General features: G+C 50.2%; 9 protein-coding genes and 2 long non-coding RNA genes across 29 annotated transcripts; 5 read left to right on the top strand and 6 right to left on the bottom strand.

The window, feature by feature from the left end:
- Positions 1–4,102: 4,102 nt before the first annotated feature.
- DLG3 (discs large MAGUK scaffold protein 3) lies at positions 4,103–71,920 on the bottom strand. 7 transcript variants are annotated; one of them, XM_061353253.1, is made up of 24 exons: positions 71,869–71,920; positions 69,845–69,976; positions 64,842–65,011; positions 63,651–63,794; positions 35,200–35,253; positions 27,730–27,780; positions 24,845–24,969; positions 24,269–24,438; positions 23,805–23,941; positions 23,439–23,583; positions 23,136–23,295; positions 20,807–20,963; positions 20,454–20,556; positions 15,748–15,862; positions 12,191–12,367; positions 11,474–11,549; positions 10,806–10,905; positions 8,381–8,422; positions 7,823–7,873; positions 7,130–7,231; positions 6,833–7,005; positions 6,523–6,632; positions 5,790–5,881; positions 4,103–4,494 (listed from the first exon to the last, which is right to left on the bottom strand). In XM_061353253.1, exons 1-24 carry the CDS (start codon positions 71,882–71,884, stop codon positions 4,388–4,390), a joined length of 2,709 nt encoding a protein of 902 aa, XP_061209237.1. In that variant the 5' UTR covers positions 71,885–71,920; the 3' UTR covers positions 4,103–4,387. The 7 variants fall into 7 exon arrangements, with proteins under 7 accessions (XP_061209237.1, XP_061209231.1, XP_061209232.1 ...); XM_061353247.1 differs by lacking the exons at positions 63,651–63,794; positions 64,842–65,011; positions 69,845–69,976; positions 71,869–71,920 and adding an exon at positions 49,368–50,029; XM_061353248.1 differs by lacking the exons at positions 10,806–10,905; positions 63,651–63,794; positions 64,842–65,011; positions 69,845–69,976; positions 71,869–71,920 and adding exons at positions 9,301–9,346; positions 49,368–50,028.
- A 646-nt stretch (positions 71,921–72,566) lies between these two features.
- On the bottom strand, positions 72,567–80,812 carry GDPD2 (glycerophosphodiester phosphodiesterase domain containing 2). The gene is made up of 15 exons (XM_061353245.1): positions 80,676–80,812; positions 79,568–79,671; positions 79,401–79,494; positions 79,120–79,179; positions 78,752–78,850; positions 78,311–78,404; positions 77,730–77,875; positions 77,224–77,306; positions 76,551–76,701; positions 75,841–76,056; positions 74,912–75,063; positions 74,442–74,589; positions 74,162–74,244; positions 73,681–73,709; positions 72,567–73,404 (listed from the first exon to the last, which is right to left on the bottom strand). The coding sequence occupies exons 1-15, from the start codon at positions 80,784–80,786 to the stop codon at positions 73,352–73,354; spliced, it is 1,623 nt and encodes a 540-aa protein (XP_061209229.1). The 5' UTR covers positions 80,787–80,812; the 3' UTR covers positions 72,567–73,351.
- A 37,374-nt stretch (positions 80,813–118,186) lies between these two features.
- Positions 118,187–334,138, top strand: HTR2C (5-hydroxytryptamine receptor 2C). 8 transcript variants are annotated; one of them, XM_061353282.1, is made up of 6 exons: positions 150,675–151,154; positions 266,295–266,663; positions 281,156–281,342; positions 297,933–298,573; positions 323,220–323,420; positions 332,870–334,138. In XM_061353282.1, exons 4-6 carry the CDS (start codon positions 298,189–298,191, stop codon positions 333,700–333,702), a joined length of 1,419 nt encoding a protein of 472 aa, XP_061209266.1. In that variant the 5' UTR covers positions 150,675–151,154; positions 266,295–266,663; positions 281,156–281,342; positions 297,933–298,188; the 3' UTR covers positions 333,703–334,138. The 8 variants fall into 8 exon arrangements, with proteins under 8 accessions (XP_061209270.1, XP_061209266.1, XP_061209269.1 ...); XM_061353285.1 differs by lacking the exon at positions 281,156–281,342 and adding an exon at positions 265,658–265,725; XM_061353286.1 differs by lacking the exons at positions 150,675–151,154; positions 281,156–281,342 and adding an exon at positions 118,187–118,204.
- Positions 334,139–336,721: 2,583 nt separating this feature from the next.
- On the top strand, positions 336,722–339,376 carry LOC133212184 (uncharacterized). Its single transcript, XR_009725417.1, has 4 exons — positions 336,722–336,991; positions 338,028–338,277; positions 338,397–338,540; positions 339,214–339,376. It is a non-coding gene; the product is annotated as an uncharacterized LOC133212184 (long non-coding RNA).
- A 5,856-nt stretch (positions 339,377–345,232) lies between these two features.
- On the bottom strand, positions 345,233–358,342 carry IL13RA2 (interleukin 13 receptor subunit alpha 2). Its single transcript, XM_061353289.1, has 10 exons — positions 358,204–358,342; positions 356,365–356,522; positions 353,604–353,755; positions 352,230–352,383; positions 351,718–351,838; positions 349,801–349,985; positions 348,824–348,981; positions 347,238–347,382; positions 346,457–346,559; positions 345,233–345,556 (listed from the first exon to the last, which is right to left on the bottom strand). Exons 1-10 carry the CDS (start codon positions 358,287–358,289, stop codon positions 345,514–345,516), a joined length of 1,305 nt encoding a protein of 434 aa, XP_061209273.1. The 5' UTR covers positions 358,290–358,342; the 3' UTR covers positions 345,233–345,513.
- A 5,336-nt stretch (positions 358,343–363,678) lies between these two features.
- LOC133212183 (uncharacterized) lies at positions 363,679–424,611 on the bottom strand. Its single transcript, XR_009725416.1, has 2 exons — positions 424,555–424,611; positions 363,679–365,024 (listed from the first exon to the last, which is right to left on the bottom strand). It is a non-coding gene; the product is annotated as an uncharacterized LOC133212183 (long non-coding RNA).
- LRCH2 (leucine rich repeats and calponin homology domain containing 2) lies at positions 367,718–403,963 on the bottom strand. Of its 4 annotated transcripts, XM_061353265.1 has the most exons (22): positions 403,593–403,963; positions 392,003–392,147; positions 389,301–389,427; positions 387,389–387,494; positions 387,163–387,299; positions 386,817–386,950; positions 385,586–385,673; positions 385,060–385,171; positions 384,655–384,752; positions 384,502–384,569; positions 383,579–383,683; positions 382,252–382,329; positions 380,953–381,021; positions 378,637–378,685; positions 377,934–378,050; positions 376,399–376,443; positions 375,914–375,964; positions 374,823–374,880; positions 373,239–373,351; positions 372,029–372,166; positions 371,706–371,783; positions 367,718–370,592 (listed from the first exon to the last, which is right to left on the bottom strand). In XM_061353265.1, exons 1-22 carry the CDS (start codon positions 403,870–403,872, stop codon positions 370,473–370,475), a joined length of 2,316 nt encoding a protein of 771 aa, XP_061209249.1. In that variant the 5' UTR covers positions 403,873–403,963; the 3' UTR covers positions 367,718–370,472. The 4 variants fall into 4 exon arrangements, with proteins under 4 accessions (XP_061209249.1, XP_061209250.1, XP_061209251.1 ...); XM_061353266.1 differs by lacking the exon at positions 375,914–375,964; XM_061353267.1 differs by lacking the exon at positions 382,252–382,329 and having other exon boundaries at positions 403,593–403,961.
- LOC133212182 (UAP56-interacting factor-like) lies at positions 410,532–421,811 on the top strand. 2 transcript variants are annotated; one of them, XM_061353292.1, is made up of 9 exons: positions 410,532–410,675; positions 411,699–411,842; positions 415,091–415,233; positions 417,670–417,806; positions 418,317–418,398; positions 418,821–418,861; positions 418,947–419,021; positions 419,778–419,889; positions 420,647–421,811. In XM_061353292.1, the coding sequence occupies exons 1-9, from the start codon at positions 410,594–410,596 to the stop codon at positions 420,740–420,742; spliced, it is 912 nt and encodes a 303-aa protein (XP_061209276.1). In that variant the 5' UTR covers positions 410,532–410,593; the 3' UTR covers positions 420,743–421,811. The 2 variants fall into 2 exon arrangements, with proteins under 2 accessions (XP_061209276.1, XP_061209275.1); XM_061353291.1 differs by having other exon boundaries at positions 418,818–418,861.
- Positions 424,612–466,337: 41,726 nt separating the features above from the next.
- Positions 466,338–496,771, top strand: PLS3 (plastin 3). Of its 2 annotated transcripts, XM_061353279.1 has the most exons (17): positions 466,338–466,470; positions 477,067–477,153; positions 483,366–483,529; positions 485,505–485,634; positions 486,078–486,210; positions 487,878–487,959; positions 488,568–488,733; positions 489,460–489,602; positions 490,457–490,483; positions 490,596–490,691; positions 491,540–491,735; positions 492,305–492,383; positions 492,984–493,098; positions 493,211–493,344; positions 493,888–494,011; positions 494,556–494,680; positions 495,466–496,771. In XM_061353279.1, exons 2-17 carry the CDS (start codon positions 477,087–477,089, stop codon positions 495,596–495,598), a joined length of 1,914 nt encoding a protein of 637 aa, XP_061209263.1. In that variant the 5' UTR covers positions 466,338–466,470; positions 477,067–477,086; the 3' UTR covers positions 495,599–496,771. The 2 variants fall into 2 exon arrangements, with proteins under 2 accessions (XP_061209263.1, XP_061209264.1); XM_061353280.1 differs by lacking the exon at positions 490,457–490,483 and having other exon boundaries at positions 466,339–466,470.
- A 342-nt stretch (positions 496,772–497,113) lies between these two features.
- LOC133212126 (nyctalopin-like) lies at positions 497,114–498,474 on the bottom strand. The gene has a single exon (XM_061353181.1). It carries the CDS (start codon positions 498,448–498,450, stop codon positions 497,173–497,175), a length of 1,278 nt encoding a protein of 425 aa, XP_061209165.1. The 5' UTR covers positions 498,451–498,474; the 3' UTR covers positions 497,114–497,172.
- A 5,452-nt stretch (positions 498,475–503,926) lies between these two features.
- Positions 503,927–507,100, top strand: AGTR2 (angiotensin II receptor type 2). The gene is made up of 2 exons (XM_061353180.1): positions 503,927–503,982; positions 505,535–507,100. Exon 2 carries the CDS (start codon positions 505,599–505,601, stop codon positions 506,715–506,717), a length of 1,119 nt encoding a protein of 372 aa, XP_061209164.1. The 5' UTR covers positions 503,927–503,982; positions 505,535–505,598; the 3' UTR covers positions 506,718–507,100.
- The last annotated feature ends 7,812 nt before the right edge of the window (positions 507,101–514,912 follow it).

The following is a 514,912-nucleotide window of genomic DNA, read 5'->3' as shown; positions in this document are numbered from 1 at the left end:
GAGAGATCCCTTACCTGACACCAGGCATCCATGGCTTGGTGAGTGGCATTTTTTGCACGCAGAGCACATTTAAGATACATTTTGTAAGCTAAACTGATAAATAGTAAACAGTATTGACCACCAGTTAATCTGTACTTATTAAATATTTTACATTCCCAGATTTACTGATGAGAACTCAATGAACTAACTACTAGCAGTCACAGTTAGGATTTTCCATAGCTTTTAAGTAGGACAAGAATTCTCTTAGTTGGATCCCTAGCTGGATTTCCAGTGACCATTCCCAACAGGCACCTTGCCTGCAATCGCTCTGCTTTGCAGCTGCCTGTGCACTGCTTTTGCCAGAGTCAGGGCAGGCTAGTCCAGGGCTTATTTCATTTCACTAGGGTGAACGTTGCCTACCTCAGATGCCTGGGATATAAATCGGTTGCTGGCTTAAAAAGGCTGCGACTGGGTGCTCCTCCCGTGGTGCTCACGGGGTGCTCCAGAGGGTGGCATCGCAGCAGCAGTTTCTGATGGACACATCGGTGTGGAAGGAAGCTGCGGCTGTGCTGCCACTTGCTCTGCAGCTGTAGAATTCCTCATTGCTTGGGACACCACAGCTGGACCCTCGGGGGCAGGAGCTCACACACATCCTCCCTTTCCCTGGCTCTATTTTATGTCCCATCTTTTTTCCGTCATCTGATGATTTCTGAACTGTTGGGGGAGCAGCAGCAGCCTTAGCGGAGGCACAAAGGAAATGCAAAGTGACCTGGGGAATGGGACCAAGGAGAGGGTATTCTTACCACGGAGCCACAAGGAATGTGGCTGCACTGAGCATTCTGGAGGGGCAGGAAGAGGGGCTGGTCTGGCCACTAGTTCTCAGTTGCGCAAGCACATTCACAGGTGAAGGTGTCACAGTGTACCAGAGGAGAAAGTCATGCTTGCCCAGTGAGTGCAGCAGTAATGACGCAGTCATCAAAGGCAGCCAGCACTGAGCGTGGCTGTTTGAAGTGAAATGAGGGTAATTAGAAAAGGGCTGAAGCTTTTTCAGGTTGTGCACTGGAACTGAGGTGGCTCTCGGGTTAATGAGCTTCATAAACTGGGACCTGGCTGCAGTCACCGTGCCCATGCTTGGTACAATACCACTGCTCCCCTAAAACCTCCCTCCTCCTCTGTGCAATGTGAAAGGAAACCATAACATCCAATTCAAGAGTTAAACCCCAAACTCCTCTGCCTTCGAAGCAGCTCAGTGATAAAGCACCATATGAACCGCAGTCTTCTTCCAGTGAACACTCAGTCTGCATTCAGAGGTATGAGGAAAAGGTACTTGTCATTGCAACTTTCCTTCTGCTCCCTGTGTCTAACCACCATGTTAAACCCTACAAAGCTGCTCTGTCTGAGCTAGAATACAGAGAACAGAACCCCAGCCTGGTTTGTGTTGGAAGGGACCTTAAAGCTCCTCCAGCTCCAACCCCTGCCACGGGCAGGGACCCCTTCCACTGGAGCAGCTTGCTCCAAGCCCCTGTGTCCAACCTGGCCTTAAGCACTGCCAGGGATGGGGCAGCCACAGCTTCTCTGGGCACCCTGTGCCAGCGCCTCAGCACCCTCACAGGGAAGAGCTTCTGCCTAAGAGCTCAGCTCAGCCTCCCCTGTCTCATTTTGTACCCATCACCTCTTGTCCTATTGCTACAGTACCTGATGAAGAGTCCCCTTGTAAAGACAAACCTTGGCCCAAAATACAACTATGGTCTGAGATCAGAGCCAGTGTGTGTTACAAGCACTCACCCAGAAGAGCTTTTCAGTGGCCTGGTTATGGCTGTAAATAAGCAGACAAGCCCACTCCTTCCTTTGTGGTTTTCCCATCTCATCTCCTTTCAGACAGGTTCTCAGGGACCACCTTACACTACAAAAGAAAGCATTTTATTATTGTTTTAAGCCACTGTTACCGCTTTGCATGGACAGAGCGGCTTGGAGAGTCGCCAGGACCAGCACCAGAGACCAGCTCCAGCACCCAGTGAAGGACTCAACGAGGTCTCAGAGTTCTTTGTAACTCTCTGTTTATTAAAAATATACGTCTCCTTGGAAGAAGCCCTGGTAACCAAGCAGCGTTGTCCTGATCGGCTCGAACCCCTCAGCAGTGCCATGGAGCACATCCTCTCCTCCTTGTGACTTCATGGGAGGGAGACAGGAAGAACAAGAAAAGGAAAACGAAGGCAGGAGCAGTGTCCCTGGCAGTTCAAGGGCTCCTGCTTCCCCCTCTCCGCTTCTCCAGGGGCTGACACCGGAAGCTGAGGCAGGACCAGTGGGGCAGGAATCTGTTGCCAAGTTTCCTCATGTAGGGTCAGTCCCACAGCAGCAGCATCCTCCTAGCCTGCGGCATCACTTTCTGTCCCGGGAAGCAGCTCGGTCCCCATATGGCTCCATGTGGTACAGGAGGAGTAACAACAGCTTCTCCCGGAGCTGTACAGAGTCCTACAGCAGCTCCTGTGGCCTGTGCATGCCTGCACTGACTGACACCCTGATAACCACCACCACCAGGCACAGGGACCAGCACTCCTCATTTATCCCTGTAAAACAGGGGAGGGAGAATGGACCAAGACTTACCTGCTTTGCTCACAGGGTGACCTCTTCTGTTCTGGTGCTTGGCACTGTGACTAAGAACCAGCATTCACCGGTCCTCTGGAGGTGGGAGCTCTTCTCCCTGTGCTACGAGTACCCACCAACACTGCTCTTCTTCCAAGGCTGCGCAGCTTCCCCCAGGGCTCTTCCCATGATGTGGAAGCCGCTGTCCTCAGAGCCAGACACTCCTCAGCTCAGGGCCAGCAACGTCACCTCCCTTGGAAACCCCCACGTGCAGCAGTGGGTGCAGCTCTGCAGCCCCTGCCCTCCCGGGCACCCGGCTTGGTCTCCTAAGGGGACCCTGAGAGGGGGAGCAGACCCAGTGGCAGGAGGAGGATTTATGCACAGGCGGCAGAGGCAGAGCCCCAGCTCTGGAAGCAGCCGGAGCCATCCCTGCTGGGTGGGAAGGACGGACCTTCCCCTGGGAGGGCTGCAGAGCTGGGACTGTGGCACAGAGCAGGGAAGCAGCTCTTCAGTGCTGTTCCTGAAGTGGGAAGTGCGAGTGTCCATCCAAGGCACAGCTGCGGCTCTTCCTGCCCGTGGCTGATGCAGAGGGAATGCCAGCACACTGCCCCCAGCTGGAAGGGGTCACCTCACCTGCACCCACAGGCACAGGGCCAGCCCAGCATCCTGCGTTTCCCACAGCCAGTACATTTGTTCCACGTGGCCAGTACAGTAATTCCTAACTAACCACTGTCGCTCTGGATTCTATTTACAAGAGAGCCAGTTTAAAAAAGTAAGTTAAAAAAATTGATTTTATACCCATTCAGTTCATGATTAACAAGAAAAAATGAAATAGTGGGAAAAAAAACCCAAAAAAAACCAAAAAGCAGCCAACACAGCAACACAACATGGTTTTGGTTTAAAATCAGCTTAAAAAAATAGAACCAAAAGGAAACCTCTCATGCAAACACGTACGTGGTGTGGAAAACAATGTGCAATTTAATATGTAGCATCATCCATTCCCTTGCTGGGGCCGGCTCCAGAGCAGCTGCTCCTCGTGCTGCTGCTCTGCATCCCCGGCCCCGTGAGATGAGGGCGAGGGATGGACCCGGACCCGGACCTGGACCTGGACCCGGACCCAGACTCAGCCCTGGGCCCGGAGCCGCCCCCGAGGCGCCCGGGACTGGCTGAGCTCCTCCTGCCCACGGGGACTCCCCTTGCCCAGGGCTGGGGCACAGGAGCCAAGAGCTCCTTGCGACAACGCGGTGCCTTTCACGAGAGGTCCCTCCGGTTTCCCAGTCCACGTCCATATATATATATAATATATATATAATATCTCTCTCTATATTATATATAAATTACATATACAGATAAATAAAATGCCTTCTGCTGCCTTTCTGTCGCACTGTTCAGAGCTGCCCGACAGTCACGCTTGGGAAAATGCCCCTGGGGCTCTGATACTAGCTCATGTGCTCAGAGTCCATCGCTTCACTTGTTCCTTACGTTCCTTACGTTAGTCCTCAGCCACCTCCTCCCATGTCGATTCTTGAATTAATAATAATAATAATAATAATAATAATAATAGTAATAAAAAACGACCTTGAATGGGTTCTCATCTGTCTCTAATGGAGCAGTGGGAAGGTCCATGCAGGAACAGCGGGAACAGTCACGTGAGGAATGAGATGAGTTCATCCCAACAAAAGAAACAGGACTAGAAAACTCAATTTTGCGACGATCTAAAAAAGGGGCAGGAATAGTTTTCATATCCCCCCCTCGGGGCAGAGGGCTCGGGTGAGGTGGGACTGAAGAGATCTTCTGCTCGCAGGGAAGCAGGAGGGGAACATCTTCAGAGTTTCTCTGGGGACGGGACCCAGATGTAGTGCCCGGATTGGTCCTCAATGATCTGTTTGATTTTGCTGTAGATCTCTTCCAGAGAGTCTCCTTGTACAATGGCTGGAGAGGAGAACAAGCAAGATCTTGAGCATCTGGCAGCGCCTTCCCCACCACCAGCCAAAGGAAGGGCTCCTGCAGGGGGTACCCGGTGAGCCCCGCACTGAAGGGGCCGGTGCTGGCGTGGCCAGCGAGTGAATGAAGAGCCTGCCCCAGAGGAGCCGCTGCCGGGGTTAACCCAGCATGTCCAAGGGGATTAGCGAGAGCTGATCCCGCTGCAGAGCGCTCCCGGGACGGGCTCTCCACAGCGGGCACTTAATCAGCTTGGCAAAGGGTGCCCGGGCACCCCAGGCCGCGGCTGCGCCGCTGCAGGGACCAGAGCCCTCGCTTGGATTAGCCCCAAACGGGGCTGTTCATCCCCTGCAGCCCCTGCTGAGGGCTCCTCCTGTTTGCTGCTGCTTCTGCAGCCAGGTAGGAATTGCAGTGCTCTCTGGCTGGAAAGGGCAGTGTGCGGCTGGGAACTGCACAAAGACCAGCAGCAGCCCTGCTGCTTAGTACGGGCTCAGTACAGAGCACTGCACTGTGCTGCCTACAAGGGAGGAGGATGCACATAGAATCAGAGAATGGTTTGGGTAGGAGGGGACCAGAGCTCCCCTGGGCACCCTGTGCCAGAGCCTCACCACCCTCACAGGGAAGAACTTCTGCCTTTCATCTAACTTAAATCTCCCGTTTCAGTTTGAACCCATCACCGCTTGTCCTGTCCTTTCCAAACCAAACCAGCTGAGATCCTATGGAACAGTTCCTGCGCTGGGGGAAAGGTGACAGAGCAGTGTCTGCCTCTCTCCCTGCCCTGTTCACATCTAATCATGCTGCAGACGTTAGTTTCTTAATGCCCAGGGATGTCTGTGCCATGAGCCACTCGCCTCTGCAGGCACAAAGTGCCAGGCAGCCCCTCTGCTTCAGCAGCCAGCTGAACGGGCTCTGCTCCTGGGAGAGGCTCTGCAGTCACTCGGGGCAGTCTCCACCACGGACACTTTTCTCTTCTGAAAACACCTTTCCCCTTGCAGGGAGCTGTTTCCTGCAGCCCTCGGCCTGTGCTGCGCTCCCCTGCCTGGGGAGGGGGCTTGGGGATGCTGTTAGAGCTGGCACTAAGCGCTCACCAGCTCTGCCTGCCCTGTCCCCTCCTCCAGAGCTGGTTCAACCCCTGTCCCTGCCCCTGGCACTGCCCTCGGCACAGCCCTCCTGGCAAAGCGCCCTTTCTGTGCTGCTTCGCTGACCCTGTGGCTGGGACAGTGCGGGAGGGAGGCCACAGCAGCTGGACCACGAGGTCGATCGGCAGGAGCCGGCTCAGCACTCACCTGTGAAGTACTCGCCGAACTCCTGCTCCAGCTTCATGGCTTTGTCGAAGACCTTGTTGGCCTGTTCATACGTCTGCCTCCGGTTCATCTCCCTGCCGCATGCGAGACACCAGCTCAGCTCTCCCCAGCGGGGAACAGCCACAAACCCACCCCCGAGCTGGGCGCCTGGGGAGGCCCGGACACCAGGAGCTGCGCAGGACCCAGTGCCCCAGGCAGGACCCGGTGCCCCCGGGCAGGACCCGGCGCCCCCGGGCAGGACCCTTCCCCGCACGCCCGTTGCTGCCCTGGCTCCCACCTGCCCTGCTCATCACCACCCTCCCTTCCAGCACAGCACAGGAGTGGACTCAAACCCAGTCTCCTCTGATCCCACAGCACATCTCTAGCTACTGAGCCTGCCCCCAGAGAACACTCCTCTCCCGGCTGCACGCAGGTGACACCGGGCACATTTGGGAACATCTTTAGATTTCCCATGGGTAGTACTCTCTGGGACAAATGAAGCGCTTTAAGCCAGAGCAATTCCTGGAGCCTGGGTGCACCGTGGCATTAGATGGGGAGGGACAGCACAGAGACAGCAGTGGCCCAGCTCCCCTTAGCAAGGGACGAGTTCAGCACCAGCAGCAACTTCTGCTGCTTTCTCAAGAGCAGAGGCAGCAGCAATGCCAAGCCCTGATGCTCCAGAGCTGCTCACCCTGGAGAAGCACAGAACAGAAGCAGAGAACATGGCACTACTTACATGAGAGCTTCGATGGATTTTGGTTTGATGAAAATGGCAATGGGATAAAGTTGTGCTTGTTGCAACCTCTTGATAGCATTGCCAGACACATCCAGGATGCAGTGCTTCCCCTGGAAAGGAGACAGTCGGGATCAGTTTCTCACACAGTCGACTCAGTGCACAGAGCACCTTGCTCCGATGTGCTTACAGAAGAGAGGACCAGAGAGGAAACACCAGCCCTGAGACACGAGCCAGCTCCCGGCGGCCTTAGGTTCTGCTCACTTAGGGGAGAGAACTGCCAGGCACATCTGGGTTTGGACCGGACACTCACCCGCTCCGCCACTGCCCGCACTGACTGGATGCTGGTCCCGTAGAGGTTGTCGTTGAACTGCCCAGCCTCTATGAACTTGTTGTCCTGGATGTCCTTCTCCATCTGCTCCCGGGACACGACGAAGTGGTAATCCTGCCCGTCCACCTCGTTGTCACGCCGGGGCCTGGTGGTGTCTGCAGGAGGGCACCAGGGGTGAGCCTGAGCGATGCGTGCCCCGTGCTCCCGGCCCCCCCCCACCCCGGCTCCCCTCCTGCGGCGCGGGCACGGGCACAGGCACGGGCACGGGCAGGGACTTACGGGGCACGCAGGAGCCAAACTTGTGTGGGAATTCAGAGATGAGGTCGTCGTTGACCCGGTCCTTGGTGGGACCCAGGATGATCACCGGCCTCGCGTAGTGAACTGCCAACAGAGCCACAGCCTGAGCCGCGCCGTCACCACCAGCACCCCCCGCCCCTCCAACCCCAGCCACCCGTGGGGCCCTGGGGAAGGCGCGGGGTCCCCAGGACATGGACCAGCAAAGCTGCTCCGGGCAGGAGCCACACAACTGGGTGAGGGTGCCATGGAGCTGGGGAGCAACGGGAGCCCAAGGCTCTGGTTCAGCTTCTGGCAAGGAGAGGCCACTGAGGCTGGGACCATTGAGCCTGCAGGGATGGGGAATGGAGCAGTGACAATTGCTGGGAGCTCTGGGTGGGGGAGCTGCTCTGCAGCAGGGACCTGGCCCGAGGCAGGACAGGATAACCCTGTCCTCAGCTGGGGACTAAAGCCCGGCTCAGGTCCAGCTCTGGATCCCTCCCTTGGTGCCGGGGGCAGCTCACAAGCACTGCCTGCTGCTGACAAAGTGAAAGCCCCATGGGGCGGTGCCGTGCCCGGCCCCTGCTGCACCACCACAACAGAACCTCCCCGGCGTGGGGCTGCTGTGGCGGGGCCGGAGGAGGTGGCACTGGAGGCCTGTGCTGGAGCAGGCACACGCAGCTCAGCGCTGGGACTCACTTTCTTGCCGCGTCACCGGCTCGTACGACAGGATGGTGTCCTCTTGTCCTTCTGCAAGAGAGCCGGGGACAGGCAGGTGAGCACTGCCCAGCCCCACTGCCCCCACCCCACCGCTGCTGCAGGCTCAGGGCCCATTGGGATGCTCCATCTGCCCTGGTGGATGAGCTGAGGGTACGCAGAGGAGCTGCCAGGGACAGGGCGAGCATTCCCTGCAGCTGGACCCCCATGCTCTTGTGCAGGCTTAGATGCTACATGACCTGTGCTCCAGACCCGACCTCTGGCCATTGCTTCCCCCAGCAGGCACCATGGGGACCACCATGGATGGGAACCTACCCCTGAGTCTTGGAGCAGAGACCTGAAGCCAGGAGAGCAACGGGCAAGATCCCTCCTGCCCCAAGCCCCTGCTCCTCCTGGCTGCAGCATCTGGGTGTCACCAGCAGGAAGGACCAGCTCTGGGCAGAACCACCACCAGGACAGGACATGATGGAAGTGCCGACACACCACACACACACACACACACACATGCACGGGGCCAGGAGAGCAGTGGGATGCACTTACTGGAGCTGCTCTCGCTGTCACTGGTGTTGGACGTCACACCCTCTGCAAAGAACCAGAGACACCCCTTCAGGAGGGGCCCAGGCAGCAGGACCCGGCTGTCACCCAGCACACTGACCCCAAACACCCACCCCAGCACCCGCATGGGCATGGGCAGCATCTCCCACCCTGTGCTAGGAAACCAGGGATGTGCCAGGGGACAGTCGGCTGCTCCAGGGTGCCGGGAGAGGGCAACCTGGCACATGTGGGCAGCACATCCTGGTGCTGGGCTTCCCAGGCCGAGGGAGGGGAAGGCGCAGGGAGGTGCTGCAGGGGGAGCGGTTGCAGCATGCACACGGGAAGAGGGAAGGCACAGCTCCATGCCAGCACAGAGGTGGGGAAGAGGGAGCCTGTCCCTGGGGCTGGGACTCACAAAGACAGGACAGTGACAAGAGGGGACAGCCTGGGGCTTTGCTTGCTCAGGCTGATCCAGTGCTGCAACTGCCCCACAGGCCTGCTGGCCACTGCCTGCCCTGGACCCGCAGCCAGCCAGGAGGGCCAAGGGGCTCCTGCCAACACCGTTCTGCAGCCCTGGGTACGAGGTGCCCCAGGGGATGGCAGCAGCACTTCCAAACACCATCACCCCCCTGCTCGGAGCGCGCCTGTCGTGGTCACAGCCACCTCCCACCCACACTGGCAGCGGCTCCCCGGCTCCGAGCGCTACAACCAGCAGCCAGCCCAGCCAGGAGCAGAGGAGGATGAGGAGCAGCGCAGCCCTCGCTGGGCACACTCAGGGCACAGCAGCATCCCAAGCAAATGGCCCCGTCCCTTCCCCCGTGCAGCAGCGGCTCCTCCAGCCCCGCAGCATCCCGGGGCAGCGCAGTGCCCAGGCACCACCAGGCATGCCAGCGACGGAGAGCGATGCGCATCCAAATTCCACTTACTCAGGTTCTTTGCTCCATAATAATCGTCACTTAACCCAGGGAAGTCCTGATTTCACAGACAGCGAGAAAGGGGAGAGGGGGAAGAGAAGAGAAGAGAGTGCAGGAGAGGGGAGTCAGAGGGACAGGGGAGACAGAGCCAGACCAGCATTAGTGACAGGAGTGCAGAACGGCCCAGAGCTGCAACTGCAAGTGAGGTTAAGTGTAGTCAGAGCTGACACCATCAGCCTGCTGCCAACGTCTCGCCTCGCACAGCCGGACCCCCCTCCCCACTGAGCCTACCCCTCTGCCAACGACCCCCAGAGGCCACCCTGGGTCTGGGGTGGGCAGAGGCCACGGCGGCACTGCTGGCACTGGGGAGCAGGACCAGCAGCGGGCGCAGTGGCTCTGTGCCCCCTGGCACAGCCTGCCCTGCAGTGCATGGCGGGGATCGGTGTGAGCCGGTGCTCCACGGGCTGTGGGACCATGGGACAAGGAGCCCCTGCTGCAAGCTGGGGTGGGCAGCGGCACAACACAAGGGGGGAGCTCACTGTGACATGGGCTGGCAAAGTGATGCCTGCCCCATCCCTGTGCCGTAAGTCACTGTCCTGCACTGGCTGAAAGCAGGGCCCCAGCGGCCCCCAGCTCCAGCACGGAGCTGGCTGGAGCCCAGGCACTACAAGATACCCAGACACAGAGACTTAACCTCTACCACAGGCCAGGAGCTCTTGCTGGCTCCTACGCTCACTGCAAGCCAGCGCCAGCCTGGCACAGGCAGCAGAGAGGATTGGGCAGCCCCTGGAGCAGCACAGCATCAACTTCCTGCTTCTGCATCACACCCAGAGAGGCACTGGTGTGCAGGGGATGTGCTCAGTGCCCGGCACGGGGCAGAGCCCGGCTCCTCTGCCCTGAGGAGCGAGGGGCACAGCTCTCCGGGTGCGTGCACAGGGAGCGGATGCAGTTTAGCACCAGGAAGGAGCAGGCGCTGGGTTGGGTGAGCAGCCCCAGTGCCTTCAGGCTGGGGGGAACCTGCCCTCACTGTGAGCCCTGGGGTGCTGCCAGGGGCTGCAGCCACCGGAGATGTGCCCCAGCTGCGGGGGGGCTCCGCTCCCCCGTGCCTGCGGGGTTCATCCGGAGGGAAGGGCTCTGGGAAGCGGTGCGGGGGCAGCCGGGACCCCTGCGGCTCCTGGGGCCTGGCAGGGGCAGGAGCAGCTCTGCAGGAGGCGGCGGCTGAGGACAGGAGAGGAGAGGAGAGCCCCTGGCGGGCAGAGGGGGGGAGCAGAGCCCGCAGCGGAGGGGAGGCGCAGCGGGGTCAGGCGGGGGTGAAGCTGGATGGAAGGATGAAGACACTGAACATGAGAGAGAGAGAGAGAGAGAGAGAGAGAGCGAGCGCCAGCCTGCAGCTGCAGCGTCCGTTCCAGCTCCGCTCCGTCCCTGCTGCGGGCGGCCAGGACCCCTGGCTAAGGACACCTCTCCCCCAGGCAGGGGACCTGAGGCTGCGGTGCCCTCTCTGGCCAGCTGCTACTTACGTTCCTGTCTGCTGCTCTCCTGGGCCAGGTTCTCTTTGCTCTTGTAAAATGGAAACTTTCGAGAGAGGCGGAAACTCTTTTTACGTTTCGTTTTGATCGACTGAAGAACATGGAGATGGAGGACAGAGAAAACAGCGGTGTTTAACATGGGGGAAATTAAAATGAGGAGACGATGAGGAGCTGGGTCAGGGCGGGCACCCCCAATGGAATAATGGAGATTACATGAAAACTGTAATGCAGGAAAATAATTAAGCATGGAGACAACATGTGGTAGGGATGGTGGGAAGCCGAGAGGCAATGAGCAGCGCTGCAGGGGTAGCCAGGCCGTTCTCCCTTCCTTGTCCACTCGGGAAGCGCTCTGTGTGAGGGTGAGGGCAGCTGCCTTCACCTGCATGAGCTGCCTGCAGCCAGCCCCTAGCCATGGGCCACAGGGGGACGGGCTCTGCTCCAGCACCACTCCAACAAGGGCTCCTTCCGCAGCGCTCACACACGTCCTGGGCTCCTCTGCTCGCCCCCTGCAGCCAGAGGGTTCATGACAAGCACACGCAGCTCTGGGGCAGGCTCAGTGCTGTCCTTTGGGATTGCTCCAGCTGCCCCACTGGGAGCTCCGGCTGCCCCCGCTACCCCCCAGCTCTGGGTGCCCCACTGAGCCCCCGCTTGGCACTTACCCTGTTAGACTCAATCATGCCAGTCCTGGCGTGGAACTTCACCGTTTTCAACCGCGCTCTCTCTTTCTTTTCCACCCTGATCAAAGTTAAAGGGCAAAAAGAGCTGCTAGTCCCATGTGGGCACCCTCTGTTGCCCACTTGGCTCCCCAGGGGGCTCTGTGCACCCTTGGGTGGTGGCCCTATTGGCAAAGGGCAGCTCCTACCCCGAGGGGGATGGATGTGGAGCTGCTCCCTGGAGTCTGGCCAAGACCAGTGCCTGTGGGAGCAGAAATGAGGACAAGCCAGGCTTCCTATGAGGGACTGGAGGGAGGCCAGAGGTGGGTCTGGCACTGCAGACCCGAAGGCAATGGCAGCCAGCTCCTCTGCTCCCTGTGACTTCCCATCCCATGGGACCTGGCTTGCAGAGCCAGGCAGGTTGTCAGAGGTCGCAAGGAGCAGCCTGAGTCTGTGACTTTGCCCTCACTTGGAGCCCCAGCCTGGCCAACACCGGCTCTCCATCCCCACAGGGACCACAGTGGGGGCTGAGCACTCCTCTCCTCCCCTGGCATCTCCCCCAGCTTTAGAGGACCCCTGCACATCCCAGCCCGCAGCCAGGGTGCCCTCAGGCTGCACAGCCACAGAGGGCTGGGAGCACAGCAAGAGCCCACCCTGAGCAGAGCCCCGAGGGCTGCAGGGCTGGGAGGCACCGGTGCGGCCGCTCCTGCTGACAGAACTCACCTCTTCTTGCTGGGGATGACCCCGATCTGCTCGCTCTCGCCGTGCGGAGTCACCAGCCTGGCCTGCCACCACTCGTCGTCGGAGGCGTTGATGACGTGCAGGATGTCCCCATAGGAGAAGCTGAGCCCCTGGCTGGGCAAGCAACTGTCCCGGGTCCGGTCATAGTCAAACAGGGCTCTGCAGAGGAGCACATCACAGAATCAGGGGAAGGTTTGTGTTGAAGGGACCTCAAAGCTCCTCCAGCTCCAACCCTGCCACGGGCAGGGACCCCTTCCACTGGAGCAGCTTGCTCCAAGCCCCTGTGTCCAACCTGGCCTTGAGCACTGCCAGGGATGGGGCAGCCACAGCTTCTCTGGGCACCCTGTGCCAGCGCCTCAGCACCCTCACAGGGAAGAGCTTCTGCCTAAGAGCTCAGCTCAGTCTCCCCTCGGGCAGGTTCAAGCCATTCCCCTTGCCCTGTCCCTACATCCCTTGTCCCAAGCCCCTCTCCAGGGATATGTCCAGAGATACCTTAGTGCAGAGCCCAGGAGCACAGCTGAGGGTACATACATACCTGCTTCCGCAATTGATCCTTTTCAGACTCCCAAGTACTTCCCCCAAGAACGGTTTATTTAGTTTAACATTATCTTCCATATTACCCCAACCAGCCCCAGAAAAGGTTCATTTCTGGTTTTTCACTCCAGGAGCACCAACAGCCTCCCTGCACAGGCTCCATCGCACGCCCCACGGCAGCTCACATGCACCAGCACAACCCAGGGGTTTCACATGCAGCTCATTCCACTAATGCCAGATCTCAGTGTCTGCCTTGCGATAGCAGCTTTGCAGCCAGGCAACCCAAGGGAACCATCACTCCAAGCACCACTGTGGGCAGCGCAACCCCTCTGCTTCCTTCGGGGACACCGGCCCCGCTTGCCTCCAGCCCAGCAGGAGCCCCGGCTCCACAGGCACTGGCTGCTGGCTGAAGGCTGGCACTAAGGAGCCTTGCTCAGCCAGAGGGATGCTCACTGCTGTGCTCACTGGATCCTGACGGGGCCTGAAAGCGCACGGTGCGAAGGGGAGGACGAGGGACCATGCGTCATATGCTGTGCTGTGGAGGGCCCTTCTTCAGGCCCAAGCCCTGTTCCACCGCTGGGCAATGGAACCTTTTAGGCCTCTAGGGACTGCTCAATGTTCAGTGCAGCCAGCCTTAAATGGGGAGGAGAAGAGGGGCTGCTCCTTGGCTTGAGGAAGGTTCTTTGGACAAGACCTGATGCAGCCCCATGTCCGCACACATGCAGCCACCAGCTCACTCCCTCTCTCCCAGCTCGCTCAGGGCTGGCGCAGCTCTCGCCCTCAGACCCTGGGTACCCAAGCGCCTGCAGGTAAGCAACCCTCACAGGCAGCTCCTGCCCGAAAGATAAGGCTGTGCATGGCCGGGAGGCCCCTGCGAGGCCAGAGCCAGGAAGCAAAGCAGGAGCCAAGGCCCCGGGAACTGGTCAGGCCGGTTCTGAGCCCGCTGGCTGCAGGGCGCCTGCCCACACCCTGGCCTGCAGAGCAGCGCTGGCCCCACAGCTCCAGCAGCCACCGGCATCCCAGGGCAGCACAGCAAGGCCTGCGCAGGGGTCATGCCCTGCAAGGCTGATGCACAAAGCATTCACTTCCCCAAGGCACGGTGCTCCTGGAGACGAGCCCCAGACCGTGTCAGCAGGAGGATGCGCTGTGGCTGGATGCTCCTTGCGGCACACAGGGTGCAAGGCAGCAGCACGGTTGCTCTGCTCGGCTCGCAGCACACACAAGCAGCCAGGAGAGCAGACGCTTTGGCTGGAGGGCAGCGGAGCAGCGCCAGGGACTCCCACAGCACCCTCCTGGTGCCCAGGCACAGTGCCCACCTCACCCCATCCCCACGCAGCACGGCCCCGGTGCCAGCAGCCTCTGCCCTGCTGCGGCACAGGCAGGCAGCACTGAACCTGCCTCATCCCTGCCCGTGCTGCACTGCTGCAGCTGCAGAGCACACCGCTAGCACCGGCACCTGCAGCCGGCTCCGGCAGCACCGGGGCGCCCAGCTCCGGCATGCAGGGTGCCACAGAGCGGCGTGGGGCTGACTCAAGCAGTTCTGTCCTGTAATTGGTGTCCTGGCCACAGCGCAGCAGCAGAGCTGGTTTCGGGTAAACTCTGCTCGAAACCACCCCGCCCAGCCCAGGCACTACGGGGAGCACCAGCACCCTGCAGGGTGCGCAGCCACAGAGACCAGAGCCATGCTGGGGTACAGCTCTGCCCTGGGCTCACCCCCTCAGCAAGGCACTGCCCAGCCTCTGTCTGAAGCCGTGCATGAGGGGACGCACTGCTGGGGAGGCCACCAAACCCACGTGGAGGGACGCACCAAGAGACGCAAGGTGCTAGGAGCAGCCCGGAGGCAGCGGGAGCTCTCTGGCTCGCAGGCATGCCCCGATCCACGCAGCACACACGCAGGCAGGGAACAGAAGCCTCACAGGATCCACTCAAGCTGGACCCAGCCTAAACCCTGCTCCACCCACACAGCTGCTCATGAGACAGCAGGGGAGCAAGGGCAGGACTAGCGAGATGATGTTTATTCAGCATGGTACCCGGCTCATTGCGCACCCCAAGCACAGAGCCCTCAGATGCTAAATGAAGCAAAACGCCTGCAAAGCCCCATAGGAAGTGGTGAATTGCTGCAATCCAGAGCTGCAGCTCTCCCCTCCTGCCAGAACAGGCTTGCACTAGGTCCAGCAACAGCCTGAAGCCCCTCTGCATGGAGCATCCAGCCATGCAGTGGGAGATGCAGGCTGAGGCTGATGCTGCCCCACCCCTTGTCACCCTTCTCACAGGGAAGAAGAGGCATCCCCTGTGTCTGCCAGCCCCCACCCACAACAGGCTGGGCAGAGGAGGATTTACAGGATTACTTTAATTACCCAGTTAGAATTACTCATTAGCTGCCACCCCACTTGTGCTGGTGGCAGGAGGCAGGCAGCGAGCAGGGTGCAGGATGCAGCAGTCAGAGCTGCTCGACCGCTGCCTGCCCTGCGTCTGGCTCTGCACCAAGCGCGCATTGAGGGCTCAGAGCAACAATCCTCCTAAGAGCTCATCTCCCCTCCTGCCAGATCCTGCTGCAGGAACGATGGGAGATGGGGAGAAGCCTGTCACAGGGACTGATTCGAGGAGAGCGCCCCAGATGCTGCCCCAAGCTGCATGGGGCAGAAGCAGCATTGGATGCCCAGAGTTTTCCCATTTCCCAGTGGTCCCCAGTCGGTCAGCCTGGCCAGCAGCTGCCCAGGGCTCTGTAGAAACACCAGCGCTTCCCAAAGTAGAGCAGCCCCCAGAAGAGGCTCTCCAGTGCAGAGTACCCAGTCCCAGCAAACCAGTGCAGAAGCACTGCTCTCCCTGCTTCACCCTCTGGGCCCCCCGATGCCTCTATCACACTTGCTTCCTTGGCCTCTGAGACACTTGCCCAGAGGCTGAACCATCCCACCCTGCATCCTGCATGCTGGGGATGGATGCACCATCTCACCTGCCTTTGCCTGTCTGGAGCAAGGGGGGAGGCAGGAGCGGCTGAGCCTTACCGGACATAGAGAGATCTCTTCTCGCTGGTGCGGAGCGAGCCGGAGCCGGAGCTCATGCTGCTGTTCATCATCTGCTCCCTCAGGTCGTGGATCTTCGACTCGAAGCGGCTGTACTCTGCAGGGAGAGAGGAGGGGTCAGGGCAGGCAGGAGCTGCCCCCGTATCAGTGAGTGCTGACAGAGGCCATTTGAGCCTGGTCATGGGCATCTCGCCATGAGCTTGTGCCCGCCCCTGCACGATGCCAAAGAGGCCGCAGCACCCCAGGAGAGTCCAGGCACTGCATCAGGCCCCAAACCCTGGGAGGGGCAGCTCAGGCCAGGGGTGCTGAGCCCTCCACCACCGCAGCAAGGGAGCACAGGGCAGGGCTCCGCAAGCCACTGACCCACAGAGCAGTTCAAAACCTGCAGACAAAGGAGACGCTTCCCCCCTGCCCCAGGACCCAGTCACCCTCTGCCTGCAGCAGCACAGCACAACCGCAGCACTCAGAACCACCTCTGCCCAGCAGCCACGGGCAGGGGGGACGCAGAGCCCATGGGAGGGGAGCAGGGAGAAGGAATTCACCTCTTCCTCCTACATCCCCGTGGCAGAGACCCAGACGGAGCCAGGACCCTCCGGAAGCTGTTGCTGGGAGCCTGGATGGGAGCAGCCTCCACGCCGGCGCCTGCCGCCGCGCCAGCCCGACCTTCAGCCTGTGTAAAGGTCGGGCCGAGGGTGGAGGCACCAGCTCTGCTTACCCAGGGCCGGCCAGGGAACGTTTGCTGAGCATGGAGCAGCTCAGGGACGCTGCCGGCATCGGCACAGCTCACCCGGCGCCGCGACCCTTGAGGATGCTGCCTGAGCATCCCATGGCTCCAGCGCTGGGACCGGCCTCATCCCTGCTGTGAGACGTGTCCACAGCCCAAGGGCTCAGCTGCGGTCTGGCAGGCAGCAGCCCAGCGGCTCAGGAGCAGAGGCAAGTGCGCGGAGCCCCAGCAGAGGGGCTGGGCTCGCTGCTGCCCGGCCTGCAGAAGCTGCAGCACGCAGGGAACAGCGCTGCTCAGGAATGCGCTGGGGGCTGTGCTTGAGAGCCAGCCCCTGCTTCCGGCCTCTCCAGCCCTTACCCCTGCAGCCAGACCTGCCTGAGCGCCCGCCTCCTGCACCCAACCCCCGAGACCCGTTTCTGCTTCAGGACTGGAAAACCCGAGCTGGGTGACAGGCACAGGACCCGCCGAGCGCAGACAGGCTCCGTGGGAAGCCCATTCCCTGCCATGGGACGTCAGGGGTCCACTGAGCACGGTCACCAGACCCCAGCCACCCCATGGGCACCCACTGCCCGGCTGGCCTCCCTGCATGCAGAGGCCAGGCACGGGCAAGGCTTCTTCTACAGACAAAGGGAAGTGCGACACCAAAGCAGCAGCAGGGTTTGATGGAGCTCCTGACAGGGGAGGCGAGATTCACTTCACACCCCTCACCTCACACAGGGCTGACCAGAGCATCTGCAGCAGAGCTCATCCTGTCCCAGGATGTCCCACATCCCAGAGGAGCATGCTCCAGAAGCAGGTACAGCTGGACACAGGGGCTGCTCTGGCTTTATCCTCCAGAGAACAAAGGGTCTCTGAGGAGCTCCCAACCTCTGCTTGCTCTGACTGCAGAGGGCACAGGACAGAGCAGCCAGCCCTGAAAGCAAGCCCCAGCATGGGGAAGGCAAAGCTACCCCAGCAGCAAGCGCAGGATGCTCCCTGTTGCCACCACCCCTCATTCGCACACTGGAGCAGCCTCCAAGCAGTCACCAGCAGATAAACCCCAGCAAGCAGTGCTCCTGCCTCTGCTCCCTGGCTCACAGGCTCTTTGCCTCCACGGCCTGGAAGGAGACGTCCTGCAGAGGTGACGCAGGGCTGATCCCCACCTCCTCGGCATTCCCACGGGACCCAGGAGCCGGATGTGCTCAGGACACACTTACCAAGACTGACAAATACGCAGCAGGTGACCGGGCACCTCCTGCAGCGGTGCCACGGCGGCTCCGTGCCACGTGCCAGGAGGGATGGGACTCGTGCTGCGCCCATGGGCAGCTCCATAGGAACCCTGCTCCGCCCTCAGCCACTCTGCACTGCCCAGGTTGCAGATGGACTGATGCAGCACAGGGCTTGGAGCAAGCTGCTCCAGTGGAAGGGGTCCCTGCCCGTGGCAGGGGTTGGAGCTGGAGGGGATTTAAGGTCCCTTCCAACCCAACCCATTCTGCGATGAAGCCTCATTCCCATGCCCAGCTCTCTCAGGTGTGCAACACCCTGCCCACAGCCAGGCCATCAGCATTGCCCAGGGATGCCTGGCCACAGGCTCCACCTGCATACACTACCCCAGCTCCATCTTTCCCCCCAGCAAAGCATGTCCCCCCCCCGAACCCACACACCTTCCTGCTGTGGGGTTAAAGTACAGACATGGCACGCGTGTGCAGGCACAGGCTCATGGATAGGTAGGGTCTGAGAGTGCAGCATGGCCATGGGGAAAGCTTGGAGGCTCTCAGAAGTCACTGCATGGTCCTGGCACTTCCCTTTGAGAGGCTGCTCAGAGAAATGCTGTCCTGCAAGTTTTTCTCTTCTCAGGTGAGGAATACCAAGGCTCTGTGGGGCACGAGGAGAGGGGATTGCCAAACGCAAGGACTTGTGATAGTGGCAGACAAAGGTCAGAGAGAGAAGTGCTCAGCGAGAGGAGTGCTCACAACTGCTCAGAGACGCTATCACAGGGAGCAGCCTGCTCCTCCTTGATGGCCTGCAGCTGCAGCTCTGCAACAGGCAGGATGCAGCTCCTCTTTCTGTCCTTCCCTGGCTTTGTCTTTGCTTGTTTCCCCTCCTAGTGCCTGCCACAGGGAGGTCTCATTCCCCAAAAGCTGTGCAAGCAACCTCTCTGCTCCCTCAGCACCTGACAGGTAGATGCAGAGCACTTGTGCACTCACAGTCAACCAGGTTGGAAAAGCCCTTTAAGCTCATCCAGTCCAACCGTTCCCAGCACTGTCAAGGCCACCCCTTACCCATGGCACCGAGCCCCTGTCTCCACGGTGTGTGAACACTTGCAGGGACGGTGAATGCAGCCCTGCCCTAGACAGCCTGTTCCAATGCCCAACCACCACCCCACACACAAGCCCTGTCTGTGCTCATGTGTAAAGAGACAAGGTGCCATCCTCTGAGAAGTTCTTCCCTGCTAGCAAAGGCAAAGCCCCTTTCCACCAGCATCTCCTCCTTCTGAGCACTCTATGATCCAGCTCTCCTGCTCTTTTCCACAGACATGATGCACATAGAAAGGCAAACACTTGGGAGCTCACATCCCCTCAAGGGGACCCAGCCTCACCTGCTCAGGGGGCTCACACCAGGGAAACCCTTCCCTTGGCTCCCAGGCCTCTAAGCCTCCGGAGTGCTGAGGTCAATTCCCAAGACACAACATTCTAAGTGTCACAGCAGCACCACTGCCTCCCGGGAGGGCTGCCCCCAGGGTGCTGCTGCCCACAGGTACCAGGAACCATCGCGGACCTGGAAAGCCACCGACTACAAAGCACTGACATTTCAGCCCTGGTCTACAGGGGTTTCAAACCACTTTGTCCTGTTTGACATTTAGGAAGCACTCTTGGTTGGCGTCTTTGCCAAGGCTCGAGTGGCAAAAGGAGCCAGAGACACATAAGCAAGAAGTGCTTCCTGGAAAAAAAGAAAGAGAAAAAAACCCACGCCAAACCAAACAAACCCCACACCCTCAGCACACCCCAAGCAGCACCACGGGCTCCGTGCCCCAGTGGCCTCTGCCATGGGATGGAGAAGGACCAGCAGAGACAGGCACACACCGGCCACTGCCTGGGCACAGGAGGGGCAGCAGAATGGCCTGGCAGGAGAGGGCAAGAGCTGCCGGGGAGCAAACCAGTGCGGCCCGGGAGCGACTCGGGTTGCTGCACCCAGCACGGCGCCGCTCGGACACGGCAGCGGCGCGGCCGCAGCTCCGGGCCCATCGCCTGTAGGGGCCGTGCCCCGTGACCCCTCAGCCCCGCCGGCTCGGGGGGTCCGCAGGCAGCTGCCAGCTCGCTCGCGCGGCCACGGGCTGCCCCTAGGGGCACCACCGGCCCCCGGCATCTTTGCGGAGGGAGCTGCAGGCCGGAGGTGGTGACCGGTAGCTCCGGGGCCGCACAGCAGGAGGGATGCTCGGAGCAGGGCACGAGCCCGCTCCCAGCACCGAGGCACCGGTCGCAGCGCCGCCGACCCCGCGGTCACAGCGGGGAGTCCCCAGAGCCCACCGCGCTCCCAGGACGAGGGACGGCCGCCGCACCCACGGAACCCTCGGGAGCCCTCGCCCCGGGCCCCCAGGGAGGCCCCCGAGACCCCACGGAGCGGAGCCTCGCGGTGCCCCGGGCCCGCCAGACCCCCCCGGAGTCCCTCCCGCCGCCGCAGCCCCGGGACGGGAGGGACCGAGCCCGGAGCCGCCGGGACCACGCTCACCTGAGCCCCGGAGCCGCCCGGCCGCGCACAAAGCCGCGCACGCACCGCCGGCGGGACGCCACCGCCCCGCCCCGCCCCGCCGCGCCGGCCAATCAGCGACAGCCACGCCCCCCAGGCACCGCCCCTCGTCAATTTGCGTCTCTCTCCAGCCTCCCGGCCCGCGCGCCAGCGGGCTCCACGCCCCCTTGTCTGCATGCCCCGCCCCCGCCTCGAGCCCGCCCCCGCCTCAAGCCCCGCCCCCTGCCGCGGTCCGTACCCTCGGGCCGGTACTGAGCCACGATCGTCACCGTTTGCCCCGCGCGCTTCAGCGCCGCCGCCGCCTGCTCGTGGGTCGCGTTGCGGAGGTTGACGCCGTTCACCTGCCGGGACAAAGCGGCTCCGCTGCACCGCAGGGCTCGCACGGCCCGCACCGCCCCCTGCACCCGCACCGCGGTTCCTCATCACCCGGCTGAGCCCCGGGACCAGCCCGGCCGGGCAGTGCCCGCTGCGCCGAGGGACAGCTCCCGAGCCGGCCCGTTCCAGCCGTGGCTCTCAGGGGTCAAACCCACCCTGGCCCTGCCGCGCCGTGTCCCGGTGTCCCCGGGGCTGGGGCAGGCCGGAGGCACTCACCGAGAGGATGCGGTCTCCCCTCCGCAGCTCCCCACTGAGGTCGGCCGGGCCTCCGGCCAGGATGAAGGACACGAAGATGCCCTCGCCATCCTCCCCTCCGACGATGTTGAAGCCCAGGCCGGTGGAGCCTTTATGCAGGATGATTTTCCGGGGCTCCCTGGAAGGACAGATGTGGGACAGGGAGACATCAGGGCAAGGAGCACTGAAGCTGGTGACAGGGTCAGCTGTGCCCAGGCTTTCCGGCACACCAGCAGGGATGGAGTCATCCCAAGTGCAACCCGGCGTGATGCAGCCCTTGGCACTGAGGAGGTGATGATAAACCAGGAGAGGTGTGGGCAACGGCACGAGTGACAGGAGGCTGAGCATGGGTGGAGACAGAGCATCCATGTTCAATCATGTACAGGACCATGGGGTTGAGAGGTGGCACCAGATGCTGCAAGCCTGGGCACTGGGAGTGGCGTGGCTGTGCCAGGACAGGGGGATCGAGCCCCTCTGCACCCCTGCAGCACAGCGAGTGTGCCTGCACCCCACACTCCCCCCACCACAGGCCCTGTGCGGCTCAACACAAGTCCTGCATTTTTCGACGATGCCTTAATCCTCTCACAGCTCAAACAACAGGCAGGCGAAGGCAGGAAGGCTGCCTGGAATCACAAAAATCCTGGGAAAAAAAGAAAGCAACTCTGATGGGAACAATGGAAGCTCCCAGCTCAAGCATGGCATTAAAATAAGAAAGACTCAATGATGCCAGTGCAGGCTGGTGATGACTGCAGCCAACATGACACTGGGGACCATCAGCACACCCACTGTGGTGGACTGGCGACACACAGAGAAGGAATGGGGCTCAGGCACACAAGCAGATCAGGAATCTTGGGGAATAAGATTTGGCCGAGCAGGCAGCACAAAGTCCTGAAGCTTGGCAGCGTGCTCCCCGGTCACTGGAGCAAGAGAACATCCCTTGCAACACACCAGGCCAGGCTGGGTGTCACTGCTGTCACCTGCACAGATGGAAGAAGGCTTTGATGCTTTCATGGATGCATTTACTGCAGGAAACTGGATCCAGGCCTGGAAGTCTGCTTCTCCTTCAGGAATGGCTGTCAGGAGCCTCCTGGGAGACAGCTCCTTTCCCAGGGGTGTCACTGGTCTTCCCCACACCAGTACAATGCATTTGGACCTCACTGGTCTCATTGCACAGTCTTGGTGATGCATTACTAAACAAAGCCGCTGTGATGAAGCTGTCCTGCGGGGCTCGGTGGGGCACAGAAGGTGTTCAGTGCTGGGATGGGATGGGTGAGGGAAGTGCTGTGCCTACCGCAGGCTGTGAACCTGCCCCTCTCCGATGGCAGGGGGCTGTGGTGGGGGCAGTGGCCAAGCAGTGACTAAAGGGGCCTCGGCACGGCAGCACCATCCTCTAGTGGCTGCCAGCACGTCCTGCACCGGGGCCACCACAGCGCCATTGCCGTAGATCCACAGTCATAGAACCAACCGGGATGGAAAAGACCTTTAAACTAATCCGGTCCAACCCTCACTCCAGCCCTGCCAAGGCCACCCCTAACCCATGGCACTGAGGCCTCCTCTCCACACTGTGTGAACCCTTGCAGGGCCGGTGCCTGCAGCCCTGCCCTGGGCAGCCTGTTCCAATGCCTGAGCACCCTCTGGGGCAGGAATTGTTCCTCAGCTCCATCTAAACCTGCCCTGGTGCAGCTTGAGGCCGGTTCCTCTTGTCCCATCCCTTGTTCCTTGGGAGCAGAGACCAACCCCACCTCACTACAACCTCCTTTTGTAGAGAGGGAAAGCTGTGGGTCAGGCAAGCACAGCACCAGAGGTCTCGCTTTCCTGTCCTCAGCACGAAGCTTTGGAGAAGTTTTACTCTGCATTCAGGCTCAGAACAATGTGCTCCTCTCGATTCCCTGGGTTCAGGAAACAAACCTGCTCATGCAGCGTAAATGGTGCCAGTAAGGAAAAGAGGGCCATGCTTCTGGCAGTCAGTGCAAGGAGGTTTGGGATGCCCTCAGTGAGGGCTCATATCTGGAGCTGTGCTCCCCGGAGCCCTTTGTCCCCACACAGCTCAGCTGGGACACGGGTCCAGCTATTGTAAAACAAGAGAAGGGAGCTGAAATGCCTTGCACAGGGCTCAGGGGGGAGCAGGAGGAATGGCTGAGGGACACAGGGCTGGAGCTCACTGCGGGGCTCCAAGCTCTGCTCTGCGCAGCCACAGACAGGCTTTCAGCTGCGGCTGTACCAGCAGCGGGGATGAGGTCAAGCAGCCAGAGAGGGAAAGAGAGGGAAGGAGAAGGAGCAGAGATTAGGGATGCTCATGCCTGGTATTTACCTGGTGAAGTCATCATCCCCCATCATGTGCCGAGGGATAGGCGAGTACCGAGATGGAGTCACCTGCTGGGGGACAGGGTAGGCAGGCTTGCTCTCCATGCTTCCCAGGTAGCCCATACTGGAGTTATGGCTTATGTGGTTGTCAGCCAGTGCTGAGAAGGCTGCGGGAGAGGAGAAGGGCATCAAGAGCAGAAATCCATCTGCAAACATGGAAGCGGAGACCAGCCCAGCATCACCCCAGCACGCTCCATCCCCCCGGCCCCGCGGTGCCCGGTGCCGCAGCAGTGGCCGGTGCCGTACGTACTGCTGGCGTAGTCGGGGGGCGCGTACATGTCGTTGAGGTGGATGTTGCCGGGCTTGGCCACCTTCAGGTACACCATGTCAGAGGTGTTCTTCAGGGCAGCCACTGCCTCCTCGTGCCGCACGTCCTGCAGGTTCGTGTTGTTCACCTGCAGAGGGAAGGGGCTGCATGAGTTGCAGGCAGGGGGCAGGCAGCAGGGGGTAGAAGCAATTTTCTGCAGTAGCTCTGGAGGCACGGTCCCATCTCCATGGTTTGTCCCCAGCTCACACGTTCCCTGGACCCCGGGCAGGGGCATGAGGCTGCCGGCACAAGGAACGCCAGGTCAGGACCTGCACCGCGGCATGGCGCAGGCTGCGGCACAGGGCTTACCGCTAGCAGCCGGTCCCCGATCTGCAGGCGCCCGTCCTTCTGGGCAGCACCTCCCTCGATGATCTTGGTGATGTAGATGCTGTTGTCCCCGGGGATGTGCTGGTTCCCGATGCCCCCGGCAATGCTGAAACCCAGGCCTTGAGGGAAGTGAGCGGGCAGGTGAGAGACAGGGAGATCGACAGAGCTCTGGGCTGGCACCGCAGCCCCTCTTCCTCACTGCGCTTCCCACCCTGCCCCTAACCCAGCAATGGGCCAGCCCAGCCATCATGCACTGCACTGTGGGGCTGCCCCATACCCTGTGCCCCACAGCATCCACCCTACGGCACCCTGCACCATGGCAGTGCCACCCTGCATCCCATATTCCCTGTGATGCCTCTTCGCACCCCACGGCATCCCACACCAAGGGGTCACCCCACACCGTCCCGTGGGGGACCCTGGTCCTGAGAGCGAAGTGAGGGGTTCACCTTTGGGGCCCTTCATCAGGTTGACCTCCATGATGGTCTCTGGTGGGGGCTGCCGGCGGCGCACCACGAGCCGCACCACAGGGCCCGCTTCCTTCAGGGCCTCCACTGCTTTGCTGTGCACCACCTCGGACACGTCCACGTCGTTCACCCGCAGCACGCAGTCGTTCACCCTGTGGGCACAGGGTGGCCCTTGGCTTCCCTGGGGAGCCACCAGCCCGAGCCCCCTCCTCCTGACACCTCTGCCACCCTCCTCCATCCACGCACACCCCTGAGACGCTCCAGCTGGCCAGATCCCGACTCCCAGGGTGGAACGGGGAAAGTGGGGCTGGTCCACCCTGATGGCGATGAAAGGTGAAGGCAAAGGCTGGGGCTGAGGCTACAGAGAAAAGGATGGGAGCAGGAGCCTGGCGCAGGAAGAGGAGGAGGGATGACTGCAGACAGGAGGCAGGTGACAGTGGACCATTCCCTGTGGGGAATGAACCATGGGAGGGGAGTGGGGCAGGAGCTGCCTAGAGGGTCCCTAGGGAGATCCGGGGTGATGCCCAGCTGGGGCTGCTCCCCTGGCCTGGTACTTACCCCAGACGGCCGTCCATGGCTGCGGCTCCCCCAGGGATGATTTTGGTGATGAAGATGCCGGGGTCATCTGGAATGTGGGGGTTGTCGATGCCTCCCGCTATGCTGAAGCCGAGGCCGGAGTTCCCCTGTGGGCAGTCACACACCCGTCGTTCCCCGTGGGCACCCCCTGCTCCGGTCCTCCCGCCGCAGCTCCCACCGGCAGCGGCAGCCCAGGCCGTGGAGCCCCTGCAGCACCCGGCGCGCCCGGGGCACACGGAGCGGCGGCCGAGGCGCTTGGTGCGGCAGCGCGGAGCAGATGGAGCCGGAGAGTGGGAGCCGCCAGGACCTCCCTCGCCACCACATCTGCCGAGAGAGGCTGAGGCAGGCGGGGAGCTGGGAGGGGGTGGTCCTTGGCAAGGGAGAACCTCCCAGCAGAGCCACAGCGCTGCAGCGCGGAGCAGCGGGGCTGGTTCCAGCTCCCAGCAGCCCACCCCTGCCCCTGGGATGCAGCCCCGGCACGGAGCCAGACTGTGAAGGGTTGGGTGGAGGGGGCTGCGGGATGGGGCAGGGTCTCCAGTTCTGCCTCCTCTTCCTCCTGGCCATGCCTGGAGGATCACTGCATCTCCAGCTCCATTCCAGATGCAATGAGGTGCTCATCCTGGGATGAGCAGCCTGACCCTGTGCCGCCTCTCCTGCTTGTAGAGCTCCCATCAGTGACACGCTCACAACTGCTGCTTCCAGCTCTGTGCTTGATGCAAGTGGACAATTCCTGCTTTTTTTGCTCTGCCTTGAAAATCAGATGGCTCCTCGCCTTGTTTGCTCATGCGGAAGAGCTGACACTTAGTCACATCCTATTGTGCCTGCCTCTCATACACAGGCAGGCTTGAGCCAAGCACCCTTCTGGCTGCCCACAGCCCCAGCGCAGCATTAGGTGTTGGGCAACTGCTCCTCCTGGGGACCTGTGACCAGGAGGGACACACGGAGCTTCCCAGGATCATTGAGCACCAGCAGTGTGCTGGGGTTTGTGCTTCTCCCCCTGGTGATTCAGGGCTCTTCAGACTGGCTTTGACTTCCACTGCCTTGTGCGTTTGAGCCCAGAACCCCCTCGTGTGCTGGGTGCACCCCCAGAGCGTGAGCAGCAGCTCAGGGAGGGGATCCTGCCCCTCTGCTGCACTCTGGGGAGCCCCCCCTGCAGCCCTGATCCAGCTCAAGAGGGACCTGGAGCTGTTGGAGCGAGTGCAGAGGAGGCCATGGAGATGCTGCGAGGGCTGGAGCAGCTCTGCTCTGGAGCCAGGCTGAGAGAGCTGGGTTGGGCAGCCTGGAGAAGAGAAGGCTCCTGAAGGGGAGACCTGAGAGCAGCTCCAGTGTCTGAAGGGGGCTACAACGATGCTGGAGAGGGGCTTTTCATCAGGGACTGCAGTGATAGGACAAGGGGTGAAGGGTTCAAACTGAAACAGGGGAGATTTAGGTTGGGTATGAGGCAGAAGCTCTCCCCTGTAAGGGTGCTGAGGCACTGGCACAGGGTGCCCAGAGAAGCTGTGGCTGCCCCATCCCTGGCAGTGCTCAAGGCCAGGTTGGACACAGGGGCTTGGAGCAAGCTGCTCCAGTGGAAGGGGTCCCTGCCCGTGGCAGGGGTTGGAGCTGGAGGAGATTTACAGCAATGGCAAGGATTAATAACAGTGTTGGACCAGCAATTCTGGTGTACACTGAGGTCATCTCTGGGAGCCAAACACCCCAGTGAGGGGACAGCTTCATCTGCAGGCACCAGATGCTTCTGCAATGAGATAGAGCTGTTGGATCCCACTGGGGACCAGGTGAAGGACCTGGGTATGTTCCATGCTGGCCCGGCTGTTAAGCACTGAAATTCCCTCATGGTTTCTAACTGCTGGAAAGGGATTCGCCGCCTGAGGCTCTGAAATGGGGGCAGCAATGAGTGCTGCCTCCCTGCGCAGCCCTGCTGGCTCCTGCCTTGCGCCTGCTGTGGATAAAGGATGCTCTGGAGGATCCCTGAAAACAAGGCTTTTGCCTCTGAATAGGGCCTGGAGCGAGCAGCGCTGGGCCCGAGCGGCAGGATCCCCTGGGCTGGCTCCGTCAGGCGCGCGGGGAAGGGGTGGGTGAGGCGGCAGCCCCAGATAACCTTCCGTCCACCCACCGCCGTGATGCAGAGCAAGGGGAGGAGGGGGATGACTAAAGACAGAGAGGAACAGAATGAGTGATGTGTCTTCCCCTGCGACACTGCCCCGCCGAGCCACCGCTGAGGCAGCGAGGAGAATGAGGGGTGCCATGGGCAGCCCCCTGCCACTCCCCCTTGAGCCAGCTCTTCCTGCTCCCTCTCCATCTCTGCTGCTCCCTGGGCACCAGGGGAAAGCCTCTTTACTCTGCGTGGTGCTGGCTCAGCCCTGGGTAAGGCCCATCCACGGGGAGAGGTGATTTTAGGCGTGGCTGATGTGATGTGCGCCATCAGCTCTGTGGCACCAACAGACGAGATGAGGCTCGAGCAGAAACTGCCCCCGGTTCATCAGGAAACCCCTCCTTGGTGCTGGGCATCAGAGGCTGTGTGCCCCGGTGCTGGGCACGCTGGCAGCGGGGAGGCAGCGGTGCCTGGGAACGAGCAGAGCTCCCAGCACCGCCGCTGGCAATGAGCCACGAGCCCCCCCCTTTGTGTGGGTGAAGGGTGCGAGCGAGGGGGGCAAGGGAGACGCCTGTGCCCCCCCCCTCCCTCCTGGAGGGGCTGTGGGTGCACAGCATCCAGCCCCCTCTCCCCGTGCCAGGGGCAGGCAGAGCCCGACACCCCCAGAGGGACCCGGGACCAGGCCCCCCCTGTCAGGGTGCGGAGATGGGGATGCCGGGGGGTGCAGTGGGAAGAGGCAGCAGAAGCTGCGTGTGAGTGAGTAAAGAGCACTTACCCTCTCCAGGACGATCTCCTCGTACTTGAACATCCCATCGCTGCCGTTCACCTGGGGAGAGGGGAACAGTGCATTACGGCTCTGTGCTGCTCCGGCCCGGAATTGCTTTTCCCCTCTGGCAGCTGAATATCAAGAATCCAACCTAAAAGCTGTGCCTTCAAGCTTAAACGCAACCGCTTGAGCCTGCCCTGGAATGAAACCGTGCGCTGCTTTCCTTTCTGGGCATGAGCCAAAGCCCACTGACTTTAATGCACTTCAGTGCAAAGCCTTTATTCTCCTGGCTCATTTCTCCAGCCATGAAAAGGAACGCAACCGGAGGCACAAGAAGAAATAACGCCTTTGTTACGCAGTGTGTAATTAACCTCGGGAATTCAGCGCTGCAGGAAGGAAAGAAAGGGGTCGGTCCATGTACAGTGAAAAAAATAATCAACACCCTTAGCAGCCTGTATCTTTGAAATGCTTCGGGAGCATGACTCTGAACAGGCAGCACAGAATGATTTATTCGACCGAATGAGCTGGGTGCAAAGGAAACGAGGTGCAAGTGTGGGGCACAGCGAGAGGGGAAAACACTGTGATGCCTTCAGATTAAAACATGGTGTAGCCTTCTCCGTGCTGTAGAGCGCCGACACCCAGGCTTCAGCATCTCCCCTACCCAGCATGCAAAGCAGGGCTCGGGGAAACAGAATGGCTTGAAACAAAAGGGATGCAACTGTGGGCTCTAAAATAAGAAACGGTGAATGTACAGTTCAAACCCTTCCATTTTCCCCATACGCAACAGAGCACAGGAAAAGAAGGCAGCAGTTTTACGCCAGGTCATCACGATCGGGTCATAAACAGCTGCCGAGGTCTAAAATTTGGCAAGATTTGCAAAGCAATTGGCTGCTACAACACTCTCCCAATGCCTACAGTGGGGGTAAAGGGAAATTTCTTCCCTGTGCGGGTGCTGAGGCGCTGGCACAGGGTGCCCAGAGAAGCTGTGGGTGCCCCATCCCTGGCAGTGCTCAAGGCCAGGTTGGACACAGGGGCTTGGAGCAAGCTGCTCCAGTGGAAGGGGTCGGAGCTGGAGGAGCTTTAAGGTCCCTTCAACACAAACCATTCCATGATTCTACAAGTGTATGGGAGGGGACCGGGCTCAACCTCCACATCTCACTCTGGGAAAAAAGGGCTGAGACTCAGAGACAGAGGGGCCTGTGGCACAGCAGACAAACAGCTCTCCCCTCATGCAGCCCTGCCTCTGCCTGAGGTGCCCGGGTGATGTGCAGCGTTCTCATGTGGATTTTACACCCACCATTAACCGATAGCTTGTAGGACATATGCAGCCACCTTCTGACATGCTCCGAGTCAAAATCCAGAGCTGTGGTGGCTTGCTTTGGATACAAGTCCCTTTATCCAGCAGCAGCACGAGTTCTGTCCTGCTGGCCCAGCTCCCTCCTCTCCAGCCCTGTGGAGGCACAGCCCGGCTACCCTGCAAACCCCTGTGCCCTTAGATGGAAGGGACAGCAAACATCATTTATGCTAAATCTGACACCGTGGCAGGAAACTCAGCCAGGTGGCTTTGAGGCCCTATGTACAGGTAGGGAGAGGAAACAGGAGCTTTTCTACATGGGAATAATTGGGTGCCCAGGCGGAAGAGCGGTTCTGCATGCCAGGATCAGGGATGGGGCCGTGCGCCCTCATTCCCTGCCTAGTTCAGCCCTGGTGAGGCCAAAGCAATCCCACACCCTGTTGCAGATACTGAGCTTCAAGAAGGACGAGGTTGGGAAGAGTCCAGACTGGACAGATGGGATGGGGGCTCTAGGGAACACGGGCTGAGAGGGCTGTCCTGTGGATATGCTCCATGCCTGGTGCCTCTCAGCCATGAGAAAATTTCAGGGCACGGTTCAGGGTCAGCACATCCAGATGCTCCAAAATGAGGATGCTCTGATCCTCCCAGCAGACAGCAAAAAGCTTTGGTCAGCTCTCGAACAGGACCCCACTAGGGAAAAGCACTGGAGGCAGTGGGATGAACCCAAAGCAGGATCCCCAACAGCATCAGAGGGATGAGGACGTGTGCTTGGTGCCACCTCCTGCCACACCGCTGCCCTGGCCCGTGTTCCTGTGGGCAGGGGCCATCGCTTCCCTTGCTGCAGGCTCCCTCTCTGCCGAGGGTTGCCTTTCCCTCCTTGCATCCCGCTGTCCTGACTAATGCTGGGGGCCGCGGCTGGCGCTGCCCTCACAGCCTCCCTCCTCACAGCCCCCAGGCTCATCCCATCTCCACAGTTGGGAGCGTGGGGCTCGGCGTCGCCTCTCCCCGGCTTTCCAGCAACGCGGATTCCTGGCACCCTTCACTACTACACACATTGTCCTCTCTGCTTTGGCATTGAGCACAGTTGCCACACAGCCAGCCATATGCACACCCACGGCCGCAGAGGAACAGCACATACATACCTACAGGATGGGGATGTGCAGAAACGCTGACAATCTGTGAGCCGCGGAGCGTGCCAGCAGCGCCAGCCCCGCCGAGCGAGCGAGGACAGGGACACCCTGGCAGGGCACCCGCTGCCAGGCAGGGCAGCCCGGGGCACCCCTGCGCCCTGCATCCCGGGGCTGGGCCCCGCTTTGCATCACTCCCCAACACAAGCGATGCTGGCGCTTGCCCAGTGGGGCACGTGCTGAGGGCAGCCTGCTCCGGGCGGGCGTGCTGGGGGCAGCCAGGCCTGACCACGGAGCCTTAGCTCTGATTGCACTTCCAAAATCCATGCAACAAGAACGCTGGCTAATTGCATAAGGAAGCCAAATGGAGAACTTAATATATACCATGTAACCAAGGGAACGAGCCAACAAAGCAAACGTTCCAGCGTTGGAAAATTGAATACCAGTCACTCACTGACGGCAAAGCCTCCCATGGCTCCCACCGGAGCTGCCGGGACCTGGCTCTGCCGCAGACTGCTCCCCCACTTCCTTGCTGGTGCCCCCAGCACCTCCCAGCTCCTGCCTGAGGCTGTCACAGTGGGGAGATGCTGGCTCCAACCCCCAACAGGGTGAGCGCATCCCACCCTGCTCCCACCTCCCCATGTAACGCCCGCAGAGCTGACAGGGGTGTTGGGGTCTAATTAGCTGTTCCTGGTGTATCCCAATCCTGAGCACCACGTCATTTCTCATGGAAAAGAGTAAGGCTACATTTTCCCAAACCCTTCCCACACAGCAAACCCACCTGGGGGCTCGGGAAGAGGCCCCCTTTGCTGGCCTTCACTTCCCTCTCATGTTTTGAGCAGCAGGGAAATGGTGATGACATTTAAATCATCAACAGAAGGCTGCAGAGTTAACACTCCCTTGATAAACAGAAGAGCACACACCTTCCAGAGCTACTGCAAGCTGTCTGCAGGCTCCGTGGCCAGCACCGCACCAGTGCACGTGGATCGCGCTGTGCAGTCTGATGGAGGCAGGATTTGCTTTGGGGTTTGGTTGGGTTGTTTGCTTTTAAACGAAAGAAGGAGGCCACATTCAGAAGGGCGAGATGAGGCTTCTCAAACCCAACCCGAGCACCCACCAGGCTGCAAGCGCAACTCACCTGCAGGAAGGATAACGCTGCCCGCAGCTGCTTGTGGAGCAGGATCTACCCATACCTTGCAGTTAGGACAATGGGAACAGGCTCTGGGATGTGGGGATGGAGCAGCCATACACCAGCATGAAGGGTCAGTGCCCAGCAGTGCCAATCGGCCCAGGGGTGGAGGGGGACTGGTGATGCCCCAGGCATCTCTCCTATTGCAGCGGCCCAGAGCAAACAGGTTGAGAGCTCCCTCCCTTCACATCCCAGTGTTCTGCTGCAGTGCCAAGACCTGCTAATGCGCTTCCAGCTGAGTGCTGGCCTCCCCCTGCTGTGTGCGTGGCCACGGTGCCAGGGGGTGCCCAGTCACCAAACGCTGCTTTCCTGGTCAGCCTGGTGCCAGAGGGCCACAGGGCTGAGCCTGCTGAGCTAGGGCATGGGGAGCATCCCTGGCAGTGCTCAAGGCCAGGTTGGACACAGGGGCTTGGAGCAAGCTGCTCCAGTGGAAGGGGTCCCTGCCCGTGTCAGGGGTTGGGACTGGATGAGCTTTAAGGTCCCTTCCAACCCAAAGCAGTCTGGGATTGTATGAGGGGGTCTGAAGCCTGACAGCAGAGTCAGTGCTGCACAAGGAGGTGGCCTCTCTGCTCACTGGTGGCAGAGCCTGGGGCTCCGGTGGCACTCGCTGGCTGGGGTCAGGCCTGAGAAGCACTTGGCTTCCTGGGACCTGGCTTAGAGATGAAGAAGGAGGCAGCTGGGCAGTGAGGCACCAGAGAGCGCCCAGGAGGGAGGCTGGGGATCGTCAGCTTCCCAAGGGCTTTGGGGTGACTTTCTGTGCTCAGCCTGGGGCTGCCCGGCAGCAGCTGCCATGCACCCTGGCAGCAGGAAGTGGGTTCAGCCCCAGAGAGGCAGCTCGGAAGGGCAGAGACCCCGTCCACCATGGGAACTGTGCTCCATCCTCCTCCGAGGGACCTGCTGGGCAGAACGCACCAAGGGTGAAACTGAGCAACGACATGGAGCTGGCGTGGGGGATCCCCCCAGCACCCATCCTTATCCTTCAAGGGATGCTTCTAATACACCAGGGATTTCATAAGGACTCACAAGGTTCCTACCCCCTGAGGTGCTGGGGTCTGCACAAGCTGCAGCAGCAGAGCTGAGCCCTGGCCTTGGTGCAGCAGCTCGTACCTTAGGGTGCTGCTGGTGCCACACGCTCTCGGGGATGGAGGTGGGTGGACAGAGACTGAAATGAGGAGCAGACTTCTTAATAAACAGCCAAGGCCAAATTCAGCCCAGGAGGGAGTCCAATGAAATCAATGGAGCTAGAACAGGAAGGAACTAGACTACATCCATCTGTTTATCGTTAAGGAAAGCATTGAATAGTTAAGTAATTAGCCTGGAAGATGTCACTTTAACCCTTCCAAATACACACTGCACCAACAGGCTTCGCCTTTCACGTTTGTACAAAAATCATGCTTCCAGATCTGTCACTTTGGGTGCTCTCCTGCAGCACACCCCTAGTGTGGCTCCTTTGCTGACCTAGGGAACCACTGAATGGGGGGTTCTGGGGTGTGTTTTCCCTGGAGCCTGGCACCCCAAGGAAGGAAAGGATGGAGCAGGACTCATTTCTGTGCTGGTATGACATGAAATAGAAGAGGGTTTCCAGGCTGGAGGTTGACAGGAATCAAACTCAGGTGTTTCCCCTGCCCTGAATCCATGCTCCTGTGGGCTGCTGGTCCCCAGTCCACCCAAGCAGACAAGAGCCACAACCTGCCCCTGCCTTTTGACCACCACAGGGCAGTTCCACCCAGCACATGCTGCTGAGGTTGGATGGATGGGGTAGGTGACTGCCATCCCCAGGGTGATGCTGGTGCCTGCCTCAAAACACAGCCAAGCCCACCCCAGGGACGGCAGGAAGGGAGCTCTCACCCAGCACAGCCAGAAGCAGCTGTGGCCAAGGCACAGAGAAGGGCTGGATGGGGATATGGAGCTAATGAGGTGGAGAGAGAGGGGGTGGGAGGGATGTGGAGTTAATGAGACAGAGCAGGGGGAAGGCGAGCGCACTGCGCAGGGAGGAGGCAGCCGCTGGCCCCACGGACGGGCTCCCTGCTGCTGGTGGGGGCCTGCCGGGGGACAGAGCCTGCCCTGGGCCTCAGGCTCACGGGCAGGGAGGAGGGACTGGTGCTGCCGGAGCCTGGCAGAGGATGCGGTGCTGGTGGCTGCAGTGGTGAGCAGGCGATGTCCCTCCTGGGGAGGGTAGAGATGTGACAGCAGACATCCCATCCAGGGACAGCCACAGCACAGCTTTCACCTGCCCCAGTTCCACCCTACAGAAGGTGAGTGCAGGGCACGGTGCTGCTCTGCAGCTGGGGTCCCCAGCAAGAAGCCTCTAACACCACCAACACCCTGCCCCGCCATGCATTTTTGGAAGGAAACCTTTGGGGACAGCGCCTCTCTTGTGCCACGTTCATACAAGGCTGCTGGATCCGGGACCACCATGCTGAGAGAGGCACCATCACCTTCCTCCCTAGTGCTGGGTGGTTTCTGTTCAGCACCCAAGGCATAATTAAATCACACAGCGTTGCAGAGGTCTCATCTGGGCTCCTCTTCCCTTTCACAGCCCTGCCCAAGCAGCCCAGCTCAGCAGCTGCACACTGACCCCACCACAGGCTGAGATCTGCAGCTCTTTACAAGGAAGGTTCAACCACCAGAAGTCACCCTCAGCCCTCCAGCATGGCTCCAAAGACAAACCAGCCCCAGCTCGCAGTCCCAGTGCTGCTCCATTAATGAGGGAGGCAGCTGAAATCTGCTGCATCAGAAGAAAACCAGTGCAAGGCACCCAGTCCAGGCATGCTGTCAACTGCATTCCTTTGGGGAGCCCCCCACGAGCGTGGCGCTAGGGCTGCAGGGACCCGTGCTGCCCACCCTGCTCCCTCCACTGCTCCAGCGCTCTGGGGAGGGAAGCGGCAGCACACAAGCCCTCTGCAACAAAGGGAGCAGGATTATCCCTACACTGCGCCAAGGGTGCCAAGTGCACCGTGCCTGCAAACAGCCACCAAGCACTGCTCGGCTGCTGGCAGCCTGTGCTGGGAGAGGAGAGCAGCACCCGCTGGGTCCTGCGGCCCTGAGGACCAGTGGATGTGATGCTAGCGAGTGCCAGAGAGCCCGGCCTCCCTCCTGAGGGGCTGCTGCAGGGGCTGAGGTAGTGTAGGAAGCCAAGGGGTGCCCCAGCAGCCACCCTGCATGGGAGGCTGAGTAAGTGGCTGTGTGGGAGCCCTGAATCATAGAGACACAGAATCAACCACGTTGCAAAAGCCCTTTAAGCTCGTACAGTCCAACTGTTCCCAGCACTGCCAAGGCCACCCCTAACCCATGGCACTGAGGCCTCGTCTCCATGGGGTGTGAACACTCACAGGGACGGTGCCTGCAGCCCTGCCCTGGGCAGCCTGTTCCAATGCCTGAGCACCCTCTGGGGCAGGAATTGTTCCTCAGCTCCATCTAAACCTGCCCTGGTGCAGCTTGAGGCCAGTTCCTCTTGTCCCATCCCTTGTTCCTTGGGAGCAGAGCCCAGCCCCACCTCACTACAACCTTCCTTCAGGCAGTTGTAGAGGGTGGTAAGATCCTTCCAAAATGGGATTGCCACCAGCCCAGCTTCTCCTGCTCCTCTGATGCCTGCTTATCCCACAGTGTGCCCCCCCAAGTGCCTCCTGCCTTGTGCCCTCCCTGCACTGGAGTCCCCAGCACCACTTGCTGCTTGCCTTGGCTCTGTTCAGTGTCACTCAACCCCAATGAGGTTTGGGGGTGGGATGTGCTGTGGGGATGCAGTGCAGGTATTGGGCTCCTCTGCCACCTCACCAGGGCTTTCCTGTGCTGAAGGAGCCTTTCCTGCACCACTGAGCAGGGAAAACACCGCTTGTTCAAAGGAAGCAAAACAAAACCAGGAGACTTACAGAGAGCCCTTGTTCCAGCGACTCTGGGTTCACGATAATGGGAGCGGGGTTGGCCTGTGAGGAGACAAAAGTGGGATGTCACCAAGCTGAGCAGTGAACCCAGCCCTTCGCAGTGCACTGCCTCTCCCCTGCCATGCCACCACGGACCCGCTGGCCAGGCAGGAGGGAGCAGTGCAGGAAGGGCTCCGCTCTCATCTCTCCTCCAGGTGCCCAACAGCCCTGGGCAGGAGCAGGGCCACACACATCACCTGGGCATAAATCTCCTCTTTAGGCCTGGTGTGTCCTAAACACCCCATGGCCTCGGCTGCTGGGAAGGAGAAGGGAGGACTGGGAACTCCCAGCTTTGGGCCAGCATCTCCCCAGCACCAAACCTTATTTGAAATCCACATGAGGGATTAGGAAACAAGAGCAGTAGGGAAGGAAGTCCTGAGGGAGGGAGGGAGGGATATATTGCCAGCAGACAAGCCTTGAGGCCTTCACATACCTTCCAGCAGCTGCTGCTGCCCTTCCGAAGCATGGGGCCAGCATGCTCTCAGAGAGGTGGCAGCGTTTGGTTCCTCATCCTTGTTATCCCTGGAGTAAACCCTCTGCTCAGCAGCCTCGGGTCATTCCCCACACCACCACACACTGACTTTAAACCTCTTAGGAGGGGAGGTTTGTGGGAAGCCCTGAGGAGGGGCAGCCAAGGGAGGGTCTTCCTCCTGCTGGGCTTCCCTCTGCTCATTAGCTCCTTGCATATCCTGTGACAGACACAGGTGCAGACGGCAAGCACAGGCAGGAGAGGGCAGGAGGAGGCAGGAGGAGGCAGGAGCAGGCAGGAGCAGGAGGCAGGAGCAGGCAGGAGGAGGCAGGAGCAGGCAGGAGCAGACAGGAGAAGGCAGGAGGAGGCAGGAGGAGGCAGGAGCAGACAGGAGAAGGCAGGAGGAGGCAGGAGGAGGCAGCAGGAAGCAGGAGCAGGCAGGAGGAGACAGGAGCAGGAGGCAGGAGGAGGCAGGAGGAGGCAGGGCGAGGCCCGAAGGGGCTGCGGGGGCCGGGGAGGTGCCGCCGCGCCGGAGCTGTCCAGCAGCGCAAGCTCCTGAAGGCGCGGAGCCGGGGGAACCCGTCGGGCAGCCCCTGCCCGGGCAAGGGGAAGCGCTGGTGTAAGCGGGAGCGGGGGGAGAGGCGGCAGGAAGCGAGAAACTGGAGATTAATGACAAAGGCGACATTGCTGCTGGCACACAACAGCAAGTGGTGCAAAAACCTGGAAGGTCAGGAGTGAGGCGGGACTTGCATTGTCAGTCCAAGGCTTGTGTGGAGGACAGCCAGAGCAGGATGGGGAAATGCTAACAGATATGAGCTACAAGGGGAGGTGAGCCCTCTGCTTTAGGGCATCAGAATAGTTCAAGGCCAGGTTGGACACAGGGGCTTGGAGCAAGCTGCTCCAGTGGAAGGGGTCCCTGCCTGTGGCAGGGGGTTGGAGCTGGATGAGCTTTAGAGTCCTTTCCAACCCAAACCAGTCTGTGATTCTGTGAAACAACAGTCAGAAGCAAGCAAGTCAAGGTGCGGGGTAGTGCAGCAATTAACAGCAACCGCTGTCCAGTAACGCGGGTGGTTTGGTTGCGGAGTCCAATGGCCTCTGTGAGCCTGTGGTATTTTCGCAGGAGCAGGCTACCTCCTCATTGCCCTTCTCTGGGTTTACATGGACTGAGCTTCCTCACATTACCCAGCATGGCAGTCCCCACCATCCCTTGTTTAGCTGATTGCATTTCTGGACTTGTCACTCTCCTCCCTTCATAGGTGGGAGAGTTTGGGGTCAACTGGATCGTAGTTTAAATCTTGCCCTGAAATGTCCTGCTCTCATCGATGGAGGGAGTTAATCTGGTTTATGCAGATGCTTTCTGATATTTCCTTCAGCTGTAACTATTGGTTACAAACCCATAGTTTTTATGGCAGTCAATTCTCTAGCTCAGGCAGACATGACCACTTCCAAGCATTGCCAAACCCATCCCACACACATAAGAGAATTGCAGTTTTCAGGTCCAGTGTCTTGGGATCTCCATGGCCCAGAAGCAATGTTGAGCTGGGAATATCCCCTCTCTGGCAGTACACAGTCCTTGTATTTAATCTAGATAATTTGTGAGATAGCATATATTAAACCTGGCACTGGCTTTTATTGGTCCCCAGTGCAATTCTAGGAAGGGATTCCACATTTCAAGGCAAAAAAAGCAGCACTTCTACTGCCAGCAATTAACAAGCGATGGATGTTTGAAGCTTGATGTGCCAGAGGTCAGCTCTTACCAGATGAGTTTCCAGGAAGGATGCAAGAGAAACAGTCTAAGTGAATGTAGCCCATCACGTGCCCTGTGATTTATGATATGACTTCAACTCCACAAATGATGCCTTGGATCCCTCCCAGGGAGAAATGTTCTGTATGATAATGTCAGAGGCTTTTGCAGGTCCAGCCTGAGTCCTCCACTGAGCCCTACTGCAGTCTCTTTGTTGAATTGCTAATAGCCCACAAATCACACATCACATTGCCTCACTCACACAGTGGTGAACCCTAAGGAAATACTTTATCTAGCCTGCTCACTGTGCACTGAGCATCCTCTGCAGCCATTCCACACTAGTGATTCTTGTAGCTCAGAATACTGCTAGGAGCACAGTTCCCCACTCGGGCTCCAGATGGGACCCAGGAGATGCTGCATGTGAGTGGCTGCTTGAAATCGAGTCACACATGGTCAGGAGGAATTCAGAGCAGGAAATCCCTGCCTGCCTCCCATGGCCAGCTATTCCAGCTACTACAAGAAAGGTGTTTGGGCACTGACCTCCACTTGCAAATATCCCAACATGTACACCCTGCCTACTCTACCACAGGGTCGTGCAAGACCTCAGACCCAGAAATAATCAGAGGGCCTGAAAATTAAAACCCTCTGCCTCCCTCTATCTGGCAGGCACATGTACTGAGCCTTTTGCTAGCCAGGGGAGGGGAGAGAACGTCATCACTTTTTGCTGGGCAGCGGGACCATGCTGATGAGTTAACCATGCCCTCAATTCTATAGGGAACGGTAAGTAATTGATGCCCTAAGGAGCAGGAGGCTGCTGCATGCAGGGAGGAAACAGGACTGTGCATTCAGGCCACATTCAATGGGGGCTGTCAGATCTCTTCCATCTAAATGGCTTCATCGCATTATTATTATTTAGTAAGCCCTGTTTGTGCTTGGGGGGTTACAAATGGAAAGAGAAGAGGTCCAATCCCTACAGCGCAAACCACACGTCAGCAAGGCCCCAAAGCCCAGCAGAGCTGGAGGTGCCCTGAACTCCCTCCATCAGGAAGAGGCACAAGGGGCTGTACAGGGCTACAGAAGGAGGCTGAGGGGAAGGTGGACCTTGGGGAGCTAGTGGGGTCACTGCACAAAGGCAGCGAGATTGATCCAGGCGCAAAGCCAGCAAGGCAGAGGACAGCTGCTGGGAAAATCTGGGCAGTAACAGGAGTCAAAGGGAATAGCAGTGAAGGGGAATGAGGTTTGAAGGTCAGGATTCAAGAGCTCTCTGGTCTCATGGGGGCTGATAGAGGCAGAGCCTTGCATTCACATGTGTCAAGCGACCAAGTGCTCGAGCACTACACAATGGCCCTAGTGGAAGCCACAGCCCAGGAGCTAACAGAGGAAGGCTCCTGCAGAGGCACCAGGAGAGCCTGGAGCACTTCTGGGGCAGCTGCCTCCTTGGCTAAAGCTGCCAAGGTCTGCATGCAGGGCAGACGGAAGCCTCCTCCCCACAGCCCCCAGCTCCAGGGGCTGGAGCACTTCCACTGCAGCATGTGCAGGGAGCAGCAGGACAGAGAGCAGCACTGTGTGACACGGGCTGGCACAGCTCGGGAGCAGGATGCAGCCTTCTGCAAACACCTTCACATATCACCTCTGGGCAGTCATCCGGAAGGGACCGCTGCCCTTGGGCTGTATTCCTGATGAGGGACGGCACTAAACACAGTCCTCTGGGGGCAGGCAAGCCCCAGGCTTCTATAGGCCCCACCCTTCACCTGCTTCTATTGCTGTCATCTGCTGGGAAAAAGGTAGGAATTGCAGAATATGATGACTTTGCCAAAATTTCAACCAAAGGAAAAGCTGGAATTAAATGCAAACATAGGAGGTGCATTTGCTTGCTTCCAAGGGCTGAGCTTTGTCCTGTGGCATCGCATAGAATCCCAGACTGGTTTGGGGTGGAAGGGACCTTAAAGCTCCTCCAGCTCCAATCCCTGCCATGCGCAGGGACCCCTTCCACTGGAGCGGCTTGCTCCAAGCCCCTGTGTCCAACCTGGCCTTGAGCACTGCCAGGGATGGGGCAGCCACAGCTTCATTTCCCCAAGGGCTGCTCTCAGGTCTGACACATGGGAACCAAGTGGGGAGACTGAAGAGAAAATTCAAGATATTCTCTCCAGAGCTGAAATGCTGAAGCTTTGCAGCAGCTCCACCTCCTCCACAGCCAGCACAGGCCAGCCCACAGAGGTCAAGGGCTATGTACCTCCTCCAGACAACAAACCTGCACTGCGGACATCCCTAGCCAAAGGCAACTGGATTGTGCCCACGTATAAAATCACTTCCAACTTCACCAGCAACAGGACTCAAACAGGAGCCTCCAGAGATCACAGAATAGCAGAATCATTAGGTTGGAAGGTACCTCTAGAGATCATTTAGTCCAACCCCCTGCTAAGGCAGGGCCACCTAGAACAGGTTACACAGGAACATGTCCATGTGGATTTGGGATGTCTCCAGAGGGGGAGAATCCAGAACCCCCCCGGGCAGCTGGTGCCAGTGCTCTGCCACCCGCATTGGAAAGAAAATCTTCCTCATGTTGAGGTGAAACTTGTACTTTAGTTTATGGCCATTGCTCCTCATCCTGTCACGGAGCACTGAAAAGAGTATGGCACCATCCTCCTGGCACCCACCTTGCAGATACTGATCTGCATTGATGGGGTCCCCTCTCAGTGTACTCTTCTGTAGACTCAGCAGGCCCAGCTCCTGCAGTCTCTCCCCATGACAGAGATGCTCCAGACCCCTGAGCATCCTTATGGGCTGCCCTGGACCCTCTCCAGTAGCTCCTTGAGGAGCCCAGCACTGGACACAGGACTCCAGATGTGGCCTCACCGGGGTCGGTAGAGGGGGAGCATCGGCTCCCTCGACTGCTGCCACACTCCTCCCGATGCACCCCAGGACACTCCTGTCCCTCCTGGCTCAAGGGCACTGCAGCTCGTGGGGGACTTGGCATCCACCAACACTGCCAGGTCCTTCTCAGCTGAGCTGCTCTCCAGTGGGTCAGCCCCAGCCTGTGCTGGTCCTTGGGGCTCTTCCTCCCCAGGGGCAGGACCCTGCACTTGCCCTTGTTGAACCTCATCAGGTTTCTCTCTGTCCCATTCTGCAGCCTATGGAGGCAGCACAGCTTGAGGTGCATCAGCCACTGCCCCAGCTTCCCATCAGCAGCAAACCTGCTGCCAGTGCCCTCCAGCCCTCCATCCAGGTCACTGATGAACAAGTTAGATAAGACCAGACCCAGCACTGATGCTTGGGGCACACCACTGACTACAGGCCTCCAAATTGATTCCACTTCACTGATCGCAACCCTCTGAACTCTGCCATTCAGCCAGTTCTCGATCCACCTCACTGTCCATCCATCTAACCCACGTTTCCTAAGCTTACATACAAGGATGTTATGGGAGACAGTGTCGAAAGCCTTGCTGAAGTCAAGGTAGGTAACATCCACTGCTCTGCCCTTGTTGACCCACCTTGCCATGTCGTCATAAAAAGCTATTAGATTGGTCAAGCGAGAAGACAAATGTCAGGCCTAATGCGCAGAGCTGGTCTGCACAGGAGGCTGGTGTGCCCCATGTGTCACACACTGAGGGATGCACAGGACAGGGTGACTATTTGTGACATTGTACCAGTGCATCAGAATCCAAGTACTAACTTAACTCCTTTATTTCTGCAACTTCTCCGGATTGGATCAGAGTGGCAAGTCAATCTGCTTTTTAATACCCTTTGTTTCACACCATCTGAGTAGAATAGTAACACCCAACAGGGAATGGCTCTGCAGATAAGGGAAATTCAGTCTTTACATCCTTTTAAAAGCTCTCAGGGGCAGAGGCCAAGCAGGGAGATGCCCAACAGAAGCATCTAAACAAGGTGGACACAGAGCGCTGCTTGTAGCCTGGCTCCATCTGCTTTTGTTCCTCTTTTACTGGGTGTGAAGGCATGGGGAAAGCTGTGCATTCACAGCTATGGGAGCAGCTGCTCTCTGGCAGCACCCCACAGTGCTGGGCCCTGGCTGTGCACGCGCAGGTACCGGCTCTGGGGCACGGAGGAGCAGTGTGATGCTGACACAGCAGCGGGCTGCACCGAGCTAATGATGAATCCCTGCCATGGGAGCGAGCCTGGATCCTGCCAGCACAGCACACATGGAGAGCCCCTGCCCACCTCCACTCACCCTGAGCAGCTCCCACAGGCTCATCTGCTCCACACCACACTCCCTGCCCGCTGCACAGAGGCTGCTGTCCCCAGCACTGGGGCTGGCTCCTGCACCAACACAGAGCCCAAGAAGTCATTGCCAGAAACATCACCTCCCAGAGCATGCAAGACACAGCTCCTCTATAGCAGCCTGGGGTTGAGGACAGACAGAAACCCATTCCTGAAGCTCGAGGTGAGGGAAGGGATGAGCCCTGGGTCTGCCATTGCTGCAGGGCAGGGACATGGAGCAGAGAGGTTCTGGCACCACCCCTCCAGTGTGCTTTGAGCTCCCCCCAGATGCTGCATGCCTGTGGACCCCATCATCTTTCACCTGGCCATGCCCAGGGAAGCCACCTCACACACCTCGCATTAAGGAACACAGCACATACCTTCCTGTACCAAAGCCTGGCTCCCCACTGGCTCAGGAGATGCAAGGGTTTTCCTACATCTCAGTACCAAATCCATGCTTTTACCTTCCTACCCCTTCCCTTCTCAAGGACAGAGGCACCACTGCTGTCAGGGGCTGGTCCCCCTCTCACAGCTGCTTGTGCTCACCTCTTTCTGCCTTCATGGGCTCTTTACATGGTGGCCAGAGCCAAGGGTGCTTGGGAGCATCAGAGGGCTACAGAGCCCTGAGGAAGAGCTACATCCCTCAGGGCTTCCACAGGCTGAGACGGGGAAAGGGAGCAAAAGAAAACAGAGGCTGGGAACTTGCGGAGGCTGAAGAGTTTCATGGCCTCCCTTGCGCGCTGTTGGGGGACACCGTTTGGGCGGGGGGGGCACCTGCCCCCCAACAGCGTGCCCGCACGGAGGGGAGGCCAGGCTGAGCCCGAGCCCACATCCTCCTCCTGCACCGCTCCAGATGTGGCATGAACAGCCCAGGGGATGGGGATGGGGATGGGGATGGGGCTGGCTCCGGAGCTCTGGGTCTCTGTCAGTCCTGGCTGCCCTGGCACGGGATGGGGGTGGGTCTGAGGCCACCTCGGCACCAGCTCAAAGCCCTGTGGCCGCCCGGAAACAGGGAACTTGAGAGGTCCCCGGTCACAAGGATCTTTGGCAAAGCCACCGAAGTGCCCGCAGCGTAACACGGGCACAGGCGGCTGCTGCGGGGTCGGACCCAGCCTCGGGTTCGGTGCCGTTTCTTCATCTTTTGTCTCTTTAGAGCGAACGGGGCCTGGGAAAGCCTTCACTCAGCGGGAAGGGGGAAGCGTTCCCGGGGAGCAGCCCCGTGGAGCCCAAGTTTCCATTCAGAAACCACTGAGGCCGCTGTGCTCACACTTGAAAGACAGACATCCTGTTCCCGCTCAGCCCGCTAAAATAAGTGACCCAGTTTGCATGGCTGCTGGGCTCCAGAGCTTCCCTCTGACCCCCAGCACCAGATGCAATGGACTCGATTCCCTTTCTTCACAGGAAGCGTTATTATCATCTGAAAGACTCATGTGCTTCCTCCCCCCTCAGACAAATATACATGTACGGGGAGGGAAAAAAGGAGTGAATAAGAGACATCACTAAAATAAGGATTTCTTTGGTCCTGGGACGAAAATATCCCATTTCCTTTCCTTCAGTAATTCCTAGCTACAAACTGTTAAGAAAAATGTTCATGTGGGACAAAACCAAACTAAAATCCATCCACAGAGCCCTCAACCAAACACCACTTAATACAAAGGTGACAAAAGGGTATTCTGGGGCCCGGTTCGAGGTGCTCTGAAGCACCATGTAAACCCTAAATAATCACAGCCCTGAGCAGTCCTTCAGCAGGCCCCATCCAAGTGAGCTTCTGCAGACTGAACCAGGAGCTTCATTTCGGACTGAGCTATTCTGAATTTGTCAAACACTGTATTAGACGTTTCCACCTCCAAGCCCCTCATATATGTTCACATCACACGGCCGCATCTGCACTGAGGGCCTTTGAGGGATCCCTGTGTCGTCCCCTTTTGCATGTGCTAAAACCAGCTGTGAGCATTAGCACAGCCCATAGCATTATGCCTGTTCCCACATTCCAGCTGTGATGTAGAGCTGGGAATACACTATTCCTCCCAGCAGCACATAGGGTTTGGGGCAGCAGACAGAGCCCCTCATGCCCCAACCACACCAAATTCCTCATGTCCCAGTGCAGACCAGTGCTGGTCCTGCTCCCTCGCTGGACCCAGAGACCACAGTCCCCAGGGAGAGCATCCTGCATCCCCATGCGCTGCAGGCACCCAGCACCCAGCCACGGCCCTGCCTGATTACGGCCTGATTAGTCTTAATGATTTCCTCTCTCTCTAAATGAGCACTCGCAGCTAAAGCAGGAGCGGAAGCTCCTCTCCTCCCATCCCAGCACATGCCCTGCCGAGGGGCTCACCAGAACAAGGCAGCTCTCCAGGGGTGGCGGCAGCTTCTGCTCCACTTCCACCTCCCACCCCTGCTGCACCCAGGGGTCGTGGAGGGACCTCTGGTACGGCCACCCCTGCGGTTCCCTCTCATTCACCCCTCCCCTGGCACCTTCTGCCCTTGGCACATGCTGAGCATGGCTGGCACATCCCTGCACCGGTCAGGATGGGGCTCAGGCAGGTCCCAGCCATGGAACACCCAAAACCATCAGGGAAAGCACAGCCACAGAGAGCAGGGAGAATCCCCCAGCAGCAGCGAGGGCCGGTGGGGGCTGAAGGTCTTCTTCCTGCCACCCCAGCTCTCTACAACAAGCCACCTGTGCTTTGGCTACATCCCTCCTGAAACGGCTGCTAATCCCGCAACAGCGGGGCTAAGATCAAGTCCTTCAACTCCCCTTTCTTAATTCCAATGTTATCCCTTACCATATTAATGGGATGCATCAGAAGGGTCAGCAAGCACAAGCACACAGCTCCTTGTATGAGGCATTCACGTCCACAAGGGAAGGGGGAAAAGTCTTACGGGTGAATAAAGAAACCAAGGAAACAAATCAAAGAATGGTTTGGGTTGGAAAGAACCTTAAAATCATCCAGTTCCAAACCCCCTGCCACCACTGTTCACTCCTAAATGAAGTCAGTGTGTTTTGGGAAGGAGCACTTGAGAACATCTGAGCCTCCTCAGCCCGGCCCAGGGGATGGGTGACAGCAGGACATGGGATGCTTTGGGGTGGGCGAAGGGAACCAGCCCAGCCAGGATCTGGATGTTAAGGCACAAGTTTCCCCAAGGGAATGCACATGGAGGGGGAATGACCTTATAAAGCATGAACTGGGCTTTGGCTCCAGCTGCATGGCAGGAAGGGAAGGTCGAGGCCATCAGAGGTCTCATCTGCCCCCAGAACTGTGGGGCCAGGAGTGGGTGCGAGGCTGGGGTTGGGTGCAGGGCAGCAGCTGAGAACCTGGTTATAGCAACTCAACTGGGTGATGACGGCAGGATCACCAGACGGAGATGCCCAAGAAACAAGCTGAGAGGTGAAATCAGATGGAGGGAGATATATTAGGAACAGACACGCAGATTTACACATCGTGAGTGAGGAGGTGACAAACAGGTCTGTGGGATGGGAATCAAACTCACAACGAGGGAGTGGAGCGCAAGGAGGGGTGGTGGAGAGGGAAGACCCTTTCGGAACTCCAGCTGGTGGGAGGACACGCTGGAAGAGATGCTGGAGGTGGAGGGAGAGCAGGGACCGAGCTGGTGGCCGGGGTGAGGAGCAGAGGAGCGCCGTGCTCAGCGGCACAGCCAGCCGCAAGGGGCAAGTTTCACTACAGTTGTATCTACATTTAGGTTGCCAAAAATACCTTCCACAGATTGCCTGCCTTTAATTAACAGGATGTCTCCTGTGCTCCTGGCGTGATGCAGAGCTTGTCCTGCTGCGCGGGGCGCGGTGTGGGCGCTCTGCAGGGAGCCAGAGCTGGATGCTGGATGCTGGATGCTGGATGCTGGGCAGGGCAGGGCAGGCAGCGGCGCTTCCCCCGATACCCCTCCACGTGCAGGCACAGAGCAAAGGAGGAAAACTTCACCTCCTTCCTGTTTTGGCTTCTCTCCTTCCCTCCGAACGTGGAGAACGCCTTCCTCCTCCCTCCTCCTCCACCTTCCAGTGCAAAGATTTAGCTAATTTCTTCTATGAATAGCACAGGAGTAGCCATAGCAACATCACCCTGCCAACCTCACCACCTCCACTGCCTCCGTGTCCCGGCACCCTGTTCCTCTCACCCTCCCTCGCACCTCCCCAGGGAACATCTGGCCTTCAGCCATTTCCCACGGAGCAGCCGTGTCCGCCTGCCCTCGGCGCCCTCCCTCCTCTCCTCCAGCAGTGCCTGCTCCTCACACCAACACCCAGCCCGGCGGCCTCCACAAGGCTCCGGCCTCCCCTCGCCATCCGTTGCAGCAAGAGCCAGGAGCCCCAGGTCCAGCAGCACGTGGAGACTCCACACTCCAACAGGGTGAGCTGCCCTGTGCCCACCTCCTCCCGGTAATTCCCAGGGCACAGGAGGAACTCCACCAAGCAATGTGTGTGCGTGGAAGGAAACTGCCTTTGGTGGAACACTCATTGCTGGAAATGGGCAGGAAGGACTTGTCCCCCTCCTCCACCTGCCTGGCCATGACCTCTTCCGGGGCAGCCACACAAGCCTCCATGCTCTGGGCACCTGTAGCTGGCCAGGGGCTCAGTTTGATGCTGCTCTAACCCCACTCTGCATCCTCTTGATCCCTCCAAGAGGGAGAAGGGAGCTGTGGGAAGTGGGGTCAGCAGGACACTGCATTTACTGGCCAAGCAGGGCCAGCGGACCTGGGGCACTTCCCAAACACATGCTTGGGACCTGCCCTGCCTTTGTTCCCTTCCACAGCCATCAGAGGAAGCACCTGTGCCTCAGCTACCCACGGACATAAAGATGCTGGTGAAACCCTTGGCGCCAGCCACTGTGCCCAGCACCAGGGACCTCAGGGTGGACTAAACCATAGGGGTGGATCTCCTCTGTGGAGGATGTGGGAAGGAAATGTGTTGGCTGCTGCCGGTCCCTCAGTGCTCCAAGTGCTCTGGTCCTCTAGTGCTGCACATCAGGGCTGCTTCCCTGGGTGACACTGCCATTGCTCCCCTAAAGCCTGGAGTTCTCCTCTAACCCCTCTCTGGCATCAGCGAGCAATGGGGGACAAGGAGGGTGCAGGGCCAGCCAGAGGGATGGCCACGGGAACAATGGAGCACAGCAACGATAGCAAGGGCAGGGAGCAGGGACTAATGAACAGGGAACGCGGATAGATAAGGGAGAAGTAATTAAAGAGATCTCAGGAGGGAGAGGAAAGGCAAAGCAAAGAGAAATGAGAAACCCAGAGCTCAGAGATTTCCTCCTTCCCTGCAGTCAGGATTAGGTGTTCAGTTACTGGCATTGCCTGAGCAAGCTCATCTGTGTCCTGGAGCAGGGGTGAGGCAGGAGGAGAGGGCACTGGCGCTGGCAGAAAGCAGGTGGATGCAGGGACTGTGCCATGTGTTGGGCAGCACATGTGGGCACGTCCCACCTGCTGCACACGGGCTCTGTGAGCACACATGATGTCAGAGAACATCCACCACCACCATATGCAACCGTGAGCACGCTTCCCATGTCAGTGTGCACGCAGGCGGCCAGCCCCGCGCACGCAGCCTGCGCACGCTCCCCTGCTTACGTGGAGCAGCAAGGCGAGAAGAAAGGCTTAAATGAGAGGTGGTGGAGCTGCCCAGGAGCGAGCCCATCGCTGCTGTCCTGGGGAGGCTTCTGGCCCCACCACCTCTTCCCACCACTGCTGCTGGGAGCGCTTCCAGGGACAGGGAGCTCAGTTAAAGGGGCAGCCCTGAAAAACGGCCGCCCTGCCGCTAGCCAAGGCTCCCAAGGACACGAAAGCTGGAGCTGCCTCCTCAAACCAGCTTTGCATGCACAGCGTCCGGCCAAACCTCCCCGGGAGCCAGCAGCTCCCAGCCTCCCAGAGCCAAACCTGTCTGCCTGGGAACACACTATGCCCAGCCATTGCCATTTTACCACCTCTTGTCCCTCTGCCCACCACAGGACTGGGAAGAACATGGATTCCTGACGGCTCAGGCACTTGGCACCCTTGGATCAGAAGGGGAGCGTTGCTGAGGTATTTGCTGCAAAGCTTTACTCATTGCATACATTTGCTACACACCAGGGAGCAAGGCTGCCTGCTCCGATACAGGCAGCACACATAGCACACACGTCACACTCTACATGCAGCTCCTGCCGTGTAGCCTCACACACTGGCATCCTCTGTCACTTGCAATGCGTGAGGAGCTTCTGATATTATTATTGTTATTATTATTATTGCTATTTTCATCTTCAGAAGGGCTGAGGCCAAGTAGAGATTCCCAACATGCACCCTCAGAGCAGCCCAAGCCCCGTGGCAGCACCACAAAGAGACAATGATTTCTCTTGCACCACTGCAAACCCATGAAGAGCTCCCTGCCCAGCCTGCCACAGCAGCACTGCAGCTGGCAGCGCTTCCTTCCCTTGCAACAGGAGCCCTGGGCCGGGCCTGCCATGCAAGCAGGAGTGGAAAGGAGGGAGCAGACATGCTTCAATTCCCTGCTCCTCCCCAGCTCCCTGAGCTTGCTGCTGGGTAGAGGGAAGGAATAGATAGCAAAGGAAAGATGGAAGAAAGCTTGCCAGGAATCAGCCAACGAGAGAGAGCTGAGGCTGATTTTGATGCAAAGAGTGGCAGAGAAAGAGACAGAAAGCAGGACCAGGCTGATAAGAAGGTGGGTTTTGGGTGGCTTTCTGTAAACATCATCTGAGCGTATCAGCTTTGAATCTAATTATTTCAACCAGAGCTACAGACTGAGAATGTAATGAAGAAAAAACCAGGGGAAGGGAAGGAGAGGGTTGTGTTTTCTGAGGGGAGAGGAGGAGAGAATTCCCATTGATTCCCGTGTGTCTGCCTGCTACAGCATCTTGAAATAATAATTAGAAGGATCAATAAGAAATCATGTGAGGTTTGAAGATAATGAATGAAAGAGGCAGAAGCAGCAAATTGAGATGCCTTTCTCTAAAGCAGGGTAAATTGTTTTTCAGGCAGGGTCTAGCCTCCATTTTAACGCTTTGCAAACAGATCCAACCATTTTCTAAGCTGGGGGTTCAGATCAAGACTGGTCTCTCCATTTAGGGGAGAAAGAGAGACACAGCCTCAGAATGGGTCCTGGAGGACAACACCAATAAAATGACTGTGTGTGGGAAGAAATGGAGGCAGTGAATCGGGGCAGAACGCACACAGCTTGCCAGCGACCAGAGCCGCGTTACATAATGATGTGGGGAGCAGGGAGGCAGCACCGGATCCATAGGGAGCGGGTGCCGGGTCGGGAGGCAGCCCGCGGGGCTGCCCAGCGGGAGCGCACCCCGCGCTGAACGCGCACGGCGGGACGCGTCCGCACCGCCGGGGCTTCGGGCAACGGCACCGGGAGCGGCCAGCACCCGGGTGGGGAGTCCAGCACCACCGCGCCCGACGCCCACCTTGTGCCAGGCGAGACCTCGCTCGCCCCCGGTGCGGAGCTCCCGTGAGAGCCGGCCCCGGAGCGAGGGCGCTGCCACCCTGGGCGATGCCGGCGGCCGAGCCCGAGCGACAACGACGGCAACGGCAAGAACGCGCCGGCACCGTCAGCATCCGCCCGCGGAGCCGCCGGGGTGACGCTGCCACGGCCCCGCCACGCGCCCCGGGGTACCCCGGGTCCCCGCCCGCGCCGTCCCGCACCCGCCCCGCACCGGGGAGCCGCTGCCCGGGGCTGGCCCGTACCTGCTCGTACCAGTCGCGGGTCGAACACGTGCACTCGGGCCACCAGCCCGGGCCGCTCCCGTTCACCTTGGGCGCGCTCTTCCCCGGCGGTGGCGGCGGCGGCTTCAGCGCGGCGGGGTCCCGGGGGGGGCCCCCTCCCAGCTTGGCCTTGCCGCGGGCGGCGGGCGCGTTGCCCCCGGGCGCGGGCAGGGTCTGCGAACCGTACCCGCCGTACCCGTACTGCTCGTGCTGCCACTCGCCGTAGGAGGGGGGCTCCATGCGCCGCAGGGCCGCCATCCGCGTCACCTCGTAGCACTCGGGGCACTTGCAGCAGTGGTGGTGCTTGTGCATCGCTGCCCTCACACCATAGAGCCGGCAGGGAGGGAGGGAGGCGGCGCGGAGGGAGGGATGGAGGGAGGGATGGATGGAGGGATGGATGGATGGATGCTCGGAGGGCGGCGGCGGCCCCCGCCCCGCGCCGCGCCTGCCGCCGCCTCCTCGCCCCCTCGGCGCCCCCGGACTCGCGGGCGGGAGGTGGAGGAGGAAGGCGGGGTGCGGGTTACAGCGCGGTGCTCGCCGCCGGCATCGCTCCGCTTCCCGGGGCAGCTCAGCCCGGCCCGGCCCGGCCCGGCGCGGTTCGGGAGCGCGGCACCTGCGGCGGCGCGGAGCATCCCCCGCCCGGCCCCCCCTGCTCTTCCCGGTGCCCAATCCGCTCCCGCGGAGCCTCCGCGCCCGCCCCGCCCGGTGGGGAGCTCCGGTCCTTTCACCGCCCCGGCCGGGCCGCTCCCTGGAGCGGGTTCCGGGGGTGCCCGCAGCACGCGGAGGGAACGGGACTCGGCAGCTCACGCCCCGTCCCCACCCGCACCAGGCGGCTCCAGGCCCCGCGGTGATGGGCAGCTCTGCCGGCTTCGGGGGTGGCACCAAGAGGGGTTCTCTTTGCTATGGTCCACACTGGAGCATGGCAGCTAGCCCAGCGGCAGCATCTCTGTGGCACTCCCACGTCAGCTCTCACTCTGCTTTGCTGGAAATAAGGTTTCCCTGGAGATGGTTCTGAAGACCTCAGAGCACCTCCCAGTGCCTAAAGGGGCTGCAGGAAACCTGGAGAGGGGCTTGGGACAAGGGCCTGTAGGGACAGGGCAAGGGGAATGGCTTGAACCTGCCCGAGGGGAGACTGAGCTGAGCTCTTAGGCAGAAGCTCTTCCCTGTGAGGGTGCTGAGGCGCTGGCACAGGGTGCCCAGAGAAGCTGTGGCTGCCCCATCCCTGGCAGTGGTCAAGGCTAGGTTGGACACAGGGGCTTGGAGCAAGCTGCTCCAGTGGAAGGGGTCCCTGCCCGTGGCAGGGGCTGGAACTGTAGAAGCTTTAAGGTCCTTTCCATCCCAAACCAGGCTGGGGTTCTGTAGTTCTATGAGATGCTGCCATGTGCACAGCACCCTGGGAATGCTGCAATTGCCCAGTGAGCCACAGATGTGCTGGGGGTGTAGAAACCCTTTGCTGGGCCTTCCCCCTGCTGCCATCTCCCAGCTCTGCTCAGGCAGCCCCTCACTTCTCTCATGTTAGTGCTGGACTGGAAGAAGTTCAGAAAAGAGTCACACAAATTGAAGGGCAGAAAGAAAAGAACATTACAAAACCCCATGTCTGACCAGTTAGAACCTGGATCCAGCCTCCTAATGCTTATTGGTTGTAATAAACATTAGGGTAGATGGAGAATTAGTTAAAGGAATGGTACACAACTATGTAGAAGAGCAACGGAAGATGCACAATGGGGTCCTGCAGGTTACAATGAAGGAACAAGGCAGAAACAGGAGGGGGCTGCAAGGTGAGCTGCAGGATATGCTGGTCCAACAGCTCAGCTCAGGCTGTAGGAGCTGCAGGCTCCTGCTGGCCCCATGCAGCTGGTCCAGCATGGCCCTGCACACAAGCACACCCTGCACACAAGGAGAGGGAAGACAGATGCACCAGCCTGTTACTTGTTTCTTTAGCTCCCCAGACTGCAATGGCAAATCCCTGCTGCACTTGCCCAAGCACAGACAGAGCTGCTCCTGCTGTGTTTGGTCCCAACCAGCCAAGTGAAATGGTGAGCTTTGGACAGACGGGAGGGAGCAGAAGACACCCTGTCATCCCTTGTCCCCAGGCCCCATGGTCTCCACTGCACGGTGCTGAGCCCATCCCCTGCAGCACAGCCTCTGGGCTGCTCAGGGTACCTCCACCATGCTCCTTGCTCTATGCCATGGAGCAGCTCAGCTGCATCACACTGAGATTCCCCCAGCTGCAAGATGGGCCAGTCACAATGTGCCCTGATGAGCAAGCCTAGAGAACCCTGTCCCCACCATGCTGGCCTCCAGCAGCCAGCACAGCACTGCAGCTGATCCCTCAGGAATAGCTCCATTGGTGAGCCTCATCCTGTGCTCCCAGGGCCTCCTGCTGATAAACAGTCATTTATGGGACCTGGGTACACTGTGGCAGTGACCCAAAGGCCCAGAGATGCAGCAAGATGAAGCCAAAAGCTGTGTGTAAGAAGTGCTTCTTCCCTAAAGAGCTCAGTGCCACAGGATGCTCACTAAGCACACAGCAGGAGCTCACTAAGGCAGGGGAGGATTGGATGCCTGCATGCAAAGAGAGCTTCTTCAGAGTTATTTTAATCAATGAAAAACCGTGTTTGTGTGCATGGCAGGAAAACATGCAGTGCTGGCATTAACAGAGAGCTTTACACTTCAGGCTTTAAGAAATGAGGATCATCTCCACATCTGAGGAGGGGATTGCTGCACCAAAGCAGAGCCCTGTAGGAACATGCAGGGGGGCGGTGTCTCCTGCATGAGAGTAAAAGTCCACCATGGCTGCCCCCTGCCTCTCACCTTGTGACACCTCAGAGCTGCTTCATCAGTGAGGTGTGCCCAGAACCAGGAACACAAGCACAACAAACTGCTGCTCCAGCCCGGCTGCAAACCTCCTGCCCATCGCAATCCCCACCCTGGGATGGGAGGAGACCTGTGCCTGGAAGAGGCTGACTCAGGTGGGAGAGAGCTCGGGAAGGGGCACACACGGAGCTGATAACCCCAAGTGCTGGCACCTGCCCTGCTCCAGACACATCTCCTCCTTCCACTCAGCCTGGAGGGGGGCCACAGGGACACAGTCATTCACTTAGTGGGGAAGTGCAAAAGCAAAGGACAAGACCTGTTAAGGGAAAATGCTTTAATAAGGAGCTGAGTGAACAATTAAGAGAAGCATCTGATCCCCCTCCCCTGCCATGGGAGACTGGAGAGCGTCCTCCACAAGGAAGGTCTGTGGTCCTCTCTCTGCTCATCTCCACCATCCCTGCCGATGGGGTGGCTGCACATGCAACGGGCATCCCCACACGGGAACCATCCTCGGTGCCAGCCCTGGAGCACCAGCATCACACCGCTGCCTCCACCCCACCCTGCCTGCCAGCTCCCAGCCTCGGATGGCTCCATCACCTCAAACCTGCTGCTGCTTCACCCAGTTCCCTGCCAGTGCTCATCACCACCAGCCCATGAAGGGGCCTTGAGCCTCAGCAGCTGCAGCTCTAACAGAGCCCTTCCCTCTCCACTTGCAGCTCCCCTCCTGCAAACCCCCATGGCCCATTGTAGCTGCCACCAGAGTCGTTGGATTCCCACTGCTGCACCAAAGCAGAGCAATAAGCCCTGTAGAAACATGCAGGTGGCCAGCATCTCCTGCATGAGACTAAGAGCCCACCTTGGCTACTGCTCTGTAGTGAACTGTACATGCCCAAACTAAAAGGAAGAAGTAAAATCCCTGTTTGCTGCCGCCTGCTTACAACGCTCCCTAATGCTGTGTGGGACTCGGACATGTTACTGAGCTCAAGAGGAGGCCAGGGCCATCTGGACCCTGCACTTCCCCAGTTTCCTTCAGTGGGTACTGGTGCTTTGGCTACTGGGAGTGGCGGTGCCAGAGTCCAGACAGTTTTGGCACTTGCACCGGCAGGGCAGGCACAGTGAACAGTGCTGCTGCAGGCATCTCACCCCAGTGATGTGGGCATTGAACAGGGCAAAAGGAGTCGGGAGCTGATTTCCAGGCAGGTGCCTTCATGGAGGGAAGCAATTCAAGGAAACCAAGAGCTCTCTCATTTCCTCCCCTCTTCCTACCAGAAGCCTGCCCGTCTGATTTAAATGCAGCTTTGGCAGCTGCTCTTTTTGCAGGTGCTAATTTCAGCAAAGTGTCAAGAAATCCCCAGCGATGATGCTATTTGCATGGCACGAAGGCAGCACGGAGCTAGGCTCTATCTGGTGTTGCTGGCATTTCAGCCCCTGTTGTTGCTTCCTTCCTCTCACATGATGTCCTGCGGGAAGAGGAAGGTAAGTGTGAAGGACCGGAGCTGAGGGGCTGCTGCACCTACAGCCTTTCCCTAGGAGCAGCAGATGGGACAGGCTGAAGGCAGCCAGCTCCTTGCGAGATGACAGTCACACGAGCGCTGTCATGGAACTACAGAATCCCAGACTGGTTTAGATTGGAAGGGACCTTAAAGCTCACCCAGCTCCAGCCCCTGCCATGGGCAGGCGATGGTTTTCACGGGGGAGGTACCTTTCTTGATCGCAACCACCTGCAAAAAGCTGCCCGATGTCCAAAGTGTGGGGTTGGCAGGAGAGCCTGCAGCCACCCGCTGGGGACTGGGAGCACTGGGAGGTACATGAGTGAGGAGAGCAAGCCATAGGGAGTTGAGAAGCAAAGAGAGGAGCCAGCTGAACTCAGCGCAGTTCATCAGCTCCTTAGCACTACCACAGATCTCCATCGAGCAGGAAGCTGCAACTTCCAATCTGCTTGTCAAAGGGAACTTGACGAAACTGAAGAGATTACTCCCTAGGGAAGCGCTGGATTCCCCAAGGTTGGCCACTTTCAAGGTTCAGCTGGACAGGGTGCAGGGCCATCTCGTCTAGACCGTGCTTTTGCCAAGAAAGGTTGGAGCAGATGATTCTTGAGATCGCTTCCAGCTTAGTCCTCTATGACTGACTGAACAGCACTCTGCAGAGCTGGCTGCACGCTGGTGGCAAAAGGGGCCAGCAGCTCCTGTGAGCGATGGAGGGTTGGTACAGCCATGGGGAATGGGATGAAGCATGACCACAAACACCTCACCCTGCGACTGCTCCTCTCTGCCGCTGGCAGCAGCTCATGCTGGGAAACGTGCAGCTGGGATGCCAATAACCAGGCACCAAGGGACCGAGGCTCTCCGTGCTCTCAGGGCAGTTGCCAAACAAACTATTCTCCTCCAAGGCAAACCATTTTAATTCCATTAATGACCCCTCATCCTTCGCCTGGTGCCGCTGTGCAGTTCCTTGTGGCAGCAGCAGCACGAGGGCTTCAACAAACACCTCCAGCTGCTTTCTGCAGTTTAAACTGCAGCCAACTAAACATGTTCCATGGCTGTGCCGGGGGAGAGGAGCGATGGAGACCTGCACCAGGTCCCTCCAGTAGAGCCCAAGCTCTCACCCTGTAAAGCAGAGCCTGGGGGCTCTGTTGTGCAGCAATCAGCTGCAGCAGGCCTCATGGATTTCCTGACAGCCTCCAGCACCCACAGCCGCTCCTCCCATCACCGAGCAGAGGCTCCTGCACTGGGTCCTGGGCTGGCTGTGGGTGCAGGGGGAGCCTGGCTGCTGCACGGACACAGCAGTCTCAGCACTGCGGTGTCTCCTGGTCCGTGGGTGCCCAGCCCTTGGCTGAGCCCCATTTCCCTTGGAACAAAGCACATTTCCAGGCTGGTGGAGCAGAAGGAACACTTGAAATAGCGTCCAGGGCACAACCTCAGCACCCCGAGGCACAGTGAGGTGCTCCGAAGTCTCACATCTTCAACAGAATTGGTTGGGTTTATGCTTCTGGACCCAGACCTTGGTCACCAACTGGTTGTGCTGAGTGTGACCCCACCAGATCTGTTTCCCTGTGTCTTTCACTAGTCCTGAGCTCTCCGTGGGTGGCAGCCAAACGCTTGTCTTGAAGCCCCACAAGTCAGCGCCTGTGGGCTCCCAACAGGGAAGTTCCCGCAGGAACGAGTCCCATTCTCTGAGTGGGTCAACACATGGCTCTGAAATTGCCAAGAGGGTTCAGTACCACTCTGCCCAGCTCCGGAGCTGTCCTGGGCAGCACAGACCAGCCCACAGGGACCTTTCCACACACCCAGGTATGCCTTTTCCTCCATTATTCCTACTGTGCATGGGGGACAAGAAGGGGAGCTCTGCGGGTCCACACTTCCCCTCTTCCACCCTGCTCCAATCCGCCCCTTCCAGATGCAGCAGAACCCATCCAGCAATTCCCACTGCCCACAGAACCCAGAGATACCGGTGCCTCGTCGGGGCTGGGCTGCGCCAGGACGCTCTTCGCGGGCCGGGACCCTGCAGAGCCCGGGGCAGAACGGAGGCCGGGTCCCGGCGGTGGGGACCAGAGCCCCGGCGCTGCCCCTTTAAGGGAGAAAGCGGGGCTCCGAAATTTGTGAATGGCTGACCCGGCTCCCGACCCGCCCACTGGCGGTTCAGCCAATCAGCGTGCAGGGCCGCAGCCGCCTCAGGGGCCTTTCTTAAAGGCGCACAGTCCCCACTCGCGCCCCCCCCATCGCTTCGGCAGCCCCGAGGTGACCTTCAAACGGGTTCCAGCCGTGGGGTGAGGAGTGCCCGGGGTACATTCGTACACATAAACACGTGTAACACCCATAAACAGCTCAGGGAGGGGATCCTGCCCCTCTGCTGCGCTCTGAGGACACCCCCCTGCAGCCCTGATCCAGCTCTGGGGCAGCAGCACAAGAGGGACCTGGAGCTGTTGGAGCGAGGCCAGAGGAGGCCATGGAGATGCTGTGAGGGCTGGAGCAGCTCTGCTCTGGAGCCAGGCTGAGAGAGCTGGGCTGGGGCAGCCTGGAGAAGAGAAGGCTCCTGAAGGGGAGACCTTAGAGCAGCTCCAGTGCCTAAAGGGGCTGCAGGAAACATGGAGAGGGGCTGGGGACAAGGGATGTAGGGACAGGGCAAGGGGAATGGCTTGAACCTGCCCGAGGGGAGACTGAGCTGAGCTCTTAGGCAGAAGCTCTTCCCTGTGAGGGTGCTGAGGCGCTGGCACAGGGTGCCCAGAGAAGCTGTGGCTGCCCCATCCCTGGCAGTGCTCAAGGCCAGGTTGGACACAGGGGCTTGGAGCAAGCTGCTCCAGTGGAAGGGGTCCCTGCCCGTGGCTGGAGAAGCTTTAAGGTCCTTTCCAAGCCAAACCCGTCTGGGATTCTGTGATTCTATGGCATGGGCTCCTCAGGAGTGACACACCAGCAACACAAGCCCTGGGTGATAGATGATGTGCCATTTCCCTCGGTCTTGGCTTCAGGGCTTGGTTTGGACATAGGATGGTTGGTTTCCAGCAACTGGTTATCCACAGGGGCCAGAGCACACAGCTGGGTTGAGTTCCACCCCAAAGGAAGCCAGGCCATGAGCTTTGCCACTGAGCCTCAGTGCAGGGAGAGCAGGCAGCAGGGAGAGGGGGCTCATCACCTCACTCCTGTTGTGAACCACAGCAGTGAAGAGGGAGCACTCCCACAGCAGCAGAGCCTCAGATCTTACAAAATCCCCCTGCAAAAACACCCTGTAAGGTTCAGCGATGCAAAATGTGTCCCCAGCGAGAGAGGACCCGGCTGTGGGTACGTGCCAAGGGACTGGGAGCAAACAGAGCAGGAACAGGACTGCGGTGTGCTCATGAAGCCACAGGCAGAGCTTGCCCCTGCTTCCAGCAGTGACTCCAGCCCAGGAGCAGCCTGGCTCTCCCCTTGCACTGCAGTGCAGTGCCCCTCGCTTGCTCCACCACCGCTCCTGCAGCCTGCTCTATCCCAGGCTGGGAGATGCTCTGCTCTAAAAATACACCTCACAGGAGGGGAACGGAACAGCCTGGCCGGACATTGCCGCATTGTCTGGGCACGTGCAGGTGGGGAGCTGGTCGTGATGCTGGGGAGCAAAGTGAGCCGGGCATGATGCTCTCCATGCCAGTGCTCCGGGCACAGGCACCGTTGTGCCTGAGCAGTGCCAGCCCCAGAGCTTATCTAGGCCACCGACCACAGGAGGCCTCTGCGTGAGCCTCAGTACTTGGAATAAGCTTCAGGTGCAATGCCAGCAAGACTCCTGCAAGGTGCTTTGTGCCTGCAGGCTGCAGGGCTCTGGCAGGCACTGCCCTGGAGCAAGCCCTGGCAGCAGGGCACACACGGCTTGAGGTGCTTTGCACTGCGGCAGCCGTGCGTGCTGTAACCCCCAGGCAGGCAGCACGGAGCGGAGCAAGGGCAGGCAGCGCACACCAGAGAGCACCTTTCAAAGGGCACTCGGATTTGCAGGGGCAGATGAGGGGCGATTCCCAACTCTGCATTCATCTGCTGCCCTCCCGCCCCTGCAGTTCCCCCAGCTCCTACCAGTGCTGGGGATAATGGATCTCTCAGCGTAGATGCTTGAGACTGATCCTCCAAATCCTAAAGACCAAAACCCTTCATGAGCAGTTATCGTGCTGCTCTATTTATAACAGTGCTGGTATCGCCTCTGCCATCGGAATCCTGATTTCTGTCCAGGCCGATGCCATTAAGATGCAGTGACGCTCTCCCAGTTCCAGTGCTCCAGATAGCAGCTGGCCTGTCAGGCTCTGCCTTCGAGCTTGGTTTGTTCCTTCAAAACAGGGTGAGGAGAGGCCGCTTGTTTTGCAGCAGTGCCCCCAGGAGATGTGTCCTCAGCCTCCCCAGATGCTGGGGTGGCTGTGAGGGCAGTGAAGGACGGCACACACCTTGCTGTGGGCACAGATGCTCTGCACTCTGTGAGCCCTTGCTTGGTTTGTACTATAGCAGATGGGCTCCAGCACTTTGCTTTGGTCACAGCGGGAATGTGGTCAGTCACCCCTCAAGGCAAAGCAGGAAATGAGGGACCTGGGTGCTGCTGTGGGGACCCTGCACAGAGGACGCACTGCCTCATTTTGGAAGCTTCCTGAGCAAGGCAGGCAGAGAGCCAGCAGGGACAGTGCGGTGGCTCATGGAGCTCCTGGGCAAAGCACTGATGGGGCTGGCCCCTGTTCAGTCGGAATCCTACTGAGCTGCCCGTGACCTGTTCTCAGTTCTTGTCTTCAGAGCTACGCATGAAACCCGTCCATGTGAATACGTGTGTGTTGCCCCAGCACTGCACTCCCCTGGGAATGGGCATGAGATGGAGGGAATCAAAGCTGCAGCCTGAACCTGGAGGGAGGGTGCATGGATGGATGGATGGATGGATGGATGGATGGATGGATGGATGGATGGACGGACTCCAGGCTCATCTGGATGACACATGAGGCTCCAGAGCCTTCCCCTCACTGTCCCCTTCCCACTGGGAGTGCTGCATGCACTCGCACCATCATGCATCACTTCAGAACAATGACAATGACTTGGATGAATGGATGGACCAACAGCCCTGTGTCTGTCAAGGCTTCCATAGGCTCTACAGCCAGTAGAGCCTCAGATCTGCCAAGGATCTTCCTTTTGCCACTCGTTTTAGACAGAAGGTCCCCGGTAGAGTAGGAACAGTTGGCCATGCACAAGCCTCTGGTTTGACATCCTGGTGGCTCTTCTGACTTCATCCTTTGCTGAAGCTCTGTACTGAGCTGGGAGAGCTGAGGTCTAAGCACCTCCTTGTTCATCTCTGCAGCAGGAATAGCAAGAGCCTCCAGTAAAGTTGAGGCCATTCGACCCCAAAACGTCCACTGAAGTGACACTCTTACTGACATAGCCCGTGCTGACCCTGCTGTGAGCAGCAGCATCCCTGGGCACAGGCAGCAGCTGCCCAGCCAGGTGCCCGTGCTGTGCAGGGCTGACATAGGGTTCAGTCTGAACATGTTACTGCAGACAGACACCCTTCTGGCTTCAGCCCTTTGGCTTTACAGCCCGTGTCTGCAATGTTGAAACATGAAACTGCTGGGGAGCATCTGAATGCAGAGCCCCGAAGCGACTTGTGGGCGCAGAGCTGTTCAGATGACACTGGGGCAGCAGCCGGCTCCTCTGGGCCATGGATACAATGTGGAGGGGGGGTCCCTCCAGGAGCTGGTTACTTCTCTGCTCCCCTTGTTTGAGCACTGTCCACTTCCCAGGGTCCTCGGGTTGCAGGGCTGATGCTGCTGAGCTGGAGCCGACATAAAGCAGTGGCCAGCCCAGTCTGCAGCGATGGCTGCGGCTGCTGCCAGCCCCAGAGAGACACTGGCTGCGGGGACAGCAGGGCACTTGCAACCTCGTGGTGGGTGTCTGCATTCACTGGCAGCCATTCCCCTGCATCAGGGACCTGCTTCATTGCCCTGATGCTCCTTGCAATAGTGAGTGGCCTCCTGGTGCTACCCTTCTCCCCGCAGAGAAGGTGCAGAGCGATGGGGCTAAAGCAGGGGGAGCAGGGAGCCAGGTCCACAGCCACAGCATCCATCACAGGCCGGCCTCATCCTGTCCAGATGCAGAGCACAGGAAAGCCCTTCTCTTCAGCCGAAGGCAAATCGGGAACCAGGAAGAAACACTTGAGAGAAGGATGGAGCGGCAGACAGCCGGTCGCCGTGCACAGCCTGCCTTTCACTGCCATATCCCCCAGGAGCTCCTCCAACCGTGCTGGCGCTTGAGCCATGGGTTATAGGGCAGACGGATGCATCTTCTTCAGTGGCAGGAGCAGGAGGGGGGCTCCTAAGCCCAGCCACGGCATTTCTGCAGGGCTGGGCTGTGTACTCCTGGGATGCAGGGAGGGAAGGGGACGTTTGTGGCACACTGCAATCAGGCTCAGTGGCACCCCACGCACCCCCAGCCCTAGGAGTGAAGCTCCCCGTGCACTGGGTGATTTCCAAGGGATGCCTGTCCCTGCAGCAGTCTTTCTCCTCCTCTCCATCGCGTTAAGAGCCGCTGTTACTCAGTGTTGACTGCTGGGCTGAGCAAGGACAGAGCCGGGCAGCGAAGCAATGAAGCCCTTGGTGGGGAGGGATGCTCGGACAGGCTGGATGAAGCCGAAGCGGCTGCAGCTCCGCGCTGCGCGGCAGGCGAGGGTGGAGAGGAAGAGCCGCCCCTCCCCGCAGCAAGCACCACTTCTGCTCATCAGCACCATTGTTCCTCTTCCTTTATATCCACAGCTGCGCTCCCTGCTCCCTGCGCGGCCCTTCCCGAGAGCAGCAGCCTCCTGCCAGCCTGCGAGCGGCAGCGGCCGCAGAGCATCCCCCGGCTCTTCCCGCTGCAGCCCCGGGGCCTGTGGAGAGGTCGGAACGGAGGATTTGGCAAATGAAACACCCCAAACCCCATTGCTCGGGCACGACTGTGCCTCTGAGTGCCTCAAAGCGGCACCTCAGCCAGCGGAGGCCTCTGCTCTTGCCCCGCTGAGGGCTGAACATCCACTTTCCCATGGACGGGTGGTTTCATCCCAAAGCCTCACCATCAGGAAGCACATGCTGCTGCTGCTGCATTTACTGGGACCGATTCCTTCACAGCAGCCATTTGCACACTGCAGTGTGTACACACACATCCTCACCAGCAGACAGGAGACTTTCTGTTCCTGGAAGCATTTGTGTGGAGAGGCAATTTATTTCTCATGTCTCTTCCTGGCCACAGCAGGCTGTGGTGGCTTTTTGCTCTATCACTGCTGGGGAGAGCTGCAGGCGGGGATGAGGACAAAGCCAGGACAACAGAAAACTTATTTACATTGATGGATGCAATAACAGAATTGCACTTACTTCAGGCAGGACAAACCAGTTCATCATCCTGCCTTTTATCAGTGGCAGCATGCCTGCCAGAGCTCTTGTTCCTGGGCTGATAGCACCAGGGGCAGCTGCTCTGCCCTGCAGCTGATGCCCTCCTGCCCTAGCATTAAATATCATCCATTATAAAAGCTTCTCCAGTTCTTCCAAGTGCCCTTTGCCATTTCAAGTGTTCTCCTGAAGCCCACTTTGGAACTGCCCATGGCAAACAGCAGGCACCAAAGGCTGGGGAGCAGGAAGTCGCTGTGGAGGTGGGCAGGAGCTGGGTGTGTAGATGTTATCCAGCCCCAGTGCTGTCCTGCATGCCAGGGCTGCTGAGAACCAACACAGGAGGAGGTGCTGGGCAGGAGATGAGGTGTCCTTAGTGCCTTCATGCAGGAGTGAGTGATCCGAAGCAAGGTCCATCGGCACAGCCTGCCCCCAGGCACGGCTGATCCCAGGTCATGGTCCCGGTTGCTGGCATAGAGGACTGCTGGAAATGCTCTCGCTCTGCTGGGACAAGGGCTGTGTTGAGCCATGCAGATGACGTCCCATGGAACAGGCTCACTGCTGTGTCAAAGGCCCCTGTATCCCAGCACAGGGGCTGCCGCAGAGGAGCAGTACTGACTCTGCAGCAATCCAGCACTGCTTGCTCTCAGTTCCCAGGGAAGCTGCTGGTCTCAATGGAAAGCTGACTTTCCACCAGGAATAGGGCATGGCTAAGCCCAGCACTCAACACCACCATCCCAGTGTTGTTTCCTCTCCAGGTCCCTGCTTTGCCTGTGGCCACCCTCTGGGATGGGAAAGCTCTGCCAAGCACAGCCCCCTGCAAGGCCTGTCCTGCCTGTTCCCCCCATCTCCTCCCTGCTCTGGGCTGGCACCTGCAGCCCCCATAGATGGGAGACCCCAGAAGTGCCAGCGCTGAGCCCTGGCTCCTGCCCTGCGCCGGCACAGGCGGGGAAAGGAGGCTGAAAATAAAAAGAGCTTCGGAAAAGAATGCATGGATTATTTCAAGCCTGGAACAACCTGCTCGCACTGAGGGAGGGAAGAAGCCAATCTGTTTAGTTTATCTAAGGGAAAGTTAGGAGGGAACTTAGATGCATCTATAAATACCTACATGTTGGGAACATTTCTGATTGCCACAGTTCTTTATCCTAGCAAACAAAGGCAGCAACATTTCCTGAGGCTGGGAGCTAAAGCAAGAGAAATCCAGCAGCAAAGGGCAGGTTTTGATGGGAAGGGTAAATACGCATTAGGCCAGCCAGGCTGGGGACACAGCGCAGCCCCCATCGCATGAAACCTGAACAACAAAGCAAGGTGGCTTCTGCTGAAGGAGACACTGCAGATCAGCCACACGTTTGGGGCTGGGGGCAAGAGGCGCTGTGCTCCACAGCCTGGGACACTTAGGAAGAAATTCCCGTACAATCCAACTGTTCCCAACCCCTCAGGCTTGCAGCCCTCGAGGCTTTTGCCCTGTGACCCCCCCCATCCACAGTCGTGGTTCCCTCCCACTGGTGAATGGAGACTCATCCTCCTGTCGTGCTCAGAAAGCCACCACCCCCCCACCCTTCCAAACCAGTAAAGATTTGGGGAATGTCTGAAAACAGAGAGAGAAGCAAGAAGAAAAGGAGAAATTAAAGAGGAAGGGAAAACAAATGGGGCATCACCCATTTTATTGCAGTCCAGAGTAAGAAGGAGACATTTAAAAAGGAGAGAAAAGCAGCAGTGCAATTTTTGTCTCTAAAATACTTTGGAAGAAGACTTTGATTTAGCAAACAGCATCATTTCAAACTATTCCAAGGCAAACATCAGTTTCAGATCATCTTAAATCTGCAGTGAGGCCCATCCATCCATCCTGGCCACTTCACCCCTTCCCAAAAGGGCATTTTGCCCTTGCTCATCCCTAAAAGCCCCCTTAAATGCATATCCCAAACGATGCACTTGCACTAGGAGGAAGCTGAGATTTACGATACACATCCAAAGAAACAGCATTTCCAAGTCAATCAGACGGCACAGAAAAGCTCCTGGTAAGCTGAGGAATGGACCTGCCATTTCAGAGCTCAGAGAAAACAACTATGGAAATCTGCAGTGTGGGAGTGTGCCAGCGCTGGGGGCGAGAGGGATGGGGCTGGGAGGATTTCCAGCTCCACACAGCCTCTTTACTCCTGTGCCACAGCCCTGAGGGCTGCCACTGGGCCACGGTAACTGCTAATGCAAGGGGATAATTAGAGGTATAGACTGGGGCTGAGGAACAATTCCTGCCCCAGAGGGTGCTCAGGCATTGGAACAGGCTGCCCAGGGCAGGGCTGGAGTCTCCATCCCTGTGAGAGTTCACACAGCGTGGAGACGAGGCCTCAGTGCCATGGGTTAGGGGTGGCCTTGGCAGTGCTGGGGTGAGGGTTGGACTGGAGGAGCTGAAAGGGCTTTCCCAACCCATTTGATTGGTTTCAGTGCTCCCCACCCCTGGTACCGGACTTCCCAGCCCGAGCATCACCGGGGCAGCCCTGAGGCAGCACTGCCCGGCCAGGGGAGCAGCCGCCTCCCGGCAGGGTCCCGCGGTGCCCTCAGCTGCCCCCCAGGCTGGCGGGGTGCGGCGCGGCGAGGGCCGCTCGGGGGCTCACCTGGGGCAGGGCGCTGCGGGAGCCGAGCACCAGGCTGCACACACTGCCCGGCGCCGCCGTCCTCCGCGCCGTCACCTTCACCAGCCGCGGCGGCGTCCCCGGCGCGCTGCCCCCGGCCCCCGCGGGCAGCCTCCGCTCGCCGGCCTGGAACGACAGAGGCGGTGCGTGCAGACAGAGCGGAGCGGAGCGGAGCGGGGCAGGGCGGGGCAGGGCAGGGCAGGGCAGCCGCCCCCGGCCCCCCACCGCCACCGCCGCCACCGCTGGAAGGGCCGAAAGGAGCTGCCCCCCACGCGAAGGGATCGCGCCGCCGTCAGAGAGCATCCTGCCAGCCGGTGAGCCTGCCCCAGCACCGGCCCCGGGCTCACTGCAGCCCGGGTCTGGCCAGGGAGGGCCTGAACCTCCCGCACTGACTGTGGGCAGCTTTGTCTTCCCCGCTCTATCGTCAAACTGCCTTGGAGTCTCCCTAGGAGCAGAGTTCAGCTCCATTGTCCCTGAGTGCCACTCAGATCTGCCGTCCCCACAGGCATATGGTGGGAAGCCAGTTCAGTCCCTGAGGCAGAAAGCTGGTGTTTGTCTGGTAGGTTTATTTCACTTAACCTTTCCCTTTCTGCACCAATGTTCCTGCATCCCCAGCTGAGGGGGATCCCACAGCATCCCTTGGCAGGGCATGCAGCAGCAAGACAGGGATGGGAAAAGGGTCTGCAAAGACACAAGGCAATTTCATTTACCTTGGTGCCTTTGAGATAAAGGAGACCTCACTTCTCCCCTCCTGCCTACCCACCTGGTGCTGTACCTTTTAAAAGGCTGTTGAAAATTAAAGAGAAGGTGGAGGACAGGGACAGGAGTTATCTGAGAGCTGGGGAAAATCCTGAAAAGGGAAACTTAAAAGACTCAACCTGCTTTATTTATCAAAAGCAGCCTGCGAGGCAGCTGGATCAGAGAGCCCCGATGCCTCTGCAGGAGACAGCATCAGATGGGAGCATCTAATCCAGCTGCAGCAGCAGGACAGGATCCAGCTCTGGAGCTGTGTGCATCAGGAGTAATTCAATTAACACTTGTGAGCCAGAGAACGTGCCTCCTTAATGAGACAAGCTGCGGCACAGGAGGTGCGGGAGCAGCTGGGTGCAAGCTGCGGTGGCTGCAGCCTCTGTGTCCCTGTCTCCTGCTGGGCAGGAGGGAGCAGGGTCTGGCCCTGCAGCATCGCACTGGAGCAGTTCTTACCTCGGGTGAGTGCTGGGGCTCTGCGGGCGGGACGGTGGAGCCGGCCCCATGCTGCTGCTGGGACGTGCCCTGGTGTGTGTCCGGGCTGGGGGGCTGCCGGGGCGCGGAGCGCAGCGTGAAGTCATAGAACTCGTGGATATCTGCAAAAGAGCACGGGAACATCCCCAGGGCTGGTCCTGAGCACCCATTGCACCACTGGCACCCGCTCTGCCGCTGGAGCATCCTGAGTCTGAGCTCCCTGTGATGAGGGGATGGCGCCTGGGTGATGGGGTGGGACAAGGCTCTGCTGGCTCCTCACCCACTATATCCCCTCTGTGAGGCAAGGGATGCAGGGGGGTGCCTCTCTCAGCCGCGGTGCCCCATAGCTCTAGAAGGCACAGGCAGTGACCACACAGCCCACAGCGACTAAAACCAAACCCTGCTCAGCAGCAGAGCCACAGACTGCTTTGTGCTGGAAGCGACCTTAAAGCTCATCCAGTTCCAACCCCTGCCACGGGGGCAAACACCCAGCACCTGGCCAGGGGACAGTGTCAAGGCAGAAGGGAGGAAAGCCGGGTTGGCTGCAGGGGAAGGCAGGGTGGTGAAGACAAGGAGGCATTCACCTGCGTCCGAATGAAAACGAGGAAGGGTGGTAACTGCTGCCAGGTTAAAGGTAAAGCTCCAAGAGGTCGGCCAGGAGAGGCTGTAAATGCCTTGCAGAAGGTACAACAGAGTAATAAACCCCTTCAAGCACCCGCGAAACAGGAAGCCTGGCAAAAGCAGCAGAGCCCCAAAGTCACGGCAGCAGGGACCAGAGCCCATTTGCTGTACCTGGAGGGACCCTCTCCTGAAGCCACCTCAAGGGCCAGTGGGGGTCTCAGCACGGTGGGACCGTGGCCATTGCCCTGGTGCTCCCTAGGACCACAGCAGCCCCTGGGTGTGCAACTGCTCACCCGCAGGACAGGAGGTGCCGCAGGGGGTTAAATGCCCGCTTTATAGGGGTTCCAGAGGAAACTCGGGGAGCGCTGGGCAGCGTGAGCAGGGACACACTGAGCGCTGCCAGGGGCTGGTTCCCAGGGAAGCTTCTACAGAGCAGGATTGACCCCTCCAGATGCAAGACCCCATTCTCCCCCCGTGCTGAACAACGTGCCCATGCACGGCAGCAGCACATCCCTGCGCTGACGGGATGGGAGCGGCATCGGCCCCCATCGCACGGCTCCTGGGCACATCCCGGCTGCAGGGACAACGCTGCTGTGCATGGCCAGGGAGCGCCACTGCCAGGCTCTGTCCTGCGTGCCGGGGGACCCGGGGCTGCTGGTGGTGACTGGGGCCCCCAGATCTGCCCCCCCATCAGACACGAGGTCACGGCCAGCAGCCATGGCGCAGCCACACAAACGGGGCTTTGTTTTTGTGCAAACCCCTCTGGTTATGAAAATAGCCATTGCGTAAGGGGCTAGCGGGAGCTCCCGGCTGCGCGGATTACCCTTGGAACGCAGGGAACGTCGCAGGAATGAAAACAGGATTTGAACAACCCCGTCGTGGGGGTGCACGGCTGCCAGCGTCCCTGTTTGCCACCCATCTGCGGCAGGAACACAGCCTCGGGCAGCCAAGCTGGCAAGGAGCCTACGGAGCAGGAAGCTTGTGCTCCAGAGCAGCCACTTCCCACCTCCGACACCCTCAGCCCATTTTAGGTGCTTGCCAGGAGGGGGAACTGGGAGGAGCTTCAGGACTGGGGGTGAGGCTCAGGGTACGGCTGTGACAGGAGGGCGTTTTAGGACACGTGCAAGCAGCATTAACGAGAAATAGAGTTTCCTTCACTGCTGATGGGCATCACAAGCTGCAGCCACGTCTGCCCCACCTGTGCGCTCTGAGAGCAGCACCACCTGAAGGAAGAGAACGCTGGCAGCAAAAGCTGAAGCTGTGCTGTCCTACCCCCAGGTTCTGTTCCATGTCTGCCAGGCTGCTCTGGAGCAAACAAGGAAGAGTAACCAAGATCCAGACAGATCAGAATCTGTGCAACAGCTTCCTCCTGGGGTCAAACAAATGTCATTACATATTCCAGTGGCACCAGCACCTGAGGGCTGCTGCAGCACCCTTACACTAGCAGCACCCTCGAGCCAGCAGCACCCTCGAGCCAGCAGCACCCTCGAGCCAGCAGCACCCTCGAGCCAGCAGCACATGCACCCACCTTCAGAAAATGATGTTTCTTGCCCAGTGTTGTGCTGTCACCAGCTCTGTCACCACATCCACCCCAAGCACAGCCTCCAGCCTCGCACCAGCCCCATGCTGCCAGGGGAGGACTGAAAGCCACAGCAGAGCTTTTGGGCAAGCTCCTGGTTTCCATCCTTGGCTATTGGTTAATTTGCGGGAGGAGCCATCCTCAGGCTCAGAATCCTCCAGGTGACTCCAGTTTCCCACCCCGACTCCTGCAGCAGCCGCTGAAGCCGTGAGCGGGGATCCCAGCGGCACCGGGGCTGGCAGCAGCCGCTGAAGCTGTGAGCAGGGATCCCAGCGGCACTGGGGCTGGCAGCAGCCGCCTCTCCCCCAGCCTCTGCAGCAGCAGGGCTCTGCGTGAGGAACCCTTCCGGGGGTCACAGGAGCCACAGGGAGGGGGGAGCCCCAGCATCCGACAGGACCTCGGGAGGGTCTGCGCCAGCCCCTGCTCAGGCATGGGATGGGAGCACAGCCCCAGAGCGCTCCCAGGGGAGCGCTGCCCTTTGGGCTGCTGGCAGCACACAGGCCCTGCCCAGCTGCACAGGGCACAACGGCCTCTTTCAGCCCTGGCTCTGGGAAGGAAAGGTCAGGGGTCTGGGTGCGAGCCCCACCAGCAGCACTGGAGGAGGTCGAGCATCTCCCTGTGGGGCAGAGGGGAAGCAGGACCCAGCTGCAGCGTCCCCAGCCCCGGCTCCTCGAGTCCTTGCAGGGCCGTTCCCTGCAAGTCACGCGCTTGGCTCCATGGCCTGGGACGCAGGAGAGGAGCCAGGAGGGGGGAGCAGCACAGCCCATTTCCCTCTGTGCAGCCAAGGAATTTCTTTTGTGCGGAGCTGGGGCTGGAGCATTCCAGTGCGGAGCAGCTCCTGCACCGCAGCCATCGCTGCTGCTGCTGCGCCGAGCTGCCCGGGCAGGAGCACTGCACCCCGGCACAGGGGCAGCTCCGGGGACTGGGTGCTGGTGGTCACCAGGGTTCAAGGGGCTGGGCTGTGCTCGGAGGAGCCTGGCAGGAAACGGTGCATGTGCAGAGCAACAGCGGACACATCCACAGTGATGGACACATCCAGCCCTGGGCACCACACAGGCTTTATCTGAACATCCCAGCAGATCCTTCCCTGGAGGTGGGCAAACTGGGGCTTCTACAGACCACAATTCAGCTTGTTCTTAACAAAAAAACCTTATAGAAAACCATCTCTATCCCTGGAATTTTCCACATAAGCTAACTTGGAAAACTCTATGATGTTTGGCACTTCTGGTGGCTCTACTATGGCATAATGCACTTTAGGGTTCAAACACAAGCCAGCCAACACGTCTCAGGAGAGCATTACCTGCAGGAGCATATGATCTGGGGACAGGGTTGTACCACGCTCATGCATTCGTGTATCCCAGGGGTGGAGAAAAGGCAGCCCTGTGTTTATAGTGTCATAGAATCCCAGCCTGGTTTGGGTTGGAAGGGACCTTTAAGCCCATCTAGTTCCAACCCCTGCCACGGGCAGGGACACCTTCCACTAGAGCAGGCTGTGGGCTGAGCCCTCTCCAGAGCCAGAAGCATCCAGCACAGTGCGGGGCAGCAAGAGGGAGCTCCTGCAGTGGGACATGGACCCGCGGCTCTGCTGTAAATCCCCCCACAAACAAACTCCAAACCAGCGCCATGGCCCCGGGCACAGACCACAGCCACAGCAGCTCCCTGCCAACAGCGGGGAAAGCAAATCAGACAGAAACGCTCCACATCCTCCCAGAGCCGTCACTGCGGGGCTGCACCATGGACACCAAGAGACCCCGATGTGTGCGGGCACAGGGACCATGTGCAGCCAGCACAGCATCACCTGTGTCCATGCAGGGACAGAGGAATTCACAGACCCACACTCCAGGGGCCAGGAGCAATTAATGCAAACTCCTCGTTAGGTAAACACAGGCAAAGGAAGGGAGCTCACATCCTGTTCACCCAGTCGAGAAGGGCACCAGGAACCCAGCAGCACTGCCCCGCACAGCACCGCTGCGACACCAGGGCACACGGCTGGAGAGGGGAAACCTGCACAGCAGCCGTGCGCTGCTTGGCCTGTGTGAGGATGTGCTCTCTGCAGACACACTCTCCACAACACATTGCACTAATAGGCACAGCCACACTCAAAATGGCATTTTCTGGTGCCCAGCCCCAGGTGAGCCTTGCTGTCAAGGGTTCCTTGTGTGGAATGGCACCACTTGCACTGTGTCACTCCCAAACGCCTGTGGGTCTAAGTGCAGGAAGGACCAGGATACCCCAGGAGGAGCTGGGTGCGTGTGGGTTCTCTCTCAAAGACACACAGATCTAGTTTCCCTCCAGGCTGGCAGGTTGTGATGTGTTGAGGGGTGCAGAGAGGAGCAAGGCCCCGTGGTGGGGTGTCCTTGGTACGGCAGCAGAGCTGGAAGCCCTCAGTGGCTGTGGATACACCACGCCTGCGATGCACAGAGGGTGCTCACAGCATTGCAGCACCCTTTAGGGAGTGCTGGGTGGATCAGGCACTGCCCAGCAGCATCCCCCAGTGGGTGGTGGATAGATGAGGCATGGCCTCAAGGAGGCTTTACTCTGTCCAGTCACCTGACTGAGGACTCCTGCTCACATCACAAACACCCACTGACTGCAGCCCTGACCCGGGTATCTCCTGCCCATGCTCTGGAGGGGAAGGACAGCCCAGCTCCCCAGCACTACAGGCACCCCTGTGTTAGCACCCAGCCTGCTCAGAGACAGGCCCCTGTGCAGGATCTGACCACAAAGCCCCAGGGAGTGCAAGGTAGGGCCTTACCCAGCAGAGCCTGGAAGAGGTCACTTTGGAAGATGTGTGAGACTTTTCCAATGGAGGCTTTTAGCTCCTGCTCCTCCGGGGACCGCAGCGTGCTTTGGTATCTGGTCAGGATTTCCACTGCCCGCTCAGTGTCTGCAGACAAACACAAGGGTTACAAGGCTTTAATGCTGGAGGATGGATGGACAGACATCAGCAGGGAAGGGTCGAGTGCAGCCCTGGCGCAGCGCAAAGGGGCTCACCTGGACAATGCCTCAAGTTGTCTTCTAGCTCTGGTCTTTTAAGAGCCAGACAACCCCAAACCCACCTCCTTACACGTCCCTACAGGAGCACATCCTGCTGTGAGGTGCAAGGGCTGTGGCAGGGACAGAAGGGGGGTGGTTCTGCCTGCTGGCCTCTCTCAACCCTGACAATCAGGGGCTAAACCCATCTTGATTCATATCCAAACCCTGTGGCTCTGGGCAGCCGCCGTTCCTCAGCCACCTCCCAGGCAGAGATGCTGATCAGGAGCTGGACATGTCCCAGTTACACAGGGCTGTGAACACTACCAGTTGCAGTCTGCAGGGCCAGATGGCTGCACCAAAGCTGAGCACAGCCCCCTGATGTAGCACAAGATCTTGCAAACAGCTCAGCTATAGGAGTGGCAAAACTTGGGTTCCTAGAGGGTGTAAGGTAAGAATTACTCTGTGCAGCAAGCAGCCTTGGGGCAGCAGGAGACACAGGGGAAGGAACAGGATGCCTTGATGTCAGGGAAGGAGGGATGCTGGCTAGGAGGGGAGCTGGGGGCTGCCATGAAGCCGTGCTTTCATTAAAGCCTAGGCTCACCACAGCGATGAGACAACCTTGGACCCAACCGAGGGGAGCTGTGACCAGTCTGTGGCAGGACACCTGGATGCTCCTCTGGGCAGATGCCTGGAGCTGCCAGCCCAGCTCCAGATGTGACCATGTCCCGGGCGGGTGGGAGCTCCCGTGGACCTTGAGCCCGTTCCAGCCCTATCAGTGCCTATTTCCCTTTGTCACCCAGGCAGCCTGCAGACAAAGAGCATCTGTGTGAGGAGGCGCAGGAGCCGTCCTGCCATTGCTGGGGACTCATCTTTTAACCCAGGAACTCATGCAGAAAGGGTGACCCTGCTCATCCCCATGCTCCCAGCAGGGAATTCAGGTCACCAAACAAGGGGCCTGTGTCTGCTGGGGTGTGTGTGACCTGCTGTCCCAGCTCCCACGGTCAGCTTTACACCCAGCTCCTCCTTGGCCTGTAGGGGAAGCAGGTCCTGTCTGGAACACTGGCCCACATGGACTCATCATGGGAGCAGGACAGAGAAAGGAGCCTGGGGAAGCGGGAATAGCTCCATGCTGGCTCCAGGAAAAGCAGGGACTTCCCCTGGCTCCAGGTTTATTGGGTTTTACAGATATCTGAGCCCTGTGCTGCTCCTAAGGGCTTCCTTCCCTGCAAGATCAGGCAACATCTTCAGCTGCTGCCCAGCATCCCCTGGGCAGGGTTGAGTCATCTTCGCCGGGTCACTCCGGTCCTTACCAGCAGAAGCTAAAGGAGCAGGTGGAGTTCCAGGGCCACCCCGGCAGCACAGGACGGGCACACTGCAAACCGGGTGTGAGCATCCCAGCCCGAGCTGCACACAACGAGCAGCCTGGCCACCAGCCCCGGGGACAGGCGCCTGGAGCAGTGAGCACCGGCCCTGGACCACCGAGCCCAGGGCCTCGCCTCCAGGACGGGGGAGAGCCCAGAGGACCCCTCCTCAGCACCCGAGCAGCCTCTGGCGTCCAGGGCGCCCCTCGCCAGGCCTCAGGGTGCGAACCCCACTTTGAGGAGATGCTTCCTGGGGGCCCACCCCCCCCCTGCCCTCCCCGCAGCGCCCCACGGGCCGCCCCCCCCGGGGAGCGCATGGAGCTGGGGCTCCGGGTCCTCGGCTCCCAGCGCCCGGGCGCAGCGCTGAGGGCGGGCGGGGGGCGCGGGGCCCGGCCCGGGCAGGGCAGCACTTGTTGAGCGCGGCGGGCAGGGCGCTCCTTACCTTCCCTGCGGATCATCGCTCCCCGTGCCCAGCGGCCGCTCCGCTCCGCGCCAGCCCCGAGGAGCCACCGCCCCCCGCCCCGCCCCGCCCCGGGGGGACCGCCCGAGGAGCCGCCCCCCGCCGGCACCGCCCCGGGAGCGCCGGCACCGAGCGCGCCCCCGCAGCCGGACTCAGCCGCGCTTCCCCGCACGGCGCCGCACCCGCACCCGTACCCGCACACGTACCCGCACCCGCGCCCGCACCCGCGCCCGCACCCGCACCCGTACTGTACCCGCACCCGCGCCCGCACCCGTACCCGCACCCGCGCCCGCACCCGTACCCGTACCCGCACCCGCACCCGCACCCGCACCCGCACCCGCACCGCTCCTTGCCCCGCGGCTCCGCCCGGCGGTCTCCGTTCGCAGTCTCCGCTCGGCCTCCCTGCCTCGGCAGCCGGCAGGGCCCGGCCCGGTTCCCCCGGCTGTCACTAGGTGGCACGGACGTGCCGCGGATCGCCGCCTGCAGTTACCGGAGGAGTCACCCCGCGGGCGCTGCCTGGCACTTGCCCGGTTTATTGACATAAATACAACTAAAACTGACCCGACCCCTTCCCAAGCTCCAGGCCCTGCTGCATCCTGAGCGCCACCACTCCCCTCCCTGCCCATCCCCGCAGCCTTGGGGCAGCAGGACTGTGACTGTGGTCTTGCCACCCCAGCCGCCACCAGCCCCAGCCTCTGCTCCCTGCCCCACACAGCAACAGGCACCAAGGGCTGCATGGGCTGCCAGCACCCTGCTGTGCAAGCATGAAGCCAGCAGCAGCAGGGGCAGAACCTGTGTGCAGCACAAGGGTGTGCAGGGCTCAGCTCCCCCGCAGCCAGTAAAAGAACACCCCCAAGCCCCCTGTCCCATTCCTCAAGCTAAGGGGCAGGGCAGCCCCAGGAGCTGCACTTCAAACAAGGCTTCCCACCACTGGCTGCGGAGTTAGCATCATGGAACGGTTTGTGTTGGAAGGACCCTCAAAGCTCGTTTAGTCCAACCCCCTGCGATGAGCGGGGACACGTTCAACCAGATCCCATTGCCCAGAACCACATCCAGCCTGGCCTGGAATGCCTCCAGGACTGGGGCATCCACCATCTCTGCAGCGTTGCTGATGACAGGCAGAGGCTGCCCTTCCCCTGCACCCAACAGTGACCCAAACCCCCACCAGCCTCCAAAAGCCAAGGCAGAGGTCTCAGCCCCAGCACCGCTGAATGAGTGCTCAGCCCCCAGGCGCAAGCCAGCCCCAGGAAACCCCTGCAGAGACTCCAGTTCCTCCCTGCCCGTGGGAACTGGGAGCCCATTTCCAGGCCTTTTCAGCTGAGGGCAGTTGTGCACCATGAAAGGAGCCAGGAAGGCTACAGGGGATGGGAGCCTCAGGAAGGAGCCTCGAAGCTGGCCTGAAGGATGCTCCCCATTGCAGTGGTGCAGGGCTCTGGCTGCCCTCCACCGCAGCAGCCCTGCGGGATCACTCCTGCATCAAGCTGTTGATCTTTGTGAGCAGCACGTCTGTCTCGGACTCTGGGGAGAGGAAGAGAAAACAAACTGTCATCCTGGGCACCATCGCGCAGCCCCAGACAAAGCAGCCTGAAAAGCAGGTTTGAGGAGTCCCAGGGAATGTGGGATTCCCACTGCTGGCCCAGAGGGCTGTTTGCTAAGGGCTGGGATTCCCTTCCCTCCCCTGGCCATCCCAAACCGCTCTGTCACGTTCATGTGGAGAGAGCTGCCTGCCCGGGAGGCACAGCCGGGCTGGGAGGCAGGGAGGGAGGGAGGGAGCTCACATTCCTGCACACTCACCCGCCGGCCGCCTTCTCTGTGAGCATTTCCTAGGAGATGGAATGGGATCGATGTTAGCATGTCAGGCTGATCTCCCCGCCCATCCTCCAAGCTCCCAGATGGAGGCTGTGGGGCCCCCCAGGACAAAAGAGCTCCACTAGAATCAGCTCTCTGTGTCTGCAGCACTGCTGAAGGAGCAGGGCCAAGGTCTCCCAGCCTCTTCCCACCAAGCCCTGGGGTGCAGAGCGTTCACCAAACATGAACTAAGGCATCCAGTGGCTTGAGGAAGGGTAGGGCCAGAGTTTTACCTGCAGCCTGCTGGTAAAAGCTGCCTCCAAACTGCTCTCTCACTTATCCAGACAGGAGAAGCCCCCCTGGATCTCAGTTCAGAGAGGGGTGGCAGCAGCTACAACCACGTTTGAGTGTGTACCACCCACCCGGGCACCCTACAGCCTCCCCCAGCAAGGCTGCCCGTGCAAGGGGGGAAAGGGATCCAACATACTTGAGCAAGAAAAAGGCCCAGAGGATGGTGAGCAAGGAAGTGCAGTCCACAACAACCCAGATCATGAGGTACGTGCTGCTGGGCTGCAAGGAAACGAGATAAGCCATGAGCCCCGGCCAGGGGTGGTGTGCCAGCATCCCTTCTGCTCCGTGCCAGCACAGGACTGAGCAAACGCCATCCTCTAGGCAGCTGGCTGCCCAGAGCTGGGGCAGAAAAGGGACCCAGATGTGCCTGAGGCACAGGGCTGTGGGGCAGGGTGAAGGATCCAGGGGTCACTTACCAGCAGCCAGATGGGGCGTTTCATCTCCTTCAGCACCTGGCAGGCGTTGGTGGTGACAGAGCTCACCCCAGAGCACCACAGCACTGAGAAGAGCCAGGGCTGGTTCACCACATACAGGTTGACAGAGATGTTGTCCCGATGGTACTGCCTGCATAGGGATAGCCGTGGTCAGAGCAGCAGACAGCAAGGTGCCAGCACACTCAGTGTGCAGCCAGAGAGGACTGTGTATCTGGGATGTGATCCAGCATTCGCAGCCACATGGAACAACTGTCTGGAGAGCCAGACCCAGGGTGGATTTGCTGGCAAGGCAGAGGACTGCAGCCAGCTCCAGCCCCTGCATCAGCATGCTTGTCATAAGGCTGCAGCACATCTTCCCAGCACCTGGCCTGAGCTGCCCCCCCTCTACCAGCCCCTAGGACAGAGCTGGGAGAGCGTTCAGACCCTGCAGCTCCTGGGCACAGAGCTCTCACCTGATCTCCTCAGAGCTCATGTCCTGGTAGGGCAGATTCACATGCAGCAGCGGCTCCTTCTCATCCTGGAGCCTCTTCCGTCCATAAACCTGCTGAATGGCTGGGGCTTGCTGTCTGACCTGTTCCCGGAAGCCATCCGGCAGCCAGAGGACCTAGGCAAGAGCCAGAGAGCACATGCAGAGGAGAGGTGCTCCAGAGAGCTGGCTCAGGCACACCTGGTCTGCTCAGGCCGCTGCTCCCTGCCTCGGTCTCTGTGCTCAGCTCCTCCATGAGGATCTCAGCCAGGACAGCCTCCTAAGAGCTTGTCTCAGCCAAGACCCCACTGAGGGGAGGAAGCAGCTGCAGCCTAAGAAAGCTGCAGCAGTTACGTCCTTTCTGGGTCCTTGAATAGAACAAGCAGCACATCCTTTCTTCCCCAACTCTGCAGCAAGGGTGCATCTGGATCAACACTACATCACAGCCTTTGCTGCGTCCCCTCCAGCTCTCCATTCCCAAAAAGCCAAGAAGGGAAAGCACCATTTGGGTGCTAATTCACCCCCTCAGGGCAGCATATCTCCTGTGCTGCAGAGGTTAGATGGAGTGCAAAGGCAACACAGGAGGTTGCTGCAGGAGTCCAAGAGCTGCAGGGAGAGGTGTGGCCCAGCATGGTGAGTGGAAGCCTGAGCATTGTTTTCCTGCCCCTGCTGGCACTCTCGCTCCCCTCCCTGGACTGAGTCACTGTTTGCACGCCGGGGTGGCCAGTGCTGGGGAACCAGAGTATTTCAGGTATCTGAAGCTGTGGGCATTAACCCTCTGATTGTTGGCAACTTCTCTCAGCCAGAAAACGCCATGGCCGGCCAGCACTCATCACATAGGAGATGTGGGTATGGCGTGGCAGGGATGTTCAGCGCCAGCAGGGCCTGGCAGCGCTGGGGCTGTGGCCAGCTCACCTGCTGCAGGGGGATGCCCGACTGTAAGATCACTTCCAGGGTGGCATTGACGAAGCTCTGGTAGTCACTGTGGTTCTCGGGCCGGAGGTCGAACATGATGGAGAGGTTGCTCTGCTTGGTTGCCTGCAGAACCTCCTTCAGGGACGGGATCCTCTGTTTAGCCGCCCAGTAGCGATCGCCAGCAGAGAGACTCCGCACAGTGGGAAACGGCCTCCTCTGCGAGGGTGAGAATCAGTCACGGGCAGCCCCACCATCAGCTTTCACTGCCCCGACTGGTGCGCGTCCCAGGCTCTCAGTTCCCCACTCTGGCCTGTCCACATGCAGACAGGCACAGGGCTGCTTCCCCTGCACATCCATGGGGCACCTCTACCCTTTCCCCCACTAAGAGCACAGCTCAAGCAGCTCAGCAGTTGGTTAGTCACCTTCTGGGAAGAGCTCTGCCCCAGCTGCCTCCAAGCCCAGGCAGGCTGTGCAGCACGGAGCGAACACGAGACATCCCCCCTCAAACCAGCCTCCTCCGTGACTCAGCTGAGGAGTCAGAGCAAAGCCCAGCTTGGGGCAGAACCGCACCCAGAGGGTTCCTGCAGCATGGAAGTGCTCCTGCACCGTGTCCAGGTGTCTGCCAGGACCAGTGCTCCTGCGGGAACCTTCCCCAGGGCAGGGCTCATGCTTCAGCCACCCCTGAGCAGCCACCCCAGGAGCATCCTGACCTCCAGGAACCAGCTGCCCGCATCCAGCTGCTGCAGGTCTGTCCAGTTGAAGGCAGTGCTGTTGAGGGCAGCCCTCTCAGGGAACACATCCTGCACGTTGGTGGTCCTGGTGAGCTCCTCGTCATGCATGAGGAATGGGACCCCATCAGCACTGGCAAAGGAGCAAAGAGGGAAGCTCTGTGCTGGAAGCTCTTTTCTCCTGTCCCTGCCCTGGCATTTCTACCCTCTCCCAAGCTACCCTGCTATGGTAACCCCCACCCTTATCCCTACTTGTGCTCCTCTACACAAAAAGGTGAGTGTCTGGAAGGTACAGAGCACCAAGCCAGGAACCAAGTAACTCCTTGCTCACTGCAACAGCTCTCCCTGTAACAGGATTACATAAGATGAACTAGAGTCACGGTTTGTTTTCCAAGCTGTACCTCCCTACTAATGCCCTGGAAGACAACCTGCATGGGAAGGACAGAAACCCAGGACCTCTCCCAGATCATTGGGACATCAAGTTGGAGCCAGTCCCATACTGGCAAGGTGGGAATGGCAGAGCCCTTTGAACAGGGCTGCTCCAGATACAGACTGTACCAGTCCTCCAGGCGTATTCTGGAACACCCCACATGAGAGGTGACATCCCAGCATACACAGGCCCCTTCCTCCCTTTGAGCCCCTGCTGCCTCCTTACCTCACCATGACGTCTGTCTCAAAGACTTGCACATTGCAGTCCACCGCCTTCTGCAGTGACATGAGGGTGTTTTCGGGGGCCAGCTCGAAAAGGAATGGTAGAAATAGTGTTAGTGCAGAGGCCAGGGGCAGGAAGGGGAAGGATGCAGGCACTTGCTCCGTCTGGCTGCATCCAGCAGCTTGCCTGGGCTCTAGAGCAGCCACAATGAGACATGGAGGATGGAAAAGGCTGGGTGCAGACAGCCGGAGCCTGCCTAGTTCCTGCTTCCCAGCCCATGGCACACAGCCAGGCTTTCTGCTGAGGGTCACCAGCTCTGCCCTCCTCACCCCATGTTCATCCATCTCCAACCCTGTGCTGCCCTGGCTGGTGTGGGGACCCCAGCACTCATCCAGGCCTGCAGCAGCAAGGGTCTGATGCTGGTGTCCCTCAGCCAGGCACAGCCTGCCTTTCACTGGCCCCATCCACCCTGACCATGTGCCAGGATGCTGCCAGTGCTGGTCACTCACCATGGGTGCTCCTCGGTGGCCAACCAGGGCTGGCTTGGGGGGCAGCTGGTTCTCCTCCATGATGCAAGGGGAGGTGATCCCCAGGGGAGCCAGATACAGCACAATCATCACCATGCAATACAGAATCAGCAGAAACACCTTGAGACCTGCAGGCAGGGACAGAGAAGACAGAGGGGTGAGGTGCAGAGGAAGTGTTTTGTGGGCTGTCAGGAATAGGCCAAGGTGGCTTCACCTGGCATTAACTTATGGTGCCCCTAGGTCAGGCATTGCATCCCCAGCCTCAGGAACACTGCAGATTTATTCCTGGCCCACTGCATGTCCTTGCACTCCAGCCCAGCACTTCTGCAGGACTCAGTGTGCCATCCATAGCCCTCCTTCAGCAGGGCTGAAACCACCCCCAACACTGAGCAGGAGAAGCAGCAGCCACAAGTAGGTGTTACTCCCAGACTGAGAGCTGGGCACCTCTGCCCACTGCTCCTGTGCTCTCTGTGCACCACTGTGCCACCAGTGCCACTCAGCTGGGTGACAGGAAGCAGGGCATCAGCGGAGGTGGGAGCTGGAGACCTTGGCAGGGACCTTACCTGTCTTGTGGGTACGGTAGATGAAGCTGGCCAGGGGCCAGGCGAGGAGTGTCATTCCCCCCACGATTCCAATGTGCAGGAAGGGACCTGTTGCCTGGAGAGGCAAAGGAGGGCATCAGCCAGCAGCAGCACAGCCCAGCCCCTGTCCCCAAACCCCACATGCTCTAATGCCAGGGCTCTGCCACCGCTGGAAGAGCCATAGTGCCAGGGAGGGAATGGGCTCCTGGGGGGGATGTGAACAGAGTCCCCACTGATGCAGCACCATTCCTCCCTGCTGCAAGAGCAGGAGCAGCACCTTGCCTTGCCAGGCAGCAGAACCAAGGGCAGGGAGTTAACCCCCATGGCACAGAGCCACGCTGGGGGCTCCAGTCACCACCCTTCAGCTCATCCCCACAGGCCGGGTACCGCGGGGGAGTCCCAGGTATCGGGGAGTGCTCTCACCTGCAGGGAGGTCCGGGCACTTCTCCACTCCTCCGCCCACTTTATTCCCAGCCCTGTGAAGGCTGCAGCCACCACCAGGGCAGTGAGGATCAGCAGCGTCTGTGGGGCACGGCACAGGGCAGTGAGAGGAGCACACAGCATCCTGCAGGCCAGCTCCCAGCTGAGCCCCTGCAAGTCCCGAGACCCCACTTCCCCCAGCTGGGGAGCTCTGCACCCCATGCGCTGAGCAAGGGGAATATTCTCATCTGAAATAGATGGCCGGGTCACTAAGCCCAGGCGAGGGGGGACACACAGCCCCCTTTAGTGACACAGCAGCCGTCTGCAGCCCCATAGGCTGGTCACAGCTCCCTGCACCCCCAGGCTCTCACCTTGTGCAGCCAGTGTAGCTTCAAGGGCTGGCCACAGAGCTGCAAGCACAGAGCAAGGACCTGTGAGAAGAGCAAGGAGATGTCAGGGCTGGGCTGTACCCCACATCCCTGCCCTCGAAGGGCACAGGACTCGGTCACAGGAGCTCTGGCCCCCTGACACAGGCCAAGGTCAGGCTGAGCCAGCTCCAGCTCTGGATGCTGGGGGCTCCCCCATGGCAGCCAGCCCGTGCTCAGCCCAGCTCCATACCCCCACCAGTCGCAGTGCCACCAGTGGGGCTCACCAGAAGCACAGCAGAGTAGGTGATCAGCACAGCCGTGGCTATGAGCAAGACCAGGGACCAGTCCAGCCACAACTTCCTCTGCTTGAAGATGAACCTGTCAGCAAAGGGGACAGTCAGAGGGGCAGGGGTGGCATGGGGAGCAAGGCTGGACATGGGATCCTACTCACTCATTGAAGTTGTGGAAATCATTGAGGATGATGATGGCGAAGTACAGCCACACCAGTGTGAAGAGGAAGACGCAGAAGAGGAAGAGGAACCAGCTGCAGTCACACTGAAAGCCAGAGATGACACCTATGCACACACCTCCAAGGTATCTAGCCACTGGCTAGGTTCTGAGAGCCCTGGGGAGCACCCACAGGGTGGCACAGCAGGCACTGGCTCACTGAGCTGCCCCATGGAGAGGGGACAGAGCTCCCCAGGAGCTGGACCCATGCTACAGGAAGGTGGACCAGCATCTCCTACAGTAAGCAAAACAGCTGCCAATGCCAGGCTGGGGAGGACAGGCCCTGTGGCAGGACTGCCTCCTGCGCCATGCAGCAGCTCCTGGGAGCAGGCGGGGACTTTGGACATGGGAAGGGGCAGGTTCTGCCCCCTTGCAGCTGGGTGACCTGTGGGCTGCAAGAGGAGGGTGCTGTGCCTCAGCGCTGTCACTGCAGCGGGGTGTGCCCAGCCGGAGCAAGGTGCAGCTCCAGGGTCTCTATCCCCCAGCCCTGTGCTCTCGGGGAGCTGAGGGGCGCTAGGGGTGCTGAGTGGGGCACCCAGCAGCGCAGCCCAGCTCACACATTCCAGGCAAGACAGAACAAGCAGCGGCACAGCCGCTCCCATGGGAGTTGGAGACCTTGGAGGATCCCAGGCCTCACCCCTCCCCAGTTACAAATTGGCAGGGACACCCCCTGCCTGCTCCCTGCTCCCCGCACCCAGCCCTGCAGCCCTGCAGCCCTGCAGCCTCCCACGTGCCTCGGCGGGCTCTCGGCACCCCGGCACCTGCCCGCAGGCAGCACCGAGCTCCAGGCACGTGTGAGCCCTGCAGCAGCGCAGGCACGGCCACTGCTCAGCATCACCGCTGTGCCCCTGCTGTCACCCAGCACGGCGCCTACCCCTCACTGCTCCCGCACACCCAGGGTGCCAGGAGCACCCCAGCTCTGCTGGGGCTCACCCCTGGAGCCAGAGCAGCGGCAGTGGCTGAGCCCCCCCCAGCCAGAGCCAGCACTCTGATCCTCCCGCAGAGGGGCTGGCAAGGCCCAGCCCAGCATCACCACCAGCACATGGTATCACCTTGGTGGTTCGCAGGCCCTTCCTCTTCTCCTTCTTGGCAGTGATCCACTGGCAGCTGTAGAGGCAGAGCAGGCAGGTGGCGCAGGGCCGGCCGCAGCTGGGGGCTGCCATGGCGCTGGGCTGTGCCAGGCAGAGGTGTCCTGTGGGATGCACACAGTGCGTTGGCACTGAGCTCCCAGCACACCACCCCTGCCCTGGGCATGGGGCACCGTAGCCCCCCGAGGCCAAGCACCCTGGGAGTGTGCCCCAGAGCCCTGTGGCATCGCGGGGCCGCTGGCTGTGTCCCCAGGCAGGGCACATTGCCAGGGACAGCGGGAGCACGGGTGCAGGCCCAGCCTGTTCAGCAGGCTCCCTGGGACCCTTTGCTCTGCGAGCCTGAACAAGCCCAGTGCTGGCAGGAGCACAGCTGATCCCCAGCTGGGGTTCAGGGCTCCACTGGGAGCCAGGAGCACTGGGCAGGCTCCAGCGGCTGCGGCCTTGCTGTCCAGCCCGACATAACCTTACCCCCAGGAGCTGCAAGGACCACACAGCCATGCCACAGCCTGGGGCTCCTGCCCCCAGGGGGACGTGTGACAGCCCGGGAAGTCATAGTATCATGGAATGGTTTGGGTTGGAAGGGCCCTTACAGATCAGGGAGCCCTACATAAGGTCTCTCTTTATCCACCCTAAGAAACCCCATGTTTAATACTGCTTGCCCTACTTTGGAGCTGATTCCCTTCCTCATCCCAACCTCCCCAACAAGCCAGGCACCCACGCAGCACTAGCATCCCACAGATTAAGCCGGACTCTCATTTCACTGTGACCACTGAGGCAGGCATGGGAGCCAGCTGACCACATCCTCCCAGTGCTGGGGACAAGGGTGTGCCCATCCCAGCCAGGGACCTGGAGAAGGGGAGCAGAGCTAGCCCAGGCCCTCCCAGCCCCTGCCAGCTACACCGCAGTGGCTCTGTCATGCCCTGTCTACGGCTAAGGTCAGCCTGCACCCTGCACCCAGGGCAGCACCTGGCTCTCAAGCACCACTAGTACGATGTCCAGGGCTGGGGTGCAGAGATTCCTCCCTGAACCCACACGGAGCAGCAGCCACTGGGGCACGCACAGCCAGGTAGAATCCCAAGAGCTGGACCCCCCACCCCAGTCAGCTCCTGCAGGCGGGGGGAGGTCTGGGGCTGCCAGCATAAGGTCCAGGCAGCCAAGGTGAGGGGATGGGGAGCAGCACAGCGGTGCCCACATCTGCTGTCCCCTCTGTCATCTAGGCACCAGATCAGCAGCTGTGACCTGCTCAGTGATCCCACCGAAGAAGCCAGCCTTAATGCAAGCACTGGAAGCCCTGGGACTGGCAGTTTCCCTCCTTGATGCCCAGGGGCTCTGGCTGCAGGTTAATATCCCTGCTGTCACCAGCAGCAGAGGACACCGCGTCCACCTGGGCTCAGCCAGCATCCCTTGGGATTTGCCTTGTTCCCCTCTCCGTGCTCACACAGGCAGAGCAGGGAAACCCTGCCTGGCTTGGCTCCCACAGGGTACAAAGTACAGCAGGAGTGGCTGTGTGGACCAGCAGAACTTCAGCACTCAGCTGCTTCAAGAGGCTGCTGCTGCCAGGACGGGAGCTTGACAGAGGGGTGGCATTGGGCTGGCCACAGACTACACCGTGCTGCTGTCTGGAGGGTTCGGAGGAGAATGCCAACTTGTCCCCAGTTCCGAGCGGGACTGCAGCAGCAGGACCCGCAGTTACTGTGCACCACCCCCGTACAGGGTGCAGGTCTCAACCAGAGCTAGGCTAAGCCCGCAGCTGACCCTGCTCTGGCCTCTGGCTCCAAGGGGCGCTGGGACTCTGTCAGGAGCTCCCCCCAGACCACCCCCGGCCCTCGGGTGGGGGGCACAGCGGGCTTGCAGGGGTGACAAACCCGTTGCCGCGGTCACCGGCCCGGCAGCGCGCACTCGCAGCCCGCAGCGGTGCTGGCACAGCACAACCGGAGCCCAAGGGCAGGACCCGTCTGCCCTGCGGAGCCGAGCCCGCCCCGGCCGGCACCGGGCAGCGGCTGATGCCGAGCCCCGGCGTGCCCCGGCCCCAGGGGCAGAGCAGTGCCCTCGAGCCCCGCTCCCCCGGCCCAGACCCCCCGGGACCAGAGTACCTGCGGCTGCTCCGCTCCCTGCTGCGCTCCCGCGGCCGCGCTGCTCGCACCCGCCCGGGTGTGCTCGGGGCCCGCGCGGGGCCGGTCCCGCCCGCAGCGCCGCGAAGGGGCGGGCCCCGCGCCCGGGACAGAGGGGAAGGGGCCCGGGGGCAGCCGGAGCGCAGGGAAGGGGCGGGGGGGGGGGGGATGCCACGGGGAGGCTCTCCCGTCCGTGCAGGGGAGGCGGGGGCAGGCGCGTCCCGCACCGCGGCGGCGCCCCCAGAGCACGGAGGGGAAAGCGGGTTCGTGCTGAGCTTCAGAGGCACCGGCACCGCGCTCCGCTACAGCAGCTGATGACAGGCTCCAGGCAGGGGCCTGAAGGCACCTCTGCGGGTGGACGGGACCGATGCCTTCCATCTCCATGGGGCTCAGCACTGCTGTGTCCTAGCAGGTCTCAACACAGCCCCTGGTGAGCCAGGGTGCAGGATGGGTGCTTGGACGTGCCCATCTCAGTGACATGCTCCATCATTTTTACAGTGAGGGTGGTAAAATCCTGGCACAGGGTGCCCAGAGAGGTGGCGGATGCCCCATCCCTGGAGACATTGCAGGCCAGGCTGGATGCGGCTCTGAGCAACCTGGTCTGGTTGAAGATGTCGCTGTTCATTGCAGGGGTTGGACTGGATGAGCTTTGAAGGTCCCTTCCCACCCAACCCATTCTGTGGTTCTGTCATTGCCTGGGATCTTGGGGTCCTCTGGGATCTGTCACTTACAAAGGAGCCAGGGAAGCTGATTGACAGGGAGGTGACAGCACCTGCAGTGACAGCACTGCCAGGCTAGGCAGAAGCTTCAGCCCCGGCAGCTGATCCTATTCCACACCGGTAACAACAGCTTTGGCACAAACCATGGAACAAGCTCCATGACCTGCGAGGACTTGTCAGCGCAGGGTCCCGAGCACTGCAGGGTGGGGTGTGTAGTAACACCCATTACTCCACATGCAAGGAGTAGCTGAAAGCACTGCATGGGCCAGGAACGTTCCCAGGCCAAGCAAGCAGCCCCGCAGCCCAAATTGCACCAGCAGTGAGCAGCTCACCTCCTGCATCCGTCTCTGTGCTCTGCCAGCTCCGACTTGGACCAACCGCTGTGCCCCAGGACACAGCAGATTGGTGGGCAGGGGTCTTCCCAATGGGCCTGTGCCCCAGGAGAGCCCCCGGGATGCAGGGATCCCATTTTACCAGATTAAAGGTGTTTAATGTTGGGGATAGGGCTGCAGGTGATAGGGAGATGAAGTAGTGAGCAGTGAGGGGACCGAAGGACCACTCTGAGGCAAGGAGCTTAGGTGGTGGGGAGGGGAGAAGTGGGCAATGAGACCAAGTCTGATCTGGGCAGGCTGGACCCATGGGCTGTGGGCAATGGGATGAAGTTCAACAAGGCAGTGCCAGGTCCTGCACGTGGGCCACAACAACCCCCTGCAATGCTCCAGGCGTGGGGAAGAGCGGCTGGAAACTGCTCATGGGAAAGGAGCTGGGGGTGCGATTGATGCAGCTGAACACGAGCAGCTTGTGCCCAGGCAGCCAGGAAGCCCCCAGCATCCTGGCCTGTATCAGCACCAGTGGGGCAGCAGGGCCAGGGCAGGGATTGTGCCCCTGCGCTGGGCACTGGTGAGGCCGCACCTCAAATCCTGCGCTCAGCTCTGGGCCCCTCACTACAAGAGAGACATTGAGGGGCTGGAGCGGGGCCAGAGAAGGGAATGGAGCTGGAGCAGGGCCTGGAGCACAGGGGTGATGGGGAAGGGCTGAGGGACCTGGGGTTCAGTCTGGAGAAGAGGAGGCTCAGGGGGGACCTGGTGGCTGCCTGCAACTGCCTGAGAGGAGGATGGAGCCAGGAGGGGCTGGGCTCTGCTCCCAAGGAACAAGGGATGGGACAAGAGGAACCGGCCTCAAGCTGCACCAGGGCAGGGTTAGATGGAGCTGAGGAACAATTCCTGCCCCAGAGGGTGCTCAGGCATTGGAACAGGCTGCCCAGGGCAGGGCTGCAGGCACCGGCCCTGCGAGGGTTCACACCCTGTGGAGGCAAAGCCTCAGTGCCATGGGTTAGGGGCGGCCTTGGCAGTGATGGGGTAAGGGTTGGACTGGAGGAGCTTAAAGGGCTTTTCCGGCATGGTTGACTCTATGCTGAGGGGGCTGCAGCAGAGCGGGTGAGCCCCCGGCTCCGGCCCCGGCCCCGTGGGAACCGCAGCGCTTTATGCTCCCTACTCCGCGCTAAGGCGGAGGGCGGCCATGTTGGGCGAGGGCAGCAGCCCCGCGCGGGCGCTGAGGATGCCGGAGCCATGCTGGGTCCTGGCACGTGCGGCGGGAGAGCCGCCAGGGGGCGCGCTGTGCCTGCGGCTGCGCCACCTCGGCAGGGCCCCGCTCCGGTACCGCCGCCCCTCGACGGGGCCCGGAAGAGGGAGCTGCCGGAGGGATCCCGGTCCCATAGCGCAGCCCTCGGCGGGAGCTGCCGGAGGGATCCCGGTCCCATAGCGCAGCCCTCGGCGGGAGCTGCCGGAGGGATCCCGGTCCCATAGCGCAGCCCTCGGCGGGAGCTGCCGGAGGGATCCCGGTCCCACAGCGCAGCCCTCGGCGGGAGCTGCCGGGGAGATCCCGGTCCCACAGCGCAGCCCTCGGCGGGAGCTGCCGGGGAGATCCCGGTCCCACAGCGCAGCCCTCGGCGGGAGCTGCCGGAGGGATCCCGGTTCCCCAGCGCAGCCCTCGGCGGGAGCTGCCGGAGGGATCCCGGTCCCACAACGCAGCCCTCGGCGGGAGCTGCCGGAGGGATCCCGGTCCCACAACGCAGCCCTCGGCGGGAGCTGCCGGGGGGATCCCGGTCCCACAGCGCAGCCCTCGGCGGGAGCTGCCGGCGCCTCGGGTCGCTCGGGCAGAGCTGGTGCCGCGAGGGGCCGGTGGCGGGGCCCCTCGGTGACGTGCAGCCGGTGTTCAGGCAGGGGAGCCAGCAGCATTAACGGAGCTGAGCTGCAGGTGCCCCGGGACGAGGCGGACCCGGCTCCTGCCGCCTCCGTTCCAAGCGAGGAGCCGGTCCTGCCTGCCCCGGGCTGCTGCAGGGCAGGGTTCCACCCAGGGGAGCCAAACCGAGGGATGCTCCGTGGCCGAGTCCATTAGACTGCCATAGAACATGGGAGGGTTTGTGTTGGAAGGGACCTTAAAGCTCACCCAGGTCCAACCCCTGCCACGATGTAAGCCCCTGTTCAGTTACTCCTGTTTTCACTAGACTGCATGTAATCTACCAGAGATACAGCTTTTAAGCTGACTGTTTCAGGGAATGTTTTCCCTTCATGTAATCTCCCATAGGACTCAAGGCCTGGGATGAAAGGGCAAGGTTTCTGAAACCATTATTTCACACTCTCTCAGCTTGCAATGGACAACAGCAATGCAGTGTATCACTCCTCTGCTGTCAGCACTTCACATCCCGCACACAGGCTGTGCTTCCATCCCAGCTAGTAGCTGACCTGCATACACTGACAGGTCAAGGCAAAGATTTGTCCATCAGGAGTCTCAAACTCTCCCCTTGCTGACATGCTGCAGGAACACAGAACTTGCTCCCTTTTGGAGCTATCTTGTATAGGCACATTAAGAAATTAAGTTGTTGGAAAGAGCTACTGTGAAGGTGAACCACCAGCTTAAGGGAGGGCGTATGGTCATGGCACCAGTCTCAGCGGTTAGCTTCACTTTTTCCCAAAGGCCAGGAGGAATTAAAATAAGGAACTAAAGGCTGCGGTGAACAAACTTTGGATCAGAGATTTCCCCCTAGAAGCCGGCTAGATAAGGAGATCAGGAATGCAGTCAGGAATGCAGGCTGTGGGAATGTCATTCAGCAGGAGAAAAGCCTCCGTGGAGAACTGTTTCAGGTCTCACCACCGAGCCTGTAAGATATGAGGCAAATCACTTGACCCAAACTTTTCACGGGCGGTCCTTACAGTTTTCCCTTCCTGAGCACTTGAAACCAGCACGGGGCTGATTTTCAGGAGTGCTGATGGTTCCTTGTTGTCATTGAGATGAATGGCAGGAGCTCTGCGGATCAGATGCTGATGTCGGTTAAGAGTTCAGGCTGCAGGGTAAGAGCAGATCCCAGGCTGGACACTGCACCAGCATAGCTCTGAGCCCCGCTGTTTCCAGAGGGATCTAGCACCCTTCGGTGCTTTATGCAGACACATTTATTAATGTGTGGAGAACACAGACCCTTACAAGAGGCCAGGAGAAAAGCAGAAGTCAGTCTGTTCAGTGAGCAGTATACATACAGTTAGGGAACTAATTCTTAAGCCTAGTGCCATGTCTGATCTAAAACTGATCATAAGGCAAAGATGACTTTTGTGGGGCTCCCTGAAAAAACAGAGAATTCCAATCTGCAGCTCTTGCTTCTGTTTGAAAAGCTTTAGTTGCCAGACTGTGATGCTTTTCTCAGAGGCCATCCTGTGAGGTTTGCATGCGAGACTTCATTGACCATTTCAAGCACCAAAATAGCTATTCTAGCTCAGATGAAGCTTTTGCTTTCTGGAACTTGAACGAGTTTAGACTTTGAAGATGTTTAACATTTGCCATTTCCTAATTGCCCTATTGCATACTTAACTGAAGGCACACAACAACAAGCTGAAGACCAATCTTAAACATTACATTTAAGATGCTCTCGAAGGGATACTCACATGGTACACTCATGCAACTCCACATCCTAAACTACATATTTTTGGTTTCTGTATAATCTGCAAAGGAAGCTCAGTAATCTAATTGCAGCAAAACTGTTTTTCTAGTTAGTCCATTTTCTTTATAGGGATAGTAACCTCTACTGCAAGTCAAATTGTAGGCATAGCTTAATGAACGGGGTAACACTGATACTCTGCACATCTGGTTCCACTTGCTCTGTACTGGAAAACATACTTGAGCAGTATCAGTGGTTCATTCTGTTTTCTGACCACTGCTTGTGATTTTCCAGGAAAAGAACCACTACTTCTCTTGTCAATAAGCATAAAATATCTCATGTGCCACTTCCTGCTGCTCTTCTACTACAGAAACTTTCCTATTTAGCTTTTTTTTGTTAACACACTTTTAAGAGATACCATTATTTGTGCACCGGGATAAGCCTTTGCTATGCGGTGGTTGCTTCTGACAGGTCTTTAATTTCTGTTCTGGGTTATAGTTACTGTAGAGCAGCATTTCCGCCCCTTTTTGAGGATATAAAAGCAGCTGCAAGATCACTGTGTTAAGGCACACTGTGAATCACAAACTCGGTTTGTTGCTTGAGCTGGCTTTCTTCTCTGCTTGTTTCGGAAGCCTTCCATGAAGTCATTACTGCTCACTGACATTACTGTTAAGCCACATACTTACAGCAGTAGTAAGAAGCTAACAGCAGTCTAGAGAGGATAAGACTATGAAGCAGCATTTGTGTCAAAACCAGGCTTAAATACTTGACAAAGAAAAACTCAGCTGTCAAACTACCACAAGCACCTATTAAGGTACAGGCCAAGCTCCTAACTTGTTCAGTGCTTGCTTCATATTCAGGTATCAACAGAGAGAGAGTTTCAAGCCAGTCCTTGCTCACAGAGTGCCACTTCTAACCCCCTGCTAGCCTTACCACTCATGGGGTTCTACCCTTTCTGCTCTATAAATGTAGGCAGAGAGAACAAAACCCTTTTGCATGTCTGTTTTACTATCACTTCCTTATAATCAGGTATGTCGTTTAAGGATAAAGAACACTTTAGAGTCATGATGTGCTGCAGCCAGTAGCATTCCCATTGTAGTTGCAGTATTACTACACTTTCCTCCTAATACCTACAAACTGTTATTATCAGATAGTTTCACACTATTGGAGCCATTCCTGATGTCTTAAGGGAGACAATTCACTTCTATTAGAGACTTCTATAAAACAAACTTTCCCACACCTGTATTTTACTACTACAAGCTATCCATTTGCATACAAAAACCCATATCAGACTGAAAAAAGTACCCAAGAAAAGGCCCTAAACTAGCACTTACCAGACTGAGGGAGCTTCTTGTTTCAGGCCCTAGTGTACATAAGCAGCAGCAGCTCTTTGCCATTGCAGAATTTATAGGCTCAGCCTCCAGAGAGCTGTGCTGAGGGTAGGCTCATATAAAGGCCCTTGCAAGGGAGTGGTGAGGAATCTGGAGGGGAGGGGAGTGTCTGTGTGTGGCTGGGGCTATAGCTGGGTTGTACTGAAGCCAGTATATAGCATTTTTAACAGAGAAGGAGTTTTTACTTACAAAGGGAGCACTTTGGGTCTAGACTAGCTGAAATTTTGTTCTTGCCTCTCAGTATACTTTTCTGGCCATGTTAATTTATGGCTTATTTTCTTGCACCTATTTGAAGTTTTTTCAGTTATGAATATATTTAGGTAAATGTTCTGCTGTTTAATATAACTGCAGTGCTATGGTACTTAAATAAAGTAAAGTTTAGTACTGTGTGCTGTTTGTTTTCTTCCATAACTGTTATAGATACCTACTACGTAACTTCTATGTGATGTTCTTATGAGCCTTTAAGTACACAAAGGGCTGTGTGTGGGGGGGGTTCTCTAGCCAGTGGTCTGCATTTTTATGTGTTTTCTCAGAGCTACTGTGCAATCTGTATCTCTGGGGCTCGTACAGCTGCCTGCGGTTTCTCATGTTTACTGTTTATGGTCAAAGTGTTTATGCTTGGTGCCTCAGATTGCAGAAGGTGCTTGTGCAATTCCAAAGATGCTATTTGCCTGACATCAACCAACGTGTTGGTTGGGTTTTTTGCTTTTCTTGTACTGAACTTAAAGTGCAAGTATAACTTTGTCTTGCCTCCTGTGAGAGCTTCTCACTCACTAAGAAGGTCCAGGCATCCCTGTGCAGTGCTCACTAGAGAAAATGCTTATACAGATCTAACATCTTCTCACAGGGTTTACCTTTCTGTTAAGAAGGTGCTTGGGTGGGTAACAGTCAGCAGGATTTACTAGACCAGGCAGCCTCTCAGCAGCATCCTTGACTCAAGCCCCTGGTAGGCAACACGCCTCCCTCAAGACTGGGTCAGGCCAACAGACAGGGGCCTCTGTGCCCTTCAGAGTAGAGTCACCCACTGCTGTGACCCACTGCTTCCTCCTGAAAGCTCCAGTAGTGATCCTCCTTACTGGTGCATCAGCAGGAGGATGTTCATTTGGGGCTGTGGTGCTTCCTCGTCAGCCCCCTGCAGAGCTGTGGGGCTGTTCTGGGTGGGAAGGCTGGGTATGTGAGGAAACCCTTTAGTGTTGATGGTCCTGCTCCTCCTTTTTCTGCTGATCTGTTACTAGTCCCCAGCTTCCTGGATTTACACCCTCTTCCTTTTCTGTGTGTGCTGTGGTAGCCGCCTGTGGCCCTGGCACAGTTTGAGCCTGGAGCAAGGAGCCCAGCTCCCTCTCGGCTCCCGACATCTTTTGCCCTAGTTAGCATCTCCCGGAGCCCAGCCCTGCTGCAGGACGCCCACCGAGCGCAGCCCTGCCCATTGTGCACCCTCGCTTCAGGAGAGCAGTGCAGGCGCTTCCTGCACCCCGAGCTCCGCGCTGCCGCCTCCGCTCTCATCGGCTCCGTCCCGGGCAGCCCGAGCATTGCTCCCAGACAGCGCCATGCACACCTCAGACGAGCGCCCCCTGGAGCCCGTTTCCACCGCCCAGGACGGTGCCGCCCCTCCTGGCACCGCCCCCTGTGAGTCACGTGACGGGCGGCCCGCTCTTAACGCGAGTCCCGTCGCGCCCTCGAGGCGTTCGCGGCGCTGGCGCCGTTCAGAGCGAGGGCATCGGGATGCGGCGTTTCCGCTCTGCCAGGTGCTGAGGGCTCCCCTCCGGAGCCGCTCTCCGCGGGAAAGGACCGGTAGGAGCCCCGATGACCGGTTTAAATCCGCCGCCGCCCCTCCTGGAGCTGCCCCTCGGAGTCACCGCCTCGTGTTAAAGGCACTGCCGGCTCCTGCGCAAGTCCTGCCGAGCTCTCAAGGCTTCGTCGGTGGCGCTCGCTGCTCGGAATGGAGGCTCCCGGACTCTCCCTTCTCGTTCTGGTGTTGAAGGTGTCCTCCCCGGCCAGGTTCCCTCTGTCAGCACAAGGAGGTAAGTTCCTGTCCCATGGCTGGGGGATGTGGGCCTCCGGTAGCTTAAGTACAGCAGGAGCATCAGTGTCGGCAGTCAGGCTGTGGGTACGACTGGGATTTATTCTCTCCTTTTCTTCCTTTGTGCTCACGCTTAATCTGAAGTTCAAATTACCTAGTGTTGGCATAATTGGTGATGAAAGGGCTGCCGTGGAAGTAGGACTTCAGTGTTAAGGGTGACATTGGGATAGTGGAAAGAGAAAAATATTCCATACATGAAATCTTATCTTAAAGAAAACTGAAATGAAGAGCTGTGAGTAACCATCTGTGCACTGTGTCACTAATTCAAGTGACTGAGGTAGTTGTTTGAAGGCAGAATTGAGATTCATGTTCAAGTGTGTGTTGATTGGTCTCTTCCAAATGTAGATATTTGGAAAAAAACACAGAAAACCCCAAACCCAATTCCCTGTGTGTTCATTTTGCCTTTTGAGGTAATTTGGTAAATCTTTGCTTGAAATATCTCAGCTAAAGCCAGTGTGTTAATGGTGTGCATGAAAATCAGCTCTTGACATGGCTGGAGAAAGTATGATGTTCTTGGGTGCTTGGAGTACATACACTTTGGGATTCCTTTGTGTTTCCAATGTCCCTGGAATAAAAGTAACACTCAGCATGAATCTGTTCAGCTGAGCAGTTACGGGGTTTCAAGTACATGTGAAAGTGAGTATTTAGTGATTGCTGTAGTCAGTAAATGACCCTAATTGAAGGGAGGTGTATGAAGTGAACAGAAAGAGGATGTTTCTGCCTTGACTCTTTTAAGGGTTGGAGACCTCATGTAGGAGGTAAACATATGGAAAGTTGTCAGGGCCCCTAAATTCTGGAGACCAGAGATTAGAGAGCGTACTTGATCTTTGAGTCAGGCTGTGGAGCTTTGTTCGTCCATAATGTCTGTAGATAGGCATGTTCTAGGAGTTGAGGATCATGACTCTTTAGGTCTGTGACTTGCAGGTGTTGCTGTTTGTTTTGAGTTTGTGCTTGTCCTGGTATGGTTTAGATAAAGCGCTTTCAAAACTCACTCAAAAATTATCCAACTTAGAAATGAAGAGTTTGGATTTCAACTGAGGCAAACTGTTGGTTATGGCCAGCCAAGTATACTTAGAAGATAGGCTGGGACAGTTTTGAATACAGTTGCCCCCAGCTGAGGGCGTAAATCTGTTCTTGTCTCTGCCTACTCTAGAATACCTCTGAGAATGAAAGGATGGAATAACACAAACCCCTCTTCTTCCCTGTTTGTTGTGCTTTTTGCATTCCTTCACCCTGCTCGACTGCAATGGAAGAGCTAATTGTAAAGATGCAGTGGAGTCTGCTGGATCCAGCAAGAAGTTGCTTGCCAAGGAATGCTTTAACTTCTCAGATCAAGACTCTTGGCTAATATACATATCTTTAGCTGTTTAGGAGGATTTACTGAAGTAATAATGTGTGGTTAGGGACTTTGTGTGCATTATGTAGGTGTTATGTGTTATGGTAACTAATGAGTGAGCTTCCTGGGGTGTTAGTCACTTACTTAACACAGGTGGTTAAAGTTAACCTTTAATTCTGAGACACATTCTAAGCACTTGTTTCTGAGGGTGGTTTCCTTTGTGTGAGGCCCAGAGGATTGTGTTGCACTTTGTTTCTGTACATTTCAAGAACAGCATTGGTTCAGTCACAGAGGGGTGAAATGTTAGGAGCAGCTTCCTAAATGGTAGGGCCTGGTAATGCAGCTGGTTCTTTTTGGCTCCTTGCTAATTTCCTACTCCTGTGTTTGTTGTTAATGGAGTACCAGGGCTGTCCTTTCCCCTTCCCTTTAGAGAAGGACCTGGCTATCCCATTTACAGTGCATGAGAGAAGCCTCATGGGGAGTGCTAATGGGATTGTTGAGAACAGGGGTGCTTTTTTGTACTAGTGAAGGCCATTCCTCGTGGTGTTGAAAGTCCAGGGAGTGTTTTTGCCAGCCTGTGTTGGCAGTGACTGCATTCATCTTCCCTCAGTACCACAAGTGTGTGGTATGGACCCTGCCTGTGTGCCAGCCACCTCAGATCTGCAGGCTGTTGGCTTCCACCTCTGTGTGGGCTTGAAGGCAGGACCCTACAAAGCAGTGACATCTGCATCCACAATCTCATTCTGTTTGAGTATGTAGGAAGAAACTTGCCTGAGATTAAATGCAATGTGAAATGTTTAGCTGGGAAATGGATGGATTTACTGCTGGAGAGCAGAATGAAAGCAGTTACTGATAATAAAATAAACTATCACACTGAGGAAACCTAAGCAGATACTTAGTGATGCTTCTGTATACAATGTGATACATGCAAATGAGGTTGCCAGATGGCATGAGACGAACTTGCATAGATCCTACCAAAATAAATGACACTTCTTGCAGTGAAAGTCAACAACAAGCGGAAATACTTACAATGCATTCCTTTACAGTAATAGAATATTCATAAAGAAACCCTAGATCCCGGGCTCATCCATCAGTGCCACGGGGACACGCCAACAGCTCGAGTCTTGACAAAACTTTTGTCCTTGGTTATTTAATTGCTGGAGTTGTAACTGGGCTGCTTGAACAGAAACCCTCTATGCAAACGTGGATGGAAAATTGCAGACACATAACTAGAAAGAAGTAATTCTGGGGAGTTGCCAGGACTTTAAAGAAATTAAACAATTAAAAGTGTGATACTTATTCCCTAGGTGTCTGTGCTGCACCAAAAGGCAGGTGATATTGATTCTTCTGACTTTGAGAAAACATTTGCTCTTAATGATGAAATGAGTTTGTTTTATTCCAAGGTTCTGCACTTCAAGGTGCATCATGCATTACTGCTTGCATTATCACTTACCTTATCACTTGATTGCCCTTGCCTGGAAATTAACAGGAGGAAACCATTTAAAATGATGCATACTAAGGAGGACACTTGCTCAGCTCAGTTATTAATCTGAAGGAATAGAATATTCTATATCAAAAATAATCCTGGTTCAAATTATTTGCTCCCCACAGCGTGTGTGACAGGCTGCTGGATCCAGCTGCCTATTATTAGGGTGACTTTTTGAAAGCAAGAAGTACATGTAAGTGCAGGGCTATTTGGTAGTCTCCTCGCACAAGTTAACATCTTCCCACACCTCCTCGCCCCATCCCTGCATAAACCATTGGAGTCGGAAGGTCAGGCTTGGACACGAGTCTGTTTGCTTCCCAGCTCCTGCTGCTGGAGAAGCTGATGTTTGTGGAGCAGCGTGAGACTCACCCAAAGTCTGCAGTGGCCTCCTGCAGGGAAGAGCAAGCTCCTGGGGGAAAGTGTAAGTGTGAGATAGGTGGTGGGAGCAGGAGCTCTGAGCCGGACTGAGATCGGAGGAGGGCGCTTGTTGTAAACTCAGATGGATTCTTCAGTCAGCCTCCATCTGGTCCTGATAATCCTGTGTGCTTTGAGCAGTTTTTCCTTGCAGCTTTGTGAGATGTGACCTCTTCCAACTCATGGCACATCATCGTCACATCTGGGATCTACCTTTCATACTTCCTGCAAGTATTCATGGCAGCACATGCACCTTATGACCCTTAAATGTGAATAAATGTAATGGAAGGACCTCTAAACTGGAATAAGTTTTTGTGGTAGGGAGCTGCTGTGTTGGAGACCTCATCAGGCAGTTTTTCCATTGCAGAGTCTGAATACCAATTCTGTATGTGGTCTTCACTGAAAGCAGAAAGCTACCTTTTGCCTGTGATAAACAAGTATCTGTGATAAGGACTTTGGGTAAGATAAGCCTCAGCAATGTGTAATTCCAGTGTGCAGGCAATCTAGAGGGTCCTGGACTGGAGACCTGCTTGGAAATATGAGCTACTGCTGGTAGTATGTCCATATGGGAACTACAGTGCCAGGGGGTGGCTTTTGGGAAGGGCACTACCAGCAAGACACAGCCAAGTGTCCTGCTGCAGTGGGCAGATGGTGGTGATTCACTTCACAGCTCACAGTAACCCTTGGGGGTGCAGGTATTATGTGGGGTTTATGTGCCAGGAAATGGCCAAGCATGTGATCTTTAAATCTGGTTAAATACCTTAAAGATCAAATCTCTTTAATAGGATTCTAGAAAAGCACTTGAGAGTGAATTTCTTAGTCACTGAAACCAATGAGACCAACACCTTTTGGTATGCTTTTAGCACAGTGCTGTGCTCCTTTGTTATGATCACTCACTGAAACAAAGTGGTGCTGCTTGATACAGTTCTCCTGAGGGGCTGTAATTCCATTTCTACCACCAGAATGGTGCAAGTGTGGAAACCCAGAGTGCACCAGGATGATGGGACCAGCTGAATGTTGCACTGGTGCCAGTCTAGCTTAGCCAGCATGACAGCATCCCTGTGAGTGCCAGTGCACCTCAGCTGTGTGCACTCAGCTGTGACAGCTGAAGTCATAGAGTGGTCGTGCTTGGCCTGCCTCTTGCACCAGAACTCTTCTGCATGCATTGGTCCCTTCCATGCCAAAGCATCCTGTGATTCTGTGAATACCCATCATCTCTTTAAGCTCCCAGTGTATCCCTATTCCTCGAGTGTTCACAGCAGACGAACCACACAAGTTCTCCTGCAACATGGGCCCCATTCCTTGAGCATGTGTTCTGCCTGATTTTAGAATGACATAAGTAGCTTATTAAAGACATAAACTGCTCTGAAACTAGCTGAGCCCTGAACAAAACAGTTGCTGTGTGACACTGAGGTCAGAACATGGTGGTGAAATACACTGTGCATTAATGTGATGACAGTATAAAGACTAAAAGTACCCGCAATGTGCTAAAGCTTATACAGAGCAGCAGAGGAAGGGTAATGACCAGGAGAAGGAGCAGGCCCTACTTGGATGTGCTGTCAAGGCTGTGATGAAGCACTTACTGCTTTGCCATAGACATCAGGCACATCAGAGATCCCACTGTTTTATCTTCCTTTCTTTTGGCTTTTAGTTGATTTGCCTCTTAACCTTGCCCATTGCCCTGCTCTTATGCACTGCTGTTGAACTGCTGTTTAATAACATCCTGCCAGATGCTTTGGTTTATGTTGAAATTGCTCAGCAAAACCCCTGCGTTGTTCCTGAGCTGTTGGGCAGGGCAGGCTGCTCCCTGCCTTGCTGCGGGGAGCCCCAGTCAGGGCAGTACCGATGTGGCTTTCCCTGTTTGCCAGGCAGGGATTTTACCCCTGTTCCATGGTAAAATGCCACAAACAGGGAATCTTCAGGAACCCCTGGGGAGGGCATCCCGGGAGTTCCTGGGTAAATTGTCCTCCCAGGAGGATGTTGAATAAATTGCATTCACTGCACTGCTCGGCTACTGCATAAGAGAAGCGTAACTGCTTTGTTGGTATTTGGATTAGCAGCAGAGTTGAGAGCATTTACTTCTTTGTCCTTTGTTGTACTTTATTGCAAGTTTGTGCTGTACCATGTGGTGCTAATTCAAACATCCTAAAGGGAGGAAAAAGATGGTGTACTACTACTGCTAGAAGAGTCCCTGCATTAGGTACTGGCCTGCTCCCACCTGGCGTGGTGGGTGGCTCTGACTCATGGAATGCTAATGGCAAACTGATGGAAGGTGCTGAATTTACAGTGCTAGTTACCAGTGTTTGTAACACTGCAGCTTACCAGCCAGGCTTTTCCCCCTCTTAAAACATTTGTTATTAAATGGAGAGGTTCTCTTCAGCTCTTCCAGCAACCATGATTAAATTTATGGAGCTGCTTTTCCATTTCTCAGCTCTAGATGCTAGAATAAAACACTTCCACACTGACTGGGTGCTCCCGTGGGGCACTGAGCTCTGTGACAGCTTTGAGCATCAGGCCAGCTGTATCTTTCAGACTGAACCTCCCAGAGGTGTGCAGTGTGTAAAACTAACAGGGTCTTGTCAGGGAGGTTTGGAAGATTGCGTAGGCTTCTGTTTGTAACTTGAGTAGCTAGCTTGAGAGCATCATGATGGGCTGTTACAATTGATCACAGCTCTGCATGAAGAAGTCTTAACAGCTGGTAAAGAATGTGCATACCCTGAAAGAGATGCTGCTAGAATGGATAAGGAGCGTGCATTTCGTTGCATTTGAGTGTTGCTCTTCAGAGCTTGCTGTTATTGAGAGGCAGCTTCCAGAGCTTCAAGATCCCTTCAGGTGAAGATTCTGCCCTAAGAGTCTTTTTTGTTTTCTTCCCGCCCCCCCTAAATTCTTGTTAATGAAACCTTCTGCCTCATTCACAGGCACAGGATGGAGCTGCTGAAGTGAGTGTCCAGCAGCTCACAGAACCCCAGACTGGTTTCTGTTGGAAGGGACCTCAAAGCTCCTCCAGCTCCAACCCCTGTCACGGGCAGGGACCCCTTCCACTGGAGCAGCTTGCTCCAAGCCCCTGTGTCCAACCTGGCCTTGAGCACTGCCAGGGATGGGGCAGCCACAGCTTCTCTGGGCACCCTGTGCCAGCGCCTCAGCACCCTCACAGGGAAGAGCTTCTGCCTAAGCTTTAACCTGAAAAGTTGGTTATAGTGGGGTAGAACACAGCCTGGTCTGTAGCATAGCATGGTCTTGTGCTGCAAGTGTGCAGTCTTGGGAACGTGGTGGAACGATGCTGCAGGGAAATGGCACTTCCTTGAGAGTGCAGAGGAAAGAGCCACTCTCACTTGTTTGTTCTGGCTTTCTCACTTGTATAAACTCTAGTTGATTAAGGAGCTGGTGTGGCTGTAGAAGGTCTAAGCAAGGGCAGCCGTGGCCTGTCTAGCAACCTCTGTACACAATTAGAATGCTCTGCTGCTTCTGCCTGCTTTGCTCTAACCCATAAGCAACGCCTCAGGTGCTTGGGCTGTTAGCAGGACACATAGGGTCTGCTCTGGCACAATCAGGCTCTACAGAGACAGTCATGGCTGTAGGCTAGAGCTTGTCCCCCTTGAATCCTTGCAGGCTCTACTGAACAAGCTCTGCTTCCAAGGTAGAATACCAGCCATCAGCTGTTAAGCAATATCCTGCCTCTGGCTTACAGCTGCACCTGGCTGTCAGCTCAGCACAAACCTTGTGTCTCAGAGCAACCTGCCTGCGAGAAGCAGTGCTGGGTTCCTGCCTGGGGAGGCTGAGCCCGTACCTGTTTGTGTCTGTGTCTGTAAACAGATCATTCTCACGGCCCTTGCAGACGGCTGAGGAAGGTGAACAGGATCATGAGAAGCTGCAGACTTGGAGTGAAGCTCGGTCCGGAAGAGCCAGGCAGTTCTTGGGACTGAGATTTCTTTCAGCTGCTTTATTTGGTGCACAGCATCTTTCTGTCCTGCACACCCACGGCAGCAAGTTCTCTAACCAGGTTGGCTCCGCAGGGTCACCTTCTGGCCATGTTGGCCATTAATGAACTCATTCTTGAGAAGACAGTGATTCCCACTCCAGATCTGAGTTTCCCTATGGAGGGCAGAGGTGATTGGAGACTTGACTGAAGTCGGGAAGTCATTTAAAAGTGGGATGAAAGCTTTGATCTGCAAGCTAGCAAACCTCGGGCAGGGTTCTTCTTGCTCATGACCAAAACCATTTAGCCTGATCCCATGGTCTTAAGTGGAGAAACAGCTTCATCCTTAAGAGACTTGCAGGGCCTGGCATTCCTATGGTCTGAGCAGTGACTTCTACAGAGCGATACCAAGAACAGGGCTACCCTGAATGTGCTGCGTGGTCAGGGGATCCCAGACTGGTTTGTGTTGGAAGCTTGTTGTTTCTTAAATAGATGAAGATACTGTACTGCAGGGCTCCCAGAGCCAGCAGTTCTCTCAGCTGCAAGCGTGCATATATTGCAGATCTCTATTTATTCCTCTAGCTTCATGGGAATGCACTGTTTCAACATACTGAGAGTTAAAACCATTGCATGTGTCAGAGCAAATGGGGTCAACAAATGAGGTGAAAAATACATAGCTTGTGAAGCAACTGGCTCATCTGGGTTGTGTCTTGTGGGACCGTGTGTCGTCTGACCTCTGCTTCCTTGGGCTACATGGGACCAGTTGTAATGAAAATGTGTCTGGAAACTGGAGTGGAACAGAGCTTTACTTGGAAAAATCAACAACCTCTCCTTCTCAAGTGTTGCTCTAATTGAGTTTGTGCTTTTTGCAATACCTTCTCTCCTGTGGCTGCATCTCTCTGCTTTGCATGGGTGGAAACTTGAGGCTGCAGGTGCACACTGGGCTACTCCATTAAGTAACCTGAGTATTCTGTGGGCAGTGCCCCAGGGTTAGAATACATCTATTTAGTGCTCAGTTTATTAAAGATATTCCCATAATGGGATTTTGTGGTTCCGACTCCTGGAACTAGGAAAATGCTCATCTTTTATGGAGAGCTTGCTTAAAATGTTTGGTCTGTGATGAGGCGTTTGAGAGCTCACTGAAAACTACGCACATTTCCTAGAGTGTCCCTGGCACTTTTCCCTGTGGATACTGAGCTATGTGACGTCTTGGCCTGGCTGTGCCCTGATCCATGTCCTGGTTTTGTTTCCATGCAGGGATCACTCAGTTGTGCTCCCTACAGTTCCTTAATGGAGCACAGAAGTTGCTGACTTCCCAAAGCAACAAGTGTGAAACGTGATGGAGCCATGGCTTGTCTCCGGAGCTGCAAGAGCAGTGGGGTAATGGGGAAACTCTAATGGGCTTTGCTGCTGTGCATTGTCTTTCTGTTAAGATGAAACACTCGTCTTCTGTCTGCCTGTTTTTAAACCTGCTTCATTCCACTTTGCTATCAAAGCAGGGCTTGTCACAAGAAAACCTGATGCTGTGTTAATACAATTGAGGTCTCCCAAAAGAGGCATGGTAATTCTGAGCTCCTGACTAGGCAGATAAATCTAGCTCAGTTTTGCCTTGTAGGAGAGAAGGTCTCCCTCGGAAGAGAGATCTTGTGGTTTCCAGTCAGGGAAAGTGCTGTACAAGATGAAATGCTGAAATTCCACAGGGAATTCGTTGCCTCTGAGTGTGCTCCTTCCTGTCTGATTGTGTGAAGCTGCTGTGGGATTCCTCCTGTTCCTTGAAGCACTGATGAATGCAGAGGGGTTGTGCAGATCCTGGGGGGCTGACTCCATCCCTTGCATACTATGCATGAGTGTCAATACCTGTCCTTAACATCCCACTGATTTGGCACTGAACTGTTGTCTGGATAATGATGTTCATGGGACAGAAGCTGTCACCAGTTATAAGTACTTGGTATTTTGGTGAAATGTGGGTTTTTATGCAAGAGCAGCCTAAAGCTGTGTCTGATGCTTATGGGTTGCTTCTTAAGTGCTGGGGAGCAATTGAAATGTCCTCAGAGCTGTGGTTAGTGCTGCCTCGAGCCAGTGTGTGTGAGCAGAGTGTACAAGAAGGTGGTTCTCGTTTGTCATCTGCCTTTGTTTTTACTGTTCATGAGGCAGTAAGTTCTCAGCAAGGGTCTGGGGAGACCTTAGAGCAGCTCCAGTGCCTAAAGGGGCTGCAGGAAACCTGGAGAGGGGCTTGGGACAAGGGATGTAGGGACAGGCCAAGGGGAATGGCTTGAACCTGCCAGAGGGGAGACTGAGCTGAGCTCTTAGGCAGAAGCTCTTCCCTGTGAGGGTGCTGAGGCGCTGGCACAGGGTGCCCAGAGAAGCTGTGGCTGCCCCATCCCTGGCAGTGCTCAAGGCCAGGTTGGACACAGGGGCTTGGAGCAAGCTGCTCCAGTGGAAGGGGTCCCTGCCTGTGGCAGGGGTTGGAGCTGGAGGAGCTTTAAGGTCCCTTCCAACACAAACCATTCCATGATTCTAACTATTTTAACTTAATGGAAAATCTTAAACGTAGATTCCTTAGGCAGAATTTGGTGTGTAGCTGAGTGATGCGTCATCTACGGTACTTTGTTACCCTGGAGGAAAACTAGAGATGAGCTTGGTGAAGGTATGTGTGTCACATCATCTTCACGCTTCTTCGGTTTTGTGCAAGGGCCAGATCTGGGTGCTGCTCCACTAGCTCATCGGAGTTGTCTGGATGATCATACAGATGTGGAAGAACCACAAACGAGTTCACTGGGAGAGGAGTTAGGGATGAACTAATGTGCTCCCAAGATGACTGTCATCCCTCCTCACTGCCTTGGAGAGCTTGCCTTAGTAGGGCCTGAGTTAATGCTGGGTGTGGAGACAGCACCAGGGATGCAACCTGGTACTGTCTGATACAACACAGCAGGGAGGCCTGAGTTTTGACTGCTACTCCTTCCACTGGGATACGGATCTTGTCATATGGTACAAGACTTGGCTCTCTGTTATCTTTGCCTCCAGATTAGGTTTCACAGTATTTCTTTCAATATCCTCTAAAGCACAAGGAGATAAGATAGTGCAGCAGAGAGCAGCCCAAATCTGGAAACCAAAATGGGACAGGGAAAGGGGTAGTGCTCCAGCTAGCAGGGGAGCAGTTAGCTGAACTGGGAGCTGGAGCTCTTCCTACGCTTGTCTGCAGCTGGGTGGCAGCATGTCTGCAGTGATCCATGTGTGTGGTGAGCCGATTACTCAGATGTTTGTGAGATGTTATGTGCTTATTTCTCAGCTGTGATCATCCTTTTTAGAGCAACATAAAACTCTCCTGATCTTTGTTATCTGTCTGTAATAGTGAATCCTAATGAGGCACCTACTGATATTTGCAGTAGCAAGGAGTTTATTAGACTGCAGTGCAGAGGCTTGTCTGCTTTCAGTCCTGTTTTCTGGCATTTGGTGTCTTCCTGTCATTCCCAGGCTGTGTTCAGGATTCCCCAGCTCAACCACCACTTTGCTTCATTTACACACATCTGTGAAGATGCATTCAAATGAACTGACTGCCTCAAGGATCTCAACTGATAGAGTTTCCTCCGCTGCATTTCCCATTTATCTATGCCACTGTTCACCTCTGTTAGCAAATTAAACCTGAACTTCAAGGCTCATTTCTGAAGCTTAACCCTTAAGCTGTCGGATTCTGTTATTTGCATCAGTTAGAAAAATTCCTCACCACTGACTTCATTGTGACAATATCGCAGGGTAATTGCAGATCCTTTTTACATCTCCAAGCTTTTCGCTCCTCTCCATGGAATTTGCTTTTCTGTGTAGTTTTTATATCTAACCTTTGAACGCATTCCCGTGTTCCTGTGTCCTCATGTGCCTCATTTTTGGAATGGATGTGGTTTTCTAGCAACATTTTACTACTGCTGGATACATAATCACTGATATGAGACAGCTTTTGATGGGTATTTTCCATTCCATGAAGGGTGCTGCAGACAGATGCTGAGATCACCCTGAGCTGGTTAACTCCATCACCATTACCCAGTGCTTGGCTGTGTTAATCCAGATCTGGTTGGGTTGTGGCTGTTCAGGAGGCAATGCAGATTCTCCTGCATCAGTGACCTGTTATTACCCCACTGAACTCTGGGCTAACTGCAGATTTTATCAGCAAAGGTTTTATGCCCCTTGTAAGAATATTGAACAGCTCTTGGTTGAACGCTGCTCTCTGGGACAGCCACCGGTGATGCTCATGTTAACCGATGGTTTCCCAGTAACAACTCAATTAAAGCCTGGTACTAAGTAAATTTTTAATCTGTTTTGTGTATCTTTTTAGTTGTACTTGCTATATTTGGGGAAAATAAATAGCTCAAACCAGAAACCTTGCATCCTATGGCATTGAGTCTGAACACCTTGGAGGAATTCAAATAGTGTATCAAAATAGTATCAGAACAGGTACCTTGGTCTACCAGCTGAGTAATCTTGTCAGCTCTAACAGGCCTGCTCAAGAAGAGTTAGAAATGCACAGGAAGACTATGAAACCATATTGACTGTCATTAACTGAGCTTTAGCTTCTAATCACTTTTTGGTATGAGACTCACGGTATCTGTTCTGTGGGAGTCACATCATGTTATCCAGGCTGGAGCTCCCTGGGATTCCATTGTGTCATTTGTACATCTTGAAACTACCCAGGGAGTCCTTCAGGACTTGTGAGATTCCTCGGTTTATAGGATTTATGGAACACAGGATTTAGAGGGCTTCTGTTCATCCAAGTGGTGCTTTACAGATTCACAGAGGCAAATCTTCTGGATGTGCTGGTTGGAAATGAACGGTGTAAGTGGGTTCTTCTGCTCTTCCTGGTTGTAGTGTTTGTGTTGTATGTGGTAGGATGCCTGTGTCTCTGTTTAAAAGCCCAATCAAACAGTTCACAAGTATCTGTTGTACTTTTCCTTAGTCTATATCCCTGGTTAGGATTTATCAGCCGCATTTAGCAGTGTCTGCCTTGAGATTCCTTTTGTTCTCACTCTATTTTAAAAAGCTTTATTTCCCTTAACTGCCCCAGTTTAGTTTTCTCTAACCATATTTGCTATTGATACCTTCCTGGTTTGCTTTCCTTTCCTGGGCAGGTTACATATGCTTGAACTCATCTCTCTGATTTGGTGTCCTTAGCTCTCCCATTCCACGTTACTTAATGGGCTTTTATGTTTTCTTTCTGTTCTAACATCCTCTCTCAACAGGAAGGTTGAGTTGCCAGTTTCTCTCTTGTTTACATTGATGTGTTTGTGGCTTTCTGATCCATCTTCTGGTTTTGGGGTGTCCTTTTAAGGCCGATAAATGACTATTAATGCACTGTACAGAATACTGCCTATCTACCACAGAGCTGCTCCGCTCTCCTGAAAAGTAATATTTCTCTTACACAGACACATGGTTGTATTTTTAATGCTAATCCAGCAGGCTGGGATCATGCTTTCAATTAAAATGGCTTAGTGAAGCAGTTGGGATTTGTTGCAGTCAGCAAGGATAAACTTGATAAAGGAGGAGACTGAATTATTTCATAGGGTTTTGTCTTGGCTGTGTATTTATTAGCAAATCTGGCTAGGTAGCCTGGGCCACTATTGCTGAAAAGCCAGTTAGTGCCTTCAGGATACGACTGGATATGGCATCCTCCACCTCTCTGGGCAGCCTGTGCCAGGATTTTACCACCCTCACTCTACAAAGTTTCTTCCCCTTTTCCAGCCTCAATCTCCCTCTTTTTAAACCCATCACCCCTCATCCTGCTGCAACAGCCCCTGCTGAAAAGTCTCCTCCCATCTTTCTTATAGGCCGCTTTTAAGCACTCAAAGGCTGCAGTAAGGTCTCCCCAGAGTCTTCTCCAGCTGAACAGCACCAACTCTCTCAGCCTTTACTTACAGGAGAGGTGCTCCAGCCCCTGATGGTTTTTGTGGTCCTTCTCTGGACCCTCTCCAACAGGTTCATGTCTTTCCTGTCCTGAGGACTCCAGAGCTGGATGCAGGACTGCAGGGGCATCTCACCAGAGCAGAGTAAGGGCCAGAATAACCTCCCTTGACCTCCTGGTTTTGAGTTCCAGTTCAAAAGTGTGCTCCTGAGTTGAACGGAGCACAAAGGTGTCTGCAGTGAAGCTGCTTGGCACTGCTGCAGTGTGAATGATTGCTGGGACTCATTTCTTGGGCTGTAATAGATGTCTGTAGTGCCCCTGTGGAGCAATTACAATGCAGCACTGAGGCTGCTCAGGAGCTTTGTGCTGGAGCCCGGTTAAATTGGAGTTTGTATTTGTCATTGCTTAAGTTCATAAAACCAAAGTGCAGGGACGTAAGTATTTGGGCATTGGGTGAAAGTCCCTTCAGCTTATAACAGTGTTCTAAGCCCATGACAACCTGCTTTAAACCATATTTGCTTCATAGCTATCTCATGTATGGATTATTCTCAGTCCTACTCCTCTAGAGCATTTTATGTATTTAACATTATCCTTTTATCCTGTACCTTAGCTTCCAGCCATGCACACTAAGGAGTGCAGTATTCCCAGGTAGAATAATTGTCAGTATATACCTGAGGATGTGGTGGGGCCTTACAGAAATCTTGTTTCTTGCTGGTTTTCCATTGTAAAGGAGTCCTTGCCTTCAGGAATGTGGGAGAGCTGCAAGATGCAGGCAGTGGTAACTGGGTCATAAACTGGAGAATAACAGAGTTCTTTAACTTGAGACTGGCTCACCCCTGTGCTCCATCACCAGGACTGCCACGCTGCTGTAACCGTACCGGGAGGCTTGAGTTATGGTGCTGTGGTGGGTTAGCCTTGCTGGTGGCCAGACCCAAGCACTGTCCTTCACCCTGCTCAGCAGGGCAGAAGGGAGGAAATGAGAGGGAGCAGCTTGTGAGTGGAGGTAAGGACAGGGGGGATTGCTCACCAGTCACTGGCACAGGCAGAGCACGCTTGACCTGGGGGAGAGTCATTTATTGCCAGTTAAAAATAAAGGAAGATAGTGAGAAACAAAGACAAAACTCAACCCACCTTCCCCATAGGCCCCACATCCTCCCAGGCTCAACTTCACCCTGTCATTCCTGACTCCTCTACCTCCTCCCAACCTGGGTGGCACAGCAGGATGGCAAAGAGGGTTGCAGTCATTTCTGAACGCTTCCTCTCTTCTGCTGCTTCCTCCTCATGCTGTTCCCCTGCTCCAGGATTGCTTCCATGAGACCCAGTCCTTCACAAACCTCTCCAGCATGGGTCCTTCTATGGGGTGCAGTCCTTCAGGAGCGGATGCTCCAGCATGGGTCCTCCACAGGTCCTGCAAGGAAACCTCCTCTCCATGTCCAACATGGGGGCAAGCCCCTGGTCCCTACTCACAGAGGCCTTGCCACATAAACCCAATATGGATGAGAACTGTCTATAGACATCAGAGAAACCCCTTAAGGAAAAAAGCATCCTGCACTTCTGTTGAGGTGGGTTTTACCCTTCCCATCACAGACATCCTCAGGCTGACCAAGGCCATGTGCTTTATGTGCTGCTGATTTTATCAGTGCTTGTTCCCTCCCTCCCCATTAACATGCCCACATGGATCTGCCTAATTCTGCATGGAAATAGTCATCAAATGAGACCACATTTCTCTCTCTCCTGACTCCTGAGAGGGCTTAGTTTGTGAATGCCTAAGTGTGATGGGTGGATGAGAGGAATACTGATTTGTATTCAGTTTCAGTCAGCAGAGGATTAGTAATGCTGACTTGTGATGTGATCTCTCCATGCTCAGAAGGAAAGCAGCTTTTGTCCAGTCTGGAAATTCGTGGCCACTAACACAGTGCAAAAGGGAGGGTTTGATTTAGGAGGTGCAATCTCTTTTAAGTGAATATTTTGGCATGGTACTGACTGTTGTGGGTTTTCTGTGAAGCGACAGAAATGCTGATTTGCACTGATTGCAAAGCCAGCAGGGACTATAAAAGGAAGGACGTGAGGACTCTCCTCTGGTAAAGCTCTAACGTTATTTGTTTAATCCAAGGAGTATTTCTGCTGCTTCCGTGATGGCAGGGGTGGAAGGGACACAGGATATCTTGAAGAATTGGAGGATGAACCCATCACCATGCTCAATGGTTTGCCAAGGTTTAAGTTAACCACGTCACAGAACCCCAACCCAAAGTCCTTTATCCAGTATAGATGACAGGGCAGATTCTTCTGTCCTGAAAATGGTCGATAGCTTGACTCTTATGTACTTTGAAGTCAGGGTTTTCTTATCGTGCGCTGCTTCCTGCGCGCTCTATGCAAGAGGTAATCTGGAGGAAAGCTTTGGAATTGGTGATGCCATTTTTCCTTTCACAGTTGCTGTGATGGATTTTTGAAAGCTTTTTGCAGGGAAATATTTTTCTTGTTTAAACTTTTTGTCCTGGTTTTGAGGATGCAGCTTCCACTGCTGCTGCTCCACTGTTGTCCAGGCTGTTTATACACCATCTACTGTTATGACAGAGCCTGTAGTGGAAGCCTTAGACCTGTCACTGGGTGATACCATTTCTCCACGCTGACCCTCTCAGCTTAATGGGAAATGCACTTTAAGTGGTCAACTTGTCTCAAGTGTCAGACAGCTACAGGTTATCTTTACATCACCATAGAGAAGGGATTCATTTGGAAGCAGTATCAGTATGCAGGGGACCCTCTTGCTGGTGGTTTGAAAATGGAGTGGTAGATGTTCTGGTGAAGTGGTTACAAACTGGAATAAATTTAGAGGGGAAAAAAAGGCAGCATCAAATAAAAGCTGCAGGTCTAAGAGAATATGCCTGGTATTAAGCTGTCACCTCACGCTGTGTTTCTCTGCAGTGTCTTTTGGCACTGCCTTAGTCCTCTGCCTCTGTGATTCTGCCTTTCTGAATGCATTCTGCTCCGGTGCCCCTCTCCGATCGCACTTGAACACCATCAGGATGCTGCTGAGCAGTAATGAGTCTTCAAAGCAGTACACAGGGGCTCCCGCTTCTCTTTTGTTCGTGCTGATTAAGTTAGGGAAATTTTATATTGTGCTTTGATTAATTCTGGGAATTTGTCAGAATGCAAATGAAACATTGTTTATCTGTGGCTCAGTTATCCTTTGATATGCAAACACACTTTGATTACCTTCCACAGTTCCATCTGACTCCTCCCCGTGCAGAAGATGTTCATGTTTCATAGTTGTGTACAAATTCTACTGCCCTTGCGCTCCTCTTACCTCCACAAGTCTCCCACTCAGCACTGGTTGAAGGCAAAGGCATTTGAGGTTAAACTTCTGTGTTTTGCACTTGATTCAAAGGCCAAGGCTGGTGGTGGTGCAGCAGAGAAGTGCCCGGCATCAGCACTGAGCTGAGTTTGTCTGCAAGCCTCGAGGTGAAAAGCTCTCGTACAGTGCACTTGGAGATGGGTGCTTCTCAAGTGGCCCCTCAGGCAGTGATGAGCCAGAGCCTCCAGCAGCTCCTTCTGTGGCTGCACAAGTTATGCTGGTGCTTGAGTGCTGGTGCACCTTCTTTAGCTGCCTGACTGGGGAACAGGTTAAACACTTGCCTTTGACACCAGTGTGGATGCCCTCGGCGAGCAGGGGCACGGCAAGGCGGTAACGTGTCGGTTTAGAGAACCGCACAGCATCTGCTAATGTCAAACCTGGCTGTTTCCTTGCAGGTATTTGCCCTCCCTTTCCTCCTCCACAGCTGCCATGCTCCCAGGATATAGAAAGAGGATGTGCATCTTGCAGGCCTTCATCTTGGCTGATCTGGCTGAATTGCACCCATCTTAACTTACTGGCTAAGGGAATCTTTGAATAAAACAGCCTATACAGCTCTATTTGCTGAAGAAACAGTTTTATAAAGGCTATAGTTAGCATTTATTTAGTTAGTTTTTTGTGAGTAAGATGCTGGTGGGGGCTCCTCAGGGATCTGTTTAATGTCTTCTAAACAGATAAGTCAAAATTTATACATGAAAAATACGCACTCATTTGGTTTCTTCGGAGCTGGCTTGCCTTTGCATGGTGCTTCTCACTAGAAATACATATGGAGGGCTGTGCATGGTGCTATTTTAATTCCTGGTATGTCTTTTCGTGTATGTTGAGTGTTCTATTATAGGATACAGAGCTAGATAATGTGTTCAGTGTTGAGGTTATAATAAAGAAGGATCTTGTAAAGCTTTTTCTTTCTAATTATATCCTGTCTTAGCCCACAATGTGTCCATACATCTCTCCCTTATCCTGAAAGACACCCTAAACACTAGAAAGTGCCAAGACAAATTAAAGCACCCATCCAAGTAAACAACCACATGGCAGAGTCCATATGTTCTAAAATTAGGCTTATCTATGTTTATAACAATATATTACTTGTGCATGTAGAAAGGGAAATCAAACCAGTTCTCTTGTGTGGAAAGGATCCCATTGCCTTTGGAATGACTATTAGCATATTAATCACTTCCTGTGATATTTTTGCAACTTAGTCTTTTGAAGTCATCCCTGGAAGAGCATTTGCTTTAAAATAACATTATCATAGACTTTAAATCATATTGCTTTCAGTCATGGTAATGTACCTTTTAAGTTAAAAGCCTTTTAAGTTAATGTGTTGCCCTAAAATGAACTCTGCGTTGTGTACGAGAAGCTGGGATGCAACCTTTGCATGCTTTATGGAAGTGACCTGCTATGGAGTACACCTTGTGGCATGAGTGATTCTGTCTGTATGTTCCTCTCTGCTGCCCTTCAGGCCTGCTGGGCTGAGTCATTGTTGGTCCCAGGCAGGGTTTATGTGTTTGTATGGGGCAAAACTGATGACCCAGGAACCTAAGTCAGAGGTTGGCTCTCCTTGTGTCTCCCAGGCTTTGTAGCAAGGCACCCAGAATGATGTCACTGTGTGTTCCGAGGGACATGCTGCACCTCTGAAGGGCTAGGGCTTAGCTATGTCAATGACATGGACATTTCCCAGAGGAGGAACCTGTGCCAAGCCTCACCAATTGCTTCTGTGTGAAGGCAAGAACCCCAAGTGCTGTGCTGGGACTGCATTGGTAATAGCGAGTCTGGACTCCAGGAGAACAGAGGTGAACCGTGCTGAGAATAGTCATATTCCTCCCTGGATGCCAGGACTTTTGTGCCTCTGGACTGAGAGAGCTGGTGTGGCTGGTGTGCACGGGGCTGATTATTTTGACCAGTGCTGGGCTTAGGAAGGCAGTTTTATGGAGATTGCCTTTGCTTATCTCGATTTCTCTAGGAAAACAATTTGTTTTGGCTGTGGGATGGATGGATCCCCTGCAGAACAAGGTAAGGTTGGTCAGAACAGCTGATGGCAGTGACGAGGGTGAGCTCGGGGGGGTTTGTAGAGATCTGCCCAATTCACTTAAAAAGTCTGCCCATGGACCTGCCTGTAAGTCTGAGCCAAGAGGATGGCAAAGCTGTGTGTGACTGCTTTCCCTCTGTGACCCCTTCTAGTGCTGTGACTTCAGGGAACAGCGTTTCCCTTTCATGAGCAGCCTCTTTGGTGCCTGGTGCCCCTTGTCCTGTCTCAGGCTGTATTCAACTTTCGGGTAGCAGAAGTCTTGAAAGGCTTCAGTTCTTCAGAACATACCCTTGAAGTGCAATAGCATCAATAGCGGCTTGGCTGCCTCAGGGGGAAGTGTTCTCATCCTGCGCTCTGACTGTTGTCATGTCGCTGGCCGAGGTCAGGCAGTAATAACTGTTGTGCCAGGGTCTTCCCTCTGGCTGCTTTGAGCTTTGGTGGCACTGCTGACATCCTGAGCCCATGCAGCTGCTGGGCACAAACCGAAGCAACAGGGCAGTATTCCTGCCTGGAAAGTAGGATTCTGAGAAGCAGTTAACTGAGGTCTCTTCCTGGAAATGGGGAAGGGAAGGTACTGCAGTTTGTCTTCTGATGGCACTTACAATGCCATCAGGAACTGAGAAATCGGCTGCTTTCCCAAGCTGCTTGTACATTTGCTTAAAACTTGTTTTCTCTGGGAAATGTTGACCTAATGGGTTACCTTATGGGGCTCCTGCTGTTCTCTGTGCCCAGCAGGAGTCCCAGTAGGAGGCTATTATAAAAGTCTATAATAACCTAAATGTCAGTTTTTCTTTAGACTGGAGAGTTTGGGCCTGGAAATGTAGTGAAAGATAATGAAAGCTTGCAGGTCCTAGGTGCCAACTTCTGCTTTTGGATGAATTACAATTGAAGCGTGCACCTGAGACATGAAAGGTTAAGTTTTTCCATTAAAAAAAGTAAGAATGATGCCTTGGTTTTTCCATTTTTCCCCCCCATACTCTGGTCTGTGCATTAATTGAGGGCAGGAGAAGACTAACCCACCGGTGGGGGTAACTCCTGCTTTCCCAAGCCTTTGAGAAGGATTTGAGAGCGCTGTGCTTGGCAGGAAGCAAACAGGTAGATATCTGCTCTGCTCTCAAATAGGTGATGCTGTCATGGAAAATGCTATTACAGGAAGATCATCTTGGTTATCCTCTGACCCGTTTGCTTTAGGTGTGTCTGTGTTTCTCAGATGATGACTCAGTACTGCATGTTTGAATTTCACATATCACAGAATTGTGTATATTTTGGGGTGGAAGGGACCTTAAAGCTCATCCAGTTCCAACCCCAATGAATGTAAACCACAAAAGAATCCCTTGAAATAAGGTGAAGCTTCTACTCAAAAAGCAGTTTGTCCTCCAACCAAATACCTCTCCAAATGTCCTTTTGCAAAGCAGTAACATAATACAAAGCAAGAAATACTCACTGGAAAGCTGTGAGCTTTGGATATCAGTTTATTTTGAGCATGCATTTCAGCTGCTGCTTAAGTATATCCAGAATGATCGTTTACTTCTATTTGCCATGCTATATTTTTCACTTTAGGCTTGCTTTGTAGCTTGATGTTGTAAATGCAATGAATGACTCAGCCAACCTCTACCTGCAAAAAGCTTTTTAGCATATTTAATCTCGGTCTGTTTGGAGGTAGCTTAATTTATGTGCTAAAATACTTGTGTTATGCTATGAATTATGCTAAGAGGAAAAGTGCAGTGCTTGAAGCAATCAGAGTAGGAGTTGGTCTATGTAACGTGTGCCCTGCAGAAAGTCAGAACCTGTTGGGTGTTGGGTGTTTGATCAGAGCAAGGTGATTCTTTGCTGAGGGCAGCCAGCGGTGCATTTCATTACGTCCGAGGTGATTTTCCAAGTGCCCAACAGAGGAGATCAGAACTGAATTCTAGCTGTGTTTTTACCACCTTATTCTTCCGGTGTATTTTAGTGCCTAGTTGAAAGGAAGGCAAGGCAAAGGCAGTGTCAGTGCTAGCTGGACTTACTGCTTCAAGGCAGCCAGGCAGAACTGCGGTTCCGAGCTTGAGCAGTAGGTGAGTGATGTACAGAGAGATGCTCCTGGCTCCACTGCTGCTCTGGTAAGAGGCACTTCCTCTCACCACTCTTTGTCTTCCCGACGTTTTAAGCTGCTGTACCAAAGTGAGCACACGGTTACTGTGTGAGTGAAGTCCCCTGAGGACTTGGGTCTTTTGCCTTGTGTCCCTGCTATCTCCCATCAGACGTGCCAGGCAGTTGGAGTTTAATCGAAGATTTCTCTCATGTCTTCATCTACTCCCTCCTTAACCGGCCTCGCCTGCCAACTGGATGCTCAGCCACGCTGGCAGCTTGTGACATGCGTGGTTATCCCCCAAGAGCTAGGTAGAAATTGCCAACTCATTCCCTGGTTTGCTGATCAGCCACCTGCTTAGCATGGCTTTCCTCAGGCCTGCAGGTACTGTGGTGCTGGTGGGGGTGATGTCAGAACTTCAGTGGAAGAGTGGAGACCAGTGCCAGGACTGCTTTGATTTGATCTGCTGAGCTCTAGGTACAGTGCTGAGCTAAAGATGCTTGATGAATAGCACATACATGGATTCTTTTGCCTCTTGTTTATCTTCAGCTGAAAGTTGTCAGCGAAATGTGAAGAGAAAGGAGTGTTTGAATTCAGCCCCAGCCCAAAGCCAGTGTTGGTGCTTCTGGGTTTGAGTGAGCGATTGCTCTTGATTGGCAAAAATTCATGTAGTTATGAGGAAAAAGCATGTTCATAATCAAACAAGTGTTAGAGTGAGCAATGCTCCAACCTCATTTTCTTCTAGTTATCTACATCACAAGACAATCCCTGAGGGTAATCATCCAAAAGTGTTTGTACACACTGTATTTACAAGAGCATAAAATTATGTCTAACAGTTAAGTAAAGAAACAGAAATAGATTCTCTTTTGTCTTATGGGCAAGAAAGTTAAGTGAAATACTTGGTTGCAGTTGTCAGGGTACCAAATGATGCCATTTTACAGACTGCGAGGATCTGAGAAGCAGATCAGTCGTACCACATGCACATTTCTATCAGGGAGTGCACGTAAGGTGAGGATCTGCTGGAACTGGCAGGCTGCAGTGGGCACAAGGAGTAGCACACCTGAGGGCACCTACTGAATAAAGCATAGGGTAGAAGTGCACATCCCTATGGTGGGAGCCTGCTGATGGGGGGTATTGGTTTGTGGGTGGTTTGGGGTGTGGTGTTCGTTTTGTTCACTACTGAAACTCTTCCTCGAGCCTGTCTGTAGGCTTGGCAGAGCAGTTGGTGGCTTTAGAAGTTTACCTGCACCTCGGTGAGGCATGGTTTGTGTTTGATCCGAACGCCTCCTGTCTGCATTCACTCCCCAGTGCTGCTATCTCTGAAATCAAAGTGCAGCATTGCATTTACAGTCAAGGAAACAGAGCGTGGTTCTGCTTTGTTTGGTTTTCAGTAATACACAATGTGTAAAGCTAAATGCATATGAAGTATCTTCACACAGGCAAATAAGATTCAAATACAGAGCGTCCTACAAACGGGACAGCTTTGATTGAGATGAAATGCAGGTAATCTCTTCCGGCTCCCTCTGAAAACTGAAAATGATTGTTCCCTACTTGAGAGGCAGCAGCCAAAGAGCAACCAGAACAAAAGAATTGTTATTCCTGTCTAAGATAGAGAATTATTGTCAGGCTTTTGTGATCATCAGGAGAATCTGTGTTACACAATGGCGCAGCTGTCTGGGTGCTGCACTGACATCTTCTGCTTTGTGCTCTCTTTTTCAAGGGAAGAATTATTCCCATTTTTCCTTATCAACTTTTCCTGTTTTCTAGACAATAAACATGTTTTCTTTATTTTTGCTTTCTTGCCTATATTGCAGATGTCAATGGTTTAATTCTGATCTTGCTTTATCTAGTTTCACATGATGTTGAGTAGTTTACACCTGAGAGTAGAAATTCATTGAATCCCTGGCTACGAATGAGCCTGTTGAGATCTGTGATTGAGCCTATTGAGAAATCTGAATCCTGAGCCAGCCATGAAAGGAGCAGCACAATTCATTCACCCCGAGCTGACAGAGGGGCTTCAGTAGTTACTGAGCTTGTTGAAACCATAGCAGAAAGAAGCCTGTCGGAGGGGTGCTGCGGCACGCTTGCTCTGTGCTGGAAGTGCTGATGATGAACCAGAAAAAGCAGACACGGAACCAGTCCACCACTGTTTTGTTTCCTTATCAAAACTGGTTTTTGGGGTTTCAGCGAGTGTCCTGTTGCTGGGAATTTGGCTTCAGGTGCACCGGGAGCTGTAATTGGGATCCTCTGGGCAATCTGGTGCCTGCACGTGAGTGGTGGGAGCATCTTCAGGGTGTTTATGCCGGCACTGGAGCTGTCATGGTTTAGGCAGGCCTGGAGATGGGAGGGAACTGCTGACACACGCAGCGTGGTGCCGTATTTCACAGGAAAACAAGAGCTTGTCTTATCTGCTGTGTGTGAAGTAGTTTGAATGGGGAAGAGCAGCAACAGCCATGTCTGCAAACCCTCTCTTTGATTGTGTAGGGCTTCAGGAAAGGGAGCATTGCCACCTGCTCCCCGCTGCGCATTGTGCTTAGAAAGAAAAGGTTCTCATCGTCTCCATAAGAGCCAGAAGCAATTCCTGGAAATCATCCTGTTTGCCTCAGAGCGGGAGCAGGATCCATTGAGGCCCCAGTGCCCCTGACCCTGCTCCCCCTGTGGCTGTGGGGCAGTGCGCGGAGTCCTGCTGAGATGTCTCAAGAGGCTTGCTCTGCCTTGAGCACTGCCAGGGATGGGGCAGCCACAGCTTCTCTGGGCACCCTGTGCCAGCGCCTCAGCACCCTCACAGGGAAGAGCTTCTGCCCTAAGAGCTCAGCTCAGTCTCCCCTCGGGCAGGTTCAAGCCATTCCCCTTGGCCTGTTCCTACAGAAGGGAGGTACAGAAAGGGGTGCAAGGATGGCTTGCACCATCCTTGGTTGTCTCTCTCAGAGCATCACCCCATGCTCTTTGCAGGAGCGTGGTGCTGGGAAGGGTTTTTTCTCTCCAGGGAGGAGCTGGCTTATAGGAAAGTGCCCCCCTCCGCTGGTGATCCTGGATGGTTCAGCTGTGGGTGTGCACTGGTTTGTTTGCTTGTTTGTGTGCTTGGTTTTCTTTGTTTCTTCCCATTTCTTTCACACCATCTGACTGCAAGGGGATGGGGGTTTTGTCAGGAGCTGTGGCAGTGTAATTGAGCGCAGCCCTGTTCAGCCCTGGGTGTAAGAGGTGTTTTGGGGAGACACTTTTCCTTTATTTGCTTTGAGTAGATCAAATGATGTCACTGTTTTGTATAAATCCATGGATCCTGTTAGACTTAAGAGGATGACCAAGGGTCGAATACCACAGGATCACAGACTGGTTTGGGTGGGAAGGGACCTCCAAAGCTCATCCAGTCCAACCCCTGCCATGGGCAGGGACATCTTCAACCAGACCAGGCTGCTCAGAGCCACATCCAGCCTGGCCTGCAATGTCTCCAGGGATGGGGCAGCCACCACCTCTCTGGGCACCCTGTGCCAGGATTTTACCACCCTCACTCTACAAAGTTTCTTCCTCACGTCCAGCCTCAATCTCCCTCTTTCAGTTTAAACCCATCACCCCTCGTCCTGCTGCAACAGCCCCTGCTGAAAAAATCTCTCCCCATCTTTCTTTTAGGCCCCTTTTAAGCACTGGAAGACCACGATAAGATCTCCCCTGTTGCCTTATCAGAAGGGGATTTAATGTTGTTTTTTTACTTTCCGGGTTTTCCGCAGGCCGGTGAAGTGGCAGCGCTGCTCCAGGCGCTGTTAGTGGGGCTGCTTCCTTATTGCACTAATTCCCTTTAGCATTAGATAAAATAGCCAAGTATGAGGTACAAGTAGTTTATTCACTTGTCAAGTCTCACTCTTGTAGGGAATTACTGAGCAATGTCCTCAGCACAGCTCTGAACTTGTTCATTTCTGCAAGGTAATAGGAGGAGCAGTCAGTATCCCTTCCATGCTTGAGTGGGTTTGCGGTTTCCAGAGGGGGATTTTCTGCCCTTGACAGTGATGGTTTCGGCCTCTTGCAAAGTGTTTGCCCAGCTTTGTTGAGCCCCACTTCTCTGATGCAAAGCAAATGGAGATTTTCAAATGCAAAATAATAGACCAGGGATCAAATCCCTGAGGAAAGTGTGATTTTTAGTGAGAAGGATTCTGTGTTGTGACAGATTGTTGTAGAGCAGTGTGCTATGAATGGAATCCTGTTGATACGTGAATTACCAGTATGCGCTGGTCTGCAGTAACGTGGCAACTGGTTCATACTCTGCTTGATCACAAATGTATTTATAGCATTTCCCTTGTTCCACTGCAGTGAGGGTGGCTTTGACCAGAGCGCCATGGCGTTCATCACATTGATTTACCATTTCTGGCAGCTGAAGATACCGGTGACATTAAACTGACACCGGTCCTCATGTCCCCAGCAGGGAGGCTGTGGGTGCAGGAGGAGTTGGAGGGGACACCTGATCCCAAATGACCCCAGGGATATTCCAGACCAGATGGGGTCCTGTTCAGTATATGAAGCTGGGGGCAGGATCACGTCCTTGGACCTGCTGGTCACGCTGCTGTTGATGCAGCCCAGCACAGGGCTGGTTTCTGGGCTGCAAGCGCCCACTGAAGCGGCTTGTGTTCAGTCTCTTGGTGAGTTACAGCATTTGTCTTCCCAAGTAGCTCATGTGTGGGAGCCCTGCTGGGCTGGGAATGGCTGAACTGCTGCCTGCAGGTGGGAAGTGGGGAATGGATTCCTTGCTTTGCTTTGGTTTGCTTGCCCAGCAGCCGTTGCTTTACCTCCACCTGCGAGTCCTCACTTGTACTCTTCTGGCTCACCTGGCTCTTGCAGTGAGGGAGCCAGCGGCTCAGTTCCTGGCTCTCATTCTCTCCTTCCATTGCTGCCGGTCCAGGGAGGAACTGCAGCCAAAGCAACACCTGCAGCACTTCCTGTGAGCCCTCCTTTGCCCTGCAGTGCAGCGGGGAGAGAGGTGTGACTTCACTTTGTGAAAGCATCTTACCCCCATTCTAGCCATGGTCTGTGTGCTACAGAACAGGAATGTGGCCTCTAGAGCATCGTCGTTTGTTCAAGTGGCGTTTCTTAGGGAAGCTGAGCACGTTTGGGACTTGCTGTAGTCCCTCCTGCAAGCTGGGCTTGATAACACTGCAAAGTGAGTTGGAAATGTGCTGTCTGCTGCAAGTGACTTAGCCTCCAGTTTAATGCAGTGTGCAGAGACATGAGTTCATGTCTTCGTATGCTCTGCAGTGCTGAAAAATGCTTCCGATGACTGGATCCAGCACTGCAGCAAGTTCTGCTGACAGAACCCACGTTGCTCTTCTCATAGCCAGTCTCATGCTTCCTCTGTGGCAACAGGGTGCTTTTCCAAGCTCTGAATCCTCCTGGTGTGGAAGCCACAAAACTAGCATTTGTACTGGAATGAGGTTGCCAAGACCTGCCAATAAATCAGTTGGAAATCGTAACTGGATTTTTGTTCTAATACATGTGATCAATGAAGTGGAAAAATTCACCAAGGTTCTTTAGATTAAATGATCTTTTCAAAAGCCTGACCTTCCCCATGGGACCTTACTTGATCCCATCAGGACTTGCTGTGTAGGTGCAGTCCAAGTGTTCTCCAGCAATTGCAGTAGTCTTTGGTCATGGCTGGGTCAATGTCACATTTATAACCATTGCCTGAAGATGTTTCTTCCTGTTGTCAGCAGAGGAAGAAGCAGCTTCATGATATTTACATGAGTTAACCTTGCAGTTCTTGGGGTGACCCTGGACAGCTTGCTTTGGAAAACTCTGGGAATGTTGGTTTGTGTTGAGGGCTGGAGTTGTGCCCAGTGCTGCAGTCTGCCTGAGGGGCTGAGCTGGCCCTTTGCTCCAGCAGTCCCTTTAGTTCTAGTGAATTGGATCAGCCTCCCAGAGCATGACTGGGAGAGCAGCTCCACCTGCAGTGTGTTCTGAGCTGCCATTGCCTCTGGGGTCCCAGGTATCCTAAATGACTCCCTAACAGGAATCCCCTGCTGCAAGCTCCAACTGCCACCTGGGTAACTGGGCTCCAGAGGTCTCCCTGTTAATGCAAGGTGCCAGATTGGTTTAGCCTTTGGGAATTGAGAGTTCAACTCAATTTGTATCTTTTTCTTTTTTTTCCCCTCTGTTTGAGGACTGTGGGGTCAAAGCACACAATTTTCACAGAAGGAGAGGGAAAAAAAGCAGTAAGATTAACATTAAACACCCATATTCATGGTATTTAATAGTAAATGATAGATGCTACATGCATGTGTGAAAGCTGATGTCAAGGATGCGTGAGCTTAAACTTAAGAAGGACAAGGCTTTGTGCCTTGCACATGCGTTTGGCTCAGCATTCTCCTCTTTACTGAAGTGGTTGGGAGCAGACCACGCTGGCAAGTGTTTCCTCTCAAATTAGCACAAAATGAGGGGGAGCAGCTTCCAGCACCCACCTCCCCGGTTTGCACTACGAATTTAAATAGTCCTGAAGCACTTGGGAGAGCACAGAAAGGGAAAGATGCTATTTCTAGTTGTGAAAAACTGCTTTCAGCAACTGCTTTCCATTGCAGAAGGTGTTAAGGTCAGTGTGGGGTGGATGCTAATTACAGCAGGGATCATGGTGGTACTCGTTAGGAGAAGAGCCCTAAATAAGCTGCAGCTGGGCAGGGGAGGGGTTGGTGGTGGCTCAGGAAAGGTTCCTGCATTGTGCTCTGTTTGCAGTGCCTGTGAGGGCTCCGTGGCTTGTAGGTTTGGCTGAATGTGGGACTCCGTGGGCCTGGAGACGTGTGCCTCAGGTATGAAGTTGTGTGGAGAAGGAATAGATGCTGCAAGCAAATTCTGAGGTCCTGTTTCGGTGAGGAGCTGTTGAGCATCTGGTGGATGGGGGAGAAGACTCTGGTTGAGTGAGGTGGGTGAATGGGTTGTTTATGGGAAGATTTAGGCACTAGTAGAGAGCTTTTGTGCTCAGTGTCTTGATGTATTATCTGGTGTGTAGGGCAAAGCAGTGGATGTCATCTACCTGGACTTGTGCAAAGTGTTTAACACTGTCCCACACGACATCCTTGTCTCTAAACTGGAAACAGATAAATTTGATGAATGGGCTATGCAGTGTGTAAAGGATTGGCTGGATGGCTGCATGCAAAGAGTTGTGGCCAACAGCTCCATGTCCAGGTGGTAGACCAGTAATGAGGGGTGCCCCTCACGGGTCAGTGTTGGGACTGATCCTGTTCAACATCTTTGTTGGTGACACGGGCAGTGGGATTGAGCACCATCAGTGGGTTGCTGACAGCACCAGGCTGTGTGGTGCTGTTGACACACTGGAGGGAAGGGATAGGATCCAGAGGGACCAGGACAGGCTGGAGAGGTGGCTGGTGCCAACCTCATGGAGCACCTTGCACTTAGCCTCGTTGAACTCCACCTGGGTCAGGGCAATCCTTAGCCCAGCTACAGGCTGGGTGGAGAAGTGATTCAGAGCAGCCTGAGGAGAAGCACTTGGGAGGTGTTGGTTGATGAGAAACTGGCCATGAGCTGCTTCAGTGTGCTCTTGAGCCCAGTCCTTTCCCATAGGTGACATGGGTCTGTGTCTTTCCACCACCAAATACCTACCAAGAGCTCTATTGCCTGTGTTCTGTTAGATACTCATAGAATCCCAGGCTGGTTTGGGCTGGGGTGGACCTTAAAACTCCTCCAGTTCCAGCCCCTGCTATGGGTAGGGACACCTTGCACTAGAGCAGGCTGCCCAGAACCACATCCAGCCATTGATACGAACCCAAAAATAGGTTTGAGGGGTTTCTCCTGCTATAAAAGAGGGAAATAAGGGTATGTGAATGTATTCAAGATATGCAAATGTGGAGGAAGTGAGGAATGCTGGAGGAGCTGTGATAGCTCTATGGTAGGCTACAGCATATCTTGCAGCTCTTGGTGCCAAGGAGTCTGTCTTCATTCCTGAGATCTTGTTGGCAGCCCCTTCATGGTCGGCAGTGTTGGTACCTTGCAATAACCTGAACCCTTTCAAAAACCCCTTCTTTAACAGTTCCAAGGGAAACCCTTGGAACCCTTGGAAGCTGATTCCCGAGCTGCAGACCGCACTGCACAGAATTGGCCAGCATGACAAAATCAATGGAGAGCAGCAGGCTGTAATGGTCTCTCAGTCTGGAGTCTGCAGAGGTATGTTCAGGCATGTTCTGCTTCATGGGTGCTACAGCAAAGAAGAGAACACTGTTGCTGCTGTGAAAATGATATGATGGCATGATATGAGTGTAATGGGAAGCTTGTCACCAACCACACCAGAATGCATTTGCCCACCTCTGCAGAGCTCTCTAGTTGAAGGTGTCCCTGCCCATGGCAGGGCATTGGAACTGGGTGATCTTAAGTTCCTTTCCAAACCATTCTGTGATTCTATGCTGGCTGCAGAGATGCTGGTACCCCACTTCTCCAGGGCTGGTTTTGGCTTTGCCTTCGAACCTCTGACCTCTTACTTTTGCCTTTGATGCAGTCCTTTGCACCTACAGTGGCACATATTTCAGTGTAGATCCAGCTGCGAAGCCTTCCTGGTAACACAGTGCTGAGGAAAGCCCAATTCACAGGATGGCAGAATTGGTTAGGTTGGAAAAGGCCTTTAATATCATTGAGTCTAGCTGGGAACTAAATCCACCACTAAAACATGTCCCTGAGCACCATATCTAGATCCCTTTTAAATCTCTCCAGGGACAGTGACTCCACCACTGCTCTGGGCAGCCTGTTCCAATGCTTGACAACCGTTTTGGTGAATAGGTATCTTACAGCAAATACTGCGCTGCAGCAGGCTGCAATGACTGATTTTTCATGGTAGCAATAAGAAAGGAAGAAGTAGCAATAAATGGATGATTTCTTTTTCTTCTTTACTCCACTCTTGATGGTTTTGTGCTGGCAGTAAATGGTTGCTGTGGATAATCTCACCTCTTACTGTGTACCAGTTACAGGAAACCTGGACCTGAAAGAAGAGTGATAATCGGAGCACTGGAGTGACCTGACTGCAGAATGGGATAGTGCTTTTGGCTGTCCCTTCTGCAGTCAGTTATGACAGTTGGGTGGTGTCTTGAGGGTTGGATCTTTAACAGTAAAGTGGAAGTCACTGCAAATCTTCATGGCAAAGCTGTCAGTGTGATGCACTTTGTGACTGGATCCCCTCTGCCCCCATGGCCTCTTACTTGCCTCTTCTATAAGAACTGTAAATCCTCTGCCCTTTAGAGGCATCATTGCTCAAAATTGCTGTCAGCCAAAAAACAAAGTAGTGATTTCTTCAGGAGGTGAAACCTTTTCTGTTTAAGTACCAGCCCTAAGCTTAGCCCTTAGCTTTCAGATGGGTTTCATTAAACACCACATTCTAAGCCTAATTCAGCTGAAAGCTGTTTCCCAGATTCTGTTTAGCTTGGAAATGAAGGGCTGCTGTTTTCTCTGGTTTCCACAAGAGAAAAAAGAAGAAAGGGATGGTTCTGTCTTGTGTACAATCCTTGAGTAAGATAAGGGGGGAGTGCAGGAGGGTCACAGTCCTCAAAATTGTCTCTGCTTTGCTTTTTAAAAAGCTTAAGTTCTCACTGCAAAAAGGATGCAGTTCCTTCTGTTAATGCACGTTTCATTCCTTGGTAACTGTTTCCAAGCTGTATTGTTAGTGATGAAAAACAAATCAAAACTCATCCTAGCCTTTGAAATGACTTGACAGCTCTTCCGTGCCTGTTTTGAAGCTCCTACGGGTGGGTTGGATCATTCTGGTTAAGGCTTTTTCTGTAGCAACCTCAGTGGCAAGAAGTTTTGTGTGGAGTCAGTGGTCTGAATGTGCAGAGGCATCTGGAGCAGGGCTAGACCTCCTCCAAAGAGCAGCAAGATGTGCCCCTTGACTGCCTCCAGCATTGGAGTCCCACTGCTCCCCTCTGGCAGCAGCCCCAGAGTAGGTGTCTCCACAGCCTCCCCAGCAGCTCATTGCCATGTGTGCAGCGGGTCTGTAGGGCCTTTCTTTCGCCTTGTCTGCATCAGCTCCATCTGAGCTTCGTGTTGGGAACATGCAGCTGAAAGGATGTTTGCTGAGAAGCCCTCGGCCCGTGTTGTCAGGCAGCAGGCAGGGGCTTCACCCCTGGGCTGGAGGAGTGGTCCCCTCTTGGAATGGTTCTCTTCTTGATGTCGTGGTGCTGAGTCCAGGAGGAGGAGGATCAGTGGCTCAGTGGTGTTTCTGCTTCAGCTTAACTGAAGAGGTCGCTCAAGAACATCTGGTCGGGTTGTGGTGATTGTGCATTCAAGGACAACTTTTCCCTATTTCCCAAGCGCATGGAAAGCAGTTTAAATTTAGTGCCAGAATTATTTCTTGTTGCTAACACGCAGGCATGCACCTAAAAGTGGGGATTTTTGATGTTCTGAAGGGGAAGTTGAGAGCCTACTGAACAAAGAAATGCTATTTTACTGTGGGTGAGTGAATTTGCATCAAAGTTATTCTATTTCTCTGGGCTTACAACAAAATTCCTTTCCCTAAAGCTGTCTAGGCTTTAAAAGACCCTTTTCCATCTTCTTAATCTAGCAGTCCATTTTTGCAGTCAATTCATGATTATTCCCAAAATAGAGACCTATAAAACAGACTAAAAGCCTTTACAGAAGGGAGGTAGGAACATGTTTCTGTCCGAAGTGAGGTAAAACTTGAACTGGCTGGTGTGTAATGGCACAGAGATTGCATCGCAGTGAGGCAGTAGCAGAGATCTCAAAGTACCATGGCACAGAAGAAACCATGGTCTCCAAAGGTGACTGCAATTGTAACTTCAGACTAAGGGCTCTACCGTGCAGTGAGACCCTGGGGGAATCCCTCCTCTCTGAGTCTTTCCCTTGGAAAGCCTCCCATACAAAGTCTCCTTTTTTAGTAGAAATGAGGTTCAAACACGTGTAAAGACTGAGCTGTAACTGCAGACCTTCAGCAGCAGCATCTGGTGCAAGGTGAGCAAGGCAGACAAGCCGTTGTGGCCAAGGTCTCCTGGGAGCTGGGTTATGGGGGTGTTACTGCAGATGGAGGGGAAGCTGCTGGTGTCCGAGCTGTGCCATGGCCAAGGCCTTCACGGGATGTGGAAGCAGGGCTGGAGACAAGCAGTGCCTGCTGCAGGGGGCTGGCTCTGTGCCATGCAAACCCCATGTTGCTAGTCCTGAATGCAGTTCCCAGGCACCCCCAATTCCCAATGCACACATGTAACACCCTGCCTGCAGCCCCAGTGTCACTGTGTCACACTGGCCCTGGGAAGAGGCTCGGGTAATGTGCTGTTTCTACTATCCCTTATCAAACCAGACGTGGAATTCTTCACTAGCTGACTGCCCAGCTTCCCTGTGGGGAGCACTCGCCTTTAGCTGTTGGTGTGAACTGGGTTTGTGTTCTGTGTGATCGTGGAGATGACGTGACAACCTTCCATCCCACCAGGGATACCCCACCCCTGCCTTTGGGGGGGGGCTCCGGGTCCCCTCTCCACTGTTTCCTATAATAAAAGCATATGGAGCGTCTGCTTTCATGCTGTGGAAATCTCTGGGGCTTTGAAGCTGTAGTGAACAGAGTATTCTGGGACACAGGGGTGATTTCAGGACACGGGGACGTGGGGGAAATCCTTAAACAACCTGGAGTTTTGCTGGAAACTGCAAGCCGAGGCTTAAACTGACAGCGACTCCTGATCGTGGTGTGTGCTTGTTTCCCTGGGTGTGGAAAAACATAACGCAGGGAGGACCGAGAACGATGCTAAAGATATTAGTACTATAGGAGCAGCTTTCCTTCCTCAGGTTTAATTTTGCTGAGAAATAAATGTGAAGCACTTGTGAAATGAGTCACTCCATGTCCCTGTGTTAAATCACTTGGTTAAACTGGGAAAATGCATTTTACGTTTACAAATGTAATTGTAGCTACAAAGGCTTTTGCTAAAGAGTTCTCAGTGGTGTTCCTGGGGGTTAACTGGGAAGACGTTTCTGTGTGTGACTTCCATGCGCATCTCTGCTGGGGAGGGGAGATGAAGGCGTTGTGCAGGACCTTCACTGGTTTGTCATGGTTTTGAATGGATTGAGAACTGCCATCATCTTCGAGTGAAGCATCTCCCAGCTCTGCTGACTCACCCTGATGTGCTGCTGAAGTGTTACTCACCGGGATCATTCATCCTGGGCTGCATGCCCAGAGCGTGAGCAGCAGCTCAGGGAGGGGGTCCTGCCCCTCTGCCGCGCTCTGGGGACGGCCCCACTGCAGCCCTGATCCAGCTCTGGGGCAGCAGCACAACAGGGACATTGTGCAAAGGGTTGGAACTGGATGAGCTTTAATGACCCTTCCAACACAAACCAGTCTGGGGATTCTTGCTTCCCAGGCTGCCTTACACCACAGTCAAATGTGACTGTTTATAGATAGTTTTAGCTCTTCTGTGCTGATCATCTGTGTGCAAGAGTCCCTGACAATAAATACATGGAGCCTGCTGACCAGTGCAGCAGAAGGTCAGGGGTTTTGTTTTATCTCTGCACTTTGGTATTGAAAAACTTGATAAGAGAGGAAAAGATCAAAGAGGGCAATGATGCTGCTTTAGATTTCTCTCTTCCCCACTCCGAGAGAAAGAGCATCCAAGATGCTTTCTTTCTGGCTTTAGAGTCAGAGGAAAGGCAATCTGAGCTGATAATTGATTTTTTTAGATACAGAAGGTCAAATAGTGACTCATGGGCTAAATTCTGTTGGCAAAGCAGTCCTCTGACCTGAGAGAATGATAAATGGCTGTGGGCTGTGTGGCTTACCAGCTCCTCAGCACAGGGAAGTGTTGCTGCCTGTCCAGGATGCTGTGCAGGGCTTCTGCTCCCAACACAAGTGTGGTCCAGGCTGCGTCTGAGCAGCGGGCTCTCTGGGATGGCTGACAGCTACCTTAGCATGGGACTAAGCTGTTCCTGTCATCACAGCAGGTTTTAGTGCAGCTTGTGGGTCCTGTTCGGACCTCACCTATCACTGGTGCAGTGAAGAACAAAGTTAAACCAAAACACTTGCTCAAGTATTAGTATTTAAAATGATGGCTAATGAAAATCAATGATGCATAGAAACAGAGGTATCAAAGCTGTGTTAGTGTGCTTGGAACAACAACAAAACCAACGTGCTGATGATTACAAGGATCAAGTATAAGGCACAGTGCAGGAATTGCAGGGGTACCCCACATGGAGTGGGAGGAAGTGGCAGCTCCAGCACAGTGTTCCCACTTGAAGCACGGTGTCTGTGCGCACCTGAGGTTCCAAGCTCAAGCTGTAAGTGACTGAAATAAGCTGTGTTTGTTATGAATCATTATTGACTAAATGATTTATAGCACAAGCAGCTTGTGCGAGTGACTGCAGATGAGGGTGCTTTTCTATTGCCTTTCTCACTGATTGGAATAAGGTCACTTTGACTCCATGTGGTATTGGCTTGGACTAATTGCACACTTTCCATGCAGTCCTTCATCTTTGAGACACATCCCGTGGTAAGACTTCTGGAGGTGCAGTGATTGATACCAAAGAATAACAAAGTTAACAGCAGCTTTTTCACTTCCATCAACAAAATCACGCCCTTCCTTGTTCTGCTTGGCAGCGGTGTGCAGATGGGCTGGGGCTTGGGAGGACAGTGTTAGAATTGATGAACTTCTCCAATCATTACTCTAAAGGAGCGTGTTGTTGCTCTTCCTTGAGAACATGGCGGTGGTCTTGCAGCACGTACCAAGACATCAAAGGGTCAGGGAATCGGTGTGCCAGGATGTCAGCTCCTTTGCACACCTGTGGAACACCCCTTCAGGTCATCTCCATCTCCCTCCTGCAGCAGTACACCATGAAGAGGGGAGTTTGTGGCTCTTTTGATTTTCCTGTGGCTGCTGTGTCCAACCTGGCCTTGAGCACTGCCAGGGATGGGGCAGCCCCAGCTTCTCTGGGCACCCTGTGCCAGCGCCTCAGCACCCTCACAGGGAAGAACTGTGCTGCCTGGCAAGGGAAGAGGAGCAGCCCCTTGTCTTTGCTCCTGACAACAAACTAAAAGTAGCATTGTTGAGATGGCTGGAAAGCAGAACCCTCTGAACTGCCATAAAGGGCTGTTTGCAAAGCTGCTGTCAAAGTGCTGCAGGATGTCATTGTATTGTTTCCTTTTCAGTTTCCTGGTGCTTTTTTGGGTCAGGTTCACTGTTTGTTATATGGAGAATATTCAGCATCAGTGCACTGAGCAGTCCATGTAAGCCAGCCAAGGTATCAATGTTTCTAGAGAGGAGATGGTTACTAATTGTGGATTCTTCCCAACCTACAGAAAGGTCTGTTTTTGAACATATTCCACGTAATTGCTCATTATATAAGTATGTTAAAATGTCCAACCCCCTTACCATGGCATCTCTCATTGAATGTCATGCTGTGAATTAGGAATCTGCTAATGTAGATGCAGAACTTGCACATTCCAAATGCAAAGATTATTTTCTGTTCCAATTCTTTTATGAGACCATCTGTGATTGCCAGTTTGTAAGAAGTGGATAGGAGCAATACGTGCTTCTCTGCAGGTTGTATGTGAACTCTGTGCTCTTTCTAACTACTGTAACATGCAGTTTGTCAGCTTTAGAACGCCAACCAGTTTTTTGTCTTAAGTTATGATAATTTATGCAGTATTTATGTACTGAAGCTTTTCTGTAACTGCTTTCTGACTAAGAACCATTAGGAGCCCAAATCATAAAAATCACCATTAACTGGGTATGTGGTAAAGCTGTCTAGCAGTGATCCCTTTATGCAAGAGATGTGGTCAGCCTTACAAATGAGGATTTAATCATCAGCTCCATCCTAGATTAGTAAAGGGGAGAGAATCCATCACTACAGGTTAACCTTGTGTAATGGGGGCTTTATGACAATGGAGCTAGCTCGGGCAGAGGGGTAGTGCTGTGCTGCTGCAAGGGTGAAGCTGGTGGGAACGCCAGTGTGAGGCTGCGGTGTCTTTGGGTGATGGAGCTCCGTGGTTCAGTCCCTTTTCTCTTCCTTGGCAGGACAGAATTGTTCTCTTCAGTGTGATGCTTCAGCAAGGACACAGCGGAGAAAGCCCTGAGCGGTTCTGGCAAGGTTAGATCATGTTCTCTCCAAGTCCATCCATGGGTACAAATGAGCTGCTTCTGTTAGCTGGCATCTTGTTGCTTTGTCTCTTCCATTTCCACCAAATGACAAAGTTGCAGTAATCCCATGGATTGGCTTGAATTTGTGAAAGTCAAAGTACGTGGAGTGTTTTAAAGCAAAGGATGGTTTAGGCTGTCACTGCTGTTGCCCACAGCTTAGTGTGTGTGCGTGTCCTGGGGAAGACTAATACACGTAGCAGTACCTAAAGATGTCTGAAATGATGCTGTTGGGTTAATCTGAGGCTGTTGGTGTCAAACAAGGTGTGTGATGTTATCTGTGTTTTGAGGCCTGGAACTAGGTATGAGAAGCTGCTCTGGGACATGAACGGCTGTGTTACCTGGCTGGGTGCTGGGGAAGCTAAAGATTCTGTGATGATTTAGGCTTGCAGAGGTTGAATGGGGAAATAACTCTGGTCTGAGGCATGTATGTGACTGGGACAGAAAGCAAAGCCCCACTCTTCGTGAAATTGAAAGTATAATTTTATGTATTAGATATACACTGTACTTTATATTGTAGAATCCTAGAGTGGTTTGGGTTGGAAGGGACCTTAAAGCTCATTCAGCTGCAACCCCTGCCACAGGCAGGGACACCTTCCACTGGAGCAGCTTGCAGAGAAGGAGCAGTGCCCAAGGGGCACCTCTCGTTCTGATGTAGATATCCTGAGTGAGACACTAATGACACACGCAGAGCCCAGCAACCAGCAACCTTCCATTCAGTAGATGGAAGTCATGAAACTGCTGTCTTCATTCAGTGCAGCTGCTGAATTCCAGGGCCCCTTCTGCAGAGGATGAACTGGGGGGCAGATACAGAGCACTTGCTGGACCTGCCAGCTGGCAGAGGAGCCGTGGTAACTTGGTGTCAGTGATGCCCTGGGTTAAACTGCTCTGAACTGTGGGGTGTTTTGAGCATTTCTTCATCAGTGTGGGCTGCCACAGATAAAAATAGCATCTTATCACTGTACTGTACAAGATTGCTGTCAGCTTCCAAAGAAGGTCTGCTCTCGTCAGGGGCTAGCAGAGAAAATTAACTCATTGCAGGCTGAGTGAGGTAAAGATGAGTTTAGGATGGGTTTTACTTGAGCATTTCACCCAACTTCAGGATTAAACAGCCTGACCTACCACATCCTCACTGAGCAAGGAACAGTTGCTCACTTCATCTGTGGGAGTGGTATTTGCTGTGCCTTCACCCCCAAAATCCACAAATGTTTAAAGCGTTGATGGGTTTCTGTTCCCCGTGATTGGTTTTTATCCTGTTTTACATCGAAACGTCCTGAGCTCTGCTTTGTAACCTGTCAGTGAGGCTGTCTGCTGAAGGGATTGTAAATTGTGCATGGTGATGGCAGCAGGGCCAGGGCAGGGATTGTGCCCCTGCACTGGGCACTGGTGAGGCCACACCTCAAATCCTGGGTTCAGTTCTGGGTCCTTCACTGCAAGAGAGACATTGAGGGGCTGGAGCGGGGCCAGAGAAGGGAATGGAGCTGGTGCAGGGCCTGGAGCACAGGGGTGATGGGGAAGGGCTGAGGGACCTGGGGGTTCAGATGGAGAAGAGAAGGCTCAGGGGGGACCTGATGGCTGCCTCCAACTGCCTGACAGGAGGATGGAGCCAGGAGGGGCTGGGCTCTGCTCCCAAGGAACAAGGGATGGGACAAGAGGAACCGGCCTCAAGCTGCACCAGGGCAGGTTTAGATGGAGCTGAGGAACAATTCCTGCCCCAGAGGGTGCTCAGGCATTGGAACAGGCTGCCCAGGGCAGGGCTGCAGGCACCGGCCCTGCGAGTGTTCACACAGTGTGGAGGCAAAGCCTCAGTGCCATGGGTTAGGGGTGGTGGCCTTGGCAGTGATGGGGAATGGTTGGACTGGAGGAGCGTAAAGGACTTTTCCAGCATGGTTGATTCTGTGCTTTTCACAGTTTTGTAGTAAAAAGCAAGCTTGTATGAGGAAGCGAGGGAAGCAGTGCTGTGAGCTGTCTTGTTCCGTTGGGATGCATTTTCTTAATGCGTGTGTGTGAGAGGGTATGGAGCTGTTGTCCTGGGCTTGGAATTGGTCTGGGACGAATTCAGCTTTGAGCAGGAGATCGGAATGGCTCGGCCTGCTGTCACCCCTTCCAGAGTTACTTGGGTTGCAGGTTATAGCTTGGTTATTGTTAAAAACCAGTAATCATTCATCACAGCTCCCACCCGCCTGTCCCAGCTCCTCTTCTTCTCCTTCTTCCCCTCTTAATGAGAAAACAAACCTGTGTTTTTGTCCCCACCTCCACCCAGCATCACCCTGAGCGCTCCATGAAACCTGTGCAGAGAGGGTGCTGCCATGTGAGGGCCTGGGAGGACTCTAAGACTACAAGTTGTCATTTCTGGTAGTCACAGAGATGCACTCTGCCTGTCCACAGCTAACTCGCAGGAAAGAGGAGACCTCTCTCACTGTTCCATGGTGTGTGGCTTCAGTTCTGATGTCGGAACCATCTCTCATTACTTTCTGTGGCTGCTCTCGTACCGGTCAAGCTGCTTTCATCTGGGCCCCAGATAAGGATGTGTCAAAGACAAATTAGTTCCTGTAATGAGGTGCTGTATCTGGGTGCCTGACCTGGCTGGTGGGAGAGTGGCTGGTGCATGAGGATATCCTGAACACGTGTACCAGTCAAAACTCAAGCTCCCTGATGTAACTGCGGGTTGTTCAGCTGGCAGGGAGCGGGGCATGGCTAAGAGAGGGTGTTTAGGTGTACTGATGAGGCATCAGTGCGGTCGTACAGCAAAAGGCGGAAACCTGCCAAAGTGAGTTTGTCGGCTGAAGTTTATATCTAAAACCCAAACCCAGATTCTTCATCACTGAACGCGGTTTCTTTCTTCCTCTGTAGCAGCCTTGGGGTAACATCCCTGTTGGTGCACTGCAGAGCTGTGGTGAGTGGGGACCCCCTGAGCTGGAAGCACTGATGGCTCTGTGCAGTATGTGTGCACAGCCTGTGCTCATGGTCCTCAGGGTCTGGGCACGGTGACCAAGCGATGATGCTCTTGGGTTATTTGGCACCCTTTGGTGCCTTGCTCCCTAGGGCTATCTTAGCTAGGTTTTTGTCTCACCTGTGATAGCTGCCAGAATCATAGCATCACAGAGCGGTTTGGGTTGGAAGGCTTGTGGAACCCCCCGTGCATTGCACTCAAAGCACTGTGGTAAAGGACTAGCATTGAAGTTCCTAATTCAAGCACTTAAAATTTAGTAAATGCTTCCCCCTTGTGCATGTGCATTAGGATACAGCTCATCTCCTGTGGGCTTCTGCTGTGCTTTTTGGAGGGCTTAGGAACGAGGAACTTCATCTGGGCTGAGCTTGGGGTTTGCAGGGGTCTGCAGCTGCTGATCCTGAGCTTCTGCTCTGGCAGAGCTCTCAAGGCATCGGGGACTGAGGAGGTGCAGGAGGAGGAGGGAGGAGCTCAAACGCTTTCTCATCTGAGTTGCAAATTTGGAGTTGCCCTGAGGTTTCCCGCAGCGTCTGATCCTGATGGGGTGACTCAGCTGTGGCATCTGGGGAGGGTTAGGAACAGGCGGAGGATGGAAAATACAAGATCAAGAACAAGCCTTGCCTTTCTCTTTCTTTCTTTGCTGTTCATGTGCTTGACAGTGTCTGGGTGGAATAATTCTGTTCATCTGCAATAGTCTTTATCAGAAGGATTCTGCAAGGATCTGCAGAAGGTACCTGACACCAGGCCATGTGGCTTCTGACAGAGCCTTGTAAACCTCTTTAATAGCTGTGGATGCTCAAGGCAAGTGTGCTATGAAGACAGACCAAACCTTGGCAAGCTCACCCCTGAGCCCCTGTGCATCAGCAGTGATACCTGTATTGCCAGGGACAGCTGAACCATGGAATCACAGAATGGTTCCCTGGGCAGCCTGTGCCAGGGCTCTGCCACCCTCAACACATCAAGTTCTTCATCATGTTGAGATGAAACTCCTTGCATTTTAGTTTATGGTCATTGCTCCTTATCCTGTAGCTGGGCATGGCTGGAAAGTGTCTGGCACCATCCTCCTGGCACCCACCTTGCAGATACTGATCTCCATTGATGGGGTCCCCTCTCAGTGTACTCTTCTGTAGACTCAGCAGGCCCAGCTCCTGCAGCCTCTCCCCATGGCAGAGATGCTCCAGACCCCTGAGCATCCTTATGGTCTCCCTGTACCCTCTCCAGTAGCTCCTTGAGGAGCCCAGCACTGGACACAGGACTCCAGATGTGGCCTCACCGGGGTCAGTAGAGGGGGAGCATCGGCTCCCTCGACTGCTGCCACACTCCTCCCGATGCACCCCAGGACACTCCTGTCCCTCCTGGCTCAAGGGCACTGCAGCTCATGGGGGACTTGGCATCCACCAACACTGCCAGGTCCTTCTCAGCTGAGCTGCTCTCCAGTGGGTCAGCCCCAGCCTGTGCTGGTCCTTGGGGCTCTTCCTCCCCAGGGGCAGGACCCTGCACTTGCCCTTGTTGAACCTCATCAGGTTTCTCTCTCCCATTCTGCAGCCTATGGAGGCAGCACAGCTTCAGGTGCATCAGCCACTGCCCCAGCTTCCCATCAGCGGCAAACCTGCTGCCAGTGCCCTCCAGCCCTCCATCCAGGCTTCCCTCCATCACTGATGACCAGAATTCAATTCAAATGCTGAGTTCTCTTTAGCAGGTCAAAACCCCGTTGTCAAGGATGAAGAGTCCAGCTCATGTTACCATGTGCATTGTTACTGTGGCTGCATAGAACAAGTATCTGGATCTTTAATGCAACCCCGTTGTACAGACAAAGAATAATTGGAGCTCATGGTTCTATTCTTTATTCACCATTTCTCCCAGTAAATTATGTGTGTAAGAAAACACCCCAAACATACTGGGTTTGTGTAGAGAATGAGAGTGCTGTTTCCTTGGGTTTTGGGCTGGCTACAGAAATGTGTTTCCTTCCAGAGCGGTTTCCAAGGAAGAGTCTGTTTCCGTTATTTGCTCTATTTCTATTACTTTTATGTGACCCGTTTGCTTTTCCTTGTGCTTAAAGGGGAGCCTGAGATCTGTGAGCACCTATTCCACACACAGCATCTGAAACTTGGACATGTTGATAGAAAAATATATTCTGAAATACAGATGTACTGTTGGCAGCAATGATTTAATTTAGCGAATATGCATTCAAGTGCTAAAGAGACTTCATTTTAAAGACATATTTCATACACCCTTGAACCACTTTTCTTGTATCTGAAAATGTCACCACAGTCAAAATGAATACAATTTAAATTCCAGGGTGCTTAATGTCATTACATAAATAGAACTTCCAAACATCACTGGGTTTATATTGATTCCATTTTTCTGAGGATCCATTTACTGCATTAAAACTTTACAGAAGAAATCCATCAATTTTGCACTTGCAAAGTCTTTTTTAATTAGCTTTGTTTTCAGGGTGAAAAGACTTCACTGCTCAGCTGCCTTGTAGAAGCTGTTGTGTTTCCTCACTGTTCTTTCACCAGGATCGACTGGGAAGGGTGAGAGTTAAATTGAGATCCTGGACTTTCAGACATACAGGGCAGACTTGAATACACCCCCTTGAGCATCCCCATCTTTGTGTGCACAAAGCCCTCCTTCCCTGCAGGGCATAAACCAGGAACCCACATCCATTAGCTGGTGGCAGTGCACATGCGTGCTGCAGTCACCCCTTGTGGTGTAGCTCATAACTTAAACATGAATTTTATCTTTATATCTAGCCTGTAATGGGGGAAGTAGCCACATGAAATGCAATTACCTTCTCTAATGCATGGTGACACTATGGAATTTGCATGGAAAGCTCGTCAGGTTCGTTTGCACCAGATTTATCTATTCCTATCCCATCCTCTCCATGCTTATTTTGTTTTGCTTCTGTGGGGCATTTAGTCTGTTCAGAGCTAAAGAATTGTGCTGAGTAATAACCTAAGAGTTAACTTAGGCAAAAGGAGCCTCAGTGAGAAGCTGCATGGGTGGATGAAGCCTTGAGTGGCCTGATGTGATGGAAGGTGTCCCTGCCCATGGCAGTGGGTTGGAACTGCAGGAGCTCTAAGGTCCCTTCTGGGATTCTGCGATTCCATGATCCTGCATCTTTTGGCCATATATCAGACAAGGTGTTGCTGTCACAGCTTGTCAATAGCTACGAGGGCCATCAGCACAAAAAGAAGTTTTTGTACCCCTTGACCTCTGTGTTAAGAAGTATTTATTCCAGAGTTAAGCTTTTCTGCAGTGAGCAGAGCTGATGTCTGTGTTTCCATGTATTCAAAAGGGGACTTCTTATAATGCTTGAGTCCTTGGGGAGGGCAAGCGAGAGCCACCAGCAGCTATTCTCCTGTCTTTAGCATTGGACTAGTTATAGGCTTGGGAAGCACCCTCAGCACCATGTAGACCATTCCAGCTGGAGTTCAGTCCAGTTGCAGTAAGAAGCCTGATGCCTTTTGTCCTCACCTTTTAGTAGTCTCAAAGATGTATATATTTCTTATAAAATAAGAATGATGCCCATATATACTTTTTGCTGCTTAGCATATTATTCCCATTTCAGTAGAGCCCAGAAGCACCAAAGTATTAAAAGGGCTGTACACTATTTTTCCCTAGGCTGAAAGCTCATTAATAATAACCATCAGCACTGAGGTTTCCTAGCTCACCTTGGCTGAGACCAAGAAACCCCACAGCTGTTTGAAGGTCTGTAAAAATGATTCAGATTTGTCAGACAATTCCTTTTCTAAGCATTCCAAGCTTGCTTTGCTGTGCCCTTTGGGTGAAATCTTTCAGATGTGTAAAATATGATCTTAATGGTTCATGGTGTAATTCAGTATCAGTAACAGAAATGAGTGAATAGAACTCTTCCTGGGGATCACTCTTGCTAGAGCTCGGTAACTCACAGCTCAAAGAACAGGCTTTATGGTTTCTTTTCAGTCATGGTCTACAAGCATCTTTAGCCTAGATGCTGCAGAAAGGATCTTACTGCATCCTAGCCAAGGGCTTTCTGAAATTGCTATCCTAAGGTTGACATTCTTAAAACCAGAAGAGAATTTTCCCTGCCTCATCTGTGTCTTGCTTTGCTGCAGGCCTAAAGCTCTACTCATAATCCCATTCTTTTCTGTGTTTCTGGAAATGTTCTGTGTTCTGTCACTCGTTTTGCTACTTCCAGCATTCTGGTTACAGCATATATATATGGTGTCCAGTGCTAAAACAATGGCTTTCAGTTGATTGACATTCAGCACTAAAGAGAGAAATGAGAAGTTGCTGACTTCTAAACGTCAGTAATATCCCTTCAATGCCAGAATATTGTTTGATAGGATGAAGCATTGTTCCTCTGTCCGGTACAGCGGGACCCGGTACAACAGTTTATGTCGATTTATGAAATACTATGGATATGTTTTGGAAGATCTCTTTCCCTGAAGGTGTGCTAAGATCTATTTTATTGGGCAGCCAGACAGCTGGCTTTTAGTTTGGTTCATGGTCTCTCCTGTTTATGTTCTGAAAGACAGAATTATATAGATTTCTAATAAATCTTTGTACAATGAGGAAAGCATCTGACTGCTTGGATGCTTCACGTCTAAACAAACACTTCTGTTTAAAGCAGAGCGGGATCTAAGTTTGTATCAGCACCAGTGGGGCAGCAGGGCCAGGGCAGGGATTGTGCCCCTGCACTGGGCACTGGTGAGGCTGCACCTCGAATCCTGGGTTCAGCTCTGGGGCTTTCACTACAAGAGAGACATTGAGGGGCTGGAGCGGGGCCAGAGAAGGGCAACGGAGCTGGTGCAGGGCCTGGAGCACAGGGGTGATGGGGAAGGGCTGAGGGACCTGGGGGTTCAGGCTGGAGAAGAGAAGGCTCGGGGGGACCTGATGGCTGCCTGCAACTGCCTGAGAGGAGGATGGAGCCAGGAGGGGCTGGGCTCTGCTCCCAAGGAACAAGGGATGGGACAAGAGGAGCCGGCCTCAAGCTGCACCAGGGCAGGGTTAGATGGAGATTAATAAAAAGCTCATAAGTCTGAAGCAGAATCCAGAGCATTCTCTCCGAGAGGCCTCTGGCTCGCAAGGCTTGCAGGTGTTTAGGGACAGTTACAGTGCTTTTCATCAGAACAGCGCATCTGCCCTTAATGGAATTACTTCCTTTTAGGTATGTGCAGAAGTGTTTGCAAAACCCGAAGGTCTTGGGGACTGTGTGTACAGCAGAGCACTTATATCACCACCCAGTACTGTGTCTCCATATCAAAGTTCTGCTGTAAGCACTGCCAGACAAGGTCTATAGTGTTTGCTTGGGGTGGGTTCCAGTTTCCGTTCCACCCTGAGAAGAAGCTTCGAGCAGCATGCAAGAAAGGGAGGGGATTGCATAGGAATGAGCCCTTGGACTGCAGTGATTTGTAGGTCACCTTAGCACCAGGCACTCCTAATAAAATAACTTGCACCTTTTAAACGTTTTGTACCGAGGGATCCGAGCTGAGAGCTGCATGTGATATATAGCACAGCTCACAAAGCCCACTGCAGTCTCCTTGACATTTTCCATAAAGCAGTTCTTCACAGAGCATTTGGTTTTAATAACAATCCGAGTCACAATGAAGAGTCAGTAACCTCATCTGCCGCCTCTGGTGTTTCCTCGTAGCACAAAATGAAAAGTGTTCACTGCCTGTTTATTTTTGGACATAGAGGTGCAGAGGTGTGATAATACGTGAGGAGGAGTTCTCAACAAAGCCCAGAAATGTTTGTGCTTAAAGCTAATTCATGGCTCTTTGCTTCCAGTAGAGAAAGGGCAGAGAAATCCAGAGCAGGTATCTGGGGGTGTTGCACAACAGCCAGAGCTTACATTCCCATGCCAAAAGTGGAAGGACCTTCACCACGTCCTGGTTTTCACATGTTTGTTTCCCTCCAGAGAGGGAGGTTCCAAACTTCTCAGGAGCTGTGGGATATTTGAAGATCGATGCATGTGTTGTACAAGGCTGCAGCTCATTGCAGCAAATAGAGCCGGGGCGGCTGGTGCTGCCATTGGGGCTCTCCAGTGATGGCACCCAGGCAAGCCGAATTTCGTACAATCCCAGCCTGGTTTGGGTTGGAAGGGGCCTGAAAGCTCCTCCAGTTCCAACCACGGCTATGGGCACTGGAGCAGCTTGCTCCAAGCCCCTGTGTCCAACCTGGCCTTGAGCACTGCCAGGGATGGGGCAGCCACAGCTTCTCTGGGCACCCTGTGCCAGCGCCTCAGCACCCTCACAGGGAAGAGCTTCTGCCTAAGAGCTCAGCTCAGTCTCCCCTCGGGCAGGTTCAAGCCATTCCCCTTGCCCTGTCCCTACATCCCTTGTCCCAAGCCCCTCTCCAGCTTTCCTGTAGGCTCTCCTAGGGAGAATCAGTTCTGCCGAGGTGTCTCCTCTGGTCCATGCCATAGCGCACTTATGTCTTTGGAGACAGTGGAAGCAAATCCTGACTTTATCTGCAAGTGTTGCTACTGCTGAGTGATTGAGATTGATAATAAGAGCCTGAATCTTTTCATGGTTAATTAGTTTAAAATGAGAATAGCTCTTGTATTCACTGCTGACTATGCAATAGTAATGACAGGAGGATTCTGTATGGGTTGGTGCTGCGACTGAGCTAAAGGTTTCAGAGAAGACAATTCACTTTTCATGGTGATCAGTAAAAACAGATTAACAGGAGAGTTCTCTCCAAAGGGTGCAAGGAGGACAGGCTGCTCCCAACAGGAGCCTCTGGACCCTCTCCAACAGAACCATGTGTTTCCTGTAATGAGGATTCCAGAGCTGGATGCGGGACTGCAGGGGGGATCTCACCAGGGCAGAGTAGAGCGGCAGAATCCCCTCCTTTGACCCGCTGGTCCCTCTCCTTTGGATACAGCCCAAGACACAATGTGGTTTTATCTTTAGATTCATACAGAAGATGTTGGTGGATGCCATCGTTTTTTAGAGAAGTGGATGGGAATGTGCATTAGAACAGTTAATCAAGATGCCAAGTGCCAAATTCTTCAGTGTATCTCAGAATGGAGGAAGTGGTCATTATAAATGGCAGAAATGATTTTTCTGCCATTAGCTAGAGCAGAGCCGGCACTTTCCTGTCCAGGACTCTTCCAGAGCTCTGGCTGCAAGGAAGGAAGGGTCAGGGAGGCATCAGTGCTGCTGGCCCTGGCCACCACCTCCATCAGCGCAACTCTGTGGTCCCCAAACACATTCACAGCTTGTGCCGTTCCTGGCATCCTCTCTGGGAGGATGTAGGATTGAAAAGTTTATGCAGATGAGTGTTGAGGATAGCACACACTCCTCTGCAAAGGGCAAATATTAACGTGAATCACAGTTGTGACTAAATCTGGGCACTGACTCCCACATAGGTAAGACCTGTTATAAGTGAAGAGAAGAAAGGGCGAGTTGGGTGGTTTGTTCATGAGGCTTTGCCGGGTTGTTTTCAGTAATGAAGTTGAGGAAGATCTCCAGGAAGCTTTAAAAAGAGGATTTCAATTCTTAGCAGCTCTCTGGGAAGTGAGGAGATCAAGGTTGGTTTTTGAGCTGTATTTGCAGCTCCTGTGTTGGTGATGGGGGAAATGTGTCAGTCTCATACATCAGCCTGGAATCCTCTTTGTAGCAGTGACAGCAACTTTCAAGCTGAGAAATTCTTGAAATCCATATACATCAGACAGATGAGGTTTGAGTCCTGGCTGCTCCCTAGCATCATTCTTCCTCAGTCACACATTAATTGTGTCTACATCAGGCACTGCTTCTCGTGCTGCCTTCGAATGTTCAGCATTATCAAATCGGACATCCAGGGATTCTGTGCTCCACTCGTAATTTTCCAGCCCTAACAGAACTTATTTCTGATGGTGGAAGTTACAGTTCCGTATTATCTAACCCTTCAAACTAAATAGCTTCAGCTACAACCTGGTCTGTAATGCCAGGCACTGGGATGGTCTTGAGTATAAATGAAATCAGAAAGTCACCTGCTGCATCAGTGTAAATTTGCTTACTATGCATCACGGATCAAGTGCCCTGAGAATGAATGAGCTGAAGTCACTGTGCCAAATTCATTGAGGGGACAGCATCACATTAGGTTACTGTCCTTCCTAATGTAGCAGTGAATTGGGCCCAACCCCCTATCCCTGTAAATGAAAAGGAGCAGAAAGGACAGATGCTGTATCTTGAAGGATAACACTCCTCTGGAAACAGGAGCGCTCTCTCCTGCCTTTTCATCCCAAGGAACCAGATGGTTTCCCACTCCCCCAGCTATGCTAAAAGCACAGTGGGTAAAAATAAAAGCAGAGGGCTGGATTCTCTCCTTGGTTAATCGGCATGTGGTCCCACAAATCCTGGTGGGAAAGCAGAGAATGGATGTGGGGGTGAAACACAACCCAGAGGCCTCCAAGAGACTTTGTCTAGCATTTATTCTTAGAGGAGTGAGGGAATATAGAATCACAGACTGGTTTGAGTGGGAAGGGACCTCCAAAGCTCATCCAGTCCAGCCCCTGCCATGGGCAGGGACATGTTCAACCAGACCAGGTTGCTCAGAGCCGCATCCAGCCTGGCCTGCAATGTCTCCAGGGATGGGGCAGCCACCACCCCTCTGGGCACCCTGTGCCAGGATTTTACCACCCTCACTCTACAAAGTTTCTTCCCCTTGTCCAGCCTCAATCTCCCTCTTTTAAACCCATCACCCCTCATCCTGCTGCAACAGCCCCTGCTGAAAAGTCTCCTCCCCTCTTTCTTTTAGGCCCCTTTTAAGCACTGAAAAGCTGCAATGAGGTCTTCCTGGAGTCTTCTCCATCTGCACAACCCCAACCATCTCAGCCTTTCCTCACAGCAGAGGTGCTCCAGCCCCTGATGGTTTTTGTGGTTCTCCTCTGGACCCTCCCCAACAGGTCCATGTCTTTCCTGTCCTGAGCACATCTGTATGTGCCCCAAAAAGAGATGGGAATGCAGCCTGCTCGTAGCATCCGACTGCTCTCAGACTACTGGCTATAAGGAACAGCCCTCAGGAAGGTGTGATGATTTAAGCAACATTTATCCTCCTCCCCATGAGTAAGCAGGAAGGTCACTAGCTCAGATTATAATTAACAAGAGATTTAATTAAGGTTTTTGGCTCTTTGATTTAGTGCCAAGGCACTGGTATCTGTGAACATCTAGTTTGTAGAACGATGGGGGGGGGGGTGGTCTGCTTAGTGAGAGAACAAGCCAGCAAGGGAGATGTTTCTTCCTTGTGTCCTTCGCTTCTCAAAAGAAATATGAAGTAGCTGGTGACAGATAGCTCAATGCCAACCAGTGCTGAAGGGGAGCATTCCATTTTTGTAGGGTTTGATAAAATAAAGGTCTGTGGGAGCTTTCCCAAATGCTGTTTGTGAGGAAATAAATGTCTTTTTATCTCTTGCTTTTTGGTTTCTACTCAGTGAGAAGGGAAGTAAACTTGTTAATGGCAATGATTCAAGTAAACTGATGCTCAGCACATCTTTGTTTTCCTGTTCTTCCCCAAAGCTAATCTGAAGAATTGGTTCAGATTAAAGTGGGGTACATTCTTCATGTCATTCTGTGTCATGTCACATGTAATGGGATGTGACGTGTCAAGGTAATGCAGCAGTTAGGGCCAGGCGTGAGCCGGGATTTATTGAGGAAGGAGGTGTGTATGCAGCTTCAGGCATGGCTGTTTGGAGTTCAGAGATGACAAGAAGGCTGTTTTAAGACTTCAGGGCTCAATTTGGTGATCATGTCCTGTAATTCAGATTGTCTTTGAGCCCCTCTGCCAGCCATGAGCAGCCCTGAGGAGAAGGGCTGGGGGTGCTGGGTGAAGAGATGCTCCCCATGACCCGGCTTCAGTGAGTGCTTGAACCCAGAACCCCCCCGTGTGCTGGGTGCACCCCCAGAGCGTGAGCAGCAGCTCAGGGAGGGGATCCTGCCCCTCTGCTGTGCTCTGGGATGCTCTCCGTGCCTAAAGGGGCTGCAGGAAACCTGGAGAGGGGCTTGGGACAAGGGATGTAGGGACAGGGCAAGGGGAATGGCTTGAACCTGCCCGAGGGGAGACTGAGCTGAGCTCTTAGGCAGAAGCTCTTCCCTGTGAGGGTGCTGAGGCGCTGGCACAGGGTGCCCAGAGAAGCTGTGGCTGCCCCATCCCTGGCAGTGCTCAAGGCCAGGTTGGACACAGGGGCTTGGAGCAAGCTGCTCCAGTGGAAGGGGTCCCTGCCCATGGCAGGGGCTGGAGCTGGAGGAGCTTTGAGGTCCCTTCAACCCAAACCAGGCTGGGATTGTATGATTCTGTGGTTTCTGTGCAGGCTCAAGTCTAGATAGCAAAGGGATTATACTGTGTATGTCAGATTTCCTCTTGGGTATACTTATAGACATATTTCTGCAGCAGAATGTCTCCAGCCAGAATATTTAAGACAATGCAAATATCTTCATGGAGGATTAGGCAGGAGGACTTGGGGCTCTCCCGTGTGCATGCACTGCCTACACAGTATTTTGAGAACAGTTCATATCTCATTCAGGACTTTCCTGGCATCTCCTCCTGTTTGGCGATAGTCAGGTATAAGAAGTTAAATCAAATGCTGTGTGTGAACTGTTTCAGTGCTGGTGTTGAGGTTTTATTGCATTTAAAATGCACTTAAAGATCAGTAGAAAGCCCCGGGCATCCGCCAGTCCAGTGTACTTGTGAGAGTGCCACTGCTCTGCTCTCCCCCTTGGGAGGATGGCAGGGACTAGCACAGGAGGTGAATCACGGGCTCTTGGCAGAACTGCATTTATATTATTGCGATTCAGAGCTCGGTGTCTGAGGGGAGGAGACGTCAAATAATCCCTCAGGGTATTGGCTGGAGGAGAGCAGATGCTGAAGACAATGAAACAAGCGCTCCAGTGTTCCCACTGCAAGAGAGACATTGAGGGGCTGAAGTGGGGCCAGAGAAGGACAATGGAGCTGGAGCAGGGCCTGGAGCACAGGGGTGATGGGGAAGGGCTGAAGGACCTGGGGGGCTCAGTGTGGAGAAGGCTCAGGGGGGACCTGATGGCTGCCTGCAACTGCCTGAGAGGAGGATGGAGCCAGGAGGGGCTGGGCTGTGCTTTGTGATGCTGTTTTTTCCCCTTTGCTTTCTGTGCTGGGTTGCAGAAGCTGTGCAGGTTGGTAGTTAGACACGTGTGTGTCTTCCAGGAAGGTCGCTCGTACACTTGTGTAAGTCATTGCTTGGAACGAGTGCTTCTGTAAGAAGCCCATTGGGTTTCTTGCTGGGAAGCACAGTCTCTACCTCTCAAATGCTTTTAGGCTATATCTGCTGTATTCTTTTTCCATGTTCCATCATTCCTTTAAAACTATGAACTTTCCGATCTGCGGGCAGCATTCCAGCAGCAGTTTCACTGCTGATATGAGGAGCTAAACCCCACTGTGCTCCTGGGCTTTCTTCCTTGGGGGAGAAGCCTCATGGCAGGAGGCTGCTGGTGCTCTGCCTGCTTCTTCCCTGGTGTCCGCATCCAGGCTCCCACTGGGAGGGAGGGATCATGTGGAGCCAGGCAGCTCTGCCCTTGGGAGGTGAGGGTGAGTTCAGTGCAGCTGCTCCTCACTGGAGAAGGAAAATGAGATGGGAAAAAGAAGCAGCGCCGGCAGCAGGAATGCTGCTGGAAATGATTGGGTAGTTGCAGCATCCTCCAGATTGTGCTCCAGGTTTATCACAGGTGTGAGACTCTAAGTATGAACAAGAGAAACCTTTTCAAAGTACTTGAAGCTCCTTGATTGTTATTGCCAAAGAAAAGCACTTTTCCCCAAACTTCGTAATTTTCTATTAATTTCATATGGTACTGCCTGAGTAATAAAGATATTAAATATTGACTGATTCCCTGCTCTCAGTCTATCTGTGAAGGGTTTCCCAGAGGAGCTTCTGACAGGCTTTAAACAATCAACTGTGACAGTGTGGAGGAAAAAGCATTGTCTCGCTTGCTAATCTCTTAGCTCGTGTGTTTTCAGGGCGATTTTAGTGCATCTGTCAGTGTGTCCTAGATCCTGGTTCCCTTTATGAGCATTGTGCTGGTTTCGGGTGTTGATGGGCTTTGGCACCTCATGCTTGCATGGTCTGACTTGAAATCTCTGAGACCCGTTGTTCCCCCGACAGTGCTCCTGCAGAGGGGTCTCTGCCGGTTTCCAGGGCCATCCCTGCATCCATACACATGGCTCTGGGCTTTTCCATTATTTAGTTGGCCGGTATTTTGCCCCTTCCCATTCTCCTCTTCCTACCACAAATCTGCCTCCGTTTTCTCAGAGGTTTGTCTGCCTTCCATGGGAGGACCTGGACGTTAGTCCTTCATGCCTGCTGAGTATCCCTGCTTTGATTACTCTCCCCTGTCATTGATATATGACATATGTGGAGGCTAAGATAAAGGACATAAGTTAGACATAAGTAAGAAGTTAATCGTGTTGTTTTTACCTGTTCCCTGACTAATGTATTGATATAAATGCAGATACGAGGCTGGACGATTACAGGAAGGACCTGTCTGTGCTTTGCAAAAGGCTGCCACATCTTAGCTGGATGGGGCTTGGAGCAAGCTGCTCCAGTGGAAGGGGTCCCTGCCCGTGGCAGGGGTTGGAGCTGGGTGAGCTTTAAGGTCCCTTCCAAGCCAAACCAGCCTGGGATTCTGCGATGTGTAGTGGGATGTGCTGCTGTGTGTACAATACTGAGCCTTTGCTGAGGGAGAGCACCTGGGAGAAAAAGGAGCTCTAAAAACATGAACTCTGAAGGTCTGAAATCCGTCCTTGGGTGGGTTTGAGGGCACCCAACAGCGGGCAAGTAGCATGACTGAAGAGTGCTTCCCATGGGCAGCTCATCTCCAGTCCAGCACTGCATTTAGTAAATGCTTTTTACTTTGTGCCTCATCTGGGAGCAGGCTTCGGTACATTGGATGAGGTCATTGGCTGGATGCAGTGCAAACCTGGGCACTTTGGAGCCATCACTAGAGAAGCTGGTCCATCATCCAGTCTCTTCTGTCATTTCCATTGGCCTCTATCGAGCGCTCTGATAAGATCAAGATATGTAAGAGCCTGTACGTTAAATTCTTCGTAGCCAGAGCCCAGGTCTGTAGCTTCTTGGTACTGCTTCTGGAAAGGAAAGCTGCCTTCCTACCTCAGTACTTTACCTGGGACTGAACCAGACTGAGCTAAATAAGACTCCTTCAATGTAATGCAGTAAAGAATGAGTTTCTAAGGCAGGGTGAACAGGGAATATTTAAGAATGCGATACTGAAAACGAAGTGCTAAAAATCTGTGAATGAATCTCACAGGTCTGGAGTCTGAGGTGTGGAGAAAGAGATGGCACAGGAAGGGATCATAAAATCACAGAATCCCAGCCTGCTTTGGGTTGGAAGGGACCTTAAAGCTCCTCCAGCTCCAACCCCTGCCCCAGGCAGGGACCCCTTCCACTGGAGCAGCTTGCTCCAAGCCCCTGTGTCCAACCTGGCCTTGAGCACTGCCAGGGATGGGGCAGCCACAGCTTCTCTGGGCACCCTGTGCCAGCGCCTCAGCACCCTCACAGGGAAGAGCTTCTGCCTAAGAGCTCAGCTCAGTCTCCCCTCGGGCAGGTTCAAGCCATTCCCCTTGCCCTGTCCCTACATCCCTTGTCCCAAGCCCCTCTCCAGGTTTCCTGCAGCCCCTTTAGGCACTGGAGCTGCTCTAAGGTCTCCCCTTCAGGAGCCTTCTCTTTTCCAGGCTGCCCCAGCCTGATTCTCCCTTTGGAACTTAGCAGGGTTTGTTTCCTGCTGTGCTGCTGCGGCACACAAAGCAATGAGTTCTGTTGCTCTGGGTCTTGCAGCTTCAGACTGGTGTTTCTTTTCCTTGGGGACCACTGCTGTTGTTTGCTGCAGATTCCTTCACATCCTGCCTGGCTCTGTAACCTTGCAGCACACGTTTTGCTTTCTTTACTGCCTCCTGGCACCTGGAGATCTGTTTCTGTCCCCAGGTGCTCACAAACCCTGTGCTTTCCTGCCTCCCATGGCTGACTGTCTTACAAGGACAGAGCTGGACTTATCAACAGGTATTCACAGCATCTGCTGTCATCATGGCATCACCCTCATTGCCAGCAGCATCCTGCCAGGGAGCTGGCACTCGCTGTGGTGCGCGTGCTGCCCATCTGCACGCAGATTCACTTAGCACCTCTTGCCCTAGTGGAACTGGCACGTGTCTCGCTGTGGGCCCGGAGCCACCCAAGCATATGGGCTCAGTCTGCTCCAAGTGTGTGCAGCAGAGATGGTACGTTTGTAAACCAGGAGCGGGATTCCTGCGTAGCAAAGGTAGTGCAGCTTTGGGGCCTGAGACTCTCTCTTTAAATCCCTGTGAGCTGAGTATGCTCTGACCTGCGTTTCTCTGGCTCTTTCTGGTATAATCCAGTGCGGTGACAAAGGTCCAGATCAGCTCTTTTCCCATCTCTGCAAAAGACCAAATCTTCCAAACGGTTTTTCTATTCAGTTAATTTTTTTTCAGCTGCATCCCCAGAGCAGGGTTGCTGATGCTGTATATACAGAGCAGCCTGCTCCCAGTGCGTTATCACTGTGCTGAGGACCTGGGATGGCTTCTGTTATGTTTCTGCCATGTCTTTGCTGCTATGTTTCGTCTCCCTGTGGCTGTTGTAATTGCAAAGGCAATGAAGTTATCTACTGGAGGCCTTATTTTCCATGTATCCAGGTAGTTTCTGCCCGTCACTCTCCCCTTGTCTGTGGGTTTTTCAACACCGTATTTGATATCCCTATATCCTCAATTTGGCCTCTAAGCAGAAGCACGGACCAGGGTTGGAGTGTGAGTTTGGTGAGGTTGAGGTTCTCTAGATGCCCCTGCGCAGTGAAGTTTTCCATGAAACTTGTGACACAGACATTGGGAAGTGTCCCCTGAATGAGTTCTCTTTTGCTTGTTCCCATTGGGATGCTCAGGAAGAATCCATTCCATCTGGAGGACTAAGCAGAGTGCATAGAACATCTGTGGCACAGGGGAGACTTCCTTCCTTGCTTTGAAGGTGACTGCCAGCAGTGGGATCCCTTGTTAGCTCTACTAACAGAAGGGAAGTTGTCCTGTTAGATGCCCCAGTGATCCCTTGTGCATTCCTGCAGGTGAGTGAGTGAGTGGCTTCCCTCAATGCCCATCCCTTTTCCAGAACCTCGCTTTTCTCTCTTGTCAGAAATGTTGTTGGTTGGCAATGTCCTGTGTTAAATCTGGTCTGGAGGCGATCACAAAGCGTGAGGCAGGCTGCAGCAGTGGTATTGGGCCCGATTACCTTTTCTTTGGAATTAGTATTCCAGGAATCCTGTTGCAGGGTTGTATTGCTCAGCTCCTGTGCAGAGATTTTTAATGGGATAATATTGATCCAGTTGGGACCAGTAGAGCTTGCAAGGGACGAGTCATTAGGCAGTGTTTGTAAGGGCTGGCCTGAGCACTTCCATTGCCCAGTGAGTTTTGAAGCAGTTGGATTTCTCCACCGACCTTTGAAATAGGCTTGTGTTAAACACCCATCTGTGTTCTGGTAGCAGGGTGTATCTGTGGGACTCTAATAGACTTCTGAAATACATGTGATGCAAAACAAAGTGTTGCCTTTCCCCTCAGTTACTTGTAGAGTCTTCTGCCTACTTCATCAATACCCTTAGGAGATCAGCTGAAAACCATGCATTTTCTGTGGGAGATGGTGGAAGGAATTAAATGGAAGCATTAGTCTGAACTGCAAACAATAAGCGGGTGACCAAACCAAACAGAAGGGACCATACTTAATCCTGACGGATTCACCAACGCTAGGAGAAGCATTCAATATGCTAGGTGGAGCTAGCATGACATCTTTAAAGCAGCGATGGAGAAACCCTGTCTCTAGAAGAGGATTTTAGATCCTTCACTACTCAAATTGATGACAGGTTTCACCCCACCTGCCAAAGCTTCTGTCATCTTCCTCCTAACCCCAGTCTAGATTAACTCTGTAATGCTCTGGGTTAACGTGTTCAGGCTGGAGAAGCACAGCACGTCCTGCAAAGGGAGTGGGAGACAAATTCTCTCTGGCCAGCTGGAAAGTGCTGATGGAGCCTTCAGCCTGTGGCTGGAACAGCAGGAAAAAGCCTGGAGCTAAGAAAGTGGGAAAGGGGAACGTAGGAGAGGACGGGGGCCTCCCAATGTATCATGGGTGCAGAAGGGGACATTGTCCAGGTTTCTGGTGTGGTTTTGTGTGAAGATCTCTGCTCCCATGGTCATTTGATGGCTTTCTGGTGTTAATAATGGTTCAGTTTTCACAGGGTCCTCAGTGCTGCTATGTGAGACTGTGTATGGAGAGGTCTCATAAGTCGTGTTTAGGGCAGCAGATTCCCAAGGGAGGGATTCTGCGTCTGGGAGCAGCAGGGCAGGAAAGAGCAAGGCAAAGCAAAGGTGGGGAATGTGCTGGGGGCCCTTATCGGAGAGTTGGTCTCCAGAGGTGGAGGAGTGAAGCTGGTGGTGTGAGTCTGGGCCTGACAGCTCTGATCCCTGTGGCTTGGAGTGAACAGAAACCAGATTTCCCAAAGTTGGGCAAATACATGGGCTGGAATTATTTTAGAATTCTCCCAAACCCATGAATGACCAAACCAGGTGCAAAGAGAAAATTCTACTCGGATAGAAAATTTTGTAAACTTACTGCTGAAACAAGGAATTCCCTTAGGAAGAAAACTCCCTGAAAGCATCCTGAGGTGGGGAGGGTGCCTGAAGGCCTCTGGTGAGTTTGGTACAGCTCACGGTGCCGCTGGGTTCCGAGCCCATGCAGCTCTGGTCACTACTGATGGCACATGAGCTCATCATTTGACACCAGCTGCAGTGGTTCCTGTCCAAGAGCTCTGGTCACAGCATTGCCACAGTCCTTGTATCCCCCAGACCTTGATCATTGTGTTGCCTGCGCAGACCTTTCTGGGTCTGGAGTCTGTGATGTTGCGGCAGAGGCTGATGGAGTCTACGTGGCATTGCCGTTTTCCAAAGCACCTCTCAAACGTGTATGGAATTGTTAGGGCTATTTTAAAAGATGGGTTATGAGCTTAAATGGTTATCCCAAAGTAATTCATCATGCCAGCACCAGAGGTAGAGGCAGAACCCATTATTTTCCTGTTTGCTCAGCAGGAGAGACAAGGGCCCTGGAGCAGGAAAGTCAAGAGATCTAAAAGTAGCAAGTTCTTCCTACACTTATCAGCCATTCACAGCACATATGGCCAGAAAGGAAGTTTAAATAATTCAGTCCCACTCCTTTATCAGGCAGCTCAGTTTAACCTTGTTATCCCTACAGCAAAGATATTACCTGTGCTTGCCCTTCCCACAGTACCGCAAGCTGCGGTTAGTCTGCACCGAGAGACAGGGGATCTGCTGCTGGCAGCTTGGGGTTTGTATGGGTGTTTGTTTCATCACTCCTGTTCTACCTGGCTCTTGATGGGAGTTCATGTTTCAGTTCTTAGCTGCTCAGCCTTGGCCCATTTTGGTACAGCCTGTTCTTCATTTAGTACTTTTGGGGGGTTTTATTCACAGTTACCTGTGGTTTGTCCCTGACCCACCAGTCAGAAGCACAGACCCCACTGCTGAATGGTGCCTTTCCTTCTTTGAAGGCTCCATTTTGGAATGGGTTGACTTGTACTTGCAGACAGCAGACCGCATTGTGGCCATGGGGTTCAGCCCGGAACACTCAGGATGCAGATGATTGCCTGATGCGTTGTTCCTGTGGTCCTATTTTAATGTTTCATTTTTCAAATACATTTGAAAAGTTTCAGAGCAATCACGACTGACTTCTCAGAAATAACTCAGGAGAGAAGCCCCAGTGGAGCAGGAACCTTGTTCAGGGCAGCAGAGGGGCCCTTCTAGTCCCCAGGATGGGTGAACATGCTCTTCTGACTGTGTGCCAGCATAGTCATTGGATTCTGCAAACCCTTCTCACAGTGCAAATAGTTCCATTTCTGAATCACAGATACCAGCAGGGCTGTGAAATTCTCATTTCTAAATACAACAGAGTATTTCGAGCACAATATAAATACTGATCAAAAAAAAAGGGCTAGAAACCAAAAAGTGATGCAGTGCTGACATTTTAATGATCCATGAGCAGTTATGTCTGCTTCCAAGCAGTCCAGGTCACAAGGTGGTTTTTTAGCTTGCAAATGTGGTGTTTGAAAGGGCATTGAGGTCTCCAGGGTCCCTGGCTTTTTCCTCCAACAAACTCGTTCTGACCCACATGCACCTCCTTGGGTGAGCGCTGCAGGCGGTCCTGTGATGTCTCCCAGTGAGGTGCTGTGGCCTGGTGCTGTGGCTTCCGTGCTGATGCCTTTCTGGAAGTTCTGAAGTTCTCCCAGCATAGATAAATCTTGGGATTGTCAGCTCACCATAGAGTCATAGAGTAGAGTCATAGTCATAGAGAGTCATAGCAAGGCTTGGGCTGGAAGGGGCCTTAAAGCTCCTCCAGCCCCAGCCACGGGCAGGGACCCCTTCCACTGGAGCAGCTTGCTCCAAGCCCCTGTGTCCAACCTGGCCTTGAGCACTGCCAGGGATGGGGCAGCCACAGCTTCTCTGGGCACCCTGTGCCAGCGCCTCAGCACCCTCACAGGGAAGAGTTTCTGCCTAAGAGCTCAGCTCAGGCTCCCCTGTTTAAGATTGAACCCATTGTCCTATCACTATGTGCCCTTGTCAAAAGTCCCTCTATAAATTCAACATTTATCCTCCCCTTCTTCCTAATTTTGCTCTAATTCTTGGGGTACCCGGTAGGAGCAGTTTATTCAGTATAGTTGTGTATAGCTGTCATTAGGTTTGTGACTTCCACGATTCTCTTTTTTCAAAGCACAGCAATGGTGGCTCTGCTCTTTTAGGCTGACAGTTCTTTATTTTGCCTTTCAAGCCTTTGAGAAGGGCTTTGCAGTGTTGTTGTGAAGAGCTGTGTGCTCCAATTGGAATACCTATTTTTGGTGGAATATCCAGTTTAGTACAAATGCCGTGTGAATTTTGGCTCTTGCAGTTGTTTATAGAGATCTTTAGGGATTCAGGTTTCTGTAGTCTGACACTTTGCAATGGGATGTCTTCCTTACGCTGGAATGGTTTTAAAATGAAGTCTCGTCCTGCCCGACCCATCATGTGCTCGGTGCAGCAAAGGGTGGCCCACGTCTCCCCTCTCACACATGGGTGCAGTTCTTGGTGACAGACCTGATAGGTGACAGTAAGATGTGACCCTGCAGCCTGGGTTTTCCCACCAAATGACTCTATTGTACACAACGAAATAAATCAGCATTGGCAGTCCTTTGCTTTGAATCCAGTTTTGATGGATTCCTCGGGTCTTGCACTTCAATAACCCTGCCTGTACATGGAATATTCTATTCACTGTGTTGCAGAGACCTCTGCATGTCAGGACAGATACTTGTAGCAGTGGATGCAGTCATTGTGCTGTGTTTGCATACTGATCAGAGGGGTTCATGAGGCATTAGACTTGAGAAATCCTCAGCTATGCTCTGTAGAGCAAATTTGATCTTGGATACTCAGGGGAAACTCTTGAGGAGTATAAAGCCTTGAGCGTCGATGCTGGCATTTTGATTACTACTGACACATGTTTTGTAGCTCCGGTGTCAAAAAGGCATGCAGGGCTTAATAAAGACAAATTAGAGCTACTTCACTGTGGTGGCTTCACACAAAGCTGCGTGGCCTGGAAGCAGGGACATTGGCATTGCACTGATCTCCTCAGGTGCTCAGCTTTTAATAGCCCCTCTGTACAGGCACCACAGGGAAGCAGGGATTTATTATCCCGTGACGCCCATTTGCATCAGCAGTGACTCTTCACTGATTCTGCGTTCACGGTATCGAGTCTGTACTTGTTCTTTCAGGGTATTTCTCAGAAAAGCCTGCACTTACACTACACTTAACTTGCAGATCGCTGTGGTGAGGCAGTGGTTTTGTCACTGAGCTCAGGCTCAGGTGTCCGTGCTGCTGGTAGCTGCCCTCCTGGTGATGGGGACAGGTATCAGTCAGGACAGTTCTGGTGCCTCCCGTGGGCTTGGGGAATAAAAGGTGTTAATGTGATGCTGCGTGACACAGAACGGTTTAACAAGGTCTGGAGCTTCGTCCTGCTCAGAAAAGCAGGTTGTGTGTAGCAGCAGCTACCACTGAGGGCAAAGCAGAGATGTTTAATAGCATTAATTCCCTGTGTGACAGACTTCCAGAGGGTGCTTCAGGGGTAGGGGAAAGTTCAGTGTGGGGTGGAGCTGTTGGCATTATCCTTGATGAATCCAAACTGTGACACACTGAAGGACCAGCACCAGCCAGAGCATCCCAAGGCACACGCAAGAGGGTATCAGGGGCAGAAAAGAGAGAGCGTGGCTTTCAGGTGGTGCGCAGCCCCCTGCAGGAGAGGGGTAGCTGGAGCATCAGATACTGCAGCCAGTCTGAGACCTGCTGAACTCATCACATGTGGCACAGTGAATCTCAGCTCAGTGTCGTGTAGCTCCTGGCTCTGAGTTGCAGAAGGGGCATCCTTTCTGGGTGACACCAGGGTGCAGTGTCCCTGCTGCTAGTGCAGTAGCACCTCCCATGGGAGCCATGCCACTAACCTGGCTCTCCTGCCAGGGCATGCTCCATGCCCCTGGTGTGTCCCAGGTGCTCCGTGTCTGCCAGAGGTGATGGCAGGGCTGTGTGTGGGACGTGGCACAGCAGTGACCAGGCTGGGATGCTCCCAGAGGGGCCAGTAACAAGGGTAAACATTTGGGCTGTGTATCCCGGACCTGATTTTGCTTCTGGGACAGAGGTGGGGATGTGGGAGGCCTCACTCCCTGGTGCAGGAGCTCTCCTGCACGCTGCCCCGTCCCTTCCTGGCTCCCGGGGCGCTCTCCTTGCCCTGACCCGGGCAGGGCTCCTGCACAGGCTGCCTGCCTGCCTGCATGCAGGTTGGATGCTGGAGGTGCGGGTGTTTGCTCCTCCAGCCCGCACATGTGAGCGATGTGCCTTTAAGACTAGCAGGAGAGCAATAGTATCTCCCTCCCTCCTGTTAATTGTAACATGTTTTTCAGCCATGCTTTCCAGTCACATTCGCAGGCAGGAGCGGGAGCCGCGCTGGAGCTGCCGCCGGTGATGGGCAGCGCCGGGGGCCGGGGGCCGCGCTGCCCGGAGCAGGAGCCCGCTGTGCCCGGGCGCTGGTGACGCCGCCGCGCTCCCTCCTCACCCCTGCCCCTGCCACCTCCTCCAGCGCGGGTCCGGCTCTGCTGCGGGCCCCGGGGCAGCGGTGGTGCAGCAGGAGCCGCCGGCACGGGGGTGCTGTGGGCTGCCGGGGGCATGGCCGGCTCCCTGAGCCCAGAGTGACTGCAGCTCACTCGAGGTCAGGACTGCTGCTGCCCGGAGGATGCCCTGGGTGTCTCCGGTTATCTCCCTCCCGCCTCACCGCAGGGTATCCGGAGTTGCTCGCTCGCCCCTGCCGCGGGGGGACCGAGGCGCAGGCCTCCAGAGGGTTAAGAGCATCTGCCTTTACGCCAAGTGTTGGAGCAGGAAATAATCTGCAGAGATACATGTGCAGCAATTCAACTGCTGCTGCTCTCCCGGCTGCCGCGCTGCAGGTCGGTGTGTGAGGGATGCTGTGCTGCTCACAGAAGATGCTGTCCTGGTGTGTCCGAGGCACCGGGCACAGCAGCAGAGCCCCAGTGATCTGAGCTGGGGAAATGTCTCCATCCAAGAGGAATTATGTTGCTGTGCTGGGTCTGTCAGCTCACTGAGGTAGGTGCTGCTGCCTGTGCAATGTGCCGTGATCCTTGCCGAGGGATGCGTTCCTGTCCTCTGCCTGGACTATGGAATTAAAGAGATCTGCCAGTGGGAACAGGCTTTAATTTGCAGCCTAATGCCAGACAGGAATGTGTGTGTGTGTGCAGCAGGGAGGGGACAGCAAAGGATACCCAAGTGATACCTTTTGTGCCTGGCAATAAAGTTGTGGCACTTAACTGAGACAAACTTGCCTGGGTCTGTGTGGAATGCACCTGGGAGGGTTTGCTTCTTCCTGGCAGATGACCTTTGCAAGGGGTTGGCCGCAGTGGACTGGGCTATGCTTGGCTCGGAAGGAGGGACACAGTGCACTCTACAGGTCCCTTCATTCCGCTCCCGCGGACGTGGGGAGGACAGAGGACACCCAACCGAGAGAAAACGCTGCGGCAGGGAGGAGGTGGCTTTCGGAGGAGTGAAATTACAGTCAAAGGAAGCAAAGAGGTGCTTTTCCCTGAGAAAGAGGGAATCTCGATGTCCTGAGGGTTGATCTGAGTGTTTGGAAGTAGAGAAGGGGATTGGCTTCGGAAGCAGCCTGTGCGTGAGTGGCTTCTGGGGTTTTTGCTTTCCCAGCTCTGTGGACAGGAGTTTTGCTCATCTCTAACTGCTTTACCACCTCTGCACACTTGGCTTCAGGGCATTTGCACCAGCTCCCGGGAGAGAAAAACTGCCATCAGAATTCCTTAGGCTTGTTTGGGAAGGTGCTTTCCTTGGGGGATCCCTAACAAAACCCATAGCAGCCGATGCTCTCCCTCTCTCACTGGCGGGACGTGCTTTTCCGTGTTGTCTTGAGCTCCCCGGTGGGAGCTTTGCTCTGCAAAGGTCAAGCTGAAAGGGAAGTTTTCAGACAATTTCCCCTGGAAAACCAGGGTGCTGGATGCTGGATACCTCTGGTTTAGTTCTGCTGGCTGCCCCACACGTGTGTCTGCACGGTGGCTCCTGAGCACGTGAGCGCAGACCCTGGCACTGCCCAGGTTCCGTACCTGGATCATGCAGGGAGGGGTTTGTGCGTGTTTCTGTCATTGCAGATCTATGGAGCTAGCACAGCCGGCAGTGCCATTGCTGTGTGACACTTCCAGAAGTGTTGCTGTGGCATCCTGGCAGCACGAATGTGTCACTAACAACTGCTCTTCAGGAAAAGAGCAGGACTGTCATCAGCACTGCAAAACAAGTTAGTCACTTCTGCTGGCTTTAGTCAGGGCTTCCTGACTGCAATGTATCTGAGCAGTTTGGTCAGAGCATTTCTTACTGCCTCCTCCACCTCCCCAGGGCTGTTGTGCTGCGCTTGACTCGGCACTGACAGACCTTATAGGGAAGGCTGGAGAAGAATCCCCCATTTTGGCTGTAATTTGGGCCCAAATGCAGGCATGAATGGGCTGCTCTGTTTCTGCAGCTTGTGCATCCTTCTTTGGGACCCTGTCTAGGAAACCCCTGCTGCTCTGCCCAACCTCTGTGGTGGAGACAGAGGAGCAGAACTGGGTCTTGCTCCTGCGTCTTGGGTGGGTTTGCTGCTGTGTATGAATTGAGGAGCCACAAGCCCTGCTGGAGATGGAGGCTTCGATGATGCCCAGGGAGTAACTGCTCCTCTCCACCCTGGGAATGGGGATCCCTTCTCACCCACATAGTAGGTAGAGCTGGGCACAAGGAAGAGAATGATCCCCCAGCTTCATTTTCGAGGTGAAAACAACACCTGGTGGAGTGGCACCTTTGTAATAGCAGTGCAAATCCTGTGGATGACTTCCCCTTAAAAGAGCACTTATAAAGGGTGGTGAGCATTAAATAACTCATTTGGCCGTGCAGGAAACACTAGAAAGCACATCCCGGTCACTGCTGTTTGCACACAGGCAGAATGGAGATGAGAACTGCCTGGGTTAAAGATGCTACTCCCAGACATAATCTCAAATTAATGTGGTGCTTGCTGACCAGCAGCTGTTTTGGTCATCTTGGTGCCCCTCTTCCAGCAAGCTCATAAAAGGGCTATGAGAGGATGGGGAGAGACTTTTCAGCAGGGGCTGTTGCAGCAGGACGAGGGGTGATGGGTTTAAACTAAAGGGCGGAGATTGAGGCTGGACATGAGGAAGAGCCTTTGTAGAGTGAGGGTGGTAAAATACTGGCACAGGGTGCCCAGAGAGGTGGTGGCTGCCCCATCCCTGGAGACATTGCAGGCCAGGCTGGATGTGATTCTGATCAGCCTGGTCTGGTTGAACATGTCCCTGCCCATGGCAGGGGTTGGACTGGATGAGTTTTGAAGGTCCCTTCCCACCCAAACCAGTCTGTGGTTCTGTGATTATATGAAAACAGGAAAACGTTGGAGTGTGTTTGCATGTGCTTTGGTCTATAGCAGCAGATGAGAATCTGAGCCTTACTGTGGACTCTCATCCACTTGGGAAATCAAACCAGGACATTTGAACTACTGATTGCTTCTACAGCAGCCTTTCTTGTCAGTAATGAAGTTTTGCATTAATCTCTAATTATGTGGAAGTTAAGAGCTGTTTGCTGGAGTTAATAACGGAGAGGTTTAAAATTAGGCAGAAGCTCTTCCCTGTGAGGGTGCTGAGGTGCTGGCACAGGGTGCCCAGAGAAGCTGTGGCTGCCCCATCCCTGGCAGTGCTCAAGGCCAGGTTGGACACAGGGGCTTGGAGCAAGCTGCTCCAGTGGAAGGGGTCCCTGCCTGTGGCAGGGGTTGGAGCTGGAGGAGCTTTGAGGCCCCTTCCAACCCAAAGCAGGCTGGGGTTCTGTGTGTAAATGGGGTGGTCAGCGCTGCGTTTCACATTCGCTGGGCTGGTCCCTTCCTCTGCCTGATGGACCCATCTCCTAGAGCAAGGGCTGGGCTCTTCTCCATGTGGCCTGTTGATGCTCTGCTGCAAGATGCAGCTAAGCATGATGGTACCTGGGCCCAGCAGTGACCTGGCAGCAGTGGTGCTGGGATCCCTGTGAGGCCCTTAGTGACATGATTAGTGGTGGGCTTGTCAGTGCTGGGGCAATGGTTGGACTTGTTAATCTTAAAGGTCTTTTCCATCCTGGTTGCTTTGATGATTCTATGATGTGATAGGAATGGCACCAATAAGCAGCTGACAGGTATGTTTTTTAAACCATGACAGTCACCAAGGGCCCTGTCTGTGAACACTTCCACCACTGCCCTGGGCAGCCTTTTGGGGAAGAAATAGTTGATTTGAAATTTAGAATTTGGAAGCAGGTTCTAAACCAGCTCCTGGCGATCAAAGCCTGGGGTCCAAAAGATGTTGAGATAAAACTGTGCCTTCCTGATGGTGTCTGGAGTGTCTTTAAGAGAATGTGCTACCGCATTTGAAATCTCTCTGCCTTTGTACCACTTATAAAATGCATTCACAGTAGGTGGTGGCATCAGCCTCCTCTCTGTGAATGCAGATATTTATATTATGCAAAAGGTTTTCTCACTTTGCTGCATTCAGATGGTGACTGGAGATACCATTCTTGTTAGATGAAAAATTGAGGCTGACTTTAGAGGTGAATTCAAAGAGCAATTTCTATTTAATATATATAGCAACAAATAGGAACAAAGCTGCTTAAAGATTACAGTAATGATGAATCATTATATAGCTCTCTGAAAAGCAATAAAAGTCAAAATGGAGTGCTAGGATTTAGTCGCTTAGAAAATGCACAGAAAGGAGCCTGTCTAGTGAAGAGGGTTTTACACCACATCAAAGTCAAAATGTTTTGAGGTGCAAAAGTACCAAGTGACTTTCACCCCAAGGAGAAGAGGCAGCTGCTCCTTATTGGATATTGCTCCAGAAGGTTATTTCTTTGGTTGTTAATAACTCAGAATATTGTGGGGTTTTTTAACCCTCCCTCTCCCCCCTGCCGTGTTTCAGGGCAGATGCTCTCATCCTGCTTTTCCTGTTGGCTGCTATCATTTTTGTTATTAATGCTAATTAAATGCTGTAACTTCTGAAGATCACATGAGTTTGAGCCATCAGCCCAGTGCAAATGCTGTCATCACCAGAGCCCATCAAATGTTCAAGGGACTTCAATTTTGCTACAGGGCTGCAGTGGGTATGGCTGAGGCTCCTGCTACCTTTGTTCCGATGGCGCGGATTGTAACGTGTGCGCTCCTGTGTAATGCAGCATGAACAGAGACGGTGCGTTCCTCAGCTGTTGAGTTGCACATTCTGGACATAAGTCAACAAACATTAGAGAAATGATGTTACCTCTCTGTTCTGGAGAGCACTCTGGGGAGACCTTGCTGCAGCTTCTCAGTACTTAAAAGGGACCTTTCCTGTGAGAGATGGGGGGAGACTTTCTAGCAGGGGCTGTTGGGGAGGACAAGGGGTTCCAGCCCACGCAGTGGCAAAGTGGAACTGTTCATGGCCAAGTTGGACACAGGGGCTTGGAGCAAGCTGCTCCAGTGGAAGGGGTCCCTGCCCATGGCAGGGGTTGGAGCTGGAGGAGCTTTAAGGTCCCTTCAGCACAAACCAGCTGGGATTTCATGGTTCTATGAAGGTTGTTCTACCTGTGTAAGTGGTGCAGGGAATGGGGTGGCTGCAGCAGAAGGTGAGATCAGCTCCACCAAGCAATGGCAGCTGGTTTCAGTCCTCAGCCTGCTCAGCTCCACCTCCTCTGGCGGGTTTTCATGGGAATGGGAGGCACAGTGCAGGATTCACCCTTGCAGGTGAGTGTCCCAGTAGCGATACCCCTTATGTGTCTGCTCACTGGGACCCAGGGTTGTTACTTGAGTGTAAATACTATCTCATGCACACATCATGCTTTTCCTCTCCCTGATAAACAGCAATGAAATCTTCCCGACTTGGATGTTCCAGGCTTTATGGTGAACCTGTAGCTGGAAAGTCTTTGCCAGCTCAGAGACTGCCGCAAGTGATGCGTGTTTGTGACTGTGGGCTTTGCAGGTCTCTTGCTGCTGCCTGCTCCCCCAGCACCTTGATTCTATGCAGGGAGTTACTATCCCACAGAGAAGACACAGTGGCATGAGACTTGTCCCATAAAACATTTTGTCACTGGGTTTTAACGGGCAGGCTTGTTTCAGCCAAAATAGGGAATTCAGGAGTGTGTTCTGATGCCAAGACTTGCAGCATCAAACCGCGGGTGCCGAGCTCTGTTCTTTTTCAGCGTGTGCACCATTCGGGAAGCTCTGGGCAGACTTGTGGGATTTTCTAACAGCTATTTCTTGCAAAGGGAAAAATGAAAACGATTGCAGCAGCATATTAATTATCCACAGTTTAATGTATAGAGTGGTTTGCAAACAGTTATTGTGGACATTGTTATCTGAAAGACTGTAATTTTAATGGTTCTAATGGGGGCTATTGTAGGCCTACTGAAACTCTTACAGTTATGGTTTAATTTTAATATGGGCTCTATTTGAAAAGCCTGTATTTTTAGATTTTATGGTACCCAGAATTATGTGCTTGGCTTATGACAATAAAATCATAGCTGAGTGCTGGAATGTATGTGAATATAGCTGTTAATCATCCCCTTCTCTGGTTCCTAAAACTGTGAGCAGATACAGTACCTCAGGTAAGGATGTATGAGCATTCGGGTGTGAATATGAGAAGCACTGTCTGGTAGCCCTTGGTCTGTAAGCCGTACAGGGTTGTTAGGATTGTGGTGTTTGACCTCTTGATAACACAGGCTATAGAGAATGTCATCCAGAGATTTCTGCTTGCCTCTCGGAAGCATATTGAGCCTTATTGAATGAACATGGACTCAGAGGTGTCCTGAGGGTGGTTGTCTCCCGTGATTTAACAAGAAAATAAACCTAAGAATGTTCCAATCTTAGCTCAGTTCCTTGTTCCATCTGTTGAATCTTCTTCCTTTGCCTACTTAATTAAGCAGCTTGCTAGTAATGGGAATCGTTTCCCATGGCGTGGACAAATCATTGTTCAGTCTTCCTTCTGCTGAAGGGCTCCTGTAATTTAAACTCTTCCCACACAATCTCTTTCCAGGCCCTCAAATTCTGTGTGTTTCTCTCCCAGTTTTTCAGCATCGTTTTGAGCCGTGGACATCAGAGGTGCCTGTTCTGGAACAGCAGAGCACCACATTCTGCTAATACCCTCACTGACACCGCACGCAGAAACAACATCACCTTTCTAACCTTGAACAAAATTGCCTTTCTTCAAACATCCCAATGTGTCATTAAATTCTGTCGCTCCAGCATGGCCCTGGGACCTCACGTTGCATTTGTCTGCCCTGACTCCCGTATATGTTTTTAAGTCTGATTTCCTCATAGAGCTCACCCCTCTGTAAGTGGGGCAGATCATTCAGTGCTGCCACTCTGATCCTGGGCAAGCAGACTTATGTTTGCCTGCATTACAGTTTCTTACCTCTGACAGGGCATATCAAGGGGACTGAGTTGTTTGGCTGTTGTTGAGTTTGACAATATTTATCACTTAAGCCAGTTCTGAGCTGCATTGGGCTGAGAAGCTTGTCTCTGTAGGGCTAGTTAAAAGCACTTCCATTCAGTGATGGCTCCTCATTAAAATTGCATCTTGACGATGAGCAGTGATTTCTGAAGTGTTCGGTAGCACTTTCATGTGAGGATATTCTTACAGTCAGTAAGTGATGTGTCACCGAGCTGTTTGCAAATGCAGACGCACAGCTCGTATCCCTGACCCCCCGCAACTTCCATTATTAAGGGTATTTAAAACCATATCAGGTTATCCGAGAGGGCTGTTTGAGGTTCCCATCACATGCAGAGACAGGGTTCCTGAAGGTGCAACGATCTCTACAGCTTTCTGCTTCCTGATGGCCATGGGGTGGTGTTATCCAGGAAGCTGAACAGATTTCTGCTGTTGGGGTATCCATAAAATCACGATGACAAAGATGAATCAAGTTAGAGGTGTGGTGTTTGAGCAGTCTTCCCTTTCCCCCCACTTCGGTCATTTCTGTGGTTCCTGCCAGTGTTGAATTTAATGGCTGTCTGCATTTCTTAGGAGCTCAGTTCTTGCAGTTGCTCTGTGGTGTTGCTCTGGGGCTTACATCCAGGCTGGATAATCATCTTGACCACTTAGAATGGCTTGAGTAATATGTCCCTTTGTGATCCATCAAGACCTCTCCTGTTCAGTGCCTCGCCTCATGCTGACATCCCTGTTTTTTCCTTAGTTTGATCATTTTTCCATTACCTCCCTTGAGGTAATTCCCTTCCAGCAGGAACATGGAGTAAAACCTTTCCTCCTCTGATTGCTGTGCTGTTGCTGTTTTCCACTCCTCAGCACTCACCCTGGAATGTCTTACTGAAGGACCCCTGGTCCTTATCTCTGGGGCCCTGTAATTCCACCTTTGACCACTTTTTTCTCTTTTTCCCATCTTCATTTTTTTTCACAGCTTTTTCTTGAGCAGTCCATTTGTTTCCTTGACATAACAGTTACTGACAGCCTGGTATCCTGTCTCCAACAGTGGCAAATAGCAGATGCTTAGAGAATAATATAAGAAACAGGTGAGAATATAATAACCCTAATATATCCTGCCAGCAGTGATCAGTGTCATGTATACCTGAGTGTGTTTGGAATGTGTTTAAGCCAGCACAGTGAGCAATATAATGCCTAAAGCCATGTGAGGAAAGAATCAGTTTACAAGATGGCAAATTTGCTTGTGTACGTGCTGCTCTCCAAAAGCTCTGCCCTCTCTGTGCCTGGCGTTGCTTTGCTGAGCACCAAGGGCCACGGTGCTTGTTTCTGAGCCAGTCCTGGGGCTCTGAACTGTGTGAATCAAGAGGAAAAATATCCTTGAATGTTTTAAACTGCCAGGTTTGAAGTTGCATTTAGAAATAGCTCTATTAGCAAATGGAATATGTTATCCAGGGCACTGAGCAGCTAAATCAGGAGTGATGTTGCAGGCGTTAGACCTCTAATTGCTGGTTCTTTAGCTGTGTGCTTCCTCCGTTACTATCACTACTGCAGTAGCCAACACACTTACCATAGTTTGATTTACCCCAGCTGATGGTCAGCTTTACTGATAGAATGATTGTGTTTAGAGTCAGGTTTTCTTCCTGTGATGTATTCTCTTTTGTGAGTGTTGCTTTGTTCATTACTATCCACAACATTTTTGGAGAAGTCCTTGGAGATTCCTTAGGATGACTTATAAAAGAGCAATAGGAAGACAGAGGCCCTTTATAGACATGAGTGACCTTCAGTGCCCAGCGCTTCACTGTCTGACCTCACCCATAAGGGTTCTGTTCATGTAAATGGGTCCGTAAGTCCCTATGGCTCTAACTGCTCCAATGCATGCCATGTGCTTGTTGAGTGAGGTTGGACATTATTCTTCCTGTGGGTTTTCCCTTCTTCTCCCTGAAGCAGAGGGGTGCCTCTAATGAGTACTGCCCAGTGCTCCTAGCAGTGGCTCCAGGAGATGTTCAGGAGGACAGGGTGGGGAAGCACCCCATTCCCAAATGGAAGCTTCCAATGCTGGTCCAAGTTGTGTGTGCCCCAGCTCAGGAGTGTGTGCATATGTAAACCAGCTGGTTACAAATTCAGGGCAGAAAGGCACATAATTCCTTAGATGCCAAAGGGAACTGTATCTAGAGATGCAGGATAGAAATATGGCTCCCGATAAGTGTTTTAGTTCAGTATAAATCACCTGTAAGTGTAGCACACTCTATTCATTTAGCTTCTGACAGCGTTATTTAGGGGTGATATGAAGCAGTCACAAAGTAATAAGGGCTGCCTGAGAAGAAAATATGTGCGAAAGCTCTTAGGTGTAATGCTCATTTAAATAAAACGCGCTCTGCTGGGGCTGTGGGGTATTTCTCTCCAAAGTCTCAATAATATTCCAACCTTGGATGCTTAAGAGTTGGTTTTCTTCAAACTGAAGATGCCACAGTTATCCCAGAATGTTTAGACTGATTTTCAGGTTGGGTTGATTCATTCTGTTCTTAGAAGAACGTTTTATGAGCATCTGTATCACATCTGTAACTACAGACATCACGTCTGTAGATGCAGTCCAGCATGCTGTGTGCCTCTAAGCCCCACAGGAAGCCCAGGGAGCTAATGGAGCACGATACTGCCTGGTCAGACCATGCTTCAGGTTAGGCTGATGAGTGAGGGCATGTTCAGCTGCAGTTCTGCATCCAGCTCTGAGACATCAATACAAGAGGGCCGTGGAGCTGCTGAAGTGAGGCCAGAGGAGGTTTTTCCCTGGTTTTGTGTATAGGCTGTGTCCTGTGCCATGGATTCCAGGTGAGAACTGTGATCAGGGGGTGGCTGTCGGCCCCATCACTGCCCCAAGCAATGGTGGATTCAGAGCCCTCTGTAGTTTGCAGGTGGGTTTGCGATGTTGTCTTACGTTGATACAGAAGATTCCATCTCCCAGAGGTGAGTTCAGAGTTTGCTGAAGCACTTTGTGGATAACAGTTACAGAGCTGAATTCACCTCTGCTCCTGGTTCTGGGAGCACACTGCATGCTGAGGTGGAATTTCCCCTTTCGCTGCCTGCTGCATAGGGACTGCTTTTTTGCCTCTGTCTGAGCGAGGAAAAATGAGAAAAGACTTCAGTCAAGCCCCAGGCTTCCTAACAGTATGAGAAGGCTCCTGAGGGGCAGCAGGGATGCTGTAATGGAAGCGCTGTTTTGGAGATGGGTTTCTGAGAGGTCAAGCTTGAAAATCTGTATAGTATTTTCGAAGCTATTTCAGTTTAGTCGGGGGGGGGGGGGCGGCAGATTTTTAATGGAGAAGGAAATAGAAGAAAGGAGTGAGGCCTCCTGTTTTATTTGATGTTTGAAGGTGATAGGAAGAGGTAGCTCCCTTCGGACAAGAGGCTCCGTTCTCCCTCTCCTGTTTTGCACAGATGTAGATGCTGACTGGATGAAGATCCAAGGGCAAACTACTGCCCAGAGTTGTGGCTCCTATCTTTTATAATAGAGGTTGCTATAATGTGATATGGAAATCCATTGCAATGGCAGTGCTGGGGTGTATGTAATTCTGGAAGTGCATTGGGTTTTTAATGACTTCTGAGGCTAAATTACCTGTTTGTAGCAGTTCTTTGGCTATCAGAACATCGTGTGAGAGTGCTCAGAGTTTACAGCTTCTGTATCTGTTTCCTGGGGTTTGGGGCAGCTCCCATGCAAAAGGTGACTTTTTGGGTGATATGGCTCATTTCTGTGCAGTCTCATAGACTGCCATAGACTGTAACATCTCCAGATTAAACATTTTCTCAAGTTAGTGACTTTTATGTGGATGGTGATTGCAAGCAGGGAGGGAAGGATATTAAATGGCAAGTTGTATGTGGGTTTTGGGAATAAAAGCTACATAATATTTATGTAGCAGCCACATCCTATTAAATGCCTTTGAATATCATATGCGACAGCATCTCTCCAAATACCTGCTAGTGTTTCACTGTAGTGGGGCTGGCCTGTGAGTGCTGATGTGCTGAAGGGTTCCTTGAATCAGGACATGGAGTCTTTCAGGATCAGAGTTCCACTGCTGGGGGCTGCACTGTGTGGCTGTTACCAGCACAGGATGGAGGTGTGAAATCCTGGAAGCTGCGCGCGGGGTCTTACCTGGAAAGGGCCCTGGGAGCTGTGAGAGCTGTGCCAACCATCAGCCTCAGGAGCTGCAGCCTCCTACGCAGCGTGTGAAGAGGAGGAAGGGAAGAGAGGGGCTGACTCAGGGCAGGAGCTCGCTCAAGTTCTCAGCTGAATACCTGCCAGGGCTGGGTGGAGAAACGTCTTTTGTTGTCTTAAATTCACTGAGGATGACTCCGGGAACAGCTCTGTCCCGCACTGCTCCCGTTCACATTGGAGATGAGAACTTCAGGGCTTGTCTCCTGATTGCCCCGACCGAAGCGCGCAGGTTCTGCAGGATAAGGCTGAACAGCGTGTTCTGAATGTGCAATAGCCTTGGGGTTTTTCTTCGGAGAGGCTTTATTTTGTGATCTAATTATCGCATGACAAGGGTTCCTCTGTGCTCATAATAGGAAGGCAATTAAACGGAGCTCTCAACTTTATAGCAGAATCTAAAGGATTACTAGAAGGTGTTTCTCGTAATGTTGACTCTTCTTTTGCAACACTTATTTATAGGCGTTTCATGGACACAGATGTATGTACAGGAATAGTACATATTTGTAGACTAAGCATATAGTTTAAGGCAAATAAGCAAGCCTTGCCTTTAGTAGACTTTTTTCCTGCATAAGGACTCTGATTTCAAATAGTTTGGATAATGGTGTCTTTGCTACCAGAGGAATGTATGGATATGACTCACAGTGTCATAAATACTATGGCTATTACAGTGAGCATCCAAGGGAAATTACACAAAATTATAGATTTGCCAGGGTTCTTTTCTCTAACGGCCAAACTTCAAAATAGAAAGCTTTATTATGCATTTTGATGCATTTGAACTACTGAATGTTCTTGCTGGCCCACTAGACAGTTTAATAAGGCTCCTGAATATCATCAATAATTCATGCATCACTTAAACAGGGATGCGATACTTGTTGTTCAGCTTTTATCTGAGCATAGGATGTTGAGACCTACTGTGGGATGCTCAGGGGCATGCTCTGTGCTGGCCCTCAGCCCTCTAAGAGGTGTTCTGGAGGGTGGTGCTTCCCAACAGGGCAGTGTCCTCTTTGCCCTCCCCATAGCTGTTGCTGTTCCTGAAGGGGAGTCCATTGGCAGCCAAGGATGTGGCAAACTCCCTTCAATGTGACTTGCCTGGTGTGAATGGTGTAAATCATCCCCAGTGTGTGACTGTCCCTGCTGGCCGGACCAGAGACAGGACGCTGATGGTCCAGGTGGAGAGGTGTGGAGTGAGCCTAGGCTGGGGTACAGGGAGCATTAGTAGTGAGACCCCAGCGGCAGTCCTGCGTGCGGGCTGGATGTGGTTCTGAGCAGCCTGCTCTAGTTGAAGATGTCCCTGCTCATTGCATGGGGTTGGACTTAGATGAGCTTTGAAGATCCCTTCAACTCAAACCATTCTGTGATTCTATGATACATTGACTGGTATTTATGAAGAATCCTAATGGGATGTGGGTTTGGTTTTGTTTTTTAAGCATGCCTTTGACGTTCTTGTTTTTGTTCCCATTGTACAGCCCTGTGACATTCCTTGTTATCCTAATCCCCATATCCAGATAGAAGGTTTAGAAACAAAGAGGGTGAGAAGGGCCAAGGGTAAGTACAAGGAAGGCTGTCCCCACTGGCCTGTCTTCTTGACATGCCTCAGGGAGTTCTGGTGGCAGCATTTGCTATCCTTGATCTCATTTTACCATTAAAGAACTGAGGCATGCAAAGCATTGAGGCATGATACTTCATCAAGATGAGCATCTTGGCAGACCTGAGAAATGACAGTGAGTTTCCTGGATAGCAGTTTTCCTGCAAGAGCCTTCATCCTTTAGACTTGTCACATTTGAGCTGTGCTCATGTATCTCTACAAATAGAAGAAGAATGCTCAGAAATTAAGGGTGAAATGTCACAGGTATTTCTGAAAACTGCTAACAATGGTAGTTCTGAACAGGAAATTGCTGCACAAAGAGCAGAACTATCAGATAAATGCAAGAAAACAGTGCCTGGAACAATTCAAGTGGGAGTTTTACTCTAGGTGGAATGAGTCCAAAGTCAAGACCTTCACCTTCTTCTCTCTCCCTGTTTGAATTCACTGTTCTTTATCAGGCTTCTAGGACAAATCTCATGCTGCCTTCCTGGGCGGTGTATCTGCTGTCTGGACCACGGCCACACTGTGCCCCAGCTCCGTTCAGGCTGCAGGAGAGTGTGAAAGCCTCCCCGGCTCCGCAGCTTCGGGAGCCAGGCCCCACTCCCCAGGCATCTGTGAGCTGTGCTGCTTTGCAGGCAGGGTTTGTGCAGCGAGCTGAAGCGCTCGGAAGCACAGCGCTGCACCCTGCCAGCGTGATGCCTGTGTTCAGCGAGCTGAGGAGCAGCAGGAGCCGGTTCTGCTCGGCTCCATGCTGGCATGGCACAGGGCTGGGACGCACAGTTTCACTGGCACTGGTGCTGGGTTGCTTATGCCTGAGGCACAGGGTTCCTAGCAAAAACAGGCTGGAGGTCTTACCTTTCCATCTAGCCCTCAAGGCGTTCGTCCTGGCAACGTGCAGCTTGTTCTGGAAATAGTGTTCAGGTGGTGGGTGTGTTTGAAAGGAAGATGATGGTTCTTCACTTGCTTTTGGCTGTAATGATGGCATTCAGATTTCAACATTTCTCCCTTAACTCCTGCATTGCAGCCATCCTTTTCCTCCAGCTGGAGTGTTTGGGCTGAGGTGCGAATCCTGGCTCTGTGGTGAAACAGCAAAGGATGGAAGTGGCTGATGGTGATCCCCGGCCTCCTTGTGTTCAGGTGTCAGAGTGGTTGCTTTTAAGCAAAGGCCAGAGTTCCATATCCAGGGCTCCCGAAGGGATGGGGAGGAGAATGGAGAGAATGAAAACCCCATGGGTTGATATAAGAGCAGTCCAGTAACTAAGGTACAATACAAAACCACTACTGCTACCACCAGTAATAATGATAAAGGAAATAACAAGCGTAACCAATGCTGCATGCAGGTTCATCAGTGCAAGAAAGGAATTCAGAGCAGTGTGATGAGCCATAGGACCTAACGGTTGAATTCTGCATCCAAATTTACTTTGCTGTAAATCATGGAATCACAGAATGGTTTGGGTCAGAAGGGACCTTCAGAGCTCATCCGATTCCAACCCCATTGCAATGAGCAGGGATGCCTTCAACTAGATCAGATTGATCAGAATGTATTTCTTAGTGTCCTTTTTTGTTTCTGAGCATGGAAATATGCCTTTTGTGTTGGCTTATTGTCTTTTAATAACTTATTGCATTGATTAAAATAGATGAGATAGGATGTACTTTGTGCATGAACACTGGCAGAACTGGAAGCCTAAAATAGGGCTGTACCAACAGGTGCAGATGCTCCTCATCAACAACTAGGTGTTAGCTCACTGTTCCAAATGGCTTCCTTCATCGGTGGGTTGTGAACGCTCCTGCTGCAGCTCGGTGCAGACTACCATTGGGCTGTCACTCTTGCCTCGATAAGTATTTCCTTCTGTAGAATGCTGTTGGAATAAGCTCTTAACATGCCTGTCTTTGGCATGGGTCTTTGGAAAGCCCCATTTTCACAGCACATTTTCTTTTGAAGTCTGATTCAAATCCCCATTGTAATCAGCATGGCCTCCTATGCATTTTAATGCAGCCAAATCAATGGACATGCATTTGGGAACAAAGAGTATTGCTTGCATCTGCAGGGTGGGAGGATTCAACCTCAGAGCACTGTGATGTTCAAAGGAACTTGGGCATCATGCTGAAACCCAGCCATGTGTGAGCTGTGGCTTTGGGTTACTGGATGTGGCCCTTGGATGTACCTGTGGGGGGAAGCATCGGTGCTCCCACACATGCTGTGGCTGGCTCCGATGCTAACGTGGTTTAGAAAAGGGCTATAGCAATTTGTAGAGGGCTCAGTAACATTCTGCAGGGATGAGTGGATGTCTGAAACCTATGTGCTTTAATGAGAGGCTCGGTCTGCTCAGATTAACGTTAAGAGGACACTTGTCAGCGCTGCAGGAGATGTGTGGATGTAGGGGGCTTTGAAACCAACAGGCAGAAGTGGAACTGTGATCAATGGATGAAAGCTAAAATTAGGCTAATGTATGTTGGAAGAAACACTGCCCTAAATAGGTATTGCCTAAGAACAGAGCGAATCTTTATCACTAGAAGTCCGTGGGAATACAGCAGTTTTGGGCATCAGCACCATCACTGACTCCAGGGCAGTGCAGGAGGCTCTGATTGAGGATTTCGGGGTTATATTATGTGCAAGACCACACTGAATGTTTGGACTCGCTGCTCTTGGCCTTAAAGACAAAGCCCTTGGCAGGCACTGGCAGGAGTGAGCTTTGGAGAGCAGTCTTTCAAACTCACACCATGAGGTGCTAATCCCCCAAAGCATCCGGCCTCCATTGGGCAGGGTTGCTCCGGGACACAATGAGTTTAAGAAGGATTCTTTGCCTTGGTGGTTTGAGTTCATTTTTTGTCCATTAATTTGATTTGATGTTTCTTCTTATGTCTTGTTGTTGGAACAGCTTTAGAATCTTTATATATAAAATGATCTTGCTGATGCTTATGAATGTTTTCTCTCAAGAGCAAAATCTCTAACTAAATATTCTGAGCAAGTACTGAAACTGTATTTACCCCCCCTTTGAAATGCACATATTGAGTAGGGGAAGACAGGAAGGCTGGATGAAGAATTGATTGGGTTTTTTCACGGCTCTATGCTGGAGCGATCTCAGATGTCACTCCCAGATTTAAGAGGCATAAAATGATCCAAAATATTTTCTTTTTTCCCCCAGATTTTATTTCACTTCAAACAACTCTGATGAGATTTACAGGTCACGGTGTATGTTGCAAATGGGGTTTAAAATCACAGTTTTGAGATCACAGCTATCTTTTATATATATTTTTCTCTCTATATATATACACAGCATTTATTATGTAAGAATGATTAAATGTTCCATACATCAATGTCAGTTCTGTCAATACCAGGCTCAGATGAAAGCATCCTCCTTGTAAGGGTCTCATTCCAACTCCACACAGACCACGTGGCATCAGTTTATGTATGTCCTGCATCTGCCTTAACTGCTTGTACATGATATGCTTTGAAAGGCAGAAAGTGGTTTTGATTTCTGAATACACTGTCCTCAAGGCAGACTTGCCCTGGGAAGCTGGAAGCTGCTTTCTTGCCTTGGGGATGTTGAGATTCACTGAAACCTTAGGCTCCAGCCGGAACAGAGGATGTGGGGCAGTGCGGGAGTGTCACAGGATCCAGAGGGATGATGCTTTAATACCAGACACAGTTGTACCTCTAGCAAATAACAACAGCTGTTCTTCACCCTGCTCAGTCTGCTTCAGAAGGGTTCATTTGTGTTAACAAAGCTTTGGGATGTCCGTGTGTGGTTAATGCTGGAATGCTGCAGCCATAGTAATGTATCTGCTGAAGAACAGCCTATGGGTAATATGGGAGCAGCAATAATAGGAATTCAACTAAACTGGCTTCATGTACTCCCTTGTGCTGGAAAAACCCCGGTAATACCCAGGGAATGAAACAGAAGGAGCAGCGAAGCAGCTTAGGAAGAAAGTTCTTCCCTGGGAGGGTGCGCAGTTATTTCCCTTTCCAGTTGCCATCCTTGTACTTTCCCTTCTGTTTGGGTAAAACCTGCTCTTCCCTTGACAAATGCTTGTTCCCTGTGCTCGCTTTGGCTCAGTTCGTAGCAGGGTCACTCGTGCTGTGCTTTCCCAAGTATTCGTTGCAGGTGCAGTGCAGGGGCTGGCTTGTTTGGGAATTCTTTTGAGGCTGAGGAGCTCTTTCCAATGTTTTGCTGCACTGACGGTGCTCAGATCCTGGGAGCTGGTTTTTCCTGAGGTTTCAGAGACAATGGTAGCCTGGGAGTCAGGCTTCTTCAGTCTCCCCTCAGGCAGGTTCAGGCCATTCCCCTTGCCCTGTCCCTACATCCTTTGTCCCAAACCCCTCTCCAGGTTTCCTGCAGCCCCTTTAGGCACTGGAGCTGCTCTCAGGTCTCCCCTTCAGGAGCCTTCTCTTCTCCAGGCTGCCCCAGCCCAGCTCTCTCAGCCTGGCTCCAGAGCAGAGCTGCTCCAGCCCTCGCAGCATCTCCATGGCCTCCTCTGCACTCTCTCCAACAGCTCCATGTCCCTCTTGTGCTGCTGCCCTAGAGCTGGATGAGGGCTGCAGGGGGGATGTCCCTGGAGCACAGCAGAGGGGCAGGATCCCCTCCCTCAACCTGCCGGCTCTGTCAGTGCTTCTCATTGAGTTGTTCTTCAACTGATGAGAACTCAAATAATCTCTTAGGTCTGTTTGAACACATCACCTGCTGCTGTGGAGCCCGACTGCTGGCACAGTGTGAGGTGTGATGCTGCTCTTTGGTTTTGTTCCATCTGTACATGACCCGCTCCTACCTCTCTGGGACCAGCGAGCTCCCTCCTGCCCACTGAGGCTTCGGCCATCGCGGGAGCTGGGCGCTGCCTCCCTGGGTGCCGGTGGCACTGGCGGGGCTCTGATGCTTCCAGCAGCTTGCCAAGGACACAGAGTAACGGAAATGGTTTCTGAGGGTTTCAGTCTATTTATAACCACCAACAAAGTGCTGTTTTAAAGACAAAACCGGCATGAAATGTCTCCTGTCAAAATCTTGCTCATCAATGTCAGATTCTCACGGCATTGACAAAATAGCTATTTCTGCATGGAAAATGTGACAAAACTGAGTTTTGAATTCCATGCTGACTTTTGTGTCAGCTGCTTTCCCTGGAAGTAGCTTGTTTCTCTAGGAAGGTGTTAATTTTAAGCTACACAACCCTAAAAATGGTGAGTTCTCACTAAAGTAATCTTAATATTAGTTTTTTTTTGTTAAAACTGTAGTGTACTGTCTATGAAATAAGCATCACTGGAGCTGGGAGCCCTGTGCACAGCAGGTTGTACAGCCGGGTACACAGCACAGTGAATTCATGGCCTCTTCCATGACTGACCCTGGAGACCTGAAGATGGCCTCAGTCCCATCACTGCAGCAGAAGAGAGAAGCTGTGGCCATAAATCCTATGTGAGGATTTAGGCAGTCAGTTTGTTGTGAAGAGGTTGCCCCATACATAATAAGTTTGTGCTTAAGAGAGTCATGAATGCTTCCATCTGCCTTGCTCAAGGGTAGGAGAGCCTGAGTGTGAAGGACAGTGGAAGCTGAGTGTGTATGGATGTTCGATGGATGTACTCCAGCTCTGCATTGATATTGATAAAAAGATAAAATGTAGGTTAAAATCCTGACAGACACTAAATCACAGCAGCTATTTGTATCTGAGCCCATCCACTTCTGCATTTAATCTCGTGTCCTAAGGGAACATCTCTGCAGCAGATCAGAAATGTTCAGAAGTTAATGGTGCTTCATCTCCAAGATCGTTTCCCTTTTAGCCCTGTACCAAAAGCTGCCTCTCTGGGATGTGGCATCCTCAGCTGCTGTTTCAGAAGTAACTGTGCAGAGGGGTCCAGGCCCAGTGTGTTGGAGGAGGAAATAGCTCCTGACCTGCACAACTTTCTGCTCTGCTTCCCTCCAAAGGCTTGGCTGGAATCAGCTGCTCCTGGCTGAGGTTCCTCTCGGAAGAGCAGGAGCTGCCAGGTTCCTGCAGCCTCTTTGGGGGCTCTCCCGTGCTCACCCGGAGCCTGGTTTTTGTCTGTGTTTTGTCTCACAGCTCCTGTTCAAGGAACCTGCTCTATTGGCATCCATGCGTTGGGTTTATTTAACTGCAGGCAGGGAAATCTGTGTTAGTTGTACCCTGGGTTTCTTTTCCTGTTCTCTCTCTTCTGGCAGTGAGGAGGTGTTTCATTGGTACTTGTCAGCTCAACTGGGCAGTCAGGGGGGTTAGAAGGGTGGCTAAACAGACCCTCTTGTCCCCTGGAGAATGAAGGTGTTGGTGCAGGCTCTTCAGAGTCAGTATCACGTGCTGATGTGTGGCTCCAGCTGGGTCTGTAGGTAGGGTCCTGGACCACCAAACTGCACCAAGGATCCCCCTCACAGTGCAGGGGCTGTACTTTTAAAAGCTGTGACCCTGAACACCTTGAGAGGGCATGGTGAAAGGCAAATGGAAGTGAAGGTTTGGTGACAGTGTTGCTAAGATGTCTCATTTTGTCCTTCAGCGTGTGAGCAGAGTAAGATGGAGCGGGAAGGTGGTAGAGGTTGCCCAAAAAGGACACCGCTAACATGGCATTAGCTGGTTCCAGAAGGAGGTATGTGAAAATTATTCCTGGAGCAGCTTGAATTCTGCTGGGCTTGACTGGGAGCTGGTGATGTTTGAGTATACCCCTGAGAGGTTCAAATAGAGGTTTGTGCCTCCCAGCCGTGCTGTTACATGGGTGTTTGTTTTGTGGCTATCAGTGGGAAGAAAGCAAAGCGAGCAGATGATGCTGAATTATCCAGGCAGCAGTGCATAATCAGGTTTCTCATTCATGGTGGAGGTGGATAGAATGTCTGTGAACAATGTATTTGAAGTCCTCCTCAAATATTCTTAATAAAATCATGACTTGCTGGTTTCAAAGCAATCACTCCCTCAATCTGTTCCATCGCACGTGGCAGCACAGCAAGCAGGACATCTTCCACATAAAAGACTGCATACAAGTTTTACATCTCTAAGGCTCAGTGTAAGCAGCAGAGGAAAACAACAGGCATCTTAGTATGTGAATTAAGATGCAATCCTTTCTGCATATTATTCCTTCCTTGTTGATTAATCTCTCATACAAGGAAATCCAATCTGCTGCAGAACACTGAATCCCAGCAGTAGTAAGTTTGGTGCTGAGATGTACATCTCGCATCGGCCCTAGAGCAACTGATAGATTGTTTTTATGCTGTAATAAAAACAACTTTATAAAAGAGGAAAACCCAAATCCTGTAATACTTCGTTCATCTTCACGTGAAATCCTTCTGCACTCTGTGTGAGGCAGCTGCTCCATCAGGCACTAAAGCTTCGTGTGCTTCAAAGGAGGAAGCTCAGAGTAAATATTTGTAGCTGTAGGTTGAGTCCTGCTGTTGTGCAAACAGCTGATGCCGGCACCTTTCCTGCTTGTTTGGAAACCTTTGGGCTGCATGGATCCCACATGCTGGGCTTAAATATCCCCCAAGAGCAGCATAAACCAGCTGCTTATTTGAGGTCTGCAGTGCTTTGGTTTCTGGTCCAGCTGCCCTGTAGGTTCCAGTCTTCCTCCCAGTTATGGTCCTTGACCCACTGCAGGTATGTGCAGACTGCAAATGCAGACCCCATGGTCGTTTCTTTAGCAGATGGAATGGCTTGTTTGGAAGGTAGAGTTCCCATTCATGAGACAGTCTAACGAGACAGGCAAGCTCATGGGTGCCTTTTGCATCATCTGTGCTGTGTCATAGTGTCTCTGCGCCCACCCTCTCATAGCACGGCGAGGCTCATCGTGTTGTCATCACCATCCACTGATGCAGCGATGAAAGGCTGAGTCAGCTGCCCAGGTTTGTGCAGTAGATCTAGGTCAGTGCTGCAGCAGCTGGGGTGCCTTGAGGTACCGAAGACTGGAGCGTGTGGGTTCACGACTGTCTTTAAAGGAGGTTGCATTAACTGAGATGTGAGAACAAAGAGTTTGTGTTCCTGACCTTCGTGTTCTGCTGTGATTGTTCTTAGAGATGCTTGGCAGTGTTCAAGGCCAGGTTGGACACAGGGGCTTGGAGCAAGCTGCTCCAGTGGAACGGGTCCCTGCCTGTGGCAGGGGTTGGGGCCATCCCAAACCAGTCTGTGATTCTACTTATCCCAGGTGATGGCTCTTGTGTTGCTGTTCTATAAGTGATTATAGGTCATACAGAACTTATCTGTGATTACCAAAAAGAGAAGTTTTCCTGTTTGTTACCCATGAAACACACTGCAGGTTCACATAACTGCCTCAAATCCATTGTTCTTGGTAAGAGTTTCTATTTTGGTGTTATCACTTTTGATAACTACACAGTGTAAAGCTTCCCTCAGTGAGGGAGAGCACAGGAGCTCAGCTGCCACACAGAAGTTACACTGATTTTTGAAATAAGCTTCACCCCAACCCACCCAAGCTAATTTGGTACAAGCAGGGCTTCAAAATAATTTCCCTGAATGCTGTGCACTCGAGCCTATAAAAGCTCATCTTTCCTAACTGCTAGAGCAGTAATAAGCACAGCTAACACCCGTAACAGAAGTCATCTTTATGGCAGAGTGGGAGAAGTCTAGAACTTGCTAGGTCTTCTCTCACTGACTGTATTTAAATAGGTGTGCTGGGCAGTTGAATGAGGGCTGGCTGAGCGTACGTGCTGCCAGTGCTGGGTGCCAAGGAGCTGAGCTCCAAAGGTGAAGTTTCATTCCCTCTGGGTTTTGGTTATCCATTAAAAATCAGATTTTAATTCATCTGCATTTGAATTTAATTTAACTGGAGCTATGGTTTTAAGGAGAGAAGTAATCCCATTCAATATGTTTCAGTGCGGCTCCTCTGTTGCTGTCCCCATTTAAACTCCAAGCTTCTCTGTACAAAGATGTTTAGATGTCTAAGGATGTGCCATGCCTCTGGCACCAAGATCCTTCCTTTGTCTGCATGTATTTACAAAAGATAAACATTTATAGATCCTCCTGCAAGATATTTGTGTTGCAGGATTTAAGGATAATGTCTGTGTGATGATCTAAAACTGACATTACCCAATTGTGCCCATCTCTTTAGGAAAGAAGCCGTGATAAATTATTCAAGCCTATTCAAGATTTGCTTTTAATAAATATTGGTGTATGCTTGTATGCAGTTTGTTCTCATATCTCAGGTTAAGCTATAAAAGGATGTAAACCTTGAACCAGAGTAGAACTGATGCATTCATAATATCTGCTTTAAATGCTAGCTCAAATTTGTTTCAGCTGTTGTGCAAAACATATTTCTATTCAGCGGCAGTTGCTCTGGATTTGAGCAGCAGCATTACAAAAGCTTTGCACACCCACACCATTAGCAATGCCATGGTAAGATGAATGCTGGGCTCTTCTCCCAGGGAGCAAGTGACAGGGCCAGAGGAACCGGCCTCAAGCTGCACCAGGGCAGGTTTAGATGGAGCTGAGGAACAATTCCTGCCCCAGAGGGTGCTCAGGCATTGGAACAGGCTGCCCAGGGCAGGGCTGCAGGCACCGCCCTGGAGGTATTTAATGGACCTGTAGATGCAGTGCTCTGGGACATGGTTTAGTGGTAGACTTGACAATGCTGGGCTATCAGCTGGGCTCCAGGGGCTTAAAGGTCTTTTCCAACCTAAGCAATTCAGTGATAAAGCTGGGCACGAGAAAGATGGGACTGGAGCCTGACTGTGGGATAGCTGCAAACAGTCGGGAATGGAGTTCAGCCCCACCTCGGTGCCACGGTGGCTCCAGCAGCTGGCTTTATCCCACAGCCAGCAGTCTGGACTGAATAACTGGGAGCAGGCGACTCCAAACATGGTAAACCCGAGACTGAGGAATGAGCCTGCTGATTCCAGCGCGTTTATGTAACTCAACGGCTTCATTCTCAGCATATCATGTTGACTGGTTTGCCTTCTTTAATGTCCAGGGAACAACCGGACAAATAGATGGCTGCGTGCCATTCTCCATGTGCTCTTCCACCGCGGTTTAGTTTGTTCGGCCAGTCTGCTCCCTCTTGCTTCTGCTCTGGAGTTAACTTCTGCGTGGGGAAATGGAAGGAAATGCATTGCAGTGCACTGGATCTGCAGGGGAAGGTCTTGGCAGTGGTCATGGGACCTGAATTTCAGGACTGCCTGCTTTCTGTCCTGCCTTTTCCATTGTTCAGATGCTGTGCGAGTGGACTGCCAGTTCCCCAAGCACAGTACAGGGTTTGAATCCTATTACTTGTTACAGGGACCTCCTGCCTTCACCACTCCGGAGTCATGCTTTTGTTATAAGAGTTATCTGGTGCCGCACTGCTGACTCCTCCTCTTTGATGTGGATGTTCTTGCTGTCACAGCTCACCTGGAATGCGTCTGATTGAAATGATGAAAATGCCTCATAATCAAGAGTTGTGGTATTTTGAGTGGTGTCTGGTGGCATCCCAACTACTCAGAGCGCACAGTAACAATCTGGATGCATTTTGCTTCATTTTTCTGCAGATCATTACCTTCTTATTGTATTTCCTGGGTGAGGAATCTCCTCTTCTTGATGCTAACATGAATTAGCAGAATAATCTAAGGCCAGACCCCAGCTTGGAGTGGCTGCTGTCCCTTTTTTGGTTGTGTTCAGTTTTCTTTCCTAAGGCTTTCTTTCCATCCATCACTGTAATACATTGAAAAACACAATGAATATAACCAGCTGCATCCAGCAGTGCACTGAAGATATCCTGATCATAGGAATGCCGGTGGCTTAGGTGAAAAATAAAATAATAGGCCACATGCTTGGGTGAGATGTTAAAGTCTTGAATTGAAGCTCTTTTGCTCTAAAGTGTGTTGCTTTCTGTGGTGCACTGAGGGAACCCTGGTACTCGTTTGTGTTGTGTGCTGCAAAAGGAACTCGGGGAATCAGTTAATCAGACACTGAGGTTTAGTTGCTTCTTTCTTTCTTTCTGGACAGTTACAAAAGACTTGGCTTCACTTGCAAGAAATCCACAGTTCAATGTGGGGAAATTCTACCAAGTTAAAGTGATGCTGAGTCTGTGACTGTGCAGCATGTGAGGTTTGCTGAGGAGCCGAGCTTGCTTTAAAGTGCTGAAATAGCTATTGAGCAGTTTTTTGGTTGCTAATGAGATAGCTGCACATTCACATGGCCTGTAACTGGGGGGCATTTGAAAGAGGGGGAATGGCTTGAACCTGCCCGAGGGGAGACTGAGCTGAGCTCTTAGGCAGAAGCTCTTCCCTGTGAGGGTGCTGAGGCGCTGGCACAGGGTGCCCAGAGAAGCTGTGGCTGCCCCATCCCTGGCAGTGCTCAAGGCCAGGTTGGACACAGGGGCTTGGAGCAAGCTGCTCCAGTGGAAGGGGTCCCTGCCTGTGGCAGGGGTTGGACACTCAATGAGTTTTAAGGTCCCTTCAACCCAAACCCGGCTGGGGTTCTGGGGTTTTATTTTGTTTTAGTGTGTCTGGTTTAACAAATGATGTTTATTTCTGATTGCTCAGCAGCAACCATTTTATCTTTAAATACACAGATGTTTTTCCTTTGCCCCTTGTGTTCAGCTGTAAATAGAACAGCTGAAATGTTCTGATCACATCTTCTGTGAGAGCTGACACTGTCTTTATCTTGGCTGAAAACAATGTCACAAACCCACTCAGGACTTGTTCAGAGGTGCGCAATGAGTGTTCACTTCCCATTTGTCCTCTGCCACCTCTTTATGGTGGGAAATGGCAGCACGGAAAGAATTTGAATTTTGATTGATTCTCTTTGAAAGAAAATGTGCATTTTTGGCACAACAGTTATTCCTTGTAAAGCTTCTGGCCTTTCCGCTCCCATCTACACCGCAGAACCCGGCGGCTCCGGCTCATTAGGTACCATCAGTACCTGGTGTTCCTTCCGCTGCTCTGAAGTTTTCTCTGATGTTTCTGACATGTACAGGCGGTGACCATGCAAAATTAGCTTTCAGAGAGCGGAAAGGGGAAGCCAGAGCTGCTGTCAGTGGACGTGAGCTCTCCCTCCCCAGGGAGCGCTATGGGATGCAGCAGTACTGTCTCGGAGGCTTTCCTCACTGCATCTCTAGAGTTTTTGCTGATGTTATGCATAGATGCAGGAGCGTCCTCAGCTTCATCTGAACAGGCTGTAGAAACCAAATATGCCTGCAGCATCTGCATTTAAAATCTGCTTGATCCTCATTACAGTCCTAACAACTCTATACCAGCCTTGCAGCTCTTTTGACAAAGGGAAAAGGGACTGTGTTGGTGTCTGGAGTGTTGTGAGCGCTCCTCTAGTTTAGCTGAGGCTGGATGACTATGAATCAATTGATCTGGTGAGATAATTAACCCCAGTGCTTCCTGGAGCATACCCAGGGCTCTCACCACAGGTGGCTCAAAATAAAATGAAAAGTGGGAGAATTTATTACACCAGCATCTCGTTTGTGAAGGCAAGGGAATTCTTTGAAGGGGTGTTTTGGATCGATCCCGTATTGATGTGGCAGCCTTGCAGAGGACCTGGTTAAATGCAAACAGAAGGGAGAGTAAACAAGTATTGAGACTGATGTTGTGAGTTTGGGTATGTTCTGCAGCATGATGGTTGATGCACTGCTCTATTTCCTCCCCAGTTCTTTACCTTCTCCTCTCCAGTGGCGCAGGGGATGGGGAATGGGGATTGTGGTCAGTTCCTTCCTCCCTAGGGGAGAGCTCCTCACACTCCTCACCTGCTCCAGCGTGGGTCCTCCATGGGGTCACCAGTCCTGCAGCAAACCTGCTCCAGCCTAGGCTCTTTTCCCCATGGGGCCACAGGTCCTGCCAGGAGCCTGCTCCAGTGTGGGCTTCCCACAGGGTCACAGCCTCCTTTGGGCATCCCCCTGCTCTGGCGTGGGGTCCTCCACAGGCTGCAGGGGGATATCTGCCCCACCGTGGACCTTCTCCTTAGCACTGCTAAGCCCATCTCGAAGCCATGTCCCTGAGTGCCACCTCTCCATGTCTGTTAAATCCCTCCAGGCATGCTGACCATGGCAAGACCATGTCCTAAGGGCATCTGCTCATCGGCCTCTGCATCCAGCAGTTCTGCAGCATCCTTGAATAAGCTGGGCAGAGCATTCCCCTGGCATTGCTTGTGTTGAGTAGAATTGTTCACCTCTGAATAGTCTGTCAGCAGGCGATTGCGTGCCCTTTATTTAGGGAGGTGATTGCTCTATGCCTGATCCTGAGGTGCAGATGTGTTTGCTTGCATGCTGTGCATGTACAAATGAGACATGCAGAGCTGGCATTCCCAGGGGTAGGCAACGCATCCAGGTCTGATTCATTACCTGCAACCAGGAGAATTCCCAGTTTGCCTTCTTCTAAGGAAGATCCATGAATGCAGTCCAGCTATCCCCACAGATACTTCATTACTTCCTCAGATCGTTGTCTGGTTATGAAACCTCTACAGGGAATGGTAACACAAAATACAGATTTCCAATACCTGCAGAAATGTGCAAGTTTAATTGATGGCACCCCTCATTCCCGAGTTCCAGGGGAAGCACTGAAATAAGAGAGCATAGTGTAAAGTAGATTTATTCCTTGCGATACAAATCCTTTCCCTCTCACTGAGCCTATTATGTATTTAGCAACTTACCATTTTTTTCACAACAATGAACACATTGTGTTGTATGGATAATTTTACTGCCATTCTATTAAGTTTTAATAATACTTTAAAACGAGCATTTTTTTATGCCCTATGTAATTGCAGTGTCCCATAAAAACAGTTGGGAGAATAGAATAAATTAATGGTGCTTATCAATAACGGATCTTGTCAAAATTCGTTTTGAAATAATAATGATCGTAGTCATTTGTTGCAGTGAGCTTCTCGTGTCAAGCACTCGGTGCAGTTTGCATTAGATGAGAATAATGACTGTGATCTTGCCTAGATTTCAGCTTTATTTACCTAAATACTTGCAAAGGGAACCCCAGAGAACCTGTGGATAAACCTTGTAAAGGACAATAAGCGCAGCGGTTGTGTAATGACATCCACCTATTAACAATTACACTTAGAAAAGATCAAGTAAGTCTCATCCCTAGGAGCAAAAGGCTGAGATTTACACTTTATTGATTATTGAGCTCAGCTGAGATTTGATATTGATCCCAAACCTCACTTGCTTTGCCAAGAGCATGAATTAGCAATGCAGTCTTTTGAAACCCATGGTACGTCTTCCCTCACTGCAATTGCTGCAGAGCCTGTGGGGGGCTCTGAGGACCAAGTGCAGGTGTGGTAGGGTGTGGATGTGCAGCAGTGACTGTTGTGGATGAGAACTGTTTGAACACATACTCTTAGGGCTGTGGCATCTCTTTTGCTATAGGAACAAAAGATGCTCTTCCACTGGAGGCGTTGAAAGAGAGAAGTCTTTTGAGTTAGCAAACATGGAGAAGTTCTGTGGGGCAGAAACTTCTGAGCTGTGCTAGGATCTTGCAGGATCTCTGTTCTGTGTCCAGTGCTTGTACAGTACCCGCAGAGCGCTGAGCATGGAACCCCAGCCTGGTTTGGGTTGGAAGGGACCTTAAAGCTCCTCCAGCTCCAACCCCTGCCACGGGCAGGGACCCCTTCCACTGGAGCAGCTTGCTCCAAGCCCCTGTGTCCAACCTGGCCTTGAGCACTGCCAGGGATGGGGCAGCCACAGCTTCTCTGGGCACCCTGTGCCAGCGCCTCAGCACCCTCACAGGGAAGAGCTTCTGCCTAAGAGCTCAGCTCAGTCTCCCCTCAGGCAGGTTCAAGCCATTCCCCTTGTGCTATGTGTGTGTTATTTATTGTTTGCTATTTTTTGTCACAAGTAGTTGTCTGGATTTTAATTTTCACGTGTTAAACATTTTTTTTTCCTATTTTACTGTTTTTATTTGATCTCATTTTCTTGCAGCAATGTTCCGTGTGCTGTTGCCATCCAGTCTGCAGGCAGTAGGCACGGAGCTCTCTTCCTCCTGGCACCCAGGGAGCTGGGGTGTAGAGAGGAGGATGTGATGGGAAGTTGGAGGCAGGTACTCACTGTGTCATGCACCCGCTGAGAAATGCGTTGTTACCAATTGGTTTTTACCATTCTTGGTGTTTTGCCGCAGATTTAAAATCAGAGTCGTGAGTAATAAGGGACTAATTCCAGCGTGTTTGAGACAGAAAACAAACTGTGTCACCTGCTGGAACTGTGGGTATTTGTCCACATGCCAGACGTTAAGATGTGTTAAACTGAGTGCGTTATGTCCCCCGCGCTTCTGGAGGGCTGATCTGACCACATCATCTGCTTCGTAAGGCTCCTGTTTAAACTTTAAATGGCACTTTTTAGGAGTTGTTTCTTTGGCCTTACAGGTTCAAATAGATCTGACACTTGTCATGCAGAATTCAAGTGGTAAAGCAATGCTCTGCACTCAGGTCTCAAACAAAAGGGTGAGTAATTTTCTTCGGAGATGTTTACTATGGAGAGAACAGGTTGTTGCTATAGAGTCAAAGCTAAGTTTGCTAGATCTGATTTTTGAATGGCTTTAGCTTTGCACTTGAAACTGTGGAATGAATCAATTTTGAAAATGGAATAAGCTGCAGGAGCAATGAATCTGAGCTAACACTTTTTAGAAATGAGCAGGTACTGTTGTAATGCACATATTGGGTCAATCTCTTATTGTCTGTCCCAGTAACTGATGCATATTTACCTCTCACTCTCACTGGATGACACAGTGGTTTTCATGTGCTGGATGATGCTGGAAAATGAGTTTATCTTCTGGTGGAGACCTGGTATCATCCTGCCTGCAGGCTCTGAGGCTTTGCAGAAGGCTGGAGGGTGATGGAGCTTGTGGGCTGGTCTTGAGGAGCTGGTGCTGAGCTGAGCCCATGGCCCGGGGAGGCAGCAAAGATGCTCTGGTAGCATGAACTGTGGGTAGAGCTGCTGCTTCTGGAGGACATCAAAACCCAAGAGCCAGGCAGGGGGTGGCTATTACAGCTTTTGGGATGTTCTTTGGTAGTATTAACCAAGCTTTTATTTAAATCCTGGCATTAGTTGAAGATGTCCCTGCTCATTGCAGGGGTTGGACTTGTGAGCTTTGAAGGTCCCTTCCAGCCCAAACTATTCTATAATTCTATCATATGCTAATACAAGTATTCTTGTTAAATTTTAGTCTGCTTAATTGTATTCTTCTTAGCACCTTTCCAGTGATAGTTTTAGTCTGCATTTCCTACCCTAATTTACTCTATTGCGTGAGATCTTGTAGCAGACACTGAGTATTCAACCTGCCTTGAGAAATGTCGTCTGAGAGATGGATTGGCATTCTCCTGGACAGAAATGTGAGGTTTTGCTGTAAGAAACTCACCAGAATTTATGAAAAAGGAGCATTTTACCTCCTCTGATGCTCCGAGAGTTCAGTGCAACAGATGGCCCATGCTCAGTGATTTCTACTCTTGACTTTGATGCTGTTTACATTTATAATCCTTACTACTTGAAGAAAACAAAAATCCGGGTCTTTCTGGGCTGAAATAAGGTGCAGAAGAATGAGTGAAGTATATTGGTAAATGAGTTACTGCTCTGCCTGCTGACCCTAAAAGCATCATCACTTACATCTTCAAAATAGAAATCACAGTAAGGAAAGAGATGAATACTTGAGGAGCTACTAAAAAAGAAGCTGTCTCGGTGATAAATGGACGCTGCCAGCTCTGGCAGAGCTCTCCGGAAGCTTAATAGTTTAACAAAAGCATCTGAAAGGAAATTCTTTTATAAGAATCTTTTATATCCACTTCATAATAAACGAGCAAGTGGCTCATGAAACAAATAGAGCTGTCTGCAAGTAGACTCATTTTTCTAGCTCCGTATTCTTTGCAAAGGTGTGAGTTGCCTGAGGTAGGAGATGCTGTGCAGCAGCATCTGTTTAGCCACGTCTATGGATATGGGGGTGCTCTTCCCACTGGTTTCGCTATGAGAGGGTGGAGTGGCTAACGTTTGTAGGGTTCTGCAGAGGTAATGTACGTTTTTTGCCAGGTCTTGGCATCAGTACTCAGCCCCCTGCAGCAGCCGCAGGAATCCAGTCCCCAGAATTCCTGGGATCAGCCTGGCTCTGCAGGGATCTGGGAATGTCGCGGAGGGGCAGCAGGTCCCATACTGAGTGTGCTGGAGTTTTCCTGCAGAAGTGTGTAATGGAGGAAAACTGAAATGAAAGAGCATTTGCTGGGTGGGTTTTAACTTCATAGATTCTGCTCCTGTTGATGGGAAGTGTTGCCAACCGTAAGTGTTGCTTTCCCATTAGTGTAATTATCTCATACTGGTAGAGCTACAAATAAGCCAAATACCCAATGTAATTAACACACTGATGAGACCTGAATTTGTGGCTCTCTCTACAGGATTATGTTCTTAGATTCAAACCTCCAGGCCAATGGACTGGAATTCAGCTGGAGCTTAGCTTAGCAGTGCAAGATGTCAGGGACGTGGTGATCCCTCTAAGGACAGAAGCTGATGAGGAGCCTCAAAGATGGGCATCTGCAGCCTAGCTCGGAGCATCCCTGACACCCATGAGCAGATGTCAGCCTTAGAGGGGCTTGTGCTGAGGTTTCTAGTTTTATGTATTTCTCTGTTTGAACAGCAGGCAGGGACTTGGGTTGAGAAGAAGCAAGCTGGATTTTTACTAGGCATAGGAAGACTTTGGGTGGGTGATGCACTCTGTGGACCCACAGAGTTTTTGGTATGGCAGCACATACAGAATAATAGAATGGTTTGGGTGGGAAGACACCTTCAAAGCTCATCCAGTCCAACCCCTGCCATGAGCAGGGACATGTTCAACCAGACCAGGTTGCTCAGAACCACATCCAGCCTGGCCTGCAATGTCACCAGGGATGGGGCATCTGGAAGTGAAATCTGTCTGTGGAGGTAGTTATTGCTGCTGGCTCAGGAGTTGAGAGGGGTGCTGAGGAAATTGCCTCGTGAGGGGAAGCCCTGTTAGGAGGCTGTAGCACTGAGATGGTTTCTTTCCCCTTCTTGTTCTGTTCATGTCTTTTGGTGCTGACTTCTGGGGGGGGGGGGGGTGGGGGGTGAGTGAGCAGGTATTTAAAGTCTGTATCTGCCTCTGGCCTCCTGCTCTCACCGGTGCGAGGAGGCTTGGAAAGCACTTTTTACCTTGAGTTGTGACCCTAAAGTGATCTCTGCTGCCTCTGGCTTGGAGGGGCCTGGAAATGATGGGAGGTGTAGGCTGACCCATCACTTGCACCTCTAATACTGTGAAACTTAGTGTAAACAGCTGCCTGAGCATCGCTCCTTGCAGAAAGTGTGATGGGAGCATGCAGTGCTGATACTCTGGGATGGTCTTTTAAATGGGATAGTGACCAGTAAACGTGGGCTCTACAGGTTTCTATTGAATTTGTTAAATTTCTTAAGAGAGGAATCCTTTAGGCAGGATTATACATTGCTGCAGCAAATCATCTAAAAGTACAAGAGTTACTGAAGAGTTAAATGAATCTGTGTTATGGAGTGGCAAATGTCCTGGGAACACATAATTCCAGTGATGCCCTTTGTGTCAGAGCCATTTTGTGGGTAATCTGTCTGAATAACTCTGAAGAAGTCAAGTCTATACATTAGCAGGGGATTTGTCTCAATGTTCCACACGTCTGCACAGTGCACTGCACCAAACCTGCCTTTGGCAATGCAGAGGGCTGGGGATGTGGAGGAGGGCTTGTTTGAAGGGACAGCACTGCTGAGACCTCATACCTCTGCTGAAGCTGCTCCAACCCACGTGTGTCTGTGTGTGACTGCTGTGACCCTGCTGGATGCTGGGGGATGTTCTAACAGTGTTCCTCTGGGTCTGAACAAAGGGCTGCTTATCTCTGGTCAATGAGCATCAGGATGCCCTGGAAAACAGAGCTCCTGTCCTCATACAGATGTACTGAGAAGTGAATGGAAGAAGTGGTTACTGTTTGTCTTTTACTTAAACAGAGGTGACCACCGCAACTACCAGCATAAATGAAAGGCAAAAACCCTCTCATGAAACCCCTGGAGAGATCAGTGATGTTTTTGGTTTGGTATTTGGTATTTTCGGGGGGCTTGTGCCTATGTTTGCGGGCAGGGATGGGGCATCCAGCACCCCTCTGGGCAGCCTGGGCCACGGTTTTACCACCCTCACTGTAAGAAGTTTCTTCCTCACATCCAACCTGAATCTCCCTCTTTCAGTGTAAAGCCATCATCTCATGTCCTGAGCTTACGCCCCATGTCCCTGTGCTCTGGAGCAGGCTGCACCTTGGGAACATGAACAAGGAGTAGATGGTTGAGAAAGAAAAGCAGCAAAATAATGCATCTGTTTGAGCTGCCTCACCTGGCTCTCGGAGGGAGGGTGGCATCTGGCAGGTTTCTTGGCTAAAAAATGGTAAAAACAGGCCAAGACCTTTCTTCATTTTTTTGTTAAGAAAAGTAATGATGGGAGTTGTCAGAAACCTGCAGCATCTGCCAGTGTGCAATTGCACAGAGGGCTCAGCACTTGCCAAGGCTTCTTTTTTGGCAGCTCTCTGAAGCTGGATGATTTGTATCTGAGTCTGATCCCCTTTAGAGTCTGAAATGGCAAGGATGCCTCTGACTAATCGATGACATTGGGATGGCCTCCTCTTGTTTATAAGCATATCAGGAGACTTCATGTCCCCAGAGATCTTTGGGATCTGCCCGTTCTCCCCTGTGCTGGAGCCTCATTGTTCTCCCATGTTGTGGAGCTGTTTCAGTGCCCGCAGGGAGCATCAGAATTGCAAATTCTTCAAATTAAAAGGTATCTTAAAAAAGCAGCAGCATAAATCATCCGTATTTTGTGTATTTAAAAGAAAATCACTGCAGTTGTGTTTGTGTATAGATAGTCAAAGGCAGCTTCTCATCACATGGTAACGTGATGCCATTGCCATTATGGAGCTGTTACTGCTGTAGCTTCAAATGCAATGGGACTTGGGCTGGGCTGTAAGGGTGCAAATGAGCTCACAAAACCACCCAAGCTGCGTGTGCCCGCAGTGGCATGGAGCTACCTTCTGTAGTTAACGGAGTGACCCTCTCTTGTGGCACTGCGGTGATGTAGAGGCAAAGGCCTGAAAAAGCATGGGTGCAAATCTGTACCTGTACAGTTACAGGACAGAGCAGGCAAGTTAACGTGTTAGGTACTTCTGAGTGCAATATCTGTATGTCTATGAACGGATCAGCAGTCATCACAAGGCACCCGCGATCCTGTATGGAGGAGGATGTACAGACAGGAAGATGACTAAATATAATGTTGAAAGATCTGTGCCATGAACTAAATGCATAACACCACTAACAATTAGAGTTTGTGTGCATGCCTACCATATGGATAGAACACTCATTAAAAGGAGTGCACTCATTAAAATGAGTGCATGTGGTGATAGGACAAGGGGAATGGCTTGAACCTGCCCGAGGGGAGACTGAGCTGAGCTCTTAGGCAGAAGCTCTTCCCTGTGAGGGTGCTGAGGTGCTGGCACAGAGTGCCCAGAGAAGCTGTGGCTGCCCCATCCCTGGCAGTGCTCAAGGCCAGGTTGGACACAGGGGCTTGGAGCAAGCTGCTCCAGTGGAAGGGGTCCCTGCCCATGGCAGGGGTTGGAGCTGGAGGAGCCTTAAGGTCCCTTCCAACCCAAACCATGATTCTGTGATTCTAACTCTAGATGAGCTCAGGAGCTACTCACCCTTTAATGCTGGGGGAAAACAAAGCCATGTCTAAGCTCAGCAGCATATGCATCACTTGGGAGGCAACATGTATGCAAGGCAAGTATGTGGCAACAGGACAAAATACTCTCCCTTCATGGTTTGAGGACATTAGGGGGATGAAAAGTGGTTTTCAAATACTGGGACAAAGTGCCAAATGATGATATGGATGGAAAAGATGTGGCACAAGTGTGGTAAGACAGTGATGAAGCAGAGGTCACCATCTAGGGACATCTCCAGGGTAACAAGGAGAGAGGAAGAAGGAGGGTGTTGGATGCCAGGAGCAGCCTGCAGTCGTGTTGATGCACACAAAGCCATAAGGAAAATGCGGAGATGAACAAAATGCAGGGAACAATGGCAGCTGTGTCTGTGGAAAAAAGTGTAGAAGAGTGGAAACACTCAGCGCAAACAAGAGCAAATCCACAGCACTAACCACTCTGGTGTGCAGTCATTGACAAGCAAACAAGAGCAAATCCACAGCACTAACCACTCTGGTGTGCAGTCATTGACAAGCAAACAAGAGCAAATCCACAGCACTAACCACTCTGGTGTGCAGTCATTGACAAGAACAGGACAGAAAAACCTATGAACACTTTGTATTTGGGATTATGTTTCATATAGTGTAACTGTTGCAAGCAAGGAATATTGCTGTTGTTTGACAGACTTGCCATCTAGCCAAATATCTCCCAGCATATGAGTAACAGCTGAGCAATATGCTTGTGAATGAGCACATCAAGGTGCGGTGGTGGTAGTTTTGCAATAAAAGGGATGTTTCTGGAAGACCTCTTGAGTTCAAAGAGGTTCTTTGTATGTTGCAATTGCTAATGGAAGCGAGGTTAGCAACGGGGCTCCCTCTTGCTAAGCAGCAAAAGGGAAAAGGAAAACTTGAGGCCTTAAAGGGAGGAGGCAGGTCCCGAGCAGAGGGTACACAAGGGAGGCCACAGCTTTGTGTGCAGGGGCTCCTGGCCAGGTTCCATTGATGCCCTCACGAGGTTTTAACTGCTCTGTTGGGACTGTGCTTGTGCTTCTTATAGCACAAGTGTTCAGGTGCTAAATAACTGGTATTGCATTAAAACTGTAGGCAAGGAAAGACCTTCTGGTGTTTCTGTTGCCACACAAAAGGCATTGTCTGTATGTCACTGGGTTTTGTTCCTGTTCTGATGAGGGAGATTATTTCGCCATTTCCATTGAGCGTCTCTCCCAGGATGGGAAGAGATAAAGCTCTGTGGCTTGCCTGCCATTCAGCTCTCCATTCTCCCTTGATTAATTTTCCCAATTTTTCCATCTCTTACATATTCCAATTCCTTTCTGCAAACCCCTCAAACCATTTAGCATCCGCTGCATGATTGCTTGGTCCACACGAATGTGCTCTGCTTTCTTTGCATAGTAATCTCTATGGTCCTGTAATCTTTGTGGCTGCCCAAACTAAACAACTGATTGTATTCATCTGCAAACAGTTCTGATGACTTGGCCCACTGAAAAAAGAGCATTAAGAGCAGGTGGTGAGCTGTGATTGCTGCTTCTGATTGGAGAAGAATTATGCATGTCTTAATTTTTATTATCTCTTGCCTCTGTCTTCCCACCTGCTGTTGGGTCTGCTCTTAACAATGCAGCAGGATCTGCCTCTTTTCTTCTCTCTGCATTCAGCCACAGAGATAATGCTACTGAGCGGCCCCGGTTCTCAGCTGCTGTGCTAATTGCATGGTTGACATTGAGGTACCAGGGCAAAATGTTGATTGAGAACCAGGGGAAGACATAATTGAAGGCATTACCGATGGAGGGAAGAGTTAGAGTTGTGCTCCCTGCTTCCAGCCATGCAACATCCGAGAGCAGTGTTCTAACAAGAAGAATGAGAAAAACATGATGAAGCACTGAGGTGGCAGAAGGGTTCGTGGTTATCTCAAGGCTGGGTATGGTCTTTCCATTGTAGCGAAGCTCAGCTTTTTGGGGCTGGATTTCCAATGTCGTCTGTTCCAGTGTGAAAAGGAGCTCCCGGCTGCAGCCCTTTGGGGTTCCTTGTGTGCAGAAGGCCCAAAATGTAAAATGTGTGAAAATCTGTAAAAAATGTAACATCGCATTGCCTTTACATTGGCACAGAGGATGCCAATCTTCTACAGGTCTTCACTTATTAAATCAGCTCTTCCGGAGTCTGCCACACTGTGCAACTCTGGCATTGCTTGGTGAATCTGTCATAAGCTATGAGACCCACAAAGCCAGAATTGCACTTAAGGGTTGAGGTCTACCTTACTGTCCTTAGGGTTGAATGTGTGACTTGGTGTTACAGTTGTAGCTAGGCTTAGATTTCCAAGATTCAGGAACGCTCGCATGCCCCAGCAGACTGCCCTGACCTGCGCTCCCAGTGCCTGCCTGCCGCTGTTATCCCCACACTGTTCCTTTGTGAGCAATCCTGCTGTGCCTCCAGTCCCAGTTTGGGTACCAGGGATGCCGCGCTGGACTGTTCTCAAGCTTCTCTCTCATCTGACTCAGGTGTAAGTCAGGCAGCCCACTTTTGGGCAAGGAGGCAAAAAAATACAGGGCCTTGGCTTCGGTTTCCGTGCGGTCCTTTTCTGAAGTGCACTTCTATGTTCGGGAAGAGGGACCACCTTCCTGCTTTAACAGCACCACAGAACGTGTAATCAGGTCTGTCTAGGTACAGAACAGCGCTTCGGAGCTGCTGCTTGGCACGTTCTTGCACAAATATGAGAAAGGAATAGTGAACAGGGTAATATAGGTGGTTTTTAAGGGTACAGAAGCATCCCACTACTGTTTTAAGCAGAGTATTTAAAGCATTCAGTAAGCCCTGGGGAGAGGATGAGCTCTCCATTCATAACCACCCACAGTCACTGTCCAGGTTTTTGCATGATATCAAATACCTAACAAAAATGCTTCAGTCTTTTCAGAGACAGAGTCCACTGCTCCTTGTTGCGGTCGTAGCTAAAATAAGCTTGCTTTCTTTCTAGTAAAGACAAATGCCTTCTAAATTAATGTGCTCTGTAGTAACTGTGCTCTTTTGATGAGGGAGCAATCAGGAAATAGCGACAGAAGATAATAAAAGAAAATGTAGTCGCTCCTATGTACCTTGCAAATCTAATGAAATTAATGGTACTCTTTTCAGTTTTAAAACACAGTGAAAGGAGAGCTGCAGCAGGACTGTGCCGTGCATCAGGAGGAAAGGTGGTGGTAAACAGCTTTAAGCTTTAACCTGAGATTTCACAGAATGAATCCCAGCCTGGTTTGTGTTGGAAGGGACCTTAAAGCTCATCCAGTACCAACCCCCTCCAATGAGCAGGGACATCTTCAACTAAACCAGGCTGCTCAGAACCCCATCCTGCCTGGCCTGGGATGTCTCCAGAGATGGCGAGGATGCGCTGTACTGAAGAGCTGTGCTGCAGCTGGAGGCTGTATCTGTAAAACGGGGGGTATCCTCTTAGAAGGGTAGAGGCATGGCTGTGAGCTGCACCTTGGGGAAGGGCTGCCAGCTTTGAGGTAACTCGTATTAAAGTACCTGTCATAAGAAAAGCTGAAGCAAAACTAGAAAACTGTCCAACCTGTCTGAATGCAGCCCAATAGGAAAGGCAAAACAAGCTTTTGTGATGGGAAGGGAGAGCTGATTAACAGCAGAGCATCTGGGCAAAGAGCACGGACAGACCTAGCAGTAGTGGCTTACAGGGGACAGGAGATCTGTAACTGGCTTGGCACAGTGCATGTACAGATCAGACAAAGGCTGTGTCCTGAGGGTGAATTCGTTTCCATTGTCATCAATCTTGCTTGATTAAAACATGTTAATCACAAGGATCCATGTTACGAGCCATGCCAATGGTGCAGGAGGGATGCAGCCCCTGCGTTGACAGCTCTGACAGGTGACGAGCGGCTGCCTACACTGATCTTCTGTGTGAACAGTTTGTGAAGCGTTGAGTGAGCTCAGTTAATGAAAAGGAAACTCTGGAAGCTGAGTAGAGGCTCCTTCTTGCTGGAACAGTTCAAGCACTGTTCACAGAAACAGCTCCAGTGGATGGAGAGGAATAGCATGGAGCAGTGACAGGCTGTTGGACAGTGACTGGGCACAGCTTCAGGTGGGAGAGGACATCCCTGACCTGTCAGAGAAACTGGATTATTTGATGCCATGGCTGTTGAAGCAATGCTGTTTGGAGTGTTCTCGCTGCTCTTGGTGGATCCTGGATGCAGTTCTGCAGCTTGTTAGAAAGGGGTCGGTGTCTTTTTGCTGTCTTGCACGTTTGGGTGGAAGCTCCTTATAAGCTGCATACCATTCTGACATTAACTTCGTGGCTTTTGTTACTGCTGCTTGAGAGCAGTCGCTTTAGTTTTACATGATATGTTGTGGTCAGGGTATAAATATCTCAGTCAGTCTGAGTGGCTGCAGGAAAACTGGAGCTGTAGAACCCCTGGGGGAGCACAGCTCCATAGGCAGTCAGAGTAAATACTCTTTGAAGTCCAGAGTTATCTGACTGCTCTAATCTAAGCCTCTCTTCCTTGGAGTTTCAATAGTTATGCCAAAAAGTCACAAATCAGCATGGTTGTGATCTCTGTGCAGTGTCTTCTCTGGTCTGTTAGATAAGAAGCAAAAAGAAGATGCTAAGTATTAGTATTTATAGCTGTTATGTTAAGGTCTATGTTCTCATGGCAAATTCAGCACTGCTGTGGGATCCTTTACACATGGTGTTGGAATATCTGCTAGGTTGCACCTTAGCTTTTATTTTTCCCAGTGACCTGCTTTTTGCTTGTCTGCATTTACTACCTAAAATACTCCTTAGCTCCTGTGATTCTGTCTGATTTCTGCTGCTTTCTGGCTGAAAATTATAGTGTTCAAATTAAAATGCCTCATTTCTGCTGCCTTGGGAGGGTGGTGTTCTTTCCTGAAAATAGTAGTGGGAGAAACTGTGCCTTTTTGTTAGGTCTGTGTTGCCATTCTGACTTAGTTCTAGCAACAGAAATGAGCCAGCGTGTCGAGGATGATACGCCCCTCTCGTGCTGGCTTGTAGAGGAGGGTCAGAACCTGCTAAAGCTGCTGGGTGATGGTTATTCTTCTTGTGCAAGGGAGCTGGCTCTTGTCTCTGTGTTGAATGAGAAGCTGTTGCTGAATGTGCACAGTCAAGGGTGGATGGGGTAGAACAGCTCTAGTCAAGCCTGCTGGTTGACACCTGCAGCCAGCAGTGGGTACAGCCACTGTTTTCATAGCTGCCACCAAAATAGAAGACCTGGTTTTCCTTCTGGAGTTTCAGCTGGACTTTGCATGGTTGCCTGCAAGTGTATGATGGATGGTCTATAGCCACGAAACGTTGTAATGCAGCTCTGTATGGTTACTTGAACTTTATGTAGTTAATGGTTGGCTGAACTTTACATAGTGAATGTATCAGCAGTGTCTGGGAGCTTAGTGTAGGGCACAGCCTGTTGTAGAAGCCATCCCCAGGGTGAAATGTAAGGTTTGTCCAGTTACTGATGTTTCTATCATGCTGTTTTGGAATACCAGCACTTACACTTTGGTTATAGTACTGCATAAGCCCCAAAGAGAAAGCACTAGAGCAGCATGTATGGAGCTGTGGTGGGAAGCGAGGCCATCTGCAGACAATCAAATACTTCAGTAATTCATTAGGTGATTCAGCCTGTGATGGTTCTTTGGATCTGTAATAAGAATTGGTACTTCTCCTTATTCAGAGGAGGGAAAAATTAATTCACAGTTTCTAGCAGAGAATAACAAGTGACTTTGAAGCCTTGTCAGGTTTCCTGTGATTTAGGGAGCCAGCGCATGGGGCAGTTTATCAGCCTGGGCCAGCTGAGGGACGGCCTTGAATGAAGTCATCTTGATCAGCGCTGGAGTCTGCTGATAGAAAGATGTGAGCAAAGCCAAGTATGCGCCTGCTTCTCGTTTTCTCTTTGATGCTGGCTTCAGTAAGATGCTCAGAAAATACAAACTGCAGTAGTCTCATCTGTATTGAAGCAGTCAAAGGATGCAGGTCAAGCTCGGCTGGGGGCCTCTTCAGCTGCTGGCAGATGTTGCATTTCTTTACCAGAAGGGGCAGGAAGGTAGATCAGAACGCACGGTTCTACTGGTGCTCAAACGGCAGAAACTGAAGAGGATATTTCTAGTTCATTAGCAAAGAAAGAAGATGCCTCTTGGTCCCTCTTGGACAGCTGCAGCTAACACTGACTCGCTCAGCGGTAGGGCCTGCTGTATTGATTTCCCAGTTTGAGACACAAAGGTTTGTAGTTTTGGAGAGCTGTCAGTGAAGTGATTGTGTGCTTACGATGGTGACAATTTCCTGCCCAGGAGGGAACAGATCTAATGTTTGCTGTCTGGGATTGTGAGTCTGAGTGTGACTCGCATTAGATTTTGGTGCAATTTGGCAAGTTTTACATTAATTCACTTTGGATATGGGAGGGCTGAAACGGATTCAAGGCAACCCAAGTGTGCAGGATGAGTCACTGCCTGGTGGTCACTGGCTGGTCTGGCTGAGGAGGATATTTTCTACTAACTGAGTCTGTGCATCTTTGAAAATTACCCTTTTATATCTTCATGAATATTCACCTAGATCCACTGCAGCTTTGCACTGAAAGCAAATTGCATCCGAGGAAGTGCCATATGGCCCTTGCTTTTATATTTAACAATTACTGCATCAGAAACATAAAGACCCAAGCCTGCTCTAAAACATTTGGAAGAATAAATTGTTCCACTGCAACTGTGGACATGTAAGAGCTGCATGCAACCACCTGCAGGCTTCTTGAAAAGAAAGGAGGCTTCTTGAGAAGACCGAGGCTTCTGCAAGTCTGTGTGATGCTTAGTGATGGGCCAGTTCTGGCAGTGACTCACTCTGTGACCCTGGGGCCACTTACTGCCCTGGAAACAGCATCTACACCTATCCCCTCTGCTTGTTCCACACAGTCCTGCTGTACTGCCAGGTAAAGATCAGATTTAGCATGCCCAAGCCATGCTTGCGAGCCTCTCAGTTCTCTCCTGGCTGCTTCAAGTGGGCTGCACCCAGAGCTCTTCAGTGGCACAGCTGTATTAGCCATCAGAAAATACTCTGCCTCAGGGGTGAAGTCTCCTCCTGATAGACACGCAGCAGTGTTTTCTGATAGCAAGACTATAAACTGTACCAACACTTGGCTGGAAAGCCACCATGGTAGATGCTGCTGTATATTCAAATGTGCTTGAATTTAATTTAGACCTTGCTGGGGAAATAAACATCATCATCCCTAAAGAGACACTAGCCTATGAAACTGGTTTCCCTGACTGGATTTAAGGGAGCTAATTTCTTCTTGCCCATCTGGCCTGTTTGGTTAACTGTGGTGCACTGAATACTGCCTTCGTAGGGAGTGTGAAGCTGGTGCAGTCCTGCAGCACCACGACCTCAGGCAGCATTCCTGTTCTCTGGGAAAGAAGGGAACATTTTGTAATTGCAGATTGGCAGGAGATAGGACACTTAGGTTTTTAACATGAAGGAAAACCAATCCCACACCTCAGTGCTGAGAGGGTTAATGAGAGACTGCATGGAAACCATTGGTGTGAAATGCTAAACTTCTGGAGAGTATATGAGCTAGAACTGGCCAAGTGTTGGAGTGTGTGTTTGCCTCTCTTGCCATGGACTAATTGGTTAGAGTAATTACTGTTTGAAGTCTCCTACAGAGACATGTATGTGGAGGGGGATAGAAGGGCTTTGGCTAACAGCTCTATGGAAGTCTTCTTTTTCCAGCTGGCTCTGTCCTCAGTTCTTCCTTCCACTCAGAGCTGCTTCTTCCCTCTCACAACCGATACTGATAAATCCTTCAGTGAAAGCACTCATGTTCTATCACAGCAGAAGGTGATAGAAAGGATGTTTCTGCCTCTCCCTGCTTCTCTCTGCTGTTGTGAGCTGGGTAGCTGCCCCCTTGCATGCAGGGAGCTGATGAGCAATGGGAATTAGAGAATCCCAGCCTGGTTTGGGTTGAAGGGACCTCAAAGCTCCTCCAGCTCCAACCCCTGCCACGGGCAGGGACCCCTTCCACTGGAGCAGCTTGCTCCAAGCCCCTGTGTCCAACCTGGCCTTGAGCACTGCCAGGGATGGGGCAGCCACAGCTTCTCTGGGCACCCTGTGCCAGCGCCTCAGCACCCTCACAGGGAAGAGCTTCTGCCTAAGAGCTCAGCTCAGTCTCCCCTCTCGCTGGGACACTTCCCTGTGGATGCTCGCGTTGTGCCTCTGACAGACGGTGGCAGCAGCACCCTGCTCTCCTTCCTGGCCATGTCCCTTTGGAGTTTGGTTCACCAGTGCTGGCGCACTGAAGCAATGGGCTGTGATGGGAAGGGGATGTGCATGGTCCTGCACTGGCATTTGCACAAGCTCAGAGTCAGCTCCATGTCTGCAGCTCCTCTTCCTCTCTTGTTCGTGTCATTCCTGAGTTTGTGTCAGTTCAGATTAAGCGAGTGTTCATCGTCAGCAGAGCAGCAATAGGCCATGGTTGGCTTTTCCTCTGATCCAAGCCAAAGCAGGACCTGGCTCTGAGGACAGGGGGGATGTGGGGCTGCCTGCTGGCAGTGCTGGGTGAAGCAAACCCTCCTCTGAAATGGGCTCTACTGTTAGTGAATGAGTCTGGAAGATGCGAGTTCACTTCTGGCAGCGAATCCTGGGGGCTGCTTTGTTTTACAAAGTGGTACTAAAGAATTTTGACCCTGAGGAGGAGGCAAGAAGCAGGAGACCTCGTTTCCCTCCTTGCACATGGGGGGCTCTCTGCAGGAAGAATGCTAAAAGGTTGTGCTTTTGGTCCTTTCCTGCCTTTATCCAACTGCCTCTTTTCTCCGGTGGGATGACTGAACTGCCACCTCTAATGGCAAACACTGTGTTTCTCCTGTACCAATGACGTCTGCAGCAGGTGGGGTTTCTGCTGATTGCAAATGGTGTGCAGGTGTGAAAGGTGTTTTAGGTAAGTGCAAACACGGGGGGGGGGGGCTTGGGCAGGTTAATTGGTGTGGCTGGGGTTGCTCAAACTCACTGCAGCTGTGCTGGGAGTGCCACCAGTGTGTGAGAGAGGGGCAGAGGCTGCGCTGGAAAGCTCACAGGGCAGCTTCCGAGCTCAGGAACGTGCTTTGGGCATAAGGAATTGTTAACATCAGGCAGTTTGGGACGAGGAGACCCACAGTGTACCAGCATCTAAGGCAATGGAGTGGTAAGGAGGTATTTAGAGTTCTTTTACATCCCCTCAACTTTGTGTGTTCAGATGAGTAGCAGCAGCAAAGCTGACGTGAGCAAAGCCCTGTACCAGATCTGTGTGATCCATGGCAGAGCTCTTGCCAGTTGTGTGTGTTATTTTCTTGTGTGTGTACACGTTTTTCTTGAGTATCTCTTAGGATTTAATGATTAGGGTTGGGAGGCATTTGGGGTCTGCAGTGCATGTTACTAATGAGAGCTGAAGCTCCTGTTGCTGCTTCACAGTGGTCAGGCAGCTTCTGAGCAGGTCTGGAATGGCTCCAGGTCTGCACTCCAGTGCTGTGTAAATGGTTTTCTGCTGCAAAACTGCCCTTTTGTTTCTGTGGCCACTACTTTGGGCCCTCCCTGCAGCAAACAGCAGCCGAGGGGGCTCCTCACGGCAAGCATCAGTGGCTGTCAGTGTGAATTACCCCCTCCCCTGCAGGTTGGGGTTTTTGTGGTCACTCGTTGTTGTTTTGGTCTGTGCTTGTTGTTTGCTTTGTTTAAGGTGAGGTTCAGCTTAATGTGCATGTCTGGGAAAGGCCTGGTGATTTAGTTGCTTTTACAAATTGCCCCTCCTCTGGGGCTTCAGCCCTTGGTTGTGTGATCCCAGTGTTTAAGTGCCATGTGTTTGGTTGGGTTTTGTTGTTAAATAGACGGTTCTGTTACAAGAAACCAGAGCAAATAATGGTTCTTTGTAACACCTCTGCCTTTTGCCTTGCCCAGCTGTGTCTGCTTTCCATTCACCCTTGCTTTCCCTGCCTGCCGGAGCTGCATTCACACCTGGGGCTCATGTTACTCGGGTGCTGCTTAGTGTGGTGGTAGACAGTGATTCCCGTGGTTGAAGGTGTGACTTCCCATTCGTGTATAGCCCCAGGAATGGACCTGACTCGCTTGGTGTGATCCTTCAAAGGGAGCGCTTGCATCGCCAGAGGTTTAGTGTGCTGCAAGAAGATCTCCTATGTTTCTAATAGGAACATGTTGCCCTAAGAATGTGCCTGCTGAAAAGTCCCAGTGGCTTGAGATTGGCTAGCTAGGTTTTCAAGGAGCCACCAGCCTGCGGCAGATGGTTTCCAGACCCGAGTTCTAGTGCTTGAAATCAGGAGATGTAAAAGGAAGCTCAGACCCTGCTCATGAGCGTGAGGTGGGCTGGAGAAATGCTAGAAACAGAAATTGTTTTTATTACAGAGAACTCTGAATTCCCACTGGGCCAGTTTCAGTCTTTTTCTTGCTTTACATTTGAAAATCATTTATTCTTTTTCACAGACCCCCAGCCTGGGTTGGGTTGGAAGGGGCCCGCCACGGGCAGGGACCCCTTCCACTGGAGCAGCTTGCTCCAAGCCCCTGTGTCCAACCTGGCCTTGAGCACTGCCAGGGATGGGGCAGCCACAGCTTCTCTGGGCACCCTGTGCCAGCGCCTCAGTACCCTCCTATTAGTTCACTTCCTTTCAAAAGCCCATTTAAAAGCCGTGCTCCTGCATTTTTGCCTCCTGAGTGTTGCTGCCCTTTCTTCCCTGATCCATCAGAGCAGTGGCTTCTTTGTGTTGTGTCAAGCTGCTGCCGCCGCTGCCTTCCCCTCCCTGCCATCCATCGCCTCCTTTCTGTCCTCTGCTGGGGGTGGCACGGGCTCAGACACCAAACCTGGCAGAGCTGTTGGCCTGGATGCTGCTCTGTGCTTGCTGGCGGAAGCTGCCCCAAGGAGGCAGCAAACCAGTGGGGTTCCCAGTCCCCTGCCTGCACGTCCAGTGTCCACGGGTCTTGCTGGGGGAGCTTTATCTGCTGCTGAAATGTTTGATTTCCAGCTTGGTCTGTGGTTCAGTAGGATGAGAGATGAGGTCGGAACGTGCCATGCCGAGCGCTGCGCTGGCTGCCTCAGGGGTCGGTTTTGGTTGACCACAGTCTCACAGAGTGAAAGGGATTAACAAAACCTCATTATTTCTTTTGTGTTTTTCCCAGAAATTTGGGCCATAAATTCCCAGTTAAGATCGCTGTTCTGAGGAGGGTGAAGTGAGGCATTCACCCCCCCGTGCAGGTCTTGAATGCCTGAGAAAGGATGCTGCTCCTTTTACTGAAGCCTGAAGCACCACAAGTGCTCCAGGAAACGTTCACAGCAAATGTGGTGAGCTGGGCGCTGCCTATCCAGGCTGTGCTGTTCAAAATGTGACTGTCAGGAGTGCTTGTCCTCACTGCCAGGGACCTGGGCTGGCGAGATGAATGGGACCTTTGGTGTGCAGTTGGTTGGTTTGGGGCTCGTGGGTTTTTTGTTGTTTGTTTGTGTGTTGGGTTAAAGCATCCCAGCCTGGTTTGGGTTGAAGGGACCTCAAAGCTCCTCCAGCTCCAACCCCTGCCACGGGCAGGGGCACCTTCCACTGGAGCAGCTTGCTCCAAGCACACACTGAAGCCAGGTCAGGGGGAGCTTCTCCTCACCCAGCACCCCAAGTCCTTCTCAGCACTGCTTCATCCACTCTGCCCCAGCCTGTGCTTGTGCTGGGGATTGCCCTGACCCAGGGGCCTTGCTGAGCTCCCTGAGGTTCCGATGTCCCCGCCTCTCCAGCCTGTCCATGTTCCTCCGGATCCCCTCCCTTTGCTCCAGCGTGTTGACCACCCCACACAGCTCAGTGTCATTGGCAAACCAATGCCCACCGGGTGGTCCATCCACCAAATCCATGCCTCTCCGTGTTATTATGTATTTTTAGCAAGAGAAAAATGATGATGATAAACTAATTGGGGTCAATGTAAGCAGCTTCAGAAAGAAACTGCACTGCTTTCAATCTCCTCATCCTGCAGGAGGACACTGAAGGCTTTCACGTTTTGTGATATGAGACAATTGGAAGAAAAAATATCCCATTAGGGCCCAGAATAACGCAGCGTGACACGGAAGAGGCAGGTTCCCACAGCCCCAGTGACAGGAATTCAGCTTTCCCTCTACTGATGGTGCTCTCTATTATATTCTTCTCTCTTTTTACTACTTTGAGTAACTGGGAAAACCAAAGAGCTGCATTTATTTTGGGAAGGTTGGGATCACTTTTTGTTCTACAAGCAGCAGAAAAAGCAAGCATTAGAGGATGGTGTTAAAATAGCACCCTGCACCTCTATTTTAGAATATCAAAGTCTTTTCTGCTATTCAAAAGGGAAGCAGAACAAAAACACTCTGGGCAATATTTTATAATGGAACAATGAGCCTGAATAGATACATTTTCAGCCCCCTGTTTCATAAATTTTTGAAGGAATCTTCATAGATTTAAACTTTTATTTTTTATCATTGTTTTCCTCATTATGCATCAACTTCTAAGTTCTATGATAGCTCTGTGGAAGAAATAGAATTTCAGATGTGAAGGATGTTGTTATCAGTATGCAGTGGCACTTTTATAGCCTGGTTATAACAAAGCCTCTCCACATCACTTTCCTTCATGATTTTTATTTCTGCACCTAAAATGAAAGTGAATAAATGCACCTCTCTCTCAACAAATATGCTTTTGATAAGAACAGCAGTGACTGCGGGATGTCAGGCTCCTCTGGACATACCCAGTCGTGTGTGGTGATGAGTGAAGAGCCACATCCCTCTGTTTTTTAAGCACATCAGTTCTCACAAAGGCACCTGTAATGGAATAGGGCATGGAGTGGTCAAAGGGCCCTTACTGCAATGTGTTGTTTTCCTGTGTCACAACGTTCCTTATCCTTTCCAGTTCATCTTCTTGTAATAGTGTTTCATAGAACCCCAGTCTGGTTTGTGTTGGGAGGGACCTCAAAGCTCCTCCAGCTCCAACCCCTGCCACGGGCAGGGACCCCTTCCACTGGAGCAGCTTGCTCCAAGCCCGTGTCCAACCTGGCCTTGAGCACTGCCAGGGATGGGGCAGCCACAGCTTCTCTGGGCACCCTGTGCCAGCGCCTCAGCACCCTCACAGGGAAGAGCTTCTGCCTAAGAGCTCAGCTCAGTCTCCCCTCGGGCAGGTTCAAGCCATTCCCCTTGCCCTGTCCCTACATCCCTTGTCCCAAGCCCCTCTCCAGGTTTCCTGCAGCCCCTTTAGGCACTGGAGCTGCTCTCAGGTCTCCCCTTCAGGAGCCTTCTCTTTTCCAGGCTGCCCCAGCCCAGCTCTCTCAGCCTGGCTCCAGAGCAGAGCTGCTCCAGCCCTCGCAGCGTCTTCGTTTGTTTCAGTGCAGCTGCAAACTCTGCTGGTGTTCAGTGCCTGCCGTTGTTTTGGGTGTTCTTGAGTGACAGCCTTTAGTGTTTGTTTTGATACCACTTTGTTACCCAAACAGGCCCAGATTGAATATACTGCTGCTGAGTATCTTCAGAGCAGCAGGGAATGACCTGCCACTGAATCCTGCATGCAGGTCTTCTCAGAGGCAGTGCAGATAATTTGGCTGAGTGGCTGCAGAAGATTCTGCCATGCAAAGCAGTTTCCCAGGTACTGGGAATGGTCCCTTTTGGTGATGCACAGTAAATCAATGGTCTAGCTTTGTCTGCCACCGCTTTCAAACTGGTTGTTTCCTGTTATTTACGATGCTGTGTTAATTGAGTTTTCTTGATAGCAATAAATATCTGGCCATATGTTGCTTTTCACATCTTTATTTTACAGTAGACCTTCATGCGGTGTAGCTGGTCAGAGCCATGTGATACAGGGTGGGAAAGCGGAACAGTAAAAGCAATGATAGTTCAGCTTCTTGTGCAATCTTCTGTATTACAGACATGTCTCTTTAAAATCATATTAGGGGTATTTCTGCAGTTCTAAAACATACCAGCGACTTTCAGGTGCCTGTTTTTGGCCTATTGCTTAGAATCAAATGTAATAGATATAAATGAAGTTGTGTCTAATGCTTTTACCATATCTGAACTACTCCCTCTATGACTGTGGAAGAGGCTATGGTTTTGCCATTCCACAGGCCCTCATTAGGTGGACCAGAAAGGCTTTCGGATTAAGACATGCCATGTTTTCACTTGGCAGGCTGAAAACACTATTAAGATGTGTTATTTTTCCAGTCTTTCCCAGGGCAGAGGCATGCACTTGCCATCAGAGCAGCCATCAGCAGTAGGTGTGCGCTGATTTCTCGCTTTGGTTTCTATCATATTCTGATGGTAGGTTAGAGGGGTGATGGTAGTGATGTGTTTTGGTGTTTGTTTCGTGTGTTGGTTTGTTGTTGTTTTAGTTCTTCTGGCCTGATTTCTGAGTGGAAAGGGCAGTCTGTCAGCTGGCACAGAGCGTGCTCACAGCATCAGGCCCTGTGCTGAAGCATCACATCTCTGGGAAGGGGGGAGGCGAGGTACCAGCTCGATCCACGTTAGCTCTGCTGTTTTCTTACAGCCACTATAAATACTGCTGTGATTGGCACAGTAAAGGGGTGTATTTTTGGTACTGCAGGTACACACGGGGCTGCAGTTTAACATAATCACGTGCTGCTCATTTCCAAATGAATGATCCTCAACCTTGATGTTTTCATACCTGCAGCGCAGCTGCCTGGGACTGTAGGGAGCACAGTGGATGGTAGGCAGGGGCCCCTTCCCCCTGTCCCTGCCTCGCTGTGGGGACAGGCAGGAGTGAAGGTAGGGATGCTCCAGAGGAGGGGTGAGCAGAAGAGAAGATAGAAACCTGCCTGTGTGGGGTTGCGTGCTGGTGGTGGTGCTGCTGCTGAGCACTGCCACCCTCACTGCGCTGGGTGCCCTGCGTGCTCCTTGCAGATGAGCCCTGGGAACAGATTCAGATGTAGTGTTTGCCCAGCTTCATCTCTGTCTCGCTCTGCGCATCCATCTCCTGTTCTGTGTTTGGCTCCCTAATCCGATTTGTCAGCTATCTCCCTGCAAAGTACAGGATTAACTTTTATGTACAGTTTTGAGTATTACACACCACTTACACCGAGGATGCTTTGCAAGGTAAATAAGGCGTGCTCAGTATCAGGTATGCATTAATAGCCCCTGGTGCTTTCATCTAACAGCTTTTCCTGTAAAAATGTTTCCCATTGCAGCTTCCAACCCCCCTTTGTTTTGTGCAGCTCTTGAACATGGCGAGTTTCAGGATCACCTCCATGTCATTCTGGTGTTTATTTGTGGCCACTGAGGCTCTGACAGGCTCTGTTTGCGATGAGAACAGGTTTTTCCCCAAGCCTGAGTTGACTGAACCCATTGCACGTTTCCAGCGCTGTAGCACAGGATGGGCTGCAGTTTGCTCGCTAATTCCCTTTGGAGTAAGACTAGAAAGAAAAAAAACCCCAAACATAGCAAAATTAAAAGGTCATTTACGCTGTAGCCCTTTGTTCTACCTCGTAGTTAACATTCCAAACAGTGATGTACAAACTGCATCATTTGTTTTGCTAAAATGTACCCAGTGAGGAGCCATCTGTGTAATAGTTGACATTATTTATACTCAGAGGAGACATTACGGTGGCTACAAGAGCCCCTGCTCCCAGCTAACCATTTCCAGTGTGACTCTGAATTATTGATTTCCATTCATTCCCTATTAGCCTCTCACGAGTTCACGTGCTGCTGTCAGCTCGCTTCTGCTGTTGGCGTACTTCTAATTCGCCAACCTGAATGGTGATTTACGGCAAAGATGTTGGAATGAGTTGCTCTCCACTGAATATCGGAAAGCCTCTTCTGCCCCAGACAGCCTCTTGCGTTTGAAACCTGCATTGGGAGCTCTGGTACATAACAAGGCCAGGAGCAATGCATGGCAGTCCTGGAAATGCCTTTTTCCTTTCTGTCCTTCCTGATCCATTGAGTATATGCTTCTATTTCCAGCATAGATCATGAGGTTACATGCTCCGTGTCTTTGGAGGTGGGTTGAATCCTTGTGGGCAGCATGCGTTGGTTTCCTTGTCTGTTTAGGACAGCCCATCTTCTGCAGAGTGCCTTCTGTTTGCTAGCTAGTGTGTCCTGTGCAGCTGGGCTTGGTGCCTTGTTCACGCTAACTCTGCTTGAGTGGGTTTTCTTCTGTTCTGAACTGCGTGTTTGCGTCTTGCGCAATCACAGGGGAAACCGTTGGACTCCACGGGAATGAAGTTCTTGCTAAATGTGCATTTATTTTTATTCAGTTAACTTGCATGGAAAATTAATTTGGAGAATGTTTGAATTGGGAGCTGTGACCTAGAAATAATCTTTGAGGAAATTAGAAAGCAATAACAGGGTAAAATGCAAAGTGATGTGAATGCCATGAGAAAGCGAAATTACATCTGCTGGATTGGCTGCTTTTGAAGAGGTCTGGTTTGATAAGTCCTGACTACAATATAGTTTTTCACTGGAATTGAAAAGTATTGCTGTGATTCTCTGCTCTGCCGTGTTGACTCATTAAAGATGGCTTTACCAACACCGATGACAAATGCAGCTAGTAGCTTACAACATCTTGAAGTGACACATACAGTTATCGTTACAGGTTCACAGGGAGCTGGCCAGAAAGCCTGTTCTGACAGCTGGGACCAGACCCACATCCCAGCCTGAAAGGGACATGGACCTGCTTGAGTGAGTCCACAGAGATGCTGCGAGGGTGCTGAGGCGCTGGCACAAGAGGGGCTTTGGCCAAGGGCCTGTAGGGACAGGCCAAGGGGAATGGCTTGAACCTGCCCGAGGGGAGACTGAGCTGAGCTCTTAGGCAGAAGCTCTTCCCTGTGAGGGTGCTGAGGCGCTGGCACAGGGTGCCCAGAGAAGCTGTGGCTGCCCCATCCCTGGCAGTGCTCAAGCCCAGGTTGGACACAGGGGCTTGGAGCAAGCTGCTCCAGTGGAAGGGGTCCCTGCCCGTGGCAGGGGTTGGAGCTGGAGGAGCTTTAAGGTTCCTTCCAACCCAAAGCATTCCATGATTCCTCTTGGGATGAGCCTTAACCTTTCTCTGGAGAGAGGGTGCTGAGCCTGCAAACCTCCTTCTCCTCCTGCTGTTTCTAGGTGATAGTGGATGAGTTGCAGGATTGATTCCCCATGTAGCATTTATTTCCCAGCTGAGCCGGAGCCTGTGTTTGTGGATGGCCTCGGCTTCCCTCCTCCTGTGGCTGTACAAGCTGCTGCGCTCAGATCACAGCGGTTGCTTCTCCGAGTGAATGGTGCCCACACTGCTCCGGGAGGGGATCCTGCGGGGTGTGGTGTGGGAGGGCCCTGGTGACACTAATGGTGACACTAATGGTGACAGCCGCCTCCCCCTGTACCCACAGAGGCATCAAGTGGCAGCTGTAAATCGTGACATGGGACGGTTGTGCAGCAGCATGCCGGGAACGCTGGTGGGAGCCCGGGATCGACTGATCCCGGTGAACCCCTGCAAGCGTGGCAAGAGGCTGCCAGAGCTTCTGGCTCTGTGGGAGACAGTGCTTTAGGATGCCCCATAGGAGGAGACACTGATGAAAAGCGGCTCCTCCCTGCTAGCAAAGGCAGAGGATGGCACCTTGCCTCTGGTGTGTGAATGCAGATGTGGCTTACCCATGGGGTGCTGGTTGGGCATTGGGACAGGCTGCCCAGGGCAGGGCTGCAGTCACCGTCCCTGTTCACACCCTGTGGAGACGAGGCCTCAGTGCCATGGGTTAGGGGTGGCCTTGGCAGGGCTGGGAACGGTTGGACTGGAGGAGCTGAAAGGGCTTTTCCAGGCTGCTTGGTTCTGTGGTTCTATGGGGAGCTCGGCCCATGGGGGAGACCCAGTGGTTCACCAGGGCACGGTCCCTCCTTGTGGCATAGGGAGGCTTCCTGCGATCAGCCAGGAGCTGCTGGGCTCCCTGCGATGGTGCCGTGGGGCAGAGCTCCTGAGCCCAGCCCTGTAATCCCACCTTCGTCATTTCCAGCCTCGGAGCCCGCATCCCCTGCCTGGTGTGTAGTCACCAGGAGCTCCTCGATGCCGCTGCCCCATAGCAGTGGTAGCACTCCGCAGGAAGTCACTGCTGGCTGCTGCCATGCATGAGCCCGACATGAGGCTGGTTTCAGCTGCTGCTGTGAGGAGGCTGAATCGGATCAGACCACGTAATGGCACTGGGACAGAAAGCGTTCCAGCAAATGTGCTCAGTCTCATCCTCCCTGCCTCTCCCATCTTCACCCCGACTTCCAGGAGCACCATGCAATGTCCCCACGGTCTTCTGAGTAGTCAAATGGTGGGAAAGGGATCTTTTCCATGTACTGTAGCACCATATAACCAAACTCACATACCTACTGTACATCAGAGGCAGCATCTCATCTTGTTCTGTTATTAAAGTCTGATTAATTACTGTTTCAGTAGTGCTAATAGGTGTACATATTCATCCAGTACATTGAAAAATAGTAACCAAGTGTCTTACTATCTAACAGATGATGCTAGACCTTGTGGATGCAACCTGTTAATATGGGGAGACTGACACATTCATGTGGGATAATTTGCATGGTATATTTCCTGACCTAATCAGGAAAAAAAGGAGGTCAGCTTCCAAGTTTTCTGCGATGGGAATTAAAGCTTTACAGCAAGAATGTCTTTGATAGTTTCACACAAATGGCTGAAACTTGCAGACCTTGCATATCCAAAACAGTTTGCCCTGCAATGATGACTTGGAGATATTTCTAATTAATTTCAGTGGTACATCAGCACTGAATTTCTTTGGCTTTCCCATTATCCTGCCATCTTTTACAATTTAATGGAATTAAAATGCAGCAAAGGATCTGCTTTACCAAGCACGGTGTCATCTGAGGAAAGGTGCTTTTAAAAGGCCACTTCTGAAAAAGTACTTTTGAGAAGCTTATGCAAAGGAGTCTGTTTTCAGGAAGCAGTTAGTTCAGCACTGAGCATTCTAGGAGCTTGATTGCTGCTGGAGAGTATGTACAGTACGTGGTGCCTATAGAGAATGAACTGCTCGGTGTTAGCCTGGCCAGCAGCTTGCAAAAAGTGTGCTTGGGAAGTACCTGTGACCGTCTCTGAGATGATTTCAGTCCTTAATCAGTGTCCATCCTGACCATCAGAACGGTGATTCCTGGCTGTCATAAATGTGAGGTGATGTTAGATGGGGCTCGGAGCAAGCTGCTGTAGTGGAAGGTGTCCCTGCCCATGGCAGGGGGTTTGAGCTGGATGAGCCTTAAGGTCACTTCCAGTCCAAACCAGTCTGGGATTCTATGTTGAGATGTGTTCCAGGAATACGAAGCTTGCCATGTTGGGTTTGAGTTGACATCCATCAAATGCCATGCTCTCAGGTGCCTCTGCTCTGTAGGCAAAGGTGCGAGCCAGATCCCGGCCCATCTTCCCTTCCTTCAGTAGTGTGTGTCCCATCTCCTGGTCACTCCTGGTGGCAGATGCAGACTGGCAGCGAGAAGGCAAATGGAAAGACCACGCTTGGGCTGTGTTGCAGGAAGCTTGGTGACTCTTGCACCAGCCCTGGTGATGGATGGTATGGGGAAGGCACTGAGGAGCTGAGCCAGGCACCTCTGTAGTGCTTTATGCTCTGAATAAATTCATTTCTGATGGACTTCTCGTGCATTGCTCGCTCTCATTTTGAAGTGTTTGGTGAGAACACACATTTGAGCTCTCCTGTTGGGAAGGAATAGATTTTCTTACAGATTCTGAGCTTCCCCAATGCTTTCTCTGTTCTCTTCAGCTGGATTTCCCAGCTGTGGTCTCTTAGCAGATACCCTGCCGCTAGATGCTCAGATGCGAACTCTTCCAGTACGGCCCAGGTTGCTCATGCTGGGTGTCAGATCAGGCATGCTTTGTAAGTGTTTCTGAATGAGTGCATACTGTGGGTATGAAGCTTTGTTTTAGGTTTTCTGCTGGTTTGCTTTGGCCGTTTAATATGTGACTGCCCCCCACATGTACAAGGTGATACATGAGTCTGCTTGAAGAGCAAAGACTTTGCTTTTTCCCTGCTTCTGGTCTATTAAAGCATTGTCTCCTGCACTGAAAACAGAGTTCTGTATATTCTGAGTCCTTTTGGGAGTACCCATGATCCATGAGCTCTGCTGAATTTGGTCACTATCTATGTTGTGACTCTAATGGAGTCACAAGCCAGATTTTGGAGAGGAGCTGCGCCGCCTCTGGTCTTGCCCATGTATGCGGTTGTGAAGCTGCAAGAAACTTTATTGTGGGTCTGTTTGCTCCCTGTTTGTGGTTACTTTGTGCAAGGAACTCGTGGTTTTCTTTTGGAACAAGAAATGTGGTTGGAGAAAATGAAATCAGGGCATGAAGAGCGTGCTGTGGTTGGAAGGAGTGGCAGCGTGTGTTTGCCTGGTGATTTTGTGAGTCTTCATACTGGTAATAGAAGTGGATAGCAGGCTGTGTGTGCCTCGTACCTGGAAACAAATGCTCCCCAAGATCCTGTTTACTCATAATAATCCATTCAAATTCCATTGCAGAAATGAGAATTGTTCTAGTGTTCCTAGGCCTCATTTTTAATATTTGTTTGCAGAAGGAAAATCAGATTGATCTCAGAATAATCAGTTTTCTTTCTAGTTAATATGACAATATTTTCAATGTGAAATGACATGTTTTCGTAAATGTTGGGCCACTCCAAGTAGCCACAGAACCCCAGACTGGTTTGGGGTGGAGGGGGCCTTACATCTCATCCAGTCCCAACCCCTGCCACAGCAGGGACCCCTTCCACTGGAGCAGCTTGCTCCAAGCCCCTGTGTCCAACCTGGCCTTGAACACTGCCAGGGTTGGAGCATGCACACCATTCTTGAGCAGCCTGGTCCAGTGCCTCGCCACTCTCACAGGGAGCAGCTTCTTCCTTAAGTCTGTCCTAAGTCTCCCCTCTTTAAGTTTGAACTCCTTCCCCCTTGTCCTATCGCTACAGTCCCTGATGAAGAGTCCCTTTCCTGCATCCTTGTAGGCCCCCTTCAGATACTGGAAGGTTGCTATGAGGTCTCCATGCAGCCTTCTCTTCTCCTAGTCACATCTCCTAGAGGACATTGCTGCCTAAAATGTGTGTGGGCAGGTAGGAGAGCTACAGGAGCTGGGCAGAGAAGAGCTCTGGTATCTTCCCCCCCCTATTCTCAGATGATGGATGGAGAGCCTTGGGGCATGGTTAAACTCCGCTTTTGGGGGGAGTCAGCTTGCATTCTGTCCCAGAGCAGATGCCACAGTGCAACCTCCAAGTAAGCCTTGCACTGGTTCAGAGAGAAAAGGATGCTCCTCTAAGCTCTGCAGGCTAAGTGTGTCCATTGGAGTGAATGGCAGGCTGGGCATGGCTGGGTTTGGAGGTTTCTGTTGCCAGAATGCTTTAAAGGGTAAGTAGCATTGCTGCTCATTAATTAGTAAAATTGGAGCTGGCTCAAGTAGTGCTTGGAAATATTAACTGTTAGACTTTGGATTCCAGCCCTGGAAGAAAAGTGAGGTTTATGTTAATGCTCCCGTTTTCATTAATAATTCTCCTTCCTTCAGCTGATTCTCCCGTTGGGGCGGTCTGGGCAGCTCTAAGCAGATGGGCTGCTCTGAAGGTCGGAGCTGTAAAACAGGAGTCTTTTAGGGCAGCATTAACACTGCAGCGTGGATGCTGGGCCTGAGTGTTGGATTGAGTGCAGAGGAGGCCATGGAGCTGCTGCGAGGGCTGGAGCAGCTGAGAGAGCTGGGCTGGGGCAGCCTGGAGAAGAGAAGGCTCCTGAAGGGGAGACCTGAGAGCAGCTCCAGTGCCTAAAGGGGCTGCAGGAAACCTGGAGAGGGGCTTGGGACAAGGGATGTAGGGACAGGGCAAGGGGAATGGCTCGAACCTGCCCGAGGGGAGACTGAGCTGAGCTCTTAGGCAGAAGCTCTTCCCTGTGAGGGTGCTGAGGCGCTGGCACAGGGTGCCCAGAGAAGCTGTGGCTGCCCCATCCCTGGCAGTGCTCAAGGCCAGGTTGGACACAGGGGCTTGGAGCAAGCTGCTCCAGTGGAAGGGGTCCCTGCCCGTGGCAGGGGATGGAGCTGGAGGAGCTTTGAGGTCCCTTCCAACCCAAACCAGGCTGGGGTTCTATGAAACCTGACAGTGTGCCTGTTCTGCTGTTCTAGGCTGAGAAGCCGCTACTTCCCAGAGGTTGGTTGCTGGGCACATACCAGGTACGTATCGGCACATCTTCATGCCCAGTGCACTGGAAGCCTTTAAGGTTTTTCTTTATTCTAATGAAAAAACCAGCCAAATGTCCCTGTAACGTTGTTAAAGCTGTTCAGAGGGAGAAATGATGAGTGACAAATGCTGTTAGCAATCTGATCACGTGTGATTGATGGACAGATTTCAGACTAACCGAATAGTTAAGCTGCCCTATGGATGGATGTGCTTCTTAGAAAGAACAAGAAGGCCTGCCTCTGCCATAAAATTAGAAGCTGAGTGTGCATAGGCATTATATAACGGAAGAGCTGATACTGGCTATGGCAACACGATGCATTAATATATATTGGAGTCCTTCATTTGTTCCCATTTGTCCTTCTGGTGGTTTATGGAAACATAAGGAAAGTTTTCACACTACCTCTAAAATTGCCTCCTAACCTATACAGTTCATCATCCTCTTCTGTTCCCTGAGCCCGAGGTGTTAAAGGGCTCATAATCCAGTATTTCAGGTATTGTCAGTGGCCTCACTGTATGAAATCTTAACTATTCTGAAGGTACTCCTGGCATTCGGTGATTGTATTTGTTCATTTGAATGTAATGAATATTGAATAGCACCTATTATAGCTTGATATAGAAAATGTATTTAGGTAACTCCTATGCCCACACTTGGTATAAATTTCACTCTTTTTGTGCTGCTCTGAGAGCAGATCAGAGCTTTTGTGTTCCATGAAGATGCGCTTCAGAAGTTTTACATTAATGGAAGTTTCTATGGGAAGCAGGGAACCTCTTCCCTGAGCGGGCACCCAAAGCAGTGCCAGCCCTTGCCCCTCCAGCAAACCCTGCTGTGCTCCTTGAATCACCTTCTCTACCTTACTGACTTGCAGAGATTGCAGCCGGTTTGTTGGAAGCACGGGAGCGGTTTCCTGAGGGATCTACAGAAGCGGATGATGCAGACAGGCTGGGTTCTTCACCGTTAGTTTTCATTTCAGGAGCATGGATTTCAGCTGCTGAATTCATCTCATAAGAAATGGATTGCCTTGTCTGATGGTGTGACAAGTCTGTCCTGGGCTTGGGCATCTCGAAGGACAGACGCTCCCTGGTCTGAAGGCTGGGTGCTTGTAGCAGTTGTCTCTTCAGGAAGCTGGTTCTCATTCCTCAGCGCAGGTATCCGTAAGGGTTGGCAGCTCCTGAAAGGAGGCTTCCTTTTGGGTGTTCTGTTTTGCACAGCTCCTGGCAGAGGCTGCCTTTGAACCCAAAGAGCCGTGGGTCACTGGCCCAGCAAAGGCAATGGACCAGCTCTCTTGCTGAACACACAGGACATTTGAGATTGGATGACACTCCTTTTACAATTGCCAAGCAGTTCTTTAGGTCCAGAACAGGGAACTTGCATTTTTACTCTGGTGTGAATGGGAGGATTTTAACCTGACTTTATTTATCATTCTGTGAATTAATGCTTGGAAAGAAGAAATACCATTGGGAATCTGACCGGATTCACAGGAACTGCTATACTGTATCTGATGCTGCCATGGCAACATAAGAGTGCACTGAGTTAGAAATCACCCAGTTATTAGAAGAACTGAATTAAACCAACCATTGACCCAAGGTGTGTTTGCACAGCAAGGCCGGCCTCTGCCTTTGCTCCCAGAGTTCTGACCTGGTTTCAGGTAGAGATGCACCCTTGACTCCTGTGAAGGAGGCTCCATTTAGATTAACAGTCCATCCGATGATGAAGAGTACATGAATGCATGTGCTGTTATCGTGTGGAGGCTCAGGTTTGTGAACATGTATTCAGGCTGCTGAGTGTGCTCGAGGCTGCCTTGAAGGGTGTTTAAAAGCTGGTGAGGAATGGTAAGATATGTGGAATTCTCCAGCTGAAGTTCTCTATTCGTGCGATCAAGATGCTGACATGGCTTTAGTTTACACAATGGCAGAAGGAACAAATGTGCTATGTAAAAGGGGATTTCTGAAAGGTGAGGAAAAAGCAAGAACCTCATGTTAATGAGAATCTAATGAGTTGTTGTTCATTTCTGACCCGCTTTCCTAGTACGTGAGGAGAGGGTTGGAGGCAACAGATGATGGCTGTGAATGTATTCTGAGGCTAAGAATGCTGTGCTGCTTCCCGCCTGCCATACCTCTGCGTCAGGGCAAGAAAAGGAGGAGACTTCCTAGGGAGCGTTAATGGGAAGAAATTTCTGGAAGGTGTTTTCTCTTTGTGAGGGTCATTTCCTTTGGAAACCACCCTGCAGGTCCCTGGTGCCAGGAGGAGCAGTGCCCCGAGCCCTCAGGGCATGAGGAACATCTCAGCTTTCTCCTTGGCAGTGACCAAGTGAGAGGTGGGAGAAGGAAACCTGTGGTGATGATACTGCCTCATTTTTACCCTTGTTTCTCCTGGTCTTTTTTGTTTTAAACAGTATAGATGTATCTATTATATTATCCTGTTAGAGACTGCAAACATGTCTCCAGCCTGTCTTTCCTGCTGTGATTGTGTAAAGACCAGGTTACAATAACCATCAAAACATCCATGGAGTTAATAAAGGAGCCTTTGCAGCAAACCGGAAAAACAAAGTTCTGAAAACATCCTTTGAGCACTGTTTTACCAGAAATGTTGACTTTGCAGTTGTCAGGATCGGGAGAATTAGTTCACCTTTTGCAGGTTATGAGGGTGAGGGCTGGAGCACCTCCCATGCAAAGACAGGCTGAGAACACTGGGGCTGTTCAGCATGGAGAAGAGAAGCTGAGTGGAGACCTCAGAGCAGCTTCCAGTGTCTGAAGAGGGCTACAAAGATGCTGGGGAGGGACTCTGCATCAGGGACTGTAGACAAGGGTGATGGGTTCAAACTGAAACAGGGGAGACTGAGCTGAGCTCTTAGGCAGAAGCTCTTCCCTGTGAGGGTGCTGAGGCGCTGGCACAGGGTGCCCAGAGAAGCTGTGGCTGCCCCATCCCTGGCAGTGCTCAAGGCCAGGTTGGACACAGGGGCTTGGAGCAAGCTGCTCCAGTGGAAGGGGTCCCTGCACGTGCAGGGGTTGGAGCTGGAGGAGCTTTAAGGTCCCTTCAGCACAAACCAGCTGGGATTCTATAATTGCCCTTAAACTCAGATTATTCCTTGGACACTTTCTTCTTACAGAGCCTTTGTTTAGGTGGCCAGATTTGAAATAGTGAATTTCTTCTACAGTTGAGTCTTTAGGATTGCGCTGGTCAACATCAACTCTACCTTAAGCAGAGACCCATCCCCAGCCATGGTGCTTGGGCAACTAGATGCTGATTTTCCTTTACGAAGCAACTTGCCATGACCCCTCTGCTCTGGCTCTATAGTGTCCTCATTGTACATGCTGTGTGTATTTGTCACATACACAGCGCGTGCAATGTGGACATAATGGAGCTCAACTTACGCCTGAGGAGGTAAAATCCCTGCAGGAAATTTTCTGGGTTTTGTACTGGGTTTTTTTGGTGTAGGATTTTAGGATCCCGTTGGTGTGTATGGACACTGCCCTGTGTATTAGATGGGGCCCCAAAATTGCATTGTGGATACAGGTCAGCAGTGGAAATAAGGCAGTGGCAGGAACTTGCAGGGTCATTGCAGTTCTCCAGACCTCCCCATGGAACTCAAAAGAAACATATTGACTGGAATTAAATAGTGCAGAGCTCTAAGCTGGGCCCCTGATGGCAAGGTTCATGTATCCTGTTACTGACATTCTTGGTGTATTGGGATTATTTATTTGGTTTTGCACATTCTGTGCTTTGTTTCATCACTTAAACTTTGGGGGGGGGGGGGGATGCTTTCTTCAGCTACCAGGAAAATGAGTAAATCTTGTACCAGCATTTACGGGGGTTTGTGTTTTTAAGCCACAGAGCAGAGCAAAACTGACTCTTGTGGGTTTGCTTTTAATGAAAACCCCGATCGTTTTAATGCCAGCATTTAGAAAGTGTTATTTTGTGGAAGGTGCTTTAATGTTTGGTTTTTGTTTCGGGCACTTGTCACCCATCTGCATGAGCCAAGCGCTTTCTAGACCTGCAGCCCTGTTCAAGAGCAGGAACTGCATAACTGCATTACAAACTGTGATACTTTACTGTGCTGAAATGGAACTTAAAAGGGGGGGTGATGATAGGGACACGTTTCCGATGGCAGTGGGGAAATGCCAGCAGTTCTCTCGGGGGTGCTGCACTGTGCATTATTGCAGTTGCTGCTGAAAGTAATATTTCGGTTAGTGGGAGGTTTTAGGAGTTTTGCCTTTCATAGGATTGCAAATGATTCTTTCTTGACTGCTGATCTGTACAGAGGGTTGTTATTGCCACAGCTCATCAGTATCTGTTTCCTTGTACAAGAAATCTGGAGAGGGACCTTTTACAAGGGCATGGACAAGGGGAATGGCTTGAACCTGCCCCAGGGGAGACTGAGCTGAGCTCTTAGGCAGAAGCTCTTCCCTGTGAGGGTGCTGAGGCGCTGGCACAGGGTGCCCATCAGTCCTGCAGATGTTGGCAGTGGCTGGTGTGAGCTGCTGAAGCTCTGCTCTGACCAGTCCCACTTCAGCAAAGGGCTCCTGGGGGGCTGTGGCCCTCCTCTGTGGGGGCAGTTCTGCTCTCACTGGGTTGTTCTATTTCCCTTCCTTTAAGTCGCTCTTTGCATTAATCCAATTGCTGGAAAAAGATTATGGGCCTAGAATAAAATCCGGTCGTAATTAAAAATGTCAAAGCAGCTTATGTTTTTAGGGCAAAGTTATTAGAGGAGGCTCTCAGCGTACCAATTTTAATACCCCTGCCTTATCTGGGAGGCTGTTATCATGATGGGGGTGTTTGATAATGGGCCTGTTACTGAATGTTTTTGAGTAGACAGCTCTGCTTGTGTTTGTCTCATGTCTCTATGTCCCCAGATGCACACACCAGCCTGCGCCTCCCAGGCTTAGTGGGCATCCTGGGTTGGTTCATGCTTCTGGCAGGTTTTCTTTTCAGCAGCCAATCTAGCTATGGTGCAAAAGCAGGGAGAGCTTGTGAGGGGACGTTTGGGGCTGTGGGCATTACCCACTGTAAGAGGATTGGGGCATATCAACATCTGCATCTTAAACCATCTTCTCATTATGAGCGCTCCCTTATCAAATAGACTCTCTGTGTTTGGAGTTTCCACCAGCCCTCTATCTGGATAAAGAAAAACGTGAAATTGGGGCAGCTCTCAGCCATGCCATTACTCGTGCCATGTGCCCAGCTTTCTGGCGTGGAACTGTCTGGGTATTCCATTTGCAAACCTGCTTTGTAAGTCTTTGCGAGTAGAGCACTTTTTAATTACCTCTTTAGAATTAAATCAATGTAGGGGCCTGAGCTACTTGTTTTGAATCCAGAGATCGAAGCCGCCTTTGACCTTTGCTTTTCTCAAATGGGAGGAGTTCCATTTCATCTCTGTTATGTTGCATTAAGTGTAAAGGAAAGGATCCTGAGGGACTCATGCCCTGACAAAGAATTTAGATGAAAAATGATGGACCTGAGCGGCTCTCAAGTGGAATCTGAATCTGAATGTTCTGAGTCTCCACTTAGAGTGTACTGAACTTCCAGACTTGAGCATCCTTCATCTGACAGCACACGGTGTTTTGGCCTCTGATGGCAAATGGGGTTTATAACTGAAGCAATGAATGAAGTCTTCTAGAGCATCAGTGCTGAACTGCTAGAGGGACAAAACCAGACACCCTCCCAAGTGTCCATTTATCAGCCCATGAGCTGCAGAGAGCTTTCAGTGAAGGGAGCTCATTCCAATGCTTCTTTCTGGGTTAGGTATTTTGATGTTTAATAGAGTCACAGAATAGGTGGGAAGGGATCTTCAAAGCTCATCCAGTCCAACCCCTGCCATGAGCAGGGACATCTCCAACCAGACCAGGTTGCTCAGAACCACATCCAGCCTGGCCTGCAATGTCTCCAGGGATGGGGCATCCACCACCTCTCTGGGCACCCTGTGCCAGGATTTGTGGGGTTTTCTTTTCTTGCTTTGGTTTCCCAGTTCCTTCTCGGGAAGACGTTTGGACCTTGCCTTCCAGTAACAGCACGTTTGTGATCTTTGTTCTCCTCCAAGTGGCCCTGTGTGGCTTGTGCTTGATTTCTGGATGTCAGAAGCGATGCTGACTTCCGTCTGTGGTGTAGGGAAGCTTTCTGTTCCCTACCTACCGTGCCCAGTGTCCCGGGCAGGTGCTGAGGCACTAGCTCCCGTGTCCCCAGCTCTTGCTCTGTGCTGGGGTTCAGCACTCACGCTGAGCCTGCAGGGGTTGGTGTGTTCGGGGGTGCCCGATGGAGGAGCTCCAGCTTTAGGCCAAGTTATTTTAAACCGCTTATTTACATGAAATAAATTTAGTCCCTAGGTTCTGCCGAGGAATCCTCTGCCTCTGGCCTGGGCTAGGGAGAAGGATGCTGTGCCAGAGGCACGGGAGGCAGCGTTAGAGGGCTTCATGTTTGTACTGCTGTGCACAGCTGAAGAATTCCAAATTTAGTATTGCCTGCATGTGGGGGAAAGTCTGAGAGGAGAGAAGTGCCGGGAGTGAGCAGAGCTTTCCCTGTGCCTTTCCCCTGCAGAAGTCATGAACTCCAGGGAAGTGCTGACTTTTCCTCTGCGGTGCGCAGCACAGAACTGGCTTGTTGCTGTCAGCGGTCCCCATCCGTTCTCTCGTGTTTGTGGTAGCAGGAGCATGCACGCATGTGAGGCTGGTGGAGGGGGATGAGTGCTGGAGACAAAAGCCTCTTGTGAAGTGTCTGATGCAGGCAGAGCCTGAGACTTTGCCTCTTGCCCTAAACAAGCAGAAACGAACAGGGTTGCAGTTCTCTACCTTTCACATGTTCCATAGTGACTCTGGTCCCCTTTCCCCCAACTGCATGTGGAGTGGGCATCGGGACTACCGAGCCCTGTGGGATTTCGTGATCTGCTCCCATTGTAAATCACTTGTGCTGGCAGTGAGATGTGCTGCCTGTGCCCTGGTTTGCAGGCAGCGACCCAGCTGAAGCACAGGGTTTACTCTCTGCCTGCACTCTGGGTGCTGTGTTTCTGCCAGCGAGCCCTCTGCAGAGGGAGGACTGTCTGAGCCTCTCCTGATGGGCTGTGCCGGGTGGTTTGTGAGTGTGCACGTGTGCACGTGCCTGCTGGTGGGAGTCCTTCATCCTGCATCCTTCCCATTCCTTTCTCTGGCTGAAGATGTGCTCTGCTGCGGTGCCCAGTGGACCAGGAGTGCTGAGCAGAGGAAGGTGGGTCTGTGCGAGAAGATGCTGGTGTTTGCTTGCTGCTGGTTTCTGCCCTGTTGTTGCCTGAGAAAACAACAGTGGCGCAGCGTGGTGGTGTGCTGAGAGCAGGGGATGTGTTTCGCCCGTGTGATGCTGTACCACTTTTTGACATAAGCCAAGCTCTGGAGCAGGTATGTGCTGGAAACCTTTACTCTGTACCAGCTCCTGAGCGTTAATTCCCACCTTGGGTGCCACTGAGTCCCATCTGCAGTCAATGAAACTTGTGCAGGTTCAGGTTTGTGTGATGTGTCTGTGTGATGGATGCAGGGGCCGCTGAATGTGCCACAGGATCTGCTTGGAGGGGTGGCACTTGCTGTAGCTTGGCCTCCTTGGGCTGAAGGGTGGAAGCTGTCTGTCAATGTGAAGGATGGAAAGAAATGAGCTGCCTCTGGGCAGCTGCTGGGGCTGCACCCCTGCTGCTCGCTGTAGTAATCCTCATTGCCACAGGAGTATATCCAGGCTGCCTGGTCCCTCCTCACCAGCCGCTTTCCTGCCCTTGTTCCACATGGATCAGGGTTGGCTGGGCCTGCCCATGAAGGCATATGGGATGGGGTCCAGGCTGACCTCCAGGGCACCACCCCTCAGCTCTGCAGAGGGCAAAGCTCTGCATTAGCTTCCTCCTCTTCCATTCAGTCCTTTTCAGACAGCTTCTCCTGTTTGTTTTCTGGGCACTTTTCATACAGTCCATTTTCTTTCCTCGCTTTTCCTCTTCCTCCATCATTTCCTTCTCACTCTGCAGGATCATGCTTTGCATGAGCACTGCTGTGGTAGTACTGCTTGGTATTTTGGTTTGAGCTGTTTCCAACAGTTACAGAGCTGTAGGGCTTTTTAACTACTCTGACACCGAGGAGCAAAGTTTCTTTTGGGATGTTTTGTAATGCTGCTTTGAACAGTTTTCAATCCTTTCTAGTACCATAGCTTTTACTGTGGGCTGTTTTGCGCTGTGCTGATAGTGTGGGTTTGAGGTTGCACAGGTATGCTCCGAAGGCTGTGCATGAATGAGTGCGCTGCTGTTGCTGGGCATTCAGTACCGAGAACACCAGTGGCACTGAGAGTTCCGTGTTGAAAAAGGATGTAGCACAAATAGTTTAAATATTTTTCTCCTGTTTGAGTGTATTTGTGGTGTCTGATTGAGCCGGTTAGCAAATAAAGACAGATGGCAAGGAATTCATTCCAACACGGTTCCATTATGGTGCAGCCATTCCCACTTCTCGCAGCACTTGTGCAAATGGTTTTCTTGGTTACATTTCCCTTGCTCCTGCTGCCCGTGCCCTGCTTGGGGAGCCCAGAGGTAGCGTGCTCAGCGTGTGTGTGCAGAACTGATTCTGAAGTGCAAAATAGACAGGAAAATCAATGGAGAGAATTGCTCCTTGTGATTAACCCGTGAGCAAGAATTTAACTCCTCTTTTAAAGTCTGTACCAAAACTTAACAGCCTCACAACAGCTTATCCCAGCTGGATTCATTCAGGTACCCTTTGGGGTCTGAAGCTGACACAGTGGTTCACAGCGCTGTCTTCGCTAGGAAGAGTGAGAACGTTGCTGTTAATCCCAGGCCCTTGCGTGTGCCTCCCTGAGCAGCTTGTGTTTGTCCTGGGCACTGCCAGCGTGATGTGACCATCATTCCTGCGCATGGCTGTGGTCAGCAAACATGTTTTATGCAAAGCTTTGCCGGTTTTCAGGCCATGGGCAAAAAAGAGGGGAGGGGATGCCCCGCAAGGGCTGTAACCACGTGTAACTGCCGCTTTGTCCCATGACCCGGGTGTTGGTGAATCTCCTGCTGTAAATAAATACAACCTTGGATGGTTTTAGCTTAATGCAATGATTATGGTATCTAATGAGCTCATCTGTTACTTTAAAGGAGTACTTGACACTTCAAGAATTACACTAACCAGTCGGCATCTTGTCTGGTTCCTTTGCCATATTTCAAAGGTGCCCATTATCTTGGTACTTCCCATATGGAGAAGATACTAAAATCCGTGTGTATTGCTGGAAATGCTGTGCTCAGTGTCTACATGAATAAGGTGCAGAAAACAAAATAACAAAGCAGCATTGGCTGTGGTGTAAATTGTTATTGTTTGAGATGTCTGCACAGAATTTGCATAACTGCTCAATTTGTTTGGTTCTTCTGTTCTTCTGGGTAAAGTATTGCTGCTATTGTTTGTATAGATCTGAAGTAACATATGTCTTGAGTATAGGAGCTTAAAGTTGTTCCCCTTTGCTGTTGAGCATCCTAATAGTGACTGCAGTGTGGGTATGCTCTATTGTAATTCTTCCCAGGCCTTGTCTCAATCCGTCACAGAATCACAGAACAGTTTGGGTTGGAAGGGACCTGCAGAGCTCATCAAGCTTAACCCTCTTGCGATGACCAGGGACATCTTCAAGTGGATCAGCTTGCTCAGAGCCCTGTCCACCCTGAGCTTGAATGTTTGCAGGAATGGGGCACCCACCACCTCTCTGGACATCCTGTGACAGTGTTTCACCACCCTCATTGTAAACAATATCATCCTTGCATGTAGTGATGGGTGCATGCATGCGCAGAGGGAGGGGGGAAATGGATCTAGCTTAACACTCCTCAAGCCCAGCTCTCTCAGCCTGTCTCCAGAGCTGCTCCAGCCCTTTTATCATCATGAAGAGAGCTGTGAGGAGGTATTAAAGGAGAAGGACATCTGTCTCCCTGCAGGGGCACCATCTCTGTGCGCCAGTGGCCTCCCGCAGCTCAGCATGACTGTAATCCTGCAGTGAGGATCTGTTTTTCCATGACCCTGTTAGTGCTTGTACCAGCCCTGGCAGGGCTCTGGGTGCTGCCTGGGATCCACAGCAGCTTGCCTGTAGCCTGGCTTTTAGGCCTCCCGCAGTCACAGCCTGCCCAGAGCCAAAGCCGTGCTTAGACTACCCTTGAGCAAAGGTGGCTGAGGGGCTGTGGTCAGACAGCTCCAGCTGAGGTGGCTGCGCAGCTCTGGTGCCTTCCTCGGGGATAAAACGGTGCTGATCAGTGCTGAGCATCTTGGCTTTCAGCGGGGCTCATCCGCTCCCAGCAGTGTTGGGTTAAAACAGCTGTGCAGCAGTGTGCTGCCCGCAGCGTACTGGGAGTGCAGGCAGAGGCGAGGGCAACAGCGTAGATGTGATGTGAGCAAGTGCCCAAAGGGTGGCATGGCCACGTGTGAGCTGCAGCAGCATCAGCCAGGGCAGGCATCCTGCTTGCAGCCCCTCTGCCTGGCTCAGGCCAAGGCTCTTTCTGCTCCCAAGGACTTTGTTCCTATCACTTCTCACTCTCCACTAATGCTGTGTGTACACATGGGTTTTTTTCCCATTTGGTGTAGCATGTACAAGAGTGATATTGTCATGAGAATTTGGTGTTTGGGATAGTAACATTTTCTGAATCTGAATTAAAACAGTGTCCCTTGCTGGAAATGTTTTCTCCCTAGACATAATAGACCAAACAAGACCGTGTAACTATCGAGGTGCAGTGCTGCGCACTGGAAGTGCAGCACTGTTCTGTGCTGGAGGTGGTGAAAGGACCAAAGTACTGCGACAGAAGGAAAGAGAGGTGGAAATCTCAGAAGGGGGAAAAAAAAAGTAAGGGCTTGTGCATATGCATCGTTCTGTGGAGAGGGTGGGAGGGAGGGAATATATTGATATGTGTAGAGAAAAGATGCAAGCGGGGTTACTAAGAGCCACAGGGAGAAGGATGCTCAGGCTCCAGCAACTATTTTGGGAGAAAGGAACAAAGCGTTCGCAGTTGAGGGTGAAGCCAGCCCTTCCAGCAGCCGTGCCCATGTGCCTCTCCCCAGCAATGGGGCAGGGAAAGCCCCAGGAGACCTTCCTGGGGACAGGGACTGCCAGAAGCACTGATTATGTCTCCTTCCGCTGCCTGGAGAGCCAGCACATGTACCTGACAGACGTCAGGCCCTGACTTCCATGCACGCCTGCTTTATGGAGGAAGTAAGTTTTCAGTTTCCATTCTTTTCTTTGCCACCACCGTAGCCGGGGAATCTACAACATTCAGGTGTCCTCTGTGTCTGTCACCGTTTTTGTCATTAACTGTAGTGCTGTAGAGTGCTCAGCATGTGGTGTATTCGTGATCAGTCCCATCTATTTCGCATTTCTTACAGTGAAATGATATCATCCCCTCTTTCTACCTCTCCTTTCCTTTTCCCTGTTCCTCTCTTGCTTTCCATTCTGGATACCGATTCTTAGGAGCTTTTGAGAGATTGCTTTCAGAGAGGCATGTCCTGCATTTTGGTTTGATTTACTTAGCTCTTCTCACAGCCTGACCTGCTTACAGGAAGAAATTGTGTCGCCAGGTCCTAGAACTGACAGCACTGGAGAGCATTTTCACAGGATAGAGATAGGGGTGTGCATACAGCAAGTAAAGACCTATATTAGACTTGTTCATGTCTGGAATAGGATAGCGGAGTACATTTAATCCTGTGGAGGTAACTCAATGACTGCGCTCAACCCGACAAACCCAGGAGATTAAACAGCTCCCTTTTCACTTTGTCACCATGATGCTGCCGTTACCTGACAGTGACCCCAGTAAAGCTCATGTAGGGCTGCCAAGGTGTGCCATGCTCCTGCTTCCCTTCCTGCAGGTGGTTCTGGTTCCTGTGTCTCTTTGCTAATCATCATCTTTGTAAATGCAGCAGAGACTTCCGAGCCTTTAGGCATGGCCGCTGAAGCATCACTGCTGACTAAGCTCTTCCCGTCACAGATCATGGGGAGACCTGGCCATGTGTTCTTCTAACTCACTTATTTCTGTGTTTGCAGATCATGATCTTTCTAGTTCCTGCTGAATACCCTCTGCTTTTAGGGCAGTTTAGTGTTAACCTTGATTCATGTAGGTCTGGTGTGATGTTGTGAGGTTTATATGTTAGGCAGAAGCTCTCCGCTGTGAGGGTGCTGAGGCGCTGGCACAGGGTGCCCAGAGAAGCTGTGGCTGCCCCATCCCTGGCAGTGCTCAAGGCCAGGTTGGTCACAAGGGCTTGGAGCAAGCTGCTCCAGTGGAAGGTGTAGAACTGGGTGAGGTTTAAGGTCCCTTCAACCCAACCCATTCCATGATTCTATGGAATGTACTTACCTGTCTATTTGGGGAGAACTGGATGGCAGATGTGACTTGCTCAAAGCCAGCGAAGTCTGGTGGTTCTGGTCCTGTTTACATGAATCTCCTGGAGCCTGTCTAGGCAGGTCTCTGCTCTGGTGTGGGTGCTGCAGAGTTAGTCTGGCTTTGCAGCCCCTGTGGGTAATGCTTTCTTACCCATGCTTGTGTGTTCAGCGTATCAGTTATGTAAAGAAGAAAAGCCCATCCTAGCTGTGCTGCATGGCTTTCCTCCCAAGGCTCGTGTGGCTGGGGCTGGTAGACTGTGTTTGAGTGTTTACTGGGAACGTGTGAAAGCCTTCAGATAAATGTGACCTTGCTGTGCAGCAGAATCTCTCGGTGAAAACGCTTTCACACTAAATAGTGAAGAAGGATCCAAAGCCTGTCTGAGGGCCAGATGCATAATTCCTATCATTAGAGCGAGGTTCGACGCTTCGTCATCGCATGCCTCAGAGTGAGTTTACGCCTCTCCCTTGGAGCCAGGATTTACTTTTTTTCTGGTCTCTCTGATTGCCAAAGGTTGCTGGTGCTTGGTGATGAGCACCGATGGGTGCAGACACAGGAGAAGCCCCAGAGCAGCCTCATCACCCTCGGGTGGCAAGAGCTGGAGCCAGAATCTGTCTCAGAAGGTTTGGTTTTGGCTTCATTTCATCCTCCCCCCATCTTTCTATTTTGGATTGTCTGAGGATGTGGGCTGGGGCAGGAGGGGAAATGGGCGTCTGGTTGGAAGGGAGTGCAAAAAATGTTCTGTATGATGCATGTAAAGGGTGGAGAACAAACTGGGTCCTGTCGAGCTGCTTGAGTAAGAGAGAGCCTGCAAAGGGGGGACCTTTGGTCCCCTTTGGAGAGATGAAACCTTGGTACCTTGAGGAAGAAGGGTGATTGTTCCTTTTGAGCAGTCAGCTCTTGTGGTTGATGGAAGCTGTACAAAATTTGCCATCTCAGGGTTTTTTTCAGTGAAATTTCATGTTTTAATGGGAGGATATTTCTGACAAACCAAATTTTCCTTCATTTTGATACAATTCCGAACTGGAACAAACAAGGGTATTTTGGTGGAAGTGCTGACAAAAATACTGCTCCGTGTCTGGGCCAGCTCTCTCTGACAGTTGCTAGGAGCCAAAACCGAGTGTGGCACTTCAGAATCTGACTTGATGTGTGGGAACTAATTTTTACCTAGAAAAAAATCAGATCACATGGATGCAGGGATATTTTGTTTGCTTTTCCCCCCATCCTCCTGCCAACTGGGGCTGAAATTAGAACAGTGAAAGGCAGTGAATTGCTACAAGAAACCCTGGTTTTTTAATAGCTCAGACTTGGCAACCTGGAATTGGAGTTCACCTGTGTCAGATGGCATCGAAGTTATGGATGATGCTTTTCTGTTGGTTTTCCTTCAGCAAAACCAAGGTTTTGATCTTCGGGGCTGCCCCCACTTGTGCAGGTTGTTTTTGCTGGTGGATGCCTGCCTGGTGCAGCAGTGTTCTTCAGGAGCTGCTGTCCTGCTTTCCATCTGCAAGTAAGTGGTTTGTGTGCATTTGTGTTCAACTGAATCGAATTGTGAAGACTGATCTTACAGAATGAGCAAACAGTTTATTCCTTATCACAGGCTGTGCTATTAAACACTTGCCTTGTGCATGTCAGAATGTGTCATCTTTAAACTCACAGAACCCCAGCCTGCTTTGTGTTGGAAGGGACCTTAAAGCTCAGCCAGTTCCAACCCCTGCCATGAGCAGGGACACCTTCCACTGGAGCAGTGAACAGGGAGGTCCTGATTTCCCTTTGATTTAGTGTGGTTTTCCTTCCTGCCGTAACTTTCCTTGCCTTCATACAGAGGGTTCATTAGTCCTGTGCAGCCCTCACTGGAGGAAGGTGTGGGATGAGGGAGGGCCCTCCTTTAGAGACAAGGCTGGGCAAAGGTGAGGATTGGTTTGGAGGTTGAGAGGAGGGAAATGGCACTCCAGCATTCAGGCACTCCTGATGGCTAAGTCAGGGAGCTGATCGTCTGAACTAACTCAGCTGTGGTAGCGTAGGGGAGTGCAGGTGAGGTGTGCCATGCCATGCTGCAAGGCAATGGGCAGTAACATCAGAGCCAGCCCCAGTCTGTGGTTTCATAGCTCAGTTAACTTGGCAGAGATCAAATCCTGACCCATTTCTTCAGCAGCAGGAACGAGTGAAACTTAAAGGTTGCTGCTGCCAGCAAAAGTGATTTATGGGAAGATCATTTTCTAACCTTATACACTCGTTCCAGTCTCTACAAATGGCATCCTGCCCAGTGGTGAGGCAGCTGGAGCATGTCATGAGGGCACGAGTACCAAGCAGCAATGTGCTTAGGCAAGCCTTCTCACCCAGGAAGCCCCATCTCCATGGCAATCCATCCTTGGGGCAGAAAGGGAGGCACTTGCCTTCCCTTATGCTTCACTGTGATGCTGCTCAGATGCCTCTGAAATGAAGATGAAAAGTGCGAATGTCACAGAGCCTTGTGGTTGCCAAGAAGCAAATACAGATGTTGCAGGCACAGGGGGAGCTGTGAGTGCAGGAGAGGATCAGGAAATTATTGGCTGACTTGCTTGGAGAATTAGGATGCCAATAAGGCGTGACAGTGACTGTCAGCATCTGGCATTTCACAGCAGTGTCCATTGCAAAGCATGTGAGCATGGGGCAGCGGCCCCAGTGGCTGGGGGTTTCAGCAGTTGAATGATTCAATCTGGAGAAAGCCCATCAAAAGGTGTTTGTTTGGAGGCTTGAGTGTTGTCTTTAATGCAGATTCCTCCTTCATGCCCTCATTTGATTTGGTAGTTAACTACGTGCATGTGTGTATGTTATGTACAGATGTAGTTATGCTGATACAGTGAACAACAGGTTTCAGAGTACGTTCTTTTGATGAGCAGAATCAGTCTTGTTAATTCTGTCGAGCACAAAGTCAGGGGCAGGACTGGAAATCTGTCCGTGTTCCTGGGGCCTGGTCCAGGTGCTTTCACTGCTGTGTAAGCCCCTAAGGATGCTGAAGGAGAGCCGAGCTGTCAGCGTGTATGTGCTCCAATAGCAATATCAAACTGATACAAACAGCTTAAGCCCCTTTTGCAAAGCTGCTTTTTAAAGAGTGAAGAATTGAACTTGCTACAGAGTGTGAGATTATTTAAGGAGCTGAGTTTTTCATTTAAGAGGATTAATGTAATTAGCGTGTTTATTTAACAGTAAACAGAAAGCAAATGGAGCAGCGTTCTTAGTGATGCGGAACACTTTGTAAGACGGATTTTCCATGAGATAAAATATTTCCGTGTAAGGCTGCTTTTGTTTTTCCTGCAATAATAATTTCTAGCTGGTGACCTTTGCTGTTCAGCTCCATTACCCTGTGCCTGCAGGGTTTGTGTTGGTGCCTTTCCCAGGTCTGGGCAGTAAACAGTAAAGTCCCAGAGACAATTTCCAGGACCACAGCTGGGATCCCAAGGAACAAATGTCGGCCCATTGGGATTCCACTGGGACTGTTTATCCCGGTCTGCTGCAGGAGTGAGTGCTGGGACTGCATGTGGTGGAATAGACTCAAATTGGAACTCTTTGGCAATGGATCCTCTGTAGCAGTGTTGCAAGTACAATACACTCAGTTCACATCTGCAAGCCCATCAGGATTTGTTCTTTCTTCTGTACCAAGCAAACCAAAGGTGCACAGCCGCTTGTAACAGTAAAAACAGGCATGGCTAGTTGGGTCAGACTCTGTAGGAGCTCCAGTACCTCTATCAGTGAAAATGTATTTCGCGAGCTGATGATGGTTAAAACCAGAAACAATAGAGGGGGTCGAGGGATTAATGATGGAAATTTGATCAAAGATGGAAATTTAATTTTCAGGTTGATTTTGGACACTTGTGCACTAGTGAACTGTTTGGATACTTATCAGTAAGATGAGAACCTTAGATAGGGCACTAGTGGTTAATTAATAAAGCAATTCAGCACTGATTTAGCATTTCTTCCCATGCAGTTTTGGGGGTATAAGAGCTGGGCAGGCTGGGTTGTGCCCAAGTGGGATGTGGAAAAACTCACGGCTTTGTGCATTTTGTCTCCCTGTATCACTGAGCCCACTAAGAGCAAGATGAAGTGCCTGCCATAAGGTTACAGGAGCATGGTGCAGATGTAGTAATGGCTTGGCCCCACAGGTCTTTGGGTTTTTGTCATGTTGGATGGTGTCTCCTGGCATGATGTCTCCATAAAATAACATAACATGCTTCTATATTTCAGGAATGCTTAAATATGATGGGTTTATATTGAAATCCCTTATAAAGCCTCCGGTTCCGCAGGGACCCCGGCTGGTGAGAGCTGGATAAGCTCACAGCTTTGCAACTCTAATCTCGTTAGTTAAAAGGGGCCTGCTGATAGTTTCATTTCACAGCTGAGATTTTTTAATTATCTCTGAAGATGGATTTTAGCTTCTCAATTTTGGCCATCAGGCAGCACAACCTGCAGCACAGGGCGCAGGAGGGAACCGCACATTCAGTGTGCTGCAGGTCGTCCTCTAGCTCTGAAGCTGTATTTATCTGCACAGGGAAGTTTCAACTTGACCTAAGGAAAAAAGAACAAATCAATAAATCCAGCGAGGGTTTGCAATGTAGCACTGATATAAAATGTGATTTATTAAGTCTGTAAAAGCAAAAATCTGTTATATACTGCTGCCTGTGGGGGAATGGGACAGCTGAATGGTTAAACACAGCCTGGTTTAACCGTTCTGTGTTTTGGTTCCATCATAAACAAAGGCTGATATTGAAATAGATATTGAATTGAAATACCCAAGCAGCAAGTTTTGTGAGTGTTTTCTTATACATACATCTACATATGTATACACATTTAAGTCTGTATATGTGTGTGTATATATGTTACATATGGGCAGTAAAATACATCTGGAGCACTGGCTTTGAACAGGATTGAAACCCTTGCAGCTTTTGAAGCTGCTTCCATGAATTTACCAGCATGGGGCAGGTACTTGATGCACACGGGCACTCCTGTGCAGCCTCACCCATTACACTTCACCCAGCTTCAGAAAGGGTACGTTTAGTTAAAGCCCCAGCCGAGGGACCCGGGTTCTTAGCGAAGCCTGAATGAAGAAACGGTGCCACTGCTTTTTCCTTCAGGATGTAAGGAAGGCAGTCTAATTCTAAACGCTGAAAAAGTACTGCATTCAGGCGAGAGGGAGGGAAGGGGGAAGCAATACATTGCACTTTGAAGCTTTCAGGCTTTCTAGGTAGCACAAAACATCAAACTACTGCACATCTAGATGGAGGTTCACTTCTTCCTCTTAAAAAACATCAAGAGCTTCAGGTATAGTCATTACAAAGGGGCCTGGTTAGCAGAGAAACTAATTAAGGCCCTGTGTTCCTACACACTGCTGCCTGTGAGGCTCTGGAAGGTTGTGAGGAGGAGCTGCTGCAGTGAGCTGTACCTGGTCGACCAAGTGGCTGATCTCTGCAGCCGTGAGATCTGCAATCCATCACACTCAAGACATCCCTCTGTTTGACGTTTCCTTTCTGCTTCTAACAACATGGGAATTGCTGCAACTGCTTCCTAAGAACAGAGCAGCTGTTAAATCACTGCTGAGGGGCCTGGGAAATAGGAACTGGGTTTATTTTACCTCCCTGAGTGATGGATCCTCGGGACCTCCCTACAGGCTGACCCAAAGCACTGAGTAGGATAAGAAACATATGTGAAAGAGCTGTGCAAGGAGGTGGTGTGTGCTGCTCCAGAAGGGCTGGATCAGGGTGCAGTCTCTGCAAATGGCTGGCACCCACGGGTTGTTAGAGAAGCATTTAATTCTGCGTTTGACGTAAGCTTGGAAGGCAGGGATGGAGTGGGTCAGGCTGATGGGGTGTGTGTAAGAGGCAGTTGTTGAACACGGAGCAGGAGCAGGGCCACGTTTCCAAACTCATGGAGATTTTTCTTCTGCATTGTTTTTGCCAGATCCTGGGTCTCTGCTGAGTTTTAGGGGTACCTTCAAGGAGCAGCAGCGTGGCTTCACAGGGCAATGGTACTGCAGGCTTCCTTGCAAGGAAAGTTAAATAAGAAAGCCTGTAGTGAAGCAACAATTTGTTCTCTTCACTATTCTCCTGTCTGCTCTTCTATTGTATTTTCTTCTTCCTCCTTTTCATGTCCTTCTTACTCAGTGTGCTGCAGGGCTACTACCTAAGCAGTGAATGAATTGGGTAGGGAGAAGCTTGGTTTTACTGGGTAGTTATCACCTTCACCCAAGTGGTTCTTGATGGTTTGGACTCTCCAAACAAAGAAAACCACGGCGAGTGCATTCTCTTACCTTTTTTAACTGAAATGTTTTACTTCTATAACTTATTCCCAGTGTCATGCATGCTTAGGCCGTGGGGCTGTGAACTCTGCCTTCTCTGTTTTGCATGCTGCCAAGCTTGGTAAAATGAGTGAGTAAATAACATTTTCTCCTTTTAGCTAAACAAGCTTTTGAGGAATTGTGATTCTGCGGAGATCAGTGGGGAAGTAATGAGTTGCATAAATAACACAGAGGAAAGGGTAATGATTTTAAGTGGCCAGCAATGAGGAGAAATAAGTAACCATTAGCACTATGCATTGGCTACCATTTAGGATTATCTGAGTAAAAGAATGATGTAATAGAACAGAAATCCAAAACAAGCTGTATAATATCTAGAAACGTTTTGCTTTTTTTTGGTGATTGTCCTTGTAAATGATGAAGAGCGAGCCATGCATTCTGCTGTTCCTGCTGCCTGCTCTGACAGCAGAGGTGCTTAGCTATTGCCCTGCTCTATTGCTGAAGCATGTGGGGTTTTTGGAGCTCTTCTCCAGTTTTGAGGAGAGAACATGAGATTCTTCTGCATTGAGTTTGTGTAAATCTGGTGGTTTCTGGAATAGTTGGGGCACCTGAACTCACAGCTTGGTGGTGTTTTGATGCAGTTTTGTAATCACCTTTCTGACCATGTGAGCAAGGAGCATTTTGTTAAGTATTTCTGAGCCCCTGTGAACTCTTGTAGATAACGTTCAGATTTGTGCGTGTTTGCTCTGGTTGGGTTTGGCACTCAGATATTTATTACCTTGTCGCTCTTTCCTCACAGAGATGTGCTCTGTCCTGTCAGTTGTCTTGGATGGTTTCTGGGCTTTGGTTTCACTTTATCGATTGCCTATAACAGCAAGTTATTTTGCACCTTGGACTTCTCCCGGCTATCTCTGAAAACACGTGGGTTCTCCCAGCTTCTGAGTGTCCCTTCACAATGCTCAGCAGGTAAAAACCACTGCGTATTGAACACCCTCCTGCAGCGAGTGCTCCCCGCTGCTGTAACTCAGAACTGGTTAAATGGCAAGCCCTGGAGAACTTCTCAAGTACTTTGAAAAACTCCTAAGAGTCAGTAGTATGTACAGAATTAATGGTGTATGTCTGCTCTTGAATATTGAAGAGACTACCCTCTTGTGGCTTTCAGGACCTTGCTCTGGTAGCTGGAATTGAGATGTATGGAGTACAGAGTTACGCTGGCAATCCTTTCATGGGTTCTGCTGGGTTTCTGTTATTCCTTTTCTGGAATTTGCAATTAAATGCAGACTGAGGTCTGGATTCCCTGGGAAGATGCCTGAGCATCTGCTGGGGAGTCTGGGGCTAACCTCACCTGTGGTCTCCTCTAGTTTCAGCACTCATGAAATGCTTCATCACCTTCAGCCTCATGAAAAAGAGATCTTGTTCACTCAAAGGATGATTTGAAGGAGTTCCAATAACTCGTCATCTCTGTTCTTGTGTTGGTTTTATTTGGGGTTTTATGTTGTTTTTTGGTTTTCAGTGTTTCTTTCCCCCCCGATGCTGCTATGCCCGTTGATGATCCAGCAGGGTGCACAAGCAGTGCTGTATCAGAAGGGGTGGATTATAGCCAATTAGATGCCTCTCTAATTGTCAAAGAAAGAATTCAAAGGTATCGAGAGAAATTCTGAATGCAGCCAAAAAATTGCTTTGAGGTTTATTCCATGAAAGTACAAGCTAATGAATTTAGGGCTTGTAATCCAAGATAAAGAAGTCGGAACTGTGAAGGGGAGGGCTGGTAAAGCTCTGGAAGCTGGAGGGGTAATAAAAGACTAACAAATAGGCATGACAGCATGACATGATGAGCCAGCAGAAATGACAGCTACAGTAGTGTGCTGGTCTGAGCCCTGGAAGAAAGCAGCAGCATAGGGCTGCTTTCTGTGAGAGCAGGAGTGGATCTGGAATAGCAGTTTCATGTTGGGGAGCAACATTAGGAAAGCATTAGGGCAGAGATGGGAGGTAGGGGGAATTGTGATGACTCTGGGGCAGAGGCATTTCTGGGCTGGTAGCTGTGGGTGTGCGAGCAGATAAAGGGAAGTGCATGTTTCTGTCTTGCTTACAATCATGATAGCACGTCCTCCTGTTTTGAGTGTGCTTTGGAGGAAAGCTGGCTCTTCCATAGCCATAGCAACGAGTCATTGCTATGGGTTTTATCAACTCTGCTGTAATCTCTGGTTTTTGATCCAGAAGAGGGATCTAAGCTGGCTCTGGAAATGACCTTTTAGTAAATCAGATCATTAGGTGGTACCTGTGATAGCGCATCTCTTTGCTTTCCTTAGGTCAGTGCTTTTATTTCTCTGATGGCCTCAGAGGCTGCTAGTAAGTGGTAACCACGTGTTATTATTCTCTCTTCCAAGGCCATACTTTGAAAACCCTCTTGTAATTTTAGTGAGGCTGGACCGAACCTTTCTCCTTCCAAGCCATGAAAGAGATTAATCTTCTCTTTTGGCATTTTAAGATATTGGGAAGATATTTTTCCCATCTACCATTTATCTCTGTTTATCCAGTAACAGCATCATAGGTGTGGGACTGCTTTTCTTAGGCATATGCAGGGCCAGCATAAAGGGTCAGGCAAGGTCAGTATATGATGTGGCACTTACTGCTGTGTGGACAGAAAATCCTCCATGTAAGTGCTTGGGTGGAGTGTACAAGGAGGCTGCACCTCCATGGTGAGCTCTTCTCCAGCAATTGCAGGGAAATGACAGGCATTTCTGGGGGAGAAAAAGGGTTTGAGCCACTGTTTGGGCCACCACTGCTAACAGTTGCAAATGGCTAAGCTGTTCCTTTGGCCAGTGTGCCTGGAATGGCAGAGAACTTTCCACCTCCTCTGTCCCCAAAGTGATGCTCCCACTGTTGGTACTTACACAGTCTCTGTCCCGCACGTGCAGCTCATAGGGCTGTTTTAGCAGCAGTAGGTCAGTGCTTATGAGCATACCTGGGGCTTCAGTGTGAACTGGCTAAGCACAGGGCAGGTACCAGACTTCTGTCCTTTATTTCACTCACTGATTCCTGGAGAAGGTATAATTTAATACAGTAAATTCCCCTGTCCCACAAAGAGAAATGCTTTCAGGAAACTGAATTTATTACAGGGCAAGGCTTTGCTTCTCAGAGCACAACTTTTCTCTTCTTGCTTGTTTCTGGTTACAAGCAGTGCATATTCCCTGGCATTGCCATTCCTTTCTGTTTCCTTCTCAGACTCCAGGTTTTTTACCTGGGACTCCCCTTCAGAAGTTCAGACCCACACAGGTCTTGTCATTGGTGATCTCCTGGTGTCAGATGGAGCTCAGGCTCCTGCTTTCTTCCCTTGCTTCTGAGGGGCTCCTTCAAGTTCTGCTCAGCTGTGGATGTGGAGCTCAGGGCATGTGAAGGAGAAAGGAATCTGTGGCCTTGTGGCTCCAAGCCCAAGAATTCACTGGAATAATAAATCTAATTTATGTGTGTGTATAATAAATGCTGAACTTGTCACTCACAGTTTATTTAGAGATTTGACACACAGTAATTTTAGCCTTTTCAGAAGGTTTGCATTTGGTTGTTTTTTTATATTTCTAATGTCTTGTGAAAAGAAGTCTTAAAAGGAGCAAGAATTGGGTGTTTGCTTTATTATGTTAATGTAATACCTACATGAAATTTAGGGCCACCGAAGAACAAAACCAAATCCATTAGTAATTGAACTGCACAGTGCAATCTATTTAAAGCTATCACCATTTTGACAAGCTGAAGGGAAACTCATTTAAAGGAAATGCCATCCTCATGGCTGAAGTTTGATTAGCTTCCAGCGTGTGTGGAATGTTGAAAGTCGTTTCCTCCTCCCCTTGATTTGGTATTAGACCTCCTTTAGCAGAGGCCTTGGGATATTTGTGACTCTGTTCGTGATGACATTTTGGATACAGTTTTGCAATGAATTTCCCCAGGTTTATGTCAGTTCCTCAACTGCTTCATTTTTACATCTCACTTATTTGGTTTCTCACTCATTTGGTTTTCCCTTTTCTGTTTCTTCTTTCTGTTGGGAAATAACCGGCACATTCAGGAATTTGCAGAAATTAAGGTGAAAAAGGTAAATTGAGACAGAGGTCAGTGAAACAACAGATCAGTCATCTGCATTGCTGGGAGATAGATGAACACTGCAGTCCCTCAGCCACCATAAATCCCTGAGTCCTACTCTGTTGCATTGCTTTGTCTTGCATCCTGCTGAGGTCCAGGTAACTTATCCAGAAAACAAATTCTTTGCTTATTCAGTATCAGGATGCTCAATTTGGAGGCAAAGTTCCTTCTAGGCTCCTTGAGACAGCTTCCTTCATAGCTCTGAATCAGCTGTGATTTAGAAGTGCTGAAAGGTGGCCTGTTCCTCACCACGGCCCATAGATAAGGCAGTGATGATCCACCTCTGTTCAATGCACAGCAGAGTTGTCTGTGGTGTTTGGATGGTGACTCATTGCTGCAGTGAAGGAAAGAGCATTTCCATTTAGGCGTCTCCCAAAATCACGTGCGTCAGTTGAAGGCAAAACGTGTCCTGTCCAGAGAGATGCAGGACTGGTGTCAGAACACTCTTTGTGGGATCCCTATGCTTCATGTGGCCATACAGAAAATGACCCTCTAGACCCTTTTGCAACTTAGGGAAGGGTAGGACAGCGTGAGGAGAGATTTAAGAAGTACAGATTCAAGAGCGGCCTCACCTGCAGAGCAGCTACCTCTCATTTACCTGCCCTCCTGCAGGCTTCACAGCTGTCTGCTAGGCTTAAGACCTTGTAATTTATTTCAGCTGGGAGGTAAGTAATTACATTTCTTGATGTGCCACCTTTTCCTTTGCCTTGTTCTAAGAGGCTGAGTTGGCAGATGAAGGGCCTTTTCTTTAATTTATGGTCATCAGCAAGTCCCTCATCAGTTTCTCTATCATTGTCTCTCTTGCATTGATAAATCTGAGCATGCGTTGCACCCTGCCGGGAGCAAGAAAGGAGCCTGCATCGTGGCAATGAGCAGTGCAAGGTGCCTCAGAGGCTCCAGAGCTGTTCTGCAGAACTCTGGCCTCACCAAACCCCAGTCTATCGGGGAGAACAGTCCCATTGCCACTGAAATTCCAGTGCCAAAACATATACACCCTCGTTTAAGAGGGAGTAGGTGACTTGAGAGAGAAGTTAAGTTAGTGCCACCTAATGACAGGTAGCTATGAACAGCAGTGTGCTTATTTTTCCAGTCCTGGTTTGCTTTTTTCTTCCTTTGCTTTGCCCTTTGCTTCTGTTTTGTCTCTGGCATGTTTATGAATGTGATTTTGCTGTATGTGTATGGGTGGTGGGATCTGCACCTATTTTTAAACTGCCAAATATAATCTTAGAGATGCTCAATCCCAGACTGACTTGCTATGGAAGCCAGGTGGCTGGGCATAACTTTCTTGTTTAAAGAGTATTATCTACCCAGAAATACTTGCAGCAGCTTCACAAAACTCCCTTGGTGATGTCTCGGATAAGAAGGGCTCTTCCTGAGTGTGCAAACCCCTGCCGTCAACTCCTGCAGCATGTCAATTTGATTGCTCTGCCCTGAAGTTGCCTGGTGTAGCTGCAGAGTAACTTCAGCTGGTCTTGAAGTGATACAGGAGAAACAACTGCATCTTCCTCCTTCCTAGGAATGCCCTCATTTTCCTCCTGCTTCCCATTCTCTGGACACTGTGGCAGTGATGCCCAAACTGTCAATCACAGCCTTGTATTGTCAGGTGACAAGGGCCCAGTTGTTCCCACTGGATCGCTGTGTATTTGGTGCTAGGATTTTATACCCTTAAAACACCTTCTCCTGGGAAGCAAATGAGGTTGTTTTGTTCATCTGCTGAAGTTGCACTGAAGAGGTTTACAACGTGGAGCACCGTTTGTTTTGCCTAAAGTGACTGAACTTCATTCAGTTGAGGATTATATTCTGTCTGTCTTTGGGAACAGCTATGGCAAACGGGCATTTGTGACTAGTGTGGAGCTTGAAGGGGAGAGAACTTTGGATAAACAGTGATTAAATAATCCCTCTTGTGAGGCTGGAGATGCTCGTCCAAATTGGTATTTTAAAATGTATCGAGGAAGGTGCAGTAATGCAATGGGGCTCACTACACATTAGGGGAATGCCTCTAAAGATCGCTTTTGTAGTATGCAAGGTTTTGAGCTTCAGGAAAGGTTGGTGTGCATTAAAATGAGCTGTAAACTCAGCAGGCACCCACAGTGGGGAACCCTGCCAATGGCAGTCTGATTGACTGCCCAGCATGGGGCTCCACGAAGCAGGGACTTGAGTGGCTACAGTGAAAGCTCTTTGGGTTCTGGCCCCATTGGCGCTGTGAGTGGCGTGCAATAGGAGAGCACCACTTCACATTGGCACTGAGAGCTTCGAGTGGTGACTGCAAGAGTTTGGTGTTATCCTGAAAAGGTGCAGGGTTATTCTTCATCCTTTAGATCCCTGCAGACAAGGTGGAAGTGTCCGAAGGACGGGGGGGTGAAAGACACAGACTGTGTGACTGGGGAGGACAGGCTGAGGGGCTGGGTTTTGTCAGGCCAAAGAGGGCTCCGGTGGCTTTGCAATATAGAAAAGATTGTTATGAAGAGAGTTTTCATGAGTTATTGTTTGGCTGTTGCAGAAAATAAGAGAAGTGAGTAATGAATTCTGACTTAGGAAACATCTTCCAGCTGTGGTCTGTGAAGCATTCGAGCTGGCTGCTTGTGGAAGTTGTGAAATCCCCTTCACTGGTTAATTCACTGCAGGTTAAAACATGTTTGGATGATTGCTAGTAAAAGATGACTTTATAAGCTTTTTATCCTGGCCCAGAAGTGGGGAAGAGAGAAGACAGCCACTTGAAGTCTCTGTCAACTCGTTGGACTCATCTCCATCTGCATCTTGAGATGAGGAATAGGTATTTACAAAGTTGCTGTAGGTTTCAGTAACACTACACAGACTATCATTTTCTTGGCCATCTGTGTGAGGGGACCCAAAGATGACACCAGAGCTGCTCCAAGAAAGCAATTTCATATTAAACCCAGTAGCAGATAGAGGCTGTAGTCTTATCAATGATAGCAAATGTATTATTTTTTTTTCATCAGTGAGTGTTCAAAATAGGTAAAATCAGAGTTTTGGGATTATGAAGGCCCTGCAAGTATAATCCAAGATACATAAAGCTCCTTGTCTGAGTCAAGAAGGAAGTAAATTGGACAGAAATATACTAATCGGTGTTATCCAGTGTTTGGGAACTAAGGCACAGGGTCTCATTTGTAACCGAAGTGGAAGTGGAAGCAAGATCCCAGCTGTAGCTCAGAAGTAGAATTCAGATGCCTTTAAAACTTAAAGTATTTTCTTACTTGCTAAAGGAGCTAGATCGTATAAAGAGCTGGAAAAGGTACATTGTGAAGTTGCATGGAAGTCTTGGAATCCTGGAAGAGATTGTTCATTGTTGTCCTCTCTAAGCCAAGAAAGGGTCTGTGGTGTTGCTGCACCTTTGTGAGGAGCCGAACTGTGCCACTATGGAGAAATGCTTTCTGGATTGGTTCAGAGGCCAGAAAAAGAGAAGCTGTGCATTGAACCTGGTTACTGCTTTAAGACCTTCAAACAGAGAAAGCAATTTAAATCACTTAGTAATGCGAGGATACCTACATCAACACGAAGAGAGGCTTCACTTTGGGACTGCTTGTTAAAAACCAAAATGAAACAAACCAAAACCCACAAACCACCCCCCAAATGGACTTTTATGGCAAAAATGCCAAATCAGTTAAGTGTATTGCAGTATCAGATGCACTTTAACTGCTGCATTACAAGATAACCCATTATTTGTGCATTATGTAGGATTAATGCTTGCCGTAAACCACTGCTGGAAGAGTAAAGTAGCTCTGGTATACTGCATAGGGAAAGGTGTTTATGGGAAAGGTGAGAGGCTGAATCTCAAACACCGAAACAGCCAATGTTGGCGCAATTCCATTTTCATAAAGCAGGCATTCATTGCCTTAACGTTTTCCTTGTGTGTTTGCTTTCCCTGCTGGCCTGCTGGGAGCCACAGAGAGACTAAAGTCAGAGATGATGATGATGTGTTTCCTCTTTCCCTCTTTCATAATGCTCAGGTTAATTCGTCAGCATTTAGCTGTATAATATGTGCTGCCCCATGTGCTGTCCCTGGGAGATCTTTTCAAACCCTGGAAGTAAATTAAATAACAGGCAAGGTCTAAAGAAAAGGACGTTTAAGTTCTCATTTCATCTGGAATGCCCCTTTCAAGCTCCCTTTCTCCTGCTAGGCTTCTTTTATATTTGATTAGCTCTACAGGATGGATTTTGACATTTAAAGTATGTGTAATAGAGAATAATGACATAGTTGGGATTACAGAAAAATATTTGCCCTTGAAAACTGTAATGCTTTGTTAAATACCGGTTGCATCATATCCAAGTGTAATAAAATAAGAATGGAGATGTGAATGATTGTGCTGGGAATGAATAGTCTCAGAGTGCGACAGAGGAAGGCAGAAGAGAGGACCTTGGTGATTCTAATAATGCAACAATTTAAAGCACAGCTTTAAATGGATTCTGCAGCATGGGCTCCCTGCGTTTCCAAACCCGATGGTTTATGTGTGGTTGAAAAGGCCCAACGTCCAAAATAAAACATACCTGAATTAGAGTTACAAAAATGAGAACAGAAAAGGTGCCTCAATTAAATACAACCAGTGGTCTTGAAGTCAGCTCAGACCTCGCACAAATCCTTGGAGAAGCTGCCCTGGGTGCCACAGTGTGTCAGCGCCTTGGATGTGGGTGCGTTTGTGGGGCTGTGCTGTTAATGCTGCTGAGGGGTTACAGGAAAAGCTTTGCTGGGGTGAGGAAGCCAGAGGTTATGTGCAGGCTGGGTCATTCCTGATGTGTAGTGTGGCTCCCATGGGAGCTGTGTTGGCACAGTGGGGTCAGCTGAGGGCTGGAACAGGAGGGCAGTGCATGGGAGAAGGTCTAGCATCTGTTGTCCAGGATAGCCAGTGTCATCTGCAGGGGGGTGGTTGGGGGCTCTGGAGCACACTTGGACAGTTCATCCTCAGCACCTCTCTTTCCTCTGTAGTGGTGTACAGATGGATTTATTCCCAGTTACCTGGTCAGTGGTGAACTGTGCTGAGACTATGGGATGAGGAGTCTTCTGGGGCCATTGGGATCTGTTGCACTTGGTTTGATTTGCAGGCGGTTGGGCTGGTTTATTGGTCTTCATTCAAGTCATCAAAGTCATCAGTGTGTGCCTGAGCCCAGAACCCCCCCGTGTGCTGGGCCGCACCCCAGAGTGTGAGCAGCAGCTTGGGGAGGGGATCCTGCCCCTCTCTGTGCTCTGGGCTGCAGGAAGGATCTGTCAACAGACTCAGTGGACAGCAAGAGTTAAAGGATGTGTTTAGCATCAGGGATGCCAACAGTGGCAGGTGAATGACCATGAGTTTAACTGGGGCTATTTCATTCAGTACTTCAGAAATGATGCTTCTAAGTGCAAAGTGATAACAACAGCTGTATTGGCTCAATGTGGGCAAAGAGTGTTAGTCAGCTGTAAGAAAGGTGGATTGATAGACTAATAAAAAATCAATATGCGGTGCAAGGGTACCTGGGCTGGGGTTGGATGTGTTAAATGTGAAGAAGCAAAATAGTGCCCTTGCTATGACTTGTTGGCTGCACTTTTGTAAATGTTCCGACTCCTCTGGACTCCTTATTTTTATGTAAGGACTTGCACCAGGGTATTAATCATCACATCCAGCTATTAATCTGTTTTATAGTATCAGTGTCACTGTTGTCTATGTCCAAAAATACATCTTTGTAAGTGATAATGAGTCATAGTTGGGCTTTTACAGTTACTGGTGGATACTTCTCCATGGGTTCAAATGACTTGCTGTAGAACATCAGACATATTGCAAAAGATGCTGCTGCTGCTGGTTTAGATTATGGTTTGCTCAGAGTGATGGAACTGGTGAAATGCAAACACATTATCCCCTTAATGTCAGTAATACAAAAAGAATCTGTCCAAAGCCCAGTTGGATTTTTGTTGTTGTTTTTCTTGTTAATATGAGGTTACTTTTGCCCCTTATGGATTTATTTGTGCTTGGAAATTCAGGGAAATTCACCTCATGCAAAATGACTGTAATGTAGTGGCTGGATCTGTGCATTCTCAATGGGTCACAAAGGAGCTTTTCTGCAGAAGGCTCATTCCTAAGCAGCGAGTGCTTTGGGAAGGCTCTTCCCCAATAAGTGGTGTTTCACAGAATAGGTTGTTCCTGTTTTCGGGGTACTCTCACCCCGTCCTCTCCTCAGTTAATTAAACTTGTAGCAAATGTTCATCAAAACAAACCAGTTTGACTCTTTGGGGAGTATTGGACCAAACTGTTAAAGAGGAGCTCTGGGGGGAGCGTGGCACAAGCAGCAAAGCTCTAGTCCCTCAAACTGGCCCCAGCTGACTTGAGCCAGCTTGTGCCTGGGAAGCTCATAGCTTATGTGTTAAAGTGGGGCAGAGTAAGATGGAGAGAGAGAAAGCTGAATGCAAAGGGACAAGAAGGAATAAACTGGCAGTAAATGAGGCTGGATGCTCCAAGAGGGAATAGCTAATCGGGTATCATTAGTGCCTTTCAGATAGTGGTATCCACATACCTGAGAAGCATTGTCTGCCTGTCACAGCAGCCTTGTTCTGCCTTGTGGTGTGGTGGTTCCTTCTGTCTGAAGCACAGATTTGCATTCAGACCCGTTTCCCAGCCAGCAGGGTGTCCTTGCTCAGTACTTTGCTGTCAGGCATGGAGAGAACCCTTTCCCAGCTCCAGGTCTGTAAGCATGCTCTCTGGTTCACTGAGATGATGGTTTTGCCCAGCTCTTTGTAGTAAAAAATTACCTTTGATACAGAGGAGAATGTAAAAAAATCTTGTAGTACAACAGAGGGACTGTGGGGGAGAGACTGGAGCTAAGAGGAAGGACTTTGAAGCAGGCACTTAATTATGTCTGGGGCTTTTGAACGCAGTGCTCTAAGTAGGAAAGAGAAATCTGTTTCCTTCTTGGGTTTTTTGATAACGAAGGAATAAAATGTCTCATGTGTGCAGCAAGCCTGCTCGTATGGGGGTGTTAGAGGCATTGCTGGAGTCTTGCCTGAGTAAGAACAGCAGGATGGGAGCCCCATGGAGCAGCACTGATGTGCAGCTGAAAGAGATAACGCCAGAGTGGAAAGTAGCCTTCTTTAGAGCACATCATGAAGCAGTGGCAGGAAGTGTTTCTACAGATGAAGATAAATTGCTGGCATGCACTCATCCTATCAGCCAAGAGGAAAAGTAAATTTAACATACAAGAAATAACAGAGCTGCCTTTGTAGTAGTGGTGCAATGCAGAGAGTGGTCCTGATGGACTTCCCAAACCAGAACATAACTGCACATTTATAAAGGCAGCAGAAGGAGGGGTTTGTGTCTCTGTGCCCTGCTGTTAGCTCTCTTTACTGTGCAAACCAAGCATGATTCAGACTTGCCATAAGAGCTGATCTTCATTGCCCTTGGTTTTGAAGAACCGATTAATGGGTGTTTTGGAGTTTGCTTCACAAAGGGTATTTTAAACTGGTCAGTGCGGTGTGATTTCACCTCTGCCCTCAGCTGAACATCTTAGGGCTCCCATGCCAGTGACTGCAGTGGGGCTGGAGGAGGAGCACGGTGTTGGTAGCACCGTGCAGGTCTCCCCTCCCTGTTTCCCCTTGGTTTTGTTCCATCATTTCTCAGCTTGGGCAGCTGCTGCTCTTCCTGCTCAGCTCCACATCTTTCACTGGCAGGGCACTGTCTCCCTGTAATCAGTGCCATGGAGAAGGGTTCTCAGGGACATGAAGCAGCCTCAACGCTTACTTGAATTTTTACCAGGTGTTGAATTCTTTTGTTGTACTAACAAGTGGAAACCTCAGAGCCATTAGAAAAGCAGTGGCACCGAAACGGCTTCAGATTCACCCTTGATCCGCTAATTATTCTTTCCAAGATACCATCTCATTATCTAAACCTCAACTCTGTCATTAGTTAGATCTCATTTTTGTAATTACAAGCTATATATTTGTCATATCTATGGAAGCAGAAAACATTAACATGATAAATCCATGGTTTCTGCAGCCTCAGCAGGAATTGCTAATGAGCAAATCTTCCTTTCTGTTTAGATTGGTTTCTTTTTAGATTATTTTTTTTTCCCCAAAAGCTTTTCCAAAGCAAAGTAAATGGAGGCTGAACCTGAAAATTCACATGGTGAAGTGCCTCCCTTAGGCTGCCTTTTGGCTTTGCTGTTGGGATGGATACTTGTGTCTGCGTGAACAGACCAGGGTAATAAACTCCCTGAACTTGTTTTTCCTCTTCTTAAAATTACTTTGTTCTTCCTCTTGGTTCCACAAATAAAAATGTAAATGCAAACTTTAGAGGGAAGATTAGTGCCACGGAATAAACAGTAATCAGGGAAAGCATCTGTCATCCCAGGAAACCTTTGTACTGTGGGGGAAAGCAGAGGAGGAAAGACTCGCATTCAGAGCCTCACTTCTTGTCTCAAAGCTTCTCTGCAGTTGTAGGCTGGATGAGCTGGCTGGGTGGCCAGCAAAACTCCACTGCCATGGCTGTGTGGTGAGGGTGATGCTTTCCTTGTGGAGAACTGGAGTTTGACTTGGTGTGTCAGCCGTGGTGGTCTTTCACTTCTGTACTGTGCGTTATAACATGACTGTAGGAGTCTCCATGAAACCATAGCTTAACTCCAGTGGCAGTGAGTCTCGTGCATGGCAGATGCTCTTCCTTACTCTAAGAAGGTTTTCTCCATGCTTCTGCTGCCCTCCTAAATCATGTGTTCCCAGATTTTCCTGTTATCCTCTGTGTTTTATGGATTGATTTTATTTACACACACACACACCCATCTATCTGCTGATCTCGATTTCTCTGCACTGCTGTTTTCAGTTGGATTTAGTTCTCTGCTGCCTAGATCCCCATGTGTGTGATACACGCTCAGCTTACCTCCCTTCCATGTGTGAAGGAGCTTTACTGGGATGGTTCCAATTCTTGTTTGAGATGACTTTCCCCTTCTTATCTCTGAAATCCCCAGTGGGACATTGTTTATTGGCATTCTTCCCTTATTCCTCTGTTTACTAAGGAGTCAGACATCTAAAATCTTGTCTTTCAAACAAGTAACTCTTTGGAGTAAGGCAACTTTGCGACGGCTCTACTTCCAGGTCAGCAAACACTGCAGCAGTGAGTTGTAATGCCACAGCTGTCTTTTGCAGTTGTGTAGAGCCTTTAAGCAAAGATACATAAAGCTTTTAAATTGCCACTAAGTATTTCTCAGTGGCATAGTAATTAAAGCTCATGCTCCTTTTCCTCAAATTCATGTTGGCTGTAAAAGGTAGCATTTAGATCGGGTTTTATACAAATACAACGCTGACTGTCAAGAGTCAGTGGATATGTTCTTTTCTGGAAGTGATGATGTATTTTGGTTTTGCTTGGCAAAAATGGTGACTGCAATTTACTGGATTTGTTGCTTTTATGACCTGTTGATGCATGGTGTGCATGTGCCAGCATCCATAATTCCAGTGTTGTTCTTGTATGCAGTTAGAGTGAGAAAAAAAGATTTAATACTTTGTCATCCTTACCATGAAGACTTGCAGTGAATGGTAGGAAAATGGCTGTAGCCACCTTATGGAAACAAGGAACTTGAATGCAGCAGCAGTTGCCTGTGCTCACAGCGTGGTGCCACTGCAGATGGGGTCGGCTTCCTTTTTTCTCTTCAGAGTTTCAGGTTGTGTGGTTTTGAGTCCATTCCATGCCCTGGATAAGCCACAGTAGGAAATCCTATCTACATACTTAATCATCGTGGAAAGCAACAGAGATATATGCGATGCAGGAGCAGAAATAAAGATGTTTGAATGCTTTGCTGTAGTGTGTGCCTAAGGGACCCCATAGGGTGCAGGATTTAGATGAGGATGTAGTGTGCTGTTGGACACAGCATGTCTTGAAGCTCAACTTGAGCAGTCTGTTGGTTTCCTAAGGGATCAGGAAAATGCCTTGTGGTTTAGGTGTTTCCATAATGAGTATTGCCACGGTTACTTGGTTATTTCCCTTCCAGTCATTTTTCTTCTGTCTGACTGAATGATGTCTTTCAGTGACACCATAATCAGCAGTGCTGAAGTCACTAGATGAAGTCACCACTGCATTTTGAGGTAATCTCTGTTTTCCCAGCTTACCTTCCTGCTGTATTCTGCAGCGTGCTTTGTGCCTGAAGGTAACACCAGGATTCTTCCAAGGAGGTCCTGATGAAATGACAAAACATTTCTGTTTGTCTGAAGCAGCCACGTTTCCTCTTTCCATAGAACTTAAATTTGTTATTTTTCCCAAACTAACCCCCTATTGGAATTATCTATCAAATTGTTCCAGATGCAGTTTTGCTTTGCTGACAACAGCTGTCTGTTCTGGAAACAACACTATTGGTGTCTAATTAGAGCTTACATTGTGAAAACTGTGTCTAGACTTCATAGATGGTATGATTTCTGCAGAAATAGAATCAGCCCCAGAGGATATTCACACTGCTCCAGAGGACCTGGCAAACAGCAGACATGATTTCATCTCATTGAGTTATTGAGATTAAAGGGAAAATCACAAAAATTACAAGTTCTGTAGTCTGCAGGCCCCCCCCGGGCTATGGGCTGTTTCTCAAGGGTTACCCCATAGCAGCTTTCCTAAGGGACCTCTGACAGTGCTCACCCCAGTGACCAGAAACCAGGCAGGATCCTGTGTCTCTGGCTGTCTCCTCCCCATCTTGGTGTCCCTCCAGTCTCTGTGAAGAGCAGACTCCGTGAAAGGCAAAAGAAGAGTGGAGCCCAACTTCCAGCTTGGCTGGAGATGGGTCTCCCCTGACAGCTCATTCCTGCCAGTGCTGGCACCCTCAGGAGCACTGAACCCCTGGTTTGCTCAGCCAGTGTAAATGAGGAGTTGCTTGTATCAGAGCTGGTCCTCTGCATGGAGCTGATGTGCTCCATTTGTGCTATCTCATGGGGATCCCGTCATGTGAGGGCTGGAGGAGCTGCCACTGCCCCTTCTCATGTGCTGCTTTGCTCTGTGGCTGGTCATCACCCGTGGGTATTCACCAGAACAAGAGATGTCGGCCCTGGGAAAAGTGTATTATAAAGTGAATGTATTTGGGGTTTACTTCGCCGGACTCATTCACTGTCATGTCATCCATCCCCTTTCTTTTTGGAAATGAATCTGTTAAAATAACTATTCTGATGACAGCTTGTTTCATATAGGTCTATAGGGAACAAGGCCCTTTTATGAAAATCCTTTTGAATATTTTAATTTGAATGAAATTCATATTTAAATCTTTCTCTTTAGCTAAAATGTAAATTCAGATGCTAAACTGGTCCAAGCTGTCTGCCGCATATGCTTTCTCATCGAACTGTCTTGACAACCCTTGTTAACATTTACATAAACTGTACAGGCTAATAATAATGACAATGATGGAATTAGCTCATTACTATCTTATTTTTATTATAGAATTTTAATCTCTGTAGGAAGGAGAGCCACTATATCTTTTGCATTACTCGATGACTCTGCCTTACTATTATTAGTTGTTTGTATGCATTTGTTTCCTGGGATAGCACAGAAAAGCGTGCTGGTTTCCTTGCAGGGTATCTAGAAAGCTATCTGTTGTGCTTGTCATCTAAATTATGATAGCATTATTAAATGATATTTTAGCATGTCTGAATGAGCTTCCTCTGAAATGTATTCAGTCCTGAATCTGGTTGGCAGTAATGTGCAAATTAATTGTGGACAACATGATGGTGCATCGCATCTGCCCTGTATGAATCCTTTAGAAGTTGTGTTGTGGGCTTGTGCAGAGAAGTTAATGAGTTGGTGGTGAGCTGCTGAGGAGCGGTGCAACAGGGTAGAGAGTGTGTCCGGGTGGGATGTGGCAACAGCCTTCATGGTCCTGAGTGTTCTCAGTTCCACTGGTATCTTTGCTCTTTCATAAGATCATAGAATCAGTTAGGTTGGAAAAGAACTTTAAGATGTGTAAGTTTGGTGCTTAATATATTTCTGTATTTTTCTGTACTAACATGCAGGGGTTTTCCCTTCTGCTTCTTGTAACGGTAGCGCATGAAGGCGCAAATATGGGTAATTTTATCTTCTGTAGTCTCTAGTTTGAGTGTGAACTGCTTGAAGTCTCTGCAATGGTGTTTATGAAAACTTTGAAATAAAGAAGGAATCGTGATGGTCAAACCATGTACAAGAAATGACAAATGGCTGTAAGAGGTATATGTATACTCACACACTCAAGAACACAGTTTTACCATGTAAAATGGTTTTTGAGCTGGTTTTTACTACCTATTTAGGAGTTTGACATGGGTAATAACAGCATAGAGTTCTGAGAAAAAGCAGTCCACCCCCCACACTACAAAGCTGGTTTGACTTCAGTTTTCATTTCTCTTGTAAATGGATTCTTTTTTAACTAATGTGGGGGAGAAGCCATGTGAGTGCCTGCAGCTTGGAATATCTGGTTTATAATTAGAGCTTTTAAACTGAAGCAAAAAGGAGAAATTCCCTTTAATTTTAAACTGTGTTTTTATGTGTTGGGATGAAAAATCAGCAGTGCCAAAGCACAGGATTCTAGCAATATATAACTGGTAGCATGAGATGGTGTTGTCATGGAGAGACTTAGGAAAAACATGCTGCAAAACTCCACCGGCCCTTTTGAATGATGGGAAAGGGATTGTTGTGCCATGAATTCTCACGTACTGTAGTGACTGGCTTTGATTTGTGCTTTCAAGGTTGTATTGGCCATGCTGAGTCTTGTGCTCTTTGCTTTTGTTGAGGACCTTCAAAATCTGGAGCCAGGAGCTGGGTCGAGCTCGCTGCTCATGCCCTGTGTTGGTGTTTCCAACGGGTTCCTTCCTACGAGTCTACTCCTCTTTCGCATGCCTTGGCTCAAGCCTACGTGGATCCAAGACAAAATGCTGCCATTACATAAGGAATGTGACTTGCAGAGTGCACAAGTGGTGTGTGGGTGAAGCACATCTCGGGGAGAGCGGAGCGATGGGCTGTGTAAAAATAGGCATTGCGGTACGTGCCAAGATGAGTAAGTTACATTGTCGAGTGAACAACTAAACCTAAACCCCCTTCTCCTGCCCACTTTCCTCCCCCAGCTTCTAATAACTGTAATCCAATCAAATAAATGACAAGAGCTCAAAGGAAGTAGAAACTGGCTTAATTTCTGTCACTTGTCAAATATTCAATCACTTTGCCCACTGTGAATTGCATTAAAAATCGGCCACTTTTTTGGATCTGTAAGAATGAGAAACAGTAAGCATTGGTCAGTTTTCTGTGTGTGTATTTTTATACGTGTATATATATACACACACACACATATATACATAAAAATGTACATGAAGGACTGTGCTTCACTGGCTTTTTTAAGGATCACCCAACTGTTTTTAAACCTCCGTCAAACAGCAAACAGGGTGGAGGTTGTGCATAGAATGGGTAACTGTGAGGAATTAGTGACAAAATGGGAATTTGTTTAGTCATTTTGTATCAGCTGTAATTATGGAACATTACTGCAAACAAATCATATACCCTGGGATATACAGGAAGGAGATGTTATTGATTGCATCTGACATTTAGAGAGTAAGCTCCTATTGAAATCATACAAAAAGTAATTCTAAATCTTATGTCTTTCTCAGAGTTAGGGGTTTATGGTCAAAACATGAGATTAGTTTATCACTGCTACAGCTGTGATGCAGTTTAATTCTGCAGTGTTGGAAAGGCAGCTCTATATGTAAGAGCTTAAGTTTGGAAGTGTTCCTGCTTGTGCATTGATGCGGACAGCCACCAAGCCAGACTTTCAGATACTTCCAGGGCTTTCAGGTGCCAACAGTTATCTCTTAATATTGCACTGTTTGGCAAAATGTCTTTGAAAATCCAGTCTGTAGGGACTTCCATCTTGTATAACTCTAGAACCTATTGGTCTGGGTTTCAGCTGTGGGATTTGGAGCATATATTTTCTGTATACATTTGACTTAAAGCCAGGGGAGAGCTGAAACTTTGCAAACCAGCTGCTGTATTTCCAGCCAGCTTTAGCTTAACTTTGGGCTTTGTAAATAGAAAGAGGCTCCTGTGTGCCAGGAGTTACCATTATGAGTTTGGGTTGACTGGGAGAAGTTTGTGGTGCTAGGAAGGGGGAAAAGGGCTTGGTTTTCTCTTTAAAAAGGGTGGTTTGCTAGGATGGGTAACACCATCTCATTAATGTGCCTCAAGTCCTGGGCAGCCCAGAGAAACCTCATACTGGACATGTGTGAAGAGTGGTTTTATATTGCCTTAGCAGCTACCAATGGATGCTTGAGACAGTTGAGCAACACCCACCTCAATTTACAACTCTGCTTTGCTTGGTATTTCAGAGAAGGGCCAGCAGACTTGGGGAGAACAGGGGAATTGGCAGGTCTGAGCTTTCAGCTGCTTGTGAGATGTCCCCACCTAAGGAGCAACTTTGAGCCATGATGAAGGGATGTGTAATGTGGCTGCTTTGGGAAAAGCCTGCTTTGCTGAGCTGCCTCTTTCCTCTGGTGCTGTATGACCTGCAGTGTTGTTGCTGTGATGGGTGAGCCCTTTTTCTCTGGCAATTAGAGAAATCTGCTATTTACTAATTAGAAGTGCAGTAGTGAATGTTTTTCCTGAGAGATGTGTCAGTATAGGTTAACTGTGCTCAATAGGCTTGTGTGTGGTTACATACATCACAAATTGTTTAAAAGGATGACTGTGATTTGATGAACTTGACTATTGAACCTCATGGGGGAGAGAGGGAGACTTTCAGTGGTTGGTTTGGCATAAAGAAGCTTAACTCTGATGCTCTGCTGTTCATGGTCTCTGTTTGCAAAGAGGGGGTGAGTGGTGCAACACTTAAATCTTTGAGATCCAGGAAAATAGCTTTTGACGTCATAAAATCTTAGCGGGGGGGTATAAAAGGCTGCATGGAAACAAGCACAGGAGTCGGTTAACCTGTTACATGCAGGTTGGCTCACGTGGGACATAACTTACACTTGAGTTCTTATTGTAAATACTGTGGTTGTATTGGGATGCATTTTTTCTCCTCTCAGTGCTGCTTTGGTCAGAAGCACATAACTGACTCATTCCTGCATCTGGGTATTGACGTCATTGTGATGCACTTTTCATTTCCAGCATGAACGTTCAAGCCTCTCTGGTAGGGAATTTAAAAGGAATACACGGTGCCATTTATTATTAATGAGAAGTAAATGAACTAGAAAAATGACATTCGTGGGCTTTCCAGCTCATTCTCCATTGCATTGAACATATTGGACATCAGAGCCTGTCAACACAGTCATCTGAAAATGTCTCCTCCAGTATTTTGCTCCTAAGAGCCTGAATTATTCATCAGAGATTTTACTATGTTAACATATTCTTATGATCACATTGAATTTGATTCCAGTGCATGAAAAAGTGCTGTTTGCATAAAACCAGATAAATGTAGTAATGCTTTATCAGCCACCCTTCTAAATCCATCGTAGCAAGTCAGAGCAGAAAGAAGCACAAAGTAATGTTGGCTCATGTAAAATTAAAGTGTTCGTAATAGCCAAGGTGATCATGGAGCGCTAGTGAAGAACTTTCTAGTTCTTGGATGAGCACAAAGAAATAACAGATGTCTGGATTGAGGAAGCTGAAGTGGTTTAGTCCGTGGGATGAGGGTTCTGCAGCAGGATGCCCTCCATGCTCAGGTCCACGTGTGCAGTGCATGGCACAGCACTATGGCACAGCACTAGGGCACAGGTAGTCAGGAATGCCCTGGGTGGGCAACATGAAACACTTTGGAGCACAACAGAAAGTGAGGAGGGCCTGGAGTTCTGGTCAGTTACTGCTTGGGAAGAGGGGGGAGTTTTGTTTTCTATGGGGGTTTTGTTGGGTTTGGGTTTTTTTTGTGTGTTTGTGGATTTTTTGTTTGGTTTTGTTTTTCTGAGGCTGCCAGCGGCAAAGGGGACGTGTTGAGCACAGATCATCTGACAGCACAGGGTGCCAGGGATGTCTCTTGTCCACCTGCCCCTTCCCTCAGCCATTTTAAAGGCCTCTGCAGTTGGCTGTATGAATCTCCCTGTAAACCTAATGTCCTGGTCTAGTTCACAGCTGGATTTCCTTGGCTGCCCAGGAGCCATGGGCAGGGGATGCCCCTGTTTCCCCATCCAGAGGCAGTGGCTGAGCCCAGCCAGAGCTCTCAGCAGGAGCCCCCAGAAGCTGAGCAAAACTCAACTGTCCAGTGTGAACAGTGGCCTTTCCCACTACCTCTTACTGGACTAAACAAGGGACAAGCAGGGTGATTATCATTGTATTATCTGTTTTGAAAACTTATTACTCTCTTGCTACTCAGCAGGCATCGGCTCTTGGTCTGTATGTTGGAAATAGGGATATAAGAAGCATTAGAGGTGTTTTCATACCCAAAGTACTGCAATTCAGGTCAGAATATTAAAGGAAAAACTATTTTAGAATTTGCTGCCTGGGATACGTGAGTATTTTTGTAACAGGAACATTTATGCAAAAACAGCTGAACTTCAAATATTCCTATTTTGTGGATATGAAATTCGGTGTAGGTATTTGATTCTTGTTGGGAAGGTGGTGCTGGGTTGTGCTGACTGGTAATGACTGCATTGCTATTGCGTCTCATTGGTAACAGAATCATGCCAGGACTGCATTGCTAAGAGTTTGAGTGCTGCTCATTTCCACCCAAATGCACTGCAAACACAGTCCTGTGCAAAGAAGTTAAAAAGCGATGCTGCATCTGCCACCTTTCTGCACTGCTCCTGCCTCTTTTGGAGGCACAAAAAAAGCTGACTTCAGGAACAGAATAATCATTGCTAATTACGGCGTAAACCTACGAACCTTTGGGTTTCTGGGGTTTAGCTTTGAACAGACTATTTTTAAAAAGCCCTCAGTGTGTTTCAAGTTACTGTTTTTAGCACATGTTCATGGAGCTTTGAGAGCTGTACACAGACCATGAATGGATGTGAGGTAAAAGAGGTGGAGAAAAGGCTACAGGAGATTTCATAACAGTGCTTGGTGAGGAAAGGAGGCAGTGGGCAGTAATGCAGCTTCTGTGCCAAGTAGGAGCATCAGAGTTCGAGCCCTCTGTGGTGTGAGTTCTGCCATAGCACAGCAATTCTCAGACAAAGCAGCCTTCCCCCTATATCCTTTGGGTGCGAATGTCACCTGTGTCAGGCATGGCCCATCCCTGGCAGTGCTCAAGGCCAGGTTGGACACAGGGGCTTGGAGCAAGCTGCTCCAATGGAAGGGATCCCTGCCTGTGGCAGGGGTTGGAGTTGGAGGAGCTTTGAGGTCCCTTCAACCCAATCCAGGCTGGGGTTCTGTGAAATCCTGTGTTAGTTTAGGGTGGGTTTTTTTCTTTTATGTACTGATTTAAGCTACAAGTTTAATGTATAAGAAGTGGATAATGTGTTCAAGGAATATACTGCTATGCCGAAATATGATTGAGAGCTCCAGTTCAATGCATGAAGTTTATTGAAAGTAGCCACATGATTGCCCTGAAGATTATACCAAAGTAGTTCTGCAGTTTGCTTAGCACTTCCATAGGCAGACCTCTGATCTCAAGAACCGAGTGAGTGCTATTTGGGAAAAAAGTTTCTAAATGCTTTCTTTTTTGCGAATTACAGCGGGGAGAAAAGATGGAAACTTCCCCAGTGAATCAAAGGATAGTTGTCAAGTGTTCCAGGGCTTGGATTCCTTGGAGCTTAAAATAGAACTTTGAGAGTTTTTCACCTTCATAAAATGCTGGGTTTCTAAAAAATGAAAGACTCCTGTGTATTCTGACAGCTTTTTTGTAGGGTTATTTTTGCCCAAACTGTATTTTCAGCCCATTGTGTAAATGTCTGCCAGGCCTCTTCTGCAAATCCAGGGCGCAGGTTTGGACAGTGTGGGTCCGCTGTCCTGTTTCTGCTCCCTCCTGGCCTCCTGTGCCCCTCCTCACTGGCAGAGCATGAAACTGAGGAGTCCTTACCAGGATAAGTGCTACTGAGCGAGAGCTGAGCCATGGGTGTGTTAAGAGCATCATTGTCAGAGCAAAGCCCAACCCCAGCACTGCACAGCTACCAGGAAGGAAATGAACTGTTAGAGCTGAACCTGGGACAGACACCTGCTAAAGCCTCTGCAGATAGTTTGGCTGCTTGGTTGGGTTGTTTGATTCTGGGGTTTTGATTTGTTTTCCTTGGCACTTGATCTGCTGCCGATAACAGGGGCCGGCAAGCTGCTGGGATCTGCAGCGTGGTGTTGGCAGATTGCCTTGGGAGAGGTTGAAGAACCTTGAACTCCACTCTACACCTCTCCTCCCTGGGTAGCAAAAGGACAGTCAAGCTCTTACCTCTGTACACGGTTCAGGGAGAAATAGTTGGGGCATTTGCCTAAAGCTCCAAGCCATGAGAAAGCTTCATTGGGCAAGGTCTTCTCACTGGTGTAGGGAAGGAGATGGCTCAGACAGTAGCCAAGGACAACTGCTAGTCTAATTCTGGTTCTAAGTTCTCCTTCCATTATTACTTTTTTCCCTACTAAAAGACCCGTTTGCTGATGTCTCTGTAATATTTCATAGATACCCATTGCATTCATGTGATCCGGTGGGTTTGGGGGAGAAAAATTGTTAAAAGCTTTATGTTTTTATTAACAACCTCCTCTACAGAAACATGCTTTCTGCTACCTTTTACTTTAGGGCAAAAGGAAGGGAGTAATCATTGCATATTGAATTGAAATAAGCTGAGAGGGGAAGAGAAGCTCTCCGAGACTTTAGTTCAGCTGTTTAGGACTCTCATCCATGTTATCACCGGTACCACAGGGCTCTGGCCATGAAGGTTCCATCAGTCATTTCCCCAAGCCCCTACGTCTGACTTACATGATATATGCAGAGGTAATGGCAGAATTTCCTACTACTCTGGGAACATTTAAGCCCTCATTTTCCTCAGCTCTCCAAGCAGTCGGTGCTGATTTACCTGTGGGACACTGCTCAGTACAACTGCACGTGCGTTTTGGCTGACTTTCCCAGTGCTGCTAGCTTTGTGGTCTGGGGGGAATCCAAAAGCTAGGGCAGGCTGTTCGTACCAACCCTGCGGAGCTCCAGATGCTCTTGTTTGTTTCGATATAAGATGGAATCTTTGGAAGGTTCTTAGGAAATATAGCTGGTAGTTCAGAGCTGGTAAAAAAGGAGCAGGAAAGGAGAGGGTAGGGAGCTGCAAAGCCATTTGATTGTGCTATAGGCTTTAATATCTCCCTCATCTTATTTCAGATGCTTGAGTCGTACTTTGCTTGCTCAGCTAATAGTGCACAAAGTGATCATTAATCAAAGTAAATAATGTAGCTATAGCAGGAAACATAAGGCACTGAATGCAGAGAAAGTCTGCATTGATTCCAGGGAATTTGGGACAGATGGGTGTCATCACTGCAATGTAAATGGGTAAGATTCGGGGTTCAAGCTTGGTTTTACAATTCACCACGCATCAGCTGAGCTGCAGTAATGGTGTGTGAGCCTTAGCCTCTGGTAAATGCTGCTGGTTTCTAAATGCAATTTTAACTCCTCTCTATTGCAAGGCAAAACCCTGTGATCGCACAGCTGCTGTTAGCCAGCCCCTGGTGGCTCCAGTGAATGTGTGAAGGGCTCCCAGGAGCAGTCTGTGTGGCCAAGCCTAGGAAAGGGCCATGCTGTCACACAGGGTCTGCGCTTGGTGGTTTCACCAGCTCATGTCACACTGGTAGGAGAGTGTTGGTGAGGAATCTGATGAGGCGGTGGTTACGTTCAATGCTTTGTGCCCAATGCACAAGTTTTGTTTGTTGGCTTTGGAGGCTGCACCAGGAACAAGCCATTTGAAGACGAGACAGTGCTAATTAGCAGGAGGTATGGAAAGCGAGGTGCAGGCAGGCTGTGCGCGGTACCGGGGCAGGCACTGCGGTACCAGCAACCGGGGAGGAGGAGGAGGCAGCCCTGCTCAGCCGGCAAGAGATGCTCCACGCTTGAGCTCAGAGCGTTGGCACCTTCTCAAAGAAACCCTGCTTTGCCTCAGTAGCAGCAGTTCTCACTTCACCACGGAGAGCAGGGCTGTGAGCTCGCTGCTTTAGCACTGGAGGAGGGCTGTTTTGTGTGTGTTCTCTGTCAGTGCTTTCTCATTTTCTCTCTTTACAACTTTGGGGAAAAAGAAAAGTTTGAAGTGGTGTGGGTTTCTTGACTGGTTATGGAGCTGGTGGGAAATGGCAGCTGCTGGGCTGCTCCTCACTCAAAGGTCTGGTGATTCATAGGCTTGGGATACTGGGATGTTGTAACTCTCCAGCTCCAGGGTAGGAGGCAAATAGTCCGGTCAGACTGCATGGGCTGGCACAAGAGCTGGCATTGCAGTGAGGAGAGGAAGGCAGTGAATGCTGGTGGTGGGTGACAAGTAGGAAAGCTCTGGTTTTGTGGTGAGCTCAGTACCGAGTGGCTTTATGGCATAATTGGGTTTAAACCCAGAATCAGCAAAATCCAAGCACTTGGGGTCATAAAGTAGCTTGTGTTGGACAGGGTCTCTGGATGTCTCTGGTCCAACCCCTTGCTGCAAGCAGGACAAGATTGAGATTACCTTCCAACCCTTGGGATTCTGTGATTCTGTGACCTCTCTCAAGGCCCAATCCAGTTGAATTTTGGATTATGTCCAAGGCCTGAGAGTTTCATCCTTCATGTTTTCACGTTTATATTGTATAGATAAAGAATCTTTCCTTACTTTGCCCGATTATGGAAGTTACAGCATGTGATTCCACACAGACATCAAAGTAACACAGGTAGGGTTTGGTTTTGAAGAAGCAGCTTAACTGGGAAGCTGCCTAAGTCAGTGTCATTTTAGTGCCTCAGGACTAGCAGAGTTAGCCTGTGCACCTTGTGAAGTGAGCTGGTGAGCTGGACCAGGCCCCTGTAAAGGAGTTTGATTCTTCATTTGAGATTTTTCATCTTCGGTGGTGAGGTTGGTGCCCAAGAACAGTGTTACTGTGAGGGAGGGGAGGGTGTTAGATCAAACACTTGGGTACCAAAAAGACCATGCGCAAGCAGTGGAATGCAAGGAAACCTGGGGCTTCTTCGACCCTCTTTTTCTAATCATCAGAACAAATGGCTTTGTTACCTCCTCCCCTGTGTTAGCCTGATGTGTGTTTAGAAACATACACGTACGTGACAAGAATTCCTTCTCCAGGAAAGGAAATTCTGATCCTTCTGAAGAGGCATCATTGTGTGATCTGTGAGAAATTCGAGAGGCTTGGAAGCGGTCCCTTTGAAACCCGTGCTGCATTTAGTCTGAAGAGTTATGCTTATTATAACTGTGTGTGCATCCTGACAAGTGTTTAGAACGTTTCTGTGACCTTTTGCTGTTCAGAAATACTGTGGATCTGACCATCAAAGGTGTAATCTCTCCTGTGACACCCCACAGCACCACAGGGTCTTGTAAATCTGATGGTCCACAATTACCCTGCAAGCTGGCACTCCAGTTGGTGGGGGGTGGTGAGCCTCTGACAGTTGGCCTCCTGCAAGGCACTTTAGTTAGGTGCATCATGGTCATTTCATGATCTGTCAGTACTGTATTTGCGTGTTGTGTTGTATGGCATCTTCGTTTAGATGAGGCTGTATCCCCACTGCAGTTTGTCCCTGTGTCAGACTGAGCAAGTTCTGGTGATGAAGGCACAAGGCTGGCAGCTGTGATTTGGGTGATCGGCACCTCTGAGGCTGGTGCTGTGCTTTCTTTGTCTGGGATTTGCTATTAGGTGTTTGGATTTATTATGTATTGTCCTGGCACAGGGTGCCCAGAGGAGCTGTGGCTGCCCCATCCCTGGCAGTGCTCAAGGCCAGGTTGGACACAGGGGCTTGGAGCAAGCTGCTCCAGTGGAAGGGGTCCCTGCCCGTGGCAGGGGTTGGAGCTGGAGGAGCTTTGAGGTCCCTTCAACCCAAACCAGTTTATGTTCTATGAGGCAGCAGCATTGGTTGTTAAAAAAGGTTTCAGCCTTCAGCCCATGCAACTGCAAGAGGGCCTGTCCTTGCCATGGCAGCAGAGAAGTGCTGGAAGGCTGCTCTGGGAGCAGCACCATTCACATGGAAATGCTCTTGCCTCCCCAACCTGCTGTAGTGCAACTCATCACTGAAGTAGGTGTAGCAAGGAATTTTGGCATTCCCTTGTGTTAGTTATCTCAGTGGAAATTTGACAACTGTGTAGGTAGAAGTAATGGTGGTACCAGGCCATGTGAATTCGGTGGGTGATGCACTGGGGAGGGATGTGTAAGGACTGGTTCCTAAATACTGGGCCTGAGAAAATGTCAATACTAAATCACTTGTAACAGCCTCCCTGGGTGCAGTGTAGCACAGCCCTTCGTTTTAAAGAGTATGACCAAGCAGATAGAAGGAATGGATGGGCAGCATCTCTCCAAGTACGGAGAGAAGATCTCGGGATCTGATGGGGCTGTAAGGAGGTTGCTAGGGTGGCACAGACGAGGCTTGCCCAGGCTTCAGTGATTGGGGCTCTGATTGCAGATGGGTGTTTGCCTCCTCCTTCAGTCACTTCAGAAGGAACTGGTGTGTAGTTGTGAGAGTGACAATGTGCTGGTGAAAGAAACAGTAGGAGGAGGGCAGTAGTAGTGAGGAGGTAGGAACGGAGCAAATTCTGAGATCAAGGGTGATGTTCATGTGCCAGCCTGGCAGATTAATCCAGAGACAAAAGCTAACCCAGAGCACTGCAAAGCAGGTTGTGTTAAGTCATCTGAACTGTTCGGGTGTATATGGTGCCATGCAAAGTGACTCTGGAAGCAATGTAAGTTTTCTCTGTGCACACAGGTCCTGCACAGAACTGCTTGAGCAGATTTGCTTAAACTGAAAGTTCTCCCTTCTCTGAGAGCTCCTGTAGTTGTTGTGGTTGAAAATAAATCACATTTCTGTGCGTTTTGACTTCCTTGGGCATTATGGGAGATTACAAACTCCTTCTTATGCAGGGTGAAATTTCACATGTGGGTGTATGGAGCCCTCACATACATTTTGCAGCTATTTGCTTTCTCGCTTACCTCATCTGTATGTGACCCATCCCCAGCAGTGGGACTCGACATGCTCTGCAGATTGCCTGCAGGCTCCGGTCTTCATTAAACTGTAAATATGTGGGTGCTGTCACCCAGCTTCTCTGCAGTAGCTGCTAATGCTGCTAACACCCTTTGGGGCTCTTTGGTCCCAAAGCACTTGGTGACTCTTGCACATCTGATGGCAGCTGGAGCTTGACCCAGCCGACCAGAACAAGGAGGCCAGGCAGAAGTACCAGGCGATAGCTGCACGCATCCAGCACGAGCCCTGTTCTCCTGTTTGCAGGGCTTGTTCAGTCGCTCGTTTGCAAAACAGCCCAAGGATAGAAACAAGCCCCAGCAGAACTTTACATCTTTAATCCAAATGCTTTAAAATGGGAGCTGCCCGAGTAGCTGTCTTCTGGGGAGAAGCAAGCACCCAGATTTGTAATTGGTGTATTTCCTTTCATGAAAGTTTAGAAGCAATACTGTATATTGAATCCCATTCTTCTTTTCATCCCTAGCATTAAGCACGTTACTGACACAACTAAGGGGTTTGCCTTGCCTGGGAAAGAAAAACATGATTGGCATTCATCAGTGGCTAGTAAGTTACATGGCTAAAGTTGGTCTGCAGCAGCAGCAGAGATGGTTTTAGAGTGCTCTTTCCTCAGTAAATAACATTATAGAATTTCCTTGATTATTCGTCTTTCTGGTTTTGAAAAGTTCTGGTTTATTCTGGAAGCCGGGTGGCAATGAGCCTGCAGGCATAAGCTATCATGTCACTTCCAAGTGGTGCAAACTCGGCCCTGTGGTTGTATTTTTGCTCTGATAGTGATTGTTTGCTTTACCAAGCATTACAGTAAAAACATGGGTTTCATGGTAATCGGAGCCTGTCTGAGCTCCACTGGAGGGGAGATGAGTTTAGGGGTATCTTATCTATCAACATGCCCCTTTATGAAACCCTTGCAGTGGGAGATAGCAGTGGCTCTGCAGCTGCCAAGCCTGAATCTATGATGATGAATTCCCATCAGTGGCAAAGGAATCATCTTACTAGAATCGCAGTATAGTTTGGGTTGAAGGGACCTGAAAGCTCCTCCAGTTCCAACCCCTGCTATGGGCACTGGAGCAGCTTGCTCCAAGCCCCTGTGTCCAACCTGGCCTTGAGCACTGCCAGGGATGGGGCAGCCACAGCTTCTCTGGGCACCCTGTGCCAGCGCCTCAGCACCCTCACAGGGAAGAGCTTCTGCCTAAGAGCTCAGCTCAGTCTCCCCTCGGGCAGGTTCAAGCCATTCCCCTTGCCCTGTCCCTACATCCCTTGTCCCAAGCCCCTCTCCAGGTTTCCTGCAGCCCCTTTAGGCACTGGAGCTGCTCTAAGGTCTCCCCTTCAGGAGCCTTCTCTTCTCCAGGCTGCCCCAGCCCAGCTCTCTCAGCCTCTCATCTTACATGATATTTCTTTCCCTACATTTAATGGACTTAAGTGGCCACCACCTTCTCTGCTCCCCTGTGCTGAGGCTCCAGTGCCTGAAGAACTGGATTTAGGCTGTGAAAACTTGCCTCCGGGGGTACAAGGGCTTTCCTTCCTGGGGCACTAAATCCAACCCCATGAGGGAGCTGGAGTTGTGGCACTGAGCCTGCAAACCTCAGACTCCCTCAGCTCCAGGAGTTTTCCTCCCTGGCACCTGGGGTTCACAGCCCCCCTTTGCTGAAAGAAGCTCTTGGTCTGACCATGGCAATTTTCCCAAGAGCAATTCACCCACTATTGCAGTCTGGAAATGAATGCTTTTATATGGATCTCTAGCAGTGTTCCCAAATGGGCTCTGCTAAATGAAATGCATTATTTTGTTGACTTAGCTTTTATCTTAAGAGCAGGGTTTTGAAATAAGCATGCATCCAAAGCCATCACATTCTGAACAGCATTGCACTCAATGAAAAAAGAAACTAAAACATCATCCTCCAGTATTCTCTCAGCAGCTACATTTGAAATCCAGGTTGTGTGTGGTTAACACAATAGTGAATACCCCAAGACAGGATTGAGACCAGATTTTGGCAAGTCAAAGGGATTAATCCCCTTGCTCACAGCAGACAGAGTGCTCTCCATGTGTGGTTCAAAGCCTGCTGCTCTGAGAGCCTTAGAACACAGTCTTGGCATGTGTTACACAGAATACAAATGGGAATTCATTATGAATCATGATGGGTACAAAAACCATCATTTTCAAAGCGTAAGGGAACTGTTCAGCAGCTCACACCCAGTTTGTTTTGAGGGGAGGTAGAATGATGACTCCACAGCTGAGGCAGGCTCTGCTCTCTCAGGTTTGGGGGCTGTTGCTAACTTGGCTTCCTTCTTCAAATGTATTCTTTACTGTCAGCAGTTAATAAACATGTTTTGTTGGACTCCTCTGGTGAGGAGAGGGGCACAGACAGAGTTGTATTGTGCTGCATGCTGAAGCGGGTCCTTGTTTGTCACAGCTCCTGTCTCAAACATGAAGCTGTTGCACCACGAGGGTGTCCTGTTAGTTTTTGAGCCTTAGGTTGCAGATGAGGTTTGATGCATTTGTTCTGGATATTCAGAGATTTGTCTACATGAAATTACATTGAATTGCTTGAAGCAAACCTGCTTTTTCTCTCTGCCTTACCGTTTGAGGGTCTGATTTAGCTTGTGAAGACAGGAGAACTTGGACTGTCCTGCTATTAGCAGAGGAGGATGATCTCCTGGGATATGGCATGGGTGCCTCCTTAGTCTCATCCATTGCCAACATCACATCTGAAGGCTTTTCTGATTGATCTCTATGCCTACCTATGGCAGTTGGGGTATACATGTGTAGATATACATAGGTCATTATAGGTTATAGGCTGTGGGTTGCTATAGAGGACGCTTGGGAGCAGCTCCCTGTGTGTGTATTGCAGTTGTGGAGGTGCAGGGCTGCAGAAGGAGTTGGCCCAGGGATTGCGCCAGGGCTTCAGCATCTTCCTAGCAGGTTTAAGGGAACGGGTGCAGTATTTTCTGCCCTATTTCCCAGTGCAACAAGTGATTTTGATCCAACAGAGATCGTTCATAGCATCAAGAGGAGATTAAAAAAAGGAAGAACAGGTTTTTATAGAAATGAGCACCTCTGTATACTAAAACATTGAAAGCCATGAAGTGAATTCAGCCTCGTGAACTCAGCCTTGGTTTTAGTCCTCTTAAGGTCAGAGGATAAGGCAAAGGAAAACCTGTTCTAAATGTTTCTTCAGGCATTGCAGTTCCTTTGTTAGCCTTTATTTCTTTGTGCTTCTGCTCTCTAACAGCTTTTTAAATGTTGGGCTCTTCCTTTTTGAAGCACTTTGATGTGCTCATCTGTCTGACAAACCGTTTAAGGTCTCAATCTGAATTTAACATTTGCAGATACCCACAGAGAACTTTGTTAATGAAGTCTTTAAAACACTAAATTAAGTTCTAGTCTTCTTCATGACTAAAGTTTCATCCTTGTGATTATTTTTCCTTTGGAATGATGTTCCTGTTTAACATCAGGAAATGTTTAGTTCTACAAAGCAGCAAGGGCTTTTAGGGCTAGGGATGTAATTAAATGAGGATTTTTTATTACTTTGGGGCCCTTTTGTTAAAAGGATAGGAATATGGCATAATTGAAAAGATTTTTATAATGAAAGAAGCCTTTGATCCCACAGAAGCATGAGAGCAAGTGGTTGCCCAACCTCAGATTAGGAGAGCTCCTGTCAGTTGATGAACACTGTTTTCTGCATTGAAGCAGTGGTTTTCCCTATTTCGAGTTTGGTGGAAGGTAATGAAATTGAGCTGAGGGTTGCTCATCAACTACACTCTCTAATTCTGGAGGTACTGATGATGCTAGCAAGCCGAGTTCCTGAATCTCAAATATGGGACTGAGGGGAATAATTCATTGCAATGTTGTAGCCTGATTTGGCATTTCAGATCCATAATACGAGATGCAGTGGCTATAAAAGCCTCCTTGAGGCAAAGGGGGAGACATATGTAAGAGGAAAAGGTTGACATTAAGAGGAAGAAAATGTTTCCAAAAGGGCTGAGACTTGGAAGCCACATCTGCCGTATTGTTAAGAGCATCTGGGGCTGTTGTGGCAACCACACTGAGGTGCTCGGGGACCCATTGCAACCAGCAGGAGATACTGAAGAGCAGCAGAGATGAGAGAGGAGCACACCCAGTGTCCTCTGTGCCTGACATGGGTGTCTGGAGACACTCGGTGCAGTCTGTAACCATTTTCTACTTGAATCGCACAAAATCCTCCTCTGCTGTTAAACCCCTTCATCTTTGTGTGAAAAATAAATCAATCAAGAGATGTGGTTGCAGCGTTCCTGGCAGTGTGAGCTGCATAAACTTGCTGCCAGTTTGGAGGCACTGCCTGTAACCTCGCTCACAGCAGGCTGCTCAAACTGGGATCTCTTTTGGGAAAGCCAAAGCAGTCGCTTTTTTTCAAGGGGAAGATTTAGGGGAAAATACTTGTGGGATGTAGAATTTGCCATTGCTGCTGATCTGCCAGCAATTGGCAGGGTTCTGTTTGCTTGTTTGGTCTGTTTCTTTTCCTGAGTGTTTTCCCTCACAAATGAAATAACGCGAATGAATGATGTACATGGTGTAAAATGAAGTCATTTCGTTTGGCCAGTGTGCTGATTCTGCTTGATTTCAGCAAGAAACATGGTTTACCTCTGGTTGAAGTTCAGACTCTGCGTGCACAGCCCCGCCGCTGAAAGGGAGACCTTTTAAACCCTAATGCAGGCTCATTCTTTAGACAGGGGCTGAGTGGTCTTTGAAAGTGAGAAAGCTGCATCAAGCAGTTTGGCAAGGTTCATTAAAGTCCAATTAGAAAATGCATTGTAACAGCAGGCAGCCTGCCCCTTTCAGCTCCCAAGCAAAGCCAATGCATTTTCATCAGGCACAAGTAAATACATATTTAAAATGTGTTAGGAAAATAATCTTCATGTTTAATTCACCTCCTTGTATAATAATTGATGTGCATTAGGGCTTCTGACCATGCATTAGGTAGGACCAGCTTCACCATAGCACAGTGCAGCAAGGGATGTGTGATTCTCCATTGACCGTGTTGGGAATTTCATCAAGTGAATCGGAATAACATTTTCAGAAGAGTTCAGAAGAGAAAGGTGTTTTTTAAAGGGTTCATCTGCTGGGTGAGTAACGCAGCCTTGGCACACGCTACAAAACCCCTGACTCAGCACTTCCACATTGAGGGATGTTTAATGGTTCTTTTAACTAGTGTAAATTTGATTCATTTTCAGGTCATGTTATGTTCAGTTGTTGGTTGTTGGCCATGGGGAATAACCTCCACCGTGCTCCCAGGATTATGAACACTGAATTGAAACAGCCACTTGGTTGGTTGATGTGCCAGGTTGGACACAGGGGCTTGGAGCAAGCTGCTCTAGTGGAAGGTGTCCCTGCCCGTGGCAGCAGTTGGAACTGGATCAGCTTTGAAAGCCCATCCAAACCAAACCATTCTATGATTCCATGATTTGCAACAAAGGAAACACAGATGTAGCCTTCAGCCCTTAGATCCTATGGCTCATTACACTGCTTTTAGTTCCTTTTTTGCACCAGTGAATCTGCATGCAGCATTAGTTATGCCCTGGTAGGCGTCTTGTGGAGCACATCCTTTTCCCCAGTGCCTGCCCTTTCCATGGCTCTGTTTCCTCTGCAGTGTGGTTTATCTGGATGACATTGTGCAGCCTTCTGAAACGCTGCAAAACCTTTAAATAAACATTGTGGTTTGAACTGAAGGCAAATGTGGGGACTGGGATGATGGCTTTCCAAAGGGCTGGCTGGTGGCTGTTCAAACATGACGTTTGTGTAGCCTGTGGTGTGGAGCTGATACTATGTGCCTGCAAAGTTATTCCTCAGAAACTGATTGGGAAAGGTGAATGAGTTCTCTGATGCTGCTTTTTTATTGCATTTATTAGGATTATGTGCAATTCAGTTTTCATTTTTAAGATTTCGGGAATCTTAAAGCATAGAGAGCAGAGTTTTATAACGATGCCAGAGAGGGACTTTTCATCAGGGACTTACAGTGATAGGATGAGTGTTCATGGGGTCAAACTTAAACCAAGGAGACTGAGGTGAGCTCTTAGGCAGAAGCTCTTCCCTGTGAGGGTGCTGAGGCGCTGGCACAGGGTGCCCAGAGAAGCTGTGGCTGCCCCATCCCTGGCAGTGCTCAAGGCCAGGTTGGACACAGGGGCTTGGAGCAAGCTGCTCCAGTGGAAGGGGTCCCTGCCTGTGACAGGGGTTGGAGCTGGAGGAGCTTTAAGGTCCCTTCAACACAAACCAGGCCGGGGTTCTGTATGAGCAAATCATATGGAAGGTAATGGCTCGTTTCAGGGAAGGAGATGCCCATTGTGGTCTCACTCTAAGTCCTGGCCATCCTGTGTCTCGGAGAGGTTTCAATTCCCAAATTGGTGATTAGCTGGAAGTGGCAGCTGCTCAGCTCCTGGGGCACAGGTCAGGTCAGGTCATGAGGCTGTCGTGCAAGAAATGTATTTCCATGAGTTTGAACTACTGTTCATTGGCACTGACCTCGCAGTGACAGTATTTCCCACAGAAAACTCAAGTTTAAGGCTCTATAATTTTCCATTAAAACCGAGTTGGAATCCTGCACTAAAGGGGAAAACCCTTGGAAGAGATTTCACAACTGTGATTATAAAAATAATGTTCTAATCTGAAAAAAAACACAACCCCAAATCAACTGGTAAATGGGAAAATCCCCAGAGAACCCCTTAACATCTAAAACCAGGTGGCTCAGATATTGTCAGTTGTTATGGCTTAGTGTGCTTAAAGAACTCTCTTGAGACTACCTTGAAAGACTAACGATGAAATGAAGCCTCTCTTCTCCTGTCTTAGGTAGACCAGGTCTTAAAGCTGCCAGTGCAGAACATAGCCTCATAGTCTGTCAATGGTGAATAAGCATTCTGTGAAGGCAGTGGCTCAGCAGGGGCCCTGGTGTGTGTTTCTTCTCCCCTCTGTGAGCTCTTGGCTGATCATTTTGGTGAGTCCCACCTGAGGGGACAGAAATAAGCACACCGGTGTTAATAGGAATGGCTAGCTTTTAGATGGTGACAGAATTAGCCTTGTGGCTCTGAACCGCTGGGGTAAGAACACTTGAGCATTCCTAAGCACTTATCTTGGGTTCTACCCAACTGTTTCCTGCTGATAGACGTGCCACTTCCTTCATTTTGCTTACGTTCTGAATGAGTACCTTATAGATGTCTGCAGGATGGACAGTGCGTGGCATTCTGTGAAGAAAAGACAAGCTAACACAGAATGTGTTCTTGCCAGTGATACTGTTGGGAGGTTCTGCTCTCTTTCTGCTGCCTGTTACTGCTGTCACCCAGGATTAGAAGCTGTAGATACCCCAGGGCTGCAGCAAGTGCTTTCAATGACTTGGATGAGGATTGCAGAGATGCTTCAGAACAGTGTGGGCAATGACTTCTGGGAAGATCATGAAAAAATAAAGGATGGCTAATGGACCTGAGTTTCTCTCTCTTCCCTGTTGGCACTCATTCATGGTAACACAAAGTAAGTATAAAGCCTGGTGCCAGGACAAAACACTAGCGATTTGTGCTTACTTTAAGAGAGTCTAAAGCCAAAAGGGATCTTTATGGGCTTCAAACAGGGCAATTCCTGTTTGAACTAAAGCTCAAAACTTAAGACTCAGACCTTGCAGTTCTGCAGCTGCCTGCACCATGGCCATGGCAGCCCGGAGCTGAGCTCACAGCCCAGCTTTGTCACAGGAACTGGGTTTAGCTGGCATTTGGGTGAGCTCCGGGCAGGTTTGAGAGCAGGGTGGTGCTCTGCTGCATGGGGATTGAGGAGCTCCCCACTGGGCTTCCCTGTATGTGCTGGCCTGTGGCCTTCAGTGCCAGCGGGAGGGATGACATCCCTGGGGAGGGGGATGAGGCTTCTGAACATCATGGACCCCCCCTGAGACCAGCGCGGGTCACACTGGTGATGCTGAGCACTGCTGATGTGCAGAACGGCCAGGGCAAGTGGCATGCAGAGAGCTTTCCCACTTGGGCAAGCAGGTCAGTGGGATCCAGTGAGAAACAGGGACTGAAGGAGTGGGTTTGAGTGTAGTGATGATCTGAGAGGTGCCCAACTTCCTGGTCAGCCCGGGTGCTGTCCCCTATTTGCTCCTGTGAATTGGTTGTGTGGGGGTGCTGGACTATGTTTCCTGCCCCATCTGCTTCAGAGCCATTGGGGTTTAAGCGTGCTTGTTCTTGTTGATACCATCCTGCAGATCGGTTCCATCTCCAGGGGCCTGAAGTGCTGTGGGTTTTGTGTCTTTTTAACTTAAACTTGGTTTGTCTGTTTGAAATCAAAACGTGAAATAACCTGCCCAGAATTAAAATCGCAGCTCATTGTTTAATATTAAGTTTTAAACCCATCGTAATATCTTAGATTTGAATAAACCCAATATTTTAACATAAAATATTTCCTATTAACATGTAAAGAAAGCTGCAACCCAGGGAATTCTCTCGCTAAGCACATGAAATGATGTTTAATTGCAAACTTTTCATTCAAAAGAGCATCTGTCATCAGTCCGTTCTTAGGCAGAGGTATGGGTGAGGTAAGGTCTTTTCTAGCCCTTTGCTCTTATTATGATCAGCAACAATTGGCTCAAGTCACTAATTATGGAGATAATTTTCTTCATATGATGACTTCCATTTAAATGCAAATCATGTTTGATGGCTTTGTAGCCAGTGCACCTATTATAATAATTTGTTTCTGTATTGTTAATGGAATTCCAGCTTTCATCCAGAAGTTTGACTCAAATTGCAGTCAAAATGAACCATTTAATAAATAAATTGTAAAAGTTAGGAAAAAGTAGAGTTGCTAATGAGGGTTTGCTGTTAACATATAGCAACGTTGGAAGTTACTGTGGTGACACAGCCAGTGGTAACTATTACTGGCAGTGCTCAAGGCCAGGTTGGACACAGGGGCTTGGAGCAAGCTGCTCCAGTGGAAGGGGTCCCTGCCCGTGGCAGGGGTTGGAGCTGGAGGAGCTTTAAGGCCCCTTCAAGTGTGGCCATTCTATGATTCTATGCAGTAGGGTTAGCAACAGTTACTTACATGGAAGTACTTTGGCTGCAGTCAGTGGCTCCTAGGTCAAAGTTCTCTTTAGACACTTCTGGTCTGCACAGTGTTCCCTGGGATGCTTTCTGCACCTTGGGTGCCCATGTTGGGTTCAGCTTGCAGTGCTTTGGAGGTGCAGTGAGGAGCTGACGCTGCTTGCGCCTTTCTGTACTGCAGAGCAGCAGCTCCCCTTCCTTCCACCTGTGCTCATCCCGGGGCTGGTGTGTGGTTCATGGGCTGAGTACCTGCTCTAGGGGAAGGGAGCAACAACCCCAACATGCACCAAAGAAAATCGCTGTCTCACAGGTGGATTTGGTTCCATGTTGTCAAGGGACAATTTTTAGCTCTGTTACAGAAGAGGATAGAGGTAAAGGCACTTGGGCCACTTCTCTGTTGGCCATAAGGTAAATACATATCGGGGAGAGGAAGCATCTCCTGATCTGGCAGTCCAGCTGAACCTCACTGGTGAAGAAGGGAAGTCTTCTGCTCCAAGACGTTTCAGGAAGGGAATGTTGCCTCCTAATACATGAGAAATCCACCCCCTTTCTTATGCAAAGCTGATAGTAACAGAAAGCATCATTAACTTTCCTCTAATCTGGGGAGGAACTGGTTGGCTGCACTAGAATTAGGATGAGTGATATATTGGATAATGAACAGGACTGCTAATTGGAGGCTTTGTCGAAGGAGAAGTGTCTGAGGGACAGAACGAAAGGTGATGCTTGCATCTGTCTCATTCTCTGTGCCAAGGACTGCAGTGCAAAGGAAAATGAGAGGGCAAAGCTGAGGCTGTTTGGAATCGCTGTGGGTTTAATGTGTTTGCTGTACCCTACCTTGGTGGCACAGGATCTGCTGCTTTGCACCCAGGGTGATCTCAGCCCGCGGCCAACTTCCACTGGGTGAGAAACTTGAGTATGGTGGAGAATGTCATTGTGTGCTCTTTCTGGCTGTGGGAAAGCTTCGTCCTTCACTCTTGGCTCTGCTGTCCTTTATTTCCTTTCCTAAGAGTGTTCCAGAAAATCTGCAGATCTGAAACTGCCCCCATGGACTTTTTAATGGGACTCTGGATGTAACCCGTTGAACTGGTGCAGCAGGTTGAAGTTAGGTGGATGGCAGGTTGAAAATGCTCTCTTGGTCTGTGCTGCGCTGAGTTGCTCAGTGTCCACTGGAGAGCAGGCAGCTCGGTGTCAGAATTGTGCCCTTTCTCATCAAAATGAGGGTAAATCTGCCCTCTTCTCAGTGTGTGTGGGGGGGAATTGTTGTTGTGGGGTGTTGAGCTGGGGTTTTGTGCTGGGGTGTTTTCATCCTAGATCAGCGAGTGTCCGGTTGGATACGAGTTCAAGGTTTTAAGTTGGGCCCCTGGAGATGCGCAGCTCTCTGTTTACTGTGTTCTTATGTGCCATGAAGCCATTCAAAGGAAAATTGAAAGCTGTTTTCTGTAAAATAATGATTTTCCTGTGCTTTTAGTTAGTAAAATCCACCTGAGAGGAGGATGGAGCCAGGAGGGGCTGGGCTCTGCTCCCAAGGAACGGAACAAGAGGAACCGACCTCAAGCTGCACCAGGGCAGGTTTAGATGGAGCTGAGGAACAACTCCTGCCCCAGAGGGTGCTCAGGGATTGGAACAGGCTGCCCAGGGCAGGGCTGCAGTCTCCATATTTCATACTTTCAGTGACTAGAACAAATAGAAGAGCATTTTAAATGGTTTGTGGGCTAAAAGAGAGCAAGACTTGCAATTGAGCCTGTGATTTATAACTTTTGCAGTTCATTCTTCTCTGGTTACTTTTTCTGTAACCACTGTATTGCCCCCGTTTCTGTCCAACAGTTAATTACATTAGTTCACTGACAAACTACTATTAAACAACTGCAGTCTACTTTAATAGCTAGTTTTCTAATTAAATCTCTGTAATGGTTTTGTTCTCAGTCCTGGGCTGCAGACAGCTCATTTGTTGCTGTCCAGTGTCTTGCATGTAATGTTTTCCTTCTGAGACGTGTTTGTGATGGGATGCCTTTTCTCTGGCTGTGTTATGGTGGGGTTGGAAATGCCCGGGTTGCCCAGAGAGGTGGTGGGTGTTCCATCCCTGGAGACACTGCAGGCCAGGCTGGATGTGGTTCTGAGCAACCTGGTCCAGTTGGAGATGTCCCTGCTCATTGCAGTGGGTTGGAACTAGATAAGCTTTGAAGGTCCCTTCCCACCCAAACCAGTCTGTGATCCTGTGATTCCTTCCTCCTTCATTCACACAGAGCGTGGGGAGGATGCTCTGCAATGGGCATCCTTGGAGCCGGTTTGGTGTGCTGGGGCCATGCTCTCAGGTCTCCTGGCTACCCTTTCGGTCTACCTGGGGAGTCCCTGAGTAGGATTCAGGTATTGGAGCCTCATGCAAAGAAGTATTTGCCTGAAACAGAGCTGTGACTTGTTTCAAAAGAATGGTGTGAAGCCAACACAGGGGCCTTTTCTTTCTCCAGCCATAGACACCTGTGTGAGGCTTCTTCACCAGATCCAGAGAAATCAGTGGACTTACAGTCATAGGCTCAGGGTTTTGCCTGCGGAAGGAAGGTTTAGAGAAACCAGGCTTGAAACAGGAATAGACGTGGAGAAACCCTGGAGTAAAGCCCTGTGTCTGTGTCTGTGTCTGTGTCTCAGTCTCAGCAGTTTGAAATGAAGTTTTTAAACTGTTTTGTAGTTTTGGGGGGTTTTTGTAAAGCTGATTCTGAGTTCTTGTGCCCCAGCCCAACTCCAGCACCAAACTGGGCCTGCAGTACACTGAGAAACGTGTTCCTAATGGTACAGAATCTGAAATGCCCTGGCTTCATCCTGCTACTGTTCCGGCTTTAAAGATTTACACATTTCAGGGGAATGGGAACTTAATTCTTAATGAAAATCCCTAAGCAAATGCAGATTATATTTAATGTAAATATTTATGGAATTTGTTTAAGCTTTCAAAATAGATGAGAGGGTGAGCAGCAGAACTGCTCACAGCTGAATGATGATTTTACTGCTGGGCCCAATTAAGAAACTAGTCAGGAGCAGAGCTAATGAGTTGCTGGGTTTGCTGAGATCTGTTGTAGTGCTGTATGTACAGCGGGCTTTTACAGTTTAAGGATGCTCCTGTCTGTAAAGGACTTCTGTGCATTAAAATCTTGTTTTGGTTAACCAGTGTATCCTTTAACACCGCATTGTCTTCAGCCTGGTTCAGCCGTGACTCCCAGACCCCAAGGCTTTTCCAGGGACAAGTTCAAACTCTTGGCTCCTCTCTCCTGTTCTCCTCAAAGCCGGTTTCATTCCCTGCTTCACCTTTTCATTCTGGGAGAACCCTTCACTATTGTGTTTCTGTCACATCCCTGAAGGTGTTTGGATCCTGCAGGCTTTAGGAGGATTGAACATGACTGTTAACGTTGCCCAAATAACCTGATACCTGTGCAGTCCCTCGGGGTTGGGTTCAAGCCTCTCATACATGTCAACAGCCCCTCTCAACTTGCCTTACGGACTCCCATTGGTTTCCACTCTGTGGTATGAAGTCTGTCAGAGTTGCAAGATCTTTTCTGGCTTTCCCCTATAATGCTGCTAAATGTTATGTGAATTGTTTTAGATTCTGTTTCCTGTCTGTTTTTAGACTGCTGTTTAGGCTGGAATATGGCTTGTGTTTAATTTTTCCTTGGCCTCATTACATTTCATTCCTTGCTTCGCTGCATCATCTGTCTTGTTTAGTCCATAAATCCGATCTGCTCTAATCACTGTAAATTCTCTGTTTCCCCTAGCTGTGTGTCACCAGCAAGGCTTTGGGAACTGCATCCCTGAAAGGCCATTTTGTAAACGATACAAGAGGAGGAATGGTGCAGTGCTGATGCTGAGGGCTTGGGGGGTTCACTTGTCTTAGCCTCAAAGCAGCTGCTGCAGTCTGTTTTCATGGGCTAATCTGGGTAGCTGTCGCATGCCGGGATGCTCTTGAAGGTGAGTGCGTTTGGCCTCAAGCTGGTAGCACAGAGAACTCTTCACTGGGGTTTGTGATCTGTTTGCAGTGTAAACTGTGTCAGAGAATCACAGAACCCAGCCTGGTTTGGGTTGGAAGGGACCTTAAAGCTCTTCCAGCTCCAACCCCCAGCCATGACCTGCTACTCACGCTCTGGGGGTGCACCCCAGCACACAGGGGATCTGGGCTGTGGGCACACACTGCCAGGGCATGTTCCATTTCTCATTGACCAGCATTGTCATACCTGTAGGTGACTGGTGAAGGGGTTACTAGTTCAGAGGCACTTTGATGGAAAAAGGACATTTTAAAGACAGAGGTTTTGTGGTACTTAGAAATGGGCAATGAGGCAGAGCCAAGAACATGCAATGGCTGTTCCACCACAGCATCCTCTTCTACAAGAACACACTGGGCAAGTTTCTTGTGCCTGACACTTGTCTTTCTCCCCTCTTCCAAGGGCCCTGATGCATTGGTACTTGGTACATTGGTAGGACAGTAGGTCTGTGGTTTAGCTGAGATCAGTACATTCAGTTACTCTCCCCTTTTTTCCATGCTGATAGATGTCAGTGCCTCCACGATGCTCTTGTTTCTGTGCTGCTCCTGTTTTGGGCTGGTTTTTCATTTCTTTCTGAGGTTTCAGATGGGTGTCTGATGATGCTGTAAACGTAGCCAGGGAACATAAGCAGGGGTGGAAGCCTGCCAGGTTTTGGGTTGATTACTGAAGCCATATCATAACTACTACAGTAAAATCCAACTCTGCTCTTCCATAGAGGTTTTAAGCAATTAATGTATTTGTTTAATTTTGTGAGGCTTTTTAATGACCTTTTGAATTTGTTTCCCTTTGTGGTTGACTCATATTACTTACTTTTCTAGCTTGGGGATGCTGCAGCATCATGCAACACGTTATACTGGCTTTGATAGTCCACCAGGGCCTGCAGAAGGTAAAGTTCTCCCTGTTGCATAGAAATATGCTGTTTTGTCCCTTCTGCTGGTTCATCAGATACTTCAGTTACCAAAGTTAATGCTTAGGGGTCTGACTGCTGGAAAACTTTGGTGACAGCTTAGAACTTCCTGGCTGGAGCTGGTTTGTTGTGTGCCAGGGGAGCAGCTCAAACCAGGGAGGGCTTGCATTGGCTGAGCCCAGGGAAGACATTCAGGTGTAAACCAGGCTAAATGACCATGTAAAGGGTTAGGGTTAGGGTTAGAGTGAGGCAGAGTAGTGCGAGCTCTTGCTGGTGTCTGTATGATGAAAGCTGTTAATTAGGGGCAGTTTTTGCTTGGTGTTGTGAGGTTGGAATTACCCAGAACGATGCTTGGTGATAGAATACTAAAACCAGCACAAATTCTGAGTAAGCCACAGCTGATCAAGCCGCTCAATTAATAGGGTTTTACCTGATGAACTCATTCATTGAGGCTGTTGGAAATGTGCTGTGTAGAAGCTACAGGTAGATTCCAGTTTCAAGGGTGAGCATCGTTCTTCATTCCTCCCTTTCTCTCTCTTCCCCCAAAGGTCTCCCTGGCATATTTGAGCCTCCTCCCTGGTGAGCAGTTCAACTCGGTGCCATCCCCAAGAGCAGAGTGCTTTGGAAGGAGCCCGCTGAAGGCATGCTAGCAAGACTCTGAGTCACAGCAGAGCAAACTGTCCTAGCTCATCACCATACCCTGGCCTCAAATCCTCTGTGGAGCAGCTTCCAGAGGGGCTGAACTTTGCTGTTTCCTGCCATGCTGCCCGGTCTAGCTGGTACTGCGTGAGTGTGGGGTATTTGCCCTGGTCCCTGGTGGGCTCTCCCTTCTTCAGCTGCATCACCACACACCAGATGTGCAGGAGGCTGCGAAGAGCTGCCCTTGCTGAGCAAAGGTGCCCTCTTCCAAGGGAAAAGTAAGTGTTGATAAATAAATGGTGGGCAAGTCATAGAACCATAGCAGCATGAAATGGTTTGTGTTGGGAGGGACCTCAAAGCTCCTCCAGCTCCAACGCCTGCCACGGGCAGGGACCCCTTCCACTGGAGCAGGTTGCTCCAAGCCCCTGTGTCCAACCTGGCCTTGAGCACTGCCAGGGATGGGGCAGCCACAGCTTCTCTGGGCACCCTGTGCCAGCACCTCACAGGGAAAAGCTTCTGCCTCATACCCAACCTAAATCTCCCCTGTTTCAGTTTGAACCCTTCACCCCTTGTCCTATCACTGCAGTCCCTGATGAAAAGCCCCTCTCCAGCATCCTTGTAGCCCCCTTCAGACACTGGAGCTGCTCTAAGGTCTCCCCTTCAGGAGCCTTCTCTTCTCCAGGCTGCCCCAGCCCAGCTCTCTCAGCCTGTCAGTAACTGCATTACTGTCTGTTTGGATACGAAGGATGCTGCTCCCTGGGGCAGGCAGTGGGGAGAGGACAGCCCAGGAGTCTGGCTGTAGCTGGGCTGACTGGATTGGGAAGGTGGGAATGCCAGCCCACTGCCCTGAGCTTGCCTGGCAAGGCAGCTCTCCCAGAGGAGATGAAGTGAGATACGGTGAAGCCAAGGTTTTTTTAGGAGGGTTTACTTGGTTTAAAATGCTTTGTTAGCAAACGCTGCTTCTGACTTCTTGTGTCTTGTACCTTGCCACACTTCATCTCTGTCTTTACTTTAAATTGGAAGGTACTTTACCTAAAGTGTTCTCATCAGCCAAGCCACTGCTGGTTCACACAGAGAACATTTTAGTGTTTGTCTGTCTCATTTCTTTACTGCCCAAGGTGAATCTCAGGGGACTGAAACTCTGAAACAAGTGGCTTCAGGCCATTCATCTGGAAAACAGAGCCTGTTAGACCTTTGTAAAGAAAATAATTTAGTAATCAGTGCAAGAGATTTGTCTCTAAGCCAACCCATTTGGAAGAATTGCCAGTGCAGTAAGTACAAACATTTCATCACAGTAATACTGATGATGCTTTTCCATTATTGCCAACATTTCTTCTACCCTGCAACTGCAGGACTGAGCTGGGGTTGCATCCTCTTCCGTGACCCTGCATTAGAAATGCTGTGATTTGGGACTGACACTGCAGAGCTGGACATTGAGCACAGATAATTTGATGAGCATTTCCCTGTAGACTGATGCAGCTAAAACCATTGGGAAGTGAGGAGGACATCGCTGCGTTGCCCTCCCGTCTCTGTGTGTGAAGCTGCAGGCTGCTGCAGCACCTCCTCTGATGCAGGTGGAGAAGGAATGGGTTTTGCTCTGTGTGGGTGCTAGTTTTGTCAACAAACCCTTGATTCCATGGGGGTTTCGGCAGCAGCAGATCCAAGTGGCCAGAGTTTGCTTTGAGAGAGACTCCTCAAGAAAAGATAGGACAAGAGCCAGTGATGGGTGCTGGTGTCGGCAGCAGAGGTAACCAGTGAGTGTTTCAAAGGGCAAACTCTTATGTCGGTGTTTGAGGAATTCCCAGTATTTGGACAAGTCCATAAAAGAACAAACTTCAAAAATAGGTTTATTCCGGGAACGGCATTAAAGAGGATGCAGAGGCTTCTGTGCGGGTTCTGCTCAAGGAAGACATTTGGTTTGCCTTTCCTGGCAGGGGTGGGAATGATTTGTTAGCATTTGCCTAGAAGTTTGTGAGACAATAACTTCCTGGTGGAGAAACAAAAACGAAAAGCCGTGACGGTACATTATTGCTGTAGATTTTGCGGTGAAGCTTCATCACTTCGGAGAGAGTAACTATTGCCATGCAAGATCCATGGTTACTGTCTAGCAGGAAAAACACTGTAAATAAACACATGTGCTGCCTCTGGGGGAGCATTTCTGCCTGTGATGGTTGCTGTAGGATTGCTTCACACTTCTTTCAGGAGAGAAAAGGCCCCCATTCCTACCAGTGCGCTCCATGGGATCATCTACAGTACTTACCCACTGCCATCACCCAGTGAGCGCTGGGTAGGATGTCCCAGTGCCAGTGTTCAGAGACCAGGAGGAGGGGAAGCCTCCTCTAGCTGGGTTTTATACAGAGCTATTTGTCTCTGAAAGTGCTAGCAGATTGAAATTACTGCTGCTGTTGTCAACAAGTTCCTCCTGCGTGTTCTGTAACGATTAAGGTCCTTGGAGGTTTTGGATCACTTATGTTTCTCAGTGTAGCTGCAGACTGTCAACATAAGGGTTGCATCAAGTATATTAAATAATGAATAGAACAGCAGAGGTTCCTTTCCTTCTGGCTACTTCGGGTAGAAAAAGTCCTGCTGACTCCACATTTCTTGCTGCTGAAAAGGATCACCTGGTCAGGTAACTGCATGGTAACTGGGAGCTTGCCAGATTTTCACTTGATGTACAATTGCTCTTAGAAACAGCTGCTGCCTCGCTCCTACCGGTGCCAGAGAGCGCTCTGTTTGATGACTTAATCAACATGTTGTTTCTGTCAGGAACCATTTGTGAATTCAAATACAGATGTAGGGTGAGAATTTTTCAGGGGGAAACATTAATTTCCTTGAATTCGAAACATAGCCATCATAAACCAGCCCATGTCCTGCTCCTGGTTTGCTCTGAGGCCAAGGCTAAGCAGGTTGTGCAACTAGGCTGAACTGTGCAGGGCAGTGACTTCCTTAGAACATGATGGCTAGAAAGAATGAGGCCTCTTTTTTCTGTAAGTGTTAAAACTCTGTCCATGAGTCCAGTCCTTGCTCTTCAGTGAAGTGCTTCTGAAGGCTTCTAGCTGGTATGCGAGTCATTTATTAAACCCAAGGGAAAACAGTGGGAGTTTTCCAGGCAACAGTATGGATTAGTGCAAGGGAAAACCCATTAAAACGTAGTATCTGTTGCTTCTTTGCCTACAGAAGCCATTTCTGATGCTTGCAAGATTGATCTGAGGGTCCTTATCTGTTCCCTTCCTACTCTCAGGCTCCCATGTATTGTTGAGCCATCATTACTTGCTTCAGTATATGAAGGTTTGTGTTTTCTGCCAAGCAATGATGGTAGGAAACTGATGTTTCTAGGGAAGAGAAGCAGTCTGGAAATGCTAATCCCTTGTTCTCCGTGAAACACTCACAGGTTTGCCAGTTTCTTTTTTACCACCAGTTACATAGAACCAGCTGCATTATGAGGGTAGAGCAGAACAAAGGAAGTACAGGCCCTGTTTTCAAATCATGAAGTGTCCAGGTTTACATCTTCAGGGAATCTTTGCAGTGCTCTTCTTTGCCAAAAGCAGGTCCTCAGTGTGATAAGCACATTGCTAAAGAAATCACATCCTTCTGACTTGTACCTGTCTCAGTAAATGCCTCCGGAAACATGCAGCCAGACCCCCTTGTTCTCCCATGTCTTAGAATCATAAACTCATGGAATGGTTTGTGTTGGAAGGGACCTTCAAGCTCATCCCGTTCCAAGCCGCTCTCCTGTGTTTTGAAGAGTGTGTGAGCTGCAGGGTGGCTCTTGCTTGTCCACTGTGGAAGCCATGAGCTAAATATTTACCAGTGGTTATTCTCAGTCCCAGTAGCAGTGGGTGCTATGAATGGGCTGCTCAGTTCCAGGTTGGTTTTGCACCCTTCCTCTGTTCCAGCTCCCTACTGACAGCGAGGCCAAGCCAGTCAGAGCACCAGGAGGGTGCAGGTTATTAAAGTGCTCAGCGTTTACAGAGCTTTATTTCTTTGGGGAGAGGGAACGTGAGGAGCCTTTCTGCTCCGTAACAAGAGCATTGCTTCTTATGCTGAGCAGCCCTTTGCTTGTTTGGGGCGCTTTTAACCCTGGAAATAAATTTCATTGAAACTCTTTCCTGCTGCATTTAATGAAAAGCTTCTTCTGCTTTGCTGGGTGCTTTGCTAATATTGCAAGAAGTCAGCATCAGTGACTTCCAGAAGAGACATTTCCATCCAGATTTGGCTTCTGCTGCTCTTGATTCTCGCTGGTATTAGATACTTGAATATATGGGTATATTCAGGGTTTGGGGGCAGTGTAAAAAGGCACAAGTGGGTTGGATCCCATGTTGTGTTGTCCTTTGAAAGGCATTAAGATTATTTCCTTTTGCAAAAATTTAGATGCAACAAAGTGAAGGTCAACTTTTCATTGGATTTCATTCGACCCTTTATTAGCAGGGCTTGCTTCCAATCTTGTTCTATCAGGTTTTGGATCTGTGTGATTCCATTGTGCTCAGAGGAAGTGGGACCAAGGACAGGACTCCTCAGTTTATCCTGAAGCAGGCATCGCATGTCTTGGAAGAATGAACAGTTCTTTGTGAATCCTGACCTGTGTGTTACAGTTTAAGTACTGATTTCCCTGTTGGACTGCCCCAAAGCCTCCCCATTAATTCAGGAGATCATCAGAAATCCCGTCTTTCACCAACTTTCAGGAGTTTACAGAATTACAGATGTTTTCAGAGCAAGGAGATTTCTTGCTCTTATTAACAAGGAAAACAAGAGGCTTGAAGCTGGCACAAACCCACGTTTACTTTTTTAATTGCCAGGGTCTGATTATCACTTCCTCAGTTTGCTGAAGTGCATCTCATTCACAGCAGCAGATTTGCCCCAGCCTGTGCTGGCAAGAGTGGTCATACTTGAACAGTCATGTTCTTCTCTCCTTCCTCTTCTGCCTCGTAGCTTCTTAACTAGGAGTGCACAATTATGTCCTAATTGGCTTCTTTCTGTTTATTGACCGGCTCTGCTTCTGCACAGAGGTCAGTGCTGACCTGCTTTCTCTGCTGGATACGCTTGCATGTTCTTCTGAGGCAGGCTTTTAAAAGAGAGAAAGAAATCTCAATGTATCCAGCTTGTGGATAAGCAGGATTTAAAATGCTGCAGTTTGCTTCACAACTCCCTGTAATGAGCAGGAGGGGGCACCTACCTGTTTTCTTAAGCTTGGCAACTCTGGTGTATCCTGTATGTACAGGGATGTAACTATTGTTCCTACCATCTACTTTCTTCTGCTTGTTTTAGCACTTCCTGGATAGGTTAATCGGTAATTGTAGCTGCAGTATGTGATTATCATCTACAGTCATCTAGTAGAGGTTGGGTGTCTGTTTTAAGCGAAAGCAAGGGTATGCATGCTGTATCTTGAGAGATCTTTCTTTCAGCTCATTTCTTATCACACCTTTCCAGAGGCTTTTCCTAGTTTATTCTTAGCTTCTTCTGACACCCACAGATGACTGCAGAAAGATGGGCTATCTCCATTGCATACTGATTCAGCCAGCAGCACTCCTTTGCTTCTCTGGGCCAATACCAGCAGGAAAACAGCTGACCCTCCCCTGGTTTTATTCCCAGCAATGCTGTTGACTCCTGGTGCTCTGTGACCTTGTTGGGGATTCTTCCATAAACCAGTGATTTATTACAAGGAGAGGTGGAGGCTGGCAGAGAAAATAGCTTCAGCCTCTTGAGTTATTTGCATCCATTTGGCAATCTGCTCTTACCCTCAGTTGAATACCCGGTGTTCCAACATCTGTATTGCTAGCAGGTATGAAGTAAAAGCTAGGACGTTAAAGGAGATGTGTGACCATATTAGGTGCTTAGAGAGATGAGCACTGCAACTCATTCTTGCACGCCCTGATTTTGTAACTGGTACTTTATACAGGCAAGGCAGACTGGGAGCGGATTCTCCCTGTCTGACCTCTTGCTGGGTTTGTGGGAATCTTTAGCTTCTTTTTATACTTATCTTTTTTTATAATCTTAGCTTCTTCTATAATCTTAGCTTATTTTATACTGCAGATTAACTCATGCATCTGGATAGAGGAGGATGGAGTGAGGAGGAGAAGTCCTGTCACTTCTCCCAAGTAAAAAGAGATAGGACAAGAAAAAAAACTGCCTCAAGCTGCACTAAGGGAGGTTTAGTCTGGATATTGGGAAGAATTTATCCACCTAAAGGATGCTCAGGCATTGGAACAGTCTGCCCAGGGCAGGGCTGCAGGCACCGTCCCTGCAAGTGTTCACACAGCGTGGAGACGAGGCCTCAGTGCCATGGGTTAGGGGTGGCCTTGGCAATGGTTGGACTTGATGAACTTCAAACTCTTTCCTACCTGGCTGATTCTATGATTCTATTCTGTATTGAATGTATCAGGTTCCATGCCTTGCCATTGCCACATGATAGGAGGAGACATGAGGAGATTCTGTCTCATGCCAAAGCAGCTGGTAGCTACATGAATCATGACACTAGAAAACAGCCTGCTCAGTTATGGGCACGTACTAAAGGCTCTGTCTTCAGACCTTGCAGGATGTCCTTAGCTTTCACCATTGTGAAAGCATGAGGTGATATCGCCGGTGGCTCTTGCACGATTGTATGGCCACACAGCAGGAGAGTGTTTCGGGCACTGAGCCGGTGTCTTCACTGTGGCTTGGTGGAGTGGCTCACAGGGACAGTCACAAACCAGAGATCTGGCTGAACTTACACAGCTCTCCATCACCCACCACCGTTCTTTAGCTCTTGGGAAAACGAGGTTTTCGTGTCAAAATCCAAGTTGCTGTGGTTGTGTTTGCTAAGAAGGAAAAAAGGACTCCTGGGCTAGGGGCAGACAGCTCCCTGTGACCTTTGCCATGAGGACATCTGTGCTGGAATGGGAGAGTGCTCAATACTTAGAGTTGCATTTAATATCCTGCCCGGTGACCTTTTGTAAGGAGACAGCTGAGAGTGCTAATGCCCAGGGTAGTTTGTGGATGGATATGTGCTTTTAATCAGCTTCCCAATAGTAGGATAATAAAAGCAATAATCCTTTTAGTATTCTGCTACTCTAATCTCTATCTACGTTTTCCAAGGTCACTAAAGCAGTAGGCAGTGGGGAAGATAAGCTTCCAAGGAGTTGAACTGTAGAGCAGTGAAAAATATCACACCCAGCAGGATGGATTGTTCTCCAGCTTCCAGCCTGTGGTGAGGGAGTTGAACCAAGCAGGGAACAGAATGAGTGGTTCCCCAGGGCACTGGTCACAACACTGCATGAGCTTCATCTTGTGGTCTCCAAGCATCATTTGTTACATTCAGGTGGAGAATTTGGACTTTTTCCTCTTGTCAGGAGACCAAATTATTTGGCCCTGGGGAGGGAGAGGAATGACAGATTTGGGGTTCTGATTTGGTTTGGCTTCAGTCAGCTTATTTAGTTTCTTTGAGACAACAAAATCACCCCACGCACCCCCAAAAACCCTGTCCGGATTTCTGATCGTGAGATGTTTAGGGTCATAAGTTGGGTGCAGCAGCAAGAAGGTGTCATTGAAGTGTCCAAAGAGTGCTTCTGTTCTCAGCTGTGGTGAGCTCTACCCCTACGTAACAGGCATGCATTTTTCCCTGTACTTCGTTAGGCTGTATACAAGTACCAGATCTGGCTGTTTGTGTGTTAAAGCAGTGTAATGGAGTCGCCCATTTCTTCTCTTGTGGGCTCCTAGCATTAGAATGTCTCTGCTGGGTCCGTCCAAAGGTCCATCCGGCACAGTGTCTTGTTTCCAGCACTAACTCCAGCAGGCCTAGCACTGCGCCAAGGGCAAGCACACAGCCCTGTAGTCCCTCAGGCTCCAGCAGTTTCTGCTTAGGGACTCCCGAAGTCAGCTCTGTTTAACAGCCCTGAATGGATTTTTCCCTCTCATTAATTTAATCACTTTTTCAACTCTAAAATTTAGCATTCATAGCACTGGGTGACAATGAGTCCAATAGTTTTAACAGGGCATTTTCTGAGGAAGGATTGGAGGATTTCTATGGCTTACTGGAGGATTTCTTTAATTGACCACTGTGTCACTGGTATTGGCTACTCCTGGCTTCTCATGGAAAAATATAAACCACAGTTTTATATGAACAGTTATTTATTGAATTTCCTGGAGGGTGAAACGTATTCTTTGGGCAGTCAGTAGTATGCTGCTGCCATGAACGTAATAGTTCACATACCATATAACTCGTAGCTGTTTTAACTGTGGATGATGCAACTTCTGCCTACATAGATGTCTTTTGAATGCACCTCTTCTGGTTTAGTAGTATTCTATGCTATTGAGCAAGAAACTTTATTCTCCTGCATAGAAAATGCACTGCATTTTTGGTTAGGCCTTGATTTGTTCTTTTTTGATGTTGCTTTAAATAGAACAAGCAAGTTTTATCCTGGAATACTAATTATTTACTATAGATGTTTTGCTTAATTAAAAGATGTAGCCAAGTGCCAATTTGTAGTACAAGATGTATTTTGATTGCCAAAGCCTTGCACTGCCTTTACAGCAGAGCTCTTCTCCATACCCGGGTTCTGTCCCTGTGCTGTTCCTATGGAGCTCTAGAGGCAGTTTTGGCCAAAGGACTCCCTGTGGTGGGCATGGGGTGAATGAGCTTTGTAGTGTACGTGTGTATTTACAGAGGTGATGGAGAAATGAAGAACAGTGGTCACAGATTATACGCAGCAGGATCAAACAGGACTTTCCCATGCCAGAAGGAACATTGTGTTCTAATCTGAACTTTTCACATCACATAAACTATGAAAGTTAATCCCTTGTGATTCCAGCCCCAAAAGGGTTTTACTTCAGGTGCTGGCCCTGTGTCTTTCCTCTCTATAGCATTGCCATCAGTGTTAAAGCAGTTTTATTGCATCCGATGGCATGGCAGTGGTTTTTGTTTGTGGGCCATGCTGTAAACTTTCAAGATAAAATGTTGACAGTCTTAATGTGTTTTGGAGCAAATGCATTTCCTGAGGTACGATGTGTTCCACCTTATCCTTTAGTTAATAGATCAGTACTGCCTCAGGCAGAGACGCTTAGGCTTGAGCCTCTTGGTTGTTGATTTCAATTGAATTCGGTTGTAAGCATTGAAGAAACTGTCTCAGACATTGCAGTTGCTTTCAATTCACAACTAAAATGGTCTGTGACCCATCCCATGGTTTTCAGATTAGGCTGCTGAAATCCAGGCATCTAGCTTAGTCTGAGTCAGGCACCTGTAGAGAGTATCTTTCCATGTTGGCTGCATAGGACAGCAATGATATTCAAGTTATGTTGAAGCTGCGTAAGATGAATTGAGCTCTTCTGCTCAGCTAACTGCTGAGCATCCAACTGCTCTTGAGAAGAGTGGTCCTGCTTGGGATCCCCCACCCTGCCTTCACAGCTGGATGTTCCCAGCACTTCTCTTGCATTAATCCTGCCTTTCCTGAACCCATTAGTGAACTAATTCAACTCAGTTATTAGACAGTGAATATCACGGCTGAAAAAGAAGGAAGGAAGAGGAAGAGAAGAGAAAGGAAGTAAAGGGAAGGGATGGAATTGAAAAGAGCTGGGCTGGTAAACTGATACAGCTTCTAAATGATGAATTTCAGGCATGATGAATAACCAGTCCAAAACATGCCTAAAGCTTTCCCCCAGTTATCTGATGGAACAGCACTGAAGCATAAAAGTTCTGTGAAATACATTCCCAACTATCTTAATTTTATCATCTCCCTCTATTTTCTGCCTTTCTGTTACTACTTCCAGCCTTGCAAGCAGTGTGGTTATCAGAAAGGTCCAGTTGACGTGGAAGGGTGAGCTTTGCTCTTGTGCCTGAGCAAAAAGCTTGGATGCTTCAAGTGTAACAGTCCAGGCTTTCTGTAGTGGGAAGCCAGGCATGGCCCCCGCTGGGGCACCTTGTTTGCTCTACTGCAGAGCTCAGATTTGATTTCCAAGATAGTGGGTCTTGATTTCTCTGCTTGTAAATTGCAGATCAGTGTGTTTACCCATGTTATGCAGCCATTGTGTGGCTGAAAGGCTGCCTGAGAGTCTGCAGATAATTGAGTTGCTGTGTAAGAATGTGGAATGGAGTCCTGCTAAATTAGCTGTCAGCCTTTCTGTAGTTATTCCTGTGAAGATATATCCATAGACGGGTGTCTTAAAGATGCTTTGAAATATGGTCAGGCGAATTGGTTCACTTAAAGAAAGAACATGTCTAAATTACAGTCCCATTTCTCTCTGTATTTGACACAAGCTCATCTCTAAGACTGCAAAGCCAAAAAAATCCCAGGCCGTGGTGTTCTCCATTTTGCTCTTTCTTCTCTCCCATTTTGGCAGCTTGCATGCCACTGGCTGGGTATGTGAGAGGGCAGTTGGCAGCATTGGCCATGGGACACCTTGAAGCCTGGTTTAAAGCAAGACTTACTGAGGAGCTTGTTGGGAGCCTTCTTCAGCGTGACTCTCCACCCTGCTGTGCTGCTCCCCGGCGGTATCTTGGGTCCAGCCAACGCATGGGTCATGAAGACATGGGGATGAGCTGGCTGGCCATGTTGATCTGCAAGGTGACTGACTGCTGCGTTTCTGGGTACAGTCTGAGCTCGGGGAAGGTTCTTTGTGGCCGTTCCCCGGTTTTGTTTGTGACTGAAATGCAGTCGCTTTTTCTGTCAGTGTTTGGCAGGAGGTGAAGCAACTGCGCTGTTCTGGCTGCCCTCTGACAGCTCTCACAAGGATACTGGGACTTGAGACAAGCATGAATCAATTGGCTTCTCAGAAAAAGTCTGGGAACTGGCTCTCTGCCACTCTGCCTGGAAGTGGGACAAACCCAACGTCATCGCTCTGTTCTCCTTCACTTTGCTCAAATGCCCCCAAATCCTAGGCTAGAAAAATGGTCCACAGAGCCAAGGCAACCAGCACGGTGTTTCTGTTGTCAACAGTGACTGAAAGAACCAAAGTACTTGGCTTTGCTTGGTGATCTGAAGCAGAGAAATTGGGATTGAACTGTCAGGGGATAATCTGTAATGAGCAATGGTGTGAGTTTTTGCCCTGGGAGGAGTGATGCACAGCAGGGGGGCAAGGCTGGAGACTCCCAGGCTAACAGCACAAGCTGCTGCTGCTGAAGCCAAGGAGCTTTGCTCCCCAGTTGCATGCTCTACCTGCTCGCTCTCTGCAGAGCTGCCTCCGAGTTAGGAAACCCGTAGGGATGGAAGGATGTTGCTTCCAAGAAATCATATCAGAAGATGTTCTTGTGGTTATTTAGTCTGCCTTCCCGTGTGTGGAAGATCAGAACATGTAGGGGCAGGTGGCAGATGCTGCCAATGCTGTCCTTTGGTTCCTGCAACATTCCTATCTCTGGAGCTAAACTCAGGCAGCTGAAGTCTCTGCATCTTTCAGCAGCATAGCTTTTGTCTTGTTGGTTGACAAGATTATGGTCATGTTTCATGGCATTTTTGGCTATCCAAACGCAGGCTTGTTTCAGCATCATTGCTGGAATGTTAAAATGCTTTAGTTTGATTTTGCAAGGTCTGTTATACTCAATAACACAATTTGCTACTTCCATTCTTGTTTAATTAACTTTGAATTAAAAGGATATGTCTAAAATTAAACATGTTCTTGTCAATTTAAGATTACTTCTTAATAATAATATATTTGGACTTTGAACAGAGATTAAAGTTTAGTATATTAGTTCCTGTTAGGCAGCTTAACATTTTTAATAGAGAGAAAAATCTGTCTTATGTAACTAAGCCTATAATTCTAAATGAAACTGATTTAGCTGATCTGATAAATTATTAGTGAAATTGGAAATTAGATAAATTCTGGTTCAGTAGCATCTAGTTTTAGAACATGATTGTAAGGAAACATGAATGGGAAGGGGATGGAAGTGTACCTGTTGGTAATGTAATAGTTAGAGAGGACGAAAGTACTTTAATAAAGATTTAAGACTACCTCAACTGACAGGACTCAATTTCCTCCCACAATGAAACATAAAACAGTGCTGAAGATGTCCCTGTTAGAAAATGAGGATCATCACAGCTCCTATGAGGACCATAAATGTATTGAATAAACTTGGATGAATCAGTAACTTTGAGTAAGAAATAATCAATTTATCTAATTTATTGCTCTCAAGAGTTTCATCTGGGGTTTATGGGATTGCAGGGTAGAAGTAGTGGGAGCAGGATCAGGCACATGAACTGAAGCACAGCAAAAGGTGAAGGGACAGATGATCCCATGCACTGCAGAGAAGAAACCTCAAAACTGAGCATTAATTTGTCTTAGTTTGATCTATCTAGTACAACCCATACTGTAGGTATGTAGCTGTTTGCTATGAGCTGCTATTAGGTGGTGCTAACACTTCTTCCATAGGCAGGAGTTTCTTCAGCTTGGTTGTAGACAGCTGGTGGTTTCTGAGGAATTGGCTCATTTCTGATCCTAAAAATACATTAAATACTTTCTTCATCTTACTTAGTGCAGCAGAACTGCCCCAAGACTAAACCCTGCATCTGTGAAGTGTAGGAATTGCAGGACCCAGGGGGCAGTGTGGCTGGGAGGGGTCAGCCTGTGCTAAGGAGATGACTGGGAATCTCGTGTGAAGCGCCAGAAGGACTCCAGATGTTAAAGATCTGAACAAGCTCTGGGTGCACAGGAGACTCGTTGGTTTGTAGATGTGTTTTCAGTGCCTGTGTCGCACACACCGCTGTGGCTTAGATAGCAGAGCAGTTCCCTGCTTGGGAACTGGTGGGGTGGGTCCCTAGGTACTAAGCATGGGTCCTCCCTACCATCTCTGTGGCCCACAAAAGGCTTACATGTATGGTGGTTATTCCGTTCTCTGATACATTTTAGTGAGCAACCAGAGCTTGTGTGCATGCGGAACAGAGCTTTAGGTGCCAAAACAGATTCTGGGCATGCCAAAATGATTGCACTGGGTTACAGGAGTCTCTGAGCCCAAGCTGGGTTGCGGGATGCATTCAGTAAAGCATCCTGAAAGTCCTTGAAAGAAGAGGTCAGAGATGCCATTGACTTAAGAGCTGTGAGAAGCTGCGTGTAGCTCTTGTTTGTGGTATTTGCATAAGTTACGTATGGCTGAATATTTTGTCCTCCGCTTTGTATCTAGCATGCAATGAGTAGTTTCCTCCATCTGTAGTGAGACACTGCATTGTCATTGTAATGATTCATTGTTCTGTACACAGTTTATCATCCTGAAACCAACTTCTAGAAGATGCTGGGTACGTTTCCAGGATGTGAACTAGCTCTGTGGGCAATTAGAGGTTGGGGTCAGGACCACAGATAATACACTGCTGAAATGGTCAGTTCTGTGTTGGTGAAATTCAGAAGGACTGGGAAGCAAATTAAAGTATAAAGGCCCAACTGTTCAGTTGGACCCAACCTTAAATCTGTTTGAACAAATGTTGATGAGCAGAATTGGCCCATTTGGCTATACAGTCTGTGCACCGTGTTCTTGATTTGAATTGCAGTAAATGTGAACAAAAAACTTGGTGTTCCAGTGTTATGCATGCAAACCTAAGCTGTGTTTGGTGATGCATAGTGCTGGTGCACAGCCCAAATGTTAGACCAGTCTTTGAAAAGGCAACCAAACAGGTTTGCTACAAAATTGCACTCAGGGTCCACAGTTCAGGTTTCAAAAAGCAGAATCCCAGGACGCTCAGCTTTCTCCTTCTGATACCTGCTTACTCTTTTCGGCACCACAGTGCAGAACTGCCAATGTTTGGGAAGCTCCAGACTGAGCTTACTTCTTCAGGCGTTAGTCCTTTAAGAGTAACTACATTTAACATAGTAATAGAGTTTCAAAGCCATTCCTGGAGATATTCCAGGCCAGGCTGGTTCTGAGCAACCTGGTCCAGTTGACAATGTCCCTGCTCAACGCAGGGGGTTGGATGAGATGAGCTTTGAAGGTCCCTTCCCACCCAAACCATTCTGTGAAATCTTTTTCCTTTCTTGCAGGGTAGGTGGGTTCGTAAGGGTTTTTAACACAACCAAGAAAGAACATTCTCAAAGCATCAAAAATAGGTAAATTGGCAATCGAGTTCCCCAGTGTGAAGTTCATTCCCAACGCTACTCTGATGTGGGAGTAGCATTTTGTTCAACTTCAAGCTGTTCTGCCAAGTTCAGTTTTAAGGGTGTGCAAAAAATCCTGGAGATTCTTGAGTCTTCCTAGGTTGAAAATCCAAACCAATGTTGTTTCCATTTCTGAGCCCTGGCTGCTTCCATCCCAGCTGCAAATCAAGTCAGGGATGAAGAAGGTGCTTTCATACTTCAGGAGAATGCCAGCTTGGATTTATGCCTGGTACAAGGGTAAAAGGGCAGAGCATTTTCTAACTAAGATTGCCACTTTCTAGTGCACAGTGTTACGGTTGATTCGCTTCATATAAAAAGAACATAATATAGTTCATTTCATTTTGTAGTTATCAGAAAATACTCAGAGAAGTGACCCTACTGGGTTATGGTTTTCTGCCAGTGACTCACACAACCCGGTCCCTGGGCTGAGTGTTCTTGAGGATCATCTTTGTGTAAGATGGAAAAATCCCAGTCACTGCTTTCAGCAGCAGTTAAATAAGCTCCATCTTGAGCAGCTTGGAAGCAATCAACTGTGGTGAGCTGAGCTCAGCTCCAGGCTCCATCCTACGCGAGGCTCTGACCCAACCACATACAGACTACTAGCTATGCTGTTGTGCTCCAGGGACTGTTCAGAAACATTTCCCTTTGTACAAAAGCTGTGTGAGTGATATGTGCCAAAAGGATACACAGATTGCCACATATTTGGGCTTTAATATGTTCTGTTTTCCAGGGAAAGCATCAATTACCAGTAGATTGACAGCCAGTGCACCTTGGGCACTGATGTCTGCAGTCCCAGCCCTGCCACAGAATCAGGCAGCCCCAGATCAACACAGATTAAACAAGCTTTTGGGAAGTTGTGAGGACTCTCCCTGAGCTGCACCATAACCAACAGCATCACATGAAAACAGAATGATCAGGTAATTATTAGAGAACAATAACATTGTTGGGCTGACTGGGCTATACACCAAGGGGCTGTCAATCATGGTTATTATGAAGAGCAGAGCATTTAGAGGCTGTCAATCATACCTGCTTGTAAAAGCAGAAGGACTTCAGGAGTAATGTAACACCTGGATTTACTAAATGCAGAAATAACAAAAGCCTCCGAGTCTTGTGCAGGCTGCGATTAGAGGTTACATAGAAGTTCTTGCATAAGTTTATGCCTTTATTCATCTGCAAATATCTTATGACACTGGGAACTTGGAAGGGTTTATTTTTCAGCCAGCTCCTTTGTATCACTGATTGTTTTTAGGGCTGCTTAAATGTGTCAAATCTGGGAACAAAAAAGGAACTTTTGTTCCATTCCTTTGCTGTGAAGCAAAAATTTGGGGAGTTGGTATGCAAATAGCAAAAATTTGAGCCTGACCATCCTAAATAGATGGAGAAAGACCTGCCCAGAGTCATCAGCGAGCCGATGGCAGATCCAGAGGTGGAAGATACATCTCTTTGATGTTCTCAGGAGTTTTGTAGGTGGACATGGGCCACACCACCTCCCCTGGTAGCATGCCCGTGTACCGCAGCAACAGGCATCATCTCGCCAAAGCACTCACGCAACTGGTAGTTAATTCAGTGAATTTTAAAAGCAAATGTTAATAATTAAACTCAAGTGGTTAATGAGTTCCTAGAGAAAAGATCAAATTATACTCTTCAAACATGGAGTTAGAATTTTGTCTGATTGGAAGAAATATGTTTTTCCCATGAGGGGCAGTTGCTGAAGTGACAGTTTGGAGACTGTTGTGACAGCATTTGCAGAGATGGGTGCCAGCCAAAGAACAGAGCTTTTTTAGTATCTCTGGTAACATAGTAGTTTCTTTTGAAAGCATAATTATGTTGCATTCCTTGCACAGTTCATTAGGAAAAGAAAAACAAAGAACTTGTATTCCATGTGGTTGATGTTCACACGTTTTTATCTTAGCATGATAGAAGTTGTTAGATCCAGAGAGTAGCATGGTGTCTCTCTCTCTTTCCCTGCTAGCCTAATAACATAGCTAGTGCTAGGTGGGAAACAGCTTTCCTGCCCACAACTGTTATTCAGGAGTCCTTTTTTTTCCCTGTGTGAAATCTCAGAAAGTGTAAAAATAAATGTAAACTAACAATCTCAGTGGGAACTAATCTTGGGTCAATTTGAGTCATTCTGATGTCTTGAAGTGTTTGATTTCTGACTAATTTTTAATATGGCCTTTTGGTTGCTACTTTTTTAAATATAAAAAGGAAGAAATGGCTTTAAACTTTGGGATTATTTGTGTTTGCAGACTATAAAAGTGAAATTTCCCCAACATTTTCCCACAGTGCTCTCTGTTGAGGAACGCGTCCAAACTGTTCCCCACAAAAGAAGTTTCTGTTAACTTCACACATCTTTTTTTGCATGGAAAAAAAGAGTTTTGTGGAACTGTTCCCAAGCAACTCTGGGAATAAACATCCTCTTCATTACATCTACCATTTGCAAGCAAAACAAGTAAACAGGATTTCTGCAGAGCCAGAATTTATCAAAAGTGTCAAGATAAAGCGGATTCATTTTCTTGGAGCATATGTAAGGCAGTCTTTATGGCACGAGAGCAGAGGAGAGAATAAACAATCTTTACTGGCCATTAAAGAGGCCTTGCAGAACTGAATCATCTCATACTTGCAGAAGCTAGCGATTACTTCTCACACTGCTTTAATCCCTTTATAGTAAGGAGAAAACCTAATACCTGTAACCTGCCTCCCAATAGCTATAATCTACCTGATACCAACACATCCTGTTGAATCACTTATAAATGGCTTAAATCCCATTTCTGTTTAGTGACAGCCTGAACTGCCCTTCTATGGTGGGAAATTGGCTATGGGACACTAGGACAGCCAAGAGTCAAGGCAGGGGATTGGAATGGGATGAATTTTAAGGTCCCTTCGTACCCAAACCAGTCTGGGGTTCTGTGCTGCTTCAGCCTGTTCAGGCAATTTGCAGCATCCCATTTGGAGGATTATATATGTATATTTATGCATATATATATATCTATACACACATGGAATGTTTATTTCCCTCTAACCTGAGCTGTATAGTGGTAAATTGGAAAGCAGTCTTGGTTTTCAGTGACAAGCCATTCTGGTAGGGCCCAGGCAGGGTCTGTTCATAGATCCCTCCAAAACATTGCAGATCCTGCTATTCTGTGGAAGATGTCACAAGCACCAGAAAAATAATCTCCTACAATAAGAGCTATGCCTGGCACAGAAGGATCCCCTGATGGTTTGTCGCTGTTGCTGCATTAGCTCTGCAAGTGAGGCATGGTGAAGCATAGGGAAAGGGAGGAAGAGGCTTAAGTGCACAGCTGCAGTTACTCAAAAATCAGGCTAAAGCTGATGGAAATCAGCACACCTGGGTATCCGTGGCTTGGTTTTGAGAGCGCTGTGTGAAGCACACACACTTCATGCTGCCTGTGTTGATAAAGAGATCATCTAAAGAACTTTCATCCAAGCAAGAAGAGGTACGAGGATGTCTGAGAAGTCCTCCCTGTCCTTGTGTGGAAGAGTTGTTTAGGATTATAGCTTTGTTTGTGGGTTATTTGTGGGTGTTGTGTGTCACTGAGAGCCCTGTTCCCTGTCTTCTCAAAAACACAGGGAAAAGATGATGCAATCCACAGCTCATCTCTGGGAAAAATGTGCTCAGGCAGCAGAGCTCTCCCATGGGGTCAGTAGTATAGTGCAGTCCTGTCTCTGTCCTGTCAGTCCCCTGGTGTCAGTGCTATAAGCTGCTCTTGGTGAGCCTAAAGGACAGAAGGTGAGGACATGTGGGTTTGTCCTTCACTTGAATTCCTGTTGTGATGCTGGCAGCAGAGATGAATTCCCTCTCCGAAGCAGGTCCAGTCTCAGGAATCTGAGTAGCGCACTTTGCTGCTCAGAGTACTCGTAGCTGGACTGTGCTTTTGTGGCTTAAAAAGAAATGAAGTAAAAAGAATTCATTGGATATTAAATGGTAGCAAGTGGAAGCAAGAATTATTTATACGTTTATGAGAATTCTTTGCGATGTTGTTTAAAAAAAATAATCTGATGGTTGAAATTCCAGCTTTGTCCCTTATTTCAGTCATTCCTGTAAATAAAAAGCTTAAGCTTTGGCCCTGTGAGGTGCTATTTCTGTGTCTGTCCTAGGAGCAAGCTGCACAGAGTGTTTGCCTTTGACGTGCTATCGTCTTTCCCCAGGTGTTATTTATCTGGTTATGTTTTAAATATGCACACTGTTATTGTGAGCAAGCTACCAAAATCTCTTGAGCCCTCAAGACCTAAGCCCTGTTCTGCCCTCCCAGTCTCACTCCTAGGTGTTGCCACTGAAGCCTCGCAGCTCTTCTGGAGCTTGGTGAGAAGTGACCTTCATGCTGCTTGGGTTGTGTTGTTGAGCTGTCGAACAAAGGGGCTTTATCTCACCTGCGATATGAGCTTGCTTTGTCCTCAGTGAGTGTGATCAAGGAGGGAAGTGCAGCACCTTTGTTTCTGAATGAATCAGCTGCTCTGGTTCAGGGCTGTGTCTTGTATTGCTGGGCTTCAGTGCTGCAGCACGGCGCTGGTATTTTTGGCAGAATAAAGTCCTTCTACATCCAAATGACCACAATAGTGCCTTTATCTGGAAAGCATTAGGTTTTTCAGCCTTCTAAATAAACTGAATGCTCTAGAAGCATCAAATATGGAACATTTTGCTTGGTGCTGTTACACCTTATGAATCCTCAATGAAGTTACGATCTGTAGTGTTTGGTTGTTGGGTTTTTCTGCTTCCTCCTTGGTTCTGTGCTTGAACCATGTCTATTCTCCCAGACAGCTTTGCTGGGGAAGGAAAAGTAGGAGTAAGTTCATGTTTCCCTACTTTCAGAGGCTCTTCTGTGCCCAGGGCAGAGTTGCCTGCTGGTTTTGTGGGGCTCAGGTCCTCTCATTGAGTGAGGTTTCTGTGCCTTAGGTCAGTGCATCTCTGGGTCCTCAGCAATTGTGATTAGCTGGTACTGAAAGACCTTCAGGATAATGATAACATGCCTGACTTTGCACTTCCTTTGGCCCAAACAGGATCCTCTGTGTTCAACTTTTCTTAACTGAAACAAACTCCTGCAAGAGGGTTTCTTGGGTTGCATCAGCTGCGTTTCAGGGGCTGTTCCCAGTGCCTAAGAGGCATTTGGTTTCTAACATTTTGCATCTCGTGCATGAGCGCTGAGACTGCAGCTGGGTTCAGCATCCCCAGTTTTGCTCAGGACCTGTAAACTGGTATTTCTACCCAGAATGGTTAATGACTGCTGGTTGCCTGTTCCACCCCTGAGGCTTCTATCAGCCTGTATGGTGCTCCCCACTTTGAAGGTGGCTGCCTTCCTTTGGGCTCCCTTTTGGTGCAGTGTTGTTGATGGGTGTTCCCATGTGTGTGTTTTGGTCACTTTGATCTGGATCAGATGCCTGTTTTGGCAGGTCTTGCTTTGTTTGAAGCTCTTGCACAGTGCCGTGCAGTAGCACGTCACCAGCAGCATGGGTTTTTCTATCCACCTATTGATGTTCTACTTGCCCAAAGGGGTTTTCCAGCAGAGAACATTGCCCTGTCTTGTGTCAGCATCTGTACTGAACAACTGGGGTTTCTGACAGCTCAGGCTTGCCAGATAAAATGCTTGGGATATCATTTTTAATGACACCGAGAGTTGTGTTAATCTTGGAGCAGAACATAAACCCTTGCTTTGCCCTGGGGCAATCTCATGGAAACGTTTATGTTGTAAATGGAAACAAGGCCTGGGGTCACACTCCACATGCAGGAATTTGTCGTGCTTCAGATGTTCCTGTAGCTCTGTTAGGGGCTTCTGCGTCCTGCCTTCTTCATCTCTACATAAGCATCACATATCAACAGTGACTTTGGTTTTACTTTGGGGACTTACAGAGATATTAAAGAGCCTGCAAACTAAACCATATTCCTCACAGATCAGGTCACAGTTTCAGCCCACCAGCAAGGTCCTGTGGCTCACAGCAGCATCCCAGGGTAGGATGTGACCTGTATGGATGAAGCTGATTTTGGCCTTGCTGGGTATTTTGCATTTCTAATTGCTCTTTGTGCTGCTTTGGTGTCGTAAAACCGGGAACTCAGAAATGTGTTTTTTCCACTTCTTTGACCTTTCTATGCAAATCTTCCTTGAGGGTCAGATGCGTGTGAGAGAGAAATGATGCCAGTGTAATTTAAAAACGATACAATGACATCTGTTAGCTCATCTATGCAAGGAAGTCTATTATTGCCTCTTAATTAATGGAAGTAACCTAATTGCTTCCATTTATCAAACCGTGGGTTTGTAACGGCTACGCCGCCTGGTATGAAGGTGTTTAAAGTGTTAGGTTACCTGGCCTGATGCAGCTTGTCTTCAAGTATTCTCTGCTGCTGCCTCCCCAGCCTTGGCTCATGTCTGTCTGCACAGTGCTCGCTGTGTGCTGTGGTTGTACTCATAAACCGAAGTAACTTCAGCCTCAAACTGTTGGTTTGTTTGAACTTCTCTTGACTGCAAGCCTTCAGATGTCAGAGAAGGGATCGTGCCTCTTGCCCTCAAACATCCGTCTGCTCCTTGTGAGGCTAAACATGAAAGGATTAAATTCCAGCTCAACTCTCACTCATTGATAACCGATAGTGCCAGCAGTCACATCCCTTTACCTTGGGATGATGCTGGAGCTGTCAGAGGTCAGAAGCCTGGCGTGATGGACCTGCCCTGTTGTTTCTGAAGGAGCGTTTCTCTCCTGTGAAGAGTGTTTTTAGCAGAGGAGCATAAAATCAGCAAGGCTGGAAAAGACCTGAAGTGTTTCTCTTCCAAATGTGCTTTACCCAAGGGAGGGAAGGGGGAAATGTTTTCCCCCACTTGACAACTGATGGCTTGTTACATCCTTAACTCTGAGCTGTTCACATAGATATTACCTTGCTGACAAAGTGAAAGCTATTTAGTAATTGCTTGTGAGAGAAAATCGGCTCCATTAGAGTTCAGCTGCCTTTGTTCCAGCCATTAAAACGCAGACGCTGCCTTATTCATATAGAAATTGGTTTAATAGTTTCATTATTTTTCTTTAGTCCAGTTTATTAAAAGAGCAGTTGCACCCTTTGGATATACTCATGCTAGTATCAAGTGTGTAAGGAGAGGTTGGGCTTCGTCACCCATCGCTTACATGGGGACAGTGTTCTCTGGGTCTCTGACCACAGCACAGCAGTTATCCACAGCCTGGCTGGAAAACAGCATTTCAGCCAAATCTGAGGGAAATGTAAGACACATTCCTCTTCAAACAGGGGATGGCTGCTTTGGATCCTGTTTGAATGGTGCCACTTCTAAATACCAGTTTTTCTTCCCTTCTAAGTGCCAGTTTTCCTTCATAGGCTGTCACTGAGACCAGAGGCTGCCTTCACATAACAGTGTCTGCTTCTCTGCTAGTTGTTAACCTTCATATTTTGTCCCTTGTTCCTGCTGGTTTTCTGCAGCTTTTCTCCTGTTTTCGTTTTCTTTGCTGTTGTCCTAGCCCGTTTGTTAAGCGCAGCCAAGCCTCTGCCTGCTGTTTGCAGCACCAGCCACCTCCGGACTGCTTCCCTTGCTGCAGTTTCAGCATGCCTCGTGCATTCCATTTGGGATAGGATCCAAATGATACCAAATCCTTATTTCACGTGTGTTCTCGTAAAGAGAACCGGGCTCATCCAAATTGCATCAACTCCGATGAAGCACCTTTGCTCTCCACGTCATGCTGGGAGCTGAAGTAGTTTCCATTTTGTTTTGCCCCCTTGATTTCATTATCCCTGACTCATTTACTGGTGTCATAGATGCCAGTTTGTGTCACTGCAATTTGCTCCCATGGAAATGACTCCTGCACATGTGCATGTGGCATCTGACTCTTCACTCTTCTTCCACAATTTGGGAACGTTCAGAGCTCTAACCCAGTGTCCCCGTCTGTCTCTTCCCTCAAAGTTAATGAGCCTTCTTCTTCTTGCTTCAGGCATATCACCCACCATGACTTATTCATAGATGATGTCTATTAAAATTGTCAAATCCTTTGAAAATGAAATTATTTCTCTAAATAAAAAGCCTGTTTCTAATCTCATTGAAGATGTTTCAACACAATTGGCCTATTTTCTGGTACAAATGAAGAGTGACTGTTCCAAGAACTGTTTGACCAGAGAGGCAATTGGAGCATCTTGTTTGCTTGAAGATGTTTGTGATTGATTATAGTGAAATATCAGAAACTGCCCCTGGCTTAGTCTGGGAGCAGCAGCACAACAGAGATTTTACCTGGAACAAGGCATCCAGATCAGATCATATGGCATGAAGCAGTCCGCACAGAGGGGTGGGAGGCTTGTGAGGTGCAGGGGTGTGACTGACCAGGGAGAAGGAAAAGAAAATGAGTGGAACTGGGGATCCTGATCTTGGGAGGAAAGCTGGCCTGAGGGAGGAGTGCTGGTGACCTCTTGGGCTCAATCTGTGAGTCAGCCTCCTTGGAGCTGGGCTTGGTGCGTGTCGATGGAGGACAAGGTCAGCAGGGCTGTGAGTGAGGAAGGAACAGGGTGAAAACTGATGGAGAGAGCCAAGGCAAGAGGTCTGATGGTGTGGGAGTGATGAAGCAAGGGTGAGAGCAGGCTGGTACATGGAGAACCATGGGGTCATTTGATGCTAAAGCTGGCTAGATGATCAGTGTAGCTGAAAAAATAAGTTTTTGGAAACACAAAACTTGCCAAGAAAGGCAGAGGAATACTTCCAGCATCCCAGCCTGGTTTGGGTTGGAAGGGGCCTTAAAGCTCCTCCAGCTCCAGCCCCTGCCAGGGGCAGGGACCCCTTCCACTGGAGCAGCTTGCTCCAAGCCCCTGTGTCCAACCTGGCCTTGAACACCTCCAGGGATGGATATGTTGCATCTAAGACCTCTTAGTGCGCTAAGAAGTTGAGTAGGCATTGGAGGTTGCTGTGCCATATGGATACAGCCCTGCAGTCTAGCACTGGCAAGGTCCCAGCCCGTATCTGTGACCTGCTGCCTCAGAGGCAGGATGTGCCTGCACATGAATTCACAGGCTTGCTCCTGTTTGAATCATCTTTTCTTGAAAGCAGAAGATTAATGAATAAAAATACAAGTATTAGGAGTCAAGTGTCTTGTGCCCAGTGGCCTTAGTTCTTCCTTATCTCTACAAGAATTCCCTTTCTTGGTTTATGTACAGCTTAGGTTATATTTGTCTCTTTCATGTCCCTCTTGTGCTGATGTGTGCCTCAGACACTGAAGTAATTGTCTTTGTTTCCAGCTGATAAACTCTCAGTTCACAGCCAAGTTTGTATTATCACATTTCACTATTAGTTATGTCATTAGTCAGTCCTCAGAGCCATTCAGCTTCTCCTGTGTGGTGTTCCAGCCCTTCCCAGTGTGGGTGCTGCATCCTGGTTTTGACCAATCAGTGCATTCAATTCCCTAAGTAAATGTTTTGGCATCATTAAATAAAGATAAGAAATCAGAAAGAAATGAGTATCAATATCAAACCTTGCCAACCCCAACGAGTAACTTAGTTCGAGAGCAGGGTTTGGCTTTTCAGCCTAATCCATTTTCATTTCTTCTGCAGCCAATTCCATGGCTTTCACAATTGCTCTCTTTGTCTCTTTTTCTGGGGTTTACCTAATGATTTCCCTGGTGACACCAAGTCAGTGGCTCAGTGACATCCATGTGAATTAGAACCGCTGCTGGGGGTTTTTCCCTGTAAAATGGGGTGTTAAGGAATAAAGTGTCAAGATTGAGGATGTACCTCTGGGAAACTCCTGTCATGTTTTATAGCACTTTTCATGTATCTTTAAATCTTCAGTTTTCCTGTTAAGAGTTTTCTTTTGAACCTACTTTTGTCTTCAGGCTTTTCCTTAGTCCTGATTTACCAGAATATCCGGTTATGGTATATTTAGATCAGAGAAACGTGGCTTTCTGAATTTCTAGTGTCATTCATCCCTTTCAGGTCCATAGGGATGTTTTCCAAGGCGGGGAGGGAAGAGAGGGGCACTAAAATGTTATTAAAAAAAAAAAACTTTCTTTTTTTGCAGTGTTCTTTGGAATGCATTGGTTTCTTAGGTTTTATTTTGTGGTGTTTTGGTCTGCTTTTGGTTTACTTTTAATCTCCTCAAGGAACTAGTTATCATTTATCAGTCTTTGTTCCCAAACGTTCCTGGGATCCAGTGTACTCCTCATGTATTAAATAGCCACGGAGAGGGTGTAAAACTGAAAGCAGAGGCAGAATGCCGGGTCATGGTCTCTTCTCTACAGTAGAGCATCTCCATAGACTTTACGAAGAGATGCAGTGGTGGGACCAGAGCTTTGGTGTGTAAGAGGCTGCACACTGCCAAGAGCTGGGTTTGAATCACTCCATGAGCATTATCCATACAGTAGGAACTTTTGGCTGCTCTTGCTATGAATAGCTATGTTTCCTGTGTAATTTTTATGTATGAAATATGACTCATGGGTGTTTTGGTCGTTCCTTCTCTGCCATTGAACAGGTATGTGGAAAATCAGTATTTAATTATAACAGTATAGTAAAGCCCTGAGCAGTTTATCAGGGACACTTTTCATTATGCTTTGCCCTTTTCTTTGCTTTCCCTGTCTCATCTGATGCTGTGATTTTGGTTTTTAGAAGATGCTCTGGCAGCACTGACAATAGGAAAGGCACTCAGTGGCATGTATTAATGGTGCACCACCACGTTAGGTAGGAGGCTTCTATTAAATATCTTATAATTTAAATTAAAGAGCTCTCTGGGCTTGGAATTAGAGGGTTCTGTGGGTTCAGGCACTTCCTGGGAAAATGGATTTAAGGGAGAAGCGGTTTCAGATCTGTGAACCCCATGGTGAGCATCCACATCCTGGGGATATGTTGGGCTGTGCATAGGCTTGACAGGCTGAGAGCTGGGCTTGTTAAGGCTCCTTAAGGGGAGACCTTAGAGCAGCTCCAGTGCCTAAAGGGGCTGCAGGAAACCTGGAGAGGGGCTTGGGACAAGGGATGTAGGGACAGGGCAAGGGGAATGGCTTGAACCTGCCCGAGGGGAGACTGAGCTGAGCTCTTAGGCAGAAGCTCTTCCCTGTGAGGGTGCTGAGGCGCTGGCACAGGGTGCCCAGAGAAGCTGTGGCTGCCCCATCCCTGGCAGTGCTCAAGGCCAGGTTGGACACAGGGGCTTGGAGCAAGCTGCTCTAGTGGAAGGGGTCCCTGCCTGTGGCAGGGTTGGAGCTGGAGGAGCTTTGAGGTCTATGATTCTATGGTGAGTCGAGCTGCCTGAACCAGGTCCATATGCAAAGCTGAGGGAAGATTCTTCCTGGACCACGTGTGGCATTTGATGCAGGATGTGCTCCATGTGGCTGCTTGCTAATCCCAGTTTCTTCATTGAAAAACTGAGATGATATGACCAAACTGGCCTGATTTCAGGAGAAACAGAGAACCGGAGTGAAAAGAAAGCTACGGATGCAGCATCAAACAGTTTCTTGCTTGATGGAGAAATTGGCCATAAATGACAGATGAATTGCTACCATTCCCCTAAAAAAGGACACGTGTTTTGGGTAATGGTGTGTATATGTTCATGCTGTGACTCAGGATCTGGCCTGGTGAATATTCACGTTCTTCTTTTCCAGATTAAGTGCTGCTTTTTATTACTATTGCAAAGGGTGCACAGTGACTCAAGAATGTCAGGTTAATTGTTATGAATGTGAGATTTCCCCCAAAATAAAAGGATTTCATGGTTATTTTATATTTAAATGCATGTATGGAGGTAAGTGTGTGTTCCTATGGGCACATACTGGTGACAAATGTCATCTATGTGGTATTTGAGAATTATGGAGACATATGGCTCATCAAAAAGGGACTGAGGGAATGTCACCCCATTGGTGGCTGAACCTGGGGGGGGTCTTTGCAACCACAAGAGCTGCCTGGGGGGATTCTGCAGACTCAAATCTTTGTGTGCAAGGGAGCAAATACACGCAGTGCCTATAGCAAGCGCTGACTTTTCAGTGCTGGTATTGAATGCTTTCAGGTATTTATTGATAAGGATGAAGCAAAATCCAGGTTTTAATTCACTATTAACTTTATTATTCATGCCACACAGTAATAAGGGTCCCAAAACAGACCTGCCAAGGAGGCTGAGGGATGCTCAGCTGAGCATTTACAACGGTGAATTTTAGCCACTGGGGACATGCTGATTTAAAGGAAAAAGATATTACCCCCCAAAAGGCAGTTAGGAATGATATCTACACATAGAAAATATGAACAACTTGGGTGCCATCATTCCAGGGAGTTAGGACAGTATGTGATGAGACTCAGATTTATCCTGTTGTAGTCCTTCTGCGTGTCTGAGCCCAGAGAGCAAGTTTATCATCGCGGGGAGTGGCAGAGTATCTGCATCTTCTTGTGAGGCTCCCAGGTGCTCTTCCACCAAGGGGAAACAGGAAACAAAGATGCTGGTCTTCCTGCCAGAAGGTAGATTAAGATCCCTTCTGTGTGCTTGTGGTGCCTTGGAATGTCTGGGAAAGAAATTAATGCCTTTCTGACTTGGTATTAGGGAGGATAGAGAGGGAAATTAATGCTGTTTGGTTATGGACAGAATGGTAGTGATTCATTATTATGACCCTACAAAATGTCATTTCTCACACACTTGAGCTTGTGTCTGAGAAAATCCATTTCCTCTTACTGTGGAAAAAATGAAGTTCTCTCTTTTTTTAGTTTGCAAGTCATTAAATAGCTGCTTTCTGGGTTGGAATTAAAAGAAGTGGTAAAAAGCTGTGTTTGGGGAGGTTTCCCCGAGGTTTTGCTGAGTGTTTTTAACTCTGATTTATCCCTGGAACCTGCTGGGAAAAATTCCAGAATATCTTGCTGATCTGAAGAGGGAGTATTGAATAATTCCTTGGGGAGAAAGTCCCTGATCCAAGTGTTAGTAATAGGGTCCCCACTTGAAGAGCATCTCTGGAAAGTATTTAAACACTTAATTTGAAGTGTCTGGGCTGCATCCTCAGTTCATTTTGAAGCGGGCATCTACAGAATAGTCATTACGGTTTGATTTTTCTTTTCCCACTGGAATGGCTGTGAAAACACAACTTCTGTGTTGACGCTGCTTTCGAAAGACATGAGTGTTTGTCACTTTGCAGAACATATTTGAGCCTTAGGTTTCTTGGACAACTCAACAGGAACACCTCGCAGTGCTCAAGGCCGGGTTGGACACAGGGGCTTGGAGCAAGCTGCTCCAGTGGAAGGGGTCCCTGCCCGTGGCAGGGGTTGGAGCTGGAGGAGCTTTAAGGCCCCTTCCAACACATACGAGTCTGTTATTCATATGATTCTATGATTCTTCCTCATATCTATGCTGTTTCAGTTTAAAGCCATTATTCTTGATCTGCACAGAAATAAGGATGTATGGTACTGCGGCCACACAGAGATAAAAAGTGAATTGCAAGTGCCTAAAATACAACGTTCTGAAAATATGAAATATGCCTTTATTCAGTCACTAAAACTAAAGGGGCTCTTGCGAAGTAGTTGTGAAAAGATGTATTTTAAAGCAGCCTTCTGTTCCAAACAGAAATGAAAATGAATTTGGCAAGCATTAAGAAAATAGATTAGTAAAGATGCAGATAGCTGGAAATGCAGAGTTTGGAGTGGGGAATGAAGCCTTAGATGTGCTTTTTTGAGCCTGAAGGGTGTTAATTATTTATTAGTATATAACTTTAAAGTATTTGTCATGTTGTAAAGGGTTTCATGCAGCCATAACAATTCACATCAGGCGACTGTCTGGCTCACATAGTTGTGAACTATCTGCAACTGCTTCCCCGTGAAGAACTGCAGTATTTGCAGCTCAGTTTGCTCATCTTCGTGTTTATTTTTACCCCTCTGGAAGGCTCCCATCTAATCCAAGGCGGAAGGAAATCCTTGTGGCTTAAAAACATGGTTGATCTTTAACAAGTTATTGGCTCTCCTCTGCTTAGCAATGAAATGTAATGGGACCTTGTGAAGTGAGTACTGCTGATAGTTTAGGAGGAAGGCATCTCTTTTGCTCAGGTATGGCCTCTGTCCCTACGACAAGCTATTGGATGTTGCTTATTTTTCTCATGGGAAGGAAACTGCTGAAAGTCATAATTTTTGATCATTAAGTACTTTGGTTTTTTACAGCAAGACTGAGCAGGAATTAAAGTATTCTGTCCTCTCGGAGCCAGCTTGAGACTCGGGTTCTTTTTTGGGGGATAAATTGACAATCTTTGATTTCTTGCCCTATTCCAAATGCGTGTTGTTAACATTCAGGCTGCGAGTCCTAGAGAGTCAGTGAATGATCTATGAGAGCACAGGAGCTCCGAGTGCATCCGGGAGAGGCAGGATCCTGGCTGGTGGCCGGGGAGCTTCAGGAGTTCTCAGCAGGTGGCTGGTTTTCTCCAGGAGCTTTGAAGGGTGAAACAACTGAAGACAAATGCATTTAATTCAAAGGGGAAAATAACTGTGTTTATTCCAAGAAAGGTTTGTCTGTTTGTTTGCTCCTTTTAGCAAGAGAAATGGTTGTAACCACTCCCAAAGGCATCCGAACCCCCAGTGCCCTGCTAGTTACAGGCTTATGAACCACCATAGCTCTTGGGTTTTAACCTTCTGGAATATATGAAAGCTTCAGCATCTCAAACACTTGGCTTAAATAAGTCAGGTATTCTTGAGGGGAAAGAAACAAACCTGATTGTTTTCTACTTTCAGTTTATTCTAAACTGGACTAAATCTGAAGGGAAAACGTGCCCAAAGAACTTGTTACTTGACTCTATCAAAAGGCAAGAGTGGCACAGCCAAGAACCTGGCTTTGTTGGATGTTTGAATTGCAGTTTGAAGGCCTGTTGGTGGTAGATTGCCCTGGGATTGATGCTTGACCACAGAATTCAGGATGTGCGCTTTGAAGTCAGTGATTGGAAAAAAAATCTGTGGTAGGCACAGGTTTTAATTTAAAATTATGGAGCTATTTCTTAAACATATGCAGAATTCATGAATCAAATGTGAATTATTTGTCTGGTGCAGAGATGTGCTCAGAAGTCTGTAGCTGAAGGAATTAGTCATAAAGTTTTACCTTGTGGAGGCTGAGGGATGCAGTGAAAAAGAAAGCTGACTTAAACCTGTGTGAAATAAGACAAGTATTAACAAAGCAATAGGGCTGTTAATTCTTAAGGTGGAGCCGGATCTGCAGCACTGCAGTCCTGAGCTGTTATAAAATAAGACATTTTTAATTCAGAAACCGTATTTTGCAGTTAAATTTCGTCTGTTTTGTGGCTTGTTCACTGGGGGTGTCGGAGGGGTGGTTTTTGTCTTGCTTTTACGATCTAGAGTTGGGGCATCTCCCTGTCATGTTCCTTTGGCAACCCCAACTGGCACATGCAAGGAACGGCAGACTCAAATCTCTGACAAGTGTGGTGGTAGCATCACCTTCTCCAGGAGCTTGGACCAGGGAAGAAGTAAGACCAAGGCTGGGTTCCTGCTGTCTGAGTATGTTGTAGAATTCCTGTCTGGTTTGTGTTGGAAGAGGCCTTAAGAGCTCCTCCAGCTCCAACCCCGCCACAGGCAGGGACCCCTTCCACTGGAGCAGCTTGCTCCAAGCCCCTGTGTCCAACCTGGCCTTGAGCACTGCCAGGGATGGGGCACGTCCTCATGTTTGGGCATGAACTTTCTGCTCATCCTGCCAAGATGGTGCTGTGGCATGAACAGGGATGCCCAAGAGTAATGAACCCAAAGAGAGAGAATTTCTGGAGATCCAGAAGTTCCCACTGGCTTTAATGGAGTGTCCTACATAGCCAAGCTCAAGTGCCACAAAGCTGCTGACTGCCTCCTTCACTGTGGAAAGGTGACTTGGAAAACCGGTTGATTTTGTTCACAGCTTTCAAGTAAAAGCTGCTTTGGAGAGGGAAAAAATACTCTGAAGTATTTTGAAACTTTCTATGGACTTTTTTTAGACCACTTAAATTAGAAAAAACCCAAGGTCCAGTGACTGCTCCTCATTCATCTGCTCGTGCAGCTGCGGAATTATTTGCTGTGCACATAGTGCAAAGCTTCTTCCTAAATATGAGGTTTAGAGACCCTTTGGGAGTAATTAACTATAATGCAGAAGCAAATCTGGTTTCATTGTCTGCACTGCTCATTTAAGAAATGTTTTTGTGCACAAAGCCCATTAGTAAGTTTCCAAAACCTTCATGAATGTTAAACATTTTATTATAGGACTCTGAGAGCTTCTTATTTTACATAAACCCGAACGTAATCCCATGAATTACATTTAGCTTTTGGTCCCTGGATAGCAAATTGCTGTGGCACACATGTGCCACAGTGGATTCAGGGGCTGAAATGTGGCTTTTGTCTAGTTATTTATTTAACAGTTATGGAACAGCTCTTTTCCCATGGACTACACAAAAAGTTGAAATTATGCTTAGGATAAGTTGCATGCTACTGATTTTATTCTGGCTGCCTTCTATACAGTGTGTGATGTGTGTTCTTTGTTGTTTTCGTAAGTTATATGGAATTGGCAGTCAAAATGATTGAGTTCCTGAGGCTGTGATTTAGCCAGGACTGGGAATATGCACCTTTAGCCTCAGTGGGTGTGGGCATGTGCCTGAAGTTAATGGTATGAGTTTCTGCATTAGGTCAATGCACAAGGCTAATGGGCTCCTTCAGAAGCAGCAGCATGATGCTTTCTGGCCGGTATTACGTGGGCAGTCAGGGGCTGTGATCTGGTTTGCCCTCAATGTCAGCTACTTCGTGAAGGAGCATCAATCATGAGAAATACACTGAGGAAATCTGTCCTAACCACTGTGTGTGATGAGGATGCTGATCCTCGCACCTGATGGGCCAGTGGTCCTTGGCAGCAGGCTGGTTGGATTGGGTTTACTGGCCCAGCTGCATGCTGGTGGCTATCATGGAAGCACAGTGGCACAGAAATGGATGAAGAAGAGCAGAAATAAATGCTCAGCTTTGATGAAGATTTGTCCTTTCTTTCAATCCTTGTTATCAGTTTGTTTGCAGAGACTGGTAGCACAGCAACACACAGTGTCGGCCAACATAGCCACCATTTATTGCCCAATAAAAACCATTACAGGAGAGTTATAAAACCACAATAGGAGAGTTAATCGTGAACATCTGAGGGTTTTTACACCTGGGCTTCATCTCAGAATACGCAAAATCTAGTCAAACACTTCCACTGGAAGCCCTGGTTTACACAGTGCTTGGGCTGTGCTATGTGGATTGGTTGGAATTCCATGTGATTACTGTTTTACACAGCGGCAGAGTAGCTCTGAAGTGGCTATCAATTGAAACATATTTTGCTCTTCAGACTTGCTTTTGCAGGTTGCACAAAACATTTAATTAGTGATAATCAGCTTTTAACCAGCCAGAACGCAGTGATGTGATTTTCTCCCTTTCCCCCCCCCCATAACTGTAGGCATAGTCTGTACCCATAAGATAAATTGCTTCCCGTCTGGAGAACATCTTAGCCAGCAGGAAGGGAGAGAATAAGGGTGTCAGTTCAGGGGGATATAAAGAAGTGCTGTGATTTCAGTGATTTGTTTTTCCTTTTCAGAATGGTAGACCTGGGAACCAACTGGAGATTGCAAAGTCTCCTTTCCCTCGAGGTTACTGGCCAGCGGTCATCTTCCACCACATCCAAGGGAACCAGAAGAGCTCTGCACTAGCTTCTAAGGTTTGCCTCACCATGGAAGAGCATAGGATTTTCTGGCTCAGGTGTTACGAAGTTCAGTGTCTGCCTTGGACCTGCAGTTTGGAAAAGGGATCACCTCTGAGGCACTGTTGAGAGACGCAAAACCCCGTCACAGACAATGAGCACTTTAAGTAGTCCTGGAATATTCCTCAGCTTAACGACAGTGTCTGTTACCCTGGATTTCAGCTTGCATGGTGGTCTCATGGCTTGGTCCTTAAGCAGCAATCTGACTCTGAATCAGAGTTTGCCTACATCTGATCCTCTTAATGCCTCTGAGAAGAGCGAAGTCTCTCGGATGTCTGTGAGGGAGAAGAACTGGCCAGCCCTCCTGATCTTGGTTGTCATCCTGCTCACAATTGGGGGGAACATATTGGTAATTATGGCTGTGTCCTTGGAGAAGAAGTTGCAGAATGCCACAAACTTCTTCCTGATGTCCTTGGCAGTGGCAGACATGCTGGTGGGTATCCTGGTCATGCCCGTGTCGCTCATTACAGTCCTGTATGGTAAGTGGCCTCCCTCCTTGTTTGGCTGTTTGCATTCGCAGGGAACCCCCCGAGGCTGCAGCAATCTGCTCTGCCCATGGTTTCATGCGCTGGTGGCTTGGGAAGTATCAGAGTGAACTTGACTGGGTCTGTGCTGAGGGTCATGCTCTGCTGGGTGAGGGCAGTGCCAGGCTGACAGCAGGGCTTGTTTCCTGCTGCCAGGAATGACCTGTGGCCGGTGTTGCCATTGGGTTTTCGTTGCTGGAGGCACCCAGAGAAACCTCAGCAGTCAGCTTCTTACTTCTTGGTTGGATGGACCCCGTTAGCCAGGGGATAAGAGACTAGGGAAAAGCCGAGGAGAAATGTGTGACTGACCCAGCTCCTTGAGCTCCCACCAGTATCTGTGAGATCTGAGCAATGTGGTTAAGAAAGGAGATTTGCACTGGTAGGTTTGGCTTGCAGATGAAAACCGGCACTGTTGGCATTCATACCTGAGCTTAACTGTGTCTTTCAGGGCGTCATTTTGCCTTTCTGTGCCTCTGTTATCCCTGTCTGCCGTAAAGCACTTGGAGACCTGCGTGTATAGGACTCCCCTACCGCATCAGGGTTGGTGTGCTTGTGCTCATGGGGGCATTGCTCCTGCACTCATAGAATCGCTGTTAGCACTTCTAAGGAGTAAAATATAAAATAAGTCCAGCTTTCTCATCTGGCCCAGTCTCCAAATCTGACTTCTTTCAGTGTGGTGCTGGGACTTTGCATCGCTGGTATTACAAAGGGGTATTTGCGTTCGCCTGTGTCTCCGATGGTCGCGTTTTTAGACTCGCGTATCAATATAATGTGTGTGTTTCATAGAGAACAGTCATTTTCGAAGTCTGTTTTCAAATTTTCTTTGAAAAGGATTTTAATATTGATATTTCTTGGGAGCAAATAAAGCTGTTTACTTACAAAGTTGATTAGAAATTGGTTTACTGTCCTATAAAGCAAAATATAGGGATATTTGTGTGACTTCTTCTCTTGCCTAAATGATTAAGTCAGGCAGAAATTCATTTCCAAAACACATTGATCAAGCATACATCATTCCCAAACTTATCTAACTTGCGTACAGTGAGTTGAATCAATATGTGATTTAGGTGCAGGCCTACCCATTGAGGTTGTATGCATAAAGCCTTTTATTCTGGGCTGTCAGAATAGTTTCATCCCTAAATCTTCTGTGTGTTACAACATGTGTATTTCATTTTTAGCATTTTATTCCAGTTCCCTGGAGCTTGAAAGGGAGCATATAAATACTGAATGATTTGATTGACCTACACTTACATAAATTCTGGGTTACTCAGTGACTCTAAAAAGGTGAATTTATGGAAGCGAACTTGCTACATACATACATCCTGAGTCTTTGAAAATGAATGGAAATGGATTTTCTGTTCAGCCTGGAAAATGAGGTTTTAGGGTTGTTTAAAGGTGTGAAGCATGCTGCATGTTTAGAAGCAAGTAAATATCATTGAACTGAATTTGAATGAGGAACTGTAGTTATTCCTCTATTCTACCAGAGCACCAGGAGTAGCTGCTGATGGCCCAAAGACTTCTGTGCAGGCAAACAACACTAAATGGGTTGTTGAGGTTTTGTGGGTGTGGTTTGGGTTTTTTTGGTGACAAAAGTTAGAATTTCAGAGCAGGCATGGACAATCTGTGGCAATACTGATGGAAATGGGAGTAGCTGCTGCTGTTCAGGGAACTCATTCTGGGTGCTGGCTTGGTGGCCCTGGCTGGGCTGGGCTGAAGCAGGAACGTTGCCTTCAGGCTTTATGAGGGGAGGAAGCAGAGCTCTATTTAGGGAAACTGGAACCTCAGAGGAACTTTTGGGCTGGTTTGAACAGGACCCGTGTGAGATCACTCTTCTGTCTTATTTAAGCTACTAATTGGAAGGAAGCAGCCAGGGCTGTGCCACCCCAGCAGCAAGAAGGCAGCTGCCAAAGGGGGTATAGAAAGTCTGTCCCTTCTGCAAAGTGATTATTTACTAATTCATCTTGAATGTAAGCACTTGGTTTAATAACCCAGAAGTTAAAGAGCACAGACTGATGGGCGATGTCAGAGAGAGGACTGAAGGAAAAGGACTGGGATTGCTTCAAGGGTATTGCTCCTCTTTAAATCTACCATAACATGCTTTGTTATGAGCATCTAGAAAACTCATTTAGATGTAAGACTAATAGGGCACATCAACAGTCTCAGCATGTGGTGGTTCGTGTCAATGAAATGTGTGCAAAAGCACAGAGGAAAAGCAGGTTAAACTTGTCATCCGTCACTACAGACAGCTTGGAGCAAATACAGCTGTGTCTGTCTCAGCTCCACGCGTGCTGGAGTCATCAGGCTTTCCAGGGTACTACAGCTCTTCCCAGCTTTGGCAAGGAGGGGAGCAGGTGTCTTGTGTGTTATACTCAGCTTGGTGGACCAGTTCTTATGGCATCTTGAGACAGCAGCAGCAGGAGAGGCTCTTGGCAAAGTCACAACATTAACAAATGCTGTTGTTATAACTGACAGCCTCCAGAGATCCATCACTTACACCCGAGTCTGTTTTATGTGGTGTCACATGTAGCATCTCTGCTCCGCTGCACACATGGGTTTGGAGCACAAAGGCTGGCCTCTTGTGTAACTCAGGGTTTCTTGGCTTAGTTTGAGCTGTAGTTTTTGGAAGAATGGTTCTTCCAGCAGCCTGCAAGCCCCCGGATGCCACAGTGACAAGCAGGACAGTGGACTTTATCTTGGCTCTTTAAGAGCTGGAGGTCAGGAAATCCAACCGTATACAAATGCTTTAGTAGGTTTTATGTTCTGTTTGACATGGGGGCACACAAACCAGGATCAGTGATTAATGGGGCAAATAGTCACACGCAGCAGAATTGCTCTGAGTCACTTCATGGGTTCATGGCTGTGGACTGAGAAGAGAGAGTGTTACTGCTTGCAGGTGTACCTGTGAATGGTCAGTCATTTTTGCTCTATGTATTTTACCTTGTGTGTTCTGTATAGTGTGTATATAATGACACTGGGGTGTTTCGAAAGCTGCCATGTGCTGTATGGAGAAATATATGCAGCACATCTCTCAGATCTGTAGAAGTCACTTAGAATTTCTGTAATTAGAAAGGAACCTGTGAAAGCTAGATCTAATAAATAGAAGAGCGATGGGGTTACTGTTAGGTTCCCACATTATCTCTCTCAGCCCCAGTGACAAATTCTAGGTTGCAGAGTAGGTTCATTTCCTTACTTTTCAGATAATGAGGTAAATGAAGTAGATTTCACTTCAAGCATAACCAGGAGATGGAATAGACACCCTCCACAATGACCGCTTGTTTTCAGTGGTTCCCTTCCTTAGGAGAAGGGAAAATCATGTTGTCAGTTAATTCAGGAATGTGGTGACAAAGGAGGGGGTGGCAGGATGGGCCATGCTGGCCTTCACAGCTTGGGCAGTGTGGCTGGAGCTCGTGTCAGTGAAGACTGAGGCAGAAATGTCAGGTGGGACAAGTGTCCTTGATCCCGCAGGTGGTGCCCAGTTGCTGGGTTAGGTGGACTTCAAGTCTCTCCACTCAGCCAGTGAATGGCCCTCTTTCGGTCAGTCTTTCTTAAGTTATTCTTCAGTTCTTCAGTTAATCTTTCTTAAATGTCTTGGACTGATCAGTGAGTTACAATTGACAATGTAGAATGTTTTCCATGGTATACACTTCCTAAAGAACTGACCAAATCAGTATGCTAATCAATGAGCGTGTATTGAGGAGGGTAAATAAGAAACGAACACTGTTTAATCTCAGTGGAGAAACTTCTGGTTAATTCAGAATACCGGTGTGGTGGGAATCAGGTATTCTGCCTGTAACAGCTGCTGTGACAGCACATGGAGATTCTCCTCACTGAGGAGCATTCTAGGGACAAGCAGGGGTGGGTTTGCATTGTCTGGCATTGATGGGCTAGAAAGAGACGGGCTGCTCTTTATCTACTAGGACTAGTGAAGGAACACAAGAGGATCTCAGGAGCCAATGTGAATGGAAATTACAGAAGGTTTTCAGCTCTCTTTGTCCTAAGGAAAGGGGTTCAGAGCTGCTAACAAGGTGCTCTGGCGTGGCCACAAGCAGCCAGCACACTCATCCTTGACTCATGCCCAGGTTTTTCTCTTCTCTTCTCTTTGAGTTTCAAACAACACTGAACTGCTGGTGGCCTGACACAGCTTCCAGGAAGGCTGATATTAGGCACAGCATTCATTAGCCCCAACTGGTGGAGCAGCTTTACATCCTGATGAGTGTTATTACAGATAATTACCACCGCTATTATGTGGTGACACAGATGTGCTGAGCCCTTGCAGTAGCTGGTTTAGGACAGGCCATGATGGGTTTGCACTGGGGAAGCACTGCAGTTTAGCGCTTTGGGAGGTGATGTTCAGGTATCTAAAACCAGGCAGTCCTTTCAGAAATCCTGCCAAGTCCTGGCCTTGGGTGCATCCTGACTGCACCAAGCTCCAGATGGCAGCTGCCTGATCTTCAGAGATTTTTCATGCATGTTAATTTTAGGCGTGTGACCTTTCTGTTTGTCCTGAGCAACCATTACAGCTTGTTCTTCTGCTGGGTGGGTGACCACACACACCTGGGCTGCTTGCACTGACTGGTGTCATAAACTCAGCCATGAGGTTTATTCATTACTCCTTCTCTCCAATGACACTTTGTACCTGGGATGTCAGCAATGAAATCTATACCCAGCAGCATCTATTAGTTTGGTATCTTTTGCCATCAGTAACAGCCACTGTCTTGATATGCTGTGTGCTCAGCCAGCAGCGTTGATTCTCTTTTGAAGTCCTTACAGCTTTCTTGGAACTTCAGCTAACCTAAATAGTTCTGTGAAATCTAAACCCATGCTGCATCATTGCTCATCTTCTTTCCAGATTACTGGATACAGAGAAAGCTTTAATTTAGCTGTTGAGTGTCCTGCTGCTGAGTTTTCTCCGCATGAGCCTGTTTGCCTGCTGTGACAAAGCTTGTGCTGCTGGAAATCTCGTAGCTGCTGGTCAGGTGCGAGTCAAAGGCTGAAGAGCTGGAGTCAGCACAGCAGCTCAGGACTGGAGAGGGTTACAATACCTGGCAGGAGGAAGGAGTGAGGCTCCGTACCCTTTCTGAGCAGTGATTAAATCTGATCACTTGTGTTAGCATCAGCCCCTTCCAAAACACTTTGAGTAGGGGCCTTTAGCTTTTAATTGTTATACTGAAAGCTGGATTGGCTCCATCGGCATAAATTTCTTCATTTCTTCTTAATTTCATTTCTGCTCTCACGTGAGATTATCCATACCTCAGTTTGGGCTTTTTATCTTGTTTTTTTTGGGTTTTGGTTAAATTTTTAATGTTGGACTTTGCACAATAAAGACGTAAAGACCACAAAGCTCCGTGGTGCTTCAGAGCTGATGTCTTGCTACTCTTACTAAGGCAGAATTGTTCCTTAAAATTTTCACAGGAGTTTAACTTACTCCAGCCTTTTGCTGTTATTTCTCATTATTTTGATGTGTCTTTTCCTTGATGTCTTGTCTGAAAATGGCCTCAAACTTTTCGAATTCCTTTGTTAGAAAAGATGAGAAATCGAATCTTCCGTTTGCAGAATGGCACCAAGGGGAGCTGGATTCAGTCGTTTGCACGTTCTGTTTTCCAGTCTAACTGCTGAAGTTCCATTTGTTCACCCAAGGAGCAGCCCCATCCCCAGCACTGTCACAACAGGCAGGTTGTTTATGCCTCCAGTGCAATCTTCTCCACTGAGATAAACACTTCGTCTGAAATTAGCATAAACGTCTCCTCTTTCCTTCTGTGCCTGTCATTTTCTTCAGTTGGACAGGAGGAGCCGCCAGGCATCGTGGAGGGGCTGTGGCAGCCCTGCAGTGGCTGCAGAGTCAAAACTGGGGGTATTTGGTTTGTTGGTGTCCTCTCCTCCAAGAGGTCACGCAGCAATGCAGAGAGAACGAAGAATATTGGGTAGCCCAGGAATGAAGAGGCGGCAGAACTGATGCCAAACCGTGGTGCAGTTAAATGATAAAAGGTGTTTATGTGGGCGCAGCTACCCCCTGATAGAGGCACAGTGCTGAAACTTGGTTTCATTTTCACAGCAGTGACATAGTGCCTGTAACATCTGTGCTGATGGTTTCCGTTGTCTGGGAACATTCATTTGACCAAGGCAGTTTCTTCATACGCTCCTTTCTAAGCCTTGTTGAAGTTTTAGTCCTCATCAGGTTCAGAGAAAGATCAAAAATGGGCAGCCCATACAACTGTCTCCAGCTCTTCCACCGATGAGCTGCTGCCATGGAGAAAACAAGAGACCCAGCACTGATGTTGAGGTTCTGGTCTAGCAGTAAGACAGGGAAGTTTCCTGGTGAAGCTTGTCTTTGCTTTCTTTGTGCTGGGTTTCCCCTTTTGAGGCAGTGCATGGGTTTTGGTTGCAAGGCTTACAAGCAAAGGAACAGTCTATAAATCAATTGTGTAGATTCAGGGAAGCAAGCCAAGGAAGTCTGCTGCCTGCAGAAAGACTGTTGTCAATTAGGAGGTTTATTATGTTAAAGCATTGCTTTGAGTTGGGTTTGACTTCTAACCTGTCTCTCAACCTAAAGCTGGGTAGAACAAGAAGTGCTACAGAGCGTACCTAGCTCATCTGAAAGGTAGCTTACTTCTAACACCTGCAGGACCAGTCTTCTTCCAGTAGGTTAAATTATATGTGTTCAGCATTTGACCTGCCATCACTTCTCTGGGCAGATGGTAATGTCCTCTATCAGTAACTGAGCTGGTTTGTGTGTGTGCTGCAGCTGCAGGGTCTGGTTTAGAGAGCTTGTCACTTTTAATACAACATCAACTGGCCCCGTAAAAATTCAGATTTTTGTAAAACCTTGGCTTGAACTGTAAATTCCTCCTCAAAAAAACCCAACAAATACAATCCATGGGACCCGCTGTAAATCTTCTGTATGGAAGCTCTGAGGCTCTTTTCCCTCCCTTAGAATAAATCTGTCCCTTAGCAGGCCTCTGTGTGGCAACAGCAGCTGGTAGATTTGCAGCATTATCCTGCTGTGATGTGGCATCCAGGAACATATTTCAGGACACTGGGAGGGAGGGGAGCAGGCAGGGCTTGCTGGTTATGCACCACAGGTACCATTTGAATGGCATCCTTGGAGATGCTGTGCCAAGGCTTGGTCCAGCCTGCACTCTGCAGGCGTGTGCTGTGAACTGAGCAGCTCTCTGGAGCCAGTGGGGAACAGGAGCCAGTTTCTGTGGTCAGCAAGAGCCTTCCTCCAAGGAAGGAGCTCAGTGCATCCATCCCTGACAGTGATGAAGACAGCGATACCTGAGCTCTTAGGATGCACCAGCTCACAGATTAGCTGTTCCCCACAGGCTGCTTGACCATCGCTTCAGCGCTGGTGGGTATGCTTGCACGTGGTGAATCTTTTCTCTTAGCCAGCAGGAGAGCAGAGGACCCTGTGCCTTACGTCTCCGATCTTGCTCCCTGTGCTGCTGAGCACTGGCTGATGTGGCAAAGGGGCTGCTGTTGCAGGGAGGATTTTTCCCAGAGTAAGTGAACACCAGCCTTAGGAGAGCTTGAATGGCATCTCTCTCACCTGCTCTTGGCAAAGCCTGGCAGTTTTGTGCCAGGTCCTTATGACTAATTAGAGCTCAGCTATAATCCACCTTATGGAGCATCATCTTACAGGACTCTGAAGACCAATTCATGCTGTTGGATACAGAGGCAGAACTCTTGCTATCTCATATTTTTTTTTACCACCTGCCTCTTTCGTGTTATTTCTTCCCTCTGAGCCGCCTCTCTATCATCCAGCTCTGCCTTCAGCCTGCTTCTCGGTGTAGGCAGATGTATACGTTATTACCCTCCCTGCGTTCATTCCCATTGACAAAAGGATCTTGTCAATATGCCAGCTTTAGGAGAAAACAATAAATGTTTCACACTCATCAACATGCTTTTCTGCTCCTCCTAACTTCTTGCTGTTAAGCAACCAGCTACTTCAGGTTAATGGAGCCTGTCATCTGCCAGGGATGATGTTGCTGCCCATGGAGCTCAGGCTGCTCACTCCAGCATGGATGAACACAGCACAAACACTTCCAACAGCTCCTGTTTCTGGTAGCTTCCATCCTGAGGGCTGCTCATGGAGCGGGTTGCAGAGCTGCTTGCTGTTGGCTGCTAGAGATCCATTAATCGCACATCGCTTGGGTCTCCCTCGGTTGGATTCAATCAGCGCCCCTCCAGAGAGGTCGAGCAGAGCCCTTGGGGTGCACAGCAGTGGCTGGGGGCTGTGGTGGGTGCCACGAGCAAGCCATGGGTGCACCAGCTGATGGTCTTGGCGTGTTACAGCACTGCCAGCCTGCGCCAGTCCTGCCCTTGCAGGAAATGTGCTTGCGGCCCTGACTTCCACAGGCTGTGGGGGATGCTGCAGACTCATCCTTTGCCCTGTAGGTTTGAGAGGCTTTTTCTGAGATAAAAGGTGATCCATCAAGTGCAAAAGAGAAGTTCTTTTGGTTTTCTTTTGTCCTCAGTGTAGAAAACGGAAACCCAGGAATGCTGAAGAACACGTTAGATTTTATTTACTGAACAAGTTTCTGCCTCCTGTGTTTTAATCAGTGGCAGCAGGCTGCAGGTGGATAACAGTGTGTGGTTTATTGTTCCCCTGTGCTCACGAGTGGACCTGGGGAATGGCTTCCTACAAAACACCCCAGAGGAGATCCTGACCATGCTAAACTCAGTGGGAACATTGGCAGCAGGTTCAGCGAGGCCAGGACTTCTGCCAGAGCACTTCTCTGCCTCCTCCAGCCCTCTTTACGCTCCTCCTTCCTGGTCATGACTGTAGCTCTTGGCGTGACTGTGGCAGCATCCTTCATCTAGAAGGGTCCCAGGTGTTTTGCTGCTCTCTAAGCAGTCAAAAGGAATCCCTTCTGCTACTGAAATGCTTATGGCATTGCTGTTTCTTAGGGTTCAGCACCATCACATGAAACATGAACCACTCTCCTGTTACAGCTTTCTGGTACATATAGGTAAGAGACCTGATGCTGCACAGTGGGAGTCAGTGCTTAAATGTGCTACCAGGGCTGGGCCTCATCCTAAAGGTTTGTCAGTGGGTGTTCACTTGCTTCATGTGGCTTGGGATGAAAAGCTTCTTGTGATTGCCTTTGCATTGGCTTTGTGGGGCTGGTTATCCTCTCTTTTGCTCTGTTTCCTGCTGGAAAAGGTGTGAACTCCTCTTTTCTGGGGTGGTTGAGACTGTTGATGATTTTTTTTTGTTTGTTTATTTCATTGGTTTTGGTTAAAAAATGAAGATTTTTAAAAAGCAGGGAAAGCAAACTCACCTGAGAGAAAGAAGTCCCATTTTTCATGAGCAACATGATCCAAACAGGAAAATGAAAATTTGAAACAATTTGTATTTCAAATTAAATTTCAAATTAAATTTGAAACAATGAGGTTCCAAGGAGCTCCTGGATCCCACAGGAATAACGAGTAAAAAGAAGTTCCTGACTTGCTATGTCCTGTTGTTTGCTACCAACTGTTAGTAAGACCCTGAGCTGCTGCAGCTATGTCTTACTCACATCTTACAGCTGCCAGATCCTGTTCCCTTTCCTTTATCTGCCTCCTGTTGGGATGCGGAGGCCAGGGTCTGGATGTAGCAACAGAAAACCCTGGCAAATCTGATCACCCTCATACAAAAGCAAAAATTCTTCTCTTTGCCAACCTCAACTTTCTTGCAGGAAGCAGTTTTAAATAGAAAAATGCTATCACTGCAGTGCGGGGAAAGCAGAGCCTCCGTGTACCTTTCTACTGCAAATAAACGTGCTTTGCAACTGCCCTTCAGAAGCCAATAGACTGCTTCCCCTTGGCAGCCTTATCCAGGGGAATGTGTTTCAGTGTTTCCCAGAACCCCAGCCTGGTTTGTGTTGAAGGGACCTTAAAGCTCCTCCAGCTCCAACCCCTGCCACAGGCAGGGACCCCTTCCACTGGAGCAGCTTGCTCCAAGCCCCTGTGTCCAACCTGGCCTTGAACACAGCTCCGCAGTTCAACTGGAGATGTGGTCTTCCCCTAGGAAACACCGTGGAAGCAGCTCAAGGGGAACACGAACCATGTAAAGTGCCACCCATGCGTCTCAGTGAGGATGTTTCCTTGGATGCAGCCTCTACAAACGTAGCAGAAAAGACCAGCAGAGCCCAACTTCTCCCAGCTTCCTGAGAGCTGAAGGGGACTGTTCAAGTTGATTTCAGTGGGCTAACTCCTATGTACACTGCTTGAACACATGGCCTTTGAGTTATCTAATTTACCCATAACATGTGTGCTGCATCCCATCAGAGAGCTGTTTGTCATATCTCAGACGCTAAATTGGCCAGGCATGTTTTGCCTGCCCAATGTAATTGAGAATTGCCCATCCAAAATAAATCTTTTCTGTTTGGCTATGACTCACTGAATGGGTTTGAATGGTGCCCATTTAAATGCTGTCATTTAATGCAAATAGAGATTTAGGTCCAATTATATTTTTGTATTTCACCCTCTTGGTGCAGACGTTTGGAAGGTGCGATGGGTTTTAGAGCTCACAGGAGCGTAAAGCCCCCAGAACCTGGAGTGTGTACAGTTCCATTTCTGTTTTACAGGGGTTGTCAGTTTAAATACAGCAGCAGTTTTAATGCTGTCAGTGCAATCTTCTCATGCCCAATTTGCTTCTGGATCAGTGAAGCTAACTGTGCTTTAAAATGCATGGGTCTTTGTTTACTCTTTATGATAGTAGCCTGTTAGATCCAGTCATAGCTTTGCAAGTGCATTGCCTCGTTGTAATTAACTTTTATGGGTTTAGTGGGAAAGAAATATAAACTTCCATGCTTTGCAGCAAACCTGAAATTGATACAAGATAATGAGAAAGGCAGAATTGTGATATGTAGGAAGACTGACCCTATGATGATAAACTGTGCCAGCAATAAATTTGCTGCTTTATAAAGGTGCCAGGCAGATCATGGAGATACCAAGGAAAATGAAGACAGCTGATGTGTTTCCTACAGACAGATTTAGCCTCCTTTGAATGGAAGAACAGGAGCCCCTCCAGGTGCTGGGGCCATGAGAGACGTGGCCACACAGAGCCCTCCTTAGGTTTGTTTGATCTCCTCTTCTTAAGCTTACACTTTAAACCGAGGGAAAGGATTTTAGCAGAATTGCAGACATTTTACCAAGATCGAGTTCATTGTAGTCCCTGTCATTGTCCAATAGATATTTACCTGTGATAGCTTCTTAGATACGGATGCTGGTCCCCGCCTAGGTGCCCCTTTGTCCAGCTCACCTGAGGTCAGCTTTAGCAGCAGCTAGGGGCTCCCTCATTCTCACAGCGTGTTGGCCATCTGGAGACAGACACAGCTGAAAGGGGCCTCCCCAGCCTCAGGGCAGGCTGATGCTCAGAGCAGGGGAGCCGCGTGTGAGCTGACCTTTGTTCTATCAGTGGTTGTAACCGGTGTGGTCTCTACGGAAAAGTGTAAGGGGAAAAAACCCAAGAGGAGAACATAAAATGACAAGGCAGAGCAGAGGGGAGAGGGCAGCAGCTCCTGCTCATCTTTACCCAGACATTAACCTAGGAAAGTGGGAAGTAGATTCTTGACTTAGACCTCAAAAGGCGGATGTGTCCATAGCAGCCCAGCCTGAGCTGTGAGAGAGCACTGCATCTCAATGCCTGTATTCATTCTGTCCATCCCAGCCATCCCCCACCAGTTCCTCCTTTAGCCTCTGATTTCTCTTACACAGAAAAGCCCTCCCTTCCCCTCGTAGAAGGTGTGTGCAGCTAAATCTGGCTACTCTTTGACGCACCAAATATCCAGGATGCCTTACCTCATGCTGAGAACTTGCTGTCTCTTCTCACTCACCCCAGCCGAGTGAAACTGGGATGAGGAACCGGTTGGTAGCATGTGTTTCTCAGCTCTTGCCAAAAAGGCAGTTATAATTTCCAGGAACGGTCCTACTTGCAGTCTGTTGTAAAGATTAACATATGGCTCATTTTCCTGTGCTGGCTGCAGCTGCAGATATTGGAGAATGTAAGGGGAATGCAGAAGGACTCCAAGGATGGTCAGCTGTATTTCTGTACTTTGCCTTGATTTAACGTGTAATTGAAAAACTCTCTCATCCTTGTTTTGTTCGGAAATTATGCCCTGCTCTGACTCAGGAAGCCTGTTGTTGCATGCAGATAGATCACAGGGTAGAACCCCAGCCTGGTTTGGGTTGAAGGGGCCTTAAAGCCCCTCCACTTCCAACCCCTGCCACAGGCAGGGACCCCTTCCACTGGAGCAGCTTGCTCCAAGCCCCTGTGTCCAACCTGGCCTTGAGCACTGCCAGGGATGGGGCAGCCACAGCTTCTCTGGGCACCCTGTGCCAGCGCCTCAGCACCCTCACAGGGAAGAGCTTCTGCCTAAGAGCTCAGCTCAGTCTCCCCTCGGGCAGGTTCAAGCCCCATGCAACCGTGGCCTGCTCCTCATCCACCACCAGGCAGAGCTCTGTGCTGGTCATTGCCATAGATGGTGATGCTCCCCCCCTCTCCCTTGCCTGTCCTTCCTGAAGAGCCTGTATCTTTCCATTGCAACCCTCCAGTCACAGGAGCCATCCCACCACATCTCTCTGATGCCAGTAAGGTTGTAGCTCTCAAGTATATTCCATGCATAGAGGTATTTAAGTTGGGTGATGGAGCCAACTTACTGGCTGTAGTGGCCGTAATTCCTTTGTGCTGTTCTTCAGGTCCTTTCCTGCTGACCTGCAATCTCTTAGATGCCTCATGCCAGCATTTTACTGTTTGGTATATCTGATCCTATCGCATTTGTCGCTTTATTGTATTGTTTTATGCAGCCTTTTGAGAAAGGGATTATGATTTCTGTTCAGTGTATGGTAACCTCAATGTTCTTTAAGTAACACAGTAACATCCTAATTTCTTGCCTAAGGGCTCAACCTGAGTGGTGATGCCATGGCATAACCTCAAAGAACAGACTACTGCATTTGTAGAAGAGGTGCATAGAATGGGCAACCCGGCCTTTGAGCTCAAAAGTATGGGAAAATCACTCAGTGCCATGATGCAGACCTGTAGATGTATAGGCAGCTGCTTTACGCAAGATGGAAAGAAATCCAGAGAAACAAGGTGAAGTTTCTGAAAAGCACTTAGATTGTGAGACAAACGTATCAGTGTAGTACATTAGTTTGAATTATGAATGTTTCCAGGATTGGGTCAATTAACTGAGAATTAACTCAAATTTTCCGTCTTCCTTTCACATCTGCCTGGTGAATTGATGTCATTAAATTCTCCTCAGCAAATTACAACTTGAATGTCTCTCCCCGATTCACATGACTTATCCCTTGGAATTCGGGTTCTTGAGTTGTCTGATAGTCGTTAAAATGTGTGCAAATACCCTCACAGGTTAGTTCACTTCCCTGAGACCTAGTGGTAAGAGCAGCATTAAGGTCTCACTTTGTGTTTTATCAGCACATGCTGGGAAAGAGGCTCTGATGTGATTCATCTGTTTGCATGGTAATTAAATGGAAATTACACTGATGGAACAGGGCCCACATGCCAATTGCTCTGCCTTGCACTGATTTGCACGCTGCCTCATTGACGCAATGCAACGCTTTTCTGAATGGACAACTCAGAAGAGAACCAGAATGGATCCTCAGTAGCGTTTCTGCCAAAATTGTCATTAAAGATGCTAATGACATGAGGGGAGTTTGCCCATGAGCCTGTCACAGAGCCCAGGCTGTGATTACCACTGTGTGCTATAGCAACATTTTGGTTTCATGCATTAGTTTCAAATACATATTCCATTTTTCCAGACTCGGTGTTCCCTGGTTGTGATGAGTGTCAGTGTTGGAAAACTTCTATTTCTGCAGGAGCTCTGATAAGCACAGTGGCAGCAGTGGGTTTAGTGAGGGGATCTCTCAGTTCCCAGATGAAAAACGTTCAAGACTAGAAAGTTCAATGAGTAATGAAGGTGAAATACCCTGTTCTTCTATCAGCTCTTAGGTGCAAGGTTTTAGGAGCAAGGCAGGGCGGTTGATAAGGTTCTGTTGATTCTCTGTTATTTCTCCGGTGGTTTGATTTCCATTCCTGTTGGCATGTTGGCAGCAGGCTCTCTCCTCCAGCTGTGCTGGAGTTATCGGGACAGACCAGTTGTTACCCTGACCAATCTGCTCCCACCTTCTGATGGAGGCTTATTTTTTTAATGTGTTTATTTTAGGTGAGTTTTGGGTGTTTTGCTTGTTTTTATGAATATCTATTTCCAGCCCCAATCAGAGGCAGCAGCTGTAGAAAGAGGTCTTGGTGCTGAGATATGGAAATTGTATGACAGGCTTTCACCGTACCCGTTTGGCACCCACTGGGATGCAGAGGACTGTAAATGCGCATCTGACACCTATGAATATTGATGGCTGGGTTTAGGAGGCAGCAGAGCTCTGTCCTTCCATCCACCCCGTTGTTCTGAATGGTGATTACCTCTCACTCTGCTGTTTAAATTTTGGATTTTGAGGTAAAATTTTGGATTTGCTATTTAAGCTTTTGTTGATTCCTTCAGCTCAGCTGAAGTGAATGGAGAGGGACATTGGGTTTATACACTGCCGAAATCAAAAGTTGGGAGTCTCATTTGCTGTTAGAATCTTGCTAGCTGGCTCCAGTCAAGATGCACAACAGCAGAACAAGGTTATTTGTTTGATGTAAGATGGCAAGTTGATGTTGACAGGCATGAACACAGGAATAACAGCTTCCAAGATGAAGTCCTTTCAACATTCCCTCTATAATTTACTTCGTCTACTTTCCATAATGATTTTTCCTAGTCCACAGTGGGATAAGCACTTTGGGATAAGTAGCTCCTGTATCTCAGGGGTAACTAGTTCTACTACAGCACCCACAGTACTCATTTACATTTGTTAAATCGATAGCAACACTTATTTTATTACATTTTGCTGGATCATTATGTTTACACATTATTTTATTATCATAGTTACCACTGGGTTTGATTTGTAATCAAGTGCAAGATTACACTGTAATAGTAGCATAACCATGATAATAAAATAACATTGCACTTGATTGCAAAGCAAAAACAAGTCTATCAAAAAACCCAGTGGTATAACTTAACTAAATAGCATTTCTTTAGTTTCCTTTTCCACCTCATGAGACCACTATAATTTCCTGGGTAATAGTAGTCTCTCGAATATGTCAGTACACCCACACTTCATTTATCCACATTAAATTAAACTTCCACTTCATGTTAATGGAACTTGCAATGGGCCTACAATCTCTGCAAAACTCAAAAACAAAGGAGTACAACTGTCCTGAGACTGGTAATATGGGAAGTTTCACGTTGCCTCTACTGCTGCCCATCTGGAATACTTCTGCATGCAGAAGGAAGCATTGTTATGGGAGACATGATCCCCTTGTCCTGCATTGCTGTTTTCAACACAGACCTTCCGAGGGTTCCAAACTGATACCTGCCTCATTCATCAGAGAGGGACATAAAGTCAGGCAGGATGGATGTTGCTGCCTGTTTGTTTTCTTTTGGACTGAGGGATGTCCTCAGAAGTCCAGGATGTGAGGATGAACGTGCATGTGTTGGCATAGTCTGAGGTGTTTCTGTGCAGAAAGCCCTGCTGGGTTGACCTTTACATGTGCTCATGCAGCAGTTTGACAACAGTCTGGCATTCTGTAGGCTGTAAATGCTGTGGTATGCACGTACCATGATCTTAGATGAAATCTTACTCCAGGTCAAGTCTTACAGCAGACTGTTAGTGGTGAGTGGTTTTAATTGGTAGCAAGGTGTGTACAAAATGCCTACAATAATGCAGATCTTTGACATCGCATTGTGTGGCTGTCACATTGAATTAAAGCATGGTGACTTGGAGGAAAAGGCCGATTTAGCATCACCCTGCATTAGGCTGGACTGGGGGTCTATCAGCTCTACTGGGCAGGCGTAGGGGAAGCAGGGGTACAGAAGCCCTGAGGTATTCTGTGACATAAGGACAGTAGATGGCACTCAAGGATATGGAGTAGAATTTCTAGGCTTCTTAGCAACCCCCAAATCCTTGCTTTTTGCAGTGGCTTCTGTGGAGCGCTCTCACGCTGGCATTTCTACCTGTAGAGCCGCAAAGAGTCAGGGGTGCCTGTTGGAAGCCAAACAGGGAATGTGTTTCTTTCTACAGGGAATGTAAGTGCTCTTTTCTGAGAAATATCAGAAATGGAAATGAGAGTCTGTGAGAATGACCAAAACACAGCTTATTTCCCTTGCCTGCAGTGATTTCTTGTCATTATCAGTCTCACGGACTGCTTGTGCTGGCTTTTAACCTCACCAGAAAAGCAAACTGAGACTCAACACTGGCATGAAGTTCAGCGAGACAGTTAACCCACTGTCCCTAATAGCCTTCCTGCTGTTGAGGAAGGCACACTGTACAGTCAGAAGGAAAGCTGACTCACAGAACTACTTTGTTATCCCTAAATTAATCACAGCACTTGAGCAGGGTTTACATTTTCCATTGGCATTAGACTGGTGCAAGTGCAGTGCTGTGCTGAACAAGGGCTGGAATGGAAGGCTGGTTGTATCCTGATCGCATCCAGCAGCCTGTGAGCAAATGGGAATGAAAATCACTGCTGCTTTTCAAAGTGCAGATCTTGCTTTATATCACGTTGTGCTTTATATCCTGAGCTGCAATTCATTACTTCCCCCACGCGAGGGGGGGAAATATTGGCCACTGTGCAAGGGATAGCAGAGTATCAGAACTCCTGAAAACGTCTGTATCTGCACACTCAAAGTTGATGCTAATGATTTGAAGGAGTTGCTTGAAGTAAGTACGTTGATTCTCGTAAAATTGGGCATCTTCCTGGAATATTTAGTAGAAGCATTGGCTGGTTGACAGTGGCAGACCGGTGCTCTCTGGGTACAGACCCCCGTACATCATGATGAAGGAAATCCTTGTTACGGCTGTGTCTGAAATGAGGAATGTTACCAGGATTCGGAGGCCAGTTTGTTCAGCTGCCTTGCTGGGAGGGAGCCCGAGCTGAGAAAGAGGTTTAGATGGAGATGGGGAACAATTCCTGCCCCAGAGGGTGCTCAGGCATTGGAACAGGCTGCCCAGGGCAGGGCTGCAGGCACCGTCCCTGTTCACACCCTGTGGAGACGAGGCCTCAGTGCCATGGGTTAGGGGTGGCCTTGGCAGGGCTGGGAGCGGTTGGACTGGAGGAGGGCTTTTCCAGCATGGTTGAGTCCATGATTTGATGGCTCTGTTAATCCCAGGTGGGCTCCCAGGCAGCTGTCAGGGGGCCGTGAAGGTCTAAATTGCCTCTGAGTTTTGATGAAATTAAGCCCAAGACCTAAACCCCAATCCCCTCTGTATGATTGTGTGTCCCCTCGCTCGCCACAGAGCCATTCCTAGGATCAAGCCATTGTCTATGCTTTATTTGACATGAAACACTCTGGGTTCAAGCAGATGGCTTCTTTGTCCCAGGTAAGGTGACTGCTCAGCAGGCAGCTGCGATCTCAGTAACACCCCATCATCTTCAGTTCTGAATTTTAGGTTCCTCAAATGATCGGTGTGTTTTATAGCAGCTATTTCTTCTGATAAGCAGTCTTCTACAATTTCATCAGAACTAGGAAAAACCACCGGTTATCGTCCCATGTTTGTGCACTTTGTAATGAAATGGGATTGGAAAATGTCTCTGTTTTTACATTTAGAAGGTATTTCATTTGGGGCCTGTGTTTGCTTGGGGGCTTGTTTTCCAGTGCAGTGTTGGGTCAACTGTTGCTTCACTGGTTGTTTAAATAGCGGGTCAAGGCTGATCCTTAACCTGCATGAAGGAACTGAAAGGAGAGGCCACTGTCCCAACGTTGTGCTGATGTGCAGAACATTGGTGAATGTTTTATTAAACTGTGGTTTCTTCCAGATAAAGTATTAGAGAACATGTATCTCAGAGTTGTGTGAAGGAATCATCTCTCTGTTGGAGTTAAAATGCAGTAAGGAGCCCTTTAGATGGAGTTGGTGATAAAATTCAATTAATTGTATCATTGCCCCGTTAATTGTCTGTATCATTCCAAGTGAAAATTCCAGATGTAGCTACAGATGTTGAAAGTGTGAGCAAAGAACATGACTGAGCTGAGAAGTTTTCCCTCTGACTTCAAACATCATTTTAGTCTCCAACAATAAGTGGATTAATGGAGCAAAAGACACACCAGAGTAATTGATATTTCCTGGAGAGATGCTGCCTTTGGGATGGCAACAACATTCTCCCTGTTTTTTTCTTAGCAAACATCCCACTGTATTAGCAGGGTTGTTTTAAGCAGAGTCTGTGTTAGAGCTGGCTCCTTGCATTTATAATACTACTTAAATGATATTCAAGCAACCTTTCCCTCAATCAGATAATTACATCCATTCTGGCTTTAAATTTGCTTCTTTCTTACAAGTTCTGTCAAGACTGCAAGTCACTGCCATCCTGGATAGAAAGCAAAAGCTAACACAGTTATTTAAAAGTCTCAAAACAGCAGAATGGCTGCAATTGTTTAATTAGCAATGAAAGAGTCACATCAGTTAATCACTGTAAGGTGGGGTTTTCATTGATGGGGGGGGCTCTGAAGGAGAGCACTTGCCTGGTGCTCCCTGCCCCAGGGCACCACTGGTACCATGCTTACAGCTCCATAGGGAAGGTGAAAACCAAACAGCTCAGAGGAAAACCAAAGCTCAGGAATGGTGTCATGGCCCAGTTTGGAGGTGGTGGGTGGCACAGGCTCCAGTAAATCCTTCGTGTGGTGCTGCGCTATGGCAAAATAGCATCTTCTGGGCACAGAGGTTCAAGAGCAGGGTCCTGGCAATGGTCTCACCAGCACTATGTGTGGGCATTGTCACCCTCCTTTTCTTACTTAGAGGTCTTAGCCATCCTATCACCTGAGAGCCCACTGGAGAGTAGGCATCTGTTGGGGCTTCAGACTTGCAGCTTTCAAGAATACAGTCTTTCCCCTAAAAGGCACCTTCATTTATCATGTGTAGATTATGGCCTTCTGCTTGGCTGTAGTGGAATATGTGCTGTTTATAAGGGGTCCAGATAGCTTTAGAATAACCTATTTTTCCTCTAGAAAAGTGCAGGCTAGAAACTTACAGTTAAAGCCAATTTCTCATGGAATGCAGTACCCAGGAGTTCAATATGTTAGAAAAACACTAAATTCCCCTCCACTGATGATAAAATCAGAAGCACGGGCAGTGCTGCCCTGCAGAGCAGCCGTTCCTCGAGCCAGGGAGCTTTGCTGCGTGTGTGTGATCCCTCCTGTGGACGTGCTGGTGAGCACTGGGGACTGCAGGGGGTTCGAGCAAGACGTTTGGTACTTGTTGGGCATGGTGGAGGTTTTCATCACTCTTGGTTGTGTGACTCTCGGGATGTCTCGGAGCCGTTTGCCTGTGGAAATCTGAAAGAAATAAATTAGCAACAGAAACAGATAACATAGCTTTATGCTTACCGATGTGGTGTTTCAGGTGAAGAAATACTTTACTTTCTAGATAAGAGAGAGAACCATTTAAATGCTTTCGTTCCCTTGGGAATAATGCAGTGCTGTAATGTTAAAACTGTATGTAATTGCTTTCTATTTTTGTCAAGCCTGTGGCAACAACGGAACTTTAAACTGAATGCTGGGAAAGTGTGGTTAGTATAAAAAGCTTCAGGTGAATACATTAATGGTTCAGTGGGGTTAAAAAGACTTTCAGCAGTGGGCAAGGGCTGGCTTTTTTCCATAGCCCATAACATCGGCTTTGCCTGGAACGTGTGAAGGAATCATAGGATCAACTGGGCTGGAAAAGCCCTTTTAGCTCCTCCATTCCAACTGTTCCCAGCACTGCCAAGGCTACCACTAACCCATGGCACTGAGGCCTTGCCTCCCCTGCCCTGGGCAGCCTGTTCCAATGCCTGAGCACCCTCTGGGGCAGGAATTGTTCCTCAGCTCCATCTAAACCTGCCCTGGTGCAGCTTGAGGCCGGTTCCTCTTGTCCCATCCCTTGTTCCTTGGGAGCAGAGCCCAGCCCCTCCTGGCTCCATCCTCCTGTCAGACAGTTGGAGGCAGCCATCAGTTCCCCCCTGAGCCTTCTCTTCTCCATCTGAACCCCCCAGGTCCCTCAGCCCATTCCCCATCACACCTGGGCTCCAGGCCCTTCTTCAAAAGCCACTTCAGTCTGGCAGAAAGTGACAGCTTTGGGGCACATCTGGGTCACTGTTTCCCATCATCTCCAAGCTGCTCTGAGTTGCAGCAGGGAAACCTGAGCGAGTGCCACTCTTCTCGCTCTGAAAGGCCTTGTCCTCATTTCCCAGGGATTACGGGAGGAATTAGTCCAGGATTTTTGCCACTGACCTTTCAGAGAGCCAGAACAGATCCGTGTATGGCATGGAACAGATCCATGGCAGCTAGAGGACGATGAAGATGTGCTTCAAACACGTGCTGTGTTGCCATGTTAACTGCGAAGAAGCTGTGCTTTGTACTGAGGTTAAGATTCATTCCAATTCATGATTTCCCACCAGTTTTAGTTACAGTAGTTCAAGATCTGCTGGTAGTTAAAACAAAATGTAAAGCTGAAAGCCAAAAAGAGAAATATTGCATGTATTTTTGATTTTGTCCAGGCCAATGAACAGCATTAAAAGAGGCTGTGTTTGAACAGATACAGCTTTCTAGTTCTTCTTCTGCACCTCTTAGCTCTGGGTTTTTCCTTGTATAAATGCGTTTGTATATATACATCATATACATATGTGTGCGTGTGTGTATATATGCATATAAATGTCACTGTGAGTCTAAAAGGCAAAGTATGCCCATATTCTTCCTGTGTGATCTTGAAGGGTGGTTTTCACCCTTTTATCCATCCTGACAGATGCAAAGCAAGCCCTGGATACACACGGGAGGTCCAAAGTCCTCTCCAAATTCCTGTTCATGGTTAGGAAAACCCGTGTTGGTTGGAGCTTGCTGCGAGTTTGTCATGAAACATTTCTGATGCTACAAGGGTAGATTTTACACAGCTCTTCACTGTCTTGTGGTGTGAGCGGGTATTTTATCACTGTTATGCCCCGTTTGTCCTGAGTGTTACAGTGCGTATTCCCGGGGCAGACTGTGCTATGGAAGTAGTACCTTTGTACAGGCAATAGTTGTTTCTTAACATGTGAATGTGGTGAGCCAGTCCACTTGTAGCATGGGGGGTGTCTGTGTACGCACAACTCCTGTCCACTCCGGCTTAGCACAGAAAGCTGGGTAAAGCCCATGAGGTCTTGGAGGCTCTGTGGAGAAGGACGGGGTTTGTATCGGCCTCCTGCAGTCCCAGGGTTTCTTTTCATCACAGGGTCTAACACATCTTTCTTCATCTTTTGTCTCAGTTCAGCCGTTCTCCTACAACCTGGAGTCATTCAGTGTTACTGCCATTGAGTTTGCTCCCGTTTGCTGTGGTTTGGGTTATTCAGTCAGCTCCTGCTGCCGGGGCTGGTAATTCTGCCTCTCATGCCGTGAGCAGCACAATGCCCGCAATCCCAGCGTTACACAGCACTTTTCACCAGCATGCACAGAACCTCTGACAAAAGGGATTCAGTTTCATCTCGCCGCCTTTCGTGATGTAAAGCATAAGGAATTGAAGGGACCTCTCCTCTGACATCAAGTGAGCTGTACACAGAGAAGCTCTGCAGCTTTGCCAAAATGCCTTTGAGTTTCTGTATTTTGCTGGCATAGTTTGGGCCCATCTCAGTGCTCAGTGGCAGGCAGGAACCGGGGTTTGCTTTTTCCTACCAGTGCAGGAGACGAAATCCCCCCTCTGGACCATGGCTCCTGGTTAAATGTGAGTGTTTGACCCATGTTTCCCATGAAGAAGGATGGTGCCTCAGGTTCTGTGAGCTGCTATTCAGAGTTGGAGGCTGAAGCGGTATACACAGGCATTAGTTTCCTTCCAGGATTTCATATGTGGTGTTTTTATCCTGATTGGAGCCAGAGGCTAACACTGATCTGTCATTGCAATAGTTTTCTATCTGCTTTTCTCTATGAATTTGTCCAGTGTAAACTTCTAACGTCTACAGAATATCTGAAGGCAAAAACATCTGCAGTTTTATTACACGCTGGTTAAAGAAATATCACCTTTTGTTCTGACCTGATGGATTCACTTGATTTCCTTCAGCACTCTCCTGTCTGCTCTACCAGCCAGTGCATTAAATATGTGACTGATTTGAAAGGTGCAGACTAATTCAGGGTATAAAAATCAGAGTTTTTAACCAAGAATTTGGGGTTTGCTCCTCCGGGTGTTCAGTACCGTTTCGTTCCTTCTGGAGCCAAGTTTGAACTGAGATTCATGCTTTCTGTTGGAAGTGCAATTGCCGAAGCTTGGAAGTACTGCTATTGCCTAGTTCACATCAATAGCAGGAGTTGTTCCAGGGGAAATCAGTCATGGGAAGTGGTTAGGGTAGCTTGAAGGAAGAAGTGGAGAAGTTATTCATCATTCAGTAACACTGAGAGGGTGGTTGCTGTAGAAACCTCTTCCAGGTCTAGCAAATGCCAGGAATCAGACTGAACCCACTGCAGTGCTATAGATCAGATTGAAGATGCTGCATGCACAGGGAGCCTGGAGGCCCTTTCTGTAGACACTGAAGATTTCGTAGCCTTCTGGTGATGTGGGGAGCAGCCACTACCATCACCCTCACCGTCATCCCCCCGTGCAGAGGCTGCTGCACAGTCACCATCACCCCATGCACATTCACCAGGACCACTTCATCCATCACAGCATGGTCCTGGTACTTTTCTCCAGGTCTTGTACCTGTAACTTTTTTCAGCCTGTATCAGAAAGCAGCAAAAAGAGAGAAGTAGGGAGGGATAAAGTGTGACTGAATGTGTTTTAGCCTGGGCTGACAGCAAAAGCCTGGGGCTGTACAGGGAGTTAGGTCCTGCTTGAAGGAGATCAGGCTTGTTCTTCCCTGGAGGCATCATTAAGGACCCAGCAGTTCAGAGGTGTGCTTTGTTGGAGCTCTGGGCTCATTTACAGGCTGATGCCAACGAAGCCCTAAGCTATTGCAAAGTGTGAACAAGAGCAGGACGTGCAGAATTTGATCATAGCTTCATAAAGGGTCTGAGTCATCGTTTAACCAAGTTCAATTCATTTGCACAGCAGAGGTGCCCTTTAAAGTAAAGATGCTCCAGACACAAAGTGCTTTACTTAGTTCCCTTTGATAAGCACCTCTTACTTGCTACATTGAATTTCAGTCCACTTACAGTCCATCTCGTAGGAGTGGTACAAACTTGCTGACATAAATGGTTCATCTCCCAGGAGCGGAGGTCTTGTTATGTGGGTTTTGTGAGTTACTTAGCGCATCTCCTGTAGGTTTCCCACTGGTAAAATGAGCTAATGTGTCTGTCTCGTTCTGCCATGCTCTGTGTGGAGGATTCCTGGGCTGCGCTTGGACAGTTTGTAATGGCTTGCTCTGGTTCGGTTCATCTTGGCTTTTGCATGTGAGGTGTCCTGGCTGTCTCTTGGCTGGGTAATCTGCTTCAAAATGTGCTTTCTGAGACTAACATTTCTCCCTTTCCATTCACAAGCAGTAGGATGGAGCTGCCTTGTGCTTAATATGACATTGATTCTGTAGACTGATGTTTCTGATCCTTGGGGTGAACTTTGAGATGGCTTTAGATACCCATGTTTGGAATGAAGACACAAGAGTATCTCAGTATTCAACTATCATGAAACCTCTCATGCTTTCAGCTGCTATAGATACTGTTGATTTGTTTTGATAGAGCTTGGCAGGCCATGTTATTGATCTCACACAGCCCACTCTGAGCATTAACATGGGAGTATCATTCACAAATCAATTTTCTCTGTGCTTTGATTTAAATACCAGCGCCCCTGGAGGATTTTTCTGGGTCACTTTTATTCTCCAGCTGTACTTCAGCTCTGAGTAAACCGAGTAATGATGAATGCAGGCACCCAAATTAGCTGCCTGCCAGCTGCTGTCAGAGGTGGCTATCTGCTCTGTTCAGTTTGCTGGCGCACTTGTTTCTGTCAAGGATAACACTCAGCTCTGTCTGCGTTCAAAGCAGCTTCCAGATTGCAGCCGCTCAGTCCCAGCTGCTCTGTAAGGAGGCGACTATTCCTCCGTTATTAAGGCACGCTGCCTAGGGGGAATATTTAAGGTAAAGTACTGTCATTTAGCTAGTTGTTAGAAAAACCTGGCTGCTGCCTTCCTCCTCAGCAGACAGGAACTGAGAGGTACGTATCAGGAAAGCTTTAGCAAGGCTCTGGGTGAACCTAATGCCACAGAACACTGTGCAAGCCATTATAAGGATGTGGTGAGGTAAATTAATGTAATATTTGATTTTGTACTGATGTGGCTGAAAGACGAGGAGGGGAGCAGAGTTGGAACGGTCACTTGGAGGCACTGCCAAATTAATGTTCGTTTGCCTTTAGCTACTGCTCGTGGAAAACAGATGTGTGGGAACTGGGTATGGGTTTATGGAGTGTCGGGAGCCAGGGGCTGCCTGGAGAGGGGCCCTGCAAGAGGTTTCCTTGTCCTCTCCTCATGCACGTGCCCCTTGCTGGTATCGTAGGGTTAAAGTATCCTGCAGGTTTCTCAGAAATGATGGCCTGGCTTCCCAGATTATTTCCTTTCCTTTTTTTTCCTTTCATTTCTTTTCTCTCTATGTTTCAGATTATGCTTGGCCTTTGCCTAAACAGTTGTGCCCTATATGGATTTCCCTAGATGTGCTCTTTTCAACTGCATCTATTATGCATCTCTGTGCCATCTCTCTTGATCGGTATGTAGCAATACGCAATCCCATTGAGCACAGCCGCTTCAATTCCCGCACCAAGGCTATTATGAAAATTGCTGCAGTTTGGACCATATCCATAGGTAAGCAATGCGGCTCACGATCTTCACCGTGTCGTAATGAATGATAGTGTTCCTCCAATTTTCATTTAGGGTTTTTAAGAGGAGACTCAAATTAATTTACCTGGCCTGCATGCCTGAATGTAAGAGATGATTACTGGGAAACACAAGTCTTTCATTGCAGTTGGTCAGCAACCAAAGAAGTAGTAGTCATTTTTCGGAACCTCATCACTTTTGATGCTGAAGCATTGCTGCTGTGTTCATAGCAATATGCCGATACGACAGACAAATGGTATCCTATAACTGCTAAGTAACTAAAGCAGAAAATAGCATTAGCAAAGCCTATGGAAGGAAAACCCAGCCGGTACAAATGACATCTACAGCGCAGTTGCTGCAGATAACTCACTCAAACTGTGGCAGTGGTTCAAGTGAAGTAGCGCAAAATGAAGGCAGGGTAAGAGAGAGGGGTTTACTGCTCTTGTGCAGGCTTTGGAGCTTGTGTTACACTCTGCCACAGCAGGATTGCTGCTAGTACTGAGCTGGCAAACTTGAAGTCATAGTAAATGAGGAGTAGACATAAAAGAAGGCACTTTTGTATCACTTTGCTAAAAAGCGATAAATAAAGCAGCAGTAAAATAAGGGAAGAGGCAAAATGATAGCCAGATGTTTCTGTAATGTCAGGAATTATGTGAAGGAAAGCAATTTGGGGGGGAATTCTTTAAGTGCTCTTTATAAAAGAGACGTTTGAGGCAGGGTCAGAAGTGTCTGACCGCTTCCCTCTGCCATACTGCCTTTTTTGCTTGAATAAAGTGCAGTCTTACAGAGATTTCATAGAGTCACAGAGCCCCAGCCCAGTTTGTGTTGAAGGGACCTCAAAGCTCCTCCAGCTCCAACCCCTGTCACAGGCAGGGACCCCTTCCACTGGAGCAGCTTGCTCCAAGCCCCTGTGTCCAACCTGGCCTTGAGCACTGCCAGGGATGGGGCAGCCACAGCTTCTCTGGGCACCCTGTGCCAGCGCCTCAGCACCCTCACAGGGAAGAGCTTCTGCCTAAGAGCTCAGCTCAGCCTCCCCTCGGGCAGGTTCAAGCCATTCCCCTTGCCCTGTCCCTACATCCCTTGTCCCAAGCCCCTCTCCAGGTTTCCTGCAGCCCCTTTAGGCACTGGAGCTGCTCTAAGGTCTCCCCTTCAGGAGCCTTCTCTTCTCCAGGCTGCCCCAGCCCAGCTCTCTCAGCCTGGCTCCAGAGCAGAGCTGCTCCAGCCCTCGCAGCATCTCCATGGCCTCCTCTGGCCTCGCTCCAACAGCTCCACGTCCCTCTTGTGCTGCTGCCCCAGAGCTGGACACAGCTTTCCAGGTGGACCCAATGAAACCCCACACAGTTTTCCAGAGGATGGAACAGGTTAAGTGAATTCATCCTTGTTTCAGTATTAAATATCACAAAAGATTTGTACATTCCTGTGCATGATCAAATATCAAATTCAGAGCAAAACTGAAGTGCAGGCTGCTCAGTTTGCATTTCCTAAATCCTACTTCAGCTGGAATGAAGAAACTTCAATGCACCCCATGTAAAGAATTCTGAATTTGGTTCCTGAATCAGAATTTTAAAAAGGAAGTAAAAAGCATGTAATTTATCTTAATTTAGTCGCTTTTGCGTTCTCTTTTTCTGGAATGTTAATGCTGACAGCAAAATATATAATAGAGGTTCTTTGCTCACTGAGCTATAAATTTGGCAGGTTGCACAAGCCTAAACCTATGATTAGGTTTTTAAGCAGGGGAACATAACAGAGCCCTCCCGTCTGTTGACAATTACTTTATGAATGGGTCTTTCCAAAGTCCTCTCTGTTCCAGATTCAAGTCCATCACTGCCAGTTGCCCTGTGCTTAGCAAATGTGGCCCGAGCAAGGTTTTCCTGTGTGCAGTTAAAGTGGGTGCTGTGAAGCTTTGAGGTTGGTAGCGCTGTACTGAGGCTGGCAATACAACACGGTGGAAAATGAAAATCAGTGGTAGATATGAGGTGGCAGAAATTGGTGTTGTTTCAAGACTTCAGCCTTTGCACAGCTCCGAGTGCAGAGATGTTCACGAGTGATAGGTGAAGCTGACCATCCCACCGCACTGCCTGTATCCCTCTGTGAGGAAGGTGGCTCTGGGGCACCCTGGCCAAGCGAGGAGATCCCTGTGCAGCTCCCAGCAGGAGTGATGAGGAGCGGGTCAGACTCTAATGCACACTGTGACACAGGAGAAGGTGTTAACTGGGTGACAGCAATGTAAGAGAATGACTGCTTTGGCAATGTGACTGGAGGGATGTCAGTGATGTGGAAGGGTGCGCTCATGTTGCTTCCAATGGGAATACAAGCGAAGCCCTTGAATCCTGACCCTCTCTCTGGTGGCCTGCACTGCAGCCTGCTGGTGCAAAAGGGGTTTTCCTCTGCTTCCCAGAAAGTCCAAGATTTGGTAATTTCCTAGAGAGCACCGGAATGACACAGGCTGCCAATTTCCCAGCTCACAGCTTTACATCCTTAGTAACGGTGTCAGTTCCATTCACTTGGTAAGTGACTGGGACAGGGCCATCCTTTAACTTCTGGTGCTTGGATCAGTGCCATAAGGAGACCCTTTTTTTGTTTGAAAACAGAACAAGTAACCAGACAAAGGAATTGCTCTGTTGAACTCTGGTAATATGATGATATGTGCTGGGTTAAAATGGGAGGTTTTTCTCTTCATCCTCTCGCTGGCCCTCTAATAACATTATCATTTTGATTGAAGGTAGATATTAAACTTTAAAAAGGAATTTTACATCCCTGTTGAACTTTCATACTACATTGTTTTATTGAGGAGGTCTATTTATAGAAGTCCGAAAGACCCATGTTGCAAGGATCAGTAAGTGCTCATCGTAGATCCAGTGATCTTATGTCTAACAGGGGTTTGCTGCTGTTCCTCTCTCACATACACTGAGCAGCCCCATGCCTGCAAGCTGTCCTAATGATGTCCTTAAAGAGCCTTCAGGTATCAGTTAAGCCTTCCCCTATCTCACTCAGGATAATCCTAGTGGGAAAGGACACTCAGTTTGGGGAACATGCTTGGAGTGACCCCACTGATATTAAAAGGAATTGTAGCCTTCTTACAGGCTAAGAGCAGCTGGTGCACGGAGGTGAAGGGGGATGGAGTTAACTCACGTACCCTCCCTCAGGCTGTGGGTTTAGTCATATGCCCTAAGAGGGGCATCTTCTTCCCCAGAGGGTGCTCAGGCATTGGAACAGGCTGCCCAGGGCAGGGCTGCAGTCACCATCCCTGCCAGTGTTAACACACCATGGAGATGAGGCCTCAGTGCCATGGGTTAGGGGTGGCCTTGACAGGGCTGGGAAACAGTGGGACTGGAGGAGCTGAAAGGGCTTTCCCAACCCGGTTTATTCTGTCATGCTATGATGGTTCTCCCTAGCCCATCAGCAGGAGTTACCAGGGTGAGGAAGATCCCAGCAGTTGGTAACGAGCTGAGCTTGTAGCAAGGGAGCTACCTTGGGATTTCAGGCAAAGGAGCTGGATCAGTTTGGGTTTGTCATCAGGTGCCAGTGAAGGGTTCTGCCTGGAGCAGCAGCAGATGGTGATAACCTGTGCAGTGTCTTCACACAAGATGAATGGACCACCCCATCTGGTCCCAGGGGCAAGCGAGATGCCGGGATCTCCTGTCTGAGGTCACTGGTACTGAGCATCATCAGCACAGGCCTGGGGAAGCCCAGCCCTGGCACCAGGTACACAGTGAGCAGGAGCCCCATTGCCTTTGTTCAGATGCACTGCTGGAAACACACGGCTGAGCAAAGCAGGAGTGATTTAGCAAAATGCAAGGGCAGGGGGGAAATCATTTATTTCTTCTGTCTTTTAGTGGCATTTGCTGATTTCCCATCTGGGCTCAGCCTGCTCAGTGCTCTCGCAAGGTTTAAGTAAAGGTCAGCCACTCGTGCAGGCAGAGCCAGTAATTACATTTATCTGTTTGCAGTTGTGCTCATTGCAGGGCAGGGAGATCCGTCAAAGTTCAGCTCCCTTTTATGTCTGACTTTAAACCAAGACAAGGCTGGCACTGTTGTTTTATTAGAACAGTCAGATAAAAACAGACCTAATGCAGCCCTGAAGGTGCATGGTTGTTGTATTAGCACATGAAATCACTGCCATTAGGCTGCTGGCATACATGGAGCAAATGGAATTGGGGGGGTTTGAACACTTGAAATGCCCACGTTCTTCAGTTTGCCTCTGAAGAGCTCTGCTGCTTTCACAGTGAGGAAACCACTGTCTGTTGGGGTTTACTTCTTGCTGTTTGTTTGTTATCATCAGAGGAACCTGCAGGCACTTTGTGAGATGCTTCTGCTGCCAAACCAAGCAGGTTTGGGTTAGTTTTCCCTTTTCAGAGAGGACTAGGGGAGCCAGTTCCTATTTCCTCTCTCAGACCTTATGCTAATGCACAGTTACAGCAGCTGCTGACATTCGGGTGAGTGTCTCCAAGTCGCAACCCACATCCATTTTGTATAATAGTAAATCTGAGGTTAAAGATCTGGATGTAAACACAGTGGTCCATCAGCAGAGCCTTTGCAAGGACCACAGCAGGCTTTGAATCCAGAGACTCTGAGAGGTGGTCCCAGCATTCCCAAGCTCATGTACCTGCAGCAAAATACGGTCCCTCTTGTGTTCAGCCCTGAGAATCCCACACGTGGAAAGACAGAATAAATCCATACGCAGACCTCTGTTTTTTAGCGAAGTGGTTGTCACTGGAGGAAATAAAATAACCTCTTTTATAAGAATGTTGTGAGAAAGAATGGAAATTACTTCCTTTTGCAGTGGAAATAATCATGAAAGGCTCCATCTTTCCAGTAATTCCTAGCAGTCTATGGGCTTTCACAGAAGAAAACAAGAGATAAACACAAAAACATTACTGGTTTTGATCCAATCTAAACTCTGTAAATGACAATTTGGACTTTTTAGCCAGCTTTTTCTCTGGAGCAAGCAAGTGAATGTTTTACAAAGCTGTATTTGCAGTCATTTGGGTTTTGTTTTATTAATTGAGAGTCTGTGAAGAGCATCTGTTTCTCTGTGTCCGCAGCATCATCTCAGCCCCATTTGGCGAACCATTCTGCTGGCTTAAGGACATCTTTAAAGCTGACAAGGAGCAGATAGGATAACAGCTGTAATTGGATTTGTAATCTGGAAGGATATCTCTCTCTGACTTGCTTCCTGCTGCTCTGTCAGACAGAAGCTAAAGGAGGGGAGAAGAGAAGAATTCATATTCATCTTCTCCCTTGTGAAGTGCTGTGGTGAAAAGGGATGTTCTGCCCAAGCTGCTGCCTGGCAGAAGGGTGCACAGAGCTCCCAGTGTTGAGTCTAGCAGGGACCTGGTCCATGTCTTTCTGGCTAGTGGTGGCCGCTTGTCTTTTCTTCCTGGGGCAAAGCCAATTCCTCTGGGCACTGCTCAAGCATCAGCCAAGGTGATCAGGTTTGCTCTGGAGAGCAGAGAGTGATGTGCAATCAGTTCACAAGACTTTTACCTTGGAAGCCTTTGGAACAAACCCGCCTCTGTGGGAATTCCTTGCCTCCTTGGTTTGAAAGGGTCATTTGACACAACTGGAAGACACCTCTGAGGCTGAACACCTCAGCTCAGTACCCGAGTTGTGTTTCGAACAGTGACAAGCACAGTGTTAGTACTGTGCGTTGCTTGGCTCAAGTGGAGTTGAATGCCTTCTCCATACTCATTCAAAGAGCTGAACTCAAGTAAGGCACCCATTCATGCTTACCTGTGGCCAAGCACTATGATGAGTGCAGCATGTACTGATCAAGGCAACCCAACTGAAATCACAGGCAGGGCGTGAGCTGTGCCTGCACCAGGTATTTGTACATTGAGGAGTGTGGCAGTAGCAGTGTTGCAGTAATCCCCCATAAAGGAAGTCCCTGTGGGGTGTCTGGGGCCTTCCACACTTCACTTCTCACTCCTGGGGTGGTGTAGGGTTAGTCCCCATTGCCCAAGGTGTGTAACAGACACAGCTCCCTCCAGGGCTGGACTGTGGAGTGGGCGAGTGATAAATCACAAAGAATGAGTTGCAGAGGAGAAGTGTGAGGCAGAAGAAAGCATTTGAGATGAGAGCAATGCGCCCCATTGAGCAGTGCTGGAGGTGAGCTAGCAGCCTGCTGAATGTGTGTCGGCAGCTCCTCCAAGGGCATCTTTCTTCCTACTGCTGTTAGTGATGGGGTTTTCCTGGGCTGGAGGAAGGAGCAAAGACCTCATGCTTTCTCTCTTCTGTGCTTTCTCAGTTTGAGATCCCACTTCACTATGAGAGAGGTAGAGGTCACTTTTCCATTACAGCAGCTACCTGCCATCAGTGCTGAGGTGTGTCATGCTCATGCAGAGTTGCAGGCTGCTGGCAGTGCTCTTGGTTTGTGTATTCATCATATCCCAGAACTAGGTTATTCTTCCCAAATGTACTTTATGTGTCTGACCATGAAGATGTCCTGAAACCTCATTTGTTTTCCCTTGGCTAAAGCAATACTACTAAATCCAGTAATGACTAGGTTCATGAATGAACCTTTATTCATTTTGGAGTCTTATGTGAAAGGATATATGTTATAGATGGCTCTAAAGCATAAAACGGTCCATGGAAATACAATCCCAGTGTAATGCCATCGGCCTAATTCGGATTTCTTTGCAAGAAGACTGCTCTGTCCACCCCCCACCACCTCCCGAATGCCTGGGGTTTGATGGAGCCAAGGCGGTGCAAAGATGTCTTTAACGATAAAGAGTCAATGGCTTGATGAGAGGAAGGTTATTGCAGTCACAGGATTTGGCACAGACAAGGTAATGGGGGTTAATGTATCAGAAAGGAGGGAACTGCCTCGCCAAGGTTAAGCTGACAAGGATTAGCACTCAGAGGGAAAACCCTGGAATTATCACTAGAGCTAAGGAACACATCCTGTGACCACAGGCGGCATTTAGAATCATTATTTTTCAGTAGACATTCCTTCACTAGATTACTGGCAAATTGTAATTTTATGGTAATGAGCATTTGCAGATGTGTTTCCTCAGAATCCTGGAAAACACTTAGCTGGAATGGAAGAGTGCCCTGGTTAATCTCTTTAACATGTGATTCTTTCTACTTAGAAATCCAGAGTCCCACAGGATTAGTTATAGGACCTGTGCTGTTCACAGCAACCCCCAGGAAGAGCAATCCAGGCACAACAGCGGTCTCAGCATTGGCTATTGCTTGGGTGAAGAAGCTAAGGAAGGACATGGCCAGCCCTGCAGCTGTGCCTGTGGGGTGAATGCTCATGGACAGCTGGGTGGCCGGAGGGGAGGAAGGGCAGCCCGAAGGACCTTCTGCTGCTCTGGCTGCTGGGATGTGCAGGTCTGTTTGCTTCTGTACGAGCACAGAGAGGAATTTGGAAAGAAATAAAGAGCATCAAAGGCACAGAATGAGTTTGGCACGAGGAGAGCGAGTAAATAGAGAGCAGCATTCTTCAGCTCCTCTGACAGAGGTGTCAGACAGCAGGGATGATGAAGGTCTATAAAATCACTGCGAAGGTGGAAAAGGAGATGGGAGAGTGATTATTCACCGTTTCTCACAGTAGAGGAAGTAAGGGGAGTCAAAGGAAATTATCAGACAGCAAATTTGAGATGAGCAACCAATACTTTGCTCACATGGCAAACAGGCCGTGGAGCCGAATGCTGCTGAGCACAGTGGGTTATGAATGAAATCAAGGATCCCCACAAAACAGCTCTCTCAAAGGTTGTTTTACAGACAAGGTGTGGACGCAGCTTGTTGCTGTGCAATCGTCTAAGCTGTAATGCTGACAACTGCCCCATCCTGTACTATGGCCCTAAGCTTCTGGTACCCACCAAAGACATGAGAGATAAACCCACGACAGTATCACTAGACCAGGGCCACCATGTCTTTTCCATGTTCACCCATGTGCATAGGTTGTGGTATTCCAGAATATGTTGTTGCTTTTGCTGGATTTGGCTGGGTCTAGACAGATTTGTTTGGAAGGTCTCGGGTCTGCCATTGTCTGCGACTGAGCCAGGGCAGAGTGGGATCCAGTACTCTGGCATCTCTTCTTTCTGTCCCCGCACTAAATTGGTGATGACTTTCACAAGGTAGAATAGAAGAAGAGTACAGCTATGTATGCCTTAGAGAAAAAGAGTGTTGGAGGGCAGTAAGTAAATGCATCTGAATTAGAGGTATTCAAAATGCTCTCATTCCTTCACTCTGTGAGGACCAAGTCACTGGCTAGCTGTGGGTGCAGGCAGCTATGTGCAGTCCTGCTCTGGGCTTGACATGCTGTCTGCTCTGCCCATGTGCCAAATAGCACAGACACACAGTGAGGGACCCTCCATCCAGGCCTCCTGATGTCCTGAAATCCTGGACAAACAAACTGTGCTGGGTGATCCTAGAGAGGAAAAGGGATCCAACATGTTCTTAATCTCCTTTGTCTGCGATGAAGTCCATGACTGTAAGAAGCACTGTGCCACCAGGATACAAGGGAAACTGCCTTGGCAAGTGCAGTGATTCCCAAGGCTTATTAGACTGTTTAGTGCTTAGGAGCAGCTGGAAGCTGTGCTCTAGGTGTTGATGTAATCGAGTCATTTAAAGTTTCCTTTCTTTTCAGCCAGAGGGTTTATCGCTGGGGTTCTGATTTCAGACCATCACGTCACTGGAGCTGTTTTAATTACACCCCTTCTACTCTCACTTTGCCCATCCCAGTTCTTGGCCCTGTATTCAAGATAGAGGGATAGGAATCAGGCAGATGTGTGCCACAGCCTTTTCCTTCAGCTATGTAATTGCCTCTGAGAATGCAAGCTGTGCCTGTGGTACCTCTCAGTTTCACACTGCTCGTGGATGAAATGCCTGGGCAGGCAGAGCTTGCAGGGACCACTGCCTGCCTGCACCTAGATCATCAGTGCATAAGGACCCAGGAAGCCAGGAGCTTTTCTTCCATGTGTCCATGATGCCCTGGCAGAAGTGGCCATTTTTCTGTCAGGTTTATTTTCATTTCTTCAAGAAACGTGCTCCTAAACCTCAGTAGCTGGGGTTCTTCTGCATTTTGGTATTTTTTCCTCTTTAAAATTTGCTGTTATCCACCCTATGTCAGTGATTTCAAAACCTCCCCAATCTGGCAGGCGTGGAGTGGCCAGCTGGAACAGAGCAGGGTAATGACTGCAATTAATGCTGGAAAAGGACTTGATAAAGGAGAGATGCTGCATTCACTGTGCCAGCTGCGGAGCACAGCAAAGCTGCAGTTGATCCCAGTGGAGGGTGTTCATGTCCTGGAGCTGCATTCCCAGGAGTTGGTACATGAGGTTTTCCCTTCCATGTGGGAGTAGTAGCTTCTCTTTTGGACAGGTTGAGGCAGTGGGCTAAATGCATGCAGGACCCACATCATTTCTGCTGCGTCTTTGGGGCCCTGTCCATCCAGGTAACAGTCTCTTGTTTTGGTCTCTTTCTTCTAGGGATATCTATGCCCATTCCAGTCATTGGTTTGCAGGATGACTCCAGGGTGTTTGTAAATGGGACCTGTGTCCTCAATGACGAGAACTTTGTCCTCATTGGATCCTTCATGGCGTTCTTCATCCCTCTCATCATCATGGTGATCACGTACTGCCTGACTGTCCAGGTGCTGCAGAGACAGGCAACGGTGTTCATGTGTGGGGAGGTGCCCAAGCAGAGGAGGAGCAGCGTAAACTGCCTCAAGAAGGAAAACAACGCAGAGAACATTTCAATGCTTCACAATCACGAGGGGGCATCTCACTTGAACTCTCCTGTAAGTAAGGAGGCCGTGCTCTTTCGGAAAGGAACTATGCAGTCCATCAACAACGAGCGAAGAGCCTCCAAGGTCCTGGGCATCGTCTTCTTTTTGTTCCTTATCATGTGGTGCCCATTTTTCATCACTAATGTCATGTCTGTCCTTTGCAAGGAAGCCTGCGACAGAGACCTGCTGAGTGAACTCCTTGATGTGTTTGTCTGGGTGGGGTATGTGTGCTCTGGGGTCAATCCCCTCGTATACACACTCTTCAACAAGACGTACCGCAGGGCTTTTTCCAATTACATCCGCTGCCTATACAAGACCAGTAAAAAGTCAGCCCTGCGACAGAACCAGTGTCTGAATGTGGCTTCAACAGCTTTATATGGCAAAGATCTGACTTTAACTAGTTATCGAAATGGCAATGAACTCAATAGCATGGTACTAGATGATGCTGAGGAGGGCCTGGAAATGCAGCCAGGGACTTCAGAGCTCTCCATAAACAGCTGTAATGTTATAAGTGAAAGAGTGAGCTGTGTGTAGAGGTGCTCACACAGCCTTTTGCTGCGGGTTATCCGTAGCCCAAATATATTGTATAAAAATGTAAGTGTTGGTCAAAGGACCATGTAAATATTGCATTCTGAACAAAGCTTTTCTTTTTTTTTTAAAGAAAAAGGAGTTGTCTTTCTAGTCCAGTACTTAAGATCATATATATGAGTATATATGCAGTGAAGTTTAAGGTTCTATATTTACTGTTAATACTAGATCAGAACTCTTAGTTACTTTGCATATGTCATGGACAAAATGTTTGAATTCTTCTTCCAGTGCATGAACAAAAATGCTGAATATTTATCTCAGGTGGCATTTGCTGGAGTCCAGAATGGCACGTTAATAGTTATATATCAAATACATGCTATTAGACTTGGTCAGTAGAACTTTCTTTTTCAAGTTGACAGTAAATATATACTTTAAATCCTCACCCCTATTTGTGCCGTGTAAAGACTGTACAGAAACCTGGCAGAGAGACATATGGAAGCATAGGGGATGTGCAGGCACTGGCCAGACTTGGCCTGTTACGGGTAGTGGCTTGCTGCCATACTGGGGCAGTCCTGCCCTGCAAGGGCCCTCTGTTGGGTTTTGACACCCCCTCCCATCCTGCTGTTTTCTGCCTGTTCCCCAGGAGGCTCCAGCTCCCCTAAGGAAGGTGGGGAATGAAGTTCTGGTGTGGGTTTGCGATCCTGACTGGGGTCACTTGCACACTTGGAGAAGCAGCATGAGAAACAGAGCGAGCCCCAGTTCTGTGCTTCAGGCATTTCAGAGATGGAGGGCCTTGGATTTATAAAAAGCCCTCCTTTGGTCTTACACCTAATCATCAGCTCTGGGATAGAGCAAGATGTGCTCAGTGTGGGTAGCACAGATTGCTTGGATGATCAGGGTCTTGTTCGACCTGGAGAAGAGCATTCTGGCTTTGTCAGAGCTCTCGTCTTCTCGGTCCTCACATCTGTTTGTTCCTTAGCTTCTTTAGCATTTGCTTTGATTTTTCAGCATCCTGGGTCTTGCAGTGCTAGTGGTAAAACTGCTTTGGGTGTAGAGCAGAAGCTGCTGCACATGTGGAGCTGGTTGGGGTCGGGCTGTGAGGTGCAGGATGTGCCTACCTGAGCGATGCTGGGAGAGAGACATGAACGAGGGTCCCTGTCTCAGCAGGGGCTGGGCAGAGGATGTGACTGGAATAGTTTGCTGGTGATGTGGTTCACAAGCAAATGATGCCCAGGGACAGGAAGGAAGCAGACCTGGAGCCAGTCTACATGGAAGATTACTCTGGATTAACTTCTAAACTTGATTTATTCCATTTGACTCCCAAAGTAAATTATAGTAGATCATATTAACCACTTACAGCTTAATGAAAGCATCCACATTGGGATTTAATGCTTTTAATTCACACCACGTATCATTTGAATTAATTTTACCTTGTGCAGAAAACCCTCCCAGGGCATTGTGTCTTTCTGGCAGTGTGCCTCTGGGGTGATGCCTCTCATGCAATTTTCCTTGTGTAGAGTGTTGCCTAATGCCAACCCATAAGTTTTTTGTATCTCCATTAACTACTACACAAATGCTGCAGTGCTCATGTAACATAGATGCCTTTAGCATCACTGGCAGCCTCTGACTATGAAAATCCTTGGAACAGAAGAGCTTACACTAGGCATGGATAAATTGTGTTTTACCAACATGAACTCCTTGTACCCCACGTTTGCTGTGTTCATCCCACCAAAATTAACCTGTCAAAGGAATGGGAAATTCTGCCAGTGCTTCAGCACAACTTTGTGCTATTGCTGCGTACAGCAGCTGGAACACAACTGGCAGGTTATATCTGCTGCTGGGCTGCTCCCAGCTTAATATGTTGATAATCCTCTCTTCTCCCGCCATGCTCCCTGGGAAAAATCCATAGTACTTCCATGAAGACCGGTGAGTGCAAATCTTCCAGCTTGCAGAAGGCAGCAGATGCACCATGTGCCGGTCTGCTGCTGCTGCCATGGGCTTCAATGCTCGGGAATCCACTTCCCTCTCCAGAAAGGTCTGGTAACCAGCAGGAAAAGGACAGGCCAGGGGCACAAAGTTGTGCCTTCGGTGGCTGCTCTTTGCTCTGGGTCAGCTTTGATCTCAAACAGCACAGAAAAGACCAGAAAGATCACATTGCTTTTCAAGTTCTGGGGTTTTTTTTGCCTTGGGTGAACTCATAGCACATCTGTTCCAAACATGTATATGTGTGTGTATATATATGTGTGAGGGTGTACATATATATACATATATATATATTTAAAAGACAACCACAGATTCTGAAGGCATTTAGCAATAAGTTGAATTCCAGTTGCTTCTAGCACATGTGTCAATAGGTCATGTGTGAATAGCTCATTTTCCATAGTGTCCTCAGACGCGGTGTAAGTCCACACACAGGTGTTGTCTTTGCATAGCAGCCTTCATGTCTCACCCTTGCCAGTTCTGTTGTATGGGGAAAAGGGAACCTGCTGTATTTGGATGTAAATAATGGGAACTGAACAGAGAATTTACAGAGTTTTTATAAATGTTTTTAAAACCTCAGCACCAGAAGTGTAAATGTGTCAGCCCCTTCTGATGTCCATCACTTGTCCAGATCCACAGCCAGGGGGACTGCCTTACAGCGCCTGCGCCCGCTCCCGGCCAGCGGGTGACCGCCTTTGGTGGATGGTCAGACACTGTCACTTACCCAGCTTCCTTTGGGTCATTCACATCAGGGTTTTGTGATGCTGCTATTAATTTATTAAAGAAAGTTTGTTGGTTTAATTGCTCTTAATTTTCCTGTCATGGTCTCTCAGAACACAGAGGAGTGAATGTGCCCTCTGTGCCTTTCATCCATCCCCACTTAAATCTTTCCTGAGCGCAGAATGTTGTGAGCCAGAAACAAAACAGCAACAAAAAATGAGGATAAGCCTGAGGATAACTTTCATTTCTCCTCCCACAATTGAAGTATGGCCCTTAGCTGCTTAATCCCAGAAGTGAGCATCAGCAGATACCAGTGCTTCAGACTGGTTACAAATGCAAAGACGGTGATAAACGCTTTCCCCTTTTCTCCTTCCTCCCTCCCGGAATAGCTCTTAAAAATTAGAGTTTAAACATTGCCTCAGTCTGAAGAACGGATTTAGTTCTCTGCAACTCACCCAAAATCAGGTTGTTCCTCAGCAGCTTTGCTCTGCTGAGCTGTAGCCATTAACCATGGTGGTGCCTCAAGAAGCCCTGCCCTGGTGGCCGTGGGAGTACCCACTGGAAGCCTTGTGTGAGTCTTCAAGCCTTGGCTCAGGTATGGGTTTGTCTTACAGGCAGTGGGTGGTGGGACATGCACAGGCAGGCTGCCTGAGAGATGGAGCATGCACACAGAGGGTCTGACCCAGCAGACAGACCACTCTCTATGACTTGCACTGAGGAGTCTACCAGCGGTGATGCCATGAATCAGCCCCTGCAGTAGCCCCCTCCTGAGCCGCAGGAGCTCACAGCCTTCCCCACGTTGCTGCTACGTTTGCTCTGGCTCAGCCACCCGGCTCCCAGGCCTGAGCTGGCTCACGTACATCTGTGATGTGCTGCTCCCCAGAGCCAAGCGTGGGGTGTAGCCTCCATGAAGATAACCATGGTGGCTTTGGAGATCTCCGAGGACCTCAGAGGCTGTCCTTTGAGGACAAGGGCCTGCTCCTTCAGTCCTGTGCTTGCTGAAGATGCGAGCAGCTACCCAGAGGATGTGGCATTTGGGATGAGCCGATGGCGAGGATCTTCAGGGTATCCCACCTCAGCGTGGCTCTCATTGTTTTAACGACCTGTGAGTCAGCAATAGTTTTTAGTTGAGTGATAAATTAAAGATGCTCACGTTAGGGGATGTGTGAGTAGTCAGCGTGGACAGTGTGGTTGGTGCCTTTCTCTTTATAGAGACCCTCATGTCACCCATTAGTGCCTTTCTCCTGGGTAGCCCCTACAAGGAGGTTCATCACTGACGTGCAGCATGGCCAGCGCCTTTCCTTCCCAAGTCATCAGCCTGACTGCAGTACTGTGGTGTGCTGGAGCCATGAGGGCCCTGGGTAGGGAGACCCAAATTCCAAAGGAAGAAAATGAAGGAAAAAAACAAACCACAAGCAGGTCTTAAAAAATATTGTTTAGCTTTGAGCTAATAATGAAGAGTGTCTGCTGTTCTTGCAGACAAATCAGGCTAATCTGGCATTCCAGAGCAGCATCCGGCATGTGATAAAGATGCAGATGTCTCTTGGATGGGTTTCCTCCCTGGGTCCCAGTATCATTAGGATAGCTGCATGCCCAGCCAAGAGCTGCACTTGTCTTTGTCTCCATTTCAGGCTGGGACAGAAAAGGCATCAGAAGCTTTTTTCCTGGGAAAAAGCCCTCAGCGATGACCAAGCCTTGGGCTGGTGCAGCAGAAGAGCAGAGGTGGATTCACGGACACATACATCTGCACATATGAACATGCACATCCCAGAGCCCCCAGAGAGCACCAAGAGGTGTCACTGTGCTTCAGTCTTCCCTTGAAAACGTGTGACTAGCTGAACAGCCGGGGAGGAATCCTGTGATGGGAGGTGGAATGCAGCCGTAGGTGTCACTGTGAAATGTGGGTTGCTCTGGTGATAATGTACTGCTGGGGGTGCACGAACCAAAAATGCTTTGATTTGTTTCAGTTTGAAGTTGTTTTTAACTCATTTTTCTTTAAGTCTCAGGTCTTCCACTTGCTCGCTTTTACCCACACTGAAACTTGTGCTTCAGGAGTCGACAGATATCTCTGTGATGTGTCATTCCCTCTGGGCTGTGCAGGGATGCTGCAATCCCAGAACAACACGGGGATGAAAAGCCTTCAGGTGGGTGATTTTCATAGAACCCCAGAGGGGTTTGGGTTGGAAGGGACCTTAAAGCTCATCCAGATCCAACCCTGTGGCTGCCCCATCCCTGGCAGTGCTCAAGGCCAGGTTGGACACAGGGGCTTGGAGCAAGCTGCTCCAGTGGAAGGGGTCCCTGCCCGTGGCAGGGGTTGGAGCTGGAGGAGCTTTAAGGTCCCTTCTAAGACAGACCATTCCATGGCTCTGTGAATTCTTGTTGTGTCTTACATCTCCCATGAATGGTGCCCCACGGTCTGCTTCCCCCAGAAATGAAGGATCTCTTAGCCTATAACTACAGTTTACCCAACAGATCCCTGGGATGCTGCTGCTGCTTTGTCACTGCAGTGTCTACCAACACTTAGGTGACTTGAGAAATGAATCACGTAGCATCCCACAGGGGCAAGTGAAATCCACTGTTCTCAACTTTCCTGTGCTTGAATCGTAATTAGTTCAACAAATTGGATGCATTAATGTTTAATTAAAATACAGCCTAATTACCCAGTGTGTTGTTAATAGGAGCTAATTGTGGCACTCGGAGTTATTTACACTGTGACACACTGCAGTCGAGCTGGAGGCTGGTGCCTGTTAGACCACTGCCTGCTTAGAGCGGTTTCACGTTGGTGTGTGCTGCTGATGCTGGTGTCTCCTCCTGCAGAAGAACAGGCGGGTGCTGGTGATGGATGATCATCGAAGGCATCTGAAGGCTACAACAGCTCTTCTGTGGCTTTCTGGGTAGGAAGACTTCAGTGCTCCCTGTGGAGCCCACACTTCCCAAAGATCATGATGCTGCTCAAAGCAATAGGTAAGTGCTGATGCTCTGCAGATTTCAACTGTGCTAACCCTCAAATCATGGGCATTTGGTCTATCCTGCACCTTTCCTGGGTGCTACTGAAGAGAAGACTGCCTGCATCCTCCACCAGGCTGTCCTACGGATGCTGGGATGCGTTACTGACTCCATGCAGCAAACCAGGGGATGCAGCAAACCATGGTGAGCAAATGGTGGTTGTCCTTAGCCAGATCTTTTCTCCTGGAGGGTAAATGAATGTGATTGCCTGCTGCGCTTTGTTGCAGTTTGTTGGCACTTTTGCTTTAAAACATAAACAGGACTGAGCAGCAGCCATGGGAATAGGCACGATGGGGGGGTACAAGTCCAGGCAGGGGCACAGAGAGCACTTTCAATGGGAAGAGAATAGAATGCTTGGCTTGTTTGAGGCAAAGATGAGTGAAGACAGCTCTCCATGAGGACTCCATCAAGGGACTGCTTGTTCTGACTAAGGAGGGAGAGGAGCTGTGTAGGCTACAGGAAAACACTGGCGCACAAAAAGGGACAGAAATAAACTCGAAATTAGAAGCAGGTTTCTCCCAAGTGGCTCTTGCGGGTCTGGGACTGTGCTCTCTGCTGGGGCAGCAGTAACAGCAGCCAGAAGGCTTCCTGAGGGCTCAGCTCTTGCGTTCATGCAGGAATCTGCTGCAGAGGTGGAGCAGGAGGGCCTGACCCAGCCTGCCTGCAGGCAGCACCTCTGCCCTCCCCAGGAACACACATCCTGAAGCAAGAAGCTATTTCTGTGCTGTGGCCCTTCCAAGGCCAGCAAAGGCACGAGAAGCAGCCCGGTTCTGGAGGCAGGGGAGGACGTGCCAAGGCAGTGCGTGTCCCACAGGCAGGACACCACGGAGCCAAGGGGTTGTGTGTTCCCAGCCCTGAGCCAGCCCTGGGTGGTCTGCAGCAAGAGGTCACGGCCATGCTCAAAAGCATCCAGAATCAACCAAGCCTGAGTGCATGCAGTCATGGAAGGGAGTTTTGTGTACCCACAGCAGCACTTCCATGGACACTGAGTGTTCCTGGAGCCAGCCTCATTCTCCTTTGGAAAGCCACGATGTTGAGGTAATGTCCCCTAGGGCTGCCGTTAGCTGGGGTAGCTGTAGGAACACTGGTGAGCAGCTTTAAGGGCTGAGAGCCTGCTCTGTGCTTGCAGTGCCTGACTTCTTCAATGCTTTTCTTTGTCATTGTGTTTCCAGCTGTGCAGCCAAGAACTTCATGGGTTTCTTCAGTAAAATAAATGGTGGTGTTGGCCTTTTGAGCTCTTCTGTTGTTGAAAGTGGACTCAGGGGAACTGGCAAGCAGCAAGGTTACTGTTTTCTCAATGTGTTCCTAACTGCATTGGCAGCATGGGCACAAACTTGTGGGCAGCAGACAGCTCAGATCAATCTGAGAGTCCCAAAGGCTGGGACATATTTCCAGTTCAACAGTTAAAAGCTGGAAGATCATCGGATGAAAGTCAAGGATTGTCCTCTCCTGGGCTTTATGCATCAGATGGGCATCTCTCAGTGCCACAGTGGCTCTCTCAATCTCCCTGGGAAGCCCCGGCTCTGTGATCAGATCCTGTAAGGGTACAAAGGATGCTTGGGTACCCAGAGATAGGATGGGAACCTTCATCTGTTGTCTCTGATTACTTCTGCATCAAAAGGAGCGTGAGCAGCAGCTCAGGGAGGGGATCCTGCCCCTCTGCTGCACTGGGGAGCCCCCCCTGCAGCCCTGCTCCAGCTCTGGGGCAGCAGCACAAGAGGGACCTGGAGCTGTTGGAGGGAGGCCAGAGGAGGCCACGGAGCTGGATCAGGGCTGCAGGGGGGGTTTCCCCAGAGCACGGCAGAGGGGCAGGATCCCCTCCCTGAGCTGCTGCTCACGCTCTGGGGTGCACCCAGCACAAGGGGGGTTCTGGGCTGCAGAGCAGTCCCGTGGTGCATCTGGAGGAGCATCCATCCAGTACACGAGGAAGCAGCCCAGGGTGCAGGGGCGCGGATGCTCAGTTCTGGTGCAAGCCTTGCGGTGGCTGTCGTTTCTCAATGGTTGTTTTATGTCTCCATACGCTGGGAAGAGGATCTCGCACAGGCTGTGGAGCCATTTCAGCTGTTCAGACAGCTCAGCCACAATATGTTGCCTCAAATTGTTTGGTTAAACACATGCATCAGCTGCACTGTTTGCCTTGAAGCTATGAGAACTACACACCATCATGAGAAAAATCAGCTTCTCCATAGACATAAAGAGCTTGACAGCGCTTCCTGACGTACCCTGCCACACAGGGCTGCGGGCTGCAAGCCTGCTGTGGCCCTTGGCGCTCTTTAGGTTCTGGATTATATCATCAGTTACTGCACTCTCAGGGCCTCAGCATCTGGTAGCTGAAACCAGAAGGGTTGTGTCACTTTACATCCTTTCAAGACCTAGGTACGCCACTCTGTGTATAGGTACTGCTACTCTGTGTAAGGACAGGACAAGGGGGAGTGGTTTTAAACTGAAATGGGAGGTTTTGATTAGACATTAAGGCACAAGTTCTTCCGTGTGAGGGTGGTGAGATGCTGGCACAGGGTGCCCAAAGAAGCTTTAAGGTCTGTTCCAGCACAGACCACTCCGGGTTTCTCCCTATAGCTGCAGTGCCTTAGGGATGGCTCCAGGGTGGGTTCAAGACCCATGGTGGATCGGGGATGCAGGAGCTGGTGCCAGTGAGGCAGGGACATGCATCCACACTTGGCCAAGCCCCCATTGGAGATGATGGGGTATTTCTGTGGGTGCTCTGGGGCATGAGCATGGGAGCAAGGGCAGGGGCAGGGCTGGGTTTGGCTGGCTCATGCCATGAGGGACACAGCTCTGGTGAGTGCAGCAGTGCTGGGGCCGTGGTTCCGGTGCCACGAGGGGTGATGTTACCCAGCAGTGAGCCCATCACTGAGCGATGGAGCGAAGGGGTGGCACTTGTCAGTTAGCAGCGCAAAGAGAACGGACCTCATCCGGCACTGAGCGTGCCACGGGCCCCTCTGTCATTTCCATGCACTGGGTGCCGAGCTCCGGCAGGGGGATGCTGCGCCTGCCTCCATCCTCCAAAGCGTCCAAGCACTGCTGCTGACACCCAGTGGCCATGGAGCTGGTGGCGCTTGTAGAGAGGGAACGTTTCAGCAGGGATGCCTCAGCCGGTGGGATGCAGCCTCTGCCTTGTTTCCTCAATGCAAGAGGAGTAAGGAGCCCCTGAGAGAGGCCAGCCTGGCCGTAGGGCTTTCAGCCTTTGTCAGGGCACAGTCTTGTATCCAGAGATCAGTCGGAAAAACGAAGCATTAAGAGGCTGGGTAATGAGGAAACAGAAGTAAACTGGTGCTCACATCGCTCTCTTGTTGGCAGCTTGGTACCAGACCTCAGGGAGAGGAGGAGGGCGATTCTGTGAGTTCAGAAGCCTTGGCATCCACCCTCCCTGTTTTGCTCCTTCCCAAAAGCAGTTAGAGTGTGACAGAGACAAAAAGATGGTTTTCCCTGCAGCAAGCACGGGATCGAGCTCTCAGGTGTTTGACAGGTATTGACTCTCAGGGAGGGGGAAAACCTCTTGTGGAGAGATCGGGTTTTACCCTTCAACAAACGGCTCTAAGACTTGACATCAGTCAAAGACAGAAACAAGGCCTGAATCTCAAGGGTATGCAAAGGAGTTCTCGTTGTGTGTTGTGCAAATGCCTCACCAGATACATGGGGATGAGACGGTAAAAACACTGGGAACCCAGGCCTGGGCTGGGAACAATAAGAGCAGAACATGGCAAAGGAGGGATTTTGAAAGTGCTTTACTGAAAATATTAATTATAGACTCCTCCAGCAGATGAATTAAAGCACTGTAATGCAAACAGTGTGTGAAAGAGGCACGGAATGAGTGTAATTCTACACACAGAGGGGGGAAGCATAGTGCTGCAATCCCAGTGAGGCTCAAGTGTGAGGAAGGACGAGCAGCTGTCAGCGTTCCGTTTTGGTTCACCAGGCCACCTCTTAGCAGTGTGGTTTGCCCAGGCTGCAGATGTGATGCTGGGAGAAGGGGGCTGGGGGTGTCTGCAGTGAGGCCCCTCTGCAGGGTGAGCTTGGTGAGTGGGGAGCCCTATGCCGGGACCAAGACCAGCCTCCCGCACCTAAATACTCCTGTAAGGCTGCAGCGTACAGATACCGTAAGTAGATGCACTTCATTTATCACTCTGTTACTAGGCTGGTTTCTAGGCAGGCTTCAGCCTAACTGTTCTGTGCTGTGGTTACTGAAATAGCTCTGGGGGGCGAGTTGTAGCCGCAGCGGTGCAGCATCTGCTCCTTCCCCACGTCTTACCTGGGCCAACTCCACCGCTTCTTGAAGCAAAGTTAGACAGGAACTCTAACCCAGCTTAAACCTGCCCATCGGCTCCAGGTGGCGGCACCATTGGCTCACTGCAGATGCTCAGTGTGCCCCCGTGGTGAGGTCCCATCCGTGGTACCCAGGGCAACAGGGTGGGCTCGAGCTGCCTGCCTTGCTTGTCCCCTTGGGGAGGTTTTAGTGTATGTTTAAACTGTTTCAGTGGTTTCAGAACACGGGGGCCCCACCAGGAGCTATTTCCAGCAATGGTAAATCTCAGTGGGACTTTTCCCAATGGTTTTCTCTAGTTTTTGTCTGGTTTTATTCATTATTATTACTGCAGTAACTGTTGTCCTGGTGGCAGTTCTGGAAGCCCATAACCCAAAAGTTACTGAGCTTGGATAAGAAAGATGGGGAGAGACTTTTCAGCGGGGGCTGTTGCAGCAGGTTGAGGGGTGATGGGTTTAAACTAAAGGACGGAGATTGAGGCTGGATGTGAGGAAGAAACTTTGTAGAGTGAGGGTGGTAAAATCCTGGCACAGGGTGCCCAGAGAGGTGGTGGATGCCCCATCCCTGGAGACATTGCAGGCCAGGCTGGATGTGGTTCTGAGCAACCTGGTCTGGTTGGAGATGTCCCTGCTCCAGGCTGTGCATAGACTGTTTTTTCCTCATGCTTTCTTCCTTTGCTTGCTCCCCAGGTATCATTAGGTTGTTGCCCATTGCAGCCAGTGGAAGCAGCTGGTAGTGATTGAATGATTTTGCAGTTGGATGTGTAAGACAGCACTTGCTGCGCTGGTTTGTTTCTGATTGCATTAGCGTGGCACTTTACAGAGCTGATTGATGCAAACTGGATTTTCTCTCTGAGCTTCCACTGTTCACTGGAAATCCCCATCTTTAATAAACGCTCCTGCAAGAAAATGTGTTCTGGTTGTTCAGATCAGATGAAAGCAAACTGAACCTCTGGCTGTCAGCTGGTTAGGTCTCTGACCAAAACCGTATCAGAGTGGGCTTGGAGGACAGTGTCTCATCTACTGCTGATTTAATAGTAGTAGTAGTATTAATTATTATTGTTGTTGTTATCATCATCATCATCTTCAGAGGGAGTAGTTCCTTACAAATCAGTCAGCAGTTTCATCAGCTGAGTACCTGGTGTTGAGAAACACCTTGGGTGCTCCATTGAATTCTGGTACTGGAGCCCAGTTCCTAGAGAAGCTCCCGCACTGCCTTTGCCAGTGTAACCCTTTCGTCTCCTGTGAAGCATCTGCCCCTTGCAGCAGCTGTGATCATGCCTTCTTACAGCACAAGTTTCTCTCCAGGCCTCCCCACTTCAGCTTTGGCACCTCAGTTAATGAAATAAATAGCTCAAGTAGCTCATATTCAGCATTTAAATGCACTCAGCAGGCTCAGTATCTGTGAACTAGGAAAACCTGGTGAGAGTGAGGTGGGTACAAGGGCTAGGAGCAGGCATTTGTACCCAGCACTGTGCGTGAGGTGCTGCCCTTCAGTGTGTGTCCTGCTGTCACATTTCTAGAGCCTTCAAATAAACCAAAGCAAAGCCACAGAACAATGTTTCCTTTATTCACAGCAGGTTCCACTGCCTCCCTTCTCTCCCTTGTCCTGTCATCAATAACAGCTTGCTCCACAGTCAGCTTAAAATGCCTCCAGTGTTTTCCTTGGGCCCGTTGAGGACTTGAATTGCAGCAACCAGCCTCACAGATGGCAGCAGTTAGGGCAGACCTGTGTGGGCTTCAGAAAGCTGAGGCCTCCTCAGCTGTCATTGGGATGATGTTGCAAGAGCAGTCCATCAAACACAAGTGGTACAGCAGCAGCAAACAGAGTTAGCATCCCGCAGAAGCGTGCAATGGCTTTCCTGCCGGGGATCTGAAATGGGCACAGATCATCTCCTGTTATTCCCAGGACTGAGAAAGAGCTGGGCTCATGCTGTAGCATCCCCATCACGCATCGCTGCATCGCAATGGCAATGTGGGAAGCATTTCCTTGCCACAGTTTTCTTGCCATCATCTGCAGTTTGTTCACGTTTTATGAACCAAAATGTTTGGAACTTGGATGCAAAACAAAGATGAAAGCGAGCACATCTCTGAATCCATGCGTTCAACTGCTAAGTTCATCTCTAAGGACAACGTGAAGGTATTCCTACAGCCAGTTCTCCCTCATCAGTGATGTCTTAAAAGACATATTAGAAAAGCTACCCATTTGCTTAAACTATGTGGCCATAAGGAAAAGATGATAGTTATCATACCAGGGGATCAGTACTCCCTAGGTGATCCTTCAGACCTGGAGAAAATGTCATCAGTACCAATAAATTGGATATGGGAAAATTCATCCTCTGCATGCACTTTCCCCATGTGCCATCACTGACATGAATGCAAACAACTGGGATGGGAGCACAAAGAGCACGAGGCCATAACCCATAAAAACAGGACTTTAACACACCCAGTACAAATCTCTGCTGCCTGAGTGGTTTGGGGCAGGATAATGGCGTTATTTATGTTGCTGGGCATGCAGGTAACTTTGCTGCATTTAGCAGAAGCAGTCTGGGCTCATGTGAGCAGGATTTGGGTCGTTGCTGCGAGGCATTTTGTATCAGAAACAGCCCCACATACAGGCTTGCTTTCTGAAACAGACTGTTGTTTGGTGTCCAGTCTTGGAGCATCTGTTAATAGTTGGCTCTTAGTATTTAATGTACTGTTTCATTTATAACTCTTGTCTGAGACACCCACTTAAAAGCACATTGCATGGACTGGCTGCCTTGGTGCTTACCTTCTCTTACACTGACCAAGCAACATAAACATTACGAGGCTACTTGACAAACTCAGGATGACTGGAACAAGGATAAATAGCTGCTTGTCCTCTTTTCTGGGTACTGCAAAGATAAATGACAGCAAAGAGGAAAACATTAGCTTGCAGTATGGGTCATATTGCTTCTTACAAAGCTTGGGTTCCAATGCAAACTCAGTGTGTCCAGATTCGTTACCCTACATATATTTATGCCTCTATTGATGTATTTGTTTATGTATTTCTATGTTTTTAAATGTATTTATTTATCTGTTACAGATGTGTGCCAGGTATATGTTACAGGGTAACATCCTTCAGGGTAACATCTGTTCTGCACATGAGTGTAGTCACCACTCTGTGCCTCTTCCCCACATTGTGCGTTTTGCAGCAGGGCCAGTGCACATGGGGACAGCCCTAAGGAGCCCACAGGGTGCAAAGATGCTCTCTGTGGTGCGGGACAGCGGGAGGATGCTTGTGGAGAGACTCCGAGTACCCCATGCCCTCTTCTGCAAAGCCCTCACTGCCCCATCCCGCAGAGAAAGGCGTTGGTCCAGAAGCATTAACCGTTGGGGTTTGCCTGCTCATTGCACAGGGGATGCACAGCTGTAGGAACGGCTGTGCTGGAGCAGGCTGAGGGTGTAACTAAACCAGGATCCCGCCTCCAGTGCTGGGCAGCAGCAGATGCCCACGGCAGCCGTCAGCGCTTGGTCCCGAACAGGCTTTATAAAGGATGCAAAAGAAAGGCGGGCTGTGTTGGGGTCCGTACCAGAGAAGCACTCCCGTGTCCACTCGCTCCAAAAGCCCTGGTCCGCACAGAAGATGTTTGTTCTCCCCCTGACCCGAGCGCACGAGACGCGGCTTTGGTTTGCTCTGTAAACCGTTAGCGTGGTCTCCAGCTGGGTGGACACCGACTGGGGAGCAAACAGAAAGAACAAACGTCAGGGAGTGCCGGGGCACCACCACCAGCGCTGCGGTCGCTGGACGGGCTCTGCAAACACTGGGTTATGTTCGGGCAGAGAAGCTGTGGCTGCCCCATCCCTGGCAGTGCTCAAGGCCACGTTGGACACAGGGGCTTGGAGCAAGCTGCTCCAGTGGAAGGGGTCCCTGCCCGTGGCAGGGGTTGGAGCTGGAGGAGCTTTGAGGTCCATTTAGCCCCAACCATTCTGGGATTCTCTGATCCTTTATGATTAATTTTTGCTACTTTTGCCACCAAAACAGCACCCAGGTAACGCACAAGGGAAAAGCATCATAGAAGCACAGAAGACGTTGTGTCCTGGGCTGCTTCCTTGGGGAGTTTAGAATTACAGTTTTGTTGTCTCAGGTTGTGCTGCCATGCTCAGCAAAACAAACCCCAACAACCCTCATATCTTGCCGATGACAGCTCTCTGGGATAACAGGCAGGGGCCTGAGGGAGCATCTCTGAGACTCACACTGGGATCTTTGACTGCTAAAGGAAACGCTGCAGCTGGGGGTCAGGGTGTTCAGTAGGAACACGTGCAGTGAAGCAGCTGATAGCGTTTACCCCTGAGGAGAAGGATTGGGGTGTTGGGTGAGGAGAAGCTCCCCATGACCCGGCTTCAGTGAGTGCCTGAGCCCAGAACCCCCCTGTGTGCTGGGTGCACCCCCAGAGCGTGAGCAGCAGCTCAGGGAGGGGATCCTGCCCCTCTGCTGTGCTCTGGGGAGATCCCCCCTGCAGCCCTGGTCCAGCTCTGGGGCAGCAGCACAAGAGGGACCTGGAGCTGTTGGAGTGAGTGCAGAGGAGGCCATGGAGATGCTGTGAGGGCTGGAGCAGCTCTGCTCTGGAGCCAGGCTGAGAGAGCTGGGCTGGGGCAGCCTGGAGAAGAGAAGGCTCCTGAAGGGGAGACCTTAGAGCAGTCTTTCAGTGCTTAAAAGGAGCCTATGAGAAGGATGGGGAGAGATTTTTCAGCAGGGGCTGTTGCAGCAGGACGAGGGGTGATGGGTTTAGTCTGAAAGAGGGAGATTGAGGCTGGATGTGAGGAAGAAACTTTGTAGAGTGAGGGTGGTAAAATCCTGGCACAGGGTGCCCAGAGAAGCTGCGGCTGCCCCATCCCTGGAGACATTGCAGGCCAGGCTGGATGTGGTTCTGAGCAACCTGGTCTGGTTGAACATGTCCCTGCTCATGGCAGGGGTTGGACTGGATGAGCTTTGGAGGTTCCTTCCCACCCAAACCAGTCTGTGATCTGTGGTTCTCCCCCAGCAGCACCAGCTCATGCCCCTGCACACACTATCCACAGCTCGGTGCACGCCCCAGTTCCCCGGCTGCCTCCGCACAGCAGCCATGGGCAGGGCTCCCCCATCCCAGCCCGTGGGCACGGTGCGCGCTGTCCCTACCGCCCAGGAAGCCTCGTCCTGCCCAGCATCCTCCGCCAGCTGAACCTCGTACTCCAGGCACGGGGCCGGTGTTCTGCCCCTTGGGGGGGTCCATGCGAGGTGGAGCTCCTGGGGCGCAGGCATGGAAAGCACCAGCTGCTCCGGGGGGGAGGGCTTGGCTAGTGGGGAGCGGAGAGAGGGAAGGTCAAGAGGAGCAATCAAACACCTTCAGTTACCACCAACAGCCTCTGCCCCTCCTGCTCGCCGATGGGGTTTCTGGGCTCCCATCGCCATCAGCCACAGCCTGCAGGAGCGGATGGCACCGGGCTGCAGGGTGAGTTCACCTCACCCTGGTGTGTGTGCTGCGCTAGGGCCTTGTGCTGGGCCGTGATGCCGGGGCTTTGGAACGCTGTGGTGTGAGCCCTGTGCTTGGTGCACAGCCTGGCCCCTGTAACGGAGCACTCTCTGCGTCCCCAAGGGGCTCTGGTTTATGTCAGCTGCCCAAAGCCACACATGAAGCACACACAGCACTAACTGCATCCAGACATCGTGTTCGTTAGCCAGGGGCTCAGCTGCAGGACTAATGAGTAAATGCATCAGTGTGGTAAGTGCCCCTAACAGTGAGTGGATGTGCTGGGTGATCCATCATGCTGTGCGCTCCTTCCTTTCCCTGCCTCTGATGTCTGAAATGCATCGTTCCTCTGCAGACCCCATCACACTTTGCACTCAGTTATCCCCAGCCCTTAGCCTGCTTTGAACAGCAAACCCAAAGCGCTCTTCTGTGCTTGCAGGAGCAGAGCAGTGATTTCAGTTCCAGCATGAGGACATGAAACCAGCTCTGTGCTGGTGCTCCTAGAGCCAAGAAACCCATAGAGGGGCTCTTCATCAGGCACTGGAGCAGTAGGACAAGGGGTGATGGGTTCAAACTGAAGCAGATTGGGTTGGAACTGAGGCAGAAGCTCTTCCCCAGTGCCCTGCTGCTCCCCTGTCGGTGTTACCTAGGTTGTGAAGGCGAAGGGTGATGTACAAGGGCCGGAGCAGCGCCGTGCCCGCCGAGCCATTGACACAGATGCTCAGATCCTTATATTCTGCCTGGCTGAGGTTCTGCAGCACGCAGCCGATGTTCATCCTGTGCTCCTGAACGTAGCTGTCACACTGCAGCACGTGCTCCAGCCCCTCGTACCTGGTGTGGGGTGGGAAAAGAGAAAGAACCAGAGCAATGGCATTGACTGCTTGGGTGAGGCCTTAGCCTCAGGTGTTGCCTGTATCCTGCCTACCCCTTGCCTTCCACAGAGCAGTGCTGTGCCGTGGTCACCAGCTCCCAGGCTGCTCTGGAGGCTGTGTCAGGCTCTCTCGGAACACAGGAGGCCTCACAAGGTGCCGCTGTGTGAGCAGAGCCTGGGCAGGATGCGGCCCCTCCGTATGGAGACACTTGTCCTCCGCGGGGGCACACAGAGCACCACCAGCTCTGGGGCTGCAGAATGGTCCCGTCCCCAGGCAGCCTGTGCACACCTGAATGGCATGAGTGTTAACCTGAGTGTGGGCAGGTCCTGCACCTGCATGGCCATGTACTGGAAACCAGCGGTGGAGCAAGGAAGGAGTTAGGGTTGGGCTGAAGGGACCTTAACGCTCATCCAGTCCAACCCCTGCCACTAGAGAGCTTGCTCCATCCCTCTGGTGGTTTCTGGGTTCCTCCTCTGGACCCTCTCCACCAGGTCCATGTCTTCTCCACTGAGGACTCCGGAGCTGGATGCAGCACTGCAGGGGGTGCGAGAGGCAGCATCCCCTCCCTTGACCCGCTGACCATGGGATGCGGCCCAGGACACAACTGGCCTGGGCTGCAAGTGCACCCTGAACCCTTGAGCTGGTGCACTGGAGGCAGGGCTGGATCAGCCTCTGCTCTGCACCTAAGGGAAGCCTCCATGCACAGCACACGGTGTCTGGGGAAAGGCTTCATGTGGCCATGCTATAAGTGACTCACAGGGAGCAGAGGATGCCATGGCTGTGTTCCCACCCGTTATACAATGGGACCCGGGTCCAGCTGCTGGGGTTTGCTGCAGGCACTTGAGCAGGGTGGGTTTGGGGAGGTGGCTGTGGTTTGGTGGGTTCTTTTAGGCACAAATCAGAATTTCCATGGTTTCTTTCCAGCAGACCTTTGTAGTCAGGAAAATGGTTCAAAATCAGGGGGTTTGGTTTGTAGACTGATGCCAAGAGCTGTGTGGAAGCTATTTCTGAACAGCAACAAAGGCAGGAAACCAAATGATCTTCTAACTAGAAATCTTCGTCTTGTATCATAGGACTGGGAGCACAAGTACAGCATTTATTGTCCAAAGCCAGCAAGTCTGACTTTGTTTCTCTTGCAGAACAGAGTCATGGGGCAGCAGGATGAAAGAAGCAACTGAGAAACATGCATTATTACTACCTTTTGGCAGCACTGTTTGCTTGTATGAGATGTGCTAGTGCTATGAAGATATACCTGAAGAATAAAACTGCTAGTTGCCAGGAAGCCCTGCTCTTTCTATAGGGTTCACTGAGCTTGGTAACCTCCTGATGAACCCATCCTATAGAGATATATGTGCTGTGACCAAGGGAAATGTGCAGCCAAGATGATCCAGGTAGGTTCAGCAAAGGGAAAGGAGAAGGCTGCGTGGTGAACAATATGCAGAAAGCACTCCTTAGGGGGGAATACAGGGGAAAGGAGGATGGGAGAAGGCGTTTCCTGTGGAAGGTCAGCAGGGATTTAGTATTTCCTTGCCAGAAGGAATATGTTGCTTGGAGCATTATTTCAGCTCATTCTGGATGGATCATGTAATAGCACTGCCAGCCATAAAAGCATATTTTCCATGGCATTTTAGTACCCTGAGTGGTTCACTTGGTTGCTGCCTGGATGCTCTGTCTATCTTGCTGATACATACCAATAATAGAGTCCATAATGGACACTGTGAGGAGTGAGGAGACCAGGTTGCCAAGTGCACTTGAGGTATTCCCAGTCATGATAGATGCAGTGGAAATTCTGAACCCCTGATTCCAGTTTTCCTGCCAAATGAGAAGGAAATAACCGCTATTCAGCCAGGTACCAGTCAGGCCCAGCAGCAAGAGCGTTCTACCTCTTTGAACAATTGTGTGCTGCACTTGAAAGATAAGGCTGCCAAGCACTGTGTTTCTTATAAAAACCAGTTCACTGGACCTAAGGCAGGAAGAACCATGCCCGACCTCTGCATTCAGCAATGGAGCTCGTGTTGTGAACCCAGCAGAGCTTGGGTACAGGTGGAGGAACACGAGCCCCAGGTATCCACCAGCACAGGCACTGGAAGCCGAGATGCTCTGGTGTCTTACACCTCAACAAGCCCTGCAATGGTTTACCCACCCAGCAACCCAGTGGCTCATGCAAAATCATCAGCGCCAGGTACCAAAGGCTGCTCCTAACCTTGCAGTGGGACCTGAAAGGTGGCATAGATCCAGTCACTGTGCACCTCCACACCGTCCGTACAGCGCCCTTCCAGCAGTGTCTGGACCCTCACTTCAGCAATCCTGCTGAGGTCAAAGCCAACTCTGACTTTGAGCTTCTTAGTAAAAATCACCTGGGTGAAAGACAGACTTCATCAGCACCGGTTCTGCCCCCGGGTGGGTGCAGGGTTAGCTGTACTCCCATGGTGTGTTCTCCAGTCCCACACTGATTCTTCTTGATCTTATCTGGCCTTTGGCGCGGTGTCAGAGGTGGGCTGTTTTTTCCTGCTTTGTAGATCTGTTTTGTATAAGACACTTTTATTACTTGTGATTTAGGGAACTCTGACATGGTTATTAGAACTGTGTTTGCTTTCCTTTGTGCTTGTTAAATGCCAGTTGAGATCATCACAGAAGAATCTGCACAGCTGCATGACCGAGTGTGATGTGCATCATGACTGAGGTCAGGTCAAAGAGCCCCTCACAATTACAATCCATAGCTGAAACAGGATGTTAGGCACTGTGCTCTTCCATCCCTGCAGGTTCCCATGGGATGCGTGGGCCAAAACCCATTTCATAGAACCATAGAACCCCAGCTCCAACCCCTGGGCACCCTGTGCCAGCGCCTCAGCACCCTCACAGGGAAGAGCTTCTGCCTAAGAGCTCAGCTCAGTCTCCCCTCGGGCAGGTTCAAGCCATTCCCCTTGCCCTGTCCCTACATCCCTTGTCCCCAGCCCCTCTCCAGGTTTCCTGCAGCCCCTTTAGGCACTGGAGCTGCTCTAAGGTCTCCCCTTCAGGAGCCTTCTCTTCTCCAGGCTGCCCCAGCCCAGCTCTCTCAGCCTGGCTCCAGAGCAGAGCTGCTCCAGCCCTCGCAGCTGCTATTGCCCTGCTGCACATCAATGAGAGATCATTTTATGAGAGAGCTGCATTGGTCAGTGGTATCCCTGGATAAGGGGACTGTTGGAGCATTAGGATAATGAATTAAATGTAATCTTTTATATATTCACCACTTTGCATCCATAAGGATCTGCTGACACCAAGTTTTGGTTTAAGTTCCCTAAAGACTTTCTAGTGGCTGTTGTGCCTCCTACAGTGAGGGCTGCTCCAGGATATTACTGGACCATTTTTAGCAGCAAGCACCACACCCTCTGACAGAAATAGCCCCTTCTCTGGCTGCATTTCAGACCACATCCCCATCTGACACAAGATCCAAACCCCTGGAGCAGTCTGGCTTGTTCATGGAAAGCTGGAACTGCTTTGGTGCTGCCCCTCCTCAAAATGCAAACAGGAACTGCTGCAGGACTAAAGGCAGAACAATACCCTGGGCGTAAGAGGGTTAACCTGAGCTCTGTCTCACCTTCCAGTCTCTGTCCCCAGCGCTGTGGTGTTCAATCCTGTATTTTACTGTGCACTCGTTGAAGGTCTGGGCAGCGGGTGGAGGTTTCCACTGTATATCGAGGGAGCCCAGGAGGCCAGGGTCAGTGATGTGCAGGTCTTGTGGGGGAGCAGCTGCATTGGAAACAAAGCAGGGAGGAAACCAGAGTGTGGAGGCAAAGGGAACAAACACAAACCCCTTGTGGGACTGGGTGACCTGAGGAGTGGGGCTGCTGGGCCAGGTCCAGCCCTGGCTGTGTAACATGCACAAGCACAGAAGAGCCACTGAAGGGCCAATGAAAAGGCACAAAGGATGCTCCACCTTTGGTGCTCTCAACTCATGGTATTTACTGACTGAGCATCCTCGCAGGCTCCTTCAGCACACAGCAACACAGGATGCCAGGTCACAGCGTGCTGCCATCCCCAACCATCACAGACACAAACCACCCACCCTGCTTTAAATATCCCAGTATATTATAGAATCATGAGAACAAAACGAGAAAAAACAAGCAGCAGGAAAGCAGAGAGTTAAAATCACTGTTATTTTGTACATCAGCTGTACAAAGTGTGCTTTTACAATCAATCCGGCTTTTATTAAGCTGTTGTAAGGTACTATCATGTTAATAGATCAGTACATATCATGGATGAATTCTGTACTAAGACTTGCTGCCTCAAAGCCCAGCTGTGTGCAGAGCTGTCATGGACAAAAGCTGTTTGGCTGTCCAGTTTTGTTGGTTAAATGAAATCAGGTTTTGTACATCAGCAGTGATTTTCTCCCCTCCCTATAGCTGAGGTTATCCAGATCCATTGGGGTTTCTGCACATTCACCGCATGACACCTGTTTGTCCCAGTGATTTGGAGCCCATCTCCTCCAGTGCCAGTCCAGCATGGTCACCACTTCTCTCTTTGAGTCTGGCCATCAGGTCACTGCTTCTCTGCCCCGTTTTGTGTGTCCCTATCGGGATTTACACCATTTTTTCCTTCTGTTTGTAAATAATCTCCCCATGGAAGCAGACCCCGAGAGCAGATTCCAGCAGGAGATGATGACAGAAATCAGACTTCATTGTGCTCCTTGGGAAGCTTGCAGAGAACATCCCTGCAGGATTTATTTCTCCCAAATGAAGCACACCTCAGGCAGTAATCTTAAGATCCCACTTTTCCCAGCTTGTCAGTCTCAGGGGGAATTTGTTGTTATGTGAGATGGCAAAGCAGGGCCCCATGCAGTGCATAGGGGAGCCATGAACAACAGACTGTTGTATTCTCTTCCCTTGTTATTTCCTCTTATCATTATTGTTGTTGGTGGGAGTCGGGTTTGGAAAAGAACTGTCGTGGTTTAACCCCAGCCAGACAGCTTTTCACTCACTCCCTCCCCCCCCTTCTTGCCCTCCCCCTATTCCCGGAGGGACAGAGAGGAGAATCAGAAAGAATGCAACTCCCACAGGTTGAGATAAGAACAGTTTAGTAACTGAGGTATAACACAAATCACTGCTGCTACCACCAATAATAGTAATGATAAAGGAAATAACAAGGGACGAGAATACAACATCTTATCACCAGCTGACCGATAACTCTCCCCCCCAGCCTGACCAAGCACCGACCGATACCTCCTCCAACCCTGCAGTCCCAGCCCTTCCGGGTAACTCTCCGTTACCTCCTGGCCATGATGTGCTGTGCTATGGAATACCTCTTGGGTCAGTTTGGGTCAGGTGTCCTGTCCCTGCTTCCTCCCGGCTCCCCTCCTCCCTGGCAGAGCATGAGGCTCACAAAGTCCTTGGCCCAACCAGAACATCATTGTTATCAGCTCTGTTCCCAGCCCGAAAGTCAAACCACAGCACTGCACCAGCTACCAAGGAAGAGAAAAATGACTGCTACTGCTAAACCTAGGACACAGGATTACACAGCCAACTATCCTCACCCACATCACTCGTACCAAGCAGGGGACTAGAGATGCTCTATTTCATAGAACCACAGACTGGTTTGGGTGGGAAGGGACCTCCAAAGCTCATCCAGTCCAACCCCTGCAATGGGCAGGGACATGTTCAACCAGACCAGGTTGCTCAGAACCACATCCAGCCTGGCCTGCAATGTCTCCAGGGATGGGGCATCCACCACCTCTCTGGGCACCCTGTGCCAGGATTTTACCACCCTCACTCTACAAAGTTTCTTCCTCACATCCAGCCTCAAACTCCCTCTTTTAGTTTAAACCCATCACTCCTCGTCCTGCTGCAGCAGCCCCTGCTGAGGTGTCCCCCCCCCCCCACCATTGCCATGGATGCAGCTTGCAGAGCAGAAAGTGTTATCCCCCAGTTCTGAGCAAGCTGCTGTAAGTGGAAGGTGTCCCTGTCCGTGGCAGGGGTTGGAGCTGGGTGAGCTTTAAGGTCCTTCCAGTACAAACCAGACTGGGATTCTGTGATCCTTACACCTATAGCACAGTCTGTCTGCTCGGACCATGCTCAGGAGCATTGAGGTACCCAAGTGGTATTTGCTCTGTCCCAGCCTTGCACCTGGTAACTGTTATCCATAGATTTCCTGGGCACCAAAGGCAGTCCCTGCTCCTTTGAGGTTACTCAGAACGATGCCCACCGAGCCCCCGGTGCACGTACACGGTGTCACAGGGCTGCGCAGCCACTGCTCGCTGTAACACACACACGAGCAAAGCCTCAGTGAAGGACTGGCTTCAGCCCCAGCCCGAGCCGATGCAGAGCGCGCGTTGGGCAGCGGCACGGCCGCACGCCGGCCCTTACCTGCAGCGTGGGAGGAGGAGGAGGAGGAGGAGGAAGATGCTGCGGCGCAGCCCCACACCAGCGCTGTGGAGAGAGCACAGAGCCACCGGGAAGCCATCGGGAACGGGGACAGGAGCGGCTGTGCTGGCCGGTGCCTGGTGTCCTGCGGGCCGCGGGGGCTGGATGGGGAGAGCAGAGCTGAAGGGCTCCGGCGCTGACAGCAGGCGCCTTTGTACCCCTCGCCGAGGGTGATTAATGCTTTCCCAGGGGAGCCCCATGTGTCAGCCTGGGATGGGAGCACAGGGCTGAGCCTGCCTCCCGGTGAACGCGTTTCTGCTGCCTCAGCACATTCTCGCCGGGCTCGTCAGCCCCGTCCCTCGGTCACCACCGGCGCAGCTTCCACGGAACAGGGACACAGCCGTGCCCTGCCGAGCCCGCGATCGCCGACATCCCCACTGCGATAAAGGCAGCAGGGCAGAGTGCCCAGCCCCGCCGTAGCCCCTGCGCAGCTCATGCAAGCATCGCCAGTGATTGCGGTGCTCCTGTGTCAGGGTTTGAGGGCTAAAGAGAAGAAGCGATGCAGGAAGGGAATTTCCCTTCCAATTCACCCTCCAACAGAAAGGGGAGCAATAGGAATGCTCATGAGGAGTCCTCTTAGGATCGTGTTTTAAGGGGACAGAGTTCTCTTCCTGAGCAGGTCTGCTGGGGGCACTGAGGGAGAGGAGCAGTTTCAGGGGGGGGCTTTCCCTTCCTGTAGGTTTCGTGCTGAGTCGCTGCCTATGGGCACGCCAGCCCAGGCTGCTGCCCTGCGCCAGAAAGCACATGGATTGCAGGTAGAAAGAATTGGGTTTTCTTTCATTGTTACATATAGGTACAGGTATAGGTATAGAGCAGATAGAGAGCAGGGAACAGAGAGACAGCGGTTAGATATAGATACATACAGATGATATATAGACAAATATATAGGTGTATAGATACAAATATAGAATCATAGAATAGTTAGGGTTGGAAAGGACCTTAAGATCCAGATCTATACTAGCTATGGATATAGATATATAGCTATAGATTCAGACCTATACTAGATCTGGATATAGATATCAATCTTACTGAAAGCTTAAGGCCACTGCTCGAACTCTGTGTAAGAACACAGCAACATCCATGTGATCACAGGGCGCATCACTGAGCTCCTTCCCGATCACAAACTCCCTTCGCAGTGTCCATGGCCTCCCAGGTCCTCCTGAGGCACAGCTGCTTCCTCCTCAGCACCGGCAGCTCTGGTGCAGTCGTGCAGAACTGGGGTCTGCTGAATGCAGAGCTCCCAGTGAGGGGTGGTTGGGGGGAGCTGAGGTTTGGGCCCACAGAACCCCTCAGTGTTCGGGTCAGCAGTGGCTCAGGGGAGCCGGAGGGGGCAGGGGGACTGAAGTTACCCCCAATTTGTAACTGGCAACACGTGGCAGCAATTACAAATACAGGAATTTTAACTGCTCGTTTTCAACATAAACTGATACCAAATCCTCCTGCGTCCATCGCATCCGCATAAGCGATACCAGTAACTTTCTGTTTGAAATGAGAGCGGATGGAGATGTTCCAGTGGGAAAGAATGACTGGAATTGCTTCCTAACATACCAAATAGGACATAAACCTTGTGTCAGTAAAAACCTGGGACAGGTCCCATAGCTGAGTCCGAGGATAGAGCAGCCTTACAGAGCTGGGGGCAGCAGCAGCTCTGACTCGGAGCACACGAATGTCGGTGGAGGAAGCACTCTCCATTCCCGCACAGCTCAGTTCATGCGTTCACAAGGCGAGTAAAAGCAAACAAAGACTCGCATGGAAGCTCCCAAACCAGCCCAAAGCTCTTACCTGGCCCTCCCAGCGCGCAGGGCCCGTCTGTGCTGGGCGCTGAGCTCCTCCGCAGCGCCGGGACCGCGCAGCTCCGAACTCTGCATCTCCCAGGGATGTGCAGGGTTTTAAAGAGGCCCAGCAGGGATCCGGTGGCACATTGCAAAGGCCACACGACCAGAGGCTTTACTAAGGCAGCCCCAGAGAGGGCACTGCTGGGACTGAGGAGGTGCCGGCGGTAACTGCAGCTCCAGCTGCGCTCAGGGAGTCCGAGGCTCGTTGGAGTGTTTAAATGACTCATGACAATGAAAACCAAATGGCTCAATCAGTGCAGGCTGCTTGCAAGCTCCTCGCCGCGGTGGCCCTATCAGCACCTCGTCCCCTGCGGCTCCGGGCAGTGGCCCCCCAGCTCCAGCCCTGCTTTGACCCCCCCAGTCCGGCTGCTCCTGCCCCTCGGGGCTATGTAGGACATACACAGAATTATCCATCCTTTTCCAGCTCTTCTATGGGCTGGGCACACCAGCACAGCTCGTCACAACCTGCTCTGGTGGAACCTGTCCCCGCCCATGGAACTGGATGAGCCTGAAGGTCCCTTCCAACCCAGACCATTCCGTGATTCTATGAACATGGCACTCACATGGCCTCGCCTGACACCATTTAATTCATCCTCTTCCCCTGCATCCCCCTGTGAGCCCTCCCTGACCCATTGCAAGGCACGCTTGTTTCAACAAGCTGAGTACGGGACCAGCCAGGCTCATGAGTGGTAATACAAGATGGGTCATCCCCATGTTGCCCTGTGTGTTAAGGGAAGTTGGGCGCAGCAATTCCCCCGAGGAGGGATGATAAAGGATGCTTTGGAAAGAGCAGGGCTGTGGTGCACGTGTCCCAGTAAGCAATGGGCTGGGACTGGATCTGCCCATGGCCACGTTTGGGTGTATTGAGAAACCATTCAGAGACAGTAAGAACATGAAAACAGCATCAGGCACCGAAGGAGCACATCACCTTTGTGGGGCAGGGAGAAAACAACCTCCCAGCCCCTCTACAAGACCTGTGGTATTGCTGCTTGAATTGATGCCCGAATTAATGTGTTATTGCTTCCCAGCTGGAGTCAGTGGGAATGTTTTGGAACAGCAAAGGCAGGATCAGGCTTCTTTCCCCTTCCCAGTCATCCTCCCCATCTCACAGTGTGCACACAGGTAGACAATGTGCTTGCACGGGCACTGCTGCCAGTGGGTGTGCAGACCTGACAGAGGCACAATCCCTTTTCAGGTGTGAAACCATTCCCATTCCCATTGGATGGGGCTTGGAGCAAGCTGCTCTAGTGGAAGGTGTCCCTGTCTGTGGCAGGGGTTGGAACTGGATGAGTTTTAAGGTCCCTTCCAACAGGCTGGGATTCTATGGTTCTGTGAAGGCAGTGGGGGCTTTACCTGTGGCTGGAGACCACTGAAGGGGTGAACAGCCCCTTGCTTTGCATCTTCCAAAGAGCGAGCAGTAGAAATGGGTAGCACAAACCCCTCTGCCTTGAGCACCCTGTGCATACTGGCTGTGAGCGGGTTATGGGTGAGCTCTCCCTTCACTGCAATTGGCTGTTTTCCTTCTGACTTTCTGCAAAGGCCAGGGGAAAACAAGTCCTTTGCTGCTGGTAAATGTATGGCCCTGCTGTCGGGGTTGTGCAAGGTTAACGTTTAACAGCCATGGATTTTTCATTGTGTAAGCTACTTACTTAAGCCGAAAAGGCCACATTGGACAGATCATCTGAAACAGACGAAGCTCATTTCCCAGTAGGGTGAATGCCAGTTTCTGAGTGCTGGAATGGGGTCAGTTCCTGAGAAAATTGGACTGGAAAAAAGCAGAGCTGGGATTTGCAGGAACCAGGCTCCACCACTGCAGCACCCGGGGGAGCAGAGCGTGCATCTCCTGCTGCAGAGCGCCACCAGTGCAGCCTCCTCCCACCACCCTCCTCCCCAGACCAGTGCCCTTTGCAAACCACCAGCGCTGGTCTGTTCCTTTCCTTGTGCCTGGTGCTGGTACCTGATGCTTGTGCTGTGCTCATCCTCCTGCCGCTGTTAATGCAGTCTCCATGCTGGTTCTGGAGAAGATCCACTGAGGCCAAACTGGGCAGGATCCGTGTCCTGTCCCAGCGATGCTGAGCAGAGGCACTGCCATGGATGGGAGGGTGATGCACAGGCTGGGTGGAGGTTATCACATTCTCTGCTTGGCCAGGGTGCCCACCCTGCCTTGGGAAAGGGGAGAGCACTGGGGATACGGGAATGGGCTGTGTGTGCTGGAGGAGGACTGGAGGGACAAGAGAGGGGTTTGCTCGGCCCAGCAGGGAGGTTGCTCCAGGGGAAGCAAACGAGCCGCAGCTCACAAGGGGTGCTGCCTTGGCTTGCTTTCCAGCCCACAGCATCTGTCCCTCATCCGCACCCTGTTTTATAGCCTGAGAATATCAACTATAAAACCCGACTGTCCCATATTTCTACACTGTCTGTGGATGTCCGGCCAGAAAACATCATCCGAGCTCAGAAACCCCTCCCCATGGGGATGGACTCACACAACACGAGTCAGGCACTGCCTCCCTCCCGCTGCTGGTGGTGGGAAGCCCATAAACCTGCCCCAGCCCTCAGCCCCTCCTGCAGCGCCTTTCCCAGTGCCTTGTTCTGGTTCAGATCTGGCCCCTCGCAGTTCAGCCCATTCCTGTGCCGCAGCAGCAGTTCTGTGGGTGCTTCCCACGGCACCGCAGCGCACGTTCTGTCCACTCCAGCCTCCGAGCTGAACTAACGAGTGCGGGGCAGGGCAAAAATCCCTCTGGATTTCTTTGGTCCATCAGAATCCCAGCACTCCCGAGAAATGGACCACCAGCAGCCGCACATCTTCAGATCAATCCAGCTTATTGTGTGTGCCCTGTCAGTGCTTAAAAAGGGGCCTATGAGAAAGATGGGGAGAGACTTTTCAGCAGGGGCTGCTGCAGCAGGAGGAGGGGTGATGGGTTGAAACTAAAGGATGGAGATTGAGGCTGGACGTGAGGAAGAAACTTTGTGGAGTGAGGGTGGTAAAATCCTGGCACAGGGTGCCCAGAGAAGCTGTGGCTGCCCCATCCCTGGCAGTGCTCAAGGCCAGGTTGGACACAGGGGCTTGGAGCAAGCTGCTCCAGTAGAAGGGGTCCCTGCCCGTGGCAGGGGTTGGAACTGGAGGAGCTTTAAGGTCCTTTCAATCCAAATCAGTCTGGGATCCTATTGTTCTATGAACACTACAGGAACAGATCAAGAGGTGGGCAGGGGACTGCTCCCAGAAGGGGAAGGACATCAAGTAACAAAGGATGCTTGACTGGACGCAGTGGTCCAACAATAACAGTTCTCTCTACTCCTCCTCCTCTTTTGCAGCCCTTAGTTTGCAGAGACAGGAAGAAGGAAACTGTTTGACCATTCCCTGCCATCTCCTCAGAAACAACCCAATCCTCATTTAACCGGTATTCCTGGGAAACAGTGGGTGGTGCTGGGGGAGCCAAAAATCACAAAGTTACCCCTGTTGGCGAAGTGCCTCCAATAGTTTCCAGTGTCCGTGCATTAGAAGCTGATGCCAGGGAGCACCATTTGCTGTTGCTTTTCATTTCTTTTGATTTCCCTCTGATTACAGGAGAACCGGAGATGCTGGAGATCAAAAGCAAGCAGCTGAAGTGAACAACGTCTCAACAGCTGCTGAATTCCGGTCTCTGCAATGTCACATCCTGACTAACATACAGCAGTATTTACACTAAGATACCCGTATTTCTCACTCAAGCTGCAGAAGAATTCAAAGACCCCAACACTAACCTGGAAGCAGCAAAATACCTGTGAATGCATTAGGAGACAGAGCAACAAACCTGCTTGAAATGCTGAAGAGCAGGGAACAGGATGGAGCTCTAACAGCTTTATAGAAGATCCTGCACACAGAGACGTGTCTGTATGGACACATGGGAAGTTGTATGAATTTTGGTAGTGAAACCATTACGCTAAAGCCACTATTAGAACTCCAAAGACAGATGTTCATGGAGTTGCTGAAAACTACAAGTATCCCTGGAGGTTGGTCACATTGAAGTGTTAGCTAACCCTCCCCAGGGCCATTCACACACACTCTGGTGGTTCTGTTCCCCTGCTGTGGTGAAAACCACATCAAGATGACGGGAGGTCAGCCCTGCCGCTGGCACCATCCATGTCAGAGGAGTCACCAAGCTCTCGTTCTTCTGGCCCTGCTGGTGCCCAGCTGGGCATCACTCAGTCCCGAGGGCAGCGTTAGAGCTGTGGGAACCAGGCAGGTGTGTTACAGTCTCCTCTTCGGCTCTATAATCAGGACATGAGCAGCATCAGATTCCCATTATTAATGAGGCCGAGCTAATTAAACAACAATGACACAGACATTTTGAGGTCACTGCAACATTAAACAGCAAACTTTCACTCTTGGAGGGGTTTGAACAGCGTTGAGTGGTGGCTGTAGCTGATCAATGGGTTTGAACACAGACCCCGGGACAGCAGAGCCCTGAAGAACCAGGGAGGAATTGGACTTCTTTCAGTTTTCAGAACTCTCCTCAGTCTCCAGAACAAAGAGCCTGGGAACAGCGATGCTGAGCCAGGGCTCTGTCCCTGCAGCCATCTCTGGACTGCAACCAGAGAGGGACGTTAAAAGGCTACAGCCACGGCAATGACTTAGCCCATGTAAACCAGCAGCCGCAGGCACACGATGTGCGACTGGAGTGCAAGGACACTGATGAGGCTGGAAAGGTGCCACAGCTGGAAACAGAGCTCACAGGTACCTGACAGACCCCAGAACAGATGAATAACCTCCAACCACAGCTCCAGAACCCACCCGTTCTGTCCCTCACCTCGGATGTAGCGGTTGCTGTGAACCACACAGAAGCTGACCCGTGCTCTGGCCAGATCCAACCTCGGGAGCTCTTCTGCCAGCCAGTTTCCAGACTGGATGAAGCCCATTGTGAGCATGATTCAAACGATGCTGTTCCAAATGTATGCACTGTAAGACACTGGGCAGTATTCATGCTGTGTAAGACAGGAGAGTGTTCAAATGCGTAAAGACCCTGCTACAACTGACGGTGTCTTTATCTTGATGTGTTCTCAGAGCTGTTGTCCCTGTTGGTCACAACCAAAGTCCTAACCTACCCCATCTGTCAGTGTCCTACTGCCTGGAGTAAGAGTCAATGTTTCTTCTGTTTATCACTATAAAAGATAGAATCACAGAATGCTTTGGGTGGGAAGGGACCTTCAAAGCTCATCCAGTCCAACCGCCTGCAATGGGCAGGGACATGTTCAACCAGACCAGGTTGCTCAGAACCACATCCAGCCTGGCCTGCAATGTCACCAGGGATGGAGCATCCACCACCTCTCTGGGCACCCTGTGCCAGGATTTTACCACCCTCACTCTACAAAGTCTCTTCCTCACGTCCAGCCTGACTGATGCTGGTCACTCATCTATCAAAATGGCAACACAGACACTGAGAGAACATACAACAAATCATCATCATTTACTAGGAATATAGAAAACCTGAAGTGAAATCATATTGAATAACTTGACTACATGAAAGTTATGAAACAGTCTGTATTTTATACACAGCGTATGTACACTGGTTTGGAAATGGGGTTTATCCATGCAAGTTGAATACAAAAACCTATTTACAAAAAGTAACAGTAGGAACAGTTTTCCAAAGAAACGTCTACGTTGGAAGCTCCAGCAAGGATGGAAATCCTGTAAACAGACTCCATACAGTACTGTACAAGTTGACAATCTTGGAAGCATGGGAGGAAGATGCGCTTTACAAGAACATGAGATGCAAGATGAATTAAAACACTCCATCAAGTATATACACAATGTCAGCATCTGTTTCTCCATGACCGCCCCCAGTACCTCAGAACCGCTCCTGCCCTGCACACGTTTACACCTCCATCCCCTGCTTATGGTGCATCTTCCGAGTTTTATAACCATGAGTTACAAAACATCTGACCACCACTGGCCACGATTTCCTTGTTGCAGAGGTTACACAAGAGTAGAAGTACTCGTGTTACTCCCAATGTGATCCACAAACAACCCTTCTACAGCCCCCCCCAGGGATCACAGGCCCTCATTACCTGCTGGTGCAAGGGGCAGGGATTCCCACCACTGCAGCAGTGCTTAGCATGAGGCACCCCTTGAGGAAACAGCTGGATGAACATCTGCACTTCCACGCTGAGCGATGGGAGGTCCCACACCATGACCAGATCCCCACCAACCACAGCAAACCTGGGAAGACTGCACTGCTCCACTCCTGCTTACAAAGAATCCTTGTGCTTATTTCCAGGTATTCTCTATTTCCCAATCTGCCTTCATCAAACTGTCATGAAATGTTGCCTTTACCTTATTTCATGCAAATTTGGATGAAGTGAGGAAACCCTCATCAGTGCCAAGAATTCAGTTCCAGTGACTGACTTCATGGGGTAGCTCAGTTCCAGAACTATGGAGGGAAATTCTTGTCTCACTGAAGTCACAGAATCATTTTGATTGAAAAAGACCTTTAAGAGCAGTGAGTCCAACTGTAAACCTAACGCTGCCAAAACAGAAAGCTTCCCAAAACAATCCCATTTGCTGTCGGTTTGAGCTAGCCTTCTCACTTCATATTTACCAAAACACTAAAGTAGTCTTGGAAAAAGATTTGGTTCTGGTTATTTGAAGATTAGGGTTTGAAAATGTGTACGGAAAAAGCAGATTAAACATTCTTCTCTGAAAATTTACTTGGCTATGGAACATCTGAACTAAAACCGACTGGTTATTTCATTTTTATAATCATACAATCCCAACCTGATTTGTGTTGAAGGGACCTTAAAGCTCCTCCAGCTCCAACCCCTGCCAGGGCAGCGACACCTTCTACTGGAGCAGCTTGCTCCAAGCCCCTGTGTCCAACCTGGCCTTTAACCTCTGGCAGGTTCAAGCCATTCCCCTTGCCCTGTCCCTACAGGCCCTTGTCCCAAGCCCCTCTCCAGGTTCCCTGCAGCCCCTTTAGGCACTGGAGCTGCTCTCAGGTCTCCCCTTCAGGAGCCTTCTCTTCTCCAGGCTGCCCCAGCCCAGCTCTCTCAGCCTGGCTCCAGAGCAGAGCTGTTCCTGTAACCTCTACAGGAAGGTATAACTCAATGTCTGCCTCCCTCAGCATGAAGCAGCCACAAAACATCCAATTTCTCTACTTAATCTAAAGGCTTTTCAGTGGGAAGTGATTCAATGTGACCTCAAGTCAGAGCACCCTCTCCTTAACTGTAATTTGTTTTTCCTGTTCCTGGTCTTACTGTCTTAACTCCCGTTCAGCAGCTGTGGATTTTGGGGGGTTTTGGGTGTTTGGTTTTGGTTTCCAAGTAGAGGCCACTGTTTAACATTACGTACCTCTTGAAACAAACACACACGATAGCCTGACTGCAGGAGGAAACAGAGAAGTGTGATTTACCAATACAAAATCATCTATCTGCAGAAAGTGCAGAAACTCCCAAAAGTTGTTTTTAGTTGGAATCAGCTGAATCAGTAACAAGCTTTGGTGCACAGGCAGACTGCAGCTCGATTAGGTACAACAGCTACCCTTGTACAAGCATTTAGGAAGCAGCAGAAAGAGAAGTGCCAGACCTTTGTCCTTCCATCTGAGAAGACAAACAGACATTTTCTTTAGTGAACAGATGCCTTTTCATTTTGTGTTTGAATCTGGCTACAGATTTATGTCCAAATCTAAGACAGCCACTAAGTGATACCTGAACTAAAGTTTGAGGTGCAGTACATAACTGATGGCAATCCTCACCTGCAGTGTTACTGTGGGGACACCCTCCCACAGTATGAAAGCTGTGCTTCAAAGGAATTTTTCCTACTGTCTTAATACGTATATGGCACATCAGAAAACCTGCATTAATGAATTTGTGTAGCATTTTACAGATTCCTTTGACTTACCAGAGATCACTGCTTTTAGCCAAGAGTTTGACACTAAAGCTTTGCAGTACCAGACAAATTTGAGCCATGTTTGCTGTGGTCTGCAGTTCAGGTGATCCGTAAGCCAAAAAGGTGGAATCTTTAATAACAGAATCCCAGACTGGTTTGGGTTGGAAAGGACCTTAAAGCTCATCCAGCTCCAACCCCTGCCATGGGCACGGACCCCTTCCACTGGAGCAGCTTGCTCCAAGCCCCTGTGTCCAACCTGGCCTTCACCACTGCCAGGGATGGGGCAGGCACAGCTTCTCTGGGCACCCTGTGCCAGTAAAGAATTTCTTCCTTATATCTAACCTGAACTTCCCCTGTTTCAGTTTGAACCCATCACCCCTTGTCCTATTGCTACAGTCCCTGATGAAGAATCCCTCTCCAGCATCCCTGTAGCCCTCTTCAGACACTGGGGGCTGCTCTGAGGTCTCCACGCAGCTTCTGTTCTCGAGGCTCAATAGCCTCAATTTTCTCAGCCTTCACAGGGGAGGAGCTCCAGCCCTGATCGTCCTCACGGCCTCCCCTGGACTCCTTTACTGAAAGAGTTCTTTACTCAAGGCCATCTTTGAGACCCTTCTTTCCTCCTTCTTTACTGAAGTTAAGAGCAGGACATGCCTTGGCTTTGGTGAAGCTCAGATTTTACCCAGACACTCTTATGATTCATGTCCTTATTATATCAACTGTTTCCTCCATATTTTATGATCATTTTAGTTTTTTGGAAGGCCTCTAGGCGTAGATGGCTTTCTGCATCACCAGCAGTGCCCCAGCTCACACGCTGCATTAGCAGTGTTGCAGATGTGAAGCACTTCTGAGATACTGTGTGAGAGGCAACCACACTTTATCGTGGTTATTTTAATGTCACTGCTTTAAGACCTCACAATATCTGGGGCATTATTGCTTAAATGAAAGATCTTTCATGTGTAACACATACTGCACCTAGCGACACAGAGAAACGGAACACATACACAAGACCAGGGGCCCTGTCAGTATGTTGATTCACTCTGTAATTTATACTTCAGACCACATGACTGCAGCAACTTTGTACAGCATTCACAATAAGAAAGCACCCTAGTTACCTCTTATTAGGAAAACTTAATGCAGCTTCCTGAAGTTTTTCATTGTGACTTCTCTTCACATCCTAAGTAAAAACTGAGTAATTACAATAGGAAGGGGGGCAGGCCTCTCTTTTTAACCATCCCATCAGCTGTACCAAGCATTCATTAATGCCACTACATCCCAAACAGAATGGGAAAAGGGTATCTCAAACATACTGTTTGGAGCAGGGATTCTGGAATCACAGTAGCTCACCAATGACACTGGAGAAGTTTCTTAGAGTCAAGAGAAAGGAGGAGTATGTTTCAATGACCAATGTGAAGTCACTAGATCTGTGAACAAACAATGAGAAGATGCTGGGAATCAAATGGAAAGGGAGAAAAGGGCAAACTCTTGTGCAGGAAAAGACACCAACAAACTTGTATTACAAAACTTAAGTATCTTTTTTTCACAGTTGCTCCTAAAAATCACAATGGGAACAGCCAATTTCTGCAAGGCTTTAGATTATTAACTGTAACAGCAGCTAAAGGAAGCGGAGAAAAGACTTGTCCAGGCACAGCGGACCTTTTCTCAACATTGCTCTGAAAGATACTTGAAGGCCTTCATCTTTGTCATGCTAAAAAGGAAGCCCAGGAAGAATCATGATTATCCTTCCCTGTAAGCATGAAGAAGGCCATCATAATTTCCAAGGAATGGCAAAGTGAGACTGCTTCTAATTTGTGGGAAGAACTCCAGAGTACTGAAGAAAAACTTTAGTAGTTTTCAGCTTCAGAGGTACAAGTCAAAGTAAATCCATTAATTTCACATCCAGTTTTCAAGTTACTTAGGAAATAAGCTAAGCTTAAAAAACCCCACAACCCAAGACCAAACTGGTCAGCATCTGGCACATGACATCAAGGGCATTCTTAATGTTTACACTGAGATGGAACTTTATCAATTTAGTTTGAGTAGCGAAAAAAAAAGTTCCTTTAAGATCAAAAAAACATTAAAATATACAAGGAAATAGGTCAGTTTAAGGCAGGTTAACTGAAAGTGACCATTTATAGTTAACAATACTATGGCTAATGTACTGAAAGAGAACGTGGTGGGTGTTGTCAATACCACAGCAAGGAACTGAACGACAATAACTTATTCTTTTGAATGGTTGTGTTCTTCAAAAGCAGCAGACAAGCATTTGGCGTAATGAATTATAGTACTTATTCGAGTCTTAGTGTGACTTTCCAGGGAAGTGCCTTTAGCGGAATGGGGACTGAAGGTGTTAAAACGAGGCTAATGTGGATGATTTACAAACCCATTAGAGGGGTTTGAAATCCCACATTTCAAAGGTCAAAGCAATCCAGTTTCCTTAAACAAGTATTCCTGTAACCTAGGATTTCTTTTGAGGGGTTTGCTGTTTTACACCAGCCTCTCCAGGAGCCTCACTGTAAGAAACCATCTATACAACAGGGGGTTTTAACTATTACACATCGATCAGCTTGTTTCAAGGGGTTTAAAAAGAATCTATCTTTTAAACAAAATCTTGTCAGCAGAAGGTTATTTTTCCTCTCAATTACTGATTTTAAGGACTGTAAATAAGTGAAGAGTAAACAATACCTCTCCCTCATTCCTTTATGAATTATAATAGATGGGGCCTTGATTAACTGGAAAGAACAGAATCAAATCTTTTTACCTGCTTCGCAAATGTATCCCTCAATCAAAATGAACTTAGCCTGAAACAGAAACTCTGTGGCAGTTTTCAGTGGAGCTACCTATTCATGAAGAACAGGCTAACACAAACAGATTTATTACTAAATTATGAGCAACTCTTTTGGAGAACAACTCAACTGTGCATGGTTTCAGGATGTGCCCAACACACTGAGACCTGGTGCAGAAGCAAACAAATAGATAAACTTAGAGAAGCCTCAAAAATCCACCACAGTGGAATGTGTTCTTTTCCCCATTCATCCAGAAAAGTCTACTGGTCTAATGTCTCAGCACAGTGACGTATACAAACCGATCTGTGTGCTAGGCCACACTTGTGTAAGTTACATAATAAATCCTGTAAACGCTGAAAAGAGAAACACTGATATTTCCCAACTAAACTATGGATAAATCTGTTGTAAAAATGTAACACGAGCTCAGGAGCAACATTACACAAAATCCTGAACGTCACAGCAGGAACCTGAGATTTTGGCAGTTTTATCAAAATGTCCTAAGTTACTCGGTGTGCATCACTAGTCCTCACCTCTTACTCACCGCGTGTATCTGTGTGTCCTAAAGAAAAGTAGACAACTTGTTCTTGTCCAACAATACATTAACCCAAAAGTGATCAGGTATTATCAAATTAAATATCATAAATAAAAAGTATTTACAGTATCTTCTAATTATTAGACAACAAAATAACCAATTCAATTGTGCAACAAACTTAAAAACACCCAACATCAAAAGTGTGAAGCATTACTTAAATCTTCACGTACTGATTTTACAAAAAACTAGTAAAATATTTAAAAATTTCCATTTCATCTATTTTAAACAAAGAAATTGCAAAAATGTTTCTGACTATTCCGAGTTCTCAATTACACAGGCACTTCACATGTAAACAATCTACAGTACAACTGAAAAAAAGTATTTGGCACCAACCTAGAAGACTGGAATAAACTCAATAAAATGTGTCCTTTTCCCATTGGATACTGCTTTGTGTAATCACCAGACACTTAGACTAAATACTGGCAATGTTAGAAGTGTCTAAGTTACAATGAGGAGTGCAAAAAATAAGGAACACAAAGATGAAGCTTTCTGAGGGAGTGGAACTGGGTTACAAGTGATCAGCCGCTCGCATTTCTGCCATCACACCAGTGCTACATTTTGGTCTTACCTTGAAATCAAATGGTTGTCTTGCAAGATTAAAGTGAAGGGGGTGTGCTTTGTACTTGTAAAAGAATTCAAACAACGTTTTCAATGAGAGAGAAAGAAATCCAGCATTTAACTGTAACACTGTGAGGTGTTAAATGGCAGCTTTTAACTTAAATTAACCAGGAAGAGAACCAGATGCTACCACATCTCTTTGTGCATCCAATTACAAAAGTAAAGAATAATAATTATGGTCTTTTAACTGCCAGCTGACTCCAAGGTTGTCACCTACAACTCCAAAGTAAGGCTCTCTACAGCATCTGGACAGATAGTAGTAGTTTTTGATGGCTTGAGTGTTCCTGTGTACGAAGCTGAACTACCTCACAGGGATCCAAACAGGCAGATCGGATGGAACGTTGTCTGGCTCCCAAGGAGTTGCGTCACATGGAGGAAAGCTGAGGTACTTTCAATGCAGGCAATTCAAGCAGAGCTTGAACTGTGAGGCCAACCTTCACCAGCCCCCTTTCCTCCAGGATGTGATGAGGCAAGCAAAGTCTCTCCTGTAAAACAAAGCAGTACGTGTATCAAGCTTCATTCTTTTTTTCTCCAAGGCAGGTTCCCTGACGTCACACATACACCACTGAGACACTTACGTAGAAAGTGTCTCTGGCCTTAAATTTCACATGTGGTTCTTTACCATAACAGAATGGCTACAAATCTATTAATTCTGTTCAAGACCTGTTTAAAGTATTAAACTATGACAACACTAGAAGAGACACAAGATTGCAAATTTCATAAAGCCAAAGACTGTTTTCATAAGCAGAGCCAGAATAACACCTGATGGGCACTACTGGCTCAGCACCCTTCTTCCCCCTCACCTTGTTTTATAAGCTTATTACCAATTTTTCCCTTGGGAAAACTTGGAAGCGTTGATAGACTGGATTATTAGCCATTCACCAGTGAAGTGCTGGAATTTCAAACTGAAAGATGACAAACTGGACAACTTTTCCAAGTGCTAGCCAGTGTTATTATGATTCGGGAGGTAAATCTTAGCATCTCTGTCTTCTGAATTGCCTGTGGCTCCACACTAGACAGAAGCTGGGGCAGAGCAGTATCCCAGGCTTCTCAATCCATTAACAAATTTTCCTGTTCCACTAAAACAAGTCAACGGAGTTTTTTTGTCTCTCCCAATATGCAGGAAATGGTCTGAACTTGAGGGGTTTCCCCCTCCACCTCCATACAAGGAAGGAAAAGGATAAACTTGGGCAACAGAAGCATGAATAATGGGCTGCAACTACAGCTCTGCTGAGGATGACAGCTAAGCAGTTCTGTAATTGCAGGATTCTTGTAGGCAGACAGAAATTCACAAAGCGAGTTGCTAAACTCAAGGCTTTCACATATTACAACATTACCTTCTCTCATCAGTTCCTCTGTTTTGGTAATTTATAAGGAGGTCAGGATCATTTTTACTATAAGGAACAAACTAGAAACCCATCAAGTAGTTACCTCAAGTTCATGCCACAGGCTAGAAATGGGACTTCCTTTCATACCTTCAAGTTCTGCTCAGTTTTATAGTCACTATTGCTAACTGAATTAAGCCATTCAAACACTTCAAACTTCAGTATTTGCTGATATACTTGTTATTAGTAAGTCAATAAAGCAAATCAGTGTACCTGTGATACGCCCAGCTTTTTACAAGCATCAAGAAAGTTCTCAACATTTCTTCGGCATTTTGCCATACTGAGCTTAGGCTGTAAAGACAGGATGGTAGATCATCAGTCATTTCTGATGCAAATACAATTACAATTGCTAAAACACAAGACTGTTTGTGAAATGAAAGAAAACTTCTGAGCCTCTGTTTAGTGCTTCCTGCAGAAAAACTGAAGTGAGGAATGTATCCAGTTAACACGGTCAACATGATTCATGATGCTTTAGTATTGAACTACAGAAGCTTGTTTTCAGTTAGGATGCAGCAGAAGTGAGATAAACCACTTACCACTGCTGGCGATGGTACGTGGATGCTGGCAACAGAACGTGGCCTTATGTGATTGGCTAAATGGCAAAGAACTACTCCATCCATCAATGCTGCTCCGATGTCATCTGGCAAAATTACTTTTAACCTGGATTCAAGATTCTATTAAAAAGTCCATAAATAAGTTACTTTCAACATAAGCTAAGCATTCAATTTCAAAGGGGTATTTTAATACTAAAGTGAAGTAAATGGAGATAACTCGCATTTCATACAAATATCCTTTCCTCTTCAGCATAAACCTCATATTCCCTTTGCTTGCTTGCTTGGTTTGTTGTTTTTTTTAAATGACACAGCCACATATGTTAAGAAAGACACTGAGGCAACAACTACCATGATACACAGCTCTCAAAGCCATTCCATGAACTCACTACTTAGAATAGGAAAGCACAGAATTTAAGGACAGAAATGTCAGGCTGAACAACTCACTGACTGTTAGTGTGCATAATCTTTGGGTGAAATCACGCACAACTTTATTAAGAGAAAAAGAATAAAACAGAGGAACATAACCACTTTGGGTATGGGTACTTCTCTCGTGCAGGTGACAGAGAAATAGCTGAGAGAAGGGTGGCCTAGAAGCGCCCACACTTGTGTTGCAAAACAGAAGTGGGAACCGATTTTTCCCACCGCAGCAACAAGCCTCTACTGCTCAGGAAGTGAACCAGGCACGACAAACAGCCTTCAGCAAAGTCACACCCCAAATTCCTCCTGCCTTGGAAAGCAGAGCTTATCTGATTTATAGTTAACTATAGCTGTTCCATATCTTGAGAACAGAAATAGAAAACAACTTACTGGAAGCTTGAAATTTAGATCCCATTCAGTACTGTATAACTTGCAGCAACTTTCTACACTTAAAAAGCATTTTGCTATGACTATGACCATCCTTTTTTCAAATCTCAGGTCAAACAGCAGCAAACACAAGCAGCCTTATCATCTCTCTCCCTAGGAGAACCTAAAACCTCAAAAACCTAAAAATTAAGGATTTTCATTTCACTTCATTTTTCAGCTACAACACATACAGGTCCTGGTTAGTGTTTTACTTCTTAATAAGTATCACTACCGAGACGCCCTTGTACAGCTGTAATGATTTGCAGGCCTTTGTTATAAAGGTTTAAGTTGTGGTTATAAAAGCTTAAACTAAATGCACTGCACCCATACAGTACATAATGGTACTTACATTGCGAAGCTGTCTTATTTGTTCCCTTTCTTCCCTTAAATGTTCCATTTTCCTCCTCATTGTGAATCCAGGATCCACAGCTCCATAGTCCTGGCGCGATGCACGGCTGAAAGCTGTCGAACATTAGTGAAGTTAGTTTTCAGAAGTCAGATTTAAAACACTGAAGAATGACCAAAAGTCTCACACCAACGATAAAAACGGGGGAAAAGCTGCAGACTTTTTGGAATTTGGATATTGAAGTATCCTGATGTAAAAAGTGCTGTCTATAAAATTTCTCTTTCAAATAAAATAGAGAGATCATCTTTAAGTGCAAACGGATAACTGGAAAATATGGAGACAGAATTGACTTCACCATTGAAATACCTGTTTGAGATCTACAGCTTCATCTGCACATTTTCCACACTTACCTTGAAATTAGCTTTGAAAGTATTTTCATTGTGTTTGACTTTTAATCGAGTTTAAATTCTTTATGGAGACAAAAAAGGGACAGAGTTCTCTAATACAACTTACATTGAGAGATTTAAAATATACATATATATACACACACACACACAGATACAGGGTAAGTGTGCATATGCAGAGATACAGTGATTGCTTCTTAAGAATTTATCTGAAAATATGAAGTGTCTCATCCAGAAGTCCAAGAGCTCCTTAAAAAGGAGGTGTGTTATTACATTCCCTTTACATTCTTCATAGGCAGAAAGCCTTCAAATGACAAACCTATTATTTTATAGCACATTGGCAAATAAAACTTCTTCTGTACATAACTCAGAAGCCTCTAGATCCCAGCCAGGCATGTCCTGGGACATACAACTACCCTGACTACCCCTGGCACTGAAGTTTCACACAACTGCTTACAAAGCTCAAGGGACTTAAGGGTCTTGAAGAAGCCCTTTGCATCACCTCAGCCAGGCATACTCTGCTGCTGAGGGCTCATAGGCTCCTAGTAAGGAGATCATTTCACTGAATTAAACTAAACTGAGGAGTTGAGCTCATTCTTCCTTAGTGAATTTGCATGAAGACTGTTCCCTTAAAACAGGGAAGAGTGGTATTAACTGTAAACAGGATTGCACAGGGGCTCTTCCAGGGTTCACAAACACTTGCAAACAGAAGAATATGGTAACTGAAAAAAACATATTTTATCTACCTAGATTTCAGAGGACTGAAGGTCTGCTTTAGACAATACAGCTCTCTTACGAGGGCACGTCAGAGTCTTGGCGGAGTCAGTGTGCAACAAAGCACTAAGCCATGAAACTCCTGGCAAAGCTCTGCTCAAAGCACCCTTTCATAGGACAGACAAAAATCTGCTTCTCTTGAAACCCTCCCGGCTCAGCCATCAGGTCTCAAGAATGAGCTGTTGCCCTGCTCTCTGCAGTGACTAAGTATGCACAAGTCAGTGCTTTTGTAAGCAGCTGCCTCTATCCTTGCCAGCACCATGCTCATGGTAAGTACACAGAATGGACTGCTGCACTGGGGCATCTCTTCAGTCATTCACACTCTCACATCCTCCATCCTTACCATCTATGTCAGCCCAGGAAATGAACAATTGTTTTTATAATGCTCTGGTAGAGAATAGCAGCTTACCTGACCTTGGTTTGAGACCAAATGGACCATGAGTGTTACTATCTGTCCTTTCATAATCCTGTTAAAAAGAGACAAAAGTCAATTTTCTTCCATTCATTAAAAGAACTTGCTTTTGTTAAATCAAGATAGTGTTTAAATTATTCCTGCCTAAGAAAAATGTCTTACTTAAGTGCAATGCCCTCTTTTGAAGGGGACAGTATAAAAGAGGAATGAAAGTAAGCTCGCTACATGGAGATAAAGTTGCCTTAGTGAGGAAGAAAAGCAGCACCAGATTAACTAAAATCTACTCTAACCCATTTCAAACTACTGCAAACCATTCTGTGAACGGCATTTTAAGCCAGCTGAAAGCAAATGCAAGTATCCTCCCAACACTTGGTATCAAAATATTTCTTAGGAAATGTTTACTTCCAGTTATGAAGATCAAGTTTTTCTCATTTCACCATCTAAAAATACGCACTCAGTGATTTGGTATGCACAGGAGATCTCATTGTTTCCACTCATTCCAGATGAGATGCTCTCAATTCTGCCCCCTCAGGTTCCTTATTGACATAAGGGGGAAACACAAATGATCGCTGGTGTGCTTTGTCAGAGCTCAGTGGGTGCAGCTCCATGGACATCCCTTCAAAAGGGAAGCAACCAGGGCACAAGGCTGTACCACAAAGGCAACAGCCAGAACATCAGGGACAATACTCCCAAAGAGTCAGTAATTTTGGTCTCTCTGTGATATGTAACATACTAACTCACATGTTTCACTTTAAATCCCCTGGATGGCTAGTGCACAGGGGACACCTGCACAGTGTGCAAGTTCCATTTTTGCTTTAATAGCTGTTTTCATTAGGAAAGATAATGGAGACAAAGCAATGCACCTTTCCATACACTGGTCAAAAAGAAGCCATCTAGGAGAGATCAGACAGCTGCAAAGATAAACCAAGTTGTACCATCTGTCTGTAGTTTCTATTTTTGACTTTTTTGATGATGATGAAATATTTCTAATTGCAGTTTCAAAGGAAACAGCTTTACATCTGTGTGGTGACAAGTAACGCACACAAAGAAATGTTTGCTGAATGAAAAACAAACCCACAAACTTGTACCTCAGACGACACAGGAGACTGTGGGGACACATTAGTATTATCACTGTCTTGCTAAAAAGAAATCAAAGAGATGAAATTATAAAAATGAAGATAATGGTTTCACAAGAAACACGGAATTATGAAATACACAATACATGAGACATGCAACATTTGTCAAGTATACAACAAATTGGCAGCAACTGAGCCTAAGAACATGTAAGTCAAGGTAACATTGTTCAGGGTGTCGAGCATTACCTTCACATCCCCTCTGCTTGACAGATGAGTTAAGTTCCCTATCACCAAAGCAAGTAAATGTCCTACTTTTCTTGATGAGCTTTTTTAAATGAAGGAGTTTAATTACTTTTTGCTGCTCTGGCTCTGGAATGCAGTTTGTTTGCATGGATTCCAGCCAATGTTCTCCTGGTCTATGACTTGTAAGCGTTCAGAAAAAAGACAAATGTAATAGAGTATTTTCTTAAATGCTTTACGCAGTTACTGCTTCTCACCTCATCATTTTCATTTCCACTTGAACTCTTTCTGGAAGACTTATACTGCAAAACACAAATAATTACTACTTCAAAATGGAATTATGGTTTTCATTTGAACTGATGGCTTGACAGCACTCAGATGTGACTTATTACTGCTGAGAAAAAAAAATGTTACAAAATCAAAGGAGCTAAAAGGAAACAAAACAGAACAGGAACATCTAGTTCCTAGGGCAGGCAAGATCTTACTCATGTTGATGAGCTAAAGGCATTTTCAAACTAAATACTTTTATAATGTGAACTCCAGGTATGACACATACTGTGTTGGAAGGGACCTTAAAACTCACCCAGCTCCAACCCTTGCCACAGGCAGGGACCCCTTCCACTGGAGCAGCTTGCTCCAAGCCCCTGTGTCCAACCTGGCCTTGAGCACTGCCAGGGATGGGGCAGCCACAGCTTCTCTGGGCACCCTGTGCCAGCGCCTCAGCACCCTCACAGGGAAGAGCTTCTGCCTAAGAGCTCAGCTCAGTCTCCCCTTGGGCAGGTTCAAGCCATTCCCCTTGGCCTGTCCCTGCATCCCTTGTCCAAAGCTCCTCTCCAGCTTTCCTGGAGCCCCTTTAGGCACTGGAAGCTGGAAGGTGTGCCAGGAGCCTTCTCCAGGCTGAACCAGCTCAGCTCTCAGCCCGTCCCTGGAGCAGAGGGGACTGAACTCTGTTCACTTAGAATTTTTTTCCCCTTTTTTTCCAAGGCAAAATTACAGAAAAAAAAAACAAAACTAAAACCAAGCCCCAAACAACCAAATTCCTGGAAAGAGAACACAAGTCCATCACCTTCTCAGGAAGAAGATAAACAGCTTCGATAATGACAAGAATATCTCCAAGGTGTATGGCATGCGTTGCTCTACCCAGAACTCAATTCCTTTTGACGTCCCTAGCATTTCATAAAGACGTTTGATGGCAAAGAGCCAAGAAACTAATTTCTTAAGAGGCAAGTTTAATTTTAACTCAACTTTCCACTGCAGATAATTCTCCACCACCCCCAAACCAAATTTTACCTGATGATGCTGGTAAGCTCCAATCTGTTTTGCCACAAGCAGGCACTGACCTCTGGTGACCAGTGGAACACACTACAGCAGCAAAGTGGTACAGGCAGAGTTTCCTCTCTGAAGTGCAATCTAATGCACTGAGAAGATTCTGCCAAAGGCACAAATCATTCTTAGAACCACACTGCACGAAATCCATTTCCCTTGTGCTACGATAAAAGATAAGCATAAAACCCCTCCAACTGGATGGGGAAGGAGCAATGACTGAAGATTTGTTTCTGTCTTTACCGTAAGACAACTGTGAATTACTTCCATTTATTTAAAGCACTAAGATTTTCCTGCACTCTCACATTACCCTAAATACAGAATATATGTTATTTAACTCCAAAGAGCCAAATAAAAAACACAGGTTACATACAGAATTAGAAGTATGACAACCTTTGAGGTTTTCTTACCTTTCCTTAATGATACAGGTTCTTATTAAGTGCCCCCCACCCACACTCCCCTCCATTACCTTGAAATATTCTTTCCTGATCTGTTTACTTCTCCTTCTCTCTTCACTCTGCCAGATCACTGGCTGGGTTTCTGGCCAGTGCTGCTCATCCACTGGATCCTTCTGGTTTTCCAGGGGCTACAAATTCCCAAGTATTTTTAAGGTAACTACTCCTCATGGACATTAACATCAGTCATTATGTACTATGTGACTACAACACAACTATTTAAGTATCTCTCTGCTGTTCTCATCTGAAAGATCATACACATCTACTAGCTGTAAGAGAAATCTCTTTCACTGTACTGTATTATGCAATGTACTCTGAAGAGAGAGAGCAGATTTAGTCTTATAACAATGTATGAAAGCCTATTTTACGAGAACTGAAAGCAGACAATCTGAAGGGACCATTATGCTAAAACTTCATTTCCAACTATTCCTTCCTATTAGAGTATGAGGCTTTTTAAAGCAATTGTAAATACTTCATAGATTAAGAGGAAAGTATACCCTTAGAGCAAAAGGCCTCCGTTAAATACAAGCTAAATTATATTCAAGCATAACGTTCTTCAAGGGTTTTCTGTTTTCCATCACAATTCCATACATGCAATAACTCTGTGTACACATACAATAACTGTGTGTATAAATGCTTTCTGTCAGAAATACAACCCCAAAAACCAATAACAATCATTCAAATACAATGCCACCATATTCACGTTTGCATATTTACCTGCCAGCTGTATGGGGACACTGGGGAATTCACTTCATCTGTTGTGACACTAAAAATGAAGATGAGACATTATGAAATTTACTCCTCGTCTATTTTAAAACCAGGTTACTTTAAAATATCACAAAAATGCCCACTCAAAAAACAGCTTCTCTGCAGCACTACAGTGGGTTTTGGCTGCCTCTATAACGGATGTCACCATGTGGCTAAAATGTACAACCATTTGACTAAAATCTCAAATCCTATTTCACTCTCCCTTACCACATGCTGACAACAGCTCCTCTACACTACAGTTCTTGATTCAGATAAAGCTTTTACTTCAGTATGTTGACCTTTAGAGATTACTAATACATCTTCATTGCTCTGCTTCTCAAAGCAACCAAGGAAACGTTGTGATCAAAGCTGACAAGAGATCTATTATTAAACATTTAGGAGACTCACCTCCTCCTTTACACTGTTAGCGCTACAGGGTAAAGTAGAAGCTTATAGTAATAGGGAAAGGAAAAATGTTTTAAGATGGGACAGTGAAGCTGGAACATGAACTGCAGGAGAACTTTAACCATTCTATGATGAGAAGTTCTTGGGGAAATAAAAATGTTTAGATTTGCCATCACTTAAATTTTCCTTTCTGAATCTGTCTGTGGAATTCACTTCTATCCCCTTTCCAGCACCGTTTCGTTCACATTCTGACTGCTGGCTTGGAAGCTGTGCAGTAGATGAGGTGGCTAACAGCTGGGGATTGAATGCAATGAGCATTCAATCCAATGAGCACCATGAGCAATCAGAATAAATCCTGAAGGGAAAGCATCCAGCCACTTAACTCCTGCTCTGGATTCCTTTCCCTTCCTTTTTCTTTGTTTGCCTGAAACCAATAACACTACATTTAAAGCTGTTATGCAGAAGAAAATTGAGTCCTATCCAACAGCTTGATAAGCAATGCAGTTGAGAACTGCAGGAACTGCTGCAGAAAATACTTAAGCACATATACATCTATTAATATGACATGTTCTGGAAGTGTAAATTCTTTAGGGATATGACAGTCTTTCTACTCTCTTTGTATGTTCGTCACACAGTATGTGATTTGGGTTCCTATGGATCGATACAATAAACCAACAAAGAACCTGGAACAACATATCCTGTGTGCACCCCTCAGAATTAAGGGGATGGGGAGATGGCTGGGGGTGGGTTTTTTTTGTTTCATGCAAAGGAATAATAGTTGCAGCATGGTTCATCTAACCACCAGCCACATATGCAGCTGGATCTCTAAAACCACAGACACAGACGAGAGATGGTAGCCAAAATAGGATGTATCACACTGAACTATCTGCACTGTGTCCTTTTCTCCTCCAGTAAAAGCTTTTCTCATGTGCACCTGTACTGTAGAGAGCTGTTAGCACCTGCAGCGCTCTCTAGCAACATTATGGCCCTTTGTCTCCAAGATTCACAGCCAGAGATGGGTCTGGACACAGATAAGCAGATAAGAGATTCTGCTGAAAGCATCTATTTCAGAAGACTGGGGCTGGCAAAAATCACAAAAGCCACAGTTCAAATGGAGCCCTCACAGGAGGCTGCCAGCAAATGCTCCCTCTTTCGCTTAACAAACAAAATACATTATTTCTAGACCAAACTGATTAAAAGAACTCATCTAGGACTCCTTAAGGGAGAGAGGGAGGACTGAAAACTTGCTAAGTTCTCTCACTCATGTATTTAGAAACGGGAAGCAGTGAATTCCCAAGTTCCTAAACACAAGGCCCTGGGTATTTCTGTTTGTGGCTGCTTTGTGGTGGTGGTGGTGGTTTATTAATTCAAAGAAAGAACAAGGAAGCACATCTCCTGCAGAGCATGGATTCCTCACTGATGGCCAGTGAAGGCTCTGAACTCTCAGCAACTTTTCCAACAGCTCTTAGGAGCACAAAATGACTGCAGGGAGAAAATGCAGATGCCTAAGCCCAGCTACAGTGTCACTTCGTGTTACACAGGATCTAACCCACCTGCATGGGACTGCTGCCTAGGTGAGCTATGACTGTCTGGACTGGAACTGCATGTCTAAACATTCATTCAGTGATGTTTTAGTCACCTGAACCGCTGCCACAATCAGAGCCATAATTAGTTTATGGATTACATCATCTCCTAAAGGCTCCAAAGAACAGGATTTGATTATTATTTTATCTAATCTGGAAGAAAGAAGCTCCAAATCAGATTATTTGGGCAGCTTCTGTTTCATCTCGAGCTATGACAGAAGATGGCAGCAGCGACACAGAGTACATACAGAAATTGATCAACTCCTGAAAGCTGTGAAACATTTAAGTATATCAATACCATTTCTCAGATTCCACTGGCTGCTTTGGCCTGCTCCTTGTGCTTACTGAAACCGAATGATTAAGAAGCCTGGAAAGAAAAAGAGACATACATTTATCCAACAGCTTTGTAATTTACATGTATTCTAAGAAAAAAGGGTTTACTTTCACTGTGTAACATTTCCTGTGAAAAACAGCTTTGAATATAAAGGAGATATTTTCCATCAGATTAGACTGTGTGGGCATATGAAATCCAAGCCCAATCCTGCATCCACTGAAATAAACGATACTGTTTCCATTTCTTGAAATATTTCAAGTCCTGAATTTTAAGTTTAACATAGTATTTCAGACCAAAATGAAGTCTCTTTTCCTCTCTAACTATATACTATTTGAGGTGATCTCGCACCTCTGTAAAGTTACGCTGCCCTCAAGACAAAAGGACCCACTGTTCACCAAGGTCAGATGACAGAAGATCATCAACCTAAAGCAGACAAGAAACCATACACAAATTGAGCACAAGAAGTCAGTCAACAGGAGCAGATAAGAAAGTAGAATAAGAAACACTGCAAGTGCAAAGGAAATACAGGGCAGAAAGGAAAATGGAAAAAAACACATGCAAAGAACTAACTGAAAAGTCTAATACAGAAATGAACCAATGGAAATTCCATGTTTCTAAATGGCAAACAGTGAAAGAAGCCTAAACTTACATACAGATTCAGAACAACTGAAGAACACACAGGAAGAAGGTTATGAGTTACTATGATGGGTGTTTAAAGAGTTAAAGGTAACAAAACCACTCAGTACCGCTTACAATTAAATGTTTCCAAGGAAGTGTCATGTTGGACAGAAACTAAAGTAATTCTAAATTCTTGGAGGTAATATTACACAGCGACACTGACTTCATGTGCAGAACTGTGATCAATGTGTATTGGCACTTTTAAACCAAGATCTATTCAATCAAAATAATGAATAATAAATAAATAACCCCAAGAATTTTTGCCTGAGGTTCCATATTTGAGGTACTTTATATTAAAGAACCAAAAAAACTGAAGAGGAAGCACGCCAAAGGTACAGGAAATTTCGCTTTTAGGTTTGGGCTCACTTAAACGCTCTTTGGAGAGCTGCCTAATTAAATATTATCCTTAAATAGTATTTCAGCTCAAAGAACAATAAATGCATTGCCATCTATTTTTGATAGCAAAATACCTCAGGCTAACTTAGCCAACCCCTTTATTATGGTTTTGTTCAAAAAACGGCCAAAACTGCTCCTTTTGTGGCCATTTTAACTGTGGCAATCTGAAACTCTAGAAACACTTTATACCTTGATGCACGTCCTGCCGCCCTTGTCCTCTGGAAGAGCTTTTCACTGAATGAAGTTCTATAGCTTAATGGCCTTCGTCTGTATTCACAGTTCATGTACACCAAAGCCACAGACGGAAGAAGGAAGCAGGACAGGTTGACGGGAGAGGACAGGGAAGTCATTAGCAGAGCAAGCAAAAGGAAAGAGACTGCATAATATTAAAAGCAAACCAAACCACACTGAACAGAAACAGGATTAGTAAGAAGTTATGTCACAACACTCACTTCTGTTCACTCAGACTGAACACATTTTCCACACACACAGAAACAGCTTCACTAAAATTCCAAGTATTATTCTTACTGCTGTTGACAGCAAGAAGTTACCAATTCACAAAGCCACTGATGCAGAATCAGGGATAGATTTTGTAGCAGAGGTCATTTTGCCCTACTGTACTTAAAGATACACAAGCAAACTCCAATAAATGCTAAACTGAGAAGTAAAACTTAACAACCAAGACTGTATGTCTGAATAATTCAAGAGCAAAGCAGAACTATTTGCAAGATCACTGCATTAAGATACAACTATGGTGACCAGAAGTTAAGCTGCAGTACTTCAGAAAAGGAGTGGCTTGCTATTTCAAGTTATCAGATAACCAGGAAAAACTACAACTAATCAAACACGTGCAATATAGATAACCATCATAAAATCTAACAGAAGAAAACACACTTATCCTCTTTCGATTAATAAATTAATATGAGAAAAATCGGCATTCTTAGACTTCTTTGCAATACTCTTCAGTAATAAGAACATACCAAGATTTCATTGTTACTTTTCCCTTCCCAGTGTGAACAAGCAATTTTTAAATACACTGCATGCAGTTGTAAGTAAAACCTATCTAAAACCTGGCTATCCCCCTGCTGTCATTGACTTACGTAACTTTTAAAGCTAGAAGGATATGAACTTCTCTAAAGGCTTCATGTGCATTTCAACTACCTCACAAGAAAACCAGCAGTGCAGAACCTCCTCCCTGGCCTGTCCACATCCTGCAACTCCAGGGATTTCTTCTGCTGTTTTACACAGTTAACTTGTTCTATTTCTTTCCTCTGTTCTACAGCTCCATGAATGTGAGACTTTCACATTCATCTCTTCTTCTCCATTGGAGGTACACCCTTGCTTCTCTAGACAACAGGTTTAGAACAAGAAACACAGGACAGGTATCTTGAAAGCCATGTGTCACTGTAACAGCTGGACAAAAAAGTTCTCAAAATGATGTGTCCAGAGCTTTTGGGTATAAGGCAGGTTAAAGAATAAATTCACTGTAACCCAAGTTATCCTAATACTGCAATACCTGTGTTTTTGTTCTTGCTGCAGTAACTGAGCTGCTATTTTTCTCAAGTCAGTCACTTCTTTGAGTTCATCATCATCTTCAGCCAGCAGCTGTTCTTTCTGCAGTCTGAAACATTAAATGTCAGTGACTTGCCTGACTTCAGTAAAGCCAGACACAGAAATGGCTGCATTATTGGACAACTGAGAACCACCTCCAGTATGTTATTTTCTGTCCAAGGAGCACTCTTGTGTTCCCTATGAGGCTCCTTTCCTTCATATGCAGTGAGCTTAGAACAGAATCATTAGGTTGGAAGGGACCTCTGGAGATCATCAGGACCAACCCGCTGCCAAGGCAGGGCCACCTAGAACAGGTTACACAGGAACATGTCCATGTGGATTTGGGATGTCTCCAGAGGGGGAGAATCCAGAACCCCCCCGGGCAGTTGGTGCCAGTGCTCTGCCACCCGCATTGGAAAGAAAATCTTCCTCATGTTGAGGTGAAACTTGTACTTTAGTTTATGGCCATTGCTCCTCATCCTGTCACGGAGCACTGAAAAGAGTATGGCAACATCCTCCTGGCACCTGCCTTTGAAATACAGATCTGCCCTGATGGGATCCCCTCTCAGTCTGCTCTTCTGTAGACTCAACAGGCCCAGCTCCTGCAGTCTCTCTTCATAAGACTGATCCTCCAGACCCCTGAGCATCCTTATGGCCCTCCCCTGGACCCCCTCCACTAGCTCCTCATCTGGTACTGAGGAGCCCAGAACTGGACACAGGACTCCAGACGTGGCCTCACCAGGGTCAGCAGAGGGGGAGGGATCAGCTCCCTCGACCTGCTGCCACACTCCTCCCAATGCACCCCACTCTTGGCTCAACCAAAACCCCAAACCACCCTCACCTCCCACTCTCAGTAAAAGCTTTCCAAAAAAGATAATAAGGATTTACCTTTTCTCATCGCCCCAGTCCTCATTCTGTTCTATCTTCTGGGACTTCTCAGGCTGTTTTCCCCTTTCCTTGCAAAGAATGAAGAATAAACTCAGACTTGAATTAAAAGAAAAGCAAAGATGCTGAGCAGTGTTTCTTGTCACACTATGCTACCTTAATATAAGACAGCAGTGGTCCAGTGTGTACATCTCCTTGCTCAGGAACAGCTCCCTCTTCGGTGTTCGGATCAATGTAGTCGTACACCTCCTGGTCTAGTGAGTATTGATGAAAAATGGAAAAGATAATATTAAATAGCTCTCTCAACCAAGTTTTATTCCTCAGAGAGATAATGACTTATGAAGAAGGTCAGATAAAACAATGAAATCCTTTCTCCTAAAGCTATAAATCATGTTATTTTCTTTCTGGCCTTGTCTGTATGTGATTACTACATTGTTTTCTGTAAGGATGAACACACAGCACCAACACATGATCCTATCCTTTTGTGCAATGTTCTTGTATTGCATTACCAACCAGAAGTATTTCTGTGACCTAAACTGACAGATGCACAACAGATATTACCTTTCTGTGGGTCAAGTTTACTTCCTATTGCATGATTGTCATTCCTTAATGTCTGTTCCCTCGTCGATTCCGATACCTGGGAGTGGAGGCTGATTGTATCATCATCTGAAGGCTGCAAAGACAGTCACATTTAATACAGAACTTACAAATAAACCATTACACGATTTGCTGAAGAACTCATAAATTCTAGTGCAACTGACCCTACCAGGAGTCAGAGCTCCCAGGATGAACATGTCAGATGAGATGTCTCTGGTGGTGGTTTTTTGGGAGGAGGTGGGAAGGAGCTTTAAAAGAATATCATAGTTTGGGCAATAACACACAACTACTCAGTACATAATCTAATACTGAAACACAGTACTTTGAACAATGAGGTCCAGCCCACCCTCATCAGTGGGCTCAGGAAAGTCCTTGCATACTGCCTTACCTACAGCCTCCAACTACTTTGACTCTTGTTACACTAAGGGGGGAGAAAGAGAAGAAACAAACCAACCAAAATTTCACAAATTCAAGATTAAAAACCACTCACTTCTGTTGTGGACAACCTTTTATCCCCATTATCACTTCCAATGCCAGAGTCTGGTCCATGATTTTTATTGGGATAAAAGTCCTCCATGCTACATTAAGAAAAATAAACCCACAAAGAATGAAAGAAACTCATTTCATTGTTCAAAAGAACATCCTTTAATAAACACATTCTCTATACTCATCAACAGCAGCCAATACAGTTTTTGCTCAATGCTCCATGAGCAGAGAATAACGGGGAACGGCTTTAACCTGCCCGAAGGGAGACTGAGCTGAGCTCTTAGGCAGAAGCTCTTCCCTGTGAGGGTGCTGAGGCGCTGGCACAGGGTGCCCAGAGAAGCTGTGGCTGCCCCATCCCTGGCAGTGCTCAAGGCCAGGTTGGACACAGGGGCTTGGAGCAAGCTGCTCCAGTGGAAGGGGTCCCTGTCTGTGGCAGGGGTTGGAGCTGGAGGAGCTTTAAGGTCCCTTCCAACACAAACCAATCTGGCATGCTATGATTCAGAAGCCATGTACAGACGCTGGGGATTAATTCCCTATGGCACAGTTGCCTGAGATCATGACCATGGACTAACCCTGATGGTTCAGATGGTTCTGTGTAGGCTTCCTTCACAACTTCCCTCTTCCCCTCGGCTTTGAACACAGAGAGGAACAAATTGCCTATTTTCTTAAAAAGCAATCTGCAAGGGAAGCGCTGCCCCCTATGGTTTCCAATAGTGAACCAAACTGACAGAGAACACAAAGGTACACCCACTGCACTACCCAAGATGTGCTCAATACACAAGGCAAACAAAATATTCTGCACTTTTTGACCTCAGCCAATCCAATTAAAAAAGCCACTGTATTTCACTGATGTTTAAGCCCGTTTCCCTTAACATATTTATATATATGTGGGAGGCAGATTTTCTATCCACCACATTAACTCTATATTCAGAACATTTACAGGAACTTTTCATCTGGTTTTGCCATAATCTATTTGGGAAACAAATAGCTGAGATTTCCAATCAATAAATGGAAAATACATCTTTGTTTTGATTTTCAAATCATAAGCAAGTATTTTAGCAATTTCTCAGTGCAACTCAGATGAGCCAATAAAGCATCCATTAACACAGCCTTAAATACTACGACTCCTAAATAAGGAAGAGTTGAAGTACTGAAATTACAGCTGTTATCTGCAATAAACAGATCACTTCATAGCAAATGCTGCAGTGAAATAAAACAAACACAGCACCACTCACCTGTCTGTCAGTGGCTGGGAGGGGATTCGTTTACCTAATGATGGAAGATCCAAAGAGTCTGGTTTTTTATCTATTCTGAGGCACGCCTGAATGCTGAGGAATTTAAATATATGTACTTTACCCTTTAAACAGATCTGTTGGGAAACAAACGAACAAAGAGGTGTTAATTATACAGCACATCTTTTGAAACTGCACCCCAGCGAATACTTCCTACACTGAGTTTGTACCCACAGCTTCCCACTGGGAGACATAAAGCTAAAAAATGAAAACCTGATTGCTCTTAGAACAGCTGCTTCTTTCTTAAGCTCTACTGCAAATTTCTGAGCTCAGATGCTTTAATACTAACCTGTGCTGGTGGTATCTGCATCGGATTGTTATCCAAAACTATAACTTGTAAGTGCCGTAACTTTCTGTAACAAATTGGGATTTCTGTAATTTTATTACAAGAAAAATCCAGCTTTACCAAGGGAAGGTCTCCTAATTCTGCATTGGGGGAGACAAACGGAAACAGAATCAGAGATCTTCTTAACACTAATTTACCTACATCAAAGAAATGAAGAGGAGCAGCTTACCATCTGGCAACATATGGAGATTATTTCTTCTTATGTTTAATTCTCTAAGTGACTGCAGTTTTCCTATCTGCTGGGGAAGAACCTGCAGCTCATTGCAGCTAATATCCTGAGAGAGAGAGTAATAAATTAACTGAACATCTTAAATGAAATGAAACAAAGGAAAACCTTTATCAAAACTACTATAAGCATATTATAAAACCCCCAAGTCTTTTATCTTTGTTCCACAAAGGTTAGTAGTACCACAACACATCTTGCTCGTTCTTCAGCATTTAGTCATTCGAGCATCAAGAACTCAATTCAAACGGTTAAACCAATGAGTGATGAAAGACTGGTTTTCAGATTGAAGGCCAGGATTCTGGAGTTCCTGGTGTAGCTCCCACGCTAGTTAACAGCTCCCTGTGCCATGGCTGGCAGATGGTTTGCATTCTGCTCTTCCTGGGAAGATCCTTTTTCCTGAAAACACCTTGAACCAACCCATGCAACTAAAAAGACTGACAAAGAGCAACAGCAGGCTCACCAGTTATTTGACAAGCACTAGATGGTGACAGAGCTGCACCAAATGAACACAGACTACAGCTATTTCTGAGCCTAATTTAACATTTATATAGTCCAGACTGAGTCAAGAATCACAGTGATGTAAGACCATTTCTAACCTCTTTTTATTTTCAATTCAATGAAATTTGCTTCAGAGACTAGTTTCCTAGATGAGATAACAATGACAGAGATGATTTTAAGGCAAGCTGAGTCAGTACATAGAAACCAGGCCTTAACCAATCCCATCCAGTCTCCTCCTCCCCTACATGCTCCCAGAGCTTCCGCTTAGGCGCATCTGCTTTTAGCAACCACGATATCTACACATAGGTGAATGCCCCAAAGTCCAGGCTGCTTGGGTTCAACTGCTTCTCTGTCCACATCAAAGTTCACATGGGATTCGCTCCCTAAAACATTCACTTCCTTTAAAACTAGCAGTGGTACGTTAAAATCCTCTGACAGTGGAGAGAGTATAAAGAAGGTGCTGAGGCGCTGGCACAGGGTGCCCAGAGAAGCTGTGGCTGCCCCATCCCTGGCAGTGCTCAAGGCCAGGTTGGACACAGGGGCTTGGAGCAAGCTGCTCCAGTGGAAGGGGTCCCTGCCCGTGGCAGGGGTTGGAGCTGGAGGAGCTTTAAGGTCCCTCCAACACAAACCACTCTGGGATTCTATGATACTCCCATACTGCTTGTAAATTAGGTCATGTTAAATGAAATCTCCAGGGTATACACAGTTACCCTGGAAACAGGATGCAGATTGCTTGCAATGGCCAAAGAAATACACATAAATAAGAAGTCAGGCACAGTGTAAGCACCAGGCTGGTGAATAATTGTGCAGAGTTCTCCAAAACATGAGCTTAACACAGAGTAATGATCAAAAAAGCCCAGAATAGTAAGAGATACAGAGAAAGTTATGGAGGCTAAAGCCCAAATTTAGTATGCCATAGGATAAAATCAGTTTGTACAGACACCTAAACTGTGAATATCACACATCCTTCTAGTCACCCCAACCAACATACAGGATGAGCAGAAGGGGGGGTGGGACAGATACCAAAAATGAAGAGAATGATGATTACTGTAAAGAAGGTAAACAGGAAAATTCACCCTTTTTAACACACAAGTGAGGGACTCCAGCAAAACTGTGCTTAGGATTCTTTCTTAAGCTTTGGTTAACCCAACAGACTGGTTTGTGCTTAACCCCATTTGTGAAACCCTCCAGCACAGTACACCTGGAACTGCAGCTCCAACACTAAGAAAAAGCAGGGACTGAATTTAAATGTTGAAGTTCTACATTTACAAGACTATTCGTTTGCCTTTTATTACAAGGTGAACAAATGGCTTCTCATTTCAGGTTACTCAGTACAATGGTTCACAATTGTACTTACCAACTCCATGAGATCTCTCAACTTCCCAATTTCTTCTGGAATGGAGACCAGCTTATTGTTACTGACAACCAGAACTTTCAGGGGAAGATCAAACAGGTATTTTGGCAACGTTGATAAAAGATTTCGACTTGAAAGTAAGAAAAATTCAGACACAAGGCTAGGTTAGAATCTCTGTATGCATGACATGAAGTCTGAAATGCCCATTGTACAACTTTCCTCCTAGTCCAGAAGATATTCTCCCCCTATTCAAACTTCATCTAACTTTAAACTACAGTCTCAATCATGAATTCCTTACCAGATAAAACCTCTCTCAGATATGTGAATTTTAGGTCCTCATCTTGCTGAGTATGTACTAGAACTCAATTCAACACTGAAGTGTACAGAGAAACGTGCTACAAGGAATAATGTTTGATGTCTGCTGTTATGCTGCTTTCCCATACCTTCAGCAGGAGCACCTGATCCAACACTCTACCAATACGAAATCATGCTCTCAGCAAACCAGAACTCGAGTCAAGGCCACTACTCCTCATGTCATGTGGTCACATCACTCCTGAGCCACCACAAAAAGCCCTCACCACCTAGTTACTACTTTGCTTGAGCAATAGTCTGAAAGGTAAGTTTCAATAAAAATAAAATGTGTGCCATTTTCTACCTGCATGCACATATGTCTGCTTTGCACACATGAAATAAACACTTACTGACACTCTTGATTTACATCCATACTGGAAAACCTACCAACTGCAGACTGCCACTGCCAGAAACATAGCTAATTCTTCTAAAAAGCTACTGGGACACTTAAAAAAGCCACTGGAAAACCAGCTTGTTCAGGTGAGGTATGAAAGCAATTCCTTTCAGACATAAAAGAAAATATATAAATCAGTAAATGCTGTTGCTTTAAGTAGAACTGTGGAGAAGAACTGTTCTAGTTTGAAGAGAAAAAAGCCATAAAACCCCTCATCTAAGTGCTGACATCTGTGTTGACACTATATTAAGAAACCCCCCAAAGATTCACTGGTTTATATTTTTCAGAGCACTGTTTTTGTATGCAAAAGCTTTTTACATTATTCTTCTCCATGACTACAGCTTGGAGAGCTGCAAAGCCAACAAAAATAAATTCATGTCTTGCAATGCTTCAGCTTCAAAGAAGTGCTGCAAGTTTAACAGCATCAAAAGAAAGTAATTGGAATCTGGGTAGAGCTCTGTATTTATTCTGTTCATTCTAAGTGAACAATGCAAACAAGTTCTGGGTGTAGGTATGTGGTAAGTCTCTTTGTATGCTGTATTTCAGGTAGATATGACAAGCTTTTTTGGTTAGAGAGCATGAGAAGCAAAACTATGAAGTAAACTTTTTTGTGATTGATTATACAATGGAGGCAATGGAACCGTCGTTCTCTGCACCAGTTCAGTTTCCTCTGGGCTTTTGCTGGTTCGGGGGGGGTGGTTTTTAAAGAGCTGCCTGCCTGACTATGAATTGCACAATACACTTCTTCAGTCATCTGAATCCAAAATTAGACTTTGAGAACATGTGGTTTTCTTCTGGAACAATGTATTTCAACTCATAAGCCAGTATTTTAGCCTGTTCTTCAACTCCTCCAGTCCATGCATCCATGCACTGCGAAAAGAGGCCCGAGACATCAGCACAAAACTGGAGACAAAGCACAGTGTAGCAGATGATAATTGGACGAGTTAACTCCTGAACCACGTAACATCCAGTCAGAACTGCTTGCTGCTGTATTTCTGTAAGAAGAACTGTATTGAGCACCATCTAAAGAGAAATGGACTGTTGCTGCTCTGGAAGAAAATGAGGTCCAGTTCCTCTCAGAAAATGTTCTAGTTTTATCATATTATTCTCTTTAGAACCATCACAGCACAGACTGTGACTCCTCGATCACTCAGTACTAATACTTGCAGATTTCAAGACACAGGTGGTCTTTAACCCCACTGTCAAGATTTGGCTGCACAGGGTGCTGGGCCACCTAATGCTTTGCCAAGAAAGCTTGCCCAGATGATCCCTGAAGTCGCTCAGAACCCAGGATTCCAGGATTCTGGGATTTGTGTCTGGTTTGCCTGGGTTTGGTTTTGCCTTTTTACCTTTTTCTTTTCCAGAATAAATTCACAAGCTTTTAGGGTTTTTTTTCAAAATCAATTCTGGAACCAAACCTCCCAGGTTCAATAACCCTCACCTGACAGGACTGCCTAGGACCTGATACAGTCAATACAAGAAATGGACTACTGCAGACAGCAGGGTCTCTGCTCATTTTGGGAGGGTTCTTCCAGCTCATATTCATCTTCTGCTCTTCTGAGAAGATCCAATGATATGTTTTCCAAGTTTAAGAACAGCAATGGAAGTAAATAATGTGCAAAGTGAGGAGGGCCTTCTGGCCAGAGACATCCACCCTCCTGAGAGCAGCACATTATGACAGCTACTTCCTAAACACTGTCTGTCTGCAGAACATTAAGATCAAAGAGAACTGCATAAATTCTCCTGATCCTCAGCTACCATCATTTACTGACTGAGATTTCTCAATGCATTCAGAGGAAGCAACAACTGCTGGCCCAAAACCCACCAAAACCAAGGCAAACAGCAGCAAATATTTATCTATCTGAGCAAAACTGAGAGCACAAGGGCCCTCAGTAAGTTGAATGCCACCTCTCCAATGAGGTAAGTTACACAAAGCCCAAAACTAAACAGAATTACTCACCTAATGTTAAGGTAGGTAAGCATTTGCAGGTTTTTAATAGATTCTGGAATGGATTTGATGCAGTTGTGATACAAATTTAAAGTTTCCAGTGGTGCAAACAGCCAGACATCAGGAGGGATTTCAGTGAATCTGTTCTTTGAAAGATCTAGAAGCAAAAGAAAACAATCCTGTTTCAGTCAAAAATGTCCCTGAAGGAAGAGGGGATAAAAGTACCCTCCACTATTCTTGTCATGCTCCTAAAAATTAAGGTGTTGCAAGAAGTGTAAAATAATTCAGTTTGACCAGATGCTACTGCATATAATTAATACACAAGAAAGGCCTTAAAATACTCAAGACTACTGTTTGATATGCAATTAGAACAGAAAACAGGGAAAATAACACGCAGTCAAAAACAAATTACCCCCTACATCATTAAGAACATTTAAAATCCAACTGAGTACCAGTGATGACAGTCCCTCCTCTAGTGCTCTTTGTGCAACTGTTCAGCATTTTCCCCCAACAATCCTGGGCACAAGGGTAAATGCAGGTACAAGCCAGAAAACTTGATTTTTCCTGTTTGGCAGCTACATTACAATCTAATCTCACTGGATAAAATATCTGCAAGGCTAAAGCCAAGTTTGCAAAACACCCTTACATATTTATTTGCTTAAGAACTGCAGATCTTTATTGCAAGCACAGCAATGAGACATTCTCTAGTTACACATTTGTTAAGTTGGCTAAAAGGAGAATAAAGTCACAAATCCCAGTGCTGAGTGCATTTACCTATAAAAATAAGGATGCAGTTTAGCCTAGCCTAAAAGGGGAAAGAAGAGGCATCACTGACAATGAAAACATATCACTTGAACTAGAGCTAGTTTGACAATGCACGACTGCCTTCTGCAAACATGCATGCAGAAGATCTGACAGCCAGCACGCCACAAACCCACAGCGTTTCTGCCTACATGAAATCTCTAAAACAACCAGAAAATTCAAGTAGGGTATAACCCAAGAATGCTGGCAATTCTCAGTTAACTACCAAATCCTGTGCTATAACAAGTCCATGAAACTGTCTTGGAAGAAGGAGATATCTACTCGAGATGGACTCCACTTTTTTGAAAGCAACTCTGATTCCCAGCCCAAGATATCTCAAAAGGATGTGGTTTCACAGAACGCTGAACAAACTCTCTTAAAAGAGAAGCAAGACAGACCTCTTGCTATTTCAGGCTGCATGTCTCAGTTTTTAACACGTGCATGAAATGACTGTCTGCTTAACTCCTATCATATTATCATTGGAACAACCGTATCATTTATTCTGCACTGTTAATCATAACTAGTCAGTGTGCACGTGAGCCCAGAACCCCCCCGTGTGCTGGGTGCACCCCCAGAGTGCGAGCAGCAGCTCAGGGAGGGGATCCTGCCCCTCTGCTGTGCTCTGGGGACACCCCCCCTGCAGTCCTGATCCAGCTCTGGGGCAGCAGCACAAGAGGGACCTGGAGCTGTTGGAGCGAGGTCACGGAGCTGCTGCAAGGGCTGGAGCAGCTCTGCTCTGGAGCCAGGCTGAGAGAGCTGGGCTGGGGCAGCCTGGAGAAGAGAAGGCTCCTGAAGGGGAGACCTTAGAGCAGCTCCAGTGCCTAAAGGGGCTGCAGGAAACCTGGAGAGGGGCTTGGGACAAGGGATGTAGGGACAGGGCAAGGGGAATGGCTTGAACCTGCCCGAGGGGAGACTGAGCTGAGCTCTTAGGCAGAAGCTCTTCCCTGTGAGGGTGCTGAGGCGCTGGCACAGGGTGCCCAGAGAAGCTGTGGCTGCCCCATCCCTGGCAGTGCTCAAGGCCAGGTTGGACACAGGGGCTTGGAGCAAGCTGCTCCAGTGGAAGGGGTCCCTGCCTGTGGCAGGGGTTGGAGCTGGAGGAGCTTTGAGGTCCCTTCCAACACAAACCAGTCTGTGAGTCTGTGGTACACTAGACTGAAACAACAATCTAGAAAGTGGCTAAAAAAGTGGCTCAAAGTCACCACCAGACTCAAAGAGAGCTCAGTGCATGAAGTGGAACTGGCAAACTAGCTACAAGTGGCACTTCTTAAGCTAGATTATCCCAAAACTTTCATTTAGATCAGGGCATCCACTGCTGATGCTGAATTGTGCAAACTCTAGGTACAAGAGGCAGAAAGGTAAAGACCTAGGCTGCAGGACTGCATTCTTAGTGACCTGGATGAAAAATGGACTAAAGCTCCCTGACACTGAACATCCCAACAAAATGCAAAAAGCTTATTAAAGAGCTTGGCAGACAATGAGAAAGTTCTCACGATGGGTGAGGTTTGGTTTTCCTTTTCCACCACAGCAAATTTGAAAAAGTTACAGAAAAATTGCAGCTTTCACATGGAACAATTTCCTGCAATCCCCTTTTTAGGTTAAACAAAGGCTCTCTTAGTCTAACACTGGGCAGAGCAGGATAACTACATGCAGGGACGATGCACGTGGCTCTACCGCTGGCACAGTTCTCCACCACATAATGAACACACAGCCTTTGATACAGTCCTGTTCTGAGGAATCAGCTCTAAGGCTCCTCCTCATTTTAGCAGCAGCTGGAAAGGTAACTGCAGGCTATTACAGAGAGCTAGTCCCCAAAAAACAAGTGACAGGATCCCACCCTGCTGCCACTGATCCAAGGAGTGGTGCTGTAGGTTGCATCTGTACTGAAAGACTCAAGAGCACGAGGAAAACCCTGCTGCACATGTATCCAGCCATAGCCCAACCACATCTCTTGGGAAAACGCAGATTCAGAAAGAGCTTTGCCATTGCTTCTGCAGAAATGAACCCGAGAGGTGGCCAGACAACCGCAGTGTGCAGCAGATCTCTGCTCTGGACAAGGAGTGGACCAGGACTCCACAGCTCCACAGGCAACGCAAAACTAGCTCTGGTTTCCAGCCTGGACTGACACAAATCCCATTAGCACAGTCTGGCTCTGGTCCCCTCACGTCCCCTCGCATAAACCCCAGACAATTTCCCATTGGAATATACAAATATGGTGGAACTGGTCTGTGTTACTGTTGAAAACACTTCCCTGAAAGTAATTTCTTCAGACACTCCAGGCAAGGATTCCACTTTTCCATTATGAAATCAAGCAATCCTATTAAACCAGGAAATTATATTTCATTCTCCATCAATACTAAAACGAAAAAGGTAAATAAAGAGTTGGGAGACAGTATGACTTCTCTTACAACCAATTTTTCATTCACTCATTGCAATACAGTATCAGGATAGCCTCAGGGTCTCGGCTCTTCCTGAGGATAAAGATTCAAGTGTATATAGTTTTCCATAACATTTATGTATCAGACGTACTTGCAGCTTTTTGAAAACAATCATTCTACTCTTTATCCAAACGGGAAAATTATTGCTACTCCAAAAATCTTCTCACGACAAGCAAAAAAGAAAAAAAAGTATGAGTTCATCTGTTATGCTAAATAAAATGTAGATGTGAAGCTTATGCAAGTGAGGTACCTTCTGAAGACCAAGAATCCCATGTATGACTGAGCAAATACTGTAAGAAGAAAGGAGAACGTTTCTGGAATGCAGCACCCCTCTATAAGCAAGAGAGACTTCATCTCAGTCAAGATGGAAGTTTGTTGCTGGCATTGGAAATGAGAATGGTCCAGCAAGGGTTAATGGACTGAAGCAGCAAGGGGAAGCTGCTAAATTCAGAACTGCAGATGATGTAAAATGACAACTCCTCTAGAAGTGAGATTATAGGAATTCTCTGCTTAACCAGTTTAGACTGGAAAACTCTAAACTGGGGGTGTTCTGTGAAGACTAAATAGAAGACACTACCCATGCCTGCTCATGAATCACAGGGTATTCCAACTCACTATCTCTGCAGAAACAGTAAAAGGGAGAAGTACACCATTACCGAGGTTAAATTTAAGAGGGGAACTACAAAACTATGAAGAAGTTGGTTGCAGCTTAGTTTCCTTTTAACAGAAAGGATAAAGTCTTTACTGACTGTGAGACAATGATTAAAAGACAACATAGCAAAAGTTCAAAAGGAAAAAAATTAGCAAGTCAATCAGATTGGAGGGGAAGCACTAGAAGGGAGAAGGTATCTTGTATAAATTTAAGGCATGATCAAAAGGAAAACCAAACAGCTCAAGCTTTCAGGTTACAGCAGTGTGCAGTAAGGAACTCAAATAGCATTAACATCATGTTTGCCTTGGTTTTGCATGTCTCCCTGAGCATTCCTCACTGCTTGCTGTCAGAGCCATGCTGCTAGAACAGACTGGCCTTTTGTTCAATCCAGTACAATCACTTTTACAGTCACATGTTGTATGCGCTCCAGGTTGGATTTCAAATGCAAGGCTTAGTTGGGAAATTTACACTTGAACTTCACCTTGATGCCATACTGGCTTTCATTAAAATATGTGGATCCACTGTATTGGTGTTGGGGTTTTGCTTGCTCAAAGTGTTTCCAACATCACCCCCGAACCCCAGAGCTACCTTCCTACCCTGAGAGCTGCCCTTCTGCCTTGCAATACATAATTTTCCTAGCCAGTAATCTTTACCTGAGTTTAAGCCAAATAACATGAAAGCACAACAGTAACTATCTGATCAGTCCTACAGAAGTCAATGAATGTATAACCTTAAGTGTTCAGAGCCGACCTTAAAGATTCATTTTTAGCCAATCTAAACACAAATCTGAGATCAACACACACAACATGGGTAAGATCTTATTACTCTTTCATTAGTCAGACGGAAGATGATTCTGGAACAGCAAATTTGCCTCAAACACTGCTGGAGCACCTGCATATGATAATTTCAGGTGACAGAAGTTTTGTATGGCCAAAAACCACTCAGTCACCTTACAATTCCAGTCCTGTGATGGTTACAATTTATATTGGTAACAGTATTAAAAAAACTCCCTCATTTAACTGTATCTCACATTGTACAATGCGCTGCCAATGGTACAGAAATACAGGCAGGAAATGCTCTTAGTGTAATGCTCCAAAGCCACCTTATGACCACATCCTACCTATTATTCTTCTGTTAAACAAATAGCCTGTCTTTTTTCTCCCACCTAAAACAGAAAGCCAAGTCTCCCTCCTTGAGCAGAGTCCTGTAAAGACAGCTTCTGCTTGATGGAGTTTCAAGAGTGGTATCAGCTACTGGAGACAAGCCTAAGACTTTACTGGCTATTACCTTCACCCACAAGTAAGGACAGATATTAAACTCCAAACACATTTAACCTCACAATCTTCCAGGGTAAATTATGGGCATTATTTGTACCACAACATTCAAAGAATAAGAGACAGAATACAAGATCTATGAAATTAAGTTATGTTGTCCCAGCCTGTACATCTCCCATTCAGGTATGTCTGCAATGCTACAAAACCCATGGGTTTTTTCCTCTTTCACAGGAAAGTAATGGAAGGGAAAGGAATCATCACTCATAAATGAAGCAAAGGCTAGGTTTGATAAGAATTACTTAAATTATGCACAAAAGCCCAAGTAAAGCTGCTTCTGTTAGTCCCTGTATGTTCAGTTATACATAGCCAAGGCCTTTGTCCTGAAGAGTTCATAATCTAAACAGACACAAGAGAGAGCCAAAAGGCTAAACCAAATCAACTGTATGCAGTGTTACTCTATGACTTATTTTTTGTGTGGATAAAATTGCTGGACACTGGATAAACTCAGCAGGAACATTCTGAAAGTAAGCTATATTGCTGGAAGACAAACAACACTGAAAAAGAAGGCAAGGGAAGGGAGACTGAGGCAGAAAATCCCCCTAGAGAAAATGGGTACATGAACAGTCCATGCCCACAGCGTGAAAAGGGTCCAGCAACAGCTACAACATGTTCTTCTGAGACACAAAGGCCTCTACTCAACTTCAGCATCTGTTCTTATTTGCTGGTGCCTCCCGCTGACTGTCCCGCTCATGCCAAGCCTCCTGGCAGCATTTAGAATGGCTGCAGCCACTTCTATTAGCTTAGAAATCAGTATGTAAAAGCACTCATTACTGCAGGTACTTTCATAAACCTTTTAGTTGGAGGTCAGTCTTTACCATAACAAGTTCTTGTCCACTACATATTGGTTCCACCTACTGAACCAGTGGTGAAGTGACAAATTGAAGTCGATGTTTGTTTCAGTACACAGATGGTCAGGGATTTGCTCATTGTGTGGTTACATCTGCTGGGCAACAGCCTATGAACAGGCCTGGGATGCAAGGTGCCTTCAAGCCTTGAGAGCACATTAGTGACAATCAATCATGTCTGCCAAGCAAAAAAGGCAAGACTTTTATTGCATTTCCACCCACCCTCCTCACCTAAAGCGCACTCTCTGCCTTCACTGGATCTGTCAGACCTGGCTGCAGATTCTCCCAGCAAACAACCCCAGGTCAGCTGGATGAATGATGAGAATAAGGCTGTTGGGACAGCCACAGCAAAGCAGAGGATCAGAAATCTCTCCACACGGATATGTAGAACTTCTACCACAAAAAAAGATCCAGCAAGTACCTCTGCATTTGCAGTGGAATTCCAGCCTTCTGTCCCGATGCAGTTACCTCTTTGCTAAAGCCATGTTTCAGCACTAAACACCACCCTTGGCAGTAAAATTACTCTCTAATTTTGAATCAGCTCCAAAGCAGCTCACAAGTCAAATGAGAAGATGCCCCTCACAAAGGTCTGAAAAAGCAAAGGCTAGTCCACTTCCTTTCTCACACAAAGCTTTGCAATGCCATTCATGATCTGAATGCATTTGTCCCCTCCTCAAATACAAGATGTATCACAAAAAGCTCTTTAGATCCATCAAAAGCAGAACTATTACAGGTTTTTTTATATTCCACAGCACAGAAATAGTCACTGTGATGGCAAATTTAGTTCTGATGGGTGGAGAATACAAAAAGTCAAACAATTACACATGGCATATTTCTCGTAGGAGAACATTACAGGACTGAATTCTAAATGTTTTTAAGGATGACTAGATATTAGGGGTATTCTTTATAACGCAGTCCTTTTATGCAGGTAAACTAATCATCAGGCGGTTTAACTTCAGCTCCCTAATCTGAGGCTTTTCCCAAGTTGCCTTTAACACCAGGTATTCTTACTACCAGCCTCTGGCAAGAAAACAACAGACACAACTCATTTTCCCTTAGATTTTGCACCAGATTCATTTCTGAGTATAAACACTACCCTCTCTCCCCCCAAGAAAAACATATAATCTCAGTTTCTCTTTTTGTTCAAATCTGAAGCAGTCAGTACTAAGAACCACATGGCTTTCAACATGTTTGATTCCTAGAATGTAAGCTAGATTTAGGACATACACCCTATATGAATGTTATTTCTTAAACTGAAAATTGGATTTGGAGTTGCTATTCGGTTACCTGCCAGCAGTTTAATCAACATTGGTACCACCAACAAAAATACATTACCCTGTCTGAATATAGTTAATTGCTTTAGAAGTATGTATTCTCCAGGCAGAAATATTATAAATTCACATTTTTATGCAATTCACACTGTTTTAAGCTATAGGTTCTGTTGGGTTTAATCTACAATCACAGAAATTACTCCAAACTTTACAAGAGCCAGAAATATGATGCAAAAACATCAAAGTCATGAAGTACTGCTGGGCAACGGTCTCTTGTACGTATCTTGAGCATGTCTCCTCCATCCCATCCCCTCAGCAGACACAGGCAGGAATCATCATGTGGGAACTCTGCCTGCAGTGCTAATATTGTTACTGGTCATGACAGGGGGCTCATCCTCAAGTCAGACTGGGAATACACTGGTGCTCCTCCTCAGCTATGTAAGAAGGTAGCAGGTGTCAGAGAGGAGCCAATTCAAAGGTAATATACCTACAGGCAACCCTTCAACTACTTTCATTTGCTTAGAGGCTTCCTCTGAATTAAAAACTGGCACTCCAGTTTGCTGTGCCAAACTCACAAACAAGCCTGATGGCACCACTATACGTATCCAGAGCAAAGAAATTGATTCTTGAGCTGACATTCCCATACCTCTCATATTTACTGCATTCATGCTTTAAGGAACACTCACAAAACCAGAGGGGAAATCGCTAAAGGCACAGGTTAACGTGGTTCAGTGTGGCAACCTCTCTCTGGAAAGAGAAGAACAAAACACACAACTCTCCAGCTAAGCAGACAGTGATTACACTGATGCGAGATATGCAATTACTTACTGCCGAGGGGGGTAATTTTGCTTCGTGCTCCATGAGGAACATTACACGTTAATAAAATGATTGGAATAGTCAATGTACCTCTTGATACACCTCTACATATCTCATGACCTGCATTTCTTTTTACATTCTTCCCCCCAGGAGTTCATTTCACAGCAGCTGTTTATGAAACCAGAAGGAAAAATCAGGCAAAGAATAAAATGAGGGGTTGCTTTTTGACCAAAGAGCTGCAGTAACAATTCACTGTTAAAAAAAAGAAAGATACGACAAAAAAGGTCAGAGCTAAAAGCCCAGATGCCACCATGATGCTTTCAGCTGCACAATAATTTGTCACATAATTTAAGGTGCCAGAAATGTGCTCCAGTATTTGGAGATGATGTACTGGGAAGCTCTTACTTCAGTCAGACACGAAACATGGACAGACAAAATCCCAGGGCATTTTCATACATGGGCTGCAGTTGTGCTTTGGCCTGTGCAGACCTGAACCTGACTAGGAGCTGAAGTGGTTTTCTTTCTGTTGCTGGTTTTAATGACGCTCAGGCAGAATATTCTAGATTGACAGTGACACTGTAGATCCTACTGTGTAAAGGTTTGGGATATAGAAAAGTAATTGTTTATATCCAGATTTGTTAGAGAGGTTGTTTTAAATGTTTGTTTCAAGTCCCATAAAACTGAATTTCAGAGAGTCAGAACAGAAAGCAAAACACAGCAAAGGTTCTTGGCCCAGCCCCTTTCTCCCATTCCTCAGCCTAAATCTAGAACCTTATTCATGGGTATATTTTAATGGGAAACCGTGGTAACTGCTACAAAAAAATGCCAGTAAGTGAGTGAGCCTTACCTCTGAGCCAGCTACTAATCCTCATCGAGCTCTGTACCACACTGCTACTCTGCACAGGACGTCTGTGACTCACGAGCAGAATGCCATTTACCCGCTCATCAACAGAATTCTACAGTACAAGTCAAAACAGAGACTACAAATCTCTTGTTTACAAGCATATTCTGAAATACATATAAAATTTGTATTTCACAGGATTAATTCATAAATCAGTGCTACATTAAAGCAGGATTAGTACACAACAGTACTTGGACCTCATCTATTTCAAGTAGATGTTTTCAGAGCAGCCAGCAATATGGCTATTTCTATCAGACTGCCCTGAAACACCTTCACACCATCTTTCACCATGAAAAATTCAATCCTGAAGGCAATGATTTGGCTCTGCTACACGCTAAAAGACAGACAAGATCATTGCAGACAGCTTTTACACAAATATCATGAGGTTCAAAATGAAACAACAAAAATAGAACCCAAAATGCAACTAGGGATAATTAGAAGCAAACACAAAATAAGGATCCTCAATGCACCTGCTTCAGGATACAGAAAGTCTTTTTAGTAATAAATTGCCTATATACAGTGCTTTAGTTATTGAATATTTATACACAGAAGTGATCTACTATGTTGCTGAATACATTTTTATGCTACTACAAGAAATGTAGTATGTACAAGAAAATAGAATCTCTTTTTATTTTCTTTCCTACTGGAGGCACAGTATTACCTAACACACTTTCACCTATCCCTGTTCTGCATTGCACATAGGGATGCATCACATGTGTCAGGATAAAAAGCTAATAACCCACAAATCATTAGCAGGCTCGGTACTGGATACAGAAATTGGATTTTAAGATCAGCCCATCACCAATCCCACCCCCTACACAACCTAATACATTACAGGAGAATGGGTACATCTTTTTTTTTTAACCCTGTGCACTAATGCAGCCCACAACAAAGAGCAAGAGAATGAGTGTTTGATAGACCAGGAGTACAGGATTGTCAGAGATGGATAAGGTACCATAATGGGCTGTCTCATATTCAAAACAATAAGCCAGCTATTCATAACCCATGGGGAAAGAAAAGCCCAGAAACAGAAAACCACCAAAGAATTAATTCTCCCAAACAGTATTTCAGAAAGCCACTGGTATTTGTGAACAAAAGATGCCAGAGCCTTCATCCGTGTTTCATTCTAGCACATTACTCAAAATGATTCGTTTGCAGCAGCTACTCCAGCAGCAAATAAATCCAGGGGTACATCAGAGATGATATAACTGAACTCCCACGGAAAATGTAATTTTGTTTGCTAGGAACGGCATAGAAAAATGTCTCCAAGCTCGCTTCACCTGCAAGCTTGGGTAAACCCGGAATCACAATCACGGTGTCTAAGCATTTACCAACACGGTGCATACATTAAGCTCTGATCACACACTGCTGGATGCACACACATCCTTCACACCCGCGCTTGTGACCATCTCCCTGCTGAGCTGGGAAGAAGGACCAACCATAATACCCCAGGTAATAAAGCTTCACTGCAAGAGATCTGACACCCATAAAGGGCCAAACCAACCGCAGCACGAAGCCCTTATTCCCAGTGAGAACTGAACAGCTCCCCTCATCTTGCACACCCTCTTCCAGGCACGGTGTGAATCGTCCTCATCCTCATGACACGTATAGACGGATACTGAGAACGCAATGCCCAATTCCCAGTGCCTATCCCCCCAACCTCTTGCACGCACACAAAGCATCTCTCTCCCCTCCATGCACAAGCACCCTCCTCGCTGCTCCCACACGGAGCACAGTAAGGCTCCCAGGGCACACACACACACACGCAATCACAACACTCTCCCCTGTGTGCACACACAGCCGGAGTTCAGCGGGAGCCCCTCTCCCCGCAGAGCCCTGCCTTTGCACACACACGCTGCTGGGGTGCCCTACCCCTTGCACCCCACCTCCGCAGGAGCACCCCTGCCTCTGCACACACTCAAGGTCCCCTTGGTGCACAGCTCCCCCCATCTCCCGTAAGCACACACAGCAGAAGCAACCCTCCCAAGTGCAGAGAGAGAGGGAACGACCCCCCACAGATCCCTGCATGCAGGGGAGCCCCTTCATTGTCCTGTCCCATTCACCGCCCCAAAACGCGGAGCCTCTCCACTACCCTCGTTGCCCTCACACAGCGAGGGCCCCATTCTTTCCCACTGCGATCACAGCGGCCCCCCCACCCCTCGATCCACACTGACACCACATCGGGGGCTCCTTAGGGCTTCTCCCCACTGCCATCACACCAGCGCTCCCAGTACACCTTTTCCACTGCCACCCCTTTGCTCCCCCCCAAATGCCATCAGAGCGGACCCTTCCCCATGCCCCCCCCCCCCCAGTGCCACCACAGCAGACCGCTCCTAGGGCGCTCCGAAGTGCCACCACAGGACACCCCTCCGCTGCACGCCCCCAATGCCAGGGCCCCGCACACCCACAGGACACCCCCTTCCCAACTGCCACCACCGTGGGGACGCTCCCTCCATTCATCCCGCATCAACCTCGCAGCCGTCACCCCCCCAACCTCCCCGCATCACCCTCGCCGCCGGGACGCCCCTCACCGCCGCAGCCCCGCACCTGCTTGCGTGGTGTCGCTGAGGTCGTAGCCGCTGCCGGGGAAGTCGCGCAGCTTCCTCCCGCTGAGGCAGAGGATGCCCGAGCTGCCCGCTTCCTCCAGGGCCCGGTCCAGGCTGCGCACCGTGTGCGACTGCGGTAGAGTGGCCGCTCCCCAATGCGGCCCCGCCGAGAAGGACAGAGTGAGGTGCCCGGGGATCGCCAGCCCCCCCGCTCCATTACCGTTGCTGTTGCTACCGCCACCGTTGCCGCCGCCGCCGCCGCCCCCCTGCCCGGCCGCCATCTTGGCGCGGCGCAGACCAGCCCCACAATAACAACAGCCAGGGCCGCCCCGTCGCCGCGCCGACACTGCGCATGCGCTGCCGAGCCCGCAAGGGGCAGGCGGGGGGGGCTCGGGAGCGAGATGGACGGGCCACTGACCGAGGGGGCGTGGCTTCTGCGCGCCCCTCGGCAGCGCTCACCAATCCACGGCGGCGAGAAGCGAAGGGGGCGTGGCCTCGCGGCTCCCCTCGGCTTCACTCACCAATCCACGGCGGGGGGGCGATGGGGTGTGGTTCCCCGAGGCGCTGCTGGCCAATGAGGGATTGCGAGAGGGCCGGGAGGGGGTGGCTTGTGGCTGGCGGGGGCGCTGAGGGGAGCGGAGGGCGCTGAGGAGAGCGGAGGGGAGCGGGCTCTCGCTGGGTCGGGCAGGGCCTGCGGGGAGCCGAGCAGCGGGCCCGGGGCAGGTGGTACGGAAAAGAGCTGCTCGGGCACCGCAGCGCCGGTGGAACGGCACAGAAGCCCGGCCGCGGGGCAGCCTCGCCCGCCGGCGGCACAGTAGTGAGGCTATTGTCACCAGGGCGCGCCCGTAGGGTTTACTGTTGTATCTATGGCAACGCTGGTTATCGACTGCTCCTCAGGTTCAAAAGGCATCACCCACCATCAGAGCACCACCTCTGGGCTGAAAGCTCCTGGAGAATGGTGCCTGTCTATCGCTGCAGGAACCCGTTAGTGGTGAACCTCCCACGGCAGGACAAAGGGGAGTCACCCTGAAAAGGGTTCAGAAACATTCAGAGATAGAGATCCTCTTGGCTCTATGATAGGGGAGTACAGAAACATAAATCAAGCCAATTGCAATGTCCAAAGCCATGCTGTAGTGATAAAACACTGCACAGTTGGTGTCATACTGCATGGTGAATGATGATTACCGTGTAATCTGTACTTGTAGGTGCTGCATATTTATCTGTGCAAAATGACTCTGGAGCCATAATTAAGAAATGCTAAAGAAAGGCTCATAGACCCCCATTTTAATGCAATCACTGTGGGGTTCACAAGCAAAATCTGCTTTTATGCTTTGATCCTCTTGAAGGTTCGGAAATGGACGATTTATTTTGCACTATGACTAATTGGGGGATGTAAGGGAAATTCCTTCTGTAAGCAGCATGGAAGAGACGAGCCTTCAGTCAGCACTGTGTCATTGAGAGACAGCTGAGCTGCTATGAGTCAAAAGAGGAACAGCCTGTGCCATTCCGTGGGTGATATCAGGCTGAAATTCAATAGAACCACATTAACCAGGATCAGTACGAAGATGCTCAAGAGTGAAGGGGTTAATCTTTTGGTGCAGGCTTCGGGATCACTGTCATTGCAGATAAATTGGCTTTCCCAATGTGCAAAACGTGTGTGTGATGGGGGAAGGGTTCCCATTGTCACCTGCAAGTATTGTGGCTGGCTGGCTTCATTTAACCATTGCTGTCAATGCTCTTGTGGGCTGTGGATTGAAGCTTACAAATTAATATCTACCAGTCAGTCTGCCTGGGCCTGGCAAAGCTCTTATCCTGGACAAGCTGATTGTTCCTTGGATTCATAGCAGCACAGTCATACAAACGTGCACAAGCACTGCTGACTGCTGCCCTCAGTTGAGTTTCCAGCCAGAGAATGGGTTGAATAAACTCACAGGCTGATGTTGGGCCAAGTGTGTATAGGGATTGTGTATGATATCCCCCAGCAGCACAAGAGGGACCTGGAGCTGTTGGAGTGAGTCGAGGCCACGGAGGTGCTGCGAGGGCTGGAGCAGCTCTGCTCTGGAGCCAGGCTGAGAGAGCTGGGCTGAGGCAGCCTGGAGAAGAGAAGGCTCCTGAAGGGGAGACCTTAGAGCAGCTCCAGTGCCTAAAGGGGCTGCAGGAAACCTGGAGAGGGGCTTGGGACAAGGGATGTAGGGACAGGGCAAGGGGAATGGCTTGAACCTGCCCGAGGGGAGACTGAGCTGAGCTCTTAGGCAGAAGCTCTTCCCTGTGAGGGTGCTGAGGCGCTGGCACAGGGTGCCCAGAGAAGCTGTGGCTGCCCCATCCCTGGCAGTGCTCAAGGCCAGGTTGGACACAGGGGCTTGGAGCAACTTGCTCTATTTCCCATAGCAGGGGGGTGAAATTGGATGAGCTTTAAGATCCCTTCCAACCCAAACCAGTCTGGGGTCCTATGATTCTATGAAACGTCAGTTTAGAATTGGTTATGAGGGAGGGGAAAGCATGAGTGAGGTCCCTTATCTCTCCTGTACCTACATAATTCTCCAGAGTCTACTGCAGGCTGTTCAGGTCAGTGTGTGTGACAAGAACAGAGCACAGACACACAGCCAAGGTGCTGCCTGGCCTCTCCTGCTGTGCAATGCTCCAGCAGCACCTTCACCTGACCTGCAGGCCTCTGCCAGGCAGCACAAGCTCTGGGCACCCAAGGCCAAACAAGAGGGGTGCCCAAAGCACACAGCACTGAACCTTCCAATGTTCCTGGGTTAAACACTTGAGCTGCAGACAAAGCAGATCCTTTGGTTGCTGCTTGCTGTGAGAAATGAAATCCTCCTGAGATTTCACTGATTTTTATTTTTTTTGCATCCTTTAGAGACTTTTCTTGCTTCAAGCAATTAAAGCAGAGCTTTCATAATGTTCTTACTATGCTGCTCTATGAGTAGCCTCAGTCCTCCTACATGTGTGAGGTACTGAGATAACACCCTCACTGTTGTTTCAGCACTCATATGATCCTCGTGCCATCTCCTTGATTGCTCTTCAGTGCCTTCTCACTTTGCAGATCAGTGCATGCTCTATTCCTAATGGTTACTGCTTTGCTTTTTCAAGATCTGCGAGTGTCCACAGCTTCCAACAGGGAGGGAAAATAATCTCCAAATAACTGGATTCAAGTTTCCTGTTAAAACGGCATCATCCAGCCCACTGTGAAAGCAAAGCAAGCAAGCCATATATTATCGTTAGATTAAAAGGCAAATGCCACACTGTCCATGCTGCAGGGTAGTGATTTATCTGAAATACCAGTTTCAAAGAGCTGGAAATAGCTCAAAATACTCCAGCATCTGATACTTGAATGGAAAAGCAGGAAGCAGGATTCTGTCTAGCTGCTTTGGTGAGCATTATCTGTTCTTGAAAGTCTTTTGTACAGACCACAACAAGAGAGCAGATCCATTAATGAGAAGATTCCTGGTAACTTTTCCATTGGGAGCATCTGGCTAATTGTACAGGTAGCAAAGCTTCATGGAGCACCAGAATATACACTTCTGAAGGCAGGGGAGAGGGCAGTCTCAACCCTCTGAGATATAATTTCAAGTACCACTTATTCCAATTACAGGCACTGGAAATACCTCCTTGTGGTGCTGCAGAGGCCTTTATCCTTAACCGATCTTTCTAGTGTGATTTCTAACAGGATTCGTCCTTTTATTCTGTTTTGAGTAAATTCTTTGCCATGCAGTAGCATAACAGACTTGCTTGTTTCTTGGTACAATTAGAAATGTGGCCCTTTCAGTGAAGGTTTACTTTAGTATTGAGAGACGCCAAGAAGCAACAGGAACGAAACCTGCTCCTACACTGCAGTCAGGAGCCCAGCAGCACAGGGGTTGTATGTATCCCAGTTCACTGGGCTGGTTAAAGGCCCTTCCACCAACCCTTCTGTGATTCTGAGGTGAGGCTGGTTACAGCTTCCACTGGAGCTGCTGACTCCTCAGTCACCCTGCACATGTATGTGTGGAGTCCAAGCCTGTGCCATCTGTATCATCCTTCATCAAGTATGCCGTGCATTTCACAAGCCACATCTCTGACACACAACAGACAGCCAAGGACCAGAAGTAACTGTTGTCACTTTGCCCCAGATAATTGCACATCAATTATATTGTGCTTCAATACAAATGCTAAATCATCCTGCAGACCTCCAGAGCTAGACATGTGTCTTATGGGATGACTTTAAGGATGTTCTGTATAGTGCAGAGGTAGAGCTAACATGGACTGTAAGAGTAGTTTTGCATATACCAGGCTGAGATCTCCATTTTAATACCCATACAGAGAGAGGGAAAACACCCACAAGCCCTCTCTAAATACCTTGCAGTGTTACCACATACAGGCTGCATCTGCTACATGGACAAGAAGCAAATCACACGATTTGTCACTAACTTAACAAGAAGTGGTTCACCTCTCAGTGCACAGTTGTTTTCACTGAGCAGAACTCATGGTATGTGCACCTCAGCCTCTTCATTGCATCCAGGCAGAACTTCTGCATAAGAACCACAGTGTTATCACAATGTAGCTCATGTTCTGGGAATGTGTCATGTAGGGAAATACTGGCATAATCCGGAGTTTTCTCAATCAGCCTGAAGAACACTTCTGTTCTCCTCCATCTTCTCACGGAAATTTCCAAGTAGCACCATATGGTTAAAAGGCCATGTTCAGCATCTAACAATACAACATAAGCTCCTTGGTGGTGGTGCACCAGGTTTGGAAGAAGCTGACCAAGCTGTGCTGCTACCAGTGTTCCTCATTAGGAGCTGGGAATGATGCGGAGATCTTAGCAATTAAAAGGCCTAAAGACGCCCCCTTGTGGGCAAAGCACAAAACATCACACAAGTGACGCCCGTTGCAGTAACGTCTGTTACAGCAGATGTAACACGCAGTGCTTCAGGAACAGCAGCACAGTGAAAACCCGGGCCTAAGGCACTGCCTCGGGAGAACGGGAAAACCGCCGGCATTCACAATATCCCCGCAGCCCGCTCGGGGAGCCCGGCGCATCCCTCTCCCCCGCCGCCACTGCTCCCGGCAGCGGTCTGAGCTGGGACAAACCATCCTCCACCGCCGGGCTGCGCCTGCGGGCGCTGCTCCCATCGCTCCCGCACGGCGGGGCTGGCCGGGGCTGCGGGAGGCGGCTGGACAGCTCCGGCGGCGGCACCGCACGGCGCGGTGCGGGAGCGGCTGCACTCGGCTCAGCCCGGCTCGGTGAGTTAGGCTGCCCGACACCGATACCCACCTCAGCGCTCCCAGATGCACGAAAGAAGACTGAAGCTGTGGTACTGAAAGCCCCGAGTGCCAAATCCGAATCTTTGCTTTAAAAAGTGAAGGGGAACAACCATGTGATCGATAAATGGTGTTTTCAGTTTGCTTTCACACTTGCCTGTGGAACCCCTCAGGACCTCATACTTAAATACCTTCAGATCTGGTACAATGCAGCCAGTAATATTAAAGTTTAACAGACAGAGCCTCAACCTTGCTGCAGATAACGGGGCTGTGCCACTACTTCAGTTGGCATTTCATACTGCATTTCCAAATTTAGTTACATGTAACATCCAAGATTTACAGTACATTAGGTGGGCTCTAAACAGCAACTTTTCCTACTACAGTGACACAGTTTTTCGTGTATTGGAACTCCTGGTATATGTTTTGATGTCTCTTGGTTTTGCTTCCTCTAAGTCTTGTGCCTCTGTTTAACAGGATGCTCATGAGCTATTTCATGTCCTTACCTCTTCACTAGAAGAAGGGGATCATCAGCCTCATGTGACACATTTGCTCGATGTGCACTTGCTGGAGGTGATGCCTGCTATCAGGAGTCTCATAGGCTGCCTCCATTCCTAAGTGTGTTGAAGTTAAAGTGTCTGTTGAGAAATGGAAGATGTTTCATTATAGTTACAAAGCTGTTCTTTACTGCTCTGGTAGAAGTGAATCAATAGGGCAGGCAATCTAAAGCATGAAAAATGGTTTTCATAAGCAAATTTACAGTGATCCCAGTTTCACGAGGGCTTTTGCCTTCCTAAATCCATCGACTATAGGGACTGAAACGCTGCCATGGAACAGCAGTCCATCTAAGCAGTTGCTCTGATCTGTAAAAGTTGACCCATGAAAGAGGTTTGAAAACTGCAATATGGACACCTACAGAATAGTCCATTTGGAGGTGAAATTTATCTCAACCTCCAGGTTAGTGCTCAACTTCATGCAGACAAGAAGTTTCTGTCACTTTTTGTCTAAAATAAATACAACGTGTTATCAAATCTGTTACACTTTGATTTTAGCATTCCAAAGCAGAGAATCCTGCAGATTAACTATTCATTTTATTAGAAATGTGCTTTCTGTTAGCTATAAATCTGCTGTACCTGGGTTTCTTTTTGGCCTTCATCAAACATAGACACTAAACCCACACAACTGTTTTAATGGCAGAAAAGTGTATTAGAGATGAAACAAGAACCTCTTTAATACTCAGTGCTTTCTAAGGTAGGGCTAATGAAATCTTTTATCTTCCCATATAGCATCCAGAAATAACCCACCTTGTACATGAATAGCAATTACTTGTGTATCTGCTGCAGTTTTGCCGAACAGCTCTTTCTCTAAAGCAGAACTTCATGATTAAAAAAATTCCGGGCCATATCAACTCACAGAACTAAAATACCTGGAGGAAAAATGGATGCAGGAATGCCCGCTTTCCTTGACTGGAATAAAAGCACAACCGCAATCTGAAGGCCCCTCTCCAGCGTCCTTGTCGCCCCCTTCAGCCACTGGAAGCTGCTCTGAGCTCTCCTCTCCCCCAGGCTGAGCAGCCCCAGCACGTCCCTCTGGATGTCAGGGATCGCCGGGTGCAGAGGGCACAGACCGGGGGCACGGAGCGCCGCGGGGCAGAGCAGGGCCCGGTGTGGCCGGGGCGGGGGCCGGCGGCGGGGCCGGGCCGGGCCGCACATTCCGGGCAGGCGCAGTGCGCGGCGGTGGCGCCCGGTCGGAGCCATGGAGGCGGAGGGGCCGGAGCCGGGGCCGGTGGCGGCGGCGGGGCCGGAGCCGGGGGCCGAGGAGATCGACATGTCCCTGGGTAGGTGCGGCCTGGCCCGCCTCGGGGGCTCGTTTGTGCGGGGTCGGGGCGGGCAGCGCAGCGGGGGGCGGCCCCGCAGGGCTGGTCTGTGCCCCCCCCCCCCCCCCCCCCGCACCCGGCTGCGGTGGGAGCGGATCCCGCGGGGAGGAGAGGGCTCCAAAGCGGTCCGTGTGCTCAGCGCGCAGCACCCGGCTCCGGCGGGGACAGCCCCAAGAGAGCGATCGCGGTGCTGAAATGGGGCTGGAGCCGTGTCGGGGCGCGGGGTATTTATAGCAGCCGCTGGTGCTGCCGCTCCGCTGGCACCGGCGCCGCCGGTCCCGGGGGTTATCGCTCTGACATCGCCGCATGGAAGGAAAGGCGGCGGATCCCAGACGGGTTTGGGTGGGAGGGACCGTAAAGAGCACCCAGTTCCAACCCCTGCCATGGGCAAATCATCCCTGGGTCAGCTCCCTACCCGGGAGCGCGTGTCACGTCCTCCCAGCCATGAGCCACTTGTCAGGAATAGCGCAACATTTTCCACTGTGAACTCAAGCTGATCCCTTGGCTGATGCACCCGTGGTTTAACGCTGCTGGGAGGGTTTACAGCGATAGCAGCTCCCTCAGTTGTCATTTACCTTATTCTGTTTGCTAATGTGTGATACTTACAGAACCCCAGCCTGGTTTCTGTTGGAAGGGACCTTAAAGCTCCTCCAGCTCCAACCCCTGCCACAGACAGGGACCCCTTCCACTGGAGCAGCTTGCTCCAAGCCCCTGTGTCCAACCTGGCCTTGAGCACTGCCAGGGATGGGGCAGCCACAGCTTCTCTGGGCACCCTGTGCCAGCGCCTCAGCACCCTCACAGGGAAGAGCTTCTGCCTAAGAGCTCAGCTCAGTCTCCCCTCTGGCAGGTTTTAATGTGTTGTTGATTGGTTTTACAGGTTGTTGGTTGGTTTCAACGTGTTGTTGGTAGGGTTTAATGGGTTGTGGCAGGTGCTCCAGGTTGCTGGTAGGTCTCACAGGTTTCCCCTTTGCTGTTTCGATCTAGATGACATCATAAAACGCCACCGAAAAGAGCAGACAGATGCCAGTGCCGGGGGGGACGGGCGAAGGCCGCAGGTCAAGCCCAGGAACACAATGTACGGGTACGGGCGGCCCCGATTCCGTGCCTGGATGCAGAGGAATTTGCAAGGTAGGTGAGACCTACCGAGCTGGAAACACCTTTGTGTAACCAAATACAGCTCCTAAAGCCTTCTCCTGTCTAATCCCTGTGTGCCTGTGAGATGCACTCAGGCTCTGAATAGCTTTTCTCTCTGCACAATGGAATATCAGGGCCTTTTCAGAGCATAAATTCATCCATTTCTCTCCCTTCCACCCTCTCATGAATTACTAATTCAAAGTGACTTAATATCTATTCTCTATTCCCTTTAGCTTTGCATATTTTAATTATGCCTCTTCCTAATCCTCTTTTTCCCAGAACACACTTAAATTACCCCTTCAGTAACTGTCTCTGATAGCTCAGTTATTGGAGCTAATTTGTCACTTTTGCCAACCATGCTATTTTTATGATGATACCAAGTGATCACACACTAATCTCTGGTTCCACAAGCTTTTACCTACAAGGCCACCGTTATCTGCTGCATGAAATGCCACCTCTAGCACCATTTTGCTTTATTTTTTCCCCTTTAAATCACTTCAGTGCACATTTTGGTGGCATTTTGCAGCAGTGTCTTCGCAGCCTTCCTCTGGAGTGCCAGTGGCACATGAGGACAGTGGGATTGCTGAGAATGATCCTGCTTGGCTCCCATCTGCCTCCACTCCCATGTTCTTGGTCTCCAGCACAGAATCGTTCCGGCTCAGAACAGGATGATGATTGTTGCCCTTTGCAAATTGATTTTCTCTGTCAAAGCACAGGCTTTGCTATTCTTCCACACTCAAGTGACTACTCAGGGTCAAACAAAGCGAACAAAATACCTTCTTTGAGCTGTTCCTCGAACAGAGAACTTTCCTCTTCATTTCTAGATTGATTTCTGCTACTCCTCGTGTTCCCTAGGCTTGAACTGAGCCCGCATTCAGCCCTGCCAAGTGCAGACGCTCACCATGCTGTGTGGTGCTGGTGCCCAGAGCAGTTCTGTGAAGCTCAGCACAACTGGGAATTTAGCCTGTAATTACTCAGGGGCTCAGTTCACTTTTGTCCCTGCTGAAACGCAGACCCTTCAGGGCTGAGGCATGATAACTGTTATCAAAATGACAATCAGATCAGCCCAGTGCTGTAATGACATTGGATAGAGATGGGTATTATGCTGATTAAACCAGCAAGAGCATTCGTGCCAGCGAAGTGTGTTATCCCTCCAGGAACAGGGCTTAAACAATGTCCCCAGTGGGAAAAGAGGATTTTTAATGGCAAGAAATTTGAATTTCAGATCTTCATGGAAAAACAGCCTGTCAGACATGAGGGCTTCTTCCCAGACTGGACTTGCTGGGCGGAGGAGCTTCTTGGGCAACTGAGGTGTGCTCAGCACCATGCCCTGAGCATGCACCCAGGCGTGGTGGCTTCCCCACATGCTCCTGCTGTGGGGTTTTATCACAGAACCCCAGACTGGTTTGGGTTGGAAGGGACCTTAAGCCTCATCGAGTTCCAGCCACAGGCAGGGACCCCTTCCACTGGAGCAGCTTGCTCCAAGCCCCTGTGTCCAACCTGGCCTTGAGCACTGCCAGGGATGGGGCAGCCACAGCTTCTCTGGGCACCCTGTGCCAGCGCCTCAGCACCCTCACAGGGAAGAGCTTCTGCCTAAGAGCTCAGCTCAGTCTCCCCTTGGGCAGGTTCAAGCCATTCCCCTTGGCCTGTCCCCACAGGCCCTCATCCAAAGCCCCTCTCCAGGTTTCTTGTGGGAACAGACCCAGAAGGGAAAAAAGGGGCCATTCAACCCAGCGAGACCACATCTGGTCAAAAAGACACAGATTGTCCACATTCAGGTGTTTGTCAGGAGAACATTTACACACCTGCAGTTGTGCAGGGAGAAAATACCATCATTTGCAAAGAAGATAGCCACTGGCCCCCCCAGAGCTAGTGAACAGCATCGCATTTCTGTGGGTGCTCCCAGCCATCCCCCTGTGTGCTGCCCAGGAGCTGCTTCCCATGGACATGCCCTGGTGCCCTTTTGGTTTGGAGCCAGGGCAGCTCAAGTCACCCTCCCTTGGCCTCCAGTGTAACCAGCCCAAGCTGGCGCCAACCAGTGACACACCCTGGGGCTGGAGCCTTCATTAATCACTGTGGTGGTGGCCCCTGACAGCAGCATCACTGCTGCCTCAGGGCGCTTCATTTCTGACTGCTCTGAGTCATTATGAATTGCTGTGATGCAGGAATCAATGGTGTAGGATCAACACATGCATCCCACTGCTCTGGAGTGTGCATCAGTGAGGTCCAGGGTTACTGCCTTGCAGCCCTCTGCCATGCCTGGTCATAGAATCACAGACTCACTGACTGGTTTGTGTTGGAAGGGACCTTAAAGCTCCAACCCCTGCCACAGGCAGGGACCCCTTCCACTGGAGCAGCTTGCTCCAAGCCCCTGTGTCCAACCTGGCCTAAGTGACCAATACACCCGTCTGAGTGTGTATGCATGTTTCACTAGTGTCTATAGCCACCTGGCTACAGAAGTTTATCATGTGGAGTAATTAGGCTTTAGTGTAATGTGCCTCTGCCTGACATGGTGCCTTCTCCTTGCTTGATGCTTCAGAACACTTCAAAGTCATAAACAGGCTTAGGGGAAGACACCAAAGGCAAGACAGGCTGGTGGTGTGTGTGTGCTGTGCAGTGAGGTAAAACAGCAGCAGAAGGGGCACCCTTCAATGTATACAGTACATCAGGATATGTCATGCTAAAAGTAACTAAAGAAATATGTATATATAATGTATATTATATATTAATATATAAAAAGGATGGTCTGGTGTTTGCTTACCAAGTTCTATAATGTGGGCACTTAGAGCTCTCCCAGGCTGCGGTGGGACTGAATACGCGAGTCACTTGTGTATCTGTATTCAAAGGCTTTTTCCATTTCACGGTGAATTCCCAGCAATGGGAGCTCTGACAAGAGAGTGACAGGTTTCCTGATGCGCGTGTTCCTGCCTTTATTAGGAGGCAGAGTTGCGGAAGGCTTTTCTCTTTTATATTCTTTCAAATGAAATCCCAGAGCCATCAAATCACAGAGTGGTTTGTAAGTGGTTGTGAGTCCCACACAGGATGGGAATTATTATTGGAAAGATAAATTATTGAAGATTCTGCAAAGTTAATTTACTTTTCTGGCCTAACTCAATGTGATTCTTGCATCTGTGCCTATCGACACTCCTGTATCATATTAAATTCACCATGTAAGCCACTGGCAAAACTGTAAGTGTGAGCAGAGCTTTGAAAGATGCTAAACAAAGAGTTTGTTTTCATAGGACCTGCCCGGTTTAGAAGAGGGTTTGGACAACAACAGTTCAACCGGAGACAATTCAGGAATGCTGTGCCTGGTCCCAGGAGAAGAGCAGCTGCTGCATTGAATGGAGTGAGCCCTTTAAATCGCCAGGCATCGGCTCAGGAGGTATGGGGGTGAGGAAGGCAGAGCTGTTCCCAAATGTCATATGGAAACCTGCTGGGGTTTGTGATCCTGGGTGTCTCCAAAGAGCAATCTGCATAACAAATGTCCAGGCACCGTCTCATGTGTGCCTGTAACCGCATTTGTATGCAGAGGTGAGTGCAGGCACACGCATATAAAATAGCAATTTTCCAGTTGGTTTTATGAGCTTATGACTTGGCGTAATTGGAGTAAATCAGTTCCCGAGGGTTTTACAAAGACAAATTTTTTAGGAATGTGTTCTTAAAGAGTTTAAAACATTTCCATAAAACCAATTCCAATTCATCACACCTTGCTATTGCCATTCAGAGGAGGTGTGTTAGGATTCACCATTACTTGTCCTCCACCCAGAGTATCTTCCAACATGCAGTGAAGGCAAAGGCCAGGCTGTCAGTGACTTCAGGTAGCTTTGGTTCAGAGAGGTGCTTTTCACTAGCAAGTGGGTATCCCCCCTAGACACACTGATTCCCAGGGCTATGAAGCTATGGGACAGATTGCCCATGTTCTCCCATGTATAATGCTTGGTTTTTCATTCATGGCTTTCCCTTTTAAAAGCTTAAGTGCTTTGGTCTTATTTCTGCTCAAAAACACTTAAAAAAGAAAAGATTGAAATATTTTCATTTGGGTTTTTTTGAGCTATTTTTAACACTCAAGATGGGAAGGAAGGGACCCTTGAAGTCATTCTCACAGCTGTCTGCTGAGTGTCACTACCATGAAACTGGCTTGGTGTAGAGGGTGGAAATCAAGTGAATAGACAGTCCTGTGTGTGAGGGGGTGGTTCCTTCTGCACTGATGGAGATCCACTCAATTAGGAGGTCATGTATTCTCGGTAAGCTTTTAAAACCCCACCAAAGTGGTGACATGATGGGACACTGAATGGCTGTGTCCCAGGGGTATAAAGAAGAGAGCCTGAATTGCACATGCATGTGCATGGTGTGGGGTTATTCCTGAAAGGAAAGTGGGATGACTCAGATAGTGCTGGGTGTTACCAGGAGGGATAAGCAGTTGCTAGGAGGCATAACTCTGCTGTAGCTTCCATTTTGCAGAAATAAACCAAGTGGGCAGAATGTGGAAACACATTCCCAGTTAGTCGGGAGGAACGCTGGTGGTGGTTGTCCCACAGAAATAGATGAGTTAGAGCCCATGGCAGTTGGTGTTAAGTAGCTGCAGGAGGACCTACACTGCTGAGGGGTCTTCTGATGTGCTTCATGCTTCAGGGCTTGGAATGGGCAATGAATGTGTCCAAACAAGAAAGAGTCAACGACCGAAAAGAAACGTGGGCAAAGCTACAAAGCTTTGCTTGGGTGAGGTTTGTTCTCCATGGACTCATTCTGGTTTTGGATTTCTGCACCATTAGAATGAAATGCTCTTCCTGGTACTTGTAGTTTGATGCCCACGAACCAAGTGTCGACAGCATGGATACTGACTCCAAATGTTGAGGCTCCAGCAACACTGCTCGGTAGAAATATTCCTGGCGTAGGTACAAAAGGCCATGTAAGAGGCCAGTTTTTAATAGAGTTCCTGAGGAATTGGGTCCCAGCAAGAAAATATCAAAGGAGGAAAATAAAGAGCACCAGCAGCGCAGGGTTGTTCTGCTGCGAGACTGGAGTTGCAAAGGAAAACCAGTTGGGAATGAGAATACGTGGAATGCTGAGCACACAGCATGGGGATGAGCCCCCTCTGAAGCAAATGCAAGTGGTGCTAAGAGCATGGAGGGAACCATGGCTGAGTCAGTGATCAGCACTGGCGCTGCAGGGCAGGATGGGGTGATTCCCCCCAGACAGAGCCAGAGAAAATGCTGGATCAATGGAGGAGTGGAGGGATGGATGGTCATGTCCTGGTGCTTGTGCTGCCCCACTGAGGGACATGGAGCTGTTGGAGTGAGTGCAGAGGAGGCCATGGAGATGCTGCGAGGGCTGGAGCAGCTCTGCTCTGGAGCCAGGCTGAGAGGGCTGGGCTGGGGCAGCCTGGAGAAGAGAAGGCTCCTGAAGGGGAGACCTTAGAGCAGCTCCAGTGCCTAAAGGGGCTGCAGGAAACCTGGAGAGGGGCTTGGGACAAGGGATGTAGGGACAGGGCAAGGGGAATGGCTTGAACCTGCCCGAGGGGAGACTGAGCTGAGCTCTTAGGCAGAAGCTCTTCCCTGTGAGGGTGCTGAGGCGCTGGCACAGGGTGCCCAGAGAAGCTGTGGCTGCCCCATCCCTGGCAGTGCTCAAGGCCAGGTTGGACACAGGGGCTTGGAGCAAGCTGCTCCAGTGGAAGGGGTCCCTGCCCGTGGCAGGGGTTGGAGCTGGAGGAGCTTTGAGGTCCCTCCAACACAAACCATTCCATGCCTGCACGGTTGCTGTTTCATGCACTGAGGCCGTGGGGCAGGTGGCAGTGGCTGAGCTCTTGCTGGTCTTTCAGGGCAACACAAACAACGACGCGTTCCCCAAGAGCAGCAGCAGCAGCAGCATCGTGCAGGCAGAGGGACGGCGACGGCCGCCCCCAGGCCCCAGGAGGTTCAGAGCAGCCGCTGCCAGCGCCCAGGCCGCAGGGAGAAGGTAAAATCTTCAGTAACTTGGGGAGTTTTTGGCTTCCAGAGGTGCCCTGGGCAGCGCTGGGGCTCTGCTGGGAGCGGCTGCAGCCACGTGCTCATGCAACAGGGGGAAAATGCCCCGGGCAGTGTTCAAGGCCAGGTTGGACACAGGGGCTTGGAGCAAGCTGCTCCCGTGGAAGGGGTCCCTGCCTGTGGCAGGGGTTGGAGCTGGAGGAGCTTTGAGGTCCCTTCAACACAAACTGGTCTGGGGGTTCTGGGATTTTTTGATCTGTTTTTAACAATCGTAGCTCAGCACCAACACAAACTGTTGCTTCATTTGAGCAGAAAAACAAGTTCCTCTGAACAGCTTTGCTGCCAGAAAACCTGCTGGGCTGAACGTGGTAACAAAGAGCTGCATTTACTTCCCATACTGCTTTTTAATCCCAAACTGGGTTAGGTATTTCAGCACTTAACTTCAGGAGAGACCTAGCATGATGCTCACCTATGTCCTTTTCTCTCTCCTTCTTCCCTGCAGGCCTTTCCGGCTGAACAGGGCACCAGCCTTCCAGCAGAAGCGGATGCAGCAGCAGTTTCTCAAAGCCAAATTTCAGAGAGGGGTCAGTATCGTGATGTTTTCTGCTCTCTTCTGATGGTGACAAGCCTTCAGTTTTACCTGTTGTAATTCTGATCCCAAAAGTTCCTGGGACAGGTGCAAGACTTTAACAAGGAGTGTATTGCTAGGGAAGCATTTGCAGGACAGGCAGATTTTCATGCAGTGGGTCCAGAGAAGGACAACGGAGCTGGTGCAGGGCCTGGAGCACACGTGTGATGGGGAAGGGCTGAGGGACCTGGGGGGTTCAGTCTGGAGAAGAGGAAGCTCAGGGGGGACCTGATGGCTGCCTCCAACTGCCTGAGAGGAGGATGGAGCCAGGAGGGGCTGGGCTCTGCTCCCAAGGAACAAGGGATGGGACAAGAGGAACCGGCCTTAGTCACTGAGAGCTAATCCTTAAGTAATTATTTCAAATGTATTTCCCAGCAGGTGGATGCTGATGGCAACAGGAAACCACCGAGGATGAGAAGGTAACTGGGGACCCAAGCACGCTGCAAACACACTGTGCTCTTGCAGGCTTCGCTTGAAGCTGGATCCATGTCCCTGTCTCGGCAGGTGGCAAGTGAAACCCAGCCCTGGAGCGGTTCTGACGGTGTCTGTGGCCAATCCTCAGGCAGGCCAGGCTGGCCCGTGAGTAAATGGAGGGGTTTGTTCATGTGGGAACCCTGCAAAAGCATTCCCAGTCCCTTTAGAACTATGGTAGCTTGGCTTCTATGATCCCAAAGTGGCTAGCAAATGATGCCTTGTTCCCTTCTCAGTGTATCTGCCAGAGGATGGTGATTCCCATGTGGCTGGTTTGTTACCCAGAGTAGGAAGGGGGATGGCAGGCTGGCTGTGCCCAAGGTGGGGTGTCCCCTGCACCCCAGGGACATGGTGTGCTTGCTGTGCTGCAGGGCAGCAGCTTCACCCCTGGGCTAAGCCAGGCCCTAGCACCATGATGAGCACAGAGAGGGGTGGGTGAGGGCACTTGTCATGTCCTGGGTGCAGGGAGCACCCTGTGACAGACTTGCCAGAGTCCTCAGGGCTGGCACGGCAGCTCTCCTGGCACCCTTCATGGAATCACAGAATGGTTTGAGTTGGAAGGGACCTTCAAAGCTCATCCAGTTCCAACCCCCCACAAAGAGCAGGGGCATCTCCAACTAGTCCAGGTTGCTCAGAACCACATCCAGCCTGGCCTGGAATGTCTCCAGGGATGGGGCAGCCACCACCTCTCTGGGCACCCTGTGCCAGTGTTTTGCCACCCTCATGGTACACAGTGTCTCCCTCACCCACCCTACCATGAGATGGGCCATGGGCCATAGGGGCATCTGGGTGTCTCCTCCTTCCCTCGCTGGTCTCGGGCATTCCCCTCCAGGGTGGGTGACCGCGGGTCTGTGCTCTCCCCAGGCCCGGATCCAAGCGCCCGTTCCTGCGCAGCCGGAGGCCGCCGCCGCGCGCAGCCAAGCCCCAGCCCAAGGGGGTGCTGCTGAGGTTCAACTTCCGTGCCATGGCCAACCAGGTAGAGGATGGTGGACGGCAGAGGCAGCACCCTGCTCCCTGCAGCAGCGCTGCCACTAACCCGGTCACACCACGCTCAGGTCTCTGGGGCTGCCAGCCGGGTCTGTGTAGCATGACCTGGGAGCAGAGGCCCGTGTTGGCGGGGTTGCTCACTGAACTGAAGGCATCTGAGAAGACTGTTCAGCAGCTACAGACTCAGCCCAGTTTTCCCCACTCCGTTGTCCCCTCTTGGCCTGGCCATATGCTTGCTCAGAGCAGGGAGATCCTGCTTGTGAGTGGTCCTGGACGACAGGGACTGTTCCACTGTCAGTGCTCCCAGCTCCTCAGAGACACACAGCACTTGTGGGCTTTGCTCTCTCTTTGCTTTGGTGACCTTCTCAGTGCCAGTTTTGTGGTGAAGTATGGTCCAAGAGCCCTGGGGCAGGTCAGAGACCCTGCTCCGGCTTCTTCACTGCTTGTTTGGACATTCCTTGTCTGGATGGTTTGGTTTTACTTCATACCTGGTGCTCAAATGCCACGTGCTTGCTCCTGTTGTTGCTGAGGACGGCCGGTATCTTGGGGCTAGGTGCTGCTTGAAGCTGTTTTCCAGCTGCACCCAGTCTGTCAAGCTCCTTGTCTCCATGTGCTGAGTGGTTTAATTGACTAACTGGCTGCGAAGCACTGTCCTGACTGATGGGCTCTAATCAATACCCTGCTGCAGGTTTGGCCGTGCTTTGCCACGAGGCGCAGGACTGACTCAGTCTCCCTTTCCCCTGCAGACCAGCCTGACGCTGGATGAGAGGTTCTCTGGTCTGAGGAATAAGAGGCGCTTTACAGCAGCCAGGAGCGCCGGCCGGACAGTCACCATGCCCTAGCACCGCTGCTCAGGGACTGCACTCACAGTGCAGGCCCCGCAACGGGCAGCTCAATAAAGCTCAATAGATTTATTTCCTCCAAGATAGCTACTTTGGCAACGCGCTGTCTCCTTCCTTACACGCAGGGTGAATGAGCGAGTGAGGGCAGGTACGAGGCAGGATGAGAGCTGGGGCCGGAGCACAGGAGCAGGGTGATGCACGGGGATGAGCGGAGGTGGATCCTGCTGCAGATCCACAGGGCTGGCACCAGCCCTGTCAGCCTGTGCTGCCCTGCAAGAGGGAGTGGGGACCAGCTCCAAGCTGTACCCATGGAGCCTTCCCTGCATTGTTCCATGGGTGGGAAGGGTTGAGGACATGGCCTGCATATGCTGGGCTCAGAGCAGGCAGCAGAACCCATGCTGCAGCAGTGGCACTGGTGGGATGCTCAGCTGCCGCATTCCCCAGCATCCACCTCCTTGCCCAGTTTGTTGCCTATGCTGGAGGTGTGCTGTGTCCATCCTGAACGCATCCCACTCTGCCCTGACAGTCAGGCCTGAGCACCTTGTGTTTCTCTTTGGTTTGCTGTGCTGTTGTGACCCCTGCTGCTCCCCGGTTGCAGGGATGGGGTGGACATGTGGTGCTGCCGGGGGGACTGTCCTTGGCATGGAGCACACACAGGATGCCCTGGCCCCAGTCAGGTTTTCCATAGCTGTGCATTAGGGATGTGGTAGGTGCAGCTCTTCCTGTGCTCAGAGCACCAGCACAATCAAACCAGCAGCTGCAGGAGGGACCCAGGGCTGCCAGCACCCCATAAATGTGGGCTGAGATAACGAAGTCCTGCACCAACCCCGAGTCACGGATCCATTCTCCAGCCACTGCTGCAACCCAGCACCAGCCACTGGACACAGCCTGGCACTGGGCTCGGAGCTACACTCATTACAGTAAATACTTGATAGGCTGCTTTACATGTTACACCAGGCATCTAACAGGAGACTGGGCTCTGCTGATCTATAGCAATGTGTGAGATGCTGTTAGTGACAACGTGGCCATGTATGAGTCCAATGCACTGAATAAAACACTAACCTGTCCAGTGTCACCTCCAGTTATTTCCCTTCCTCCAACAGGCTTCAGGACCTCGACATGGGCGCAGCACAGCGGCATGGGCTGCATCGGTGCATGTCAGGAGGCAGGGGTCCCCATCAGTACATGGGCACTGGGATCGAGCATCCTCAGCGGGTCTGCCAATGGCACCGAGCTGTGTGGGGCAGACACACTGGAGGGAAGGGGTGGGATCCCCACAGGGCTGCCGAGTTCCCGTGCGGCCAGAGCCAAACGAGGCTTTGCACAGACGGGAACCTGCGAGCAGAGGAGCAAACCCAGCGCGCTGAGAACGGAGCGAGCCCGCAGGCACCGAGCACCCCAAGGGGGCAGCAGCCGCCTGCGGGCCGGGCCCCGGGAACGGGCACGGTGCACCCGGACTCATCCTTACCCTATGGCAGCCAGAGGCACCTCCGGGGTAACCCCTCTGGTGCAGTGAGACCCGTGCACGGTCCTGCGGAGCAGCCCGAGGGGTTGGCACCGGCTCACGCGTGTGGCCCCAGTCGGGGACTGCGCTGAAGCCGCAGTACCGGTGGTGTCTGTCTTCGGTCACTGGTATCGTCCTGTTTACCAGCATTAGGCGGGGTTTCTGCCACTGTTGTTCCTGCTGTTTGCTTTCTGTCTGTTCGTCTGTGCCTCAAAGGGGGGTATGGTGAGTGAACGATGCGATTCGAACCCCATGAAGGTGTCCGTGCCTGTGGCAGCGGCTGGAACTGGATGAGCTTTAAAGGTCCCTTCAAGCCAGACCAGTCTGTGCATCCGTGAATATTCATTCCTTTGCACAACTGGGGTTTACAACCCCGTGTTGTGTCCTGCCTTGTGAGAGCCTCTGCTTGCCCTCTGCCTGGAACCAGACCCATCCCTCTGGTCACCTTTGTACCTTTTCTAGCTCTGCTGGATCTGCCTGAAGCACCAGGGCTGAAGCGTTATCCATTATTATCCATTGAGATGGATTTATAGGGATGTTCTGCTTTGGGTTTTGTTCCTTTTCTAATAATTCCTAACACTGCAGTTGCTTTCTAACCCAGAATAAGCACTTGGAGCAGGAAATGGAGAGGCACATTTATAGTGGCTTAATAAAAGCAGCTTCCATAGAACATTTTCTGCAGACGCTGCTCTGAGGCCCCCGCACAGCTTCTCCTCCCCAGGCTGAGCAGCCCCAGTGTTCTCAGCCTGTTGCATGTTGGACCGTATTTTCTTCCCTAGCTTGAACCCGTAAGGCTGAGAAACCCACAGGCTCCTGCACACCCGTGGCTCCTAGGGAAGACACGGACCTCTAAGGATGTTTCAGCGCAGTCCTTCCTCAGGTGAGGCTGTTCACATGTGGTTTTCCGTATCAAAGAAGTGTTATCATTACAGAACTGCAGTGGTGGACACTGGGAGTTGACCGTCAAGAGATGTTTAGTCTGTTGCTCCGGACACGGGAACTGCAGCTCCGTTCTGGTCCGTACCCAGGCATTTTCTGCATACCAGCATTAGCTGTGGTCACCAAAGAAACCTTGGATGGGTCAACAGTGGAATCCTTTAAGCAAATGCACAGATGAATCCTTGTGCTGGGTCTAGGGCGGGGGAAAGTCTGACTTTGGGCTGTGTGCTCACTGCAGGCCCAAGAGGAGGTGTGAAATGCATTGAGCGCTGTCAGACACCTCCTTGGCAAGGACGACTTTAGTGTGGTGCGCTCATGGCTGGTATTAAATCATGGAATCAACCAGGTTGGAAAAGACCTTTGAGCTCATCAAATCCAACCGCTCCCCAGCGCTGCCAAGACCACCACTGAAACTCTGGATGGAGTTACCCATGTTTCAGGGCTGCTTGCAGCAACCTGGTCTAGTGGAAGGTGTCCCTGCCCATGGAGTGTCAGCATCACCAAAGACACCCTTGTTCCAGGGTCTCCTTGGGCAGGGGGTCCCCAGCACAGCTCATGGCTGGGATTCCCGCTAAGCAACCCCAATGGGGAAAAAAGGAGCCTTCTGGGTTTTTATGTGTCTACAACAACCCAGAAACACACCAAGAGCCCCAGGTCTGGTTCTGGAGCAGCCCTGGAGTTACAGATGAGCAGGCACCTTATTGGGTGCAGTGGATCCAATAGTGCCATAGAAGCACTTGGATTCATGCTGTTCAGTGTGCCAAGTCACGAGTCTCTGGTGCAAATGAACACCACAGCACTTCTGGAAGGAAAAGGAACTTCTGTGCACCGCATACAATTTGTTCTGGTATTTATAGCAGCTCCAGCCATGGTCATTAAAATAGACAGTAATTGCAGCACTGTAGAGCAGGGCGATAGCAGAACAGAGCCATAAACAGAATGGGAACATGTACCAATTCTCACCCAGCACCGAGCTTTAATGCGAGGTTTTATCTTCTGGTGCAAGCCCCTGATCACATCCATGTGTGGTTCTTTCTGCTAGCAAACAGGGAAGGTGGTGCACACCACAGCATGTGTATTTAGAGAAGTTCATTTTATGTCCATTTCAAATTACAAACTGGCTCTCTGCTGAGATGCTCCCTTCCTAGAGCCAACCAGGAAAAATACTCCCAATGGCATGGATTGAGGCTTAAGGGGCACACTGCAGGGTAGGCAGGAATCCTCTGGGATCCACGTGGAGGCAGGGTCAGGGCAAGAGCTTTTCCTCTCTCTGAGCCATCCTGCACAGTCTGTGCTAGGAACGAGCTCTGCACAGGCCCTGGTGCACACAGAGACCATCGAATCCCAGCCTGGTTTGTGTTGAAGGGACCTTAAAGCTCATCCAGTTCCAACCCCTGCCACGGGCAGGGACCCCTTCCACTAAAGCCATTCCCCTTGCCCTGTCCCTACATCCCTTGTCCCAAGCCCCTCTCCAGGTTCCCTGCAGCCCCTTTAGGCACTGGAGCTGCTCTAAGGTCTCCCCTTCAGGAGCCTTCTCTTCTCCAGGCTGCCCCAGCCCAGCTCTCTCAGCCTGGCTCCAGAGCAGAGCTGCTCCAGCCCTTGCAGCAGCTCCGTGACCTCGCTCCAACAGCTCCAGGTCCCTCTTGTGCTGCTGCCCCAGAGCTGGATCAGGGCTGCAGGGGGGGCTCCCCAGCACAGCAGAGGGGCAGGATCCCCTCCCTGAGCTGGTGCCCACGCTCTGGGGTGCACCCGGCCAGCAGTGCTGTGGAGCAGTGGGTGCAGCTCTGCAGAGGAGCAGGTAAAAGGGGATGCGAAGAACATATTTTGAGCCAGGCATTTGAATTTCAGACTGGTTTTTGCTCTACATTCCTTTAGGCCCTGCGGAAGCCCTGGTGACTCTGCTTTTCCAGTAGCACTTGTATTTTTTAAAGCCATTAAAATAGGTCTCACCACAAGCCTGATGTACAGACAATCACAACTTTGCGTGTGTCAGGTTTTCAGGCCTGCATCCATTTTCTTTTTGGTGTCATTTTAAGCCATATTTAAACAAAAGGGTTTCTGAATCTCAGCCGCTCAGTGAATTCTCTGTGTTCCAGCCTTGCTGAGTGGCACCAATCGTGGTCACCAAGCTATAGAAACGCTTGGTGAGGTTTTTCTCTCTCCAACTTTATTTTTTAAACTCAGCATTCCCAGGAATTGCTGGCTGCTTTGTAAACCACCTGACAAAGTAAAACCCACACAATGCCACAGAACTGAAAGATCGTTCCACATTATTTTGCTCTGTTTGCTCCACTGCATTCGCACTGTTGATAAATCTCTGCTCCTCACTCTGTAAGTTACCACATCCCAGCCCTGTGCGTTGTTCACTTGTGTTTTCGGTAAGGGATCCATCTCGGGACTGGCTGTGCCCAGCGCTGCCCCTCTTCACGCACCGGGTGGTTCAACTATTGTGTGCTAAATGTTCCCACAAGACCCGAGTTGTGAAGGGCTGAAATCACCTGCAAGTGCGAGAGCGCCGGGGCTCCACAGTGCCTGCCCAGGGCAGCCGGGCTCAGGCACAAGTGTTCCTCTGGCGTGTGCCAAGGAGCCCTGCTCTTTCCCAGCAGAAGGCTGCTCTCCATCACCAGCCCCGCGCTTCCTGCTGCGTGGTCCCTGCTCCACCTGGGGGATGCCCCAGCTCCGCAGCGCACTGCGATGCCTTCACTCGCACCATCCCCATGGACAGGGCAGCACATCTGAGAAGGTGAATGAGTCTACTCTGCCAAAGCCATTGCTGCCTGCCTGTGCTTCCCTTCCCACACCCCAGTGTGGTTTGCTGGGGTTGACCAAGCGCTACTGAGCAGCATTTTGGTCCCCATTCACATTTTGCCTATTTGGGGAAATATAATTTAACGGTAACATTTGGTCAGCTTTGAATGCCTGATTATAGCTAGGAAATATCTGATGTTCTCTCTTAGAAGCAGACCACTTATGTCTCATGACTACCCCTTAAACCAGCATGCGCTTTGCCATACTTACGTTGTAAAATTGACTGTGTATCGAAGTCCTTAAGACCTCCAGTGTGTGCCTATAGAAAACTGCCTTTATATCTGTATCTTTTACAGCTAACCCAGCTTCTCTGGGCACCCTGTGCCAGCGCCTCAGCACCCTCACAGGGAAGAGCTTCTGCCTAAGAGCTCAGCTCAGTCTCCCCTTGGGCAGGTTCAAGCCATTCCCCTTGCCCTGTCCCTACAGGCCCTTGTCCAAAGCCCCCATCCAGGTTTCTTGAAGCCCCTTTAGGCACTGGAGCTGCTCTAAGGCCTCCCCAGAGCCCTCTCATGTCCTAGAAATGATGATCTAACAGCCCTGCTCTTCCTGCCTTGCACCAGCCCAAAGCCAATCAGAATCACACACTCCCAATATAATACCCAGACAAAGACATCTCCTGCCTTGCTCTGCAATAAGATGTACCCAAGGGAGTAATTAGACATGGTTTGGACACTAATTGCTTGGCAGTGCTGTTTGCCTCCAGATACCTTGTTACAGCAATTGCGTGAGTCCATTTGCTTCATCTGATCAATGCAATGGGGCTGAGTAGCAGCCAGGTCTGCAGGAGTGGTTTCAGACCCTGCAGCACCCGGGGCAGAAAATGATGCCCAAGCTGCAGGGCTCTGTGTTGCCTCTGATGTGAAGCACCTCTCCTGGCTTGCAAATGGCACCTGGGATGCATGGAGCTGCAGGTTATGGTGTGGGCAATGCCAGGCAGAGCTTGGTCCTGTACCACACGGAAGGTGCTATCTCAGTCCCCAGTCTGCATCACCTGAATGGCCTGACAGAAGGTAACGTGGCATGAATGATGAGGACAGTCTGGATGAGTGGAGATGCACAATGTTAAACTCATCATTAGATGGGAGCTTGCTTAAAGTCTGCCTTTAAACAGAAAGATGGGAAAGGTTGAAATGTCAGATTCCTGCAGGAGGGAGACGCTGGCTTTCCTGCCTCTCCCTGTTCTCCCTGTGCGGCGCGGTCTCTCACCACCAGTGCAAAGTTCTGCTTTCCCAACACCGGGGATCACCACGCTGGAGGTTCCAGGAGGCAGAGCCTTTGGGCTTGCTGCTCTGCCTCGTGACCAGCCTCACATAAAGCAGGCATTCTTGCTGCAGTCCATGTCCTGCCAGGCTCAGTGGGGACAACTCGCCTCAAACCCAGGGACTAACCACTTGGGATTAGGCACTGTGCTCCCTCCCCTGTAGCCCCATCTCCATACAGCCTCTGGGTGATTCTGGCCATGCCACGTGCATCTCATAAACGTGTGATTTTAGATGCTGCGTTGACTGCACTCGTGTGGCTGCTGCTGCAAAACACAGAGTGGGTTTCAGCTGACATGTTCTGCAGAAACTGAGCAGGAAAAGGGTTAAACTGTGGGAAATGCTGCTGACCGGAGAGCTGCACAGGCACAGGCTGGGGGAGATGGGATGGGGCAGCCTGAGGAGAAGGGCTGGGGGTGCTGGCTGAGGAGATGCTCCCCATGACCCGGCTTCAGTGAGTGTTTGAGCCCGTGTGCTGGGTGCACCCCCAGAGCATGAGCAGCAGCTCAGGGTGGGGATCCTGCCTCTCTGCTGTGCTCTGGGGTGACCCCCCTGCAGCCCTGATCCAGCTCTGGGGTGCTGTGATTCTGTGACTGTGCCACATCCCCATGAAGCCTCTGATGTAACGGCTCGGGGGACTCCAGTGACCAGGACTGGGAAGCTTGGGATACTGTGAGAAATCACACAGCACAGCAGCACCCCCCAACCCGTGTCCTGAGCTTCTGACCTGCTCCAGCCACACTCCCTGACCTGCTGGAGCAAAGCACCCCCGGCCAGGCCTCGGGAGCAAGGAGCCGCGATGGAGTGGTGAATCAGTGTAAAAGCCCGCATGAGGCTGAATTAGGGCCAGTGGAAACTGATTTACAAAACCCACTTCCCATATACATAGCCATTCTTGGTGCATTTGTCCCATTTCTTGACTAAACAGTGAACGATTGGATCTAACCCAAAGGTTGATCCAGAAAATGACTTGCTTCTATTGGGTAAGCACAAACATGTTTTGCTGGGAGGGCCTGGGTTATCCTGTTACTTTCCTTACAGCCCCCTTTTCCCTAGTCCTGGCTGGCATTTGCTCTCAAAAAGGAAGCTAAAGTAATTATTCTAAACAATAGCTTGCTAAACATCACCTTAGCACAGGAGCCTGAGATGCACATTTTGTTGCTGGACTTTCTTGCCAGGCACAAAGGCACAGTTCTGGTTTTCTACTTTCTTGTTGTCTCTAATGCAGAAGCAGCTTGCACAGCAACCAAAGAGGAGAGGGAATAGACTGAGCCTTCAGTTACGTGAAGACACTGAAACTACAGATTTGCTGTTCTGTTGTCTCAGTGCTTGAAATGACAGACTTGGAGGGGTTTTTACATAACAGAGTCAAGTGTTGCCTCCTGAGTGTATATTTAGACACTTGCTCAAGTTTTAAGAGTACTGAGTAACCAGTCTCCTATTGAAGCCAGACAGGATGCTTCTGGGATGAAGAGAACCAAGGCACTCAACCCTTTTATAACCACCCCAACTATAGCAGAGGATTCTAACTTTTGGCTTGTTCATTTCTGTAGCTGCAGTCTGGGAGCAGCTTCCTCTTCGGAGCTAACCTTGGAAAATGTGCAAGGAGCATTTTCTGCTTTCCATAGCAGGAAGCGTTATTTGCACCTCGGGCTCCTTTTTCCTTCTTGAAAAGAACAGGAAAAGAACCAGCTCTTGTAGCAGCGAACTCAGGAGTTTTATTTCAGATGTGGAAACCAAATCTAAGTTTCTGTGTGTGAACCTTCTCTTTCACAGTGGACACACTCGAGGTCGGTGTCCAGCCACTTCTGTGTTTGACTGTTATAGCTGGTTAGGTCTGTGTAATGCATGACAGTAATGGTGTCCTTGTGCCTCTGCCATCGGACATGCCAAGGCCATGCGTGTTAAAGTACTTGTGCATTTAGCTGGAATGGTCCCTCGGTGCTCCGGGGAGGTGCCTCAGGGATCAGCCTGAGCACTGGAAACAAGCTGGCAAGAGCGGCCAGTGCTGTGCCTGGCGCTTGGAGCCTGAGCTGCCACATCAGCATCACTTCCAATGGCAAGTCCTAGAGGAGAAGCTGATGCTGCAGGGGAGGAGCAGTGACAGAAGGGTCTTGCTGAGCCTGAGGCTCAGGGCAATGGGTCTCAGGGGTGCCCATGGCTGTGATACAGCTGGATATACCCTGAGCCGCCTCCAGACCAGTGAGACGAGCCATGGAGCAAAGGAGCATGTGGCTCACATTGAACCAGCACCTCTGCTTGTGGATATCCCCAAGTGGGGGGAGCCGAGAGCTCCCCATGCCACATCCCAGTCCCGATGCTTTGTGGGCTCCTGTGTCCTGTGGGTGCTGGGCTAAAGCGAGCCCATGCACCCTGGTCCCATGAATGCCATGGCAAGGCCTGAGCTGGCTGTAAGAGCAGCCAGATGGCAGATCACAGCCTTGTTTTCTCTGTAGCTCCATCATCCCACGTGCTGCTCTGGAAGCGCTCGTAGCTACTGCATCAAACCCCAGTTTTTGAGCTGAGTTCAACAAAGAAGCACATTAGCAAGATCTAAGACAGCCACCAAGTGTTCATCGCAGCCAGTTAAACCTTGGCCTGTGCTATGCATTCGTCAAGACAGAGCAGAGCCAGCAAAGAATGTCCCCACAAACCAGGATGTTTTAGCAGAGAGAGCTTCCAGAGATTGTGGGTTGGGAAAGCAGCTCGGAGCTGTATGGCAAATACATGGTTCAACATTACTAGAGATGCTGGATCGTTTTGCAGGAGGATGTGAACAATTTCCCTCCTGCATCATTTCATCCCAGAATTGCTGTGTCATTATCCTGCAGTTTTGGGGCTCCAGGTCCTAGGAACTGGGAATTTGAAGAATCAGCTGACACAACCATCCTGGAAATGTTGCTGGCATAACCGTTCTCTCCAGTCTTGTCTCCTTAATGTTAATAGTAATAAATTATGCAAGTCTTATTACTATTAAAAGGAGGATGCTGAATAGATGAGATTTCGCTGAGCCAAATAGATGGCATCACTCACATCTGAGAATGCTCCTCATGGTTATATTCCAAACGAAGGAAAGGATACAGGATGACATCCTTTGGAAGACGTTAATGTGGGCTGTACATCCTCACTGATCAGCTTCTGCACTCAGCCTGTCGCTCCTCATTGTACTGCAGCCAAAGCCCAACAGCCACTGTTGCTGTTGATGCCATGGCAAATTTGCCTCCTTTCTGACTTGTCGGAGGGATTTCCTGGCTTCATTATTAGCTATTTACATCTTCTTTTCAACTTCTTCCCTTTTAGGTCAATTTTAAGAGTGATTGCTCATGTTCATGCCTCCTCGCGTAGGCAGACTGAGCTGCCCTCCTCGCCCCTCCTGGACAGACAGCCTGCTCAGCTCCCTGCTCTCATGCTGAAGGTATGTTTCTAGATTGCAAATCATTTCTGTGTCTCTCTTGAACCCCTTCCAAGCGCTGAGCATCCTGGAATAGATTTACATCAGAATGGGAGGTGCTGGGTTCTGTTTGCCTGTTTCTCCTCCCTCCACTCCCTCAGAGCAGTCTTCTCCATGGGCACAAGTAACGATGGACCTCATGGACCCCAGGTTACCATTGGTATGAGGAGAGATGAGCGTGACCCTGGTGCTCCTCGCAAGGAGCCATTGGTTTGCTAAGGAGGAGCAGAACAAGTGTTTTGGAGCCAGAGCTGAGGCTGAGGTTTTGAACTGTGCCAGCACAAGGTCTGGGTTTGCAGCGTCAGGGTCTAGGGAGCGGCTGCCACAGCTTGTGAGGGTGGCTGGGAAGCACCATTCCCTCATTGCAGGGCGATCCAACACATGGGCTTCCTTTTGTCCCATTACCCAAGGGGCCATTTCCTACCCATGCAGTGTACCCAGGTCCAACAGCTGACCAGCTCCATGGGTCAGCCCCTCTGCTGTTTGCCTGCTTTGCCATGAGGTTGCTCTCAGTTAGGATGTGATGGAGCTGGTCAGGCAGCAGGAGCTGTCAGTGCTGGGGTAAGCTCTGCCTGAGGGAGTGACTGCCCTAAGCTGAATGGGGCCGATGGCTCGGTGTCCTCTGCTCTGTCATACCTGGGTTTCAGGCATCAGAAGTGCTCTGTGCCCCCTTGCCTTGTCCCATGCAAACATTCATGCAGGCAGGGCTTTCCTGGCATTCACACTCACAGCGGCGGCTGCTCTGACAAACCAGGGTGCTTGGGAGCCAGAAGGGATGATGCTTATCGGGTGTTTGCAGTATAAATGGGGTCAGACGTCTCCGTGCTCACTCCATGCCTGGCTGCTCCCTGCTTTTCTCCCCCAGCAACCCAGAGAAAGGCCAGGCCAAGCAAGCAGCAGCTCGCACACAGCTCACCATCTCGGGTACACGCAGGCTCCTCACTGCAGTTACCAGCAGCAAATACATCGGTGCAGAAAGTGCATGTTCATTTGTGGGTAACTCAGGAAGGGAAAAGCCCATCTTGTGTGGCCTGGTAAAGTGTTTACAACCACTCAAAGTGCATCTGCTAATAGAAGAGACCAGGAAAGGAGATGTGCTGGTGGCAGCAGTGTATTGTCAAGCCAAGATAAAAGCGCAAGCAAGAAGTAGGGCACTTTGCTGCCTTCCTGCTCTCCTCTGCATTAATACCCAGGGAAGTTCAGACCTTGTGAAAGCCTGAGAGCTTGGCACTCTGGCAGGAATCACCAGGACTAGAAGAGGGGGCACAGTGCCACAGCATCTTCCCCTTCCTTCCTTGGGACTCTGGAGTGTGCACAAAGACAGGATTTGTGATTGCACGTTTCCACTGGGGAAAGAGAATCACTCACAGAATGGTGTGGTTGGGGATGGGTTGGAAGGGACCTCAAAGCTCCTCCAGCTCCAACCCCTGCCACGGCCAGGGACCCCTTCCACTGGAGCAGCTTGCTCCAAGCCCCTGTGTCCAACCTGGCCTTGAGCACTGCCAGGGATGGGGCAGCCACAGCTTCTCTGGGCACCCTGTGCCAGCGCCTCAGCACCCTCACAGGGAAGAGCTTCTGCCTAAGAGCTCAGCTCAGTCTCCCCTCGGGCAGGTTCAAGCCATTCCCCTTAGCCTGTCCCTGCAGGGCCTTGTCCCAAGCCCCTCTCCAGGTTTCACGTGGGTATTGCAGGGCTGGTGGCAGCAGGCTGTGGGGAATGTTAGGACCAGGCACCTGAGGAATGCTGCTGTTTTCATCGCACTTTGGACCATACGCATGGAGAAGCAGGATTTGGCTAAGACTGGTGAAGTGCCTGTGCTCCACTGGGGGAATCCCCTTGGTAAGAGCAGAGCTTGCTGTTAAAACACTTTAAATTCCTCCGTGGCTGTTTGCAAACCCTGTTCTGCAACGTAGTGGAAAAAGATGTTTATTAATGCCTCCTCCTTCTCCAGGCTGCTTGCTCTGCCGCAGCCCCGGGACCTTGCTCTGATGCTCTCCCCTTCATGCTTCAGTCTCCTCCTGCAGCCCAGCACCGCAGGTCACTGTTACCCATATATTCCAATGGCCATCTCACCGCATGGGTGTCTTAATCTTTCCTGGATGATCCTTGCTCCAGGGGCCACTAGAGCAAAACATCACTTGGGTAAAGACCTCTTCCCCGTCCCCATCCTGATGCCTGGCAATGCCTGGAGCACTTCTGTCCGCCTTCCCCGGGGTGGGAGCTCCTTTGCTGTGCTTCCTGCTGACCCGTTCCCAAAGGCTGCAGCCCCTCACTTGGCTGATGGTGCTTTGAGCACGTGGATCTCAGCTGGGGGTGATGCTGGCTGGGTCAGGATGCGGATGTGTCTGTGCAAGGAGCGTGTGCACAGAGCAAGGAGTCCGTTAGCTCTTTATCTGCTGAGGGCTGGCAGTGTTTGCTGACTTCCTTTCCTGCGGAGATGAGATTGGAAGCGCCATGCCTCCGCACCGGAGCCGGCCTACAGCCATTGCTGCTGTTTGTTATTCACACACCAGAGCCCAGGACTAACAGGGTTATTATATACGTTGTTCAAGGGAAGGAGACAGGAACTGCAATAAATGGAGCACGGTGAAACAGTTCAACAAAGGGCAGCTTTCCTCAAATGCATCTTGAACATCTCCGTGCCCTGCTGAGATGCCTCGAATGCTCCTCGATTTCCTGTATGTATTTCTGACAGGAGCCAGTCTTTTCCCTTGCAGGGCACAGGGACTGAAAGCACTTAACAGCAACAAAAGGAATCCAGTCTGTTTGGTGGCTGAGCACGGGTTGTTGTGAGAGCCAGAAATAACAAACCCCTTCTGAACCAGCACTGCAGGCAGAGGCGAGCAAAGGGGCATCAGCCTGTGCTGCATGGGGCTCTCAACTGAGCTGCCCAGGAGACGGGCAGCAGATCCTGCCCATGCCTTGCACAGATCAGTGTCTCCATGTGGGGCCAGCCCTGGCCCTGCTGCACAGGGCACGGTAGGACTGCGTTGCTCGGCTCCCTCTATCCCCATTTCTGCCCTGCTGACGCTCCTTGCAGACAGATGGGGGTCAAGGTGATGTGCTGCAGTAAGGATTCAGACCTCGCTATGGTGCACTTGTTCTCGGTCAGGATTTATGCACCTGGCATGCTTGTTGCTTGGCCTCTGCTTTGTCTGTCATTAAATTAAGGGACCTGTGATGGTGGCAGCAAAGAAGAGAGCACTCAGTATCTATTATACTGACTAAGGAAGGAAGCTATGGCAGGACAGCACAGTCCCTCCTAGGCTGCAAGATACCACGTCCCTATTTACCTTTGAGGCAGCCCGGTGAAGCAGACTCTGCTCAGAGCATCATTGCCCCACACTTGCAGTTCAGGAGACGCTGCTGGCCTGAGCCGCTTGCCTGACCTAAGCCTGAGGATGAGACCAATGCAAAGAGGGTTGGTTGTGCTAGGAATCATCAGGACACAGCACCCCAACATCCAGTGCTTGGAGGATGGCAGCAGCTCACTGTGATGCCATGAGCTGCAGAGCTGATGTGCCCCCGGTCCTCCATTCACAGCCATGTGCCAGCACTGCCCGCAGGACACGTACACGGTGTTCCCCTGCTCCTGGCACCACCTCTGCTATTTCCTCCAAGTAAACCCATGGCAGTTTCCCAGCTGGAAGCAGCTCCTCACACCCAGCAGTGGCGCCTGGTGCTGATCCCCATTTCCCCTCTGGACTTTCCCAGCTTTGGAATGGAATTGAGCAGATCTGAATGGGATGCTCCCTGCATCCTCCCCCTCGCCACCGCCGTGAGCCACCCCAGCAGCTGGGTGCGCAGGGAGGCAGGACCTGGCTCGTCGGGGCTGCACCGAGTGCTTAGGAGCTGGGTGGAAAACGTGGGGCTGTGGGGAGCAGCGATCCCGATAACCACCGAGAATGTGGAGTCAGGCGTTTGCGAGCAGGAAACCAGAGAGGAGCTGCGTGAGCTGAGCCAAACCCAACAGCAGCTGTTTTGCTGTGCCCCTCCTGGGTGAGCGCTGCCTTGCCATGGCAGCAGCTGCTCTCACTGCTCTTCCTCCTTGGCACCCCTCTGCGCCTGCCCCAGAAGGGGTCAGGGAGGATCCTCTTTGGATCCGGGCTTTGAGAGGTTTCTCACAGCGCACCCCAGGAGAGCTGTGATGACTCCGTTCCCAAGCATGGCTCCACACATGGACCCTGAGCCTGTATCCTGGAGCTAGGGCTGTCACCATGCACTTCCTATTGCACCCAATGGGCATTTCCAGGCACACTCTGCCTCACTTGGAAAGCTCCTGCCTGCTGGAGGTTGCTTGCAACAGCAGCAAAGGGCAATGCCCCAGGGAGCATCTTCTCTCTGCCAGAGGGCTGCTTTCTGCACCCAGCCATTGCCACATCTACTGCAGACCCAGGAGCAACCTAGGGAGACCCTGGCCATCCTGCATGGGGATGCCCCGTTCCTCCTCCTCCACCCAGTGCCTGCAGAGCTCCTCTTAGGGAGCAGCTGATACAGCAGCAGCCTTCACAGGCCAGCTCTGACTCCCTCACACACGTGCCTGGAAGTGATGAGTTCCTCTGCTCTTCGCAGGGGAACCTGCAGCTGGAGCAGGGTTTGTCCTTGGGGGCGGACAGCAGCGTGGCCGAGCTGTGCAGTGGAGCACAGGGAGCTGCATCCTCAATGGCAGCTCCAGAGCCAGCTGAGAGTGCTTGCTGCATTCATTCACTGTGGCTATTGCAGTACTCTCAGGGGCATCCCTGCCCTTGTGCAGGCAGCAAAGTCGGCATCGTGCGAATGCAGACTCCTGTTAGGGACAGGATGGTGCTGGCCCGTCTCTCTCTGTGTTTATCTGCTCCTGCCCCTTCCCCAGCTGCTCCTGTGGTCATTATTTCTGCACGTTATCTCCTCGTGCCTGCTGCCAGCAGGGAAGGGAAGGGACCTGCTGGGTGGGACAGGATGCGTGCGTGCTCCTGTGACCTGCTCCAGGCTCCTCATGGAGCACACGTCTTCGGAGCAGTGCAGGGACAGTCACACAGAGCCAACACCGCTCCTCCACCACGAGTGCTCAACACCTGGTTTAGGAGGAAAAGACTCTCCTGTGAACCATTTCCTGTCCCCAAAGCCGCTGCTCTGAATGGCTTCCTGACATACGCACATGGCCCCAGGAAAGCTCCAGGAATCCAAATTAGAGAAGCTCTGATCTGTCTGAGACTTCTAAAAGGCTCCCAATGAGTCAAGACTTCAAACACCTCCACTTAGCAGCTTTCTGAAGTGTGGGACCTCAGTGTCTTCTGCTCTCTGCGCAGCAGCAGTAGCATGAGGAGCTCTCCCAGGCTGGTCTAAATAACCACATGTATGAAACAGAACCGGACCCCATGCTGGGACATGCATCCTGCTGCCCCGGATCACTGCTAAGCACAGAACATCATGAGCATCAGTTGTCAACTCGTAAACTATTGGAAAGGGATGCTCGGCTATTTCTGCATCCTGAAAGTGTGCACTGGCTGGGGGAAATGGGAAGGAATAGTTTTAGATTTGAGCTTAGCTTTAGTGAAAGGATTTGGACATTCAGTGCACTTCAAAATACCTCGGCCTGTGGGTGCTTCATTGTTTTCTGGAATACCTTCCAAGGAGCAGCTTAACCACGTATTGATGCAAACACAAACAGCACAAGCCCAGAAACGCTCAGTGAATGATCTCTTGAGAGCGGGGGACAGGAGGCAGTCCGGAGTTCTGAATCTGGGAAAGAGCTCCCTCTCTGCTGCCTTTCACCCCTGCATGGACCCACTTTGCTGTGCGGGGCTGTGGGTGCTGCAGCCTCGGGCTCTGCGTGCTCCAGGCCTTGGAATCCTGTGTGACCCATGTGCATAACAGCATTGCTCCCAGGGGATCAGCCCTGAGCCCTTTCTGACAGGAGCTGATCTATGGCAGGAGATCTGCTGAGGGGCAGAGGATAGGAGGCTCATTTGTCAGACTGTCCAAAGCAGCTGTCCTCGGGATATATTTCAGCATCCCAGATATGCTGCAAGCTGTTCTCTCCTGCAACTGCACTGATTTTTGTCAGGCACCACCGTGAGGGTTCCGCTCTCTGTAAAGAGGCCACGTTGCACTTTGTCACTGTCACACTGCACGCCTGGCACAGCTGCAGGTCCCGGGCAGGGACTCCTCACCTTGGCCTGGTGATGCACCTGTGTGGCCAGCTATAGAGATGAGCTGAGAGAAGGGTTTGCTTGATTTCTTTTTTTCTTGGAGCAGAAAGGGAAACATACATCAAATCACACGTTATAACAGTATACATTGGTGAACATCTTCTGGGATTTACAGAATCATTAACTGGTTTGGGTTCAAGGCCAGGTTGGATGGGGCTTGCACAAGCTGCTCTGGTGGAAAGTGTCCCTGCCCATGGCAGGGAGCTGGACCTGGATGAGCTTTAAGGTCTCTTCAAACCCAAACCAGTCTGGGATCCTATGGTTCTATATAATATGCATGAAAATTCTAAGGGTTTTGTCCACATAAGTAAAAGCAAGGCTAGATACCAAATATCCACTGAAATCACTGCATCTATGGATCCACTGAAGACGACCATTGGGAAATGAGCTATCTTTGTTAGGAACAGAATCTGCTGAGAAATCAAGGTCTGTGGAAGTCTCTGATAAGAAATCCTTGTTGCAGTGCTGAAGTCCTGGGAGCCACATCTGCTTCCAGACACCGGGACCAGCAAAACCAAAGGGAATATTGGAGCAAGGTTTAATGATGCTTCTCTAAGGAAGGACCCGAAAGCACAGTGCAGTGGAAGAACGTGCATGCTAGGAGATGGGCCAGAAGAGCACACGCTGTGGGTACCTGCCTCCAGCACCGCTGCTGCAGGGTCTGGGCCAGGGCATCTCCCATCAGCCGATGCCAGGAGGAGATTTCTCCATTCACAGTCAGGGTTCAGGCTCTTTATTTTACAGCTTTTTGCCTCTCGGCGCGTGTTGCTGCCAGCAAACTTGTTTGTTTGGATGCTTGTGGAAGGTGAATCATAGCACAGGAATCACAGAGGCAGCCGAAGCAGGCTGCTGCCCGCAGCTCGTTCGAGGGAAATGCCACCGGTTTACTGACATTGACATCCCAAGGGCTGAGGAGGAATCAGGCCTTTGCTCCTCAGACGCACGTGTTTGATTCCTCTGGGTAACAGGGGGGTGATTATTTAAATGGGAGCAGTCAGAACAGTGTAAACAAGAGAAGGGAAAAGGGGGAGAGCATCGTGACTGCTGTGGATAGGAGCCATGGTTCGGTGCCTTCTGTAGAGCTAAGGAGGGGACACAGCAGGAAAAGCTTCTCAGGCTTCCTAAGGGCAGCGTGAGCGGCAGCACTTGGGCTGTGTCCATGCTGTGTCCATGCAGTGGGCTCCAGGGGCCAGTTCTGCAGCCGCAGCTCAGGGTGTGGGAGCTCCCCACCGTGTTTCAAAGAGCTTCTGGCATTTGGCAAGCAAGAGCTTCAAATCTGGTCAGGATCAAACCACCTCTGATATAAAAAGGTATTGCGAAGGTTCAAGGGCTTGACTTGCTTTGCTCCGCAGTCCAATGTAAAGTCCAAACCTGGGGCTGTGACACTGTCTGAGGAGCTCTCTGCTAAGGCTGACACCACTTTTCTGTGCATCTGAAGCTTGCTGGGGGGTAGTGCCACTGTCACTCTGGGACAGCTTTAATGAGTGTTCCCCACCAGGCACGGGGCCCTTGGGATACACGGCTGGGATGTGGGATGTCTCTGGAAAGGGAAAGGCCTGTTGTGCCAGGACCTGCCCTGCGGAGCCCAACAGAGCAGCCCCTCTGCACGGCCATGCTTGCTCCTCTCATCCGTACTCTGGGTCATCCACTTGTGCATCGGGAGCTGCTCTCCAAAGCTCTTCATAACCAAAGATCCCCTTTAAATCAAGGAAGCATGAAGTTGTTTCCTTCGGGCTTTAGCTGCTGGGAAAGTTATATCCTGTTGCAGAACAGGGGCAAAGTACCTTATGCCAAGGTCTAAGTGCTCCCACAGAGCAAAGCACTGGTACAAAGTCCAGGGGCTGGGAGCTGGGAAGCAAAGGTGCCGCAGGTTAACCCGTCCCCCCCTTCTGCTCTGCTGCCCTCGAACCAAGCCCCCTGACTTTGCCAGGGCTGAGGGACGAGTCCCACATGTACACCCAAAGGCAGATTTGTCCCTCAAGGTCTGTCTGGCACCATCCTGCCCTAGAGAACATGGAAGCCAAACCCCCCTGGGCTCCCCCGCTGGGCATTGCCCTCAGCTCCCCGGTACCAGTGGCTCTAAGGTGCTGAGCTGGCTCGCTCCATGGCTGTTTCTCATCCCTCCTCCAGCAGAGTGGATGTTCCAGAAGCTAAGCCAGGAGGGAGCTATAGGGTGCGAGGCAGGCGCCAGACCTGGGGCCGGTGAGCTGTGGCACCCCTGCTATCGCAGCTGGGTGATGATGGGTTCATAACAAATACACATTCAGCTTAGCACGGTCAGGACCCGTTTCACCGCGTGCACACCAGGGCACAGGTACGGGCTTGAGCTGCCTCCTCCTCCTCCTTCAACTCAGTTTCCTCTGCTGCTGGATCCCCCTGAGCTGCTGCCCAGGAGGGGTTCACATGAATGAATGCACAAAGCCATGCGGGAGGATGGAAACTCCTCACGGCTTTGACAGCAGATACAGCTGGAAAACATACGGCTTTAACACCTTCTGTTCCCCCTTTGTTTCATGGCAGGAGCTCTGAAATGACTTGGATTTCCAAAGGAAGTTTGTAAAATGCATCTTTTTCCATTCCCAGTGACCTGAAGTACAGGGGAGTTAAACACAGGGTTAGGAAACAGCAATGCTCGGGTTGAACTAAGTGCTTTTGATTGCTCAAGATGAAATGTTTTTCTCCTCCCTGCCTTGCTAACCCAGACCTGCTCTCTCTTTGGTCTGCTTTAGCTGTCACACCGGTGCGGTCGGTGCGCCCTGTGCTTTGTGCTTCTCCCCCACTGTTCCCGTCTGCCTTGAGCTCTTTGAATTTGAAGCCTTCATCTCTATTTCCTAGCATATTTTCTGCTCTGCCAGCTGAGGAAAGGTGTGTTCAGCACTGCAGCAGGGAGGCAGAGCAGGCTCATGGAGCTATGCCCCCGAGTGCCAGCATCAAGGTTTCTCAGATGACAAAGATGCTGGCACTGGCCCTAGGTGGGGTTTTGTTTGTGAAAGAGCCCGTGTGAGCTCAGCAGCTCTTTTTGCACGTCCTGCTTTGGGCAGAGCCAAGGCCACGGAGCCCTGAGTCCAGTCTGGGACCCCCAGCACAAGAGGGACCTGGAGCTGTTGGAGCGAGGCCAGAGGAGGCCATGGGGATGCTGCGAGGGCTGGAGCAGCTCTGCTCTGGAGCCAGGCTGAGAGAGCTGGGCTGGGGCAGCCTGGAAAAGAGAAGGCTCCTGAAGGGGAGACCTGAGAGCAGCTCCAGTGCCTAAAGGGGCTGCAGGAAAGCTGGAGAGGGGCTTGGGACAAGGGATGTAGGGACAGGCCAAGGGGAATGGCTTGAACCTGCCCGAGGGGAGACTGAGCTGAGCTCTTAGGCAGAAGCTCTTCCCTGTGAGGGTGCTGAGGCGCTGGCACAGGGTGCCCACAGAGTCTGAAAATGAGTTTTGCACATACATGGAGGCGCAGGAGCCTGGCTGGAGCTGCCCCCATGCAACAGGGGATTCCATCACCCCCGCTGCCAGCAGCTGCCTGCACGCAGGCTGTTGCTTTAGCAGTTGTGTCTCCCTAATCCGCCTGCCATGTGCTCCGGCTCCCTCGGCAGCTCCCAGTGACGCCAGCAGCTCTGGGGGCAGCAGCTGGGGCGTGGGGCAGGGAGGCCTCCGGGAGCCTTCGCTTTCCTGCTGAGCGAGGTCAGAGCTCTCCTGTGCAGGGCTCCACGGCCGCTCCCACGGGGGAGCTGAGCCAGCGGTGCCGTGATGCTGAGGGCACATCCCAAAGGGTGCTTTGGGACAGCGAGCCCCTGGTACCCGAGTGTCCGGAAGGCAAAGCTGTCATTAAAGGCCATTTGGATCACAGCATGTGTGCCCTAGAGTCATGGACTCACAGAATGGGTTGGGTTGGAAGGGTCCTTCCAAGAGCTTTTTGCAGAAAAGATGGGTTTGCATTGCCATGGCCTCTGGCAGCCCATCACCCTCCTGTATCCCATGGGGGTGTCGCTGCTGCATGACTATACTATTGTGATATCCATAATCATGGCTCTGAGGTATCATAGAATCAATCAGCCCCTCCTGGCCCCATCCTCTTGTCAGGCAGTTATAGAGAGCAATGGGGTCCCCCCTGAGCCTTCTCTTCTCCATGTGTGGACTAGTGGAAGGTGTCCCTACCCATGGCAAGGAGGTGGAACCAGACGATCTTAAGGTCCTTTCTAACCCAAACCAGTCTGATTCTACAATTCTATGAATTGTAAAAGTATTTGGGGCAGAATCAAACCTAAGGTGAAACGTTTCTCACCCTACTTCTAGAAGTAGTGCCTTTCATTAATGGCTTTCACATCACTTCAAGTTGATGTGGATAGGAACACTACAAATATGAAAAGGGAGGGCAGATAGTGCTAAAACAGCAGCAAGAAGGGTTGGAAGAGATGAAAACTCTCCACGCTGCTGAGGTTACACATGAGATGGGATCTCTGTGGGCCAGGTATGTGCTATTCTGACTGCACCTGGGGCATTTGGTGCTGGTAGCTCTTAACACTGTGTTTTGTCTCCATCTGGAGCACAGGAGAAGCTGAGGTCAGGAGGGCTGTAGCCGCAGACAGCCTGGAAGCAGGCAGCTGGGTTCAGGCTGTGAGCACTTGGCCTCCTCTCCTGCAAGGGTGGCCCTTGGAGACGCCTTGGACCATCCACCCCTTGTCAGAGCCAGCTGGATCTCTAAGGAAGTGCAGCTTTGGGACCTTCCATTGCAGTAGGGCTGGAGCAGGGACACAGAAGAGGTGCAGAGACTCTGCCTTTAAACCTCAGAGGACCTCTCACTGGTATCGACCATCCTTAAGAGACCTCCAATGCCTCTGCAGCAGCAGGAGGATGTGGGGTGCCTCTGCTTGAGGACAGCACAGCCTGTTTCCCAACTCTGCCTCTGCCCAGCTCATTGGAGAACCTTCTTTTTTTCCACCAAAGTATTCTTTTCTTCTGTTTGGAAGCCACGTTGCAGCTGTGAATGTCCTCCCATCCCACACGTCCCTATCAGCTCCGACAAAGAGATGGGTTCTGGGAGGAATTCCTTTCTGGAACTGATGCTGAGGAACATTTTTTACGAGCTGTTTACTGTCCTCTTCCAGTAAATGACTTTTTTTTATAGCACATGTTGGTCAAAACCTGCGGCCTGCTGTCGGGATGGAATGTGGAATGCCAGCACAGCGTCCAGCTGAACGCTGCTGCGACGGAGGCGAGGTGAGTGCAGGAGACGAGGTTCCCGACCGCCCTCCTCGTTGGCACAAATGCTCTTCGCCATCGGTGAAGCCAGCACCCATGTGAAACACCAGTTGTGATGGGTTCATATAGAGCTAAAACAGCTTTCAACTTGATGCAGCTTCATTGCTCAGGCAGGACAAGGAACAACCCTTCTCTGGCCCAAGAGGTGGTTTGGGGACACAGGAGCTTCCTGTCAAGCCCTCGCATAGAATGACCCAAGGCTGCAGAGCCCTTGGAGGTGCTGGAGAAGTCCTGGCTGCAGGACTGGGCTTGATCCCAGAGCTGGAGGCTGCATTTAGGGATGGTTTGGAGGTGGTTGTCACCACCGCAGAGCTGTCGGTTTGTCCTCATCTCCTCCTGCCTAGGGAATGTTAAACATTAGCTACAGACCGGCTCTAGAGCAGGCATATGGAAAACACTTTCTGCACTACTGGAAATAAGTGTTTTAATGACTCCAGAATGCAGCCCGGAGGGGAATGAGCTGGGCTCTTGCCATGTGAGATGGGCCAATCATTTTACAACGGGGAAATGCAGTTTTCTTGTTCTTTTTTCAGAAGAAAATATTCCTTGTGTTTCCGATGAAGCTTGCAGGAGCTCTGAGGCTGCTTACTCATCATTCCAGGCGAGGGCTCTACTGGGTTACCAACCCACAAATGCTTGCAGGAGCTGAGCCACCGCAGGGACCCCGCTACCCAATAACCTTGTCTGGAGGCAGGCTCCAGGAGAAAACTTAATTTTATCACGTCTAGGGCAGCAAAAACTGGAGCAGCCGGAGCCAGGCACAGGGAGCACGGTCAGGAAGGAGAAAGCGCTGCTGCCAGCTGGATCCAGCACTGCTGCCCCAAGGACTGAGCCATGCTCCTGTGCCAGGGGCGATGGAGCTGAGCACCACTTAGGGAGCTGGGGATCGTAGGATCACATCATAGATCCACAACCTGGTTTGGGTTGGAAGGGACCTTAAAGCTCCTCCAGCTCCAACCCCTGCCACAGGCAGGGACCCCTTCCACTGGAGCAGCTTGCTCCAAGCCCCTGTGTCCAACCTGGCCTTGAGCACTGCCAGGGATGGGGCAGCCACAGCTTCTCTGGGCACCCTGTGCCAGCGCCTCAGCACCCTCACAGGGAAGAGCTTCTGCCTAAGAGCTCAGCTCAGTCTCCCCTCGGGCAGGTTCAAGCCATGATCCTGCTGCTGCCTGTACCCCGCACAGCGCCTGCATGAGCACACGTGTGACTGGGTACAGAGATATGTAAGGATAACCTATTTTCCCTCCTTGGTAAATATCCTTATCCAAAACCAGCTCGTGGGACTTCTGTGAGTCTTATCGTGTTCTGCAGTTTTCCTGCTTCACACAGTCACCAATAGTTCCCTATTCATTAGCACTGGCACATATCCACACCATCTCCCAAGCCCTGGGCTTGTAGGAATGTAGACAGCCCTACTCCACTTCCACTCACGGTGGATTTGGGAGGCTGTGGCATGGCTGGGTTTTGTAGGACCTGGGGGAACGTTGTGCCAGCATGGGTATAATGGAGAAGGAGGCAAAAGCTAGAGGGGCAAAATGGGAGAAGAGGGGAAAAGGGAGAGGAAAGATCAGGGAAAATGAAAGCATAATAGTCACAAACATATTATGGACTAGAAAAACAAGAAAAGTCCAAATTACTTAGTAGCCAATGGGAGCATACTTGGAACAGTAGAAACAGTGTCCTTGAGCAGCATGAGTTATCCTCCATTACAGAGCATAGGCTCCTGCTTTCATCCTGTAGCAGATGAGAATTATTGAGCTCCAAGCAGTCTCTGTGCACCTCATTGTAACTGAGTGGAGCCAGAGGAAGGCAGAGTAGAGAGAAAGAGCAAAGCAGGGCTCTTCCCAACTCATCCCACCCCATCCCACGCAGCAGTGCCTGTGTCAGCAGCTTTTCTGTTTCCTGCCTCCAGTCTTGTCCCAACACAGAACCAACTGCTTGGAATCCTGACCTGGTCCCAGCCTGCCAACCACCAGGCTTTCCCCCCCTCGAACCCTTCCTAAAGCCTCGTTCCATGGTACCGTGGTCCAGCTCTGAGCAGGTTGCCAGGATTTGGTAATAAGAAGCTGCCCACAGAAGGTCCAGCCGCAGTAATGACCACGTTACTGTGAGCCAAACTGGCAGCCTACACCAGTGACCAAAATGAGTGTCAGCTGCATGGCAGGGACAGTCTGCAGCCAGCAATCCTGCCTTCTTTGGCCCCAAACTGCCCATGTCGGAGCTTCTGCATCCTGTGCTCTCTGGAGACATGATCCTCTTTGGAAGCAGTTGTTTGTACCTCACCTAGGAGAAAGCGAGTGTGGATTCAGTGGCTTTTGAGAGTCTGGTCTTGATGGGCTGGTAACTGAAGTAAAGCGAGGAGACAAACCCACCTTCTCTTTGCCATGCTGCTTGGGTTTTTGGTCTACAGTGATGAAGGAGGGAAGTTCACCCTGTTGATAGGAACTGCAAATAAAGCCTCCAGTCACCTGCTCCTGCATGCTTCAAAGGTCAATGAGTCCTCTGGGAGCTGGGCCCATAAAAAACCCTCTAGTTAAGGGTGGTACAGCCAGAAGATGAATAACTCTGGCTTGCCACTGCTGGAAGTCCAGAGCTCTCCTATGCTGCATGGGCCAAGGAGAGAAAAGGGAGGAGGCAGCAGCTTGCCTACAGCCTAATAGCTTTGGTGGGTCATCTACCAAATAGCAGCTTGCCTACAGCCTAATACCTTTGGTGGGTCCATGTGAGGAGCCTCACACACTTCTTCATGCTTTCAACATGAATTCCTCGCGTGGCTCAACCTTGATGGCTAAACTCACTGATATTTACTTCCCCACAGTTGTTTTGAACTACAGAAGTGCCCAGAATTGTTTGAGTAAATGTTTCTAGCAGGAGTTAAACCGAATTTGCTGGAGTTCAAAATGTGATCCACATTTCCATCTGCTTTCTTGCAATGGAAAAAAATATGGTTCCAGCTTATTAATCTATTCATAGTGCCACTGAGTTGTTCTCCTTGATTGATGACAAGTGTTTTCGACATTAACATCCTGGTTCTTACATTCTGTTAATGCTGTGGGTAAGTGTTTGCAGAAAGCAGAAGTCTGCTTGTGCACACATGACCTAATTCCAATGGAAGAACTTCCCACCAACTCCTTTCAAGCCTGTTTCTTGGAAGGCCACTTGTGAGCCCATGTGCTCACCACTCCCGGGGCTGTTCTGCAGTTTCCCTGTCTCCTTGGCGTACCCTGGGTCAGACACACAAGATATTAATGGCCCCATCAGGCTGCCTCCCTTCTTCCTGATTGCCACTACCCCTCACTGATCGTGTGCCATGATCTTGCTCCTCAAGCTTAGACAGTGGATATCAGGTATACCGTGCCGAGGCACGTGCCATGTGGTTTCACAGCATCTCTTAGGCCCCCATTGCTTCTTGCATACCCTTTCCAAAAGGCATCACCTCCTCTTTAATAGGCAATGGGCTTTTTTCTTCTTAATAATGTTGTTAGAGGCTCTTAATCAGAAATGAATTACATTTGCCACTGAGAAGATAAGCACTGGAGGTAGATGATCATTAAGGTCCCTTCCAACCGTAACCATTTTATGATTCTATGACTATTTATCCCCATAGTCCCTCTCCAACTTTATTTCATTCAAGCATTGCCTCAGGTGAGACACTCTCACATGTAAGTTACTATAATTACATGCTAAACCCATGTATTATTCAATAACCCAGCCACGAGCAAAGACGTAACTTTTATACGACAGGAAATGTATGGCTGAGCTGGCAGATAAGACGTTTACATTTAAACAGACATAATTAAAACTCATTAGGCAGAGTCACACTCATTAACCTGTCAGTGACAAAGGCTGTGAAGGGACAATCCAGCTTCTACTGGAGTCAGCGGCCAAGTTGTACTGAGGGCAGGGTTTCTCCATCTGTCTGGTGATGGTTATTGCAATAAGGTTTATTTATTTATGGAAATCCATATCCTTCCACAGAAATCCTGCAGGTCACAGTCCTTCCAGTGTGGTTCTGCAGCCAGGGCATTTTCTGCCTTGTGGTTAATCCACCACAGTCTGCTGAAGAACAGGATGAATGAAACACTGCTTAAACTCATCTGCAGAACGTATGGCCTATTTCCTTCCTCCCACATTCCTATATGCCGGTAGTTGGTGAAGTCAGTGCCTTATAAGTGCATATTTTCTACAACGGTATTTCACTACAAGTCGATTTAAAAGTCATATTAAATAAAGCCACTCACATTGTAAGTCAGGTTGGAAATACCTGTTACCTGTCTGGCCCTCACCTCCCTGCTCATGAATGCCATTATGTGGAAAGTCCCTTTGTGCACACAGTGCTTTTTGTCATGTTCTAAATAGCAAGCTTTTTGAAAGGGCTTTCAAAATGCCCTGAACACATTGGCCAACGCTGATATTCCGGATCCACCCTGCGCTTCAGTCTCTGTTTGAACTCACCATGGGACTTTCTGTAAGAGCCCTGGTTTTCCCCATGATCCCTGCCAAAATTCCACCTTTCCTCCCTCAGCTCCATCACCTGGGGATAAGAACCCAGCTGCCTGCTCTCGGGTGCTCCTGGAAAAGTTTGCTCACAAAGCAGTAATTGCTGAGCGTTGTCTTTGTTTCTCCTGAGAAAGGGAAACTAGTATCTGTGTTGGTGTTTTTAACTATAACTGATCACCTACGAGCTTCCAGTTGTGTGGTCTTGCAAAGAAGGATTGCTAGTTATGTGTAAATGAATCTGCACATTTTGATGTCTCACTCAGAATATAGTAATTACACTGAGTAGGTAATAAAAGGAGTTCGATGAGTCTCTCAGGGTACTGAGACTTGGTTGCAGCTGAATTAAGGCATTCGTCTACTCTTGTTTAAGTCCCTTTGTGCATGAGGACGAGGGGAAATCCTAATAGAGGCAACTGGTAAATGTTCAATATGTTTAATACTTGGCTCCCTCATTTGGAGAACAAAGAGTTGCCTGTTTCATACTACTGGGTTGGACAAAAGCAGGGCATGGGAACATGTCATCTGCATTTTCTGATGAGTTGAGATCTACAAAGATGTTTTCATGTCCTTAGATCTTTAATGTGGACATAGTAGCAAAATCTGACCAAAAATCAGCCTAAGGTTTGGAGTTCTTTTGCTAAAGTTTGCAACCAGAATCAGAGATATTCACAGTTCTGTTGTGTTTGTAATGCAGTGTGAAGCACCAGCCTAACCTGAACACGGGACTACCACCATCAAGAGTAAAATTGAACTAACCTTTAAATCAGGATCAAATGAGTATTCCCTTCTCCTGTGAGCTAGTCTAATAAACTGATGAATATGTAAGAGCTTCTGGCATCCAATGAGAAACCCAACTGCATAAAAAGAATAAGAGGACGAAGAGAAGAGAGTCTAATCCTCATCAGGAAACTGCTCCTGCTAATGGGATGAGGAAACTCCCACTGTGAGCAGTGTCCCTTCCATCACAGGGGAGCACTCTGTGAGACTTGTCACTTTGTGCCTTTGGAAAATGAACTGAAAATGGGTTTTCCTGACAGTTGTGGCACTGCAACGTGTTTTGCTTTATTCTGTAATGGTCAGACTGGCAGTGCTTCTGTAAATAAGTCATGCAAACACTCACTGGGTGTGACTGCAATTCAGATCCACAAACGTGCACCTGTAACACTGGCACCACCAAGAAAGAACTACTCATTACAGTGGGCAGCTCTAGTTAAATATGGCTTACACTTGGTTTTAAAGAGAAGAGAAATAATGATCTAATATTGGTGTGCACCTTCTCTATTAATAAACTGCCACCTTTGGCAAGTTTAGTTTCTCTGGTAGTGGTGGAAAATAGTTAAACACAAAGAAATGGGACGTGTGCTATTAGTTTATGCATGAGTTGGCACCTTGCGTGGATGTGCCTGCTCTATGTCTGAGCTGACTGCTTTGTGCTGTTCTTACCTCTGATTCGGAGAAAACTCCAGGAACAAACTTGCCAACAAGGTTTTCAAGCTGACAAGCAGGTATTCTTTATTGCGGCGCCGGGAGACACGGGGGTAACTCCTCCTAACGTGTGTCCCCATATTGCTACACAAGCCATCCTTATACAGTCCCTGGGCATACATACATATTCATGAGGCTACGTATGGATTCCATCATTTTCCAGAGAGTTCCCCGCATGCGTACAGAATTGTGGTGGTGGTCTCTGAGGGGCCTTTACTTCTTCCAACAATCTTCATCACTTCTGGCAGCCTTTGAAGCACGCGCAGTAGATGCTCATACCAGTTTAATTGGTTCATTAGCACCAGAGACATAATAATCCTCCCATCCTCCTACTTATCTGTTAGTTTCACTGTGGCGCATCCTGGACACCTGCAGTTCCCAGATACCCCTTATCCCTGTGCCCTGTTCTTCTAGACTGTTTTTCTTAAAACTAGGCTAACTATAATGATTTATCTTGTGAGAATTCTCAGTATATTCTCTAGCTGTACTCTATTTTTTTTTCTGTGTATCCTGCACCTCAGTAATTTTCCATTGCTACTGTTACAAAGCCATCAAACTTAACATTACTTAAAACTATTTATAAAGGTTTCTATATTCCATTTTGTGATTTTGTGCCCCTTTGTCTCACCTCCAGGCACGGGAATGGCTCATCATTCTGACCTGAAAAGGGGATGATGTGCCTGAATGCATACTTGCTTTTCTCCCCAAACCAGGAGGAGGTACTAACACCTGAACCTGTGTTTTCTCCTGGTGCTGGTCGATATGTCACCCTCATGACCAGTGGGAGCATGGACACCTTTATCCTTTCCTGGCTCTGCAGTGCAGCTCTGCCCTCCTGGCTCCTTCTCTCTGTTCACCTCCTTCTTCCCACAGCAGCTTTTTGCATTTCCTTTCTCAGTTCAAGGCCTCTTTTGAATTAACTTCTGTTCTCCACCACTTCTACGCAAAAGCGTCCCCAAGGCCCTTGGTTTCCTGAGCCCTTCTAGCAATTTTCAGTGTGAATGTCTGCATGCCAATGCAGAAATTAGGACAGTTATGAGGCCACCTCTCCCAAATCTGACAGCGGAGGACAGGCAGGGAAAGGCCATGGCAGCACTCCCTGCCCAGTGGTACAGAGCACAGGGTGCAAGGGACCAGGCACTCAACATGTAGAGCTCCAGCCCAGTGTCCAGCACCAGATTCCCTTGGGCACCTTCAGTGCCAGCAGCTGTGTTGCTCAAGGGGAGGTTACAAGAGGAGCCCAGAGCTGCTCATGCATGGAAGAAAGGGTGCAGTCTTGTCAGGATGGGCTGAGAGAGCTGGGCTGGGACAGCCTGGAGAAGAGAAGGCTCCTGAAGGGGAGACCTTAGAGCAGCTCCAGTGCCTAAAGGGGCTGCAGGAAACCTGGAGAGGGGCTTGGGACAAGGCCCTGCAGGGACAGGCCAAGGGGAATGGCTTGAACCTGCCCGAGGGGAGACTGAGCTGAGCTCTTAGGCAGAAGCTCTTCCCTGTGAGGGTGCTGAGGCGCTGGCACAGGGTGCCCAGAGAAGCTGTGGCTGCCCCATCCCTGGCAGTGCTCAAGGCCAGGTTGGACACAGGGGCTTCGAGCAAGCTGCTCCAGTGGAAGGGGTCCCTGCCCGTGGCAGGGGTTGGAGCTGGAGGAGCTTTAAGGTCCCTTCCCACCCAAGACTGGTTCCCTGCAGGCACAGGACTCCGGGATGCCGGGGAGGAGCAGGGATGCGCGCCTGCAGGAGCGCTGCACGCACGGCGGGGATGAGCGGTGCAGGACACGAGGAACGGGGCCGAGGGCGCGCCGTGGCTGGGGCTCGGCTCAGCTCCGCCCCGCCCTGATTGGCTCGGCGTTAGGCGAATCACCGCGCGGGGACGCCGGGACGGGCAGGAGCTTGGCCAATCCGGTTGGAGAGGCGGGGCTGGGGCGCACGGAACCCGGGCAGCGGGGCTGAGGCTCGGCTTGGCTCGGCTGGGCTCCGGCGGTGCGTGCGGCTCGGGGCTGCTCCAGCGGCGCTCGCGGTGAGTTACCGGGGGTCTCCAGGGGGGCCGGCCCGGGCGGAGCATCCTGGCGGTGGGGTGTGTGTGTGTGTGTGTGTGTGTGTGTGTGTGTGTGTGTGTGCGGGGTGGGGTGGGGGGGTCCCGGCTTCGCTCCGTGCCCGGCGTGTCCCGGGACAAAGGGGCGGTGGGGCGGGCGCGGAGCCCAGCGCGCAGCGGTGCCCGCCGGGACGCGGGGTACGTGTCCGCGGGGCGCGCTCCCGCGGCGGTGAAGGGCGCTTGTCCGGCTCCTTCCCGCGAAAACTTGGCGCGGGTGCGGGGCTGGCGCGGGGCGCGGAGCCCCGAATTGTGCCAGGCTTGGGGCTGTGTGCGAGGCGGAGCGAGCTGCGGGTGCTGCTGAGCGGTGCTGGAGGGAGCGCTCCGTTCGCGGCCAACGTGTGCGTGTTGTGCGGGGTGGCGGTCCCAAAGAGCAGGAAACGTGAGGAGACCGGAGCCGGCTCCTGCTCCGGGTGGAGTGGAGTGGAGCGGAGCGGCGGGACGGCTGCGTGGGTTTATTTTTATACATCTCTAATTGGGACTGGGAGAGGAAGCGTCACCCCGCTCCCCCGAACAATGCCTTCTTGTTGGGAGCCTGCGAAGGGAAGGGCAAGAGCAGGGAGTTTGTCAGGAGGTTTCCTCTGCATAGGGAAGGCTGGGCGGCGCGGGCTGTGAGGGTTCTAACGGCTAGTCACAAACCCCGATGCTCACCAGCTCTGCAGGCACCACCGCGCTCCGGTTGGAAGTTTCTATCCAACTGGAAGTAGCGGCGAGACACGCGGGTGGGAATCTCGCCTCCGGTTAATGCTTTCCTGGTCTGGGCTGCGTGTGTTTGCTCTGTAATAGCATCCATACCTCCGAGCAGGGCATCCCCTGAACTCATTTATGTCTGATGAAGAGAGCTGTTGGTATAGCTCCGAGCAAATGCCTTTGAATCAGTCTCCGGGGTTGTTATTGCTGTTACACAATCCCAGTGGAATGCGAGTGCACACGAGAGCTGGGCTTCCTGTTTTTAGTCGGTCTGCAGAAGAGACTATAAAAGATAATGGATATCTCGGGTAAATTGCTTTTGCATGACAACTTGGGGCTATTGTTCCACCAGTAACACTTGTGACTTCTCCAGTGAGCCTGGTAACCCGAGAAGAAAAACTCCTTAATGCCGGCGGACTTGCTCGGTGCAACTTTAAAGACAACAGCTGGAACCTGGCTATAAAGAGGGAATAGTTGCAGGGATCAACATGTGGTAGTGCTGTGCGTAACGGCGGCTGGAAATCCAAGCTGCTTTGAAAAGAAACCTGGTGCAAAGGAGAGCTGCTGGGAGTGTGTTAGTGGAGAGCGGTGATCTGGGGGAGGATTAGGGACAGGAGTCCCCTGGGGGCAATATTGTGCAGCTGATTTCTGCCCCGGGGGTGTTTGCTGGTTTGGGGGGGGAGGGAGGAAGTGGACACGGAGAGCTTAAATTCCAGCTCTGCTGGTTTCTTTTGGAAGTCCAAACACAAAGAAGTGTGTTCTAACATGATTTGCTAAGAGAGCCCTTTCTGAACCGCGGCTGTTATCACAGCCCGTCCATCCTGCCAAAACTCCAACAATTTGAGGATGTTGCTTGGTTGTAACCAAGCTCCTCTGCAGGAATTCTCTGCTTGGGAAAGCTGAATTACTCATTCTTTGTCTGGGTTAAGAGATCATAATGTGATTACTAAACTTAGTGATTCAGTGCTAGCTATAAAGCATTATGCTTAACCAGGGTCTTTGTTCTCTTATCAAAGCTGGTGTGACCAAGTTTCCCCTCCTATAAAGTAGGCAAACATCTCCCTAGATTAAAGAATGCCCAGAACTCCAGAAACCTATTTACCGGTTTTGGCTAGGTTGGCTTCACAGTGGGGAGGGCTCTGGGGACTGACTTCAGTAGGGCTTTGACTTCATTAGGTATTTGGCTGACGGATGCTCCGATCTGGGATAAGTGCAGAGGAACTCCTTCCCCTGCGGCTCCCTTACTGACTCCTCAGCTCCGGGTTTCAATTGTTGTGAGATTAAGATGGTGAGTGAAGGAATTGCAGCCTTGTGAAATGGGTTTGCTGCTGAATCCACTCAGGCTGGATCTTCTGGTAGCTCCTTCCTGTGTTCGCTTGCCTCTGGTGCAGCGACTTCACTGGCTTTGGAGGAGTGGAAGGAGCAGGAAGCGGATGGGGGTGCAGCTCAACGGTGGAGTGAGAAGGGTGCTGGGGACACTAGTTCAGTAATCTTACTTAAGCAGCTGCCAGTGATGTGAGTGACCCAAGTGCCTTGTGAACAGCTTTATAAGTAAACTTCATGCTGTCTCTGTCTTTTGGGGAGTAATCTGCAAGTGCTCTGCTGCTGGGAGCATCACTGCAGGAGCTGCACTTTTGTGTGATGCTTTTCTTCACGATCAGCAGCGAGCTTCAGGAGTGTGTGCCCATCATCTTTGTATGGAGATATTTGAATCCACTTCCTTATCAAAGTAAATGGTAGTGATCATAGTAAGTACACTTGATTGCTTACAAGAGCTTCATTTAGTGCTTGAGGTTGTCGTGGTGGTGATATTTCAGGTGCTAATAGTTTATCTGGTGACGTTGCTCAAGAACACCCCATGTTTTTGGTAACCTATTTTACGTAGCATTAAATCACGGGTGGCAAAACAGAGAGAGGCAAAGTCTGTGGGTTGTTGGGTTTAAGTTACAATGTTCTGCATTGCTTCCTGTAGTGCTCAGTGCTGTGGATCAGAATCCTCTGTCCTACCCCACATACAGGCCTGTTGGCTTGATTTTCTGGTCTCTGATCTGCCTGTGGCAGTGATGGCAAAGCAGTGTCTGGCCATTTTGCATTATTCCAGCATGAGTTTCCTATAGCTCCAGTGGTGCCCTGTGGCTCTAGACCTATGTGTTGGGAGGCAGGTGAGCCCTGTGCAGGGGCATGGCCCATCTACAAAGCAGACGTGGAGAAGGAAGCACGAGAGATGTCTGCTTACAGCATCTCCCTGCAGTTTGCAGGCTGTCCCTTGGGTGGTATTTAAGTGGCTGCAACATGGTTTGTATCCTGTGCTACAAGTAGCAATATGCAGCAAAAGAAGCATAGTTTAAAGTTGGTGTTTTGGTCATTACTTGTGCCTCCACCTATGTTAGATCAGCAAGTCAGCATTTAAAAGCAGCTTCTCGCCCCTCAGCTGTACAAACACGGGACTGACCAGCATCAACCTGCGAGGGGCAAGACCAGAAATTCATTTTTAATGTATTAGTTACTACTGAGTAATTTCCTGTCGCGCTGAGAGTAGCCACAATATGATGTGTTAATGGTTTTTAACTATGAACTGACCTGTGAATAGCCAGCACTTCTGAATTAAATGCTATAATGCATTAAGTGTCCTGGGTATGGGGTCTGGGATACTGAGCTCATGGAATAATGCAAGTTGATAACAACATCAAAAAAAGCCAGGCATCACTCCAGAGGCTTCTACCACCAGATCTGTGTGAAAGGTGATGTTTGGTATTTAACTGTACAACTTCATCAAATAACCTCGATGCACATGCAGAGCAAAACATTCCTGAGTAGCTTTTCATTTCAGGTACATTGCAAAACTGAGACCAACTCTTGTAATGAGGGTGATGTAAGGTTGCATTAAATAGGTGTTTGTTGGTTTACTCTAAAGAATGGCACCATATCACCTTGCTCTTTCCTGTCCCTGGACCCCAAACCCTTTGATAGGCATCTGTTGATGTCTTTACGCATGCATTCCTGTTGGGAATTGGGTTATTGCACAAGCAGCAGTGGCTGTGGTTGTAGGGAGTAGGTCTTGGCTGCGGGGTGGGTGCATGTAAAGATTGCTTCCTCTATGACCCTTCTGGCTCTGACACAGAGTCAGCTTTCCCTGCTTGCACCATTGCAGTCCTTTTCGAGCCTGAGGTACCTGCTACTCTTGCTGCTGGTAGATGAGGAGGTGGGAAGAGTAAAAGGTGGGATCTCGTGATTGATGACAGCTGGGTGATGGTGTGAGGTCTGGGCTCTGGGTGGGGTGATGCTAACTGGCCATGCTGGAGCTCAGCTGGCAGTGACTTGGTGGCTGCATTGCTTTCAGCTGTGTGACTGCTGGCTGTGAACCTGCTCCACACGCCCAGGTTTGGGTGCTCATAGGGTTGTGCTGTCTCTCTTGGATTTATTGGATGGCAGGAAGCTGGAAGTAGGTGTCCCCAGGGTGGTCTGGGCTTTTAGTACAGCTTCAGCCTTAGCAGCTGCCTACTTTGTGTTCTTCAGTTCTGAAGCTGTAGGTGATGGATCAGGCTTGTCCTGTTGGTCCTGACTCAGGTTTCCTGCCCTGGGTGTTCTTCCTGCCTCTAGGTCAGGTTTTTCTGCAGTGGAGACTTCAGTAACACCTCTCCCTCATGTTCTGTGCTGCAAGATTCACTTGAAGCCTGTGAGGAGTCTCTTGGTTCCTGCAGATCCCTGTCCTGAGTGAAGGGCTAGCTTAGGCATAGATTTCCTTCTCCAAGGTGTTGGTGTTCCCTGTGTGATCTGCCAGCCATGCAAAGAGCACCCTGACTTCTATGAGGAAGGGCTGAGAGAGCTGGGCTGCGTCAGCCTGGAGGAGAGAAGGCTCCTGAAGGGGAGACCTGAGAGCAGCTCCAGTGCCTAAAGGGGCTGCAGGAAAGCTGGAGAGGGGCTTGGGACAAGGGATGTAGGGACAGGGCAAGGGGAATGGCTTGAACCTGCCCGAGGGGAGACTGAGCTGAGCTCTTAGGCAGAAGCTCTTCCCTGTGAGGGTGCTGAGGCGCTGGCACAGGGTGCCCAGAGAAGCTGTGGCTGCCCCATCCCTGGCAGTGCTCAAGGCCAGGTTGGACATAGGGGCTTGGAGCAAGCTGCTCCAGTGGAAGGGGTCCCTGCCCGTGGCAGGGGTTGGAGCTGGAGGAGCTTTGAGGTCCCTTCCAACCCAAACCAGGCTGGGATCCTGTTCACTGCTGACATTTGGGAATTGGTATGGAGGAAATGAAAGGATGATTGGTGTGACAGGCAGCTGAGGATGTGGGGAGCAGGACAAGTGTCTGAAATGGGAAGCTCTGGTTAGGACTGCTGCCGATTGCTCATGTCAATCCATATGGGCCACATGCTCCTAACCAGTCTCCTTGTCTCATTTCCTTCTCTGAAATGCTCACAGCTGTTTCTCCTGCCTCTTCAGTAGGTTTTTGTTCCTGTAAAGAGTGACAGCCCACAGATGCTGCTGGGAGTCCCTGCTGCAGGGCTGGGAAGAGAGACTATTAGTGTGATCTTCAAAAGAAGCTAAGGTGCAGTGTCCCTGCAAGGAGGCCTAATCTGTCATGTCTTGAAGTAAGCTGGTTTGGTTTGGTTTGGTTTGGTTTTTCTTTTAAAGCTGAAAACAGCGTGTGCTGCCTTATTCACTGTTCTCCCCATCACATACAGCCCTTAGTGATGGAAGTGAGAGGGCAGGTAGTTGGTGCTGTCACTTACAGGTGGAACAAGGAAGGAAGAAGTGATGTTGCCCACAAACATATATATTTAGAGGCGTTTAGCATCCAGTCTTGCTGCTGTGCTTATGAAATCCAGGTTGAACTTCACAGTGTTGCTTTGAGCTGCTTGGTGTAGTGGAAGGTGTCCCTTCCTATGACAGGGGGCTGGAACTGAAGGAGGTTTAAGGTCCCTTCCAACCCAAACCAGGCTGGGATTCTATGAAGTCCATAACTGAGGTGACAGCTGTACTTCAGGTTCATCACTGCTGGTCCTCTGCTTAGCCCAGTGCTTGTTCTGCCAGCAAGCAATTGCAGACTTCTGTAGCAGGGTTAATAATCCAGCCCTGGTCAGGTGAAGAAGGAGCTCCAGAGATGCTGAGGCCTGTGTGAGTGTTTCACAGTTTATGGATGGGTGGATGTTAAAGGGGCATCTGAAGGTGGTGAGAGAAGCTCTACGTACCTTCTTTTAGACAAATGACCCCTGTATGTAGTGCAAGGAAGATGGGGCTAAAAGGGTGAAGTAAATGGCTGTGTTGAGTTGGCTTGAATGCCAAGTTGAGGCAGTACCTGTAACAAATAAAACCTACTGGGATGTTGAGGTAGGAGAACTTGGATTCATTTAAGGGCTGAGAGCATATAGGACATTTGTGCTCTCAGTGGGCTGGTGGCCATAAACCCTAAATAAGCAAAACTTCTATTGTTGGTCACTTTGGTGGCTCTGCTCTGCCTTTATTTGCAGTCCCAACGTCACAAAGCAGCCAAGTGTCCCAAGAGCTGTTGGACTGTGTCTGTGATGGAAAACCTTGTGGTGGTCTGTCTGTACCTGGTGACCATTTTCCTGTCTCATCCTCCCAGGGGTTTCATGCTGTGCAAGGAGCTGCAGGTTGGCTCTTTGTGCAATATACTGGGGCTGTGTTCTTGTCGGTGCAGGGTATAAATGATACTTTATAAACAGCTGTAGGAAATGGAAAGTCAAGTCATTCTGATCTGTGTTCTCAGAGCCCTGGTCTTTAGACCAAAATACCCAGGGTAAGTCTGGCCCTTCCCTCTATTCACTTTTCACAGCCTCTTTTGTTTTTAATTTATATCTCTCTTTATTCTAAATTCTTCCCATCCCCAAAATAGAGCAGACATCAGCCTGCAAGCAGAGGTTGCCAGACGCTGGTCTTGTGGCTTACAGTGGCGTTTTGGCCTGGTTGGAGACAGCTCCACCCTATGTAGGCTTGGATTAAAAATAGCCTTTCTTTAGGGCAGGCTGAGAGCTACACACAACACATTCACGTCTCGGTGGATCTGGGGCTCTGGTGGCCACAGGAAGCCCTTTGGCTATGAGACACCTCAGGAAGTGTGTTTGCTGCCCATCCATCCAGCAGGGCTGCAGCGACCGGTGTCGGGGAGCCTGACTGTCAGCCACGTGGTTGTTGTAGACATCGAGTAAAGCTTTAGCCATGCTGCTTATAGGACCTGTAGTAGTTGAAAGCTGCACCACAGGCTCTGTAGTCCAGCGGCCTGGAAAGAGTCCTTGGGTCCATGCCTGTTAGTGGAGAGAGTTGGCTGGATGGGAGGGAGGGAGCTGCTGCCTAGAACTGAAGCCATAAGCCTCCATGGGTCCTTAGGGCTGGGGATAAATGAGCAGGGGAGTGCGATGGAAGGAGGCAGGGAGCTGCTGTTCCATGACTGTTGATGCCTTGTGTGCTCTGCAGGCCTGGAATGCTTTATGTGACCTTGGTGATCAAATATCTCCCTGAAATGCCTTTTTCTCCTTGGGGTTTGTAGACTCCGCTTTGGCCTGTTCTGGTTCTCCCAGGCTCGGCTGTAACATAAACTTGATGTGAAATATTGCCTCCCTTGTAAAGCCTTTGTAGACAGTGATGAAACTGGCTCTAGAAGGATTTTGTATCTCTCAAAGCCTATGGACAGAGCCTTCAGCCTTTGTCTAACTTGGTTGCATGTTATTACTTTAGCTGCAAGTCAAGGGGCTATTTGTTCAGATCTCTCATTCTTACAGTGGAAAATCTGACTCCTGCACTTACGGCTTTACTGCAGACGGGGTTTTTGCTTGAGGAAACTGAATTTTCCTTAAAAAATGCTGTCTGGGCTGCTCTTTAAAATGGTATAAATGGATTTTAAGAAGGCACCAGGGGCTGCTGCCCACTGCAGCTCAGGTCAAGACAAGCAAAACCCTGCAAAACACCAATCTAGGGGAAAAAACCCATAAAGAAGAAAATTGGATATTCTGAGAGGTGAGACAGGCTGAATAACTCCAGAAGTGCTGCTGGCTTGTGTGGGGTTTCCAATAGGAGGCTGTGGTGCAGGAAGACACGGTGTTCTGCAGGAGGTGTCATAATCCCAGCCTGGTTTGTGTTGGAAGGGAATTTAAAGCTCCTCCAGCTCCAACCCCTGCCATGGGCAGGGACCCCTTCCACTGGAGCAGCTTGCTCCAAGCCCCTGTGTCCAGTTTAGCCTTGAGCACTGCCAGTGTCTCTCTTATAGTGAGGGGAGTTGCTGATCTACTTCTCCCAGCATCTCCATTGCTACAAGATAGAAATGCCCTGCTCTGCTCTCACAAGCAGTGGCACTGAACTTGCTCCCTGTGCCTGCATCTTGCAGGGATGCATAGGGATGGTGGCTGAGCTCCCACATGTTCCTGCAGTTGATGTCCCTGAACCCCTGCACCAGAGCTCCCCTTGTGTCCAGACCAGCAGCAATGGAAACTCGGCCTCCGGCTCCCCATCCCTGTAACTGGCATTAGTATTTTGGGAAGCAGTGCTAAACAATGCCTGAAGGATCATAAATCCCAGCTCCTTGTTTACACTGCCTCGCAGGCTCCAGCTCCTTCCTGCTCATCAGCCGGGAAGGGCTCTGGATCCAGCGCTGTTTGGGTTTGGAGCAGGGCTGTGGTTTTGAGATTCCAGGTTGCTGAGTCTCAACCGAGGGACAGGCTTGGATGCTCTCCTGCCTCCCAGCCTCTGCAGCAGGACACTGATGAGCTGCTTATACTCCAGCCTCATGCTGTTTTCCTTGGGCTTAAACAGTGTTTGCTTTCAGCTATAACTGCTGAGCACCTGCAGTGCGGTGGTGATACACACACACATATATATATATATATATAGATACTCTATATAAATCCTCTAGTTAAACGTTTCCTTGACCCAGCATGAAAGAAGGGGCTTGTCTCCAGCTGGCCACAGAAATAAAGGAAGCGAGTTCCAAAACAATTGCAATTAAGCTTTTTCTTCCTGAATTCTGCACAAAATGATTTGCCTCCAAGAATGGATGAGGACTTTATTTTAGGGACTCCATAGGGTGTTGTGGGTGTATCTGAAGTTATCCTGGGTACCGTTATGATGGGTATTGTGCAGGCAAACACAGGCCCCTGCTTTTAAGACCTGTTTTGGGACAGCAGCACTTTGAAGGAGGTCAACAGGGAACAAATGGAAATACATTTGCAGACGTGTTCATGTTTCTTAGTGAGTAATGAGGAAGTTTCTGAATCCTTACTTCAGTGGAATTCACCTTTCCATAGGGAGAAATGAGAAACTGCACTAAAACTATTTTCAGTGGTGGCCTCAATGTCTGCCCTAAACTTTAGCCTGCTCCTTTCTGCACTCTTTGGCTGAGATCAGGACTAAGCTTTCCTTGGGGACACAGATGGGAGGTTCCACTGCGATCCTGCCCTTGTTGCCCACCCCTTTGTAATGTTCTTGTTGATCTCATTTCCAGCTGGGCTCTTGCCACTGTTTTATACAAACCAAATGCTCAAGCAAAGGCAGTGCAGTCAGACTGGTTGAAACCTCGAACTGATGTTGCTCCTGCCCAGGTAAGAAGCTCCTGGATGGATGGTTATGGCAGCATCCTGCCTGCTTTAGTTAGACCCTTGCTAATAGCAAGACCTTTTATGCCTCCTTCCATGCCTCACTCTTCTCTAAGGGTTATATACCCTTTGTGTGGGGTATATAGGGTTGTTTTAGTTGGTCCCTTTGCTCCCTGCAGGTGTATATAAAGAGGTCTGTACTAATGGCCTTGAAACCCTGTAGTACACATGAGCCTTTACCACCGGTACTGGTCAATAATTGACTTGAGCAATTAAAGCTTTGTGCATTGGGTTGATACCAACTTGGCACACAGTGAGGTATTGCACTTTCTTTTTTCTATCACGTGTAATGCTCGTATCTACTACTCCTGATCAGCATTTGGACCTCCTTGGTGTGCCACGTTGTGCACAGTGGTGCTATTGCTCCCAGCTATAGGTCTTCCCCTCCTACCTGAGCTGCAGTTGCTTTGGGCCATCTGTCAAATAACATGCCTTGCTTAGGCTTGGCTTTATGTAGGATCCGTAGATGTTTGTGTTTGGTTTTTGGTGTTATTCTGTAGGACGAGTTCTGTGTGTTGGGCTTTTATTTTAGCTTATTTCTTTAAATACTCATCCATAAAGCATTAAGTTCTGCAGCAGCAACAGACTTGAGTGTAAGAAACCTTCAGGCAGAGCAAAGACCGGCTTCACAGCATAGACATCAGTTTGCTGCTAATAGCTGTTTTTTATGGGCTGGAAAATGGGAGATAGCTTATAATTAACAGTGTAATGAGCTGTGTGGGGAAGATTGAGCTCTAGGGACCCGAAGGCTATGGATGATGGCTGCAGTGTGTGTGTGAGTGATGGTCCAGCTCCACATCACCTCTGTACGCATCTGAAAAGGGAGCTCCTGAACTTCGCTTCCCGGCACGTCCATCCCAGCCTGGTTTGTGTTGGAAGGGACCTCAAAGCTCCTCCAGCTCCAACCCCTGCCACGGGCAGGGACCCCTTCCACTGGAGCAGCTTGCTCCAAGCCCCTGTGTCCAACCTGGCCTTGAGCACTGCCAGGGATGGGGCAGCCACAGCTTCTCTGGGCACCCTGTGCCAGCGCCTCAGCACCCTCACAGGGAAGAGCTTCTGCCTAAGAGCTCAGCTCAGCCTCCCCTCGGGCAGGTTCAAGCCATTCCCCTTGCCCTGTCCCTACATCCCTTGTCCCAAGCCCCTCTCCAGCTTTCCTGTTTTATGCCCCTGTCCTCTCCTACCTCTTCAAAAAAAGTCAGAAAAAGCCCCATAAAAGTAGAAAGTCCCAATAAATTCACTGTTCTGAACAGAAATGAATCCCAGTCCCCTGCAACATCCCAGCCACTTGAATCCTACAGAGGATTTCTGCTGGGGTCTGTGACAAAAAGAGCAGTTAAGGGAGAAAGCCAACAAATGCAGGCATGAGCTAAATACCAGGAAAAGCTTCAGGGTCCCTTGGGGTGCGATTCTGGACTAGTTCAGCACAGCTGAATTTCTAGGCCCACTTGCATAACAAGATGAGCCGCTTGCTGTAATCTCCTACCTCCAGCATCTGGCAGGACGTTCCAGTGAGATACCAGTGACTCCCTAGAGGTCCTCCTAGGCTGGGCTGGGTGTATGGGATGGTGCCACTGTTGGTCTGTGACTCTACCAGCTTTGCCTTGATTCCCCAGCACCAAACCACTTCCTGACAGTGGGAAGTGACCTGCAGGTGAGTGATGTGGGGCTGAGGAGCCACCCAGTGGCAAAGTCCCACAGCCGCCCCACCAGGCAGGAGTAGTTCGCAGCAGATTGGTGTGGACAGGGGTCATCAGTTGGCTAAATGTCTATGTGCTGGTTGGAGCAGGCTATGACAGCAGTGCTGTAACCCTTTCCTGTGTATGGGTGAACCATAGAACCCCAGACTGGTTTGCATTGAAGGGACCTTAAAGCTCCTTCAGCTCCGACCCCTTCCACTGGAGCAGCTTGCTCCAAGCCCCTGTGCCCAACCTGGCCTTGAGCACTGCCAGGGATGGGGCAGCCACAGCTTCGCTGAGTACCTAGACCTGGACATGGCTCGGGCAGTCCCCTGCTCACCTGGAGAAGATGCTGTAGATGATGATCCACCTGAAGTCACTACTCAAGAAAATAGTGTTTTATAGTAGCAGGACACGAGTGGCTGATTGCCCAAGATCTCTGCACAGGGATGCTATTCTGATCCGTTTTCTGGCAACATTCGGCTTTGACACATTTACAACTGAGATGTGGAAAGCATCCCTGTGTACTGCATCCTCAGGCACTAAACTTTATATTAATTTGCAGAAACTGCAATTTAATAGAAATGTAGTACTTTGCACTAAGGTCTTTTGATGTGCACAAAAAGGGAGGTTTTAGGAGACACCAAAACCCAATCTTACGACTAGTTTGGCTGGTGGATAGACTTGGCAGTTGAAGTGGAAGATGGAATAGTATGTTTGTGCTTGTGCAACCCTCCTACCAGTCCAGTGCCACCCTTTCTCCAGTGGCTAGCTCTGTGATGTGATTGGGGTGCTGTGGTCTGCCCCTCCTTCCCAGTGCTGATGTCTGTTTGGCCCCAAACTGGGCTGGAATGCTGAGGAGGAGTATGGGGAGGGAGAGGGTGGCCTTTGCATGGCAGCCTGCTGCGATGCCAGCCCTACCTGGGGCAGCTGCTCTGTGTGTGCTTCTGTCTTCATCAGCTTTCACCTCATGCTGCTGTCATCACCCCAAAGGAAAGCGTTCTCTTTGGGATGCGATAGGTGCAAGGTGCACTTCCCGGTGGTTCAGATGGAGCTGCAGAACTGGATTAAAGATCTTTTCAGCTCCAAGTTCCTCCCAGGGGCCTCTGTCTCACCAAAGACATAGGAGAAAGGATGGCGAAGTGCTGGTGCCCTGCTGAGGCCTGAGACCTGCCAGTGGGATGGACTGGAGCAGATCCCAGCAGTACCCAAAGCCAGCAGCATCTTTGGCTTGGCCCTGGGCAGTGCAGCACATCTGGATGCTTGTTTCCCAGTGAAAGTGCAGGAATGGATCCCAGGTCAGCCTGGGATTCTCTGTTCCTTGATGGAAAACGCCACCCCACAGCACAGTCCCTCTTGCTCATGGTCTCAGGGGAATAACTTGTTCATTTTTCCCCCACGTTGCCCCTCTCCACACCCACCTTTTGTGTCTTTTGAATTCAATCAGCTGGGTGACTCAGTACTAAATATAAAGCCGCTTCCGGCATCATCTGCCTGTGGCTCATTTCCTGGAGCTGACATCAGTGGAGCCTCTGATTTCCTTCTGAAACACCAAGGCATGAGATGTCCTTTGCAGGGTGCTCTGGCCATGCCCGCTGGCTTCCTTGGTGGCTGCAGGGCTCCCTGCTGCCCCATAGCCACGCTGTTCACCGCTAAGCTGGAGCGCAGGGGAAGTCCTTGGGTCTGTTTTATGCTGCAGAATCCTCCTCTGGTTTGCAAGCGTGTTTTCAATCAAGGCGAGCTTTCCATCCCTGCTGCATATGCAAGGGTTTTATTAAATAAGCATGAGGCTGACGGATGTCTTGCTTTCTTCCTGATGACAGGCTCCCTGAAAGAGCAGCTCAGGAAGCTTTTAGGGGGGAAATTAGCAAAGATGGGTTGGGGTTTTTTTGCTTTAAAAAGACTGATAAATTGAGGAATTGAGGCCAAATGCTTGCTCCTCACTTGTCAAACCCTTCCAGAGCTGTTTACATCGGGGCAATGCTCTCTGCAGTTGGTTGCAGCTGGAGGTGAAGGCAAGAAGTGCACAGAGCCTCAGTTTGTGTCACAAAGCCCAGGGGAGGGTGCTTCTGTCCATGCGTGCATAACTTCATTAAATCCTTCTCTTTGAAAGAGGATGTGGACAGAACCGGAGGAGGGGAGCGTCTGGCACATGGCAAATGGTCACTGATCCCAGCCGAGTGGATGGCCACTCAGCTTTGCTCTCTAGAGCCCTGGCTAAGTGTGGTGTCATCCTCATCATGGAGCAGACAATTTAGATTACCTGGCTTCTCCTCCAGCTGGTTATTCTTTTGGCCCTGTCTTCTCCAGTGGAACTGGCTATATCCCATCAAACAGCTTGTTTTAGGCAGGAACTGTAGGTGCCTGTAGGCAAAACCCTTCCCAAAAATCACTGGGGTTGGTGTAGCATACCCAGGGACTGGTGCATCGTCATGGCTTTCATTAGTCGTCTTGTCATGGCATCTCTTGACAGTGCCAACAAGGAGTTGGAGTGGGCTGGAAAGCAATGGTTTGTGTTGGAAGGGACCTTAAAGCTCCTCCAGCTCCAGCAGGGACCCCTTCCACTGGAGCAGCTTGCTCCACGCCCCTGTGTCCCACCTGGCCTTGAGCACTGCCAGGGATGGGGCAGCCACAGCTTCTCTGGGCACCCTGTGCCAGCGCCTCAGCACCCTCACAGGGAAGAGCTTCTGCCTAAGAGCTCAGCTCAGTCTCCCCTCGGGCAGGTTCAAGCCATTCCCCTTGCCCTGTCCCTACATCCCTTGTCCCAAGCCCCTCTCCAGGTTTCCTGTAGGCAAGATCTTGAACGTGCTCCTTTCCTCCCCTAGAGCTTTGCCAGAGGGACTGTTACTGAGGGCGCTGCTGAGTGCAGAGGGCCGGGGTGACTCCTGGGCTGACCCCTTGCTCCATCATCACCTGGAAGGCAGCGGCTGCCGCTCCCTCCGCCGCTGTTGAGTAATCTCTGGAGGGCAAATCCCTGTCAGCGGCCTCCCAGCGAAACTTGGCAGCGGGGCCGGGGAGGAGCCGTGTCCTTGCGCAAGGATGCGCTGGAGGGATCCTGCCGGTGCCGCGAGTCCTCCTGCAGCGCGCACCTCATCCCCGTGCTCCCCCCGCGGTGTCACCTGAGCCCAGTCCCTCCCGAGCACCCCGTGCTTCCCCACGGGGCTGTGGGGCAGGGGGTGCGCAGCGGGCGCCGCCTTGGCCAGGACGCTCCCTAGTGTGGAAGTGGGGGCGCGGTTCGTGCCCAGCCCCGCGGGGGAAGTGGGCTGGGAGTGCCGGGAGCAGGGCTCTGCCATCACCGCACCCTGGGCTCGGGGCATGACGCAGCCGTGAGTGGTGCTGGCACCGCTGAGCTGCTATTTTAGGCTTGAGCGTAATTGCAGGTTGGAGCGGGAGGGCTGGGCTCGGAGAGGGCTCCGAAAGCGGTGGAAAAACTGGCTATTGCGGAGCCTTGGCACATGTGGAGACGGGCGTTCCACATGGCAGCGGGACTCGTGGTGGGGCCCCTGGGGGTCTGTGCTGGAGGCAGTGGGTAGCAATGCCCGTTCCCGTCCCAGCAGAGGGAATGGGGATCACACCCCATAGTATGCATTACCTGAAAAGAAAGAAGTAGATGGGTGAAGGTCTGTGGGCTGGTGGCTTTTAGGTGTCCACATCATCTGCCACCAGCACATGATGCTTTCCTATCACAGCAGCATGGATGCCAGGCACAACAAGAGGAGAGTTTTGTCTTTTCCCTCCCAAACGCACACATTGCTCCTGCGATGGCTCTGGCATTGATAAATGTCACATAACCCAGGCTGGGAGCTGGGTTTGGCTCAGTCTCTCCGGGACCTGCCAAGCCCCAAAGCATCAGCACTTCCCAAAGCTTACAGGGGGAATTTACACTGTGCGGTGTGCTCACACGGGGAGCGAGGTGCGGAGGGACTGAACCTCCTGAAACCAGTTTCCCCCTGTTTGGTGTTTGCCCCAGGATGTGGTGGATGCAGTCACCAGGTTGGAGCCAAGGGCTGCAGTGATGCTAACGCTGGTTGTTGCTGAAGGTCAGAGCAGAGTTGGAGTCGCTCTCCCCTAAGCCCTGTGTGATGCTCAGGCAGCCTGACCTCAGTGGAGTGCAAAAGTGTTTTTCAAGCCAGTGTCTTTCCTTTCAAGTTGCAGCTGCATTTCTGGGCATAAAAATGTCTATTTTGGTTCCCATTATTTTTACTGTCCTGAGGAAGCCGTCAGGTTGTGGCTTTGGGCTTCTTTTTATACCTCCTTTAGAACTTTACAGCTGGAAGCCAAATTTTCAGGTGCTACCCAGGTAATGGCACTGGGCAGTGACTCCCTGTCCTGCCTGGCAGCACTTTTAAAGGGGAACAACTGAAAATGACCCTGTTGGTTCAGTGTTCTGAATTTTCAGAAGGGTCACAGGTTCCTCAAGTTGTTCACTAATTGGAGCATCAGTAAGGGATGTCCTTTCCTTCCAGCTATGGGAGGGGTCGAACATGATGGGTTTCACAGGAATGGAAATTTCTGCAATGGGTGAGATGCTTTGGAAATCCCACTTAACCTTCCTTTCTGGTGACTGATTCTGCTCCTGTGCGTTGCATCAGCAGTAACACAGAACATGATGCTTCTGTTGCTTGTGCCCTCCTGGTTAGTAGCAGATGTGTGTCCTGGATTCAGTGAGAGCAGACAGGAAGGATTGAGGTAATGAAATGAAGTGCATTATGGACCAGCTCTGCACTTGGTATTTGCCACCCATCCAGACCACTTTGTTGGTTTCTTTTGGAGCCACTGTGCTGTGAAATAGCAGGCAGCATCCTCCCTCAGTGTGGACCAGGGCCAAATAGGTCTGGATCTGCGTTGCTGTCTGTGAGCTGCTGTTGGTTTTAAAGATATCCATAGAATAAGTACATAAAATACAAGCCCCATGTCACTGTTTGGCTGGGCAAGCTGAGAGCCAGCAAAGCTGCACTGAATTTAAACCGTTAAAGGTGAAAGTTCTTTTTGTTTCAATAAATAACTAGAAGTCAGTTTGCTTACCTAAAAGCTTTATTATGTCTGACTGGCTGCTGCTCCCCAGTGCCCAGCACTAAAAGCACGGCAGCACTTGGAGCATCCCACACCCGAGCAGCCTGTCCTCAGCCTTTCCAACGCCTCTTTCTGTGCCATGACCGCATCTCTTCCGTGGCTCTGGGGAAGCGACCTCCCATCTGCGGGGCGGGGATGCTGGGAGGAATGCTGGCTGTCCGGATCAGCGCCGCGGCTGGGACACGCTTCAGCCCAGCCGACGGACCCATTCTGGTGAGGAGCAGAGGTAAGGGTGCTCCTGGGATGCTGCCGCTGGGGGTCCTGGCTGCAGGGATGCGAGCACACGCCAGAGATCATCCTGCAGCGACTTGTTTTGCTTTGATTTGTGCCTGCGAGGCATCTGCTGCTGGAGTGGGTCAGGGGGAATAGCTGGAGGCAGAAGGAAAAGATTAATTTGGGGGTTTGGTGTGTTTTAGGCTTGGGATTTATCTGTGCACAGGCAAACAGGGCAGCAGCGAGTGCTGCCACTGACTTTACATCACTGGGCTGTGAATGTCCCGGGGGAGGACTGAGGGTGTTGCCTTCCCAGAAACCTCGGTCTCGGCACATCTGAATCCCGTCTCGGTCTGCAGCAGCCTTTGAAAGAGCAGAACTGCTCAAACTTGCATGTTTGGAGAGTTAAATATTTAAAGCTCTGCTTGCAGAAAGCGTGAGGAGCTCTGAGAGCTCTCGGGGAATTGCCTGCGGGGGCTCCCCAAGTGTTGGGGGTCCTTTGCCTGGAGGGGCTCCGGTGGGAGCAGTATCCGGTGGGAGCGGCATCCGGCATCACAGCCTGGCAGGGCTTGGTGTCCGAAGTGAGGAACTTGCTGTGTCTTCTGGGGGAGGCTGGCTGTGCTCGGTGCTGGAAGTCAGCACAGACCCTCTCCTAATGCTTTACTACTAGCTCAAACACTTCCAGAGTGAATACTTTTCGGTATTGGACTGAAAAGCTGAGCTTTTTGTGCTGAAAAGCTTAGACTTAACATGTGTGGGGTCCCATAAAACACATCTCGTGCGGCTGCTTTGTGGCCTGGTTTTGTTTATGCTGAATGTGTTGCTCTGAGGTTTTGCTTATATTTTACTCTTACCCTGCTTTTATTCTGCAAAACATCTGGCTGTAAGGAGGGAGCTCACAGCTGGAGGGCTCTCACACCCTCCTGAAGCTTGGAGTAGCAACGAGGCTGTGTGCTGTTTATGGTGCACGCATCTCCTTAACCACTACACCTGTCCTAGGGGTATTGGGCACTGGCAGTGCTGCTAAACCAGGGGAGGAGGAGGTGGCAAAACAGCTTGAAGGGTCCCAAAGGGAACTTGTGTGGATGCTGGATGCACCTTGGAGATCCTGCCTGGCCTTGAAACTGGTGATTAGGGTGCGTTTTGTAGGGATTAGGAATGGTTGCTCACAGTCCAAGGGTCACAGAGCAGAGCTTGCCACTGCTCCCCTTTGCTCCCCATGGCTCTTGCCCAAAGGCAGTTAGATTACAGAGGAGTGCAGGGAACACCCTGCTGTCAGAGTGAATGTGATGGCACTATCGTGACAGCCTCCTGGGAGGCAAAGGCAGCAGCTCTCCTGCTCCTCTAGCTCCTTCACATTCATCTTTGAGATTGACGTTTCTGCTTTTGTCAAGGTAGATAGGATCTGAGCCGGCTTCTCTGGAGGAAGCAAATGTTGAAGTTACAGATTGGTTTTATACTTCCAGAAGCTGCTAGGACAGCTATGCCATGACACTGATGTATTGTGCTCTACTGATGCTTGCCTCCTCTGGATCAAATTATTTTGACTTCTTTCCCTTTCCCCAAATGCTTCCTGAACAAGATTACAGGCAGCAGGGGAGGATGGGAAAAGGTTTTTCTTCTTTTATCACTTGGTTTTTCTAGTAAGACATCAGTTACCGAAATCTGTGGTTTCTAAGAGACTTTTAGAACATAATTGCAATGTGTAGAGCAGGGTTTGCAGTTTCTAGAGGTTTGTTTCTTGTTTAAGGCATGCCCCATCCCTGGCAGTGCTCAAGGGCAGGTTGGACACAGGGGCTTGGAGCAAGCTGCTCCAGTGGAAGGGGTCCCTGCCTGTGGCAGGGGCTGGAGCTGGAGGAGCTTTGAGGTCCCTTCAACCCAAACCACCCTGTGAATCTCTAACACAGGTCTCTGGATGTTTATCATGGGGTCAGCAGTTGCCCAGCTGCTGGGATTTCATAGAACCCAGGGATGGGGCAACCACAGCTCCTCTGGGCACCCTGTGCCAGCGCCTCAGCACCCTCACAGGGAAGAGCTTCTGCCTAAGAGCTCAGCTCAGGCTCCCCTCTGGCGGTTTAGATCCCTTTAGGTATTGGAAGACTGGAACAAGGTTTCCCTTGAGCTTGGCTGTCCCATTTCAGGCCAGATCTGTTCACCTTCGGGCTGATGCACACACTGTAGAATCGCTCCACCACATCTGTCCCTGGTAAAGGGCTGCCCAGAACCCACCCTGCCAGGCTGAGCTGCTGAGGCTCGCTTTGGTCCAGCTCCCCAGGGATGGCACCATCACGCTGGGGGTTTGGCTTGCAGGAGCTTGCTTGCTGGCACTGAGTAGGCAGTGAGTGTGCTGTGATTTAATTCAGGGATCTTGCTGATTGCCCTGCCTGGGCAGGAGGGGAGGTTACGAGACCGAGTAATGCTTCTTGCTTCATCTGTTTTAGCCTTGTGATCCTCACTTCTCCTTGCTTATGCAGGTGGGGAACACGCTGGCTTTCCCACCATCACTCTGAGAGTCCCGTCATACAGTGAGGGATGCCTTATGTTGAGTTTTGCAGTGGGTGGTAAGAGGTGGGTCCTTTCTTGAAGTCATTTATGGTTAAGGTACTGAATGAGCAGTAGGAAGCGTTTAATGCTGCTTTTATTTGGGGAACTGTGCAAGAGTAAGAGTTATTATCAGCATAAGAATTTCCTGAGAGGCCAGCATGAGTTTTCTGAGCCTGAGCCAGGAATTTACATTAAGCCTTCCAAGTCTCAGTCCATTAGCTGACATCTGACCCTGCCCCCCGCCTTTTACCTTATTGCACTTAGGTTTAAATGATCTATGAATGTTACTTGGTGTTGCAAGCGCCAGGCAGGATGAGTGCTCAGCGCTTCCTTTCCTGAGAGCTCTCGAAAGCTCACCTGGTTCATGTTGGATTAATGGGTTAACCGGGAATCTTGCTGCTCTGTTTCCACTGATGTGAGCAAACTGCTGCACTTCAAGAGTGAGATAAATCTCGGAGGTCATGGTGGCGACTGTGCTCTCCTCCTGGAGTAGCTGCTCTGCTAAAACTGTGCCAAAATGCAACCTTTGGGAGAAGCATTTTGCAAAGAAGCTTTTAAGGACCGATTCACTGGTGCCCTGAGTGGTGTTTCATCTGCTGTTCCCTGCAGATTGTAAGTACTCTGCAGATACATGCAATAGAGTTGGAGCAGCAAGGTGCTCACAGCAGGTGATGAGTACGTGTGAGTGCAGCAGCAGTGAGGTCTAGCAGGCAGCTGCTCTCCCCCTTGACAGCCGGCTCTGCTCCTGCTTTGACCCTCATCCCACCCCCTTGGCTCTGGTCGTCCACATCAGGAGCATTCAGAGGAGGATGCAGGTTTGCAGCAAGCTATCCATGCTTTCCCTTCCCCTTGTGTCCCAAACCACTTTTATGTTTCTGCCACTTCAGCCTCCTGATAGTAAATGCTGGGTCATGGTGGTAGGCAAGCGTCCATCTGCTCTGCTCCAGGATTGCATGTCACTGCTTAATGTGCATCAGAAGCAGCTCTGGTTCATATTCCTTCAGGGCTGCATGGGGATCATAGAATCTTGGAGTGGTTTGGCTTGGAAGGGACCTTAGAGCTCATCCAGCAAATTGTGTACCCAAATCCCTACAGATTTCTGTGCCATATCCCCAGCTTTGCAGCATTCTGGAGGATGCTCTTAAGGTTTCCTGGGCTTTTAGCAAGGGGCTGATCCCTGTTTGATGCTGTGAGCAGATTTGATGCTGATTTTGGGTTTTCTGTGGGTACCGGCTCCAGCTCGGTTCTGGGTGCTGAATACTTTGACCATTTTCTGGGCCATCTCCTTGGCTGTGCAGGGTGTCAGAGGCATGTCAATTGGCTGATGGGTCAGCAGTTGTTTTTAACAAGGGTTTAAGATGACTGCAGATGGTGAATCTGGTTCTGTCTTGAAGGGAGAGAAAACACTTTGAGCATGCAAAAGTGAAGGATCATCTTGTCCAGGCTGTCCATGGACACTGGGTTAGTCTGAGCAGGAGGCACAGGAAAACTGTTTTGCTGTAGTTCCCATACCATGGAGTGACCCTGCCTCTGGGCAGCCCACGTCCCTGCTGGGCATCTCCCAAAGTGCTGCTTAGAACCTCTGGCATCCTTCTGCACGGTTTAGCTCGGAGAAACTGGGTTTTTAACCTGGAGGAAGGTGTGTGTCCAGAGGTGGACACCCCATAAAGACATGCCCCCAGTCCGGAGGGAGCGGCTGCAAGCCAAGTGCAGTGACTCATCCCAGTGCGTGTGTCTCTGCTCCTGATGGATTTGACAGGCTTTTCCCCCGCAGCAGCAGAGTTGTGTAACAAAGGGAGCAAAGTCTGCTCCCAGGTGACAATAAGCACAGCAGGGAGCTGGTCTCTCCCCGTGTGACAGCTTCAGGGATTTGGGAGGATATAAAGCAGAACCCACTGATGGGACTATTGCTGACATGGAGATGCTTCAGAAGCCCGGCAGCTGGAGGTCATCTCTTGGTGGGATTGGGAAGAACTGAACTGTAAACTGCCTGTGCAGTGGCACTTGCTACCTGCAGTCTTGTGTCCTTTTCCTGAGAGGCACCACATGGCTCTGTAGTAGCTGGTGGGCTGCACAAGCAGCATGGACCAGTCCAAGTGTGTTCTCTGTGGGTAAAGGCAGTAAAGATGAAAGTGTGGTGAAAGTCTGGTTGCAGCCTGTGCTCGGTGACTGGATGGAAATTGCCAAATCCAAGTTTCTGTGCTTCCCACAGCCCGGTGTTTGCTAACAGCCAACCTGTGGGTGCTGCCTGGGAGGAACCTGAGGAACAAAACATTGCTTGAAACACACAAACTGATTTATGAGCAGGAGAGGATGGATTCCATGATAGGTTTTCATTTACAAGCCATCCATCCCTAAACTTCCCTGTCTGCCCCCAGAGCGGCAGGTAAGCATTTATCTGAGGACTCATCAGACCGGGTCCGTGCACTGCAAGCTTTCACTTTCTCTTGTTGCTGTCAGGACAGGGCAAGGGGAATGACTTGAACCTGCCCGAGGGGAGACTGAGCTGAGCTCTTAGGCAGAAGCTCTTCCCTGTGAGGGTGCTGAGGCGCTGGCACAGGGTGCCCAGAGAAGCTGTGGCTGCCCCATCCCTGGCAGTGCTCAAGGCCAGGTTGGACACAGGGGCTTGGAGCAAGCTGCTCCAGTGGAAGGGTTTGGAGCTGGAGGAGCTTTGAGGTCCCTTCAACACAACCCAGGCTGGGATTCTGTGTTCTTGCCAAAGGAGCTGGGTGGGGTGGATGGGGCAAGGCAGGACGGGGAGGAAGGGGCAGGACGGGGTGAACCGCAGCAATCCTGGGGCTGAATCACCAGGATTTCCTCCAGATCAGCTCCAAATCAGCCGGGCTGCGTCAGTGCCGCCAGCCCCGGGGGCTCCGCCGCCTGCCTGGGCTCGGTGTCTGAGAGCAGAGCGCTCCGTGCCGGGCCCATGGTCAGGTTCTGGCTGTCCTGATGAGCTGCTGCCGGGTGAGCCGTGCTCTGTCCGCAGCCTTGCGCACCGAGAGCCCCAGACCCGCAGGTTCCCGTGCGGAGCGGAGCGCGGAGCGCAGGGGCTGAGTCACCGCTGCTGCCGCCCGGACCCAGCTCGCTCGGGGCTCTGTGCTCGGCTGGAAAAGGGGCACTGAATGCCTTTTCCCTGGCGCTTCCATGTGCGTCTGCGTTTGCATAAACACCTCCGGGCTGTTAATCAGTCACTTGTAGAGATATTAAAGCAGGGCGGGTCTGGGAGGGTTTTCAAATGAACACGGAGCTGCTAAGAAAGCAAATCCTTCCATTTGGATCAGCAGCAAATTCCAGCTCTGTTTCTCTTGGAAGTGTTCAAGTGGCTGTTGGGAAATATTTGGTTGCCATGTGCTTTCAAAATGGGACTAAACCTCCAGCTTTCAAGGAGATGTGCAAGTGCCTCAATGCACACACCCCCCCACCCGCTTTAGAAGGCAATTTAAAAGCAGGCTGAGCTGCTGTAAGTTTGAATTGAAGTGGAAAGTCCATGAATTACTACAACATGAAAGGAGAATTTATTTTTAGAGCAAGGGTTTGTTTTGCTGATGAAGCACAGGGAGTTTGTGGGTACTCGAAGATATTCATAATATTCAATGTGAGCCTGATTTAGTCTGAGAATTCAAGACGGTTGCGTTTATTTCCAAAATAGAAAGAAATGTCTCCAAATTCCATCCACGTCCCTTAAAAAATGACAAATATCAGCAGCAGTGTTTAAATCTTGATGTAAGAATTATTTAGATACACTTTATAATGGAGCGAGTATCATAGACATTAGGCAGAAGCTCTTCCCTGTGAGGGTGCTGAGGCGCTGGCACAGGGTGCCCAGAGAAGCTGTGGCTGCCCCATCCCTGGCAGTGCTCAAGGCCAGGTTGGACACAGGGGCTTGGAGCAAGCTGCTCCAGTGGAAGGGGTCCCTGCCCGTGGCAGGGGTTGGAGCTGGAGGAGCTTTAAGGTCCCTTCAACCCAAACCAGGCTGGAGTTCTGTGATGCTTCACTGATCCTCTGTGCAGGACGCAGCTCCCAGGACTTGTCCACTTGGGAAAGAGCCTTGGGGATCTCTTCTCTGGGTTTGAGTGGTGTTAAGGTGCTGTCTGAGCACCCAAGTGTGTCCTTCTGGTGATGGTCCCACTGAAGGTGGGTTCCAGCTGTGAAAACACAGGTGCTGGGGCAGCTTCATCTGACTTGTCAGTACTGCAGCTCTGCCTGAGAGCAAATAAACTAACCCCGCTTTGATGGCTGCTCTGTGTTCAGGAGCTATAAAACTTGTTTGCACAGAAACTTTATACAGCCTCTCTCGGGGAAGGGAGTTGATACTGGAAAACCTCAGATGCACTTGAAGCAGCTCTGATCTGCAGCTTGAAGTGAAGTCTGCAGGGAATGGGCTGATCTTTATGGTCCCTTCCAACCAAACCAGTCTGGGGTTCTGTGGCACAAACAGGCTGCACCGTCTGCCAGCCACACTTCTCTGGAGCATCTTTAGTCCATCCATGTGTTATGGAGCTGCCTCTGGTTTTCTGCTGTGGAGTGAGGGATGAAGGCAGGAGCAAAGGGATCTGGAGCAGGAACCGCTTCCTTATACACTCTGCTTATGTGTGCTTTGACTGATAGCCTTTCTGTCACCAGGGTGTAAAATGGGTGTGGGATGACCAGCTCACTTCTGTCTCCTCTTTCCCCTTGCTCTCTCTTCCTCCCTCTAAATGGGTCTTCACTGGTGGCAGGTACATTCCTATTTAAGTTGGAAGGCATTACCCCTTGTCCTAACACTGCAGTCTCTTCATCAGGGACATCCAGCCCCAACCAGGCTGTGATTCCATGTGTGCAGAGCAACATAGCCCATAAAATAAAAACACCGAGCTAAATATGAAGGAGGCTAATGGGATTTCTGACTTGGTAAGCAGCGCATTCCCCATCCTCTGAGGTCCACAGCTACCGTTTGTCTCTGGCTGTCATTGCATGCCCTGGCAGGGGCTTTGCTCATGTGGAAGTGAATGTGCCGTGGTGCAGCGTGAGTGGCGTGGTGCTGTGTCCCCACAGAGGCAGCTGATGTGTGATCCCTCTGCCAGTGTGATAAAAGGGCTTTCTATATTCACAAAGACAAAGGCTCTTGTTTATCGGTGCAACTGTGAATGGAAAAACACGGCCTGTTAAAAGCAAACAAACCCACAAAACCCCCACACACCAAAACCCGAGGCTCTCCTGCCCTGCAGCCCAGTGCTGGGGGTGATGTGTCTCCATTGCAGAAGAGCTCTGTGAACCTGCTTTGAGAGCTCAAGAGTCCCAGTCAGCTCGTACCACTAAGCTCCTCCTATACTGCCTTGTTCCACCTTTACACCCTTCCCCTTCCCAGGCAGCTCTCATGAGGTCAGGACTCTGCTTTTTCTCTGTTGGTTCAAACTCCCCCTCTCTGCTCTCAAGCAGAGAAACCAAAGGAAGAAACAGGTGAAAAGTGAAAGGTGAACCTGCTTTACAACCATCCTGACTGAGCTGAACAGCACTGGGGCTGGAGGGAGGTGTTTTTAAGTGAAGACCCTCCCAAAACAACTGCAGGACGTATCCAGAGTGTGGCATTTCCATGATAAAGCCAAACAGAGCAGGTTTTTTAACAGCTCTCAGCTTATGGGGGTGTTTGCTGCTTGTTTTGGTGTGGAAGATGGGGTGGCCTGGGTATGCAGCACCATGGGCAGCTGGAAGCTGCTCTCAGGTCTCCCCTTCAGGAGCCTTCTCTTCTCCAGGCTGCCCCAGCCCAGCTCTCTCAGCCTGGCTCCAGAGCAGAGCTGCTCCAGCCCTCACAGCATCTCCATGGCCTCCTCTGGACTCGCTCCAACAGCTCCAGGTCCCTCTTGTGCTGCTGCCCCAGAGCTGGATCAGGGCTGCAGGGGGGGTCTCCCCTTCACACAGCAGAGGGGCAGGATCCCCTCCCTGAGCTGCTGCTCACGCACTGGGGGTTCAGTCCCCCACACGGGGGTGGTTCTGGGCTCACTGGAACCAGGTCATGTGAAAGGGGAGAAGCAAACTTGTGGTGCCTTCCTTTCCCCTTTCCTGTCAGCCTGGTGCAGCTTTGCCGTGGTTCCTCCCCTGCCCCATTCCTGCAGCACAGGCCAAGGGATGGATTTGGCTGTCCTGCTGTTGGTGTCTTGTACTGATGTTATCCTGCCCGCTGGCAGCTCTGCTGCTGTTGGAGGTGGGGTCCGATGTTCTTCCCTTCGTGTCCCTGCAGTGATGCAACTTCTTGTTGACTTTCCCTGCTGCAAGCACCCGCCTGAGCCGCTTTCCCAGGCTGCCACCCTGCCCATTGCTCCCCTGGCACCCGCTTTCCAGACGGGCTGCCACAGCCAGCCCCAGGCAGACCTGTGCTCTGAAGCCAGCCAGTGCTTGTGAAGGCAGCTGGGGGGCTCAGACAAAAGGGGTTGCCCATCAGAGCCCAGGCGTTTGTCAAACAGCTTCTTGTTGCTCGAGCAGCCCGATGGGGCTCCTGCCTGCTGCCAGGCTGTAAACCTGAGCTCACCCTCATCCTCTTCCTTACAAAGGAGGCGGCAGCTGGGTCTGTTCCATCGGCAGAGGAGGAACCTTTGGTTTCTCAACTCAGAGCAGTTGTAGCTAACAAAGGTGGAGCTGGAAAATCTGGGGATGCAAGTCTCATTTGAAGTTGTACTGAGCCTGCCTGGATCCCCAGCTCTAAAGCCCCTGAGCTGCAGCTAGCATGGGTGCTGGAACGTGCTGATCTAGCCTGCCTCTGTGCACAGATTGCCCTATTTGCATTGAGCCATCCATCACTGACCTCTTCTGGTTGTATTGGCCAGAGTGCCAATGGGACATCTGATGCTGCTGTCATGAATGGCATGGGATGGGGATGTGGGCAGGTAACCGGCCTTTGCATAGAATCCCAGGCTGGTTTGTGCTGGAAGGGACCATAAAGCTCCTCCAGCTCCAACCCCTGCCACAGGCAGGGACCCCTTCCACTGGAGCAGCTTGCTCCAAGCCCCTGTGTCCAACCTGGCCTTGAACACTGCCAGGGATGGGGCAGCCACAGCTTCTCTGGGCACCCTGTGCCAGCGCCTCAGCACCCTCACAGGGAAGAGCTTCTGCCTTACATCTAACCTGAAATTCCCCTGTTTCAGTTTGACCCCATCACTCCTTGTCCTATCACACCAGTCCCTGATGAAGGCCCCTCTCCAGCATCCTTGTAGCCCCCTTCAGACACTGGAAGCTGCTCTGAGGCCTTCCCACAGCTTCTTTTCTCCAGGCTGAACAGCCCCATCCTTTTCTCATCCTCATGGCGATCACTCCTGTCCATGCTGGCTGGGTGGCACCTCTCCAGTGCTTGGGAAGGAGGATTACACAGATGGGTGTAGGCACCGTGTGCTTCATCCTCGCTGTTTCTTCACTGCCGAGATCTGATCGAGATCTGCACACCCGGGGTGTGAGCGGGGCTGGTGCCTGCTGCTTTGCACTGGGGTCTCCCTGCCGTGCCTCGCTCGGGGAGCGCAGGGGTCGGTGCCATGCGGGCAGCCTGGTGCTTACACGGTCCATTGGGAGCCTGGCTCTGGGGCAATAGGCCCCAAACAAAAAGGTTTGTTCAAGCCTTTTTCTGGTGGGAAACCAGACTGATTCCTTCTTGCAAACAGCACCAGGTAAAGCCCTGTGCAGAAAGACCCCGTTTCGGAGCTTTGCTGTTTGGCTGTGGTAGCTGTGTGCTCTCGGGGACAGGCAGGCAGAGCATTCACTCTCTTGCATGAACACTTTTAATGGTGGATTCTGGTTGTGTTCAGGAGATCCCTGGAGGTGTGAGCTTCTCCAGCCTGCAGAACACACTGCTGGCAGGTACCTTCACGTGTGCCCATAAAATACACACAGCTAAATATTAACAAGGCTAATGGGCTTTCTGACTTGCTAAGCAGTGCATTTCCCATCTCCGGAGCTCCACACATCTGTTTTCTGAGTGGAAAGATAAATGTGGCCTCGAGAACTGTAGCAACCTTGGTACTGCCTGTTGCTGTGCTGCTGTCCAACACTGCAGGTGTTGGAGGGCGGCCTGGTTTCACAGTGTCCCATTTTCTCTCTGTAGGTACTCCCTAAGTTCATGAGATGGCCAACACCATGCAGATCTCCAAAGATGACCTGGAGGACCTCAAGGAGGCCTTTGCCAAAGTTGGTAAGTCACAATGCGGAGGGCACCTTGCTCCTGTCTGCTGTGAAATGGGTTTATCCCACCCCTGTGCATGGTACATGGATATATGGGCAGTCTGTTGCTCTTGTGGTCTTCTGCATGCCAAGGAGTCTCCTGGCAGCCTTGTTGCTTCTGGCTTGTCACTTCTAGCCAAGGAGCACAAAGGGATGTGGCAGCCGGGCTGTCAATGAGCACTGGCACAGAGCCTTGCCCTCTTGCTCCTGATTCAGCTTTGTTGGTTCCTGATGGCAGGAGGTCCATCCAAGCTGGTATTGCAGTGCTGCAGCCCCGGCAGCAGCCAGGGCTGGCACAGGGCTCGGCTCTGAGGATGCTGGTTTTGGCAGGTCGGCCAATCCATGCACATGTAAATGTAGGGGCTGTGTTTCTGGCTGGGGCAGGTGCATTGAGGCACTGTTTGACGAGCTTGGAGGCAAAACCTAATTAGTGTCTGTTTACCTGCCATTATGGAGCAGCTTGCGGGGGTGAGAAAATGCTCTGCGGCTGCGGTGCACGAGCATTGCCCTCTGGTGGCTCCAGTTCTTATCATAGCATCCAAGCCTGGTTTGGGTTGGAAGGGACCTCAGAGCTCCTCCAGCCCCAACCCCTGCCACGGGCAGGGACCCCTTCCACTGGAGCAGCTTGCTCCAAGCCCCTGTGTCCAACCTGGCCTTGAGCACTGCCAGGGATGGGGCAGCCACAGCTTCTCTGGGCACCCTGTGCCAGCGCCTCAGCACCCTCACAGGGAAGAGCTTCTGCCTAAGAGCTCAGCTCAGTCTCCCCTCGGGCAGGTTCAAGCCATTCCCCTTGCCCTGTTCCTACATCCCTTGTCCCAAGCCCCTCTCCAGGTTTCCTGCAGCCCCTTTAGGCACTGGAGCTGCCCTAAGATCTCCCATTCATGCAGCAGAGGGGGAGAATCCCCTCCATAACCTGCTGCTCACACTCCAGCTGTTGCAGTGCTTTTCATCCTTCTTTTGAACATCCTTTTGGTCAAGCAAATTGGTTGTTGCCTGGCATCTGTACTGGGTAAACTGTTCTCTAGAACAGGGTGCTCTTAAACCCTCTTTTGCTCTCAATTTGCAGTCTGCAGAGAGAAATATGAATTTCAAAGGCAACTGATTCAGAGCAGTATTTCCTATTGGCACATGATGCAAGTTGCATTTTGGGCAGTTCCCTCTCCTGTCTTGCTCTGCCCAAGACTTTTCCAGCCAGTGGAAGTGAGCTGCTGCAGAAGGAAATAGGTGCCCATGGTGCTTCTTGTTGTGTAATGTGCCTCAGAGTGCAGCCCTCAATAAGGCTGGGATGCAGGCAGCCCATCAGTCCTTGGACCAACTTACAATGGTTAACCTGGCTGGAATGAGGTGGCTTTTTGTCACGTTCAGGGTTAGGCTGTGTGGCTGCCTGTGCACTGGAAACATGGGGAAACCCACGTCAGGAAACCAGCTCACCCTGCTCGGGAGCTGGGCCCTCTTTGGTTTTAAATTGTCATAGCAGTGTCGCAGCCTGAGTGCCACTGAGAAATGCGGTGATGAGCCCGGACATACCCAGAGGTGAGATGGGATCTGCCAGGCCTTTTCACCTGCCTCCTGTGCTGTGAGCTTCAGGCATGCTCCAGCCCTCAAGCACTGCTGTGGGACACTCCTGTCAGGGTGTCTTTAATGCTCTCATTCCTTTTGTTCTTGCCTAAAGGAGCTCTCTTTGCCCTGGGATATAGAACTGGTCGCTAATTGGTTGCTGGCTTTTGCTGGGAACTTCTAATGTGCCTCTAGTGAATGTGAAGAGAAGTTGTTCGAAGACTGCTGTTTAAAATGAAACCTTTTTCATCCGAGGAGGAAGAGGCCATGGAGATGCTGCGAGGGCTGGAGCAGGGAGCAGCTCTGCCCTGGGTTCAGACTGAGAGAGCTGGGCTGGGGCAGCCTGGAGGAGCCCCAGGTTGGACACAGGGGCTTGGAGCAAGCTGCTCCAGTGGAAGGGGTCCCTGCCCGTGGCAGGGGTTGGAGCTGGAGGAGCTTTAAGGTCCCTTCAACCCAAACCAGGCTGGGGTTCTGTCTCCCAGCTACCTGGAAGCCTGCACCACAGCTCCGAGCATGGTCATAGCAAAGCTCAGGTGGTTGGCCCTTAGGATGTCACAAAGTAGGTGTGGGAAGGAGGAAGCATCTTGCACGGTGGCTCCTGCCCACCAAGATGTGCCTGCTCCACTGTGTGGCTGCATGGGCTTCCTGGAGACCTGCTGTCATTCTAGCCTGGGACAAGCTGCTGCCCTGGATGTGTAGGTTGATGAACTTGAAGGGTGTGTGACAAGGTTTTCGGTATGCAGCTGGACCAGACCAAGACAGTGAGGTGTTACTGTGCTCTCTGTCACCATTTGCCTTCCATGCCACTGGCTGGTATCCCCTATCTCCCATGAAGCTCGTTTGCTGTCTGCTGACAGCCAGCAAAAGGCAAGAGTCCCCAGAACTCCTTCTTGCTTATTTAGAAGTCCACAGGTGAGAATCCATGCTTTAAAGTTAGCACTAAAGTCAGCTGCATCTTTGGAAGCAGCTCCCAGTATCCTCCAAGCATATCTTTGTGTTGGGAATGATCCAAACGGTAAACAGCAGTGGAGAAAAAAGCATTTTAGCACCTGACATGAGTAATTAAGTGGGGTGTAAGAACTGCCTGGGCTTTGGATGGCTGCAGGTTAGGGGGAGAAGAGCAGACTGCTCCAAATCCCAGCTGGTCTCTGGATTTGCTGCCTAGAGCAGGTATGTGTATCTGTGCCCTTGGCCAAGCAGTGGCACTCACAAGGGAGGCATGGTACAACCCTCTCTGCAGACTTGCTCTGTTTATTTGTCTTCCTCCTGCCTGCCTGTGATAGCAGAGATAAGCATCTTTCCTGGAAACATGGAGTACTTAAAACCCCTACCCCGGCTGAACACTGTGTTCAGTGCTGCAAGGTGGCCAAACAATGCTCCGAGCTGCCGGCTGCAGCAAACAGGGCTCTGGGATCCTGCTGGAGTGTGTCCTGCTGAGCATATAGCCTTAAAAGGACATGTGTGGGTTACTTTCCCCTCTTGCATCCTGTTATTTAAGCTATTTTAAGTGCTCGGAGGAAGCTGAGCCAGAGCTTGGAGCCGCCTTTGGGTTTTATGGCGGCTTCGCTGCGCCACCTGCACCCGGGCAGGAGGTGGCTCCGAGCACGGTGCTGGTGGGACCGCTCCCAGGCTGCTCCGCTGCCGGCCCTGCCTCTGCCCGTGGAAAGAGGGAACTTCGGATGTGCTGCAGTTCCCTTTGCATCGGGCACCTCACAACGGAGCCGGGCTGTGGCTTGTCTGTTAAACCCATCTCGCCTTCTTCCATGGGTAACCAGGCTGTGCGCCCAGGGGTTTCATTTGGGAGAGCTTCTGTTTTGACAGGCTCTTCGGCTGCTGAATCCCATTCCAACTTCCATTACAGAGGGGTTTTAGACCACCTTCCGCCTGAAGGCTGGCCCCGTTGCGGACATCCAGCAAGGCACCATATGGTGGGCCTGCAGGAATGCTGGAAACAGCTCTGGGGCTTGCTGGTGCTGCAAAGGTGACTCCTTGTTTATTTAATCCTGCTCCTCTGAACATTGGCTCTGATGCCAGGCGGGGAGCAGAGGCAGCAGGAAGGGAAGCAGCTGCCCTGTGGGATAGCAGTCTCAGCCCTGTTTGTCTTGTTTACAGGTCTAAAGGCTTTCGGGCATATTGAAATGGGTCTGTATTCCACCACACAGTCAATCACACTGGTCTTCTAGCCCCAGAACTGGAGCTGCATCCCTCCAGTGCAGCAGAGATGGGGACTTTGGAGCTCAGGTCCCTGCTAGCTGACCAGCAGGCATTTGACTCAGGAAATACCATACTTTGTGGTTTCCCCTTTCACTTCTGAATAGGCCCAGACATGGCACATGGAAGGCTGGTTCAAACACTTCTGAATGCTTAAGTTAGACATGTCAAGAAGAGCAGCTTTACCAAGTCTGAATCAAAATCGCACCCATGACCTCACCAAGGGTGCAATGTCTTTTTCAAGTCTGATTTTTCTCTGTCTTTTGCCTGCTAACATTGGGGTAGATGTAAAACTTGGTGGTTTAGGTGGTGGATCCATTGGAAGAAGCAATGCACAAGTGTTTCTGGGTTTACCTGCTTGATTTGGCAGTGTGGCAAAGGAGCATGGTCTGTTCAGTCAAGCGAGCTGGCTGAAGGCATGCTGAGGGTGAAAGCAAAGGTTTGTCTGGGGTCCATAGGCCCTGGACATGAGCAAATCCATTCTTGTCTGATTTCCTTCCCTGGCTGTGAGGCAGGGAAAGATGCCTATTGTGGAGTTAGGTTTAGTAATAAGTGTAACAGAAGAAGCTGTGATTTATCTAGAGGGGAAATAGTTTGCTGATGACATCTCAGGCTGGCCTCTTTCATAAAGCTTGCCTTTGTAAGCTTATATGCTTTTGGAATAAAATTCTCAAATGGAAGGCCAGACAGCAGCACGTTGCCATCATTGATCACTGGCCCAAAGCACTTTATTGCATCAGCATTATTGTAAACACTGACATTCGCTGAAGGATTTGAAGGTATTTAATAATCCACTGGAACTGATGCTGCTCTTTACCCTGAGACCTGGGGTGCAGGAGGGAGCACAGGTTTGCTCTGTCTGCCTTTGGACAGCTGCCACTAAGCATTTGAATTTCACTTTCTCCCTAGCTTGCAAAAGCGGTTTTACAATCCCATATGGCTGTGGAAAATGAGGATGTTTGCAGTGGCGGTGTGGACATGCTGCTTGCTGGAACAGTGCTGTGAAGTGAAACCTAAACCCCGCCATTGACACCTCATTCCAAGGAAATGGACTTCCAGATTATGCTAAAAAGAAAAAAAACCATAAGGACTGTAGAGCTGTCATGATGGTTTTCCTTTATTCCTGACAGTGTTTCCCATTAAAGCATAAATACTGACCCCAGTGGCAGTGCTGTGGGATTCCCTCTTGAGCAAAACCCAACACAGGCTCTTCCATCATGCAAGCTGCGGAGGACACAAGCGCTTTGGGGCAGCAGAAGCTGTTGCTTGAGTGGAATTTAACTGTAGGGCCTGAGGGAGAGACTGCTGCCTTGTGAATAGCTGGGAAATCCTTTGTGGGCTATGGGAAGAGGTGGGTGGTGAGGCCAGGCGAGGCCTTTTTTACCACCCTCACTCTACAGAGTTTCTTCCTCACATGCACCCTGAATCTCCCTCTTTTATTTAAACCCATCACCTCTTGTCCATCACAACAGGCCCTGCTGAAAGCTCTCTCCCCATCTTTCTTACAGGTCCCTTTTAAGCACTGAAAGGTCACAATAAAGCTTCCCTGGAGCCCTCTTTTCTCCCGGCTGATGTGATGTGATGTGATGACATCCCCAAGGGGGTTGGGATCTGTGGATGTGAAAAGCTCTACATTCTTGTTTTCATTCTTCCCAAGTCTCATAGGCAATAACATCTCCTTTGGCACATGGTGCTGCCCTGGCTCAGTGGGTGCTTGTCAAAGCAAGTGTCCTTGCAGAGCAGTCTTGGGCAGGATTACAGTATGTGGCTGCAGCTTTCTGTCAGCAGTAAGTGGATAACATCATTAGCAGCGTGACAGAGAAGTGTAAATGCGGAGCTGACTTGGTGTTTTCAGCTCAGAACAGAGCAAGTGCTGTGTTTCATTACTGTCAGTTGCTAACACACAGCCAGCTGCAGTTAGACTCAGGAAGAAAAGCACTGCAGATCCTGGAAAACGCAGATGCTCTGTTGTGAAACATCTCTGGCGCACTTGGTCATACGTGGTCAGCTCTGCTTCCAGGCTGCCACTGCCCAAAGCCAAAGCAGTCTTAGGGCCTGCACCGAGACCCTCTCTGAGCATCACCATGTGTATTTACCACCTGCCTTTGGTTCCTGGTGTATTCTTGATGCTGCCCATTGAGCAGTTACTACTTGGGCTTGGTGTTTTCATGTGTCCATGTCCTGCACAGATCTTGCTTTCAGCAGAGATGAACACTCTGCACGATGTGGCCCCAAACCGGCTGTGTTGTGAAGGGCTGCACTGGGAGGTTCCTCCTTGCCTCCATGTCCTGTAGACATCCCCAGCGCACAGTAAAGCGCTTCTGAACATGGGGGCTGTGTTTCTGCTGCCTGGGGCTGGTCGTGTTTGGGTACTGGTGCGTTTTAAAACCTCCTCTTGCCCCTTCTCTTCCTCAGACCTCAACAGCAACGGGTTCATCTGTGACTACGAGTTGCACGAGCTCTTCAAGGAAGCCAACCTGCCTCTGCCCGGGTACAAAGTGAGGGAGATCATCCAGAAGCTCATGATCGACAGCGACAAGAATAAGGATGGGAAGATCAGTTTTGAGGAGTTTGTCTATGTAAGTGGTGTTTCTGAGCTCCCTGTTAGACAAAGCTCAGGAAGGGAGTAGAAGAGGTTGAACCTGGCTTCTTACCCTAATCCGAGTTTCTTTCTACAAACTGATGACTTTTGAGGACTTGCCATGTAAAAATCTGGTCTTTGCACAGATCTCTGCCTATGAGCAGACTTTTGTGCTGTGCTGTCACTGCCAGCACTTAGATTTGGACAGGGGGGAAATATGTTGGATTTTAAACCAAAAACAAATAGAACCCACACACTTCTCCTATATGAAAGCTTCATTGGAGGCCAAAAGACCGTTTCCACATGAGGTGACAACTGGAAAAAAGGCTTGTAACTCTCCAGGCTTACAGCGTTGACTGGAAGCTACTCAGTTTTTCCAGGCACATAGATGGATGCCTGTTTTCCCAGTGAATCCGTATCATTTCCTTTCTCAGTTTAATGGAACTGCAAGCATTTGCTAAAGACTCGCGAGGGGGTTTCAAGACACACTTGGGGATTAGTCCTAGATGCTGATACAGGAAACTTCAGATCGTTTATTGCCTTGAGAAGGAAGAACAGGAGTAATGAGAAAGGAAAAGCTGGAGGCTGGGTCTAATCTACAGCCTTTTTCTGTAGAAACAGGTCAGAATTTGTAATGATTTGTATTTTTACAAAAGCACAGCACTGCTGAGGTAGAGGTTTAATGTCCACCCCTTCATCCTTCTTATGCTCTGACCGAACGCTGAAAGAGTAAGGTCAGTATGTGCGGTGCATTGAGGGAGCTGTTCTCAGCTATGTTTCTTGCTATTTCCTAATTTATCTTCACCTTTTGTTCCTTAATTATTTTCAGACCCTCTGAACTTTTCAGTTCGGAGCCAACCAGTAAGTTGGGGCTGGTTTGCAGTTTGTGAACACTTGCATGCTGGGTGCACGTTGGTTTGAGCTGGTTCCTAACTCTAACTTTGCACTAGGAAGGAAGAAATAAACCTCTTGTGTCGCATTTGGATGGTAGCAATGACCGAATAAACACAAAGTCTCTTATGGGCACCTAAGCTAGAGAGCGGAAGCAATGGTTACTTGTAGGATGACATGAACTGACTTGAGGTTGTGGCAGAGTGACTTAGGGTTTCCTCAGCATTAAAGCACGTATTCTAGAGCTGGTGTGAGTAACTGGGCCAGCAAGCTTGAAAAGAAATCTCCATCAAAATCCTGATGTCTAAAACCAACCAAGCAGAGAACCCAAAGTTTCTGGGCTCTTGAGTCTTCGCTTCCCTCTGCCCCATCTCAGGGGGGACTAAAACCTGCGTGTGCCATCAGGAGATGGTTTAAGCGTGCTGCATCTGGGCAGTGTTCAGAGAACCTGTACGCATTTCATTTGTGTTTTCAGCGTGGTTGGAACACATTGGGCTCAGTTTTGAGGCTTTCAAGGCAGTGAATGGAACACTTGTTACTCACTATCACAGGTTTGACTCTGACACGTGTCAAGAGGATGGTTTCTTGGGTTGTGGGCAAAGTCTTGTGTGTGAACTAAAGTCACAGTTACACGAGCATCTGGCTTATGCAGAAAGGTTAAAATTGCACAAGGGCTTTCTCAGCTTTGGTCCTGTGGAGCTGCTGCATGTGGACCTGCTCTCGGACTGCAAAGGTTTCACGTTGGGTTTTGCTGTGGTCTCCTGAAATCTACTTGACAAGGTAAATGTATGTGAGGTCCTTCATCCTTAATGCTTCTGTTTCAAAAGGCACTTGCAATGTGTGTTTGAGAGAGTGGGATGGCGCTCTGCCCACTCTCCATGTTCAGTTTCATACCACAACCCCCTGCTGAACCCTTCACGTTTGCTGAGTTTGCTATGAAGTTTGCTTTAAAGCCGAGACGAACCAGCTTCTGCTGTGGCCCTTTCACTGGGGGTTGGACTAGCTGATCACCAGAGGTCCCTGCCAACCCTAACAATTCTGGGATCGTTTCCTGAAGGCGCTTTTCCTTGTTTCAATCCTAGATCTTCCAAGAGGTGAAGAGCAGAGATATCGCCAAAACATTCCGAAGAGCCATTAACAGGAAGGAAGGGATCTGTGCCATCGGGGGCACCTCGGAGCTCTCCAGCGAGGGGACCCAGCACTCCTACTCAGGTATGTGCCTGCCTTCCACCCCTCTCCATGCTTACTGGACACCATGCGGCCAAACCAGTTGACTTCTATCGCCCTGCACTCTTATTCTCTGGTAGCTGAATAATCTCACGTCAAGGTGAGAGCAGGACAGAATTAGAGGGTAAATCAAGATTAAAAACATGTAATTTAAATGTGTATTTCTTTCTCTTAACTGTGCTTGCCGATGAAGTCTTTGTGACACGCTTGAATATAATAAACTTGTTGAGTAACAAGTAAAGAACAAGAATATACTGGTAGTTGGAAGTGAATGTTGTATTTCTGTATGGAAATAATACCTTATTTCTAATAAGATAGTGTGGAAGTGAGGCTTTTATTTCCCTGGGCTGTTGTACACTGGTTCTTTGGGGAAAATCTTTGCTATGTTCTGAAAAAGCCTGTATTAACTTTGCAATTGGTTATCTTAGAGGAAGAAAAATATGCCTTTGTCAACTGGATAAACAAAGCCCTGGAAAATGATCCTGACTGTAGGCATGTGATTCCAATGAACCCCAATACAGATGACCTGTTCAATGCTGTGGGAGATGGGATTGTGCTATGGTAAGTCTTGATGGCTCCTGAAACTGGAGTTTGGGGGACTTTTGTTCCTGTTCCAGGCTGGGTTTGTGACTAGTTGTGTGTGCTTAATGTTTTGTGTGTGTATAAAGGGGCTCGGCTACCCAGGCTTTCACTGTCCCTGTGTGATGCTTCTGCTTTGCTGCCAGCTTCACAAGCTGGCATTGTTGTCTAGTGGGTTTGCTGGGCCTTGACTGCGTTTAAAGGGGAGGTGCTTTGCAGAAGCAGGAGTTGTCCTGGTGCAAACTCAGCCTGATAACAGGGAGCTTGGAATAGGGCAGGAGGGTTAAATAGCATTAATAATGCTGTTAAAAGTGTTAATAGGTTATTGTTTAGACAGTAACCTCTGTGGTTACTCTTGTGTTCATAACCTTATGAAGTAACCCCAAAATGGCTTTTCTGGGCTACACTGAGTAGCTTGTTTTGCCGCATACTGAAACAGAAGGTATCTGGGGCTGCTAAACACTTCGGCTTTGTGGTTTTGGTTTGGTTTTCAAATGGAAGTTGATTCGGAGAAAACTCCAGGAACAAACTTGCCAACAAAGTTTTCAGCTGACAAGTAGGTATTCCTTATTGCGGCGCCGGGAGACACGGGGGTAACTCCTCCTAACGTGTGTCCCCGTGTTGCTATACAAGCCATCCTTATATAGTCCCTGGGCATACATACATGTTCATGAGGCCCATCCTGGACACCTGCAGTTCCCAGATACCCCTTATCCCTGTGTCCTGTTCTTCTAGACTGGTTTTCTTAAAACTAGGCCAACTATAACAATTTATCTTGTGAGAATTCTCAGTATATTCTCTAGCTGTGCTCTGTTTTTTGTTTCTCTATGTATCCTGCACCTCAGTAATTTTCCATTGCTACTGTTACAAAGCCATCAAACTTAACATTACTTAAAACTGATTGTAAAGGTTTCTATATCCCATTTTGTGATTTTGTGCCCCTTTGTCTCAAAGTGAATTAGGATAGTGGAGAATTGGATCAGCCTGGAGTTTCAGTAACTCCATCAATACGCAGAAGATGCTTAGTGGCTGCCTGTTGCTTCTCATTTATTTCCTGCTTTGTTTTTTTCTTTAGCCTGTGATTGATTTATTTTAAAGGGATTTTATTTCCTTCGTTTCAAGTTAATTCAGGGCTTCACCTGAAGACTGAACTGAGTAGGATGTAGTTCATCACATCAAGGGCAAACACCCGTGCTTGCTGCTGACTCACAATTCCCTGTGCTCAGGTGCTCCCCCCAGAGCTCTTGAGGTGTTTGTGCTTTGGGGAGCAGGCTGGCTCTGGCCAGCAGCAGCGCACCTTTACCAGAGCAGGAAGCAGGGTGTTGTACTGGAATCTGCAGCGGGTGTCAACAGAGCAGTGAGTCCTCGCTAGTTCAGTGACTGTGCTGTGAATAATTCATGTGCTCTTTTTGCTCCAGCAGCTGAGATCAGGAGTGCCCAGGAGCGTGTTTAAGGTTTCAGGCTTAGCTATTAATTACAAACACATCCTTGATCATGTAAATATTAACTTCTGATTTACACAGCCTTTAGTTTAAGAAATAATACCCAAAACCAAAGAGGCAGAGGGAAACGTGGTTTGTATCGGTGCACTGGGCTTTGTTGAGATTCACTGCTCAGTGTTCAAATGGTGTTGGTTTTCTTCCCACCAGCAAAATGATCAATCTTTCTGTTCCGGACACCATTGATGAAAGAGCGATTAACAAGAAGAAGCTCACCCCATTCATCATTCAGGTATTCCACATTCCTGTGTTTTTGCTGGAATTCAGGTTCTGCTAGCACTGAGGAAGGCAGCGTGGTGGCCTGAGGCATCGCTATTGTGAAGCTCTGGACTTTTATAACTCGGGTTTAATTATTAAAGGCAGTTTTGGGGGCATGAGTACAGTTCAAGACACAAAAATGAATTTAATCAGGGGCAAAACAGCTGAAATGCTGTGTGCACCCTGTATTGCTGCGGTGATTACACACAGTAAAACAAGATGGTCACTGGAGTTGCCTGTCCATGGAGCATCCCATAGTACAGCAGGTTTTTGTGAGGATGCTTGCGTGTGAGTATAACTTAACACTTGCCCAGCCTTATTCTTATTGACACCACTCGATGCGACTGACTCGGAGGCTGAAACTAAATACCAGAGGCTGAAATTCAACCCTGGTGCCTCATTCAGTTCATGTTGATTCGGCCACCACAGTGCTGCTAAAACTGCTCAGCATCGAGGAGCATCTCCCCCGAGCGGCTGCTGTTGGGGCAAGGGCCAAGGGGGGCTCTCACTGTGCTGGGGCTGGATGAAAGGAGAAGCCGCGTCTCCCCTTGCTGTGCCTCACCCGGCTGTCGCTGCTTGCAGGAGAACCTGAACCTGGCGCTCAATTCCGCCTCCGCCATCGGCTGTCACGTTGTCAATATTGGTGCAGAGGACTTGAGGGAAGGGAAACCCCACCTGGTCCTGGGGCTCCTCTGGCAGATCATTAAGATCGGCTTGTTCGCCGACATCGAGCTCAGCAGAAATGAAGGTAAATGAAAGGATGGAGCCTGACCACCGCTTTGCTTGTGCTGTCGTCCCCAGCCCCACCACTGCCTCTTCCCTCCCCTCCTCTCCTCTCCCCCCACGGTTTGGTTCTCCTAAACCCCTCCTGGTGCTGCTGAGCTCTCCCTTGTGCTGCTGAGCTCTCCCTAGTGCTGTTCCATCCTGCACTGACAGCCTCCAAGCTCTGAACTTTGCAAATCAATTGCAGAGCTGTGTTACTCCTGCATGGGCTATCAGAGCGCCCAGATGGATGCAGGGGCTTCCGTGTCTTCTGTTTAAGCTTGCCCATAGTGAACTGGTACTGTTGTTTGGCTTAGATAGACAATCCATGGCATGGGAAGCACTGGCCAGCTGGAAGGATGTATTTTGGCTTCCTTGGTTTATTCTTGTGAAACTGCTTGGAAGCACTTTTTCATGGAGACTGGAGCACGTTTGCATTTCTTACAATCATCAGCCTGAGTGTAAAATCCAGGGTATTTTATTATGCAAGAAAATGGAAAATATCTTTCAGATGCAGTTTTCTGGATCATTCATACTCTGTGTAACAACCAACTCCACAAAACTCCATTAATACCCATGTTATTTTCACTTCATCACTAGTTGCTGTTGTTCCTGCCTTCTTCCCATGAATTGTGGCTGCAGCTCTTACTCTGGCATGCAGGTTTGCCTCTTGAAATCTCCTTCCTTCCCCTCACAAGCATTTCTCTTCTAGCACTGGCTGCCTTACTTCGTGATGGTGAAAATCTGGAAGACCTCATGAAGCTCTCCCCGGAGGAGCTGCTCCTAAGATGGGCCAACTTCCACCTGGAGAACGCAGGCTGGCACAAGATCAATAACTTCAGTGCAGATATCAAGGTACTGAGAGCTCTCCTGGCCTGCCTGTGCCCAGGGAAAGGTTGGGAGCTGGCTGGGGCTGTGTTTGCATCCTTCATCCTTGGACAGGACCTTCCTTAACCTCAGCACACTGAGCAGGCTTAGCAAGGGTTTTATGGATCAGGTTGCTCCAAGCCCCTGTGTCCAACCTGGCCTTGAGCACTGCCAGGGATGGGGCAGCCACAGCTTCTCTGGGCACCCTGTGCCAATGAGAGAGGATTGAGGTGGATTCCAGGTTAAAGGACTGTTGGGGTGGGGAAAACAATGGTACTTGAGGTGCATGTGGAGCCCAGAGCTCCCCTGTGTGCACCTACGAGTGGTCACTCTTATTGCCAGCTTCAGAAGTGCTCACAGCTGCTGGGTTGTCTGGTGTAACCCACAGGCTGCCAGGCTGTGCCCAGGTGGTTCTTAGCACTGGGGACTACAAGGACTTGTAGTTGATAAATAATTAGTGCAGCTATTTGCTTCTCCTGCTTTGTGACAATCCCTGGCCTCTCCTTTAAGCTGTTCTAGCTAATGGGCAAGCACAGGAGAAAACAGGCTCCTTATCATCACCTTTTTGCCTGGACTTTGTCTTCACTGAGCCCTTTCCACTGTTGCTGTAGCACTAGGGATGGTTGATCGGGTGTTAGGGCCACCTTGGGACATGTGGGGGACCATGAGGGTGAGCAGCACGGGGTCCCTGCTGTTGGGGAGGAGGCTGTGACACCAGAGCTTGCAGCAAAGGCAGCTTTCAAACATGTACCCCCATAACTTTAATGTCACCTCTCTCTAACCTTTTCTCTTTGTGTTTCCTTTCCTGCTGCCTGGATTCCTGCCCTTCTGCTCGCTTTAAGCTTACAGATTTTGGTAATTCGGTAAAGGTACATAAGCCAATCATGCACAGTGACTTGTTGAAGATGGGCCTGAAGTCAGTTGTTATCTTGTATTCACTGCTGTGTGGGAGGCCTGAATTGTCTTTTTCATCCATTTCAGGATTCTAGAGCTTATTTCCACCTCCTGCATCAGATTGCACCTAAAGGACAGAAAGAGGGAGAGCCCCAGATTGATATTAACATGTCGGGTTTCAATGTGAGTATTGGGGCTGTTGTGTCTTCACACTGTACAGCTGAGAGCTCCCTGTGCCCTGGCATTGCCCCAGGGCATCTGGGTAACCTGGATCTTAATTTCCAGAGCATGACAAGTGTCAGTGGGCATGTGCACCCCTTGGGGATGTGCTAAATGAGTGGTTGATGCAGGCCTGGGCACTACCTGCTGATTAATATAAGTGATTGAAGCCCTGTTTGTGGTTTGCTGTGCTGGGGAGGATGCTGACTCCTGGTTTTCAACCTTCAAGTTCAAAAAGCATGAAAGTTGGAAAGCACCATGCTAGGGAGAACACCAGGACAAACCAGGACAACGGCACTGTGCACAATTCATCCCTTTGATTAGCAGCTGATGCCTAAGGAAGGCGGGTGGAATTGTGACACTGCCCCAGGTAGCATAGAATCAAAGAGCGGTTTGGGTTGGAAAGGACCTTAAGATGTCCAGTTCCAACCCCCTGCCATGGGCAGGGATGCCTCATGTCACCCAACTCTGTCCAGCCTGGCCTTGAGCACTGCCAGGGACTGAGCATTTACCATTTCTCTCTGAGCAACCTGTGCCAGGGCTTCACTGCTCTCACACAGTACATAACTTCTTCAGGTAGAACTGAGTTTCTCTAGATATACCCAACCTGAACTCCCCCTGTTTCAGTCTGAACCCATCACCCCTTGTCCTATCACTGCAGCATCCTGGTAGCCCCCATCAGACACTGGAAGCTGCTCTGATGTCTCCAAGGCTGAGCAGTCCCAGTGTTCCCAGCCTGACACCCGGGAGCTTTCCATCTGCTCTGCAGCCCGTTCTCTTCCATGACAGCTCTTGTCTCGCTCCCTCCCCAGGAGAAGGACGACCTGCGGAGAGCAGAGTGCATGCTGCAGCAGGCGGATCGCCTGGGCTGCCGGCAGTTTGTCACACCGGCCGACGTGGTCAGCGGCAACCCGAAACTGAACCTGGCCTTTGTGGCCAACCTGTTCAACAAGTACCCAGCACTTACCAAGCCTGAAAACCAGGACATCGACTGGACCCTGCTGGAAGGTGATGGCCGCATGGGTTATGGAATTGGCAGGAGGGAAATGCCTGAAGCAAACACAAGAGGCTGTGCCCACTGAAGCAACACGTGGGATTTGAGGCTTCACTGCTGGTTCACTCATCTGTGGTAGATCAGGAGGGCATTTTACAGCCTGTGGAGCCTGAGCCTGCAGGAGCAGCCTGCCAGTGCCCATGCCAGGGCTGGGAGTTGAGTTGAGCCCCTCAGTAATGCAGCGAGGTGTTCATGGGAGCACTGGGTGTTGGCAGGACTGGGTGAGGGCTTTGGCTGCTGGGCTCCCAGACAGCAGTGAGCCAGCACCTGCACCTATGGGAAAGAGCTTCCTGCTGCTTTCTCTTGCGGAAGGAGCAAAAGGCAGTGCTGAGGCCTGGCGAAGTCAGACTGGTGTCCAAAACCAGATCCCAGGGAAGCCGCTTCCTTCAGAAAAGTTATCGTAGAAAAAAATTCCCTTTTTCTGCTCAAACCCAAGCTGATGAGCTGCCCTGCCTTGCAAGGGGGAACCCCTGCCCAGCTTTGAGCTTGCAGAGCCTGAATGAACCTGTTTCCTCTCATTTAGGAGAGACGCGTGAGGAACGGACCTTCCGCAACTGGATGAACTCCCTTGGTGTGAGCCCCCACGTGAATCACCTCTATGGGTAAGCTCTTGGGAGAGGCCCAATGAGATCAGACTAGAGATGTGCCCACACCAGTGTCCTGGTCACCAGAGGGCAAGGAAAGAGTTTAAGAAAGGGTGATTGTATGGAGTGGGAGATGCTCACTGTACCCTCCCTGCAGTCCACAGAGACAGGGCTGAAGACGGTTTCCTTATCTTGTGTAAACTGGTACCCTGAAATCCCAATACATTTAGATCTGCTCAAGCAACTGGGCCAGGAATGTGACCTGCAGTAGAGCAATTGGAACTGAATTCCCTGCCACCTAACTTTAGGGCTTAACCAAGACATCAGGAGGCAAGATCCTCTGGGTCCCTGTAGTCAGTGAAGAGAGGTGGCTTCCTTTGGGTTTTGTCTGCCGGGGACCCATTGCTAATGCCCATGCTGAAACCTGCTTTGCTGCTGGCATTAAGCACAGAGCATTGCTCCTACCCTGAAAACTACAGACTGTTTTGAACCCCTTTTCTTGTTAGAGTTGTTGAAACAGCCGCAACCTGTAAAGAACAGTAGTTATTCCTGATGTGACCACGTTGGGGAGCATTTAGATCTAGAAACATTGGGCTTAATCAGTGCTTTCCCCTGTAGCGATCTCCAAGATGCACTGGTAATCCTACAGCTGTATGAGAAGATCAAAGTTCCTGTTGACTGGAATAAGGTTAACAAGCCTCCGTACCCCAAGCTTGGAGCAAATATGAAGAAGGTAAGAATTTCAAAGGACGGAAAGAAGACACAGACACTAAAACTTCCTGTGTGGGGCTTCAAGTCAAGTGAGCGTGTTTTGTGAGGGAGGTTTCTGTTTGAACTCTTTGCAGCTGGAAAACTGTAACTATGCTGTGGACTTGGGAAAGCACCCGGCAAAGTTCTCCCTGGTTGGCATCGGAGGGCAGGATCTGAATGATGGAAACCCAACGCTGACACTGGCCTTAGTGTGGCAGTTGATGAGAAGGTAGGGCCTGTCCCAAGCACTCTGTGAATGCAGCACAGAGTTTGGGCAGGGTATTTTGCCATGAGAGCACCTTTCTGCATCAGAATGGGGGGGAAGGAGAAACTTAACAGATGAAGTTGACCATCCTTTTTCTTACCTCGTTCTGAAGGTGATGCAAATACATACCTGTATGAACACGGTAGCTCCTCATTTGGCATTAGAGGTCAGAGTACTCCTAAGCTGATGCACACCTTTTAGGTAATGTGCTGCCCCAGTGGAGCAGATGGTCAATGGTGAAATGGTTTAACAAGTGTCCTGAGCGCAGGCAGTTTTGTGAGCTCATCTGTAAGGACTTGAAAGGCTGGGAAGATGAAATGCTTTAGCAGAAAGCACACTTCAGATAAGACAGTTAAGTCCTTTTTTGCTAAAGGAGTTAAAAGAAGCAGAGCTGAGACTATGTGAAGGCTTCCCATGCTGCTGTGAGCTCACACTGCATCCTAGCCATGCACTCAGCAGGGCTTTGCCAGGCTCTTGCCTCATCTTCTTGTCTCTGCTGGTTCTCAGGTACACGCTGAATGTCCTCGAGGAGCTGGGTGATGGTCAGAAAGCCAACGATGACATTATAGTCAGCTGGGTGAACCAGACCCTGAAAGACGCTGGCAAGTCCACCTCCATCCAGAACTTCAAGGTGCAGGTTCTCCTCTTGCATCCAAAAGGAGAGGGGTCCCCCAAAAGTATTCCCTTGGCTGCAGGAGCAGTCAGGGGTGTCTTAGGAAGGCAGGAAATCTGTGTGCTGGGAGCAAAGTAGCTTCAAGCTAACACAGAGGAGACACTAGGACTGCCCACAGTGTGGGGCAAGGCAGCTGATGGGGTGACAGAGGAGGGGACGGAGGAAGGCTCTGGGATGGGATGGTGGCAAGAACAGGGCTGGAACTGGTGAGTGTTGGAGGGTGAGGATTGTCCCTTGGGATCTGGTCAGCCGCTGCACATCAGGTACAGCCTCGTGTTCTCAGAGCACTCGCAGCAAACTGGAGCAATGATGTACTAATTCCAAAGGAGAGGCAGCAGTTTGGTTTTCCCTGTGTGGTCCAGCTGGGAATAATCCCTAGCACTGCTGCTTTGGAAGGGCTTCTTTGAAGCTTGTTTGATTGCATGTAGCAGAGCAGCTGAATCGAGGTGAGAAGCATGCTTGAAGGGTTACATTCATCTCTACTTGTCCTTGTTTTCTCCAGGACAAGACCATCAGCACGAGCTTGGCAGTTGTGGATTTAATTGACGCTATACAGCCTGGTTGTATCAACTATGACCTTGTAAAGACCGGTCATCTATCAGAAGATGACAAACAAAACAATGCTAAGTAAGTTTCCCATTTCCAAAGCTGGTTTGCACTGATGCACTGCACCTTGTATGTGCCTCAGCCTTGAGCTTACTACTGTGGTTTTAAGCTCCTTTAACACCCTTATAAACAGGCAGCCCGTTGAAATGCAGTTGCTGTCCTTGCCGGGAACGCTGGAGGGAGCAGTTGGCTGGACTCTGCTTGCGAAAACAGAGCATCCCAAGCAGCCCTCAGCAATGATCTGCTCCTCCCATGGTTGCTCAGGATGAAGGGCTCAGCCCTGGCCCAGGGGTGTGAAATGGAGCCCTCTGATGTCCCTTGTCTTGTGGAATCATCAGGGGCTGTCAGGTGTAAATCGGGCCTATTAAAACCTGCCTTTGGAACGCATGTCCTGCAGGGGCTGAGCGGCACCAAAGTTTCGTGCAGAGAACAGGCTCGCCTGGTGATTGTTAGAGAGCGGGCAGAAGGGGAAAGGCGACTGTTTGCTGGGGAGCCCTCAGTGCGGTGTGCTCCCTGTTAGCCCTAACACGTATTAATTACATGGTTTTCCCTGTTTGTGAAGAGGACTCGATGTTCAAGGGTCGGTTTGTGCGTTAAAGACACCTTCCTGTAGGAGACCCGGCAAAATCTGTAACTCGGACAGAGTTGAGCTGTGTGCTTTTATAAGTCAAAGAGGTTTTGGGACTGTTGCACATGGTGAATGTGAACCAAGAGGACAAGAGGTGAAATGTTGTTGGGTAAGGCAGGAGCTGACGTGTCGTTTGTTGGTGACCGCACTGACCCACTCCTCTTTCTACGGTGAACAGGTACGCGGTGTCCATGGCGAGAAGGATCGGTGCCAGAGTTTATGCTCTTCCCGAAGACCTTGTGGAGGTGAAACCGAAGATGGTCATGACGGTGTTTGCCTGCTTGATGGGCAGGGGCATGAAGCGAGTATAAAAGGGCTGAGCTATGTAAAGAAAACTAAACCCAAACCGCAACACAAACCCAACCTGCCACCCTGGGTGCATGAGTAGCAGATCAGCTGCGGCCACGTGGACATGCTGTTGGCTTAGGAACTGTCGAAGTTCAAAGGACTTGGTTTTGCTTTGCAAGACAAACTCTTATCAACATTCTCAGGGAGAGGAGTTTTAACCAACAGCCGTGCTCTTTTCCCAAAGGAAAGTGTTAACTTCTCAAGAGCTCACAGAAATGCATTCATAACAGCCCTGTGTCTTGCAATACTGCTCTGGAGCTGTCTTCACTTCATTATTACTCAGCTACTTGGTGTGTGTTTTACCCCTGAGGGCTATAAGGTGGTTGGTTTGAGTAGCAATGGAAACACCTCTAATCCCTATCTGCAGTCCAGTTTAATTTCTGCCACATAACCCAAGCATATTCTAGGTTTGACCATTTCCTTTGCAAATCAGTACAGTACAAGTTGGGACCTGCAGGCCAGCTCGCAATGCTAAGGGAGACATGTAATTGGGAAGGTGGATCTTCCTCTGGTATTCTCTGTACATGGTGCTTTTTTATACATCTAACTATATTGATTAATTTACAAATCAAGCATGGCAGGTTTTTTTTCCTCTTGCTGCTTATAAAAAAGGGGCCTTTTTGTTACTTTGGTTTGGTTTTGGTTTAAAGTTCTGTTATCTCTGAGAACACCACCATCCTTGGACCTAGCGCGTATGGCATCACGCTGCTGATGGCACGGTTACACCCGCAAACGGAAGTGAATGCATTTTTGTTGCATCTTGGTTCAGTTCTGTGCTCCTAGAAAATAAGTTTTACAAAAGATCTGCATGAAAACTCTAAGGTTTTTTATTTAAAACGCTGTTGGATATAAACCCATACTCCGTGGGGGGGAGGTTTTGTGCAGGGGAAGAGGCAAATATTAGAAACAGCAGGGTTCAATAAAGTGAACAGCACTGTGCTGGAACACAAAACTATTTTTACAGATAAAAGGAAGTGTTGTCGCCAAAGAAGGAAGATGCTGTATCCGTAGGTTTTAATATTATCTTGCTTTGGCAAGCTGTTTTGCTATATTTTGAGATCATATTGCTATTCCAAGCTATTCAAAGTGATGTAATATGGTGGCAAAGCATTAGTTGAAATAAAACCTTTTAAATATACACTTCTCTCTTTCTTTACACTGCCCTGGCCCAGCAGCCTGGGTTCAGCTGTGCTTCAGTTCGGCTTTTTGTGTTACCCCAGGTCCATTGCTCTGTAAGGGCTTTGCTTGAGGAGATCTTGTTATTGCTCTGGGCACAGGCAGTGCGGTTGTTCCCAACCTGTGTTTCAGGCAGGTTTCTGTAAAACCTTTCCCTTGAACCAGCACAGGGTGCCCAGAGAAGCTGTGGCTGCCCCATCCCTGGCAGTGCTCGAGGCCAGGTTGGACACAGGGGCTTGGAGCAAGCTGCTCCAGTGGAAGGGGTCCCTGCCCGTGGCAGGGTTGGAGCTGGAGGAGCTTTAAGCTCCCTTCAACCCAAACCAGGCTGAGGTTCTATGATGAAATAAGTGGTCTTTATAATTCAAAGGGAGCTGCCCCATCCCCTCCCGCAGCACCATGCCTGGCAGGTGAGCACCAGCAGGATGACCCCGCTGGGGACAGGGGGGGCTCTGGTGCCTGCACTGGTACCATCGCCCCCGCACTTGTCCTCTCCCGGCAGCTCGGGGGGCCCGGTGCAGTGGGTCAGGTCCCCAGGCCGGGGGCCATGGGGTGCTGTGGTGTTGTGAGGGCTCGGGAAGGCACAATGCAGCCCTTGGATGGCTCCGCCGCGCGTGGATGCCCACCTCCAGAACCACAGCATCCTGCAGTCGCATTTCCAGGGGTTGTGGGATAAGAAGACGTACTTGAGCTTGGGCAGCTCAGCAAGCAGGCGGCTGGGGAGGGAGCTGAGGTTGTTCTTGCTCAGGTGGAGGAAGTGCAGCTTGTTTAAGTACAGGAAAGCAGAGTCTGAGATGGAGGAGATCTGGTTGTTGTTCAGGTACAAGTTCCTCAAGTTGAGCAAATGCCTGAAGGTGCAGGCGACAGCAGTGATCCTGTTGGCCTCAAGGTGCATGGTCTTGAGCTGGATCAAGCCGTCGAAAAGCTGATTAGGCAAATCAGCGATGAAGTTGTGTCCTAAATTTAACATTCCCAGTCTGAGGAGCTTTGTGAAAGCGCCGTTCTGGATGATCCATATCCGGTTCTTCCTGAGGTTCAGCTCGTACAGGCTCTCCAGGTCCTTCAGGGAATCTCTGCCAATGGCTTCTATGTGGTTGCCCTCCAGGGAGAGCTGGGTGAGGCTGGAGAGGTTCCTAAAGGCCTGCGGGACGTACCGCATGTTGTTGGAGGCTAAATCCAGCCTCTCCAAGGAAGGCAGGGGTGAGAAGAGCAGCGGGTGGATCTCAAAGATGTTGCAGTGGGACAGGTCCAGGCTGACGAGGTTTAACAGCCCCCTGAAGGTGTTTGCGTGCAGGTAGGTGAGGCGCGAGTTCCTGCTGAGGTGCAGCTCCCGCAGCTGGCTGAGCGCATGGAAGGTGCCCGGGGACAGGAAGGTCAGGTTGTTCCCATCCAGCCAGAGGCTGTGCAGGAAGGTCAGGTTCCTGAAGGTGCCGGTGCTGAGGCCCCGCAGGTGGTTGTTGGAGAGGTTTAGGGAGGTGGTGGAGGTGGCGATCTCTCCCGGCAGGGCTCGCAGTCCCGTTCTGTTGCAGTGGATGCCCTCTCCGGGTGCACACTGGCACATGCTCGGGCATGCAGCAGAGAGATTGAGCCTCAGCCCAGCCTCAGCTGCACAGGTGAGTAGAAATACAGCAGGAAAGAGCATGACCAGCCACCCGCCAGGCACTGCATCTAACACCTGATGGACAGCAGAGAAGGAGGCAGGATAAAGAGCAGGTACCTTTTGGGCAGGTGAACCGCGAGCACCGCAGGGCCGGTTGGGCTGTGCTTTGGTGCACACTGAAACTGAACCGCCTCGTTCTTCCTGCTGCCCAGCAGTGGGATCAAGTCTTTAGACAGATAAAAGCCGATTAAGTGCCTCCCTGCTGTGAGGAGCACCACTGAGAGGCAGGGACAGCTCTCAGCTCTCACAGTGGTTTTTCCCACCTCCTGCCCTCTGCACACAGCAGCAGGGAACAGATTCCCATCGGGATCTGCTTGGAAGAGGCTCCTGCTACTGGGTTGGTCACTGTTTCCTGGATCCTCTCGGATCTCTGCTTTGGGAGGGGAGTTTTGTGCTGTTCTCTAACCAGGGCTTCAGCAAAGGCGACCAAGAGCAGCTCTGCACACAGATGTGATGGGGGTTCTCACCCTGGGATGCCTGCAGGATGTCAAGCCTCATGCCTGCTGCCAGTAGGGATGTGCCAGGGATCGCTGTGTCCTGGTGGAGCATCTCCTTGGGATAAGTCCTAAGCCATCTATGAGTGGCAGGAGATGATCCATGGGTGAGATGCAGAGCACCCCAGGGGCATGCTACCCTTTCCGGGGGTGCTGCCTGTCCCTGGCAGGGCTGAGACCTGTCACTGAGCACCTGCAGCTGGGCTTAGGTCCCTAAAAACTCAGTTCCTCAGGGTCCTTCCTGGGTTTGATCCCATATCCATAGCACCAAGGAGAAAAGTGTGACTGGGGGGCTCCTGTGCTGTTAAATCTGTGCTGCTTTCAGCAAGTTCCATTTTCTTCTTCATTTTTCTCCAGCAACCACCCCCCAAAGAGCAGCTTCTCCCTGGAAGCTTGGCCGGGATGGCCGTGTTGTGTCATGGACACCAACTTCCAGCTGTAAACAACATCATGTATTCGGTTAGACAGGCTTTACTGCAGTGTTCTTAGGAGCCAAAAGCCGGTTCTCACCCTGATAGCAGCCAAGTGGCTTGTCCTGGGAGCCCCAGTGGAAGGTGGAAACGTGCGAGTTCCCCCCATGCAGCTGCTCACATCTGGGGCTGTGCTGAAGGGCTTGGAGAGAGGCTGTGTTTTGTGCTCTGAGCTCAGCTGGGGCTGCTCCTTCGAGGACATCACTTTGGGGGCTGTCCCCTGCTGCGACCTCTGTGGCTGCTTCTTATCCTGGGCTGCTCCCAGCACGTGAGCAGCAGCTCAGGGAGGGGATCCTCCCCTCTGCTGTGCTCTGGGGAGACCCCCCTGCAGCCCTGGTCCAGCTCTGGGGCAGCAGCACAAGAGGGACCTGGAGCTGTTGGAGCGAGGCCAGAGGAGGCCATGGAGATGCTGCGAGGGCTGGAGCAGCTCTGCTCTGGAGCCAGGCTGAGAGAGCTGGGCTGGGGCAGCCTGGAGAAGAGAAGGCTCCTGAAGGGGAGACCTTAGAGCAGCTCCAGTGCCTAAAGGGGCTGCAGGAAACCTGGAGAGGGGCTTGGGACAAGGGATGTAGGGACAGGGCAAGGGGAATGGCTTGAACCTGCCTGAGGGGAGACTGAGCTGAGCTCTTAGGCAGAAGCTCTTCCCTGTGAGGGTGCTGAGGCGCTGGCACAGGGTGCCCAGAGAAGCTGTGGCTGCCCCATCCCTGGCAGTGCTCAAGGCCAGGTTGGACACAGGGGCTTGGAGCAAGCTGCTCCAGTGGAAGGGGTCCCTGCCCGTGGTAGGGGTTGGAGCTGGAGGAGCTTTGAGGTCCCTTCCAATCCAAACCGGTTTCAGATTCTATGAGCTGATGATCCCAGGTACATCCCATGTGTGTTGCAATGCCCAGTGGTCCTGTGCCTCTCCAGCTCCATTATCCTGAGCACCATGGCTGCAGTCAGAAGTAGCTGGCATCACTGCCACATCGGATGCAGCAGAGCCAAGGTAAAGACCTGCTCCTTGAGAAAATCTATCACACAGTTGTTCTTGCTAGCTACTTTTTTAATGAATACCTTCCTGCTCTGGTCCCCTCCTTATCAGCATTCAGGTCTTGGGTTGCCTTTTCCCAGCTCAGCTCCTGGTGCTCCATGCAGGGTGCTGGTTGTCTCACTCCGTTTGGTAGCATAGTTTTCTGGATTATGCTGTGTGTTTTGACTGAGGTACTCATCCTTCCAGCTTCAATGGAAAGGCTGAGCCACCGCAGGTCTCCTGTTCAAATGGATCCCACCCATTGCATGACCATGACTGTGTTCTGCCTTCTCTTCAGTTCCTGATTTATCTGACAGCTGGGACTCAGAGCGCACCCCCTGCACGAATTGTTTGTAGCTGATGTCAAGAGCCTTGCCTAATGCTGTGGGATTCAAGGAGCTGTTTTCTCTTCGAGAATCGAGGTCTGATACAAGCAGTGCAAACACCTCCTTTGGGAAGGTCTTGCTGCTCTGATGAGCTAAGGGAGCAAGGTTTGCTTTCTTTAAGCTGTCTGGTGAGCAGATGTGAGGGAGCAGAATCACTCCAAGCCTCTGCTGATTAAAAGAAGGGTTAAATAAGTTGGAATGCCCAAGTGTCAGGAATATTCCGACCTCCTCAAAGATGTATCCAGCTGGTGAACTCCCTTCTGTGTGTATCTCAGCTGTTGTATTACGTAAGAGAAGCTCCTGACAAAAACACATTTAAAACTGATGCTTGCAGCAAGTATAGTTCAAAAGAGCAAAGGAAGGAAGGTGTTTAAAGCATCTCTGCACAGAGACCCCTGGGTAGTTCATAGCTCTATAGAACTGGCTGCAGAACCCTCGCTCTTCTGAAAAATAGATCATTTTATTGCTTTTTTTTTTTTTACAATTTGCTTTTACTTAAAAGTCAATGTGAAGTATAGCTCCCACATGCTTTAAATGCCAGATATATTAGATATATTAATATATATCAATATAAATGCAAGATACTATAGATATATTAATATATAGATGTAGTAATAAAAATAAAGCAGAAGTTACACAGGAGGGAGCTCTTTCCCACCAGCTGTGGGCATCAGTGTCTTGACTTCATACAATCCCAGACTGGTTTGTGTTGGAAGGGACCTCAAAGCTCCCCCAGCTCCAACCCCTGCCACGGGCAGGGACCCCTTCCACTGGAGCAGCTTGCTCCAAGCCCCTGTGTCCAACCTGGCCTTGAGCACTGCCAGGGATGGGGCAGCCACAGCTTCTCTGGGCACCCTGTGCCAGCGCCTCAGCACCCTCACAGGGAAGAGCTTCTGCCTAAGAGCTCAGCTCAGTCTCCCCTCGGGCAGGTTCAAGCCATTCCCCTTGCCCTGTCACTACATCCCTTGTCCCAAGCCCCTCTCCAGGTTTCTTGCAGCCCCTTTAGGTATTAAACCTCTGCTGAACTTTAGGTACCAGACTTCTGCTGCTTCTCACAGCAACTGCTCTGGGAGAAATGAGCAGCAGCAGATGACCTGTGGTGATGAACTGCTTCTAATGAGCTGAGCGTGGCTCCTGGTGTGACCTGGCCAAGCAGCTCTCTCCTTTGCCCACAGCAGCACGAGCAGGATTTAGGCTCTGTGCCCACTGTGGGCAAGCCACGAGGTTTGTGTGTCCTGGGGGCTGTGGCTCGGAGCTGTGCTGGGGAAGGGAGCTCTGGCCAAGTCCTGCTGCCTTCAGCAGGGCCGGGATGCTGCCGTGATCCCTCCTCAGTGGTGCCCGCTGCCTTTAATAGCAGTGGGTGCAGCGTGTTTGCAAAGCTGCTGCCGTGCTTGTTTTCTTTGCTACTTTTAGTAACTTGTAAACTGATTGCAGCCAATGATTTGGATAAGCAATGTCATGGAGGATAACCCCAGGCTTGGCAGCACTAGTGCCTTGACACAAGCATCTCGCTGAGGAAATGCTTTGGAAAGGTTTCCTGCCTGCTGGAGGTGGAAAGGGCATCTCTCTTCCACCCAGGCTGCCTCTGCCCCACTCTAAGCTAATGTAGACATAAACGCCTTCAAAAACTGACTTCTTCAGCATGGAAGGTCCACTGAATGGGACCAGAGCTCTCTGAAACCACACCTGATGGATCCAGGCTGGGTGGCCCTTGTGTTCCACTACAATGGGAATGAGGAACTCCTGTAACAGTTTATGGAGTGCTTGGGAAGTCAGCTGCAGGAGGGATGCTTTTGGTGAGTGCGTGCAAAAGGCTTGTGGTTGGCATGATGGAAATGTGGCACCAGCGGGATGGACATCACCGCTCCCTGCAGGGCGTGGGATCCCCACCTCCTGCCTCCAGACATCAGGGATTCAGGGCATCCTGCTATAAAGCAGCACCAGAGGGGCCAGAGCCACATTGACCTGTGCTGCGTGATGCATCCCGGGAAGCGCGTGAGTGAGAGATTCCTTTCCCCATCTTGCTTTCTCCACAAGGAATGAATCAAGCTGTGAATGCAGTCTGAATCTGGATGCATGTGGCTCTGAGGATTTGGATGGGGCTTGGAGCAAGATGCTCCAGTGGAAGGTGTCCCTGCCCGTGGCAGGGGTTGGAGCTGGAGGAGCTTTGAGGTCCCTCCCAACACAACCCAGGCCGTGGTTCTGTGTGCAGCTTTGCCTGGGAAGCACATCACACATGTCCCCAGTGCACAGGCTGCCGCTGCAGAGGTCACACTCAGGGGATCAGGGTAAAATGTTTAACACTGATGGACTGTCACTCACAGTGCTCATCCTGCAGGAGCCTCTCTGCTGCTCCTCCAGGGAGGGGAGGTGGGGCCAAGCGCAGTGTGGACCAGGGGGAGAAGCAGATGTAAAAGCTCAGTGAAACCGATGTGAACCCACAGCCTTCCCTGCTTCCTCTGGCCGCGTGGTACCCCAGTGCAGGCCCAGCGCCAAGCCTGCTCTCTGCCACGTGGCTCCATCCCACTGCTCTCCTTGGCTCAAGCAGCGTGTGTCTGCAAGGACTCAGGCAGTGGCTTCCTGTGCTGTTAACAGGGGGGGAACTGGATCAGCCCCCTTCCCCAGGCAATGCTGGTGTGGATGCTGTGTGGTTCCTCTGCTGTCTGCCTCAGTGTGTGCACATGACGGTCAGCCCTGCCAGCACTAACAGCCTATTCCACTCTTTATCGTGTTGGCAAGTGCTGGGACTCCATAGAGCACATGGGAGTTCTCTCCATGAATCCTTGCACGTGTGCACCAAGTACATCTGAGGGGCAGGAGGGGCTCGATCCACCAGAGCTGCAGGAGGAAACTGCAGAGCTATTGGTGGGATTTGCCTTTTCCTTGCTTGCTGCTGCTCTCTTTTTTTAGGTTGCCTTGCTCCTCTCTTCTGATTTACTGCATGTGCTCACGTGGCCTTGGAAAGGGGGGGTCTCCCACTGCTCTGCTTCCAAAAGGAAAAGAAGCTGGCAGGCGTTCACATCGCAGTTCTCGAGTTATGTAGGTTAAAGTCTCCCAGTGGGAAAATGGAAGAGATGAGCGTGCAGATTGCTGGTGGTGACAGCAGAGGAAAGGAGCACGTAACTCTAGAGCAGCACCCAGCCGAACGCGAGCTCTGAGAGGTACGTTTTCTATCGCCCTTAGAACACAATCCCCATTGATTTCATTTGATTTGTGGTAAAATGCTTCATTGTGTCCTAAAGAGTAGCAGCAGTGACCAGTTTTGAAGCAGATTCTAAGCCACCAGTTGTTGATGGGCGGAGGGGGGGGCGTGTTTGTCAACGAAACCTTGTTCTCGGGAAGGTAGCTAAAATTAACTGTGGTGTGGTCCTTCTAGTAGGAATAAGTGACATATGTAATGCTTTGTGATGACTTCTGAGCTTCCGTATGTTAAAGCGAGAGCGAAACGGGGCTCCAGACCCTCTCCTGAATCTTTGTTGTTCCCAAACCAAAAGCTTTCCTCTGTTTAAGACCTGTTTGCTAACAGAACATGGGTTTGTGATCCAGTTCTGGGGATTGGAATACCGGCACTCTGCACAGATGTGCATTAATATCCTCCTGTTGAACTGTCATTGTTGAGACAATAGAATTAATCTTTTGCCAGTATATTCAAAGTAGCACATGGTGTATTTTGCATCAAGCAAATGATAAGCTCATAAGGGCACATTACACTGTTAACACAGAAAAATGGGTTGGAAACGATCAGTTGCCTTTTGTTCATTGAGAAATCATTGCCCAGCTCTGTTGTCTTGGTCAGAATTCCTGTTCAGAACTTTTAAATGCCTGGTTCCATAAGAACTTGATTTAAAAGCATTTTTCTCTATTATGTAAACTAGAATATCTGGCTCCGACATCTGCTTTATTGCCTATGAAGTTTGAAATGTGCCCTGCTTGGAGCGCAGACATGAGCCCTTGAACCGGATCACAGGCACACTCTCCTATTTAGCTGGTTTTTAGCTACATTTCCACCTCCTGAAACCAGTCCTGACCTTTCTAAATGAATAGCAAATACTCCTGTTCAATCCAGTATCTGTGAGGACTGAGTACTTGACTTGTATCTACATTGGAAATGTTTCTTTTACTCTGATTAAAAGCCGACACAAGGGCAGGAGATGCAGATTTGCTTGGAGAAGGACTGTGACAGTGAATGGTGCTTAGCAAAGACCCTTCAGTGCCTGTGTAGTCAGCGCTGTGAATTAAAGCAAGGTCAAAGCTTCCCTTCCTATCGCCTTGTTAAAGGCTGTGAGCTCCTGGGAGACCCTCAGGTGTGAAGTACCCGATCCCCACTGGCGAGTGCTGCCTTTCCACATCATTTTAACTGTGCAGAGCGCTGGAAATGGTGTCAGAAAGCTGAGAAAAGGATCCCAAGTGCTGCCTTTGGTCGCCGGAGTCTCTCCCGCTCCTGAGCCAAGAACCCTTCTGCTCTGCTGGTGGCAGAAAGCCCCATCTGTAATCACAGATAAACCCCAGCTGCTCGCTTCTCTGCCAGGCTAATTACAGAGTGCTCTGACCTCCCTAGGGTAACTGTGTGCCGGCAGTGGGGCGGGCGAGAGGGCTCCAGCAGGGCTGCCTGGGATGGCAGCACTCGGATCACCGACAGCATTTCCAATGGGCTTTGGTTTGTTGTGACCATGACCCCAGCGCTAAGTCTAACACGTGCTTCCTGATCTGCAGGTGAGCGACGGGACAGAGCAGTGCTGCTGGCACATGAGCCGCCTGCAGATCATCCCTCTCCACCATGCAGAGCAACTACTCCCCGGTCGTCACCCCCAGAGGAAGCCTCCAAGTGCTCTACACAGCCCTGACAAACGCATCGGCCGCGTCGCGCTCCCCGGCTCCCTGCCCACTCACCTCTTCCCGTTACCAGTTTTCCCTCATTCCAGCACTCTTCTCCGTGGTCTTGGCGCTGGGGTTGGTTGGCAATGGCGTGGTGGTCGTGGTGCTTTGTCGGCACAGCGGCCCCAGAACAGTCGCCAACATCTACATCCTCAACCTGGCCGTGGCGGACCTGCTGTGCCTTGCCACCCTTCCCTTCTGGGCTACCTACTACGCGCAGGGCTACAACTGGCTCTTTGGGTCTCTCATGTGCAAGGTCTCCAGCTCTGTCCTGTGCTTGAACATGTTTGCAAGTATATTTTTCATCACCTGCATGAGCGTGGACCGGTACCACGCTATTGTCCATCCTATGCACTCTCAAAGGAGAACTCTGCAGAAGGCTTATTTCACAGCACTGGTTGTGTGGGGCCTCGCCTGTTTGTCCTCCCTCCCAACCTTTTATTTCCGGGACACCCAGTCCATCGAAAGCTTGGGGGTCAATGCTTGCATCATGGCCTTTCCTCAGGAGAGCTATGCACAATGGGCTGTGGCAACAGCCTTCCTGAAGAACGCACTGGGCTTCTTCATCCCCTTGATGGTGATCACCACGTGCTACGTGCGGATCAGGAAGCCCCTGCTCAGAGCACGGGAGTTTGGGAGGAATAAGCAGAAGAGGGACAAAGTCCTCAAGCTGGTGGCTGCTGTCGTCGTGGCCTTCTTGATTTCCTGGCTCCCGTTCCACATTTTGACGTTTCTGGATGCCTTGGCTCACATGAGCATCATCAGCAGCTGTGCGGTGACAGGGCTCATTGACACAGCGCTGCCATTCGGCATCTGCATGGCCTTTGCCAACAGCTGCATCAACCCGCTGCTGTACTGCTTCATCGGGAACCAGTTCCAGGAGAAGCTGCACCGCTTGTTCAAGCGGAGGGTCTATCAGTTCAACAGCCACCGGGAGAGCTCTTCCCTGAGGAAAGGGAGCTGCTTCAGAGATGCTGAGACCCCTGTGGGCAGGGAAGGGGAGCCCAGGTCACTGCTGTAGGCACCGGGGCATGATGTGGGCGATGTCGGTGATGCTCCTCTGTCCTAGTCCTCTTGTGGCCATTCATTCACCAGCAGTTTGAGGAAGAATCCCTTTTTCACATGTGGAGATTTATTCTTCCTTCCTTTCCACAAGGAGCACTCCACAGAGGGAAGATCCTGACACATAAATGTTGTTTTTAATGCCAGCTTGTGCATGGCTGAGATCAGGAAAGAGTTCAGTGCAACACCAGATGACAAAACACACCAAAAGACCATTGCACAGAAGCCATAATTGTGTAGGTACTGAGTATTATACCCTAAGCTGGTTTTCTAAAAGAGATTCTCACTAGAGAATGTGTAAATAAAGCAGTGCGGATACCTCTGAAGCTATCTGTAAGAAAATATTGTGACCTCTGTTTTAGATATATACATATATAATTTTCTTATATACATGGCTAGGGATGTCATATGTAAAATGCATCAACGGTACCTCCTCCTTGCTCAGGCCTGGGATCATGAGGACATGGGTGTTCAAACTGCAGGAGGCAGGAACGTATTCACTTGCATGCCTTTATACCCTTCTCCTAGCAGGTGACAGGTTCTCAGGCCAGAGGGTTTCTGCTTTGATCCAGTGGGGTCACTTCTGGCAGTGATGCCCTGATGTGCGGTGTCCCACCGCCACGTGGGCACGCCGAGCCCCACAGCAGCCTCTGGGGAAGGTTCTTGCTGATTGTCTGCACTTCTTGCATTTCTAACATCGATTGCCACTGTAATCCCAGGGTACTGTGTGCAGAAACCCTGGCTCACTCTGTCTTGACACCCAGAAGCAAAGCCACGGTGTGACTCACAAGGCTTACCCACAGCTCAGTGTGGGAGTTCACTCGTTTGTAAGTAAAAGAAAAAGGGGGGGGGGGGGAAGTATTGGGCAAATCCTGGTTCTGGTTTGAGGTCACTTTTGATGAGTATTTGAAGTTTTCTTTTTGCTGGAGATCCTTTCACGTTTGATAGGCTCAGTCTGAAAGAGCCCCGTGCTCCATGGCCAGCGGGCTGTCCTCAGGCTGGGTGACTGAAACATCTTCAGCTTCAAGGGACTGTCTGCATTCCTTGCAGCTTGCAGGAGCAGGTTTGGGTCCACGGGTCAGAAATTACACCTGTGGGTTGGGAAACCAGGAGTTGTGGCCTCCCTGGGAGTGCCAACACGGGCTGGTGCCTGGAAACCAAGGGAACCCGGTGCAGGAGCCATCCATCACTGTGACGGTGGGGCTAAGTTCCTTCACTGTTGCCTGTGAAAATGGGATGATGCAAGAAAAGTGCCAGTCTCAGAGTGATGTGGGATGAAAAGTTTGTGCAGAACTTGGCAAAATGGGGCCTGACCACGAATACCCCCCGATCCCTGCCCTGGTCTGGGGTATTCTGTAACGGGGTATGTAGCTTGTCCCAGAAAGTGGGAGAGGAGCCATTAATGCCTCTCCCTTGGAATGCTTATGTTGAAAATGTTCCCAGGAGCCAAGAGTGTCTGGGGCGTTGGATGGGTCTGCAAGGACAAACTGGTAATTGCTTAGCGATGAGCACAGCAACGCACTCCTGCTCCAGCAGAACAAACCATCCCAGCAAGAAAACCACCTGGGGTGCAAACTAATGAGGGGCTGTGGAGGCTTTGCTGCAGGGCAGGTCAGTGATGAACACATTGGACTTGGAACTAAACGACCTCAAGGTCCTTTCCAGCCCTCACTGTTCTAGGATCCTGTGATTACCTGCTACCTTTGTAGTCTCGAAAACGAAAGCTGAGCTGCTCCATCTGCCCCGGTGGTACCTGGGCTTCAGCTGCACCCACCCGCAGCGTGAGCAGGGACCGTGTTTTCTGCTCATCAGTTTGGACCTGCTCAAAAAGGACAGTTTTTAACAAGGATCATGTACTCTGCTGGTGTGCAGAGAGAGGGAAATACTGCAGGAATCTGAAACACAGCTCCAGCTGCGTTTGCACCTGGGGGAAGGTAGAGATAGAGAACATCTTCCAGTGCCTAAAGGGGCTGCAGGAAACCTGGAGAGGGGCTTGGGACAAGGGATGTAGGGACAGGGCAAGGGGAATGGCTTGAACCTGCCCGAGGGGAGACTGAGCTGAGCTCTTAGGCAGAAGCTCTTCCCTGTGAGGGTGCTGAGGCGCTGGCACAGGGTGCCCAGAGAAGCTGTGGCTGCCCCATCCCTGGCAGTGCTCAAGGCCAGGTTGGACACAGGGGCTTGGAGCAAGCTGCTCCAGTGGAAGGGGTCCCTGCCTGTGGCAGGGGTTGGAGCTGGGGGAGCTTTAAGGTCCCTTCCAACACAAACCAGGCTGGGATTTGATGGTTCTATGAAAATGAGGTTGAAGCTTTCCCAAGGAGTGAGCAGCGCAGCAGCATCTCCCAGTGCTGCAGCTGCAGCGGAGGCAGGGAGGAGTGACCATGGGCAGGGCTGCAGCAGCCGCTGCACTCCTGTTGCCCTCCTGGAAACAGGCACACAGAAAAAGCACATTCAGTGGGAGGCAAATTCCTTCTTTCCAAGCGCAGGTTCAAAAGCAGCCTCCCCCGGGTCACATTCTGCAGGAGGGACAAACCAGGCGGCCCTGGGGCTGCAGTGTGACATTTGTGTTTGCCAGCCCTGCCTTGTGCCTCTCTTGGGTCATGGATGTGAGCAGTGCTGTCAAACAGACATCCAAAAGCCTGCCTGGAGAGGAACCTGAGATGGGGGAGGTGTCACATCAAGGGGCTTGCTTTATTTTTGGAGCAGTTTGCATAACGTTGAGCTCGGGGAATTTCTCCTGCCCTGCCAGAGCTTCTCATGGGAGTTTTCAGGAATTTTTAATGGAAAAGGGTGCTCCAAGCCCCTGTGTCCAACCTGGCCTTGAGCACTGCCAGGGATGGGGCAGCCACAGCTTCTCTGGGCACCCTGTGCCAGCGCCTCAGCACCCTCACAGGGAAGAGCTTCTGCCTAAGAGCTCAGCTCAGTCTCCCCTCGGGCAGGTTCAAGCCATTCCCCTTGCCCTGTCCCTACATCCCTTGTCCCAAGCCCCTCTCCAGGTTTCCTGCAGCCCCTTTAGGCGCTGGAGCTGCTCTCAGGTCTCCCCTTCAGGAGCCTTCTCTTCTCCAGGCTGCCCCAGCCCAGCTCTCTCAGCCTGGCTCCAGAGCAGAGCTGCTCCAGCCCTCGCAGCAGCTCCATGGTTGGGAGATGGAATTGTTTCCTGCAAGGATCAGTCAGTCTCCCTTCATACTTGTACAGCAAATCCCATTTGCTGCTTCCTTTTCCATCTGTACCTGATCACTCTCAACTTAAGAGGACAGTGGGAAGAATCTCAGTCCAAAGTGAGCATCCCACGTATGTCCCTGAGCTGACTGGAGCACACAGCTTCAGTGCATGGAGCAGAGAAAGTCCCTGGCATTCATTAGCTTGAGCTAGTGCTGGGTGGTGAGCTGAAGGCTTTGTTTGTGTAAGACACGCAGCCAGAAGTGTTTGGTACAGCGCGTTCTCCCTGAGAACCCAGACAGCCCGAGCCTGTGCTGGCACCATCGCAGCAGCTTGCCCCGCTCCTCAGGCCAGGCTTTGGGCAGCAGTATCATCTTGCCACCCTGCAGCCGCCTGCCCCAGCTTGGCTGCCCCGCACCACACATCCCGAGGCGCCGTGCACAGGGAAACCGCTCACAGTTCCCAGTGAAAACCAGGACTTCTGGATGCTGCCTTGGAGCGGTCCTGGCAGGAGCGCAGGGAATGCGAAGCGTGGGGATTGAGGTGGTCTGGCAGCAATCCCTGCTCCGGCAGCTCCCTGCTCCCATCCCACATCTCCTTCCCTTGCAGGAAATCACTGCTGGTGTGGGGCAGGGCTGCTCCGTTCAGCAGGAGCCTGGGATGTGCCTTGCTCACCTCTGCTGGCTGTGGGACCCAGCTGCCTGCAATAGAGAGGGACTTGTGCTGGGAGTCATGGGCTCTGCTGGGAAGGGTTTGGAAGTCTCTTGTGCCTTTGAATTACCGGGTACCTGTCTGCAGAAGGAGCCCAGGGCTGCAGCATCACACAGCTGGTCTGGGTACAACGGGCAGCCTTGCTGCTTGGCAGAGCACCCACTGCAGCAGCAGCCTGGGGGGCAATGCTCCCCCTGTTTGATGGGCTTCATTAGACCAAAACAGGAAAGAAAAACCCCGAACCCAACAAAAAACCTGAGCCAAATTTGAGGTTTGTTTACGGAAACCAACAGATTTATGTTGTGTGTAAAGAGAAATACCTAACCCTGTGGGATATCTGTGCCAAACTGCTGCATTCACCTCACCTAGTGAGGGGTGAGATCTTTTCCCACACTGGGACTTCTATACCTATCACCATCTCTTTGCAGGGTTGAGGTGCCCTCAGCTTTGCTGCCATGGGGAAGCAGGCCTGTGGGGTGCTGGCTCAGTGTTTTAATGGGGGCACTGTGGACAATAAGGATGGAAACTGAGGGGGCTTATGTCTTTTCTGCAGGAGGAGCACAGAGGCACCTCCCCACAGCACCTTGGTAACCCACAAGATATCCGTCCGTCCATCCATCCATCCATCCATCCTTTCCTTCTCTCCTTCCTTCCCTTCCTTCCTCTCTGTGCCCAGGCTGTAATCCTGCCCACTTCAGCTATCAGCCCTTACATCTGTCAAAGACCATAGATGGTGGTGTAATTCCTTCCGTTTCCAAAACCCGCTTTTCCAGCCTTGCTGTCTGCCCTGGGAGTGTTGTGGGGCAGGAAGCCAGCAGACGATTGCATAGGGCTGGCTAAAATGCTTCTGGACCTTAGTCTTGGACTGGAGAGCCCGGGGACAGGAGCAAGCCAACATCTCCCCTTGCCTCTTTCAAATGTTTACTTTCCATTTCCTCTTCAGCCGAGGCAGGATCTGGGTTTGACTCTAGAGGCTCTGGACAGAACTTTGTTATCTCCAAAACATTTTACAGGCACAAAGCAGAGGGGTATGGAAGTGAATTACAACATCAGTTTCCCTGCTGTGAGATACATCCCAGCTTCTCCCCTCTCCCCCATGACAACCAGTAGCTCTTAGCTGAAGCGAGCACAGGTTTGGGAAGCTCCACTCCACAGCACAAGCAGTTGCAGGAAACCTGGATCCAGGGAGGGGCTGGAATTTAAAGATTGTAAGTTTAAATATTGTATTGCTTCTATAGCAATCAGCATTACCCCCCCCCCAGTGAACTGAGCAGTGCAAACGTGGCTGGTCCAACAGAGCTGCAAAGGGAACATGACAGGCAGACGACAAGGCTGTCCCTAGGAATCACAGTCACCTTGGAACACGCAGGAAACCTTTTCAGCTGCACAGGAAATGCTTAAAAGCATTTAGACAGAGATCTAATGTGTATGTGAGATACAACTGCCACTGAATGATGTGCGAGAGAGCTTGCAGAGACTTAATGCAATGAAATGGGAAGATATCATATCCATATGATATATCCTTAAGGAAACAGGGCCAGAACGTTATTACAGCTGCTCAAACTGTAAGAGTGTCTTCAGCATTCCCTAGGGATGCCTCTGAGGCTGTGCTCTAAAGCTCTCTGCCCGCACATAATGCAGCTCATTCATCATGGAAGGAAGTCCATGCACATGAAGGTGTTCTCTGTGCTGAGCTCTGAAATAACTTGGTGTGCCCTAAGCTTGCCCCCTGGTGCTTCGCTGCAGGATGGTTTCTGAGCCCTGCCCCGCTAGCCAGGATGCTGTGCTGTGCCAGACACAGCACACACCCTCCTCCAAACAGCACAGCAAAACATCTGCGCTAAGCACTGGGACAGCATCCAACCATGCAGCTCTTTCGCAAGGACAGGAAGGTGAACATTCTCGATACAGCATGTGCTAGGCAGGCAGCTGTGTCAGGGCGCAGTGGGAAGGATGTCTCCGGGGGAAACGAAGTACTTTGTCTGCAGTGTGAAAGTTGTTGCTTCCCAAAGTCTTTGATGAGGTGGTGCTTCTGTGGCGTGCGGCTCTTTAGGGTCTTCGCTTGCAGGGTAAGCTGGTGGGTTTCCTTTGCAGACGGAGCGGCATTGCTCTGTGCTGTTTGACCTGCTCCAGGAGGGTTTTAAGGAGCTTCACGTGCAATGAAATAGATCTGAGTACTCTCATGCTGCTGCTGTCTTACACGACACCTCTGACTGCAGCAAGACTCCTTCCAGAGTAAGCTCAGCGCGACCTGGCTCTCTATACAAACCTCTCCTGTTGTGAACTCCAGGGTTTTAAAGTACCATGAACCCCTTTCTATCATAACACCCTTGTTTTACTGTATTAACAGTCTCCTTTTAGATGCATAGAGTGTGCAGAATTTGTTCTTCAAAGTGCTTGTGCTCTTGTGGAAGAGGATTCCTCCATGTGCAATTCAGTGTGCAGGAAGTATGTTTGACAAAGGTCTACCTAAGAGTGTCCTTTCAGACCCAGATAGACTTTGTAACGTAACCAACATGTTTAACAGTAAAAAGATTGGTTTTCTGTCAGATCTGTGCTGATGGACTTCTGCAGTTTGGAACACATGGGCTTCTATTAGGGCAATGATACAACCCAAGGGAGAGGTTTTCAAGGACAAGTCTAGGAAAAACAGGCTTTAGAGTACGAGACTAAATGTGCTATATTAACTGGGGGAGCACTTGGATGTCCCTGGCTCTCAGCCTGGGAGCTGGCAGTCTTTCATCTGGCTTGATTACGATCTCCATCACCTGCAGGAACACAAAGAGATCTTTCTTTCACCCACTGGAACACCCAAACCCAGAAACTACCCCCAGGAGTCAGGAACGGCTGTTTCCTCAGCTCCGAGTCCAGCCTGGATCTGAACCACAAGACACCCAGATGCTTGTCCAGCTACCGGCTACTTTTGTGCTGAGATTTCACGCTTTGCAGGTCACTCTCTCGAGGATGAGCTGGAGACACAAACAGGTAATGAAAACAGATAGGAAAGGTTCAGTGTTGGCCTATCCTGTAGCTAATGCAGATGCAAGAGTGCGCAGAGCAGACTTTATGCTGAAGGCAGGAGCAGACTTCATTCATATCCGAGCTGGGTGGGAATGAGATTGTTGTGGATTGCTGCGGCAGCCCTTGGGTTAGGCAAGACTCTCCTTGGGCGTAGCATTGGGAAAGAAGCTCTGCCATCTGAAAACCACCGAGCAAACAGGGTGGGTTCAGCATGAGGGGCTGTGGGAAGCCTCTGAGCAACGGCTGAGGAATGCTCACAGCTCTTCCTTGGGTCACAGAGCAGGTGACAGCTCCGAGGGCTTGCTCCGGTGCGTTGGGGCACTGGTGACCCATGCGCCTGTGAGCCAAGGTGGATGTGGCTGGAGACACGTGAAGAATGGGGAGGCTGGGCCCGGAGCTCCCTCCGACTGTGGATCCTGTCATGAACCTCTGCTGTGCTCATGCTGCCATCCGTGCCTCTCCTATCACGTTTGCCATAACATTACTGCAAGTAGGCTTGTTAAACTGCCTGAAAATAAACCACTAAATTCATGTAACATCCTTCCTGAACAGCTTATGATAGTGTGATGCTGGCAGTTAACATCTACCGCAGCTGTACAGAGCATTTCCTCTGCCCTTGCCCCCTCTTGCGTCTCCAGGCCCTTTATAGACCCGATATTTATCACCCCATGGAAGTGGTGGATTCCCTGGTGTTGGACACTTTTGAGTGTCCATTCAGCTGGACAGGGTCCTGGCCCATCTTGTCTAGACCGTGCTTTTGGCAAGAAAGGTTGGACCAGGTGATCCTTGAAGCCCCTTCCAACCTGGTACTCTCTAATGCTATGATTTAATGAGAGCACAGGGAGGAAATCTGCCTTCAGCTTCACTGGGGCCTTAAACACTGGCTCAAGAAACAAAATACTGCAAAGAAGCAGTGGAGATAAGTGAGAGGTACAGCAGCACAGCTGGGCAAGGGGGACACTGAACACTTCCCTCTTCATGGGGGTGTCCATATTCCTCCCCAAGGAAGCAGCCTGTTGCAGATCACCCTTGCGCTGTGGCTCTGCAGGCTTCAGTCTCCATTCTCTGCCTGCCATGAAGCATTCACCTGCTCTGTAAGCAAATTCATCCCATTTCTACTGGTAGAGGAAGTGGCTGTTCAGCCATACCGTGGCAAAACAGCCTTTATTTCCTCATCTGAGCTCACATAACTGCACATGTTAGCATAAAGGCACATAAAAGCATACTGCTCTAAAGGCTGAACGTGCTTGGAGGCATTGCTTATCC

The sequence above is a fragment of the Neopsephotus bourkii genome, unplaced genomic scaffold (assembly GCF_033783945.1).
Source record: "Neopsephotus bourkii isolate Nb327-2 ecotype Australia unplaced genomic scaffold, CSIRO-AGI_Nbou_v1 NB_668, whole genome shotgun sequence".
In the NCBI taxonomy this organism is placed as follows: domain Eukaryota; kingdom Metazoa; phylum Chordata; class Aves; order Psittaciformes; family Psittacidae; genus Neopsephotus; species Neopsephotus bourkii.
The sequence above is the reverse complement of the archived record's forward strand: the minus strand, read 5'-3'. Positions and strand labels throughout refer to the sequence as shown.

What these genes read in the sequence shown, in the direction of transcription:
- HTR2C (XM_061353286.1), top strand. Translation starts at nt 298,189, where the DNA reads ATGAGCACTTTAAGTAGTCCTGGAATATTCCTCAGCTTAACGACAGTG. An exon ending in GCTCATTACAGTCCTGTATG is followed by an intron (nt 298,574 to 323,219) that starts GTAAGTGGCCTC and finishes TCTATGTTTCAG; the next exon opens with ATTATGCTTGGCCTTTGCCT. An exon ending in AGTTTGGACCATATCCATAG is followed by an intron (nt 323,421 to 332,869) that starts GTAAGCAATGCG and finishes TCTTTCTTCTAG; the next exon opens with GGATATCTATGCCCATTCCA.
- IL13RA2 (XM_061353289.1), bottom strand. Translation starts at nt 358,289, where the DNA reads ATGCAGAGTTCGGAGCTGCGCGGTCCCGGCGCTGCGGAGGAGCTCAGC. An exon ending in CCTTCGCCTTCACAACCTAG is followed by an intron (nt 348,982 to 349,800) that starts GTAACACCGACA and finishes GCTCCCCACTAG; the next exon opens with CCAAGCCCTCCCCCCCGGAG. An exon ending in CTTGGTCAGTGTAAGAGAAG is followed by an intron (nt 345,557 to 346,456) that starts GTAAGCACCAAG and finishes TGCCCATTTCAG; the next exon opens with ATCCCCGGCAGGAAAGCCAT.
- LOC133212182 (XM_061353291.1), top strand. Translation starts at nt 410,594, where the DNA reads ATGGAGGCGGAGGGGCCGGAGCCGGGGCCGGTGGCGGCGGCGGGGCCG. An exon ending in GGAGATCGACATGTCCCTGG is followed by an intron (nt 410,676 to 411,698) that starts GTAGGTGCGGCC and finishes GTTTCGATCTAG; the next exon opens with ATGACATCATAAAACGCCAC. An exon ending in AAACCACCGAGGATGAGAAG is followed by an intron (nt 418,862 to 418,946) that starts GTAACTGGGGAC and finishes CTGTCTCGGCAG; the next exon opens with GTGGCAAGTGAAACCCAGCC.
- DLG3 (XM_061353253.1), bottom strand. An exon ending in CCTCTTCCAGGCTCTGCTGG is followed by an intron (nt 65,012 to 69,844) that starts GTAAGGCCCTAC and finishes GCTCTTTTGCAG; the next exon opens with ATATCCACGAGTTCTATGAC. An exon ending in GTTCGGCGAGTACTTCACAG is followed by an intron (nt 4,495 to 5,789) that starts GTGAGTGCTGAG and finishes TCTCCTCTCCAG; the next exon opens with CCATTGTACAAGGAGACTCT.
- PLS3 (XM_061353279.1), top strand. Translation starts at nt 477,087, where the DNA reads ATGGCCAACACCATGCAGATCTCCAAAGATGACCTGGAGGACCTCAAG. An exon ending in TCACCCCATTCATCATTCAG is followed by an intron (nt 487,960 to 488,567) that starts GTATTCCACATT and finishes CGCTGCTTGCAG; the next exon opens with GAGAACCTGAACCTGGCGCT. An exon ending in CCTCCATCCAGAACTTCAAG is followed by an intron (nt 494,012 to 494,555) that starts GTGCAGGTTCTC and finishes TGTTTTCTCCAG; the next exon opens with GACAAGACCATCAGCACGAG.
- LRCH2 (XM_061353265.1), bottom strand. Translation starts at nt 403,872, where the DNA reads ATGGCGGCCGGGCAGGGGGGCGGCGGCGGCGGCGGCAACGGTGGCGGT. An exon ending in TGCAGATACCACCAGCACAG is followed by an intron (nt 386,951 to 387,162) that starts GTTAGTATTAAA and finishes GTTTCCCAACAG; the next exon opens with ATCTGTTTAAAGGGTAAAGT. An exon ending in AAAAGCTGGGCGTATCACAG is followed by an intron (nt 370,593 to 371,705) that starts GTACACTGATTT and finishes TTTGTTTTACAG; the next exon opens with GAGAGACTTTGCTTGCCTCA.
- LOC133212126 (XM_061353181.1), bottom strand. Translation starts at nt 498,450, where the DNA reads ATGCTCTTTCCTGCTGTATTTCTACTCACCTGTGCAGCTGAGGCTGGG.
- GDPD2 (XM_061353245.1), bottom strand. Translation starts at nt 80,786, where the DNA reads ATGGCAGCCCCCAGCTGCGGCCGGCCCTGCGCCACCTGCCTGCTCTGC. An exon ending in AGGGCCTGCGAACCACCAAG is followed by an intron (nt 79,672 to 80,675) that starts GTGATACCATGT and finishes TCTGGCTTTCAG; the next exon opens with TGTGACTGCAGCTGGTTCCT. An exon ending in GTGCCCGGACCTCCCTGCAG is followed by an intron (nt 78,405 to 78,751) that starts GTGAGAGCACTC and finishes TTGCCTCTCCAG; the next exon opens with GCAACAGGTCCCTTCCTGCA.
- AGTR2 (XM_061353180.1), top strand. Translation starts at nt 505,599, where the DNA reads ATGCAGAGCAACTACTCCCCGGTCGTCACCCCCAGAGGAAGCCTCCAA.